Source organism: Polyodon spathula, chromosome 2 (assembly GCF_017654505.1).
Source record: "Polyodon spathula isolate WHYD16114869_AA chromosome 2, ASM1765450v1, whole genome shotgun sequence".
Lineage (NCBI taxonomy): Eukaryota > Metazoa > Chordata > Actinopteri > Acipenseriformes > Polyodontidae > Polyodon > Polyodon spathula.
The window spans coordinates 64,075,252-64,651,967 of NC_054535.1; the positions used below are offsets into that span (position 1 = coordinate 64,075,252).

Below are 576,716 nucleotides of genomic sequence, written 5' to 3' on the forward strand. Positions count from 1 at the left end.
GCACTTTGAAAAAGTACGAGGTGCCAACTACAGGCCAAAAGGCAGCATGCAGAATTCGTACGCGTTGCCTTGAAAGGCAAAACGCAAGCATTTTCTGTGCGCGAAAGTAAGCAACTGGTTCACATCGCTCGACCTGCAAGACGCCCAGTTGGATGGACTGAATGATACGCTGTGCTTTCAACATGTTGAACTTTTTCTGTTTGAGGAACAAGTTCAGAACCCTGAGGTCCATAATTGGTCTGAAACCACCATCCTTTCTGGGCACCAGGAAGTACCTGGAGTAAAAGTTGCTGAGGGCATCGCTTGGGCTTTCCAAGTGTACAGCATTCTTCCTTTGAAGATTGTCAATCTCCTGTTGAAGGAGTATCGCCCTTGCTGATTCGACGGTGGCGAGGAGCACACCCTTGAAGGGTGGTGGACCTATGCGGAATTGTAGAGTGTTTCCATGTCTCATAGTTGATAGCACTCAGGAGTCCTGGGTGCAGCCTTGCCATGGGTCGTTGCCGTTGGTCAGTCCGGTTGTTGGGGGGTTTGGTGGCAGCCGGGGCCCCTCAGGGGCGGTGTACCTTGGGCTTGGGAGGGGGGCGGGTCTTTCTTAGGCCCTGGCCTCGGTCTCCAGCCAGAGAACCAGTTACCCCTGGCCTGCCGTGGTCCCCTGCCGCTGTCTCTGCCTCTGTCTGCTTGTCTACTCCGGGGTGGAGGGCGGTTTTCAGACCCTTTCACCCCAGCAGGCTGCGAATGCCACCTTGGGCGCTGACAGTAAGCCTGAAGGTGCGAAAACTTGGAGGCAACCTCCATGGCCTTGTGGGACCTCTCAAGACTCACATCAATTGTCGCTCCAAAAGTCTGCCCCGGTGTAATGGGAGCGTCCAGTACCGTCACTTTCTTGGTCTCCACGACCTTGGCTTGTGTCAGTCACAAATGCCATGGGCAGCCACCATCGCCTTGGTCGCTGTGGCCGATTAAATCGGCGTAGAGGACGACGCCTCGAGCCCGCTGTAACAACTTCACGAGGTCTCGTAGTGAAAGAGCAATGGCCGCTCTCTAATCCCTTAAGGGGGGTCGAAACCAGCTCTAGTCAGAAAAAACTGATGTGAGAATAAACGAGAGCATGCTTAGTCACGCTTGAAGCGCGATTTTATCATGGAAAATTAGTTTTTAATTTGCGGATAAAACCAACAAATCAGCCAATTTCGGTTCAAGAAAGACAAAAGCAATCTGACCTGTCTCAGAGAGATGAGAGAGAAAATGGGGACGTCCCTCTTCAACAGGAGGTGGGCGGGACTTCCCCCTCACAGCAGGGCCCTGATAGGGCAGCTTTTGTATATTTGCTCAGAGATTGATGGTCAGAGAGGCTCTTCCCGTTCGGTAATGGTTGTCATTTGAATTGAAAGGGAACTGAACTTACCGTTTCTGTGAACTGGCTTCAGAAAACTGGCCTTGCTAACATAAACGAGTCGGCAAAACGTGATGAGGATTATTATTATTATTATTATTATTATTATTATTATTATTATTATTATTATTATTATTATTCTATAGAAAATATAAAATAATATACAGTATGCAAAAGTATGCAAAAACCTGATTGGTATTTACGTAATGTGCGTCCAAAAATATTTTATTGAGAAAGAATATTGTATAATATCGAAAACTACAATAATATACATATAATATACATATATCAAAAACGAACTAGTATTTGTATAATTGGATATTCTCCCTGTCTTGTTAAATGCCGTCTACTCACACCCTTCCTTCCTTCCTTCCTTCCTTCCTTCCTTCCTTCCTTCCTTCCTTCCTTCCTTCCTTCCTTCCTTCCTTCCTTCCTTCCTTCCTTCCTTCCTTCCTTCCTTCCTTCCTTCCTTCCTTCCTTCACCTTCTCTCTCTCCGTCCTGTCTTTAAAGCTCCGCGCCCAATCACAGCAGCCGTAACATCTCAATTTCTATCCAATCACTTCAGTCTCTTAGGTGAAACCACATCCTCGTTACTCCCTCAGCTTCTTGGGGCTTCTCTTCAAGGATTCAGGTAGTAAAAATGAAGGCATCGAGTCCGTTCGTCTTTCATTAGACAATGCCAAGTCCATATACCACCACGAATTTGGCGGGAATGGCAGATGTAAGGTGACTTTTAATTGGATAATTTATTTCATATACATTTTTTTTCATTCATTTGTTCTCATTTCATTTTCAGCAATCCGATTTGCCAAATTAGTACGTGTAATAGTTATTATCACAACAGCTGAAGAAGAGACCTTTGAGGTCTTGAAAGCTTGTGAATAATTATTATTTAGTTACTCCAATAAAAGGTATCATCACATCTCCTTCTATTTGTCTGTCATTTCTAGACTAATATGGTTACCATTTCATCTATCAACGACTATGGTAGACGCTAAATATTTGAAACGCTTACTACATAACGCATTTTTGACCCGGATGGCCTTCCATAGAAATACAACACAGGCACGATTCTCATACCGAGAGTCAGAGCAATGACACACGCCCCCTTGTTCGATCCAATTATTCAATATGGCGGCTATAGCAAAAAGGAAGCGAATAATCAGCTCAGAATTCACAAATACAAACAATGAAAATGAAAATGCTTTAATGAGACCACATGCTAATGAGGCTGGACGCGAAGACAGCACACATAATCCGCAGTTTGTGGAAGGCTCCATAGTTCGGATTAAAATGTGCAACTTCCTGTAAGTACCGATATAACTGCGAGTACGACAGCTTTAACTTCATCACCTACCCGAAGTTCTGAAGCAGAGGGTAGCAGGGTGCTGTACTAATATTAACCGAACGTTAAAACAAAGAATATTTTTGTGAATGTCATGTGAATATATGCATAGTCAGAAAGCACTCATTGACATACCACGAGTTTTCAATATGTTGTGTTAAGATTGCCGCCATTGTTTTGTTTTACATCCTTCCAGGCCAAGGCAATAGAACATTTGATTTAAAAAAACAAAACAAAAAACGACAATTTACGAACACTTTAAACATAAATAAATAAATATATATATATTTTTATTGCCCATGTACTGATACCATACGTAGAAGTGGTGGTAACACAATTGTCTAATAACAAAGCACAGCGTATCATTTGCTCGCTGGGAGAGTAATGTGATACGTGCATACTCTGTAAATCTAGTCATCATTGTAGTGATGCTACATGGGGATTGGGTCTACTGTTGTTCATGGGTTTTCTTTTCTCCTTCCCTGACACAGTGCTTCTGTCACATTATAAACTTAAGTTGTAGGCAGAGTATTTGTCATAAATGAGTGAATACACAATCCCTAAATGTATTAAAATTAATTGCTGTTAAGTCTAAGAAATTGCCAAATGTATTATTCTTAATAATAATAATAATAATAATAATAATAATAATAATAATAATAATAATAATACTACGACTACTACTACTAATAATAAACAGCATGGAAATGACAGAAATAAAAAATTATCCATTTAAAATGTTTTGATCATTCATTGGCCCTGTTGAGGAGGGAGGAGGGAGGGGAGTGGAAAAGTTGTAATACACCTGTATGGGAAACCATATTATTGCATAGTCATGTTTTAAACCGTTTCTCAAGTAAAGCTCACTAGTTTATTTAACTTTTGTTTTTCAGAACCTATGACTTCTGCGAGGTGTATCCAGGACCAAATTTAAACATGATCGTGGGAGCTAATGGTACAGGGAAATCTAGCATAGTTTGTGCAATCTGTTTGGGTCTAGCCGGAAAGACTTCCTTCATTGGTAGAGGAGATAAAGTGAGTAAAGTATAGTATGTTTTTTTTAATTTTTTTTATTGTCATACCAATATTCGTGAGCCAAGAGAATAATACAATGATGTGCACTTCTGCAGTACATTTTGCACAGAAGATGTGTTTGTAAACCAAAGTTGATCAATGAATGCAGACTTTTTTTAATGCTACCTCCATACTTCCTGGATCTCATTCAGAGTGTTTTTTTTTAAATGGCCTGCAAGATTGGAGCTTTCTTATTCAGCACAAACTTGCAAGTAGCTGTTGAACTGCAGGCTTAGATAACAAAAAGAAAAGCATCCATTTTCAAAATCGGTCCTTTGTCATACTGAAGCAGAGCTTAGCTTCTCCACCTTTTGTTATCATCTTCAACATGCAGCAGTTATATGAAACAGTTTGCAAATTACACCGTGTAACAAATTATTATTATTTTTTTGGTTCCTGGGTAGTAAGTGTTATTTCCTAATTGCTTATGCCGCAAAAGTATAGAAAATGGCTATTATTCCCCACAAACTTTGCTTTTGTGACCAGGACAGTGATATTTTGAAATTTACCTATTTTCAGAACATTCCAGATAGATTCAGTACTGAGTAAACTTGGAGTAACTTCTAGAACTTTCCAGTAATATAAATAGTAGTATAAATACAGGGGCCTTAAGCCCACTAGTTCAGTTTAATTCCAGCTGCCTAAGTGGATACATATCTGCATTTTTCTGATGGCATCAAGAGGCTGCAATGGTGGCATTCCTGATGGGTCTCCAAGGCGGTTTTACCAAGTTTCCCTGCTATCTTTGCCTTTGGGACAGCAGGGACACCAAGGCGCACTACCACAGGGGGGAATGGCCACAGCGGACCGAGTTCTCTGTGGGGAGGAACAACGTCAAGTGGGAGCCACTGGTGGACCCCCGGAAGGTGCTGATGCCACCACTGCATGTCAAATTGGGCCTTATGAAACAATTTGTCAGAGCTCTAGATAAGGAGTCGACAGCCTTCAAGTACTTTCAAGACTTCTTCCCTAAGCTGTCTGAGGCAAAGGTCAAAGTCGGTGTCTTTGTCGGACCACAGATAAAGAAGCTCCTGGAGTGCAATGAATTCCCCAAAAAGCTCACTAGTAAGGAGAAAGCGGCTTGGAACAGCTTTGTCGCAGTGGTTCGGGGCTTTCTGGGCAATCACAAGGCCGAAAACTATGTGGAGCTGGTTGAGACTCTGGTGGATCTACTGCACAATGGGCTGTAGGATGTCCCTCAAAGTCCATATCCTTGATGCTCATCTTGATAAATTCAAGGAGAACATGGGAGCGTACTTGGAGGAGCAAGGCGAGCACTTCCACCAGGATATACTGGACTTTGAATCTTTTGTAGTCATTTTTGTATTACTTTAGTATAAGTACATGTTAATTTGGATTCATATGTTGTTTTTTTCTGACTTTATGTGAACGAAAAGACTGTTTTCTTATTGGAAATAGGTAAATTTCAAAATATCATTGTTCTGGTCACAAAAGCAAAGTTTGTGGGGAATAATAGCCATTTTCTATACTTTTGCGGCATAAGCAATTAGGAAATAACACTTACTACCCAGGAACAAAAATTGTGTTACATAGTGCTATAAGAGACAGTACAACATTCGGAGGTTACATTAAAAATTGCAAAGCCTTAATTTATGTGTTTATTTTAGATTGGACTTTATGTGAAGCGGGGATGCAACAAAGGCAGCATTGAAATTGAGCTGTAAGTACATGTGGTGTTAGTTCTGATATTACAGCATATTCTGTTTGTGTGTGTGTGTGTATATATATATATATATATATATATATATATAGTTATATATATGTGTGTGTGTATATGTATATATATATATATATATATATATATATATATATATATATATATATATATATATATAAATGGACCTTTTTGTGGAACCAACAAATTCGATCAAGTAGTTACCGAGATATTTGGGCTTTTCTTCACGCATGCGTGGTTAGTTTTTTCATAACTGTGAAAATATGCCTGCGCACTTTGGTCAAATGTTAGAACGTTCGGTCGCCCATTGATTCTCTTGTTAACTTGAGCCAAGCTGAGGAGACATCCAGAGTGTACAACTGCGGGCCGGAAACCAGCTACGCTTACCTCTCTTTTACAAAGCAAGGGCTGCATTTTAAAACAAATTAATAACAAATTACAAACCTTTAATGAAAAATAATGCTTAAGTCAATTTTTTATCTTAGTATAAGCAGAAATATAAAGCTGAACACATATAGCAGCAACACGTGTTTATGGTAACAGACGAACCAAATTTATTTGTATAATTTAAGAGAATTGGTAATTTTATTTTTTGTAATGCTTTATAAGCCTTGTTGCTTTTGCTAGGGGGTGTGAAAAGTAAAGTTGTTTACTTACTGCATGATTTGACAGGGCGTTACTTCCTGCTTTGCTGTTGTGGTCTAGACTGGAGGCAGACACACAAGATCGAAATGTAAACAAGGTTGAACTGTTGTTGTATGGGGTGGTAGAATTTATTTCAGGTTAAATAAAACCTATTTCATTGATTAACAATGCATTAGAGTCTTTAGTAAATACCCATACTTACAAAAGCTTTGTATATAAATTTACACAAAATCTCAGACTCCCCGTCAGTTGTACATCAAATTAAAAATCCAGTGTTGTGTAAGTCCACTCATTTCAGAACCGCATTCAACAACCGCCCATCTTATTTCAACTCTAGCAATTTTTCAGTGACAGTTTTCTTAGTTCAAAACATAGGTAAGCTTATCTTGTTCTGTCCAAAATTAAATCCTGGGTACAATTTCCTCCAGTTACAATAGAATGTAATGTCTTTATTATATAGCGCCTTTCATAGTGGAACACCATCCAGGGCTCTGCGTTTAGATTTTTAACTGGCCTGGATGCAATTTTATCTGGCCCAATATATTTATATATGTTTTCATGATTGTTTTTATTTTCAGTATGTTTCTAACTGTTGGTAACCAAAGAGAGCCCACGTCTCAAAAGAAAGCGGCTAAATTAAGCCTTTCAATATATGTTACTTCAGCCATTAAACATGTATATAGCAAGTGCTAAAAGAAGTACGGTAATCTAAACATGGTAACATAGAAATTAGAAAGGTAATTTAACATTATGATACATATAAAGATATACTACATGTTAAGCACAACAACGCAGTAACTAAAGAAAAGGCAAGATACTTGGAGTTGGAAAGGAGTTTGTTGTAACTCTGGACTGTAGTTCAATGTAAAACATCTACTGTTGACTTTCTGTGAGTGGATGGAGTAACGGCAATATTTGCACTGACCATTAAAAGTACAACCAGGTATCGTTGTTTTGAATTATTTACAGGTTATTGAATAAACAAAGTAATTTGACTTGGATTAATCTGATGTCAGTACTTGATGGCTAGTTGTAATTAGTAATGTTAAACTATTGTAATGTTGGAATGCATTTTCTATTGTTTTGGCCAGGTTACAATATTTGCACTGTTAAGATTATTTTATAAATAGTATTTGTTAGAATTAAACAGATGTAGAATATTTTGGTTGCTATATGATAGGTTTTATTTTATTCTGAATACACTACAGCAAAAATTATTTGGTGCTTTGCGCAGTATTATGCTACTGCTGCTTTCATTTGAAGAGATACACGCTGTGGCGTTGCTGCTCATTGAGATCTGTCTTTTAATTCAATAAACAAAAGAAAAAACTTGTGCCTAAGGAAATAGGGTACAGAGGGAAGAAATCTTGTCTTGGACATCGTTTGAGTACTTTGTGAACCCGGCTAAACTTGACCGGCTTACACTGTTATGCTGTCTGCTTGTGCACAGGCATTTGCCTTTTACTCTTGGTAGCGTAACGGACCAGAGTTCGGGTAATCGAATACACAAAAAGGTTGCACCCTGTGTATTCAACTAGGAAACTATTTGGAATTCCCATCCATAATCCTAATAATAAACACTATTAAAACAATATTCATAATGCAAAATAATAACAATTCTACTCAGAGCGTTGTCGCTTGTGTAGCCTCTCCCAAGTCAGAGGCAATCTTGCTGAGCGATACCATCGAGTCCTGTAAAGGTTAGATCTGAACACATTGGATCCCAAATCAAAAGTTAGACAATTAGATGCGCATCTGGGTATCCATTGGGACATCTTACTGAGAGACTGGATATGATGTAAATGAAATGTTGAATTCACAACAAATAAAGCTGCTGTTTTATCTGCAAGTCTAAGAAAATGACGCCAAACAAGGCAAAATGTTACTTTTTTTTCTCTGTCATAATGAAGCCTCCACTCAATGTTCGTCTTCATTTTTTTTTTTCATAGTTACATTCTTTTATGATTTATTGATTTCAGCGCTTTCCTTTTGGCTTATTGGTTACCTAGTTGTAGAAAACCCGATTTGTAAAAGATTTGCCGCGGGAACGAGTACCAACACAGCACTTCGGTATGCTGTCTCAGATTCTAACTGTACAACAAATATGATGCGCGGCGGGAAAGTTGGGATTAGTTCGTAGTTATTTTTTTTTAAAAATGGTTTGTAAATTTTAATTTTCAGCTTTTTGACACACTGATCCATTTTCCTGGATTCATGAAACGGAAGCCATATGCACTATATATATTATACTAGTTAATTGTAACTGGCCCAGTCGGGCCTGTGGTGCTTCATAACTACAGGCCAAACTGCGTTCCCTACCGGCCCCAGGCCACCGGGCCATGGTTAATGTCGAACCCTGCCATCACAAAGCACCTTACAGAGGTAGGCTGTGAATTGTAAAGCATTATATGGAGAGCCACTTACAATAGGACATTAATTTAACATCTCATCTGCAGGATAGACCACAATTCCAACTTTGCTAAGCACAATGCTGGCATTCTGTGATTCTTGAAACATGTATTTTTTGTGACAACTGTAAGAGTTAAGTCGCACTGAGTAAGGGCTTCTGTTATGAAATAAATAATAATAATTCAACAGGAATGAACAAGTTCTGTAGTCGGTCTCCGTAAATTAAACCACCTTATTTTCATGCTGTATAAATACACCAATTCTTGCTTATGACCAAAATTATACACATCCTTATAATTAAAAAAAAAAAAAAAAACATTTTAAAGATAGAAGACTAACAGAAACGGCAAAAAACCCACATGCATAATATGCTACCTGGGGATAAGGACCTTGTCACTATACTGTAGCATTTTGCTTCCTTCCCCCAGCACTACACCTCTGCACATAGTAGTACAACTGTTGAAACTTAAATTGACAGCATGGAGGCAAATGCAGCTTATTTAAGTTATACAGTAGTATGCATGGGACTTGGGACTTCTGTGTTACGACACATTTGAAACTACCAAAACCTTACTTAGTTGGGTTTTAAAAACTAAATTCATGTTTTTTCTTAAAATAAATAAATAAAATAATTCCCTGTTTACAGCACTATTTTAAATACACCTGTCTCTGTCATCGAAGACTTCCTAAACCAAAGACTTTCAGTTTTGCCTCAAATTGGCAAGCATGAGAATGCAGCAAATGGCTTTTTCACAAATGGTTGGTCAGTCAGTCAGTCAACTATCCCCCTAGGTAGGCACCACAACTTATAAAAAAACTAAACCAAAAAAAAAAAAAAACTTTACTATCACTTTTTGGTTTTTCAAATCCATAACGATGAAGTCCTGACTCCCCAAAATCCATAAATACCAACATATTTTGCTTGATGCTTGTTGATCTCATTAACATCTATCCAAACATATCTTTGGGTGATTTTTTTGGAGTTACCCCACACAAGTTATTACAACCTAAACTTTGTACAAATAGCAAACGTTTTCCAAAGAATTTGAAAAACTGGTTCCTATGGTTCTACATCAATACTTACATTTCAGGGTAAGGGGTTAGGCTGAAGTTCGAATAAAAGTCATCAGTTACCCCTCATCTGGCAGTATTTTTCTGAAAAGCCCTGTTCATTACGAGTATAACAAGGTGCTACACATGATGGTAGCATTTAAATTGCACTCAGGGTGATTTTCTGGTCAAGGCCCCTTTCTTATTTTAGGTTGACCGTTGCAAAGTCAAAGAGGAAATTAAAAAAAAAAAAAAAAAAAAAAAAAAAATTCTGAACTCTGTGTGTCTCAAACCCCCAGATGAGTTTTTTCTAGGAAAATCTGATACGGACAGGCAACGGCACTGGTTCAGTTGGCATGGAATGACCCAATATTTGTGTGTGTGTGTGTGTCTCTTTAGCAGGCCCGATTTTAAAATAAATAAATAACTTCAGTGCATTTCTAGAACTCAGATGTACAAGACTAGCAACCCTCTTTATCGCCAGCTACCCAATTTTGTTTAAGCAAATATCCCATATAGCACTGCGCTGGTCACGTTAACGTCACAAACGCATTAGCTGCAGTTTACAGTTAAACAGCAATCATGAGCAAATAAATAAAAAAATTGAATCAAACTTTAGGTAGTCAAGTGCAGCCGATGCAAATAATGTAGTGCTACGTAGTCAGTGTTGCAGTGCTATATTTAGAAATGAGGGGTCGCTATTCCCGACCCCCTGCTCAATCCTTCCACGACACCTGCAGTCCCTGTTTCTCCATACACTCAACAGAACAGCAGTTTATCATTAATAGTTACAGTATTTGAAAGGGCTAACAAGTGTACCAATTCATTACAAATTCAGACAATCTGGTATTGAAGTATTATTGTAAAGCAACTAGACTTGCAGCTATTTATATTAAAGATTAAATAAATACTGTACACATTTTTACAGTCAGTTTCATACACTAACACACATGATTAAAACACTGTTATTATTATTAATCCTATGTGTAACACAACCCCACTCCTCCTTCTCGTATATAGAGAGGTTTTGAAATAGAAGTGCATCCGTTTGCAAAAAAAGAAGTGTATAAGGCCACAGGTACCCTTTATTTGTTTGTTCCGGTTGGGTTTTATCATTTAAATAAATGTTTACTTTATCTACATTGTTTCTTATATATTTGTCTACAAATAAAAACTGTTCCAATTATTATATCTTAATGTAAAACTTAACACAGCGTTGCTATGGTTCCCCTTCACCTTTACTTTATTCACACCTGTTGTTCCAGACCAGGCACGCTATATTCAAACTTTGTTTCATAATCCCTTTCTCAAGGGTTTCTTGCGTTTATTGTATGTTTTGCTTATTTGTATGGGTTATACACATATGTATCTCCATATATTAATAGGAGTAAATTAAATATACTAAATTATTATGATTCTACATCATTGCAGAGACTCAACATAAGTAAACAGAACATTCAAATACTGTCTGTTAATGAGAAGTCTATGTATAAGTGTATAATATATTTTAAATGTCATCATACTTGGAAATGTTTGCTTTAATAATAGAGGAAGTTGCAAGTACTAAGATGATTTGTAAAACTTATACAGAGAAACCTACAATGGAAAAATTGTTCTTTTCATTTCATATGTATACAGATATTAACTCAGCATTCCAGTAAAAAAAACAATGGAAATCAAAAACTAAAAAAAAAGTTTTAAGTGATAGTAAGAGCTGACAAATACGAATAAGACAGAAAATTGTCAGGTAAGACCGTCGCTGCAGCAGGTCAGTGGGTTGCTGAGGATTCAGAAGTTTTCTGAAACAGCTCAATATAGTAGATGTCTTTTAGAAGTTTTGAAGAGTCTCTTTCCTTTGTGATTAAAACCAGAATAACTGTAGTAATGACTGACCTACGTAACATTTGTCTTAATCGCCTAATTTTTGTAAGTATTCCAGTGAAATTGTGTACTGTTCATTATGAACAACATTACACAACTATGTGTAATTTCTAATGCAAAGATGACCATTCTGTGGCAACCTACATACATGTTGAAGGTGTGCCCATTTCTGCTAAACCAAAAAAAAAAAAAAAAAACCTTATGTAAACATTGATCTCTTCAGTTTAAAATCAGGAAAACAAACCCGATGATTGAGACTATTTTATGTCCTTTCAGTGATCTCATTACTGTGCCACACATACATCTCATTTATTTTCCAGCATATTAAACACCAGTATGGCTTTTGTCAACAAAATAAATAAAAATAGCTGAAAAGGTTGAAAACAAAAGTTACTGTTAGAAATGTTTGTATACTTGAAAGAAAAGTACAGAAGTACATTGTTTCACTTCAGATGTGTTCATATTGTAATTGTTCTGATTGTCTTATCTTTTACAATTCACATGTCAATGGTTTTAGTCACAAACAGCAGTGATCTTTCTTAACTTCTAAAGGGTGGTTCATAACCGTGGTCAGGGGGACCCCTTGTCTGCTGGTTTTTGTTCCAACTCAGCTCTGTTACTTAAATGAACACTCAACTGAATTAAGTTTAGTTAATCACATTTGTAAACTATTCTTCAGCTTATAAGAAGTTGCAGATTTCAAATTCTGTTCACTTTTATACATAACTTAAAATCTCCATCTCTTTCAAATCATTCATTATGCCAATTGTTAGTTTAATTGAGTGTACATACAGCGCCTATAGAAAGTCTACACCCCCTTTTAACTTTTTTCACATTTTGTTGTGTCAGTGCCTCAATGAGGATTTTTTTTCACTTATCTACACACCATGCTCCACACTGTTAAGGGGGGGGGGGGTTTGAGAGAATAATTATATATTAAACATACAAAACTGAAAGATCCTAATTGGATAAGTCTCCACCCCCCCCTGAGTTAATACTTCGTGGAAGCACCTTTTGCAGCAATTACAGCTGTGAGACTGTTGAGATAGGTCTCTACCAACTTTGCACACCTAGATTTGGCAATATTTGACCATTCTTTACAAAACTGTTCAAGCTCTGTCAAGTTCCTTGGAGAGACAGCAATCTTCAAGTCATGCCACAAATTTTTGATTGGATTTTGGTCAGGACTCTGAGTGGGCCACTCAAGGACATTTACCTTTTTGTTCCTTAGCCACTCCAGTGTAGCTTTGGCTGTGTGCTTTGGGTCGTTGTCACGCTGAAAGGTGAACTTCTGTCCCAGTTTCATCTTTCTTGCAGAGGGCAGCAGGTGTTCCTCAAGGACTTCTCTGTACTTTGCTCCATTCATTTTCCCTTCTATCCTGACAAGTGCCCCAGTCCCTGCCGATGGGAAACATTGTCATAACACGATGCTGCCACCGCCACGCTTCACAGTAGGGTGGTATACTTTGGGTGATGCACTGTATTGGGTTTGCGCCAAACATAATGCTTTGCATTTAGGCCAAAAAGTTCAATTTTAGTTCCGTCAGCCCACAAAACTTTTTGCCACATAGCTACAGAATTTCCTGTGTTTTTTTGCATACTTCAAACGTGATTCAAGGTGGGCTTTCTTGAGTAATGGATTCCTTCTTGCCACCCTACCATACAGGCCAGCTTTGTGGAATGCTTAGGATATTGTTGTCACATGCACACTTTGACCAGTTGGCCATAAAAGCCTGTAGCTCTTGCAAAGATGCCATTGTCCTCTTGGAAGCCTATCTCAAGGTAGTCTCCTTGCTCGGTCATCCAGTTTGGAGGACGGCCTGATCTAGGCAGGGTCTTGGTGGTGCCATACACCTTCCACTTCTTAATAATCGTCTTGACCGTGCTCAATATTCAAGGCCTTTATTTTTATACCCATCCCCTGATCTGTGCCTTTCAACAACTTTGTCCCAGAGTTCATTTGAAAGCGCATTAGTGCTTATGGTTGAGTCTTTGCTTTGAAATGCACTACCCAGCAGAAGGAGCCTACAGGAACTGCTGAATTTATCTTGAAATTATGTGAATCACTACAATTTAACACAGGTGGAGGCCATTTAACTTGGTGTGATTCTGAAGGCGACTGGTTACACGAGCTGTTTAGGATTGCTATTACAATGGGGGTGGACACTTATATCAAGCTATTTTAGTTTTTATTTTTAATTAATTTTCAACAAATTTCTGGAATTTTTTTTCACTTAGAAGTTGTGGTGTAGGATGTATAGATAAATGAAAAAAACAACAATTTTTATGCATTTTAATTCCTGACTATATGGCAAGGTGAACATTTTGAAAGGGGGTGTAGCCTTTCTATATCCAAGATATATATATATATATATATATATATATATATATATATATATATATATATATATATATATATATATATATATACACACACACATAATCACACACACACACACGAAGGTGCTCTGGCATAGAAGCAGGGACGTGAGGATTCTGTCAGCTTTATGTTTTCTACACGAAAGATTGTGAATTTGAACAGTACTTCACTGAACCCGATCCTTCTATTGACAGCAACCCACTCTTTTTTCTTTCTTTGTGAGCTTTAAATGTACAGGTTTTAATTTGCCTTTACGGGAATATTTGTCTGGATAATTAATGAATGATGATAAAGCTAAAAATGGCTCGGCTGTAGACTGTCATGTTATGAAAAAATTAGCATGTCACCCGCTGCATGATTTAAATCATATATTCGTTGATTCCTGAATAAGTTAGTATATTTTATTATCAGAAAATGAATGTGAACTCATTGGAACTGATTACAGGTAACTTTCAAATAGCACTTTAAAATCAATAAAGAAATAAATAAAAATAGAAAATGCCATGAGTTGATACAACCCATAATCCACATTTGTTAAACATGTTTTTAATGTGTCTTTTACACAGAATATGTGTGTGTGGGATATATATATGTATATATATATAATAAATTTACAGAATTTCATAAAGTATAGATTTTAATATTGTAATGACACATTTGTGTATATATATTATATAGTATATATATTATATCTATAATATATATATATATATTATATTTATTATATATATATTATATATTATTCATATATAATATATAATTTGTCATTACAAATATGAACCAGTGAACAACCAAGTATTTAAATATTTCACGTATCATTTACACATGATTTTCAGCCTAATGCTGAGACAGTTTTATCAGTTTAACACACCAACACTAAACAGAAAACAGTTCTGAGTGATGGTGAATAAGTGCTCGTGGTGTACTACAGTTTTTCATGAAAATGCAGGGGTGAAAGTGATGTCTCTGTTTATGCTGGCTTTTGCTACAGCTCCAGATTGTGCTACTGCTAAACTCACTTCACAATACCGCAACACAGACTCCTTATTGGTTAAAACACTAACCATTTACCAAGGAACAGATCACACTACGCCCCCTATTATACCCTCGCTTATGACCCCTAGGTTAACGAGTGCATCCGCTCCTCCAATCCTCGGATGCCACGCCGTCTCCCACCCGAGTCATTGAACTTGGGTGCCATAGCTCAGTCTCCTTCCTAAATGACCGATTTCCACCTACCCTAGGAATAAATTGTCATTGCATTTCATTAAGGGTACTCCGTTCCTTTTGCATAGTGCCCTCACAGATCAGGAGGGAAATCTAACAACAAGAATCATTCAGTCTCTGTCACACAAGCTCACCTGTATTTAATAAAACTTGTACTTGTGCCGAAAGTGTTGATAAAATTCTGGAGGACACAAATTAAGATAAGTTGTTTAATCCAATTATAATAGAACATAGATGAAATTGTTACTATTGAGAATTGTGTTTCTTTTATAGTTACAAGCCTGATGGGAACCTTGTGATTACTCGAGAAATTCAAGTTGAAAACAATCAGTCAACGTGGGCGATAAATGGGAAGCATGCAACTCAGAAAAATGTGGAAGAAAAGGTTGCAGCCCTTAATATTCAAGTGGGCAATCTTTGTCAATTCTTGCCACAGGTATGTTCAGATTTTAGCTTTCACTACTGCTCTTACAGATTAAACGGAATCCAAAGTATAGTCCAGGAAACAGATGCTGCTGTATTCTCAGTTTTCTTGTGGGACCCATCTTAGGAATTGCTTTTCTGAATGCATGGGCATTCAGAAGTTATGACATGCATGCATTGGATTCGTGGTTACTTATTTTTCACGATTTTCACCTTTAATATATTCTTGTGAGATTTGTTACTTATCTAGTGTTTGTTTTTTGTTTTCAGGAGAAAGTTGGAGAGTTTGCAAAAATGTCAAAAATTGAACTGCTTGAAGCAACTGAGAAGTCAATTGGGCCTCAAGAGATGTACAAGTTTCACTGTGATTTAAAAAACTTCCGTTCTAAGGAGAGGGAGCTAGAGGTACAATTAAAGTGTGCTTTGTTGTTGATTCTCTAAAGCAAAACCAAATAGTTAAATAATTGTCTTACCCTTGTAATAATATAGCGAAGGCACCAGTATATCTACTGTAGTTATTTTTTCATGCATCTACAGAATGTGGTAAAACTTCAGCACCAATAATTGAGTATATCGGTGTTGGTATAAAGTGTGAATATGTGGTACATTCCTACAGTATGTGTATGGCTGACATGTTTACCTACTGTGGATGGAGGTCATGGTTCCCTGCCTATTAGTAGGTGTCCCTTCCCTCGGCGACCTCCTCGGTCCTAGCTACCGAGGGTAAATAGTCATCATGCAGGGAAGGATCTCTCTCTTTTCGCTTCTCAAGATTGGTACGGTAAGACCTTTCTGCGTTGCATTGAGCCTCTTATTACTTAAAGTGCTGCGTTGAGTTGCTGCTAGTTCCCCTGCACTTCGTGCTGAAAGCTGGCTCCACCTCATTTCCCGGAATCAATAGCTCGTAGCCTTTTTTCTTCTACTTACTATATTCAGCACCTGCTCGCTACGCGTGTCAGGCTGCTTCTCTTCTGTCTGTCGTCTGTGTAGTTGACTGCCAGTAAGCAGTATTATTAACAGTGTGTGCGTTTTTCACCCTCTTTCTTTCTTTGGAGAGCGTTGTTAGTCCACCGGAGCTGGGCCTACCTTGTCCCCGTTGTTGAGTTAGCCCACCAGCTGCCTGCGGGCCTTGTTGTTTTGATTCTGCTGCGCGTCCCTGTGCTTGCGCGGAGGACTAGCTGCAGCGTGGGTGCTGGCAGCCGGACCAGCCGTATACTCCAAACCGAGGCTTGCCCCGTTGTTTAGTTGAGATATAATCAGGCTGTAATGGCCTATCGTCACGTGTGTGGGCCTTACAATCGAACAGACAGTGTGCTCTCCCCCATCTGTACTGCTGTATTCTTATTGTTATTGCATTTTTGTATTGTGTTTTCTAAAGTCAATCGCCCGCCACGGCTTCAGCCCTGTATCCCTGTTGTACGGTACGTGCTGCTCAGGTGTGTGACCACGCGGTCAGGGTAGGCACCGTTGCATAGCTGCCCCCGGTGTTTTCTAAATGCCATGGTGCGTGCTTGGCCCCTGCTACTTCGGTACCATTGTTGCGCATGGTGCTTATTCGGAGATGCCAACTGCTACGGTTTGGCCGTAGCAGCTAAAGCTTTGAGGCTGTGCTACGGTGATAGGGGCCAAGTTAAAAAACCTACGTTTTTTTTTTTAATTAGACTCGCGTCAGTGCAACAAGACTGGTGCTTTTGTTTTGTTTTTGTGCTTCTATGTTAATGCTGGTGTGAGTTTCCACGTTCCCATTTTTGTATTTTGTGGTGTGTTCTCATCCGATTCACGTGCTGTAATTGGCTTGTGGTTTAAAATTTAAAAAAAAAAATAAATAGCGGCAGCAACTTTTGCATTCAATGTTTTGATAAAGGAAATGGCAACACAAAGACCTCTGCTGAATGCACAAAGGTTCAAAGAAGATTACACCAAGAAGAATACATTCATAAAAAAGTAAGATATCAGAACATCATGCTTACTGTGAGTACTGCAGGTACGATTTAAGTGTCAAGCATAGGGGAATAAATTATCTTGATGAAATCGAGAGAAATGCACGGGAAGCGCAGGAAAATGGATCATTGGATGTTTTTTTTTTAAACAGATGGCAAAAATGACTTAAAGCGGAGACTCTTTTTACAAACTTCATTTTTGAGCACAATTTACCAATTGCCGTTGCAGATCACATAGGCCCACTTGTGAAAGTGGCTTTTCCTGATAGTAAAATTGCCTCCAAGTATGGCTGTGCGAGGAGAAAAACGACAGCAATCGTTGAAACTTTAGCATCTGTTTCAGCTACTGAACAGGCCTCGGTTTTGAAAAGATTTTTTTTGCCATTGCAACCGACGGCAGTAGTGACATCGAGACTCCGTTGTACCCATGTGTAATACGTTACATCAGTTAAGAAATTGGTAAAGTAGTAATGCAGCTGCTTGCTTTACCATCATGCAAGGGTATATCGGCAAGTGGAGAAAATGTCTTTAAGACTGTGGATAGAGTATTGAAGTCATTTGAAATACCATGGAAAAATTGTGTTGCATTTGGAGCAGATAATGCAGCTGTAATGCTGGGTGTACATAAAGGTTAAGCTGCCTTTGTAAAAATGGAGAACAATTCTGTCCATGTACAGGGTTGTCCCTGTCATTTAATTCACACTGCAGCCCAGTCGGCTGCAAAGAGATTACCAGCAAGAATCGACAAACTCTCAATAGACATATATATTACAAAAGGTGGCAAGCGGCACAAGCAGTTGAAACAATGCCAGGACTTGTATTGCACCCAAGCAAGGAAGATTCTGAAACTGAAACATGTGAACACCACGTTTGTGCTTAAGAATAACTATATATATATATATATATATATATATATATATATATATATATATATATATATATATATATATGTGTGTGTGTGTGTGTGTGTGTGTGTGTGTGTGTGAAAATTATTGTGCATTACATCCCGATTTCGAGAGAAGCATTCAGTTTCTGATTTTAATGTGGTGTTAAATTATTAAAATAGTTTGGTTGCAGTGCCTAGTAGCACAGTGTGATACCATAGTAAACTTCCAATTTGATTTTATAAATAACAGTGATTTCTTGCTTTTTTCGTGAATTATTGTAGGTGGTTCAGCCTGGGCAAGTGTATTGATAGATTGCTGCAGCAGTGGCCAGCGCTAGTGGAATACTGCAAAGTAAACGAAGTTATAGACCTATACTATGCTTTCATTGTACTGTATTATATAATTTTAAAAGTGTTTTTTAGTTTGATGGTCAATAATGAATAGTAATTTTTTTTCTGCACTTCATTAGCTCCCAGCAAGGTAGTTAATAAAGCCAAGTCTAGTGAGCCAGCCATGACTAAAGGGCATCCACCCAAGCCATCCTCTGCAGTGGCAGAAGCTAGTAAAAGTATGTGCAACTATTTTGTGCTGCCAGACTAGATTTATTTTCAAAATGCCCTGTTTGGTGTGTATTTATGCACATTGAAAACAAGTAATTAGTTATTAATTTAATTACAAAATTGTGTACTTTTTTTTTTTTAGACAATTGAACGTATGTATGTGAAAACGTTTTAAAATGTTAATGTGCTTTCAATTATTGGAATATAGGCCCAGTTATGACCTCAAGTGAATTGTTCACTGATACTGGCAGTGTGAAATTGAAGGCTGGTAAGGTGTCTTCTGCAACTAATAAAGGTACCATTTAATCTGTATAGTACAGTCTAGCCTATTATAATGGAAGATTTTTTTTTTTTTTTTACAGAGTACATAATCTTTTTTTAAAATAGTAGCTTCTATTTTTTTTCTTTTGTGAAATTACATTTTAGTTGTATTTTAATGTTTTTAAACGCACTCACAGTACAGTCTATTATGTATTTTTCTAGTATTACAAAGGTCAGCAATATTACAATTAATGCAAACTAACACTACATTACTAATGATTAAATGTCAAAATGAACATTACAGTAGAAAGTAATAAAATGTAAGTATTGTGTAGCAAGGGTGGAAGTATAAGATACCTAACTATAGACTTAGAAAATCTATCTATTGTTTGTTTTTCAGAAAGGCTGAAGGAGAAGAGAGTTGTTAGCAAGAAGAGAGGTTTAAACCTACAATAGCAGTTTGCAAGCCAGACACCAGGTTCTGTAGAATACAGCACAGCCTAGATAACCTCCTAGTGAAGCTGTTTCTCCAAGCATCCTTACCATGTTTTGTGGGCTTGAATGCACTTCTTCAGAGAGAAGAGACATTTATTCAGGTTCTAAAATGAGAACTGGATTCCTTGCAATTAGTCCTTCTCAGCAAATTCATTAAGCCTGTAGCAATCACTAGTGTGAGGTGTACATTCACAATTAATGTAAGGGAGGGACAGAGAAGATCTGGTGATTGGCACCAAAGCCAGACAGTACTTAAATGAATGCAAGGAGGGAGGGAACTCTCAAAAGAGATAAATATAACTCTGTCCGAGAGTATTACGCAGAGGCCAATTCTTATATTGCCAGCAAATTGCCAGTGCATGAGGAGCCGAAGTGGAGATCAGTCAGAGGGCAAATGTCAAATTTGAGTCTTATGTATTTTGTCAGAAGATTTGATTTGGTCTCATTTGGAAAATGAGTTTGTTGCGTACCAAGTAGAGAATAACAGATGATTCCTGGTACAAGATAGGGAGGATCTTGAATCCTGCAACAGGCCAACCAAAGTTTGCATTGTTGGCCTTGGTGATGCTAGCCATATTGATAGTACCCCACAGTAGTGCAGGCACAGAGTGAATATTCAGCATTGTACGTAAAGTTCACACAGACTTCTGCCCAAATTTATCCAGGAAAATGCTAGAAGCTGTTTGTGTACAGAAGCTGAAGCTCTTGTCTGTGGAAAAGAAATGCTATGAAGCTGTGTACAATAAGTCTGTACTGATGAAGTGCAAGAGTGCCACTTACACAAAGTTACATATGTGAGTAAACGATAACATTGACCTGATATCGCTGACTGAATTGTGTACTTTAAGTATACTAAAGTAAACTAAGCTGAATTCACTATCATACTTGTGGAACCAATCCTGGACATTCCTAGCCTTATGGCATGTGGCATTATCCTACTGAAATAATCCATCAACATTCAAACGTTGCTCCTCTTTTTTATCAAGGGGCCCAATGTGTGCAATGAAAACACACCTCGCACCACCACCACCATCCTGCAATGTTAACACTTGGCATGATGGATGTATGTACTCATGTGGTTTTTTTTCCATACCCTAGTCCTCCCATCAGTGTGAAACAGCAGGAACCGGGATTCATCAGACCAGGCAATGTTTTTCCAACCCTCCAGTGTTTTCGTTCCTTAGCCCACTGCAACCACAGTTTCTTGTGTTGAAAGAAGTGGAACTCTGTTAGGTCGTCGGCTGCCATACCCCATTCCTGTCAAGGTACGACGAGCTGTGCTTTCTTTTATGGGTCTTTTGGCCCCAGTGTTGTACTGTACTGTCAGTTGACTAACTGGAGCCAGTCTGTTGCTTTGTACAATTCGTGTCAGCCTCCTTTTGGCCTCTTTTCATCAATGAGCCGTTTTCGACCACTGGCCTGCTGTTGGCTGAATGTCCTTTGGGTGGTGGACCATCCTTGATACACACAGGAAACTGCTGAGCATGAAAAACCCAGCAGTGTTGCAGTTCTTGACACACTCAAACCGGTGCGCCTGGCACCTACCATACCCGGTTCAAGGCACTTATATCTTTTGTCTTGCCTATTTACCCTTTGAATGGCACACATACACAATCCATGTCTCAATTGTGTCAAGGCTTAAAAATCCTTCTTTAACCTGTTTTCCCTTCATCTACACTGATTGAAGTGGATTTAACAGGTTACATCAATAAGAGATCATAGCTTTCACCTGGATTCACCTCGTCAGTCTATTTCATGGAAAGAGCAGGTGTTCCTAATGTTTTGTACACTCCCAGTGTATATATGCAGTACTAAGAAATGTATTTATGGGTTCAGAGATGCTAATTGCATATACTTGCTTGTACATATACAGTAAACGGTCAAGAAAGAGGTCTCGCTGGGGCACAGACATAAGTATGATTAATAAAACGTGTATTTATTTTTGACAGTTTAAATAATTAGCTCTGAATTACGTTTGTGCAAGCATTATTCTTGTTGAATATTGATTGATATTGAAGGGGGCGTGGCTAGGGTATGCTAGGGTTTTCTTGATGCTTTTCTCACCAGGTGCTAGGATTTCCATTTACAAATGTTGGCATCTCTGCTTATTGACTCGCAGTACCCGATACAGGCAGTGCGTCGACGCTGCACAGTACTCTGTGTGCACGGTGCTCGGTAATGCATGGTACTCGGTGCACATTATACCGGTGCGCACAGTACCTCTTGCCCCGTGCTTAGTGCACTCTGTGTACACTGGACTTCGTGTGCATTATACCCGGTGGTGCACGGCACTCTCGGTGCACATGGCGTGCACGGTACTCTGCGCATGTGGTGCTCTTGGTACATGTTGCACGCAGTGTGTTAGTACCACAGTAGCTGGTGCAAGTCTGAACGTGCTCTATGTGTCACGTACTCCACTGTAGGTACCCCTATACGCTGTGAGCCCCAGCTATGACGGGCAGGGCTAGATTTCACACCTGCCAGCCATGCCTCTCGATGCGGGTGTCTGTGTCCACCCGCATCCGCTCCCCGTTGCCTACAGCGAAACGGGTGAAGAAGTCTCGGCTGGCGGGGGATTTTATGGACATGATCCCTGGTGGAATTTCACCCCCCCGGTAGACTCAATCATTGCAGCCTTGGTAAAGGCTCCACCGGTGGGAGGTCTGCCCAAGGACCGTATGTGCCCAAACCTGCAATGCAGGGTTATGGAGACGCACGTCATTAGGGCTTGCGTGGCGGGAGCCCAGAGTACCCGCTTTGCTAGCACATCCAGTATGCTGGTCGGATACATGGACGGTATATTGCGTGACACCCCGCTTCCAGAGCCGGTACCCACGGAATTGCGATTTATTATTGTACATGTTGCTCCAGGTCTCCGGCTGCAGGGGCAGGCCCAGGGCTGGAGCCTGGCTGGCCTAGTAGTCGCGCGCAGACAGCTGTGGCAGGCGCGGGTGCCTGGTGCCGATAAGGCTGCGTTCTTGGACGTGCCTATATTGCCAGGCCACACTTTTAGCCCAGCAGTGGAGGAGATCTTGCAGCGGTCTCTTCGAGAACGCGCGGCTTCTAGGCAGGTAGCTGTGTTGCTCCCTCTCCCTGCTCCGGATGGTGCCAGTCCCCACAGCCCCAGTGGGTGACCTACAGGCCTCATCTCAGGCAAGGGGCAGGACTCTCCTGCAACGTGGACGCCGTGGCCGTGGCCGTGGCCAGTCGACGCAGCAGCACCCTAGACGGCGGTTCCATGACACTTGCCCAAAGCAACCACCTCAGCCAGCCCTGCCTCAGCAGAGACTCTGTTCACGGCACAACAGCTGCACTACTGGCGCTTTTGCACCTCCGATGGGTCGGTGCTCGCAACCATACGATACGGTTATGTGCTTCAGTTTCGCTTGGGACCCCCTCCTTTTCGCGGCATCATGACTACATTCGCGACGGATCCGATTCAGGACTAGGTGCTCCAGACCGAAGTGGCAGCCTTGCTGGACAAGCGCGTCATTCGTCTCATAGACCCCACCTCTCACAGGGAGGGGTTTTACTGGAGATACTTGAGATCTGGTCCCGAAGAAGGACGGTGGCTTTCGCCCCATCCTGGACCTGTGGTTCCTTAACTTGTTTCTGAAAAGGAGGAGGTTCCAGTCTGTCCAGCCAGGCGACTGGTTTACCACGGTGGACTTGCAGGATGTGTATTTTCACATCCCCATTTGTCCACAGCACAGGAAATATCTCTGCTTTGCCCTTTCAAGGCAGCCTTTACGAGTTTTCTGTGCTGCTGTTCGGCCTCTCCCTAGCTCCCTGTATGTTTTCAAAGTGCGTAGACGCTATCCTCGCCCCCTTGCGGCTGCAAGGGGTTAGAGTGATGAATTACCTCGACGACTGGTTGATCTCTTCCCAGTCGCGAGAGGGAGCGGTGGCCCACATGGCGCTGGTGACAGCATCTGGTGAGGCTGGGCATCTCCATCAATGATGCCAAGAGTCAGCTGACGCCAATGCAGTGAATGTATGTGGGGCGCTGGCTGGACACTACGATGCGAGATTACCTGTCGGACAACAGAGTAGCAGGTCTCCAGCACCACCTCCCCCTGTTTCGGCAGGGATCGAGGGTGCCCCTTGTTTTGTGTCTGAAGTTACTGGGTCTGATGGCGGCAGCGATATCCTCCATTGCGCTGGGCTTACTGTGCACGTGCCTGTTGCAGGCGGGGCTCAATGCATTTCATTTACATCCCAAGTGCGACAGGCACCGTTGGCTGACCAGTGTGTATTGCGATGGCCCTGCTCTGGTGGAGTATTCCCTCTCACCTGCGCCAAGGAGTCCAAATGGGAGTGGTTTCCAACCGCAGGGTGGTGACGAGGGGCGCCTCCAACTCAGATTGGGGCATGGTATGCGAAGGTAGAGGAGTCAGCGGGCCCTAGTTGGGCCGCTGGACGTCCTTGCATATCAATATGCTGGAGCTGCAGGCAATGTTCCTTGCCCTCCAGTGCTTCCTACCCATAGTGCTGAACAAGCATGTGTTGATTCGTACAGAAAACACATCATTGGTGGCGTATGTCAACCACCAGGGTGGCCTTTCGTCCCCGGTGTTTCATCTACTCACCTTCAGCCTACTGACTTGGGGCCAACGGAATCTGCTGTCCCTTTGGGCGATGCATATTCTGGGCATGGACAATTGGGCTGCGGACCTCCTCTCGAAGGATGGTCTGTATCCGTTGGAGTGGCGGTTCCACCTGCAGTTGGCGGAGCGCATTTGGGAATGGTTAGGGAAGGCACAGGTCGATCTTTTCGGCTCGGCGGAGGCAATTCATTGCCCCCTGTGGTACTCCCTCCTCCACTTGGCATCGACGCCCTAGCCCACGTATGGCCCAGAGTGCTCCTTTACGCTTTCCAGCCTCCTGCCATTACTCCCGGCCTTTCTCAAAGGTCAGAGAAGGCGTCAGTTCTCCTAGTGTCCCCAGGTGGCTCTCGACCCTGTGGCAGCTATTGAACGGCCCGCCCTGGGAGATCCCGCTTCGCTGGGATCTCCTCATTCAGGCGAGATGCGTGCTTTGGCAACCGGAGTCGGGCAGGCTTCAGTTAGGAGTCTGGCCCCTGAAAGGGACCGCTGGTCAGCCTTAGGGCTGTCGGACGCGGTTGTGGGTACGTTGCAGAATGCTAGGGCGCATTCCAGTAGGTCGCTGTACGCCTATAAGTGGAAATATTTCCAAGATTGATGCCATACTCGCGGTCATGATCCAATCTCTTGTCCCATGTCTGTCGTCTTGCAGTTTCTGCAAGATTTGCTTGAGGTTGGTAGATCACCTTCCACGCTGAAGGTATACCTAGCGGCCATTTCTGCTTACCATGCCCTCGTTAACTCAGGGTCTCCGGGCGTGCTTTTTCTGGCCCGGTTTCTCTGAGGCGCTTAGTGGTTAGGCCCTCCTAGGAGGGCAACTCTCCCCCTGTGGTACTCCCTCCTCCACTTGGCATCGACGCCCTAGCCCACGTATGGCCCAGAGTGCTCCTTTACGCTTTCCCACCTCCTGCAATTACTCCTGGCCTTTCTCAAAGGTCAGAGAAGGCGTCCTTGAGCCTGGAGCCTTGAGGTTGTACTGGAGGCTCTCACACAGGCCCCGTTTGAGCCTATATACTCCATTGAGTTGAAGTATCTGTCTATGAAGACAGCCTTCCTGTTGGCTATCGCCTCTGCAAAGCGGGTTAATGAGCTGCTGGCGCTGTCTGTGCATAGCTCCTGCATGCGTATTTGGGATGATGGTAGCAGAGTGTCACTGTGTGCAAATCCTGCTTTCCTCCCCAAGGTGGTTACAGCCTTCCACATTAATCAGTCTGTGGAACTAGAGTCCCTTCATCCTCCACTGTTTACTTTGGAGGAGAATAAGAAGTTGAACTTCGTCTGCCCGGTTCGGGCATTGAGATGTTATGTGGATAGAACGAGAGCGCTGTGTCAGTCTGACCAGCTCTTCGTCTGTCATGGGACACGGACCCTGGACAGCCCCTTTTGAAGCAGCGACTGCTGCATTGGATTGCGGACATAGTCTCAACAGCGTATGATGGTGCTGGCTTACCCCCGCCTGGGCAGGTAGCCGCACATTCCATGAGAGGCTACGTCATGGGCCCTCTTTCAAGGTCCCTCCATGGCTGAGATTTGTGATGTGGCTAGCAGGGCTTTTTTCAGGTTCTGTTGCCTAGACCTGATAGATCCCTCAATGCCACAAGGGTCCTTGAGGTTGCACGCTCACACCGCTGACCGTTTGTCAGGCAGGGCTAAGGCGTCCCTTGTATGCTGCCATTCTTCTCTCCCTCACGACGGCTCTGGTACTCGTTTTCCCATAACGATGTTTTGGTGGCCATCTTTGAATTGAAAGGGAACATTAGTTTACCTACCGCAAACCTGGTTACTTGAAAGAGAAGATGGCCACCAACCGCAAGGTCACGTCGTCGTCATCATGGTTTCGTCGCGAACAGAGATCCTTCCCTGCGTGACGATTATATACCCTCGGTAGGTGGGACCGAGGAGGTCACCGAGGGAAGGGGTTGCCTATCAGCAGCTTTGATAGAAAGAGGTCAGTGACACCTACCAATAGGCAGGCGTATATCTCATAACAATGTTTTTGGTGGCCATCTTCTCTTTCAGGGAAACAGGTTTATGGTAGGTAAACTAACGTTTTGTATTTGAAGCTGATGGTGTTTGATATGTACAGTATGTTTCGGCTTTTGTTTTAAACTGTACCCCTTCTGTCTGGAGGTTTAAACTGAAGTAACCCTTTTCAATTTTTGCTCACTGAGCTGTACCACAGTTCGAATAAAAGGCCGAATAATCTGATTAACACCTTTTTTTTCCTGTTTTATTTAATATATAATGTATGTCAAGAGTTTGGGACTGTCAAACTGCTGGTTTAGGACAGAATACCAAACAGTAGGCTTAATTCTTCTGTCAGTTGCATTTCTTTGGATGCACAGAATTAGAAGACAGTATTCTCTCTTTGGAAACACTTGTATTCGCTTTCTATTCTGCAAAATTATAATAATCCAAAATAGTGTTAATGTTTATCATTTTACCATTTACTTAATTTGTGTGCCATTTTAAATGTTCATAACATCAAAAACATTGACTTCAAGATAAAACTATAATAACTAACAATGCTACACGTTGTATTAAAGCCAACATGACAGTGATCCAGATGGACTCTATATAACTTTGTCTCTGCACTTTCGGTAGATTCTTGTTTTCTTCCTCATTTCTTTTGCAAATAAGAAATGGATACATTTCTTACACCAAAAACAAATTCAAACAACCACTGTTGCTGTTATTAAAATACAGCCGTGCCTAATAAATAAAACAAAAACTGTCAAAGTAGAAGTATTGTGATTATTAGGTATGTTTACTGATACTTCTAAAAAATGCCTAAAGATTATGCTTCACTGATTTAGTGTTTAATTATACAATGAGTTGAAAACAGCAAAGTTCATGAGCAGCACTGAGCGCTGTCCATAGGCAGAATCACCAGACGCCTGCTTCACCTATCCTAATAATGGGTGGGGTGCGCAACAAATTTCAAACAAATATATCTCTAGGTAATATGTTAACTGGTACAGTAAGCCGCGGGTTGGAGGACCAAATCTGAGAAGCAAATTAACTTGCAGCCAGTTCATGAAAGGAAGTATTTTATGGTATCGATTAGGTACATGAACTGGTTTTAAGGTTTGAAATCAGAACTCAATAGTTTAATGTGGAAAATGTAATTTGTTTTTATTTTTATTTATTTATGTATTTATTTATTTATTTTACAGAATTTGTGCAAAGAGAAATCGAGTTTCCTGGAAAAAATGAAGCACAGAAATGAGCGCTATAAACAGGATGTGGAACGTTATTACGAGAGGAAACGACACTTGGATATGATCAACATGCTGGAGAGGAAAAAGCCTTGGGTGGTAAGTTAGACAGCACTTGTATTCTAACTGCCATAAGCTGACAGCAGGTCCACAAAGAGAACCAGGGTTGTATTTTAAGGCTTGTCAGTTTGCCTGGGACAGTCAAATATTTGGACAGACAAGGGCTTCCAATGTACTCGGTGGTCCGTATGTCGAGTGCTTCATAAATATGTTAAGTGTTTTGTATAATGAAAGCTGAGGCTTCCTGTAGGCGTGTGCCAGCATCTATGCAGTGGCACAGTAGCTAAAGATCAGAGAGAAGCGGGAGCCTGTGAACGCCACATCTGCAATGTGTACAGCAACATACGTCTTGTGGCTAACCAATCAAATTGCAGTTTCAGTCAACAGAGGGCAGTACTAATATGGGATGCAGATGCTCATTCTGCAGGCGACAGTACACCTAAACGGGAGATTTTTGTTTAGTCGTTCTCAGGTGAATTGTAATAGTTCAGCATGTTTTACATTTATTTGGCTTTCCTGAAAATTGTGACTGGAATAAAAACGTGTACTGTACAAGTTAGTAAATTCACCCATCAGCATGATGTCACATGCTATTGATTTACTAGTGTTTTGCTAAATTCACTTCTGGCAGAACCTATCAAAATACCTAAAATAAGTAAAATCTGCAACATATTCTGTGACAGTGTCAAATTACAATTTCAAGTGATGGTTTACAATGGTATTAACGGAAAACATTTCTGAATCAGTTTCTGCCATTTATTGATATGCAATGTCGGTAATCTGAGTCGGGCTCCAAAAAACGCAATCGGTGCGTCTCTAAAAGTGCCCGTCACCTTGATCTATGCGGTTTGCAGTGCTTAAGGGGCCTTTCACACCTAGTTCGTTTTGGAGAGGATAATTCGCGCCAGAATTCCGTTAACACCTAAGTTCGGTTCGTTTTGTTCAGGTGTGAAACGTCAAGTGTTAGTTTTGCATCAGAGTGCGGACCAAAGAGTACTGGGATTCGCTTGAAAGGGTTGTCTCGGCTCGACTGAGGAGGAACTAATGCGTTTTCATTAGTTTCATCAGTTGGTCAGTGTGAAAGCAATCATGTTAAAATTCACAATGCAACAGAAACAAACCGAACTGACTGGTAATGTAATACATAATCCACAGTTCACAGCATGAATGAGTGTTCAAGAAACGTAAACATATATAATTTCTAAATAAGTATAGTTTAATATAAAATATTAAACTAAATACATCTTAGAATAACGTTATTTCCAATGCTCATTTTGCTCATTTTATTCTGCCAGGGCACTGTATATATTATAATTATTAACATTATTATTTTCATGTTAAATAGCTTGGTCTCTCGCAAAATTGGTCTCTCTGCCTTGACACACATTTGTGTCATAACATACAATCCTATTGAGACGAGAAAGGTTGATTAACAGGGATTGATGGGGACGTCTTACAACTCACTGATGTCGGGATAATGCCACTGACAATGCAACAGCCAACAAAATTGAAAAAAATATAGCGTTCCTCCTCATTTGTCGCCTTTGAAAACGTCTCCTCCCTGCACATGAAGCAGCACGAAAACATCTGTGTTGCTCAACAGTATTTATTATTATTTGGATTTTGTGCTGACATTCTACCAGCAGATTTTGAATAAACAAAATGTACGTACATAGTACTAATATCGCAAGCCTGTTTTTATTTTGTGTTGCGGACAATCTGTGATCTGCCTTGCACTTGTTCGTGAGACAATCAGAAAAAATTCCCTTAATCTTACCTGGCATCTGTCTGCAACAGATAATCCTGGCACAGAGTTAGTTTTGTGTGGATGAGACTTAATATGATGAAGAATCATCCATGCAGACAACTGGCTAGTACCATCTGTAAGCCATTTGTGCCGTTTTTTGTGTTGACTTTCTCGGGCTCAAGTGCGGTTCCCAAAAAGACAATTGCAACTTCACCAGTGGTGGCAGATGAGGGACGTTGGATTTATTTGCAATCTTGTATTTTCTGGTCTGAATGAATTGTTCCACTAATCTGGTTACCGTTGATCTTGGAGTTGTCTCTGTCAGGGTGCTTGCTAGCAAAAGTTGTAGCTGTTATTGCACTGTTACATCCATTTTCGACAGATAAACACATGTCCTTCTTGTGTGAGTGCTGAGGAACTGTATGCATCCAGCCTGTTTATACCTGAACAACCCTCTGGTGGCCAAACTGTGCATCGCAGTGTCTGTCAGACATTTTTCCTTTGCTTATCATTCTTCCAGTTTTCCTGATTTGCTATACAATGTTGCTTGATGAATGGCTCTGTATATTAAGTGTATATACAGGTATTAAAAGATGCAGTTGTTTATCCGCACTATGTCATATACCACAAGGGATTACTCAACATGTCCTAGTTTTACATTTTTTTTCTTCATTTTCCTTGTTGCTTTGTGCTTTTATATATTTTAGTGGATTTAATAGGGCTCAAAGCTTTGATTTTCACTTGATAATATTCAAGGCCTCAAAGCCTTTAAATTTGATCGTTTTTTGGATTGACCTGGAAAAGCCTTGAAATGTTGTTCCACAGTGTTATTGTTGCCTTTTGCTATGAAAAGTATTCTTGTTATCTAATTACAAAGCCCCTTTCTCGCTTGTACATCTACCTGGGTCCGTACCCATGTTCTGGCTACTCGGGGTCACATTCCCGCATTATGTGAAACCATGTTCCTAGGTCGTACCGAAGTCCCAACGACCCACCTCAGGATGTGTGTTAACATGCTTTGACCCGGGCTGAGCAAGACAAAATGCATGGCAGCTGTTCGTAAGCCGACACAATAACAAACAGCCACACCTGGGTGAAGGTTTCACATCCCCAAGGATCTTTTTTGTTTTTTTTGTTTAGCAGACCTGCATGACCTGGGTAGAGCATGCCAGTGTGAAAAGGGCTGTAGTGACTTTGGTATACAATTTATTTATATATAAATTAGTCTCTAGGCACACTGTTTATGAACGTCCAAATGTTAATAACTGAGACATACCATAATAGTTCGGTGATATCATGTAGAACTCGGATTCCCTTGACAACAATTGACATCCACACAACGTGTCAGAAATATAAAACAATCGTTTAAGGAAAAAAAGGAGTGCAAAACTAATCTAATATTACAGAAAGGAAATGCTATTGGTTAGAGATATGCGTGAATAGTAATGTGCAGTTCATTGATTCCACAGTCAAATGGTTACAACAACCATAACATCATTAGCATACATGGTTAATGTACTAATATTGAGTATGTCTTATCACACAAAGTGTCTACTTTGCATTAGTATTTTCATAACCCGTTTCTCGTTGTAATCGATCATTAATTCAGAACGGAATCCAACATTCCAGTACCTAATTTAGCAAATTAGTTTTACCAAGTTAATTAAGTTTAGACGTGATGTACCAAACTAATATGTTATCAACCTCAGTTGATTATATATTCAAATTAACTCAGAAATGGGGCAATGATGAAATTCTCTGCATTTACGAGGCAACTCCTTTTGAGTTGCACATTTCAAACAAACATAATACATTTCTTACACACTCTAAAACAGGAAGTTATGTTCTATTTCTAGAACAGTTTCCACTTAACTTGATAGCATTTGCTTCATTTACTTTGACTCAAGAAAGTATTTAATATTAGACATGTTGAATACTTATCAATTTCCATATTCAGAAGTCAGTCTGTTGAATACTGCAGCTCTCCAGATCCACAGTTCCAATGTAGACCGTACTTTGCAGTACGCATTGTATTGTGTAGGCTCGCAATAAACAAATAGTTATTTTCAAATGAAGATCAGCTTGTTGATCTCCAAGGCTTGCAACATTATGTGACGGGGAACTCCCCGTCTATATGAATATGTTTGGAACTGGCAGGGAGGGGGTTATGTTTCTCCCTGCCAGGAAAACATGTGAGAATGTGGCTGGAGCTCTAATTGAATAATTAGTAATTATTGATTAATTGGGCTCCAGCCACAGGGGATAAAAGCCAGGGGAGAGGCCCTGGCTGGAGGGTGTTGTTTTGTTTGGGAGTTTGCTTTTGTGTTGGAGAGTTTTGTGTTTTAAAAAGAAAGGAGTATCTTGTTTAAAGACCTGGAACCTGACCGTTTACTTTCTAAGTTCATTTTGATTATTTCCGTTTGAACCTCTTTCTGTTGGCCCTTGTGCCTGTTTATTTGATTATTACAGGGTTTGATGGATACAAATAGTTGGAGCCGTAATATATAATGTTCGCTGAGTTATAATGTTGCAGTTCATTGATTCCCGTAATGGCTACCGTTGAGGAAAAAACTCAACGTAAACGATTACAACAACCATAACATCATTAGCATACATGGTTAATGTACTAATATTGAGTATGTCTTATCACACAAAGTGTCTACTTTGCATTAGTATTTTCATAACCCGTTTCTCGTTGTAATCGATCATTAATTCAGAACGGAATCCAACATTCCAGTACCTAATTTAGCAAATTAGTTTTACCAAGTTAATTAAGTTTAGACGTGATGTACCAAACTAATATGTTATCAACCTCAGTTGATTATATATTCAAATTAACTCAGAAATGGGGCAATGATGAAATTATCTGCATTTACGAGGCAACTCCTTTTGAGTTGCACATTTCAAACAAACATCATAATTTCTTACACTCTAAAACAGGAAGTTATGTTCTATTTCTAGAACAGTTTCCACTTAACTTGATAGCATTTGCTTCATTTACTTTGACTCGAGTCATAAAGTATTTAATATTAGACATGTTGAATACTTATCAATTTCCATATTCAGAAGTCAGTCTGTTGAATACTGCAGCTCTCCAGATCCACAGTTCCAATGTAGACCGTACTTTGCAGTACGCATTGTATTGTGTAGGCTCGCAATAAACAAATAGTTATTTTCAAATGAAGATCAGCTTGTTGATCTCCAAGGCTTGCAACATTATGTGACGGGGAACTCCCCGTCTATATGAATATGTTTGGAACTGGCAGGGAGGGGGTTATGTTTCTCCCTGCCAGGAAAACATGTGAGAATGTGGCTGGAGCTCTAATTGAATAATTAGTAATTATTGATTAATTGGGCTCCAGCCACAGGGGATAAAAGCCAGGGGAGAGGCCCTGGCTGGAGGGTGTTGTTTTGTTTGGGAGTTTGCTTTTGTGTTGGAGAGTTTTTGTGTTTTAAAAGAAAGGAGTATCTTGTTTAAAGACCTGGAACCTGACCGTTTACTTTCTAAGTTCATTTTGATTATTTCCGTTTGAACCTCTTTCTGTTGGCCCTTGTGCCTGTTTATTTGATTATTTTATTTAATAAAGAACTTTTTTTTTTTTTTACTTTACATTGTCTCTGAGACTCAACCCTCTGTCATCCTGTCACAATTATCTTTGTTGTCGGCAGTTTTCCCACTGGGAATAGTTCCGTTTTTCAGATTCAGCTCAGTTCAGCTAATGCGTTGCAATTGAAAAGTTATATAAGTGTTCTTGTAAAGCCTACAAAAGAATTGCCACATCAGTTCATTTTGTGCAGATAGGTGGAAACAAAGACCCGCGTTTCGATTAATGCTGTATCCTGTTTACTGGTCCAGTCTCTTGTAGATCAGACGGCAGAGCCCTTCCTCAGAAGATGATTTTAGCCATTATTCAGAACATTGGTTCTTCCTTGCCTTCTGTGAATTCGAGCATGTGTGCTCCCATGATTCTGGAACTTTGTTCACAGCAGCACGCTGGAAACCTCAGCTCGCAGAGAAGCTTGCAGCTCACTTCGAAAGTCCGTGGGTTTCGTGATTCTCTCTTCAACCCTATGATTGGTTAGTCTGGTTATTTTGGGCAGTGCCCGAGTCCACGAAGTGTCTTTCATTGGTTGGTCTCGTACCGATGCGGCCCCTTGTTCTCCATGGGTCTGCTATTTCACCCCCAGTCGGCTGGATTTATGATGACTGATTCTCGTCTTGGTGTCAGGACACCTAGAATTGTTTGGCTTGTGGCGCCGAATGGGTCATTCAGCGATCGTGAAGATAAGCCATTTTTAAAAGCATTCTCTTTTTTAAAAGCACGACTCTTTTTAAATGCATTCTCTGTCAGTGGGGGAGTTGGAGACCAGAAACCAAGAAGACACAGAGAATGGTTTAAGACCCCCACCCCCCCGTATATTCAATTCTGTTACTTTATTGCACAAAATAAATAATATGATGACCCCCCCCACCCCCCTTCTACTGACTCTACAGCTTGCTTTGAACAGAGACGTACATGCAAGCGTTTCTCTGTGGTCAGTCATTATTATTATTATTATTATTATTTATACAATTTCGTATTTTGAATGCATTATTTTAATAACCTGTTTTAAACTTTATTCTTTTGAAGTGGCGATCTGAAAAGTAAATGTTAAAATGATTGATGTGAAAATAAATTGCAAATTAGTATTGAAGAGCAAAGAAATAACTCAGTTCAGCACTGCTAAAGAATGACAAACAGAAGAAATATGTACAAGTTCAGTTTTACTGTTTACATAGTGCACTTTAATGAACCTTTTTGAGATACAGTTCTTACCTTTTTGGATTGTATTGATTTGGATGGGACGTTTTAATTGGCTTAGCTGGAATGCACACACTTCTAATTTGGCAAGTACAGTATTTTGTGTCCATTTATGTGCTATACACTATTATTATTTTTGTGTGTGTGTTTTTATTTGCATGGTGGGCCTGGAAAAAGCCTGGAAATTTACACTTGCATAAGTGTATGAACCCTGATTTTAAGATTGTGTGTTTGTGTTCCGTTTTTAGTATACTTTTATAAAAGAGACACTAATGTAGTGCTGCATTTCACTTACACTTTAAACTACTTTTCCACTACACTCAGGAATACGAAACTGTTAGGACGCAGTATGAAGGTACGAAGAATGAGCGCGACCAGGTGAAAAAAGATTTGAAAAAGCTGAAGGATGACCAGGCACCGATGCTACGCAAAATCCAGGCTTTTGACAGGCAAATTGAAGTCATTGAGAAGAAGATGAAGGACAAGGTAAACGCTGCATTATCAGAAATTTACATGTGTTTTCAGTCTAGGAAACTGTACTGTTACATTTAAGTTGGGCAACACATAAGAAATTAATGAATTACTTTTATATTTCTTTGTGTATAATGCTGCTTTTTCAGTGATTTAATCCTGGTGGAAATGAATGGTGTTTTTGCAACAAGCTGAAGCAGTCAGTTTGCCGTTAATGGCTGATCAAGATACCTCAAAGCTTTAAACTAGGGTGGTATTCTTTGCCATTCTGTTATGAAGACAGACCAATTATTCTAGAATATTTAGCTTGTTTGGCCGGTATAGTAGTTTCCTTTGAGTAGAACTGCATGGATTAGAACATGCAATAAATACAGTACTTCTAAAGAACCCATTTTTCTGTTTTATAGTCTTTGGAGATCAAAGAAACATCACAAAAGTGTAAGCAGAAACAAGACATGCTGGATCGTAAGGACAGAGAGGTAAGATTTGTTCAGTAGAATAATTTTTGCCGAGGGTGTGTCAGACTGATATTAACCTCTTAAACCCCCGGCCTCCCATAGGCAATTTCCGCCTGGAGGGCTATGGCCTTAAATAAATCACATTATCTTCCAAAGTATAGCCAGCACAGGCATGGTTAAGGGCTTGAATTCAAGGTAACCCCCTGGCCATTAGGACTAAGATTTGATATAAGTCTTACTCAGTACCACAGTACAACAGCGTTTCTGATCGTCATTTTTTTTTTTCTGTTTTGCTTTTGTAATAATATTACAGATGATTTTTGAAATATAATGTGTAATTGCACTACCGTGTCCTGCCCGCGGGACTTAAGTGCTTGAATTTGAAAGTGGCAAATTCAAGGCTTGAAAGTACTTAAAATGTAATAGTTTTTCAGAAGGTATTTGAATTTTCGTGTCACATATGTCGTGGGAAAAATTTGTAAACTGTTTTTGTACATATGGTGCTCCCCCTTTATAAGACGGCCCTTTTATACTGTGGAACAGGTTATAAGGTGGTACGTTTGTGGCTCCCATTTGTCCCCTAATGCCATTACACTAACACAAGTATTTTCATTGTAAGGTAGAACACAAACAACAGTCTCTTACCTATGGCTCCTGACTACAGTGTTATAAAGGGGGAGCACTGTACTTGATTTTTGTGACCTTTTAAATTTTGACCCTGATCTGGAAAAATTTGTGAATTTAATAAAATATAGGTTGTTTTTGTGAATTGGTTGTTTATAAATATACAAGATGAAGCACTTGTTTGACCAGTATCGCTGTAATGCGCTTGCAATTGTGTACTGCTACTCTGAAAAATAACGTACACCAATATGTTATTTAGAATTAACGAGTTCATACAAATGGCCCCCTAAGGAAACAATTTGCAAAGCCTATAAACTGAAAAAACAAACATTACTTCTGTAGCTACCCAAACACAAATCAAATAAAAAGAAACAGTGACTAATAGCCAAGGTACAGTATTTATTTTTAGTTATTTATACATTTGTGTACTTGATGATGATGATGATGATGATGATAATGTTTTAGTTCATTCAGTTTGTGCCCACAGGGCCAGAACAGGTACATCTCAATAGTACAGCACTACGAGAGATCTAAGTAAGACCGTACTTGATAAAAAAAACAATACAACAATTATTATACATCCAAAGTAATATCAGTAAATACTCAGACATATACATACAATACTGTGGCAAAGTGGTTTGCAGTGTGCAGGTGTAGAGGTGATACAGTACTCAGAAATGATTTGAAACAGCATAGTTCACAGTTAAACAGCTCTTTATTTGGCTGGGTTGCTTGGTTTGCAATCAGAAATAATACCTGGCTCTATACAACAATATGTATCACGCAGATAAGCCATGGGGTTCAGTTCCAAAATAATAATAATAGACACTAAACAAGACAAACACAACATGGTCACAAGTCCAGAGTGAGTGCACTTAGTGAAAGTGGTGATTTACAGGTTTATACTTGCACAATGGTGAAGTGCAGTCCGGGTTTATTTACTGGCTCTATCTAGCTCTCGGATATTAGCCTTCTATAAACGACAAACGTAATCGTTTAATAGAGAAACAAAAACTTAGTTTCTTTAGAACACAGTACTCCTTCACTGGTCCTTTCTAACCATAACAAAGGAACAGATATATTTGCTACATCCTCTGATATACCCTCAGTGACTTCCCCTTCGGTAGTGAGTGCAATCATATATCCTCCAATACATGAGTGACACATCGCCTACTAGTGTTGTGACTCGTCCCATTTTTGGATGGCCGACTTCAGACTGACCCTGGAATGAACTGCCAAACCATCCAGTCCAGGGTACACTGTTCATGTTATACAGTGCCCTCACAGGTCGGAAAGGAGATTGTTGACCAGGATTCATTCACTAATCTGTTCCTTCGTTTTGCATTTAAACCTGTAAGGACCTGTGAGAGACCCAATAATTTTAAAAAGTACGGTGAGTTTTGTTTTGTTTGTTTAATTGTTTGTTATTAGACGGCTAACGCATTTCGGAGCTGTTGGAACAGAATTTCACTTTTGTCACGAATAAACTTGTATCACCCACCACCAGCACTGCAGCACGCACCCAGGACTGGTGACCGTGTTTGTACGTTGTGGGGAAGATATTGATTTTGGACATAGCAGCGAAGCATTATGCAGATGTTTGGGCATATACGGATTATTGTATGATGACCAAATACATTCGGAACAGCAAGGTGGGATAGTTTGTTTTGTCTTTCATGTAGTACCAATGTACCCTTTTAAGGAAGGTATTGGTCTCTGTCTGCGGGGAAATTCAAGTGTATAGCTTTCTCCCCACACCTATTAACAATTGTTTAACGGAAAAGTCACATGGATATGTCTTTGTAATCATACGAGAATAAGGCTATTTATTTTTCTTTTGAGCAGTGGGGCTCATCTTTAGATTGACTGCCGTTGTACATCAGCAACTGATCCCCTGTTTGTGTTAAATATGGTTCCCTTTCAATTTGAAGATGACCACCAATGACATCACGTATAGGATATACCCGCCCATTGGGTAGGTATCGCGGCGCTCTCTATACCTCAGCTTCCGATAGGCCTCTTACTGGGATGATGCGCTTGGTCTCGCCCACCATTTTCTTTCTCAAGACGGTACGGTGAGACCTCTGTGTTGAGCTGAGTGTGTTGATAGAAAAGAGCTTCTTGAGTCGATTGTATTTCCCTTGCATTTGTGCTGAAAGCTGGCTCGTCGCTTTCCTGGAATCAACGACTTTGAAAAGACAGAGTCCTTTTACCTCTCTGTCTTTTCAACAGCCACCTCGCTTGCGTGGTAGGCCGCTCTGTTATCTGTCGTGTGAGTGACTGCCTATGCAGTCACCCGTGAGTGGTTGCCTATTTCTTTCCGAGAGTAGACAGTTCCTTCACGAGGCCAAGCCTTGCTATACCCCCGCTGTTGAGTGACTCTTCCAGCCATGCTCTCCTCCACGAGACTAGGCCTTGCCGCATCTCCGCTGTTGAATATAACTCACCGGCTGGTTTCGATGTAGCCTTGGAAGCCATTGCTCCCCGTTGTCTAGATCTGTTTCGGCACTTAAGGAGCCGAACTGCAGGCCCCCTGGATGCCAGCAGCAGAACCACGCCGATCCGTTTCTTGGACGCAGGCGAAGTTCCTGGCCTTCCCAGATTTCCTGGAGGAGGTACGCTATAAATAAATAGGCTTAATTTACCAGTTCACTTTTACGCAAATCATTTTGTTTAAAAAAAAAAAATAAAATAAAATATTGTTTGTTATCAGAAAAAAAACAACACACGCGGCTGTGTTTCCCCAATGTCCTCTGTTTTCTGTTTTCTGATTAAAGCAATTCAAAGATGCAATTTCTCCTTTCTGCTTCTAAACTGCTCTCTACTTTTCCACGTGGCTTCTCCAAAGTATTCACCCCTCTTGCAACATGGAATTAAAATGCATTTAATTAGGAGTTTCAGCCACTGATCAACACAAAAAAAGTCCATAATGTCAAAGTAAAAAACAAAATCTACAAATTGTTCTAAATTAATTACAAATACAAAACAGAAAATAATTGATTGCATAAGTTTTCACCCCCTTGAGTCAATATTTGGTAGAGGCACCTTTGGCAGCAATTACAGCCATGAGTCTATCTGGATAAGTCTACCAGCTTTGCACATCTGGACACCTCAATTTTTGACCATTGTTCTTCTCAAAATTGCTCCGTCTGTTGGATGGGGACCTTTTGGTGAACAGCAATTTTCAACTTTTTCCACATATTCTCAATTGGATTGAGGTCCGGGCTTTGACTGTTTTTAAGCCACTCCAGTGTGGCTTTGGCTGTATGTTTGATGTCATTGTTCTGCTGGAAGATGAATCTTCTCCCAAGTCCCAGGTCCCTTGCAGACTTCAGCAGGTTTTCCTCTGGGATTTCTCTGTACTTTGCTGCAACCATTTTGCACTCTATCTCCACAAGCTTTCCAGGCCCTGACTCAGAGAAGCATCCCCATAGCATGATGCTGCCACCACCATGCTTCATGGTAGGGATGGTGTTCTCAGGATGATGTGCGATGTTAGGCTTGCGCCAAACATAGTGCTTATTGTTGAGGCCAAAAAGCTCTATTTTGGCCTCATCAGACAATAGAATCTTCTTTCTCTTGGTCTCAGAGTCTCCCACATGCCTTCTGACAAACTCTAGCTGAGATTTTGATGTGAGTTTTTTTAACAATGGCTTTCTTTTTGCCACTCTCCAATAAAGGCCAGTTTTGTGAAGCCTCTTTGGTGACCTCCTTGACTAGTGCCTTTCTTGCCCGGATACTCAGTTTTTGAGGAAAGCCTGTTCTAGACAGATTCACAGTTGTGCCATTTCCCTCCATTTCTTAGTAAAGGACTTTACTGTGCTCCGGGGGATAGTCAAGGCCTTGGAAATGTTCTCGTATCCTACCCTTGATTGGTGCTTTTGAAGAACCTTATTCTGGATTTGCTTTGAATGTTCCTTCGTCTTCATGATGTAGTTTGTTAGGAAATGTACTAACCAACTGTGGGACCTCCCAGAGACCAGGTGTATTTAACCTGAAATCATGTGAAACACCTTAATTGCACACAGATTGACTCCATTCAACTAATCATGGGACTTCTAAAGACAATTGGTTGCACCAATTTATTTAGGTGTGTCATAGCAAAGGGGGTGAATACTTATGCAATCAATTTTTTTCTATTTTATATTTGTAGTTTTAATTTAGAATAATTTGTAGATTTTATTTTTCACTTTGACATTATGGACTTTTTTCAGTGGCAAAAACCCCTAATTAAATCCATTTTGATTCCATGTTGTAACACAATAAATTGTGGAAAAGTAAAATGGGGGGGGGGGGGGAAGGGGGGGAGAATACTTTTGAGAGCCACTGTGTGTGTGTGTGTGTGTGTATATATATATATATATATATATATTATATATATATATATATATATATATATATATATATATATATACACACACACACCCATATATATACAGGGGAAAAAACGTTTTTGACAAATTAAAAAATACTAAAATATTAAAAGTATATTAAATACACAACTCAAAGATCCTAACTGGATAAGTCTCAACCCCTACTGAGTTAATACTTGGTGGAAGCACCTTTGGCAGCAATTACAGCTGTGATTCTGTTGGGATAGGTTTCTACCAACTTTGCACACCTAGATTTGGCAATATTTGACCATTTTTCTTTACAAAACTGTTCAGGCTGTATCAAGTTCCTTGGGGAGTGTTGATGGACAGCAATCTTCGTCATGCTACAAATTTTTGATTGGGTTTAGGTTGGGGCTCTGACTGGGCCACTCAAGGACATTTATTTTTTAGTTTTTTAGCCACTGCAGTGTAGCTTTGGTTGTGTGCTTTGGGTCATTGTCATGCTGAAAGATGAACTTCGATCACAGTTTCAGCTTTCTTGCAGAGGGCAGCAAGTTTTTTACAAGGCCTGCTCTGTACTTTGCTCCATTCATTTTCCCTTCTATCCTGAAAAGTGGCCCAGTCCCTCCTGATGAGAAACATTGCTACAACATGATGCTGCCACCACCGTGCTTCACAGTAGGGATAGTGTTCTTTGGGTGATGCGCTGTGTTGGATTTGCGACAAACATAACATTTCGCATTCAGACCAAGAAGTTGCATTTTATTCTCTCTTTTACTCTGCGCTGGGTCCGTAGGGCTCTGTACTGCTGCCATCATATGTAAACGAGCTTTGTGGTTCGGGTTCGTTTAGCCCTTTTAAAATACAGACCCAGATACACAGTGAGAGGTTTAAAGCGCGGATGCGCTATTTTTAATAACAAAAACAAAACGAAAATGAAAAAAACACCTAGCTTGTTTTGAGCACTAACTGCACAGCAGTATACAGCACTTACGTTCTGACTGCACAGGAACAGAGCGCACCTTCTGCTCCCTTCTACTCAGCAACCCCAAGTAGACTGGCTGTTGACTATTTATACCATGCACCAGGTCCTAATTTACAATAACCCGCAGGTGCGGGTGATAATTAACAATAAAATAATAAACAAAACGTGCATACGCATGTGTTTTTGGCAGGCAGGATATTAATCCCCTCCCTGCTGTCTTACTATATATGTATAGGGATTTCCTGTTTGTGGCACCAATCCCTAAACAGTAGTTAATATAACAATGTATTGGAATCGGTGCATTCTGATTCTGTAACATATGTAAGTTGTGTTTATTATTGTTACTGATTTTGTTTTGTCTTTTGAATACAAAGTGTAATAAAAAGAAATAATTTATTCACTTTGTGCCCACAGGGCTAGCACAGGTACACCTCTTAGTAAATGTTTCTCTTTTGTACAAATTCAAAGATAGGCATTTACTAAGACACAAATAATACAAATGCTTCTAAAAAGACCAAGTTCCCATTGGGCTTATGTTTTTAGTTTATTTTTAGATTCTATTGATTTTTTTCATAGGACGGTCTCCATAAGATTTGTTAACTTTATTAAAAATGTGCATGGATGATCCGGTTAATGTACCAGTTAAACGACTAATGCACATAGATTAACCGATCAAAAATGTGAATCGAGTGACAGCCCTAATTTCAATATATACTTTGTTGTGTATGTGTTTTTTTTTTTGTGTGTGTGTGTATGTAGATGTGGTTTAAACGTTGACACCTTCATAGCATTTAAACGTTCATAAAAATGTACCAAAAGCACATCCCTAGCCTTTAGTATAGTTGAAATAGCTTGTTTGTAGACCACATAACATATCATAATTTATTTATTTTGTTTTTCATGTTGTGTTCAAGATCAGCTGTCTGACTTTTTTTTTTTGTTCGCGTTAGTAACTTGAGACAGTAAATTATTGGACTATTGCTTTTGTCATTAATTAAAACACTGAATTGTTGTACTGCTTTTAGAATTAAACTCTCCCATTGGTACCAAAACTGACTGTTAATGAATAAGAACGTTTACTAGTCCAGCGCTTATCTGTACATGAAAATGAGTAATTGATTGTTGCTTTTGTTATTCCACACTTAAATACGTTAATGCAAAAGCTTTATTTTTACAGTTGGTTATTAGTTATCAAAATTGAGAATAGTCAAACTACTTAAATTAGGTCCTTTTGAAAATTGTCAAAATCGTCCTTGAAATTTGTGTCAGGAAAACCGTGTGAACCCTGTCAGGGTGGTTCAGAGATGCAGCTCCTCTCAGAAAAGCACCATCATGTGACTAGGGCATATGTTTTCAAACTCCCTCATTACTAGTTTTATGTAAATGTTAAATGTCTTTTGGTTGCCTTATAATATTTAAAAGGGCTTAAGAGTTTTGTTTTGTTTGTTTTGCCTCAACCAGATTGAAGATATACAGCAGGCCCTAAATCTTAAGCGGGATGAAGAGACGGACCGGCAGAAGAGGATTAATAACACGCGACGCATGATCAAAGACTGGCAGAACGAACTGAGCAGCATCGGTGACCTGGACCACGTGCAGCCTCAGATAGATGACATCAACTGCCAGCTGCGGCAGATTCAAGAGGAGAAGGCCAGTGCTGATGGCGAGCGCACAGACCTGAAGAGGGAGAGGGACAACCAGGAGAGTGAGAGGAGAAGTATGGAACTTTTTAAAAAAAAAAAATTATTTATATTTATTTCTAATATAAATGATGTTGTATGATAACCATTTGCCTGGAATATACATTTTATTCAGATTTTATTATTTGCTGTCATGTATTCACATCACTGAGTTTTATTTTAGTGGGACACTTGCTCGGGATAATTTGAGCATTTATGTGAGTGGTGGGGGTGGGGGCGTGTATGAATTAGCAATTTTGCCGCCGCCCCTACAACTGCAAATATTTAATGAACATTACTGTATGCAACTTCAAATTTTCAGAAAATGTGGGCTGTCTGTATTTTTCTACTGGATTACACTTTATTAAACTAATTGAACTCTGTTCTATTATAAGGTTTTTAAGCAAAGAAGACATTTTGAACATTTTTATCATGCAGTAAATTCATAGCTGAAGTAAATTGTCTGATTTTATTGTCTGACACAGTAGACAAAGAATATTTTTTGTTTATTATAAAAGTAGCTGAGAGTGTTTGATCAAGCTATTCTGAAAATGCTCAGGTTGTGTTTGCATAGTACTTTTATTGTTTTAAAAAAACCAACAAAAACATGAATTTCCTTTGCCTCTTCCTGATCTATACTAAACGGTTAGTATTTTATAAAACAAAAAACTCAATGTCAATCCTTTTGTTGAATTAAGTAGTTTTATTTTTTTCATTTTGAGTAAATTATGGATAGAACCATCAAACTGTGGCCCGATACTGTAAAATGTTGTTCGGATCATACAGTGCATAATTCTTCACTAAAGTACGTTTAATTTGTACTTTAGTGTTGTAATTCAAAATGTTTTGTTTTATTTTTTATTTTTTATTTAATGTAAACAAAATAATATCGTGTTTTGTCCCAAATGGTGATTTTATTGTTACCGTGTTTTAGGACTAGCTAATCACTCCAAGAAATTGGAAGATATGATGAACATGAAACAGGAGAAACTTCGGGAGCGGTATCTAGACACCTATAAGGCATTCACGTGGCTGAGAGAAAACAAGGAGCGGTTCAAAGGCAAAGTCTACGAGCCCATGATGCTTGTGGTGAGTCGGATTCTGTGTAGAGATTTATTTTAATGTTTCCCTGAATTTTCAAAAGCGTTCTGCTTGCAACATAAAATTAGGTATTGGTAGCAATACAAATGCCAAATCCAACTTTTTAGAGGTGCAAACGAGTACAGTATGTCAGTAACATACACCCTCCACCATGGCTATAAATTCAAAATTGGAACTATCAGACAAAGTTGATGAACCATGACCTGAATCAACAGTGTGCACAGCCTTCAAAATCTTGCCACCATACAAGCAGGCAGTTCCCAACATGCTTCCTCGTCCTAAATAATGACCATAACAAGTTTCATTTGAAATTTTATAAGCGGTTCTATAAGTAAACCTATCACAATATTGCATATCAACAACATGTTAAAGTAGTATACAATATGAAATCTGAAAAGTTATTCCAGAGGTAGTGTGTCCTATCTATGAACGGAAGTACATGCATCTTTGTATATCCCCAGGTTGTGTTCCTCTCAATAACTGCTAAAGAATGTGTAAATCAGGTTTCATCAAAATTAGTTGAGGTTCTTAAGATGCATGTAAAAACGTAAGTGTAACAGACAGACAAATGTGCAGAGAAACACATTCACAGAGTAAGTTATTTAAAATGTAGAATGTGCTGTACAGGCAGGCCACCCCCATAAATCTTCAAAATCGAATACATAGATATGTGGAAAATTATAAAGTGTGACAGACATGGCCGCCTCCACCTTATAACAGATGTACTAAGTGCAAATATTTTTTTTTCTTTTGCAGATAAGTGTGAAAGATCCAAGAAGTGCAAAGTTTGTTGAGAACCACATTCCACTTAATGATCTCAGGGCCTTTGTATTCCAAAAACAAGAAGATATGGAAATATTCCTTAAGGAGGTGAGTGTTTGACACTTTAATACTGTTGGGGGGGAGGGGGGTTATATAAACTTGGTTTCAGTTTGACTTTCTTTTTTATAAAGCCATTTTTGTTTCCCCCATTTTTAATGCAGTCATATGCTATGTTTCCATTGCCGCTGTTCATTTACTAAAAGGAAACTTCTAAATGAAAAATGTATTTATTCACTGATCTTAAAATGCGCATCACCTATGAGTCTGTTTGGGGCAGGTAGTTATGAAGCACCACAGGCCCAACTGGGCCGGTTCCATTTTATAAATATACACACACAGTTGTAGTCAGAAGTTTACATACCCCAATGGAAATTTATAATTTCTAGAAATTTCTCAAAGAAAGAATTTCAGGAACAATCTTTTGTAGCAAAAGTTTTGCTTTTGGCGATTTATTTTTAATGCTTTGCTATATTGCATTGCCTTTTACGTTTAAGCAGTTCTGTGCATGGATAACATTCTGATTTAATTTTGTTGTTGGGTCGTTAATGGGGAATTTTACATACTGCTACAATACGTACCAGATTTAAAAATATGTGCTGTTACAGTTCATGTGTCTAGTCATCTCTTGGCAAGTGATATTTTCAGAATCATATCATTCTGAATTAATACTACTTTTGTTAAATATGGTATTGTACTAACAAAACCAACTATAGTACATCTAAATGGAAGCCTACTTTATTTTAAAACAGTCCTTTCAGCTATACATTTTTCATATTGTATCTTGTTTGTGTTCCCTGAAGAAACACAGAAGTGTTTGTCTTTTACTGCTGTGTTACACATTTCAATGAAAGAATCATCTCTAGATGAAAAACAAAACTAACAGGAGGACCGTCTTCAAATAATTGTTATTCAAACAGTGCTAAAGAAAAGAAATACGTGCTACAATACGTCTCCCTGTACAGTTCCTCAAACCCAAGCCATGTTTTTTCTTTCCGTATGAAATGTGTGTGTGCAGGGCAGGGGGTTGTTTGGGTGGTAGGGGGCCGGTTACAACGTGCTCACCTACATACACTTTAAATCAGGTGAAATAATCATATGCATCACATTCGTTTAAACATCACTGAAATCAATTTTATAGGGGTGGACATGTGAGTGCTGACTGTATATAGTACGCATGCATTTAGTCCCTTCAGATCTGTAGACTTGTATAACCTTTTTCAGTACTGGAAACATTGAAATATTAATAATAATAAACATCTCGGTTTGAATACAGTTGTGTTAAATGCGCTTCTTGTATCTATTGGCCATACTCCACCACTGTTGTTAATGTTGCACTTGTATTGATTCAGGATGATATAGGGTACCAATAATGGAGGTTTTATTTATTGTCTCATTTGGAACACAGCATAGTTTACACAAAAAAAAAAGTATATGCAAGGAGTATATCTTACTGCTCTTTCTCTTGCTTTTCCTTTTTATCCTTTTTTGTCACATATCCAGTTTTTCTAACTTTATTGTTCACCGGTCTCTCTTTGACAAACACAGTAGTCTAAAACGAAATTTGAAGGTGCAGTCGACCATGGTGCAGTTTTTTCTCAATTTTGTACTTTGCATCTACCCATTTTGGAGTGTGTATACTTTTTCTTAATTATAACGCTAGGGGGAAGGACTTGGTAATTGCATTTAAGCATCTAAGGTAGGGATTTAGTTTTGTTCAACAGCAAATCTCTAAACACCTGGTGACTTCGACAGAACCCAGACCCTGAGACAGAATAGGGGAAAAACTGGAGGTTAGGCAGGTGTGCCTGTCACTCACAGGAATGAAAGGCAGAGGGAAGGTCTGCCTGTGATTCAGACTCTGCCTGCGAAGCAGCGGGCAGACCGCTTTTAAAGCCCATAATAAGTTTCATTTAATAAGATTTTATTTAGAGCTTTGCCCAGTCCGTGGGTGAATCGCCCAGGCAATCTAATTGCCTACATTTTGGGGTTTACTCGTATTATATCTAGCCATCTATCTAGCTATCTATCTTTCGCCACCCTCTTTAATTAAAGACTCCATCATGTTGATGCCGCCCTCGAATAAACAGCGCCATCAATAAAAAAAAAAAACATTAAGGTATTTTTTTTTTCTCCACCCTACTAAAAACACACACACACAGTAAACAAATAGAAGCGCAACACTGACTATGCACGTGTAACGTCCTCAAAGAGATAGGAGCCTCAACCTAGCAAGTAAATTACAAACTAATGAACACACACATAGTAAGCACATTTTATTTTATGGTACGGTTCTGAAAGAAAATGCAAGATAAGCTATGTACAGAATGGTGGTCCTTCGGAAGTTATAGGTGGTTTTGTTGTTTGCAGTTTAATTGTAATTCCTGTACAAATAAAAACAATGCGCTTACTATCTATGATAACATTAAGTTTCAATTTCTCTTGCAGAGAAATTACCATAAAGCAAGTTAGAGTGAGGGGAAAAAAGAGAGTAGGATATATTAAGTTTTTACAAATATCAAGCGGATATTCTGAGAATTTTTGGTGCAGAAAAACATATACATCACATTATTGGACTGAACTGCGACACCAGCGTTGTCCTGCCCCTTAACCAATACACACTCCTGATTGCTGGTACAGTACTCCCTGACCTCCCAACTCCCACCTAATAGGCTCTTGGTAACTGTCAGTAAATGTACTGTATTCAAGCCCCAAAAACACACAGGAGTATAGTGCTGCAGATGGGAGCCTCTCACGCGCCGCTTCTAAAATGCCTTAAATCATGTAATAAAATATTGCAGCATTTGTAAACCAAATATAAGTAATTATGTGTGTGTGTATGTATATATATATATATATATATATATATATATATATATATATATATATATATATATATATATACACACACACACACACACACACACACACACACACACACACACAGTAATGTGCAAAAGTTTTAGGCAGGTGTGAAAAAATGCTGTAAAGTAAGAATGCTTTCAAAAAGACATGTTAATAGTATATATTTATCTATTAACTAAATGCAAAGTAGAACTTGTATAGGATGAACTGGACAGAAGAGTCAAAGCAAAGCTACCCACAAGTGCCCTACATCTCTGGGAATTGCTGCAGAAGAGCTGGGAAGACATGTTGGGTGATTTCCTGCTGAAACTTGTTAACCGAATGCCTCGTGTTTGTGAGGATGTTATTAAGGCAAAGGGTGGCTATTTTGAGGAATCCAAGATTGAGACAATTTTCATGAGCAATGCTTTGATACTTGTTTTGTATATTGTAACATGTGTTTTCATTTTCAATTATTTACAGAAATGTACATGACATAAAACACTGTCAAAAAAAAACCTAGTTTCCAGCAAGTGTACTGTGTGTATGTGTGTCTATATATATATATATATATATATATATATATATATATATATATATATATATATATATATATATATATAAATATATACACACACACACACACACACACACACACACGTGAATACCAATATATAAATTTCATCATGGCAAATAATTGTTTTTATTACCACCTTCAAAATGAAACCAGTATATATTTTTTCAAGACATTTCTTTAAAAACAGGTTACGCTATACAACGCTTTGCTGTCGCGATGTCAAATGAAGAAATTAAAGTTCTTCCTCTTGATAACGTGAGCTGGAGGGGAAGACGGTGTTCAGTTTTTGAAATTGAATTATTAGTGTTTACAGTTTTTTTTTTTACTTAAACTACCATAGCACTTATCTTACAATGTATTATACGCTAGGTACTGAGTACATATTTTACTGAAGCAGTACAACCGCTATAGGTAACCCCCCAGTGATTTGGCATAATATACCCTGCTCCAGTGCACGGCAGCGGCGATATGTAGAGTATCTACGTATAATGATTTCGTAGTGGATTTTAATACAAAACTTTCGTATAAGTAATATGCATTATACAAATCAAAAGATCAAATTCTGCATGCGAGTGACTTATAGTATTCACAACGTTGTCAAACGGTTTCTGTTAACAGAAAATAAAAAATAAAATAAAAAACAGTGCGTGAAGCCGCCTGACGAACCTTAGAAGATTTAGGACTACCTTCGAAGTCCAGGCTAGCAAATAAACCTTTGAATACATCCTTAATATTTTTTCTTCAATAATAAAAATGAGACATTTTAAATTGTGAATGTTGTTTCTGAGTAGCCTACAGCACTTTTGAAAAAAATAACACCGTGTAACAATTTTTTTTTTTGTTCCTGGGTAGTAAGTGTTATTTCCTAATTGCTTATGCCTCAAAAGTATAGAAAATGGCTATTATTCCCCACAAACTTTGCTTTTGTGATAGATATATAAATCTCGAAAAAATACTCACTTCTAAATCTTTTCTAGTCATTTTTGTATTACTTTAGTATAAATACATGTTAATTTGGATTCATATGTTGTTTTCTGACTTTATGTGAACGAAAAGACACACATTTGCCCGTTTTCCCATTGGAAATAGTGATATTTTGAAATATCACTGTCCTGGTCACAAAAGCAAAGTTTGTGGAGAATAATAGCCATTTTCTATACTTTTGAGGCATAAGCAATTAGGAAATAACACTTACTACTCAGGAACAAAAATTGTGTTACATAGTGTAATCAATCAATCAATAAATAAATAAACATGACGCATCTTTTTAAGGTGGACCTTCACTCCATATCTGCTGTCTCAGGAATTTCACTTAAGGACCATAAATGAAAATTAAGTCATGTTGCACTAGAAGACACAAAGGGTAGGCTTTTCAGACACCAGTGTTATTGTACTGAACAAGTTATTTTCAAACAAAATGTATTAATTAAATCACTCTGTTAATGTTTGACGTCGTTAATGAACGCATTTCTCGTTAAAAAGCTTAATTGTCACAGGTCATGTACATCACTTCCAGTCTCAACGACTAGATAAGGGGAACTCGGTAATCAAGACGCATGTTAACCAGATCATGAAAAATGAAAGGAAGCATAATTCGTTGTTATGAAAACAACTAGCATACAGGGAGATGGCTCTCCCACCACTGAAGAAGCCAAATGGAAATAAAAAATAATGGGAATATCTGTTGTGTATAATTTGTAAACTTCATTTAAAATTGCGCATTTTGTCATGCAGAATGTACAATTATTTAGAACACTACATATAAAATGCTGATTTACGATTATCTAGCATGTGGGTAAAAATCGGACAGCACAGATTAAAACAAAAAAATACATAATAATTAAACCCCGCTAGTCATTCCCTCATTCATTTTTTTTGGTTAAAAAGAAAAATACTGTAAAACATTTATTTTCTTATGTTAATATATAATGTTACATGTATTTTAGCATGTACAATTGTAGGCTATAAATAAGTAAGTTTGAAGTGCCATTTCTGTTTTAGTTGTTAGTTATGGATGTGTACCAAGTGTGTAACACTTCATTATATATTTATTCATTTTTAATATTATGCCAGCCTAATAATGCACTCATCCATGATTAGAAGTAGTCACTGAACACTTAGTATTATAAGAACATTCTATATGCGTACAGACGTGTGAAGGTGAAAGTGTACATTGTACATAAAGTGTGGGGGGAGTCTCACTACATTACAAACACATTAAAGCAAAATCCATGTTAATGATCTCGATCACATTCCTAGTGGATCTGTGTGTCCCGGTAATCCTGTTCTTTGTTCTTGAGTCCATTAGACACAGGTGTTAAAAGCCAATTATTATAATAATAATTAGGACAATTATTTAATAATGAAGTAGACATGCTACATACCAATTTCTTAATTAACAATGGAATTATCATTTATGACCTTTTGAAAATCCTGCCCAAAGTGTTATTGAAAACACAGGGGGGGATAGTCACTCCTGTGTGGATGATTATAGGCAATTTGAAATACAATGGCCATTGAAGGAACCTACATAGGGTAATGGTAGGCATTTGCACCACCACATAGTTATTTTGGTAGCACATTCTACAAGGCAACGCAAGAAAGGAAAAAATAAACTCCTTTTTGTGAGGAAACCTCTGAGTCTCCAGGCTCTTTGAATCGTTGCTCCTCCTTGGACACTTGTAAAGTTTTTTTTTTTTTTTTTTTTTTTTTTTTTTTTTTTTTTTTTTAATAACACCGTGTAACAATTATTAATATTATTATTATTTTTTTTTGTTCCTGGGTAGTAAGTGTTATTTCCTAATTGCTTATGCCTCAAAAGTATAGAAAATGGCTATTCCCCACAAATAATACAGTATAATCGTAAATCTCACAAAACTACTCACTTCTAAATCTTTTGTAGTCATTTTTATATTACTTTAGTATAAATACATGTTAATTTGGATTCATATGTTGTTTTTTTTCTGACTTTATGTGAACGAAGACACACATTTGCCCGTTTTCCCATTGGAAATAGTGATATTTTTAAATATCACTGTCCTGGTCACAAAAGCAAAGTTTGTGGGGAATAATAGCCGTTTTCTATACTTTTGAGGCGTAAGCAATTAGGAAATAACACTTACTACCCAGGAGCAAAAATTGTGTTACATAGTGTAATCAAACCAGAGACTTGAAAGGTCACAGCACACAGGCAGGCACCTGTACCGTGTCCAAGAAACCGAGCCAGGGGATCAGATATCAGAACAAAAAAAAGACTAGAAAACAAACTTCTGCATTTTGCAGGAAATTAAAAAGATGTTCAGTGGCAGTCTGAAGTATTTTGTTTAGCACCGTTTAGTTTTGGAGAAAGCGTGTATTTATTTTCAACAGACTACTTGGGTACTGCATTGTGTGAAAAAAAGTTTCAAGAAATAAAATGTAAGAATCAATGTTTAAAGATGCACGCCCACTTTTTTTGTTTAAAAATAAATAATTACAAGCTCTTTATGTATATGAAGATCACAACCGGGAGGTTATAGTAACATTCGACCTGTGTTCAGAATTTCAACAGCCGATTAGCAGGTAAAAAGCAAGTGTTCCAACAGTTTTATAATTACTTATAAAGACAGTCACCATTGTCGTGCGTGTGTATGTGTGTCAAATGGGAAGGCACTTCACTTTCAACAGTGAAGAAAGACTGCTTTACAGACAGTGCAGCAAATACACCACTCGAAACGGCAGACTAACCAAATGTATGTATACTAAATATTAATAATCACATTTTTATAAAAACAAATTCTGCAAGAGAGAACATTTATTAGTTTTCATGAGAGAATATTTGTATTGCAGTAAAGTATTTGTTGTAGTGTTTTTATATAGAGCTTTAAAGTTTTGTCACCGTTTCTGGCTGCGTTTGTGGGTTGTGTGAGTGAGTGTGTTGGTGCTGTACTGCTGTTGCTGGCGTTACACCTGGACACCAAACACTCAAGTATTTAATGTTTATGGCTGCATAAAAAGGGGATGTGGGGCTATTTGTTTTAGCAGGGTGCTAAGTGAAAAACAAACAAAATATAAAAACTAGTGGTGCAGCAATTAATTCGAACCCAGTTCGAAGTCTACTGTTGCTTGGTAGGACGCCCCAAACACTCCACAGTATAAAACACTAGTGTGTTATGAATGTAAGTTGATAACACTTGTCACAGATGGCTGATGTGGGTGTGGTCAGTAAATACTCAGGATGCAGTGATTGCAAGGTGTAATGTGAGCAAGACACAAAAGAAACTTCACAATGGCCAAAATAAACAAACACTAACAGCAATTATTTTATTTTAATCCTAATACATTTAGTAACCAAAGCCCCGGACAGGTAGAGAGCGCAGTTTGGCCGGTAGTTATGAAGCACCACAGGCCCGACTGGGCCGGTTACATTTAACTAGTATATATATATATATATATATATATATATATATATATATATATATATATATATATATATATATATATATATATATATATATATATATATACACACACACATATATATATATATATATATATATATATAAATATATATATATATATATATATATATATAATATATACACACACACACACACACAGTGCATATGGCTTCCGTTTCCGTGTCAAAAAGCTGAAAATTAATTTACAAACCATTTTTTAAAAACATAACTACGAACTAATTTAAAAACAGAACTACGAACTAACCCCAACTTTTCCGCCGCGCATCAGATTTGTTTGTACAGTCAGAATCTGAGACTGCGTACCGAAGTGCTGTGTTGATACTCGTTCCCGTGGCAACGTTTTTATAAATTGGAGTTTCTACAACTAAGCAACCAATAGCCAAAAGGAAAGCGCTGAAATCAATAAATCATGAAGAATGTAATTATGAAAAAAATGAAGACGAACATTTAGAGTGGAGGCTTCATTATGACAGAGAAAAAAAATAACGTTGTGCCTTGTTTGATGTCAGTTTCCCAGACTTGCATATAAAACAGCAGCTTTATTTGTTGTGAATTCAACATTTCGTTTACATCATATCCAGTCTCACGTAAGATGTCCCGATGGATATGCAGTCGAATTGTCTAACTTTCTGATTTGGGATCCGATTTGTTCAGGTCAAAAATGCCATTCAGAATCTTTCCAGGACTCGTTGGTATCAACGACTTGACTTGGGAGAGGCTACACAAGCGACAAGGATCTAAGTAGGATTGTTATTATTTTGTATTATGAATATTGTTTTAGTAGTGTTTATTAGGATTAGGGATGGGAATTTCAAATAGTTTCCTAGTTGAATACACAGGGTGCAACATTTTTGTGTATTCGATTACCCGAACTCTGGTCCCTTACGCTACCAAGAGTAAAAGGCAAATGCGTGTGCACAAGCAGACAGCATAACAGTGTAAGCTGGTAAAGTTCAGCTGGGTTCACAAAGTGTTCAAATGTCCAAGACGAGATTTCTTCCCTCTGTACCCTATTTCCTTAGGCACAAGTTTTCTTTTTTTTCTTTTACTGAATTGAAAAACAGAACTCAATGAGCAGCAACGTCACAGCGCGTATCTCTTCAACTTAAAGCAACAATAACATAATATTGTGCAAACCACCAAATAATAATTGCTGTATTGTATTCAGAATAAAATAACACCTATCATATACCAACCTAAATATTCTACATCTGTTTAATTCTAACACATATTTATAGCAATCTTAGTGTAACCTGGCCAAATAGAAAATGCATTCCAACATTACAATAGTTTAACATTACTAATTACAACTAGCCATCAAGTACTGACATCAGATTAATCCAAGTCAAGTTACTTTGTTTATTCAATAACCTGTAAATAATTCAAAACAAGGATACCTGGTGGTACTTTTAATGGTCAGTGCAAATATTGCCGTTACTCCATCCATTCAGAGAAAGTCAACAGTAGATGTTTTACATTGAACTACAGTCCAGAGTTACAACAAACTCCTTTCCAACTCCAAGTATCTTGCCTTTTCTTTAGTTACTGCGTTGTTGTGCTTAACATGTAGTATGTCTTTTATATTCATCATAATGTTAAATTACCTTTCTAATTTCTATGTTACCATGTTTGGATTACCGTACTTCTTTTAGCACTTGCTATATACATGTTTAATGGCTGAAGTAACATATATTGAAAGGCTTAGTTTAGCCGCTTTCTTTTGAGACATGGGCTCTTTTTGGTTACCATACACAGAAGCAAACTGAAAATAAAAACCATCGTGAAAAAATATATATATATAAAATACATTTAGCCTGATGGTTTTATTTCATCGATGTGCTTTGTTGTTAGTAGTCAAAATATATATTTTTCTAAAAATGCATAAAACCTGTGTAATAATACTGCTAATCTGAATTTGTGTAAACTAGACTAAATGTCATTCTGTATTTGACTAAAAGTGTTGGAGCGAATACTGTGCCAACTAAATTATAAATAAGAATGCTGTTCTGACTCAGGTCTATTGTTATTATGTGCAACATCACAATCCAACCACGTGCAGACTGTTTCAACACGATGGGTAGACCTGGTGGAAAAAGAGAGCCAGTTTATCAAATGTTATTTATATATTTATAAAGAAGTTTATAAATACCCAGATACACTTAAAAGGAACAGTGGAGGAAAGGATATTTTCGGAGACAATGCCAGCGTTTTTTCATTACAGATGGTCAACTAATGCACAAACACAAAATGCACAGAAAAAAAGACAAAGGTGAGCAACAAAGTACATGTTCCATCAGTATGTATAGGTGTATTTGTTCTAATATTAATTAAACATACATTTTTGTTAATTTTAAAATTGAATTTGTATTTTAACTCTCCGTATTTTGATGTACAATATGTTTGTACAGTTTGGTAAATTGATGTTGGTTAATTCAGTTGGCTTTAGCTGAAAAATGTTTGGAGTAAATACAATTGTACCATACCTGTAAAAAGCAACAAGTGCTTTGACCTTTACTGTACTGCAGTGTTGAGAGTAAGGGTGTTTTGAAAGTAATACATGCTTTATACTCTATGTACTGTAGAGTGTTTTGAGAGCAAGAGTGTTTTGAAAATACTTTGGTGATAAAAGTTATGATAAAGTAATTGTAACATTAATCCTTAAGCTATCTCAAGACAAGTAAACATGTATTTGGATACTATCTCAAGGCACGAGCCCCCAATTATATATAAACAATACCTGACTATAAAATGCGTTGGATAAATGAAGTGCTGTGATTGGCTGAACAAGATCACATAACCGTGCGGTAATAATTGTCTTGCAACACAGCTAAGTCATCATAGACCAACTTACTTACCTGATGATCTATTAATATTACTATGTCTAGTAACAGTTATCTGAACAGTGTTTCTGTAGGTAAAAATGTCAACATACAACTGAAACAGCATTTAAATCACTTAACAATTTTTTTTTTTCTTCTCTGTCACGAAGAATTACAGAAAAATTGGCAAATATACTGTGATATTTAGTCAGAGAACAGAACAAAGAAAACTCTGAGGCAAGCAGGAGCAGCAACACTGTTCAAAAGCCATCTGAGAAATCACCACGCAAGTCTCACTCAGCATGTAATACACTAAGCAGCAGCTGCATCTACTTATTAAACTAAATATCACCTTATAAAACTAACTAGCGGGTATGCATTTTTTTTTATTCGACACAAGATACACCTTGCCTCTACTCCCCGATTTCAGAAACATATTTAACCCTCAGCGGTCCATATATTCAGCGCTTGTCAGGCGCATCAGGTCCAATTTTCACACACACTGTTTTAAAATATTATTTTTTCAGAGTAAAGCAGGTTTAAAAGGCACTGAGTCGCAAAAGTACACTCTGTACTTGTTTGCTGTATTTTTCACATACCTCTTTATAAACACGCATACTGTTAAATCCTCTCCTGATCACTCATTTTCTCACCAAACTCCTCAATAATGCGATCCAAGTCATTATTTTATTAATTACATCTCAAAAAGCTCTGCAAATGTCAGTGATATTCTTTTGAGCGCTGGATGTAGAAGCACCTGTCTCCTTTTGTTTATGTACGTGTTATCTCTGTGGTGCATGAGGCTATGAGATAGGCCCTTTCTTTTTGGCTTCATTCAGCCATTGAAATGTTTTCTCAGCTTTTTCCGGAGAAAAAACGACTAGAGACCTGTGCTTTACGTCTTTTTGATGTTGGACAGGGTCTGACATCGGACTGGAAAGGGAAAATTGTAATGTAGGACCTGGTCCGACATAGGACTGCAAAGGGTTAAAGCTTCTAAGGTTTTAACCTTTTCTACCCTCTTTTCTTCCTTAATCATTGTGGAGTTAAACCTTTTGGCCTATATTTTCAAACTGGTTACTACATACATACCAATATCTTGTATATAAGTAATGCCCAATAATCATGTAGCTTTTTTCACCTAACTGTACAAGTGTATATAAATGAAAAAGAAAGAACCATACTTGGTTCTGTATAGTCCTATCGCTGCCTTTGACAGTCTAAAAGGTAAAAACGATATTAATGCAACTCATTTCAAAATATATAAACTTGGGTATTTCTAAAGGAACATGTTTACTTTCTTCTATAGGTACGTGACACCCAGAAATTAAGGGTAAATGCTGTCCTCGCACCTACCCAGTCATGTGCAAACAGGCCTCCATCAAGACCAATCGAGTACTTCCAGTAAGTCATGGGGATAGAATACATTTGTGGTCAAATTGTTAATAAACATTATTGAGAGAGAGAATCGGCGGGGGGGGGGGGTTATTTGGTATGAGTTATTCATGGCCCAAGTTTGAGAGTACCAGAGTCCACCCCTCGATTTAAGCATCCCTATAATGGATGACAACTTCATATCTTCAGTGTTTTTAGAAACCTTTGGGCAACCAGTGACCCAAGATGGTTGTGACTTTTTTTTTTTTTTGGTTTCTAAATGACAGCCCTAATGCTTTGAGGTGCTGGCTGCATCAGTGCATTGGGGCGTACTTGTATTCTCTAGTGAGAGATTGATCATGGGCATTTTAATTATGCTGCTTCTGTCAGTATTTTATATTTACAGCCTACATTGACAAACTGCATGTGCCTAACTGATATTCATTGTCTTTTTTTTGTTTTTTTTAACAAAGGGTTCAGTTTTCATTGGGTTATTTGCCTACCATAACCCTATGTAGGTTAAATCACCCGAAGCGCCTGCACCCTCTAGTGCTCAGCAATGTATTGCCAGGAAGACTAAATCAGCCCTGATCCAAAGTGGCGGATCATCAGGTGGCACTGGCTCTTACTTTTAATAAAGACACATTGTCTGATCTAGCGTAGTTAACTTGCATAGGCAACTAGAAGAGCAGCTACTGAACTCAAGTGAAAACCTGCTTTTAAAAAGAATGTACTTGAAGGTACAGTAACATCTTTTGTTTACTGCACAGAAATGAAGCTTCATTTGTAGAAAATGGGAACCAAAGTGTTGAGTGTTTTTTGTCCCATAATTCACCTACTCCTGTTTTCCTGTGTATTCTGAAGACGTTACGGATTTTACTCATTCTTGCGAGAGCTGATTGATGCCCCAGAAGAGGTGATGAGCTATCTCTGCCACCAATACAGATTGAACGAGGTCCCTGTTGGGACTGAGAAGACCAAGGCAATGATTGAGACAGTGAGTACTCAACCGGACCATATAAAACAATACAATCTAACCCACTTAAGAACATAACCTATTTTTTCAGAAATATTTATACACTTAAATGGAGTATACACTAAAGTGGGTTGGTGATCTGCGATCCTAATTATTATAAAATGTTACTTCACCAGTAATAAAATGCACTACTCTATAGCCCAAACTATTAATTGTTTCTTTAAGGCTTCACTTAATTGTGACCGACAATTAATTTACTTGAATAAAAACAAAACATAGAACCATCAGTTTTATAATTATTTTTTTTAAATGTACAGTGATGCAAATTCACAAAATACCCAATTTTCTTTAAAAAAATTAAATGGAAATAATTGTTAAATGCTGTATGTACGTCACAGACAATTTACCATATTCATTTTGAAAACTGTATTCGCACATTTACATGTAATTTTAGCCTACCTGAAAATATATCTGAAATCTATATCAACATACATTTAACATGATCATTTTTAGCACATCATAGTCCTTTACACCCTGGGCTTGTTCCCCTTTTTACATTAGTTCACAATGGACATGCTTGGTTAACTATATAAAAAATATCACTGCTATACAGTAAACCATATGCACTTAAAATATTACACTTAAACAGGGTAAATTAATGATGCAGCATTGGTAATGATTTTGGAATTAGGCGGGATATTCAATTAAACGATATACACTTACATGGTTAGACTGTAATAGAATTAGCAAAATAAAACTTTTGGAATTGCTAGTAAAGCTGTAATGAAACCAGCTTGTGAAGCATAGTTCTTTTTATCATTTCATGCAGAAGGGTGAACATGTTTGTTTGTTTTTTTTCCCATTATTTGAATTCATGAGACAGAGTTCTGTCATTGTGTCCCCACTTATTCAGGTTATAAGAGAGTCCCAGCTGAGACAGTTTTACACAGCAGAAGAAAAATATATTGTGAAAAAGTCCAACTACACCAACAAGACAATTTCCAGTAACTCTGCTCTGCGCCACCCTCAGTTCCTCACATTGACTGTGGATGCTGATGAAAGAACGCAGCTAGAGGAACAGCTAAAGGTGAGACCTACTCATAATGAAACATATTCAGTAATCCAAAAATGGATTCATTAATAATAATAATAATAATTAAAAAAAAAATTTTTGAACAAAGGGAATGTTTAACACATTTTTTAATTTACACAGATGATTCAACAAAAGATGCAGACATTGGATTCACAAATGAAGGCCCTGTCGGAACGTCAGAATGTGCTGGATCGTAGGGACAATGAGCTCAGAGTGCAAAAGAAAGACCTGTCTGAGCTGAAGGGAAAGAAAAGGCAACTGGAACAGAAAATTAGCACCAAACAAGACAGGTATGTGGTTGAATGCTTGCGTTTTAAACTTGTACAGCTTAGTTAAAAAATGAAAAAGTTTAATATGTATTTAATTAAACATTATAAAAGTAACTTATTTTATTGAAGTCACTTTAGAGTCCATACATCAATGGTTGGGCAACAATGTGCTCAGCACGTTATTCAATATTAGGGCTACAGAACAATGTGGAAAAAGGTACATCATGTGGCATCCCTTCCTAACAAAGTTCAGTGCTCTGTGGCTAATACCTTTTTTTGAATACATTTTTGTATTTATTTAAAAACAAAAAAAAAAAGTAGGTTTCATGGGCATACCTGTAAGGCTGGGTTGATGCCTAATTTTTCACTATCGTTATATATATATAAATTAATTACATACACACATATACATAGGTCTACAGAAGTATTCACCCCCAGGAAAGTTTTCACGCTTTCAAATTAGACTTTACATGTAGAATCTACACAAACTACTCCACATTGATAGTTTAAAAAAATGCACATAGAAAATAAATAAGATTTACAGAGAAAAAGGTTAATCTCTGTTGCATAAGTATTCAACCCCTTTGCTACTGCAGCCCTAAATCAGCTCAGGTGCAAATTATTTGTTTGAAAGGTCACAAAATTAGTGAAATGGTTTCAGCCTGTGTGTACTCAAAGTGGTTTAACTTGTACATAATTTTCCTCAGGTATATAAAGACTTTCTAGCTGCAACTCACATAGCGAGCCAAAAAAAGCATCCATAAAGACCAAGGAGCTTTTGAAACAAGTGGTAGAGGCACAGAGCAGGAGAAGGGTACAATAATATTTAAAAGGCTCTGATTATCCCTCTCAGCACAGTGAAGTAAATCATTAAAAATTGCAAGATGCCTCATACCACCGAGACGCAACGCAGATCAGGTTGCCCTCCCGAACTGAGCAGCCAGGCAAGCAGGAAACTGTTCGGGATGTCACTCTGAAGCCAACAATAACCTTGAGAGATCTGCAAAGTTCTGAGTCTGAGATGGGAGTCAGTGTTCTCATATCAACAATAAGCTGGTCTCTACACAAAGCTGGCCTGTATGAACAAGTGGCAAGAAAGAACCATTACTCAAAAAGCCTCATCTTCAAATACGTATGGTGTTTGCAAAAAAGCTTGTAGAATACGTATGGAGTTTGCAGAAAAATTATGTCTGGTGCAAACCCAACCTGCACATCACACATCTGCATAAGAACATAAGACCATAAGAACATGTAGGCCATTCGGCCCATCTTGCTCGTTTGGTTGTTAGTATTATTGATCCCAGAACTGCAGACATTCTTGTGACAAAAACATTTGGTGTGGTCATTCCATGAGACAAAAATGGAAAATTCCAAGTGTTACGTCTGGTGCAAACCCAACACTGCACAAGAATTTTTTACACGTAGTCTTCTTTGTTCAAGACTGAACAGATTCAATTCTTTTAGCCTGTCATATGACATGCCTTTTAAGCTGTCAACTCTTTCTAGAGCAGCAATATCTTTTTTATAGGAGGTGGCAGCATCATGTTATAGGGATGCTTCTGTTCAGCAGGGATTAGGAAGCTTGTCAGGATGGATGGGAGAATGGAATGTGCAAACTACAGGCTAATCCTTGAGGAAAACCTGTTTTGAGTCACCCAAGACTAGGGAGGAAATTCACATTTTAGCAGGACAATGACCCGAAGCACAAAGCCAAAGCCACACTGGAGTGGTTGAACAAGAAGAGAATTGGTGTTCTTGAGTGGCCCAGTCAAAGTCTTCATTTGAATCCAATCGAGAATTTATGGCGAGACTTGAAGATTGCAGTCTATTGACGATCCGCAACAAACTTATCAGAACTGGAGCAATTTTCCCATGAAGAATGGGCAAAAATTTCACCATCTTACTGTGCAAAGCTAGTAGAGACCTATTCAAAAAGACTCATAGCAGTAATGGCTGCCAAAGGTGCTTCTACCAAGTACTAACTTAAGGGTCTGAATACTTATGCAAGTTTTACTGACTTTTAACCTCCTGAAAAACCGTATACATTATTTGTAATTCAACAAAATGTGAAAACTTTGCAGGGGGGTGAATACTTCTGCAAACCACTAGTGTGTGTGTGTGTGTGTGTGTGTGTGGTGTGTGTGTGTAAATATTATCATATGTATATATATATATATATATATATATATAGTATATATAATCCCCCCATAAACTTATCAATATATATATATATATATATATATAATAAAAATGTAATACTGTGCAAACACAGTTTTAACCTCCTGCAAAAGTTGTTTCTACCAAGTATGTAATTGAATACTTAACACAGTCAAAACACCACCGGTAAATCATGGCGGACAAATGGCATATGTAATTATTGCTAATGTCAACAAAATGTGAAAACTTTGCAGGGGGGTGAATACTTTCGGCAAACCACTGTGTGTGACAGGTAATCCACCATAACACACACACATACCACAAGACCTAATTAATCACAGCAGTGCATTTCTAAAACGCAGATGTAAAAGACAACAGATGCCCTTTTCATCCCTATCCAATAATGTTGTTTATATTACAAAGTAGTTTTATGCAACGCAACATGTAAAAACGGTTCCACTACTCCGTGCATCCTCAAAAAAAAAAAAAAAAAAAAAGCAGCAGAGGTCTCAGTATCCCATGTAGCACTGCGCATGTCCCTGGTATCAGAGCATCTTGCCTGTTGATGCTCTCGGGCAAGAATTTGGACAAGTAAAACGCATGCTCAAAAAAGCATGATTTTAAGATTGTGGATGAGGCCTGCAGGGTTTTTATTGAGAACTATTCCAACATTCTTCCTGCTTTCGCAAAACTTGCAGCAATTGCAATTACGATACCTGTATCTTGTGTACCAGAAGAGTAAGGTTTTAGCTGTTAGAACAGAGTGCAGATCAACAAACGCTGTCGTTTAAGTGAGGATCATCTAAAACATGACAATTTCAGTGGAAGCTCCTGAGAATTAAGACTGATTTGAGAAAGAGCACAAGTCATTTTTGACTTGGGTGGTAAAAGGAACATTTTAAAGAACTTTTAAATAGCAAAGCTGTAAACAGTTACATACCTGTGCAGTATTGTGACTACGCGGTAAAGGCCTACTGCTCCAAAACGCCTGGAAAACAGAACTTGCTCCTGTGCATGTGGTTTGTTCAGACTGTCTTAAGAACATAAGAAAGTTTACAAACGAGAGGAGGCCATTCGGCCCATCTTGCTCGTGTGTTTGTTAGTAGCTTATTGATCCCAGAATCTTACCAAGCAGCTTCTTGAAGGATCCCAGGGTGTCGGCTTCAATAACATTACTGGGGAGTTGATTCCAGACCCTCACGATTCTCTGTGTAAAAAAGTTCCTCCTGTTTTCTGTTCTGAATGCCCCTTTGTCTAATCTCCATTTGTGACCCCTGGTCCTTGTCCCTTGGGTCAACATTGTCAATACCTTTTAGAATTTTGAATGCTTGAATTAGGTCGCCGCGTAGTCTTCTTTGTTCAAGACTGAACAGATTCAATTCTTTTAGCCTGTCTGCATATGACATGCCTTTTAAACCCGGAATAATTCTGGTCGCTCTTCTTTGCACTCTTTCTAGAGCAGCAATATCTTTTTTATAGCGAGGTGACCAGAACTGAACACAATATTCAAGATGAGGTCTTACTAATGCATTGTACTGTTTTAACATTACTTCCCTTGATTTAAATTCAATACTTTTCACAATGTAGCCGAGCATCTTGTTGGCCTTTTTTATAGCTTCCCCACATTGTCTAGATGAAGACATTTCTGAGTCAACAAAAACTCCTAGGTCTTTTTCATAAATACCTTCTCCAATTTCAGTATCTCCCATATGATATTTATAATGCACATTTTTATTTCTTGCGTGCAGTACCTTACATTTTTCTCTATTAAATGTCATTTGCCATGTGTCTGCCCAGTTCTGAATCTTGTCTAGATCATTTTGAATGACCTTTGCTGCTGCATCAGTGCTTGCCACTCCTCCTACTTTTGTGTCGTCTGCAAATTTAACAAGTTTGCTTACTATACCAGAATCTAAATCATTAATGTAGATTAGGAATAGCAGAGGACCTAATACTGATCCCTGTGGTACTCCACTGGTTACCACACTCCATTCTGAGGTTTTTCCTCTAATCAGTACTTTCTGTTTTCTACATGTTAACCACTCCCTAATCCATGTTCATGTGTTTCCTTGAATCCCTACTGCGTTCAGTTTGAGAATTAATCTTTTGTGTGGGACTTTGTCAAAAGCTTTCTGGAAATCTAAGTAAATCATGTCATATGCTTTGCAATTATCCATTACCGAAGTTGCATCCTCAAAAAAATCAAGCAAGTTAGACACGATCTCCCTTTCCTAAAACCATGTTGACTGTCTTCCAGCACCCTGTTACCATATAGGTACTTTTCCATTTTGGATCTTATTATAGTTTCCATAAGTTTGCATATAATAGAAGTCAGGCTTACTGGTCTGTAGTTACCTGGTTCAGTTTTGTTTCCCTTTTTGTGGATCGGTATTACGTTTGCAATTTTCCAGTCTGTCGGTACCACCCCTGTGTCAAGAGACTGTTGCATGATCTTGGTTAGCGGTTTGTAAATAACTTCTTTCATTTCATTGAGTACTATTGGGAGGATCTCATCTTGTCTTCTTGGGTATGTGTGTGACTGATGCCTCAAAATATAATCTTGTGAGGTTTTGCTTGCATTTCACAGTACTGCATAACTCCTCTATTGAAACCATGCTGTGCTACTTTCTTATTTGCGAACAATTTCACTGTCAAGAGTGGGTGATTTCTTTTCAAATGGAAACACAGCCTTCAGTCAATTAGGCTAGTGTGAGAGGAGGGCAGTGACATCTTTGAATATACCCATACCCTCTTTCATTTTCTCTCCAGTTTGAAGCAGATGGAACAGTATGCCATCAATCTACAACAAGAAGAAGAACGGACGAAAGCGAAGATAAAGGCAGTCAATGTCCAGAAAGTTAAGCTTGTATCCGAACTCATGCTGCTTATAAAAGTATGTTTCTGAAATTCTTCCTCATCTTGCATACTAAATGTAACTACCATATTTATAGTATGTTAAATTTTGTACTTATTTCTACCATATTAAACTATGTCAGTGCATGGTTCTGCTAATGATTGCTTATAGGTGTGGAAGTTTACCAAAATGGCACATATCATCTTTTGTGTAATATTCCAATTTAGTGTGATGCATTGCAGTTTGAGCATGCCTCAGATTTGTCATGGATGTAGTAAGGATGTGATTTTGCTGATGTGATTTCTTGGAGACAATGATGGATGCATGAATTGCAACATCCGTCTTTCTCACAACAGATGTTGAACGTGGTGTGCGGCCACGAACCATAGGGATCAGTGTGGCACATAGATAAATCTCTCCTCAAGACTGCAAGAAAAAAATCAGAAGAATTGCATCCAACAACTGCCATGAGAAACCAGAGCACATAATTTCTTTCCATTCTGTCTCTAAAGATACTGTGACAAAATATACTACTTAACAGTTTTTAAACATTTATTTTAAAGGACTGTGCAAAACTGAACATGGAGAAGGTGAACCTGTCTCTTGAAAGTACTGAGCTGAATGCCCAGAAGAGCAAGCTAGAGACTGAGTGCAGAGAAGGGTCTTCACAACTGAAAAACATGGAGGTAAGAGCACATAATCAAACAAACCATAACCCTAATTGGAATGATTTTTTTTTTTCTGTAACTTATGTAAAAATATATTTTATTCTGGAATCTTAATAGAAACAGTACACAGAGTTGGAGAAGAGAAAGATTTCACTGATGGAGAACTGCAAGGCATTGTTGAAGAAAGCAAAGGACATGTGTAATTTGGATCCAGGGCAGAGTGCTGTTCCAGAAGAGCTCCAGTCTGTACGTCCACAATGCTTTATGTATTGCAGGGTCTTTTAGTAACCTTTCATTTTGAATCTTTCTACTTTAGGGGGGGGTATGCATATTTGTCAAAGCCAAGAATGCCATTAACCCTTTTAGGACTTACCGTGTAAACACAATCATACTGAAGTGTCATTCTTGGCCTGTGATCGGGTAAACAGCCTAAACACACTTTGTTTTTTTGACTTACTGGGCCACCATACTTTGCAGCACAGCTTGGTAACAACTATCATTGGATAAGGGAGGAATTTAATTTCACTACATGGTCCTTTTTTTTTTTTTTTTTTTGTGTGATGTCACCAACCCAGGCATTTCATTTTTAAAGGGTGGAGACATTTTCAGCAAGCAGGCAGAAACAAAACATGGCACAAGAACTTGTTTACAGCCAAGAAAAAAAACAGGGAAACATTTAGTCCAATGCATTTGACTTATAGTTATTATTCAGACATTTATTGTGTGTTTTAATTTATATGCCTTTACAAACATATATATCAAGAAATGAGTGGATATGAGCGGATAATGTTTCATGAACTAAATGCATTGGGTACGTTTTTTTTTCCTTATTACTAATAATGATGGAATGAATAACTCAATATTTATAAGTAAAATATGTTGAAAATAATTGTAGTGCCCATTACTGCTTATAAAGACCCTGAGAAGAAACGTGTATTATGTCATTGCAATCACTCAGGTGAAACAATGTCTTGTAATTTTCCCAAACATCAATATTTTTCAACAAAACTTTCAGTTAGTATTGTAAGGTCTCTCAGGTCACCGAATAACATGTTTTTATACATGTATCTCTAAGCAGAATACATAATAATAAAACAATACAATACCAGAAATATGATATAGAAAAAAAAGCTAAATGTTTGTATGGTTTGAGAAGTACTTTATAATGTTTCCCGAGTGATCTGAATAAAAGGACACCAATTCCAAGATGCTACTATACAAAGTAGATTTTTTGTGAACTTTTATAGGAAGAAAGTCAACTACAGCCAAAAAAGCCCTGGTCCTAGGTGAGCATCCCACTGAATAACGCTTGGTCCTTAAAGGGTTAATAGATGATTTTACAGGAATTTCCCAATTATCTACTAAAATGGGGGGGGGGGATCCCCCCCCTTTAAAATTCAAACCCAGAAACAGTTTAAAGTTCAAATTCCTCAACACACACCTTGATATTTCATTAAAAAAAAAAAAAAATCTCTATCTCTGTTTATCTATCTATCGGCAGGGGTTATTATTTTTTTTTTCTCAGTTAATATAACCACCTTTTTCTACCCTGATTTTTGCTGTCCAATTTATGTACCTCCAATGAAGGTTGTAATACACATAAAGTAAATATTGACTTTTTGAAGTGCACACCAGTGTAATTTAGAAAGAAAGGTTATCACTAATGTAATTAATTAGTAAGTGGGAAATAAAACTACATGAGTGCTGAAAGTGAGTGGGCAGCCTCCAATAACACTGCCAGCCAGAAGGGGCCACTGCAGCATGGTTAGGTGAAGCAGTGCTTGTAGCTTTCACCTCCCCAACCCAGAGGAATGCCATGATCAATGTGGCTTGGAATGTCAACCAAGGTTGTAATCTTGGCATAACCAGGGTGCAGCACTGTGCTCCCCTGACTGCATGACTAGCCTGCACATCATGTGGTCGGACCTTTATCTGGTGAGCCACTTGTGGATCCCAAGACAAGGTTAATTAAACCTCAACAAGGTTTCATCCAATCCATTTCCTCCCTCTGTCTTTTATTTAAAACTGCATCTTTAGTCTCAAAGCTGCCTGTTTGCTTTGCTGATAAGGTCAGATGTCCAGTAATAGACTGCAGCTAAATCTTGCCAGACAGAGTGGCTTCTTGCGGGAAGGTCACTCCAGCAGTCAGCAGCTTCCACCATATCTTTAGCAGAGAAGAATCTTGGTGTCCCGTTTTATTTTGATTAGGCTGGGGCTACAGATTGATATGAGAGAAAATATTTTTTTAGAATTTAATTTGAATACTTTAGTTACACCTTTATGGTCCGTGTATAGTCAGCCCAATCATATAAGTAACAGAGAACACTTTTATAATCCATGCGTCAGAGAACACCTTGATAATCGTGCATCTAGAATGGAATTAAATAAATGGTCTATTATTTATTAGTGGATATTTTAATAAGTAATCAAAACTTTAAAATAAAACATCTGTTTTTAATCATACAGAAAATATTTTTTTAATCTTAATATCAATCAAAAACTGTATTCTGTTGAATATACAGGCCATTTAAGTACAGCCAAATATTATTTAGTTTATATAAAATTTAACATTTCAAACGGGGGGGGGGGTGTACCAATGTACATTAACGGTCATCGGGATATTAATGTGAGGAGTGATTTACGCACAAGACTGGAACAAATAGAAAAACAAAAAAAAACTGGCAACGGGTTTTAATTGTGTTGTTTTTTTCAGGGGTTCCGTAAGCTTCCAGATACTCTGGATGAAATAGATGCTTTACTTCATGAGGAGAGATCAAGAGCCTCTTGCTTCACTGGCTTAAATGCTTCAGTACGTGATGGGTGTCTGTGTGAAATTACCTTGAAATATTCTACACCTAGTGACCAATAGAAGCAATACAATCTTATCATTTTAGGATAGTAGTTAATTATTTTATTTTATTTTCCAGGTTGTTGATGAGTACACAAAGAGGACCCAGGAAATTGAGAACTTAACAAAAGAACTAGCAGAAAAGAAAACTGAATTGGATAATTACAGGCAGAATATTTCCCAGGTTTGTCATACGGCTTGGACAGTGGCCGTTTCCGCCCGGGATGTGCAGAGGCCAAACTTTTCTGGGGACTCTGAAGGGGGCATCACATTGGCTCTTATTGGGGATGGAAAACCGGCAGGTATTCCTTCCCCTCATCCTCAAGGGCGAACCCTACTGGCCAGACACCGAGAACATTCAGAGTGGACAGAAAGCAGGGCTGATCTCTGTTCTCCGGGATTGGTGGCCTGCCCGCCCACCTCTGCTCTGGATTGCTCGGCGTAAAACGATTCTGGCTTTAGGCTTGTGAGATCAGAGGATGCTCACACGCCCTCAGAATATCTGTGCTGTGTGGGGACTCGCTACGGTGAGGAGAAAAAAACATAATTGGACATTCCAAACTTGGGGGGAGGGGGGGGGGGAGTCTAAACTGGGGGGACTTTTTTTTTCTGCAGGCCCACTAGTTTTTATCCAAATTGAAAAATAAGGTCAATTTTAAATGTACCTTTGAGTGTACATACATCTAGAGCCCCTTTCACACTGGCACCCATACCTGGGTCCTGGCTAGCTGGATCACAATCCTGCATAGTGTGAAACCATGTAACTGGGTCGTATCCAGGTCCCAGTGACCTACCTCAGAATGTGGGTTGACATGCTTTGACCCGGGTTGAGCGAGACAAAATGCTTGACGGGCGTTCGTGAGCTGACGCAATAACAGACAGCCACGGCTGGGCGAAAGTTTCACTTCTGCGAGGAGTATTTGTGTTTGTTCTGTTTAGCCATATGTATGTTGCTTGAGACACGCCATGAGCCAGATTGCAGCAGGGATGTAGAAACATTTGGGGCGATGGTTCAATCCAGAGAAGCTTGGATGGAAGCATCAATAACAAGCTGTGTCCGGGGTATTGATACGTACATTGTGCACTTGCGTCTCTCACCCAGGTCAACTCTGCTTTATGAAAAGTAGTGTGAAATCACTACTCGACCTGCATGACACTGCACCCTGACTTAGAACTTCATTAATCTAGGCAGTGTGCCATATCTGACCCACAACTTCATATTTGTATTTGTTTGAAGTGGTCCCAATGTAGGGAAAAAGTAAATCCATCATAAGAAAAAAAATAATAATTATAATTTGATAATCACATTATATAAAAACATGAAACCATTAAAATAACTAGACCATAGAAAGCTTGGTCATTTCAGACATATCGATAATTTCATAGTGTGTAAAAAGTGTTTTTATAGTGTGACGCAGGTGTTATTTGTGTTGATTGCAGGTAAAAGAAAGGTGGTTAAATCCACTGAAACAGCTTGTAGAGCAAATCAATGAGAAGTTTGGTGATTTCTTCAGTTCCATGCAGTGTGCTGGGGAGGTGGACCTACATTCAGAAAACGAGGCAAGAAAGTGTTCTTTCCCCTAAGGGCCAAGATAAAAAATGATGCAGCTAAAATACATTAAAATGTACATTGACTTTAAAGATGGGCTTCCTTGAGTTGCAGTATTTTCTTTAGCATACACTGGTTATCACTGGAATCCTGTATTTAACATTGCTTTTCTCTGTACAATAGGGTATTGTATTACTCATTTACAGTAAACAAGATGTGCTATATAATACCTGTGGAACTTAAGATGTAGACATGAAATGGGAGGGTAGTTCTATTCCAGAACTGAATGCATAATTTAATATTTTAGACTTGACTGATTTTTATTATTTTCTTTTTAAGCGAAGTGTAAAAAAAATTATAATTATTTATTTAGGAGGAATATGACAAGTATGGAATTCGCATTCGAGTGAAGTTTCGCAGCAGCACCCAGCTCCATGAGCTCACTCCACATCATCAGAGCGGCGGCGAGCGCAGTGTTTCCACCATGCTGTACCTCATGTCGCTGCAGGAGCTCAACCGCTGCCCTTTCCGAGTAGTGGATGAAATTAATCAGGCAAGTGGAGGGGAGGCAGTCTTTTCCTGCCATGCTCAAAGTGGCAGATTGTGTGAAGATGGTACTGGTTTCATAATGTCTCCATCATTTGGCTGTTTAGAGATGCTACAGTAGGTTAAGGTGATTTAACTATTTTATTTTTTTATATAAAAAATTTAAAAACAGTTTCCTTCTTTCTCAGGGTATGGACCCAGTCAATGAACGGCGTGTTTTTGAAATGGTGGTCCGCACAGCTTGCAAGGGAACCACTTCTCAGTACTTCTTTATTACACCCAAAGTGAGTTAAATTTAAACTAAACATTATTCGTTTTGTTATTTTAAGACCGATCTGTTTTTTTTTTTTTTTAATCAGGTTTTGAAGATTCTCAATTTCATTTGAGCTACTCTAAAGAACCATGTCATCAATAAATATATGTAATGGATACTTTAGGAACATTCATGGACTGCTGTTGCTATTTTCCAAATGTGGGTGGCAAAACAACCAAGTATGGGGGCAAGTAGGTTATCTATGACTTCCTTATGAATGAAATAGACCGTGCTCCATGAGTGCTCAGAGTATTCTGATTATACTTTATAACAAATACAATGTATGGAAAAGGAAGTGTGCATGAAAGATTTCGAAATGAGATCCTGTTAAAATAAAATAAAATAAAAAAAAAAAAACACCAGAACTCAACACTTAAGGCTGAAAACAAATCTATAATCAAGGCTTAAGAATTGTATTATGGCGGGGGTCCGATTGGCTCACCTGATAAAAGCACAGCCGCATGGTGTGCAGGATGTACAGTCAGGGCAGCGCCTGGCTGTGGGAAGTTGCCCGTCCTCGCTGGGGATTCCAAAAGGAGTGTCGCATTGGCGATGAGTAAAATAATTGGTCACAGTACATTTAAAAAAATATAATAATTTTATTATGTCCCCACAGATTCTCTTTCCTTTTAATTCTCACTAATTATTTTCTGTACACATGTAGCTGCTACAGAATCTGACATATGCTGATGAGATGACTGTCCTGTGCATACACAATGGGTCCCACATGCTGCCTCCTACAAAGTGGAACTTGAAAGCTTTCTACAGAAGACGACAGCGAGTTCAGCGGATGTTAGCCCAGTGAAGAGAGCTTCAACTTGCTTTTCAGTGCACAGCTCTTCTCAGAGTGGTAGTAGTACCTGTTGAGTCAGTTAACTGCAGTATTTGGAAAATGGATGCTGATGGAATTCCAGTGAATTCTCATGTGTGTTCTGTATTTATGTAATCAGTTCCCCTATAGTTCTTTTACTTAACATAAAAAAAGATTTCGTGGACTTAATCACCCACCTGGATATACCTGGATAAAGAAGGTAAAAAAACTAATGATGGCAAAAGGACTGCAAAGATGGTGTCAACAGTAAATACAGTACAGTTTATGGTTATCAAAAGCTGTTGCTTTAGTTCATTTTCATGCAGTGTTACAAACCTTATTTGAAAGGTTACATTGTTTGTCTTCTAAAAATATAAGGAATTGAAACATTGCTATTTTTTGTTAACAAACACAGTAAAACTTGTTTGCTGATAGTTTTTATTTTTATATTGAGAAGTACAGTTTAGGGACTATTTTGTGTCCATGCCAGCAATATTGAATATTCCAAAGGCTTTTTGAAATTTAGCTTCAAAATATGTAGCTTTTAAATATTGACATGTACTGTGTTTCCTGTTTAGTACAGTAGGTTTAATGTTGTAGATGAAAACAAATCTCATATGAATTTCAAAATTAGATAGGAGCTTCCAAAATTGCTATTATCATTTGGGACAAGCATTTTCCACTTTTGTATGGTCCTAGAAACCATGTGTCATGAGAGAGATTTTTGTAACTGGGGGCCTAGAAATTGGATAATAAAAACAACTTTGCATGTGCCTACAAAACAGTGACAAAGAGCCGTTAAAAAGACAACAATCCTCAATTGTTTTATTGATTTTGTTTGTAGATGAAACTGTGACTAATCTTCGCATCCAAATTAAAATAGAACTTCTGTATATCAGTATTTTCAGCCTTAAGTGAATTGTATAAAAAATATTTATACAAGAAAATGACTAAATAACTGTTTTTGTTCTTGGTTTATGTGCTATGAATAAACAATATTTTCAGTAAATATTTCAGTGAAGATTTGTATGCAAGTTCTCTGCTCGAGGAAATTGGAGCCAACTTTGCCCAAGTTGTAATATTTTCATCATCTGAGCTCCAAAAATTTTGTAAGTTGCTAAAAAGGGCATAGTTCCATATCCTTCATTTGGTTTACATGCTTTGTGTAATGTATTGGAAATGGTATGGACGATTGCATGACGATATTTGTTATACATTGCCTTTGTAAAATAGGAGGTAATGGGACATGAGCCAGCCAATACCACCCTTTAAATAATCTAAAACTTTGAAATAATGATCAATCTGTCAAATCAGATAGTTGTCTGAGAGCGATTGGTTGAATTAACATGGACTGGCCCTTGAGTAATGTGCATGTTTGTTATTGGAGCTCAATTCCGTGCATTTTGTATGCAAGTGGTTTTTTTTGTTTGTTTGTTTTTTTGGTTTTTTTTTTTTACATTCTTTATAGTTTTAGAATAAAACATATTTAGTAAATGTTTCTGCAGCTTTTTTCTTCTTTCCATTGCAAATGGACCACATTCTGGGGATGTGTTTTTTCCATTTTTGATGGCTACATAAAGCACATGTGCTGGAGAGGAGTCCCAGGGTAGGGGTTTGCATGCCAAAGAAGTTGTGGAACTCATGCCCCACACAGTGAGGCATTTGCAAAATTAAGTAATTTTATTTGTGAGGGGTTGCCTAGACGAATTAGTAAAAAAATTGTATCATTCTAGAATGTCTGAAGTATTCATGCAAATAAAGAAATTCTGAGGCCGAAGATACACAAACAATTTTTTGGCAATTCTAGTTGACAACTGAATTGCTGTTGCTAAATGTGCCACACACACACACACACAGTTTAAAACTGATTAATTAAATTAATTACTTTAACCCTTCTGCTACGACATGATAACGATGATGTAATGGTGACATTAGGCTTCCATTTTAAGCCTTTTTAAACAACCATTGGTTGCTTAACAAATCTCCAAAGGCTTCAAGAACCGATCAAGGATGGTTTTATTTACTTTCAAAACAAAATTAAAATTAGATAGATAGAAAGCTAGACGAGTGAGTTCTTTCGGGAGATTCGGCGATCACCAGTTTACCAGAAATCGCACTAAATTGTCTAAAATGTTTATAAACCCAAATGGAAATTAACAAAAATATTAACTTGTAGTGAAATATTCATAGAAAAAAACTTCAGTGATAACTCCAATCAAAAATGCATTTCACTAAAGCCCCAAGCCAATAGAAATGCCATTTTAATTAATTTAGTATGCCCTCAGGTATTTATGTAACCATGAAAAAAAATAAAAAATACAGCTGCTGTAGTAATTGGGTATCATTTTGAAAAGATGTTGATATAGAAAAACTTTGAAAATCATGTTGCGCTTTCTGATTTTATATTTATATATATATATATATATATATATATATATATATATATATATATATATATATATATATATATAAGTGACATATATTCACTATTACCACACAACTGGTTCCAAAGGAAGTCGTAAGTCAAAGCACATATACCATAGGAAACAATGTTACAAATTGGGGCTACGTTGCCTGACTCTTCAGTCAGATCTATAGTTTCACAAAAACTGTTTTGTTACAATTGTAAACATGCAATATTATTTAAATTGTGACATTGTGACTATGCCGTAACATAACTGCAGTCACGCATGTATTACTCAGACACCTACCTGGCTTGTTTAAAAGTCAGACTTGAGGATTTCCAATGACGTGATCAATGTGTGTGTATGTGGTACTCCTAACAGGAAATACGATCACCAGAAGCCACTCATGAGTTTACAGCTTAGATTTCGTTTTGAGTCAATTGCTCTTATGTCATTTGTTAATGGCAAATACATTAAAAAAAAAAAAAAAAAAAAAAAAACGCTAGACTAAGGGTGACAACAACAGGTACTGCAGACACAGAGCATCGCTCAGGTCTCATAGTGTTATAAATGCCTTATCGATGTCGTAAAGTCAAAGCAGGGTAATAATGCAAAAGAGTCGTATGTGCCGTGTGTGGTAAGTTGAAGCATCGTAAGTCGAGGATCGTGTGTGTGTGTATGAATATATATATAAAATTTCCCTCTTTCCCTTCTCCCAAAATACTGAGTTTGGAAGTTCTTCAGTCTTACACCTCTGGTGATTTCTCAAAAATAATTGCTCATTTCTTATTACTCTTTTTTTTTTTTTTTTAAACTGGGGTCATTATATTCTTATCTTCTGCAAATCTAACAGCCAATGAACATTTTCTATCATGGGGGAAAAAAATAGATCAATTGCAAACTTTCCTCATGCATCCAATTGCCTGTAGTCATGCTTTTCTATTTGGCAAAATTGAGAGTGGAAATTTGGTAATTAGAAAATGCAATATCATTGGCTGAAAACAGACACAAACAAGGGGTGCACCGATAGATTTTCTTGGCCGATACTGACAGTCAATGGTTATGTACTCATTTCGGTCAATACCGAGAGTAACAGATAGTGCAGGTAAGCTATTGTAAACTACTAGAACAAGGCATATGGCCTATATTTAAACTTTTATCATTCTAAATGAAAATATATTGTTTACTTGTATTCATGACAAAAATGAAGTGTTGTTTTGTCAATTTTGGCACGTACTCCTATATATATATATATATCACAGCTATCTAAAACACGTGTGCATATATATATATATATATAGTGTGTGCTTTGTGCACACTCAAACTCGGGGGAGACATTCAGGAGGACGTAAAGATATTTCGGACTCCTGTAAATGGATTGTTCATGCACTGGGCTTGCAATGTATACAGATGACTTAAACAATTCGAAAAAATCACACAGACTCATTTAATTTGAAGTTTTAATGAATCAGAGTAGTATCAGTAGTCCTTAGGTTTATTAAATGCTTAAAAATGAATTGAGTAGTTAGACTACTTCGAATCCCAGCTGACAGGCAGTCGGGACGTTTTCAATGCCTTTACAGGTTTAACAGCATTAATACTTCAATACAGTAATATAAAAATGGTTTTCATATATTTAACTCTTAGGCTATAAAATGCCCATGGCTAAATTCTAGAACATTCAAAACATTATACATATATATAAATCACATATCGCTCTCAAGACTAAAATATAAATCCTATACCTTTATAGCAATGTAACAGTTCCTATCTCTAAGTTAATGATATTTTCTAGAAGGATCTGGTCAACTCTGTTTTCAAAATTAACTGAATGTCAGCTCATGGTTCACGATCTTCCACCCCCCTCCTTTCACTAAAATTTAGGTGAACTGGAGTTCACTGGGTCCTTGCTACCAAATACAATACAAGTGTATGTGTATATATGAGAGATGCTTTTAATATGTAACGCCAGATCTATTTAATTATGTTAGCCTGGGTCAAAAAAATATATATGTCCATCTTATTATGTTACCTTTTCAGTGTGTTGTCAATGGGTCAGTTTAACTTCATATACAAATGTGTGTTAACAAAGTGTAGAACAAAAACACTGTAGGGGTTTATCACAAGCCTTTGAATAAGCATACAGTGGTCAGTTCAGTTATTTCCATTTAAATTCAGGCTATAATAAACATGTTAGCTATAATAGCCTTATATTAACTTGTACCATGCTTGGACTAAAACGGACCTCTCTGTTCCTAAAAGTTGCCTGCACAAGCAGGTTTTCACACACCTTGTTAACTCGCCAAGGCTAGTGTTTTACTTAATATGAAACTCCACTGTAAGCACTTTTCCAAATTCACCGCATTGTCATTTTATGTCCAATTCAAAAGATACCTGGACTGGTATTTTTTCAGACAAGAAAATTCTTACATCCTAATTTTTCATAACTCTGCTCTCATTATTTTCTTATAAGATACCCGTCTTTCTTAAAGCACCTTCCGTTGGTTATCATTCAAGGTTGGCAAATCCCACTTTCAATAGCCAACACCGAATTTTGCTTTAGGTGCTCCTAGAAATTGTACTATTATTTTACTCCATTGATAAACAGCCTTTGCTTTTTGCCAATTTTAGGGTTGATTAATATGAAACACTATCGTAAGCATTATTTCAAAAAAATATCTAACAATGTATTAACACGTCCTACACTTGCCATCTCCCTGCCAGGTTCTAATTAATTTCTGTTATATACAGAAAATGATTATTGTATCTTCTGTTATCCGAAAGGTATTTACGTTCATTAACAGTAACAAGATCGCTCATTATAGAGAGGATCTTGGCTGTTAAAATGCTGACCATCAAAAATCCAAGCTACACTGGCCAAAGCCAATGAATCATTTTCAACACTGCTTTTACTACAGGCAGGTAAGGACGAGGTTACAAATCGGTTCACTGTATATGTCAAGTTACGGTTTATACTTTAAATGATTTTATAATAAGTAGTTCTAATTCAGATGTCAATATAGCAGTCTCTTATAAACTGCAATTATATTTTACTTTATTGATATACACAGAAAGCAAGAGGCTAATTTTTCAATTAATATTAATTAAATATTTAAACTTAGGACTGTTCATACATTTACTGAATGTTATTATATTATGTTTGTTATTTATTTAAATACTTTTGTTTTTCTCTTAGTATAATCAAACCTAGTTCGATTGCTTCTGGCAATTTTAACTGCTCCAGAGATTCTGCCATTCTGCTCTCGCTGGATCAGAATGTTTTGACTGAGTCTAATTTAAAAAATATGCTTTGGCCTGATAAGGGAGGTTTGGAGCTTTCAGCAGGTCAGTCTGACCTTTAGTGCAATGAACTTCTCCACACAGGCCTTACACAAATCTGCTAATAATATTCTACTGCTTTTAAATTCTTTAAAACACATTTCAGTTTCACAAATGTTCAATTTGTTTCCCCAAAGATCTGCCTGCTTCCAGTAGCTGTGACAGTCTTGGGTCAGTTTCTGCTCACAGGTGTGGGTAACAGTCTTTAAAATCTTGATACCTGCAAAAACTTAAAACTTGTTAGCTAGACTCCCATCTCTACATTCTCATTCCCATCGTCAGTAGGCAAAAACATTTTAACTGAATCTGGGTCCTTCAAAGAACCGCACACCCTTGCAACCAAGGCGTTCCATGCAAAAGGCCCTAGTGACTATAGCACAAATGGGACGTGCCAGAACCATCTAAGACATTTTACTTGTTGCATTTACTTCAGAAAATGAATACAAAGAATAACGTATTATATTGTGTGCTTGACAGCAATTTATACATTGTGTTTTATAACTTCTACCTATACAGTACAGTGAAAAGAAAAATGTTGCCTACTCAATGTCAACTACAACATTCGTTAAGTTCTTCTTTAAGCATGCACTGCCTAAAAATGCAACACGACTTAAATTGTTCACTTAATCAAAAAAAAAAAAGTCATAAAAATATTAAATTTCTGGTGACAAAATTCAGTTAAACTTGAATTTGTTACTTAACTAAAGCAAGCACAGTAATCAATTTCTGCTTCAAAATGCCGCCAAATACACCCACAACCATTGCAGATTAAGCAGATAAACACAAATTACAAAAATAATAATAATAATAATAATAATAATAATAATAATAATAATAATAATAATAATGATGTAATGATCTGGCAATCTCCTCTAAGAGGATATGTTTTGCTGTTTTGGATGCAGAGTGTCAGCCTTGTAAACTTGGTTGCTTTTCTGCAAAGGAGAATCCGCCCCTAGACAAACACGCATAAAAGCACATAAAAGCTCTGTGTGTTATTCTTTCATGTTGCTGCTTTTTGTTTCGGCTGCTCATCCCAGAGGAAGGGCTGCCCTGAGCCATGGAGTGCTGAACGGTTTGTATTTAATGATTTTCATTAAATTCAAAATCTGGGGGATAGGTGGCAGGGTGCCTCTGTGGAGTGTGTTAATTATTTATTATTATTCATTCATGGTTTGGCAGCCTTGTCTTTTGCGGGGGAGGTGGCCCATAGCTACTTCCTATCTGCGGCACAGGGATGCATGTAAGTGTTCATGTTTTTCCAGCCGGCCTCATGGAGGTAGCCGTCGGGTACCCACAGACGAGGCCTCTGGCCAAATTTTATCTTTTGCTTGAGCCCTGAGTGCCCGTCACAGTTCATAAATCATCATTCACTCATTGCCATTCACAGACTCTGCAAATATTAAGAGAGTGTTTGATAAAAAGCATGAGAATAATATTTTAGTCAAAGTTCAGCATTGGATTTAATGTAGCATCAAGTCTGTTTCACTACACACAACTCAGCTCTCCTATCGTTTTCTTCAGATATTTAAAAAATAAATCCAAATACTGCTCTTTTGAGACATTTGCTGCAGGTAGATATTTACAGAGCACTGGGAAATGACTCTGTGCTCTTGTGTCATTAGTATAGTAAGTACACCTGACCAAACATTAAATTCTGTGCTGGAAGAAATTCAAGCATGAATATCAGTATATATTATCCACTAAATTAAAAAACAGATTGCTGATTGTGTTTATTTTTCCTTATATAAGTGCCGTGCCGATAGGCTACCGATTATCGGTGCACACCTAACAAATTGTCAATTGAATTGCTAAAAATAGAGCAACTCGATTGCCAATTGAAAATTTGTTGACAACTTGAGTTGTTAGTGGCGTGGTTAATGTTCATCTTCTGTATCTCCAGCCTCAAAACTGCTTATAGGTTTTATAGTTTATCACATCTGTTTCAGCAGAAACATTTATGAAAATCTGTTAAGACGGTGTCATTTATTGTTTCACAATAAAGTCAGACACACACTTTTGTCTGTAGCTCCTCTTGGTTCACATGTTCTGTTCAAAAAACCTCTTAAAACGGAGATGGCACATGAACAATCAACTGAAAATCTCTCACACCTGATGCCTGCACGTTTAGATTACAGGGACATTCCTAAATGACCATGTTTAGGGCTTGGGTTTGGAAAAATTTACAATTCAAAAAGTGATTCCCAGAGATACAATAGCAATCTTTATTTTTAATTTTAGCTGACAACAAAAAGTTTACAGCGGAGTTGCTGTTGCTAAATGTGCAACACACATACACACACTGAAAAATTGACATTTTTTTACTGTTTGCAGTAATAATTTTGAAAAGATGTTGACGTAGAAAAACTTGAGTGTGGACCAGAGAGTGGTTGTACCGTAGAAACAGGCAGGAATTATGTGTGGAAGATCATGCAGGATTCGAGAATTTTTTACATATGCTCCGGTTGACATATTAAGATTTATTGACTCGAGTGAGTCGACCATTGCAATAAAAAAATGCAAATATCAGGGACTCGATTTCTGCTGCTGAGCTCTCTCTTTTTGGCAACGGTTTGTCTTTTACCTCTGCTGTTGATTTCCTGATCATATTTTCTAATTCCTTATATTTGTCTTTTGTATTGTTGTCTTTATATTATGCACATATAACATCCCATTAACTTTTTCTATAATGAAAAAAACTATCAACTGTGACATTTCCTCATGAGTCCACTTGTCTGTAGCCATACTTCTGATTTGACAAAATTGAGTGAAAGCAAGTGATTAAAAAATTCTCTATCATTGGCTGAGCACACAGGTAAGTAGTATTGTTACTACAGCTAATGTCAAAAAGTTTTGATGGATGACCTTTTGACCTTATGATTATGAATATATAATGAGGGGCATGAATTTATGAATATATGATGATGGGGCATGAATATATAATGAGAGGGGACGTGGTTCATATCCAGCAGGGGGGCGCCGTGCCTCCATAATCAGGGAAATTTCTCAAATTATATCTTCTTTCTTCTTCTTTGATCCCTAGCCAATGATAGGACGGGGTTTCCTCCGGAGCCCATACGCTGCTGTGGGTGCCGCTGGATTTCGGACTTCGCTTATGTAAACTTAGGTGTATACATATTTTACATACAGAAACCAATAGTTTAAAATAGCATATCACAAAAGCTACATATGAAATATTTATAAAAGAAACAAGACATAAAACAGACTACAATTTCTGAAAAGCTCGCACCGTTTTCAGAAACAAAACAAATTGTAACAGAGCACATTTTATTTTACATACAGAAACCAATAGTTCAAACAGGGGAAAGTTTAAAACAGCGTATCACAAAAGCTACATATGAAATATTTATAAAAGAAACAAAAACCTAACAGAGTACAATTTCTGAAAAGCTCGCACTGTTTTCAGAAACAAAACAAACTGTAACAGAGCACATTTTATTTTACATACAGAAACCGATAGTTCAAACAGAGCAATCACAAAAGCTGCATATGAAATATTTATAAAGAGAAGACAACTAATTACAATTTACAATTTACAGAGTACAATTTCTGAAAAATGCTCTCTTACCGCTTTCAAAAGCTCTCTAAATAAACGCTGGGTCTAGCATGCGATCTTTCACTGTCTTGCTCTGAATGCTACCTCTCTCTCCAAACTTCAGCAGGCAAATTAGAGTTAAATGGGGGGGGGGGGGGGGGGGGGGCGGATCCTTTATCCACGCAAGCGCACAAAGCACACTTGATGACAATGATTTATAGTTTTACTTGGTTCATATCCAGCAGGGGGGCGCCGTGCCTCCATAATCAGGGAAATTTCTCAAATTATATCTTCTTTCTTCTTCTTTGATCCCTAGCCAATGATAGGACGGGGTTTCCTCCGGAGCCCATACGCTGCTGTGGGTGCCGCTGGATTTCGGACTTCGCTCAGAACGCTTTTCCATGCTTTTCGATCCATGGCAATGGCCTTGGCATCACAGAGGGTGGATCGCCGGTTTTCAGGCCTTCTTCGATTTGTTTTGACCATGTCTTCTTGGGCGCTGCTCTTTGAACTTTCCACTCTGTTGGACGTTTTCGCCAGAGAAGCTTGTACGGTGTCCTGGTGATGCTCATTCTGCAGATGTGCCCAAACCATTGCAGTCGTCTTAGTTGGACCGCTTCCATGACCGTTGGCTGGTGGTCTCATCTTATTCGGATGGTTTCATTTCGGATGCAGTCGCGGAGGGAGATACTAAGGATCTGCCGCAGACATTGCATTTAGAAGACCTCGAGCTTGTTTAGGTCTTGCTTCAGTAGAGTTCATGTTTCTGACCCGTATAGGAGAATTGGCAGGATCAGCGTCCGGAAAAGGCGTATTTTGGTCTTAACGGAAATGTTGGCCCTTTTCCATAGGCACCACTTGAGCGAAATGAATGCGGTGGGTGCTTGGCTGATTCTGCCGTGGACATTGGTTGAGGATGCCACTTTCTTCTCCTGCACCACAGATTCCAGGTACTTGAATTCCTGAACCTGTTCGATCTGGGCTCCGTCGAGGTAGATATTGGCCGGCGACCCATCCATTGTCAAAACTCTGCCGGTGGTCCTTGAGGTGGATCATGATAGTATAGTTCTTGGAAAAATTATTTCCACTGTTGGAGGGGTTCACTGGGAGACCTCACAAAGGTTCCATCCGCTTTCTTGATGTTGTCATTGGTCGACTTGGTCTTTCCACTCAGTCTCTTGAGCGTTTGGTACAGAGTCCGGTACTTGTGCCTGGATGCAGCTTCCTCGAGATCAGCTGCTACCTTATTCCAGTAGGCTTCTCAGTCTGTCTTCATCATCTGCCAAACGTCTGGGTTCAGGTGCCGGTATTGCTCAAGATCTACGTGTTTGGCTCGCTTTCACTTGTCCACCAGGTTCAGGCATTCTTCCGAGATCCACGGCTGCATCCGGCGGCGGTTTGGTGGGCAGAGAGGAGCTGCACTTTCTAGGATCGCTTGTGATATCTGATATTCTTTGTCGTCCAGATCATCCGACCGAGCTAGCACTGCGAATTTGTTGGAGAGGGCGATTTGGAATTCTTGCTTGGTTGCTGGGTCCATAAGACGCATCCACTTCGGCTTGGCTGGTGGTGGTGCCTTACGTTTCGCCTACTGGAGTCGCAGTTGCAGCTTGGAATGGAAGAGATAGTGGTCAGATCTGCAGTCGGGTCCCCTCATTGCATGGACGTCCTTTAGCGATGATAGAAAGCGGGAGCTGATCAGAAAATAATCCAAGACAGCCATGTCCTCGCCGGACGGATGGCGCCATGTAAGCTGGTGTTTGCGTGGATGTTGGAAGTGGCTGTTTCCGATGATCAGGTTGTTGAATGCAGCAAAGGACAGTAGGCGTAGACCATTGTCTTTGTTTGTTCCCCCGCTGAACCTGCCCAACGTCCCTTTCCATCCGGCCCTGTCCGTACCAACATGGGCATTGAAGTCGCCGGCAAGGATAACCAGATCACGTTCAGGGATCGTACCCAGCACATCTTGTAGTTGGGTGTAGAAATCATCCTTCATGTCGTCAGGGCTGACGTCAGTGGGTGCATAGATGGAGACTATATGCGTCGTGACTGTGCCGTCGATGGTCAGGATTGCCAGACAGTTTGAGAATGGTTGGAAGGCTATCACGCTTCGTGTCGTCCTGCTGTCGACCATGAACCCAACACCACCTTGTCTCTTATCGCCACCAGAATAGTATAATGTCATCGTTTCATCACTGTCTGGCATGCGGATGGTCGTAGTCCCGGAGCCAGTGAATCGAAGTTCAGATAATGCAGCAATCGAAATTTTGCAATTCGTAAGTTCCCAGGCAATGATCTCTTTCTGCCCAACATGATGTCCTGTCAGTACGTTCCACGCAGCGAGTCGAATTTCCGTTTTCTGCTTGATCGCTTTGATACTTTGGTCAGTAGTCCATTTCTCACCAGCACCCTGTTTTTTTTTTCTCAAATTATATATACAGAAACCTTCAAAAAGATTAGAGGAACGTACTGCGGCGTTATATTTTTAATTCGATTAACCTAATGTATGCACATCATGATGTAATAACTTCCTTTATAAGTTATATTTTTAGATATTTTCAAAAATGAGGAAGAAATAACTTTCATGATAATTTGCACGTATGTGTAGAGTGCTGAAAGCAATGCTTACTTAATTAGAATGATGCCTCTGAAATGTCAAATCTCACGTATTCTATACATAGTTTTAAAACCCCATTATTCTACAGGGAGTGTTGATATTTTAATAAGTGTACAACATTAAACATGAAATCATCTTATAGCTTAACTAAGCAAAATATTACTTAAGTCAGCACCTTCCTGGTTCCTAGAAGGTCGAAGCGACGCAGGTAGTCACATACAAGCGTCATACCTAAATATCGTGATCTTTTTTTTTCTCAAAGTATTCACGCAGACTTTAAATTACAGATGGACCCTCCGGAGATCAGATACAAGTCGAATTCCCAACACAACAATTTGTTCCAGAGGACTTTTTAAACAACGTTACAGAGACTGTAGATAAGTCTGAACGTGAGTATAATTATTATAATAAGTTATTATTTTTATTATATTTTGTATTTGTATTTATTTTTGTTTTATTATTAACAAATATATACATGTAATAAAAAATATAATTATTAAAAGTTGTTATTTATTTATTTATTTATTTTTAAAAATGTATTATTATTTCATTTTTAAAAATATTTGCTGTTTCATTCAGTTTTAGATTTGAATTACTTTGAGGACCCTGAACAGCTGGAAAAGTATTTTAAGATACCTTTCAGTGACCTGCCTTAGGCCTTCGAAGTGTCTAAAAGTATGAACAGTATTGTTTTATAGATTAATAAAATATGTTTGATCATTTATAATTAAATATTTTAGGTTAATAAAACATTCATATTCAGCCCTTTATATAATTATTATTATTTTTAGAAAGCCCTGAAGAAACCCAAAGGAACGACGTGGCCAGTACATCCGAGAGTATCCATTTAAAGGCGCGAACCCCTGTAGAGAACAACAATAAACAATCAATATCTGAAAAAAGACCTCTCAAAAGTAAGTAACTATTTAAAATGAAGCATTTTTTCAAAAACTATGAATGTTAAATATTTCATTAAGCATATGTTAATGTATGTTGTTCTGATTGTGTATTCTGGTATATTTTCATTTTAGAACGACCCGCAAGAACTCCTGTTATAGTGGTCAGCGATTCTTCTGAGGACGAAACATCCGTTATCGGGGATTCAAAGTCTAAAAGGCCGCATAGAATTTCCAGTTTACGCGATTCCATGAGTCTGAGAGTCACCCCACCAGTCTCTGAAGTACCTCTTATACCAAAAACAACGCCGGTCTCACCTTCGAAAATTAGATATCACAATGTGGATCTCTTGAAACATGTACATGTGACTATAGATCAGATCATTTACAGACACCCTGCTATTAGGGCCCTGGTGACTGACCCTGAGGTGCAGCGAAATATACAAACCTTAATTACTCTGTTGAGAACTCTGGGTTTTTTAAAATCAGTAACTTTGTAGTTGTAGAGCAATAATGGCGCCCTTTCGGAAAAAAACTTTAAGAGGAAACATTTAGAAATTAATAATGATGATGATTCTACTAATGATGATACTGTGATGGTTATTCAAAAAAATAAAAAGGTTGATCTGAGTCAAACTGTGTCAAATTCTGTAATCACCCCAAAATGTTCAATAAATACAAAATCCCACACCTTGTAAGTCTCCAATCACAGATGTAAAACCATGCACTATTCACCCCCTAAATTTAGGAGATTTTGAGAATTTGGACTATCTAGACAAACTATTAAATTATTTAAATTATAATTCGTATAATTTACCACAAATCAAAGCTCTGATTGATGAACTTTCTATAGATAGTCCCCCTATAAATGCCTTTAGCCCCAATATAAACGACATTAACTCAAGGGCTATTAATGATGCTCAATTGACTCATATCAATTTTGACTCCTTGGATAAACTATTGGCTTCACCTATCTTGATCATTGGACCACTTTCTACAACGAGGACTATCTGTATAGACGGGATGGACTGCATTTAAATAACAAGGGAACTAGTCTACTTGGAGAAAAGATCCTCGAGCAGGTTCGGAAGCATTTAAACTAGAAAGGAAGGGGGGAGAAATGAACAAAAAAACAGAAGGGAGACCGCATCAAAACAAGAACAACAACTCAGGTAAGACAACCATTAAATGTATTTATCTAAATGCTAGAAGTATCAGAAACAAAATTCTAGAACTTGAAGCTACTGCACTAACAGGTAACTATGATGTGATAGGTGTTACAGAAACGTGGTTATCTGAGAGTGATGGGGACGAATATAATATTTGTGGGTATACACTGTATAGGAAAGACAGGCAGGACAGACGAGGAGGAGGGGTAGCGCTATACATAAGAAACAGTCTTGAAGCCCAGGTGTTAAACCTGGACAAAGAAAATAAAACCGAATCAATATGGGTCAGAATAACAGACAAAAATTCAAAAGGCATAATAATAGGAGCATGCTATAGACCGCCAGATTCAGACGGTGAGCAAAATAATCTGTTATACAATGACATTAGAAATGTGTGTAGCAAAGGAGAAGCCATACTAATGGGGGATTTCAACTTCCCCCAAATAAAATGGGAAAACCCGGTGGGTAGCGCGAAGGATGAAATAGAAATGGTGGAAATGACAAATGACTGCTTCCTAACACAATTTGTCAAGGCACCGACTAGAGGGGAGGCATGCCTTGATTTAGTCTTTTCAAATAACGAAGATAGAATAACTAAAACAGAGGTCAGAGAACCACTGGCAAACTCAGACCACAACATGGTCTCATTTGAAGTGTTTTTTAAATCCCCAAAAGTAAAGACTAAAGCTAAGGTTTACAATTTTAGAAAAGCAAACTATGAAGGTATGAAACAGAGACTAACAGAAGTAGATTGGAGTAAAATAGAGAAAACACCCACAGAAGAAGGATGGTTGTTCTTCAAAAACGTAGTACTAGAGGCGCAAAACAATTATATCCCTAAAGTAGACAAATCTAAATGTAAAACTAAATTGCCAAAATGGTTTAATAGATCAATTAAAAAAATATTCAGCGAAAAAAGGCACTTTACAGAGCATTAAAAAAGGACCAAAAAGAAAGTACACAGAAAGAGTACACAGAACTGCAAATGCAAGTCAAAAAGGAAGTTAGAAAGGCCAAGAGAGAAATAGAAATGAACATTGCTAAAGAAGCTAAAACCAATTCCAAAATGTTTTTCCAATATTACAACAGCAAGAGAACATTCAAAGAGGAGGTTAAATGTTTAAGAGATACAAATGGCAAAATCATAGAGGAAGAAAAAAAAATAGCAAATATGTTAAATGATTACTTTTCACAAGTTTTTACAAAGGAAGATACTGACAACATGCCCCACATGTCATCCAGTTCCTATCCAGTTTTAAATAACTTTAGCATAACTGAGGCAGAAGTGTTAAAGGGACTAGGAGCTCTTAAAATAAACAAATCCCCTGGGCCGGATGAGATCCTCCCAGTAGTACTCAAAGAAATGAAAGAAGTAATTTACAAACCGCTAACCAAGATCATGCAGCAGTCTCTTGACACAGGGGTGGTACCGACAGACTGGAAAATTGCAAACGTAATACCGATCCACAAAAAGGGAAACAAAACTGAACCAGGTAACTACAGACCAGTAAGCCTGACTTCTATTATATGCAAACTTATGGAAACTATAATAAGATCCAAAATGGAAAATTACCTATATGGTAACAGGGTACTGGGAGACAGTCAACATGGTTTTAGGAAAGGGAGATCGTGCCTAACTAACTTGCTTGATTTTTTTGAGGATGCAACATCGATAATGGATAATTGCAAAGCATATGACATGGTTTATTTAGATTTCCAGAAAGCTTTTGACAAAGTCCCGCACAAAAGATTAATTCTCAAACTGAACGCAGTTGGGATTCAAGGAAACACATGTACATGGATTAGGGAGTGGTTAACATGTAGAAAACAGAAAGTACTGATTAGAGGAAAAACCTCAGAATGGAGTGTGGTAACCAGCGGTGTACCACAGGGATCAGTATTAGGTCCTCTGCTATTCCTAATCTACATTAATGATTTAGATTCTGGTATAGTAAGCAAACTTGTTAAATTTGCAGACGACACAAAAATAGGAGGAGTGGCAAACACTGTTGCAGCAGCAAAGGTCATTCAAAATGATCTAGACAAGATTCAGAACTGGGCAGATACATGGCAAATGACATTTAATAGAGAAAAGTGTAAGGTACTGCACGCAGGAAATAAAAATGTACATTATAAATATCATATGGGAGATATTGAAATTGGAGAAGGAATCTATGAAAAAGACCTAGGAGTTTTTGTTGACTCAGAAATGTCTTCATCTAGACAATGTGGGGAAGCTATAAAAAAGGCTAACAAGATACTCGGATACATTGTGAAAAGTGTTGAATTTAAATCAAGGGAAGTAATGTTAAAACTGTACAATGCATTAGTAAGACCTCATCTTGAATATTGTGTTCAGTTCTGGTCACCTCGCTATAAAAAAGATATTGCTGCTCTAGAAAGAGTGCAAAGAAGAGCGACCAGAATTATTCCGGGCTTAAAAGGCATGTCATATGCAGACAGGCTAAAAGAATTGAATCTGTTCAGTCTTGAACAAAGAAGACTACGTGGCGACCTAATTCAAGCATTCAAAATTCTAAAAGGTATTGACAGTGTCGACCCAAGGGACTTTTTCAGCCTGAAAAAAGAAACAAGGACCAGGGGTCACAAATGGAGTTTAGAAAAAGGGGCATTCAGAACAGAAAATAGGAGACACTTTTTTACACAGAGAATTGTGAGGGTCTGGAATCAACTCCCCAGTAATGTTGTTGAAGCTGACACCCTGGGATCCTTCAAGAAGCTGCTTGATGAGATTTTGGGATCAATAAGCTACTAACAACCAAACGAGCAAGATGGGCCGAATGGCCTCCTCTCGTTTGTAAACTTTCTTATGTTCTTATGTTCTTATGTTCTTATTTTGCAAGAAATGACTAGAGAAAATCATGTTACTACAGAGAGTGTAGATGATATGGAAAGCCAAATAGGGGGAAGCTTAAACAGTGGGCTTGTCAGGGTGACTCCTCTAACATAAAAGTCCCGGGGGCTGATGTAATACATGATGATAAAGTGTCTGGTCCTTTTGGTTTACAGAATCCCCCTAGGGTTAACGATGGGGATAGAATTAGTGGGGAAGCTGTGCAGATTAGACAGAGACCAATGTTTAACAATATCGAATTGAAGCACCCTCTTAACTTTACACACTTGTATGATTTGGATTCCTATGCAGAAGTTTTTACAGTGCTTCATTAAACGTTGGAGAATATGTTGAGTGAGGTTTTTAGAAGGTTAAGACCGGACGATATTGTGCAACTTGAATTAAGAGCAGGATCCCTAGATATACCGGTGTATGTAAAAATGACTAGAGACAATTTAAGTCTAGACGATTTTCTCAGTCAGATTGAGGATCTCCTGCAAAGTCATAGTGAAGTTTTGGCTGACGATTCTTTGATGTTGATTGTCCAGGTTATAAGATGCCCTGAAGGAGGAGGATTAAGGAGAGGTTTGCAGACCTTAATGAAAAGTGAACTTATTAGAAAAAAAAGCCAAACATTTGATTATATGTTACAACAGAGACAATCAATTATGTTTTGCTGCATTCTGAGCTTGTTATTTTCAGAATTCAGGGGGTCCTATGATCTGTGTATGGATGAGGCTTTAAAACTTCAACAGCGTGTGGGGTTGAACATCAGATGATTTCATTTGCTGACATAGATAAATTTGAACACGCCCTGGATGTTAAAATTGCGGTGTGGTACAGATGCCCTCAAAAGGATGTGTTCCTGAATTACCAAACAGATATGCAACCAAAAAGCAAAACTGTATTTCTGTTTCTTTACGAGAACCATTTCTACGGTATTGTTAACTTGAAAGGTTTTCTGGGTGCCGCCTATCTGTGTAATTGCTGTTACCCAGCCTACAGTAACAGATCTGGACATCGTTGTGAGGGACACTGTAATGTGTGTTTTTCACCAGCATGTATCAGCGACGCCTCTGTAAAGGTAAAATGTAACGATTGAAATCGTTATTGTCGATCACAGCTCTGTTATGATGAGCATAAGATTCTCAGAGATAAAGCAGGTTGTGAAAAACAGGTCTCTATCTGTGACATTTTAAAACTGTGTACAAGGTGCTATTCTCTCTATAAATGCAATCCTGATAAATCGCAGATTCATAAATGTCCTAAGCCCTACTGCAAGATATGTAAAGCTGTGTTGTTACCTCACACTGAACACAAATGCTACATTCAAGTGCTAAAACCGTACGAGCCCACAGACAAATATGTGTTTTATGATTTTGAATGCAGGCAGGAAGATAGCATGGAATCATGGTTTTGGGAGGGCGAAGAATGTGTGAAAAAGTTTTTTGAAAGGTATCGCAGGCCTTGTTACTCCGACTATACTTTCTTGGCGCACAACGCTAAATCGTATGACAGTTATTTACTGATTAATTATTTAGTTACCAACGGTGTTAATCCTCACATCATAGCTCAGGGTAGCAAGTTAATGTGTTTTACAGACGAGGCTTTTAAGATGCGTTACATTGATTCCTTTAACTTTATGCCCACGAAGTTAAGTGCCTTGCCTGCAGCTATGGGATTTGAAGCCAGAAAAGGATATTTTCCTCATTTTTTCAATACTGCTGAAAACCAGAATTACGTAGGTCCCTATCCTGATCCGCGTTACTACGGTGTTCAACAAATTATGTCTAAAGAACGCGATGACTTTTACAAATGGTATGATTCGATTAAGACAGGTGTTTTTATTTTCAGAGAAGAAATGGCGTTCTACTGCAAAAATGATGTTGAAATCTTGAAAGAGGCCTGTATCAAATTCCGTACAGAGGTTTACGCAATAGGGCAGATATACCCCTTCCAATGTACAACCATTGCTTCACTGTGCATGGCTATGTATAGAAGTAAATTCATGCCTAAATACACAATTGCGATCATTCCTCCCGACAATTTCAGCAACCAGCAAAAAAGCTTTTCAAATGCATCGATACAATGGTTAATGTATGTATCTGAAACTGAAAATGTTTTCATTCAACATGTTTTAAACTATGGAGAGCTTAAAATTGGCCCCTGTTTCTTGGATGGTTATGTTGTGATTAATGGTAAGCATACAGTTTTTGAATTTGCAGGGTGCTTTTTTCATGGTTGTCCCCAATGTTACAATTCTGGCGACGTAAACCGCTTACACCCGGCTAGAGCTCTATAACCTAATGGTTGCAGGGTCGCTGTCTGTACCATGATACAGACTCTGTGATCTTTGTCAGTAGGCCCAATGCATGGCGTCCTGAACTCGGTGATTATCTAGTAGATTTAACTAGCGAGCTGAAGCCGGGGGAATACATTACAGATTTTGTGTCAGGTGGGCCTAAAACATACGGATACGTCACAAGCAGTGGAAAAACACGTCTCAAAGTAAAGGGCATAACCCTAAACTATGAGAATTCCAAATTAATTAACCTCGCTTCATTAAAAAACCTTGTTCAAAACTTTGTTAACTCCGATAGAAACACCCCCACAGAGCGTATCGAGGCTCCCAGATTCACCGTAATAAAAAAAGAATTGAAATTGGAAAACAAACCACTCCAGAAAACTTTTCAAATAGACTACAATAAGAGAGTCTTGCTGCCTGATTACACATGTCTTCCTTATGGCTACTGAAGATGGCTTCAATATTAGACTAACTGTACCTTTTGCCGCTATAATATCAGGACCCTTCAATTCAGGCAAAAGTTATTTTGTGAAGCAGCTTTTATAAAACTCTCTGCAGATCTTGTCCCAAAACCCATTATATGACGAATTGGCACTTAAATTTAAAAAAAATGTATTGAAGACATACCGGCTTCATTATCTGATGATAATTTACTGCCTCCCAACAAAATCAATTTAATAATTATAGATGACTTAATGGAGTTAGTGAAAATGATGAAGTACAGAAAGCTTTTACAAAATAAGTTCATCATGGGAATTTATGTGTGCTGTATTTGGTTCAAAATTTGTTTTTTTAAGGAAAAATGAGCCGTACCATAAACTTGAATGCCAATTACGTTATTCTGTTTAAAAACCCATGAGATAAACTTCAAATCAACACGCTAGCCCAACAGATGTATCCCAGTAGCTCCAAGTTTTTCTTAGAAGCTTTTGAAGATGCGACAAAAAAACCCTATGGTTACCTTTTAATAGATTTAAATGCTCAAACCCCCGAGGCATTCCGTCTAAGAACTGGTTTATTTACTCCTGATTGGCCTGTTGCTTATATCATGAGAAATACCAAGACAAAACACTTATAATCGGCCTGTTATATTGCTAAAACTTTTATTTATCTAGGCTTATCGGCAACGCAGCATGTCGGCTAGAATAAAATGTAACCTCCATCTCTTAAAGAGCATAGTTCGTAGCTCTGCTCGTCAGAGAAGAGCAATTTTACAAGACGCTTCAGACGATTTTATCAAATCTATTGTGGAAATTGCCTTAAATGCCTTAAAGGGTCACATCCCATTAACTTCAAGTCAGTTAAACACTCTCAAAAAGCAGCAGTGTGTTATAAAGAGTCTATGTAATAAGGCCCATTCAATTAAAAAGAAGAAAAAAACTGTGAATCAGAGTGGTGGTTTTATTGGCGCTTTAATAAGGATTGCTTTGCCTTTTTTGTAAGGACTCTTAACACCTCAAAGATAATTTATAAAAATGACACACTCCCAGAAAATGTTTCTGATACCTCAACACCAACTCGATAGATTTCGACAGCCAGAGCCACAACAGCCCGAACCTATTAAAAAAACTTTTGAAAGCAGACTCGACATGGAAATGAAAAGCATTCTACTTAGAACTGACATCAGTGATCATGAGAAAGTTAAGCTATACACAAGCGCCTTACAGAGATATCTAGCGCTGATTAAACAGAGTGAAAAAGAGCTTAATACCCTGACTTTGATTACACCCCCCTCTAAGGAAACGGCCCCACCTGCTGCAGAATCTGAATCTAAAGTAGTGGCCGATGTTTTGCGTAGCGTACCTTCCAGATCTAAGAAAAATGCTAATTTTATTTTAAACGCAATGTCTCAGAATGCTTAGGATACCTTGTGGAATGATCAGGGGGAATTCATTCTTAGGGGCAAGCACATTAAAGGGTCGTATATGGTTGATTTAATCAGGGCTGCCACAGGAAATACCAATATCCCTGAACATAGGCTACCTGCTGGATGGGTTGAATTCATCAAAGGTTTGGCTGTGATAAATATCCCTTATTCTACAGTACCAAATTCGCAAACACGACAACTCATAGATGCCTATACAAAAAAAAACGACCTTTAGATACCCCCATGAATAAGAAGCAAAAAAAAAGACAACAGTTGTGGGAATCTTATTAAGATGTTACTGGTTTTTTTTGGTTTTTCATACATATCTTTACATGTTGTTGTATATTCATGCATATGATGTATAAACAGTGTTTGATATTTATGTCCGTATAAGGCTTTACAAACAATAAAAATATGTATTCAACATATACATTGTCAAACATTTTTTTTAAATCACAGTGAGTCTTGACACCCTGTACGCATGAAAATATATTTATACAATTTTGTTTTTTGGGGTTTAGACATACAATGTATAAATTGAGACACCATCAGATCATTGTTGTTTAAATCAGAGCTGTAGAGAGCCATGACCTCAGGGTAAGTAAGTCCTTTAACCCTATGATGTATGAAAAAAAACACAAGTGATGGCCGCAGGTAGTAGTCATAAGACCCTGTAGAGGCTGATTATTGTACACCGTTTGTTTAACGTTAGTGTCTAAAAAGTTTGCAATAGTCTTAGGAAAATAAATAAAACCTGGAGGGTTACTGTAAGAATCAAAAAACTCTGCCTGACCCTCGTCTTTTAGATAAATCCCCAGCCAGTTTTCTCCAGGATAATTTTGGGGGTCTGTGTTGACAATGAGTATAGCCAGACGTTTTTTTATTTTTCCTTTGGGTAGTTGATCACTAGCTAGGACTCCATAAAAACAGTTTTCAGTCAGAGGGTTGTTGGATAGCAGAGCTGTAAGTTGGGTGGTATTCATTTTTAAAAAAAGGATCAATGTTGTATCAAAATTTTCAGTAATCAAGAGAACGGCTCTTTGACGGGAAATCTCAATCACGTTCTCAAAAACAGCATAAACAATCATATTCACAGTCTCTGGCAGAGCATGGGTAAAACGCATTTCAAGACGCATATTACCATTTTTTACTAAGGAAAAATGATCTCTGCATTCTTGGTCAGGGGTCAGATCAAAAGCATAAAGCGCGTAGCCTCTAATAAAGTCTAATCGATCAATTATCAACGGTTTGTCTTTGAGATGTCTACCCGTGGCTTGTATTAGACTGTAATATTCACGGACAGAGTTTTGAGGGGACTTGTTCGCCATCGACGTACATAGCTATAAAGTTACCGGCAAAGTGTTTAAAGTTAAATGGGTTTTTACCATAGGATCCGCTAAAGGCGTCATTATCTGTTAAACCAATAACCACAAATTTTGGTAACTGCCCCAGAAACAAATTCTCCTGATTACATACCCTACTTCCTCTAGGAACACTAAAAACTTTCATAGCCACTCTATCAATAGGATATTTTGCATTAGAGGTCATCAATGCTTGGGCATGACCAATTCTAACTTCAGGGGCTACATTTACTTTTTTAATATAGAGAGAGGCTTCTAAAATTTTAAGTTTGAATGCTTCTGCGGCATCAGACATTAAACAAAAAGTCTCACTGGCCCTAACCATTTTAATTTTCAGGTCAATACCATTGAGCATGAGTTTCTCTTGAAAAAATATATCTGAATGCAGGGGTCCTAAAAGTTAAACTGTGGCTCAATCTGGTAAAAGCATGCCATTTAACTAAACCTTCATTAGCCCCTGCAGGATCAGTCTCATCCATGTGTCCCGGGCTATCATTGTAAAACAATCCAGCTGTGAATTGAGATCCTAGGATGTCCTTACTAAAGTTTAGCAGTGCTTCTATAATGCTACGGTAAGGATAAGTATTACTGCTTTGACTAATTAGGCGGTTTCCTAAAGTTACATCCACTTGTGAAAACAAGGTAGCCACAGGGTAATTGATAATACCGGCCTTGCTGTCAGCAGCTAAATCGGAGCCATCAGCCTTAGTAATTTTGCATGAAAGTCTTAAAAGAGTATTATTCGAATCAAGATAATTGTCCCCATTTCCCACTATGTAAAATTCGAGCTGAGCCGTGTTAGACAAGGCAGACAGGGGGGGAATTTCCACATAAAGGTTTTTTCAATACTCGTTTGGGTATAGGGGATAGTAAACAGATCCAATTCTGATTTCACACATTCTTGAGACATATGATGTACCATCTTTAAAAGCTGTTTCTGTTTTTCTTTGTTCTGGGAGTCTTTGGTTTCTTGTTCCTTCTCTGGTTACTGCTACTAAATGACCTGAATGTAGAGTGTTTAGCCTTTTTGTGATGATGATGACGAGATCCCGGGGGTTTACTATGTTTTCTCTTGTGGCCTCTGGACATCACTATTAATCCCTTCCCCGACTGGCTCTGGTCGCGGTTAGGAGAAGTTATGGCTTGTTAGGACATTTGACACTACGTCACTAGCAATATTTTTTGTGGCTGATTTAAAATGAGGTTTAACTATTTCAAAACCCCTTCTAAGTAACTGTAAAGCTTTTCTGAAAAGACTTCGAAAAATACCCCTTATACCCACTCCGTACATTACAGGAGCTCCAGAAAATCCTGGTAAACCATTACCGGCTTGATTTTTGTAATAATTAATATAAGGATTGACATATCCCTGAGGTCTCATTTTTCTTTTCAATTAGGCGTAAAAAAGGTCGGAAATGCAACTTCATTACAACCTTCCCAAAACGGAATGGCACCAACTTGTTTTGATCCATCTTAATTTGTATAGTTATCGGATCGAAGTTGGTCTTGCTGAGTGGTACGTAATGAGGTCTGTCATAAGTTACGGTGATTATATCATTGTTTTTGCCTTTAATAGGGACACACCTTAGAAGAGGCACGTAACTATCTCCACCGGCTTGATGTGTAATGATGTCTGTATAGACGTACATGGTATAAAAATCTGCTCAGATATCGGCAGGGTAGTTGGTCCTCAAATAAGCACTATACAGTTTAGCCTCAATATGGCCCAATAGTCTTGTAGTTTCACCCTTTATAGTCTCACGAAATCCCAGCATTTGTCCGAGTTGTTCTTTGGCAAAAATCATAAAAGGAGTAGTACTTTTTATATAAATTTGTCTTTCTATAGGTTTATAGACTAATTTCAAATCATTTTTATATTGTTCATCGGGTGCCACGTCACCTTTCTGATCTAGTCCTTTTCCGGCAGGACATAGTTCATGGTAGTTATTACATCTTGAAGGGTCTCGTAATATTCTTTTGGTATAGTATAATCACGTCTTATCGCCTTTTCTATATCATAAGTAATAAAAGTGCTGTCATTAAGGTTTATATTATCCCATGTATGGGGATATTGAATCTCTGCTAAGCATACTTCCCATTTTCCCGGTAGATTCATTGTTTTAACCAGTTTAGAAGTAAAATTGGAAATTGAATTTTTAGGGAAAACATCCTGTGAAGCGTTACTAGGCTCACATAAAAAGAGTCTTGAGACATCTTGAATAACGTTTTAAGTGTAATTAAATACACCCCAGACTTGTTAACTCTTTAGATCCACTACCTGATGCTCTGCGACCCAACTGTTAAATTTTTCAGGCCAGCCGGCCCATTTTATGAGATAAGACTTTTTACCATTTTCCTTTTTCTCAGCAACTATCTTCTCTATCCTAAACAACTTATCAGTCTTGACATTTATTTTCTGCAATTCTGGTTCCCTTCTAGACTCTACATCATAATCACATAGTTTATACACCGGTGGAAATCTCGGTATACATTCTGTTATAGTAAAAATCTCTGCTGTAAACGTTTGCCTTTTATAAAGGGAGCTCTTAACTTTTAAAATTCTAACGTTGTCACGACTGTAAACTTAAACTTTACATGTTAGGGCTTTTCTTCTTAGAATATAAAGTTTTAAACACTTTAAATGAATTGTCTTCATTAACTTCCGAAGGTTTCATTTGAATACTGCGGTGAAAGGAGTTGTTATAAGCCTGAACCATTTCTTGTAATTTACCCGTATACTTGTGAGTGTTAAAAGCGGTGAAATATTTCCACATTTTTGTTTTCAGAGTCCTGTTGTATCTCTCAACAATAGAAGCTTTTAGTTCATTCCTTGTGGTAAAGTGTAAAATATCATGTTTTTTTAGCATGTGTTGAAATGTTTTGTTCAGAAACTCTGTCCCTTTATCAGTTTGTAGTTTTATAGGTTTCCTACCTGTGCTGAGAATCCTCTTGAAAGCATCTGTCACCGTCTTAGCTGACTTATTTTTCTCTCTTTTTGCTTCTGCACCTCATTGACTACCAGCTTCCTCCGTTGAGCTGGGGTTGCCTTGTGCCATGTAGGAGGAGCTGAACTGACTGAAATCTAACATAAAATTTAACATGAAACACTACTACTGTTATAGACTTCCAGTAGCCTTCTGCGATATAATTTTGTAATTTCTTTGACTACATGTTTAATAAAATATCTAAATTATGTTCATATAGTTTTTTTTTTTTTTTTAATTATCTCAATCTTAAAATTAAAGCTGCATAAACCCTTCTTTTAAATCCGATATGTGGAATTCAGTGTCAGATAAATATTTAAATGTATCTCTGTACAAAAAAGAAAGATGTATTTTTATTACATCAAGCATATTTAAGTAAAAATAAATGTCGTGTATTTTTGTGCACAATTCAAACTGGTGTATCATACTGCACTTGCATTATCATGGATCTGACTGCCCAAACGTGACGAACATAAGAAATTTACAGAATAAAGTCTTAAGATGTACTAGTCATTTCAGAGAAAAAAATGCAGCTGTCTCTGCCAAAAAATGTAAGCAGTAAATTCTTAGGATGAGCGAGCGTACTAAGTTAGTCTTATCCTTCACAGTACTAAATTAACGTACTTGAACAGGATCATCATGAATCTGATTTGGTATGCTGCAATCAGGATCTTGTTTAGTCTGATTTAGCAGCTAATCTACCTGTGGTGATTATCGTCTGGTACGCTGCAATCGGGATTGGAAGGTGTACTAACTTTAGTCCAAGCAAGTGGACTAAACCTGTTTAATCCATTAGTTAGACACATCAAGTGTAAACAAAGCGCCCCTCTGTGTAGCATGGCGCTGCAGTTGCCTCAAGCTGTGGCGTATCCTCCCCAGGCACACCTCCCAGCAAATCCGGATTTCCTGATCAGTTCAGCGCTGGGCGAGCCTAACTGCTCAACTGCTCAACGTCTCCTGTTCCACATCCCAGCTGCACACATCTGTGTAAGAACCAGTGACAGGGCTATCCCTGTCACAAGCTCATACTCATTTCTTCCTCTACCTGCAGGATTGCACTATTTCCCCCTTAAATCTCATATTGACTTGGTGCTGGAATAGCCCTAATTGCAAGGGCATGATTTCAAAGAACACGACACAATTATAATCATACGGTGCCCCTCATTGGCTATACTGAAGGCCCATTGGGAGCAGTACCTGGGCTTTGAACTTACTGATAAGATCTGTGAATCCATCCTTACTCGAGTGCACTCCTCATCGGTCTGTGCCTGTCGTGGTTTAATGCAATTTAAAATGTTATATTGCCTGCACGTTTTAAGGTTAAATTAGCCAAAATATATGTGGACCTGGACCCAGCCTATGGCAGATGTAAAGAAGCTCCTTTTACCCTTATTCATATGTTCTGGTTTTGTCCTAGGTTGGCCCCTTTCTGGATCTCTGTCTTGAGACTCTTTCCCAGATTGTACACATGCTCCTTGACCCCTCTTCACTTATTGGGCTTTTCAATTCAGTACCTAGTGCTATATCTGTCTAAATTACAGTCCGACTGTGGCCTTCGCAGGCCTATTGGTCAGACAGATTATTTTACTTGGCTGGATGCAGGCTGCCCCACCCTCATAAGTTCATTGGGTTAGGGAGTTTACTGAGGAGTTTGTAAAGCCTGGCAAACCTTCCTAGCACATGTCAATCACCTAATCTTCCATCACTTCATAAACCTCATAAGCTACAATAACCTCATTACTGAATTACTAAGCATGTTTCTTTCTAGATAATCTAAAGTTTGATTTCAGTGGTTCATGTGATGTGATGTATTGTTTGATTGGTATTGAAAAAAAAAGTCTATAAAGACAGTGTGTGACACAAGGAATGATGCACAGAAGTTATGATTTGCATTCTGTTGTTTGTTTAGCACACCCTTACCCTTGTACACATCTCTACCTTGGCAGCCAATGCAGCAGTATCATTTTGTGAACCAATTAACACATATATATTCTGTATTTTAATTAAATAAAGTGTATTACAGTATTGTGTAAGTTATATTTTAGAATAAGACTGATTTTAAAGTGAATAAAACATTTTTACAAAAGAAAAATATTATCTTTATTCTTGAATTTCTCAACCAAATGTAACAGAAAACCATAGCTCAGCAGAAATCAACAAATATGTACAGATGCATGCTTGGCAATTCTCCAGATACAGATAATATACCACAGGTTAAGAAAAATTGACAGTGGGTACCACAGCTCAGTCAATTTGGTACAACATGGTACTCTAATTTTTTAACAAAGGATTTATATATATATATATATATATATATATATATATATATATATATATATATATATATATATATATATATATATATATTTATTTATTTCAAGCACAGTAAAGAATTTAAAAATATCTTCATTCTCTGAGTGAAATACATTTACTTCAACATCATTACTAATAACATTATGTACAGAATCTCATGCAGTGTGACACACTTAAACTAGAATGAGTAGGTTTGGTAAATTGAACACAGATTAGTTTAAAAAAAGCTATGCAAGAAAATGCTGTAATGCTAATTGTCTGACATCATTAATTGAAGCGGTGCTGAATTTACATTCAACAGAGGTATCTACTACAGTACACATGTAAGGCAATGACAGGTTAAAGAGAAAGTAATTAGCAGGGGACAGCATGGCAAAATTGGGCCGCATCTACAAGCCACTGTAACCACACATTATAATAGCAGTTTTTAGAGTGTACCTGGGCACAACTGTGTGTGAGACTGGCCAACATTTATAGAAATATGATTGTAGAGGTATGAGTTTGGACAATTCTACAAGGTACCAGCATGATGTACAGCCAGTTATGGAATCTTATGCTGTAACTTATACTACATACATACAGAACATAAGTACAAGAAGTTTTGTGGTTATCACATTCACAGTTTGTGTTACAGATGCATTCAGGGCCAGCTTCAATGGGGGAGCAAGGGATGCAACTGAATTATGAGTTGTAATGAATGCATTTGTGTGGACTAAGTTTTTCATACAACTTTTGTACTTGATAACATTCAGATAAAAATCTAATCCAAAACATTAACTAAATCGATTTATTAATTAAATTGATTAATCTTGTTACACAAGTGATTTATTAAATGTTTGGATAAATTGTTACTTGATTGATTACTGTCTTGTTCATAGTCATCGTAAAATAACGTTAGAATATGTTTTGTTGAAAAATAATTAAAACTCTTTAATTAAAACTACACTATTATTGTAAAAGCATGTGTGCTTGACTCAGTGCTAGCATACAAGTGCTCACCAACCATATTAAACTTGATCATCATTGATTATATATATTTCACAAAAGTATGGTTTTTATATTTATAAAATACTGTACACTGTTTGAAGTTTAAGCATCTAACCACCCACGCGTTACCAATGTGTGCTATGAAAATTAAACCATACTTGGTGCTTCTGTAGTAATGTTGCTCACCTTTTATGCTTCTTACATATTTTCACACGTCTATTTCAACAGCAAATACAACTAACACACCAGTTTCTTTAGACACTGTTTACAGTGATTTAAAAATGTTTCTATACTAGAATATTTTTTTAACAAAAGAACCAGAAACAAACCACTGTTGAAGGATATAGAGGGAGATCCTAATGGTAATGAGAACAAAGTTAGGCTACAACAACTGGTTGACAGTTAATTGATTGGAGTAGTCACTAGTTGACTTTGACATCATTTGTTGATTTTTTTTAAAACCCTTCTTTTAAAACTGTGTGACCGGCACATCTTACTTCAAACATTTGATGTGTTACAACTTAGAAATTAGCTACAAATAAACAAAGAGCCAGTATCCTGTTCTCTTGTAATACTAAATTTTGTATATTCCCAGATTAGCATTACAAGAGCCAATCAAATTGCATAAAAGCACAAAGTGGGCGGGGCTCATTTGCATACAAACTCCAGATTTAGCTGGCCAGTTAACTATTTAGCTAAATGTTAAATCTTGTAACTAGATTTATAAACTATATCTGAATGTACACATTTAAAGTAAATATTTATTAAAAGTTATAAAATTGGATTTAATTTAAATATAATATATATCTCTATATAATCATAAGTAATATATATGATATCATATTATATATCATATATATATATATATATATATATAGACACACACACACACACACACACACACAGTGGCTCTCAAAAGTATTCACCCCCTCTAGGACTTTTCCACATTTTATTGTGTTACAGCATGGAATCAAAATGGATTTAATTAGGAGTTTTTGCCACTGATAAACACAAAAGTAGTCCATAATGTCAAAGTGAAAAATAAAATCTACAAATTGTTCTAAATGAATTGCAAATACAAAACAGAAAATAAATGATTGCATAAGTATTCAACCCCTTGAGTCAATATTTGGTAGAGGCACCTTTGGCAGCAATTAATCTATTTGCATAAGTCTCTACCAGCTTTGCACATCTGGACACTGCAATTTTTGCCCATTCTTCTTTGCAAAATTGCTCAAGCTCTATCAAGTTGGGGACCTTTGGTGAACAGCAATTTTCAACTCTCTCCACATATTCTCAATTGGATTGAGGTCCAGGCTTTGACTGGGCCATGCCAGGACATTGACCTTTTTGTTTTTAAGCCACTCCAGTGTGGCTTTGGCTGTATGTTTGGGGTCACTGTCCTGCTGGAAGATGAATCTTCTCCTAAGTCCCAGGTTTCTTGCAGACTTCAGCATGTTTCCCTTGAGGATTTCTCTGTACATTGCTGCATCCATTTTGCCCTCTATCTTCACAAGCTTTCCAGGCCCTGTCGCAGAGAAGCATCCCCATAGCCTCGTGCTGCCACCACCATGCTTCACGGTAGGGATGGTCTTCTTAGGATGATGCATTGTGTTATGCTTGCGCCAAACATAGCGCTTAGCGCTGAGGCCAAAAAGCTCTATTTTGGTCTCATCGGACCATAGAAGCTTCTTCCACTTGGTCTCAGAGTCTCCCACATAACTTCTGGCAAACTCTAACCTAGATTTGATGCGAGTTTTTGAGGCCAGTTTTGTGAAGCACCCAGGCTATTGTTGCTGTATGCACAATGTCTCCCAGCTCAGCCGTGGAAGACTGTAACTCCTTTAGAGTTGGCATAGACCTCTTGGTGGCCTCCCTGACTAGTGCCCTTCTCGCCCGGATACTCAGCTTTTGAGGACGGCCTGTTCTAGACAGATTCACAGTTACACCATATAGGGATGAAACGATAGTAAATTTCCACGATACGAATAGTTGAGAGCCCACTCTTTCACAATACACCAATTATCACAATAGCAACGGTTATTTTTAAAATTACTTTGTTAACTGAATAAAAAGAAAAAAATAACAAGTTATGTCTTTTTTTCCACTGTGGGATATGGTCTGCAACAAGGAAGCTACAAACTTTAAAAAAGAGCAAGATTCTAGCAAGAATGAAAAAAATTACTGGCACACAAGTGGAAGAAAAATAATCTTAATGAAATGGTCCTTATATTACCATCTAATAGTTACAAAACATGATACCTTTATTTAAGTCTGTCAAAATGGAACTGCAAGCTTTTTTCCTTCTGCTTTATTTACACATTTTATTTATGTATTTAAATGTACTTAGAAACAATACATAATTACAAAAATATGAGGCATCTGTATTTCAGTAAATTTAAAGTACTTTTCACACATACTGCTAAATATTCTCAATTCTTTTTGAAATAGTCTGCAAAATAAATTATTTTGTACTATACAACCTGTAAGTATGGAATAATACAGTATGGGTATAATGTTCTTTATGCATATTCCTTTTTTGTCGTTAGTTAATTTTATCATTTAAGAAAATACATTTCAATACTGTTATTAACTTTGCCCGAGGTAGCTGGAAGGACTGCACCAAACGTAAAATTTCTGAGGTCATCATTTTTTAATTGTAAAAATAACAAAAACATAGTTTTGTTTTAACAGAAGAAAAACATGTGCCGAATAGTTCAAACTTCTATGCGCAGCAGAAATACAAGGGACTTTTTAAAATAGTTTTTAATAACTGAAAACAATACCCATGTGTCCACATCAGAGGTCCCTTTGTATTAATAACATAAAACAATACTATATTTAACCAAAGTAATTTTCAAAGCAAATTAAGCATTAAACCTATTGTAAAGGTAATTTAGAGCAACGTAGAAGTCTGTGTGGTTTAGTCAGCTAGTCTTCTGTCTTGTCGGTAGGTAGGGCCATTTTCAGTATTTACAGAACACTCAAAAAAATTCAGAACTAGTGGGAACTATACGCAACAAAAGTTTTAAATGTTCAGCAGTCCAATTCAGTTAATCCCATTTTCTAAAGCTATTCCTGGCATCACTAAATCCATAAAATGACTTGGCAACTTGTACAAGGTCCAAAGCGTCAGCAATGTCTTTATGTACATGAAGAAACATTACATGACTCATGTGCTTTTGTGTCATAGTAGATCTCAGGTAGGTTTCTTTGCATTGCTGAAAAACTTTGGTCTGCAGTTGCATTGGAACTAGGGATTGTCAAATGGAGGCGAATGAGTTTAGAAAACTTCTGCCAGGAGTTGCCGTTCCCACGTATCAGCTCCAAGTACAGTGGCTTGCGAAAGTATTGACCTCCCTTGGCATTTTTCCTATTTTGTTGCCTTACCACCTGGAATTAAAATTGATTTTTATTTGGATTTCATGTAATGGACATACACAAAATAGTCCAAATTGGTGAAGTGAAATGAAAAAAATAACTTGTTTAAAAAAATTCAAAAAAATAAATAACGGAAAAGTTGTGCATGCATATGTATTCACCCCCTTTGCTATTAAGCCTCTAAATAAGATCTGGTGCAACTAATTACCTTCAGAAGTCACATAATTAGTTAAATAAAGTCCACCTGTGTGCAATCTAAGTGTCACATGATCTGCAACATGATCTCAGTATATATACACCTGTTCTGAAAGGCCCCAGAGTCTGCAACACCACTAAGCAAGGGGCACCACCAAGCAAGCGGCACCATGAAGACCAAGGAGCTCTCCAAACAAGTCAGGGACAAAGTTGTGGAGAAGCACAGATCAGGGTTGGGTTATAAAAAAAATATCCGAAACTTTGAACATCCCACGGAGCACCATTAAAGCCATTATTAAAAAAGGGAAAGAATATGGCACCACAACAAACCTGGCAAGAGAGGGCCGCCCACCAAAACTCACGGACCAGGCAAGGAGGGCATTAATCAAAGAGGCAACAAAGAGACCAAAGATAACCCTGAAGGAGCTGCAAAGCTCCACAACGGAGATTGTAGTATCTGTCCATAGGACCACTTTAAGCTGTACACTCCACAGAGCTGGGCTTTACAGAAGAGTGGCCAGAAAAAAGCCATTGCTTAAAGAAAAAAAATAAGCAAACACGTTTGGTGTTCGCCAAAAGGCATGTAGGAGACTCCCGAACCACATGGAAGAAGGTACTCTGGTCAGATGAGACTAAAATTGAGATTTTTGGCCATCAAGGAAAACGCTATGTCTGGCGCAAACCCAACACCTCTCATCACCCCGAGAACACCATCCCCACAGTGAAGCATGGTGGTGGCAGCCTCATGCTGTGGGGATGTTTTTCATCGACAGGGACTGGGAAACTGGTCAGAGTTGAAGGAATGATGGATGGCGCTAAATACAGGGAAATTCTTGAGGGAAACCTGTTTTAGTCTTCCAGAGATTTGAGACTGGGATGGAGGTTCACCTTCCAGCAGGACAATGACCCTAAGCATACTGCTAAAGCAACACTCGAGTGGTTTAAGGGGAAACATTTAAATGTCTTGGAATGGCCTAGTCAAAGCCCAGACCTCAATCCAATTGAGAATCTGCGGTATGACTTAAAGATTGCTGTACACCAGCGGAACCCATCCAATTTGAAGGAGCTGGAGCAGTTTTGCCTTAAGAATGTGCAAAAATCCCAGTGGCTAGATGTGCCAAGCTTATAAATACATACCCCAAGAGACTTGCAGCTGTAATTGCTGCAAAAGGTGGCTCTACAAAGTATTGACTTTGGGGGGGTGGGGTGAATACTTATGCACGCTCAAGTTTTCTGTTTTTTTGTCTTATTTCTTGTTTGTTTCACAATAAAAAATATTTTGCGTCTTCAAAGTGGTAGGCATGTTGTGTAAATCAAATGATACAAACCCCCAAAAAATCCATTTTAATTCCAGGTTGTAAGGCAACAAAATAGGAAAAATGCCAAGGGGGGGGGGTCAATACTTTCACAAGCCACTGTATATCCACGATAGTGGACTGTTTGGTCACTTTGTTTATGCTTGATGTTGTCTTCTGATTGAATGTTTTCAGCAAATCTTTAAACATGCTCAGGTGAACGTGGAGATGATCAAAAAGTTCGTAAAGTTCTGTTTCTTGACTTTAGCAAATCTACACAGCGTGCTGAAGGTTTCTTTCTGTTTACACAAAGAACAAGCCACGATCTATCTTTGTACCGGTCAAAATTGAAAAATCTCAACCGTGATTTCTCCCCAGATCCATATACGCAAGCAGTTTGTTGTTTTAAAATGGGTAATTTATTTGCTTCAGGTGATATGCTGCAGCAAGGTAGCTCACAATCTACAGCCAACGAGTTACCTACTCTGTTTTGGTGGTAGACAAAGCTGAAGGCTCCACTAAGGTATTCTGTTCAACTGGAGCAGAATCACTCTGTTAGCTCGGTTTGCGTATTTTGAAAAAAAAAATGCAGGGAAGCAACACACACACACACACACACACACACACACACACACATATATATATATATATATATATATATATATATATATATATATATATATATATATATATATATATACCTCCATTTTTCCAGTTTTTATTGAAATTTACGCAGTTTAATGTCTCAATGTACTCTGAAATTAAAGCAAGAACAAATAAACAATTGGAGATTAAAAAAGAAATCATGGAATCGTTTTGTTTAACAAAATTTAATACTAATTTTTGACTCAAAGTAGCCACCTTTTGCAGTTACAACAGTCGAACACACTTGTGGCATTCTTTCTACAATGGAAATCAAATATTGTTCGGAAAGTCCTTCCCAACACTGTTGCAGAAGTTACCACAAATATGTTGCACTTGTATGTTGTTTTGCTTTCACCCGTCTGTCCAGTTCATCCCAAACCAGCTTGATGGGGTTTAAGTGGGGTTTTCTTATGTTCTTAAGTCTGGAGACTGCTGGCCATTCCATGATTTGAAGACTACCATCTTGTTCTTTTCTTCTAAGTAGTTCTGACATAGCCTGGAGGTATGTTTTGGGTCATTATCTTGCTGTAGGATGAACCCCTGACCAACTAGACGTATACCAGAGGGTATTGCATGGCGCTGCAAAATACTGTGGTAGCCGTTTTGGTTCAGGGTGCCACTCATTCTGTGCAAGTCGTCGATTCTGGATCCAGCAAAAGAGCCCCAGACCATCATGCTTCCTCCTCCATGTTTGACAGTTGGTGTCACGCACCGAGGAACCATCCTTTCGCCTACTCGACAACGTACAAAAACCCTGCACGATGAACCGAACATTTCAAATTTTGATTCATAGTTCCATAAGACCTTCTTCCAGTCTTCAGTAGTTCGCTGGTGGTGCTTCATGGCCCAGGTAAGCCTCTTTTTCTTATTTTGCCATCTTAGCAATGGCTTTCTTACTACCACTCGACCTGTCAAACCTGCAGTTCGAAGTCTTCTCTACACAGTTGAAACTAGACTTGCTTACTTCGACCAGTGTTAAACTGTGCTTGAAGCTGTTGTCCTGTGAGCCGCCTATCATGCAAGCTGTTGACTCTCAGAAACTTGTCTGATTCTGTTGTGGCTTTGGGTGTGCCACACCTCTTCTTGTCAGTTTCCTCCAGTTTCCAAGTGCCTTTTGAGGTGTAGGAAACTGTACTCAGTGACACCTTGGCTTTCTTTGCAATTTCTCTAAAGGAAAGACCTACACTTTTAAGGGTTATAATGGTCCGTCTGTCTTCCTTTGTTAATTGCCTTTTTCTTGCCATTATGATAGCAATATACTACTTCCTGCAGTACAATACTGTCCATATAATGCTTAAGAGGGTGTAGTAACACAATCTATTCCAACAGTGCTTTTATACAGACAGAGGGTTTGTAAGTAATCAACAAAGTTTGGACACCTGTAGGAATTGTTAGCATAAACTTTCAAGGCTTAATTTACTTCCATTGCTGCAGAACAGCTGTAAGTTGTTAACCCATTACTTGTTCCCTGAAAAAGGCCTTTTTGTATAACTCTGAAATGTCCATTATTTTTCAGTTTTTGGTAACATAGACTTTTTTTTTTAACCTCTGGCAGTTTACCGTTTACCTTTGTACCATTTCAGGTTATTCACTGGACTTGAAATGCTTAAATTTCAATAAAAACTGGAAAAATGGGGGTGTTCTAAAACTTTTGACCAATAGTGTGTGTGTGTATATATATATATATATATATATATATATATATATATATATATATATATATATATATATATATATATATATATTCCTATGGGTAATTTGGTATCAAATTTAAATAAAACATAACTCTGGATACAGAAGGTGATTACGGGCCATTTAGAAAGTGACCTTGCTTGTTGACTGCTGGTGTTTTTTAATTCCACCGGTGGCAAGTACAGAAGTGCATGTTTGAACATGTTCCTGCTTTCGTTGTGCTTTTGCCACATTCGTACATCCTATGGTACTGTATTTCCCTGCTATATATATATATATAAAATTAAGAGACCACTGCAAAATTATCAGTTTCTCTGGTTTTACTATTTATAGGTATGTGTTTGGGTAAAATGAACATTTTTGTTTTATTCTATAAACTACTGACAACATTTCTCCCAAATTCCAAATAAAAATATTGTCATTTAGAGCATTTATTTGCAGAAAATGACAACTGGTCAAAATAACAAAAAAGTGTTGTCAGACCTCGAATAATGCAAAGAAAATAAGTTCATATTCATTTTTAAACAACACAATACTAATGTTTTAACTTAGGAAGAGTTCAGAAATCAATATTTGGTGGAATAACCCTGATTTGCAATCACAGCTTTCATGCGTCTTGGCATGCTCTCCACCAGTCTTTCACATTGATGTTGGGTGACTTTATGCCACTCCTGGCGCAAAAATTCAAGCAGCTCGGCTTTGTTTGATGGCTTGTGACCATCCATCTTCCTCTTGATCACATTCCAGAGGTTTTCAATGGGGTTCAGGTCTGGAGATTGGGCTGGCCATGACAGGGTCTTGATCTGGTGGTCCTCCAACCACACCTTGACTGACCTGGCTGTGTGGCATGGAGCATTGTCCTGCTGGAAAAAACAATCCTCAGAGTTGGGGAACATTGTCAGAGCAGAAGGGAGCAAGTTTTCTTCCAGGACAACCTTGTACTTGGTTTGATTCATGCGTCCTTTACAAAGACAAATCTGCTTGATTACAGCCTTGCTGAAGCACCCCCAAGATCATCACCAATCCACCACCACATTTCACAGTGGGTGCGAGACACTGTGGCTTGTAGGCCTCTCCAGGTCTCCGTCTAACCATTAGACGACCAGGTGTTGGGGAAAGCTGAAAATTGGACTCATCAGAGAAGATGACTTTACTCCAATCCTCTACGGTCCAATCCTTATGGTCTTTTGCAAACCTCAGCCTGGCTCTTCTTTGCTTCTCATTGATGAAAGGCTTTTTCCTAGCTTTGCACAACTTCAGCCCTGCCCCTAGGAGCCTGTTTCGAACCGTCCTCGCTGTGCACTTCACCCCAGCTGCCATTTGCCATTCTTTTTGTAGGTCACTTGATGTCATCCTGCGGTAGCTGAGTGACATTCGAATGAGTTGGCGGTCATCCCGGTCAGTGGAGAGTCGTTTTCGCACTCTGCCGGTCTGTAGCTTTGTTGTCCCCAATGTGTGCTGCTTGACCTTGTTCTTGTTCTTTGGGCATGGTCAGTAGTTATTTTTTGATTCCAATTACTTTTGAGGTACTACTAGCACTGTTTTGCCATCCAGCTGGTCCTATTGCAAGAGGATAGTGATGACCACAGGAGTGGTTTTTATACTTTTCCTCGTTAAATAAGATTTGGTTCAGGTGATCCCCTAATCAGTACCTCATTCAGCAGAATGAGGTGTGCCTGTGTTGGAATTCAACAGACACTGGATGTAGAGATGCTGATTTAAGAAAAATTTGCAGTGGTCGCTTAATTTTTTCTAGAGCTGTATATATATATGTGTGTGTGTATATATATATATATATATATATATATATATATATATATATATATATATATATATATATATGTTTTTGTAGTGAAAGTACACAGTAGGACTGTCAGTTAAGCGTCAAAATAGCAATCGATTAACTGGGCATACAAAATATAATCGTTGTAGTAAATATCGATGATTGTACCATACTTTGTACGTTATCATTTTAATATTATTGCAGTTCAATAAAAGTGTGTACACAGCAACTGAATGCGTGGGGCAATTACCCCTGGGAAACGTCGAGAAAAAAACAAAACAAAAAAAACAAAAAACATTCGCAACAAGCCTAGCAGGTTTAGCATACTACAAGAGTTTTACTAAAATATGTATTCCAAACAGATTACAGTACTTTGGAATATAAACTATATAAACTAGACACGAGTTTACGAAAAATGTGTTCGTTTTATTTTAAATTTAGCGACAGCTGCATCATCACGCATAGCATTTGCTTAATAGTGTACCTCCTAACCTTCACTATCTGTGAAACACAACGCGGAAATCCAGGCGTAAAACAAAACAATAATAATAATAATAATAATAATAATAATAATAATAATAATAATAATAATAATAATAACACTGTGTAACAAATTTTTTTTTTTTTTTTTTTGTTCCTGGGTAGTAAGTGTTTTTTCCTAATTGCTTATGCCTCAAAAGTATAGAAAATGGCTATTATTCCCCACAAACTTTGCTTTTGTGACCAGGACAGTGATATTTCAAAATATCACTATTTCCAATGGGAAAACGGGCAAATGTGTGTCTTTTGGTTCACATAAAGTCAGAAAAAAACAACATATGAATCCAAATTAACATGCATTTATACTAAAGTAATAAAAAAAGGACTACTAAAGATTTAGAAGTGAGTAGTTTTTCGAGATTTACGATTATACTGTATTTATATTTTGAAATATCACTGTCCTGGTCACAAAAGCAAAGTTTGTGGGGAATAATAGCCATTTTCTATACTTTTGAGGCATAAGCAATTAGGAAATAACACTTACTACCCAGGAACAAAAATTGTGTTACATAGTGTAATAATAATAATAATAAATGGATTTACTTAACACACACTGAATACCCACGAATAGCTGATCCTTACTTCAAAATTATGTTTAACATCACCGATCATTTATTTATTTATTGTTAACGTTATTAAATATTCTAAACATTCATTATATAACAGTTCATTGTCAAACTCCTATCCAGCGGAAGCTATATATAGTAAGTTTTTTTTCAATGTGCACAATTCATTTACAGGCTGTTTGCCAGGAATACAACCTTAGTGAGTATGTAATTATATCTACGATTAATGAATAATTATAAAATGTTAACAATACAATTATCACGAATATTCGCAATCACGACATATTGTAACATTGAAAAGTCGTTTCGTCCCTAGTGCCATATGCTGCCCATTTCTTAATAATGGACTTTACTGTGCTCCGGGGGATATTCAAGGCCTTGGAAATGTTCTTATATCCTACCCGATGATTGGTGCTTTTGAAGAACCTTATTCCGGATTTGCTTTGAATGTTCCTTTGTCTTCATGATGTAGTTTTTGTTAGGAAATGTACTAACCAACTGTGGGACCTCCCAGAGACAGGTGTATTTAACCTGAAATCATGTGAAACACCTTAATTGCACACGGGTGGACTCCATTCAACTAATTATGTGACTTCTAAAGACAATTGGTTGCACCAGAGCTTATTTAGGTGTGTCATAGCAAAGGGCGTGAATACTTATGCAGTCAGTTATTTTCTGTTTTATGTGTGTGTGGGTGTGTGTGTGTGTATATATATATATATATATATATATATATATATATATATATATATCTATATATATATATATATATATATATAATTAATTGCATTATTTTATTATTATGATTCGAGGTTATACAGCTGCTACAAATCAAGGATTACTGTATATCCTCATAGCTCTATCTGTCATGTTAATGAGTTGACGTGAGACACCAAGTCAAGTTAACTGTATTTTATTTAGATAACTCAAGGCAATATTACCGCTACTGCAGTTTTAACATGTGTTCCCCTTACGTTCTTCATAACCTCCGACCTTTAGCTAGCTCACTTCCACTACTAGTTACGTACTGTTAAAGGCACAGTAAACAATTATAACAATTACATGACATCTTCCCTTTTTTAAAAAAAACCTAAAATCTAAACGAATCACTGGTCGAACTACACGGCCAGATTGAGTAACTATAAGTCCATCTCGGGATGTAGGAGTCATGGTAACCTTGTTAGGGGTAACAGTCCCAGGTGGAACAGGCTCTGGTGTACCTGGCTGTAGACTCTCGACAGGGTTGTCATAATCTGGAACTGGGAGGTGAGGCGAACATTCCGCTGACAACCGCTGTAGGTGACGACGGTTACGTCAGAACTGGGCTCCTTATAATGTTTTGATCATGTAAGATCGTGGTGTGAAGCTGCATCCAATAACAACAGCTGGTGTCGTCCAGGTCTTCTGTCCATCCAACTTCATGCGAACAGCATCCCCAGACTTCAGTGGAGATAGGTGTCTTGCTGCATGGCAACGATTGAAGAAGAATGCTTGGTTTTGTTTGGCTTTAGCATCTCTATGTCAGACTTCCTTCAAATTTGTCCATCTGGGGTGAAGGTTTGTCACTAGGGTTGGCAGCGTTGTCTTAATTTTCCGTCCCATCAGAAGCTCTCCAGGGCTGACCCCTGTCACAGTGGATGGTGTAGACCTGTAGCTCATCAACACAAGCAGTGGATCTTTTTGTTGCAGGATCCTCTTCGCTGTTTGCACTGCTTTGTCAGCTTGACCGTTACTCTGTGGATAATGTGAGCTGGACGTAATGTGTTTGAACTCAAACTGTGTTTCAAACTCTCTAAATTCAGATTGTGGACCGTTGTCTGTCAGAACTTCTTCTGGGATGCCAAAAGGTGCAAAGATGGCCTTTAATTTTACCACAACTTGCCCACTGGTGGTGGGTGGTTGGTAAGTGCAGTATTTCAAGGAATCTTGAGAAGTAGTCAGTGACTATTAAGTAGAATTGTCTGTTGTTTTCACAGAGGTCGAATGCAATCCTCTTCCAGGGTCTCTCTGGCGGCTCTATGGAAATGAGTGACTCTTCTGAATTCTCTTTGTTTCACAACAGAATTCACATGCTTGCACTTTGTTCCTTGTTTCTATTGTCATGTTCCGCCACCAAACTGACGTGTGGGCTCTCTCTACATTTAGTCAAGCCTTGATGTCCATCATGTATTCTTTCTAGAATTTCTTTTCTCAGGTCTGATGGAATGACAATGCGGTTTCCTTTTGTGATGAGGCCATTGATCTCAAGACAGCTGATTTCTCACAGGAAAGTAAGCTCTTGCATCAATTGGAATTTTCTCTATGTATTCAGGCCATCTCTTCTTTATGAACTGTAGAACTGTCTGTAACTGGCCAGCTGCTGCTATAGCTGCTCGTGTGCACTCAAGCTTCTGTGGTGAAGCAGGCAAGCTGCTTACTACTGCTGCAACGGGGGCTTCAACATCTTCATGGGTGTCGACATGTTCCGAGTCACTCACTGGGTTTCTGGATAAGGCGTCTGCAACAACCAGTGTCGTTCCAGGTGCATACTCTGCTGTATGCTTGAAACGCGTTAAGCGCATGATCAGTCTTTCACATCTGAACGAACGTTGTCCAGATCTGTACTATTTATAAATGGCACATGAGGCTTGTGATCAGTCACTAACTTAGCCATAGAGGTATTTATCAAACCTCTCATATGCCCACACACTTGCAAGGCATTCTTTCTCAATTTGAGCGTACCTGGTCTCAGCTTCTATAAATTGTCTGGAACAATACGCTACTGGTTTCCAGTCCTCTCTATGCTGCTAACGTACACAGCTGTGGGCTTTGTCACATCATAGAATGTTAGCACTGGCGAGGTGATTAACTGCTGTTTTAGATGTTGGAAGGCCTGTTCTTGTGCATGATCCCAGGTCCATACTGTATCCGATTACAAGAGTTCATAGAGCGGCTGACCAACAGTTGCTAGGTTGGGAATATACATGTCCAAGTAGTTAATCATGCAGAGAACTCGTTTCAGCTCCTGAACGCTTTCTGGTGGAGGCAACTCTGCTATTGCCTTGACCTTCTCTGTGTCCCCTTTCTCATCAATCAGGTGTCCCAGAAAACGAAGCTGTCATTTACTCAGCACACACTTCTCCCGATTCAGTTTCAGTCCTGCCGACTCAATGACTTGTAAGGCTCTGTCCAGTCTTTTGTCATGTTCTTCTATAGAGCTTCCATAAATGAGAATGTCATCCATGTACAGTATACAGCAACTCCCTGTAAGCCATGTAGTGTCTCAGTCATTTTCCTCTGAAAGAGATCTGGAGCACTTGTAATGCCAAAGGGCAAGCGGCGGAAGCAGTATCTCCCAAAGGGGGTTATAAATGTAGTCAGTCTATGTGGCAAATTGCCCCGCCCCTGTGTGTATTTTGTGTTGTATGTTGCGTGTTGTGTGTTAATGTTGGTGTATAGTCACTGGTACACGGGATATAAATAGGACTGTGGAACATGAGTTTGTTTAAAATGTATATTTGTATTTAGTCACGAGGATTGCACAGCAATTCACATGCAGGTAAAACGTAATAAAATGCAAGCACAGGGAATTTCACGTGCAGTTGTACCGCGACTCCAATTGAATGATTGATTAGCAATCGAGTCTCGGTACAGCTGCATAAAAGCAGCATGTTTTCACTCACTCGGGGGGGGGGGGGGGGGGGGGGGGGGGGGGGGGGGTGGGGGGGGGGGGGTGGGGGATGGGGGGGGGTAATTGGGTCGGGGGGGGGGGGGGGGGGGGGGGGGGGGGGGGGGGGGGGGGGGGGGGGGGGGGGGGGTAATAGTAATAGTTTTTGTCCTACGCCTCAACCCTGGAAATAATAATAGTAATAGTTAAAGAGGTAATTGTAATAGATAATAATAGAATCTCACCATGTCTTGTCTGTATAGTCTGTTTTGTTTGTCTTTGTTTTGGCTACGAGTGCTGTGTCCTGTGTCTTGTTTGTCTTACAACCTTTTATTTTTTGTCTGTCTGTTTATTATTAAATGCTGAGCGAGACCAATCATTCAGCTTCACCAAACTCCACCTCTGTTGTTTATTTCCTGATCTGACATCACCCACTGCAGCCGTCTTTGTGACAATCTACTATTATCACAGTGCAGGGGAACTTGCCAAAATCTGCTAGCGGCATCCAATGAAGAGAAGACTGCCGCTCCTGACGGCTTGGAAATTATCTCTACTAAGGTAGGTAATATAAACCTCTCCCTCTGGACTGCTTTGTTTAGCTTTTTGAGATCCACACAAATGCAGACCTTTCCATTCTTTTTCATAATTGGCACCATGGGGGCACACCACTCTGCTGGTTCACTTATTTTCTCAATTATGCCATTTTCTTCCAAGGGTATAGGCACTCTGCGGGCTGTGTAGACTGCGTAGGGTTGTGCACCTTCTTTCAAGGAGATTTTAACCGGTTCAGTTGAAAGCATGTCGTTCTCCCCAAACACCCCACAAACTTTTTCTACACGTCTCACCAATCCCATTTCAGCTGCTATGGAACGACTTAATAGATTATTTACACTGTCCACAAATTACAAACACTTGGAAGGAGTAGGGTTTGTTTTTATATATAGTGCTTGCTTGAAACTACCCTAAACAATTAAATTGACATCCTGTGCTAGTCAGCACAATCTTTATTTGTTGCAATTTTTGACTTGCTGAGAGTTTGGTGAAGGTCTCTTCACTCATCACCGTAGCGCCTGCTCCTATATCAATTTACTGGGGTGTTTCCGATTTGTATTTCCACAGCCCACTAGTCTTCACCATTCGTAGCACTGTGGACTGAACCCAGGAAATATAGACTGCCCTCTGCTTCTTCTATAATTTCTCTCACTACTTTGCTATGGCAAACAAGCTCCCAGTGTCCCATTTTCTGGCGTTTTCTACACACTGTTTTACTTGCTGGGCAGACTTCCTGGTTTTTCTTCCATTTTTTGCCACATCTACTGCATTTTTTTCAGTATACTCTGGTTTAAGAGTTTTAGCGTGCTGCCATTTACCTCTTCCTCTTGTGAAGGTTTTACATGCTATTTCTTGTACTAAGCCTGCAGTGCCCTCTTGCTGACTAACTTGCAAGGTAACCTCTTCTGACTGCCGCACCATCTGTACAGTCTGTTCTAATGTCAATTCACTCATTAACTGCAGCTTTCTGGAAAGTTCTTTGTCTAATATCCCCACAACGATTCTGTCCCGTATATGTTAATTTTTACTGTCGCCGAACTCGCAATGTTGTGTAAACTCGTACAGGGCTCTATTAAATAATCTACTAGTTTTTGCAGCCCTAGGAGACAGTTTGCATATGCAGTAGACAAAGGAGGTACAAAGGGCACAATACATAAATCAGACAAGGCTCCTTACAAAGGGTAGACATATTTTTCCCACAAAGTCGAATTTGTTTTATTCAAAATCATAAGCAACCCAGAGATACATTTACAGTGGTTCTGTATTGCATGTCCACACAGAGGATTCAGCTGGGCTTGGGATAAGGGAGAGGAGGTGATTGCTTGGTGTTTAATTTAGGTTTGTGGGGAAGAGTGTTTTGCCTAAACTAATACCGGGTCCAAAGTTTTGGGGAAACAGTTAATGTGGGCAGGAATAAGTAACAGAACCACTCTTCCCCAACAATAAGTTTGGAAGACCATGCAGAAAAAACACAAATTGTACTCCATTTTTCTCTTGAAAAAAAAAATACCAGCCAGTTATATACATCTATCTGCTATTTAAAAATGAACATGAATTTTAGATAGATTAAAACACTTTTGCTAGAAAATCGTATGGAATGTTGGAACTTTGCTGTTGCAAGATGTGTTCTACTCAGTGCTTAAAACTGCTAAAAACTGCGAGACCAAGATTTTTATTTTTTGCACTTTTTAGAAATACAAGTACTGTAACTTAGTTGTGTGCAACTATAATGTGGAATGTTACGCTAACTCACAAAGAAATAACAAATACATGTATTTTCATTAATGACAATGTGATACTGAAATTGCTTACTAATCCCATGTTAAATCTTTACTTAATATTGTTTTGAAAATTAGTGCTAAACTGTTTCGAAAGTTTTGCACCAAAGAACCTACTGGTGTGAAATTACTAACCTTGCCCTAATCAAGTCCCCCTCCCCACCACTCTTCAACGAGTAATAAGGGGTAAAAGTGCACTGTTGAGACATGTTTGCAACCAGTTATTGCAGGTAAACTTCACACACGACACAAACCTCCTCTCCCGTGTCATGTAAGTAGTCCAGACCCAATGTCTACTGGCGCCAGAATTTAATGTTGCTGGTGCTATAGGAACCCTGACCGTAGTGCTATAGTGCCAAATTTGCACTCCTGATATATTAAGTCATGCTTTAAATTTTGTTTTGCCAAATAAAAAAAAATAAAAAAAAACATCCCCCTGGCCAAGTTAGGCCAGCTTTCCTTGATGACAAACGTACCCCGTCATGGGGACCAGGCAGTCTTTAATTCATTTTTTAAAACATACTTTTTGTAGTTCAAAGGTTTCTTGTGAAAGAATAAAAAATATTTATAAGCATCCTCAGAAAGCACTCTCAATGCCCAAACCCCAAACCCCATTTGCACTCTTTTAAGCATTCTTTGCTTTTGACAAATATTAAAATGCTTAGAAAAAAAATACTGCTTTTCGGTCCTAAATTTGGTCTGTCACTGCTGCAACATAATAATCTTAAGCATTTTATTGTAAGCGCTGTATTAGATATTTGGTCACTTTTATTGTTCCAAAAAAGATTTCTATCGTCAATGCAATGTTTATTGAAATTGAAAAAAGAGTGTGTAGGCTTGTTTTCACTGTTACTTTTTGCTGTAGATTTAATCATATTGTCAGTATGCTCACTATTGAATGTGTGGGGCAGCTAGTTCCCCTTTTCCCCATGTTTTATTGAATCTATTTAAATATGTATTTTTTAAAAACAGTTGTGGTCATTAAATACATGTTTGATTGCGCTACATTCACATTTTGACCATGGGGGCAAGAGTGTTTTTGTTTTTTAGCAGCCTGATCAAAATTATAAACTCTGAAAGTGTATTACCCAGTAGGACATGCAGATATATAGAATTGTATGGAATTATATTGTTCCAAATTCCAACTGAGTACTGGCTTGAATTAGATTTTATGTGGGATGAGTGAGTATAGTGGGTTTATTAATAGAGGATTATAAAGAAACTCTGCAGCTTGTGGCAGGAATGAAATATCACAAATAGAACCCTGCTGCTGCCATTATGTATCTTGAAATAAATGATCAGTGCTGTCATTATTTATGTGTCTAGAGGTTCAGAGATGTTTAATATTCAGCAGATATGGGACTCTGTAAAACTGTAGGTTAGTGACTCCTGAATGTAACAGGGTTTGTAAATTAATATGTGTATGTTCAGTGTAGTTTTAAAGTAAAGATGGGCAAATGGTTAAAATCAAACACTTCTGTACCAGATAAGTTACTTTAATTTGTACATATATACCAGTAAAACAATTCAAACATGTTTCATGCTTACAGTTAAAAGCACTATAGAGGGGCTAAAATACAACAACAGGAGGTCTGGTCTCAAAAGTGCTTTGTTTGGTTTAAAAATAATAAAATATTTATTATATGCTCTTATTTTAATTAACAGTGATTTCATAATATTTTAAATAACTAATTGGCCGTCTTGCTTAGATTAATTTTGTATAATTTTCTGTTGCAGTCATAACAAGCTGGTGACTTTTTTGAAACACAGAATTATTCATGTGGCCTTGATAGCGCTCTTAGAATCATGTCTATATTCAGATTACATCAGGTGCATCAAGTAATACCAATAGAAAATTGCTCTAAAGTCCTTAGAGAGTTATAGAAGAGGCTGCCTGTTAAAATTTGATATACCTGATGCACTTGAACTAGAGATTCCGAGAGCTCTTCTAAGACTACAGGGGTGCTTTAAACTGTAAGTTTTAAATTATTCCAGGATGTGATGATTGAAATAGAAAATAATACAAAGTGCATTAAACAACAAGAACAATACATTAGTTATATCTGTAATTATCAACATGTGGTATCTGCAAGCTAGGGATTCCCCACCTACAGGGAGCCACAATAAAACCAATTCAGGATAACATTAAGATATTGATCATTACTTTGGTGTCAGGTGATGTCAGAAAGGGCAAGGAATATTTTTCTTTTTGGAAATGCTGCCTTTGTGAAAGGAAAAACAATAGTAAGATGAATCATACTACTATGAAGGGATTTCTCGATTCCAAACAGGCCCAAAGTGAACGTATTATAATTTTGGCCCTTTGAGTAGTTTTATACCCTTTGAGATAATACATTTGAAAAAAAAAAAAAAAATACATACATACATTGGGAATTTGCCCATCCATACTTTAATAGTACCACTAATCCACATCAAGCTAATACACGGAAAGGGTGGATATTAACTTATTTTATCCCATAGTGCAGAACTGGAGAGCTTAGTAGCATGTAAGGAAGCACGCTACAATTTTTTATGTAAAATTCTGCCTACTGTCAAAACTATGGAAAGCTGACATCTTTGTCATCTTTTTCATTGACAAGCTTTCTGTCTTCCCTTCTGGCTTTGCTGACTTGCTCCTCAGTAAGGGATTTCGGGAGTTTCTTTGCTGGTCCAGATTATCGCTTATAGAAACGCTTTTCTTTGTGTGTGTGTTCATCTGGTGTGGATCTTCTATTGAGCAGCTATTTACTCGCTCCAGCCTGGACAGGGTCCCGATTACAGAAGTTCCCTGGCAGCCCAATAGAATCCTTTTCTTGGAGTCACTTTCAGTGTCCTCAGTGTCTGAACCTGGATGAGTTAACTCTGCTTCCCTCTCTGGGTGAGAAATACCCATATCTTCAGGTTTCTCACAGAAAGACCCACCAGGGGAGGAAGAGCGCTCTGCACAGCTCTGAGAAGTAGAGACACATCGAGTGTCTATACAGTCAGTAATACTGGTGTACTCTGCTGCTTTGATCTGAACGCTAATGCCACTGTAATACCCTCTGGTAGGAGTGAACATTAAACTGTGGGATTTCACCATTGACATGTCTTCAAGGTATAGTGGAGATGCAGAAAGATACCGGCTACTTTTCGACCGCTCTAGGTGTTGGGGCGGATCTAAGTCCCACTGCTGCTGACTGTCTGTGACATCGGAAGTGCCAGACAGGCACACTGAAAGGTCCAACACAGCACTATCTTCAAAGATCCCAGTCCCTTCAGAGCATTTGTCAGCTGCTGTGCTGTAACTTTGACTACCCAAAACCGCAGCCATGATTTCTGAGTGAAAAGATGGGTCCCTATTAACTGAGACCTTCAATGCACCATCCTTGGTTTCTTGTGTGGGGTGGGACTCCTCCGAAGATGAGACATAAATGTCTATACAAGAAGGCCTTTTGGAGTCATGGGTGACAGACAGCGTTTTTATAGGCAGTGGTATCTGCCTTGGCTCTTTCTGAGCAGCTACCGACTGTGAGCTGTTAGCTCTGTGTAAGCTTAAGGCTTTCTCTTTAAAACACCCTATTTTCTCCACTGGGCTCATGTCTATAGTGCCCACAGCATAGAACGAGTGGCTTCTTATGCGAGGCATGATAGTGGGTGAGGTGGGAGACATGGATTCCTCTCCGGCTTGTTCAATGGCTTCCTGGATTTTGTAAGAATTCCCTTCTTGGCTGTTGAAGCTGCTCTGTCTGATAATGTAGGCTGTGTCAGTGCAATCTGAGGAAGTTCTAGACCTTGTCTGGTTGATTTCACCTCTTTCAACACCAGCCACTTTTTCCAGGGCTGTTGCCATGCGCCCAATTATCTCCTCCATCTGAGCGAGCCGTGTGTCCACCATCTGAAGGGAGGCCTTCATGAAGTGTTCACGTTCATTGACCTCTTCCAAACGCATGGCCATGTTCTCAACTCTAAACAAAATACAAAAATAATAAAACCCACACAAGGACAAAATATTCAGCATTGCTTCCTTTCTGAGCTGGGGGAAAAAAAACAAAAAACTGCAGGACACATTGCTAAAAATAGGAAACCAAACATCAAAAAATAAAAATGTAAAAATGTAAAGTGAATTACAAAAACAAAATGTAAACCTTTGCTGTCCATAGTCTTTCTCCAGTACTAATGGTTGGCTAATTCATAAAATAAGACTTTGTAGGTTACTTTGCTCTTGTCTCCCCACTGTCTTCTTGCAGTTTGGAACATGGCTACAAAAAGTCTAACCATAGGGGTCCTGTGGCTCACCTGGTAAAAGCACAGCCACATGGCGTGCTGGGTGAATCACACAGCGCAGGTTTGCGTCCTGGCTGTGCGAAGTTGCCGGTCTTCCCTGGGGATTCCAAGGGAGTGTCGCATTGGCTATAGTATATTGGCTATGCCATATTATATTAAAGACCATTTTTTTATATACAGTAAACAACAATACATCAAAACATTAATAAACTTGCCACTGAATTACTGTATTTGTATGTTATTATACTGAAAATACTGTTCTGCAAACAAACCTCTCAGATGTGACTCTGATTCTTTCATCATTTGAAGAGTTAAACTGGTCATCCTTTTCTCTGAAGTACTCCTCAATACACAGCTCTTCAAAGTCATGCACCTTCTTGAGTTCGTCCTCTGTGATGAACAGTTCTGTTTAAAACAAAAGAAATCCAAAAGTCCTAAGAGGTCCATGGGTTTATTTATGTAAACAGTGGTGGATCTTAATACTGCCATCCTAAAATGTATTAAACTCAAAAAAATATGTTTTACTTGATGGTAAGAGCAGTTTTTTGTGTTTAATGTCCATTATTTTTCCCCTTGAAGGCTGATTTTAAAAAATGATATTTATATGCAATGGAAAGTACATCCCTCCATTTAGATTGTAGTCTTCTCTGTATATCTAGGAAGTTTTTGGTTTGGTATGTATATATTTTATTTGTGGTGTAACTCTTAGTTTTTTTTATAAGAAAACTGATCTACAATTACAGCAAACATTCCCAAGTAGGACCACATTTTAGATACATTATACACATATACAGTGGCTTGCAGAAGTGTTCACCCCCTACAAATAATATCACATTTTGTTCAATTACAAATATTGTATGCACAGTTTTCAAGCATTTTTTTTTTTTAATTCAAAGCTGTAGTGGTTAAACTGAACACTGTTATATGAGGAAGGTTAAATGTCAGTAAAACTTGCAAAGATTTGTACAAAATTAAATTTACTGGTTGCATAAGTATTCAGCCCCTTAAGTCAGTACTTGGTAAAAGCACATTTTTGGACAGGTTTCTACTAGCTTCAGTTCTGATAAGTTTGTTGGGGATCGTCGATGGACTGCAATCTTCAAGTCTTGCCATAAATTTTCGATTGGATTCAAGTCAGGACTTTGACTGGGCCACTCAAGAATATTAATTCTCTTCTTGTTTAACCACTCCAGTGTAGCTTTGGCTTTGTGCTTTGGGTTATTGTCCTTCTGAAATGTAAATTTTCTCCCCAGTTTCAATCTTGGCTAACTCAAACAAGTTTTCATCAAGGATTCGCCTGTACTTTGCACCATCCATTCTCCCCTCTGTCCTGACAAGCTTCCCAGTCCCTGCTGAAGAGAAGCATCCCGATAACATGATGCTGCCACCACCATGCTTGACAGTTAGGATGGTGTTGACTGAGTGATGTGCAGTGTTGGGCTTGCGCCAGACATAACGCTTGGAATTTAGACCGAAAATTTTAATTTTTGTCTTGTCTGACCACAAAACCTTTTCCCACATGTCTACAGTATCATCTACATGCTTTTTCGCAAACTCCATATGTGCTTTAAGATGAGGCTTTTTGAGCAATAGCTTCTTTCTTGCCCCCCCCCCCCGTCCTTACAGGCCAGCTTTGTGTAGGAACCGGCTTATTGTTGATGTGTGAACATTGACTCCCATCTCAGACACAGAACTTTGCAGATCTCTTTCTTGTGTGACCTTCTTCAGCGTTACATCCCAAACAAGTTTCCTGCTTGCCTGACTACTCAGTTTGGTAGGGCGACCTGACTGGAGTAGTGTCTAGGTGGTATGATGCATCTTCCATTTCTTAATGATGAACGTCACTGTGAAATTTTCTTGTACCCTTCTCCTGCTCTGTGCCTCTCTACTTCTTTATCCCTGACTTGTTTCGAAAGCTCCTTGGTCTTCATGGTTGCTTTTTTGGATCACTATGTGAGTTTTTCTCTGTAAATTTGATATTTATATTCTATATGCATTTTTTAATTTTATCAATATGGAGTAGTTTGTGTAGATTCTACATGTAAAGTCTAATTTGAAAGCATTGTAGAGTATGCTCAGGTGCCAACAAAATGTGAAAACTTTGCAGGGGGGTGAATACTTCTGCAAACCACTCTACATAGACATCTAACACATAAAACAAGCTATTATTAGGCTATTACATTTTTTTGTGTGTAAAGTGTTATTGTAATGCACATATTTCTTATTAATAATCACTGGATGTTTTCTGTTTTTTTTCTTTTCAACTCCATGTGGACAGAACATATTAGACTAGCTATTTGATTTATTAATACAGTGCACTCCAATAATAAGAATCACTGCCGTCCTGGATGATTCTTAAAAGCGGCCCGATATGATTACTGTGGTGCAGAGTCAAACTGAAGGGCCGTTCACATTTGAAGTGGCACGCATGACACCTCCTTACGCATCTTTCTGCAGTCAGCGCAGACCACTGTTCACACAGAAAGTGACAGGGTAAAGTCAGTGGGCAGTCTGTTACATCACTGCTGCATGTACAAGCAACAAACAGTAAATGCCAGCGGGAAGGGAAAACTCTTTTTATACAGAAGACACAAAGCTTAGTAAAAAAAAAAATTTCAAGTAATATCTATATATATATATATATATATATATATATATATATATATATATATATATATATATAGTAACAAATACACTCAGCTGTAGTATATGTTTACTCTGTTCCCACTCCTCTTCTAGATCCACAGTAACCACAAGGCTGTCAGTTTGATTTACCAGGGTGGTGCCTGGATTTTTATTAGACAATCCAAAGCTTTAGGGGATACTTAACATAGGGTTCAAACACAGTTCAGGTTCTCATACAATCCAGGTTAATCCGCCAGAAGGGTGGTCAAAACAGTCCAAGTCATACACAGAAACTTTGTCTTCTTTATTTTCCCTTTTAGGGTAAATTAAACTCTTATCAGCACTTTCTCTCTCAAACACCTTGTACTCCTCTCACGTCCATGCTGTGACCCAGCCCTTTTATAGGTGGATGATTATGTGTAACTTGGTGCAGGTGTGGCTACCACACCCTGAGCATCTTGCATTGTGGGATTTGTTTATTATATAATAAAAACAAATTTTAACCCCCCACACACGCAAATATTATTAGCTGATACAGGAGCGCTGGATTGATGAAGGGAGATTTCAAACTTCCGTAATGTTGTATTATACAACTCTGGAAAATCAGAAATCAGAACGACAAGCTTTTCCTCCATTGTACTTTTATTTATTTTTTCCTCGCAATGGAGCCTCTTATTTCCCGATTGGTTGCTGGTAGTTTACTTCACGGCACGGCGTGTAGCTTTGTGATGGGGGTATAGAGGCGTAAGGAAGCAGAAGTAACAACATATGTCACTATAAATTGACAATGTCATTTTTAGACAGGCAGCCTCTTTGAAGTCCTTCTTTTTTTGTGGGCTATGTGAGAAGGCATTTTAAAATGACTACAAAAGATTTAGAAGTGAGTAGTTTTTCGAGATTTACAATTATACTGTAAATACAGTATAATCGTAAATCTCAAAAAACTACTCACTTCTAAATCTTTTGTAGTTATTTTTGTATTACTTTAGTATAAATACATGTTAATTTGGATTCATATGTTGTTTTTTTTCTGACTTTATATGAACGAAAAGACACACATTTGCCCGTTTTCCCATTGGAAATAGTGATATTTTGAAATATCACTGTCCTGGTCACAAAAGCAAAGTTTGTGGCGAATAATAGCCATTTTCTATACTTTTGAGGCATAAGCAATTAGGAAATAACACTTACTACTCAGGAACAAAAAAATAAAAAAAAATAAAAAAAATAAAAAATAAAAAAAATTGTAACACGGTGTAATCTATCTAGTTAAGGGTGCCAATACTTTTGTCTGCAACTTGTCTGCAACTACTTTTATGACAGCACTTAAACCAGCCATATAACAGCATATGGTAAATACGTTTTTTACTACAGCTTATGATATTTATTTTTTTTTTATGTACAATGTTTATTTGTACCGTAATTAAACAATATTTAATGTATTTTATACTTACTGCAAAAACTCTTATGTAATCAAGAGTAACCAAATAAAATACAACCATTTATGATACAAAAACATTGTTAAATATAAAAAATAAATATAATAATAATACGAATAAATGCCAATAAAAACGCAAACGTAACTTTCACTAAGTAAAATGCTGTGACGTTTTACCCTATCCTCTCTTCGCATCACGAAACCCAATCGTCACGTGACTCGCGGGGGCGGGACACCTAGACTATTGTACCTGGAACTTGAGGGAACATTTATTTTGGAATGCATGCGCGCCTCACTTTCGACGTTGAGGCAACTACCCCAGTGCTGAGTGCCGTTTTCCCAGCCAAATTTGGCCTGTTTTGAATATTAGCTAAAATAAATCAATAAATAAACAGCGGTAAGTTGTGAGTACCATATTACCTACCATGTTTTTTTTTTTTTTTTTTAAATGAATGTGTAGCATTTATAGTTTTGCAATATATGGTAAATCTTAAATGAAAGGGCAGTCGTTCACTCCAATCCCAAAGACTATAACCGATGTACAAACAGCTTTACACCCGTGTTTATGGCCACAATCGTAGCATGCACTTCTGCTGTCAGCTGTTGTCGTCACATTTTTTACAGAAAGTGTTATCCTTCTTAAATTAGTACTGTAATTTGTAATAGAAGTACTAATGCTCTCTCCAGTGCATCAAGGACGACTGAATCAGACAATTGCGCGAGATTTGACTACAAACATTTAAAATACGCGCTATTCAGAGACTCAAATAGTCCTGAACATTTTGAATATCTTAATGAGGTAGAGTAAACAAACTACTGTACAGCGCGTCCCTATTGCTTGTATGCGGTAAGTGTCGCTGTAGTATTCAATATTTTAAGTATACTTTTCAGTTGTAGATTAGTTTATTTCGTTAAGCACACAATCATCTATATGCTGAAATGACTGAGACGAAAAATAAAATAAAAATGTATATTAAATTCCAACAATTAATAAGAAGATTTTTTGCCGGTACAAATCAGCTACCGAGATCAGCTAATGAGATACTAACTTTGAAAAAAAAAAAACTAAATACAATGATACGTATATGATTTACATATTACATAAATACTGATGAATCTGAGATAATAAGTTTTAATATAATCATGTGTGAATGAAGTAGTAATAAAGCTGAAACATAATATTATGATTACTGAAGTTGAATATTTTCCTGAAATCGTTGTACTTATGACAAGATTGTGTTTTCATAAAGTTTATATTTTATACTTACCCAGCCGTACATGTGCAATAAGCACTCAGTATTGTGCCTCCCAGGTCATTTGCTGTTTCCTTGCAAATTGCAGCCCACTTCACATAGGCATTCATTCAACCTCATACTTGGCTTTACTGTGGTACTGAATACACACAGTGGATGCCTCATGTCAGGATGGAATAAGGTTTCTCCAACTCAACCAGCTGTGAAATACCTTTTGAGTTTAAGTACATAAACAGTAAAACGTCTTGTGAGCATGTACATATGCTCATCCAGTAAAACCGTTCTATTTTTAAGTAAATTTACTACAACAACATTTGCCAGTGTAATAAAAAAGTGACCCTACTCTTTACACAAATTAATTCTCACAGCCTCAGTGCTTCAGTTTTGGAACAATACCTGTATGCTTTTCCTTGCTTGTATTTATTAAGAAGCTGGCAGACCAGTTCAGCTGGTGTGCTTATTTTAAGGAAATCCACCATATCTGTCAGGTAGAGGCTAGGCCATAGCTTCATGCCTTCTTCCTCCCTAACCCAACCAGACTTTAGAGAGAAAAGATCTGGTAACACGACACCTCCAACCACAAGTTTCCTCTTATAATTCTGTAATGCCTGATGCAGCTCATGTTCCTCAGTTGTGCTTACAGGAATGTTTTCTTCATACACAATGTAGGCCCTACAAATGTACTCAAAACTATTATTTGAATTCGTATTTTTGGCTTAATTCAGTAATTATATTATCAACATGTTAAAATAAACATAATAAATCAACTTTAACATATATTCCCATCATATACTTATATTTACCTAGCTGCAAAGTCATTAAATGCCCCTTCTGTGGATTTCTTTCTCAGAGACAGAAATGCCTTTAGTGCAGCAGTTGACCACATGCTGAATGGTTCTAAGGTCATTCCCGAAAGATTGACAGGCAGCTTCAGAATCCAGAGGGACATTTGGACCCAGTCCTGTTGTATTATCCTCGCTGACTGACTTTCTGTTTGCCTTAGGCATAATACTGTCTACCCTATGGAAATATATACACAAACTTTACTAATTTATCACCTATATTCATTTTAATTGAAAGATATTTAGCTGTATACTGCATTACAACATATACTTGTACTTCTCATTTATCTATTAAGTGTAATACACTTAATGCATGCCTGTCCTGCCCTCTTCAATACTCATTTACAGTATGCAACCGACAAGAGTACTAGTACAGACCTAAATCACACATTCAAAAACACTGCCTTAAATAGAGGATCTATATGCAAGAGACAAGACAGGAAAAGACTAACAGTTTATTTGCATAATTACACATCTAATTAATGAACAGAATATTCAGTTCCTTTAAATACATTGAAAATGTATATTGCTATATTAGAAACTGTACAAGGGCTTCTATTTTGTATAATGTGAGGATTAATTATGTGACATTAAGAAAGTTCTTCTGATGTAAAGAACTAACAAGCAACTCATGATATTCATCTACTACTGTTATACCATTCACGTAGAAAAATATGCAAGGTTTAACTGTCATATAGCCTTGAAATGTAGCCTGTGTACATAATGAATTGCAATGCATAAAAACTGTTATTTCACAGTTTTTGGCCTTAATTAAGTAGATCTATGTTACACTTATTCATAAAGTTAGAAATATATGTGGTATGAGACTAACGTTAATGTAGAAAAGTAAGGCTTATTTTAGATCTAACACATTGACTCAGTGTTTTGTTTACTCTACATTGTACCATTTTTTTGTCATATCTGGCTAACTGGGCATGCGCACATCGGAACCGTGTTCAGGTCTATTCTGACCGTACCACCATCAAAACTGGTATGTAGGGAGGGAATTGGACACTGATTTATTTGTTCCTAGTGCTTCTTCAATGGAAAGACAGAAAATAGATCGCTTCATTGATGCCCTGCCACCGAAATTAGAGTGGTCTTGCTCTATATAAGCATTTTCATAAATAAAAAAAAAAAAAGGTAAATGTTCTTAGTTAATTCTTAAGTAAAGATTCTGCCTATAGAAAAAAAAGTACTGGAACAATGTTCCAGACCGTTCCGGCTAGAGTACAGCTCTAGTTATGGTAACGATGGTGCTGTCCTTTCTTGTAACAGTAAAGTAAACAGTTCTGTATTTTGACATTTCTGTTTTGGGGGGAGGGGGCTAGCGGTAGTTTGTGTAAGTTTCAAACTTAAATCTTATTTAGGGATATCCATTCAGTAATAAAAATACCATTAAAAGGCTCAAAGCTGTACATTGTGCGTGTTCCTTGTTAGTTGCTGCCAGTCTGTTTTTCATTCAACAGTTTTCTTGACAGTTTTTGTAGATTCGGTATTCGGTTCGGTATTTGGCCGAATCTTTTAAGATGGATATAAACTTGGATTCAGTGCATCGCTAAAATGCATATAAACTAAATATATACAAACATATCTTGTCTGTAAATATTTAAAAGAGGTGCAATTTCATTTGTTACTACATCAACTTCTGGAGTCCTGTGGCAAAGTGGCTTAGTGGAAACAGGTGCAGAAGTGATGCAGTGTGTCCAATCTGCGGCTGCCACGTCGTTTCGCTTCCGGGTCAATGTGTTATTGCAACTGAGTCTCGCCCCCTTTTTGCTGACTGATTTCCCTTGAACCCTGGGAAAGAACTGTCAGGCCAGCCCGTCTAGGGAATTCTGTTCTTGCTGCTTAGTGCCTTTGCAGGTTTGGAGGAAGATTTACCACCAAGAATCATTGTATTTCTGTCACAAGTTCCCATTAGCGATAGCGCTGTCAATCATGGTACTGCATCCGGGGTCTAGTTTCACAGACTTAGTTAAGGTGAAAAGCATAAAAATAATAGTATGTCATAAAAGATTAAATGGATAAAGTCACACAGTAACATGCTGTTGTATGTTTCCTAAAGCAGAAAGTTTGGTCTCTGCATTGGAAAGGAAACTAAATAGAATCATAAATATGTACCTTTACTGTACACTGGCATAATGCAGCATATCAGTTTGCATGGAATATGTGAAGTACTGTGATCAAATTTGAATGGAGCCTACGAGTTCTAACTTATACCCAATCCGATTATGCACCAAACTCTTCCTGTGTCATCAGTGTTTTTATTATTAGCCCCTTTTCCATGCATACATTGATTCATAAGCATTAATACTATAATTAGACTTAGAGTAAAGTTACTGTTGATTGTTTTAATAAACATTCTATTCAGGTTAGTCAAGCATTTGATAACTTTTCAACAGAGATACCACTAGACACTACTAGAATTATCACTAAACCTGCTTCTGACTCAAAACAGCAACGCAAAAAAAAAAAAAGCAAAAATCTTACTGCTAAATTCTACTTTCGCACTATAAAAGTATCAGAAGTAAACAAATTACTACTGAACCTTGATCAAAAAAGTCAGCTGGCCTGGGCAGACTGGAGCCATACTTTTTGAGCTGGGGTTATCACTCAACCTTTAACTGATCTGCTTAATCATTACCTCATTTCTAATTTAATTCCTTCAGATTGGAAGTCAGCACAAGTTGTCCCTGTTTATACACTACTGGTCAAAAGTTTTAGAACACCACCATTTATCCACTTTTTATTGGTACAAAGATAAGCGGTAAACTGCCAGAGGTTAAAAAAAAGTTTAGGTTACCAAAAACTGAAAAATAATGTACATTTCAGAGTTATACAAAAAGGCCTTTTTCAGGGAACAAGTAATGGGTTAACAACTTACAGCTGTTCTGCACCAATGGAAATAAATTAAGCCTTGAAAGTTGATGCTAACAATTCCAACAGGTGTCCCAACTTTTGTTGATTACTTACAAACCCTCTGTCTGTATAAAAGCAGTTTTGGAACAGACTGTGTTACTACACCCTCTTAAGCATTATTTGGACAGTATTGTACTGCAGGAAGTAGTATAATGCTCTCATAATGGTGAGAAAAAGGCAATTAACAAAGGAAGACAGACAAACCATTATAACCCTTAAAAGTGTAGGTCTTTCCTTTAGAGAAATTGCAAAGAAAGCCAAGGTGTCAGTGAGTACAGTTTCCTACACCATCAAAAGGCACTTTCAAAAGGCACCATCAAAAGAAACTGGAGGAAACTCTGACAGGGAGAGGTCTGGCAGACCCAAAGCCACAACAGAATCAGAAGATAATTTTCTGGCAGTCAACAGCTTGCGTGATATGCGGCTCACAGGACAACAGCTTCAAGCACAGTTTAACACTGGTCGAAGTAAGCAAGTCTCAGTTTCAACAGTGAAGAGAAGACTTAGAGCTGCAGGTTTGACAGGTCGAGTGGCAGTAAGAAAGCCATTGCTAAGATGGCAAAATAAGAAAAAGAGGCTTACCTGGGCCATGAAGCACCGCCAGTGGACTACTGAAGACTTGGAAGAAGGTCTTATGGACCGATGAATCAAAATTTGAAATCTTCGGTTCATCATGCAGGGTTTTTGTACGCTGTCGAGTAGGCGAAAGGATGGTTCCTCGGTGTGTGACACCAACTGTCAAACATAGAGGAGGAAGCGTGATGGTCTGGGGCTCTTTTGCTGGATCCAGAGTCGACGACTTGCACAGAGTGAGCACCCTGAACCAAAACAGCTACCACAGCATTTTTCAGCGCCATGCAATACCCTCTGGTATATGCCTAGTTAGTCAGGGGTTCATCCTACAGCAACATAATGACCCAAAACATACTGCCAGGCTATGACAGAACTACTTAGAAGAAAGTGGTAGGCTTCAAATCATGGAATGGCCAGGGCTCCAGACTTAAACCCCATCGAGCTGGTTTGGGATGAACTGGACAGAAGGGTGAAAGCAAAACAATCTACAAGTGCAACATATTTGTGGGAACTTCTGCAACAGTGTTGGGAAGAACTTTAGAAATTTCGATTAAATTTTGTTAAAAAAACTCATGGAATCATTTTGATCTCCAATGTCAGAACTACCTTAGAAGAAAAGAACAAGATGGTAGGTTTCAAATCATGGAATGGCCAGTACAGTCTCCAGACTTAAACCCCATCGAGCTGGTTTGGGATTAACTGGACTGATTTGGTTATAGAAAACCAAAAAATGCCTTGCATGTTGTTTGCAAATTTCACGAGGCGTGAGCTGGGGAGTAGAGATAGGGCAGAAGAAGCAGAAGGGAGCGGTAAGTAGGACAGAGTGCCGGCTAGAAAGGACCGGACCTAGGATAGAAGAGCAGGCGAGGCCCACTCTAGTAGCAGACCAGCAAAGCTGGACATGGAAGCTAGGATAGAAGGTGGTCACTGACTGAGGGCGGCGATGCCGACACATATATGAGGGTTATGACTCAGAGAGCCGCCCCTCAGAGGAAGACGGTCCCGGAAGACCGGGACACGAAAGGAGATAGAGAGGGAGATATACCCAGCGTCTGAGACTTCTGTAACGGGGCGCTCGTTAGACCCCCAATTAGCCGAGACTTCACGCTACCTGGGACCTGAGATAAGAACAAGACATAGAGGTTAGTATGGGACTCGAGCATGAGTAGCCACGTCCCGAACTGAGACAGAGTATAGAACAGCCTTGAGTGAGGCAAGATAAGCGCAGGAGCTGTGAAAGAACATAGTGTGGCCAGGGGTCTGCTCTGACTCACATGGTGAGAACCCCCCTGAAGGTCAAGGGAGGCTGAAGGTCAGGGAAGTGAGATCACTTACCCCCCAAAAGGATGGACCTCCGACTCCTCACCAAATCTCCCACACCGTGAGACAAACAAAAGAGAGCACATGCCAGTGCATAACATAAACAAAAGACTAGAAGGACAAACAGGAGGATGGTTGGTAAATTTAGTAGGATATGACTGTGTATACCTGCTGCTCAGTGGAGAGGAAAAAACCCCTTCAAGCTAATTAGGGGAAAACCTCTAGTGGCTCCGACAGACAGGTAGCCCCCAATTCGGGCATACTAGCAATTTGGAATGGGCTGCAACTATGTCGGAGGGAGATGAATGAACATAAGAATCCGCTGCAGAAGCGGACCAGCGCCCCATGGTCTTGATCAGGCTCTGATTAATGCTGGCCCTTGCTGCAGAGGTGGCTGCACCGATACGGAATGAATGGGGTGAATAAAGCTGAGGAGGGAGGCCTGTCGGGGGCGAGGGTGGAGAGGAGGGAGGTCTGCTCGGAGGTGAGGGTGGAGAGGAGGGAGCCAAGCAAGGAGGTAGGAGGGAGGCCTGCTCTGGAGGAGAGGGTGGAGAGGAGGGAGGCCTGCTCAGAAGCGCGGGTGGAGTCAAGGAGGGAGGCCTACTCATGAGGCGAGGGTGGAGAGGAAGGAGGCCTGCTCGGAGGCAACGGTGGAGGAATGGAGGGAGGTCTGCTTGAGGCGAGACGAGTGACGATAGGAGTGAGAGGAATCAATGAACAGATGGTCTGAGGAGGGGAGTGGGGGGGGTTCCTGCTGTGGAGATACCTTGAAAAGGGAGATAGGGAACTTGATACTTGACATGTGAATGGACCGACCGCGCTGAATTGGTCCGTCTTGAGGTATGCAGCCAAGTGATGGAGTAAGCATGGAAGGTGGCCGAGAGGCAGCTGATCTCCATGGGTAAATCATTGTAGGGGGAGAAGCGGCTTTTCAGAAGAGTGGAAATTAGCAAATGGAGAATATATGTTGATATAGAAAGACAGGAAGGTGAGGCAGGGGGAAAGCTTTTAAGAATCCCACAGAGGGTCAGGCGGAATGCTAATATGGAGAGACTGGAGGGAGTTGGAAAGAATCCCTAGCACGGACCATAAGAGCCAGGTTTTGATTGAAGGGCTATGATTATTCGAATCTGGGCACAGAGGATTGAAGACACTGAGCAGGCTGTAGAATAGGAGCTCTTGAACAAGGTGGAGGGCTGCAGACATGTAATGCTGAGCAGATTGAAGGAGGTTACTGAGAGTAGGTTTCAGTCAAATAGCATCTGGAGAAGCTGAGGATTCTAGATGGGGGTTGTGGAAGCAAATGGGACCAACTGACAGAACTTGGATACCGAAAGTAGAGGCAGAAGGAGAGCTGGAACTGAGGGCTGAGGTGGTAGCTGGACTGAACGAACATGGATTGGCTACTGGGGAAGCACGGCGCCTTTGCACCCCATATTCTAGAAATGAGGGCAGAGATGAGATGATCCTTTCTATGTGTTAGTTAATACAGGATCGATCAGTGGTTTACTACTATCATGTCTGCTTGAAATGGAAAAGGTAAACTCACATTCAGAGATTTGGGTTTCGCAATGCCAGTTATTCTCTTAATAGTGGAAATCCTTAGCTCATAATCAAGACATATTTCCAGTCTCGTACCACATCTCAAACCAAGTATTAATGCTGTAACATTTGGGAGGATGAGCAAAGATATGAATAGGATTGTTGAAGAAGTGCCTTGTATTTTGATTAGTGTTAACCTTGATTGTGGGAATGCTGCCACAATCTGCGTATTGGAGGAAGGCTGGAGCATTGTAGGCTCTGGAAACTTGCAGTTGCAGATTTAAACAGTAAACTAAAACAACTTTTGCATGCTGCAGTAGTGAGCAGATCTGAAGAGGGAACGGAGATCTGCTTTAGTGAGGAGCGATTAACAGTAGAGGGCGGGACCTGCTGAACAGAGCAGAGGTCTGAGGAAGAAAATGATGGAGTGCTGTCAGTAGTGTGCAGAGGCCCAGCTGTGAGAGCAGAGATCTGCAATAGTGGGATGGGCTCTGTGCTCTGCCACAGTCAGTTGCTACAAAAGGTTAAGGAGGAGGAGGGGTCTCCTGCAAATCCCTCGGAATGACAACAAACTGCAGGAATGTATAGAAAAGCTGGAGCGTGTGAGCTTCACAGTGATAGCAAACCAGCTTAGAGACTGTATAAAATGTGTGGTGTTATACTGCCATCTAGCAGTTATGATTAGAATTAACCATTGGCTTGAGTGAAGCCGAGTAGAATATATTTGGTTATTGTGATTAAAATCCTTGTCGGTGTAGAACAACAATTGCGTATTCTTTTAGGTTTTAATATCTTCGTTACATGTTTTAGGACATTTAGTCATGTATATAAATACGTTAACACAGTATTTAGATGTCACAATTCGGTGAGTTGAACGAGCCCTCACAGGTTGTAAAAGTGCAGCAGCAGCAAGCCAGAAGATTGGAGTACTGAGGCACGGAGCTCGCAGTGCAGATGAAGCTGCCTGGTCACCATGGTTACTTACCACTCCCCGCAGTCACGCAATGAGGGCACTGCCGTGATAGCCATGGTCTGAGAGGCGCCAGTGGAAAAGTTGCAGAACAGCAGTGTTGTTGGAGCTTGTTGTGACCAGTCAAATGCACAAGTCGCCACATGCCGAAACGGAGCACAAAACTGGATGGACAGGTGCCTAAACATTCAACGTAGCTAATAGAAATCCAGGGCAGGATCTTCTGAAGGAACGATAAATTGTGCTGGCTGTGGGAGCGGAAGAGGGGTGCTTGATTGCAAGCGAAGAGTAAAGGAATGTTCAACTGACAGGGCTTTGTGGTGGATTAAATAGAGGAGCTATGGCAAGGCAAACGCTGATGACGGGAATGTCAATGTCTTGTTGAAGGAGCTTCAGAGGTTTTAGTGGAGGGCCAGTCTGTCTAATAAAGACGCGGTCGAGTTGAGAAATGAAGCTACGGTTTGGATGGTGCTGTTACTGGGGTGGAGGCTGGAAAGAGCAGGATAGACTAACGCTGGTGCTTCTTCAGCCGAATAGAGAAGCTGAATGATGAGAAGCAGCACCGGAGCAGATACGGAAATATTTGATAATATCTTGGGAGCGCTGCGCAGAGAAATGACCTCCAGTGAAAGGCAACGAAGTGTAGATTACTGGTGAAACACGAAAAGACGGCGTCTGAGCGTTTGCTACAAAAACGAAACGCTAGACAGCAAAGGTGCAAGTGATCAGGGCTTAAATAGAAAATAGGTACTAATTAACAGGAAATTAGAAGACCCCTGCTGCACGCCTTCTGAACTATGCAAGCTAACATGTAAAACAAAAAAATCTGTTTTTCCATGTGTGGCAGAGCAGGGCTCTGCCCTTGGAAATACTGGCAGGGATGGAGTTAAATTCTCCTCCCTGCCCAGGTTGATTGCCCCAGGTGGGAGCAATCAACTAATGTAATTAATCAATTATCATTTAGCCACCTGGCATAAAAGGAGGCCTCAGCCTTCCAGTAGAGAGGAGGGAGCTGACGAAGCAGGTTGGTGGTTTTTTGGTTGTTTGTGGTTTTGAAATTTTGAATCCAGTGAAGGCATTGTCCAGCCTGGAAACCTTATTTTTGTAAGTTTTGTTTTCTTTGTTTAGGTATTTGTGTTTAAACATCTTTGTTTTGCCCTTGTGCACGTTTATTTTGCGTTAATTTATAATAAGTATATATTTTTTGAACTGCACTGGGCTTCTGTCCACTCGCCAGCCTGCCACATCATGTTATTTTATAGCAAATGGATCCCTGTTGATCACTTGCATATTAACTTCACATGTAATTATTCATTATTACTTTCAATTAGCCTTAAACTAAAATGAACTATTTTCAATAACATGTAAATGATGTAAAATTCATAAGGTATGTTGTGGCTGAATTCCAAACCAAATTGTGAGATTTGTCTTTTTCCCTTTAACAATAAATCATTTTTTCAAGAACAATAACATCTAACCCAGCAAGTTTCAGATGGAAAACATCTTTCCATTTTTGTAGAATCAGTTTTTTTGCTAATATTGCTGTTAACAGAACTATTTCCTGAGAATGCCTGACATGTAAGATTTGATTCCATGCTATAATGTATATAATTTAATCCCATAATGTATGTAATTTAATCCCAGAGCACATGTAGCAGGTTTCCAGGGGATCTTCCACATTTCAAACAATTAGAATTTAGTTAATTTGTACCTAAAAAGTCTTTCTGGTCTATAATAGACCCTATGCAATATTTTAAACTGAATCGATCTTGGTTTTGCATTTGGTGTAGCCAACTTTATGTTATCATTGATATTCACAAATTCTTCATCTGAAATGTTTGTTTCCAATTCTTTTTTTCCAAGTTGGTCTAATGTTATTTATTGTTTTCCTATTTCTCGTATGAACGCATACATTTTCAAAATGAAATGAGAATTTGAAGCACTGTGTAAGAACACTGCTAATTTGTTTGTATTGGGACATTTCAATGATGGGCCTAGTATTTTGCATACTGCATTTTTAATATGCAGATATGTTCTAGAATCATTTACAGAAATATTATTTGTGACTGAGAGTCCTCAATGAAGAGAAGGAACCATCACTAAATAAGTCTCCTACTGTATTAATTCGAGCAATTTTCCAATTGTGATTATTTATACATTTTTTATTGTGTACAATGTTTGGGTTATTCCAAATTTCTGAGATTTGTATATGATTTTCCAGCTATTAGTTATAAGTGCTATCCTTTTAACTTTTTTTATTAAATTATAAAACAAAAGATTTAAACAAAACACACAACTGAAAATAAAGGGCACATTGGCCAAGCAAAAAGACAGACAAGTACCGCGCTGGCACTTCCAGCATGTCGTAGCAATTGTTTATTTTAGTTTTTAATTCTCTCCTAACTCCACCCATTCTCCACTAACAAACACACAACCACAAGTGAGTGCTTTGTGCATCTATATATACATTTGTCCTGGGATTCAATTACCAATTAATTATTCATTGAGTTTCAGCATATGCACTGGCATGAGTTGTGCCATCCTCGTGTCTAAATGCAAAATTTAACAAAATGTACCTCGTACCTAATCACACCCATTTCAGTAAATTCTGTCAGATCTCTCTCTCTCATTCATGACAAGACTTACTGTATAGCAGCATGTAATAATAATAAATAAAAAAAAAGAACAATAATTCATAAACAAACATGTACTTAAAAACAGAGTGTTTTAGATGTGGTAGTTTAACTGTCACCAGACTTGCCAACCCTCCTGTATTCACTGGGAGTCGCCTGTATTTTGGACCCTTCTCCCGGACATCTTAACGAAATAGCCTGTGAATTCAGCTTTGTATTAATAGATTAGATTTACATTAGCTGTAACTACTGAAAATAAGTAAAGTTGTAATCTCTATTGTACCAAACAGCATCTACTTTGTGTGCGTGAAACATTCAATCTTTTATGCAGCTGTGTTGAGACTCGATTGCTAATCAATCATTCAATTGAATCTTAGCACAGTCTGCATGTGAACCAATTGGGCATGCCCCGTGCCCCCATACAAATACCCACTTTAATCTGCACGTAAAGTGATTGTGCAATCCCCGTGCCTAAATACAAATATACATTTGAAATCACCTATGCTACTTAACCCACACTTCATGCACCACTACACACATACATATAAACATAAAAACACAAACTATGCACGGGCGGGGCACCCTGCCACATATCAACGGAAATGCTGGCCTTGGCAACGCTGGCAACGGCTGTGCTATCAGCGAAAATGCTAATAGCACCACAGCTGGCTCCTCCAACCAGGGCACTCCTGACCATGGCAATGCTGTCAGCGTAAAAATGTAAATATATTCTTAACCTCGAACAAAAAAACAAAACAAGTCTGATCTTCAAATGAACTTGGATCTGGATTTGTAGTCCTGAGAGCTATGCATTACACATGTGCATAGTGTGGAGTAGTGGTTAGGTCTCTGGACTTTTAACTAAGGGTCCAGGATTCAATACTGAGACACTGCTGCTGTACACTTGAGTAATGTACTGCTCCAGTAAGAATCCAACAGTATAAATGGGTACCAGGATTTCTATGTAAAATAAGTAATTGTAACTCGCTTTGGGAAAAAGTGTCAGCCAAATAAATACTTTTTAAAATTATAAATAGGCGAGAGCAACATAGGGTTGACAAAAATCCCACCCGAACCAACCTTTATTTCACATACTTTAAGATAAATACACACCTTTATTCATAAAACCGCCCGAACACTCGGTTCCGATGTTCCATTTGGGATGAAAATGATGCATGTAATAAAACTAAGTGAGTATAACAATACTATTAAAAAAATGTACCCAAACAACCTTTCAATACCTTTATTGATCAAACAGTGTTTGAAAATGCAGTTCATTAATGCACCTCACTACTTAGCCGTTCTTAGCTGATACTTCTTAAGCTGCTGTGTCAAACTGAAAAAAAGGGAAAAAGGGGTCTCAGTGTAAACAACCTCAGTGTTCTTCTGATTACCCAAAATAATGTGTTCACTCACTCAGTCCATAATCCCTCTCGTCTTGATCCTCATGTTTCCTCCAGCGACAGCACAAATGCTGGCATAGCATTGTCATGTGACTGAAGATGATCAGCGGGGGTGGCAAAACAGGCCTTTCATGGAACGTCATGATGAGCTGGTACCTCTGAAACTTCCACACCTGATTGGATATGGATTTGACTTCAAAAAAGGTATTGCTGCAAAAAACAACACCACCCGCATCAGCGAGACATGGAGACATGAGAAAGTCTCAAGAGCACCAACTTTTACAAACATTATTAATGTAGTGTGTACTAGTTGTAGACTCTTAAAGAGATTTAATACTTAACAACAACAACATTAATTATTTAGGGATGTTGAGGGATTAAAGAACTATCTTTAATTAACATACTAACAACTGTCAGAACCAATTATTCTAAACTTCATCCCTTACTAACATCATTTGATTTTGTCAAATAAAAACAATGAACCTGTAACAAGATCCAAAAGGGGTGGGGGTTAACCTTTAAAATACCTTTTCTATTATATTGTTAGTTGAACAACAGTCTCACAACTACCTTATAATTTTTTTTTTTAAGTTTCTCATCTGGGCTTTAACTCAAATCTACATACAGTATATTAAATGAATGTATTTACATGATTCAATATTCTGTAAAACAGTAGGATTATTAAATGTAGTTTATAATGTACAATGTATTGTTTTACTGTATAGAACATACCTATTGTTCATTTTAAAAGACTACATCCAATGTAATTCATTTTGACTTACTTGAACACAGCTATTAGAAGGTTAACCAAAAGGATATTTGCCACTAAGAGGTAACACGCCATGATGGCTGGAACGATCCATGCTCCTGTTTTACAGGGAGGCAGCTCTACTATATTACCATCTTCATTAGTTATGTTCTGTCCACATGGAGCTACATAAAAGAAAAACAGAAAGCATCCAGTGATTGTTAACAATGTAAATGTGTGTGTGACAGGGTGGCTGGTGGATGACGTCACATACCCGGAAGGAACACACAGACAGGAAGTACTGGAGTTGAAACTGAGACGCAATGATTGTGCTCAGTGTTTTAGTGAATCAAATAAATAAAAGATTTAAACAAAAACAGCACACAGCATTTGAAGCCCAAATAAATAGACAAACAAAACGGACTAACACTAAACAAACAACAGACGAACAGACAAACAAACACGGTGAGTCAAAACAAACAAACAAGTGTCGTGCTGGTCCTTCCAGCACGAAATAGCAATTATATGCTTGAATTAATTTACTTTACATTTTTACTTTCTCCTCTCCACACCCATTCTCCACTCACCGAACACACAACCCCGAGTGAGTGCTTCGTGCCTTTATATATACAGCTGTGCCGAGATTCATCGGTGCCACGGCTGGCTGCGGCAAGGCTGACAGTGGCAATGCTGTCAGTGAGGTGAGGTCCTCTTCCCGTAGACCCACTTGCCATGGAAAGCTCAGTGGGGGCCCATGCTCCGGCACCAGAAATGCTGCTATGGGTAATGCTGTCAGCAGAAGTGCTTACAGTGTCAAGGCTGGCTCCTCCCATTGCGCCTCTGGCAGCAGAAATACTGCCAATGGCAAGGCTGTCAGCAGACGTGCTGGCAGCTCTAAGTTTAGGTCCTCCAGCTGAGATCCTGGCAGCGGCAATGCCACCAGTGGCAGTGCTGTCAGCAGAAAGGCTGACAGCTCCAAGGCTGGCCCCTCCAACCCCAGAAAATCCCCGGAGGTCAGCAGCAAACTGCCTCCTGGGCAGGCATCTCCCGGCGGTGACATGCAGGCATCCCCAGGGGTTGTCATGCAGGCATCCCTGGTCAGTGACGTGCAGGCATCCCTGAGCGGTGATGTGCAGGCATCACCAAGTGATGATGTGCAGGCCTCCCCAGGCGATGCAGGTTTGGCATAGGGGCATCCTGACCAGTCGTGTCCCCCTTCCTCACATCGCATGTACCAACTTGGTGGAACCCCTCCAGCAGTGCTCCTCCTTCCTACACCAGGTGCACTAGGGGAACAGGTTCTTTGACTCCTCTGGCCGCTGTTGCTGCTGGGGCGGTGGGAGCGGCAGTCTGGTAGTGGAGACCGAGGCGACCCACACACCTCTTTACACAAAAAAACTTTTAAACAAACAATCCTCTTGAAAAAAATGAAAATAAAACTTCACCCGCAATATCGCCAGTCTGTTGCTTGGAGGCGCTGTTGTCCCAGTTCTGACACCATATGTTTCAAGGATGGCTGGTGGATAACATGACATACCCGGAAGGAACATAAGAACATAAGAACAAAAGAAAGTTTACAAACGAGAGGAGGCCATTCGGCCCATCTTGCTTGTTTGGTTGTTAGTAGCTTATTGATCCCAAAATCTCATCAAGCAGCTTCTTGAAGGATTCCAGGGTGTCAGCTTCAACAACATTACTGGGAAGTTGATTCCAGACCCTCACAATTCTCTGTGTAAAAAAGTGCCTCCTATTTTCTGTTCTGAATGCCCCTTTGTCTAAACTCCATTTGTGACCCCTGGTCCTTGTTTCTTTTTTCAGGCTGAAAAAGTCCCTTGGATCGACACTGTCAATACCTTTTAGAATTTTGAATGCTTGAATTAGGTCGCCACGTAGTCTTCTTTGTTCAAGACTGAACAGATTCAATTCTTTTAGCCTGTCTGCATATGACATGCCTTTTAAGCCCGGAATAATTCTGGTCGCTCTTCTTTGCACTCTTTCTAGAGCAGCAATATCTTTTTTATAGCGAGGTGACCAGAACTGCACACAATATTCAAGATGAGGTCTTACTAATGAATTGTACAGTTTTAACATTACTTCCCTTGATTTAAATTCAACACTTTTCACAATGTATCCGAGCATCTCGTTAGCCTTTTTTATAGCTTCCCCACATTGTCTAGATGAAGACATTTCTGAGTCAACAAAAACTCCTAGGTCTTTTTCATAGATTCCTTCTCCAATTTCAGTATCTCCCATATGATATTTATAATGTACATTTTTATTTCCTGCGTGCAGTACCTTACACTTTTCTCTAGAAAAGACACACAGACAGGAGGTACTGGGGTTGAAACTGAGACGCAATGGCTGTGCCCAGTGTTTTAATGAATGAAACAAACAAAAGATTTAAACAAAAACAGGATACGGCACTTGAGGTCAAAATAAATATACAAACAAAATGGACTAACACTAAACAAACAGCGGACGAACAGACAAACAAACACTGTGAGTCAAAACAAACAAACAAGTATTTGTAATTTGCAATTTGCAATTTGCAATTGTAATATTTATTTGTTTTTTTAAAAATTAATTCTCTCCACACCCGTTCTCTACTCACCAAACAAACAACCCCAAGTGTGTGCTTCATGCCTCTATATATACAGCTGTGCTAAGACTGAATTACTGTCTGTCTGTTCAGAGTTCTATTACAGCTTTCTCTACAATCTACGCAGAAAACACGCTTTTCAATTGTACCAGTGCATTTGCCACAGATTGCCTTTTCAAAACGGGCACAGACATCAAAAGTTGTTTTTATTGCATTTGCAACCTGGCATTGTCTTTTATTCCATGTGTCACTGGGCGCAGCGCTGGCTGAAGGTTGAGGGGCATTTGCCAGCTGGTTTTCATGTCTCTTATCAAAATGTTTCTGCTGTAGCTCCAGGGCTAGCTGCAAAATGAAGTCCCTCCAAGTGATTGTGTTGCCGGTTGACTCCTTGTACAAAACCAAAGCGTTGATGGCTGCCAGGTCCAAAACATTATTAAAAACAACCACAGGCCACCTGCGAGAACCACCTTCGTCAGAATACTGCCGCGCCATTTGATGAAGTACATTCACACTACACTCCATTGTGTTGTAAAATGCAACAGTCTCTGGCTTTCGTTTAGCATCAGTCTCAATGGTCACTGATCTGTGCAGAGAGCTTATTATAATAATAATAATAATAATAATAATAATAATAATAATAATATATGATGTGTAGAATGTTTCAAGCACGCAACAGGATTATAAATCCGTTCTTTCACAATGACTTTGATTTTATTGCAAAGCTCAGACTCAATTGTAGGCTATACTGTATTGATTTCAATATGCCGCATAAACTGCGGGTCTGGTGTTTGAAGAAGCAAGTGCTTATAACTTATTTATTTTCACGATTCCGCAGCTGAAACACTGTGTGGGTATTTAATTCAAATATTTAGTAACACTTAAGAACAGACATGCACAGGATATTCACATACACGGAGATATTTAAAATTTATTTGCAAAAGCCTTTCAAAAAGCAGCTATGGCGGTGCTATTGTTAATCATTCACTTGAATCTCAGCACGTTATCTAATTTGTGCAATCCCATGCTCATATACTATTACATACTTTATCTGCATGTGAAGTGATTGTGCAATCCCTGTGCCTAAATACACAGAACCATTTATATCCCGTGCTCCAATACCTACCTAACAACATTAACACACCACACGCAACCCATAACACAAAATACACACAGGGGCAGGGCATACTGCCACAGTGCATTAGAATAACACTTTAATGATACAAGTATATAGCTAAGAAGTACACATAATGTTTCGTTTAACTCCCTGTCACAAAGAAGGTTGGAGTGGGGGACGTCAGACCAGAAACAGGAACCAGGAAATAAATGACAGAGAGAGGTGGAGTTTGGTGGAGCTGAGTGAATGGTTTCGCTCAGAATTTAATAAATGAACAGACAGCCAGAAAATAAACGGCTGTAGCAAACACAAAAATACAGGAGACGGCACATTCGCCAAAACAAAAGACAAACAAAACGGACTAACGCTACACAAAACACGGTGAGCAGATATTTTAACTTTACGTTATTATTTTACTATTTAATACCTCCATCTCCAATCCCCTTCTCCACTCACCGAACACCCAGCCCAGAGTGGGTGAAAAAAGGCAGCTTTTATGCAGCTGTACCGTGACTCGATTGCTAATCAATCATTCACTTGGAGTCGCGGTACAACTGCACATGAATTAATAAAGTGCAATTCCCCATGCTCACATAGTATTACATTTTACTTGCGCAATCCTCGTGCCTAAATACAAATATACATTTTAAAAACTCGTGTTACACAGACCCATTAATATCCCGTGTACCAATGACTATACACCAACATTAACACACAACATATAATACACACAGGGGCGGGCACTTTGCCACATATACCCCTCCTTGTGCAATGTACACATGGCCTCAATGGCCACCTCCCCCCTTAAAATCCCAAAAGTCTCGCTCAAATTCCTGGGCCAAGAACAGGGACTTTAAAAGGGATGATTGGTGGCAATGTTGTCAGTAGCCAGGCTGCTACTGGCCATGCTGTCAGCAGACGTGCTGACAGTGGGGCGAATCTCTCCTCCCGCTGTACCACTGGCAGTGGAAATGCTGCCAATGGTGCGGCTGTCAGCAGATGTGCTGACAGCTCCCAGACTGACTCTTTCAGCTGGGGCAAGTCCAGCAGCGGAAAAGCTGCTGGGGTTGGTGGTTTCCAGACCTCCCCCAAGATCTCCAGCAGTGAAACTGCTGCGGGGGAAGGTGGTCTCCTGACCTCTCCCCCCTTTATAGCCGGCAGCTCCCTCTGGGGGAACTCCATCCCCCAGAACTTCTGCAGCGAAATTGTGCGTGGAAGGGTGGTCTCCTGACCTCTCCCCCCTTTTTCATAGCCGGCAGCTCCCACTGGTGGGGCTCTGGCCACACTGACCCCTGCGGCCAAGTAGAGCTGACTGCAACCCCTGGAGAAGCAGTTCCCTTTGACCCCAGGCGATGTGGAACGACTGGCAACTCTAGGCGATGTGGAGCAACAGGCAACCCCAGGCGATGCGGAGCAACAGGCAACCCCAGGCAATACGGAGCAACAGGCAACCCCAGGCGATGCAGAGTGGCTGGCAACCCCAGGTGATGTGAAGTGGCTGGCAACCCTAGGCGAATTGAGGCAGGCATCCTTGGGCGAAGCGAGACAGGCATCCTTGGGCGAAGCGAGACAGGCATCCTTGGGCGAAGTGAAGCAGGGAGTCAGGACAAGATGGGGTGCGGGCGTTGGCCCTCTTCTCGGCCACTGCGGCTGGGCGGTTCTGCCCCTTGCTTCCCTCAACAGCCTATGCAAGGGCTGCTGAGGACCGCCAGCATATAGTCCTAGTCCTTCTGGTGCAGGGAGAGGCAGCTCCTGCTCCTCTCCCCCTGATGGTGATGGAGGCAGAGGTAGCTCCAGTTCCTTTCCTCATGATGGTGGGGGAAGTGATACCAGCAGGCATTCATCCTCTGCTTGTGGGGGAAGTGATACCAGCAGGCATTCATCCTCTGCTGGTGGACAGGAACCCAGCAGGCATTCACCCTCTGCTGGTGGACAGGGACCCAGCAGGCATTCACCCTCTGCTGGTGGACAGGGACCCAGCAGGCATTCACCCTCTGCTGGTGGAGGTGGCGGAGGCAGAGGCAGCTCCTGCTGCTCTGCTCCTGCCGGTGGAGGTGGTGGAGGCAGAGCCAGCTCCTGTTGCTCTGCTCCTGCCGATGGAGGTGGCGGAGGCGTGTAGTCTCCTGGCGGCTGAGGTGGGAGCAGCGTGTAGTCCATCCTTATTACAGGGGACTGGTGCGGCTCTCCCTCATTTGCAGGGGACTAGTGTGGCTCTACCTCACTTGCACAGGAAGGTGATGGAGGCAGAGGAAGCACTTGCTCCTCTCCTCCAGGTGGTGATGGTAGGGGAATTGATACCAGCGCTGGTAACCCCCCTGATGACACCACGTGTCACAAAGAAGGCTGGAGTGGGGGACGTCAGACCAGAAACAGGAACCAGGAAATAAATGACAGAGAGGTGGAGTTTGGTGGAGCTGAGCAAATGGTTTCACTCAGCATTTAATAAATGAACAGACAGCCAGAAAATAAATGGTTGTAACAAACATAAAAACACAGAACACGGCACATTCGCCAAAAGAAAAGAGACAAACAAAACGGACTAACACTACACAAAACACGGTGAGCAGATATTTTAACTATATGTTATTATTTTATTATTTATTACTTCCGTCTCCAATCCCGTTCTCCACTCAACGAACACACAACCCCAAGTATGTGAAAACAGGCAGCTTTTATGCAGCTGTACCGAGATTCGACTGCTAATCAGACATTCAATTGGAGTCGTGGTACAACTGCACGTGAATTAATGAAGTGCAATTCCCAGTGCTCACATATTATTACATTTTACTTGCACGTGAAGTGCTGTGCAATCCTCGTGCCTAAATACAAATATACATTTTAAACACTTGTGTTACACAGACCCGTTTATATCCCGTGTACCAATGACTATACACCAACATTAACACACAACATATAATACACACAGGGGCGGGCACTTTGCCACACCCCCTTAACCATTTAAGGACCGGGATCGTGTTAACACGATCATACTGAAGTGGGTTTCTAGGACCGTGATCGTGTAAACACGATAAAAAAAGCATATACTATTTCATGAACTAAATGTATCAGGTATTTTTTTTTCCTTATTACTAATAATAATGAAATGGATAACTATTATTTTATTTATAAATAATTATTTTGATAAAATAAGTCAAGAGTAGTGTCTATTACTGCTTATAATGACCCTGAGAATAAACGTGAATTATGTCATTGCAATCACTCAGTGAAACAATGTCAAACAATTTGCCCAAGCATCAATATTTTTTCATCAAAAATATCATCAACTATTGTAAGATCTATCAGGTCATAGAATAATAATATTTTTTTTATATATGTATCTCTAAGCAGAATACATAATAAAAATTACTTAACTTAAAAAAAAAAATTTTCCATACCGCCTACTGACAGTGTCTCATCAGTGTGCAGGCGCTGTCCTGATGGACAAAGCCTGCTCATCTGCACTTAAACATAGTGCTGGGCAGTATTACCAGAAGGGAAGTTATCACCACGGATGCATCCAGCCTCAGCTGGGGTGCCGTGTGAAACGAAAGGGGACCGCAAGTATTATGAAAACCCCTGTGGCAGGGTCTCCATATAAATATTTTGGAGCTGCAGGCAGTGTTTCTAGCCTTACAGAATAAATTAAAAGAATGAAAAATGAAATGAAGCAAAACATTTATATGGTTTTTGAAGTACTTTAGAATGCTTTCCAGAGTGTTCTGAAGAAAAAAAAAAAGAACACCATTTGCAAGATGCTACTGTAATAAATAGATTTTTAGTGAATTGTTATAGGATGAGAGTCAACTACATCCAAAAAACGCCTTGTTCTGGGGGAGCATCTCACTGAAAAATGCTTGTCCTGAAAGGGTTAATTACATGTTACATGTTAACATGTAATTAACATGTAACATGTTACATGTTAACAGAGAACATTCCAATCAGCATAATATGACCTATGAGGCCTGATTTACTGTATAATCTGTACATTGATTCATGCCATCAAATGAAGAAAAAAAAAAAAAAAAAAACCTTATTACAGCACGTTTGAATTTAGCATTGCAATTGGCCTGATAATTCTTTGATTCCATTTTGCTCAGACATCATGATGATGATGATGATGTTTTCTGTGAGATTTGAGAAAGACAAGTTGTATAGTATTGTGCTTTCCCTATGGTGCATTGCTTATGAATCACCCTGTATATTACTTTTCAAAAATGTTTACTGTGAGACATGGTGATGAATACAATACATGGCTTACGGTCTATCTGGTCTGCAAACACTTCTCCATAGATCATCCAGTAGGGCATGTAGAATATATTCCTTGCCAGCATCCAGGAGGGCTCCTCGTTGGGATTGAGAATCGCTTGCCGTGCAACTCCAAAACTCATCAAGACCACCAGCATAATGATGACAAAATACATCATATCGATCATCTGTCAAAATGGAAATTGAAATTGGTGACAGATTTACAAAGCTTCACAATAAATGCAACTTGAAGCTCTTAATTAAACTGTACATACGATTTACATGCAATATTTGCAATTATTACAGTCTGATAGCAAAGCAGTGGGTTTCGTATATAAAAAAGGCTTTTTGTGGACATATGCTCCCTCTAGTGGTGGAAAGTCCAGTTTCTAATGATGAACAGCTTGTGGAGGGTTTGATTTTAAGTTTTTTCTGTTCTTTTTTATTCCTATTAGAGCCTGTTTATTTACCCAACCCCCACCCCAATGACTTTTTTTTTTTAAATAAGGGTTTAAAAACAGAAAATGTTGTTTAGAAAAGTGATATTAATCTGATAGATCAATTCAATAATATTGCTTTAATATTTATTATAAAAAAAACAAAAAAACAAATGAGATGCTCTTTATCCAATCAACAAGATTCCAGTTGTGTAAAAAAGATTATCAAAAGCTGAATCTTCTGATACATTATGTTGTGTGTCTAAAATATTTATGTGTATCTGTGTTAACAGGTTAAAGTTGTTTAAATTTCTAGTTTTAACTCCCTTTAGAATCCTAAGAATAACTACTGGTGACGGCTGTGTATAGGATGTCTCGTAAAGCTTCACTTACTTGAGTTTAAACTACATAACGACTGTGGAAGGAGTGAAACTGGTACTGCAACTACTGTTTTTTTTGTGCGTGTGACTAGAAAAATTTTAGACTGTGATCCGCTTACCATCTTTCCTATCATCATGACATAGGGGCCCAAATACTTATTGACTCCAAAAATGTCCAGCAGCCGAATGTACCAGTAAATGATGTTGACACAGTAGATGACTCTGCCATAGCTCATGAAAGGGGGTTCTTGTAGTCGCAGCACCATCCCCACAGAGAATAAAAGAATAGCCATGAGGTCAGTGATGTTCCAGTACTCCTGCAGCCACACCTTCACTTTCTGCAACAGCTTCTCAGGCTCAGACATGAGGATCTGTGGAACACACATTGAAATTACACCAAGGGAGGAAAGGGTCAGGAAAGTAGTTCCCTATCAAGTACAAAATGTAACCATTATCTAATGGGTATTTATCCCTAAAGACACTGTAACCTCAACTGAAATAACAAAGACTGCTCGTCAGAGCCTGTGACGCAGTCATGTCCACCCCAAGGTCATATATACCCTGTACACACAGATCTCATCATCACTCCTTTCCTTTCATCTGACTAGGGTGACCAGATAGCAAGAGAGAAAAACCAGGACACTCAGTTCTTGCGGGAAGGATAGAAACCTTGTTTCAATGAACTACTGCACAATGCAAGTAATTCAAACTATCTTCTGTAAATAAGCTTTTTTTATATTTCTTCGCCTTCCTGTGTGCATTGCACTTAGGCAAAAACAAAAACGTAGAATTATACTTAAACAATGTTTTAATCAGCCTATCAGTGCATCTGCACTGGTTTTTCTGTAACCTACTGTACTGAACATAGCAGGTGGGACAAAGTCAGTGCTGCATTGTTTTGGTTTAGGATGCTAAAATCTAGTTTTCAGTATGAGACGTAAAATACCAAAAATGAACAACAAAGCAAAACAAGCAAGTTATATTTCGGCTGAGGATTGTGTCAAGACATTTCCCAAAGAAACTATACATGCAGATATAGGTACTTATTTTGCACATCTTGTAATGTCACTTAAAGAAAGTATGATAGATCGCTGTTTAGCTTCAGAATCACACATTAAAGAGTATTACAGAGGCTGCTGAACAGAATGTAAAACAAACAAAAGCTTTCAGAAAACAAACTGGAAAGTCAGCGCAGACAAAAAAATATTCCTGTGTCAGTTGTACCCAAGTTAAATCAGCACTACAGGTACAATTTATTGCACAGCTACCTCGGTTCAAATAACCCACTATTTACTTTTTAAACGTGGTTAGAATGTTAGACCCGAATAGGCACGTTTTCTTTGTTTTGACTCTGTACTGATAAAATAAATTCCTGGATGGGACAAATAACATAACAACAAACGTGCTGCATATATGGACTTTATTAAACAATGCCAGGTATTGGGTAGCTGAGTTTTGGGACTGTTTTTAATTGCTTTCCACATCTGTATAACTTGTCAAAGCTTTGCCTTACACTTCCAACCAATTCAATGGATGCAGACGTGCATTCTCAATGTATGGGCAAATCCACATCAGACAGAGAATGTCGCCAGCTACAGTTGGGAGATGTTGCATGTTTGTCTTTTAACATTTTACGCACTCTTTTTTAGTTAGGAAGCAAATACCATAATGTTTAGGCTTCTATAGTGATATGAAATATTATCTACGTGTATTTAATGTTTAATCAGGTCAGCGAAGTCAGTCAGTGAAATCCTAATCCTAACTGGATGACTTGGCCATGCACATAAAATCCTTTTTACCGATGACATAACTGTAGAACTCCTTGAAATTCATTTTTACTTTTGAGCTTCGAATTACTCACACAAGCTTCAACAGTCACAATAATAATAATAATAATAATAATAATAATAATAATAATAATAATAATAATAATGTTGTATCCCGCCTCTGTGTGATGCTGCTGTCTTTTTTTTTACAGAATTTACACAATGGCTTTGTAACACAGTTTTTTTCCACCACTGAGTTCGATACTTGTCTTTTTTGCTTTTTAGTGACAGGTTTGTCAACATCAGCCCCCATGACACTTCGCCAGTAAAACCAGATGAACCAAGTAAAACACATGACGCATACCGAATCATATGATTGCAAGTTAACGTGATTAGATAGCCGCATAGATACAATGCAAACAACTCACTCAGACAACACACACTAAACCAGTAGAGCATGCTGTTGCACCGCAAGACAGTACAGCAGCCAAATAAAGTACATTTCCTAATGAAAAAAGAAAATTCACAAGTTCCCTTTACAAGAGACAGCGTTCTAGTTTTGGTTACTGCCATTCGTCCTCTCTCTAGCTCCCCATGCTGTTTCAAAGTGCATGGAGGCTGTTCTGGCCCCTTTGACTACTCTATTATTTGGATGACTGGGTCATTCTGACCAGTCTACAGCTCAGGCATACACTCACAAGTAACTGTTCATTGGCCACCTTCTATGGTTGGGGCTTACAGTGAATCATGCAAAGAGCCAGCTCACACCTTCTCAGACAGCCCTCTCTTTAGGAGTGCGCTTGGACTCTGGGTCTATACTGTCTACTCTGTCGGAGGACAGAGTGCAGAGAATAGCTGCTTGTCTGAAGCTTTTTCAGCTCAACAAAAAGCTCACAATTCTGACGTTTCAGAGGCTTCTGGGCTTGACAGCAACACCTTCCTTTTGGTCTTCTGCACATGCGTTCTCTCCAAGCCTGGTTCAACAGCAGGGTTTTTCAGCCTGCACTCAGCCCAGGCTGTGACAGAATGTCAAAGCATTATTAAGAGTCAGAGACAGTAACTGTGGGTTTAAACGCTGGGGCATGCATTAAACAAAAGTAAATCAAAACACTGCTCACAGAGCAAAACAAAAACATCAAACAAAACAAGTCACAGACACAGATATCCAGAAAAGAAAATCCCTCACCCAAGTCATAATATCACAGTGAGTTGTATTTTAAATACAGGAGAGTTTGTCTCTCTTCATGTGGCAGCAAAAACCTCTCCTAATGGAGTTTCTAGCTCCTTATTTATATCATGTGGCTGTTCCCAGTTAGCACCAATTATCTAACACCCACATTCTCATATGTATTTGGCAAGGATATGAATAAACTCCAACCCTGCCAACCACCACCACCACCAACACAAACCAAACACTATTTATAAGCAGGGCCCTGCCCTGCCATACCGCCTACTGACAGTGTCTCATCAGTGTGCAGGCGCTGTCCTGATGGACAAAGCCTGCTCATCTGCACTTAAACATAGTGCTGGGCAGTATTACCAGAAGGGAAGTTATCACCACGGATGCATCCAGCCTCAGCTGGGGTGCCGTGTGAAACGAAAGGGGACCGCAAGTATTATGAAAACCCCTGTGGCAGGGTCTCCATATAAATATTTTGGAGCTGCAGGCAGTGTTTCTAGCCTTACAGATGTTTTACAAGAGGTATAGGGGAGACACGTACTTGTCTGAATGGACAACACTACTGTGGTGGCTTATATAAACCACCAGATTGGTGTCACGGAGTGACCCTAAAACCTCTTTTGAGTAAAAGGTGTATGCGGCAGAGATGTCGCATGAATTCACTGTCCTGTTCGTGGAACCATTCCTGGACAATCCTAGCCTTGTGGCATGGGGCATTGTCCTGCTGAAAAAATCCATTAGCAGATGGATACACTGCTGCCATGAAGGGATGCACCTTACTGGCAATGATGTTCAGATATCCTGTGGCATTCAAACTTGCTCCACTTTTATCAATGGGCCCAATGTGTGCGATGAAAACACACCCCACACCATTACACCACCACCAGCCTGCAATGTTGACACGCAGCATGATGGATGCATGTACTCATCTAGTTTTCTCCATACCCTAGTCCTCCCATCAGCGTGAAACAGCAGGAACCGGGATTCATCCTACCAGGCAATGTTTTTGCAATCCTCCAGTGTCCAGTGTTGTCGTTCCTTAGCCCACTGCAACCGCAATTTCTTGTGTTTTGCTGAAAGAAGTGGAACTCTGTTAGGTCATCAGCTGCCATACTCCATTCGTGTCAAGGTACGACGAGTTGTGCATTTTTTTTTTTTTTAACATGTTACATCAATAAAGGATCATAGCTTTCACCTGGATTCACCTTGTCAGTCTATTTCATGGAAAGAGTAGGTGTTCCTAATGTTTTGTACACACAGTGCCTATAGTAAGTATTCACCCCCCTTGGACGTTTTCACAGTTTGTTGTGTTACAACCTGAAATCTTGATGCATTTAAATGGGATTTTTTTCCCTTGATTTACACAACCTACTCAACACTTTGAAGAGGTAAGATAATTTTTATTGTTAAAACAGTTAATGAAAAACAAAAAAAAACCTGAAATGTCCTGGTTACATAAGTATTCAGTCCCCTGAGTCAATACTTTGTAGAACCACCTTTGGCAGCAATTACAGCTGTTGTCTTTTGGGGTAAGTCTTTACCAGGTTTGCACATCTGGATCATGCAATATTCACCCATTTGTCTTGGCAAAATTGTTCAATCTCTGTCAAGTTGGATGGGGGTCGTTGGTGGACAGCAATCTTCAAGCCTTGCCACAGATTCTCAATCAGATTCAAGTCCGGGCTTTGACTGGGCCACTCTAGGATATAGTCATTGTCCTGCTGAAAGGTCAATCTCCATCCCAGTCTTAGGTCTTTTGTAGACTGAAGCAGGTTTTCCTCAAGGATTTGCCTGTATTTAGCTCCATCCATTTTGCCCTCTACCCTGACAAGCTTTCCAATCCCTGCCGATGAAAAGCATCCCCATAGCATGATCCTGCCACCACTATGCTTCACAATAGGGATGGTGTTACCTGAGAGATGTGCTGTGTTGGGTTTGCGCCAGACATAACGCTTTGCATTTAGGTCAAATAGTTCAGTTTTTGTTTCATCGGACCACAGAATCTTTTGCCACGTCTTTTCAGATGCCACATGCCTCTCTCACATGCCTTTTTGCAAATTACAAGCAGGATTTTACATGGGTTTTTTTTCAGAAATGATTTCTTTCTTGCCACTCTTCCATACAGGTCAGATCTGGGGAGTACCTCAGCTATTGTTGACACATGGACAGTTTCTCCCATCTCAGCCATGGAATGCTGTAGGTCTTTCAGAGTTGTCATTGGCCTCTTGATGGCTTCTCTGACCAATGTTACCCGGCTGCTCAGTTTGGGAGGACGGCCTGCTCTAAGCAGATTCTGAGTGGTGCTGTATACCTTCCACTTCTAAATGATCGACTTAACTGTGCTCCAAGGGATATTCAGTGCATTTGAAATCTTTTTATACCCCCCTCCCCTGATCTGTGTCTTTCCACAACTTTATCACGGAGTTGTTTTGAAAGCTCATTGGTCTTTATGGTAGTATCTTTGCTTTGACTGCACTACCCAACTGTGGGACCTTACAGAGAGGTGCATTTAATCTGAAATAATGTGAACCACTTTTATTGCACACAGATGGACTCCATTTAACTTATTGTATGAATTCTGAAGGCAACTGGTTGCACCTGAGCTTATTTAGGAGTGTCATAGCAAAGGAGGTGAATGCTTATCTAATGAAGACTTTTCAGGTTTTTATTTTTAATTGATTTGTTTTTTCAACCCCCCCCCCCCCCCCCCCCCCCCCCCCCCCCCCCACATTGAAAGTGTTGAGTAGGTTGTGTAAATCAAAGGGAAAAAAATCCCATTTAAATGCAACAGGATTTCAGGTTGCAGCACAACAAAAATTTCCAACTGTACATACAATGGCTCTCAAAAGTATTCACCCCCTTGGACTTTTCCACATTTTATTGTGTTACAGCATTGAATCAAAATGGATTTAATTAGGAGTTTTTGCCACTGATCAACACAAAAAAATCCATAATGTCAAAGTGAAAAATAAAAGTTCTAAATTAATCTCAAATACAAAACAGAAAATAGAATCTTCTTCACACTTGAGTCAATATTTGGTAGAGGCTCCTTTGGCAGCAATTACAACCTTCTATTTGCAAAGTCTCTACCAGCTTTGCACATCTGACACTTTTTTGATGTTCTTCTTTTTTCAAGCTCAATTGGATGGGGACTTTCTTTTCAACTCTTTCCACATATTCTCAATTGGATTGAGGTCCGGGCTTTGACTGAAGCACCCAGGCTATTAACCTTTTTGTATTTAAGCACAGTGTCTCCCAGCTTGGGGTCATTGTCCTGCTGGAAGATGAACTCCTTTAGAGTTGCCATAGGCCTCTTGCAGACTTCAGCAGGTTTTCCTCCAGGATTTCTCTGTACTTTGCTGATCCATTTTGCCCTGTTCTAGACAGATTCACAGTTGATGCCATATTCTCTCCATTTCTTAATAATGCTTCACTTTACTGTGCTCCAGGGGATATTCAATGCCTTGGAAATGTTCTTATATCCTACCCCTGATTGGTGCTTTTGAAGAACCTTATTCCGGATTTGCTTTGAATGTTCCTTCTGGCAAACTCTTCATGATGTGATGTTTTTGTTAGGAAATGTACTAACCAACTGTGGGACCTCCCAGAGACAGGTGTTGTTTAACCTGAAATCATGTGAAACACCTTAATTGCACACAGGTGGACTCCATTCAAGTAATTATGGGATTTCTAAAGACAATTGGTTGCACCAGAGCTTATTTAGGTGTGTCATAGCAAAGGGGGTGAATACTTATGCAATCAATTATTTTCTGTTTTATATTTGTAATTAATTTAGAACAATTTGTAGATTTTATTTTTCACTTTGACATTATGGACATTTTTTGTGTTGATCAGTGGCAAAAACTTCTAATTAAATCCATTTTGATTTCGTGTTGTAACACAACAAAATGTGGAAAAGTCCAAGGGGCTGAATACTTTTGAGAGCCACTGTATATAAACAACTCTTTTAATACACATATATAAACTTGTACTGTACTTAATAGCAAGAATCCTGTAATCTTCAGTTCACCTGATTTTTTAGAGAAAGGAGGGGTTGAAAATGAGAACCATAAGATCATGTTCCAATATTTTGGGAAGGAGTTATATCCAATTAATTTTCAATGTTTTTACAACTGCAACTAGTTTTCAAAAGGAGTTGACCGGATCCTTTTAGAATATATCATTAACTCAAAAATTGATGATCATATTTAATTGAGACTCCTGATGTATTCAATGGTGGGAAAATCCTATATAAGCACAGAGCAAGACCACATTCACCACCACTGAACTTGATCTTTTAAGCTGAATTGATCCATGCTCTGAGGGTCTCTGATAAACTGATTGCAGTTTGGTCGAAGTCAGAAGTCTCTGCCTTTTGAAGACAATTCTTATTTTTCATATATCCTACACTACACTTCCATATACTGTAAGGTAAGCATATATTTGAATTTATATTTTGTTTATATTGGATGCATTACTATAAGGTATATAAATTATGTTTTAGTTTTGAGAGTGGTATATTGAATATTTTAGAACATAGCTGTGGGTGATCTGGCTTTTTGCTTGGATAGCCTAAAGGCTAAGCATATAATAACCATATTTGTATTACTGTACTGAAGTAGTAAAGCTTTTAAATCTGTAAAGGCACTGGATCGCCCATTTACGGTGGTCTGCGCAACCAACCAATCCATTTTTTAATGCATTTAATAAACATCTCAATAAGCTCTGCAAATGTCTGTGATATTCTTTGAGCGCTGTATGCAGAAGCATAAGTCTATGTTATCTCTGTGGTGCAGGGGCTATATGTATTGTTCAGATACACACCCTTTTTTTGGCTTCTCTTGGCTCCTATCAGTCTCACTTGGCCATTGAAAGGTTTTCTCTGCTTTTTCCGGAGAAAAAAACAACTAGAGACCTGTGCTTTTTTATGATGTCACATAGGAAAGGGAAAATTGTAATGTCAAGACAAAGTACAGCTGGGTCCAATGACTGCCAGGTTCAACCATGCTGTGAAAGCTTGCGTAACATACTCGGAAGGGGCACTCACCAACCCACCTGGCCAGCGTGGCAAGTTATGGCCAACCCGCCCATGACGAAAGCACAGGCAGAAACATGGCCCTCATTCCCCAGAAGATGGATTGCCGCCAACCAAGGCAGCAGTCAGTTAGGCATGAAGACAGAGGGTGCTAAGAATCACCGGGTTACGTTTTTAGCTCCCACTAAACACTGACCCTGGCCACGTAAAACTGCAGATCTTTTTCAGGTGAAGCAAGACTTCAAGAGTTGGAAGAAGAACTTGTAAGAATCAAATGGGACATCATAGGACTAAGCGAAGTACAGCAAAAAGATGAAGGACTATTAGAACTCAAGAGGGGACATCTTGTCTTCTACCGAGGCACTACAGATAGACGAACAGGAGGCGTTGGATTCATTGTCCACAAAAGAATCGAGAATAACTTAGTAGAGATTGACAACACATCAGAGAGGTCCGCAAGACTGATAGTGAAAATTTCAAGGAAGTATGAACTTCAGGTCATCAAAGTATATATACCTACAATTAGCTATTCGGATGAATAAGTCAAATATTTTTTATGAAGAAGTACACAAAAATGGGAAAAGCAACTATAAGTTCATCATCGGTGACTTCAACACCAAAATAGGAAACCAGCAAGGATGAGAATTCAGTCTGCAAATTTGGACATGGCGACAGGAATGAGAGGGGCAATTGACTAGAACAATAACTTATTCATCATGAACACCTTCTTCCAGAAGAAACCCATCAGGAAATGAACATGAAGAGGGCCCAACGGAGTGAAGAATGAAATTGACTACATGCTTACCAACAAGAAGCACACCATGCAAGATGTCTCAGTACTAAACAATTTTAACACAGGAAGTGACCAAAGGCTTGTAAGATGCAAAATACACCTAAACACAGCACTGGAGAGAGCAAAACTTGTGACGACGAAATCTAACACAATCAATGTAGAAATGCTCCAGAAACAAAGCCTGGTGTTTCAACTGGAACTGAAGAATAGATTCAGCTCTTGAAGATCTGCAAAAAGATGAATCAATCAAGTTAAACAAAATCTATGGAGGAAGTGACACAAGTAATTGCAGAAACAGCAAAAAAACATCGTTGGAACACAGAGTACAAAATGCAACCAGAAGATCACGCAAGGGACAAAAGACCTCAAAGGGAAATGAAACAAACAGCAACTCTGAAGTCAAAGATTGAATACATTGAGCTCTGTAAGACAGTAAGAAAGCACGCTACTAAGGATATACAGTCGTTCAACTGTAGGTTAGTAGAGAAAACTATTGAAAAAAACTGAAGCTGAAGAAAGCAAAACAAAGACTAATCATCAGGAAAAAAAACTGATTTTAGAAATCAAACAAGAGGACAAGACCGTCATCAAGAACTTTTACAGAAAATTATGATGAAGATGAAAAGAGCAACGTAGCAGATGGCAAAGATGAGACAGAAAAAACGCAACCCGAGGAAGAAGTTCCAGACATTCTACTGGAAAAAGTGAAACATACAATCAAATATATGAAGACAGGATATGGCACCTGGAGAAGATGGCATAACAACTGACATTGTGAAAGAAAGAGGTGAAGAACTGACAAAATACTGTACTGTATTTCTACAGATTGTACTAAGCAAAAGAAAGTGCCAAACAACTGGAACAACCAGTGATACTTTTCATGAGAGAGGAGATAAAGACCTCAGAACTACAGATTTAATAGCTTACTTCCTATAATCTACAAAAAATTTACCAAGATGCTCACCAACATACTTCAAGATAAATTTGACTCGGCACAATCAAATGAGCAAGCAGGATTCAGGAGTAGATTTCGCACAATGGACCATCTTCAAGTTGTACGGCAAGTGATTCAAACCAGCAACGAGTACAAACTACCAGTTTGCTTGGGATTCATCGGCTATGAGAAACCCTTTGACTCTGTGTGAAAGGGTGGCTTTGCAGGGGTGACGTCAGACCAGAAACACAGACTCAACTCCAGGAAGTAGCAGGGCAAAACTGAAACACTACAGCATTCAGCACTTGTATTATATAGTAAAACAAGAACACAAAACAAAAGGGAACGTTGACAAAACAAACAAATGGTACCAAACAAGTATCATGCTGGTTTTGAGCCAGCACGTATAGCAATTGTTTACTTTGAATTCACTTTGACCTCCTAACTCCGCACTTGTTCTCCAATCTCAAACAACCTTTCGCAAACAAGGAAAGCTGCAGGCTTTTGTATTCTGGCTGAGGGGTTAACTAGCTATTAATTAGTTAACAGTGTCTCACACAAATATCCATAGGGGTGGGGCTCCCCACCACACTCTATTTACACAAGATCTGTAATTAGGAAAAAACAAGGAATTGAGAAAATGTACATAGACTAGATCAGCACCATATACAAGAATGCAACATCCACAGTAAGACTCCATAAAAACAGTGACAAAATCAAGATTGAAAAAGGAGTTTGTCAAGGAGATACAATTTCCCCAAAGCTCTTCACGGCCACCCTAGAAGACATTTTCAAAACACTGGATTGGGAAAATAAGGGGCTGAAGATCAATGGAGCCTACTTGAATCACCTATGATTTGCTGACGACATCCTCATATTTACAATGTGCCCAGAAGAATTACAAACAAGAATACAAGAACTACACAAGGCTAGCATCAAAGCTGGTTTGAAAATGAACCTGAAGAAGACTCAAGTCATGTTCAATAAATATACCACTCCACAGGCAATTGAAGTCAATGGGATCAAGCTTGAAGAAGTCAATAACTACCTTATACTTAGGACAGTTAGTTTCAGCAATGGAAACCAAATGTGCAAAATCAACAGAAGAGCAAAAAATGGGCTGGAGTGCCTTTGGAAGATTAAGCATGGTTCTGAAAGGGAAACTACCCTTATGCCTCAAGAAGAAAGTCTTTGACCAATGTGTGCTGCCAGTGCTAACTTACTGGATGCGAAACCTGGACCCTCAATGCAAGAATTACTCAAAATTTACAAATGACCCAATGGATGTTTGGAAAGATGCATGCTGGGAATAACAAGAAGAGACAGGAAAAGGAAGGAATGGATAAGAGCGCAAACAAAAGTATGCAATGTTATTATAAGAGCAAAAAAACTGAAATGGCAGTGGGCCAGAACATGTAGAAAATACCTGTGTTGTTGTTCTCTGTTTTGATGTGGTCGCTAGCTCTCTGAATTTGTTTTGTTGGATTTTGGTCCCCCTCTTCCTTTGCTAGTTGTACCGATGCTTCCGAACCTGCTCGAGGATCTTTTCTCTGAGTAGATCCTGGTTTCCTTTTTACGTTCTAAGTGCAGTCCATGACCGAGCCTATATATAGGCAGTCCACTGTTGTAGTAATGTGGTCCCATGATCAAGATATGTGAAGCCTTCCCGTGTGCACCACGTGGAGTCAGCCATGCGTTTTGACTTCCCTTATTTCCAGCTGTCCATATTGTCCTTTGTCAATGGGCTGCGGGCAGTTGTACCAGAAAATACTCACAGTTGTTGTTTCTGCTCTTTTAATTTCCTTCCTAGCTCTCTGAATTTATTGGTTGCAGGGGTTTCTGGTCTGTCTCTTCCAATGTTTCTTTGTACCGTTGTGGACGACTACTACCGGGTCGTCTTTTGTTTGTTCTAGGAGCCTGTCCACGTTTTCATTGATGTGCTTGACCGAGGCTCCCGGAGGTGATGCACACTGGTGGAATTGTAGTAATGGGTGTCCAAACTGCGAACTGAACTTGCTGTTTTTCTCAATATGGAGTCCAGCAACAATCATAGAAGAACAGACCATCGCTGGACCAAGGAGATACTAGACTGGATCCCAAGAGATATAAAGAGACCAAGAAGACGACCTCCAGGAAGATGGCAAAATGAAATTAGGAAACACGCTGAAGGAGAGGCCTTCATCCAGCAATGAACTGAAAAAGGCTGAAGATGATGATGATGATATATATATATATTATAATATATATATGCTATATATATATATATATATATATATATATATATCAGGATATATATTTAACTTTATAGCAATACACTGAAAAAGGTTTGACTTTGATGATGTATATAATTAAGACAGGATGGTGCCTGTATTTGCACACACAAAATAAATCAAACAAAACAAAATCTAGTTCCACTTTGGAACCCTTAACTACATTTTCCCCAAGTTTTCTAAACTGATAAACTGGACAGCTAAGCCGTTTACCACTTATCCAAACACATACGTGTACAACACCATACCTTTCCAGGTCTGATCATGCAGGTCTCTTCTCTGGCCTCTCCTGAGGCCTTAACCTTAACACAGACAGAGACACAAATGTAGACCATGTCTTACACACCTGTTTAAATATCTGCCAGCTAAATCCCAGGCGCATTCCCCTCATTAACTCTTTGCAGTCCATTTACTCAGTGCTTGTCATGTGAGTCAGGTCCAGTCAGGTCAACACACGCTGTTTATTTTACACATGCAGCTTAATTTTTTTTTCAGAGTAAAACAGGTTTAAAAGGCATTGAATCACAAAAGGACATTCAGTACTGTATCTACACCCCATCCCTTTTTCGCTGTATTTTTCACATACCTCTTTATACTGATAAACTGATAAATCATCTCCTGATCACTCGTTTTGTCACCAAACTCCTCAATAATGCGATCCAAGTCATTATTTTATTACTATAACATCTGTCCGTGTTCCAATATTCCAATATTCCAGTATACCAATATTCGGCTCCTATTAGTCTAACTCGGCCATTGAAAGGTTTTCTCTGTGCTTTACTCTGTCCGACATCGGACTGGAAAGGGGAAATTATAATATCGGACCTGGTCCGACATAGAAGCTCAATTCCTATCTTAGCTAATACTAACCCAGAGGCATTCAGGAGGATGTACTCCTGCAGCAAATCTCTGGACCACCTCTTTTGTCCCCCTAAATTGCCTACCCCTGCCACACATATATATATATATATATATATATATATATATATATATATATATATATATATCTGTATACACACACACACACACACACACACACACACACACACACACACACACACTCTGCCTGATTGATCTTAGACCATGTTGCATTTTTTCGTTTCTCTACAAGTTCCTCAAGAGCCTCCACTAGTGGTTATTCTATTATTGAACTAAAGATTGAATTGTATAAATGAAGCCGGGTTGAGTGAAATAGCTTGCATCACTTGATTTTCAAGGTGTGGTATCCAAAGCATAATCAACAAGTACAGGCTATTTGTCAAGATCCAAACCGTACAATTCCGGCCCCACAAGACATCTGAATCTGGTTCAGAACCAAGCTAGGTCAGGGGCGGGGTTAAGGATTTTCATCTTTATGTTTTGTTAGTCAACACACTCCAAAAAGACAAACAACAAATAATATGCCAGGCAGTGAGAGAAAAGTACAGCCTTGGGACACCGAGAAAGTGCAGGCTCTATTTTTTCTGTGGGCAGATAGAAGTGTATGTACGTTTATGCCCGCAGCTTCGAACAATGCAGTTAAGAAACTGAAGCAGGAATGCAAAAAGCTGAGAGACCACAATAACAATAAAAGTGGTGCAGATCCAAAGAAGAAAAATATTATGATGTTTTGGACTCTGTTCTTGGACACAGACCTGCAACAGTTGGATCCGGTGTTATAAATTCTGCAACTATTTTGCTGGAAGCAATGTCGCATTCTCCACAAGAACCAGGTGAGTTAATCATGCTTACGTCACACGTGTAATGTTTAAAAACTCAAAAAACTTTATTTAGTCGATATAATCATAAAATCTGTGGACTATAAAGAAATTCCTAAATATATTTACAAAATACAGCGATACAAGATACAGCTGCACCTTTACTCTATTAAGTTTTGAACACCATTTGTTTACGCATCTTTTGGCAAACTGAATCAAACAATAACACTGCAATCAGTAGTAGCCTGTGGCAGGCTGGCATGTGTGGTGACATCGCAGACCTGGTAGAAGACAGACACAGGCAGCACCGGGGTTTGAAACACGCTGATGCACGTATTTTTTAAATAAAAGGTTTAAACACAAAACCACACAAAACAAATGGGGCGTTGGCCAAATAAAATAAACAAACAAAACACGGACCCAAAACAAGTAGCAGACTGGTGTAGACCTAGCACGCATAGCAATTGTTATTTTAGTATAATTATTTTTCTTCATCAGTAATTGCAGTGAGTCCAAACAATGTTTTATTTGGGGGAGGTGTGTGGCAGAGCAAAGCTCTGCCCTTTAAATTGGCAGGGATGGGGTTAACTTCCCCTACCTGCCTGGGTTTATTATGTTCAGGTGGCTGGGGTTGATTAGTTGATTAGGTTGATTAACGATCAATCAGCGCCCAGCCACCTGATATAAAAGGAGGCCTCTGCTTCTCATTTGGGGAGAGGGAGCTGAGGAAGCAGGTTGTTTTTTTTTTGGGTGTTTGGAAAGTTTGAATCCAGTGAAGGCATTGCCCAGCCTGGAAATTGTTATTTTTTGTAAGTTTTGTTTTTTGTCTTTCTTTGTATTTAAATTGCTTTGTTTTGGCCCTTGTGCCCTTTCATTTTTGTGTTTATTTATAATAAAATAGTTATTTTTTTGAACTGCAGTCTGTCTCTGGGCCTCTTTCCACTCGCCAGCCTGTCACAGAGGGTTTGTAGTCCAGGTCGTTTGTGACCGTAAACAATAATCCCAGAGCCAGAGAGGGAGGAGGCCATCCCGAGAGCCAGAGGAGCAGCCGCCGCTCCCAAGGAGGAGCTGCCGTCGCCCCCCAGAGCCAGAGAGGGGTGAGGAGGCCGTCGCCCCAAGGCGGTCCTGCACAGCAGCAATATGTTTTGCACTGTTTAACCCTTAACGGTCCATTTATTCAGCACTTGTCAGGAGGAGAGTGTCAGGAACAACTCCAATTTATTTTCACACGCGCTGTTTATTTTACACATGCTGTTTAAAAGAGCCAGAGAGGGAGGAGGATCCGCCGTTTTTTTTTTCCCCACAGTAAAACAGGTTTAAAAGGCCATGCATATCAACAGGACACTCAGTATCTCATCTCCAGCCAAGCCCCACCCCTTGTTCACTGTATTTATCACATACCTCTTCATAATAGTGCATACTCAAATCCTCTCCTGATCCCAGAGCCAGACTTGTTTTATCGCTCCCAGAGCAGAGGGAACTCCTCAATAATGCGATCCAAGTCATTATTTTATTACTCCTGAAGGGACACAGAGCCAGAGAGGGACGAGGAGCTGCCGTGTCTCCCAGAGCCAGTTGGAGTGAGGTGCTGGATAAGAGCCAGACGGGGATACTGCTAAATCCGTCGCCAGAAACACCAGAGAGAGGCTCGCCCCCAGAGCCAGAGAGGGGTGAGGAGCCGCAAGCAGATAGAAAGAAAAAGGAGAGGTACACGGCTCTAACCGAGAGGGTCGGTATTGCAATGCTACCCGGTGCATCACCAGGACCCGTGATGATGGCTGCAAAGGCTCGGGGACAAAAGATGTCCGTAAAACATGATCCAGAGACTACCTGGTCGCATTTAAGTGATTGGCTACCACTGCGTCATGGCCAAATGAGTTCTTGGCTAGCCAGTTAGGGTTCTGCCCGATTGAAGAGGCCCAGGCAGCCTATTAGGCCATGACGGATGCCGAAGTCGCCCAGTACGATTTAGTCAAGCAAGCCATTCTCCGCCGCATGAACATCACTGGGGAAGCACACAGGGTACAATTCAGGGAGTACCAGAAATCGCTGGAGACATGCTCCAGGGTAGTTGCGCAGCGATTGTGTGATCACATGGTGCACTGAGCCCCACCTGGAAGACAGGGATACAGATGGGCAAGACTATCATCACTGAGCAATTTTGCCATGTGGTCGGCGCCAAAACCCAGGCATGGATATGGCGCCACAATCCCGACACCCAAAACTGCTGTGAAACAGGCCTTGGATTTCGAGGAGTCCTTGATCTCTGCCAAGACCGACACACTCACTGCTCCCTTACCACAGAGCAGCTGAGCACGGCGTCCTCTCCCAGCTCCACCATTACCTGGGCCCAGATTGAGACCTTCTAGACCATCAACCCCAATGGGCAACATTACCTCCCCCTCATGGAGGCCAAGGTTGTCCCCCAGGTGGGGTAGATTTTCTGTCCCTGTTCCATTGCCTTATCAGCAACAGGACAGATACTTAACTTCAGCTTCCACTGCCCCTCCTATTTGCTTCAGGTGCCAACAGGAAGGACACGTTGCCAGGTCATGTTATTTGGCATCAGAAGCGGGTAATTGATGGGGAAATGGTCAGGAAGGACCTTGTATTGTTGATGTGGTTATAGGGAAAGTGAATACCATACATTAGTGGACACAGGGAGTGAGCGGACTTTAATTTGAATGGCTCTTGGCCAGTGTGTCATGGCAGCCACAAGATGATGTGGCTATCTCCTGTATCCATGGAGACACTGTGACATATCCCAGACTAAAAGTATATTTATCGGTTGGTCCAATCAAGCGCCACCTAGTAGTAGGGGTGGCGGAAAAGCCACTACACCCAGTAATTCTGGGCCAGGACTGGCCAAACTAGAAGGAACTGGTGAAATGAATGGTATCCCCGGTCACAAGCATAAACGTGGCAGAAAAAGAGAAAGGGGAACTGATTTTTATAACTTTATAACTGATATGTTTTCCCCACTTTTCATCCTAGAAAAACAAAAAGAGACAGATCGAAAAATTGGATTAATGAGACAAGGCTGAGGTCTGGTGGGAGAATGCTCTGATGGTAGCAAACGCCAGTCAAAGAGAGTTGGTACGCAGTGTGACCGAGCTGGCAAGGTTACTGGGCCATCCATGGCAGAGGCTACTCCAGCCCCTCTCAATATACCAGGCATGTGGGACCGAAGTGTGGACCTAGTGTGGGACCAAAAAAATGATTCCACACTGCTGCACACTTGGGGGCAGATCCGGTCTATTGAAGATAAGGATGTTGAAAGCGCTAGGTGGCTAGTATATCCACGTTTCATTATTAAAGGGCAATTGTTATATAGGACATCCCTTTTTTGGGATACCTCCATGTCTATAAAACTAGGGAATGCATATTGGCTCGATTTTATTGGGTAGGATAATGATGTGTCGAAATATGTAGCCACATGCCCAGACTGCCAGCTAGTAGCACCAGGTTGAGTTCGCCCCACCATCTTTAGTCCCACTGTCAATTATTTCTACCCCTTTGAATGCATTGCGATGGACATTGTAGGCCCTTTGCTACCTTCTGATTTCCATTGAGGTCTACAAGTGCATCTGCGATAGCCAAAGAACTAGTGCAGATTATAACCAGAGAGATATTGACTGATCATGGAATGAACTTCTTGACTGAAAGGTTACAGCAACTATACAAAATACCCCAAATACGTCCCATTCAAACCTCTGTTTATAATCCACAGACAGACGGTTTGGTGGAACATTTCAATCAGACCTTAAAGCAGATGCTGAGACGTTTTGTTGAAGCCCTGGCAGGCAACTGGGCCTTATTTATAGCCCCAGGTGAAGTAAAGGATAATTTAGGCTGCTGTCTAGAGGCCCCTAGCACCAGAGACACTCCAATGGGGGAACAGTTACTTCCATATCAACAAAGAGAGCTGCTTAAGCTGATTGAGTTCAATTATGTTTTTTCTGACTTGCCCTGTAGAACTAACCTTGTTGAATATACTATTATCACTCCTCCACGTGCCACAGTACGAGAGACCTTACCAGATCCCAGTAAGTCGGCGAGGTGGCATTAGCAAAGAGATATGGGCGATGCTCGAACTTGGGGTGATTGAACCTTCCAGGAGCGAGTGGTGCAGTCTGATTGTGATTATCGCCAAAAAAGACACCAAATGCTTCTGTGCGAATTCCATAAGGTAAATGCTACTGCCAAATTCGATGCCTACCTGAGAATGGTTAGGTTTCTCTCCACTTTGGAATTGATGAAGGGATACTAGCCGATCCCCTTAACCTTCAGCTCTAGAAAGAAAACTGCGTTTTCAACTTCTGATGGTCTGTTTCATTTTATAACCATGACATTTGGGCTACATGGTGCGCCCGCTGCCTTCCAGAGACTGATGGACCAGGTCTTACACCCACATTGTGAGAATGCAGCAGTGTGTACTGACAATGCCATTATTTACAGCTCCACCTGGCGAGAGCATCTGGCTAGGATTACTGCCGTCCTTCAGTCTCTAAGGGTAGACTACTGACAATCAACTTGAGAAAATGTGTGTTTTCCAAAACAGAAACTCAATATTTGGGATTTATTATGGGAAATGGACAGGTAAAATCCATTGTTATCAAAGTCCAGGCTTTGATAGGCACAGCAATCCCCAAAACAAAGTCTCAGGTGAGGTCTCTATTGCGATTGGTCAGTTATTACCAAAGATTCATCCCCGAGTATGCCACAGTGGTCGACCTCACTAAAAAGAGTGCTCCAAATTTGATTATGGTCAGGAGAATGTCAGCGGGCATTTTGACACTATTAAGCAGAGACTTTGCCAGACCCCCACCCTCATCACACCAGATTTTAATAAGAGATTCATCCTCCAAACCGGCACTTTGGATGTTGGTCTGGGGGCGGTTTTGTCCCAAAAGGTACATGGAGTAGAACACCCCACCATGTACCTCAGTAAAAAGATGCTCCCCGGGAACGCAACTACTTCGTAGTCAAAAAGAAGTGTTTGGCCATTAAATGGGATACTCACTCTTTATGATACTACCTGTTAGGACATTCCTCCACTCAAGTGGTTAAGCACAATGAAGGACAGCAATGCCTGGATAACTCAGTGGTATCTGATACTGCAGCCCTTCATGTATCATGATTCACCATGCAGGAAAAGACCACCAAAATGTGGATTATTTTTCCCGGGAGGGGGGAGTAATGGGAAAAGTAGATTTAGCCGAGTGTTCCTTCAACTCCACTCTGAGTGATGGGATATGTAATAGAGAAAGAATGAATCTTGGTTTTAAATCTCAATCCCGACCTGCGAGGGCACTGTGTAAAGGGAACAGAGTGCCCCAGACTGGATGGTCTGAGAATTCATTCCAAGGGAATGGTGGAAGTCAGCATTCTAGAAAGGGGGCAGAGCTACGGTACACCAAGTCATCGCCCCAGAAGTGAAGTGAGGTGGCCACCACAGATTGGAGGAGAAATGTTTGCACTAGTTAACCAAGGGGACGTGGCTAGGTGATCTGTTCCTTTAATAGGGTTAAGAGCGAACCGCTAAAGGAAAACCAAATTGTATCATGAGTGTTTAGTGTTTGTTTTGTCATGTTTGATTATATACTTGTTAGTTTAATAGACGGCTAACATGTAGCAGGAGCTGTCGCTTAAAGCCAGCACCAACCCAGAGAACAATTTACAACTGTACTCGAATAAAGTGTATTTCGCCACTTGCACATTAGCACTCACTCTGGACTTGTGATTGTGTGTGTGTGTTATACTGTGTTTATTATTTCAGGACTGTAACCCTTTGTTTTGGAACAATGCAATATACATTGTTGTGCATTGCCTGGGATTATTCTTTGTGGTCACCAGACCGGAATTTTAAAAATAAACGTTCTGTTAGGATTGTGAAGTTTGTTGTCTGTCTTCTATTTTGTAATCACATCATCTCTACACCTGCATACTGCAAATTACTTTGCCATACACAGACTCAGTTTAAAAACAGCAAACCTTGATAAATTGTTAACCTTAATTTTTTCTACATTACTGCATCTACCGAGTATCTTGCGCATCAGATCCACATTATTGCTGTCTCCGAGAAGCATTCTTCCACATTACTGCTATCTCCGAGAAGCATTCTACATTACTGCTCTCGCCGAGAAACATCTTGTCTCTCAGCTCTTCTCATAATCATCCTGTTGTTGTGTTTCAGTTTTTGGCTCGGGTGTGTTCGCACTACTGTTCAATGTAAAAGCTGCACTGTGGAACGTGATGTTAAATTCAGCAGACACAGGCACACAGAGGAGTGGTGAAGATTTGTTTTGAAAATGGATCACAAGGTCGTACTGTCCGAAACGATAAGGTCTACCAAAAGATTTCACAGGAATTGAGAAATATGGGACTAAACCGCAGAGCCGGTGCGTCATTTGTAAAGAAAGTGGTGCCGGGGCGTAAGCAATGCCAATAACACCGCCCTAAGAACCACACATTCAAAATCATAACACGTTTATTTGAAAGATTATTGTATGTACTTGTGTTAGATGTTTACTTTACCGTATTCTACATCATCTACAAAGTAGTAGCATGTGCAGAAAAATTTAATGCAACAGCAGGACAAATAAATTTAAAAAAGCTTTTATACATGTTTTGCATTTAAATGATTAACCCCAATACAAACATTGGTTTCCACAGTCTGCACTAGCTATGCTTATGCAACAGAAGCTGCTGGTCGATTACAAAAATGATTACTTAAACTTAGGCCAGGTACTTGTTATCTGCGTATGTTTTTATTCTCTAATGAAATTATATTAATTGAAAAAGGCAAGAGAGAACCAGATCGTTATTATTGTTTTGGTTTAATACAATGTAGCAGGCTAATGATCCTATTGAAGAAGGCTACAATATATTTCTTTATTAAGTTGTTCTTTATGACAGTTGAAAATTTCAATATTTTGTTGTGTACTACTCAAATCAAGGTGAAATCGTAAAGTAATTTAAAGTAGGCTACAAACGTGGCAGCGGTCTGTCTCTCTTTAGCGCGCACACAATAACTTGAGACTTCATACAAATGTGTTGAGAATTTAAAAAGAAAGCATTTTATGAGATTTTTAAATGTTAGTTTGCGTAGTTCAGGAGGCGTGCAGCAGGGGGCTTCCAATTTCCTGTCAATTAGTACCTATTTTCTATTTAACCCCTGATCACTTGCACCTTTGCTGTCTAGCGTTTCGTTTTTGCAGCAAACGCTCAGACGCCGTCTTTTCGTGCTTCACCACTAATCTACACTTCGCTGCCTTTCACTGGAGGTCATTTCTCTGCGCATCGCTCCCAAGATATTTTCAAATATTTTCCTGCCTGCTCCGGTGCTGCTTGTCATCATTCAGCTTCTCCATTCGGCTGCAGGAGCTCCAGCATTAGTCTTTCCTGCTTTTCAGCCTCCAGTCCAGCAACAGCACCGTCCAAACCGCAGCTTCATTTCTCAACTCGTCCGCGTCTTTATTATACAAACTGGCCCTCCACTAAAACCTCTAATGCTCCTTCAACAAGACATCGACATTCCCGTGGTCAGCGTTTGTCTAGCCATAGCTCCTCTATTTAATCCACCATAAAGATCTGTCAGCTGAACATTTCTTTACTCTTCGCTTGCAATCAAGCGACCCTCCTCCGCTCCCAGAGCCAGCACAAACTACCGTTCTTTCATGGGATCCTGCCCTGGATTTCTATTGGCTACGTTCAACGTTTTAGGGACCTGTCCATTCAGTTTCGTGCTCCGTTTCAGCGTGTGGCGGCTTGTGCTTTCGACTGGTCACAATAACATCCAACAACACTGCTGTTTTTTGCAACTTTTCCATTTTCTCAGTCTGTGGCTACCACGGCACGCCCTCATTGCCTCACTTGCTGCTGCACTTTTACAAACTGCGAGGTCTCGTTCAACTCGCCGAATTGTGACATCTAAATACTGTGTTAACGTATTTATATACATGACTAACTGTCCTAAAACATGTAATGAAGATAATAAAATCTAAAAGGATAAGCAATTGTTGTTCTACACCGACAAGGATTTTAATCACAATAACCAAATAATCTACCCGGCTTCACTCAAGCCAATGGTTAATTCTAATCATAACCGCTAGGTGGCAGTATAACACCACAAATTTTATACAGTCTCTAAGCTGGTTTGCTATCACTGCGAAGCTCACCACTCCAGCTTTTCTATACATTCCTGCAGTTTGTTGTCATTCTGACGGATTTGCAGGAGACCCCCTCCACCTCAACCTTTTGTAGCAACTGACATTCTCCAATTTCAACAGTTCCACTCTTCAAGGACCTGGTCATGAAGCAACCTTACTCAGCTGTTTTTTGAGATGCTCATTATCTACTATCATAGTAACATCCTGCTTTCCTGCATCACGCACCCATTCCTGTGACTTATTCCTGTTCCCAGATTTTCCTCATCTAGTGCTGCTCCTCCAATCCAATCAGCTTCATCAAAGTCATAATTTCATCAATGCGAGCCGCTAGTCAGTCATGGAACCATATCCTACTATTTATCAACGTTCCAGTCAGTGTCCTCCTACCCCAATAGACGACAAACTGCTCTCGACCAATCAATATGTTTTGCAGACGCCTCGGAGCAACATATTCTTCATCCTCTCAGGTTCTGCAGTGGTCTCAGATCGCCGCAATCTTCATCTTTGCCCAAAAACAGCACCATCTCTGGCTCCATCTAAATCGGCCTTAACACTGAAAGACCAATATCTACTGCATTCAGCAGATCCCTACTCTCTGCAGCAGACCACCGCACTCTACTGATGGTAGTCCTCCATTCTCTATTGCAGATCTCTGCTCTCACAACTGGGCTTCTGCATACTACTAACAGCACTCCATTGTTTTCTTCCTCAGACCTCCCTACTCTGTTCAGCAGATCCTACCCTCTACTGTTAATTGCTCCTCACTACAGCAGATCTCCACTCCCTCTTCAGATCAGTTCACTACTGCAGCTGCAAAAGTCACTCTAGTTTACTGTTTAAGTCTACAGCTGCACTTCTCCAGAGCCTACAATGCTCTAGCCTTCCTCCAATATGTAGATCGTGGCAGCATTCCCACAACCAAGGCTAATGCTAATCTCCATCTAATCAAAATACGGGGCACTCCTTCAGCAATCCTATTCATCTCCACTCATCCTCCCAAATGTTACAGCATTAATACTTGGTTTGAGACATGGTACGAGACTGGAAATCTGTCTTGATTATGAGTTAAGGATTTCCACTATAAAGAGAATAGCTGGAGTTATTCTCTGAATGTGAGTTTACCTTTTCCATTTCAAGCAGACATGATAGTAGCAAACCGCTGATTGATTCTGTATTAACTAACACATAGGAAGGCAGCATCTCATCTGTCCTCATTTCTAGATATGGGGGGCAAAGGAGCCGTGCTTCCCCAGTAGCCGACTCATGTTTGTTCAGTCCAGCTGCCACCTCAGCCCTCAGTGCCAGCTCTTCTGCCTCTACTTTCGGTATCCAAGTTCAGTTGGTCCCATTTGATTCCACAACCCCCATCCAGAATCCTCAGCTTCTCCAGATGCTAACTGACTGAAACCTACTCTCAGTAACCCCCTTCAATCTGCTCAGCATTACATGTCTGCAGCCCTCCACCTTGTTCAAGAGCTCCTGTTCTACAGCCTGCTCAGTGTCTTCAATCCTCTGCGCCCAGATTTGAATAATCATAGCCCTTCAATCAAAACCTGGCTCTCATGGTCCGTGCTAGGGATTCTCTCCAACTCCCTCCAGTCTCTCCATATTCAGTATTCCGCCTGACCCTCTGTGGGATTCTTAAGAGCTTTCCCCCTGCCTCACCTTCCTCTGTCTATATCAACATATATTCTCCATTTGCTAATTCCCACTCTGCTGAAAAGCCGCTTCTCCCCCTACAATGATTTACCCATGGAGATCAGCTGCCTCTCGGCCACCTTCCATGCTTACTCCATCACTTGGCTGCATGCCTCAAGACGGATCAATTCAGCGTGGTCAGTTCACTCACATGTCAAGTATCAAGTTCCCTATCTCTCTTTTCAAGGTATCTCCACAGCAGGAACCCCACCCCACTCCCCTCCTCAGACCATCTGTTCATTGATTCCTCTCACTCCTATCATCACTCGCCTCGTCTCGAGCAGACCTCCTTCCATTCCTCCACCCTTGCCTCCGAGCAGGCCTCCTTCCTCTCCACCCTCGCCTTGTGAGTAGGCCTCCCTCCTCAACTCCACCCTCTCCTCCAGAGCAGACCTCCCTCCTCTCCACCCTCGCCTCCTCGCAGGCCTCCCTCCTCCACCCTCTCCTCCAGAGCAGGCCTCCCCCCCCTCGACTCTCCCCCTCCCCCCCAGCCTGATCACGAATGTGGGGGAACTGGTCCTCCTCTGCAGTGGATTCCTACATTCATTCGTTCTTCCCTGATATAGTTGCTGCTCCTTCGAAAAATGCTAGAATCATCTCTACTCTTTGGTAAGGCTGCTTCTACCCCTATGAGGATCTACTCATGGAGACCATCTGCCTCACAGCCTTCTTTGGCTTTCTCAGAAGCTTCGAATTCACAGTTCCCTCAGCTCCCTGCTTCCCCTCGGTGGATATTCGTTTATGTGACCTCTCTTCTATTTCCAACTCCTATTTTTTTTATTCGGCTGCGCACTTCAAAGACAGACTAACTCCGGCGCGATCAATTCATTCAGCTTTCAAGGACCAATTCTGCTAATTTCATATTATTAAAGTTAGGTTAACTAACTTTAAAACGTTATAGATTTGAACAATATCAGTAAACACTTCAGAATAGATTTAAAGTAGGCCTATTAAAAACAAAATCTAAAATGTAACATATTTCTTTACAGTATTTTTATACATGCAATGTTAATATAAGGTTTTTTTAAAACAACAACATATGAGTCGTTGCAGGACTGTGACGAAGTACTGCGTCCATAAAATCATAACATTTACTTTTTTGTGGTCTGGCCCGCTTTTTTACAATCTTTAGTTTTTTTGTAATCCTGTGTTTTTTTTTTTTTTTCAGAACACTGTTTCATGCTGTGGTTTACTCCCGTATTTCTCAATTCCTGTGAAATATTTTGGTAGACTTTGCTTTGGACAATACGAGTTAACCCTGCCCCCCCCAGCCTTGCTCAGTACCAAGCCAGTACCAGATATCTTGCGAGGCCAGAGTTTCACGGTTCCAGCTCACTCGACAAAATGACAAGTGTGAAACTAGCTGTACCTTGAGGGCCGGCTCGGGTGTGCAAGTCTGAAAAGGCTAGAAACGGTAACTGAATGTGGGACGTGCAGAGCTGTATGCGGGAATGCACTGTTTTAGAAAATACTTACCGCTGTAAACAACCAACACACACCAAGTTAACAAGCAGCAACAAACACATGTTGTTTAAAATCAACATTATTTTGCATCCAGATTAAAGAACAACACACAGATGTGTTGATTTAGTTGAACGTGAATATTGGGCCATTGAGCTGTGTAGCGGGTCTGGCTGCACTTCCATTCAGGCTACCAGCAGAGGGCACTTTTGTACCCTGGAAGAGAGAACAAGGAGATCAGTACTGAATGAAAGACTGTAAGCTTGGAAAATGTGGAACCAAAGCATACCAGCATACTTACCGTATTCTACAGGAACATGTCTTCTACCCTGTAGGATAATATACTTACCAACCAACTGAGTTTCTGGTTTAAACCTGCAAAGGATTACAACTACAGTTACTGGACCTGTTCCGAAGGGATTACAACTAACCTACAACACTGGTACTCACCTGGAGGATACTGTGACCAGTATAACCTCTTCTGGGCCCCCTGCAGCCCAAATACTGAACTATTCTTTGCGGCAGTAAATTTATCACAGGTCTGTGTTGTGCATTCAAACTGCCTGTTTTTATGTGTGTGGAGAATAGCTCCCGCAGGGCTAGACAGGGAAAAGATGAAAAGTTTAGACAGAGCCCAGTGGGGCAGGTTTTCTTTTTATTCTTTTAATTTTGTTTCATTAAAAGTTAATTCTTGTTACGTTCAATAAAACTTACTTGTTAATTGTACTGCTGTCGTCCTGTGTGTTCTATCAATCTTCCAGATTGGTTACCACACCAAACAACTGAACACAAACGGTTCACACACACACACACACACACACAGTACTCACCCTTTATAACTTTATAGTGGGGAACCATAGTTACAAGACCGTGCTGTTTGTGTTCCGCCTATAATGAGTATAAAAGGGCTACTGTAATGGCAGTGTGGATTAAAATGGGAGCCACGACCCTACCGTGTTATAACCGATTCCAGACTACAACGAATCGTGTTATAACGAGTGAGCACTGTGTGAATACATATTCATTGAATACATACTGAGTACAGCAGTGTTATTGTGTGATATGCATGTAGAGGAAGTGGTATTGCAGCGGGGTGAGGAGGAGGAGGGGAGGGGATTGCAGAGCTTTGCATCTCCACTTAATGAAAAACTGTGAGATTTGCATCACAAAAGAAAATAAGTGAGCCACAGATACTTAAATGCAATGGTAGTCCCGACAGAAAATACTGTATTGTAATGTCATTTTAATTCAAAGGCCATTACATGTAACCCCACACGACAGTTAAACTAGGCACCTCATGAGACGATTGCTTTAAGTATACTGTAGTAAAATAGGATTCAGCAGCTTTGAGTAAACATAATCGTGATCGTATAACAAGCTGTTTACCCATGAGGACTTGTTTTGATGTATTGTCGTCAGTGATTGAGCACCATTGACACCTGTATACTGTATTTAAACTGCTGATGCTGATTGCTAATTGTAATGTATCAGAGTGGCTGAGGACAGTGTAAATTATCAGGCTGGAGCCTTGTTTTACAGTTTTAAACCTGTGTTGGTTTTAGTTTCTTACACTGCAGTGGCGAAACAAACAAAATAAACCTAGCTCTCAGTTGGAGCACTAAGTAAACAACACTTTGTGTGGAACAAACACTAGATCTCTTACTCGTGTTTTGGTTTCTTTTTCTTTTTTCCTCTATACTCCATCATAAAGCTGTTGGCTAAGCCCTTTTTAATCGAGGCACCATAACTTTAACAAGCAGACAGTTAACCAATTGACCATTATCCTTAATTCATTAATGAACAGCAGCTGTGGATTTTCGTGGGCGTGCATACATGCAGGAACTCGTGACATCTAGGGGTCAACCCATTACACTGCAGGGAAAAAGCTCTTATTCTCATACTGACATACTGATTCTGCACCACAGTAATCATATCTGTCCGCTTTTAAGAAACGACCGCTTACAAGAATCAAATCATCTGGGACGGACGTGATTCTTATAAATGGAGTATACTGTGTGTGTGTGTGTGTATATATATATATATATATATACACACACACACACACACACACACAATGAAGGTATGAAACAGAGACCTACAGAAGTAGATTGGAGTAAAATAGAGGAAATATCCACAGAAAAAGGATGGCTGTTCTTCAAAAATGTAGTATTAGAGGCACAAAAACAATTACATTCCTGAAGTAGACAAATCTAAATGTAAAACTAAATTGCCAAAATGGTTTAATAGATCAATTAAAAAAAAATAATTCCAAAAAAAAAGGCACTTTGCAGAGCGTTTAAAAAGGGAACAAAAAAGAAGTACACAGAAAGAGTATACAGAACTGCAAACGTAAGTCAAAAAGGAAATTAGAAAGGCCAATAGAGAAATAGAAATAAACATTGCTAAGGGGGCTAAAACCAATTCCAAAATGTTTCTCCAATATTACAACAGCAAGAGAACATTCAAACAGGAGGTTAAATGTCTAAGAGACCCAAATGACAAAATCATAAAAAGAAAAAAGAAATAGCAAATATATTAAATGATTACTTTTCACAAGTTTTTACAAAGAGAGGATACGGACAACATGCCCCACATGCCAACCTGTGCTTATCCAGTTTTAAATAACTTTAGCATAACCGAGGCAGAAGTGTTAAAGGGACTAGGAGCTCTTAAAATAAACAAATCCCCTGGGCCGGATGAAATTCTCCCAATAGTACTCAAAGAAATGAAAGAAGTTATTTACAAACCGCTAACCAAGATCATGCAACAGTTTGACACGGGTTGTACCGACAGACTGGAAAATTGCAAACGTAATACCAATCCACAAAAACGGAAACAAAACTGAACCAGGTAACTACAGACCAGTAAGCCTGACTTTTCTTATATGCAAACTTATGGAAACTATAATAAGAATCAAAATGGAAAATTACCTATATGGTAACAGTATCCTGGGAGATAGCCTGTGTGGTTTTAGGAAAGGGAGATCGTGTCCAACTAACCTGCTTGATTTTTTTGAGGATGCAACATCAACAATGGATAATTGCAAAGCATATGATATGGTTTATTTAGATTTCCAGAAAGCTTTTGACCAAGTCCCTCATAAAAGATTAATTCTCAAACTGAACGCAGTTTTGATTCAAGGAAACACATGTACATGGACTAGGGAGTGGTTAACATGTAGAAAACAGAAAGTACTGATTAGAGGAGAAACCTCAGAATGGAGTGAGGTACCCAATGGAGTACCACAGGGATCAGCATTAGGTCCTCTGCTATTCCTAATCTACATTAATGAGTTAGATTCTGGTATAGTAAGCAAACTTATTAATTTGCAGATGACAGAAATAGAAGTGGCAAACACTGTTGCAGCAGCAAAAGTCATTGAAAATGATCTAGACAAGATTCAGAACCGGGCAGACACATGGCAAATGACATTTAATAGAGAAAAGTGTAAGGTACTGCACGCAGGAAATAAAAATGTGCATTATAAATATCATATGGGAGATATTAAAATTGGAGTAATCTATGAAAAAGACCTAGGAGTTTTTGTTGACTCAGAAATGTCTTCATCTAGACAATGTGGGGAAGCTATAAAAAAAGACCAACAAGATGCTCGAATATATTGTGAAAAGTTTTGAATTTAAATCAAGGAAGTAATGTTAAAACTGTACAATGCATTAGTAAGACCTTGTAACGCTTGGCGATCTTGGCCTCCAGGTAAACCAACTATTTTACCATTTTTATTTATCGCCAACTTGCTACTAGTACATACTGGAAAATTCCACTACACCCTATATATCCAGGGAAAAATAAATGTAATTATATTAACTAAAGGAAAGAGAACCAAAACAGAGGAAACAAAAGATAATAGAAAACACAGGAACTAACTACAAGCATGTATTTGCTTTAATATTGGGGAAAAATAGCTCAGGGGTTTAAACAGCAATAAAAGATAGCATTACTCAAATTAACAAGAGCCCATTCCATAATTTCTTAGTATTTAAACAGACATTTCACACCATTAGTAAGCGCGCCAGTTATTGCACATTCAGGCATCATTAACATGTTGTTGAAGCTGACACCCTGGGATCATTCAAGAAGTTGCTTTATGAGATTCTGGGATCAATAAGCTACTAACAACCAAACGAGCAAGATGGGCTCCTCTCGTTTGTAAACTTTCTTATACTCTTATGTTCTTCTTATATATATATATATATATATATATATATATATATATATATATAGACACACACACACACACTGTATTTGGACACACACGCACACGCATGTTTGTATTCCTATACCTGTGGGGACTTCTCATTGACTCTCACTATATTTTTATTTACTATTTCTAACTCCAGTTAGACAAAACTGCACACAGGATGAAAGTCGAAAACAAACTAAATATTTTGGCACTTTTTTAGTTGTTTTTTTTTCAAAGGTATATTTAGTTCTTAAAAAGGTGTTTTACAAAGTGGGGACGTCCCGACAACGTCATTTTTTCAGGAGTTATCATCTTTGTGGGGACATTTTCTCAAACTGTGTCCCCACATTGATAGTAATACCTGCCCACAACACCAAACACATAATTACATGCAGAATATCCTGGCTCTGGGCAGTGCTAATTCACTTTTCCTTTTCTACCTCTCTCATCTTCTCTATTCCCAGTGTAAAGATGTAGGCGATAACAATCCACTCCTGAGAAGAAGGCCAAACGTCCATTTTCACAAGAACAATGTAGTTGTACAGCATCAGGTAGCCAACATATGCCATCTAAACAAGATGAAAAAATAAGTCATCCTTTATCTGAAGTAATATCAATGTTCATCCAAAGAATACAAGAATAAATGCAAATTATTATTATTATTTTTTTACCAAGCTTTACCAAACGTATCATTTAACAACTAATGGTGCAGGATAGCTAAGCAGCGCACATTAGTCTATGCAGGTATCATGTTAGCAATGCGATATATCAGTGCCTTCGGACTGGTGCCTCTGTTGGAACTTTAGAACCTGGAGATACTCACAGTATGAAAACAAAACTTGACAATGGGAGCATTGTAAAACTCATAGATTTTTCTTCCGAAGGGTATTAGCCTTTGCCTGCTCTGGACGTCCTCTACAACTTTTTTTCGGGAAGATTCCTTATTTACTTTTCCCAGCATTGCCTGAAAAAGTGGAAAAAGGAGAAGGGGCTCAGTCTTCAAATATAAATTTGTAACATTAGAAAATTGCACTACAGTACTTTCTATTTTGTTGAAAGATATATTTCTGTCATGCTATTGCAGGTGACTAAATGCATGGTAAAAAAAAAAATCACCAGCTCCAAATTAATGTAATTATCTGACTTTTATGTACAATTTTCCCCTGGTTTAAGAAAACCATAGTGTGCTGTGAGGTTGAAGCAATTTGCCAGATATATATATATATATATATATATATAATATATATATATATATATATATATATATATATATATATAATAACAATAATAAATTAATAATAATAACAAAAAACACAAACATTTATGCACATATTAGATATTTTATATATTACAAAGGAATTATTTGGTTTAAATTTAAATCAAAGCTTGTTGGAAGATTATCTTGGGTTGATTTGTTGTGTACACAACAGGTGCATTGTAAAACTCAAGTAATCTTCAGACCGGGGGAAAATATTTAGTCCATGTAGAAAAGACACTATATACTTACTAGTTATATGTAACAAGCAGGGATTTGAAATGGAATTGGAACGATAAATGAAAACTGAACAAACAAAACTAAATAAATTTATTATGTTCTGGAACGAACATGATATTCAGTATTTTGTTTATTGTTTAATAATGTTTTTTTCCTGTTCCCTTTCAGTCTGTCTCTTTGCATTGTTTGCAAATGTACAATAATTTGCAAAAAACGCTCTTCCCATGGTCTTACACCTCAGTGGTTAACGACATTCAGATTGCTTTTTTTGAAGCAACCAGCGAATCAAATATTACTATATTTGCCTTCAGTTCAGACTTCCACCTTGTGGTATGCTACATGCTGGATCCATGTTCAATGATCAGTTTTGCCTTCACTCAAAATAATCAGGTACTCTTATTAACGTATTATTAACTTATGTACACAGAAAACAATCTGTAAAAGTATGTGTGGCACGTGAAGTGGTTTTTTAATAATCACAGGTTTGCTAGTTATCTCAGGGGCCATATTAGAGAACAATTTCCTAACTTGCTTTCCTATCCTACCTTTCATGGCGTGGATAGGGTTTCTCCTAACCTGTTATTACAGAAGCATTTCCTAAGTCACTAGTGCCTACAATTTCCAAAGCGTCTCCCCATATCCTAAAATTAGTTAGGAAATCCTATTTTAGCGTCGGGGGGGGGGGGGGGGGGGGGGGTCATTATATCATTCTGTGCATGAAAGTAACAGAATTGGAATATACAGAGGGGATCTTAAACCATTCTGTGCCTTCTTGATCTGATCACAAACTCCCCAACTGACAAAGAATGCTTTTAGAAAGAGTCGTAAACTAACTGCTGGACAAGTGTTTTATCTCTACCTGTCACTGAATGAGTCATTTCGATGCCAGTAGTGTTTTGCTGAGGGCAACTTCCAGACCATTCTAATTACCTTGACGCTAAGACAAGAACCAGTCCTTGTCATAAATCCAGCCGAAAGGTGGCGAAATAGTGGACCAATGGAGAACAAGGGGCCGCATCGGTAAGAGAACAGCTAATGAAAGCACTTCACGTGGACTTAGGCACTCCTCAAAATAACCCAACTAACCAATCACAGGGTTGAAGAGAGAATCACAAAACCCGCTGACTTTCGAACTGTGAGTGAGCTTCTGCTGCGTGGTGTTGCTTCCAGTCCTGCTGCTGCTGCTCAGACATGCGTGCTGACCAAGTGTGCTGTCCGCAAAGGAGGTGTGCATGAGGAGTGTCCACCCACTAGAGGTAGCTGGGAGTTCGGAGGAACGAAATGGATGCTACACTGCTTTGAAGAAAGTTGCAGAGTCATGGGAGCACACATGGCAAGAAGGCAAGGAAGAACCAATGTTCTGAATAATGGCTAAAATCATCTTTTGAGGAAGGGCCCTGCCCTCTTTCCTACAAGAGACCGGATCAGTAAAAGTTACGTGGACCTCTGCTGAATATATATATTATAATAATCATTATAGGGAAGGGCTGGCCCTCTTTGACCGTACAACACTTCTTATATATCTATATTATGATATAATACCGGAAATTTGAGTTAAGTCAACACGGTATTCTTTCTGTCCCGAATTGCAAATGGGCCCTTCTCTGATACCTATACTACTAACGTTGATTAGACAAATCTACAAGATAAATGTAGTTACAACAAATGGATAAAATTTATGTTTTGTATAATATATATATATATATATATATATATATATATATATATATATATATATATATATATATATATATATATATATATATATTTTTTTTTTTTAAATAGCCATACTTTACTTATTTAATTTCAATCATGAACACAATTTTATTAGGAATGCCAACACACAACACAGGCTAAAGTCATGCTGAAAATAATAACAATACTGTGACATGTTCTTGTCTCTGGTGTGAAAAAGTGTGTACATTAATATAATTTTGTACATTAAATAGTCCAAACTTGTATTTTTCGAGTTACATTACATATATGAGTCGCTGGTTATAGTTCAATGGAGTGTCTCACTATGTAATACAATAACACAACAGAATCAACACAGAATACTTAATATCTTATTACTCAAGTTTCAAATATCAACTAGAAGTTACAAGCAACTTGATGGCTTCCAAGGCATTGTTGTTCCTATCTGTAACCATGACTCTACCTGCACTGTCTAAGGAGTTATAAGCCAGTTTTTCATTTGACCTTTAGGAGAGGTCAGAGTTCACAGGCAAGGAAATTTTTTGATAGAGCATATATGGGTTCCTATATGTGTTCCATAGTAACCATGACAGTATCTGCACTCTAAGGAGTTATAAAGTAGTTTTGCATTTGACCTTAATGAGTGGTCAAAGGTAAAGATCAAGGTATTTATTTTAATAGAGCGTACATTAATTTGTAGTTTTTGTAAGCCATTTGTGAATGCTGAGGATGTCAGCCGCCATGTTTTTTACCGTTGCAACTTCCATTAAACAAGCGTAAAAGCCAACCATACTTAGATCATGTACAGCAATTTTTGTTTCAATCAAATAATCGCTTTCCGAGAAGATGTTTGTCTTTTGACGATTTTATGTTTTTACTGTATTTTTATTACGTTATCCAACATGGCTGCCATACCACAAAACTACTCAGCTTCTTATGAACAACATTTAATTTTGGACTATCCCCAAACAAGTTTCAAAACCCTGCAATAAGTGTTTTTCAATAGGTAGATGTTTTAACAATCTCCTCGAAATCCAATATGGCTGCTGAACCATGTGACCTATGACATCTGTTTTTGTTTCTGGTACATTGTCTCAAAGGCATCTACCCTTCAGCTAGGAAGCCTAATAATAAAAATCCTAACAAAATGCAACTAGAGTATAAATAGGTGATGTTGCTGGTAAGTTTCCCAAAGATTTGGAGAAGGCGTTACTCGTGGCAACGTGATGTCAAATTGAGAGCAGCCACGCGCACCAAGCTCTGGGAAGGCGTTTCTCTAGTGCTGCATGGGACATCAAACAGAGAGCATAGCTTGCTCTGGGATACGAGAAAGCGCCGACTGTTTTCCCACAGCGCATATGTTTATTTTGTTAAAAAGTGGGACAGCCATGGCCCTCTCACCCCACCGGTTCTGGCTCCCCTGTTTCACATAGAAAGCTGTTTCAGTTAACGGTGGCTTTAAAGACGATGTTTGACATTTCATCAAAGGGAGCTGTAATATTAACTTATAAACGCACCCATAATAAAAGAGAATAGATAAAGGGGGGAAATGCAGACTACATACATATCTTATAATTACATATTACATGGTTAAAGCTGTTTGTTGTGTTACTTAGTAATATTAGTAGCACAACATGCGATTGTGTAGAAATAACTTTTTTCAGGAATAATATTGCAAAAAACGTATGTAATTGTTCATATGTAATTGATTACTTGGAGAGGATTTTTTCTGCATATCTTCTGTTTAAAACAGAATAGCTATGCAATAAGAAATATGTAGGTTATGGTAAATATATAATGCTTTGAAGAGATATGTTTTACAAAGATGTTTTTTGGTATTATTTATATTCAAATATACAGCAGAGATGTAGAGCCCTTTTTTTTTTTTTAATTTTTTTTTTTCAACAAAGTTGAAAGGTGGAACAGAATGGAGAAAAAACAAAAGCAAACTGGCTATTTGATGGAGCATGATTCATAGCTGCCCTACAATATGTGCTAATTGCAGGACAAGAAGGTGTTGTAATTCACAGCTTAGCTGTTGAATGCCTACTTGGCCACTCGGCAATCGACGTTACGTTGAAGGGAAAGTAAGGTGGAGTAATCAAATAATTATTTATTCAAGTGTCATTAGCCCTCTGGCATAAAGGAGGCCTCAGCTCCCAGCAGAGCGAAAGGGAGCTAGGAAAAGCAGGTTCGGGGGTTTTTGAACTGCAGTCTGTATCTGGGACTCTATCCACTCACCAGCCAGGAATTTTTTTTTTTTTTTTTTTTTTTTTATTAGCCCTGTAAATCTGTGTTATCCAGTCCAATGCGAATTTTTTTTTTTTTTTTCAACAAAGTTGAAAGGTGGAACAGAATGGAGAAAAAAAAGCAAATGGCATATTTGATGGAGCCATGATCTCAATTAGCTGCCCTCACAATATGTGCTAATATGCAGGAAAAGAAGTGTGTGTGTATATTTCACAGCTTAGCCTGTGAATGCCTACTTGTGCCACTCTGCAATCTACTTTATGTTGAAGGGAAATGTCAGGTGGGAGTAATCAACTAATATAATTATTCAATTATCATTTAGCCATCTGGCATAAAAGGAGGCCTCAGCCTCCCAGCAGAGGAGAAGGGAGCTGAGGAAGCAGGTTGGTGGGTTTTTTGGTTGTTTGGAAAGTTTGAATCCAGTGAAGGCATTGCCCAGCCTGGAAATTGTTATTTTTGTAAGTTTTGCTTTTTGTCTTTCTTTCTGTGTTTAAATCGCTTTGTTTTGGCCCTTCTGCCCTTTCATTTTTGTGTTTATAATAAAATAGTTATTTTTTTGAACTGCAGTATGTCTCTGGGCCTCTATCCACTCGCCAGCTTGCCACAGGTGTATATTACCTACAAAGGTTTTTGAAGTTAATTACCTAATTTTTAAATCAATGATGTAAAACTTGTTTTTCTCATAACACCCTTAATCTGACTTGAATTTTCATTAGCCCTGTAAATCTGTGTTGTCCAGTCCAATGCGAATATTTTGATACCAGATTGGATATACATAACCAAATCTATACACTGTTTTCAGTATCGATAAGGATCCAAAATCCATTAGATTTAAAAGCTAGGAAGGAAAACTGAACTCATTGGGCCTGATATTAAAAAAAAACCTTCAGAATGAGAAAAAGGTGGAGTACCACAGGGATCAGCCTCTGCTATTTCTAATCTACATTTGGGACCAAAAAGAAAACTTGCACAAAGGTCATTCAAAAGATAGACAAGATTCAGAAGCAAATGACAAAAAAGAAAGTGAAAGGTACTGCAGCAGGAAAGATAAAAAAAAATGGGGGTAATGCGCGTTGCAAATGGCCTGAAGTTGTGCCAAGTTGCCATATTCGAAACGTCCTTTTGCGCATCACAATCCATTTTGCACTGTGCAGAAATAAAACGCATGCATCGCGCAATATGGGGGGAGTGGCTGACAATATTCATGATCCTGGTATATTCGAAAGTATGCACCAAGCACAAAACCAGGTTTGTGAGTCGCAGAATAGGGATTGTAAAAGGACTACCTTAACTCCTCGCGCACACTACCATTTCAGCACTGACTACAAACAGGCAACAATGGGAAACATGGGTAGCATGCAGCGTGTCCATCAACATGTGGATGTGAATGATGCAAGGCACACCCAGCAACAGCAACCCCGACATAGGCGAAAATATGCTGAAAGGGTGTACCGGCCTCAGTACACATATGAGGAGCTCAGTAATGAGCAAATCGTGTCCGGGTTTCTTCTCGACTCATCTATGCCACATGCTGCATGATGACCTGACCAAAACAAATCTGCGCAGTCATGCCTTGTCTGCGCAATTGGTAGTGTCTGTCTGTATGTGTATCCTGGCTACCGGCAGCTTCCAGAAGGTAGCAGGTGATACAGTGGGGATCACCCAGTCAGCCGTGACCCGCCACCTCGACCGGTTCATAACTGCGTTGCTGCGACTTGCTGAGGAACATATTTAATTCTCCACTACCACAGCAAACAGTGAGGAGACAATGCTGGGTTTTTATGAGGTTACACAACTGACGTGCATGGTAGGTGCAATTGACTGCACCCATATTGCTACCTGGGCACCTGTTCCAGTTGTCCTGTTCTATCAGGATTCCAGTTGTATTCGGAATAGTGGAAAATTTGAATAGCTATTCCATGCCATTAAACAGGGTATTCCCAATGAATCAGTCCGTATTCTGGATATCAGTATTCCTAAAACGTGATACCAAATACCCACTTAGTATTAGGAAACTATCGGAATACTAACCCTTGTAGACATCTGTCACAAAGACGGCTGGAGTGGGTGGCATCAGACCAGAGCCAGGAAATAAGCAACAGAGAGGTGGAGTTTGGTGGAGCTGAGCGAATACTTTCGCTCAGCATTTAATAAATAAACAGAACAGAAAATAAAAAGGTTGTAACAAACAAAAATACAGGACACGGCACTCGTCGACAAAACAAAGACAAACAAAACGGACTGTACAAACAACACTCGGTGAGTTTCTATTTAACGATTATTATTATTATACGATACACTTATTACCTCCGTCTCCAATCCCGTTCTCCACTCACCAAACACACAACCCCAAGTATGTGAAAACATGCTGCTTTTATGCAGCTGTACCGAGACTCGACTGCTAATCAATCATTCAATTGGAGTCGTGGTACAACTGCACGTGAATTAATAAAATGCAATTCCCTGTGCTCACATACATTTTACTTGCACGTGAAGTGCTGTGCAATCCTTGTGCCTAAATAGAAATATACATTTTAAACACTCGTTTTACACAGACCCGTGTACCAATGACTATACACCAACAGTTAACACACTACACGCAACATATAACAAAAAATACACACAGGGGCGGGCACTTTGTCACAACATCTTATTCAGAAAACCAGTTTTTTCTCTAGACACACAAGTCGTCGTTTTATAATCTATAGTATATAAAATGACGACTTGTGTGCCCAACAAAGCCTTTGCAAAAACTGTGCACAAATATATTAGTACTTGTATGGCTAAACCTCTTTTACGAGTGAGACTTAGCCAAGCAGGTAGCAGCAAGTCAACAAGACAACAAGAACAAGTACACAATAAAATACAATTAAGACACAGAGAAATCACATTTAAACACTCAAAATACAGAAAAGTAGCCAAATATTTAAAACAATTACAACTCTCAGTCACAAAATCATGCAGTTTACTCTTAAATTGCAATAAAGATATCTGGGTCTGCAGCTTTAGTTTGGACAGGAACTCATTCCAGGACCATGGGGCATAATAAGCAAAGAATCCTTTACCAGCCTCAGTACGCACATTTGGGATTTTAAAATGCAAAAAAGAATGAGATCTGAGGCTATGGTTACTATGGGAAGCTATAAGGTATTCATTTAAACAAGTATATTCATATAATTTACATTGAATAGCCTTATATACCAGAATATACCAGTGCTTCAACCTGCATAAAGCCAAAAAAGTCCAGCCTACCAAATCGTATAATATACAATGATGAGTATTAAATCTTGTATTTGTATTGTACCTCAATGCTGCATGATATAGCGAGTCCAGTTTACCTAAAGTTGATGGTGATGCAAACCTAAATACTGCATCACCATAGTCAATTTGCGGCAAAAACATCCAAGCAATAAGCCTCGTTTTTGTTTCCATAACATATATAACATGTTCATATCATAGTGATGTTTATAGCGTATTGCCATGCCCAACAGACGAGTGTGGAAACATGCACTCACCTCTATCCAGCACACTACACTGCCTTCCTTCTGATCCTTTAATACGGTCCTATTAGCATATGGTAATGCATCAGTAAATATAAACATGAGATGCAAATGTATTCTAGGTCTACATTCAATATGCACATATCACAATCAAATTTGAATTGGACGAAAGCCCTCATTTGTTTGAATATACCAATATCTGCGTAATAATTGCAATGCGCTAGTTCCAATAACTGCGCACTGCTAGTGCCAATAACTGCGCACCTCTGGCTCAAATAGTGTTGGAGTAACAGTCCACTCTGGAGTTGGGTACAATAGTACAAACGTACAATAATACAGAACCCCAATTCCCCCCCCCCCCCCCCCTTCGGATGGGCAGATCAGTATGTGTTTTATCACTGTATTGATATGATGGACAGTGGTAATGTGTTTACATATACAGTTATATGTGTTCTTCACTGCTCCACAGGCATATCAGCATATAACTTGTGCCATCAAAGTATAGAAATGAAGATTGAGAGAAGGATGAAGAGGGGAGGGGGGTCCTGCCTGTTATCGTTGCTGTGTGTTGCTACACATCTGTAAATTAATTGTATAAATACATCATACACCCATCTTGTGGCCCATTGCTTTATTTGACTATTCCATAGGTTGGTGCGTATTACTGGTGTAGGGGTGAGCAGCTGCACTTCGGAGAGCCAATCACCATCAGGGCACTCTTGCTATGAAAGGCATGCTTACATTTTCCTAAATCCAGACCGTTGATACGATCAACCAATCAAAGACCTGTATTTTCTCTGCAGCCGTCCATTCATAAGTTAGCTGAGGCAGGACAAACAGGTCTGTTAACTGTAATTTTGGTCGTTATGCAGCTGTCCAGTCTTGAATGTCGATGTTGCTAATTGTACAGAGACTGTTCATTTGTTGAGAAATCATAGTAGGCTACAATTAACATTTTAGGGGCGTATTTAGAATTAATTATTATTCTTACAAAAAAAAAAAAAAAAAAAAAAAATCCATTTTGGCGACACTCAAATCCTTACAAACTGGGCTTAATCATGATGTTCAAATGGATGAGTAGAATGAATAACATAACGCATTTCTGTGTATTGTGTATATAAAAATGCTTGATTGATGTTTACTTTATGGGTGAATAAACTAGTTACATTTACAAATCAGAGTGTGTGCTACCACAGTAGACTTTGTCAAGGCACGACTTATGTAAAAAAAAATCATTTTAGAAAAAAAACACAGTATCCAGAGCCTTTTTTAAAATTTTACTTCAAAAACATACAGCTATGTCTGATCAGCTGGCCTTAAAAGAAACCTATGTAGTATTTTCTTGTGATACAATACTGTCCGCATTCATAAAACAGTGGCATTATCAGTTCATTCATTTGAAAACTTGAGCGCCTAGCTGTGGAGCCAATTGTGTATTTGAATGGTCCTGTATGTATGTGTGCACGATATATTGTGTGGTCTCATCTGTTGTCATATCGGTACATAGTGTGGTGACACCAATGATAGCAGCTTGTCGGGGTAATGCCATTACTAATGGTGACTGTCAATCATTCTGCATGCTCACTTGGCTGTTGTGTGCAGTTGCTATATTGGTAGTTAATGCGCAGTCGGTTTTGCGAGGCACAAACAGATTTGCAAATTGCTCAAAAAACTGTTATATTCCAATGTCTCACAACTGCTTTGTGTCATTTTGGAATATCTCTCATTTTGTGCCAAAGCACTATTTTTTTTTGCGAGGCACAAATTTAGCAAGGGGATTGCTCGATTATAGTTTTCCCTCAAAATGCCATTTCCTCACTCTTTTTGAAAATATATGTATTCATTCAATTGGAGTGTATTTCATAGCTCGTTTTATTCCAGTGCAGTTCTAAATCTCCTGGAGTTAAGAATTTTACTGCTTGAAACAGGGAAACTATCTACAAGTTATGTGTCTGATAGTTTGACCAGCATTTCAAAGCTGGTTGATAGCTTGATTGCCGCAGTATATAATTGCACATCCAAATAAATTACAAGACAAATGCATAGTGATTTCTGATACAGTATTTCAACACATACAATACATGTATTTATTTCTCTTTTGCTGTATTATTTGTACGAAGAAAACCTAATATAAATATCCACGGTGATTACAAATTTAAAATGACAACTCTGGTAAGAGTTTGCCATGTCTTTGTAAATTGGGAATTAAACTTAACACCTATTATTAAATAACAGATAATATGTCGTTGTGGCAGGGCAGGGTCCTGTTTGTAAATATTGTGGGGTGGTGATTTGGTGGAGGATGGCAGGGATGGGGTTAATTTCCTATCCCTGCCAAAATACATGTGAGAATGTGGCTGGAGCTAATTGAATAATTGATAATTAGGCTCCAGCCACATGCTATAAAAAGGGGGAAATTACTTTGTTTGGTGGAGGTGTTTTGGGGTGTTTGTTTGTTTGTTTGTTTGTTTGTTTGTTTGTTTGTTTGTTTGTTTGTTTGTTTGTTTGTTTGTTTGTTTGTTTGTTTGTTTGTTTGTTTGTTCGTTCAGTGAAGGCTCTGCCCAGCCTGAACTGTTTTGTTTAAACTTCTGTTTTGGCCCTTGTGCCAGTTATTTTGTAAGTGTAATTTGTGTGAGATTTGTGTTTTGTTTGACCTTTTTTGTGGATTAAAACAGCGCAGCAACGCTTTCACTACAGTTTTATTGTCTCCAAGTCTCTGTCCTCCCGGCTATCCTACAACAGTCGTATTAGAAACTTATTACATTTTAAACACAAATATAATTACATGTAAAAATAAATTGCTCGACAAATGATAAATTATTTCTGCTTATGTCATAACCAATATACAAAATAATGCATGTATTGTATTTATTTCACTTTCGCTAATATTTGCAAATATATTGCAAGCACATGTACGAAGAAAACCTATAGAAAACCTATAATATAGCCAGCGATTAGATGTAATCTTTGTAAACTACGTAGCCTAAAGTTAACCTATATTAATAATAATAATAATAATAATAATAATAATAATAATAATAATAATAATAATAATAATAATAATAATAATAATAATAATAATAATAATTAAAATATGTTATTAATATTACAACAGCTTTTAATAAAGATCCTAAAAACATTTTTAAGATTAAGACAATTTAGTAGACACATTGGAAAGATTTGAATTAAAGTTCACAGACATAAAAACTTGACGGCTTAACCTTGCCTTTAAGTTCCAAGATTCGCGCATGCTAGAAAGGCTCAAAAAGGACCATGTTAACTTATTTCCCAGCTAACTTATTTCCTGTGACACCGGTATGAACAGATATTTTATTTAGTTTAAACAGGAACGGAATGAAATCAGCCGTTCGGAACTGGAGCCGAAAATTCCGGTTCGGTTCAAATCCCTGGTAACGAGCAAAATGACTGAAAAATAAGAAAGGCATCTAGTGCTGCAATAACATTTTCTAGGAGTGCGTAATGTAGTTCACATTGTCTGTTGTCCTGTTGTCCAATCCCTTTAAATGTGGAAATGTGAACTGAAGTAAAATACAGTGGATTAAAAATACAGTATATTTGGAAAAAAAAATTAACAAACAAATAAACATTGCAAGGCAAAAAATATATTTTGGGGGGAATTTTTACCAAGCTTAAAACAACTTGTTTGGTTTATTTAAATAAACATTTCACCTGTAATTGCTTGAGTATCTAAACCTGTTACTGTTTATTAGGCATGTGTAGAAAACATTAGGTTATTATCATAATCCTGGTGCCCTGAAATAGAAATGTAACCATTACCAAAAGGTTATTAACCTCTTCAAGACTCAACATCTGAATAAATATATCAAAGCTGGAGTATAAAAGGACTGCACGCCAGAACTCAGCATAATTTTTGCTGCAAGGATGTAGTGATCTCGAAGGTTAATGGGTTACATTTCTATTTCTGTGAACCAGGGTTATGATAGCGCATTCCCTTTCAAGTATGAAATGTACCCATTACCGAATGGGTCAGTTTACCCAAGCTGATGCAAGGGCAAGATTGCTGCATGACCGGAATGATACAAGGCTAAGCTGAGGCTGCCTTGTGCATTACCATTCGACACCCCAGTAACAAGTAGCTAGGGAGAAACGCACCTCAATTTCTGTGTTGTAAGAGTTGACTCGGAAGCCGCACTTAACACTCTAGTTACAGGCAGGGTTTTGAGGATCCACGACATTTAGTCTGTAGAACCTTGAACAGGTGTGGGGAATAGCCCAAACCGCTGCATTACAAATGTCCTTGACAGATACACCCTGGAATAAAGCCCACAACGTTGACAATGGTTCCCTGACGATTCAATTTAAGACGCTTCTCAAGTGAAAATAAATAAAACAAAATAAAACTTTCAGTTTGCATGAAACATATTCAGATTAGCAAACCAAAACCCTCTTCCCACTTCCACCAGTCTACGTTTCTTTGCACTGTGTTCATGTGAACAGCCAACCGAGTACTTCATGTGACTTTCGGGGGCTGGGACCGCCCTTCTGTAGCTCCACTGTGCAGGTTTGGCTGTACCTGTAATCCACAACACACAGCTCTCCGCATCGAGTCTTAGGTGCAGCAACATTATAGATGTGTCGCTGCTCCAAGCAAAAGTATGCGTTTCCCTCGACTACACCCCTGGTCTGAGGCCAGCAGGAAGTACCTGGAGTAGAACCCTTCCTCCAACTGGAGGGGGTGTATCATACAAATAGCGTAATGTCCCGAAAGGGAGGGGGCCGTACTTGAACTGCAGAGAGTAGGCAGTGTGAATGGTAGTAAGCACCTAGACGTTTGTGGTGCATTGGCGCAAATACTCCATTTTGGCAGCCATCTTGCTGCCTGGGGGGAGAGCACAAAGTCAGCCAAAGTCGCAGGGAAGAAGCGACTCAAGCAGTCGGCTTCACGCCGGGCACAAGGCAGCAGCGGGATGTAGCAAACAACAGACGGTAGTGCACATATACGTGTAATTAGTCAAACTTATACAGCAATTATTTGTAATATCCCATAGAATTTGTGTAAAACACAATAAATGTGAACATTTTTAACATAAAAAGAAACATGTACTTATCTGAATAGGCTCTCCTGTCAGGTCAGTTCTTGAAAAGAAAAATGGCGCTGAGTTCTGTGCGTGCAGCCCTTTTATACCCTCGGGGGGAGGGCATGACTGCAGCACAGAGGCTCTGCGAGCGGCTTTGATATATTTATTCAGGTTTCGGTTCTTAAAGAGGTTAAAACCCATTCGGAAATGGTTACATTTCTTACGTGAAAGGGAACAGTAAAATCTGTGTTTGCTTTTTAAGTTTTTTCTGTTTAAACCCTAAACGTATCTAGACAGATACCCGTGTTCAGCCATCCTATTGCTTAGAAGCCGAGGGGTAAAGGGGGCTGAGGTGGGTGCTCTCACCACGGAGTTGTATTTCGTCCCACAGTATGATCTTACTGTGAACTCCATGTCTTCTTCTTCCTTCTCCTTCACTGGCTTCTCTGTCTCTTCTGTCTCCTTCTCCTGAAGGCAGGCTTCTTGATCTTGGGGCACGTATGACATCTCATCCTTGTTCTTGAACTCCAGGTTCAGGATCGAGGGTGGCAACAACAGTCCAAGGATGACCTGTGCAGATGACAAAGTGAAAAATAAATAAATATATAACGCAGGAAATACAGTAGTAGATACATTAAATGTGTTAGATATTTTTAATATTAATCTCATAATTTCATGTATATAGGCTAACATGTTTATAAAATCCATCGTTTTTCAAATCATACTCAAAATGTCTATTGGAGGCTAAGAGTCTATAATAAAAGTTTGGAGAAGACTTGTGAAAATTCAATGCAGTTATTGTATTCACCATGTGGAGTGTGAAAATCAGTGCATAAATCCACACTGAAACAAAGAATGTTTCACTCGTAAAAACAATAAGACTTGTTGGGCATAATCAAAGTGTTCCTGGAAGCTAGTCTGTGCTATTGAAATGGTGAAAAACCAGTCTAGGCACAGAAAATCCAGTCGACACATTTAAGAAAAAAAGAAGTGCAATTGTATGATATTCAAGGTTAGAATACAAATAAAAAAGGCAATGTGGGCAGTATCAGAACAGAACAGCATTTGCAGCAGACAGTGACTAATTATTGCATGGGGTTGCGTAATAATGCTAAGAGACAGATCTGAACTAATCAGGAAACAGTTTAGTATACATTTAAGATTAGCGCCCATAATAACCGATTGTCTGCGATTAACGAAAGAAGTCAATAATTGTGTAGTATCTTATTATAATGGCCCTCAATTAGTCAGAATGGTTCTTTGGGTGTGTTGCTTTGTGGGTATTTATATGTTCCAGTATGTTTCTGTAGCAACAGCCAGGGCAGATTCTGAATTTGATGAGAATTACAACAGTGTGGAGCCAGAACTGGAAAAGGGGATTTATACTCAATACCTTCATGATTAGAAGCTATGCTTGGGATACTCAGGACAAGTTTATAACAGTAACAGCTAAGTTTTGTATTACGGGCTATTGTTATTATCACTAACCTGGAACTATTGTACTTTTACGTCAGATACGGTAGTCAAAGATTAGTGCTGAGGGCTGTAAAACCAGCCATATGTTAGGTAAAATATTGAATAAGGACCCCTGAGCTTACCTTCAGTCCAGAGTTTTTCCTCATGCGCAGTCTCCCCATCCACATATCTGTGAGCAGCATCTGGCTGCAGGTGTGGGCAATGAAGTCCCTGTGCTTGGCTGCCACAGCCAGCTGGAGACAGGTGGCATTGCTCCAGTTCTTCAGCTCATAAGTCAACAGTTTCATGGCCAACTGCTCATCCTGTTTGTAGGACTGGTCCAACAGCTCCACTGCCAACTGACCAAACTCCCTGCAGGACACACATGCCAGTTACTTACTGTGTCTGTTGTATTTATTTCAAGCACATTATTATTTATTTGCTATTATTATTTATTGTATTCTATTTGCCCCATTTTGACTCCAGCATATAAGAAACTCAGACAATAAAAGTGCTTATTGTAGGAAGCTGTTGGCTTGACTATGAATTGCTAAAACAAAATTAAAACTAGAGCATACTTCCCAAGCACATGCTTCACAAGCACAGCAATCATCACAACATTCATGATATTTACTAGAGGTGTGCTGATACTCGTATTTTCAGAGTAATTACCTTTAAGAAGTAATTGTTGGCAGGTATTCATTTCAGTAATCAAATCACTAATGTGTATATTTGGAAAAAAAAAAAAAAAAAAAGCTGACCTTCCACCACCTTTACGATTGTGTACCAATCAGTGGCTATTAACTTTCACATGGAAGCCAATTGTGTTCTCATATCGGGCACTGACATTGGCAAAACTAGCAAATGCAACTGATTTGTCATGTAAATACGACCTTCCTTAAACCTAACTCAGGAGTTATGCTGTAGAAACTGGAATATCTATGTAATCAAAGAGAACACCTTGCCCAGGACTACAATTCCACAATTAACTGCAGAGATGATGCATTTCTAAGGAAACTGAAATACAAATTATTTCATATAAAAAATAAATGAGTTATAGTTAGATTGATCATGACAGGTTCGATATAAAATAACACTGCCAGATTGGCATTGATTGATACTCAACAACTGTGCAAACAAAGGAAACCAGTGGGGCCACATTATTTTGTGTTGAGTAATTACCATGTTTTATTCCATTTAATTAATACCTAACAACTTCAGATTTCTTAAAGTTAATTACTTCGAAAATACAAATATCAGTACACCCCTAATATATACTAAATTGATTCATCATATTGGTTTTTTAATGTGACGATGAAAGCAAAAACTGAGCAATTGAGCAGGTTCACCACATAGCAAAAGAGCAAAAAAGTATAATTTAAGAAATTGGGAATTGGAATTGAAATGAATGGACAGAGATGCCAATAAAATCTCTGTTAGGAAAAGTCAATGTGGAAGAAATAATTTAAAAGAAATACAAAAAAAAATAATTAGGTGGGAAATCATGGTGATTAGAAGCAGAAAAAAAAACAACAAAAACATTCAGCCTGGTGAAATGTGTGCACCGTGTAAAAAACAAAACAAGTAGGATTAGACATTGTTACTTAAGTAGAATAATCAGAAGAAACAATCAAATTAATACTCCAGGTTTTTCTGTCTTTCAAAATAAAGGCAGTAATGTGATGGACACTTAATTGAACTACTCTTGAATTGCACCTGTCTGTCTCAGATGTGTACATGCACACCAACCTGGAATTGTAGTTCAGCTCCTGTGATATGTCATCTACCATATCATTCTCTGATGCCTCGTGCGCCATGGCTTTGCACAGCTTGCATGCCACCAGGGCCTTGGCCATGGCCTCCTCACCATGCTGCCAGAAGAACAGGGCCATCTTTTGCCGCTTCATCAACACGGCCCACACCGTGAGCTCATGGAAGGGAAAGGGGAAGTGGTTGATTTCAGGGTCATCCAAGTTAATGTCCACCTCCTCTTCCCCCTTCTTGGTAGTCTTCTGTCTACCTCTTCTCATAGGCATATCATCCTTAGACAGACAACACACAGAATTACATTTTTACCTGCTTCTGGAACTTCAAAGGCTAAACTTTAATATCTGTAATACCCATACACATTATCAAGCCCACTATGGTCATTGGAAATGTATTGGCATTAGAGAGACCCATTCATTCATGCTGAGGAATATCTACCTTTTTCAAATGACACAAACATATTAAATAAGAAAGATTCAGTTCTCCCGCATTATACTGCCCCCCTTTATAACACCACCCTTGCATACCGCCAGCTATTTTCTTTGAACAAATATCTTCAATATAAAAACAATGCTATTTGTACCTGTTATATCACCACCCCGCTGTCCGCCACCCATCAACTTCCCAAGCCAAGCAAACGTAAATATAAGCATTGTAATTTCCCTAATTGTAGTGCCAGCAAAATAATCATAGTCAATTAAAACAAGTTAGGCAGTTAACCTTTGACTCGCTTTCCTAGTTCGTTGTTAACTGAACATTCATACCCATGTCATCCATGCTCCCGCTCCCAAAGCAAAACAAAAAGAGTCGACCCTATATTTAACGCCAGTGCAAAAGAAAAAAATATGCATGTGTGCATCTGAAAATAAGAAAGCAAGACAGCAAGACATCGCAAATGTTTTCTCACCTAAGTGAGGCATGTACTGTTAATTGAAAGACAATTGGAGACATTGTAATGAATAAAATCAAATGGCTTACCTTGATGAAACAGGTCGATTTAAAGAGTGACATCTAATACTATAATTCATCCATTATATATTATATCAGTACATTGAGGGCCATGTATCAAGCATTTGAGACAACCACAGGGTTGAGGGTCCACAAATAACACTGATTTCAAATTCATCTTATTTTGCCTCAAAGAAAAAGTCAGAAAAAGTGTAGGATAGGAAAGAGCATTATGGCAGCACTCATAACACATTTTTTTAGATGGAGTGTGCAGGCTCCTAACCTTCCTGAACAACCCAGGAACAGAGGGAGAGTACTGAGGTTAACATTATAGCTCCACATTGGCTATTTCAAATGTACAATTATTTGGTCAACGTGGGTTGTTTCTGCCTCTCCAAATGACCTACTTATTGTTCAATTGAGGTAGCCCATTTTGTGGGGGAGGCGAAGATTTTCAAAACACCGACACTGAGCATTTTGCATTTAAATGTGGCAGTTTATGTGTGCTTCGTTAATTTTGGGCCATGTGACAGGGTAGCCGAGGAGTGACGTTCCCAGACCAGACAGCTGAAGGAGACAACACAGACAGGTACTCGGGTGAAAAGTGCTCTGCAGCACTGTTTTTGTAAAATAAAATAAAATAAAATAAAATAAATATTTGAACAAAAAAGAACAGCTCACAGAGCAAAATAAAACATTTACCAAAAACAAATCATGAACACTGACACCAAACAAAATAACAACAACTACCACACTGGCGATTTCCAGAACCCGTAGGACCTGTTTACTTCTGTTTTCATTTTTGTTTTCTTTAACTCATTCTCTCTCTCTTGTTCCTCCTTCCTGAACACCCACACAGAACAACAAAAGAGGCAGGCTCCGAATTAACACGCAATTAATCAATTTCGGAGATGGTCACAGTCTACACGAGTTTTGTGGGATGGGGCTTCAACCCCATCGATGCTGCCACACAATAACAAACAAAACATTGTATTTTTAAATAACACAACATACTGTACATTCATATTCATACAATAACACCCCCCCCCCCGTTTAACTACACTTAAACAATACATTTTAAATCATACAATACCGTAAATCACTCGTTTAAATAATCAAAACAATACAGTATCTACAGTACATTGAAATCGGCAGGGCTTTGACGGTACACAAGGGGACGTAGCGAGGTGATCTGTTCCTTTGTATGGTTAACGCTGAACTGGAAGGAGAATCTATTATTATCATGTTTTGTTTGTTTTGCCTTGTCTAAAATCTACATGTTTGTTCTTATTAGACAGCTAACACGATCCGGAGCTGTCTCTACAGGCCAGCACTAAACCCGTACAACATTGCACTTGTTCACAATTAATTGTATTTTCACCACAAGCACTACGGGACTCACTTTGGACTTGTGACTGTGTTTGTGTTTATTGCGTGTGTTTAAATACTGTGCTTATTATTTCGGGACTGAACCCATGGATTTAAACGGAGCAATACACATTGTTTTTTATTGCCTGTTCTCTTTATTGTTTACTGTTGTTGTCAGACTTTGGATTATAAATAAAGCATCATTTCACCAGTACTTTGTTATTTATCCTTGTCTTGAGCAGTGCGCAATTGTAGGGGTGATGCAGTGATGAAATTATGGTTTATTTATAATCCAAAGTCTGACGACAACAGTAAACAATAAAGAGAACAGGCAATAAAAAACAATGTGTATTGCTCCGTTTAAATCCATGGGTTCAGTCCCGAAATAATAAGCACAGTATTTAAACACACGCAATAAACACAAACACAGTCACAAGTCCAAAGTGAGTCCCGTAGTGCTTGTGGTGAAAATACAATTAATTGTGAACAAGTGCAATGTTGCCACAGGGAGCCTTTTGCCACAGGGACCCTATCTTACTTATTTTGTATTGCTGCTGGTCCAATGAGTTTTAATTCCCAACCAATTAGTAATTATACCAGGAAACCTGATGTTTTGAACACTAGGGCCTACTAGAGTTAACTTTGGGTTTTTCTTCACTATTTGCTCAATACTAAGTCAGTTCATTAAGTACTGCAATCTAAAGAAAGTAAACCAAAATGGACCCCCACAAACATGTCTTATCAACCATATATATTGTTGTATTCCAAGGTAATAGTCTTAATACCATGCTACTTGTGTATCAGTAACAAAAAAGAGACTGAAATGTACTACAGAAAAGCAGTAAACAGTAGTCCTATGATACACTTCCCATACCTCCATTCCTAGTAGTTTTAGTGCTTTTGGCTGTAGGAAACAAAGAGGAAAAGATGAGATTAACAGTCTGTATTTGTTTGCCTATATTTAACTGTGCACAACACAATAGTCACCACACAAACATGTTTAACTTGTCTTTTAAAATTCTGCATCAAGAGGTTTAGTATAACAACTGTATGGAAAACTTTCATTGCCCCACACCACTGCATCGCTTCAAGAAAATAAAGTTTAATGGTAGCCCTTGGAGGCCTCACTGATTCAAAAGCAAACACTTTGAGGTATGAACTAATTTCTATTAAATGCATATGCAGTAAAGATCTATTAAGGGCATATGCCATATTTACTCAATGGCTATGTCAACATTAAACATGAATGAACAGAAATTCATTTCTCATTGAGTTTCTCAAGTAACCAGTGCAAAGGAATGGAAGGAGCCATTGGCATGTTACAAAAGATCGAGATAGTATGTGGTGGAAGTGAGGCTGAGTTGGTCTATGATGTTATCTATGCCTTTTTGTTTCAATATAAGTCAGGGGCAGATTTAGTCTTAAAAAAATTGTAACAGGTATTGGTAAACTGTACATAAACATTTTAGAACTCTAAGCAGAACTGTTAATTTACTACCCTTACCCTCTTGGGCCCAAAGAGATTGTGATAGAGAGTTCTAAACCTCTTTCTCGTGTAGTTGCAGCGATATGCTCCACCCATCAAGTACTCAATCACAAGGCCAATGTCTATCAGACTGATGCGGTAATCTGGAGGAAGGTTCCCCTAAACAAAGATAAACAATTCAGACAACCCTGACTTCCATAAATATCTGCTATGTTTAACTAATTAGAGAACATCACAAAACTTTGTTAAAAAATAAATATGCTTGTAGAGATTCACCTTGAAATAGATCCAACCGAACCCTGGATATTCTTGCTTGGAAAGAACACACAGGGTAAGTAAGAAACGGTGCCTCTTAATGACACGTACTAAAATCAACTTGAATACAGTGGAACCCTCACATGACTAATTAGAAAGTTGACATTTTGTCATTTGATTATAGAGACCAACAGGCCAGCTAGTAAGAGCCTGATTTTAATTGTGTATAATCAAATGACAAAATGTCAACTAATCAGTCAAATGATCTTGCATAGTAAAATAATTCTCATAGCTTTAAAAAAGAAGATACAGCAGCTGAATTTTCAGTAATAATAGAGGTATGTTTTCAAATTACTAGGACCAGAATTAATTTCATTCAAATGTCTGTGTTTTTTGTAAAAAAAGAAAATTGATGTCAAAGCAAGATGCAAACAGTAGAGTACTTCCTCCATGCCTGACCCGCCTATTAGGAAACTCCATACGATTGGTTGTTGACTATTTCCTTGTATGTCTCTATCATTAGAGTGTTGTTTGGTGAAATAGCCAAGCGATATAAGGTCTTCTATGTGCAAACAATGCCTGGTGGAGCATAGAAAATGGGTGGTGTGCCTTAGACTATAGTAGTGACTAAGTTGTCAGGATTGTAGGTTGTCCAGTTTAAAGAATGTTCAGTTCTTCTCAGGAGCATGTAATTATATTGACCACTGTTTCGCAAGATAAATGAGTCACTAATACAATATTAGCATATGTAAATGAAGCAAAATATGGTAGATAAATAACAATTCTGCAGTTTCAGTTCTCAGCCTGCTGACATCTTCACAAAATATACATTACACTGTTTAATTGCCTTAAATATGCACATGAAGGAAACAGCACTCAAATAAAACTACTTTGTAATGTATTTCTCTACAGCATGAAGCTTTACAAGGAATGTATTGTAGTTAAATCATCAAGAAGAATTATTGCAACACGTTTCACAGTCACAATAAAATCCGCAATGGCATGTGTTATTATCTTACTTGCAATGGCCCCTGACTGTGTATCAAAAGTTCAAAGCAGCTGAAGCAAAAATGCAAAGGACAGCAATGGAAAAGCTGCTGTAATACTATTTTGATGGATGATATATGGAATAATGGAAGTGTCAATGATACAAACTGTGCAAAGCATTCAAGTAATGATCCTCCTCTAAATTTGAACACATCTACTGTACTTGGTATTGTAATTGGCCTGGGTAGCCCCTAGAGAAACATGCAGCTAATTTAAAGTGATTGACTGTATCATTCCCTGTATTTTGAGCACTGTTTTCCTCTGACTGTTTTTTTTCTTATATTTTAACATTATAAAGATTAGCTCTTATTTGTGCCCACCTACACTTTATCATATTGTGTGTCGGTAAGTGACTGGCTGCTACTGCTAAGATGATATAATGATGCAAGAGGTACTACGACTACATTTATTTGTAACAAGCCTACGGCAAAATGTATTTGTTACTGCTAGTTTCTTTAAAACATAACACAATCTGATCCCACAATCCTCCAGTGACCTCTTGTCCAGGTTTTGAAAATACCATAGCACTGAAACGCCCTTTAAACAGGCAGTGGAAACAAGGCATATGTTTCCCTAACAGACACATCTATATTGACAATCACTTGTCTGAGACTATACTCTTTAGAGGAGGCTCACTAAGAAAGGTACAGAGACAGCCAGCACTATCACTAACCCTACACCAAAGTACCAAAGGGTTAACAGTTTGACCTACCGTTAGAAAGAGATAAAGCCTACCTTTTTAACATCTCTGACTAGATGGTATAAAGTGTTTGATGGGCCGTGTCTCTAAAAAAAAACAAAACAAAACAAAGAAAATAAAGAAAAATTCAGGTAACACTATTAATTTGCAATCTTAGAGGGTCATGTATCAAGCGTTTCCATTGGCATTAAGGCCATAGCGGCAAGTTGATGCCAGCCTTAAAATTGGCCCGTATGAATCATGACACTTTTGGCAAGTTAAGGCCGTGTTAGCACCGGCAAAAATGCGCCCCGCCACTCATTTAAGGTGTGTCATGCCTTAATTATATGAATGGACAAATTGTAGGTGGGGCTCATTTGTAAATGAAGTTTGTTATTAAAAATGAGATTCATGAAACAGCAGAACAGCAGCGCCAGCCCTAAAGGGGTCCACCTATAAGACTGATTTCAAATTGGTCTTATTTGGCCACAAGGAAGAAGTCGGAAAGCAGTTGATAGGAAAGAGCATTATGGCAGCACTCATAATGTATTTCTTACGACAAAGAATGCAGGCTCCTAACCTATCTGAATAACCCAGGAACAGAGGGAGAGTATTTATGTTCCACATTATCACATTCCACATTTTGATCTCCCCAAGGTTGAAATTGTAGCTTGACACCAGCTATTTCATTAAGTACAATTGTTTATATTCATTGCATAATAAACTTGGTTCATTAAGCTATCCTTTTCATTATGTATATTTAATATAAAGTCAAGACACTTATGGCAGGATTTTCAAAAGTTCATAAATGATAACTCCAGTGTTAATCAAGAAATTGGTACTAGCATTGATTTTAAAGTGGTTGTTATAATCGTCCTAATGTGATTTCCAAAAAGATGTTGATTTACGAAATAATGTTACTATCTTAACGAGCACTGCTCCTTGTGATTATTTCTTTTTGTTTGCGTGGGAATTTAAAAGCAAATCCGTGTTACAGAGAAAGAATGTACAGGGCCAGGTTTCATTTCTTACAGACTACCTCGATAATTCAGTATTTGTAGTTATGAAAACATGTTAGCCTTTTCTATACTTGTGGTTATGAATCCTGCTATAGATTTTATTTGAATTATACAACTGAAATCTTGGCATAGAAAATGGCATATTAGACATTATAATAAAGCTTTGTTAGGTAATAGCGGATTTGCTTTTAACATCTGTATTTTATCCACACAAGAACAAAGAACAAGCGTCAAGGACACACAGCGATGCACTAGGAATGTGATCGAGATCACTGACATGGATTTTGTCCGACTCCCACACTTTATGTACAATGTACACTTTCACCTTCATATGTTTGTATGCATATAAAATGTTCTTATAATACTGTAATTGTTCGGTGGCTAATCATGTTGAGTTTATTTATCGGCGGCGACAGAGAAAATGCATGATTAGAGGAAGTCACCAAACAATTAATTATAAACAAATTGTATATTGGGTTAGCGAGTTCTATCGTAATTTTAAAAGCTTAATAAATATATAATGAAGTATAAATATAAACACCAATGGCACTTAGACTACAATTGTACACACTAAAATACATACAAAAGTAATTATAAGAAAATAAATTCCAACCAATATACTTAGATGGCTTACTGTATTTTTTTTCTTTTTAAACAAAAAAAGATTGCAAAATGCATATTTATGAGGGTAAGTTTCATTTTCATTTTTCTTTTTTGAGTCCGTGCCATCCGATTTTTGCCCACACGCCAAACAATCATAAATCAGCATTTTGTATGTGAAGTGTGAAGTCTGTGACTCAATTTCAAACAATTAATGGATTGATTTAATTTACACATATCATTCGGAACTCACTTGCTACTAAAGCTCTCGTTACTATACCATGAGTCTGATACAGTAAAACTGGTTTGGAAAATCCTGCCCTTAGTCAACATGGGTCATTTCTGCCTTTCCAGATGAGCTACCCAGGCTTTAGTGGGTTAAAACTTTTGAGCACCCATTTTAAGCAGTGGTGCAGTGCATTGAAGCATTGAAATGTGGCAGCTTACTCTGTGGCTTATTCATTTTGTTCCAGCTAATGCACTCGGGATGGGGGAAGATTTGTGCTGCAGTGGAGTGCTACTTTACACTCAGCCAGTTTAACGCTGCCCATGTCGATCTTGATACACGTCCCACTTTGTGTTTTTATTATTATCAGTAGGTTATTGTCAGGAGGACTTGAGGACCAGTTATTCTATTTAAATCCTGGGTATATTACGGTATATACAATTATACACAATATTCTGTTTGAGAATGTGTTTTTAAAGGGCTACGAATGATAATTATGTACATGATTTTATTTGAGTCAGGGTCTATGGTTGGATAACTTTGAAGTAAGCCAATCCATTACAGGGGAACGTTATGAGAAATACAGTTTTATGCTTGTGGTTAGATCTAGATCCAACCCAGGGCCACCAGAGCTGGGTTTGTAACTGGTTTGATGATGCAGAGCAGATTAAGTGAATAACATGACTTTTAGTTCAACATTGTACCGTGTTATAGAGCTCCTCCAGTCTGGAGAGGGTGAGGAAACGATGCATGCTGACCCCGTTCTCTATCAGCAGCTTGACAAAGTCCACTCTGTCCAGCACCAGAGCGTCCAGCATGGATTGCTCCAGGGAACCCACCTGTAAACAATACATTGCATTAGGTTTCTTGTACTTCTGTAATAATGCTGAATATAATGCTTAATGACTGTGGCTACTACAGTACCAGTGTAATGTCAGAAATGTATGGCATCTAGCTATGTTGGGTGCATGTGCCACATTCTGACTGACATGTTTCTGCTGTCAGAATATTATCTATATATACACAATGGGTTTCAGCAGTGTCGTGTGTTACTGTTTGTGAACACATCCATTCATGAAGAACTGGTACCAGAACTCGAACCGTAGGCTCATCGAGTACTGCGTTCATGTGACAATAGCAGCCAATCACTGACACACCCTGTCAGAATGCCTTGACTTCTGAAGATATGGTATGCTTTAGTTGGTTTCAGAAAAACAAAATCACAATCTCCCTGTAGATTGCAGTTTCTTCTAAATTGCATTTTATATTTAGACACAATTTGGTGTACCAAAAATATTGGTGTTCTATACCTTACCGGCCATTGCTGTCCATAAATAAAGATCTGACTACGTGCAATGTCAACTCTGTTCCATGCCAAGGCTAAGCTCAGCTGATCTGGTGCTGAAGCATTGGCTCCTGTTTAAAAAAAAAATTAAAATTGCAGTGAGTGTCATTGATGTCATACTTTAGTGGCTATGGAATAGGATATTCTTATTTTAGCAATTTAAATACAACCATTGTTTAAACTCCTGAGTACATATATAGGAATATACTCATCTGTACTGTTAGATTTGTGATACACTATATTACATTATATTAATAATCTAAACTGTGGCGATATTTATATTTAATTTGAGTACATTTAATTGACTCCATTGTATCAAAACATTTGTCTACAGTATTAAGAGGCTAGGGAGACTAAGCCTACATGTCATTTTGTAAAAGTAAAACAAGTATTTTACTATTAAAATAAACCCAGTGCAATAACCCTGCTGACCTGTAATAAACTTATTTCTGGGTGGACCTGTTTCATGCTTTCCAAGCTCCACTGTTTTGCTATTGGCTAACATGACAGAATTTTTTGTAGCCTTAGCCTTCTGTATTCTGTGTGTACTCCACCTTCAATCACCACCTGTCTGTCAAATTGTCCTTTATTTGTATTGGCTACACGATACCAAGTTTGCGGCTAGCCTCCACCACTCATAATTAGATTTAATCTTGACATGCTTGTTGCCAGGCACAGGTCACTTGTGTCTTCTCTCTTTAGAAATCCATATACAGTACGTAGTTGTATATTCTTTCAGTGAATGATGACTGTCGTCAAAACATTGTAGATTCTTTTAATTCATAAGCCTTTTTTCTTGCTTTCAATTCAGGGAAAAAAAAGAATAAAAACGAGATTGTCCAAAGCCTAAATTAGACCTTCTTCAACAGGGAGGACCAAAACAAAACTGCCTTTTTAATTGCTCAAGTAATGAAGACAAACAGGGATAGATGCACATTACTAGTGACTATCTTGTCTTTTCAACAAACCAAGCAAAGAAATATCTTCCACGTGATCTTCATGATCAATAGTTTTAGACAATTCTCTTATGAGGGATGACATACTTATTGAGTGCAATGAAGCTAAAATGAAACATGTTCTCCAGGCCTGCACCAGATTGAGCAACTCCCACTGGGTTAGTTAAAGAGTCCAAAGGATTTGCCTTAGGAACTTTACCTTTCAGAAGAGCTGTCAGGATGGCTAAGTCAATGTCTTGATGTCCTTCTGATCCCATTCTAAATACAGTGATCTGTCGTTTTTAAAAGAGAAAAGGCTGCTATTAATTATTTCATGACCTAATAGTAGTCTAGTACCGGTTCTTTTAGCACCTTTGCTTGATATGTTTTCCTCTATAATTCTGTATTTAACAACATGATTTCACAAAAAGCTGAGCTGGTGAACCCCATTATGTCGGTGCTAATAAGCTGATAAAGATTTGTATTAATTTACTACATATGAACTACAGATAAGTGAATATAGCTAAAGAAATAATGAGATAAAAAGTAAATATTGTGCACTTCCACCGACAATAAAGGCCCCACAATATACATTTTTAAAGACACTTGCCTTTTTATTTTTAAACATTATATCTGGTGGTACCATATTATTTTATAAAAAGCTCTCATTTTGCATGCTTTATTTTCAGGTAGTCTGTTATACTTGCATTTCCTAGGATAGTGAAATTGTCCCCACCCCTTCAACGCTTATTTCCTCTCACCTACCTGTCAGCTGTCTCCCCTAATGACTCACAGGCTTTGCAGCCAATGACATTCTTTGAATCCGAATACACTGATGAGGTGAAATTACATGGGAAGAGTTTTTTTTTTAATTTTTTATAGTGAACTTACCAATACAATTATTATCCCCTAAATATAACTCTAACATAAATCTTAACCTTAATATTACTACCTACAGTGTAAGGCAGACATGTAGTCATGTAGTCACCTATAGGTTTGCATTCATAGGTTTTAACTCCATACAGATGTATGTTAGAGGTCAGCACGGATACCCGAAAACCCAGGGTTTCAGATTATTAATTTGAAAATTTAAAGAAAATGTAGAAAATATGACAATGCAGTTGTAAGCGCGGGTCTGTGGCCGGCGTAATAAAGACAGCATTAAAACAAGCTTGTTTTCCAGAAAACAATAATACGGAGAGCAGGAAGTACACCTCAATAATAATAACTATGGCAACTTGTCTCAGGAACTAAATAGGAAACAAAACATCATAACAACATCCTGTTGGTTTATGTCAGTGATAACTCTGTGATCCATTAGTAATAATAACCGTGCGGCTTCCAATATGGAATGCTATATCTACAGTTATTGAGCAGATATAGTTTTTTTTACCAAAAAGATAAAACTAATAGCCTTTATTTAAAAATAAATAAGCACATAAATACAATAAAAATAAAAGAATGTGGAGCACATTAAGTAAGTGTGCTTCCTCCTTTGAATGAAATGGTTCCTTAGCAGAGTTTATACCGTTTTCTCCTGCTTGGTAAAGAAATTCCACACGCTTTGCTTGGATGCCATTGTTATATGTTCACAGCCAGAATTTAGTGATCAGGAACGGCACTTCACTGTTAACCAAACATCCTCACGTCTCTTTTTTTGCGACTGCCGTCAAAATCCAGCTGGCTCAATTTAAGGTAGCTCTTGTGACAGTCCATAATGTAATAGTGGTGCTGTACTGCATTAGTTTTAAAACTGAACATAACAGCCATGTTAGCAACAACAACAGCGGAATATGGACAGTATATGTCGCAAAGGATTTAACATTAATAACTTTAAACTGAGATGTTTTTTTGCATTATTATTATTTTGATGTTTCCAGTACTGAAAAAGGTTACACAAGTCTACAGATCTGAGAACTAAATGTATCTGTACTATATATTATTTCAATATGAATCATGCTCTTAAAATATTAATATATGTGATTTTTTAAATATATATTGTGAGACAAGGAGCAGAGAAAGTGCAGTCTTGGGGAAACACACGACTACATCTCCCAGAAGGACACAGACTGAAAAGTCTTCATGGCATTAGCTATCATGTAGTTAATTGTATTAGTGATAATTGTTAATTGTCTGCCAGCTGGGAATAATTGTAAATTTAAGTCAGCTGTAATGTATAAAAAGACAGCAGCCAGTCTGCTCTGGGCTGCTGTAGTGTGACGAGCCCAATGGTGTGTAGTTAAAGGAAAGACAAGGTACTGTGTAAATCCTTTTTGTAAAGTGTGGTTTCATTTTAAATCGTGAAGCAGAGTAGCTGCCCGATTTGGTAGGTTAAGGTTCCTGTGGAAGAGTTTAGTTTAATACTCCGAACAGAGTTAGGTTTTTTTGTTTTGTTTTGTTTAATTTGTCTATGAGAATAAAAATGGCGCAACTGGGGCTGCCAATTACTTTTACAAAAACCTCCCCATGTCTTCCTGAAAAACCACCCAAAACCTGCACAATCAGGAGCTGAAGTTGTGATGTCTGTCACCTGTTTCTACAATCAATTATGTTGTTCCCCATTGGAAACAAATAGCAACTACATTATTTGCAAATGTAGTTTTTTTTGTAATTTAGTTTTTTGTGCTTAATTACTAAACATTCATCTGAAATACTAATCAGTCATTCATTATCTTTAAGCAGGTAAAACCCTTGAGAACAAATTCTCATTTGCAATAACGACTGGGCAAGAAGGCTCACAAATGAATTTATTATTATATTCAGGGTTTTCTTTTTTATTTTGGTGTCCCCACCCACCCCGACTTCTCATTTAAGAATTAATTCCTTGTTTAGCCATTTGTATTTCTCGTTTACTTTGCTTTTAAATGAGAAATTAAAGACTTGGACGATTTAAAAGCACATTTAGTTCTTTTACAGCAAAATAAATTAATTGTACTATTACTATTGTTATTACAGTATACCTTTTATATCACAGTCTGGTCTCACTAGTTATGAAAGTGCTTTTTAATCTGATCAAATCAATCTGTATTGTATTGCTAAGGTGACCAGACTGCTTCGTGTTCACTGGGACAGTTAGAGACATTTCACACCCCAATGTGTTTCAAAATACAGGTTACTTACCTCAATTGTGATGGTCTGTAAAACCTGAACTCTCTCAGTCTGTTCGAGTGAACATGGAGCCACCTGGTCACCCTATTATAGGGGGCTGTGTGGTACAGTGGTTAAAGAAATGGGCTTGTAACCAGGATTTCCCCGGTTCAAATTCCAGCTCAGCCACTGACTCAATATGTGACCCTGAGCAAGGCACTTAACCTCCTTGTGCTCCATCTTTCAGGTGAGACATTGTGGTAAGTGACTCTGCAGCTGATGCACAGTTCACACATCCTAGTCTCATATCTTGTAAAGCACTTTGCGATGCTGGTCCACTGTGAAAGGTGCTATACAAAAATAAAGATTATTTTTAAAATACAGTTACATTTTTTTAAATGCAGTGTAACAGGGGCGATCTGTGCTGGCTATCTGGCGCATGCACCATTCTGCAGGGGGAGGTCAGGAACCTTGTAAGATCCGTCTGTCAAACATAGCAATGACACAGAGAGGATGGGTGAGGGTGTGTTATTTTTCCCTCTCTCTGAGTGGTCGAGGGGCAGGCCTGGGGGGGGGTCATTCGACCTATAAAAACCATGCTCTGTTATTCATTTGGGTGGCCATGGCAGGGGAAACTCAGTGACGCTGGGTTTGGAAGCTGGTGTAATTAAAATAGAGAGAAAAATAATTGTGATGTACCCGAGGGGGGCATGCGTAGTTAGCTGGGGCAACCTTGGCCACCCCAGTGTATAGTGAGGGAATACCAGAACATAGGTTGGAGACCTGATTTGACTGGTTTAATGGCAGTGGGGGATGCTGTATAAGCAGCACCTTTTGTTTGTAGTTTTATAACAGTTTTATTTTCCCTTTTTCTTTTGTTTGTTTTCATTATTATTTCTGAGCACCAGCACATGCTGCATAAATCAAGCGCAACCCCTTTACCATCATTGGTATTGGGGATAAGAGAACCAGCGCCATCTGGCGGATATAAAAGGAAAAAAAAATAAAATAAAACTGCGCACCAGATAGGTGCTTCAATTAACCTTCTGTCTCCCATTTCAGTGAATACCCACACCCTTCCACATGCACTTGCACATTTAATGTAATAAGTAACATGTGGCTAGTTATGGTTGCTGTTAAAATGTAGATATTTATATTTCACCCACGATTTCGCCATCTTTCTCTTGGCAGATCTGAGGTGTCTCCGTTATTAATACCTCAAAATATCTCCTTGTGTTGGTCTATTTTGCCATGAAAAAACAACAACAATCCTATTGGTAGATACTTGACAGGACAGGGGGAGGAGATTGTAATCACACATCATAAAGAATAAAGGATGAATAAGGTATATCAATTATTTATTCACACTTTTGATATTAAATGAATCTGTGATTTTTTTGTGGATGTGGACAGTTTCCAGATGTTTGTTACAAACCCAGTTTATTGTGAAAAATATAGTCACCATTTTGTTTTAGTTTAAGCTAGATTACTAGGGGAAGGCATAAATCAGGAGGAAGAGAAGTAAACTGGTAGGGATAGACATGAACCACTACAGCGACATGTCACTGTGTGTGAGAGTCAATATGGCTAAAGAAACATCAAAACCAAAAGTCAAGTTCTGCTCTAGACAGATGCTTAAAGATCCAAGGCAAACTCTCCCCTTTCACATTACATCGATTAGCTGGGAGACCTGTAAACATGCTGCTGAAACTCGTTGCAATGATATTTTATCCAGATTGGAAGGTTCTTGGCAAGAAGGACCTCGGGGCTCCTATCACAGGTCATGCTATCAGATCTATACCCATTTGGTTCACCTCATACAAATTCAGACCAAACATGAGAAAAAAAGAAAAATAACCACTGACAGAAGGGATAATACTGACTGTCCACCTACCAAGAGAAAATCTCGAATGACTAGAGCCAGTTTGCCTCACACAAAAATAGAATTGTGCATTATATGCCAGGAAAACAAGCAGAATAAAATAAATTGCTTTATCAGAGCCACTGACACAGTGTCTAACATTTAAAGCTGGTGCAAGATGTTTGTAAGCTGCACAATTAAGGAATGATGCACGTGTAATTGTTCAACTGGAAAACCAAGATTGTGTATCAATAGCAGTTATGTACCACCACAGCTGCTCCAGTAATTACACCAACAAGAAATCCCTACATGCAGTCAAAGCACAACAAGAAAAGAATATCAACGAGACCTGTAGTGTAGACGAGGGTTTGATATCGTCATCTGGCTGAGATTCAAAAGAGACTTATAGATGGAACACAATGTCTCTCTATGTGATATGTTCAACAGCATTACATAGAATTGTTGCTGGATGAAGGAATCAAAGCTCCTGAGTATTGAACTGAGAAGCTTAAGAATAAAATATGTCATCACTTCCAAAGACTGGTTGATTTCTGGCACCCCAAATTTCCAAGTCAAACAGAAAATAAGTACTCAGATATGATGCCAAAGGGAATGCTGCTTGAGTCTACAGTTCAGAGTTTATCAGAAACTGAAATGATGAGGGCGCAGCTTGATTATCATCAGAGCCATACCAATGATGACATTAACCACTTGATTGCTATTGGACGTACCTGGTACATCCTTAAACGCTCACTCAGTGCTGCCGGATGTACCATGTAAGTCCTTATTAAAAACATGTTTAAAAAAAATGTAATAAAATGCTGGATTGCCGTTATTTCACTTGGGGTTTATGTGTCACCCCTCATTGTGCAGTTATCGCATATTAACCCACTCCCTGGAGAGTCTTAATGCTATTATAAATCAAATTTAAAATTACAATGTTTATTTATTTTTTAAATTAAAACAGATTAAAATATATATATAATATATATATATATATATATATATATATTATATATATATAAATTATATATTCAATAACAGTAAATATCACTACGCACAAAAAATAGTTCCATTGTAATGTAAACAAAGTTTGTTTAAACATGTTTATTTTTATATATTAACATTTCTGTATATCAATTACATTAACCTATTATATTGTACTATAACCTCAGTTCCCACAGGCAGGCACTTCACCCAGCGTGTGGCAATCCACACACAGGCGGAGGGCAGGCGCCATCCCAGGACCTCTCACACTAAAGCATAGCGCCGATACCACTGTACAAAAGAGCCGGTTCCCTTGCAAGGAACGTATATCGGGCGTATGTCTTTGTGTGTGATTATGTCACCTACCAGCCCTGCTGCTGCTTTCCCCCGTGCATGCTACAATGCTAATTCATTAATGACCATATATAACTTTGTATTGGGTGATAGTGTGTTGCTTTGTCATTTCGACTTCATCTAATTTTTTAGTTACTGCTACGAATACATTGTTAACTGTGTTAAATGCAGCATCATGCTGTACTGCTCTCCATCTTTATCTTTTTCATCAGATTTTTTTTTCTGTTCTACATTTAGAAAAACAAAATCCGATGTTGATTAGTATTTATTGATTTATTTAATTTTCTCCTTGCCACACCTCCCTGATAAATGTCAGGATATCTTTTTTTTTCTCCCTACGATTTGATTGTAGTTATTGATTATATATATATATATATATATATTTTTTCCTGGTCCATTTCAAAACTTTTTTATACTTACTTGATTTCCTTTCAATTCGAAGACGACTACCAACAATACCTTTGGGAAAGTATACCAAAGACGTCGCGAGGGAGCGTGAGCGGAGACAGCTGACGAAGGACGACTCAACACCACAAAATCTTAGTTAGCAGTGCGAGTGTGCAACCTGAAGGACCCTTGTGCCTAATGAAGGCATAGAGGGATCTACCACAAGTCGGTAGAACCTGGTGAAAGTATATAGAGTAGTCTGCAGTACATATATCAGACAATGAGGCTCCTCTAAAGAGGGCCCATGATGTAGCCACTCCTCTGGTAGCGTGCGCGGCCACCTATCCAGGTGGGGGTAGGCCGGCATTATACAGTCAAAACTGTGTCCACAATACAGTGAGATAGCGGCTGTTTTGAGGGCTTGACCCAGTGTCCTTACAACATAACAAATGAAGAGCTGGTCAGACTGCCACAGAGCTCTGGTCATATCAACATAACATTTCAATGCCCGAACTGGGCAGAGGGAGTTTTAGTTTTAGTCTTCGAACCTCCTCTGAAGAAAAGGGAGGGAGATGGATAGCCTGTACCTCCACTGATTGATAGTAGAAAGCCGTAATTACCTTAGTTGATGATAGCATTGCACTAACTTGTTTGCTTTTATTAGTGTTTTGTAGTTAGCGCCATTTATTCTGATGTTCATGCTGCTTTGATAATAGGATATTTGTTGTATATATTTACATTTATGTACAGAAATTGATATGCACACAATAATATACATGTTTCCACCTTACAGAATTTAATTTAAAGATGGCAAGACAATTCGATGAGTCAGATTCTGGTGAATCAAAATTTTCTGATGGATTCATTTATATAATATATCATTTTTTTGCGAGTTTGTATGTAGGAACTATGGACCACAAAACAAAAGCAGGAAACACAAATACAAAAAGCACACAACACAACGGAAGTCATTTCACAACAGAACTACATCACGATGGAGGCTGCTCCTCCACATACTCCAGCACAGTCTCTACCTGTTTCTGGAGAAGTTGAAGCTGTTTAGAAAGTGCAAGTTGAGTCTTTAGTAACTTAGTTGGCCATGGTGTGCTTCTGTCACCCCCCACACCCCCTCACTTTTTGACAAAAGCAACATGTGCACAGCGGGGGAAAAGGCTCTTGTATAGCACACAGAGTTTAGTTGCCATCATAGACACCTGAACAACCGATGCTTCAGGTGCTACAGCATCTAGAGACCCCAAAATAATGTTTCTTCAGGTCTCAAAATGTGTCAGATCATGACTGCAATAGGACTGTGGGAGAGGGAAATGTCACCTAGTTCAGTGGCAGATAGACAAGATGTGCAGAGCCTTTACTTTTGCTGTGAGAGAAGGTTTTTTTTTAGCAAAATATGAAAAACCCGAACCTAATTTGAATACATTTGAACTTATTTTGTCTCTTACAGACACACCGATAGTTGTTTTGTTGTTTTGATGTGTTTGTTAATATATTTTTATAGACGGGAGGGCGAAGATATTGCATGGTGTGAAAGGTAGTGTTGCAGCGAAAATACCATTTTATTGCCGGACAAATTGCATCGAGTCTGGTGTGTGGAGACCTTTAGACCTCATCAAGCGATTTACATTAATTTGCACCACTTTTTCTCAAGGAATAAATATATTCATAAGAACCTGAACTTTAAAATGAAATAAATAAAAAACAAATATTAACTTGTGTCTGTGTCTGTGATTGATTCCCCACACTCCCTTCTAAGATCATTCTGTGAACTTTGAAGCTGAAAATTCTGCTGCAGTATATGGGCAGATAGCAATCCTTAAGCAGGCATCAGTACAGCATTGTCTCAGTCGATAACTGGTAAAGTTGTGATCCCATTCATGTGATTGAAGCCCATTCACTACAAGTGTCTGGCGTTAACAGGAGAATGGCAAGCCTGGCTAACTCCTTGCATTGCTTGTTGTTTTTAAAGAATTGCACCAAAATGTTGCAACGTCATTACTGCACCACTCAGGTTTAAACAACATCTTCACTGCATCATCGTCGCAAAACACTGTGTATTGTAATTACAGTTCAGGAACACAGATATGTTTGAAAAACCTTTGCCCAATTTTGGGCAGGTCAGTTATAGTAGGTTTGGGATTTAGGGAATCCAGAAAAAGTATTTGTTTAACCAGTTATTTCTCTGGGAATCTGTTTTGAAATTAGCTGTGTAATCTTTCTGCATACCTGACAAATGTGGCCTTTATTTCCAAGATTTTAGATTCACTAAAATGAGACAGTGTACCTTTAATTGTATCCTCTACAAAATCAGGGATTTCCTTTTCTGCATGTTGTGCCATTAAAACCTGCCGATGTGTCATACAGTATTGAATAAACAGTTCCCCAAACTGATCCTTAAACTTTGCAAAAATGTTGCCTTCTCCCTGCTGATTGCAGCCAATTATTACAGCTGCACCATCTGAAGTAAACCCAACTCAGTTTTCCACTGGATAGTGCTCACGGTCAAAAAAATAAATGATTGCTTTCAATATATTTTCTGCAGAGTATCTGAGTTATAATGGAGGGTGGTTTACAATTTTGGAGAAACCTGATTGCAGCTCTTGTAGTTGTTGCCCTGCTCAGGTGCTTAACAGTACCTGTCAGCAGTGCAGATGCAGAACGATCCATCTAATCTCAATATCTATGTTTCCATTAACAAGATTAACACATTTCCTGAACTTGACAAAAAAAGGAATGCCCATAGAAAACACTGGTCAAAATGGAATGACAGCATATATCTTTAAAAGCAATAAGCATATCTTAAAACCCCTTATCCCCATAAATCTAACAAATATAATAAAAGTGGATTGGCAGGCAATTACAGCTTTTTCCATGGAATGACACCCCTGGAATACTGAAAATACACTAAAACCAGTGAAAAATAGTGAATGACAGCTTGTAACTTTAAATCCCATGTACCAACCTTAAAACCTTTTAGCACCATAATAGTAGGAAGTGTAACACACAAAATAAAAGTGAATGACAACAGGTCTTTATGGAATGACAGCCCTGGAATACCGAAAACCTATTGATGCAGGACAAAAGCCCTGCTTGTGTAAATTGTGTGTGTGGGAATCTAAGGTTAACAGGGATGGGGTTAATTCTTACCTTGCTAACAGGTAAGGCTATTCCCCAATAAGGTAATGAGTGCTAATTTGGGAGCAAAAATCCTTTGTTTGGAGTAACAAGTTAGGTGAGTGTTTTTCACTTGTAACTGTAGTGAAGGGAAATGTCCCTCCTACCTAGTATTGTATTGTGTTGTATTGTATTGTATTGTATTGTTTGACCTTTTATTTTGACCCTTGTGCCTGTTTTGTTTATTCCTGTGTTTTGTGTTAATAAATGTGTGTAACAGCGCTAAACTGCAGCTTTCTTGTCTCCGAGTCTCTCTTCCTGCTGGTAACAGTTTAGGCTGTGACACTACACTGTCACACCTATTAAAATTAAAGAAAATTAGGGAATGACAGCTTGTAACCATAAAACCCCAAAATGATCTTAAATCCCCTTAGCCCAATCGTAATAGAGACTGAATCAAATGGGAATGACAGTCCTGGAATACCGAAAATCTATTAAAATCAAAGAAAAATTAGGAATGACATCTTGTAATCTTAAAACAACAAAATTTAAATCCCCTTACTCCATTAGGAATAGGGACACTGATATACAAATTCAAACTCGAATGAAATGGAATGTTAAATTGAATTCTTTGTTTAATCATTGTATTGACATAATCCTGGTGAAAGGATGTCTTTGAAAGTCAACAAACTAAATTGTATTGCTTGGCTGAAAACATTATGCATTATTTGTCAGCCTCTCTGTTCTACAAGCATTCCTGGCAAACAGCTATATGCTGTTTTTATGATCAATAAGTGCAGATAAGTAATGCATGAGATTTTTCTCTTCAAGAGTGACATACAGGTCTATTGCCTGCAGGTTTTTGTGAAGCTCAGCATATGAATGTCAAACTCTCCTTTTCTTAATTTTGCACATGCAGTGTTTGTGTTCAACAATCCTTACTGCTATCTATTAGCGAACAGACTGGCATTCAAAATTATATGCACTCCACGGTCATGTGAATTATTTTGCTGCATTGCATCTGAACACAAGAAAATCTTCCAGTCTGCTTTGTCAAAAAATGCAGTGGATATCTGATACCAGGCAGCAACTATGGACATTAACACTTCACTATGTTTTTGCACCCTAGTCTGGTGTTTTTTTAGAATAGTGAATGACTAGTTCATGTGTAGAAAAATTACAACACCAAGGAACCAGTGATGCCCAGGGCCCCACATATCAGTATTGAATGGGATTAACATTTTGTTAAGCGCTACATTGTGTTCAAGAAAGGCATAAGAAAACATTAGTGCAACCAGTTACAACACAATTAAATATAGGTTGGACATGCTAAAATCTGGTTGGTTTACTTCTTGTTGCAAATGAAAGCAGAACTTGTCTCTTAAATCACTATTGAATTCAACCACTGTCGTGGGTCTAGTGTTGAAATGTAATCATTTTGAATAAGCTTCTTATACTTTATTTTAAGTTCAGGCTTGTCCCATGGAGAGCATTTTGTATTGTCACTGCTGTTTGTGTTGTATTTTAACTGTGGTGTAGAATGTTTGGGAAGCAAATGCCCTTCATCAATGAAACCAGGGTCAAGAGCTGGTAGCACTGAAACTGTTACTGTAATACAGTGGATCACATTCTACTTGCTTACTTTCCCTAGCAACAAAGAGAATGTAGTGCATCTTCCATACTGCACTTAGATTCATGTTTCCTCTGCCTAGACTTCCTAGAAAAATTAATAAGGCCATCTTGCAGGTCTGTTGTAGGTTCTATACTGTCTTCATCATCAGAGTCTCTGTTCCCTTTACACCTTCCAGATGTTACAACAATGGAGTCTGGTGCTGGTTCAACTGTATAGTTATAGTCACCTTTCCTTGGTTTTCTTTATCCCTGACTTGTTTGTTCTTGCACATTTTCTTTTACACAGTATTGAGAATATATGAACCTAATTTGTTTGGTAGTAGTTACCAGCTGATAAAACACTGGAAGTGCCATCTGGAGAGGTGTTTTGACCAGGTATTGAAACTTGTTATTTAGTTTATATTTTCCTATCCCACAGAATGCACCTCTGAATGCCTGGAAATAATAGGTCTGCATGTAGAACAGTACAATAGAGTCAACAGGCATGGTTTTCCAATCAGTTTGCTGCTAATGACTTTGTCACTCGGAGTAACTTGTCATGCTCTGTGTTTGATGACTACTGATAGATAGATGGATGCAACTGAACTTTTGTTCCCTCCTCCTTCCTCCCAGAATTGAGTCAACTAATAGGCACAACCTTTTTTTCTTTTTTAAACAAGGCAGTCAAACAAATTGAAATTCTCATAAAGGATACTGTAAACAGTATCATAAGGATACTGCTTATCCTTTGAACAATATGTTGTCTCAATGTTGTATTAAGTTTACTGCATTGTGTGATTTAAAAAAAAAAAACAATATGATTGTACTTTCCGCTTAAAAATATTAACAACTAATATATAACAATACATAAAACATTAAAAAAATAAATCAGCACATCTTACTCTATCACTTGGTTCATAGATCATTTCCATCTATTTTTTTCTATTTGCTCGCTAGACTAGTGAGTAAACTCTAGTGAACAACTTGCCTCACTCAGCATTCTGATTAGATATCATGTAGCTGACTGTATGTGTCTTTAGACCATGTCTAACAATGGACCAATAAGCATCGATGTATTTTCAAGAAGTAACTGAACTTGGGCAAATGTTGCTTCTTGTGATGTGTCAGCTTGCTAATGCCATACAAGTGATGGCACGTAGGCATCAGCATGCCCTCATGGCTTGTCAGCAGTTTGAAATGAACATGTTTCATACTTTGGTGACTCTGCACCGTCATACTCCCAATGCCTTCAACATATTCGCTTCAAGAAATTCTGAAACACAATTTTACAGACAAAATGTGGCCAGCACATTTTATAATGACCAAGAATTTCAGAAGGAGATATAAAATGAAACCACTGCACAACAGTGTTCATTCCACGGAATTGGGTTTTCAGCTGAATAACAACAGTGGCGTAGAACAGAGGATTAGATAATCTTTGGTCTTCCCAAAATTCGTCAGAATGTTTTTCTTGTATACGTCTGTGACAAAGTGTCTGCCCCTGTGTGTATTTTCTGTTATATGTTGAGTGTAGTGTGTTTAAATGTTGGTGTATAGTCATTGGTACACTGGATATAAACAGGTCTGTGTAACACAAGTGTTTAAAATGTATATTTGTATTTAGGCACAAGGATTGCACAGCACTTCACGTGCAAGTAAAAAGTAATAATATGTGAGAAAGAGGAATTGCACTTTATTAATTCACGTGCAGATGTACCGCGACTCCAATTGAATGATTGATTAGCAGTCGAGTCTCGGTACAGCTGCATAAAAGCAACATGCTTTCACCCACTCAGGGCTGTGTGTCGGTGAGTGGAGAACAGGATTGGAGACGGAGGTAATAGTAATTATAATAATAATAATAGTTAAAAAATATCTGCTCACCGTGTTTGTTTAGTTAGTTTGTTTTGTTCATCTCTTTGTTTTGGCGAATGTGCCGTGTCATGTGTGTTTTTGTTTGTTACAACCGTTTATTTTCTGTCTGTGCACTATTAAATGCTGAGCGAGACCATTCGCTCAGCTCCATCAAACTCCATCTCTCTCTGGTGCTTATTTCCTGGCTCTGGTCTGACGCCACCCACTCCGACGGTCTTTGTGACAACGTCATAAGCATTTTTCGGTAAAACTGGTTTCAATGCCTCAACTAGCTACAAGTGAAGATTTTGTTTTGCCAGTCTCTTATTCCAACTGCCCATGCTTTTTGGTGAGAAGCGTGTTTTCGATCTCCAAACAGCCAACATGGTTCACAATACTCACTATCCAGTTTTATAATAACACAACCACTTTCTAGGAACTTTATCTCCATTCTTAGTTACTTTGTAATTATATTCTCCCAGAAAGTGCTTTTTATATCTTGCGGGAAAGATTCTTTAGGCTTGCAAGAACCATTTTTAATAATTAACTTTTTTACATTGGTATCATGGTCGATGTCCCCTGGAAAGTTTGCTCTATCAGTAAGGAACGGGTCACGTGGATGACAATGACTGGTTTTAGCTTCAGGTTTATCTTATTCATTTTCAATCAAAGTTTCATTATTTGCTGTATTTGCCTCATCATTAGTCGCTAGTGGCGATGAAGTAACAATCTCGTCAAAGGATACACTGGTATTTTGACTGGAGTAGGATAAAGACGAATGGTCTAGGTGTAATTCAGGCTGTGATGATGATGATACAGGATCACGGATAGCAGGCCTAAATAGAGATGTTATTTTTAGCAACTTGCTTTTAAGCATCTCTTCTCTGCATTTATTCTGGCACTTTTGAGCACCACTCAAATACTTTCTTGTACCACTAGAATGATTCATTCCTCATAATTAGGACACTCACAACCTAAACTGAAAAACATATGCGGTGATGTGAACAAAATGGCTGCTGCTCTTCTCCCAGTCAGTCCTGCACAAGCCTGGAGGTGCCAAAGTGCACGGAGCATTGACCCGCCCCTGAATTCTGATTGGCCAGAGCAGGACTGGGCCGGTGGTACCTGACAAAGATCTTCTATACATACAAGATAGTTAACTCTGCCTTTTCATCCGTCCTTGTCGGACTGGTGCATCATGGGAATCCAAAGAGTTCTGGTAGCAACTTCTCCCCTATCTATACAGTGGCTCTCAAAAATATTCACCTCCCTCTGACTTTTTCACATTTTATTGTCTTACAACATGGAATCAAAATGGATTTAATTCAGAGTTTTTGCCACTGATCAACACAAAAAAGTCCATGATTGGCAAAACGGCAAACAGGACTATTGCCTAATCTGCATGAGTGTTGCAACATTGAAGTGTCTGGGGTTATATAAGTGGTGTGCAAGCCAGCTTGTATGTGTGCTGTTTAACCTTTTCTTAATAAAATAATCTACTGTTTTCGATGGACTACCTGCTTCTACACTCCTGGTTGTTTTCTGATTTCAGTTTAAAGTCTGATTTATACGCAAATGTGATGACTGGATTTCAATTTTGGTTGAACAACTCACTGATTTCTGCTCATGAATAATCAAACAGTACTTTTCTTTAAATTTTTAAACAAAGTTTTTCTAAAAGAAGTGAACCAACATTTGCATTTTTACTGGTCTGCCTCAGTATCTTGACTTTGCAGAATTTAATATGTTGAAGGGAGTGATAAAGTAAAAGCAAAATATTTATACTTGTCATAATAACACACCAATGTTGTTCTGGTATCTGAATACATTCTGTAAATATGCCCTTTTATATCCCTCTTCAGAACATAAAGTCATACTGAAATAGGGATACTGTAAACCATCTACATTTTTTAAGTATTACATTTCTTGTTTGTCTTCTTATATGTCTTTAACTTGTTTAATATCATATCTATCACAAAATATCATATTGAACAGGCAATAAATTAAATATTATGCAAGTGTGGATGACATATTCTCCCTTTAATCTACTCATAATTCAAATTGATTCTTATACTTTAGGATCTTGTTTTAATAAACAGACATATTTCTAAATGTGAATAATTATATTGGTACTCCATCTCATGAGTGGCAAGGCAGAGTTACATACTATATTCTAAACTCCTGTAAAGATGGTGTTACATTACTTAGATCCACAATTGATTCAATTGTTTAGTAATAGTGATGTGTACACATTGGCATCAGGTGCTAAATAATTCTCCTTGCCAAAGTTTTTTTTTTAAATTTAAAAATAAACATGAGGTGACAAATTAAATGCATCATATTCAATTAGTTCCATAAAGAAACAAAAAGGATCCAGAAGCCTGGTCTGGTTGTATTGTGCTTTACATTCTATAACTGAAGTCCCTTTCACAAAACTAATGGAGCCATTTTGTCTGCTTCATGTCTTTTTAATGTCTCTTGACCACAGTGACTCTGTAAGACAAGTGTTTAAGGTTTTAATATACAGAGCTGACAGACAGTGTTCAGGGGTATTACCATACATGCTGTGGCTAATCTAACAGAAATATAGTACTGTCACAGAACAAGCCATGGGGAATGCAAAATTGCAATAAAACAAAATGAACACAAGGGGAGCTGATGAAACCAATATCAAATGGTTAATTAAGTGATACAATGTATACACAGTGTTATGAGATGCTTATATTTATTTAGCCATGTGATTTGCACGTATGGGATGTACGTAGGGCTTCTGATTTCCGTTTTTAACCAATAAAAATGATAAAACCCCCAACAAAACCACATGAAATGGGTGTGTAGCCATTAAACATCAGAGAAACACTGGAAATGGGACTCAATTTACATTGACTTCACCCCTTTCCTATTAAAAAAACAAACTACTACAAAAACCAAAAACAAACATGTCCCTCCTTCCTGACTTGTATCTATCATTGATTCATTCTGAATACTTTAAACCCGCCCCAACTACTGAGTGACAGCACATTCCTACATTTCTACTGGAGACTCCGCTTGCAAGATTTAAAATAAGATTACAAGGTTTGTTCGCGGGATTTATATCTACATAGGAAGAATTTAAAACAGAATTGCAAATTGTGGTGAAATGTAAAACAATGCCTAGACACACAAAAACCCCAGAAGAATGCACTTGTAACCATAAGGATTTCGTTGCGGAAGACAGCAAAAGAATAACTTAAGTGGGCAAGTGCTATCGAGTTACTATGCTAATTTTGACAGAAAAAAACATCCAAGCATTTTGGAAAGTAACCAAAATAATAATTTCACACAGCATACAAAAAGTGAAAGCCCTGAAAAAAATACTAGGTATACCCCGATTGAAGACCTACTAGAAAATAACAAATATACCACTTCCTGTTAACATTTTTCATGCTAAATTGTATAACGTCTACAAACTGTTTTAGTTTATGAAGGCCTTAATGTTATCATTCAGCATCCAGATCCTGGATACAAATTTTGGCAAAACATACTGTTTCTGCAATCTCAATGCAGTATTCAGAAAGTATTTACAATTAAGATTGCTGAACCATGCAAGCATATTGTGCCTAATCAGTTTGTACAACTGTAAAGTGCAATTGAGCTGTGTGAAGCAGACCAAGCATTACTTATTCAAACATCGATTGGATAAGGTTCACTTAACACCACTTTTTTTTTCTGCTCATTAAGCTTAATAAGCCATTTCATGGGGTGTGAGCTGGGGGGTAGGGATAGGGCAGAAGAAGCAAAAGGGAGCGATAAGTAGGACAGAGTGCCGGCTAGAAAGGACCGGACCTAGGATAGAAGAGCAGGCAAGGCCCACTCTAGTAGCAGACCAGCGAAGCTGGACATGGAAGCTAGGATAGAAGGTGGTCACTGACTGAGGGCGGCAATGCCGACACAACCCAGGGGCAAAGGTCCCAGTAATCGAAACCGGATAGAAGGATGGTCACTGACTGAAGGCGGCGATGCAGACACGAGGCCAGGGGCGAAGGACCAAGCAACTGTAGACAGGATACAAAAAGTGAGGGAAGATAAGCGCAGGAGCTGCGAAAGAACAGAGTGTGGCCAGGGGTCCGCTCTGACTCACATGGTGAGAACCCCCCTGAAGGTCAAGGAAGGCTGAAGCCTGCCCTGAGGTCGGGGAAGTGAGATCACTTGCCCCCCAAAAAAATCTCCCACACCGTGAGATAAACAAAAAACAGCACATGTCAACGCATAACAAACAAAAGACTAGAAGGACAAACGGAACAAACAGGTGGATGGTTAGTAATTTAGTGGGATAGGACTATGTGTATACCTGCTGCTCAGTGGAGAGGAAAAAACCCCTTGAGGCTGATTAGGGCAAATCCTCTAGTGGCCCCGGCCGACAGGTAGCCCCCAATCCGGGCATGCTAGCATTTTTAGAAGGAGCAGCAACTATATCAGGGAAGGATGAATGAATGTAGGAATCCATTACAGAGGAAGACCAGCTCCCCCACATTCATGGTCAGGCTGGGGAGAAGGAGAGAGTTGAGGAGGGAGGCCTGCTCTGGAGGAGAGGGTGGAGAGGAGGGAGGTCTGCGAGAAGGCGAGGAGGGAGGCCTGCTCTGGAGGAGAGGGTGGAGAGGAGGGAGGTCCGCTCGGAAGTGAGAGTGGATAGGAAAAGGTCTGCTCGGAGCCGAGGGTGGAGTCAAGGAGGGAGGCCTGCTTGGAGGCGAGGGTGGAGAGAAGTGATGTCTGCTCGGAGGCGAGGCTGGAGGAGATGAAGGAGGCCTGCTCTGGAGGAGAGAGAGGGGTCAAGGAGGGAGGCTTGCTCGGAGGTGAGGGTGCAGTCGAGGAGGGAGGCCTACTCATGAGGCGAGGGTGGAGAGGAAGGAGGCCTGCTCAGAGGCAAGGGTGGAGGAATTGAGGGATGTCTGCTCGAAGGCGAGGCGAGTGATGATAGGAGTGAGAGGAATCAATGAACAGATGGTCTGAGGAGGGGGTGCGGGGGGGTTCCTGCTGGGGAGATACCTTGAAAAGGGGGATAGGAGACTTGATACTTGACGGGTGAGTGGACCAACCGCGCAGAATTGATCCGTCTTGAGGTATGCAGCCAAATGATGGAGTAAGCATGGAAGGTGGCTGAGAGACATCTGATCTCCATGGGTAAATCATTGTAGGGGGAGAAGTGGCTTTTCAGAAGAGTGGAAATTAGCAAATGGAGAATGTATGTTGATATAGACAGACTGGAAGGTGAGGCAGGTGGAAAGCTCTTAAGAATCCCATAGAGGGTCAGGCAGAATGCTGGAATGGACAGACTGGAGGAAGATGAAGAGAATCCCTAGCATGGATGATGAGAGCCAACTTTTGATTGAAGGGCTATGATTATTCGAATCTGGGCGCGGAGGGTTGAAGACACTTACCAGGCTGTAGAATAGGAGCTCTTGAACAAGGTAGAGGGCTGCAGACATGTAATGCTGAGCAAACTGAAGGAGGTTATTGAGAGTAGGAGTCAGTCAAATAGCATCTGGAGAAGCTGAAGATTCTGGATGGGGGTTGTGGAAGCAAATGGGAGCAACTGACTGAACTTGGATACCAAAAGTAGAGGCAGAAGAGAGCTGGAACTGAAGGCTGAAGTGGTAGGACTGAACAAACATATGAATCGGTTACTGGGGAAGAACGGCGCCTTTGCGCCCCATATTCTAGAAAAGAGGGCAGAGATGAGATGATCCTTCCTATGTGTTAGTTAATACAGGATCGATCAGCGGTTTGCTACTATCATGTCTGCTTGAAATGGAAAAGGTAAACTCACATTCAGAGATTTCGGTTTCGCAACGACAGTTATTCTCTTAATAGTGGAAATCCTTAGCGCATAATCAAGACAGATTTCCAGTCTCGTACCACATCTCAAACCAAGTATTGATGCTGTAACATTTGGGAGGGTGAGCGGAGATATGAATAGGATTGCTGAGGAAGAGCCCCCTATTTCTTTAGATGGGGATTAGCGTTAGCCTTGATTGTGAGAATGCTGCCACGATCTGCGTATTGGAGGAATGCTGGAGCATTGTAGGCTCTGGAGAAGCGCAGTTGCAGATTTAAACAGTAAACTAGAGCAACTTTTGCAGCTGCAGTAGTGAGCTGATCTGAAGAGGGAGTGGAGATCTGCTGTAGTGAGGAGTGATTAACAGTAGAGGGTGGGATCTGCTGAACAGAGCAGAGGTCTGAGGAAGAAAACAATTTAGTGCTGTCAGTAGTGTGCAGAAGCCCAGCTGTGAGAGCAGAGATCTGCTGAAGCAGAGATCTGCAATAGAGAATGGAGGACTACCATCGGTACAGTGTGGTGGTCTGCTCCAGAGAGTAGAGATCTGCTGAATGCAGTAGATATTGGTCTTTCAGTGTTAAGGCAGATTTAGATGGAGCCAGAGATGGGGCTGCTTTTGGGCAGAGATGAAGATTGCAGAGGTCTGAGACTGCTGTAGAACCAGAGAGGATGAAGAATGTGTTGCTCTGAGGCGTCTGCAAAACCTATTGATTGGTCGGGAGCAGTTTATTGTCTATTGGGGATAGGAAGACATTGACTGGAACATCGATAAATTGTAGGACATGGTTCCATGACTGACTAGCGGCTCGCGTTGATGAAATGATGACTTTGATGAAGCTGGTTGGATTGGAGGTGCAGCGCCAGATGAGGAAACACGAATCTGGGAACAGGAATAAGTCACAGGAATGGATGTGTGATGCAGGGAAGCAGGACGTTACTATGATGGTAGATACTGAGCATCTCAAAAACAGCTAAGTAAGGTTGCTTCATGATAAGGTCCTGTGACATAGATCGAATGACGCTTGGTGTTAGATCTCCTTCCCGACCGATGTGGGCACTAGAAAGAAGGAACAGAGTAACCTTAAACAAATGGCAAGACAATTTATTCTGAAGGGTAGGTGGAAGTCGGCCATTTAGGAAAGGGGCAGAGCTACGGCACCCAAGATCACTGACCCGGACGGTAAACAACGTGGGATCTGAGGATTGGAGGAGCTGATGCACTCGTTAACCTAGGGGTCATGGGCGAGGGTATAAATAGGGGGGTATGGCTTTTTGATCTGTTCCTTTGCATATGGTTAAGCCAAATAACCAAGAAGGAGCCCGTCTTGTGTATATTAAAAACCGTGAGTGTTCTGCTTGTCTGTGTATTAACACTGTTTGTCTTGTGTGTCGTTTTCCACCAAGAATACTGAGCACGATCCGGAGCTGAAGCCGCAGGCCAGCGTAAAACCCGGATATCACCACTCAACTTTTCCACTACTCTTTTTGCACCACGAGCACTAAAATCACGCACTGTCGGAATTGTGTCTGTGTTTTGTGTTTTGTGTGGGTGAAAGAACTGGACTTTGAGTTACGGGTCAAACTCGTGGGATTATAATCAGAAGTGATACACGCCGCTGTACCACTTCCAACATTATTATTATTTACAGGTTTGCTATAAGGCTCTGGACATTGAATTCATTTAATAAACACCCTTGCACCTGTACATCATCATCTGTGGCATTTATCCACTCTGCACTGCACTCACCTGCACGTATTCACCACTTTGCCACAGGTCCTTAAAGAGGGGAAGAGTTGAAATTGGAGAACGTCAGTTGCTACAAAAGGTTGAGGAGGAGGGGGACTCCTGCGAATCCCTTGGAGTGACAACAAACTGCAGGAATGTATAGAAAAGCTGGATTGGAGGGTGCGAGCTTCACAGTGATAGCAAACCAGCTTAGAGACTGTATAAAAAATTTGTGGTGTTATACTGCCATCTAGCGGTTATGATTAGAATTAACCATTGGCTTGAGTGAAGCTGGGTAGAATATATTTGGTTATTATGATTAAAATCCTTGTTGGTGTAGAACAACAATTGTGTATTCTTTTAGATTTGAATATCTTCGTTACATGTTTTAGGACAGTTAGTCATGTATATAAATACGTTAACACAGTATTTAGATGTCACAATTCGACGAGTTGAACGAGCCCTCGCAGATTGTGAAAGTGCAGCAGCAGCTAGCCAGAAGATTGCAGTACTGAGGCACGGAGCTCATAATACCAGATGAAGCTGCCTGGTCACCATGGTGACTAACATCTCCCCGCAGTCACGCAATGAGGGCGTTGCCATGGTAGCCAAGGACTGAGAGGCGCCGGTGGAAAAGTTGCAGAACAGCAATGTTGTTGGAGCATGTTGTGACCAGTAAAAAGCACAAGCCGCCACATGTTGAAATGGAGTATGAAATTGACTGGATAGGTCTTTAAAACATTGAACATAGCTAATAGAAATCCAGTGCAGGATCTTATGAAGGAATGGTAATTTTTGCTGGCTCTGGGAGCGGAGGAGGGGCGCTTGATTGCAAGGAATGTTCAACTGACAGGGCTTTGTGGTGGATTAAATAGAGGAGCTATGGCAAGGCAAAAGCTGATGACGGGAATGTCGATGTCTTGTTGAAGGAGCTTTAGAGGTTTTATTGGAGGGCGAGACTGTCTAATAAAGACGCGGATGAGTTGAGAAATTAAGCTGTGGTTTGGATGGTGCTGTTGCTGGCCTGGAGGCTGGAAAGATCAGTAAAGACTAACGCTGGAGCTCCTGCAGCCGAATGGAGAAGCTGAATGATGAGAAGCAGCACTGGAGCAGGTAGGAAAATATTTGATAATATCTTGGGAGCGCTGCGCAGAGAAATGACCTCCAGTGAAAGGCAACGAAGTGTAGATTACCGGTGAAACACGAAAAGACGGCATCTGAGCGTTTGCTACAAAAACAAAATGCTAGGCAGCGAAGGTGCAAGTGATCAGAGTTTAAATAGAAAATAGGTACTAATTAACAGGAAATTGGAAGCCCCCTGCTGCACGCCTCCTGAACTACGCAAGCTAACATTTAAATAACAATAAAGTGAGGAAAATACAGAAATGGTGAATTTATTTATGAAATATAGGTGAAAACAATACTGCATATTACCTTTCAGTCCAGGGCGGTGAGTGTCGTATGTAGTAGCCACTAGAGGCCACAAAATAATTTAACAGTTAACTGTTAATCTACCAAATTCTACCAAGTTTCTCATCCTTGACCTTCATTATATTAAAGAAAAAATAAAAATTAATTTTAGAAAAAAGAAAATAAATATACATTTTAAAGTTATCTACAATAATATAGTAAAACAAAATACAGCTGCAACTTCAGTCCATGCCACAACATATGCCTTACACCTAACCCCTACATCTAACCTGAACCCTACCCCTAAACCTAACCTCTACCCCTAAACCTAGCCCTAACCCTAACTGTCACTATCAAATGTTACTCTTATTTCAACACTAAATCTGTTACTCCTTTTTCAACACTGTTTCTTTTGCACCACCAGCAGCCTCTAGTGGCTTCTACATCCGCCGCTCATCGCCTCGAAATAAAAGGTAATACGCAGTAACGTAAACCTATATTTCATAAATAAATGAATAATTTCTGTATTTTCCTCACTTTATTTGTCTTAAAATGATCTAATAAAGCTTAACGGGCAAATGTTTGGCAGATTTTTCTATTTTTTAGCATGTGAGTTATGCATGTTTAGCATGTTAAACAACTGCAACTTTCCGTTTTACAGAGAATGGCCTTGTGTACTTTTACAGCAATGAAAAACTCATCTCTAGATTGTCTTTCTATATATTTACATTATTACTTTATTTATCTGTACAGACTTTTTATTTACTTGAAAGATAGACCCACATTGTCATTATTTTTGGTTTCAGGTGATCTGCCATGAGCAATAATATAGCATGTATAAATTATTAGATTGGGTTCTTTCCATGAAATCCAAGAAAATACAGTAACAAGGCTTGCAGTACTACAACCTTTCTTAAACATGACTTGTTCTCTGCAAAGATACACCAAGTACATGTACAATCAGAATGAACCAAATTAACCAAATCATATTTGTATTAGATAGATTTTTGTAATTGTTTTAACTGGGATTTATTACACTGTTCATTTAGGTACTGTGGTTAATGGCCATGTTAGATAGCGATAATGTTAAAGTCTAACCAGGATTATGGCAAAGAGAACTTTAGCAGACTTTTTGAAAAATCCAACATTGGTGTTGCTCACATTCCCTAGTAGCCCTGAAGGTCTCCTGACCCTTTGCTCTAATGGTTTTAGTCTAAGACTTGAATAAAAACTATTGTCAAAGAGATTTACAGTGAAATACTTCAGAAAGTATTTGGTGGAAGTGGTGTAAATACTTGTGTTATCTGCATGTAAGGAACATACAATCATTATGATATGCATTTTGTTTTGGCCAGAAATTCTTGTATCATCTCCTGTCATAGTCACAGCCCATGGATTACAGTTCAGTAGCTTTATATCTTAGAGAATATAACAAACTGGACCATGTACAATAAAAGCAGATAGAGTAGGGAGCTGAAAATATGGTTAGGATACAACAATTGTAGAAACCTGATTTCGGAATCTCTAGATGTGTGCTGTTAAAGTTATGAGAGTATATTGGTTAATTCCAATTTGCATTAATCTCCAGACGAAAAAACGGACGTCCCTCCTGGTATGTTTAATTAACTAGCAGGTGGATTTTAAATAGAGTGCAATCCAGTCCTACTTGCGCTCTGATTCTGCACCAACTTTACGCTCGTCTTGCGCGGACCTGCTAACGCAGGAGAGCGCAGCTGTAACCTGCGGCAGGTGTATGCATGCATTATGAGGCTAATTTGTAATGACCCCCCCCCCCCCCCCCCCTCTATTTAAATGAGGTGTGTGCTCAGGTGCATAGTAGAGGGAACAGATGGAGAACCAGCGCACAAAGAAACATGAACAGAGATGGAACTAAAAATATTGCACCTTATCAACAAATTTGCATTGGATGGCATGGGTGTACAGGACTCTCTTTCTATCCAGATGAATGCTGCAAAACGTAAGTAGCTTAGTAGCCTAATATTAAGAAAAAAAAATATCTCAACTGACCCTCAAATTGAATTATTCAAACATACTTGTTCTCATTCTCATCTGTATTAAATCGGTCATGCTGAGCTGATATGTGTACTGTTGTATGTGCTCACTTGTAGCAATAATTGGATTTGTGTACTTGCACTTAACTGTATTGTAATACTTTATAAACATTGTAAGTTGACCTTAATGAGGGCGTCTGCTAGGATAACAGCTCAATAATGCAGACTAATGGAGATCAATTGACCGATGTAATCTTAGTTACAACATATTTACTTTTGGGAGCATTCCGTAGTACAATTAGGTATCCAACAGAGACTGTTAATGTGCAGCACTGAAAACAGCACTTATGTACAATAATCCACCATCACATTGTAATAACACAACGTTGTCTTTTAAGATGCGTCTGAAGATCCAACTTGAGTCGGCTGCAGAACATTCCACGCAAGAAACTATACTCAGTAATTCACGTGTTTACCCTGGAAATTAGATGTTAATGCTACAAAGAGAGAAGAACAATTTATTAAAGCACTACATTGATACAGCAATTCCTGGAAGCTATTAGAACTCAAATTAATATTGCTACTGAGCTGTATCAGAAGAAAAAATTCAATTCCATGTATAGTCAAAGTGATCACATTAAGACTTGTAGTCAAAGGAACACAATCATTGGTGTAGTGCTATATTTAGAAGCGAGGGGTCGCTATTATGTACCCCCACGAGTGTGCCCAGGTTTTGTAAGTGCCAAGCTCTTCCAGGAATTCACGAACAAAATTAAATATTAAAATTGAGTTAAAGGGAATAATAATGAGAATTATGTAAATCCATTAGGAGTGTATATATATATATATATATATATAATATTATATATATATATATATATATATATATATATATATTCAGATAGGTGGGAGCATAACTCTGCAGTATCCTGGGGACAGACTTGCAGAACTGATTACTCCTACTGACCAACTGCAAAACTGCACCTGCATGATCATGCCTCTGAGGGACAATGGGACAGCACAGACAGTTTGATGGAATATCTCTGTGACATTAGTTAAAATATTAGTTTAAGTAATTCAAGAACAATAATTTGGAGTGCATTAATAATTAAGTCTCTGTACATGATGACAAAACCACAGAGACAGGATGATTTAGTTTAAAGTTTAAATGTTTAAGTGGATTAATCTACTACATACTGGATGATTTAAAATGTTTTTCAAAATTATTTTAGAAAATATAAACATGGTCTTGACATATGTGATGTATATTTTTACTAACCTTATTGTTATGTTCAATCAGCACTGCAAGCAACATACCAATGTTAGACAGTGGGTAGAAAAGCAAATGAACAACCTGATAAGAGATTATAAGGAAAGGATCGCTGAACAAGTATATGAGGGTAAATAGAAAGTAAAAGGTAAGTTAAATGTAAGATGTGTAAGATGTATAGCTGGATAGTTTGGGGCGGGTAACTTGGCTGCAAACAGCTGGGATATCTATCAGATGTCTAATGGATAGTCTTGGATAGCAGGAAGCACAGGCACAGGAATAGAGAAGCTTGGTAATGGACTGATGTATGCAAATCATGGTATTAGGTTACAGGGAAAAGCCATATATGAATTAATGGAAGGGACAGAAGGGGCCCTAAAATTGATTGCAGACCGTTTGCAAAGGACCTTCTGAGTAATATGCAGGAGTAGATAATGGATATTAGGCTTGGTACAATACCCCATCATGCTTGGGATAAACTTATGGCCCAATTGTCCATTTTTCACCCTAAACAAACTGATCTATTGGGGGCAAGCCTGGTGACGAGAAAATGGGAAAGAGCCTTGGGACATATTGGCTTCTATACCATATACAAAGCCTGGTAACCAATGTAGAAATAGCATGAAAGTTAGACCAATTGGGGTATTACATAATGACACTGTTATTGTATGGGTACAGCCACATGGAAGGTACGCTGTGGTGGCTGGAGTGGTACGGTGCATAAAGCATGCTGTTACGAAACCATACTCATGTGGTTTGTCAATGTTCTGCAATTACCCCTATTAATCGTAATATTATTACTGAATTGGAAATCTACCCCTTAGAAAGATGAGAAAAAGCAATACAAGTAGGGAAATTGCAGTAATGCATAATGAGTAATTATACTGAAATGAAGTATGGTGAACTTACATGTCAAACTCCACCTGCGTTCTGTTTTGCCCCAATAAATAGAGCCCAGATATGTGATGTGTGTATACCTGAACTTGAAGCAGAGGAATTTGCTCAGCTTGATGGGATGATATGTATTTGGAATAGTACTCTGTTGTGTTCTCACAGATACATAAGCTGGTTAAGCTGGCCTTGCAACAAGCAGAACAGAAATTGCTTAAAGCAAAGGGTGAAGTTGATCTTGCAAACCTGAGAATCACAGTGCTAAAGCAGTATGGCTAGTCAGTGAAGCGATGGGAGATAACTTCTGGGATTGGATATTCCTCATTATCCTTGGGGCTCTAGGGCTACTTATACTGTGGAACTTGGGGCAGTGTATTTGGTGGAAGTATCAACATAAACAATTGACAAGAATAATTGATAGACAAGAAATGGTGAGATTGCTTCAGCCTCACTGGTAAACTATGAGATATAGTTCAAATTGCACTTGTTTTCTTTTTGTCCAAAAGTACGAAATGGGGGAATTGTGAGATCACATTCTGCATAATGTATTAATTATGTATTTGATTGCAAGTTTCTTTGCTTCTATGTTAAAGTTTTACTTTCATATTTTGATATAGCTTAAAGCACATGTAACTAGCTAAGCAAGACATTTGCAGTCTCTCATATCTTTGGGGAGACAGCCAAAGTTAGCAGGTCTCTAATCAAGATATGTGGAGGAGTGGAGACACAGTGTGAAAACTGAACACCATAAACAAAGGACTAGTTTAAAACAGTTTCTAACAGATTAAGTTAAAGCAGTCTGTAAAATGCTTAAATTTAACGCACTATAGAATGTTATAGATCTGATCGGGCGTGTCCCCCCCCCCCCCCCCCCCCCCCCCCCCCCCCCCCCCCTACCAGGAGGTGTGTTGAAGGTGTGTGATAGCAGGGTGGATCCATACTGATTGAAAGAGAGTATAAGAAATGGGGTGGAAATGCTAATATATTCATAGAATTTAATGTAATGTTTTTGTTTGAATCGTCAGTCAATTCTTTGATTTGACTCTTTGGACGTCTGTGTTATGATACAAACGTATACATTAGTTCATGCTGTGACCTGCACGTCTTTGCTTACTTGTATTTAATGTTTATACAATTGTATTAATATTATTATATATATATATATATATATATATATATATACACACACACACACACACACACACACACACACACACACACACACACACACAGTATGTATGTTCCAACCTACATTTTCAGTGAATTGACAGCTGCACCACAATGTGGATTCCAGCCAAACCTCCAATACAAATGTAGATGAAGCACATGCAGTCACAGGTCTTATTTTCAAAAAAATGAGAAACCACTGTTGACTGATACTATGAAGGACACGTACCAGTGAGCTGTATGTATATGCATGTATAGTCGCCGCTGTAAAGATAAGGTACTGTAAATGGTTTACAGCTGTGGATAATTATGTCTCAGTATTTAAAGCATCAATCATCTGTATAGAAATGAAAGACAATAGTAACTTAAATGTTGTGACCTTTAGCAATTCATTGTGGAAAAGCATATAGAAAGGTGCATGCACTTTATATAATACTATTTTCAAGAATATCTGTTGCATTCTGGTTCCACTATACAAATAAACACATTGATTCTGTATCAAGTAAAAGGAGCAAATGAGTAACATTCCAACAAGTAACTCCAATGAATTGTTGGGGTTTAACACTGTAAATGTAAGATGTGATCCAAACATGGGAAGTAAGCCTCAACTTTGGCACAAATAAAACACGCATACAAATGAGAGATACATTTATTAAAAGTACAAACAAAAATACATACAAAATAAAAACAGCAACTTGTAAATTAAAAGAAAACAATAAACACCACATTATGTCATCACTAATATTGCTTACTTACTAAATGAATGAATGAATGAATGAATGAATGAATGAATGAAGTAAGAATGTTAAAATGGCAAAAGAGGCCAAGACACGCATTTGAGTGTAACATGTTATACATGATGTTTATAACTCATACTGTGCACATTTTTCTAACAAGAAAATTAAATTTAAGATAAACAAAAGAAACATAGTATAAAATAAAACAAAATAGAATCTTTGTGTTTAATGAACAGATTCTGAACTTCAAAGTTTTATCAGAACCCTTGTCAGTCTTGATTTTGGGGCTTTGTGACACTTACCAGCTCTTTCTTCTTCATGCACTCCATCAGTATTATGAAGAGGTGCTGGGCCTGGGTACGGCTGTAGTTAAAGGTCTTCTGGATTGTGACCAGTAGCTGGTCCCTCAGAGACTCGTTGATGACCCTGGTGTATCAGACAAGGATATTTAGCTGTAAATACACTTCTGATAAAAAAAGTAATGAGATTTGTGAAGAAAATCGATGATAGAAATACAAAATGTATTACATTGCTGTGACCAGGATTCTCACAAATTGGCTACAGTAAAGGGAGAACAGTGTTGTGTGATGCATATTTAAAAAAAAGTGCAAATGCTTTTCACAAAACAATTATCATTAAATGCTTGTACATTTCACTTGTCTGTGACATTGTGACAAAATGTAGCAGCACAACATGGCTTGAGCTCCATTGGTTTAATAGTGGGTAATGAGATTTGAAGGTGTTTTGGTAGTGGATAACAAAGGATATTTATCACAAAAACATGAACAAACAGCTGGGTACTCTCTAACGGCTGGTTTCACATAATCGGATTAGCACTGATCTAATACTAGCTACTGTTATTTTAGGTAAGGTAATCTAATATTAGTTATATTCAGAGTCTATAAAATTAACCTTAAATGTTTTATGTACTCAGTTTCACATATTTTTTGCTCAGATTAAGCATGGGTTTCTGTGACAGGATGCATTAGCAAGGAGACTCAGAGACCAGAAACACTGCAGTTTAAGCGCTTATGAGCATTTATTTACATACATCATACAAAACGCACAAAAACACTGCACCGTTCCTTCACCATCACTACTTACACTATCACCCTATTTATACACCTGTGGCTTAAGTGATAAAATGATTAATTATTTAATTGACGGCTCCCGCCACATTCCCATGTGTTTTTGCAGGGAAGAATTTAACTCCCTCCCTGCCAACCAATATCCATTATACAATATAAAAAGTACAGTCAATCTGTAGTATATCTTTTATAAGGGTTAAATAAATACTGTATATGTCCAGGTAAGAAAGAATGTCTTTGGGACATGAAACTGAATGAATTGGACACATTATCTAATATAAGAAACATAACTTTACACAAGCAAACTGCATTTTTGTGAAAACAATGCACATGTATTAACCATGGTGGGAGTAACTATGGACACACTTACTCTGAATAGCCAATAAGCCATCACAATGGGTCATTGTAAATTAAATGCCATTTTACAACATTTGTGAGGAAGTTTCAAGATCATTCAGATGACACACATGGTTTCTTAACAAACAAGATTGCAACGTACCCTCCATCTTCAGAGTATTTGTGCCCGAATGCAAGGATGTCGGAAGCACGCCCGCTGCCATCACAGACAACCACAGGCACAGGAGGAGTGTCTCTCAGATACTCCAGCACAATGGAGATGACATTAGGACCTCCTTCCACAATAAGAGCAACCACCGGAACCCCTTGTCCAATTCCTGGGAAAAGAGCACAATTGAGGAGCCATATAAACAACATCCACTCAGTTTCCAGGAGCTGACATTTACCTATTGCCCACAAGGACTTAACTAATGAAGATGACCGGTTAAATGTACTGCCTGTTCACTTAGAAGAACTCGAGTTCAATCAATCAATTAAAAAAAAAGATTAAAAGATCATTGCTCATGTCTGATGACTAAGCAATTACAAACGAAATGAGCTCAGCAAACTAGCTGTAAGTACATTGTTTATATAAAGTAATCCATGACAATCATGTAGAGAAGCTGAGAGGGGGAGTTAAGTCACAGCTTCAGGAAAAGTAGAGCATGCTTTTCTGAGTAAATAATTTAACATCTTGAAATCACCTAGAGTGATGCCACCATAGCATGTGCATTGATGTATTAAAAATGTTCTTGAGTCACAGCAGTGAGTGCATTATGTTCTGTCCATTCTTAGCAATTGTTAATTGCGTTGCAGGTCACACCAGTTCTCACTACTGTATATTGGCTGGTGATATCAAATGACTTCTCTAGGGTTAATTATGACTGTGAACATATTTGATTGGTCTGTCAGGAACCTTAGACATCTTGCATTGGTTATGTATTTTTTTTTTACAAGTTTAGATGTTAGTTAATTTGAATTCATAGTGAGGAGTTATTTAGGTTCATTTGAAGTACCTTCCAATAATAAACATTTATTTCATTTATCAGAGATCTGGTTTGTTCTGGATTATTTCTTAACGGGTTCACTCATCCCTTCCATGTATTCTGTTCCTTTTTTTTCACATCTTTAAATATCTTTGTTGACATACATTTCAAAGTCCTTTCTACTTAGTAAATTGGAAATAAGGGAATCTAAAGTAACACTGATAAGATAAAATGCAATTAAATAAAATACTTGATAATTTATTTAAATTATCATAATTGTCTTAGTTATCTTACTTATTGTATGTTTGCCTGCATCATAAAGCCTGAAGTACGTCATAACACATTATTTCAGAAATGAGCAGAAGTTATGTTATAGTACTGTAGTTGCTAGTTTTTACCTTTAAAATTAAACCAATAAAAGCATTAGCCAAAATGTTTGTCTACACTTATGATTGACTGTCTATTGGGAGGCTACAATAGATGTGGAAAGAAAAAACAAGAGGGTACGTGGAGGATGATATGTAAAGAAAAAATGTCCGGCAGACCCTCTGTGACCCACCTTTTGGTCACCAGATGGTTGTTCAGGTAGAAAGAGGCTGGATGCCTATAGTTCCTCAGCACTCACACCAGAAGGACATGTATTCAGAATGTCAAGGCTTATACTTGCAGAGTGCATTTACCTAATTTTGCTGTATGGCAAAAATGTACACAACAGTGCTGCAACAACTATTGATTTAGCATCCTAATAGAGACATAATTCCAGGATTAACTGTAATCAGATTAGTGCAATGATTCCTTTAGGCTGGAAGCATAGAAGATTGAGAGAGAAGCAGCTGCTCCTCATCTGCCTCCACCAGTGAAGTCACAGCTATCATTCTAGAAACCGCAGTTGTGAGCCAGAGACAGTCAACAAGAAAAATAGCACAGGCAGCTGGTACCAGCCAGTTGTGTGCATGGAGGACTCTCTATGTAATTTGATGTTTCAGTTAATGCAGCGTCCTACATGTCTGTCCTGCTAAACATCCTTTCATGTTACCTTAATGACCTTCAACTTGCTGACATCTAGCACATAACATATTGGTTAGAAAATGAATTGCCAGGACAATAGATAGGAAGACACGGCCTTCACCGTCTTGGGACACTTTTGGTCATGGATTTTCTGCTGCAAAACTTACAACATAAATCAGCTTAAGCAATCAGTTTCCAATGGGAGTCTTCTGACTGATACTATGGCATTGCAGAGTGTCAAGATGCACTGGTATCAATGAACTGAAAAATGCTTGAAGTCATTTTGAACAGTAATTATAATTTAAATGTCTTACCAGGATTTTGGTTTTTGGCACTGTTTTCAGTTTTACTTAAATGCTGAGATTACTGAAGAACCCCCTGGTGGTCAAACAGTGTGTCACAGAGTGTCTGTTATATAAACGTTTCCTTTGCATCTCATTCTCCACTTACACTCCAGTTTTTGCGATGCTCTGACAAAGTTGAGTAAATTATGAATCCCCCTTTACATAACATTATTATAACATTCTATAGCTCCATCCAGTGTTATTTCAAATCATCAATTAATAGTATAATTAGTAACGTCAATAGATTGCATATTACCACTTATATGGATTTAAAAAAAAAAATTACAGTGTTAATATTATTTCTTTTAGTATTTCAAATATTTTTTAATACAGTGCCCCTCTGCTGATAAAGTAACTGCAAAGACATTAGAACATGCATGGTAGTAGACCAATCTATAACTATAGTATAACCTAAAATGTAACACTAAAAGGAATGACATATGTAAAACTAAATGGGACAGGATCACCTAAATAAAACAAATCAAGATGAGGAAGAGATTACTAATTCTAAAGATCTTTAAGCTTTCTTTGGGCATTGTGGGTGTTGTACAGTATTCATTTCTAACTTTTGCCATCTGCTGTCAGCCACATCAATAACATTCAGTAATTGTAATACATAACCAGCTCATTAACTCAATAAGAGATTTTGCCGTAAATCATGTGTGGCAAGCTGGCTTGCGCGGTGACATCAGACTCGGAAAAAACACACAGCACTGTGAGTGAAATGAATACGCTGCTTGCACATTTTAATAAATACAAGATTTAAACACAAAACAAAACACAGAACAAACAAAACAGCATGTCGGCCTAAATAAATAGACAAACGAGCATGGGTTGAACCAAAATAAAGTATGTGCGGGTCCTCCCGCACGAGTAGCAATTGTTATATTGATTTGTTTGTTTCTCCTCTCTCACATTCTCCAACACCATATGTGTGAAACACTCACTCTTTTATGCAGCTGTACCGATGCTAATCAATCATTCAACTGAATCTCAGCACAGCACTAATTGTGCACTCCCTGTGCCTAAATACAAATATACATTTTACATCACCTGTGCTACATAACCCACACTCCATGCACCACTTCAATAATACTGTAAACTATCTGTTTGGTGTGGTAACCAAGTTGATAGTTGGAGAGAACACACAGGACAATAATAATATAATAAACTTGTAAGTTTATTTATTATTTACTATGACTAAAAAAAACAAAATAAATCAAAAGAAAATCTGCCCTCTGGGCTCTAACTGAACTGTTTTCTTTTTCCCTATCTAGCCCTGCTGAAGCTATTGTTAATGCAGTTAAAAACTGCCAGTTCGTGTAAGGATTATTTACTCTGTCTGTTTCTCCAGGTTCCTTAATGACTGACTGTTGACCACTCTGTCCCAGGAGCGATACTTTTTAACAGCCAGCCTGACGTGTTCACAAACTACCAAACAGTTTGCAATACGTTCGCTTCTGTGGGTTTCTTAGAAACCAAATAATAACAACACTTTCGCTTCTATGTGTTTGCTCAAACCTAAATAATAAAACAGTCCTTAAACACTTTTGTTTCGATGTGTTTGTTCAAGACCAAATAATAATACAGTCCTTAATACAGTAACTTCCAGGTATCTGATAGAGTTCAAAAACAACTCGCTCCCTACATGTAAAACCCTGGCTGCACAGTTATACCAGTATTCAGAGTCCCAGGTACTACTTTTTAAATACACTGCGTTTTGTCACCTGCTCAAGATCTTCATCAGTAATTTAAAACACTGGCCCGTATTTTAGTTTTGACCACCACCGGATATATTAAGTCACACCTTTCCCAGTTTCATGCATTACTTAGCTCAGCTGCTTTTTAAATGTTGTCAGGGCGGATGGTGCAGCTATTAATTCCACTTGGCTGTACTGATACACTCACAAGAGTCACTTTTAGGTTATTTCTGATCCAGTTCACTAGAGCAAGCAGGTTTCAATCAGCGGTGATAACTTCCTTTTTACTTCACAGAAACAGTAAGTAGTTTAAATGTTGTTTACCTCTTGGATGCTGCTAACCACTCTGCAGTACTCCCAGCATTTTCTGTTGCTCTTAGTAGTCCTTTGCTTCACATCGGTTTGTATTGCTCATCGCAATCCTTTTCACATCATACAATGTTCTTTTCCAGAAATTCCACTTTATCTCCTTTTGACCAAACAATAAAAAGGCACTACTCGCCTGATAACAGAACTCCACACCAGGTACCTTTCAGCTTGCGATACCTTCTTCTCTTTCACTGTTAGAACATCTTACAGCAACCCAGTTGTGTCCTTGCTCCATGCTCCTACACCCACACTTTCACTACAATTCCTACATTTTAAAATCCATTTCGCTTGTTACCAGGTCACCTGATCTCTTACTGCGCTTGGGCTTTTGGGAACTGAAATTTTGTTGTTTTGGTTTTCTTGTATATGAGGTCGAAATACCAGTTTCCCCACATCCCTGGTACTCCCTCCTCTTATTGTAGCCTGATCATTCTTCACAATACACATAACAGAAAACAGAAAACATATACAGGGGCGGATCACCCCGACACATCATGTCATTATTGTTACTCAGGTTATTCTTCCCCAACTATCATAATTTAATTCATAATGCAAGTTCCTACAAATAAGAAATAAATAAATAAATAAACAAACAAATACCTTCTTGTTTATCCTGAGGCTTAAGCTGCAAATTTATCCTGTAAACTTTATATCACGGTTGGGCAAAAATATGTGACCATTCTATTTATTTATTTATTTATTTATTTATTTAATTTAATTAAATTAATTAATTAAAATAAATAACAAGAAAGTCCATGATCTACTACGATGGGTGCAATAAGCCTACTGTTGTAAACTTACCGATTGGCTTTTATTGTATTATTTATTATTATTATTATTATTTAATAATAATAATAATAATAATAAAAAAAAAAAAAAAAACTTACAAAAAGTTATTTAGATTCCTAAAGAATGCTCTTCAGTATTTTGGTATATGATTCCTGGATTAAAATGTTGCTGTTCTTGAGTACATGTTTATGTGAATCACCTATATCTTATTAAAATAATGTGCATAGTAGTTTCGTAGCCTTGTGTTAAGAGTCATACTCGAAAATACTACTTATAAAACTGCTTAGAAAATTCCAGAAATCCAAAAATCAAATTGTCTAGCAACATTTCACTGCTGTTTCTTGTATTTTGACCTACAGACATTATATAAGAGTAAAAACAAACAACATGCTGTACATTTTTTATTGCATTACACAGACTTAGGGAGGTGTTGTAAATAAAGATTGATTGTTTGAATGCGAGTTTGGCAGGGATGGGGTTAAATCCAAGAACCATGTGTGGAATGTGGTCATTCCACAATTATATAAAAGGGAACTAAATCCTTTGTTTGGAGAAAGGAGAGTTCAGTGAAGACAAAGCCTGAACAGGTGGAGTTTAGAGAGGACAACCTTTAGTGATGGCTGTAGGTCATATTAGTTGCCAATTCGGAGACACTCAGACTGGTTTTCCAACAATTAACCAACATAATTTACTCAGAACCTAAACAACATGGTGAAAGCAATAAACCTTAACACCTCAAAGGAAGACCTTTAGGATAATTTGATAATGACCCAAACTTCCTGGCCTCTCAAAGGTCCAAGGAGCTGATATAACTATGGTAAAAGGGAAAATATATTTAAGAAATTAAAATATTTCAAACAAAATACATAATAAAGAAGTCAAACAAATCAGTAATAACCCGAGTGGTGCATCCAGTAAAGGCGCTCCACGTGGAGTGCAGGATGCGCCCTATAGCCTAGAGATCGCAGGTTCGAATTCAGGCTATGTCACTACCCAACTTGATTGGGAGTTCCCAGGGGCCGGCGCCCGGGTGGGGAGGGTTCAGGTCGGCAGGGTAATCCTCGGTTCACTGCACACCAGTGACTTCTGTGGCCGACAGGGCACCTGCGGGATCTGCTGTACAAACGACTCAGATCTGTGTTGTCCTCCGGAACTACGGGTCTGGTGGCTTCGCTGTAGACCTGCAGCTCGAAAAAAAGACGGCTTGGTAGGGCACATTTTGGAGGACATGTGTGTCTGCCTCCATTTCCCGAGTCAACGTGGGAGTCGCAGCGGTGAACCAGGATAAAAATAATAAATGGGCATTCCAAATTGGGGAGAAAACTGGGGTAAAAATGATTAGTAATGACTAAATTTATAAAAAAAAAAAAAAAAAAAATCTAAAATGAACTAAATTAAAGCTCTGATCTGCCTGCTTTGAACACCAACGGGCTTAATGCCAAAAGAAAGGTACATTTTATACGAACATATAAATTAGACCTGATAAAATTATGGCCACATGTGTAGTTGTAAACCTGCTCCTTATCTACAAAAATGGCTTCCAAACTATTAGTGCTGCACCATGTTCTTTAAATAGCACCTTGGAGGAACCCAGTCTTGCTGCCTTAAGAAGTCCTTTCTGCTTTACCTAAGAATATGCTAACTATACAACAGAAACTTCATGCAATGTAAGGCTAATGCTTATTAGGGTTACCCAAGAAGAGAGGTGAACCATGATATAGAGTAAATATCTATGTGTGTATGTGATTAGATAACAGACATCTTACTATATAAATGTTAGTTTAAATGATGTTTTAGGAATAATTAAGGTACTTCTCTTGTTACTCTAATTGCATCCAGAACAATTTCACTTGCCCTTAGGAACCTATGAATGAGATCATATTGTAATTTTTGTAACTTGTGGTATTCATTGAAAAAGTCATTTTAGAGAGTGTCTTATGTATAGGTCAGAGGTGGCCAAACCGCAGCTCGTGAGACACATACGGCTCTTCAGCAGTTCAAGTGCGGCTCTCGGTGAAATGCTGGGTGACACACACCCTCCACAAGTAATAAATGAAAGTATGAGGCTTTAAGCCAGAATGGGAGAAAGAGTTTGCTTTCACTGAAAATAGTGGTAAACCTCTGTGTCTCAGGTGCAATAAATCGTTTACACACTGTAATCTGTACAAGGCGAGCAGCCTCAAATGTCATTATGAAACAAATCACAACACATTTTCATCTGAATATCCTCCTGGATTAGACTTAAGGAAAAACAAGCTGGCCTCTTTAAAAGCACATCTCAGCAGTCAGCAGATGCACCTTTCGGTATTCAGTAAAGAAGCTGATGTAATGACTCAAGCGAGTTTTGTATGCCATGGAATATTGCTCGTGCCAAATGTCCTGAATTAATCATTTTTTTAAATTGGAGTGTTGGCACTAGACTAGAGAAGGCATGTTTAAATGTTATATTGCAGGTCTAAAATTAATATTATATGTACATATCTTACGTCAAGTCATGAGCAGGTACTGTAATCCCTTTCAAAATAAATACAGTGCATTTACCATCCACAAAGCTCTCAACAGTATTTCAATAGTTCAGGACAAACACCAATCACAAAATGTTTTAGTACAAATATTTATTGTGGAGAATGTGGAGTATGCACTTTTACAGATAAGTAAGTTGTATATACACATTAATTTGGCATCAAACCTAACTTGGTTTGAGGGCTCACTTTCTGTTCAAGTGGACGAGGCAGAGCCCACCAAAAAGAACAAGCCGGTCTTAATTCCACAATTCGTATTGAAAATAGCCCACTTGAAAGTTTAGCCAACCTTTAACAAATGATCATCAGCATGCAGGAGAGGAAAACAAAACCCATTTTTTGTGAAATAAACCTCTGGGAATCCATGGCTGATTCAATTGCCCTTCCTCTGGGCAGGCTACTAATGCTTAAGAGTACATTTTTGTAAAAGCATTTTAAGGATCTGTAATAATGAAAACTTGGTGAGCACTGGAGGACCAACAACCTAACCGTTTGATAAGGGAGTCTGGAACTCCATGCCAAGAAGCTGCTACGATTCTGAAGGAATGACAAGAGAACTGCTCAGCTGCTATTTGGGTCTGGAAAGAATCTGGCGAAGGTGAAAGAACCACCAATGCCGGGTGACGATTGTTCCATTTTCGTTAATAAACAGCAAGTCTGAGGGTGATGCGCCATTTGCAGTGAGCGGGCAGGGATGCTGAGAAGAGTTGTTTCTTGAGCCTGCAGAATTAGGGAATGCAGCGGGTGGCTCACATGAAAAGGGAGGAATCTGAGTTGGTAGGAGGTTGTCTTCAGGAGCTAATGCTCTGAATCTCTGCAATTGGAAATGAGAAAGAGAATCAGCGATTACATTCAGGTGGCCGTGAATGTGTTGACCTCTGAGAAAGAACTGATGAGTAAAAGATAACCAGGTAATCCTTCTGAATATTCTCATTGTAAGGTGGGAGGATGAATAACCTTTGTTAATAATTTGGACTGTAGCTGAATTATTTGAGTGGAAAATAATGGATTTTTGGGCCCAGGAAGACCCCCAAAAGGAGTGCGGCTGCAGCAACTGGATACATTTTGTACATTGACGAGGAGTGATCAGATATAGGAATGATGCTGAATTCTTCGGGCCATTGAGCAGAAAACCATTTTCGCTTGTAGTATTCTCCAAAGCCAACAGAGGGAGCTGCATCTGTGAACAGTTGAATGACTTCAGGCAGCAGGAGACAGTCATCGTAAAAGAGAAGAAGGTAGGAGATGAAAGCTCTTCCTTGAGGAATTATCCTCATTGCGTAGTTTAAATGGCCTAGGACGGACAGAATATTATGTTTGGTAAGGTGCTTGAGGGCAGGCTCAATGGACATGATTTAAAGTGTATTTGATATATCGGCTTTAGCCAGCCATGCATTTTTCCCAGCCATTTTGATTAAGAATATGGTGTGGTCGATTTTTGCATTTTGCAGGGAGAAATCTTTGTGAGGGATTAAACTACTGATGCTGGGTGTGGTGGAGTTATGGTCAGTGGAAATGAAGAACGTTAGTCAGAATAGGACAGGTTCCTTCGTTGAAGTGATGAGGAGGATTGTGAGGGAGGGACATGAGGGTACAGGGTGGAAGACTGTGACGGAGAGTGAATGAATCCGAATCAAAAATCTCCCTCTCGACCAGTGAGGGCACTGTACAACAGGAGCTGCGGGCTTCCTACTGAATGGTTGGGCAGTTCATCCTGGGGACAGTCGGGAGCCGGCCATTCAGGAAGAGGGCGGCGTTACGGTATCTGGAGTCATCGCCCTAGTACGGTGAGCGAAGTTTCAGTCATGAATTGGAGGAGACGTGATTGAACTAGCTATCGGAGGGGGCAGGGCTTAGGGTACTTTAGGGGGACGTGACGCCGTAATCGGCTCCTTTGTTGTGGTTAATGGGAGGAGACAAGGACGGAATCTTGAATGAAGTGTGGGTTCATTGAGGAGTATTGTGTTTGTTTTGCCAGACGGCTGATACGAAGCTGGAGCTGCAGCAAGAAGCCTGGACCTGAACACGCACGAGCACCAGCACTCAGAGCACCGCACCTGCACCAGAGCACCCAGTTTGGAGACGTGTTTTTGTGTTTATTATTTCGGGACTGCAACCCCTTTGTTTTGTAGCTGGTAATACCCATTGCTGGGTAGAACCAGCTTTATTATTTTGGGTCCAGTTTTCACTGGCAATACCCATTGCTGGGTAGAGCCAGCTTTATTATTTGAAACCCGGTTTAAAAAGGGCATTAAAAGAAACCTGACCGGTAGACTTTGTGTTTGTCCTTTGTTGGAGCACCTCAACTCACCTATACACTGGAGCACTACAAACCACTTTGCCACAATTGGTGTCAGAAACGGGAGCCATGGACATGGCTGCGCTAACCACGCTGCTACAGGCACTGGAGCACAGACGGAAGACGGAGGATAGACAGAGGGAGGAGAGATACAGGGCGCTGATCGAGAGGGTCGGTCTTGGAAACGCACCCCGAACTCCAGCAGTACCCGTGATGGCGCCTCTCAATACAAGGGCGCAAAAGATGACTGCGGAGGATGACCCGGAGGCGTACTTGGTTGCCTTCGAGCGGTTGGCCACCACTGCGTCATGGCCGAAGGAGTACTGGGCCAGCCAACTGGGTCCCTGTCTGATCGGGGAGGCTCAGGCAGCATATCAGGCCATGACCAACAAGGAGGCTAGCCAGTACGACCTGGTCAAACAGGCCGTCCTCCGACGCCTCAATATCACGGGGGAGACACATCGGCTGCGGTTCCGGGAGTATCGGAGGCCACGGGAGACCCGCCCCAGGGTGGTCGCGCAAAAACTTTGTGACCACATGGTGCACTGGCTCAACCCGGCAGAAAAAACGGGTCAGCAAATGGAGGAAGCCATCGTCCTGGAGCAGTTCTGCCATGTGGTCGGCGGCGAGACCCAGGGATGGATACGGCGCCACAATCCGACCACCTTGGAGGCCGTCGTCAGACTTGCGGAGGATTATCAGGACTCCCTGGTCTCCGTAAAGACCGAACTACTGACCCCTCTCGTCACGCCCATCACCCGCGGATCAGTGCCCTCGTCTCTCCAGTTGGGAACCAGACCTCCCAGATCACCAGCCTCAATGGGCCGGCCTACCTCCCTACCATGGAGACAGCGGTTGGGCCCCAGCTGGGGTAGATTTACAGCCCCCGACCCGCTGCAGTATCAGCAGCGGGACAGACAGCTAACCCCAATGCCTTCTGCCCCGATCGTCTGTTTCAGGTGCCATGAGCCTGGACACATCGCCTGCTTGTGCCCCGCGGCAATGGAGTGCAACGTGGCGACCTGTTATCTGGCATCTGAGGCAGGTAAGGTACGGGGAAAGGGTCAGGAGGGGCCTTGTATTATTGATGTAGTGGTTGGTAATGTGAGTACCCATGCTTTAGTGGACTCAGGGTGTGCACAGACCTTAATTCCAACGTCTCTCTTAGGCGGTATGTCGTGGCAGCCACAAGGCAAGGTGGCGATCTCCTGTATCCATGGAGACATGGCGACATATCCCACCCTAAAAGCGTACGTGTCGATAGGTTCGACACAACGCCACCTCATAGTGGGGGTGGTGGAAAGGCTGCCACATCCCGTAATCCTGGGTCGGGACTGGCCACAGTATCGACAATTGCTCCAAAAGGAAGTCCCGACCACACACGTAACCGTGGCAGACAGAGCAGGGGAAACGATTGGTGATATTTTTCCCCTGCAAGCTGACCTGTTTAATTCTCTTTTTCGTCCTAGGAAAACAAAGAAAGAGAGACAGATCGAAAAATGGGAAGGTGCATCTCTGAAACGAGGCTGGGGACAGGTGGGAGAGAGCGCAGATGGTATCAAACGCCATTCAAAGGGAGTCGTTACGCAGTGTGACCGAGGGGGCGAGGTTACTGGGCCATCCAGGGCAGATGCTACTCCAGCCCCTCTCAATATACCGGACATGTGGGGCTCAAGCGCGGACCTAGTGTGGGACCAGAAAAACGACCCCACACTGGTGCACGCTTGGGAACAGGTCCGGTCTATTGAAGGTAAGGACGTTGAAGGTGCTGGGGCGCTGGTATATCCGCACTTCATTATTAAGGGGCAATTACTGTATAGGGTAAACCCTGCCACGGGCACAGGACAGCCTGTAACGCAATTGATGGTTCCCCCGTCGTGTCGGCCTGAGGTCATGAGGCTGGCGCATGACATCCCCTTTGCAGGACACTTGGGAGCCGACAAGACGAGGGAACGCATATTGGCTCGATTTTATTGGGTAGGACTTCATAATGAAGTGTCGAAATATGTAGCCACATGCCCAGACTGCCAGTGAATAGCGCCTGGTCGAGTGCGCCCCGTTCCTTTGGTCCCACTGCCAATTATTTCCACTCCCTTTGAGCGCATTGCAATGGACATAGTTGGCCCTTTGCTACCTTCTGACTCTGGGTATATGCATATATTAGTAGTGGTGGATTATGCAACGCGATACCCAGAGGCAGTTCCATTGAGGTCCACTAGTGCAGCTGCAATAGCCAAAGAACTAGTGCAGATTATGTCGAGAGTAGGGATCCCCAAAGAAATACTGACTGACCATGGGACTAACTTTCTGTCTCAAACGCTACAGCAGGTGTATAAAATATTAAAAATACGTCCCATCAGGACATCTGTTTATCATCCACAGATCGGACGGTTTGGTGGAACGTTTTAATCAGACATTAAAGCAGATGCTGAGACGATTTGTGAATCAAGAGCAAAAACATTGGGCATCGCTTCTCCCCTACCTCCTTTTTGCAGTGAGAGAGGTGCCGCAGAGTTCAACAGGGTTCTCCCCCTTTGAGCTCCTGTACGGCCGACAACCTCGCGGTATCCTCGATCTGTTGAGAGAGGGGTGGGAGGAGCACAAAGGCTCGTCCAAAAACGTAGTGCAGCATGTGCTCCTACTCCGTGATCGCCTGGATTTGGTCGGTCGTTTGGCCCAGGACAACCTCAAATCGGCTCAGCACCGACAACAGCAGCATTACAACAAAAATGCACGGATTCGGACCTTTCGACCAGGAGACAAGGTAATGCTGCTTCTTCCCACGTCGGAATCGAAACTGTATGCTAAATGGCAGGGGCCATATGAGGTGATTCGGGCTATAGGGAAAGTAAATTATGAAATTAGACAGCCCGATCGCCGTAATGAACGTGAAATTTATCATGTCAATTTATTAAAGCCCTGGCAGGCAAGGGATGCCTTATTTATAGCCCCAGGTGAGGTAGAGGATGATTTTGGACCCTCTACAGAGGCTCCTAGCATACAAAACATTCCGATGGGGGAACAGTTACTCCCAGATCAGCAGAGAGATCTGCGTAGGTTAATTGAGGAGTTCAGGGATGTTTTTTCTGATGTGCCCGGCAGAACTAATCTTAGTTGAATATGACATTATCTCTCCCCCAGGTGTCACAGTTCGGGAGAGACCTTACCGGATCCCAGAAAGTCGACGAAGTGGCGTTCGCAAAGAGGTGCGGGCGATGCTCGAGCTTGGGGTGATTGAGCCTTCCAGGAGCGAGTGGTGCAGTCCGATTGTGATAGTCGCCAAAAAGGACGGCACCAACCGCTTCTGCGTTGATTTCCGCAAGGTGAACGCTATTGCCAAGTTCGATGCATATCCTATGCCTCGGGTCGACGAGCTTCTAGACAGACTGGGAACAGTGAGGTTCATCTCGACTTTGGACCTGACGAAGGGATACTGGCAGATCCCATTAACCCGCAGATCATGTGAGAAAACTGCATTTTCTACCCCTGATGGTTTGTTTCATTTCACAACCATGCCGTTTGGGCTACATGGTGCGCCTGCTGCCTTTCAGAGACTGATGGACCAGGTTTTACGCCCACATCATGAATATGCAGCAGCGTATATTGATGATGTGGTGATTTACAGCTCCACCTGGCGGGAGCATTTGGCTAGGGTCGCAGCCGTCTTGCAGTCTCTGAGGGTAGCCCGGCTGACAGCTAACTTGGGTAAATGTGCCTTTGCCAAAGAAGAAACACAATATTTGGGATTTATTATGGGACATGGGCAGGTGAAACCTGTCGCCACCAAAGTCCAGGCTTTGATGGACGCGGCAATCCCGAAAACCAAGTCCCAGGTGAGGTCTCTCTTGGGGTTGGCCGGTTATTACCGTCGATTCATCCCCGAGTACGCCACAGTGGTAAACCCTCTAGTGAACCTCACTAAAAAGAGCGCACCAAATTTAATTAAATGGACAGGGGAATGTCAGGGGGCCTTTGATACCATTAAGCAACGACTCTGCCGAGCCCCCGCCCTGGTCACACCAGATTTTGATAAGGAATTCCTCCTCCACACCGACGCTTCTGATGTTGGTCTGGGGGCGGTCTTGTCCCAGCAGGTCGACGGAGTAGAACACCCCATCCTCTACATAAGCAAGAAAATGCTCCATCGGGAGCGCAACTACTCATAGAAAAGGAATGTCTGGCCATTAAATGGGCCACTCAGACCTTACGCTATTACCTCTTGTGTCATTTATTCAATCTCGTCACTGACCACGCCCCACTCAGATGGTTAAGCACGATGAAGGATAGCAATGCCCGGATAACTCGGTGGTATCTGGCACTGCAACCCTTCATGTATTTCATGACACACCATGCAGGGAAAGATCATCAAAATGCGGATTACTTTTCCCGGGAGGGGGGTGTAATGGGTAAGGTAGATTCAGCCGAGTGTTCCTTCGGCTCCACTCTGAGTGGTGGGATATGTGACGGAGAGCGAATGAATCCGAATCAAAAATCTCCCTCTCGACCAGTGAGGGCACTGTACAACAGGAGCTGCGGGCTTCCTACTGAATGGTTGGGCAGTTCATCCTGGGGACAGTCGGGAGCCGGCCATTCAGGAAGAGGGCGGCGTTACGGTATCTGGAGTCATCGCCCTAGTACGGTGAGCGAAGTTTCAGTCATGAATTGGAGGAGACGTGATTGAACTAGCTATCGGAGGGGGCGGGGCTTAGGGTACTTTAGGGGGACGTGACGCCGTAATCGGCTCCTTTGTTGTGGTTAATGGGAGGAGACAAGGACGGAATCTTGAATGAAGTGTGGGTTCATTGAGGAGTATTGTGTTTGTTTTGCCAGACGGCTGATACGAAGCTGGAGCTGCAGCAAGAAGCCCAGACCTGAACACGCACGAGCACCAGCACTCAGAGCACCGCACCTGCACCAGAGCACCCAGTTTGGAGACGTGTTTTTGTGTTTATTATTTCGGTACTGCAACCCCTTTGTTTTGTAGCTGGTAATACCCATTACTGGGTAGAACCAGCTTTATTATTTTGGGTCCAGTTTTCACTGGCAATACCCATTGCTGGGTATTTATTATTTGAAACCCGGTTTAAAAAGGGCATTAAAAGAAACCTGACCGGTAGACTTTGTGTTTGTCCTTTGTTGGAGCACCTCAACTTACCTATACACCGGAGCACTACAAACCACTTTGCCACAAAGACCTATGAAAAAATTAGAGAATATGTCTTAGTCCAGTGCACCCCAATAGATCCTCTGATTCCATTGTTGGAGATGGGCAGCGTCTTTGGCAGAGAAGGCTTTGTGGTATTCAAAGAAATGGGAACTTCTGAATCTAACTAAGAAGTCTAAAATGATTGCCATACAATAACTTGGAAATGGTAAGTGTTTTGAATAAGCGGGGGTCAGAGTTTTTAAGTGTAACTTAGAGGACTGCACACTGGACCATCCTGTTACTGACTGAATCTAGTGTGTTAGTGAGTAAAGAATCAAGGTTAATATCTGCACCTGCTAAAACTGCTGATGAGCCAAAAGAAAAGCATTACACGGAGAAAGGACCACTATAGGGGCCTGCTGGTTGCTTATAGTGGCCAGAGAGGTCACTGCAGTGAGGGGAGGTAACCTGAAAAGTTATAGTTGGAGGAGAAGGAACAACTATGGGGGCCTGCTGGATGCCTGCAGTGAGGAGGGCGTGTAAACAGAAGGGTTACAGTTGTTTGTTAGGCAACAGTGGCGGGTGTTGAAACCCCAGGATGGATCGCGGGAGCAGCCACTCCTAACTGCTGATGAGCCGAAAGTAAAGCATTACACGGTGAAAGGACCACTATGGGGCTTGCTCGGAGGTAACCTGAAAGGTTATAGTTGGAGCCATAATGCTCAGTAATTGCTGAATGTGCCTTTGATTGACAGGCGCTGTGATCACGCCTTCTGTGTTTTCTGGATGTAGATGCTCTTTGTGGAGATACAGTGGGTGCGGGTCGAGGTGTTTCAAGTCTGCTTATAGTAAGCAGAATTGGGCTTGTTTCTTGAGTCGCGGGATGGAATTTGTAGAAACATCCATACTGACATGGGTTGGGCTTGTTTTGTTGTTTGTTGGTTCTAAAAAGGTGTACTATAGAAAAAAGAACCTACAACTCTTTCTTTAGTGAGTATATTAGATAGTTTATTGTTTAATTGAATATAGCAGCAGTCCTTAGTTTAGGCATAAACTCAGAGGGACTGTCCATAAAAATATACTACTTGTGACTCAACTTAATAGTATTAATTAAATTTGACGTCAACCCAAGAAGCTTGGCGGGTCACAGAATCTCTTGCGAAAATCTGTCCTCCTGATCATTATGCAGTTTTAACTGCCTTTTGCCCCTGCATTCCTCAGCAGATGGCTCTCTGTGTTGGTCAATTTCAGATCAGGACTGTAGTTTTAACTTCATCCCATATATTCACATTCAAATCATATTTGATGTAAATATTACTCCAATGTCACAAGACTTGGCAACAGAGAAATAAAGTAAACGAATTCTCCTTACATGCTGTAGATTTGAAAGGGATATTGGTGCTACCAAGATAATGCTGAAGCCTGGGGATCATCCAGTCTCTGATGTGAGGCGTTTCAGAGGAACGAGTGGCCAGGAGGGAGCTACGGCAGACAGGAGAAGCAGACATCCGGGCAGAGAAGTTTACTACCAACCAAAGTTGTCGTGGAGTTGGCCCAGGAAGGGCTGGTTGAAAAGGTTGAGTAGACCCTGGCTCCAGGGAAACTGCAAACAGATCATCATCTGACGAAACGGAATAATCCAGAATATTGACCATGATGAGTGCATTTATGATGAAATCGAAATGCAACTGAGAGGTAAGTGAAGAGGGTATTTATAGGACTAACAATCTTAATTAGCTAATGTGTAAATTGAATTATTCAATTTGGTAACGCAGAGATTGGTGTCTGACCCTCCTCCCGAACTTTAATTACACCCTGTAACAAATTAATTTTTTTTATTTTTGTTCCTGGGTAGTAAGTGTTATTTCTTAATTGCTTATGCCTCAAAAGTATAGAAAATGGCTATTATTCCACACAAACTTTGCTTTTGTGACCAGGACAGTGATATTTTGAAATGTACCTATTTCCCAGAACATTCCAGATAGATTCAGTGCTGAGTAAACATGGAGTAACTTCTAGAACTTTCTAGAACTTTCCAGTAATATAAATAATAGTATAAATACAGGGGCCTTAAGCCCACCAGTTCAGTTTAGTTCCAGCTACCTAAGTGGATACATATCTGCATTTTTCTGAGATGGCATCAAGAGGATGCAAGCATCCGGCAGACGCATTTTGCTACGTCTGCGGCCAATTTATCAAGACAAGACCGAAAAAGTACTCCGTGGAAGCATCTGCTAAGATGTGTGAGGCCTACAAGGCATATTTCGGCATGCCTGTTGGGGATCAAGACAAATCCTGGGCACCTCATTTCACCTGCGAGCACTGCAAAAAAACTCTGGAAGGCAAGATGGACAATTGTTGATCGGAATTTTATGTTATAAAATTTGTTAAAATTTTTCAAATTGTAAAAGTTTTTAATTTTAAAGTGTTTTACAATTTTCAATGTTATTGAAAAAATATATCATATATGAAAAATGTTGCGAGAATCTCTTACACATTAGTCATGGGTGAAATAAACGTATTTTTGTAGGATGGTACAGAGGGGAAAAGAGAGCCATGGAGTTCGCTATCCCAAGAATTTGGCGGGAACCCACTGACCACTCAAGCAACTGCTACTTCTGCATGGTGGACCCTTCCAAACATCAGACTTGCAAGAATGCACCTGCTATCACGTATCCGGGCCTTCCTTCATCCATCGCCCCGGTGCCACACTGCCATGAGCTCCCCGTACTCACTCCTCTGGAGAGAGAGCAGCCGTCTTTAGAAGAGAGCAGCAAGTCAGAGAGAGAGGAAGACGTTGTAGATCCAGATGACAATTTCAGAGGTGGAGCTGAGGAGAAAAACCCATACTACCCCAACCAAAAAGACCTCAACGACTTGATTAGAGATTTTAGTCTCACCAAGTCCAATGTCGAGCTTTTGACGTCTAGGCTCAAGCAATGGAACTTGTTGGATGAAAGTGTGCTGTGGAGCTGGTTGAGACTCTGGTGAAGAACTATGGCACAATGGGCTGTAGGATGTCCCTCAAAGTCCATATCCTTGATGCTCATCTTCATAAATTCAAGGAGAACATGGGAGCGTACTCGGAGGAGCAAGGCGAGCGCTTCCACCGGGATATACTGGACTTTGAACGCCACTACCAAGGACAGTATAACGAGAACATGATGGGAGACTACATTTGGGGGCTGATTCGTGAAAGTGATTTACAGTATAATCGTAAATCTCAAAAAACTACTCACTTCTAAATCTTTTGTAATCATTTTTGTATTACTTTAGTATAAATGCATGTTAATTTGGATTCATATGTTGTTTTTTTCTGACTTTATGTGAACGAAAAGACACAAATTTGCCCGTTTTCTCATTGAAAATAGGTAAATTTAAAAATATCACTGTCCTGGTCACAAAAGCAAAGTTTGTGGGGAATAATAGCCATTTTCTATACTTTTGAGGCATAAGCAATTAGGAAATAACACTTACTACGCAGGAACAAAAATTGTGTTACATAGTGTTATAAATTTAACACACACAGCAGTCATACATTTTTTTTCTTCTCAAAACAGCATTCATTTTCAAAGGTTTGTCAAAAAGAATCATTACAGAAATGAATGGCGCAAAGTACAGAGATGTCCTTGAGAAAAACCTGCTGCCCACTGCAAGAAAGCTGAAACTGGGACAGAAGTTCACCTTTCAGCATGACAATGACCCAAAGCACACAGCCAAAGCTACACTGGAGTGGCTAAGGAACAAAAAGGTAAATGTCCTTGACTGGCCCAGTCAGAGCCCTGACCTAAATCCAATCGAAAATTTGTGGCATGACTTGAAGATTGCTGTCCATCAGTGCTCCCCAAGGAACTTGAACAGCTTGAATAGTTTTGTAAAGAAGAATGGTCAAATATTGCCAAATCTAGGTGTGCAAAGTTGGTAGAGACCTATCCCAACAGATTCACAGCTGTAATTGCTGCCAAAGGTGCTTCCACCAAGTATTAACTCAGTGAGGTAGAACCTTATCCAATTATGGTCTTTCAGTTTTGTAGTTTTAATCTATAACTTTTTTCCCCTTAACAGTGTGGAGTATGGTGTGTAGATAAGTGGAAAAAAATCCTCATGCAAATGCATGAAACTCTGAGGCACTGACAAAATGTGAAAAAAGTTCAGGGGGGTGTAGACTTTCTATAGGTACTGTATACATGTTCACCTTACCTAACCCCCTACAAGACACTGCCCAGCGTACCTATTGTTTCTGACTTGAGTGTTTCGTTTAACTTTTTATTTTGGTCAATGTACCATGCTTATTTGTTCCTGTGTTTGCGTTTATTTTGTTTTGTTAATAAAAATAAAATAAAAATATATTCAGCAACATCATAAAATGCTGGTTTAATTTAAACCAGGTTAACTACAAGTGGTGAGACAAGACAAGAATTAAAACAAGACAGAAATGGCGACAAGGAGAGCATAGAAAACATTTGGCACAAATTGCTTGGCTGTTTTTATTTTTATTTATTTATTTGTACAATTAATTATTTTTAGTATTGGTCATTGTTTGATCTAAATTCAGACAGCATATTGTCAGTGGTGCATTAATATTAATGAAATAAGTCTAGAAAACCCCAACAGCATTCTCAGGGCAATTTATACCAGTGCAAAAAGTTCAACTGGTAATCTATCTCCAGTTTTTTAACACTGAGACCCCAGTTGTCTGATGCAGAGCTTTAAAAAAATATATGTCAAAATGCCCTCCTTACGCAACAGCCTTTTACACACACCCACTCAGAGCTCCTCAGCAAACCTGAAGACCAGCCTAAACTAAGCAATCTCACAACAGCATACAAACCACTGCTTGAGAAGTACAGGGGTGCACCTACATTCAGAAGCCAGGCTGCATTGAGGGAAATAATGACTGTAATCGGACATCGATCTGAAAGCAGCTTGCTAAACTACTGGACTCCAACACTGCGAAACTGAAAACAGTGAAGTTCAATTGTATCCTCCTTGTATTCACCTCAGCCTCTACTTATGAAATGCTGCTTTCAATGCAGAAATGCACAATAAATGGAACTGTGCAGTTTATTTTTAAAATAAATTAAAACTTAGAGTACATAAGGACCTTTTTATTTTATTGTTACATGTTCCCATGTGTTGCTACAACTTTTTACGTGTATTGTTTTAATTATTTGTTTATTTTATTACATTTGACCACTTTTTTAAACTTTTAAATTGCATTACCTGCCTCAAGATGGCTTTTCATGTACCCGCATGGACCTCTCAGAACTAAATTTCCCATCAAACTCCTGCTCACTTATAAATCCATCTCAGTTACATAGGTGAGCAATAGGCTGATGGGAAATATAGTACTGAGAGGTCCATGCTGGTACATTAGAAGCCAGGATTTTATCAATGAAAAGAAGAATTACAGGAATGTTATAGGAACAGGTGGGGACATGTAACGCTAAGTTTTTTCAGAAACCCGCTACTTACTCTTTTAGTGAACCTGAGTTATATGTTGAATTATCTGAAACCTCTTCCATTTTTTGTCTGCATCATTATGAGATGCTACAGGTAACCTCTTTGTTATTAATTTCATAAATAAATAAACATAAAGTTTGATTATAGGAAATTAAAATAGTTTATGGAATATTATATTTGCATAATGTTTAATATATCTTTGTATTTCCAAGGATATATGTGACTTTTGAAATTAAACTATAGAAGTATATTAATTGCCTGCTCTTTAAACCTAAACTGTGCTTTTGAAAGATGTGAATCCATCATGCAGTTATATCTATCTGTGACATCTTGGGCCTCATGAGGAAAACGAATCAGAGTGACAGACGTGAGAATGCATCAATGTCACACAGGAGGTGAGCAAGAAATCAAGCATGAATGAGCACATGAAGCATTTGATGATGGGGTTATGGTCAAAGAAGATGCCAGTGATGACAGTTGAACGTCCTTTTGCCTTCCCAGCCCCCTTTATATATTATCAGGCATAGGATGACAAAGGGAAGCCCACTGGTCACATGAGCTGAAGGACACAGTCAGGCAAGAAGCCATGACCTACTCAAATTCCTCCTGGTTTCCTTCTATCTCAATTGTTTCTGTTCCATCAGTCTTTTTGGCTGCCCCCTCATACAGTACCTGTGGATACCTCCAAATATTTTTAGCTGTATGTTTGGAACCAACCTATTGTACTGTGCATGTTACAGCACCATGTTCTGACAAGGTTTAAATTCACAGGGAACTTAAAACATAATAAACCATTAAACATAGTACATAATAACTGTCATGGTATTTTTGTTTCTTGTTTCAAGGTAAAAAACATTGGCTATTCTATTTATGAAGTACAGATGAACCTGCTTTATATCATGATTGCCTGAGGGCAGGACCAGCGCAAAGATTTTTGCTGCCCTAGACAAATTAAATTTTGCCACCCTCGCTTTTCACTTTTAAAAAAAATTATATATAAAAATTATTGCATACAGAATTAGAGCTGCCACCTGGCCGCATATTTCTGGATCACTTTGGGATGGAATAGGGTTTTTAAAATTAGTATTTGAGTTATCAGTATTTAAAAGTTGCTATTTATGTCCTGTTAATTAATAATATATTGTCCAAATTTTCACTGACTCTCCCAATTAAATAATAACACTGATCAGTTGTTCACTGCCTGGTGTCAGGAATAGTGAACAGCTGGTCAGTATTAATGATTTGAGCGGGAGAAGGCGATGTACTGTTAGAAACTATAAAGAAACTTTAAAAAGATAATATATATATATATATATATATATATATATATATATAAATCCCATTTTAGGCTTTCTCGCAGCTTAGTGCAGGTACGGTATGTCATATTGTAATTACGCTACCCCATGTGTTATACAATATATCGTTAATGTTTACAATGATAATACGTTAATGTTTCTGGGTATTCTTGATTTAGGTATTTCATATAACAGTTATAAAATTAATTATATACTGGGTACATATGGCCCATGATGTGGCAATTGATAATTCCTGTAGTAAATCAGTAATTTAGGAGGGGACTGGGATTACTGTTTTGGCTGTGATTAGTGTATTGCTGTGCATTGCTGTACCGTGTGTGTGTAATGTGCTACTTGTCTTCAATGTGTTCTCAGTCAGGTCTGCTCTTTGCCACACGGTGGTTGGTGCGGAGGTGTGCAGAGTGATTTAAACCAGTCTGTTGGTGTATTGTGTGCTGAGTGAGTGGCAGTGAGTGCGTCGAGTGAGAGGTTGAGCTAAAATCCATTGCTTACTAAAAAAGAAACCAACAGCACTTGTAAGCGCCACCCTGTCCATTTTATTAAGAGCAGTAAACGGCACTTGTTGGCGCTTAAGATATCCCTTTTCAGTGGCTCCTTCCCACCGCGACCCACTACACACCGTCAAAGTATGTTATCAGGAAAGCATTTCGACACTATATGGTAATAATAGGCTTATTTACAATCAAAAAATAAATTTGTGCAAAAGTCCGAAATTATGTTACAGAAGTCGTTAGTCTGTGGCCTACTCTGAAATGAAAAATCCACTGCTCAGTATTCACCTCGGCCAATACTTTTTTTTTTTTTTAAATACTTGCTGGGAACATTTCTTTCCCACATCTCTCCATACCCCCTACTGAACAGATTATTGGTTTGCTAATGTCCATACCGATGACAAAACAACGCAAGCCATAATATTCAATATCGACACATTGTAGTTACTTATTCTACTTCTATAAGCCACTATATATTATATAATATTCAATATCGACACATTGTAGTTACTTATTCTACTTCTATAAGCCACTACATATTATATAATATTCAATATTGACACTTTGCAGTTACTTATTCTACTTCTGTAAGCCACTATACTCTTTTACTATTCGATTTCTTTCATTATTTCAGCTCATCATCAAACTTCTCGGCAATCAGGCAGATGACAGGCTGATAAGAACAGCAGGGAGGCCAGCAGAGAATCTGGAAACAACTGTTCCCTTTCAATTTGAAAACAACCATCAACGTATGGGACATTGCCGTCAGGCAGTAGAGATTGGCTGAGCTTTATAGCAAAGCTGCAGATAGGCCTCTGCGCGAGCTACCGTGTAAGCCCGCCCCCCTGGGAGCTTACTATACGCAGCGCGCAGAGACTCTCTTCCTCTTTTGTCTTCAGCATCGGTAGCAGTAGGTACTAGAGCTCGTACTGATTTTACTCACTAAGCTTAGGCTTGAGAAGCTGGTTTTTGCCCCTTCTCCGAGTTTATTTCAGTTACGCTATTATTATTGGTTTTGGGTTATATAATTGTGTTATATATTTTTATATATTACGTTATATATCCTTCACGCTTTGCTTGGTCTTCATCTTCTTTTATTATTATAAATATTATTATTATATATTGTGTGTTTTTGGGTTGTATATATATTATTTCTTTATATATATATATATATATATATATATATATATATATATATATATATATATATATATATATATATATATATATATATATTTCTTGGGACGTGCGTCGTTGGCTTTGGCCACGCATGTATTGCAGCCTCAGTCTTGCCTGGCTAGACCACGTGTGTGTGGAGTCTGCTTTGCAGCCCTCTAGAATCTTCCACTGCTGTGTGTTTCCCACTGCGTGGTTGCTGTACGGTTTGCCCTACAGTATCTCTCACAGTACACCAAGCACTTGCTGCAGCGTCCCATAAATAATAATAAAAAAAAAAATCCCTTTTCACCAAAAAGAAGATGACCACCAAGCACATACTCCCATTAGCACCTAGGTAAGTATTAACACCAAATAAGACACTGTACCAGCACCAACGTCTCCCCTCTGCGGGTCAGCTGACGCTTAGGCATCTTGTGCTAGCATCTCGACGCTCGGTACTCGCTCTGCGAAGTGTCAGTGCTTCGGTGCTCGGTGTAGCGCTTCCGCGCTCGGTGCAGCTCTTCCGACTCGGTGCTCGACGTCGACACTATACGCTCAACGCTCTGCGCTTCGACGCCACGTGCTCAACGCTCGGCACCTCGACGCTACGCGCTTGGCGCTTTGACGCTCGACGCTCGGCGCCATGTGCTCGACGCTCGACGCTTCAACGCCACGTGCTCGGCGCTTCGACGCCATGTGCTTGACGCTTGGTGCCTCGACGCCACGTGCTCGACGCTTGCCGCTTTGACGCCACATGCTCGACACTCGGTGCCTCGACACTACAAGATCGGCGCTTCGACACTCGACGCTACGTCGATTCACACTCAACGCTCAGTGCTTCGACACCACACGCTCGACGCATCGCCTCTCTGCCACTCGCCGCTCGACGCTTCGTCATAGACGCTCGGCACTTCGACACTCGATGCCTCGGTTGATGTTTGCCATGCCGCACTCGACTAAGATGTCAGGCTTTCACCACTGCACATCCTGCCAGGCAAAGCTGCCTGCCGGTGACCCTCAAGAGGAATGCATGGCATGCATTGGGCCGGAACACGCCGCACCCGCGTTGGCGGATAGGGCTTTTTGCCACCTTTGTGCTGGATTTCAATATGCACCCTTCGGCAAAGGGCTAAGAAGTCAGTGGGTGGGCAATTCCCTTCATCGGTATCTTCCCACACTATTTCAGCCCCACCGTCATCTATTGCGACGGCGTCAGGGCGACTGCAGCTCTCCACGAGCCAGGCCTCCGAGATTACAGCTGGTCAGAGGTCCCCCACCAAACGCACAGGAGCTCGTAGCCCCTCCCCTCCTAGGGCTCGCCCTCGTCGGGAGTCTAGCTGGCCCTCCAGATCGCCTCGACGTACAGGACGTTCTCGCTCCCCTCGTCGAGACAGAAGACACAGAGACAAGTCTGAGGTGGAGGAATTAACCTCCAAGATGTCCCAATTCATGGAGGTCATGATGGGACAGCAGTCCCTTCTTATGTCTCTGGCTACTGCAGTGCCCACTGGGCCCGTCTCTAACCAACCAGTGGCCCCCCCACAATCTCCATTGGCCGTTTCCCTTCCAATGCAACCGCAGAAAGACTGGGATATCGATGCCGTCTCCAGAGATGCCTCTGACATCCTGGAATGGGACAGTGTAGAGGCTGAGGTAGCCTCCCACCACTCGGACCACGATGCTGAGTCCGAGGTGATGGACACTGACGACCCTATGTGGTCTGTGGAGGAGAGGGCAACCCGCCACTTGGGTATCGATTGGCCCAAGACACAGCCTCTCCGGCGATCTCTGTTTGATTCGCCTTCAGCCCACTCCCATCAGTCCAGGATGCTTCCAGCATTCCCGGACTTTGTCAAGGAGGGCCTCTGCTCCTGCGACATCTCACAAGGCTTCGGCCTTTACTATGCAAGGGGCCAGTGAGGCTTGTCTAGTGTCCTTTCCACCGGTGGATGCTGCGTTCGCCGTGTTGGTTAAAACGCTGACACTGTCTGGGCTTACAAAGGACCCAGTGTGTCCTAATAAGCAATGCAGGACTACAGAGATACACCTCAAAAAAAGGTACTCTGAGGCCACGGAGGCAGTCAGATTGTCTAATGTGGCCAGTCTACTGGCAGTTTACCAGGCGGCACCTACCTGAGTGCCCTTCTGCGGCCCTCAGGAGCGAGCTAGGCACAGTCAGCCAGCTGCTGGTGAAGCTAGCCCAGCTCAACGCGCGGGCTCAGGGCAGGAGCACTGCCTCTATAGTTGTGGCCAGAAGACAGCTTTGGCTCTCGCAGGCAAGAGTGCAGGAGCCTGACAAGGCCCCCTTGCTGGACGCTCCAATCACTCCCAGACACACGTTTGGTCCGGCAGTAGAGGAGATGCTACAACGCCCTGTCAAAGCACGAGAGGCATAGCAGCAAATGGCCAAGATGTGGCCAAGGAAACGGTTCCAGCCGAAGCGGCCCCAGGGACAGCCCTGGCGCAAGGCACCGCCACAACAGCAGGCGCGACCACGGGGTGGTAGGACCCCCCCGCAGGTCTATCAGTGCAGCTTGGGGTTACACAACCGTGGCACGTAATATGGCACCCTAGCGGAGGTGGCAGGTCACGTCCTCGTGGCTCCGGCCAGGCCCCTCGTGAGCGTGAGCAGCCAAAGCAGCCCTGAGACACCCAGGCAGCTATTAGACCACCCCTACACTGTTCCACAGCTCCAGTTCTGGCAACAATGCGCCAACGACATTTGGGTGCACAAGACCATTTCCACCGGGTACACCCTTCAGTTCCGGTTAAAGCCTCCCCACTTCAGGGGGGTGGTTGTAACTGCAGTGAAGGACTCGGTTCAGTCCTCAACTCTGAAAGCGGAGATACAGGCACTGCTCAGGAAGCGTGCCATTCAACAAGTAGACCCTGCTCTGATCGACCAGGGGTTTTATTCCAAATACTTCCTAGTGCCCAAAAAGGACGGCGGGTTCCGCCCTATTTTAGATCTGCGAGTACTGAACAGATACCTACGGCGGTTATCGTTCAGGATGGTTACGCACAGGCACATCATCCAGTCAGTCCGACACGGCGACTGGTTTACCACTGTGGACCTGACAGATGCATACTTTCACGTTCCCATCTGCCCGGGTCACAGGAAGTATCTGCGTTTCACATTCCAGAGCAGGGTGTAAGAGTTTTGTATCCTCCCATTCGGTCTGTCACTAGCTCCTCGAAACTTTTCCAAATGTATGGATGCCATTTTAGCTCCTTTGTGGGCTCAAGGTGTCTGACTGCTGAACTATCTGGACGACTGGCTCGTCTGCGCGCAGTTGAAGGAGCAGCTGGCACTGCACACAGTGATGGTTACGAACCATCTTCAGCGGCTGGGTCTGAAGGTCAACTCAGAGAAGAACCACCTCGTGCCGAGCCAACAGACCTAGTTCATGGGGTTGCATCTGGACTCAGTGTCCGTGGAAACAACCCTGTCGACACAAAGAATTGCCTCACTGGAACGGTGCCTCTCCATGTTCAGGTTGAGAGAAACAATCAGCATGGAGCTGTGTCAGCGCATGCTGGGGCTGATGGCTGCCGCCTCACAAGCCCTTCCCTTGAGCTTATTACACCAGAGACCTCTACAGGCCTGGTGCAATGCCTTCGCGTTACATCCGCGGAAAGACAAACACTGCAGGTTGACGGTATCCCGAACCTGCTGGGAAGCACTATGCTGGTGGAAAGTTCCGTCAAATATCCGCCAGGGCGTTTGCTTGGGTCCCATCTTCCGGAGGGAAGTGGTTATGACCGACGCTTCCAAACAAGGTTGGGGAGCAGTCTGGAACAGCTCAGGGACCCGTGGAGTGTGGTCAGGACCCTGGAGGTCAACCCACATCAACGCTCTGGAACTCAAAGCAGTGGACCTCGCCCTCCGGCACTTCTTGCCAGTGCTTCTAGACAAGCACGTGTTGGTGCGGTCGGACAACACCACTCTGAGAATGGTTCGGCATAGCGCAAGTAGATCTCTTCGCTTCGCGAGAGACCATGCACTGCCCCCTATGGTTCTCGGTGAGGGATCCCGACAGCCCCCTAAGAGTCAACGCACTGGCTCACAAATGGCCGCCAGTCCTCCAATATGTGTTTCCACTGATTCCGATGCTCCCCACCCTCTTAGAGAAGGTCGGGGTAGAGCAAGCGACAGTAATTCTGATCGCTCCTCGGTGGCCTCGGAGAATATGGTTCCAGAGCGTGGTGCAGTTACTGCATGGTCAACCGCGGGAGCTTCCCCTGCGAGCAGACCTATTGTCCCAGGCCGAAGGACGGCTTTGGCACCCGAACCCCAAGCTCATGCAGCAATGGGCTTGGCCCCTGAACGGGAGCGCCTGTCAGCCTTAGGGCTTTCGACAGCGGTGATCTCGACCATTCAGAGCGCTAGAGAGCCCTCTACCAGGTCGCAGTACACGTACAAGTGGCAGTTGTTCCAAGATTGGTGTCTGGCAGGGGGCCATGACCCAATATCTTGTCCTATGGCAGTAATATTACAGTTTCTACAGAAACTGTTAGATGAAGGGAAATCTCCCTCTACACTTAAAGTGTATTTAGCCGCCATATCAGCCTGTCATGTACGCATTGACGGATTATCACCAGGTTGCCATTTTTTGGCATCTCAGTTCCTTAAAGGCGCAAGATGCTTGCGACCTCCAAGAATGACCAACTTACCATCATGGAGCCTTGATGTGGTGCTAGAAGCCCTTACCAAGGCACCATTCAAGCTTCTCCACACAGTGCATATGAAGCTCATGTCTATGAAAACTGCGTTTTTGCTGTCCGTAGTGTCTGCAAAACGCGTCAGCGAGTTACATGCACTGTCAGTGCATCCTTCAGGTATCCGCTTCGCAGGAGACGGGTCTAAGGTCTCCATGCACCCAAATCCAGCCTTTTTGCCAAAGGTTATATCTCTGTTCCACATGAACCAGCCGTTCGAGTTGATGGCGTTCCATCCTCCTCCCTTTTCCTCTCCAGAGGAACAACGGTTACACATGCTCTGCCCTGTACGGGCATTGAGGTGTTATACTGACCGTACAAAGACCGTGAGGCAAACAAAACAACTGTTCATATGCCATAGTTCTAAGACGTGGGTCAGCTGTTGTTAAGACAACGCCTTTCCCACTGGATAGTGGATGCTATTAAATTAGCCTATGAGTCTGCAGGCCTTCCACCGCCAGGGCAGTTGAAGGCGCATTCCACTAGGGGTATGGCAATGTCCTGGGCCCTCTTTAGAGGGATGCCAGTGTCTGATATTTGTGCGGCAGCCAGTTGGGCTACACTGCATACCTTTATGAGGTTTTACAGGTTAAATGTTCTGGATTCCTCTGCTCCATTATTTGGAGCATCTGTACTACACTCTATGGCACCTCAGGTTGCCAATGTAGTGTTTAATACCCCACCTTAGGACAGGTGTTATTGCGAGCATAGACGCTGAGGTGCAGCTCCTCATATGCCTAGATGTATTGCCTACGCAATTGCATTATGACGTAAGTCTGTCCTACTGCCGATAATCCTCCCTCGCGACGGCTTGGGTACACTGTTCCCATACGTTGATGGTTATTTTCGAACTGAAAGGGAACAATAGGTTGCGGATGCAACCCCGGTTCCCTGAAAGAGAAAATAACCATCAACCCACGAGGTCGCTCCGGAAGCCTTCTCGGCCCGAAGAGCAAAAGAGGAAGAGAGTCTCTGCGCGCTGCGTATAGTAAGCTCCCAGGGGGGGCGGGCTTACACGGCAGCTCGCTCAGAGGCCTATCGGCAGCTTTGCTATAAAGCTCAGCCAATCTCTACTGCCTGACAGCAATGTCCCATACATTGATGGCTATTTTCTCTTTCAGGGAACCGGGGTTGCATCTGCAACCTATCGTTGTCTCTTCCATATGGACATTAGCGAGTCAAGAATCTTTTAGAGGGGTAGAAGATAGATTTGGGTTGGGGAAAGCTCACGTTCATAGGGATTTTATTCATTTTTGTATACAAAAATTAGTGCTTTAAGCAAAGAATATATTGTTTTTCCCACTGGGAAAAATGCTTTGAAAGTCTGCAAACAGTTTCAAGAACTTCGTGGGACAATAAGTTCTCAAATGTAACTGGATGCGTTGATGGGACACATATTCCAATTAGAGGGCCCATAACAGATGGTGCTAGCTATTATAACTGCAAGGGGTTTCATTCCATTTTGTTGCAAGACATTTGTGATGCTAACATGGTATTTACTGATGTGCTTGCTGGCTGGTCAGGGTCATTGAACGATGAAAGAATGTGGAAACATAGTCCAGTGTATTGCAAATTAACAAATGACACAGATACAATACTGAGGCCAAATACGCATCTTCTTGGCGATTCAGCATATCCCCTTGACACCTTTTTGATGACCTCATACAGATAACGGTCATCTCACTAACTCGCAGAAAAGCTTCAACCGGTGTTTGAGTTCCAGTTGCATAGTAATCGAACAAGCATTTGGAATTCTCAAAGGTTGCTTTAGGAGGCTTAAATATTTATAGATGCATACTAACTTAATGGCAAAAGTCATTTTAGAATGCTGCGTACTGCACAATATTTGCTTGCTTGATGGCGATGAACCTCCAGAAATAAATTTTTCAAAATGATCCCGATGATGACATAAACAACGCTTTTAACGACCAGTACAGTGAAGCAGCGCTAAATGAGATGCAATAGCAGACATTATAATACGTTAACGTAGAAAGGTGTCTGATTACTTAGATTTTTTAATGGTTTAGATTATTAAAAGTTATATATTTCAAGTTCCTTATACATTTGTATACATAAGTGGAAATCTCAAATTAATTAAGGGTTCAATTAAGTAATTGAATGTTGGAACAAAAACAAAAGACAGGGTCCCCAAAACCAGGATTGAGCACCCCTGTGGTTTTTAACTCCATTCCACTGGACCCATTTTGTCTTCTGGCTTTTTTTCCAACTAAGCTCTCAATTATTTAATTGAACCCCTAATTAAACTCATACAAAATGCACAATGGAGTAATTATGCTTTATTCCTTACACAGTATATATTTTTTAAAATAATAGCAATATTTACAAAATTATGCTATACATTCTAATCAATATATATTAGCTGTTCTGTCTACCCGCTCATTCTTTAATAACTAAAGTCAAATTATTGATCATCACTTTTTGTTCCTCCCACTTCTTTTTTGGTTTTCCTCTCTTAAACGATCAGATTATTTTCTTTCTTCAACAAACTTTTTGAACCCTTCTGGTGGTTCGTTACTATTGTTTTGTTTTCTTTTTTTTGTTAGTGGAGTGGGGCTAGTTAGTGTACTAGAGAGTGGTGTGGAAGGAGTGTGGGTCTGTGGGTGTGCTGCAAGAAGAATACATGAAATTAACTTGGTTGTCAGTTGGTTCACTAGAGCTGCAAGTAATGGTGAACCAACTGGCATCATCATTTGATAAAGGTGGAGAAAGCTCTTTTGGGGGATCGTTACTAGCCTTACATCCAAAAAAAATCTGACTTAATAGAACTGTCCCCATTATTATTTATTTTGTCTTTATTTTTCTGTAGGTGCTCATGAGTAAGTGCTCCACTTTGCGTCACATACATTCCTAGTTACTGTGTAGCCCCCCCCCCCCATGTTCTTCATTACTGCAGCAACTCTTTCCCTTAACTTCTGCTTCCTGCAAGAAGGATGGGGAAATGCTTCATCCAGTTATATTCTGCTTTGAATAAGAAATTATTTCCTTTGTCCATATGAACCATTTGTGAAAAAAAAATAGTTACAGCTATTGTATCTTGAATGAAATGCATCATTAAATCCGGGGCCTTGTTTTAGTGTATCAAATTCAAGTCTCAGATAGAATCTGTTAAAATCAATAAAGAGTGGTGGTATAAAAAGAAAGATTATAAAAGTGGACTCAGAAATTGATACAGAGTATCGATACATGACTTGAGATTTACAGGATGTGGAAAAGGATGCTTTAAAAAAAGACAGGAAAGATGAAGCACCAGTGATTAAATACGAATAGTAATTTAAATATATAATACTATATATATATATATATATATATATATATATATATATATATATATATATATATATATATATATATATATATATATATATATCATTATAATAGTTCATTATATATCATCTAATATATAGTACAAGTAATGGCACTACTTTTTAAATAAACTATATAAAGTGCCTGTAGAAAGTCTACACCCCCTTGAATTTTACTTTTTTCACATTTTGCTGTGTCTGTGCCTCAGAGTTTCATACATTTAATTAAGGATTTTTTTCCCATTTATCTACACACCATACTCCACACTGTTAAGTGGAAAAAAAAAATAGATTAAAAATACAAAACTGAAAGATCATAATTGGTCTCCACTCCCCTGAGTTAATACTTGGTGGAAGCACCTTTGGCAGCAATTACAGCTGTGAATCTGTTGGGATAGGTCTCTACAACATTGCACACCTAGATCTGGCAATATTTGACCATTCTTTACAAAACTGTTCAAGCTTTGTCAAGTTCCTTGGGGAGTGCTGAGGGACAGCAATCTTCAAGTCATGCCACAAATTTTCGATTGGATTTAGGTTGGGGCTCTGACTGGGCCACTCAAGGACTTTTAACTTTTTGTTCCTTAGCCACTCCAGTGTAGCTTTGGCTGTGCGCTTTGGGTCATTATTATGATGAAAGGTGAACTACCGTCCCCGTTTCAGCTTTCTTGCAGAGGGCTGCAGGTTTTTCCTCAAGGACTTCTCTGTACTTTGCTCCATTCATTTTCCCTTCTAACCTGACAAGTGTCCCAGTCCCTGCCAATGAGAAACATCCCCATATCATGATGCAACCACCACCATCACCATACTTCATAGTAAGCATGGTGTTGGGTGATACGCAATGTTGGGTTTGTGGCAAACAACGCTTTGCATTTAGGCCAAAATTCCAAAAAGTTCCACAAAACTTTTTGCCACATGGATACAGAATCTCCTGAATGTTTTTTTCATACTTCAAACAGAATTCAAGGTGGGCTTTCTTGAGTAATGACTTCCTTCTTGCCACCCTACCATACAGGCCACATCTATGGCGTGCTTGGGATATTGTTGTCACATGCACACTTTGACCAGTCTTGACCATAAAAGCCTGTAGCTCTTGCAAAGTTGCCAATGGCCTCTTGGTAGCCTCTCTGATCAGTCTCCTTCTTGCTCGGTCATCCAGTTTGGAGGGATGGCCTGATCTAGGCAGGTTCTTGGTGGTACCATACACCTTCCACTGCTTAATAATCAGCATGAAGTGCTCCAAGGAATATTCAAGGCCTTTAATATTTTTTATACCCATCTCCTCATCTGTGCCTTTCAACAACTTTGTCCTGGAGTTCTTTTAAAAGTGCTTTGCTTTGAAATGCAGTACCCAACAGAGGGAACCTAAAGAACTGCTGAATTTATTCTGAAATCATGTGAATCACTCCAATGTAACACAGGTGTAGGCCACTTAACTTGGTGTGTGATTTTGAAGGCGATTGGTTACACCTAAGCTAATTTAGGATTATTACAAGGGGGATGGATGCTTACCAACCAAGCTATTTCAGTTTTTATTTTTAATTAATTTTCTACAAATTTCTAGAATATTTTTTCACTTGGAAGTTGTGGGGTAGGATGTGTAGATGAATGAAAAAAATTATATTTGAATGCATTTTAATTCCAGGCTATAAGGCAATAAAAGGTGAACATTTTTAAAGGAGGTGTAGACTTTCTATAGGCACTGTATCTATGTAATGATATTGTATTCATTTTTTTCCAGTAATGACCCCAACTCTGTATCATTGGCTAACTTTTTTTTTAAGTAGCATCTGATGGACATTCTAAAACGTTAATACATAGTTTGAATGCAAAAGAATACGATTACTTTGATAAACTGATTGGACTATGAACTAAGCCGCCTGTAAATTTTATATTTAAAAATATTAACTTGATCATTATGTACTGTATGTTGAATTGCATTGTTGGGCAGACTTTAGTAAAGTGTTACTGATTGGTTTGATAAGCACATAAACCACGTTAAGCCTTTTACACTATTAGAATGTCCCTCACTTTTTAAATAACTTAATGGTACGAATTACAATCCCATTCACTGGTGTTTCTTGCACATAAAAGTTGAAAGTAAACACAAATTAAATGAAATTGAAAAATGGTTAGTGCTTATATAAATTCTAACTAAGTGCAATTAGAGCGGTTGTGTGTGACATTTAAGCATTTTCATAACACATCAGTAAAGATTCTTTAATTATTTAAAGTTAATTCTTAAATCAAGGATCTGCCTATAGAAAATAGTACCAGAGGATTTGCTGTGCACGATCATATGTTCACTAACCTACACATTAGATACCAGACGCTGCGAGACTGAACAGGATTTTGAAGTTGCCTTTAACTGAAGGAAATCAACATGTGAATTGACCTCTAAACCTTTTAAAGGGGATTTTAAATACTCTACCCTGATTGTTCAAACTAGGTCACATGGGGTATATTACAGCATATCACCACGGGTTGGCACGTTTTCAGAAACGAGCAAATCACTGGCAGACATCCATACACTAGAATTTAAAAACAAAAACGACAGACATATTGGAATTTATCGCAATAAACCTGACCGACGAGATTTATGTAAATGTTGAACTTTTGGGAAACTGAAGTGTACATGAGATATTGAATGAATCTGAATTGGACACCAATGATTAATTAAAGTAGTGAAAAAAGCAAATAGTATTCAAATAAATTCAAAACTTGCCATTTTGATCGCTCTGTTCCTTTTCCCTGAACTACAACATTTCCCTATCCCATTTTGAAAATAAATAGTTTCTTAAAAATATCGTTTTAAACTTTTAAATCCAACTTTAAAGAAACTTTGGGGTTAAAAGATGTTTTGTTGCCATTGCTCCCGCTGTCCATTCTTCGGTCTGCCTGCCTGCTGCCACTGGACCCACCCCAGAGTTACCAGGTCTGCGGTTTTCCTGCAGAATTGGGCTACTTCAGAAAAACATCTGCGGGAAATATTAAGGAGTCGTGGGTTTATAATGTAATTAGATTGGTGGTATAACTTTAAAAGATTGAACTGTTTTCATGTTTACGATATTGTTTGGGATACAGTACCAGCATTAGTATTTCAATAAAGGGATCGCGCTGTAATTCGGTTGATCACGCTGTTAATTCGGTTGCTGGTCTGGTATGAGTGTTGGTTTGTCCCTTCAGAGCTTCTGAACGAATCTGTTGATAGTGACATGTGGGTGAGCTGTCCTGGGGCTTGTATTTTGTTTTTTGTCAAATTTATACCAGGTATCTTCTTATGAAAGCTTTTTTTTTTTTTTTTTTTTTTATGCATAGGCCTATGTGTTACTAATAAGCTTCCTTTCAGTTAAAGTAAACTACTGGGTTATTTTGGTCTATTTTTGAAGTGACTTTGGGCTATAAACTGCAGAAATCTGTCAACCCTGCACAGCTGTGTGATCTGATGCTGAACATTTATACATTCATCTCGACAATTCCTGCCATACCTTTTAAATGTGTCCAGGTACAAGGCTACCATGTCTTCTGTTGTGTCCTGCATTGTTTTAAATAGTTTCTTAACACTGGTCCAGTAGTTCACCACATTACCAAGCTGTAAATTGCAAAGTCAGTTTGATAAGTAACCGGGTATTCCATGCAAATAACGTCTTTTTTGTCACTGTGAACTGTACTAGCACAAATCTGGTATGGATACCTCAGTATTGAATTTAGTAACGCAGCTAAAGGTTTAGCGGTCAATTCACATGTTGATTTCCTTCAGTTAAAGGCAACTTCAAAATCCTGTTCAGTCTCGCAGTGTCTGGTATCTAACGTGTAGGTTAGTGATCATATGATCGTGCACAGCAAATCCTCCGGCACTTTTTTCTACAGGCAGATCCTTGATTTAAGAATTAACTTTAAATAATTAAAGAATCTTTACCGATGTGTTATAAAAATGTTAAATGTCATACAATCGCTCTAATTGCAGTGCCTGGGCACTGATGAAGCAATCTCTTTTCCTTGTTGTGTCAAGGCAAAAATGAACGATTCAGAAATCTTTTTTTTTTTTTTCTGCGCCTTCAAGCAGTTGCCAGTTTAACGCATTTCTCACCAAATGTGACTTGGCAAGATTTGTTTGTCAAAAACAACTAGCTACAAATCTAGCTATTTCCAGGACAGTCATCCATGAATTTTGGAGATATAAAATTGGTAAAACCATTTTGAGTATCCTGTATTAGCAATATCCTTTATAAGAATTGTTGTCAGGGTAATTAAATGAAATCCAATAATGACCTGTAGCAATTGAATACGCAAGGAACGTCAATGCATCCTTTGCTTAGCAACGGGCTCAACAACCACGAGCCTAGGGGAGAGTCGCGTGACACCGTACTGGCTTGATTACACCATGTAACAAATTTTTTATTTTTTTTTGGTTCCTGGGTAGTAAGTGTTATTTCCTAATTGCTTATGCCTCAAAAGTATAGAAAATGGCTATTATTCCCCACAAACTTTGCTTTTGTGACCAGGACAGTGATATTTTGAAATTTACCTATTTTCCAGAACATTCAAGATAGGTTCAGTGCTGAGTAAACTTGGAGTAACTTCTAGAACTTTCTAGAACTTTCCAGTAATATAAATAGTAGTAAAAATATAGGGGCCTTAAGCCCACCAGTTCAGTTTAGTTCCAGCTGCCTAACTGGATACATATCTGCATTTTTCTGAGATGGCATCAAGAGGCTGCAATGGTGGCATTCCTGATGGGTCTCCAAGGCGGTTTTACCAAGTTTCCCTGCTATCTTTGCAGCAGGGACACCAAGGCACACTACCACAGGCGGGACTGGCCACAGCGGACAGAGTTCTCTGTGGGGAGGCACTGGTGGACCCCCGGAAGGTGCTGATGCCGCCACTGCACATCAAATTGGGCCTTATGAAACAATTTGTCAGAGCTCTAGATAAGGAGTCAGCAGCCTTCAAGTACCTTCAATACTTCTTCCCTAAGCTGTCTGAGGCAAAGGTCAAAGCTGGTGTCTTCGTCGGACCACAGATAAAGAAGATCCTGGAGTGCAATGAATTCCCCTAGAAGCTCACTAGTAAGGAGAAAGCGGCTTGAAACAGCTTTGTCGCAGTGGTTCGGGGCTTCCTGGGCAATCACAAGGCCGAAAACTATGTGGAGCTGGTTGAGATTCTGGTGAAGAACTATGGCACAATGGGCTGTAGGATGTCCCTCAAAGTCCATATCCTTGATGCTCATCTTGATAAATTCAAGGAGAACGTGGGAGCTTACTCGGAGGAGCAAGGTGAGCGCTTCCACTAGGAAATACTGGACTTTGAACACTGCTACAAGGTCAATATAACGAGAACATGATGGGAGACTACATTTGGGGGCTGATTCGTGAAAGTGATTTACAGTATAATCGTAAATCCCGAAAAACTACTCACTTCTAAATCTTTTGTAGTCATTTTTGTATTACTTTAGTATAAATACATGTTAATTTGGATTCATATGTTGTTTTTTTCTGACTTTATGTGAACGAAATACTGCTTTTTAAATTTTTTTTTTTTTTTGTGTTCATTTGTATAAGAAGTTGATGACGTTGTTATTTTGTTCCTGTTAACCCCACGCAGCATTTGACAGGCTGCACAAAATATCAGTTTATCAGCTGAGATGATTATTGGTTGTTAGTTGTGTTGGAAAGTAATTATATCCTATGGTTCCTTAGTAAAGCCTGGCGACGCAGCATTTAACAGGTTGCAAAAAACGAATAAGCAGGTTTGTGAGACGATGTTAGAGAGGTAATTTCTCAAATAACCTAAGGTGCATGGAGAGTGTTTTTTTTTTCAAAAATAGTGATTATAAACAGGGTGTGATATTAAGCAGGTTATATAAAACGGGTTCATTTCTATTATGCATTTTTTTTTTAACAAGGCCCTCAAGGGGTCCTGCAGACATGGAAAGCAAAACCTAGCCAACTTTACACTGAGCATTTCTGGAAAGTTCTGCTTGTACAGCCTAATAGCATCAATTAAACATGTCATCGCCTAAGCCAATTGCTGCATCTTGTCAGTTGACCAATTAGTAATAGACAGCTGTCCTCTATCACAACGTGAACAACGTGTTTCCATTCACAATTCCACTCAAAAAGCACATTTTACACATCTACTGTTTACATTAAAACGTTCACATTGATTTTCAGTTGTGAAATGAAAATCGAGTCTGAAAAAGCTCAGTCATACATTTTTTTGAAAGAGATGCAGTCCTTTATAACTGGTGACAAAATAAATGTGTTTGTATCAAGACTGACAATTCTACTGGGTCAGTATTAGTATTCTACAAATCAGAATGGGGAAATGTAATATACTGTTGACTATTCATTCTACAAAAGCTAAATGTACAAAGTTACATTTTAGGAGGTAACGCTAATTATCTAACTTTTTGTTTAAAACATTATAACAGTGTAAAGGATATGCAATAGCCTGATCTTACGAAAACCTTTCACATGTGCAAAAACTGCCAATAAAACAAAATCAGTCATGTGATATTGACAGAAAAAGTAAAACAATACCCAAATGAACCCCACCCTACCTTTTTCATACATAAACTCCAACTTGACAGCTCTTAAAAGTTACACTTCATCACTAAAATGTACATAATAGGGGGCCAAGTTGTGTCTAACTTTAAACAGGTTGAACCATTTTGATAATGTTTCACACTATATTTATATAAAACTTGTTCATGCAGCGGACACTGCAACAGAAAATACAGCACCTTCAGCGCAAAGAAAATAAAGTTTTTTTTTTATGTGGCACGATTAAAGTTTACATTGTGAGCTGTATTTTTGTGTGGATATTTTGTAAGTCTCCTGTACAGTACTTACTGGTGTTAATCTTCTGTAGTGAGATGTGCTTCTCCAACTGTCTGCGTAGCTTCACTTCAGCCCCATATTTCCCTGTCGTTCCATTGTCGGCCAGTATGAAGTGGGAGTGCATGCTGTTTAACACGGTCAGCTTGCTCAAGGGGTTGGACATGGTCTGGTAGGGTCTGACCACCTAGAAAAAGGGATTTGTTTTTAGTATTATTAAGTGTATTGTCATCGATTACCACAATCCCACTGCAGTTATGGTGAGATCATGGTGTAGTAATTTTAAATTCCATGTTCTGGTGGTCACCAAAGCCCATTCTTTAGATTTCCACCAGAATATGGGATAGGATGCTGTTGTCAACAGGCATATGTCATAGCGTTACTTTACAGGAACTCTAGATATATATATATAATATATATATATATATAATATTATCATATATATATATATATATATATATATATAGTACTGTGCAAAAGTTTTAGACAGGTGTGAAAAAATGCTGTAAAGTAAGAAGGCTTTCAAAAATAGACATGTTAATAGTTTATATTTATCAATTAACAAAATGCAAAGTGAGTGAACAGAAGAAAAATCTACATCAAATCAATATTTGGTGTGACCACCCTTTGCCTTCAAAACAGCATCAATTCTTGTAGGTACACTTGCACAAAGTCAGGGATTTTATAGACATATAGTCAGGTGTATGATTAAACAATTATTATTATTACTGTATTGATGCATTTAAATGGGATAAATGAAATCATTTAAATGTAATAAAGGTATTCGAAGAAACCAGCCATGTAAATGTTACCACTTGAAGTAATGTCTACACACACACACACACACACACACATATATATGTGTGTGTGTGTGTGTAGACATTACTTCAAGTGGTAACATTTACATGGCTGTTGTTTTGGAGTACCTTTATTACAACAAAGCATTGCTGCCCACACATTTTGATAAATAACTAGCAAACAGTGTTTTCTTTTAGCATTAAGTATATTGCTTTTGTTAAATCCCATTAAAATGCATCAAGATTTCAGGTTGTAACACAACAAACTGTGAAAATGTCCAAGGGAGGGTGAATACTTCCTATAGGCACTGTATATATAAGGAGTACAAACCATGTTTGGACTACCCTGCACGTCAACGGTACTATACCACCCAGGAGGTGGTGTGTGTGTGTGTGTGTGTGTGTGTGTGTATATATATATATATATATATATACATACACACACACACACACATATATATATATATATATATATATATATATATATATATATATATATATATATATATATATATATATATATATATATATACAGTATATCATGGGAATCACACAGCCCGAAGTGCTTTTTACTGATTATAACACGGCTACCTGTCCTTCGGGGGAATTTAAATAATTAAAACACATTTTAAATTAAGACAAAACTAGAAACTTATATTGTGTATACATACACAGTGTAATATAGTCCCACTTTTAATTGAATTTATTTTTCAGGTATTAAATACATTGCATGTCTCTTATTATTGTGAATTTATGCATCGAAAGTGGCATCTTGAAACTAGAGGACTGAACACAAGCTGATGATGTTGATGGTCTGGGCAGAGTTTCAAATAACGCTGAGGAAGGCAGGAGAGCAGCTGCGATGGATGCTGAAACGGGATCTTGAGATGAGTTTATGACCTTGTTATATTCAAGGCACAAAAATTAAAGTCGGTTTTCATTCTTTTGGATTTCAAAATATGTTTTTGTTAGTTGTCGAACACCCTCGTTCGTGTTCATGTCGTGACACATTAAGTTTAAGTGCTTCAGTTTGCAGCGGACACTTCAAATTCTGATTGACAGGAGTACATTATTGCTGGTTGTAAACTAACTGTCAGCAGATATATTAACACTTCTACTGTTAAAACATCTATTTGGTCCAGCTCTCAGCGTTATAAAACTGTAGACTGAGTACTGGCCATCTGCTGAACTTCTTGCGCTGGCATAAAATCCCCTTTAATGTTGTTGAGATTTTTTGGACTTATTTTCTAAAAATGAATGTCCATATCTTTCTTTAAGCTAGTTAAGTACTTCTTTAAGTACATTAACAGCCCATGCTGTCATTTTTTGGTGTTTTTTCAATCTTAGTTTTATTCTATTTCATTTAGCAGTTCCTCACCTGCTGTTATATGTCTACTCTTGACAGTTGCTGGTGCACTTTATTTATTTATTTATTATTTTCAGGTGGACTGCCATCTTCACTCAGTATGTTTTAGTTAGTTATCTGTTTTCATCCCCAAATATATTAAAGAAAATAGGTGGAATGTCACTCATTTTTGGCAGTGGTTTTGTAACTAATAACAAATAAAATGGCCGTTTGTCATGGAATTTAGAATGGAGTGGTGCACAGTGATTTATTCCGTGTGAAGCGGCTCATTAGTATGCAAGTCATTATTAATATTATTAATTATTGTTGTTGTTAATGTACGTATGTATTTTCTTATAACAGACGTCCTTATCTAGGGCAACTTACAGTCCTTACAAAAAAAACATTACAAAAATCAGATCACTCCAGACACGGAGCAATAGTGGTTTGACACACTGGATCACGGCTAATACTGAGGAAAAAAAAAAAGGTAACGTACTCATATTTGTGTGACACCTGTCAAAACTAGAGACAGAAGTATAATCTGCTTGAATTCTGTAGAATTTGTGATGGCCTTGTAAATATTTAGCTTATTAGCTATGCTAATGCCTGTGATAATGATAAACATTAGATACAAATGTATGCATGTGTGCAAATTTCATATGCTTAAGCATAAAAAATTTTAATTGCTCCGAAGGCCAAATCTGAATGAAAATTGTTTTGAGATAAGCGTGACAGTAAGTTTCCATTACATGCATTTAGCTAAGTGCCCTATCCTCAGCAACACTGAGAAAGGCCGCAGTGCCCAAGGGTTCACCGTAAAATATTCTCCAAAGACTCTGCATTCCATACTACTGACTATGCCATAGAGGTGTGGTAGGAGCAGGGGGCGTGGTGAGTGGGGGGCAGTTGGAAGGATCTTTCAGTAGAGGTATGAGTAAGGGATACAGGTGCAGGTTGCATCCTCAGGCAACGTTCTTGGCCGGTTACATGCTGAGATTCCCATCTTCTGGCCTTCTGAATAGAGTAGTGTCAGTGAGATTTTGGCATGATTCTTTTGTGATTTTTGACCAATTCAATGCAAAATTTTTCCTGTTCATTCAAATTCTGAGGACTTCTCTCGTGCACAGCCTTCTTCAACTCATACCAAAGATTCTCAATCGGATTTAGAATGGGACTTTGACTAAGCCATTCCAGAACCTTGATTTTATTCTTCTTTAACCATTCTGAAGTAGATTTTGATATGTGCTTTGGATTGCCGTCATGTTGGAACATCCAGTTACACTTTAAACCAAGTTTTGTAGCAGTGGGTTTCAGATGACTGGCCAATATCTTTGGGTTGCTATGGAATCCATTTTACCATGTACTGGAACTAAATTTCCTGTGCCATTAGATGAAAAAACAGCCTTATAGATGGTTATTACCACATCCATGAACATCCATATGATGTTCTTTTCTTTGTACGCTTGTAAACCTTTGACCAGAACTAACATCCATCATTTAATGTAATTTTGGAAACATTGGTGGCATTTTCCTAAAAGAGTGGTTTTTTCCTTGGCCTGCGACCATTGAGACCTTCACCATGCAATACCTGACCTATGGTTGAACTGGAAACTCCAGTCCCACTTCCAGCAAATTCACTTTGAATATCTTTGGCAGTCAATCTTGGAAGGTTATTAACCTTCCTCACAATTCTTCTACTTGTTTGAACTTGGTGCTAAAACCTTCTTTCTTCCAGACTGAGGGAGCGTTGTGATAGTACTTCTTGAGATTATAAATTTCCCTTGGGGTATGTAAACTTTTGATTACAACTGTATATAAGAAAGTGGTTGAAAAAAAAGAGAGAAACTATTAAAAAATCCACCTTCAAATCTTCTAAGTTCACCATGCTCTTGTACAGGGTGTATTAAAAATCCTGGCCCAGTGGGCAGGACTTTTGAAAATGCAAATGCATTAACCCCGACTGTGGCTAATATATATAAATCCAATAAAAATTATAAAGCCTGTGGGCTGGTTGCACAAATTTATTGGACTTGGACTTAAAATTTAAGCCCAAAATAAATACGTGGGATATACGTTCACCACCAACACAGTTTGTGTGATACCGTGCTCTTCTTTAAGTCTTGTCTTTAGGGCTACATATTTTTTGATTATTATTGACAAAAAAATTGTAATTAAACACTAGGTCCAAATTTATAAAGGGGAAAAAGAATCCGCAAAAAGCCACTTAATGTGCGTGTTCAGTACGGCCACACTCAGCGTCAAAATAACAACCTATTTTATAAGACCAAAAATTAGGTGAAGCAGGCGATTCCGCAATCAATAAATTTAAATACCCTTCACCGCAATTAGCGGTGGAGAATTACACAACTCTCACAATAAATAACGGATTTGGGTCAATCCTGCGTGTGCAGGCTACACATTCAAAAAGAAAAATGTACCACTTCAAAGTTTGTAGTCTAGGTTGCTTAAACGTTATGACACATTAACCAGTTACTGTGCTTCGCATATTAGTTCAACATCTTATTTCGTATAGAATAATTCCAGGCGTATAGACTTTTCAAACTTCAGAAACAATGCGTTTTATTTACTTACATCCATGGCAGTCAAACGGGTGGAAAATCCTTCCATTGTACAGCAATATATCCAACAAAAATAACTCCATACAGCTTCATACGAACAGTCTTCAGTTTAACTATGACTTATATCTTCTTAAATTCTTATGCAGTTACAACTCTCCTATTTATGTATGCCTGTATTTCTGACCATGTATGATTTTAAAGCATATCTGTATGGTCTATAATATAGCTACATTATTCAGATGTGCCTACAACCAGCTGTACTGTATTTGCTCTAGCTACAAACTAACTGCGTCATGTGTCCCTCTGTACTTTTTTTTCACATTTTCTTTCAAACTCAAATTTAACAATACTGCCTGAACCAGTATTGCTAAATACCAGAATGCCGTATTACAAAACTTAAATTCTGTAGGCATTATTAAAATAAGGGTGGAGGATGAACCCTCATTGTATTACATGTATATGAAACTTTTTCTTTAGTGCGTCTCGGAATATCGTTCCATCTTTTCTTAATCTCCTCCACCGTTTTTATAGTAATGCCTAAACTCTGGAAGTAAAGACTCTCGTTATAACCTTGCTTTTCCACTGTGGTGAGTCCTTTTAGGTGCTTCTAATAACCTTTTTTTTTTTTTTTTTTTTTTTTTTTTTTTTTATGGATTCTATATTCTCTATTTGTAGACTTTCTGTTTTGTCATGTAATCTATGAAACATGTATTGAAAATTGGAGTTGCAATATGGTATTATAAACCGCAATTTACAAACTGACTTGATCAGAAGGGTTAAAAAATGTGCTCTTTGCAAAATGTTATTAAATGTTTCTTTGTCCTTGAAAACGATGTCTCCTTGCTGCAGACACGTCTCCCACATCACCTTGCCTTTTATACAGCCTACTGTCTGACTGCGACAAATTAACGCCTGCTTTTCAGAGTTCTTAAAATAATCAAGCAAATGCGAGGCCCGCAATTACCGACAGCTTTAATAAATTAGATGGAATATTTAATAGACCTCATTTGAAAAATCCCCCTCCAATTTTAGCGATTTCATTCAGAAACACCCCAGAATTACATATGTATCAAGGGCTAAAGTGCCAGAGACATTGCCTCCGCAAATCACGTGTTAATTGCGTGTTTATGCCATTGCGTGTTTTATAAATCCCATCCAAGAATTCAGAACACTCAGCGTCTGCTTTATGGTCGTAAAACATGCACAATCCTTTTATAAATCTGGGCCTAAATACCATGCTAGCTTCTTGTTACCCAGTACCTATAAGTTTGCTTTCAACTGTAATACAACTGAATGTATTGTTTATTATGTGCTTTCAAAATAGTTAATAGTTTAAAAACATTATGCATTGGATGAGGCAACATGCAGTTTTTTTCAATCACTACTTACTGCCTTGGATATGCACAGATGGCAGTAGTTTAAAAATATATTTAATTCCTTTGAAAATCTTATACATTATCAATGTTTTTAACATGGGCATTTTGCCCCATCCAAGTCATGAAACTTTGTTCTTGTAACTTGTAAGGTATGAATAGTTGACAAATGGTGTTATTTGACATTGCCACGGTCTAATAACTAACTGTTAAGCTTTATTTATACCAGTGGTTATAGGTTTTCAATCTGGATGTCTTCAGGAAAAAAATGAAAGAATCCATCTTGGTTAATGACTATGCGGGAAGTGGAAGTGCTGTCGGTGCGGTGGAACACAACTGTACTCTTGATAACATATTCTGTATGGTTGACCTGCACTGCCTGTAACATTGTCATGAATCAGCTGTGTGAGGGCTGGCATTAGTATTTCAACCAGTTAGCACTAAGCAGTTGTGTTTACTTTATGATAGTCTCGTATCAGCTGGTTTCGCTGTGATAATTGAGCTCAGCATTGTCTGATAACAAAACATGAAAAACATTCTCTAGCATCCAGCACTACATTTAAAACAAAGCAGAGCAAGGAATAGAGACATAGCTGAAAGGACTGTGTTTTTTAAAATAAGTAGGCTTCCATTTAGATGTACTGTAGTTGGTTTTGTTGGTACAAAACTATATTTTCAACATAAGTAGTATTTTAATTCCGAACTATATGATTCTGAAAATATCACTTGCCAAAAGAGACACCACGTGGACTGTAATATAGTACATACTTTTAAATCAGGTATGTATTGTAGCAGCATGTAAAATTCTCCATTAACGTCCCAACAGCAAAATGAAATAAAAATGTTGCCATTGCACAGAACTGCCTAAAATGTAAAATGTAATGCAATTGAACAAAAGATTTAAAAAAAAAAAAAAAAAGGTTTCCAGAATTAAAACAGTATCCAAAGTCACTATTCAAAATTGCAATATATAGTGCTCAATAACATCCTGATGTCACAGTTCACTTGCAAATGAAAATGTACAAAAACAACTAAAGATCACAGATTAAAAAAAAACAAACAAACAAACAAACAAACAAAAAAGAAGCACAGTATCTAAAATAGTTTAATGATTAACTGTTTTACATTACTGTTTTACAATTAGCTTGTCTCATTCGGAACTGGAGGAAGCGCAATCTATAGTAAGGCATGACACACCTATTTAACTTTTATATTTTACTGTACTGCATTACAATAACTTAGTTTATGCGGGTTGTTATATACTGTAAATTATTTTACATGGTTTTACAATTCACATTGTGCATTGCCAGAGAATAGTGTTGCTTGCATTGAGAGTATAACGTATTTCATGTTGGTTTATTTTTCTGAACTTGTTTAGTATTTTAAGCTAATTTTAATAAAATATAAGTGAAAAATAAAGTTACGAATCTGATCAAAAGGAGTCATATATACATGTACGCATACATATAGACCTAATGTCCTTCTATCCCATTGTATTCACTCACTCCTGTTATGTGCATACTCTGGTTATGTGCATGACCTCATACTGATGCAACCCCATGCAATTATGCAGAGTCGATTGTATTCTACAGAATAACGATGCTGCAAACACTAACATCATCATACAAACTTAACTTTCAGTGTTTTCTGACTTCCTAAAATTCAAACAAATCCAACTAGGTGATGTAAATAAACACGACATTCACAAACTCAAAGACGGACTCCTCAGAGAATTCTATGCCATAATGAGAATATCAGGTGGACAGTTCTGTGCCAAAAAAACCTTTAATAACCATGTGCTATGGACTTTAAAAACATTACTTTCTTGACTGATTCATGAAACAGATATAGACTGCAGACCTCGGCTCACAGTGGGAAACTAAAGGCCCTTCAGGAAGAACTATAGTTACCTCTAGGGCAATGGTCCCTGACCTTTACTGTCCCATGGGCAATAATACTGAAAAAGTAACATTCTGCAGACAGCGTCTTCCTTACTCAACCTGTCCTCATGAAGAAGCATCTGTGCCAAATACAGGACATACGTCTCAGAAACTAAAATATATGCAGTAAAACAACACTAGCTTGCTGTTAAAATGCACAACTCTACTTGCTTGGCAACTACAAGACTGCATTTGTGACTGTTCCTACAGTGGTTTGCAGAAACATTCACCCCAATGCAAAATTTTCACATTTTGTTGGCACCTGAGCATACTCCACATTGATAAGGTTAAAAAATGCATATAGAATATAAATAAGTAAGATGTACAGAGAAAAATACATTAATCTCAGGTGCTTAAGTATTCAACCCCTTTGCTACTGCAGCCCTAAATCTGCTCAGGTGTAAATTATGTGTTTGAAAGGTCACAAAATTAGTGAAATGGTTTCAGCCTGTGTGTACTCAAAGTGGTTTAACTTGTAAATAATTTCCCACAGGTATATAAAGACTTTCAAGCTGCAACTCACACAGTGACCCAACAAAGCAACCATGAAGACCAAGGAGCTTTCAAAACAAGTCAAGGATAAAGTGGTAGAGAGGCACAGAGCAGGAGAAGGGTACAAGAGAATTTAAAAGGCACTGATTATCCCTATCAGTACAGTGAAGTCCATCATTAAGAAGTGGAAGATGCACCATACCACCCAGATCAGGTCGCCCTCCCAAACTAAGCAGCCAGGCAAGCAGGAAACTGGTTCAGGATGTTACTCTGAAGATGACCTTGAGAGATCTGTAAAGTTCTGTGTCTGAGATGAGTCAGTATTCACACATCTCCAGCACTTTTCACTCAACTCCTGTCCAGTGGCTACCGGTGCTGACCAACATCACACCTCGACACATTAGGCGCAAGGAAGCAGTGGTCAAAATCGTCAACAAGATCCAGTATAACCCGGCACTACCATTGCATGACTTTATCCTCCATCCACCAAAGGTGCGTCTGGAATCTAGACGCCCAGTCTGTCTGTTACTTCCTGACCCTGATTGGTCATCAACAACCCAGTGGCAAGAGGAGTGGTTCCAGAGCGACACTCGCAACCAATTCCTCATTGCCGACCCAACAGACCGTCCGCCCGACTTTGACCTGTCACGACAAGACTGGACTTTACTCAATCGCTACCGTACTGGTCACGGTCGGTGTGCAGCGTGTCTTTATGACTGGGGCCTCGTAGACAGCCCACTCTGCTCATGTGGGCAGAAACAGACAATGCTTCACGTTGTGGAGGACTGCCCACTGACAAGTTTCCCGGGTGGACTCCGTGCTCTACACACAGCTGTCACACGTCAAAAATAAGCCGGTTCCTACACAAAGCTGGCCTGTATGGATGGGTGGTAAAAAAGAAGCCATTACTCAAAAAGCCTCATCTTAAAGCACATATGGAGTTTGTGAAAAAGCATTTAGATTATACTGCAGATATGTGGAAAAAGGTTTTGTAATCAGACGAGACAAAAATTGAACTTTTCGGTTTAAATTTCAAGCGTTACATCTGGCGCAAGCCCAAGACTACTCATCACCCAGTCAGCGGCATCATGTTATGGGGATGCTTCTCTTCAGCAGGGACTTGGAAGCTTGTCAGGATAGTGGGGAGAATTGATGGTGCAGGCAAAATCCTGTTTGAGTCAGCCAAACTCTGAAACTCGGAAGGAAATTCACATTTCAGCAAGACAATGACACGAAGCACAAAGCCAAAGCCACACTGGAGTGGTTGAACAAGAAGATAATTAATTTTCTTGAGTAGCCCAGTCAAAGTCCTGACTTGAATCCAATCAAATTTATGGCGATACTTTGAAGATTGCAGTCATTTGATGATCCCCAACAAACTTATCAGAACTGGTGCAATTTTCCTGTGAAGAATGGGCAAAAATGTCACCATCCTGCTGTGCAAAGCTAGTAGAGACCTTCCTCGGGGTTGTGTGTTCGTAAATGGAGAACGGGTGTGGACAGGAGGTAAAAACAAACAACAATTACTACTACGTGCTGGAGAACCAGCACGGTACTTGTTTGTGTCTGTTCGTCCACTTGTTTGTCTGTCTGTTTATTGTCTGTTCATTTTGGCTACTGTGCCGTTTTATTTTACAATGTGTTTTTGTTCAGATCTTTTATTTTTCTATATTTAATAAACCACGCAGCAGCGCATTCATTTCACTCACCATATCCCCTTGCAGTGCTGAGTGTGTTCATTTCTGGTCTGACGTCACCACACATGCCATCCTGTTACAGGGCTGAATACTTATGCAACCAGTAAATTTCACTTTGTACATTTTCTTTGCAAGTTTTGCTGACACTTAACCTGCTCCTCATAAAGTAGTGTTCAGTTTAACCACTACCACTTTGAGTAAAAAAAAAGTTTTTGAAAAACTGTGCACACATTATTTGTAATTCAACAAAATGTGACATTATTGGTAGGGGGTGAATACTTTTGCAAATCACTGTATATCAAAAGTATTTAACATTCTGACACATATATCTGTTTTTTTATATATACATATGTATAATGTGACTTTGCTACTTGTGTACCCTGAATCTGCCAGTACAGCAACTGAAAGATATGTTGGATTGTTCAATCGTATTTAGACATCACAAAATACATATTAAATGTTGGCACAAGTACTCGAAAACCAGGCAACCTTCAGGTTTTAATCACCCAATGAATTAATTTGACAATTTACAGAACATGTAGAACATATGACAACAATGCAGATATTGTACAGATATTGTTTCCTAATGAAAATATAAAATACTAAGCTTTTCGTTTTTACCAGAAATAAAGGATTGTGGCCACTGTATTACTTAACAAAATATGTAAACCGTGAGCATAAAAATGTAATTTACCGGTATTGTTTATTTTAGCTACGATTAATATATTGTATTGTATATATATAGAAAAAAAAAAAAAAAAAAAAAAAAAAACTGTCAGTTGGTAATGCTAAGTAATATTTCCTGATATGTATTTATAAAAAAAAAAAAAAAAAAAACTAGTGCATTTAAATAAATAATCCTTAAGACAATAAGACGCTACTTTAGTAAAACAGATGTATTGTACATTAAAGCTATGTTGAATACTTTGTGTAGTGCGACACCTGACATTGCAAATCCTCTGCTAGCTTCCCAAAGTCTGGTGTGTACAGTGTTATGGCCAGCTTCAGCTTCATGCAGTCATTCAGATGAGTATCAGCGTGATATATCCTGTGACTTGAGGTATTTCATTGCAGAAAACGCAATCTCACACGATCCGAAAAAAGCCGAAAACAGCACTCATGCATGACAAATTTCTTTCAAAAAGGGGGAATTTCTGTTTCTCCACAAGTGTCCAAAATCCCTCGTCAGATGATCGAGACCAGTTCTAAATCATTCTGAAGAGTGATTATTTCCATCTCTAGGATGGCATTGTCACGTTTCGCCACATATGCTATCCTGGATGTGGTTTCACTGGTATCGGTGTCAGTGAAAGGGTTTTGAAGATAAATGGCTATGGGTTCCACGTGTCTGAACTCAGTTGTCTCTCAAAGTCTTCTTCAATTTTTTCAACATGTTCAGCATGTATTTCCCTGTCAAAGGACACATTTTCTTCCTGCTTCTTCTCTTGGCCTGGAAAGTGAGTAAAAACTCCCTTCTTGATTTGAGCACTTCACACTCTCAGCTGTTTTGGAATGCATTTTCTGATCCAATCAACTGTGCCAAAGTTTTATCCTTCCCTTGAAGCTCAAGGTTCATGTGTTTGTTTAGAAGCCACATTGGCAAGAAACACCAAATCAGTGAGCCATTGTTGATCACTGAGCTCCTGGTAGTGTTGCTCTCTTTCTTCCAAAAATTGTTTTACTTCTGGAAGGTGTTCCTAGAAAAACTCCAAAACCATTGCACTTCTGAATGCAAGATAAGATCACCATAATGCACATTAAGTTCAGACAGGAGTGTCTTGAACAGCCTATGTTGCAGTGCCCTGGCTCGGATTAAGTTAACAATCTTCACAATCACGCTAATGATGTGCTCAAAATTGAGCACTTTTGCACACAAAGCCTACAGATGTATGATGCAGTGATAGTTAAGAAAATTGGGGAAGTCAGGGTTTTTTTTTCCCATAGCAATGAACCCAATCTTCTTTCCTAACATTGCAGGTGTACCGTCAGTTGTTACTGACACAGTTTTTTGCAGCTGGGAACTGATCTCCTATAAAGAATGCTTAAAAGCTCGATAAGCATCTTCACTACGTGTTTTGGCAGTCAATGGTACAACTGCCAGCATGTATTCTTTACAGTATAATCCTCAAAAACTGCCCTGAGAAAAATGCACAACTGAGCCGTGTCACATACACCTGTTAACTAGTCTACTTGTAGGCTGAAAAATTTGCAGCACATCAAATCATAGCCTGCAGGTGACATTTTTTGACATTGCTTCCATTCTCCATGTTACCAATTTTGCAGAGAGGTGGACATCTTTAATGGCAGACATAATTTCAGAAGGTTTTTTTTTTTTTTTTAAGTCTTGAAACAACGTTTCAGAAGCTGCAAGCATAGCTTCCTTAACAACCTCACCATCTTCAAATGGTTTCTTGTTCTTTGCAAGTACATGCACAGCTTTGAATGATGCAATTGTAGCTGCTTCAGACTTACTAGCATGTTTCTAAAAAGATTGTTGCGCAATCAAGGCTGCCTTCAATTCACTCACTTTTACTTTCCTCAAGTAACTCTTTGGAGATACTCACTTGCAAACTTCTTGTGGTTTGTGGTAAAATGTTGTTCAGCGTTGCATCTCTTTGCCACATTGACATATCCGTGACAAATTAAGCACACACACTTTTCATTGGAGCTTGTAAAGAAAAACTCTTTTCACAATTCTTCTTTAAAGTTGTATGTGTTCTTGATTTCTTTTGCGGAGGCCCTGTCTCACGTTCAGACCTTATTAAAATGTTTCTCTCTACATGAAAACATACAGTACTATGACCTTTAAACTTCAATCCACTAAAGCTGGATTGCATAACTTGCCTGTCACTCAAACTGCTGGTACTTTGTAATGGGCGGGGAGGAAGGTAGCTCACAAGGGATTATGGGGCATGATTTATTATTTTTTTATTATAATTTTTTTTTTTGAGGTTGGAAAAATATATAAATATGTAATATTTGCAGGGGTTGCGGGCAACAGTGGAGGTTCTGGCTCGCAACATGTTGCCCATGAGCCACGAGTCGAGGACCTCTGCTCTGCGTGACAATGCAGCTGCGGGCATTATAGTCTCCTGTTGGTAACCCTCTAGGGCAATAGTTTACTATACACCCCCTTTCCAGTCCATATGTACTAATATATATACACACACACACACACACACACTACCGGTCAAAAGTTTTAGAACACCTCCATTTTTCCAGATTTTATTGAAATTTACACAGTTTAATGTCTCAATGTACTCTGAAATTAAGGCATAGAACAAATAAACAATTGGAGATAAAAAATAAATCATGGAATCATTTTGTTTAACATAATTTAATCTAAATTTTTGCCTCATCAAAGTAACCACCTTTTGCAGATATAACTCTGAAATGTACATTATTTTTCATTTTTTGGTAATCTAAACTTTTTTTTAACCTCTGGCAGTTTACCGCTTACCTTTGTACCATTTCAGGTTATTCACTGGACTTGACCTGCTTAAATTTCAATAAAAACTGGAAAAATGGGGGTGTTCTAAAACTTTTGACCGGTAGTGTGTGTGTCTATATATATATATATATATATATATATATATATATATATATATATATATATATATATATATATAGACACACACACACTACCGGTCAAAAGTTTTAGAATATATATATATATATATATAAACATAGGGCTAGATTTTCCATTCCCATGTAAGGCATTCATTATGGAAGGGGCAATTTGCCTGCTACTTGCCCATTGGGATAAATATAGACCATGGAATTATATTAAAAAAAAAAACAATGGCCTTTGGTGAAAATGCCATTGACTTAAAACATGATAAGAAAAACTTAAATAAATATTTAGCAAGAAAAGACCAACATCTTTTCCAATGAGATCCTCCTGGTTTTCCACTATACCCCAAGGAGCGATGCCGATGGAGCAGATCTTCCCTCTTGATTTTGATGCATGGTCTTTCAATGCATCCCCAACATGGTGAATCACTCCTGTAATAAAAGCAAATAAACTAGTTAGTTCACACAGCTCTGTTAGACAGAATCAGAATGTAGGCATGCTCTTCACGTGTAGATTGGATCAAAGAAATTATTTCTGATGGGTCAATAATATAATGTTACGATCACTTATTTATTTGATCTAGATATTACACTAACTTACCACATACTGTTGCATAAATACACAGTTAAATAAATAGCATTTATATTTTTATTTTATGATAAGAAAATTTGTAAACCAGCCTCCTCTATCTGCGGCCAAAAGGGATAGTAAGGCAGAGGGCTTAGAGGCAGTAGACTTTTATTATTGTATTCTGACTGACACTTTATTATTATTATTATTATTATTATTATTATTATTATTATTATTATTATTATTATTATTATTATTATTATTATTATTTTTGTAAGTAGTAGAAGTAGTCGTGGTAGTAGTAGTATTTTGGCAGGCGCCGTTATCCAAGTAGATTTACTGGTGTTACAGGGGGGTACAGGGTTACAATGTAAGCTCAATATTTAAACAGTGTAGTTTACAGTAAGTGCAAATAATACTACTCAAATACAATATGAAATAGGATGAAACAAGTTAGGATTACAACAATTTATATCTACAATAACATATTAGAAGTGCAATAGTCCAAAGCTTAGGATCCTGTAACGTACTGCGTAAGTGCAGTCTAAACAGGTTTGACATCAGTTTGGCTGTTAAAGGCATTTTTTCCACTATCCAACAGCGAAAAAGAAAACAGTAGCCCATCATAGTTTATTATAATATACGTAACTGTTACACACTGCCAGCATTTTGTAACTGCCCTGGCGATGGCGGCATCCGGGACATTGTGTTTGTCTTGTTATGTCTTGTTTAATGTTCTGTGTATTGTACGGGTACGGGGCACATCTTTAGTGTAGGTGTGTGCGTGTGCGACTGGAGTGTGTGTGCGTGTAGTGGACAGGTTCCCCGGAGGAAGGGGCGGGGGATAGCCATGAGCGAGAGAGCGCATGTGGACTTGAATGGAGAAGGAACTGTGAAGGAAAGAAGGAAAAGTTGAAAGGAGCACCTAACTGCCAAACAGTGAGCAGACTTCCCGGTTTAACCAGGACAGTCCCAGTTTTTTATCAGCGGTCCTGGTGTCCTGACAATTTGCTCAAAATCTCATTTTTCAGCTCCTTCATGTAGCGCAACACACTCTAAATACTTTTTTTTGTTAAAATAACGTAAATAGCTTTTAGTTTATGGCACCTGCAGTGAAAATTAAATTAAAAAAAAAAAAAAAAAAAAAAAAAAAAAAACAAGGCACTAGGGTAATCAAGAACATTATTTTTATAAAGTTATTAACACAGGCATGCATGTGTATTCCTTAGTAAATAACCATTAAAATAACCTTTGTTTAAATTGTTTAATTAGTCTTGTCAATTATTTAACAATTTGTCCTAGTTTTGAACTTTGAAAATCTGGTTACCCTAACTATATACCATACAGACGAAAAGAAAATGAAAGAGGTTACCTGCGCTGGGGAACTAAAATAGTATAAATATGACCTCCAACAAACACTAACAGTGAAAAAGAAAACACAAACAACTAGATTTGTTCCCAGAGAAAAGAAGTGGTAACATAATATGAAACTTATATCTCACTTTACAGATGCTCCCGGTGTCACAATGCAATAGGCATACGGCCGTGCAGTGTTTTCTAGGAATATTAATTTATCTGGTACACAATGAAAGGTGTTTTCAATCAAGTCATCACTTGATGGATTTGTATTTAACTTTCTGTCAAGATGTTTTTAAGTGTTCTTATCATTACCGTTCTTACCATTCTTACCATTCTTACCATACAACGGCTTGTGTGCCCAACAAAGCCTTTGCAAAAACTGTGCACAAATGTGGCGACACCAATGATAGCAGCTTCTCGGGGTAATGTCATTACTAATGGTGACTGTCCATCATTCTGCATTCTCACTTGGCTGTTGTGTGAAGTTACTATATTGGTAGTGAATGTGCAGACGGTTTTGCGAGGCACAAGCAAGATTTGCGAATTGTTAAAAAAACTGCTATATTCCAATGTCTCGTAACTGCCATTTTGGAATATCTCTCATTTTGTGCCAAAACACTATTTTTTTGCGAGGCACAAATTTAGCGAGGGGATTGAGACTGGTTTGGTTTCTTTTTGTTACTTCTGCTTCCTTACACCTCTATACCCCCATCACAAAGCTATCGGCTAAGCCATTTTTATTGAGGTGTCATTAACTTTGACAACCAGTTGACCAATGGACTATTAGCCATAATTCGTTAAGGAAAGCAGCTGTGGATTTTTCGTGGGTGTGCATACATGTGGGAACTCGTGACATCTAGTGGTCAACCCATTACACTGCAGACAATAAACAAGCTCTTATCATTCTCATACTAACTTTGATTCTGCACCACAGTAATCATGTAAGTCTGCTTTTAAGAATCATCTGTTTATAGAATCAAAACACACGAGACCGACGTGATTCTTATAAGCGAACTGCACTGTCTATTAAATACAGCACAGCAAGCAAATTTCAATACATTTTAGATATTTTCATTAGCACAATCTGAGAGCTTAATTTAGTAAATCTGTTTTTTTTTACTGCAGTCAAGTAAGCTGCAGTGCATTTTATTTTTAATTCCCTAAATGCATACTGTTTTTCATTATGGTAACGTCTTAAGTGCATATGCTTCAGTCATAGTCACTCAAGCATGTCATGGTCGAGGATGAATGATCAAATGATTAAAAAGAAACGAAAAACATTTTGTCATTGTCCATCATTTATATACTTTTTTTTTTTCTGACCGCTAAGGGTTAATCACCTAATTAGAGAGACAGTTGATTGGACGCTGGATATGGAGTGATTTCAGCTGTTGAGTTGCAAGCTTGAATAAAAGCGATAAAAGAAAATCAGAGATAAAAAAAACACACACACACATATGCCATGTCTGTCAAGAGAGCAGCACCTTCATGCAATTGGAATGTTGGAGGCTGGACTAGGGCAGCGTACTGTGGCTCGCCACCTTGGGTGCTCAAAGCCAGCAATTTCAAACATGGAGAGACGGTATAACCAGACACACTCTCTGTCAATGACAGGCCACGATCTGGGAGACCAAGACTCATAACACCTGCCCAAGATCGACAGATCATTTTGCAGCATCTTCATGATGTCAATTGTTAACCAGCACAATAAAAAGTCACTGCACCTGCTCTAAAACAGAGTTTGTCATTTTATGATCACATGTAGTGAATTTTATCCAAATATAAATTTATTTTTATGCTCAAATATAAGAGATATGTTTCTTTTGATGCTCAATATATACAGTAAGTAATTATTTGGCTTTTAACAAACCCTTCTCATTACTACTTTAAACCATGTTATAAGTTTTTTAAGCACTGTTACAAGGTTTTCAAAATTAGCTAGCAACCAGTGTAAATTAACAAAATGTCATGAAAATAATTTTAATGAAGTGCTGTAATGCAGCAAAAACCTCTATACTTAAACAAAAAAGGAAGTGAAATGGTTACCGAACCAAGCTGAAAAAAAGTTTTCTTTGTGAACTCCAATAAACCAACGTTATCTTTCACTAGACAAGTCGTAGAGTGCCTAAATAAAGTTCTGTGTCAACATGAACATATTTATTTATTTTGTCTGTTGCATCTTCTTAGCAGTCGCAGCTGTTCCAGGTAAAATAGATTGTCTACCGTCTGGAGTTTAACTATAATTTAATTGTGTAGCAGATTCCCTAGTTGGATGATGAGCTGACAATATCTCAGCAAAAGATACACTGTTTGAGCAGAACAGACATGAGGAATAAAAATAAATTCAACGACGTCTTGGATTTTAATAATTTTTCAAGGTCTGTGTCAGAGAGGGATGGATAATGTGCAGACAAGTTTTTTTTGTGTGTTTTTCTGTAGCGTTTATAAACTGCTAAAAATACATTATTTGAAGTGACAAAGTTTTTTTTTCTGGTAACTGGTCACTCAGTTTTATAGCTTTACTGTATATTTGTAACTGTAAACAAGATGGATTACTTTACTTTAAATTCTATGAGGCAACACAGTGATTTCAAATACATAACAAGGCTCCAACTGTCCATCCAATATACGGACAGCTGGAACCTTGCTCGACCAATCACATTGCTTGTTTCTCGTTCCATTGCCAGCCCTGATTATAAATATATTATGAGGCAGAGCCCTCAGTATGGTTTGTTTCACCGATTGAAACACATTGACCCAGACACAGAAACTGTATTTAAGTTTCAACGCGGATGCACACTTTTATTAAACACGAAAACGAAATAAACACAAACAACAAAACAAAACCTAACTCCCACAAAGTACTAGCTAAACTTTAAGTTTTCTAACTAAAGCGTTAGAAAGCATCAGTAGATGTCGCTGTGACTAGGCTTGTGCTGTAGTGAGATAAGCAGGGGATATAGGGGAAAAGCGGAAAAGATATACACCGTACAGAGTAAGAGCTGGTACCGCGAGTGTTAGCCAGGCTGTGCAAAAGCCGTCACTGGTTTTCTTCTCTAACAAGTACACAGCACACTCTCTTACCAGTTCCCTGGTGATACCCCTAATGCAGCATCCAGCTCCTTTTTTATAGGATGTGGCTGCTTCCACTTAGCACCAATTATTACAATTAGGAACAGTCACATTCTCCCATGTTTTTGGCAGACAGGAATTAACCCCGCCCCTGCCAACCACCACTAAAACATCCCCACTATTTACAGGGCTATATATATATATATATATTGGAGCAATCTAGGTTAACACAGGCAGGCGCCTCATAAAGGGCGAGGCAATCCACACACAAGTGGAGGTTGGGCGTGAACCCGGGACCTCTCACACTAAAGCATAGCGCCGATACCGCTGTACAAAAGAGTCGGCTCCTTTGCAAGGAGCGTATATCTGGCTTATGTCTTTGTGATTACACCCCCTACCAGCCCTGCTGCTGCCTTCCCCCGTGCATGCTACAATCTCCCCAGCCAGCCTCAAGTCTGCCCTGGAGTTGCTCACCAGGCTACAGTCTGACGAATGCATGCCGGGGTTCCCACACCCCACTGCTAACACCAGTTGTAATGAGCCCAGGCCGTTGTGGGGATCACTGCTCCCCAGTCGTACCATAAATGGGGGGGGGGGGGGGGGGGGTATAAAAATAATCTTTATTTTATATAGCGCCTTTCAGAAATATCGGAAAGAGCTTAATAAAAGTGAAAACAGAAAAAAACTAATAAATAAAACATACAAAATATATTAAAACAGTTGGAATTAAACATGCAATGACAGTAAAAGTCAGCAGAATGCCAATTTAAATAAATGGTTTTTGATGAGAGGTTTAAAAATAGGCAAAACCCAGACACACGGATCTCAGAAAGAAGTGTGTTCCACTTAGGAGCATAGGAGGAAAAATATATATATATATATATATATATATATATATATATATATATATATATATATATATATATATATATATATATATATACTAAAACAAAAACATTGTCAATGTAAAAAAAAAAAACAAGTTAGAAAAATGCAACAGCCGTTTAAAGCAGTGATATCAAACACAAAAGCCAAGTTAGGAGAAGCAATTGGGGCAACCTTGTCAAGCATCAAGCAAATAGGCACAATTGGAAAGGTGCTGGGGTCCAACATTCACACAATTGTTGCTTCTACTTTACATTGAAATGCTCATCCCCTTATCAGCTGGGTTTAACCAGAATAAAGATGCTAAGACACATGTGTCGAGGAAAGTGTTCAACACAGACTGAAGTGTTCTTGATTATCCTTACAAGCACTACTACAGAGAGAAAGACAGACAGGGAATAGGAGAGGCGTCATCACAGGCGCAGACAAGTATGCTTTGGGAAGACACATGGACAACAAGCAGGTAAGGCACAGGTAGATGAGAGCACACCTAGACGGACATTTAGCCCATACATACAAGAATACGTGAAAGAGCATGAAGCAATATATATATCTATACAACAATGAAGATGATGAACAAGACCAATAATGGCAACGAGTGCAAGGGATAATGAGAATGCAGGGTAAGTGTATGGGAAGAGACAATTGATGGGGCAGGCATTGCAGATCCAGGGCTGGGGTGTTGGCGCCTTTTTTTTGTTTGTACATTGTTAATGTTTTTTGTTGCAGATGTGACTTTTGAGCTGATAAGGGAATGGTCACAACCCCCTTGAAGTTGTGCAATGAGCATTTCAATGTAAAATGGAGCGATGAAAAAAAAAAGAAGCCTAATTAGAAGCAACAATTGTGTGAGTGTTAGGCCCCAGCACCTTTCCAATTGTGCCTATTTGCTTGATGCTTGACAAGGTTGCCCCAGTTGCTTCTCCTAACTTTGGCTTTTGTGTTTGATATCACTGCTTTAAACAGCTGTTGCATTTTTCTAACTTGTTTTTTTACATTGACATGTTTATTTTTGTTATAGATATCACTTCTTTTTTACTTCATCAAATAATGAATAAAGCAAGGGAAAGGTATTTGAGAATGTGTATGGTAAATAGACAGAGAGACAAGACAAGAGAGTAATAAGAGAAATGAGAAAAGATTTAAAAATAAAATAATGGTAGAAGGGACAGTATTGAAAGTGTAAACATTGTATTCTCTTAGTTGCAGATGTACATCCATGAGTGGTGAAAAAAAAATAAGTCTATTTTGGTAGGTACTCATATATTTATATTTACGTAGGTACAAAACTACAATGTTATAAAAAGGTACATATGCATGTCAGTGCTAAAGGGTAGTATAATAACATATTGTAATGCAGAAAAAAAAACATTATTCTTGTTATACAGGTGTGTGGCAGAGCAAAGCTCTGCCCTTTTTAAATTGGCAGTGATGGGGTTAAATTTCCCTACCTGCCTGGGATTATTATGTTCAGGTGACTGGGGTTGATTAGCTGATGAAATGATTAACTTAATTAACAATCAATCAGCACCCAGCCACTTGACATAAAAGGAGGCCTCTGCTTCTCATTTGGGAAGAGGGAGTTGAGGAAGCAGGTTTGTGTTTGTGTTTGTGTTTGTGTTTGTGTGTTTTGAATCCAGTGAAGGCATTGCCCAGCCTGGAAACCTTATTTTTTTTTGTAAGTTTTGTTTTTGCTTTATTTGTGTCTAAAGATCTTTGTTTTGCCCTTGTGCACTTTATTTATTTATTTATTTATTTATTTTATTATATAAAATTAGGATTTTTTGAACTGCAGTCTGTCTCTGGGCCTCTTTCCACTTGCCAGCCTGCCGCAAGGTGTTATGAACTTAGGCCAATGTAAGGCATTTGCAAAGCATTCGATCTCTTCATCGATCCATGTCCTTTGCCTTTCTTGGCCATGGTTTGACTTCAATGAGTGTATCATTGGCATGCACCCATTTTCCAGTAGCACCAACAGCAAGAAAAGACACACACACACACACACACACACACACACACAGAACACACTGTCCAGTGGCCACGCCCCCCTGCTTGCACCACAGTTCTGACTGAGGTCTCAGCTGTCAATCTCGCACACAGGAACACCTAGAGTGTGAGCGTAGTGGAGCGTGCCAATTGCATATGGAGCGGGGGAGCGGAGCAGTGTAGTTCATTCAGTGGACGTTTCCAGCCCGCTCCTTTACAGCACTGAGAAGAACTGAGCCCAGTTTTATTTTTCTTAAATATATGTTCCGCCATGGATTTTGGACAAATGAGCTATAAAATAAAAAGGTGACAAATGCAGATGCAGTCACTTTACAGTATTTTCCATCATGCCTGTGCATGGGAACCATTCATTTTCCAGTTTCAAATCACGATTAGGCATTTTTATGTTTTGCAGACTTGAGAATTGCATTTTTTTTAAAAGCTTTTATTTCTTTTATATTCAGTGTTGATGTGGCAGTAATTATGATTATATATATATATATATATATATATATATATATATATATATATATATATATATGACTGATTGCTGTATCTACTATAGATACTAATGAGAGCAAAACAAATACAAAAGAAAAACAAGGGAACTGCAGATCTTTTCAAGAAAGCTGGGAGACTTTGTATAAATGGATTTTATTTTTTCTTAAACTCTGCAATAATAGTTCTGCTTGTGAAGCACTACACTATAATTTGACAGAACAGGTGATTTATTTGCACTGAGCATAATCATATTTTCCCATTGGTGCTTGAGAAATCACTGCCTGTGCACCTATTATCAGTGAATAAAGCCTGGTTTTCAAACAATCTGATTATCGCTCACCAATACTGTATTGGTATAAGAAAAGTGGCTAGATCAGGCCGTCCCACCAAACTGGATGACTGAGCAAGAAGGATACTGATCGTAGAGGCTACCCAGAGGCTAATGGCATCTTTGCAAGAGCTATAGGCTTTTATGGCCAAGACTGGTCAAAGCATGCATATTTGACAACAATATACCAAATACTCCACAAATCTGGTCTGTATGGTAGGGTGGCAAGAAGGAAGCCATTAGTCAAGAAAGCCCACCTTGAATCCTGTTTGAAGTATGCAAAAAAAACACTCAGGAGATTCTGTAGCCATGTGGCAAAAAGTTTTGTTGTCTGACGAAACTAAAATGGAACTTTTTGGCCTAAATGCAAAGCATTATGTTTGGTGTAAAGCCAACACAGCACATCACCCAAAGAACACCATCCCTAATGTGAAGCACGGTGGTCGCAGCATCATGTTGTGGGGATGTTTCTCATCAGCAGGAACTGGGGCACTTGTCAGGTTAGAAGGGAAAATGAATGCAGCAAAGTACAGAGAAGTCCTTGAGGAAAAACCTTCTGCCCTCTGCAAGAAAGCTGAAACTGGGACGGAAGTTTTCTTTTCAGCACGACAACGACCCAAAGCACACAGCCAAAGCTACATTAGAGTGGCTAAGGAACAAAAAGATAAATGTGGCCTTGAGTGGCCCAGTCAGAGCCCCGACCTAAATCCAATCGAAAATTTGTGGCATGACTTGAAGATTGCTGTTCATCAAAGATCGCCAAGGAACTTGACAGAGCTTGAACAGTTTTGTAAAGAAGAATGGTCAAATGTTGCCAAATCTAGGTGTGCAAAGTTGGTAGAGACCTATCCCAAAACAGAGTCACAGCTGTAATTGCTGCCAAAGGTGCTTCCGCCAAGTGTTAATGGAGACTTATCCAATTATGATCTTTCAGTTTTGTATTTTTATTATATGATTTTTTTCTCAATAAAAACTTTTTTCCACTTAACAGTGTGGAGTATGGTGTGTAGATAAGTGGAAATATATTATAGATTATAAAATGACGACTCAAGTGTCTAAAAAAAAAAAAGGTTTTCTGAATAAGGTGTCTAGAAGGGCTAGTATTCTGATAGTATCTAAGTGGGTATTTGGTATCACGTTTTCAGAATACTGGTATCCAGAATATGGACTGATTCTTTCGGAACACTCTGTTTACATGGCATGAAATAGCTATTCAAATTTCCCACTATTCCGAATACAACTGGAATCCTGATTGAACAGGACAACTGGAACAGTTACCCAGATAACAATATGGGTGCAGTAAATTTCACCTACCATGCGCAGTGAGTAAACTCTGTACCCCTTATATAAGAAGTGTGTAAACAACATATTGCCCAAATTCAAAGTGGGTAAACGCTGTTTACCCACATATACCCTTGACTACACCACTGAGTAAAATTTAAAAGAAAAGTTTAAAGTACCTTGTATTGCCAAGCAGCCTTCCATCCCGGTACTAACTCGGCACGCATATTATTATTATTATTATTATTATTATTATTATTATTATTATTATTATTATTATTATGTTTACTCAAAATCGTATGTGTGAATAGGTCCGGCAATAAATGTTAATACTGTATGTTAATAGGTAAATATAGTCCGTTTTTTTACTAATGAAACATGTACTTTTTATATAGGTATATAAATATCAATTGTTGTGGATAAACACATCAGCCAAATCAATTCATATGTATTTTATTAACTTGTTTTTTATTTCTACATGTATTTATTTATAAATGTATTTATTCTTCTATGCATTTGTTTAAAACATTTATTTCCACCAAATAAATTATTCATTTACTTATTTTTAATTAAACGAGGAACTACATTCTACCAAACACTAAAACTGATATTTTCAAACAGGAAATAGAGCTAGGCCCTGTGTTCTTCAAGGGTGTCATGTTGCAAGTTCAAACAACATTATTTTTTTTCATTATTTTTTTGTGCTACATGCTATAGAAGAACAATTTTACCTTAGTTTGACGACTTATATCTCATTGTGTATAAGAGGTATTTACGTTTTTTTTTTTCTTCAGACTTTTGGTACTGGTACAGGTTATGTATGGGATGTAGTTCATTATGACAGTTAATGTTGCATTATTGTTAAAACAAGGGAACTTCGGATAGATACCGTAAAGGAGAAGGGAACGGCACTTTATGTGAGAGGAGTCGGCATGGAGAGGTATGAGAGTTTTGCAGGCGCTTTGGTCTCTGTGTATTGAGTGTTAATAAACAGCACAACGTTAACGTATTATCTGAGTTGGTTTGTCAAACACAACAGTACATATGTTAATTCTAAGTGATTTAGTTCTGCCACTGCAACATGGTGAAAACAGCAAAACTCTTGGACCTGTATAGAGACTTCAGGTAGTTTCAAACAAGTTGTTCTAACTTGTACGAGGAACTACCGTTCCTCTCAATACACACACAATGCACGGCTGATAACTACAGTGTCAATGTTTTGTTTTGCACAAAAAAATGTTTTTTTAACCAACTATAGGAAATCAGTCTGACTATAATTCTGAATCAATTTCTGCAAAATTGTACAACATTTAACATGTCGTAAATTTTTACATCACTTTGAAAAGGCAGGGTGCGAGCTGACATATTTATGAACAAACCGGGTTTACACTGCACGATTTTTGCTGATCGCCGACGAGCTGAGGAGTCGGCGACTAATTTCTTAAAATCTGGGATAAATTGAGGTTGTCGGGGACAAAATGGTCGATAAGTGTGAGAGGGTCTACGATGCCCCATTAATAGCTTCTGCGATCTCCCGACGATCTTACGACATCCCGACAAATTTCTAACATGTCAGAAAACTTTAGTCCTCGACAAAGCAATTTGTGAATTCGTGTGTGAGGGGCTACGGGCTGATTTCTTGACGAATGCTGCCAGCAGCCAATAGGACAAGCTAGCAACAATAGCGATGAAGAGAAAGGTTGTGCCCCTCTGACATAATTGACATTTCACTAATCATCATGATCGTCATTGAAGGTACCTGGTAAGTAAATAATTGTTATAACTTGTTAACGCCAAAGCAGGTACTGTGTGTGGTAGTGTGTGCCCTCCTGGCAATCAATTTCTACAGTCACACGTATTCGCTATCCCTTTCAAACCCCTACTGTATGCTTGTATTGCTAATTTATTCAAAATACGAGGAGAGGGGTGCGCGTCTGTGTGTGATAGAAATAAAGAATACAGATTACGCTGTTGTACATTTAAACCTATAACAAACTTATAGTAGCCAACTATTAAAGTTGTATTCTAGTCTGTTCAAAACCGCAACACTCGCTCGTAGTACAAAATATTTATTAGTTTAAAAGTCTTCAGATTATTCATTAGAATTTGGTATTCTGATGAAGATCGCTTGACAGCCAAAATCCCACACCAATCTTTTAATCTAATAAATATTTTGTACTACGAGCAAGTGTTGCGCTTTTTGAACAGATTAGATTTTATTATTTTGGTTGCACCTCGACTTGATTTGCATGATCAGTCCGTATTGGCCACGTCTGTTAAACCAATTGCGCGTCCAAATGGATCTTCTCTGTGTTTTCTTTTTTTCTATGCACAGACAACAGCGATCGCCTCCTCGCTTGAGTCCACGATTCTCCCGAATGATGTCTACGATTCTGCAATGAAAATAGGCGCAGTCCGTGACAAGATATCTCGTGTAGTGTGTGTAGCTTGCAATCCCCAGTTGAGAAATCGTAGTTCAATCGGTAAGTGTGCGTGGCGCTGCGTCTCCCGATTGCAAAAATCGTGCAGGGTAAGCCCAGCTTTAGTGTAACACGCTGCATGATCGAATCTTTTAAATGTAGCGATACCGTGCTAGAATTAGCTTTCATTGTCAAAACAGTATGGTTGTGTGTGTAACCTTATAGTTTATAAGGTCACACAATGGAGGGTTCAACAATATAATAATTTTTATTTTTTTAAATCGCTATCTTTATAGGTGTGTATGATTTGTTAGTTACCGATATCTCAGTCAACAACTGAAAACATAAGGGGAAAATTTTGTACAATTTAATTTGCACAGATGAAACATAACTGTTAACCATACTGATGATGACATATGAAATGCTTAGATCACAGATATGATTACATTCTTGTAGAACTTAACGATAAAACAAAATACATTTAGACAAGGAATTGCATTAGTTCCATTACTTAGTTGAGCACAAGGTGGTCTCTATAAATACTTTCTGATTTAATTATTTTTATATATGGTATAAATATTAGTTGAATAAACTGCTACAAAAGACCATTTTTTCTACCTACTTTCCAGGCAGGTAGCAAATCCTCACAACTGCCTTAAAAACTAAACTTCTAGCTCTGATATTATATATATTTTTGTTGCGACTTTCTGTTATGTGGAATGTAATAAACGAGAAGCAAAACTGTGAGTTTGAAACATCATTTCCACATTTGTTTTGTTTGGAGTGTTTAAAGTTTAAATTTCATTTTCGTTTGCTTGTTCGGCTGTAAAAATGCACAAGTTAACCTTGTGCTATTAGTTTATGAAAGTATGTCTATGGCCACTGTTTACTGTGAAGAAACAGCAATGGGAAGGAATGAAAAAATAAATACAACAAAATGTAGTGTACACTTTATATACTATTTATTTTGAGTATAAACAAAACTTGAACTGTTATTTGATTTCCTTTGTTTACTAGTTAATTCACTGGTGTAAAGTACTACACAACTTATTCTTTACTCCTGGGATATTTTTCTATTTTAACATCATATCTATGGGAATTTATTTATTTTAATGTATTAGATATTGAAGGTCTTGTGCAATATAAATATATATTATATATAATATAAATTTTATCATTGCTTTGTAAAACATAATACATGTTGCATTTGCACATCTGCTTTGTAAAAAGATTATACATGAGCATTGTCATGCATTATGAGCATCAACAATTTACTCAAAGCCTCCACTAGTGTTTTCTACTATTATAACAATTTTGACTTGCATAAAGAAGGAAAAACATTGAGTGAAATAGCTCAAAATCATTTGATTTTCAAGGTGTGGTATTTGAAGCATAATCAACAAGTACAGAGAAACATCGTTGTAATTGACAAAACCAGGACTGCCCAAAAAGCTAACTAACAAGGATGAGCAATACTTGAAGATAATATCCTTAAGGAATAGAAAGAAGACAAGCGTTGAATTAACAGAACTGGCAGAAGGCACAGGTGTCATCCATCAATTTACAGAGCATTAAAAAAGGACTCGCAAAAGAGTACACAGAACTGCAAACGCAAGTCAAGGAACATTGCTAAGGGAGCTAAAAACCAATTCCAAAATGTGCAAGAGAACATTTTCAAATACTATTAGCAAATAACACAAGTTTTTACAAAGGAAGATACTGACAACATGCCCCACATGATCTTCCTATCCAGTTTTAAATAACTTTAGCATAACTGAGGCAGAAGTGTTAAAGGGACTGAAGCTCTTAAAATAAACAAATCCCCTGGGCTGGATGAGATTTTCAAGGTAGTACTCAAAGAAATGAAAGAAGTAATTTACAAACCGCTAACCAAGATCATGCAAGACACAGGGGTGGTACTGACAGACTGGAAAATTGCAAGCAATACCGATCCAAAAAAGGGAAACAAAACTGAACCAAACTACAGACCAGTAAGCCTGACTTTCTATTATATGTTATGGAAACTATAATAAGATCATCTCAACATGTAATTGACAAGGATGCAACCAGGACTGGAAGATTTCCAGAAAGCCAAAAAGCTGTTGGGATTCAAGGAAACACAACAAGGGATGAGCAATACTTTAAAATCAAGCAACCAGTGGAGTACCTTTAAGGAATAAGCAAACTTGTTAAAGCAGACACACAAAAGTAGGAGGAGTGGCAAACACTGTTGCAGCAGCAAAGATTCAGAACTGGGCAGACACATGGCAAATGACATTTAATAGAGAAAAGTGTAAGGTACTGCACACATAAAAATGTGCATTATAAATATCATTTGGGAGATACTGAAATTGGAGAAGGAATTTATGAAAAAGACCTAGGAGTTTTTGTTGACTCAAATGTCTTCATCTAGACAATGTGGGGAAGCTATAAAAAAGGCTAACAAGCTCGGATACATTGTGAAAAGTGTTGTGTCGTTGTCAATCCATCAACATGTCCAAATCACCTTTGATTCCAAAAGTTCCATAGTCCAATCACAAAAAAAGGGTTCTTGTGCATATTTTAACCTTTTAGTCTTGTTCCCCTGTATTCTTACTGCAATAAGCTACTAACAACCAAACGAGCAAGATGGGCCAAATTTAACAATCCACAGCACATTTGACTGTCATTTTTAACCTTTTAGTCTTGTTCTTACCACATAGATTTTAAGAGTGACCTTCATACTGTTGATCTGATGGACAATGACACCTGTGCCTTCTGCCATTTCTGTTGTCAATTCAAAGATTCAATATCTCATGTACACTTCGGTTTCGTCAACATTTGTCAACATTTACATAAATCTTGTCAGTCATTGTTATTGTGATAAATTGCAATATGTCTGCCGTTTTTGTTTTCAGAATTCTAGTGGCCTATGGATATCTACCAGTGATTTGACCCCTTTTGAAAAGAAATGCTGACCTATGATGATGTGCTGTAATATCAACATGTGACCTGTTTTGACCAATCTTGGCTAGAGTATTTAAAAAACCTATTTTGTGTCGGCTGGACTTTCATGTTGTCCTGTTTGTCTGGTCTGTCTTGTCCTGTGTATGTGTTGCATGCAGTGTAAGGGTGCCACCACATCACTAAGGGTAGGCAGAGGAGAAAGAGGGAATCTGGTTGGTTGGTCTGGGTGGAGTGGACAGGAGCAGTGAGGGGGTACAGTGCTCCAGTTATTTTTTTTCAGTCAGCAGTAATACTCCCAGAATTTTGTCAGAAGAGTAATTTTAAATTTCCCACAAACTGCAGCAGTAGTTTTGTGATAACAAAATAAGTCAGGGTTTACCCTGGCTTTTATATTTTTGTAGTCTTTTATAGATTAATCCTTTGAATAAACTTGAATCACTACTGGTACAGAATCCTCAAGGGGCTTAGACTCTGAACCTTAAATCACTGTAAACAAATATATTCCACACTGTTGTGTAACATACTAGTCATACATCATAACACAATGTATTTAGTATGTTTATTTTGCAACTTTTGTAGTGGTTTTGCAATATAAGACATTGCACTAAAACCGAAAATATCAGTATAATTTGTTTAGCCGTATTGTGATTTTCATGGGAAAAAAATTAATAAAAAAAAATAATCACTTACGTTTTCAGGTTTCCCTTTAGAACTGTTAGAAGGGAGGAACTACCATTACTTTCTTATCATACATGGTTGTGTACTGGCAAAATCTGCATTTCTTTAGTCTCTTCAAAAGATAATTATATACCTGTATACCATTTACTCTGAACAGTACACCTGCAATATGGCACAATATACTGTTATTTGTTTCAACTTTCCAAAAACACTGTGATAGTCAATCATACCTTGCACTATTTACCAATGCAACAAGAAAACTGTGTTGTTTTGTATGACATGTTTAACCCTCTATGGTACAGTGTATGTTTAAAAATACACATTAAAACTCTTGTTTTTAAAGGCTTAAATAATATGTAAGATACAAGAGGACAATGCATGTAGTAAAAAACACATGTAAGGTTGGACCAAACAAGCAGATGGCGGTGTGAACCTTGGCACAACTTGAAACAATGAAACAGCTTGACTTTCTGTTGTGGTGTGGTGCCCACAGAAAACTGAAAGGTAAGCTTTTAAAAAAAAAAAAAATAAAAATAATAATAATCCTACAGCTATGATGTTGTGGATTTTTTGTTTAATATTTGGGTGCTCAAGATATTGATTGTATGTATTATATTTTGTATAGCTACTAAATTTGAGTAGATATGTGTAAATATACCAATGTATTTATAAACATACACTGTACACATGTCTTGTAAGTACAATATCTAATATAAATGAGTAATCCATGTGTTCTTTGTAGGTAGCACATAGGAATGCTGATATAAAACCCTCTATTTTATGGATGTAAACAACAAACTGCCTGTATTCCTCCAGATAGTAGTGATCAGGAAAGTGAGGAAAATAGCTCTGATGAGGAAATGTAGGTGCATAGAGATAGTGAATAGTCAGTTTCTTCTAACAATTTATTATTATTAGCATTATTATTATTGGAGCTAATACTTTATTATTTGTAGTAGTTATTACTACAATAATAATAATAATAATAATAATAATAATAATAATATTAGAGATGCATTACTACTATGACTACTAATAATAATACAAATAATAATGCAAATAAGAATGAAGACATCAGCTCTTCCTCACAGGCACATGACCCAGCAGACATAGTATGTACTCAATTGAAATGATGATGAACAACCTTTCACACCCACAGGTCTTGCAGCAAGACAAAAAAAAATAAAAAATCAGCTGTAGATGTTGATTTGAAACGTGTGAAATGGCAAGTGAACAGGTTTGTGCCCTTGCTGAGCACTTTGAGGAAGCACATCCTGACACACATGTCGTAAAAAAATACATAAATACATATAAAAATATATATGGCCAGATTCATGTTTCTGAGACCTAAATCAATAAACATTAATGTTGTAAAACATTTTCTGTAGTATTTTTTATGGTGTGTACCATAGAGGGTTATTTATTTATTTATTTATTTATTTCTATCTCAGGATGTGTAATTCAGGTTCTTCAACATTACAATTGGCATACTTAAAATACAAGTTGAAATTTTATTTGTGACTTTTTTTTTTAGAAAGTGTGAACTGCCTGAGTCATCTTATTTCGGCTTCTGAGCGACACCTGTGTTTACCGCTTCAGACTGAGAGAGAGAATGAATTGTAACCATTAAGTGTGTGTGCACCACATCACCAATAGAAACTTCTTGCAGTTGAAAAGCGCATATTTCTGTAGGTCTGGTGTGTGAATTGGGCAGGTCTGTGCAGAACTTTGGAAATCTGCTTTACAAGAACGCACTAATTTCTGTACTGCTGTTAAAGTAGCAGTGGTCGTATTTGTTTTTCCACGGCTGTAGGCTGTAAAACAAATTCTCAATATTTTTGGGAGGTCGTGAATGGCTGTTTTTTTTTTAGTCAGGAATTAAGACGGTACGCTCCTTATCTGGCGCACTATAGCGTCTTTTATTGTTTTTGTGGCATGGTCTTGGCCCAAACAGGGGCCATGTTAATTCAACCAATAAATTGGTTATCCATTGCACCTGGCAACACAGTCTGCTGCTTTATCCTCCATGGACACTTTTCATTACAACATACATACATTTTGTTTACTTGAAATTTTGAGGAGGCACTACAGACTTGCCTCCTCTGAGGAGGTCCCAATGTTACATACAGTATTTAAAGGGCCTATATTGAAATTATTGACCCTTTCATGCATTTAGTATTGAAAATAGCTGAAAGTTTTGAACACATTACTATATTTTTCATGGTATTTTATTGCTTTATATGAGGTCATCATGGATTGTGTCCCCATTTAAAAGCTAGAAGAGATTTTTTTTTTTTTTTTTTTTTTTTTTTTTTTTTAAATCCGTCCCATGTTAGGTTGCCATGCATCAAGGGTTAGTTAAAGTTTTGTTTTAGTTTTTATGAATATTTTTTTGTTTGATTTTTGAACTGTTTTGAAAGTGTTGCTTTTTTTCAATAAACCATTATTTATTTTAAAATACAGCACCAGTGCTATGCATGTTACAGAATCTGATTTGTTTTCTTGCCTTGCAATTACAGTTCACTGTTAGTTTAAAGTTTTGTTAAAAGTTTTTATTGAGAAAAAATTATATATTATAAACACAAAACTGAAAGATCATAATTGGATAAGTCTCCACCCCCCTGAGTTAATACTTGGTTGAAGCACCTTTGGTAGCAATTACAGCTGTGAGTCTGATGGGATAGGTCTCTACCAACTTTGCACACCTAGATCTGGCAATACTTGACCATTCTTCTTTACAAAACTGTTCAAGCTCTGTCATGCTCCTTGGGGAGCATTGATGGACAACAATCTTTGAGTCATGCCACAAATTTTCAATTGGGTTTAGGTCGGGGCTCTGACTATGCCACTCAAGGACATTTACCTTTTTGTTCCTTAGCCACTCCAGTGTAGCTTTGGCTGTGTGCTTTGGGTTGTTGTCATGCTGAAAGGTGAACTTCCGACCCAGTTTCAGCTTTCTTGCAGAGGGCAGCAAGTTTTCCTCAAGGACTTCGCTGTACTTTGCTCCACTCATTTTCCTTTCTATCCTAACAAGTGCCCCAGTCCGTGGTGATGAGAAACATCCCTATAACATGATGCTGCCACCACCATGCTTTACAGTAGGGATAGTGTTCTTTGGGTGATGCACTGTATCGGGTTTGCGCCAAACATAACACTTTGCATTTAGGCCAAAAAGTTCCATTTTAGTTTCACCAGACCACAAAACTTTTTGCCACATGGCTACAGAATCTCCTGAGTGTTTTTTTTTTTTTTTTTTTGCATTCTTCAAACAGGATTCAAGGTGGGCTTTCTTGAGTAATGGCTTGCTTTTTGCCAGCTTACCATACAGGCCAGATTTGTGGAATGTTTGGGATATTGTTGTCACATACACACTTTGACCAGTCTTGACCATAAAAGCCTGTAGCTCTTACAAAGCTGCCATTGGTAGCCTCTCTGATCAGTCTCCTTCTTGCTCGGTTATCCAGTTTGGAGGGACGGCCTGATCTAAGCAGGGTCTTGGTGGTGCCATACACCTTCCACTTCTCAGTAACTGTTTTGACCATGCTCCAAGGGATATTCAAGTCCTTTGTTTTTTTTATACCCATCCTCTGATCGGTGCCTTTCAACAACTTTGTCCCAGAGTTCTTTTGAAAGCACCTTGGTGCTCATAGTTGAGTCTTTACTTTAAAATGCACTATCCAGGAGGTGGAACCTACAGGAACTGCTGAATTTATCCTGAAATCATGTGAATCACTACAATTTAATACAGATGGAGGCCACTTAACTTGATGTGTCATTTTGAAGGCGATTGGTTACACCTGAGCTAATTTAGGATTGCTATTACAAGGGGGTTGGACACTTATCCAACCAAGGTATTTCAGTTTTCATTTTTAGTTAATTTTCTACAAATTTTTTGAATATTTTTTTCACTTGGAAATTGTAGGATAGGATGTGCAGACAAATTAAAACAAAAAAAAAAAAAAGAAAACTATTTTAATGCATTTTAATTCCAGGCTATAAGGCAACAAAAGGTGAACATTTTGAAAGCGGGTGTAGACTTTCTATAGGCACTGTACATGCAGTCTCAGTTCAGCATGGCTATGCTATTTGGCATTGACTCCTTTTTAATTCCTTATAAGGCAAATATTTTTGCTGCTCCCTTCCAATTTGTTAGGTCCCTAACATTACCTCGCCATTATGGCCTTAGCATTTAATTGTTTTATAAGCATATGCGACAATGTCTTGCATTCTGATCTTGTCAAATATCATAACTGAGCAGGGTCACAGTGGGTTAAAATAACTCAGTACACCAGGTGGTGTAATTTCCTGACACTGATATGAAGGGAGTTTAAATACAATGATGCCATTAAGTTTCATCACATTGAATAATACATTAGGATCTCTACAGATCAATGTAATAAATAAATAGTGAAACTATAAACAAGCAAGCAATTGCAAGCATGCAGACGTTTCAGGGATGAACAATGCTGGCACAGCCAAGGTAGTGGAGACAACTAACAAGCACTCAAAAGAGCATGTGTCAGGTTCTATTTTCTAAGATGAAAAGACCAGAACTGCATGGCTGGGCCCAACCAGTTTACAATTTGATATCTTCATGTCATGGCCGTAACCAGCTATGTGTACACCGAGGTCGTGTCCTCAGTTGTTTTTTTGCTTCATCAATGCTGATGCTCTTTTAAAAATTTTGGGAAAGTACAAAAGACTCCTTAATTTCCTTTGTTTTTCCATGTGTAACAGGGCGACCAGCCCTGTTCAGTTATTTTTAGAACGGGGTCTCCCACTCCACCCCTGTGTTATTTTGTGTTTGTTTATTTATTATTTATATATTTAAACGACGGCATAGCTGCGTTGCTTTATTGTTGTATGTTTGTATATGATGGCGAAGTGCCATGTGTGTTATTGTTTTTGTGTGTGTTTTGCAGTGTGGATGGGAAGCCCCAGCCACATAAAAACCTTGTGCAGAAAGTGGCCATCTCCTGAATTAATTAAGGGATTAATTTGTTGCTAATTGGGATATGGTCACCTACATAAATAGCTGCAGCTCTCTCCCCTCAAGGTGGGTGTACAGAGGAGAGTGAGCGAGTGGAGATATTTAAAACATCCAGGAAGAGTGAAGGTGATTTGTCCAGCCTGACCTTGATCCTATTTGTATTTTTGTGTTCGGGATTATTTTTTTTAAGTATTTTATTTCACTCTGTGAGCAAGAGTGTTTTTTGTTTAAATACTTTATTTATTTCTGTTATTTGAAATTAAACGGCATGCTGCACCTCTTTTTGAACTGCAGTTGCCCTGCCTGTTTTGTTATTCTTCTGCCTTCTGGCCTGACGTCACTGCAGCGCCATTTCCTGTCACACGATGTAACATAGATTTGAAGTTGAATAGTAAAAACCAAGCAGTCATATAAATACTGCAGCAACAGCTTGAAACCTAAGTTTGACCTAAGTAGAATGTCAGCTCAGGTTATGGCCCTGCTCAATGGATTACAGAGAACTCCCTCTAGTTGCATGCCTGCTTGCTTACATACCTGTGTTCACTCCTCCAGTGAAGATCCATGCCCCTGTTGTCATAGCTGCTTTAATCAAGCCTTTTCCAAAGACCTGCTTGAGTTTTGGCTGGAGTTCAAAGTTCTGCAGGCCCCCATGGACTGAGATCAGAAGTTTGGGAAGATCTAGCTGCCACTCTTTTGTCATCAGGTGCAATAGGAGGTCAGGCTTCGCATCATAGGAAACACGGACGTACTACAGGGGGAAATAAAATCCTACATTCATATTTATCCATATTACTAAGACTAAGCTGATGCAGTGTTTTCATTTCACCAGAACCAAAGCACAGGACATGATGGTTGCTGGAAAATTTTAGATTAATACAACAAAAACTATTTATGTAACACTTTCAAAGTCAGACTCAATGTAGTGTAGAACACTTAGACAAAAAAGCTAACTTATTTAGGCATGTGCACAGAACGTTTACTACGATTCTGTTTGGTTTGGGGTTTATGTCCCTTTGACTGTAGGACAAGAAGTGCTAAATTTACCATAGCTTTATTTGAGTGCCCCCCTCCTTGGAATTCAATGGTTCCAAAAGCATCCGTAGGGCTGAGCTGTGTGTGCTTGCTAATTGACCACTTCTCTGATTGTTTGTCACTGTTCTCATTCTGACTGGTTGAGATGCTTGGAGGAAGTCCAACATGTTGACCTGTCAGACGTCCGCAGCAGCACCTACACAAATAGAAACAGCTGTTAACACCTCTTTACTCTTTACCTGACACCTATGTAGGGGCGTAGCATACATTGAGGTGGCCGCCTCGGTAAAAATTGGCTCTGTACATTTTTTAAAGAAAAAAGTACAAAAACATATACTTTTTTTTTTTTTTTTATGTAAATGTGCCCACTTTCATTTTTAAGTGGCATAGTTGACATTTTTTTATTTATTTCACATCACTTTAACTGCACACTGATGCTCTGTCCAAGTATTGTCCTTCCTGGTGTACGTTTATAGCATTACAGTACAGTACTGGATAATGCGCCATAAGTATTTAGCCCAGAGGCTGACTCACTACAACACTGGGACCGCTGCGACCTTTCCCCTACTTGGCACTGTGCCAGCCCACCCAGGAACTGTAGCTGGCAGTGCGCCAGCCTGCTGTTTGGGACTTTGGGTTGATTTCAGTTGGTCCGCTTTGTGTAAATATCTGTAAGCTCTGCAGTGCTCGCTGGTTAGTTGGTTGCTATCTGGTGTATTACTGTGCTGTTGTTGTTGTCCATGGTACTGAACACGCTGCGCTTTTAAATACAGTATGTTTCAGAACAGAGTTTAGTCATAGCACCTCCTTTCACCTCAGGTTTATTCGGTTGCATTCAGTTTGATACTGATTCATACATTATTTACTGTCATCTTCATAAGAAATTGCAACATCATCAGCTATAGCATCAGTGTCACCAGTCTCAGCATTGACTTCAGTAGCAGTGAACCATACACATGTCTCTCAACGAAGGCATAACCCCATTTACTTATTCATATTTATAAGTTCTATTCTCCTCGTCCTTTTAATATCATACTTCTGACAGTGTGAATTGGGTAATTTTAGGTTGATGCAGTTTTGCTGGGAGACAATTTGTTTTAAAAAAAAATATGGGTCATGAAATTTCAAACAACGTCAAAGGTAAGTCACTGACTGAGTTAACGGCTTATATTGCTTTGCAGTTTGCATTAATAGTCTCCATGCTTTCTAAGAGGATAACTTTCATCTTCGTAACATATACAGGATATGCAAGGTTTTATTTATTTATTTACAAAAATTAGATTTTTGCGTCAGTAAAAATCTATACATAGCTATGCCCCTGCTATGATATACTGTACTGCCATATTTTCAACAGCAAACATATTGCTATAATGTGATTCAGACTTACATTTTGCAGCTCATACAATTGAATTATATATTGTGATAGATACATATTGATTTCTACCAATGCACAGCTAAGCCCAAAAGTTTTGCATCACTTAGAATTTTAGGATTAAGACATCATTTTTAAAAAACAAACTATATAAACATTATTTAGATGCTTAACTTAACATCATGTAATCTACCAGAAGCCATAATAGTAGTACAGTATTTCATGTTAGATTTCAAAATGTCAATTTTTTTTTTTTGTCCGTTTTTCATTATGTATATATAAAACATTATTCAGTAGGTTTCATACAACTTTATAAAGCAAAATTAGTTAATTCTATAGGATGAAATCTTTGGCCATAGCTGTAAATAGATATTTTTTAGTTTTCAATAATTACCAATAGATGTTTTAATTCACTCCATGAGCTAGCATTGAAGTAATTTGAACCATTCATTTTCACAGCATACCTATTGTAGTTATCTTATAATCTTATATAGCCCTTATAAAAGTTTGCCATGGTAAATATGCATGGTTATTTTACAGTTCACTATACTTAAGTATACTTCAGTATATTGAACTGGATTTCTCTGACATATAAAATCATATGGGTCTTAATATTTTATAAACATCCAATAACACCAGAAAGCCAGCAGAACAGCAACAGCATTGTTTAGATAGCAGGAAATGGCCATAGCTGGACAGATGGATTTCCCCCGGTTCAGTTTGTATTACCTCATGTGTAATTTTTCAAAAAGTGACTTTTTCATGCTAAATAACGCATACCGTTCTCTCCAGTTTGCTATTTTTCATGTGTTAATAGTTTTAATAAACATTTTAACAAATAAAAAATGTACTACACTAAATTATGCTAAACTAACTGCCAATGTTGGGATTTTAAATGGGGGAGAAAAATATAGGGAACATTAAAGTATTGCATCATTAAGTTTTGGCCAATTTAAGAACCCCTCCACTTCCCCTCATCAACCATCATTAAGTACATCACACTATTGGTCAAATCCTTCTATGTTTAAGGAAAGCACTTTTTTTTTTCATTCCAGATATATGCTGATCTTTTTCAAAAAACAAATTCACTGAAGTGTTCATTTATATTGCTCTTTGCGCCTGTTTGGCAGAGAAAATAGACTTTAAAAGGGTCTGGCCTTCATTACCATGCAAATGCATACATGAATAGCTGATTTTGTAAACCGCTTTGCTTCCACTTGCTACTGTGCTAAACCATACAGCGATCAATTGATAATAATGAACTTTTAAGTGAAAAACATATTACCAAATAATAAAGAGAGAAGAGCATGTATTCAATGTAGGCATGTTACTGCTTGACATTGTGATACACTAATTGATAAAACTAGTGTGATATTTCCAGTGTATTTCTTGAACATTTTAAACTCTGTACAAATCTTCACCTGTCTTTCCAGAGTATAGAGTGGAGTACAAAATGGCTGCGGCAGAATTGGTCAGTCTTGATCCAAATGAGAAAATTAGTGATCATCAACACGGTCTGATTAACCATGCATGCAGTGTAGATCATCATTACTCATATTTTTTAAACTGTTTTAGAACTATTTACTTACCTATGGTGGTCTTTTGAGCTCACTATGATGTGAACACATTCTCTCTTGCTAAATGCTCTCTCAATCCAGGATTTCTGTGCCTGTCAAATAAACAAAATGCACAGTCATTTTAGATTGGTTTCATTTTTGGACTACTGGGTAGAAGTATACATTTCAGCGTCATGTTTTTGTTTATGTTAACAATCATAATTCATAATGCTTGGTCGACACTGATCTGATGTGACTTAATATGAAAGTAATAAAGTGAATTTCTCTTTTTGGCCTTGTTTGTGGGCAGCCTACTGAGGCGCTGGACAACCAATGGATTAATTATGAGTTATTCAAGAGCAGAAACAGTGGTTTCTGATCATCCTTTCTGTTAAGCACCTATTTTGTAAAATTACTTTAGAAGAAGCCAGCTGCATAGTCACAGATCTTCTGTGGCATGTTTTTTGCAGTATGGATGCTCATATAAAAAAAATCATCAACTATCGTTTTATAAATGTTTACTTTAGATACTTTTCTACACCTTGCTGTTGTTATAAGGAGGTTGCATGCATGCAACTAGAACTGCCGAAAATATATAGAAATATACTGTAAATTGATCTCTAAAGCAGCTACCAGATTACTCATAAATAAAGAACTGTGTTCAAAATAAATAAGTAAGTAGGAAGACATTTCTAAAATGTTTTTTAGTTTTCACTGTATTACTTGGCATTTTTCCTCTTTGAATGGAAACCATTTCAATCACAGAGGAAGTGCAAACACTCATACTGGCACTATATATAAGAAAATTGCACAGTTTTATAAAAAGTACAAATCAAATGATACCTTCCTTATTTTAATAGTGAACTGTTCATGCATTTTTCCTACAGACCAAAATAATTGACTTGGATTACTGTGGTTCTTGAGTCTCCACTATCCATGCACTAACATTTAAAAAGATTTAAAAAACAAAACAACAAAAAAAAAACACTAAAATAAACTGAATGGAGAATCTTAATTTGTTTTACTACTATACAATGTTATAACATTTCTAAAGATTTGTGAAGCAAGATTACCAAACAGAAATTGTAGTAAAAGCACAAACGTTAACTTGGCTTAAGTCATACATAAATACAAATTGAAAAGTATATCTGTATTTGAGACAAGAACCTTTAAAAATGTTAAAGAAAAAAATAAGCTTTACCTTCACCCACTAGTTCAGAGTTAGAGAAAGCACACTTCCATTTGTTTCACCAATGTTTCAGAACTGGCTGCTCTTCTGTTAACACTCATGACTGGGTCCTTAACAACTTGTGTATTCAGTCCTTAAACAATGAGCTCAAAAAGTAAGCAAAGATCCTGGGCCTATTAGGTACCTGGAATGTGCTCTAGGACTAGCCTCATTAGAAGCGATTTAGACATTCAGGGCAGGCCAAAAAAATTGGACCTCAATCTGACACCTCAACACCAACAAATCCTCTGAACTAGGATTGAACAGGCACAGGCCCTGGCAAGCTAACATGTTCTTTTGCATTTTTTTGTCATTGAAAGCACGTGTGTGAAAGTGCAATAACATGATCTTATAATTCCCCATGAGAAAACAAATTCCTACAGAAATAACACATGATAAAGCCAGAAGGAATCTGCACACAAGGGAAATATTAATAAATCACAGTTGGATGAAGCTCTTACAGCAATATGAGGGGATGTCATCAGGTAGCTTCTAGGCCTTTAGAGCTACATTGTCTTAACTAAAGGGTTTTCGAACAGATTCTAAAAATTATTTTTGGTTATTTGTAACTTTTTTTTTATGAAAGAAGATAAACACCAATTACAGTTATTTAAATGAATAAGAAATAATGTAATACCGATTGCAATCCCCTAATTTAATGTCTGAATTGTGTATTTCTGATTTAGTAACTTCACTGGGTGCTAGAGTGATCATCCGTTCCACTTGCACCAGCACTGTCCTGAAAATGTAAATCAGTGCCTCTGTCTTCCGATTCCTTGAGTTTAATGTACCGTAATGAAAATATGTAAGGGAGTTTGGAAATTTGTTTACCATACTTCTCATTCTGAAAATATTGTGCAAATAATGAAATTTAGAGTAAAGAACTTTGAGAATCTATTCTGAAATGTTTTAGATAGTAATGTTTGAGGGCTATGAGAGTATTCATTATTTTCTGAAAGATACCATAATGCCTTTCACAGGGTTATTACAAATTGCGTACCAGCACACCTTCTCTGCAAATTGCATTCTATTACAGATATAGTTTAAGAGTATTTGATGTTGATGCGTAACCTTTATCTATGAGGGATCTATGTTTTGCATTCATTATATTGCTAACACACTTATAACAAGACAAAATCACTTCTAAAAAGGCTAGCTTATTTTAATGTACTTTTTTTGGTAACATCCTGTGATAGAGAGAAAGAATCGATGTTGGAAATCTCCCTCCCAACAAGAAAGGACGCCATGTAAGGACAGCGGTATGCTGCCTCCTAGATGGACGACCTTGATGGTAGGATGGAAACTGGAAGGTAACCATATTAGGATGGGCGCGTAGTTGCAAGTACCCGGAATGACTCCATTGCAAGCAGCTGTGGGACGGCCCTATGTTGGAGAAACCATGGCGACGGGTTGTTTGCAGGGAGGAGTGTATGGGTACAAAGGGGAAGCAGCTACGTCGGTACGTTGCCTTGTGCAGAGAACGTAATTACTGGCCGGAGGATTGCGTTTGTTGTGGTACGTGTTTATTTTGTTACGTGTTTGTTTCTTGTCTGGAGAGGAGGAATACGGAGCCAGCTGCTGCAGCCACGGATCCAGACCGCATCACCAGAGCACTACCCTCACCACATGACACCAGCACCACCTGGCGGATTAAGAGCACACTTTTGTGCTCGGGATTATTGTGGAGTGTTGTGTTTATTATTTGGGACTGCAAACCAGCCGTGTTCCCCCCGATACCATTGCTGGTAGAGGGGTGGTTCTTTTTGTTCTTTTATTAAAAACACAGACATTTTTTGGGGAAAAGAACTGTTTGGACACTGCTTTATTCACCACACCACTCACACAGTTCACACTCCGTACTCTGCAGTTGCCATAGAGCACGCTAAGCTGTTATGTGAAGATTTTTTTTTTTGTTTTAGTTTTTTTTTTTTTTTTAATAATTTATTTAAAGAAACATTTGTCTTTAGAGATGGGTTTGACCATATCATCCCTTGTCTCTAGTTGGGTTTTGTCTGTCACTTAAACAGCAGAGGGTTCTGAAAAGGTCAAGTTATATTTGGCGTAGCTTGGGTTTTGAATTCTGGACCTGGCATTTCCTGGCAATGGGTTAAATGGCAAGTAAAATGGGTTTCAGGCAAATATTATAAACACCTATCATATACAAATTAAGCCATCATCATACAAGGATGCCTCCTTATTTCTAGCACCAGCCAGCAGGGGCTTCAGAGCCGGGGGGCCAAAAGCAACATGTGCACAGTGGGGGAAAAGGTGCTTGTATAGCACACAGAGTTTAATTGCCATCATAGACAACGGAACAACCTGTGCTACAGGTGCTACAACATCTACAGACCCCAAAATAATGTTTCTTCAGGTTTCAAAATATGTCAGATCAAGACTGCAATAGGACTGTGGGTGAGGGAAATGTCACCTAGTTCAGTGGCAGATAGACAAGACAGACAGTCTTTCAGTGTGCAGAGCCTTTACTTTTGCTGTGAAATAAGGTTGTTTTTCAGCACGAGAAATAGATTACTTTTAAAACAGGAAATATACAGAGAACTTGGATAATTAAAGAATGGAAAAATGAACACTTCAGAAGGCAATAATATTGTGGATGAGGCAGCATAAAATCTTAATTACACCACCACCAAAAAATAAAATAAAACAAGGCAACATATTAAATCATCTGCAGAGCAAGTCTCCTCAGCGAAGCAAAAACATTGACAACTTTAAATGCAGTGGCTTTGATAAGCTTACACAAATACAGAACATGTTTATAGTAAAGAATGAGCCCAGAGAAGCCGACTTTGGGAGTGATAGTGAATTTTTCTACATTCGTTATCTTGTAACACAAAAGAAGACTGTTGAAACATATTGAAAGTTTTGTTACCATTTCATGTAATTTGTGTCCAAAGCAGTAAACAACTGTAGAACCTAAATAGCTAGCTTTAGGTAGGCTATTAAAGCTGAACTAATACTCTGTAAGCAGCTGTTTATATTCTTTATCAATACATTATGTATCAATGCAAATATTGTACATGGTCATTTTCTTTTTTGTTTATTTTTTATGGAATAAATATGTCAATTCATGTAATGTACATTCCAGGGTAATTGAGGAAAAATATGTGTTAGTGCTTCTGTCCAATTTTATAAAGCATACACCATATGCAATGTACAGTCAACAACAAGCTATTTCAGGCATGTCCTTTAATGTTTTAAATAATGTTCATATTTTGAAATTACAGTATGTTTATATTTGTTTTATTAGTGTTTGACTTTTATCAAATGAAACAAAACTCTACTGAGAATGTGTGGCTAATTTAAATATGCCACTTAGCAAATATAAATTAATTTACTGTGTTGTATATCCAACTGCTGGAAAGAAGCTGGGGTAGATTCTATACTTATATGGTACATGGTATTACCTGTTTTCCTCAGAGAATTAAGGTCTTGAGCTAATCTACAAAATGCACTCCATGCAATGCTAAAGCTGAAGGTTCTTGTCAAGTTGATAAAGGTAGATGATCAATGCTTTCAGTTTAGTAGTTCCCATTTCTGCCTCTTACAATCCCCTGTGGGACTAGCTTTCAGCAAAAGGAATTGCATCTGTTACTGAACTGTATTCTCCTGTGCCTTTGCTCTATTTGAGACCTGTCTTCTTATGACCAGCATGTGAAGAGAGAAAAATTAAGGCTTTTTATTATCTGGTAGTCTTATGACACCCAATTACTAGGGAAACCCTGTGACTTGAGATTTGAACACAGACAGAACAAATTTCATCATAGCTCAAGGGACTTTTTTTGTTACATTTTCATCTAGTGCAATTTTAAACTTGTTGTTACTTTACGATTTATTTTCAGTATTTAATTATTTTGGTTTGTTTTTGGTGTCTAACGATTCAGTTATCCATTGCTCGGTTGTAGAAGTGCATGGCACTGTATTGTTGGTGAACATTTTAAGTCAATAAACAAACATATTTTCCTTTTACAGTGTACTGAGATTATAAATTGTAATGCTGAAATGGTTTGATACAATATTGTAGGTATGTGATGGATGGATATAATGAATATAGACACTTAATATACAGAGAGGTCCTCTTTATAAGTCAACAAGCTTCAGTAGTCAATTTTTACCTCCATGCATACTCTTATCAGTTCAGATCACATGATGACAACACAAATTATTATACTGAAATAAAATACTCTAACTCTGTTTCAATATACATATGGTTAGTTATATCTAAATATATTATAGTATCTTTATTATCATATATAATAATAATATATATATATATATATATATATATATATATATATATATATAGCGCATTGCGATTCTGGGACATTTCCCTGGAATTATTATGCAGTTCCTCTGAACATGAAAAATGACTTAAAATTACTGCATGCATGATTGAGGACATTATATAAAACTTAATTCCTGCTGCACAGAACTAGCTCTATAGATTGCAATAATAATTCATTTTTGCAGGTTGAGATATTACTTATTGTGGATTGCATCTTAGTACCATGCTGATAACTTCTGAAGAAAAGTTATTAGTGAAACAGTCATGCAATTCTGAAGTCTTGTGGAATGTGATTACACAGTACATTCCATCAGAACACCACAGCAGGCCCTTGTAACATGACTTGCTGATTATTGCGTCTCATTGTTTAAATAGAAATTCTTGAAGGATTTCATTTGATGCAGATTTAAAGCTTTTCTAAAGCTTGAGATAATTGGAGCCTCCAAAATGTGTTAAATACTGTTTATCTAAATAGATTAGCCCATTTAAATTGTTTATTCAATAGCAAAAAAATGGTTGTGCATAACAACCCCTTAACATCTGACTACCAAGGTCTAAGTGGGGAAGTTGGGGCAAGGGGTGGATGTTAAAATGTTTTCATTAATGATACACATAACACTATGTAACACAATTTTTGTTCCTGGGTAGTAAATGTTATTTCCTAATTGCTTATATTTACAGTATAATCGTAAATCTCGAAAAACTACTCACTTCTAAATCTTTTGTAGTCATTTTTGTATTACTTTAGTATAAATACATGTTAATTTGGATTCATATGTTGTTTTTTTCTGACTTTATGGGGAACAATAGCCATTTTCTATACTTTTGAGGCATAAGCAATTAGGAAATAACACTAACTACCCAGGAACAAAAAAACAATAATAATTGTTACACAGTAATAAGTGTAGACAGTAAACACAAGCCTTATTTTAAGTGTCCTACTTACACCAAGTACATTATAAAAATATTCAATTGTGTACAGTATTTGAGTAGAGCTAATTTGGTTTGCCATTAACTCTAATTATGATCCAAAGGGGTGCCATGAGAATACATAGGAGCTTTCTTAAGGTACCATGTTTTATTTTTTTTCTGATGCTCAAATTTAAAATATTCAAGACTGAGTGGACCATCAAGCCTGGATAGAGCCATATATACTGGGTGAGTACGGAAGTCATGAGTATTACTATTCCCTACTGGGGATGAAATTCCATGTGAAGGGGATATGGATATAGTGGAGGTTTTTGTACAATTGCAGACTAAAGGATTGTCACCCTACGCTTATTATACCATAATTCAAGATAACAGATTAAGGAAAAGCATGTAGTAAACTTTAACCATTTTTTTTTTGTGATGATATCTTCAATATTTAAAGAAATTTACATTCCCATCATGTTGGGGGGAAAAAAATCTGTATGCTTTGGGCATTATCAGATAAGCATCACAGCATAATAGTTGGCGTTACATAAAATATGCAATCAATTCTTGTTAAAATTAATTTGTACATGGTCCCAGCCAAATTTAGCAGTTGCTTTTTGTAAATGACTTCTTACAACACAGAAATTCATGTTGGTGCAAATTATTTTGGCGCAATGGTCAATGTCATTTACATAGAAATGAGTGATCAGTGCAAAAAACTTGCACTATCCCTGTAGACAAAAGTGGAGGGGTTGATCAAGAAAAGGAAAGATGTTAAAATGCACAGAACTTTCTTAATGTTAATACAATTACGAATAGTGTGGCCAGAACAAATCATTGTTTAATACACAAAGCAAAACCTGTAAATTAAACCAATTTTACTACTAGCACGTTTCTGATTTGTAATCAAGATACACCACGTCTGAAAGATGCCCCACTTGTACCCGCACTGGGAATGTGTGGATGCTGCTCTGGCATTCTGCAATGTGTCAGTGACCCTATTGGACAAACCCAGGCAGCTCAAATACAGCTGTTTAGGGGCCAGACCCAGAGCTGCAGGCTAAATGGGTTAGGATGTTGTAAGGTCCGCTGCGCCTGACTGAGCAGGGGACCTGCATCAGGGCATCAGGGCTGAAAACCTTGGTTAATAAAGGGCTACTGAGCACCATGGCCCAGTCCTGCCTGATTTTCTCCAGACACAGCGGGAGCATGGCGAGCGGTGGGAAAGTATATAACAGTTGCCTCTGTCACTGGTGTGCCAAGGCATCTATCATCAGCCGGGTCCACACCGTCTTCATGGAGAACCAAAGGGGACAGTGGGTCGATTCCTGGGAGGCAAAGAGATCTATCTTTGCTCTCCTGAATCTCTCCCAAATGACCTTGGGGTGAAGCCTTCATTCTGGCACTGGGAACTCCCCTTGAGAGGAGGGCCACCACTTGGTTTATCACCCTGGGCACACAATGGAGACTGGTAGACCTGAGGCCACCCTGGAGGTTTATATAGGCCACCACTGTTGTGTTGCCCATATGGACAAGCACATGTCTCCCTCGATTGTGAACTTTCTTATGTTCTTATGAACCTCCTCCAAAAATTCTTCAAGGCCAGATAAACTGCCTGCAGCTCCAATATATTGATGTGGAAACCTTGCGAAGGGGGGTTCCACACCTCCTGTGCCCCCCTACCATTCTACACAGCACCCCAGCCCAGGCTGGATACGTCTCTGGTGACGACCTCCCTTCTGGTGACACTACCCAGTGCTGCACCGAGGCGTAGATGGGCAGGCTGTTTCCACCAAGAGAGTGCCTTTAGAGAGTGATGAGACACTGTTTATAGGTTGTGGTTCAATATGGGCTGAAAAACCGTGCTGTTGAATCAGGTTCTCAGAGGACGCATGCGCAGGAGATCCAAAGGTAGGGTCTGAGAAGCTGGTTCCATCAAGCCCAGAAGTTTCTGGAAAGTTACTACCATGAGCGCTCTGTTGAGCTGTAATAGCTATAAACTGTTCCTCTTAATACAGTATGTTCATGATATTACTAAATCGAGTGGTCATGAGCTTAACAACAAACTACTGCTGTTTGAAAACCGTCTGTCCAACAAACTCCAAACTTGGTAGTTATCGTCCCAGTAACAATGTGATACAAATAAAAAAAAATGGTGATGTTTTATGAAACAAGAAGGCTGACACTTATACGTTTACATTTGAAATTTAAACCTGCGTCAGTTGACAAACGATTTACTTGACTAACTCCAAACTTCACAAGCATCTTCCCTGATACTGTATCAATACAACTGCCTTTTAAAAAATTGTGTTGACCAGAAACAAAAATGGCCGTTTGATGCATTTTTTTAGAAACCTTTCGAAATCTTCTTCTTGGGAACTGGTGAAGTGATTGATACGACACTTGGCATATATCATCAGAATCCAAACCCGCAACAAGTTTGCAAAGCAGAAGTTTCTGCGATAAATTGTAATGTCAAAATGACTGCCACACATCTTATCGAAATGCGCACTTACAGCAAACTGCTACTATTTGAACATCGTTTGACCAACAAATTCCAAACATGGTAGTTGTCCCAGTAACAATGGAATACAAATATGTCAAAATGGTTATGTTTTATGAAACAAGTAGGTGTATGTTTACGTCTGAAATTTAAAACTGCCTCAGTTGACAAATGATTTACTTGACTAACTCAAAACTTCACAAGAATCAACCCTGACACTGTAGCAATACAATTGACTTAATAAACTTGTGTTAAACAAGTTGGCTTCCTGACGCATTTTTGAAAATTTTAAAATCTTCTTCTGTGGAACAGTTGAAGTTGCTGATTTTAAACTTGGCACATTGAGAACTAAACATGCTTAGACGGGTACTGATACAGGGGCTTGGGAGCCGTAAAACTGCTTGGCAGTTCTAGTTATAAGACCTTGTCTCACAAATGCGATTTTTGAAAATGTTAGTTTTACCAACACAGGCAGTGAACCATTTTTAAACAGAAGCAGTTTTAAATATAAGAAGAAAATGTAGGAGTGGCAGCCATATTGTTTCATGAAACATAACGATTTTAATATATTTGTATTCCGCTGTCACCGGAACAAAGACTACCAAGTTTGGAGTCTGTTGGTCAGACGGTTTTCAAATAAAAGCAGTCTGCTGTTAAGGGCGTGTTTCGGTGAAATTTGCGGCAGCCATTTTATTATTGAATTGTATCACAGCAGCTTTGGCTTTGCAGGCAGGTTTGGATGGTGATAATATCTGCCAAGTTTTAGATCAATCACTTCAATGGTGCCAAAGAAGTTTCAAGAAGAAATGCATCACACAGCCAATTCGGTTTAACACCAGTTTCTTAAAAGTCAGTTGTATTGCTACAGTGTCAAGGATGATGCTTGTGAAGTTTTGAGTTAGTCAAGTAAATCGTTTGTCAACTGAGGCAGTTTTGAATTTATATATATAGTGAATATATATATAGTGACAGAGTGGTTTGTGAGATGCATGGCAAAGCATGTAACAATCCTGTTTCCACAATAAATAACTGTCTGTATACTGGGTACAGTGTGTAGTAGGGTAAATGGCTGCTGACTAAAAGACTACGTTTACCAGGAGGCCATTGTCAAAGTTAATTGTGTAACAGGACACAGCTGTGTCTTGTTAGGCAGGGTTCTGCGTGTATAAAGCCAGCCCCGAATCCAGTTCAGGGGAGAGACTACCATGGCGAGAGATGGTTTCTGAAAGATTTCTGTAAGTACTCTAGAAGAAGTTACTGTGTGGCAGAGTTGTGCTGTTGGTAAAGATTACCAGTTATTTTCTGTACAGGGAAATAGCCTAGCTGTCCTGTCCTAGATAGGACTTTAACCCATTCGACTCCTCAAGACCATCACCTTCAATTCAAACACAAAATGTTTTGTTTTCAATCACTCGTCAACTCCCATAGTACAGAAACGTTCATTAATAATCAACAAAATGAGAATACGTAAAAAAAAAAAAAAAAGTAAAGTTGGTACATTCGTATCTGAGAGAAACTGGAGAGGAAAGGGAAATTAAAACAAGGTAAAGGCAATCATCCAAATAAAGCTGAAGCACTAATGGATGACAAAATAGAACGCCTGCACAGCACTGAAACACTAAGTTTTAAAAAACCCTACTGTACTGCTGAACCTTGTCTTCTTTAATATTAGCATCACAAGGGTGTCCATATATAAAAAAAATAATAAATGAGCCTCCAGTGAGTTACAGGAAAACAATTCTATCTCAGGTTTCTGTGACAGTTTATAAATTCAGTTTAACCACTACAGCTTTGTTAATGTGACATTATTGGTAGGGGGTGAATACTTCTGCAAACCACTATATATATATAACAGGTGATTCCAGCTGGATAATTAATATCATGATTATTGTTGGTAATGTATGTATGTATTTTCTTATAACAGATGCCACTATCTGGGGTGACTTACAGTTCTTACAAGAAAAAACACATTACAAAAACCAGATGGGTCCAGACAGGCAGCAATAGCGGTTTGATAAGTAGGATCATGGCTAATACCGAGAAAGAAAAAAAAAATGATGGTACTCTAACAGAAAACAAGAAAGTCAAAAAATGTAAATATACTCATGTGTGTGACACCTGTCAATTATGGAGACAGAAGTAGAGAAATCATAAACTCACTTCTCAGCAAACAGCATAGGTACATCTGCTTGAATTCCGTAGAATCTGTGATGGCCCTTTAAATATTTAGCTTATTAGCCATGCTAATGTCTGTGATAGTGATGAACATCAGATACAAATGTGCGCAAATTTAACATGCTTAAGCACAAAAATATCTGAATTGCTCCGAAGGCGAAATTTGAATGAAAATGGCTAAGTTTTGCAACAAGCATGGCAGGCTTGTAGCACAGAATGTTTCCATTACATGCATTTAGCTAAGTGCCCTATCCTCAGCAACTTGGCAAAGGGCGCAGTGCCCAAAGGCTCAATCCGTAAAATATCCCTGTAATTGCATTCTCCAAAGGCTCCCTTTGCTTTTCATGCCACTCACCTGGTAATTTCACACTCAGGTATAAGGACACAGCTGTGACTTTTTAAATGTTTTTATTATATTGTTGTTTATTTTTATTATAAGTATTGTTATTTATTTGTCATTGATGTCAGAAGCATGATCTGCATTCCATGCTGTTGACTATGCCATACAGGTGTGGTCGTAGTTGGGGGTGTGGTGAGTGGGGGGCAGTTAGAAGACGTTTTCAGCAGGAGTATGAGTAAGGGTTCAAGTGGGAGTATGAGTACACATGTGCAGACTGCATCCACAGGCAGCGTTTTTGGCCGGCTCCATGTTGAGATTCCCGTCTTCAGTGTTTCCAAATAGAGTAATGTTTTCAGCATTGTAGGTTTGTTTTACAGTCCACACTTTTGTAAATATACTTATGTATACTGTAAGGAACACAGGTCAGTGCTACTCAGAACAACAGCTGACAGGTGTGTTTCTGTAAGAGTGCAGTTTGATGCTACAGAGATATTTTGTTTCTGTATAGTCTCTACAATATATTTTTATTTACGTTATATGTTTAATAGCCTACACCATCCTGTGCTCCATTGTTTAATTTCTCCATTTAGTAGCTTATTTATATATTTGTGGGGGTGGGCATGCAACTTCGAGGGGGGGGGGGGGGGCGATAGTACCGATGTGTGTTGAGCTTTGATTTTGCATTCTATATGCAGGTTACCTGTGAGTGTAGACTCGTCTGAGGAATATTGGTATGTACTGTACACCTATGATAACTGGCAGGGTATTGTTAACAGTCCATTATCGTGTAGTATTCCAGTTCTGCACATTCACACATAGCTCTTGTGCATTTCTGCTATATTGGTATTGAATGAGCAGGTGGATTTGCGAGGCACAAACACGTTTGCGAATTAAGCAAAAAAACCTGCTATTTTCCAACTTTGTGCAACTGCTTTGTGCCGTGTTGGAAAATATTAAATTTTTTGTGCAAAAGCACACATTTTTTGCGAGGCACACATTTTGCGATGGGATTGCGCATCACTTATCTGGGCCCCAATGCTATTAAACCTAGCTCTCTCCTCAAATGCCCGAGAAGGAAACTGCCCTTCCCATCACTGTGGAATATAACCTGTGCAAAAGAAATCAAGATTCAGAAACAGAAATCTTTAACTGTATTTCGGTTCTCTGTAGGTATATAAAAAATCACACCACTCTAATATGGGTCCATGACAATGCCTCCCTGACGATTTGTCCCCACGACAATCCCCCCGCCCCAGCAATTGGCCCCTATTACTAGATGTACATATTTTAAGAGTCATAATATAAGAAACATGTGAGTGTACTTTTAAGATGTTGACCGTGTAACCATATAGAAATTGTTGATTGTTCACTTCAATAAGCTAGTGTTGTTGATGAAACAGTAATGGTTCACCTGGAGCAGAGGAGAGGGGGGGGGCTTTATGAATGTTACACTTCACTTATTGATAATAGACTGCGAGTTCAACTCATGTCGTGTTTTTTTTTTCTTTTCTTGTTTTTTGAAGTTAACCAATGTTATCAATTATTAGATAATCAAAATAAGAATGGCAGAGACTGAAAATCACAGCATTCACTGTAACAGTCATTCTGAAACATTCTGAATTGCGTATTTGTCATTTTAAAAGTTTTCTGTTTTTATAACCTGGATAGTAACAAACCAATAAAACATACAGTCGTAAACATCTTTATTGGTCTTTCACACCAGGAGCTAGTTGCAGTAGTTCCTGTTCTCCTATATTTATCAATAATAATGCTTATTCTGTAAACCAAGTCTTTCTGCTATTTTTCTGGTAGTTTTTCGTTTAGTTGTATCATTGTCATTTTGAGATTGTTGCTGTACTCTCTAGTTTTAACCATTTGTGTTGCTTCTTATAACCAGCACTTTTTTCACATCAGCATTTTTCAGCACTTGATGATTATATATTTATTGAAAAGCTCCCGAGAGAAATGTCCTTTTTCAAATTAATTTAATAATAAAACTATCGCTAAACATATCTAAACCTATACATTACATTCACTGAGATGTCAGCACAACAAAAGAAACAGTCAACTCAAGTTAAAAGCAGCTTTCTGGCAAAGAAAAGACAAAAAGCTGAATTTCCTCTGCTGAAACTAAATGGAGCCGGTGAGTCAGAATGTTTCGCTTCAAAGTGCACCAAATCTGAATCGTTTCAAAGCGCACCAAATCTTAATCCAACATGCAAGATTCCAAAACTGAATTTTTATTCCAAATCAACCCGACATGAAAGGTTGTTGTTGTTTTTTTCTTTAATCACTTTTGATTTGCAGCATGGTTGCTTAACAAGTCAAAAAACAATGCTTTTTGACAACCTATATTGATGACAGAAATATGCCTGTTTTACTCCTTTTTTCAAATAATCAATATAGTTTCCAGCTTTGTTGCAACATAAAATAATTTTTGTTTGGGAGGCATAGTTACACAGTGCATGCTTTTTATTGAGACAAAAAAGAGTTGCCTTCACTGCAGAGGCGGCATCCGGTGTGTACAGGCCGCAATATTGATGTGTTTATATTATCTCTTTTTAAATTTGTTTTATTTGGGGTTCATTGGTCAGGTTCGTTATAACTGAAGGATCGTTATAATGAAGGGCATTATAGTGAGGGTGTACTGTACTCCCAAAGCTTAACAAAGATTCATTATAATGTGCAAATTATCGTCCAATTTCTTAAATGGTGACTGCTAAATTTTAACCAAAATATTGGCCACTAGATTACAGAAAGTTATTCATAAAATTATCCACCCAGATCAGACTGGTTTTCTTAAAGGTAGACACTCATCAGACAACATCAGAACCCTTATCAATGTAATGCTACTGACAAAACAAGATCCATTCATCTCTTCTGTATCTACTGGTTTTAAAGTTTCTCAATCCTTCTCAGTTACTAGAGAAGTTAGACAAGTGTGTCCTTTATCTTCTCTTCTTTTTAGTGTAGCTCTAGAACCTCATGTAACAGCCATTTGAGAGGAAGAACAAATTCAAGGGATTCAAAGAAAATCACTTCATCAAAATTAATTTATATGTGGATGTTACAATGGTGGATCTTAATTTTAACCATATCCATCCCCTATCTAATAAATATAATTGGCAAATTCAGTTTATAAAATAAACTCATGAATCAGAAGCAATTTGCTTTAAATCAGAATTAAAACATTAGATGTACAAAAAATGGTCTTGGATATCTAGGTATTACAGTCCACAATGAGTTTAAACATATGAGTCATAGTAACCTCCAACCATGAATACAGAAACTTAAAATGAATCTAGAACTCCCTTTTATCTTTATGGGGTAGTAGCGCTACAACTGAAATGGAAATAGTGTCATCTTTAGCATGCATATTTGCAAAGATAACACTTAGAATTCCCTCAATGTTTTAAATGTGCAAATAAAATGCTTAACCCTACAGAATTCCTTTGGTGTTTCAAAACACCAAGAATTAAAATAAATACATTACACTATGTAACACAATTTTTGTTCCTGGGTAGTAAGTGTTATTTCCTAATTGCTTATGCCTCAAAAGTATAGAAAATGGCTATTGTTCCCCACAAACTTTGCTTTTGTGACCAGGACAGTGATATTTCAAAATATCACTATTTCCAATGGGAAAACGGGCAAATGTGTGTCTTTTCGTTCACATAAAGTCAGAAAAAAACAACACATGAATCCAAATTAACATGTATTTATACTAAAGTAATACAAAAATGACTACAAAAGATTTAGAAGCGAGTAGTTTTTCGAGATTTATGATTATACTATTATTACAGTATAATCGTAAATCTCGAAAAACTACTCGCTTCTAAATCTTTTGTAGTCATTTTTGTATTACTTTAGTATAAATACATGTTAATGGATCAGAAAACCAGCCTGAAAAATGCTCAATGGGTGACATGTCTGGTGAGTATGCAGGCCATGGAAGAACAGGGACATTTTCAGCTTCCAGGAATTGTGTACAGATCGTTGCGACATGGGGCCATGCATTATCATGCTGAGACATGAGGTGATGGTGGCAGATGAATGGTATGACAGTGGGCCTCAGGATCTCGTCACGGTATCTCTGTGCTTTCAAATTCCCATCGATAAAATGCAATTGTGTTCGTTGTCCGTAATTTATGCCTGCCCATACCATAACCCCACCGCCAACATGGGGCACTCTGTTCACAATGTTGACATCAGCAAGCATCAGATGTCCGAATGGCTGGTCTTAGAAGATCCCGCAGGTGAAGCCAGATGTGGAGGTCCTGGGCTGGCGTGGTTACATGTGGTCTGTGATTGTGAGGCCGGTTGGACGTACTGTCAAATTCTCTAAAAAGATGTTGGAAGCAACTTATGGTAGAGAAATGAACATTAAATCCTCTAGCAACAGCTCTGGTGGACATTCCTGCAGTCAGCATGCCAATTGCACGCTCCCTCAAAACTTGAGACACCTGTGGCATTGTGTCGTGTGACAATACTGCACATTTTAGAGTGGCCTTTTATTGTCCCCAGCACAAGGTGGACCTGTGTAATGATCATGCTGTTTAATCAGCTTCTTGATATGCCACACCTGTCAGGTGGATGGATTATCTTGGCAAAGGAGAAATGCTCATTAAACAAATTTGTGTACAAAATTTGATAGAAATAAGCTATTTGTGCATTTGGAAAATTTCTGGGATCTTTTATTTCAGCTCTTGAAACATGGGACCAACACTTTACATGTTGCGATAATATTTTTGTTCAGTTTATTATTATTTTGAACTGCAGCCTGTCTGTGAGCCACCTTGTGGAAAAACTAGCAGTCCATGTTCTAACAATGTTTGACTCTACATATACCTGAGAATCAGCATTCTCCACCATGAATGTGGTGAAGAACAGACACCTTACTCGGATCACAGATGAGCATCTGCACCAGTCTATTCAAATGACAGTCACACCCTTTGTGCCTAATTTCAAATGGTTGGTCAAAGACAAAAGGTGCCACTTTTCCCATTAACTGTTAAAGGATGTAACGCTGATGTAAATAGTTCTGCAAAGTTGTGAATGGACACCTGGATGACAGCTTCTAAAATGTTCCTTCAGTATTCAGACCGGACTTTCACTTGCCATTGAACACTGGTAAGTGGACCTTTACTAAGTAAAGTAACCCTGATCTAGACAGTAAAAAGATTGGACCAAGGAGGGAGTGTGGTCCAGTGGTTAAAATCCAAGGCTTATAACCAGAAGGTCATTGGTTCCAATCTCTCCTCTGCCACTGATGGTCACCAGTTCAAATCCCACCTAATACCATACAATGCACAGTTTACAGCCTAATTCTGTAAAGTACTTTGTGACGGTGGATCACTATACAAGGTGCTATTATTATTATTATTATTATTATTATTAAGGACAGAACACAACTGAAGACCCCAGAGATGTACCCTACTTAGCTCAATCCAAACAGTTGTCATGCTGATGTGTTGGGGAGATCGCATTGGGTTGATCCCTGGAGCTAGCATCACAGCCATTGTGTGTGCTGATGCGCTGGGGAGGCAAAATGAACTGATCCCTGGAGCCAGCATTACATTTCAGGAATCAACACCAGACAGAAGGATATCTACATCGTCAGATGGAAAACAATACAAATGGATGGAGATGCAGATGGATCACATTAGTTTACTACAAAGCTACGTCTTAGTTGGTACTTATGTTGGCGAGAGCCGAGTTCAACATGAAGTTCAACATCTACTCTCATGTAATGGAAATCAGTCAAAACATTGGTAGCAAGTTACATTTTGAGCACCAAGACTCTGAGAGAAGAAGAGGGAATTAAAATGGAGACACTTGTTGCAGCCACAATAGCCATCGCTATTTTTTGTATTAATTAATTGCCAACGGAGGATTGGCTCTACATTCTGTAGGAGAGCCCATCGTCGCCATGCAACCGTACTGGGATTGATGAGGCCGGAGAAGTAAGTTGTAGGCCTATAGCTGATAAATAGTTTGTTTGTTTTTTTAACGTAGTAACCATCCAACTGTTTCATATAGATCTTCACTGCAAACATTGTAATAATCATAACAATGAGTATGGTTACATGGTAATTGAATGCTATGTACAGCACTGTCTCTTATACCATTCTAAAGTTAATTTTGTTACCCCCTAGAGATCTACATAATAAACTGAAAACAGTGAAACCAGGTGGAATTACTCGCGTATAGAATTACAAATGTAATTCCAATTATTATTTTCTTAAGGGAGATTCAGCCAAGAAGGCAGCAATACTGTACCAACATACAAGTTATTTTCTGCATTAACAGCAATTTAATTTTGTACACAACGTAATACTAACCAATGCAACATATGTAAATGTACTTAAGTGAATATAAATATTTTAAAATGTATATTTTAAATTAAAACCCCTTATCCAATTCACTTTTCAGAGCTGCAGAGTTATGCAAGGCTTAACAATGAAGTACCAGTTCTGCTGCTCTTTTTTTGATGAGGAACAAGAAAAAAAAGCTGATTTTTTAAACTGACAATAGCAAGCTAGGCCAACGCAATAACGCAGAAAAAGTCATCTTGAACATTCATTTTATTACAAGTAGCATTATACTATTGTTAAGTTAAATGTTTCGATAGGATCGTCAGCCAAATAAATTAATAATACCTTAAGTATTAATAACTGCTAATTACATTTGTACACAAAAGCCATCTTGTCCATTTCTGGTTCCATTTTCACGCGGTGTCTTTAAAACACAAAGCTTAATGGGATTGATGCAAAGCTTACTCTTACAGTGCTTGTACACTTCAGGAACAACCACTTGAAGGGCCCTTTGGAGGGAACAGTTTTATGTTCACTACAGATGGGAACACCCCTTAAAATGGCCACCATCCTCTTCTGTCCTTCGAAGTGCACTTCTTAGGGCGCATTCTTGTGGATTGGAACACAGCCAGTGTGTGTATAAGGTGCCCTTAGCCAGAACTACGATTGCCTGAAGTTAAGCCTCTCATCATGTGACAGAGTTTACAGCTTAGGTTTTCGTTTTGAGTCTATTTCTCCGGCATTGTAGCAGCTAGATTGAAAAGGGTGGTATCATTGGAAATCATAGAAGCTCAGCTTCCCCCTCACAGCCATGTTCATTTCATATTGAAGTTCAATGGTACAGTGTGTGTTTTGTTTCTATGATTACAATACATAACAGCAGTGAGCAAACATGATCATTTTAGAAAAATTAATTTTTTTATGTTTTCTCATCTCTAACACAGAATTGCCTGATCCTGTTGCAACTTATATAATATGAAAGGGCATTTTGTAGTCTTTAATTTGATACTGTATGTTACATGCATGCAGTACAAACTATACTGTAGTACAGTAGTTAAATCCACCCACTTCATGAGCAGCCAATGTATCTTCACTAAAGGAGATAACTACACCATAGACAACTCTACCATGCATTTCTACTCCATTTGAAAGTGCTGTCAGTTTTCATTGGATTTCTCTCAAAACTCTGTCAATGCCATATTTATTTTTATCTTGTGATTTTAACATAGACAATAATCTTATTGCCTCTAATTTAGATCTGTACACTGCAGGAATGTTTCCCAGAGTGTAATAAAACATTCCAAGTTTATGTTTACCAGCTTTATTCCCAATTGGATTGTCAACCTCAACTTTATCAAAATATAACAATATTTGTAAACATGTTTGTTCCACAAAAAGGGCATGAGATTTGAATACATGCCCATCACATATATTACTAACCACAGAGTGATCAGCATACAGAGGAGGGGACAAAACAATGTCACAGATGGGTTTATTACATACAAGTTGTTTTAAACTGTCCAACAATGAGATGTGAATGAATGTGTCTTCCACAATGGTCATCTGTCTTTTGTATTTTTCTTCTTATGTCCAATTCTATGCCCTAGAACTACTACTTTGGGTTCCTTCAAAAGACAAAGTGTTTGTGTGTATTTATTGCATCACTGACAGAACCACAAACAAACAAACAAAATCGACTGCCATTATATAAATGTCACTGCATTTTATTCTTTCAGCACGAAACAACTTTACAAAAAGATAACCTTAAATAAAAAAAAAAAAAAACAGTTTGTGTCTTTAATCAAAAGATAAATATAAATCAACATTCAGTATATTTATATGGGTATAAAAAATATTAAAACAAAGGTTAAGACTGAAAGGAGGCCATTAATTCCAATAATGTTTGTCCAGAAACCTGCTTTGTTTTGTATTTCAACTGACAACCTATATGCTGTTTTGCTCAGTAAACGTTGTCATTGTTAATATGTGAAAATTGGATTGCTTTTAAATGGATAACATTTCTAAAATAAATAAATAATAATTTTAAAAAATGCTTTGATTTTTTAGTTTATTAGATGTGTACTCAACTTAAATTATCAAGCTTTTAAAAGCCTGCATGCATAACATATTTTATTAAGATTTATAGGTTACTTACAACATAACAGAAGTGGTTTCTAGCATATCTGTTTAGTTTAAACAGTGTATCAATGCTATCAAATACGTCTTCCTTCATTGTGTCATTATCAGTGAAACTGGGATCTATGCCATGCTCTTGGAGTTGATTTCGTACACCATCCAACACTCTTATATGACAATTTCCCATCAGCACTTCTGTTGCATGGACAACGGAATCCACAATTCTCTAAATACCATAAGTGACAATAAGTCAGAATGTTACATTGTAAGGTTTTACTTTATTGAACCTGCTGCGATCGAGTCACTGAACTCAACTCAAACATCCCCTTTTTCTCCTGTGTGAACATTTAAACTTCAGAAAGTAAACTTACCTGGTAAATACTAAATATTTTTAAATTATGCAACATCTGACAATGACAAACTTTTATTTATTTTTACTTAGCCCACATTCTGCAGTAAACAACGCACTCCTCTTTAAATATGTAAATGAGCCATTTGAGCATAAAGCGCTCATTCAATCACTCACTCACTCATTCACTCAGCAGCCGGCTGCAAGAATGTAAATTGTAAATACATTTGCCCTCATGTATTCCGGTTTAAATGACTACATGAGGGCTTATCAGAGAATTGTATATAAGTAACAGCCAAAACAGAAAAATAACACAATACAGTCTTACCTGTGACCGTAAATTCTGTTCCTTTAATGAGAGCACATACAGAGCTGCAGACTCCCTTCTTCGTTCATTTCTTGTTACGGGATCATCGACTACGGCTGACCCATTAGTAGTATTGGTATTTCCGTACTCATAGGCTGTTTTCGCACTTTCAGTATTTTCTATTTCTATTGTTGTACCTTGACGATCAGTAGTACACGGTTGTGGTCCGCCTGTTCGATCAGTAGGACATGGTGGTGGTTCGCCTGTTCGGTATAACTGGGCATGACATTTAGCTACATGCCTGTAAAAGCTATCATACTTCTTGTAAGCATTTGGGCATTGGTTTATATTACATCTTATATCAAAATTAGGTTAACCTGAGTGTATATTATTGATAAGATCCAATAATATTTTCAGTTTCAAAGCAATGAAAATATGACATATCCAACATAGCCAAGTCGCACGTCGATAATTTGCCTTCAGAAATGTCATGAGGGATGCTCGAGACAGGTTGAGCACATGTGCATAACTTCAAGGCGCGCCTATAGCACGAGAAGAAAATGTGTTTTCTGACAGAAGGAAAGGTTGTGAAAGAAGATGGTTGACCCACGATCAGCAGTTAAGAGAATGTCGACTGAATGTTTTAAAAATTGGGATACACAAACTGCTGTCAACGTTTCTCTCCCTAAAAATGAAGACACTGTGGTGATAGCAGAATTTACTGGTGGTAAGTAGAATTAACTTAAAATACATGTTTAGATATGCTTTTGAAAAAAAATACTGCACACATTAACGAAAGTACCTAGAGGTTAGCCTTGGACTAAATCAGGTTTAAATCATATATTATTTAAGCGTCAAGAAACAAGGTCCCTAACTGGCAAGATAGGCGGGGTGGTTGTGACCATTCTGCCAGTAAATGATTGACACCGAGGTCGTTGACACGATTATAAACTTGGTAGTTTCGGTAATTTGTGAAAACAGCAATAGTTTTATTCATAAAAGGATTGTGAATTAACTAAATTTATGAACAAAATAATATATGTAGTTGCTTTGTCATTACACATTATACAGCCCTCCACACACACATTTCAGAACCGCTCCAGTTCAAACTTAAAATTCCATAACCGCCATCAGTAAAAGTGCAGTGACAAAAGGTCTTATGCTGTCTGAGACTTAGGCTGGGACCGAATCAAAACTTTGGCAACCTGCTAATCGCACTTAACAAAACTGTATTTAACAGCGTTTTCTTTTTATGAGTAGAAGAAATAAGATACTTACAAAAAAAGAAAAAAAAAAGAAAAGAAAACGCTATTAACAGTTTTGTTAAGTGCGATTAGCGGGTTGTGGAAGTTTTGATTTGGTCCCAGCCTTGGTTTAAGTCCAGTAAACTGGTAGGTAAGACCCTGTATAAAGACTGTTCGACAAAGCAAAACGTTGAATGTCTTAAGAACGTCTTAACCCTTTGTTGCAGTAAGTGTCTTAAATAAACAAACAAATAAATAAATAAATAATCAGAATAAGAAAATAAATAGTAACAATATCGTAGCGCCAGGCGGCAACTGTGACAGACACAGCGGGCATCATAGAACTGCAGTGATCTGAAAACGAACGGTAAAAATAATAATACTATAGTTCTTAAGTATAAAATAATAGCAATACAAAAATAAATGCAGTGCCAGTTTAAATAACTACATGATTTTCAATATCTTTGAGATACGTTTGTACATTTACTTACGTACGTATTTATAATAGCCTATTTATATTAACGAATACATATTTTTCTGTATGCGGTATAGGTCATTATAACAACACTGGTTGTTTTAAAAAAGGGGCATCCTACGCTTAATGTGGCTTAATGTGCTAAAATTCAGTCCAAACACAAACTTAGCAGATAATAAGCTTATCACTTCCCAATACTACCCCAGTGTGTGTGTTTGTGTGTGTGTGTATATAATGCCCGTTGAGCCCAACTAATAATGACCTTAATGTGAATTTCGCTTAATGTGGCTTAATGTGCTCGTTTGTTGTCAATGTGCGAGAATATAAACTGACGGCATAGATCATTAGTTCATAAAGCTAAAATAATGTAAACTGGCAGCTTTGTACGGTTCATGGACATCCTCAATTCTCAAGCAGCCTTTCGTCGATGGTTATGCGTCACGACATTTCTTTATTAGTTTTGTGATTAGCCATCAGTTGGCATTTGTTTTGTGTACCAGGGATACGTGATAAATGAGGATGTCCTAATATGGACACCTTTGATTTGAACTTACTCTGGCAGTGTAATACTATGTTACAAATACTTGAGAGATATGATATATTGTTACCGTTTAAGGCTGATGTGTCTCTCTCCCTCTCTTTCCTTTCATGTCTCTGTCTTCCAGGACTGTATTCCTCCCGAGGGGTGGCTCCCCGAGTCATAACCCTCGTATGTGTTTTCGGTTGCTGGGTCCTTTGCTGGGTCCATCACCACCCTCAGTCAGTGACCACCTTCTATCCTAGCTTCCATGTCTAGCTTCGCTGTTCTGCTACTAGAATGCCTCGCCCACTCTTCTATTCTAGGTCCGGTCCTTTCTAGCCGGCACTCTGTCCTACTTACTGCTCCCTTCTGCTGCTTTTGCCCTATTCTTACACCCCCAGCTCACGCCCTGTGAAACTTCACTTAAATTGTTTGCTTACTTACAGTTTTAAACACATTTCAGTAATATAGCAACTCTGAGTTAAGAATGCTCAGTCAAGTTATTTTGACTATATATGCTGAGTAACATTTTGAAAACATTGCTATAGCAGGCTGGATCTATAGGTTGCGGATGCAACCCCGGTTCCCTGAAAGAGAAAATAACCATCAACATATGGGATATTGCCGTCAGGCAGTAGGACTGGCTGAGCTTTATAGCAAAGCTGCTGATAGACCTCCGCGCGAGCTGACGTGTAAGCCCGCCCCCCTGGGAGCTTACTATATGCAGCGTGCGGAGACTCTCTTCCTCTTTTGCTCTTCAGGCCGTGAAGGCTTCCAGAGCGACCTCGCGGCTTGATGGTTATTTTCTCTTTCAGGGAACCGGGGTTGCATCCGCAACCTATCGTTCCCTTTCAATTCGAAAATAACCATCAAGGTATGGGAACAGTGTACCCAAGCCGTCGCGAGGGAGGATTCTCAGCAGTAGGACAGACTTACGTCATAACGCAACTGCGTAGGCAATACATCTAGGCATATCTGAAGTTGCTCCTCAGCGTCTATGCTCGCAATGACACCTGTCCTAAGGTGGGGTATTAAACACTTACATTAGCATCCTGAGGTTCCACAGAATGTAGTACAGAAGCTCCAAATAATGGAGCAGAGGAATCCAGCACGTTTAATCTGTAAAACCTCATAAAGGTATGCGGTGTAGCCCAACTGGCTACCGTGCAAATATCAGACACTGGCACCCCTTTAAAGAGGACTCAGGACGTTGCCATACCCCTAGTGGAATGCGCCTTCAACTGCCCTTGCGCTGGAAGGCCTGCAGACTCATAGGCTAATTTAATAGCATCCACTATCCAGTGAGAAAGCCGTTGTCAAAACAACGCCTGACCCAAGGTCTTAGAACCATGGCATATGAACAGTTGCTCTGTTCCCCGCGGCCATGGTAGGTGCTGTGGTGGTGTTCTACGCCACTGATGCTCCTGTTGGCACAGGCTGGAAGGACTTATGCAGCCACATCTTCACCATCTGCTGGGATGCCTCCTGGGCTTTAGCAGAGCGTTGCAGCATCTCTTCTACCGCTGGGCCAAATGTGTGCCCCGGTGTGATGGGAGCGTCTAGTAACGGGGCCAGAGAGCGAGAGCCAGAGCTGCCTTCTTGCGACTACTAGAGATGCAATACTCCTGTCCTGGGCCCGGGCATTTAGCTGGGCTATTTTAACAAGGAATTGAGCGATCAATGCCAATTCCGCCCTTAGAGACGCCAAAAGGTGCTCAGGGAGGTCTTTCACCAGCGACGCCTGGTAGACTGACAGGAGGCTGGCCACACCGGACAGTCTGACTGCCTCTGTAGCCGCTGCATAGCCCTTTTAAATGAACCTCCGTGATCCTGCACTGTCGATTAGGACATGCAGGGTCCTTAGTTAGGCCCGAGATCGTCGGTGTCTTGACCAGGGCCGTAAAGGTGACATCGACTGGTGGAAAAGACACCAGTCCCGCCTCACTCACTCCCTGCGTGGAAAACGTGGAAGCTTTCCGCCAAGTTGCTGGTGAAGAGGCTGGGGCCCCCCAGGTGGATTGCACCTCCTTGATAAAGTCCTGGAAGGCTGGGAGCATCCTGGGCTGTGGACACCGTGGACAGACGGAGACTCAAACAACGACCTCCGAGGTAATTCCACAGCTGGGGTCATTGGTGTCCAAGACCTCCAACTCAGTGTCCTGCTCTGAGTTGTGAGAGATTAGTTTGGCCTCCAAACTATCCTCCTCAACGGGAGGCTCACTTTCTGATGCATCCCTGGAGATCGCATCTGCGTCCCAAACCCCCTGGGGTTGTTGGGCGACTGGGGCGGGCAGAGCCGGTTGGACGGCTGTCGGCCCGGCCGGAGCATCAGTGGTCTGTGGTGCCCTGTTAGTCAACGACATGAGGAGTGATTGCTGACCCATCATTACATCCATAAACTGGGACATCTTGGACGTGAGCTCAGCACTCCCTGCAAGGGGAGGGGCCTCTGTGTCGGATAGGCAGGCTACGGGAGCAATCCCAAGCACGTCTATGCTCTGGGGATCTCTGACCAGCTATAAGCTGGGAGGGGCTCCTCGATAGCTGTAATTTTACAGGCGGTGTAGACGACGAAGGAGCAGACACCGTGCAGAACGACCCAGAGGAAGGGGAGTGGCTCCCCACTGCTTTCTTCGCCCTCTGGCGAAGAGTGCGCTGTTGAAAATTAGTGAGTCGTGTGTCGAACGTGGAAGCGTCGAGGCGCATGCGCTGAGCGTCGAGGCGTCGATGCGTCGAGCACTGAAGCGTCGAGCACCGAAGCGTCGAGCGTCGAGGTGCGTGCGCCAAGCCCCAAGTGCCGAGGCACTAAGCACAAGCGCCGAAGCGCTGACACTGGAAACGCCAAAGTGCGTGTACTGAGCGTAAAGACGCTATGCACTAGACGCCAAAGCGTCAGCTGACCCACAGAGCGGAGACGCTAAGTGCTAGTACAGTGTCTTGGTCTTAAAAGACAATGGAGTTGTGCTATACTTGCCTGTTAAGGGGCAATGAAGTTGTCATTGGCGTAATCTTCCTTATGTATTTGTATGGGAGAAATTATTATTATTATTATTATTATTTTTTTTTTTTTGAGGAACTGCAGCCGCACTGAGTGCAGATATTAGTAGCGTAGCTACCGAAGACAGCGACCACGCGGTGAGATGAACACAATCCGCGGGTGGTAGTTTTAAGAGTGGCTGCAAATAGCAGGCTAAACTCCGGGTCTGGCGAGAAGCGAGACCGAGGCTACAAATTGCGTGGCCTTAAAGGCGCGCAACGTGTCCTCTAAACTCTATTCAATGCCTGTTAGGGAAGAATAGACAAGCAAAAAACATATAAAAAGCATATAAACACATATAATATATATATATATATATATATATATATATATATATATATATATATATATAATAATAATATGAAAGAATAAGGAAGACGAAGGGCCAACGCGGAAAGAACGCGATGCCGAGGCAAAGCGTGAAAAGGAGAATATAATTATAAAATTATATATATATATATATATATATATATATATATATATATATATATATATATATATATATAATGCTCAAAGGAACAGACACTGAAATAAACTCAAACTCAGATAAGGGGCGGTAGCCAGCTTCTCAAGCTCAAGGCTGTCGAGTACAATCAGTGAAAATTAAATCTCACAGAGAGAACTTACGTGCTCAGAGTCCTACAAAGGCTGAAGACAAAAGAGGAAGAGAGTCTCCGCGCGCTGCGGTGAGTAAGCTCCCGGGGGGGGTGGGCTTACACATCCGCTCACGCGGAGGCCTATTGGCAGCTTTGCTATAAAGCTCAGCCAATCCTACTGCCTGATGGCAATATCCCATACCTTGATGGTTATTTTCAAATTGAAAGGAAACTGCAAGTTATTAATTTAATTTTCATTTTAACAGTACACTGTCTTGGACAAAATGCAAAGAAAGGTCTACAACCTGAAGTATGAAAACAAAAAAGCAAAACCAACTCAACCAAGCCAGAAAAGAAAAAATAATGGAGAACATTCTTCAGAAAAGGTAGGATTGCCATGCAGTGTATCACTAGTTAAAGAAATAGAAATATTTATATACTTGAAGATTTACAAAACATTCTAATAGCAAAAAAAAAAAAAAGATAAAACATACCACCTTGACAGTTTTTTAAAGCTTTTGATGATAAATGTTATAAAAGTTTACTTCTAGATTAAAAATTGAACTAGCATTTATTCTACATTAAAAACATCTATCATGTGTGCAGTTTTTTTTCACATAAATGATTTAATTACATTTTTCACTTTAAAGAACACAGCATACTTCACTTAAAGATGATTCTGTGGAAATACAACCACGAAGTACAGAAATAAATGACCCTGGAGATTACAGTAAATAGGAAAGTTGTGGAGTTTTCTGGGGCTGTCATTAATTAAAGGGTAGCATAGGAAAAATACACAAGCTGTAGTCATGTAAGTCGTCTTAATTAAAAATGTCTTTACTTAGCCAGTTTAAAATACTTTTCATCAATTAGAATCAAGTACTTTAACTACATTATAAAATGATTATACTTGAAACCCATGAGTCAATATTAACTGAAGCAGAACCTGTGAAGACAAGTTCAAACTTGACAACATGACTTAAGCTAGTAAACAAACAAGTGTTATCCAAAATATATTAATAAGTGTACATAGGATATATGTCCCTGCAAACTCTGTATGCTTAATTTAAATAAAATAGTTTGTACAGTTATGTATTGATGAACTATGCATATACTGGTATTCCATGTTAATACCAGTGGTTATATTGTGTTTGCATCAACATTTTTTTTTGTCTTATTAGAAACACAAATAACTTCAGAAAAAAGCTTAAAGTTGAGCTGTTAAGGAAGAGCCCTTGTTATGAGGTGGTGAAGCAACTTCTTGACCTTGACTTTCCTGCTTGGAAACAGTTTATAAAGACTGTCAAATGAGATGTTAGGCTCATCATGGAAAAGTACATCTGCTTTCATCAGCCCAATCATGTAAGTAAAACATAAAAAAATTTAAATGGTCAATGACTCATAGTGTATTTAGGCAAGAATGCCCAATGTAGAGATCCTTTACTGCTAATGGCCAAGGTGTACTTAGGGCAGCAAGCTAAACGCTGAGGGTACTCACACTGGTTTATTGAAGTTATTTAAATACTGAGAGTTCAATGTGTGAGATGACATTCATACACAGCATACGATGTATAGGAAATTTCACAAATGCTGCTACATGATTGGTTGTTTTCTTACAAGTGATTTATGAGTTAACCCTCCTGAGATGTAACCTCTATTTTTTCAGTTACTTGTAAATGTATAACAGCTGATTAACTTAATACAGTTAATTGTATTAACAGCAATATGCATTTTTTCAGTTGCAGGATGAGATGAGCAGATATTTGCAAAAATCACTGGAAGCGTTAAGAGCAAAATGGGAATTTCAGGTCAACATTCTCTTGAACTATGGGGAAGAGAAAAAACTTCTGAACAATAGCACTGCATAGTCACTCTGTGAGTGCAGTAAGCCCTTTACTTAAATAATTAAAATATGTTAAACAAAATTTTAAAAAAGATACTAACAACTACACAAGCAAGATGGGCTGAATGGCCTCCTCTAATTTGTAAACTTTCTTATGTTCTTATAATTTAATAATATATATCATATTTAGGGGTTATAGTTTGGGCATGGGAAATTATTTAATTTGACAATGTGTTCATTCAGGTTTGTTTGCATTAAAATATAATTGTGTTGTAAGAGAGAACTTTCAAGCAATCACATGAGGTAAAAGACATATTTACATTAAATGTGAATTGTAATGAATTGTGTTCAAGGGCAGTCTGGCTTTTGTTAAGAAACTGGACTGTTTTTTAGTGCTGGGTGTGGCTTGATTACTAAAAACTGTATCTCAGTATTCCTGAATAGATAAATCATACACTCTTCAATTACAAATTAATTTATGAGCAAGTCATCTAACAAATGTGGTAGTACACCAAAATGTATTCATTTTTTGAGAGTGACTAATTTTACAATGGGGCATTAACCCCACATGTATTTGTTCCTCATTGTACCCCCAATGATGGGTTCCTGCAATGCTACACAAGATGACATCTCTTATACAATAAGTGACACCCAAAATGAAATATTTTTAATCAACAACCAGGCATTCGTTTTTTAAATAAAGTAAAAGACAACTATACAAAGGCTGTAATAATGCTGGAATGCATAAAGTAACAGTTTTATTCTTTACTGTAGAGAAGAAAACTAGCAAGGCTCTACAGATCCTGCCAGATCTATTTTTACAGGGAAATCTGCACCAACTGGCTTGAAAAAAGAGTGAGATGCTGCTGCAGTTTGTGGATGTATGTTTATAAAGGTTCCTTTTGTTACAAGTGGAACAAAGGCTGTGAAGTCATAACGCTGAACTATTGTTCATGTACAAATGCAACCACTTCTAAAAAGTCAAATACAGAGGTGGTTTTTAAAGTTCTGAGCGTAATATAGACTAACGCACCAGTGACCACCCATTATGGTCTCGGGCAAAAGACAAAGCTTATGTAGAATATTGTGACTTTGCTGTTTGATTATACTCAACATGGACTATAAGTAATTGCAACAGCAATGGTCTCTGGCATTTCCTTCTATATTAGGTTCAAAACTTTTTAAACCACCCCCCCCCCCCCTCATACAAAGGGTTATTTTAAATAATACATGGTTATGTTCTCTTATTCGAAAGGAGAACTACAATACATGCACAAAATGTTATTTTTATTTTTAAAAAATAGTTTTGTATGCCTGCATATTAATATGGTGATTTTTTTTTTTTTTTTTTTTTTTTTTTTAGGAACTGGCAAAAAAGGAAGAGACCATCCAATGACACAAAAAAAGGAAGCCTGGCTGTTGGATGTTCCATCACAAAGAAACATTTTTTTTTTTTAATCAAAGGGCAGCCACTTTGTGAATTCAATTCAATGGTAGAGGCATTTTTTACTTTGCTTAGTGCCAGCTACACATTTGATGTTTGCTAGCATGAGTGTGTAGGGCCAGCAATGATGTGGTTAAAGTCAACATTCCTTGGAGATGAGAAAATAAATATCAAGGACATAACATCATGCAAGAAGGCAATACAAAGTTATTTAGATTTCAAAGAAAAGCTAACAAGTCCATCTTTTAGTTTTTGGTAAAGGGGTTATTGATCTATGGTAGGTTTAAAGAGTGACAAAGGATGTTAAATCAGTGTTACTAGCACTTATTAGCATGCAGATTTTTAAGTATTTATTTATTTTAGTATTTTTACAAACTAGGTTCTAGCTAACTAGCTAATTTGGATGTGATTATAATTTTGGAATATTTGTACAGATTTTGTATATTGCTTGTTTGCATTTAAAAGTTATTTAAAATGTCATATGTGTTTTATATATATATATATATATATATATATATATATATATATATATATATATATATATATATATATATATATATACACACACACACACACATACATTGTTTATGTTCTGTTTAATGAACTAGTAATTTTGTTTTATATTGTATTGTGGCAATGTTGCCCCGCCCCTGTGTGTTCTGTGTTATATGTTATGTGTTGTGTGTTAATGTTGGTGTATAGTCATTGGTACACAGGACATAAATGGGTCTGTGCAACACAAGTGTTTAAAATGTATATTTATATTTAGGCACGACGATTGCACAGCACTTTACGTGCAGGTAAAATATAAAATGTGAGCACAGGGATTTGCACGTTTATTAATTCACGTGCAGCTGTACCAAGACGCCAATTGAACGCCTGGTTAGAAATCGAGTCTTGGTACGGCTACATAAAAGCAGCATGTTTTCATTCACTCTGGGCTGTGTGTTCGGTGAGTGGAGAACGGGATTGGAGACGAAGGTAATACTCATAGTAATAGTTCAAATAATATCAGCTCACCGTGTTTGTCTGTGTAGTTCGTTTTTGTTTGTCTCTTTGTTTTGGCTGCCAATGCAGTGTCCTATGTTTTGTTTGTCTTTACAACCTTTTATTTTCTGTCTTTTTCATTTTAAATGCTGAGCGCAAACAATCGCTCAGCTTCACCGCACTCCACCTCTCTGTTATCTGTTGGTTCCTGGTTCTGGGCTGACGTCACCCACTACAGCCGTCTTTGTGACATGTATACACATATATTTTATTTATTTGCTAAAAAAGCTAAATAAATTAAATGTATGTGTTTTGATTGTTTTAATAAATGGAAAACTTCAATTAAAGATACTTTATTAGGAAACCAGTCTATTGTTTCAGGAAAAAAAAAAAAAAAAGTTTCGGAAAATAAATGTTCTTCAGTTAAGAATCCAATCTCTTATTTCAAGAAGCCAGCATAGCTGAGCATCCCCAAATCATGACACTACCACCCCCATGCTTGACCGTTGGTGTGAGGTTCTTACTGTGAAATGCAGTGTTTGATTTTCTCCAGACATAACGGGGCCCATGTTGGCCAAAAAGTTCCACTTTTGACTCATCCATCCATAGAACATTGTTCCAGAACTTGCTTTTTGGCAAACTTGAGACAAGCATTCATGTTCTTAGTGAGCAGTGGTTTCCGCCTTGCTACTCTGCCAGGAATCCCAGTGTCTTTCTGATGGTGGAGTCATGAACACTGACCTTGATGTTGTTCTAGGGTTCTTTGTGACTTCCTGGACTATTTTGCGCCTTGCTCGAGGTGAGATTTTGGCAGGACGGCCATGCCTAAGAAGATTCACTACTGTCCCAAACTTTCTCCATTTGGACAATATGGCTGACTGTGGTTTGGTGGAGACCCAGCCTTAGAAATGGCTTTGTAACCCTTTCCAGACTGATAGGAATCAATAACTTTTTTTTCCGGAGGTCTTCAGGAATTTCTTTTGATTGTGGAATGATGTGTCTCTAGAACCTGTGAGCTGACAACTTCACTCTGATGGTAAGGGCCAAAGTTAGTCAGATTTACATTGGGCAGTGCTGGCCTAAATCAGGCCTGATTGTTAACCAAACTATTCAAACAGCTGCACCTAATTATCCCTTTAATTGTGTTAAGTTAACTGGGGGGGCAATAACATTTTCACACCTGAAGATTGCATATTTGATTACCTTGCACACCAAACAAATGAAAGAAGCACCAAACTTTGGTGTCATTTTTTTTCTCTGACTCCCTGTAGCAGGGAGATCTGTGCTGACTCTGCTGGCGTGTTCACAGTACTGCAGGAAGAGGGCGGCAGTCGTCCAACAACCGCCTGTGAGTCATGGCAGTGACACGGGGAGGTGGGAACGTGGGTGTGTGGACTTTCCCCCTCTCTGAATGGCTGAGAGGTGAGTCTTGGGAGATTGTTGATCCTATAAAATAACGCTCTGCTGTTTCCTCAGGTCTGCCCTTTTAAACGCGCCGAGAGTGCAGAAGCACTGGTCCACGACCGAAAACCAGTCGGAGAGAACGGAACAGAGGTTCAGAGCAAGACAGTGAGGGCGGGGAACCCTTGAGCAAACCCCTTAAAAGTATAGCTAAGCAGGCTAGTTATCAGGCAGCATAGGACGGTGATCCGGGTTGCACGGGAAGCGGCGACTGGGATATTGCTGCAGAGTGCAGCACCTTTTCTTTATAGTTTTGTTACTGTTTTATTTTCCCTGTTTCTTTGTGCCTTCTGTTTTGAATTATTGTTTCGAAGCACCTGCAAGGGCGTCGGTATTGTGTACCCTCGCTTGGTATGCCTGTGGTTCTGTTTACCATTGTTGGTAAATCAGACCCCGGACCCACAGTACAATCTGCAGGCTAAAAAGAAATAAAGCACCCTGCAAAATAAAACTGGGCACCTGTGTGGTGTTTTCAAGTACACCTGTGTGTCTCCTGGTCAGTGAATTACCCACAACCCTTCCACACTCCCTCTATATACTACTACAACCCACAAAAAGATCTGACCAAATTCAATGTGAAAAATGTGCAAAAATGCAGAAAATCAGACAGTGAGCAAACTTTTTTTTGTACAGTACTATATATATATATATATATATATATATATATATATATATATATATATATATTTTTTTTTCCATTTTGGAATCCCCCCCCCCCCCCCATTGGCTGCAGCATAGGGAGGAAATCCCCCCAGCACACAAAAATGAAATTCAAGCCCTGGCATTAGTATATGTAGGTGCATATGATTACATGATGCACCTATATACTAACTTTAAGACACGGTTGCTACTTTAGCATTAATTTGGTGTTCTGGACCCTGCACTTAATCATCACCGCTTAGAGCTCTGCACAGCCTAAGGCCGGTCCTGGTTATTATTAATTCAATATATGGTTGGGTGTGTTAAAAAATACAGTTTTGTTATTGTTGTTTTGCAGCATGGATGGGGTTTGTTGGTTGGTTGTTCAGAGGCAAAACGTGAGTAAAGAGAACTGAAATAGAGAAATAACAATTTATGAGCTCACTAGGTGGTTGGCCGACAGAGTCTGCTGTAGTAGGATAAGGAAAAAGTCCCTTCTAGTTTTCCCTCCCTAATCCACAGGAGCGCCAGAGCCAATACGCTTCGCTGACTGTTCGACTCACCCTGCACACCACACGGCTGTGCTTTTATCAGGTGAGTCACTCGGGGAACCAAACCCTAGAGTACTTTTTTGTAGCCTCTACATTGTATATTAATTATACCATTCTTATTTATGCCTGTGAGAGGGGAGGGATCTGGACTGGCTGTCAGGCGCATGCATGAGCTTTTAGGGGGTTCAGACACCTCGTGTATTCCCACACTGTCAGACAATATCTTATTGACTGCTTTTGTATCCTTTCTGGCTCATGTAGGAAGTACAGTGGAGCATGACTTCACAGCGGAATCCTGATACTTTGAATCAAAAACTGGAAACTCTGAAGCAGCGATTCGGGGAGTCAAAACGGCAACTCCAGCGTGAGACAGACGCAGTGGTGCAAGCAAGCCATGCACCGGTTGTTTACTTTTCACTATCTTAGATAGATAGTTTAGCGGGAATGAGCCTTCCCACAGTGTATGAGAGGATATAGCGCCTGTTTCTCTGGGCTTCCACTGCTAGAGGGAGCAATGAGTTGTGGTTAAAAAGACACACTTTATTTTGTAGTTTTTCCTTAAAGTGCTTTGTTTTCCTTTTTCCTTTTGCTTATTCTTTTTGGTTTACACACCTGCTTGTGTGATTTATGAAGACGGGGCACAATACCATTGCTGGCAGAATGGTTGTTACAATACAAACTCCATCAAAACTATCAAACACTTAATCCTAACGTATAACTTAAGAGGATCACTGGTAGAAATATTTGTTTACCTAAACTTATTTAAAAAACAGTAAATGTTTTTTATATTTGCTGTTCTTTGCCTAGGTAGAGATTTGACTGAAATGCATTTTATGCACACATGTAACACAGTGTACATCCTGGACTGGAAAGTCAGTGTTTCTAAGGCCTGGGAAGCTTCTGTAATCGGTAGCCATCTTGGCTCAAAGGCACCCATCGAGCTGCCAGTCAGCCAGGCTATAGAGCACAGGGAAAGGAAAAAGGGCATTCTGATGTATTGTTGGGTGAGAGGCACACGATGAAGAGAAACACTGTCTGTGAAGGTCTGCGGTGCTGTGCTTTCTAAAACTAACTAACTGTGTTAAGAACTGTATTTTGGACTGGGTTTACGATTTTGGGATTTTTGTTTGAAGTGAAGGATAAAAGGCATGTCATTTCCCAAGACTAGAGATGGGAAAAGTGATGCCTTGTGAATCACTGAGCCCGTTGAACCATTGTTGCTTCACCAAAAACGTATTTTACTTTGTGCCTTTTCTGTAGCGATAGCAAAAGTGAAGCCTCAAGAATCACTAAGCCCTTTGTACCATTGGTTCACCAAAAAGTTCACTCTTCCGAATTACATGCAGCGCTTCACGTTATTTAATGCCATCTAATGGTAGATATGCACAACTGAATTTCTCACAACTGAACTGCATTTGTCAAGCACTTCCATCTTTCACTTCTGCAACTCTCCGACATCAACCCACCCTGACCCTAACCCAACTCCAACCCTAAACTTAAGCAACCCCAACCCTAAAACTTAACTCTAACCCAATACCTAACCCTAAACCTAACCCTTAAGCATCATCTGATGCCCTGAAGACAGTTTCTAGTGGAAACTCCTTTGTGATCTCAACGGCGTCATGGGAAATTGGTAGACCGTAAAAAAGTAGATATTGTCTATACTGCGTATGCACAAATTTCAGATATTAAGGGAGGGTTAGTTGGAAATTGAATGAAGATACAGGACTGAAGCGCCACGTTAGTTATTTTTCAGATACAAAAACAAAAATCAGATACAATTTACCATCCACTAACCGGGTAGGCAATGCTTCCTAGCAGGGGTACATGTCAGGTTAATACGGATTGCGAGGAGACATTTTCAGGCTTTATAATTTTGTATTTAAAAAGAAAAAAAACACTTAAAAAAACTGTTCTTTTCGGCTTGCCTAAAATAGCGCACTGTGAATACTGTGGTAGAAATTGGACAGTGTTGGTATAATCATTACATTTCGTTACTGCCAATGTCTGAAACGTCAAAGCATTCCTAAAAGGAACACTCACAGGTCATGTGTAATGGTGCAACTGAACCAAATTAACCTGTGCTTCGTGACACTGTTTGCCTCATTTAGTTCATGTAGGATCGAACCAGCTGAAGCTTCATTCAAGCACCGAGGGAGCTAGATTTTATTTTACTGTCGCTGGCATAAATAAGAGTGTTAGAAGACACTAAAATGAACAACAACTGTCTGTGACTTTCATTGAATTAATGCTGGTAAGTGGCTGGCCATCATGACAATTTTGCCACTTTACCACACACACATTCCATAATTGTGTAATGATATGTATGTGTTATCCTTTACTACTCTATTTTGTATCATTTATACATACATACATACATACATACATACATACATACATACACACATACTTACAGGGAATTCTTAGTTTTTACTTTCAATAAGGTATAGTATTGTATTTAATAATATTGAATTAATAGCCCCAGAGTGATTCTTTATAATACTGTACAGTGTGCTCTGCAGATAAGGACTACACTATAGAAAACCCTTAATTGTGTCACAGATTAAGAACATAACACACTTAATTGTACTCAAATTTTGAATTCAAATGGTTTCCACTGTCAACTACAGTAGTTGTTGTTCATCAAGCCCGCGTAAGAGGGGTGTTCTCTATAGCTTTCTATAACGTGTCCTGAAACGTTCTGATTATGTGTTGCTAACTCTTCTCCCTTTCCCTGTGTGTATTAGAATAGCCTGGCTTTGAAAACTCTGATGCAGTACTGGCAGCTTAACAACGTTTCAGGTGGCTGACAACCTCATACGCGCATGCACAAGTTCTTATAACCATCACGGGCAAGACGATAGATTTGATGTTCTTTTTAACTGAATCATATGTATAGCATGCATGAATGTTTTTTGTTTTATGTTTTGTTTTTAACTCTCTGTTTCAAAAATTCCACCACCTACAACAGATTATTTTTCAGTATGGGCTCACGAGTCATTTAAAGAGTTTGTAGCTAATAAAATAGCTCCACAAATCTAACCTGTAATGTGCTTTCATTCATCATGCAGATCTCATCACGTGGATCACATATGTGCATATTTTAAATAATTCAGATAAACAGTGTAAGAATTCCCCAGGGTTAGTCTAGGAGCTACCTTTGCCTGCGATGGTACAGACATCTTTTTTATTAGAAAACAACATATATTTATTTTAACATATGCTTCCTACAAAGACCCTCAAAAGATGAAAAGAGGGTTAATAATCTAGTTCTTGCTAATAAGAGATATACTAATAGATTAGGGTAAAGGTTTGGTTAGCACCTAATTAAAGAATATTTGTGTGTTTTTTTTTTTTTTAAATAAAATTGATGTTCATACAACTTTTCATTTTGTTAGAAAAACAGTCTTAAATGAGTTAAAGCTTTTACTGAATGCATTGTGTGATAATATTGTCGTTCACTGTAATAGTGTAATTTCTAACACCTATAAACTAGACTTCCAAGCTACCTTGTTTGCATATGTTTCTATATGTGAACAGGAACTCCACAGAGGAAGAAGAAATCCCATTCATTCAATGTAGAAAATGCTTCAATTAACACTAGGACTATTTACATAAAGGTGAAATTGAGTTTCGTAACTGGAGCAATTTGCCACAATAGATACGTATTTCATCAGGAATCGTTGACAGTTTTGTAAGAAATGTTCAAGAACAGATATATGTAAATGGAATAATAGCTAGGAAAACAGCTATTAGGAAGGGTAAGTAATGCAAAAATAACATAAGTGTGGCAGGGCGAAATCCCTTAATGTAATACAGTGTGTGGGAATGTAAGGTTGGCAGGCAGGGATGGGGTTAAACCTCTCCCTGCCAGCAATCACAGGTGTGGCCATTCCCTAGTTAGGTAATTGGTGCTAACTGGGGAGTGGCCACATGTATTAAACAAACCAGAATTAATTTGTTTGTTGGAGGAGTTTGGGTGCTGGTTCTGAAGCTAATGTCAAGCCTACAAAATGTGGAATTCTTTTGTTTAAACTTTTTTTTTTTTTTTTTTTTGGCCTTCACGTCATGTTTTGTTTGTTCCTGCATTTGGTGTTATTTAATTTAATATAGTGCTCAACAGCACTTTAAAACTGCAGTTTTCTGCCTCTGGGTCGATTTACCGCTGGTAGCCAGCCTGGGCTGTGATGCTACCCTGTCACAATCATATCAATTAATGTTGGGGAATGGGACACTCCATAAGCACCCATATAATTAAGTTATCCCAAAAATGTTTGACTACCTAAGGCTACTTGTATATTAATCACTGTTCTTACTTCAAATAAATATTTAAAAAATGTACCCCCACAGTTTAGACTGTGTGAGATTTCTTTCCCATGTCCAGCTGTTCACTAAACTGTATATTCCATTAACCCTTCTTCACAGTACAATGTCATATATCCAACCCCCTGTGGACTGGGGTATAGGCGGATATGTGAAAAAGTAGGATTTACAAAAATCTATAGAAAAAGCATTTGCACATCCATAAAAAAAAAAAAAAAAAAACAACATGTAAGCTGCTTTAAACATGGGGACATTGTTTGCTTTAAAAGTAAGCAAATGTAAACAGATTAATTAGGCTACAAATAGTGGTTAGCTATGTGGTTTGCTACAAGCCATCCCCACGCAAATACAAAACAAACGGTAAATGTACAGTAACCTGTACATATATTATTTGTATCCGGATATCTCATAGGGAGCGCAAAGTCGACGGGGCTGACGGACCACCCTGACTGTGCTAGTGTATATACTATCCTTAATTTAAGAGTGCAGAAAATATAAACTGTGTTCACAGTACTGTATGCTGCATAAACTTAGAACTGTATAAGACCAATAACCGCAAACAAACGGATACACACACACGACGTTTCTCACATTTTTATATGGCACAAATGCAGCTCCACAATCGGGAATATATATATATATATATATATATATATATATATATATATATATATATATATATATATATATATATATATATACACACACACACACACACACACACACACACACACACACACAGTGAGTGAACAGAATAAAAATCTAAATCAAATCCATGTTTAGTGTGACCACCCTTTGTCTTCAAAACAGCATCAATTCTTCTAGGTACACTTGCACAAAGTCAGGGATTTTGTAGGCATATAGTCAGGTGTATGATTAAACAATTATACAAAACAGGTATTAATGATCATCAATTCAATATGTAGGTTGAAACACAATCATTAACTGAAACAGAAACAGCTGTGTAGGAGGAATAAAACTGCATGAGGAACAGCCAAACTCAGCTAACAAGGTGAGGTTGCTGAAGACAGTTTACTGTCAAAAGTCATACACCATGGCAAGACTGAGCACAGCAACAAGACACAAGGTAGTTATACTGCATCACCAAGGTCTCTCCCAGGCAGAAATTTCAAGGCAGACAGGGGTTTCCAGATGTGCTGTCCAAGCTCTTTTTAAGAAGCACAAAGAAACAGGCAACGTTGAGGACCGTAGACGCAGTGGTCGGCCAAGGAAACTTACTGCAGCAGATGAAAGACACATCATGCTTATTTCCCTTCGCAATCGGAAGATGTCCAGCAATGCCATCAGCTCAGAATTGGCAAAAAACAGTACGACCCTGGTACACCCATCTACTGTCCGGAGAAGTCTGCTCAGAAGTGGCCTTCATGGAAGACTTGAGGCCAAAAAGCCATACCTCCGACGTGGAAACAAGGCCAAGCGACTCAACTATGCACGAAAACACAAGAACTGGGGTGCAGAAAAATGGCAGCAGGTGCTCTGGACTGATTAGTCAAAATGTGAAATATTTGGCTGTAGCAGAAGGCAGTTTGTTCGCCAAAGGGCTGGACAGCAGTACACGAATGAATGTCTGCAGGCAACAGTGAACCATGGTGGAGGTTCCTTGCAAGTTTGGGGCTGCATTTCTGCAAATAGAGTTGGGGATTTGGTCAGAATTAATGGTCTCCTCAATGCTGAGAAGTACAGCCAGATATTTATCCATCATGCAATACCATGAGGGAGGCATCTGATTGGCCCCAAATTTATTCTGCAGCATGACAACGACGCCAAATATACAGCGAAAGTCATTAAGAACTATCTTCAGCGTAAAGAAGAACAAGGAGTCCTGGAAGTGATGGTATGGCCCCCACAGAGCCCTGATCTCAACATCATCGAGTCTGTCTGGGATTAAATGAAGAGAGAGAAGCAACTGAGACTGCCTAAATCCACAGAAGAATTGTGGTTAGTTCTCCAAGATGTTTGGGCAAACCGACCTGGCTAGTTCCTTCAAAAATGGTGTGCAAGTGTACTGAGAAGAATTGATGCTGTTTTGAAGGCAAAGGGTGGTCACACCAAATATTGATTTGATGTAGATTTTTCTTCTGTTCACTCACTTTGCATTTTGTTAATTGAAAATATAAACATGTCTATTTTTGAAAGCATTCTTACTTTACCACATTTTTTCACACCTGCCTAAAACTTTTGCACAATACTATATATATATATATATATATATATATGAAGTTTAGATGCAAAACGTGATGTACGCTATTTGCACCAGACCTGAGCTAAAAGTAGGATCATTCATCTCACAGTGCCTACTTTCTGATGTACAGTTTTTGTCCTCAAAACACTATATACTCCACATTAAATACAACTCAAATGATCGTTTCTTTCCATAACTCACTATACTCCAGGCTTGTAATTTAGCAAAATCCGACATATCCACTGAGTCAATCGGTGTAAGTATCAACGTTGTGTGACCCTGTTATGGCAGAGCCCAGGAGGAGTATAGTAGCGTATTTAATCTTGTAAATTGTGATTTTATGATTAAACGATTAATAATTTTTTAAAAAATGCAGGAAGTCAATTTTCTAACAGGGTGTAGCAATGGTGAATAAGCATTCACAAATAATGGTTAGAAAACAGTCACTCAGTCGGAACTGTGAAACCTCCCTTCATCTCCCTTGCAATGCCAACCCCACTTAATGGTGTTTTATGTCTGTGTTCTCCCTCTGTGAGGGATGTGAAGTTTATTGTTTGAATTCACTGAAATGCGTTGCATCTTTAGAAATAAGTGTAAAGTCATTTAACAAAAATGTGGAGATTTATATTTGGTTATGACCCTGACTGAAGATGTCGTTAGCAAATGGGGCCAGTTGTACTAACGAGGTCAAACAATAGGTCACTGTGACAAAGTGCCCGCCCCTGTGTATATTATCTGTTATGTTGCGTGTGGTGTGTTTTAAATGTTGGCGTATAGACATTGGTACACGGGATATAAACGGGTCTGTGTTTCACGTGTGTTTAGAAATGTACATTTGTATTTAGGCACGAGGATTGCACAGCACTTCACGTGCAAGTAAAAAGTAATAATATGTGAGCACGGGGAATTGCACTTTATTAATTCACGTGCAGTTGTACCGAGACTCCAATTGAATGACTGATTAGCAATGGAGTGTTTTCACCAACTTGGGGTTGGGTTTTCGGTGACTGGAGAACGGGATTGGAGACGGAGGAAATAAGAAGTATAATAATAATAATAATAACGTAAATTATCTGCTCACTGTATGTATAGTATTAGTCCGTTTTTGTTTGTCTTTTTATTTTGGCATAGAGTGCCGTGTCCTGTTGTTTTCTTTTTGTTTAAACCCTTTTCTTTTCAATAAACCGGCGCAAGCAAGCGTCATCATCATTTCACATTCATCTGTTCTGTCTTTGTGTATTTCATTCCTTCCTGGTTCTGACACCGCCCACTTCGGCCGTCTCTGTGACAGTCACGTTTACATTTTAAAACTAATAAACAAACAATTAACATAATGAACACTATTGTAGTGTGTTGCTTAAAAGCTAATAACACAATATTCATAATAAAGTTGAGTTCTTATTTATAAACAGTAGCATGTTTAAAGCTTGGGACTTCCTGTCTGTAGTTTGGTGTCAAATTTCTCCTGAAGTATCTTGCATGGTTTCAATCACAATAAGTGAACTTATTCAGTCAACAGGAAGAATGATTGTATTGCAAACCAGACAGTACCGTTACAAAGCGAGAGCAAAATTACTGTGGACAACAGGAATGACCAGTTACCTTCCATTATCATACACCAAGGACAGGGAGTTACTTCAGGACACTATGTGTCTTTTCTTGCTGTGGGTGCTACTGGAAAATGGGTGAATGCAAATGATGCACTCATTCAAGTCAAACCATGGCCAAGAAATGCAAAGGACATGGACATGGCCTTTTATCAAGAGATTGAATGCTTTACAAATGCCTTACATTGGCCTAACTTCATAGCACCTCTATAATAAGGAGAATAATGTTTTTTTTCAGCATTAAAATGTGTTAGTATACTACCCTTTAGCACTGACATGCATACGTACCTTTTTAACCATTCATAACACTCTTGTTTTGTACCTACGTAAATAACAATACCTATCAAAACAGAGCGATCAAAAAAAGGGCGCCAAGTTAGAAGCAAGAATTGTGTGACTTAGGCCACAGCACCTTTCCAATTGTGCTTGATGCTTGACAAGACTGACCTAATTGCTTCTCCTAACTTGAACTTTTGTGTTTGATATCACCCTTTTAAACGGCTGTTAGGTTTTTTCTGCTCACTCACACAGTCGGGCTCTTCTCTCAGCAGCAGCCTGGAATAGGCTGGCTGCCTCTTTTAAATACACTGCACCTGGCTCTAATTTACAATTACCACCAGGTGCAGGGGATTACTAAACACTAAAACAATTACACAATTAAACCCCATAACACCCAAATGTGCATTCTCACAAGGTTTTTAGCAGGGACCCCCTCCCTGCTATCTCACAATATATATATATATATATATATATATATATATATATATATATATATATATATATATATATATATATATATATATACACACATTAATGCAATTACCTGTCACGTGTAATTTCGGATTTTTCTTATACAAAGCCCATCTCTTCAGTGTTATAATTTATTTGCCGTCACAGCCCACTTTTTTTTTTTTTCTCGCATGCCAAATCAGTCTGTTTTTATTGTGCAGTAACACAGCTGTTCCTCCAGTTTCACATGATGAAAATTCAGCAGAAACAAAGTGAATGAGACAAGCTACGGTAATGTAAAACAGTTCATGATAAAACAGTTTTAGATACTGTGCTGTATTTGTTTTTTTTTTAATCTGTGATATTTAGTTGCTTTTGTGCATCTTCGTTTGCAAGTGAACACATTAGGGCCTTATCGAGCAATATATTCTGTAATTTTGAATACTGACTTTGGATACTGTTTTAATTCTAGAAACTGGTGTGAGTTTTTTTTTTTTAATCTTTTGCTAAATTGCATTGCCTTTTACATTTTATGCAGTTCTGTGCATGGGTAACATTTTGATTGAATTTTTCAGCTGATTAATGGGGAATTTTACATAATGCTACAATACCTACCAGATTTTAAAGTATGCACTGTATTACAGAAATGTGTGTGTGTGTGTGTGTGTGTGCGCGTGCGCATGTGCAGGGCAGGGGTTTCAACGTGCTCATCTACATACTGTCAAATCAGATTAAATAATCAGATATGCGTCACACTCGTTCAAGCATCACTGAGATCAAACTTTTATAGGGTTGCATATGTGAGTGCTGATTATATATCATGTAGTTATTTAGTAAAGCCCGGCCATACAGCATTTGACAGGCTACACGAATAAACGTGTTTGAGAGATGATATTAAGAGAGATAATTTTTCAAAGAACCTATGGTGCATGGTGAGTGATTTTTCAAAAATCTTGAAGCAGGAAGTGAGTGTTAGGATGCACTTGCACACAGAGGAAGAAAAAAATACTCAAAATTAAAAAAATCATAATCCAGTCACTGACAACACTAACCCGACCTGAGCCAGAACCATAATATACAAATTACAACGAACCCGACCGGAACCAACACTTATTGTTTGGTCCTGTCGGGCTCAGGTCAAGTAGCAAGGCTCCAGTCCGGTGTACAGAGGTCAACGTGGAACAAGGTGCACTGTCACATTCATGTGGATAAGTGGCTTGCAGTTTACTTCAGTTATCCAGACGTGTTGTTGTTACTGAACAAGCTGTTCTATACTGAAAACTATAAAGATAGATCGGGTCAAGGAGTTTGGCAATAGCCATCCAGATGACAATGTGCCGCATGGGTAGGGAGGGCTTAGGTCGGCAGGGGAATCCATGGTTCGCTGCACACCAGTGACCCCTGCGGTCAATAGGGCGCCTGTGGTTCTGCAGTGGAGACGACTATAGGTCTGATGGCCTTGCGGTGGATCCGCATTGCAACACTCAACTTGCCTAATAATGCAGATATTATTTTTTTTATCTGATAATTGTATTCTTGTTATTGCGGAAAACAAATGCAAACATTATATATATATATATATATATATATATATATATATATATATATATATATATATATATATATATATATATATATATACACACACACACACACATACATATATACACACACACACACACACACACACACTGAGTGTACAAAACATTAGGAACACCTGCTCTTTGCATGAAATAGACTGATGAGGTGAATCCAGGTGAAAGCTATGGTCCCTTATTGATGTAACCTGTTAAATCCACTTCAGTCAGTGTAGATGAAGGGGAGACAGGTTAAGAAGGATTTTTAAGCCTTGACACAATTGAGACATGGATTGTGTATGTGTACCATTCAGAGGGTAAATGGGCAAAACAAAAGATTTAACTGCCTTTGAACGGGATATGGTAGTAGGTGCCAGGTGCGCAGGTTTGACTGTGTGAAGAACTGCAACGCTGCATGGTTTTTCACGCTCAAAATTCTTCCGTGTGTATCAAGGATGGTCCACCACCCAAAGGACATCCAGCCAACGGCAGGCCAGTGGTCGAAAACGGCTCATTGATGAAAGAGGCCAAAGGAGGCTGACACGAATTGTGCAGAGCAACAGACGGGCTGCAGTTAGTCAACTGACAGTCCAGTACAACATTGGTGCCAAAAGACCCATAAAAGAATACACAACTCGTCGTACCTTGACACGAATGGGGTATGGAAGCCGACGACCTAACAAAATTCCACTTCTTTCAGCAAAACACAAGACACTGAGGTTGCAGTGGGCTAAGGAACACTGGAGGATTAGAAAAACATTGCCTGGTCTGATGAATCCCGGTTCCTGCTGTTTCACGCTGATGGGAGGACTAGGGTATGGAGAAAACCACATGAGTACATGCATCCATCATGCCGTGTGTCAACATTGCAGGCTGGTGGTGGTGGTGGTGTAATGGTGTGGGGTGTGTTTTCATGGCACACATTGGACCCCTTGATAAAAGTGGAGCAACGTTTGAATGCCACTGATGCTGAATGTCATTGCCAATCAGGTGCATCCCTTCATGGTAGCAGTGTATCTATCTGCTAATGGATTTTTTTCAGCAGGATAATGCCCCATGCCACAAGGCTAGGATTGTCCAGGAATGCTTCAATAAACATGACTCTGAATTCAGCTTACTGCAGTGGCCTACCCAGTCACCAGATCTCAGTCCAATTGAGCATCTGTGGGATGAGATGGAACAAACTATTCCACTACCAGCCAACTTGACAAAACTGTGGGAAGCATTGGAGTCAACATGGGCCAGCATCCCTGTGGAACGCTTTCGACACCTTGTAGAATCCATGTCCCGACGAATTGAGGCTGTTCTGAGGGCAAAAGTTGTGCAACTCAATATTAGGAAGGTGTTTTGTGTGTGTGTGTGTGTGTGTGTGTGTGTGTGTGTGTGTGTGTGTGTGTGTATATATAGTAACGGATGTAGCAGGACAGGAAGAACAGGACAGAATGTTTGTTTAATGGCTGGGACAGGGTTAAAAAGCCTCCCTGCCAAGCTAATGATTTAATTTAATTGTTTTAATAATTGTTAATTGTCACCTGCACCTGGCCGTTATTGATAATTAGAGCCAGGTGTAGTGTTTAAAAGAAGAGCAGCTAGTCTGCTCTAGGCTGCTACTGTGTGAAGAAGGCAACAGAAGGTCGTAAAAGGTATTGTAGGAAAAAACCTATGTTTGTTTTTTGTGTGTAAAGTGTGTTGTGTTGCATTACATGTCAGGTAAACAGCTTGGCTGTCCTGCAAGTCAGACAGGGACCTACATGTGTGTTGTCAGTGCTTGTGAGAGCTAGGTTTTTGTTTGTTTATTATTTATTGTAATAAAAGTGTGTGTAAGTGCTGAAAATCTAAGTTTTCATCTCTGGGTCAAGTTTTTAAAGGGGCACGAACCCAAACTACGACCAGCCTGTTCACATATATATATATATATATATATATATATATATATATATATATATATATATATATATATATATATATATATATATATAATTGTGACCTCAGGTTTGTAATAAAAAAAAAGTGTGTTCTAGAAAGTTCTAGAAATGCGTTCGAGTTCATCTGTGCCCTTGCCCTATAATAACCCCGTATCTTATATAACTTGTTTTTGTCACGTTTATATAACTTGTTTTTGTTAGAATGTTCTAGGGAAAGGGATGGTTTATTCAGAGGGCCGAGCCTCGAGGGAGTGATCTGGCCAATTACTCTCTTGCATGCAAAAGCCTAACTTGGTAAGTTATAAAGGACGGGGTTCTCCCCTGCTCTGATGAGAGTCAGCCGTGAGGATTAGCGCGCAGTCCTGCTCGGTAATTTCTTGGAGACAGCTGCTTTCTCTTACCAGGGTCGAAGGGCTCTCCCGATCCGCTTGGAAGGGTAAGAATTAGTTCAGTTGCGTCTCATGGATTGTATTGATCTGTGATTAATATAATCTTTGTATGTAACCTTGTTGGGTTGTGTCCCGTTAGGGATATCGTTATTCGCAGTATAGCATCTGTGTATGTAACTGCGTGTGTGTGTGTGTGTGAAATAATAAAGGACCTTTTAAAATTACTCTGTGAAGTAATTGTCTTATTTACTTCCACATCAACTTCCTTTTAAATTTAAAGTAATTGAATTTCACACAACATTATTGGCGTTGTCGGCAGGATCATAAAAGGAAGTTTGGACGTAAATAATCACAATGTTTGAACGCAAGAATAAGGAGCTTGAGCCTGAGGTGCTGCCTGAATGGGATGAAACCATTTATAGTGATGGGGCACAAGAATTAAGAAAGGGCGGAGGGCTGCCAGAATCTTCGTTTAAACTATTGAAACAAGCAAAACCTGAACAATTAACGACATGTCTAAAGAAAGTACCAGTTGGTAATAAAGATCCAATACGAGCATTGCAACGTAGATTATGGATTGTGTATACGGCTTACCGCATTAAGGATGAGGAGTTGGAACAAGTAAAAAAAAGGCAAGAACGGCAAATAGTAGAATTGTCTGATGCAATGGGACGTGCATCCCTTGCACAGGCACAGTGTGATGTTTTGCGAGGAAAATTACAGCAAACGACAGGAATGGCAGAGAGGGCTGCGGTGTATATTGCTAAAGTTAATGCTAAAAAAAAGAAAACGCCGAGTAAGAAAAAGATCCGTGCGTTCCTGGCTAGTGCAAATGTAGCAGGGTGGGATCCGGAACGATGGGATGGTGACATTTGGAGCTCGGACACGGATGACCGGGACTATATTTGGGACCCGGATAATCCTGACCCAGATCCAAATGATGAACCAGACCTTGAATCCAAACCACCCCCTTTGCAAGCTAAACCTATTGTTAGACGCAGACAAGTTGCTGGTCCACAAGGCAACATAATAACTGCTCAATTGTCTACTGAGGATTACACACAACAAGAGCGTCTTGATATCAGAGAACGATATCGTCAAAAGCAAGGTGAACCAATTGATAAATGGTTGTTACGGTTATACGATACAGGAGCAGGAAATGTACGTGTAGATGTCGGTGATTACTCTGAGTTTTTGGACTTGAGCACAGATCTCATTATTAGACAGTGGTGCAGAGGTTTTCATAACCGAATGGATGGAAATAATGGTGATACTAATCTCCTTACTTTAATGGCAGAAGGAGCAAATGAAAAATATCCTACATTGCAAAGTTGGCCTGAAATGAGGGGTTCATGGGGAACTTTGAGTGAATGCATACAGCGCTTACGGGAGTTAACTATGAGAGAAGCTGTGTATACCGGACACGCGCATGAAGTAGATGAGTTCCCTTTGACTGCTGGTGTACGCGCTGCTGTAATACGAGACGCGCCGCCACCATATAAGGGAGCCATACTGGCTTTATTAATATCAGAAGTGGGCACAGAGGTAGGGAGAGTGGTAGTTAAAATTAGAGAACTGGGTGACTTAGGAGACTGGAGCACACAGGAAGAAAAGAAAGAGAATACACAGTGGACATTCCGTGGTAACTACCAAGGGAACCAGGGGAACGGGGGAGGTGGTAAAAGAATCCCTCGAAAAGATTTGTGGTCTAAATTAATACAAGCAGGGGTGCCAAAGGAAAATATTGATGGAAAACCGACAGACGATTTGTTTAAAATGTGTAAACAACAAGGGTTACTTAAACAAGTCAGACCTTTTACTGCTGAATGTTTTTGTCAAAACCACAATGTGCATAAAAAGAGAAAGGAAGAGGTATCCTCCACCTCAGAGGAAGAGGAGTCGGCATCCGATGAGGATGATGAAGATGAGGAAAGTAAGCGTATGGTGAGGAGGAAAAAGACAGGGAGGAAAGAAAAAAAGAAAAAAAAAAGGGAAAAATAAAAAGGGACGTCTCTACCCACTTGCTGAATTAGCTCAAATGAAACGCGAAGGTCACTACTAGGATGCCGGCCAAGCCCCCAACAAACAAATTTGAGCTTTATGGTCGTATGATGATATTAGACCACATGTACCATTAGAAATACATTGGAAAAGTAAAAATGTACAAAAAGTGGGGGCATTGATTGATACGGGGGCGGAGGCCACTTTAATACACGGTAATCCAGCAAGATTTAAAGGACCTAGAGTGACAGTTACGGGGCTGGGGGGGCGCCCCATCATAGCAACACAAACAATATTTCGACAAAAATAGGGCAGTTACCTGCCAAGGAATACTCAGTGTTGGTTACTCCAGTAAAAGAATGGATTATAGGTATGGATATATTAAGAGGTATGACTTTACATTTAGCTGATGGTAAATTTCAATTTGGAGATAGTGTACAAGCACGACCTGTACTAGTGGGAAAGTAAAAATGGAACCATTTCCCATACCAATAGCCACTAAACGAGTTGCGATGAAGCAATACAGAATTCCTGGTGGACATACAGAAATTACTGAAACAATTAAAGACTATGTGGCAGCGGGGGTATTGAAAACCTATACTACAGCATGGAATAACCCGATTTGGCCAGTAAAGAAATCTGACGGTATATGGAGAATGACAGTAGATTATTGTGAGTTGAATAAACATACACCCCCGTTAACTGCTGCAGTACCCGATACTATTAGTATTATTGAACGGGTGCAGCAGCATGCTGGCACATGGTATGGAGTAATTGATTTAGCAAATGCTTTCTTTACTATACCAATACCAGAAAATCGACAAGAGCAATTTGCGTTTACGTGGGAAGGAAGACGGTATACTTTTACTAGATTGCCACAGGGATATTTACATAGTCCTACGATATGTCATCGAATAGTGGCTGAACATTTGGATGAAATAACCTTACCACCTGGGTTGTTGATATCACATTACATCGATGACATAATGATACAGGGGATGACAGAAGGGCAGGTACAAGAGGCTTTAAACTTGGTAATTGCTGTAATGAGGGAAAAGGGGTGGGAAATAAATCCCGCCAAGATACAGGGACCTGCAACAGTAGTGAAGTTTTTAGGAATACAGTGGAACAAGGGAGAGAGAGAAATCCTACCTAAAGCACGAGCTAAAATCTTAGAATGTGCCGTACCACAGACTAAAACTGACGTGCAGAGGTTTATAGGATTATTTGGATATTGGCGACATCACATACCACATTTAGAACAAATCCTACAGCCTCTATATAAGGTAACGGGTAAAAAGAACACCTTTGAATGGGGACCAGAACAGGACACAGCGTTCCGGTTAGCAGAAGAGGCTATACAGCAGGCGGTATCTTTAGCTAAGATATTATTGAGGCTAGTAGAATTTCAGGTGTCTGCTGATAATCAGTATGCCAACTGGTCACTATGGCAAAAACAACAGGGTAAAAGACGTCCTTTGGGGTTTTGGTCACAGAAACTACCAGAAGCCGGAGCAAGATATACTCCGTTTGAACGACAACTTTTAGCTTGTTATTGGGCTTGTATGGATACTGAGCAATTAACAGTGGGACGAGAAGTAATGTTAAGACCTAAAATACCTATTTTAACATGGGTAAATAGCAACCCCTCTACGCACAGAATAGGAGGGGCTCAGGAAAGCAGTATTATTAAATGGAAATGGTATGTGGCAGATCGAGCCAAGCCAGGACCAAAGGGGGTATCAGTATTGCATGAACAGATAGCAGAGATACCCGAAACAGGAGAGCTTACTATAGAGGTTAAACCCTTAGTAGAATCACCGGTAAAATGGGGATGTCCTTATGATGCATTGAGTAAAGAACAAAAGAAACATGCATGGTTTACCGATGGTTCAGCAAAGTTTATCGCTGGACAAAGAAAATGGAAAGCAGCGGCGTTCAATCCAGAAACAGAATAGATCTTAGAAAAGGTAGGGACAGGACATAGCAGTCAATGGGCAGAAATACAGGCAGTAGTGTTGGCTTTAGATCAGGAAGGAATTACTGAGTGCAGAATTTATACTGATTCCTGGTCTGTAGCAAATGGGCTGTGTGTATGGATGCCAACTTGGCAACAACAGGGATGGAAAATAAAAACTAAAGAAGTGTGGGGAAAAGAACTGTGGGAAAAAAATATGGGAGAAGGTCCAAACTATGCAGGTGACAATTACACATGTAGACGCACATACCCATTCAATTTCTGCAGAAGCTCTTCACAATGCAACGGTAGATTCTATTGTACATAATATGCCAATTGAAGTACAGAAACCGACAGAGTGCCCTGATGTAGCTGAATGGGCACACATAAAATCGGGATATTGGGGAGTGCAAGCTACACGTGAATGGGCACGACAGCGAGGAATTTATTTGTCAATAGATGAAGTAAAATCGGCTGTGTTACAATGTGATACTTGTCAGCATTTCCGAAAACAGGGATTACCACAGATCATGCAAGGTCAAATTGCACGAGGGAAAGAACCGAACCAAATCTGGCAGATAGATTTTATTGGGCCCCTGCCAGAATCTAAAGGATGTAAATATGTTTGTACTGCAGTAGACATGTTTACTGGAATTGTGGTGTGCCTTCCGTGTAGACGAGCTAATCAATTTAGTACACTCGCATGTTTGAAGTTAGTAGAGACTTATTATGGGACGCCATTGCAAATACAGTCAGATAATGGTACGCACTTTACAGGAGGAAAAGTACGTGCGTGGGCAACAGACAAACATATTGAATGGATATATCATATCCCATATTATCCTCAGGCAGCGGGATTAATTGAATGTATGAATGGGTTATTGAAAATGCAATTAAGAAAATTAAGAAGTGACAATACGCTGAGAGGATGGAAGGATCGATTGGTTTTAGCAGTTCAAATATTAAATAATCGACCAGTGGCAGCAGGACAAACTCCATTGCAACGCTTAGTGCACCCCGTGATAAAGATGACACAGTGTGAACAGGGCCCCATTAAAATGTGGAAGATAGACCCAGAAGCGTCAATTCCTATTCGAGGCACCCCAGGATCAGCAGGGCTTGATTTAAAAAGCTTGCAGACTTATACGTTAATACCACATGAAGTAGTGAAAATAAACACAGGGTTAGGATTGGAATGTCCGGAGGGAACTTACGGACATGTTCTTCCTCGATCAGGGTTAGCATTAAAAGGAGTGATTGTGATGGCAGGGATTATTGACAGAAATTATCAAGGACCTCTACAGGTGGTATTGCAAAACACGTCAGAGGTCCCAATTGTCCTAAACAAAGGAGACAAGATAGCACAATTACTGATAAAACCATGTAATATGAATGATGTCACAGAAGTAAATAAACCCTTAACTAACACAGCTAGAGGAATAGGAGGGTTTGGGTCCACGGACATTAATGGAGCTAAAGTGTGGGTACAACAGGCGGAAGGACCGCCACAATCGGCAGATGTGATTGCAGTAGGAAAAGATAATACAGTAGCAATAATGAAACCTGGTGAAGAGGGCTGGGAACATGTTCCAGCTACTAAATGTTATATAAGAGAAAACTAATGAGTTGTGAGTGTGTGTGTTTGTTTGCAGATTCACCATGAAGCACTGGGTATGGTGAACGAAGGCGATATTGGCAGTGGTGGGGATGCTGCAGCCCTGGTCTCCAGGACATCAATTAACAAAGCTGGATCGGGTCACGCTGACAGGGACAGGGGTTGTGTGAATGGAGACATGAGCCGCTGAGAGAAATTTTGCACGAAGTTGGCCCTCATAAATTATGTGTAAGTACGGTGCATGCCCATCCACAACTTACTTATGTGCCTTATTCTGGGTGTTTATCAGACATATATCTTTGGCATTGGGGAAATGATACTTATTTGTTAACCAATCATTCCCAGCAAGAGCTTCTCACCAGGATCCAGTGGGAAGTTCTCCATTCAGGAATTCACATTTCCCTGCAAAAACATCAAGTATTGCTGAATCGATCGTCTGAATTTGTTGACTTAGCAAAACAACATCAACACAATGCTACTGTATTAAAAATTAGAACGATAATGGCACAAAATACCATCTTAGGGTTAGGGAAAGTTATTGAACTTAATGCACAAGATGCGTGGTGGTCCATATTTGAGGGATGGTCACCAAAGGCTAAAGGAACATTAAATATATTAATCCACCCCATCTTAATATTATTGGGACTTGTATTTCTTTTATGTGTATGGCAAATATGTTTATGTATCTATCTTCGCAGAATTACACAGCGAACAATGTATTTGGCAGTGCACAGATGAATCTCGACCGAAGGACCGAATGTAATAAAAAAAAAGCGTGTTCTAGAAAGTTCTAGAAATGCGTTCAAGTTCATCTGTGCCCTTGCCCTATAATAACCCTGTATCTTATATAACTTGTTTTTGTCATGTTTATATAACTTGTTTTTGTTAGAATGTTCTAGGGAAAGGGATGGTTTATTCAGAGGGCCGAGCCTCGAGGGAGTGATCTGGCCAATTACTCTCTCGCATGCAAAAGCCTAACTTGGTAAGTTATAAAGGACGGGGTTCTCCCCTGCTCTGATGAGAGTCAGCCGTGAGGATTAGCGCGCAGTCCTGCTCGGTAATTTCTTGGAGACAGCTGCTTTCTCTTACCAGGGTCGAAGGGCTCTCCTGATCCTCTTGGAAGGATAAGAATTAGTTCAGTTGCGTCTCATGGATTGTATTGATCTGTGATTAATATAATCTTTGTATGTAACCTTGTTGGGTTGTGTCCCGTTAGGGATATCGTTATTCACAGTATAGCATCTGTGTATGTAACTGTGTGTGTGTGTGTGTGTGTGTGTGTGTGTGTGTGTGTGTGTGTGTGTGTGTGATAATAAAGGACCTTTTAAAATTACTCTGTGAAGTAATTGTCTTATTTACTTCCACATCAACTTCCTTTTAAATTTAAAGTAATTAAATTTCACACAACAAGTGTACATTCCAGAGCAAAATTGGTCAGCTGTGAGACCGTGGCTGTAAAGAATGCATACTCCATCTGGGTAAAGGTTGTGGTGATGGTTTCAAAGAAAACTAAAATAATAAAATATGAAGACAACATAAACCAACTGGGTAGTAAACAAAGTGTGAAATAATGTATTGTGTTTAAAAGTAAAATTATAGTTAATAAATGAATGTAAATTGGTTCTCACAGATTGATGTGTTAGCTTAAATCACAGGCTTGGGTTTATGTTATGTTTTGTTGAAAAAAGGTATCCAAAGGCTTTAAGACCCTGGGAAGCATACTGATGTTAGGAGTGATCATCAATTTATCATAATTGTTTAATTGTCTAGCAGTTAAAGGTGGTAAAGTTGAGATGGTAGGGGGAAGGGAAATGTGAGGAGAACTTGCTGTGAGCCTGAGTGGACACAGCGAAATACAAAGAAACAAAAGAGAGAAAGAAAAGAAATAAGTTTTGCCATATGTAATTCGGGGTAAACAGGAGTAGCCTGTCCCCCTTTAGAGAGGGACACCTTTAGTGTTTAGTTAGACACAAAACGAGTTTAGGCCTTTCTTTTGTTTTGTTTGCAGCATCAGTGCAGTTGTTTTGTTTTCAAATAAAGCCACTCCCCGGAGTGTTTCATTGTAAGTACAGCTTTTGCTTGGATTTATTCAAATATTCTACATCACACAACGTCATTAACCTGGTAGACGGCAGCAAATTCGTCACATATGGTACCAGAAGTGGGGCCTTCATAAAGACCCAGAGACATGGAAGAGATTCTTTAGAGAATTCTGCAGGCTACAGCAGCAAGCCACAGTTGTGCTGCAGGAACATAACTGAATTTGTGCAGGACAAGCCACACAGGATCGCCTCAAATGGCGCGCCATGGTTCAGCAGCTTGGTGCCACTCAGTCGACCAGGGAGCCATCAGCTATGGATTAGCACTCGATACGAGCCAGTCACTTTCTTCAGAAAATGACTTCAACGGATGATGTGGAATCCTACCTACTGGCGTTTGACAGGACGGCTCAGCGAGAGACCTGGCCGGTTGAACAGTGGGCAGGCATTGTTTCCCCCTTTCTCAGCGGAGAAGCACAAAAACCCTATTTTGACCTTGAGCCAAAGGACGCAGAGGATAACAAAGTTTTAAAAGGAGAGATTCTGGCAAGAGTGGGTGTAACCCCCGCTGTAAGAGCGCAAAAATTTCACGGCTGGGGGTATGAAGAGGGGAAAGCTCCCCAGTCACAGCTGTTTGACCTGATTCACCTGGCAAGGAGGTGGTTAAAGCCTGAGGTGAACAATTTAGCACGAATTGTTGAACTGTTGGTCCTGGATCATTTTTTATGGAAACTACCACCCCATTTGAAAAGGTGGGTAGCCCAAGGTGATCCACAATCTGCCGACAAACTAATTACTTTGGTCGAACGTTATAGGACCGCACTGGATATTGTTCGCCCCGTCTCACCCACATCATCCCGAAGGACTTGGCGGCCACTGAACTCGAAGCCCCATCATGAACAAAGTTCCGGTAAGACTGATTTTGGGTCAGGGGACGCTGAAGAGCGGTCTGGAACCGTGAAGGGACTTTGGGCTGGGGAAAAAAAAAGAATAGATGATGTAAAAAGATTTAGTACTAACGAGGTTCAATGTTATGAATGTCATGGTTGGGGACATATAGCCCACTCCTGTCCTCATAGGGAAAAAATAGAGCAAATGGAGTGTCACATGGTCAGTACGGTAAATAATTTGTTTACAGTTACTGATAGTATTGGGGAATACCTCATCCCTATAGAAATAGAGGGTAAAAACACTCTTTGTTGGATTCAGGTTGTGGCCAAAGTGTAGTCTCAGCTGGGCTGGTTAAACACTGTAAGATGTTAGATAACTCTGAAGTAAGGATTGTGTGCATACACAGAGATGTTAAGTCATATCCAACTGCTCTAGTAGGGGTTAAATCTGGGTCACAAGAGGTGAAACTTAAAATGGGGGTGGTGGCCAGATTACCTTACCCTGTGGTTATGGGACGCGACTATTGTGAATTTGACAAACTAATTCAAGAGAGGGAGGTGTTAGTTTTTAATGAGGAGCAACCTGCGCCCTCTTCTGCAGAGTCTGACACAATGTCTGAGTTGTTTCCCTTTGACCAGGATGTATGTGTGGACCCAGGGAAAACTTGTAAATCATGTAGTCAAAAACGGAGAGTTCAAGCCAAACCACAAAGACTCACCGGGGGAAAGTGGACTGGGAAAAGTACTGACCGATCTCAGAGACCAGACAGAGGTACTGAGAGTGTAGAAGTTCCCCAAGATCTAGAACTGTGTAAGACTAGAGAGTGTGAAGATTTACAGCTTTCTCCTTTAGATTTTAAACAGGAGCAGGCTGCAGATTCTAATTTACAGTATGCTTACAGCCGGGTTGTGACTACCGATCAGAGTTATTGGGAAAATAGGGGTGATGTCAGTGTACCACATTTTATTAAAGATGATTTACTTGTAGATAAGTCTGTTGGGGGAGATTGGGTCGAACAGTTGTTGGTCCCCACGAAGTGTAAAGAGTTGATGTTGCGCTTGTCTCATAGCCACTTATTGGGGGGACATCTAGGGATAACCAAAACTAGGGAAAAGATATTAAAAAGGTTTTACTGGCCAGGGGTGTATAAAGAGACGGAACAATTTTGCCAAGCCTTCCCAGCTTGCCAGTTGGGATCGGGTCAAAAGCCCAAACCGGCTCCCCTAATTCCTTTGCCTGTGGTCAATGTTCCTTTTGAAAGAATAGCCATGGATATAGTTGGTCCCCTGGAAAAATCTAAAGCGGTTTACCAATATATTTTAGTAATTCTAAACTATGCCACTAGATATCCCGAAGCCATTCCTTTACGAAGCACCAGTAGTAAAATCATAGCCAAGGCACTCTTAGGACTGTTTGCAAGGGTGGGTATACCAAAATAGATACTTACTGATCATGGGACACAGTTCATGTCTACTATAATGAAAGAGCTCTGCCGTCTGTGTCGTATAAAAAAAATAAATACTTCTGTTTATCATCCACAATCAGACGGGCTTGTTGAATGTTTTAATAAAACTCTTAAAAGTATGTTAAAGGTAATACAGCAGGACGGGAAAGATTGGGATGTCTTTCTTCCTTATTTGACATTTGCTATAAGGGAGGTTCCACAGGCTTCGACTGACTTTTCTCCTTTTGAACTTTTATATGGGAGGCAGTTGAGGGGTATTCTGGATATAGTGCGTGAAATTTGGGATGAAAAGCCAGCTTTAGGCAATAATGTGGTTGATTATGTACTGAAAATGAAAGATATAATGGAGAAGGTTAGTGGTATTGTTAATGATAATTTAATGAAAGCACAGGAGAATAAAAAAAAAAATTACAATATAGGAGCCCGATCCAGGGAGTTTAAGGTGGGGGACAAAGTCCTTGTCTTGTTACCCTCAAACCTGCACAACCTTGGAAAGAAAGAGAAACATTGGTAGGGACAGTACAACAGACTGTTGAAACTGGTTTGGGTGCATTTTCCCCCCAGAGTAATACCACTTCTTTAAACCTTGTAGGGGGACTGACCTCCTCTCAGAAGGAGAAGATTAAAGCACTACTTGAAAGAAATGCTGATGTGTTTTCTGAGTTACCAAGTAGAACAAATCTAGTAGAACACCACGTTGTAACTCCCCCAGGCATAAAAATTAAAAAGAAACCATATCTGATCCCACAGACTAAACGAATAGAGTTTGAAAATGAAATAAAGGCTATGTTAGAGTTAGGGGTTATTGAGTATTTTTTTTTTTTCTACGCCTGCTCAAAAAATAAAGAAAGTGATGTGCAACTCTGTCTATGTACATGTAACACCCCCGAAGAGACTGCGGCCTCAATCCAGCATGTAATACAAACTAATGTACACACACCTTAGTAAGCACATGGTATTTTATGGTACAGTCCTGACAGACAACCCGAGATGAACTGCTCACAGCACAGCAGTCCTTCACATCCTTTTTATTTTTTCCCAGCAAAGTTCAGTGCCAACACAGCAGGGGATGAAACAAGGGCTGTCTGTTTACCTCCTCCTCAGCTTGGCTGATGAAAACTTAAATCGGAGGAACGTAGAGCTTTGCTGGTCACTCTAACCTCTATCTGAAAGCTGGCTGAAGATATCGTCTGTTTTTTTTTATTCAATTGGAATTTTACTCAGTCAAAATATATATAATTAAAAACAAAAAAAACAAAAAACTTGCTTACTATCTTTGAGAAGATTTAGTTTTGGTTTCTCTTATAGAGAAATTAAACAAGTAGTACTCCCCTGACCTCCCAACTCCCACCTAATAGGCTCTTGTTAACTGCCAAATGTACTGTATTGAAGCCCCGCAAAACACACAGGAGTATAGTGCTGCAGATCGGAAACTCTCACGGCGCCTCTTCTAAAATGCCTTAAGTCATTCAAAAATATAATTTCTGATAAACACCGCCCTCGAATATACACCATCTTCAATTAAGTGCGGCATGACATTTTTTAACAATTTAAAATAAACGTGGCGGTGCTGATTGGAAGCAAACTCGCTATACTGCGAATTCGGATATATCGCGGTCTTGAAGTTGGGTCCCAATTTTTACTGTCTAATTGCGTATATTTTAGCTGCAATATACATAGACACGTATAATTACTGTTTGTTTTATTTCGTACTGCACAAACAACAATATACAAAACTTTTAAAAACAAAGCATTAGTATGGTACTGTTATCATATACACACGTATTGCACGGTATGCCCTGTATACAAAAGGTGCTTCTACCAAGTACTGACTTAAGGGGATGAATACTTATGCAACCAGTGCATTTAATTTTATACATTTTCTTTACAAGTTTTGCTGACACTTAACCTCCTCCTTATATAACAGTGTTCCGTTTTAATCACTTCAGCTTTGAGTAAAAAAGTTTGTTTGAAAAATTATTTGTAATTCAACAAAATGTGACATTATTGGTAGGGGGTGAATACTTCTGTGTGTGTGTGTGTGTGTGTGTGTGTGTGTGTGTGTGTGTGTGTGTGTGTGTATATATATATATATATATATATATATATATATATATATATATATATATGTATATATATAGTGACAGACTAGGGTGTTTTGTCACTGTTCTTTCGGGTCTTGAATACAGTCTGACGGGAACCAAGTACTCTGGACAACAGTATTTTGTTGTAAACAGGGCGGGGCCTATATGTTTATTTCAGGATGGTGCTCTCTTATCCAGAGTCACACAAATCAAATTTCAACAACATAAACAAAATAAACCAAACAAAACCTAGCTCTTTATTACCGAGCACTAACTAAACCTTTTAGTTATCTTTTAACTACACCTTTCTACAAGTCAGACAGCTAAGCTGTTTACTGACTGAACAAAACACAACTTAAACTAGGCAATAATTGTTTCCCCTAGGTAGAACACCAACCTTTAATCTATTTCAGGCACGTATCACTCTTTCCGTCTGTCATATCCTTTACACAGCTCACACTTGAAAAAACCCATGTTCTTTTACGGCTGCCTAATTGGAGACAGGTGAAAACCCTTGTCTAAAAATGGTCGCCCCTGTGGAACTCTTGGAATTGTAGTCTTTTCTGACATTGGCAGTCAAAGACTGCAATTTACTAATGTGACCCAAATTCAGTGGAGATGATACAGGCTCATTATCACTCTTGAACCAATATACACAACCTCCACTGCTTTGCCATATATTTTATAGATCACTTTGTCATATATAGTTTTGAAAATGTACTACTAACAACTTAAAATGATGGCACACAACCTATGAAATCATTTTTAAACCTCAAGATACATAATCACTTTATGTGCTGTCATTTTGTACTATCTCAATAAAAATCTAAGGTTGTTGTTTAAATTAAAAAAATTTTAATAAGAAATATTTGACTAAAACTAATTACTGTCCAATAATAAGGTAAGATATGACACCCTGCAAATATTTATTTATTTATTTAAACACTGCAATGACACTTAAATAAGGCTGATATTCTTTAAAAGCCGCTGGTGCCACCACCAGTCTAAAGGTTAAAATACGTTTTGCAAGTTATGACCCTGTGGATATGGTTCGTTCTCAGTATTATCAGTTTTGAAAGGAAAATGTAGCTTGTCAAAACTGTTCTCACAGAGGAATCTTTGAGAAGCCCTTGCAGCAAACAATGTGTTTGCTAATGAATTATTTCAATTTGTCTTTGTTCCAGTGGAGTTCTTAGATTTAGTTGCAGCTTGCAATAACCTCAGCTTTCTCAACGGATTTCTGTCTTACTGGACCATGTCCTATAGATGATATTTCAACACACCATGGAGACAGACCTGAAAAAGAGAATATCCCTGTAAAATGAGATCACGTGCAACCCCAAATTATGGCTTGTTTTGACCTTTTGCTGTGCAGTGTCCAATGTATTTTACATCTATAGTAAATGCAAAAAAGCACAATTCACACTCTGCTTAATATCAATTTATAATAAGTTACCCTACACTCGACACATTACATATTAATTTCTGAATACAAGCCTGTGTTTAATGTCCAGAGTGGATTTATGGAATCAGTTCCCTTTCAATCTACTGCATTCCTGCATCTTAAATTAGAGCACAACAGTGGAATACAGTGGGATTCTCAGTATGTAATACAGGGAGACTATGTGAATGTAACATTAGATAGAAGTTGGCACTAGTACCTAAAAACCGGGTACCCGTTGGGTTTTAAATTACCCGACACGACCCAGGTCCAATTCTACTACCTGGGTATCGATTTATTAATTTGAGAAACTATGTCATTGATTTATTTTTCTCAGTAATTAACATATATATAAAAAAAAAAAAAGACAAAAAGACACATTTTATATTGTAGCATTATTGCAACATTCTTAGTTTTCCGATTGGGTATACAGTGCATGGTGTGCATGCCCTGTCTGCACACCACTGGAGTACAGTATAGCGATGTGTATATTAAAAATGGCCAACAAAAGATGTGACTACCCGGGTACACAAATTGCAATGTGACTGACGGCCGAGAACAGACAACGTCACTGCCTGAAAACACAAACAACACGACTTACTGCTGAGAAAAGAGAAACAAAAACATTACTGCCCGATCTTCAATCATCCATGACATACAGGCAGCCAGTTCCAAAGAAGCGTCATTAGCTTCATGAGGAACTCAAAGAGAAGCTTTTACAATTTCAGCATATCTAACAAACTGTACCAGCTTTGACAGATCGGAAATGCTGATCAGACCCCATGTTTTTCGACATGTCAAGCAATACCACAGTTCACAAATTGGAAGAAAAACAGGTGTGAGTAATGGGAAGCAGCACATAACTGTAATGCTCTGAGTGATAACAGATGGCCACAAACAATCTCCACCTACATAACTAAGGTTGTATCTTTGTAAATGCATATTTAATGTCAAATTGAGGGTGGGAAATTTGGGCTGCATCTTAAATTTGAAGGAATACAGTAAATTCCTGTAGTCTTTGTTAATTAGTCCATATACTCAAGGCAACAAAACAATAGAAAACCACTATGCAGAGATTTAGCTAGCCCTGAAGCTGTGAAATCAAACTCAAGCTATTTTTTCCTTTGATTCTAAAGTGGATTGCTGATTGACCCATGTTGTTTGAATACTGATGATATTTGACTTAATCTTTTTATGTGGGAAGTGAACTTTTAAAATAGTCCCAGGATTAATATCAATATAGATTGGATTTTTATTTGAAATTTGAAGTTGTGTAGTTTGTAGAGAGGTACTTTATTAAAACTGGTGCTATAGATATATTTCAGCAACCAGCCAGCAGATATCTGCTCAAAAAATTACAATTTTGTGATTGAGTGAGGCACACATTGCCCTATTGTTTTTTTAAAGGCTTTCCACCCCATGAGCCCCACTTGATACTGTATAGTGCAAAATAACAGAACACCTGTTTGAGTGTATTGCATATCCTGCAGCCATGTGTTATTGTATTACATATCCATCTGTTACTGCTGGCATGCATTCTGTAATCTTTAAAAGCTGAATCGCCAGGCTGAAAGACTACAGAGCTGATAACAAGGTAATAGTTACTTTCCACAAAAAATAAACACGCTTGTCTCGTTACATTTTCTCTGTTTTATTCACCTACGTTGGTGGTCATTTATTTTTTTTTAAAGCCAAAGTACATTTCAGTTCAGTTGAAACTGCAAATGTGAACTGCACTTCATTACATTTACAGTCAGCATGACACACCCTCAAACTGGAAACACTAACAGCTCAGCTTACAGCAGTCCCTAAAAACATGGACACCCTGAACATAACAGCTCTTATTGTATGCATGCACACAATCAGGATTAACTGGCTTTAGTACAGAGCTTAACAACGTCACAACAGAGATCCCAAAATCTACATAAACAGATTCTTCTCCAGTAACCTAAGCTCCTTTTGATGTGATACAGCAAAGACTATGTAGATTTATAAACAAATCATTTAAAATAGTGTGACTGATGTACGCTTTGAAGAACTCAAATTGCATGCATACGAAAAATACTACAGTATAATTGAAGCATAGTACGCACCTTCAAAATAAGTGCGTATCTATTACATTAAGTAATTTATCTAACACAATGTTTTATATACATTGTCAGTTTGTTTCCAACTAATGCTTGCTATGCTCTTTTAGAAAGCCTTTATGTAACTTTTTGTAGTTTTTTTTCACACCTTGCACAGTCGCATGTATTGTAATGATTATGATTACAATCGACTATTTTCTATATCCAGTAAATTATTGAGATGTTTGTTTATTATACTACAACAATTTTAAAAACCTGTTTGACACATTTAATAAATGACTTACCAGACATACAGTTAAATAGTAAACAATAGTGTCCAACTGTTTCGCAGGACAAGATTAAAGAAAGTAGTATAACGCGCTACTTCTTTTATTAACTAATAAGTAAAGACATTATATTAGTTTTTTCAGTAATGTGCCCAATATCTGATATTTAAAAGTTATTTTAGTGATATCACAACCACTTGTGGCAGCAGAAATAGGATTGAAAGAAAATATTTTAAATCCAATATGACATGAGAGCAGGTGTTAAAATTGATGCTGATATTGGACTCAGCTCTCGCCAAGATAAACAATTAATACATAGCTTCTTTTACTGTAAACTAATGTGATCAATCTGCATTTCCTTCTATCTGATGATGTAGATATCCTTCTACCTGATGTTCATGGCTGAAGTGTAATGCTGGCTCCAGGGATCAACCACTGTGTGGCCTCCCTAGCGCATCAGCATGACGACCGTCTGGACTGAACTGATTGTTGACTGTTAAATATGTTAAATTATTATTGGGGAAAAAAAAACATGCTTCTCTGTCAATGCCAATAAAATGAAAGCAATAAAATATGTAACAGTCTCAATACACTGAATTCAAGAAAAGCTTTTTCCTGAACAAAATGCTTTGAGCCAAGAAAGTTTGGGAACACCTGATCTAACACAAAACTATAGTAACATGTTAAGTTGAATCAAATCTGACAGTTTGATACTGTTTATAAACCCTTGCAAAAGTTTGCTATAGTATCTTTGCACTGTATTTTTACAGTTTCACCATGCTTGTCCTATGATTATACTGTGAATTTACCATAGTTTATCCTTGTTTGCCATGTTTTTAATATACTTTACGATGCTTTGCTGGTCTTTACAATGCGTACCTATGCTTTACAATTATTTTATATGCTTTATTACATTTTTATATGCTTTTACTATGGGAAACTTTTATGAGGGACAGCAAGTTGTACTCTTTTTATTTATTAAGTTAGGTCAATGTATCTGAAAAAATCTTTCTGTACAATTATGCTGCTTTGCTATTAATAAGTTAAAGAATCTCACTTTAATTTAACAGCATCTCCACTCCAGTAAATAGCGCTGTCTCTTGTAGGAAGAATTGAGGTTATTATGTCCATTTTAAGAATTACATTAATTAATGTGTAATGTTTATTTATTTATTTATTTATTTAATTCACACTTTAATTATTTTTTTTATTTATCATTTCAAGATTGTCAATATTAAAAACTGAGCAGTAACTTACACAAAACTGCAGTATCTTATGAACTTTACTAAGAAAATTAGAACAAATATGATACAAAAGAAAATTCACAAAGTAGCACAAATCAGTACGTTAAGTTTCAGCAATCAATAATATTCGGCTAATATCTGAGCTTCAGTGTGAATATCGATTAACAACAGAATGCATTCATCAGTTGTCTATAACTTGCTTTTTTCATCTAGGAAATAATAATCTTATAAGAGTGTCATAAAGACGGCTGTAGTGGATGACGTCAGACCAGAAACAGGAACCAACACACAGGGATGTGGAGTTTGGTGAAGCTGAGCGCTTGGTTGCGCTCAGCATTTAATAACACTATGTAACACAATTTTTGTTCCTGGGTAGTAAGTGTTTTTTCCTAATTGCTTATATTTACAGTATAATCATAAATCTTGAAAAACTACTCACTTCTAAATCTTTTGTAGTCATTTTTGTATTACTTTAATATAAATACATGTTAATTTAGAGTCATATGTTGTTTTATTCTGACTTTATGTGAACGAAAAGACACACATTTGCCCGTTTTCCCATTGGAAATAGTGATATTTTGAAATATCACTGTTCTGGTCACAAAAGCAAAGTTTGTGGGGAATAATAGCCATGTTCTATACTTTTGAGGCATAAGCAATTAGGAAATAACACTTACTACCCAGGAACAAAAAAAATAAATAAAAAGTTACACGGTGTAATTGAACAAACAGAAAATAAAGGTTGAACTAAAACAGCACACTGCACTGCCAAAATAAAAAGACAAACAAAACTAATTAAAACTAAACGAAACCGACACTAACAAACAGCGGACGAACAGACAAACATGGTGAGTTAAATTAATTATTTACTTTCACTTCTCTTTTTGTTTTCTCCTTCTCCCCACCCATTCTCCACTCACCGAACACTTAATCCGAGTGAGTGAAAACATATTGCTATTATGCAGCTGTACCGAGACTCGATTGCTAATCAATTATTCAATTGAAGTCTCGGTACAACGGCATGTGAATTAATCTACTGCAATTTCTGGTGCACACATATTATTACATTTTACCTGCTCGTGAAGTGCTGTGCAATCCCCGTGCCTAAATACAAATATACATTTTAAACTCTCGTGCGCATAACCCATAACCCATCCCGTGTACCAACTACAATATACTGACATTAACACAATACACGCAACATACAACACAGAAATGCCGCGTGTGTTTTTCTGATAACAAACAAGCTGAAACTCGGAGCAGCTGATTCAAATTCAGCGCCGTTCTGAGACACGGGCGAGGGGAGGAGCCAACAGCACAGCAGAACAACGCAGTTAAACGAGGCAGTCTTCCCAGCGACAGGGAGTGGGAGAAGTACAGGCGTGGAAAAGTACAGAGCAGTTTAGAAGCAGTTTGAAAGCAGGTTGACAACTGCAGAAAAAACTAAACTAGAAACTAAACTAAAAAAAAACCTCAACATGGTCTTCAAGCCAGTAATCTGTGACACCTGCTTGATGTGGGAAATCCGAGAAAACCCAGCGGAGCTAAACCAAGTGTGCGTAAAGTGCTGCTCGATCCATGATTTGCATAAACTAGTAAGTATGCTAGAAATGGAGCTGGAAGAAGTGAGACAGCAACAGGATCTTGAGGAACTGGCACACCCACAATTCATGGAAGTCTGCATCACCCCTAACAGACTGAAAGCCATCAGGGAGATAGAAGGTTAGAACAGCTGGGTTCAGGTAGGCAGAAGCAAGGAAAAAAGAAACTTCATCAAACACAACCACCAGAAATCAAAACAACCAACAGATTTGAGTCACTTCAGAATTTTGATGAGCAGAACCAACAACAAGAGAATGAAAGGAACAACATCCAGGACCCCATTAACAGTGGTGACCAGACAGCAAAAAGAAGGGAGGTCATGATTGTTGGGGACTCCATATTGAGAAACACAGCAAGTTCAATTCGCGGTTTGGACCCCCTTACTACAACAGTGTGCTGCCTTCCGGGAGCCTCGGTCAAGCACATCACTGAGAACGTGGACAGGCTCCTAGAACGAACAGGAGACGACCCGGTAGTAGTCGTCCACATCGGTACAAACAACATTGGAAGAGACAGACCAAAATCCCTGCAAAACAAATTCAGAGAGCTAGGAAGGAAATTAAAAGAGAAAACCAAAACTGTGGTATTTTCTGGTATACTACCCGCACCTTGCAAAGGACCATATGGACAGCTGGAAATAATTAATCAAAACGCATGGCTGAAGACGTGGTGCACACGGGAAGGCTTCACCTATCTTGATCATTGGACCACATTCTACAACGAGGACTATCTGTATAGACGGGATGGACTGCATTTAAATAACAAGGGAACCAGTCTACTCGGAGAAAAGATCCTCGAGCAGGTTCAGAAGCATTTAAACTAGAAAGGAAGGGGGGAGAAATCAACAAAAAAACAGAAGGGAGACCGCATCAAAACAAGAACAACAACTCAGGTAAGACAACCATTAAATGTATTTATCTAAATGCTAGAAGTATCAGAAACAAAATTCTAGAACTTGAAGCTACTGCACTAACAGGTAACTATGATGTGATAGGTGTTACAGAAACTTGGTTGTCTGAGAGTGATGGGGACGAATATAATATTTGTGGGTATACACTGTATAGGAAAGACAGGCAGGACAGAAGAGGTGGAGGGGTAGCGCTATACATAAGAAACAGTCTTGAAGCCCAGGTGTTAAACCTGGACAAAGAAAATAAAGCCGAATCAATATGGGTCAGAATAACGGACAAAAATTCAAAGGGCATAATAATAGGAGCATGCTATAGACCGCCAGATTCAGATGGTGAGCAAAATAATCTGTTATACAATGACATTAGAAATGCGTGTAGCAAAGGAGAAGCCATACTAATGGGGGATTTCAACTTCCCCCAAATAAAATGGGAAAACCCGGTGGGTAGCACGAAGGATGAAATAGAAATGGTGGAAATGACAAATGACTGCTTCCTAACACAATTTGTCAAGGCACCGACTAGAGGGGAGGCATGCCTTGATTTAGTCTTTTCAAATAACGAAGATAGAATAACTAAAACAGAGGTCAGAGAACCACTGGCAAACTCAGACCACAACATGGTCTCATTTGAAGTGTTTTTTAAATCCCCAAAAGTAATGACTAAAGCGAAGGTTTACAATTTTAGAAAAGCAAACTATGAAGGTATGAAACAGAGACTAACAGAAGTAGATTGGAGTAAAATAGAGAAAACACCCACAGAAGAAGGATGGTTGTTCTTCAAAAATGTAGTACTAGAGGCGCAAAACAATTACATCCCTAAAGTAGACAAATCTAAATGTAAAACTAAATTGCCAAAATGGTTTAATAGATCAATTAAAAAAAAATATTCAGCGAAAAAAGGCACTTTACAGAGCATTAAAAAAGGACCAAAAAGAAAGTACGCAGAAAGAGTACACAGAACTGCAAATGCAAGTCAAAAAGGAAGTTAGAAAGGCCAAGAGAGAAATAGAAATGAACATTGCTAAGGGAGCTAAAACCAATTCCAAAATGTTTTTCCAATATTACAACAGCAAGCGAACATTCAAAGAGGAGATTAAATGTTTAAGAGATACAAATGGCAAAATCGTAGATGAAGAAAAAAAAAATAGCAAATATATTAAATGATTACTTTTCACAAGTTTTTACAAAGGAAGATACTGACAACATGCCCCACATGTCATCCAGTTCCTATCCAGTTTTAAATAACTTTAGCATAACTGAGGCAGAAGTGTTAAAGGGACTAGGAGCTCTTAAAATAAACAAATCCCCTGGGCCGGATGAGATCCTCCCAGTAGTACTCAAAGAAATGAAAGAAGTAATTTACAAACCGCTAACCAAGATCATGCAGCAGTCTCTTGACACAGGGGTGGTACCGACAGACTGGAAAATTGCAAACGTAATACCGATCCACAAAAAGGGAAACAAAACTGAACCAGGTAACTACAGACCAGTAAGCCTGACTTATATTATATGCAAACTTATGGAAACTATAATAAGATCCAAAATGGAAAATTACCTATATGGTAACAGGGTCCTGGGAGACAGTCAACATGGTTTTAGGAAAGGGAGATTGTGTCTAACTAACTTGCTTGATTTTTTTGAGGATGCAACATCGATAATGGATAATTGCAAAGCATATGACATGATTTATTTAGATTTCCAGAAAGCTTTTGACAAAGTCCCGCACAAAAGATTAATTCTCAAACTGAACGCAGTTGGGATTCAAGGAAACACATGTACATGGATTAGGGAGTGGTTAACATGTAGAAAACAAAAAGTACTGATTAGAGGAAAAACCTCAGAATGGAGTGTGGTAACCAGCGGTGTACCACAGGGATCAATATTAGGTCCTCTGCTATTCCTAATCTACATTAATGATTTAGATTCTGGTATAGTAAGCAAACTTGTTAAATTTGCAGACGACACAAAAGTAGGAGGAGTGGCAAACACTGTTGCAGCAGCAAAGGTCATTCAAAATGATCTAGACAAGATTCAGAACTGGGCAGACACATGGCAAATGACATTTAATAGAGAAAAGTGTAAGGTACTGCACGCAGGAAATAAAAATGTACATTATAAATATCATATGGGAGATACTGAAATTGGAGAAGGAATCTATGAAAAAGACCTAGGAGTTTTTGTTGGCTCAGAAATGTCTTCATCTAGACAATGTGGAGAAGCTATAAAAAAGGCTAACAAGATGCTCGGATACATTGTGAAAAGTGTTGAATTTAAATCAAGGGAAGTAATGTTAAAACTGTACAATGCACTAGTAAGACTTCATCTTGAATATTGTGTGCAGTTCTGGTCACCTCGCTATAAAAAAGATATTGCTGCTCTAGAAAGAGTGCAAAGAAGAGCGACCAGAATTATTCCGGGCTTAAAAGGCATGTCATATGCAGACAGGCTAAAAGAATTGAATCTGTTCAGTCTTGAACAAAGAAGACTACGTGGCAACCTAATTCAAGCATTCAAAATTCTAAAAGGTATGGACAGTGTCGACCCAAGGGACTTTTTCAGCCTGAAAAAAGAAACAAGGACCAGGGGTCACAAATGGAGTTTAGACAAAGGGGCATTCAGAACAGAAAATAGGAGGCACTTTTTTACACAGAGAATTGTGAGGATCTGGAATCAACTCCCCAGTAATGTTATTGAAGCTGACACCCTGGGATCCTTAAAGAAGCTGCTTGATGAGATTTTGGGATCAATAAGCTACTAACAACCAAACGAGCAAGATGGGCCGAATGGCCTCCTCTCGTTTGTAAACTTTCTTATGTTATTATGTTCTAAATACACACAGGGGCGGGGCAACATTGCCACAGTCAGTAACGTGAATATGCGAGCAGGATAACTGTTTCAAGTAAACATTAGAATACAAATATCCGTGAATTCTAATCAATAAGTGTGACAAATTGGTTAATAGTGTGCAAGTGCAGGTGATCAAAGAACAGACAGACAACTGTAATCCCTGTGAAAAAGGTTCGTTTAAGCCCAGTGCCTGATGGCGAAACAAACGGTAAATAATAATGCTGGTAAGTAATACAGCGGCGTGTATTACTTACACTTGTAATCCCTGGGCTGGTCCCAAAATAGTCCCGTTATTGTATCAACACATTAAACACAAAACACATGCACAAGTCTTTTTAGTGCATGAATTAGTGATTGTGAGCATCAGTGTGAAAGGGGCTTTTTATAGGTCTACACTTACCAGTCACCATGTTGGATTTTTAGTTTCAGTCAAGGAAGTGAGGCAAGCCTCTCTTATGAAAGGAGACACCTTAAGGGTTTGAGTTGCAAATTATTTTCTGTGGCATGTTCTTTTTCTTTTGAATGTAATAGTGGGAGATTTAAATAAAGTGAAATTATGAAAATAGACAATTCATGCTATTCATAAAAGGTTGAAAACTACTGGTCTAGCCGGTCAAGTCGAGTGGCTCTGCTGCAACAAGGTTGCATGGAAAACTGAGACGTTCAATTTTAGCAAAAAGGGATTCGAAAAGGATTTGGGTAATATCGAGAACCGGGTAACCCAGATACCCTATGTCATCCCTAATATATATATATATATATATAATTGATAAACCTCAGGGTATGGTAGTAAATTGGAGATAAGTGAGAGCAGAGATTTTTTAAGGACTTTGCCCTTTCACAAAATGAAGGTCCCAATAGGACTACAGGTCACAAAATGGTCACCCATTAAAAATTACATTTTTTCCTGATCAGGTAACCAAGGCGTAGGTCAGCACACCTGCATGTGATCAAGGGTAATGACCAGCCCTATAAAAAAAGCAAGCTGATAGCACCATGGTGAGGGGTTTGAAGGTTTGGTACTTCTTTTGCTTTTTTTTTGGATTACGTTGCTGTGTATGACTGTTTTACAAAGGAAGAATTGTGCATATGCTAGGAAATAAGAACTAAAGTGAGGGTAAAATAAGCTTCCTTATCTTCCTGTTGGTAGGATATGTCAATTTTTGTGGTAGAAGTGCTTATATTGTATGCTTCTTTTATAATTCATGCAGTAATGTGATTGGGAACAATCTTTCATTACCAACCTTTTGTGCTTACACTGAGTGAAATGTTCTGCATCACTGGGGCAGTTTCCATGGAAAAAGAAAACAAAGTCTCACCTTTTTCTTATGCTATTTCTCATAGTAATATCAGGTAATGTGGGTTTCCATTTAGTTTTCTTTTGGCCAGAGAAATTCTCTTTCCAAATGCAAATAACCTGATTATTATTACAATACGGGACGGTATATTTAAATGTTTCAGTTCCAACTTGAACTTGAGCGACTTCTGATATCGTACAGCTTTCTATAACTGTGTTTCCACAAAGTTTTTTGTTTTTAGTTTTTTCATATTTTTTAAATTTTAAAACAAATCTTGCTCAGTGAATCAGATTTAATAGATTTTACTTCAACTCTATAGGTAGTAGTTCAAGCCTGGTGTTGTCGGTAGCCTGCAGCAATAATACAGCTGTGATAATTTAATAAATATTTTGGTACAAAGGTGACTTTTCTTTTTTCTCCATGGTAGGTACCCATGATAGATGCTACTTAAGGCTAGTGTACAATGAATGGAGAATTATTGCTAAGGGACAGAAAAGTTTAGGCTTAAAGCAATCAGCTCTCCGATGATCAATCACAAAGATAAGAAAAAACATGTATTTCTGTGCTTTGCAAAAGGCTTCATTATTTATTTATTGCAAAGGGTCATTTCTTTTTTTGTAGTAGTAGCTTCAGTGTTTTTTATAACTTTGCCTATAAAACAACTTTACTATAAAGTGCTTTTTATAAGTCAAAAGGCAATAATCTGAAACGTTAACTAAGTGATGTTACAAAAAAAAAAAACACACATTGAATGAAGAGGTCTCTAAACCTTTTGTACTGTCTGCTTATTTTTTCCCTATTTGGTCAAAGAAGTTTGCTAGGGCTACTTCCAGCAGATCTCAGATAATAAACAATTTCTTGGTACAGCCTTTAGTTATTGTAGAAATTGTATTTTCACTGCTTAAGTCTCGTTAGCATGAGGTACGGCTTCCGGGCATGTTTCCACATAAAAAACAATTATATGGCTTTTTAGTGCAAGGTGATTTACCTGACCTTTTAAAGTGATACAATGTTTGAGACACACACTTCATATATGGTGAGGAATGTGTGTGCTGTGTCACATAAATCATGAAGGTGGAGAGAGAGTGTCGACTTTAAGCTGCATGGAAACCCGGGCATTAATAACTACCTTTAAGCTAAATTTCTCTGCTTTTCTAGTGCAATCTTTCATGAATCTTTATGGAGCTGAAACATTTTATGATGACTTACTGTTGTTTAATTAGCCTTCCTAAGCCACAAAAAGCTTAGACCAGTAATTTGGAATCTGCCTTGACCTGTAGGAGGACATTTAACAATGATTTATAAATTGCTTTGGTAACAGTGCTTTGCAAATTGGACAACAAATAGTTGACCCACTTCTTAAAACTGCGGTTGAAACTGAAGTTTTGTGTTTTTGAAATTAACCATACATTTTTTAAAACACCACACAATCTATAATGAAAATGCTTCAACTACCAAATATCTGTTGATAAGAAAACTGATCCATGGGTGCTGTGGAGCTCTAGCACGTGAATCCTTGCCTTCAGAGCATGTAAAGCATCTTCAATTTCTGGTCAAAACCCTAAATGTTATAGTCCAGCGAGTGGTGCTAATTTCAATGTGTTTGCACAAGGGTAGTGTGAAGAAAGAACATACAAGTATCTTTCCAGAAGACTACCAATTAAAATACAAAAAAGACAAGTGAGATCCTAAAAAGTATAAAAGTATTTTAATTTTTAAAAAAAGTACTGTATTTTACCATTGGATGTGAAAATACTGTAAGTGCAGTGGTGTAACTAATGGGGGGCAGGCAAATTCCACCCCCCTATCCCCCGCACAAACATCTGCCCTGGTTTGCCCCCCCCCCGTCTGCCCCTCACACTAACTCAACAACACCCCAAAAGAGCCACAGATTTTTGTTTAGTTTCTGAGCAGTGTACTGTGTACTATTCGTCACTGACATTTTGTAATCAATCAGATTTTGAGTGTAGTTGACGATCCAAGCTCTATTTAAAAAAAAAATAAATAAATAAGTTGTCATGGCAGAGCTGCCTACAGTCACGCATTGCGCATGAGACTCGCACATTTGGCAATATTCTCACACTCACGCATTTGTAAAAAAAATAAATAAATAAATCTCACGCAATTTTTGAAATTCTGGGAAGTTTTTGGACGGTTTCTAATCAATGTATAGTTTAGACCAGTGGTCTCAAACTCAATTTACATATAGGCTAATGTCAACCCTGAAATCCTAATGTAAGGCCAATGACATCACGGAGGACTGTATTGGTTTAAAAAAAAAAAAAAAAAAAAACTTCTTTCATGAAGTATTACACTGAAATGTCATAGAACTTTTTTACAATTTGGGTTTGCCAAAGATTGTTTAGTGCTTGCCAGACACCTGGCAATGCTTCAGTTCTGTGAGTCTGATGTTTGGCCTCAGTGACCGAGCAGTTGAAAACTTCAGGATTGAAGCAAGGTGTGTATCAGATCATTTTGTTCTGTATTTTGACTTGTTTATATTCATAGTGGAAAAAAAGTTTCTTACAAATGTATGTGCTGCTGAACAGAACCTGGTTTTTCTGAAGCTTTTGCAAAGCTGTGGGAAAGATGGTGGTAGCTGCTTGAAGAACTGTGTGACATCTCCTCGAGCTTCCTTGAATTTATTCTTCAGAGGTGTGTTGCATTGAAGATCAATGAGCATTGCATTGAAGATCAATGAGATCAACTGAGACATTTCTTTGCTCATTTATTTGCTCATTGCCTCTTGAACCCCCAAAATTGCTCTGCCCCTCTGCCTCGCCCTCCCCAGATTTACATAGTCTAGTTACACCACTCTGTAAGTGATAAGTGTAAACATATGTCTTAAACATCAATTCTCCATGTAGATTTCTTTACACATTTATAATTATTAGAGGTCTTTGTAAGACTCAGCTAATGAATTCACCTAACTGAAAATTATTACTTACCTTGCTCTGCAATTCAAATAGTGACAGAAACACATTAGCATCCATTATAAATCCAGTTTCAACATGGTAAATAATAATAAAATTTAAAAAAGCTTAAACGCATAGATTGTGTTGATTTATTGCATGTGCCAGATTGGGTATAGGGATGTGTAAAGAAAAGCGACTGCTATCCCACCCACAAAACATATTTGCCAAACCAGTCTTTAATCTCTGTTAATGCCCTGTGTGTGTGTGCAAGGGTATTAGTGTAACAAAGAAAATACTGAACATGCTCTTTGTATAATTTGTACAATTGGTTTTTACAGTAGCGTATCAGCTTGCAAATCTTCCACCATTTTAATTGGATGCATTAAATATTTAATTACATGGGGATTACAACCATCATGCCTATTCCAACAGCAACAAAATACAATTATTCCATAATAGACAGTGCAAAGATAAACCATTCCCACAGGAGAAACTAAATTCATGTGGAATGTATATGTGCCTGCTATTCAACACATAATATAGTATATAGTGGAGGCCCGGCATTGTATTCTCGTTTAAAGAGCTAAAAGGAATTACTTTTAGGAGGACTAATTTCTGTGAATTTGAATCAGCTTTAAGGGACATGCTTCATACAATGTCCTGGAAATTGCTTCAGAAAATAAACTCTTAACAAATACACAGTGCCTTTCACAAACATCCTTATATACAGATGCAGGGACACATCTGTAAGATATTAACTGCTGTTAAGCCTATGTTTTGTAAATAAAATACAACAGCAAATTCTGTAAAACAGAAAATTCAATATTGAGTGGGTTTAGTTCTGATTATTACAGTCCAAGTACAGACTGTGTGTGGCCACATGATACCAGCAATGGTTGCAGCTGGCAAATCAAGGCTGACTGGAGCCTGACTATAGCAGGATAAGTAGCAAGACACGCTGTAGGAAATAATACAGTAGCTGAAGTGCAGCAGTATGTCAGAATTGGAAAAAGAACAGGAAGCAAGAGAAATAGCTTGTGAGAGGCTGTTTATGTCCAGGAAAACAAGTTTAAGACTGTCTTATCATTCTCATAACAACTTCACAGAGAATTCTTCCAAACAAAAACTAGCATTTGGAAAAAAAAAAAAAAAACCTTGTGGAAGTCAGTTGGCTCATCAGTTGGCTCATGTAACGGCTTACTGTTCATGTAATAACATGAGCTTTACAAAGCTACAAGCACTACTAGATCACAATATCTATTGCTGTGACTGTATTTTGTGGTTAATTAAATTCTTTGTACTGTATCACTTTTCTCACAAGAAAAAATCATGACTTAGAAAGCAAGGCACGCTGTGAGGTATCCAGCCTCTGCTCAAAAAATATATGGAAAACTACTTGCATACTGTATATAGTTTGCTTGCCAAGATGCAGGATTTCTAAAGGCACTATTTGCATACATTTTCATTACTGATCAAGCCTAATGCCTTTGTAACATTTAATCCATAATCAGAAATCAATAGAAAGAGTAGGGTATGTATGCTATAAACCATTATATGTATTTATTAAAATAAATGAAAGGTTTACTTTTATTCTAATATAATAAAGCACTAGCTTCTAGCAAGATAGCAAGTTTAATTGTTTAATTTAGTGTGTCTGCATTGAGCAAGCCTATTGTAACACAGTTTTGATAGTCATACTTGTGTTAGGCAATTTCATAACTTAGGTGGTTAGCTGTCTTTAGATCTCTGCCTCAGCAAAAATGCTGCATAATTTTCTGTGGACAATATGATGAAAAGGCAAGTTCTTTTGACCCAAGAATTTTTTTAATGCATTTAACACAAATTACAAAATGTGCTCTTCAGAATAATAATTTCATTAAATAAATAATAGTTTGATTGTTTCCACCTCTTTTTATTTTAGGAAGCTGAACATGTTTCTGAATCAAATGCTGTGTTTCTCTTACTGGTGATAAAAACAAAGAATAATGGATATCTGCAACAGATGAATCATAAGACCTGCAAGATTCAACTAAACGCAAGAGATAATACCTGTATCTTTACATTTATGCAAAGACAGAAGAACACCTGGAAGCCATTATTAAAGTGTCAAGTGTCAATACTGTATTTAACCCTTACCCTAAAGAAATCTTAAGAGACATATGTAGGTCACAACGTTACCAACAGTGAAATAATAAATACAGCATTTACACATAATATTGCACTGGATTGCCATTGTGTATTGATACCATCTGCATGTCCAAATATTACTACTACAGTACATTTTTAACAAAGACAACCTCAGAAAAAGGTCAATCAATATCTCATATATTGAGGAATCTGGGGCCTTTCAATATCATTCCTAGCATACACATAACATAAAGAATGTCACTGGATATTGATTGTTTTCTTATTTGTTTTTTCTTTTGATAGAAAGATACGCTTTCTTACCCTGAATTCTGGTGTCAAGAAGCACACTGCTGCTTTCGTTATTCATAGTAAATGTGATATAGTGAATGTTAATTTGTGTTAAAGTTTACAAACTGTCTCTAAGGCTGTGAAGAGAGACACATGTGTCATTTTTTGTCCCCTCTGGGCTGCTCATTAGATGGACCCCGACATCCTGCTGACACATGCCCATGTTAACAGCAAATCAAGCCAAATAAACTCCAAACATAGATAAGCTGAGATGGCCAGTGTCCTGGCTATATTCATATTGTGTACTTAATCAGTAATTTTAATGGCAGAGGTATTGCACTGTAGGTTAATTTCCTTGTGGATTTGGGCCTCTGAGCCTTTAGAAAGTCACTATCTATTTAATTGTGTTTAAAATAAAATTACATCCATTGTCCTAATAAAGCTCAACACTGATAACCCAAAATTAATATCTCAACAAACAGTCACTACCTATGTTGTTTTTTTTTCCATCATTATTATTTTTGTATTATTATTTCTATATACTCAAACGTAAACTGACTTGTATATAGTACCTGTTTAAAATCCCAGAAACTGCTCTTGAGCTGATGAGTTATGAATTAGAAATATTAAAAAGGTTTCTTACTGGGTACCCAGCATATACTGTATCTAACTTATACTGTCTGAAATGTGCGTGAAGAGGTTATGGGGAAATCCAACTGAGAAAAACACATAGTGCTGTTCTCTCTCCATGATTCCCCTGGAGTAATTGGAAAACTGGTCATTTCAACCGATCTGTCACCATAAGGATGATTTGTATTTTATATTTGACTAGGGCTAGCACAGTGGTAACTAGAGCTGTGGTTGTGTGGTGGATATTTATAACAAATATTGAGAATCTAGGATAATTAAGTTAAACACAGATGTTAGTATCTAAATTTACCATTTAATGTAAATAAATTCAATTAAAATACCAAGATTAACTTAATTCAATATATCCTTTCTATGTTCAACTTGTAACAACCTTCCCTGCACTTTCTGCAAGTTCAAATTGTTAACAAGCAAGAATTTTGAATAACTTGAATATTTTTGTTGCGAACCCAACCATTAATACACACAACCTAACAAGCACAGACACACTTATAAAAACACATTTCATTTAAGTTCTAGCAGCATTCAATAGAATCAATGTCCACAATTGCACAAAGTAAATAATGTCTCAGTTCCATGAACAGTTCAGCAAGATAACTGTAGTAAGATTTTTGGTCACAGACCGATCTTACCCAGTCCCACTTCTGGACGGTGAATTGTTCTGAACAATAGATCCACAAACAGAGAGGTAGAAAGATGCTTTATTACAAAAAAGTATGTATGAAACCAAAATGTATTCAATGGCTGAGTTATTTGCAGGAAAAGTACATACTGGAAAACTTTAAATCTAGATACAAACCTGGCAAACAATTTGTCTATATATTGTGACAAAGTGTGGGGCACTGTGGTCAAGGGAATATATATAGGACCGCATATAAAAAGGAAAATGTAGTCCTGCTGATTAAGTTTGACAAGCCAAACTACATTTCCCAGAATGCCTGAACTTACACGGACCAGTCTGCACTTACGCAGGGTTGAGTAATTGTTTTCACCCATGTTAAAAAGTCAGAATTTAAGCAAGGCCAAAACTGCTCAGTTCTCATTTGGTACTAGGCTAAAGCTGAGGTGCTGAAAGGACCTCCACAAATCTTTTAACCATTGCAATATCAAATCAGTATAAAGATTTGGTTGTTTTGAAGTGGTCGGTTATTACACCATGGAACTTCACAGTTTAGTTAGAACTCCAGGATGTTGTTTTTGTTTTGTTTTGCTAATTTTTTATTAACATTCGTGAATAAAGAATAGATTTTCTTTTGCCCTAGAGGACAGGGCTAAAAAGTCTAGAATGAGACTAACAATCTGTGAACCAGTGTCAGAGTTGTCACAATATATATTTATTAAATGCCCTTCTCAAACATGGAGAGGCCAGGAATCCCTCGCCTCCTCATGGGAACAGGGTGCAACTCTTTTTTTTTTCAGGTTTCTTCTTGTCAGAACTGACTGGCTTACCGCTGCCTAGTGTCAGAGGTCAATAGTGCAGTGTATTAATACAAATACACAGTAACAAACAGACATGAAAAAGAAACATAATTTTCTCTGGCTATAGACTTATCAGTGCATTTACCCTTTCCATATTAATAATTTGTATTCTCATTGGCTAGTGTTATATGGCTGTGTTGTGACGGAGTGAAAACAAAAGAGAAACGCACTCCATCACATCGTACATCGTTGTATAACAGAAAGACATTATCCTAAAGACAGTCTTTTTAATACTGGTTGTTTGTGATTAACATTGTAAATGTAAAATAATAACACATTGCTATTAAAAGATACAGTAACTATTTTTGTGTTTGGTAATGAATAGGTGCACATATGATTTACAAGGATACAATGTGTTACTAACAAGATGCTAAAGTGTATTTTAAAGCTCAGACTTTCTTTTAGTTATGTGAGGGAAATTTATGTATTCAAAAATAATTCTATATTTTTCTTGTATGTGCTGAATTCTTCCTGCATTCTTTCTCTCATCTCTCCTCACCCAGCTTAAAATGCAAGCTTCAAAAGAAAATAAGAAAGCAGTCTGCAGATCTGCTAGCCAGGGCCAGGAAGAAATGAACAAGATTGTGTTGATTAGATAAGAATACCAGGCCAAGTGGCTGAAGAAAGTGTGCCTGTTTTTCTAAATGGTTAGACTCTGATAAAATGGCTGTCTCTAGTCCAGGTGTTAAAATATCTGTTGAAATTTATGATTAACTAGTGGGTAGAGAATGTCTTTGAATTAGCTTTATCATTCAGCAAATCTTTAAAATGTTTAGATGAGTATACATAGTTTTCCTAAAACTTTCTAAATACAAGATTGACACTAGCATTTTATTCATACATTTCTTAAACTAACAATGCCAAACACTATACACATTGTGATGACTGTTGTATGTCAAATTGTATTTTGATAACTGTCGGTTTGATATTAAGGATTGAAAATATTTGTTTTGTACCTTATAATGACAGTTGGCACATACATGGTTAAATATGTGAAGAATAAATTACAATTTAAAATGAACAAATAGTACTTTATAACCAAATATCATTTGTGTTACTCAGGCTCTGAGTAGCCATATATAATAAGGTATGGAGTTATTCATCTTTTTGTGGGCAACATGAATATACAGGTTTTATAGACACAGGAAGGAGCACAGTCGAGTTATTAATAAAATAGACTTTTCTTAAATTACCTTTTAAGAAGATATTTGATGGACAGCCTTATCCAAGGCGTGGACAAGAATTCTTTGAAGATCAAGGAAGCAACTTTTACTAAGGACAACTGCCAAGAGGTTACATTTTGGGTCAATCCCAAATGATTGGCTGATGTCTCAGAACACCCATGTCATGCCAATTTTAAAAGACTGGAAATCAAATGATTTTTCCATCCATTCAAGTTCTATTCTGGACCTATTCTTTGAGGAATCATCTATATATCTGGAAGCTACAGAAGATGCCTTGTTGGAGAAAACCTTCTTCAACTTAAAAACTTTGATCTGCCTTGGAACTAAACTTTGAATTGAACTGCAACCAAAAAACAATATCTTTGAAGAGAATTAACTGCAATTGACTTTCTACATGGGATATTAAAAGAAAAACTTCACACGCACTTGAAAATCTAACAATTTGCAACGAAACAGCAGGACTCTTAAATCAGGTTTTGCACATTAATGGACTCTTTTTATAACTGGGCTTGCAAAACTTTGAAACATTCCTGCTCTTAAAACCTTTCTTCAAGCTCCACAAGGGTAAATATGTATTTCTTAACCTATCAAGAGTTGCCTATAGCTATTAGATTTAGAATATCTATTATGTGTTGAATTTGCTGATCCATGTGTGCTATATAACAAACTATTTAAAAATCATTATTTCTTAAATTGTCTGTGGTTTTTGTTTGAAACAAGGTGCACTTTTACAGAGAGTAAGCATTCATGATTTTCTCAATTAAAATTAAGCCAGAACTGTGAATTACTATTGGAGTAATGTATTGCTGTAGTTTATAGCATAATTGGTGAACTATAGTGACTAAGTTCTGTAATAGTAATTTGTGAGGAAACCACGTTGTGATATTACCTTGTATGTAAACACGTAAATATACACGACAGTTAAAGAAGAGAAGCGAAAGCGCTTACACTTCTAAAATATTAACTTTTCATGGTTTGAATAAATGCGAACATACTGAACATACAATACAATGGTAGTATTGGGAAGGTTTAACAAACATGAGACATGAACTGTAGCAGTTAACGATATTCAGCGATAATATCGTTAGACCTTGTTTCAGATGTAATAATTTCCTTCCTTGCGCTGATATGGTAATGAGTTTGATAGATATAGTTGTATCTTCAATGTGTTCCAAAACAATATAAGAGCTGCTGTTGAGTCTGAATTTATGAGATATAGCAGGTGAATTATTATTACACTTCTCTCTAGCTTATAGTAACTTTCTGCACTGCCTTGTGTCTTCAAATCCATCACTGTGTTGCGGAATTCAAAGGTAAGATTAAGCTTTCAGGTATGATAAGGAAAATGGAGGTGGTATGGTAACATATCTACACAGGTTGGAACACTTGGTAGCCAATTAAATATCTCCCTCTATTCTTGCCATTTTATAACTGCCTATATCATATACTTAGTGTTCCGCATTTCCGGTTTATTCTGAATTTTACCGAAAAATTACATGTTTTTTTTTTTAAACTAGAAGTCGGTTTTTACTGATTTAGACCAATTCTTTCTGTTGTTCAATATTTTCCCAGTACTATTTTCTAGGAAATACACAATTTTTTGATTAAAATGCTGTTTTGTACATTATAAGCAGCCCTACACTGTATCCTTGGATACAGCAGATGTTATACGTCAAATGATCAGATAAATTTCAACTGTGGTTCTCTGTCACTTCACAAACACACTCACCTGATTATGTTGGCCAGTCAAAGTCTGATTATTGTGGCAATTGCTGGGCATAGTAACTACTCGCTTGATCACAAACTAAATTGAAATACTTACACAAATGTATAATATTTTTAGTGGATGAGGAATGGGGAGAACGTAAATCAGTTTATGAATATTCAAAAGAAAACTAATGTTTCGAAATGTACAAAAAGCAAAAATAGCAGAAGCGCATCAGATGAGGCAGTGGATGCATAACGCAAATACTTTTGCATTGAGGTACATGTTCATGCTGACAATAAAAGAGCAAGCAATCCATTCATGCAGCTTTTACATGCGCTTTAATAAAAAGAGAGTGCAGAATGACTGTGTTAATGAGTTTGTCAGAGCGCTGTGCTTTGCTGGACAGCCACTGTTTATTGCAGATATATGTATCGGTGACTTTGTGTGACAGTACTGTCTTTCCAACAGCTAAAACACTGCCTAATGCCGACAATCTTAATCATAAATATTTGACAGAAAATGGTGATACTTTAGTTGATAAACTTACATGGACGGTTCTGTCAATTTTCTTTTCTTTTCATGATTTCAAGGCGAATAAACCTGGCTTGTTTTTTGCTGATGTCTTGTTCATACTTTCTGTAAATACTGTTTCCGTCAGCACAGTGACTGCCTAAATGTTGCCAAAGTACCAGTTAACTTGGGGAAAACATTTTGACTTTCACAGATTGTGCTTTATCGGACATGCCAGGGACATCAAACCTAATCAGAAACCAGAACTGCTACGCATCATATTCCACATGTAAAGTGTGTATACTGAGATTTTTCCCCCCGATTTTTAATGATGTTTCAATTAACTATTTTTCTACCAATTTTATCCCTATTTTAATATATGAAAAATAAACTTTGTTTTTAAAGATAAAAACTGAAAACATGGAACACTACATATACTGTATGCTGCAGCTGTACATCGAGTTGTCACCTTTTTAGAGGGTACAACCCTGACAGGTGGTGCACAGTTAAGGTTCATAGTCAATTAATGTGAACTTTAATTAGTAAATAGGCAACATCAAGTGAACTATATTTGATGGCAATGCAGTGGCACTTTAATGGTTCTGTAACAGGTAGCACAAGGGAAGAAAAAAATTACATATGTAGACCTAACCACGCTGTCCCAATGGCAATCCAATGCAGTAACATGGTACCATATAGTACCAGTGCGACTGTTTCTGGACCAGTGTGCAATGTTTGTCTAAATTCTATAATGATGTCACCTACTAATGATTAAACAAACCATTCAGTTACACTAACATTGTCATGATATTCCAGTGGTATTTATTATCTACAGCATTCCAGTCTGGAAAACGTATTTTGGTGACTTCCTAAGGCACAGGGAGATTCTGCCAATAATGTTGGTTTCACATAGCCTGACACCATTCCTTAACCTCAGAACTCACAGACTTTACATTATCTGAAGTTAATTGTCAGCTAAAATTTGGCTCGTGCTGTCAATGAGGAAATTGGTAACACTGGTAAGGTCTAATATGTACAGTAATTGCAATACAACATCTTAAAAGCATGCCACTTTTACTAATGGAAGGGCTTCAAAAATTTCCTTAAGTGAAACATTGCATCTTTTAGAGTGTGTATATGTTACCAAAGCAGAGATAGAGTAGAATAATATTTTATGCAGTTTAATTGGGTATTCTGACATGCAGCATCTCATAGGAGGCAAGACAGAGTTGCCAACTGCACTAAGTGAGGCAACTCCATTTGCCAAGGGCCTGAAAAATAGTTTTCAAAAAGCAAGTAGCCTTGAAACCTGTGTTTTCCATTTGTTTCCTAGTAAATATTATGAGACCATTTTTGACCACTAATAGGTTCTTTTAAAAAACACAGTGAACCTGTATTGGCTTTACATTACCAATGTGTTGTGAAATTGTACACATTCTATCCTTTCATTTAATGAAATTCCCTTCAGCTAAAACGTAGTAGCAAACCCCAAGTTTAGAAATTTTGTGTTGCTGAAATATATATGCTTTCCATTCAAATGATGGTTACCTTTTTTCATGATAGTGGTATTCACTTAGATTGATACATTTTCAGTAAATGGTACTTTATCATCATTAGACCCTTTTGGAAACTCCACTGGCTACAGTTGTAAAAACAAAACACTCCAAAAGAGTGCATTTCTTTTTCTTTTTTTTTTTGTTGGTAATGAATACATTATCAAGTAGCAATGCACCATGCAGCAGCACATTGTACACTGAAGACCCTTTATGAATTCTACACAGCAGTGGTAGCTGGTGGGCAAGATTTTTGGGTGTTCACAGGTGATGCAGGTGAGGGTATAGGGTCCAAGGGGCCAGCCTCAGTGGTAGAAGCACTGTCCAGAGGATCTGTTTCTTGCTGGAAGGGATACAAAAAGTTTGCTCTGCAATGTCTTACCGTGGCAAACTTTTCAATTACTTTATTATTAAAGTCAGGAATGTCAGCCATCATGTCTTTTGCAATTGATAACATGGCTAAAGCATTTAATCGTTCAGTTTTCATTCTCAGTTTTATCTACTTCAGTGTTGAGAAACACCTTTCTGCCCCTGCTGTAGTCATCAGAGTGGTAATAACTGTATTCAGTAGTTTTGTAATCTCTGGAAATGTTCTGTCTAAGTTGTTATATATCATCAGTTCAGTCATACTTAATGCATTTTCAGCATTTTTTAAATCTTCCGTTTTCATGCACTGTTTGTAAGTTAATGCATAAGGAAGTCTTACAAAGCACTGAACATGCTTGAACTGTTTCCTCTAGTTCACCATCCAGGGAAGCTACCTGATATTCATCAAAACGGTCACCAGCTCAGGAAACACATAGTGTTAGAAGATGTTGATGATTCCTCGTGACCTCATAAGGCCAATTCAAAAGCTCCACAGAACTCAATGATGCGTATTTCGGCTTTTAGACATCACTTCGGTAAGCAGTGTTAAGCTGGACAGCAATATTCACTCTCCCTAACATACCCAGACACATTTCACATGTCTTTTGAACCCTTGAGTTCTCGTGTTTTTTTGATTTAGAGGAGAGATGTTGCAGGTCTGTGACTCTGGCTTTGTCAGTTAGAGAACACAGTGATCAGGCGATCACATCGCATGTGCCAACAAAACAAAGGCTATAAATATGAGCTGCACGACTTTGGCTTTCTCAATCTTGCATGGTGTTTTTACTTTGCGGAAAGACAGAACACGTTTCAGCTGTTTAAATGTTAAAATGAAATTCATAAGTCTAATTATGTTTGTCTAACTTTAAACTAATTATGAATACTCTTATTTGTTCAACTTTGTTCTTTACACAGTTTTAATCTGCCTTTATTTTGCACCAAATTTATGGATTTTTTTATAAGACATTGTTAAAAAATTGCTATCGTTTTTGGCATATACAGGTGATGTAATCACGCTGCTTTCTCACTACACTGCACCTTTTCTGGTTTTCTTTGATATAGAGAGCTTGTATACCAATATTCCACATAAATGGTATTGAGGCATTACACTTGTATTTTTCCAACAGCCCTAATGATTTACCTGCCAACTTTTTATTATAACTTACTAATTATATATTAACTTCTAACTATTTTCTTTTTAAAACTAAATATTACTTACAAATTAAAGGTACAACCATGGGTACAGCATTTGTGTCTAATTATGCTAATCTTCATATTGGCTATTGGGAAAAAATATATATTGACAATCTTGCCTCCACCACCTTTTACAATATGTCACTTTTTGAAAATGTTGTATCGATGACATATGAGTTTTATGGGCTGGTTCTTAAGCAGATTTTATATTGTTTAAGGAATATATCAACAATACTAATTCCAATTTCAAATTTACTGTGGAGTATAGCAAGACCAAAATAATTTTTTTGGACTTGCTTATCTCCATTGATAAAGAAGGACATTTCAACATATAAATTTTTCGTAAAATAACTGACAGAAATACAATTTTAAATGGAGACAGTTTTCATGTCAAACACACGATAACAATATACCATACGGGCAGTTTCTGCGATTAAAAAGAACATATAGTGACAAATCTCATTATAATAATAAAGCAAAAGAAATGGGGATATGGTTTAATTCCAGAGGCTATAATAAACAGTTAATTGATGCAGCCTTTAAAAAGACAGCAACAAAAATTTTTTGTTGGAAAAAATAACTCAAATGAAGACTAACACTGAAGACAACAGAATGACTTGTAATGGAATGCAATCCTGCTTCTAATGATGTTAATGTTTATAAACATTGGAAGGTATTACAATGTGACCCACAACTTCGGTCACTAACAACTATGTATCCCAGATTTTGTTTTAAACTAGGAAGAAACATTAAGACAGTTTGATATCTTCTATGTATAATTAATGATACAATTGAGCCATCAATAAGTCAATTGATTTTATACAGCAATATCTTTACATTTTAACTTCGGCCTTGCAGTACAGCAGTGCTCACATTATATTATATGGTTTTGCCCAATGTGGTTTGTGTATACTCAATTAGGAAGTAGACTGTGAGGATAATATTACAGCAAAGTGATTTATCAAAACTTTCAAGAAAATCTTGATCTCTCTATTTTCTTTAAGGCTTTGTGTAACAGAAGTGACTTCAGACTGTGAGGACTGCATGAGATGGATTAATTGCTGGGGATTTCATCGACCTAACTCTATAAACTGTAGTGTACAGAGAAAAACATTCTTTGTTTAAAAAAATAATAATAATTGGCTGGAACATATATAACTCTGTATACCAATGATTTTTCAAGAGAAAAAAAAAAAGGTTCTGCTAGTAAAACATGTATGTCAGTAAAATACAGCCACGTGATTAAATTCGAAATTAGGGGTCTCTGTTTCAGTAAAAAGTTGACCAGGCATATATGAGCAGTATAGAATAAAAAATGTTATGACAATTTGAAAAGGGTGATTGTCCAGCTTTATGCAAAAATGTTAGTGCAATATACAGATGTATGGATGAATGGACACATTCCCCACATCCCCAGAATTGGATATTCTCATTAAATTGTACTAAATAAGGTTAATGCCAAGTTTCATAAATAAGTTTATCCAGATATACAGTGCCATGAAAAAGTATTTGCCCCCTGTCTGAGTTTCTGCATTTTTGCACATTTTTCACATTGAATTTGGTCAGATCTTTTTGTGGGTAGTATATAAAGGGAGTCTAGTAGTATATAAAGGGAGTCTGAGAGAAAAAAATGACACAAACTTTTGCTGCTTCTTTCATTTGTTTGGTGTGCAGGGTAATCAAACATGCAATCTTCAGGTGTGAAAAAGTTATTGCCCCCCCATAGTTAACTCAACCCAATTAAAGGGATAATTAGGGTCAGCTGTTTGAATACTTTGATTAACAATCAGGCCTGATTTGGGCCAGCCCTGCCCAGTATAAATCTGACTAACTTTGGCTGTTACCATCAGAGTGAAGTTGTCAGCACACAGGTTCTAGAGGCACATCATGCCATGATCAAAAGAAATTCTTGAAGACCTCCAGAAAAAAAAGTTGTTGATGCCTATCAGTCTGGAAAGGATTGCAAATCCATTTCTAAGGCTCTGGGGCTCCACCAAACCACAGTCAGAGCCATATTGTCCAAATGAAGAAAGTTTGGGACAGTAGTGAATCTTCCTAGGAGTGGCTGTCCTGCCAAAATCTTTCCAAGAGCAAGGCGTAAAATCATCCAGGAAATCACAAAGAATCCTAAAACAACATCTAGGGATCTGTAGGCCTCTCTTGCCTTGGCTAAGGTCAATGTTCACGACTCCACCATCAGAAAGACACTGGGCAAAAATGGGATTCATGGCAGAGTAGCAAGGCGGAAACCACTGCTCACTAAGAAGAACATGAATGCTCGTCTCAAGTTTGCTAAAAAGCACCTGGATGATCCTCAAGAGTTCTGGAACAATGTTCTATGGTCAGATGAATCAGAAGTGGAACGTTTTGGCCAACATGGGTCCCGTTATGTCTGGTGAAAACCAAACACTGCATTCCACAGTAGGAACCTTATACCAACGGTCAAGCATGGTGGTGGCATAGTCATGATTTGGGGATGCTTTGCTGCATCAGGACCTGGATGACTTGTCATCATTAAAGGAACCATGAATTCTGCTCTGTATCAGAGAATTCTACAGGAGAATGTCAGGCCTAGTCAAAGTCCAGATCTAAACACTATTGAGATGTTGTGGCAGGACCTGAAACAAGCAGTTTATGCTCGAAAACCCACAAGTGTCATTGAGTTGAAGCAGTTCTGCATGAGGGAGTTGGCCAAAATTCCTCCACGGCGCTGTGAGAGACTGATCAATAACTATGTGAAGCATTTGGTTGCAGTTATTGCGCTAAAGGTGGCATAACCAGTTATTGAGTCTAAGGGGACAATTACTTTTTCACATGGGGGCATTGGTTGTTGCATAACTAATGAACAGACAGCACCCTTCCTCCCCCACACCATATCTCTGGAATATGCTGATATTCTCAAAAACTTACCATATGATAAATATTGTTAATACTAAGTTTCATGACAATTGGATACGAAGATGCTCTCCAGACATAAACAATTGCAAAGTGTGAAATTCAGATGCGGAAATGTATGGACAGACAGACACCCCCCTTTATTCCCAGAATCACAATAACTGATGATAAATAATGTTAATATCAAGTTTCATGTCAAAAGGAGTTTTCCAGATATATTGTGTGTGATGTGTGAGATACATAAGTAGACACATAATTGTCTCCACTATCTCCCATCTGCAGAGTGTTCACCCCCACAGTGGATAATACACCTATTGAAATATAACTTCACAACTGTTACTACGAATACTACTCAACATTTTATACTGGGGAGGCTGGCAAAAGGACCATCAAAATATTATTCTCCATATAGAGTAGTAATTGTGTTCCATGTTCTATAGAGAATGAGTCCCCACAGCAAGAGTTTAATGTAATGAATAAAGATAAATAATTTTAAAGTGTCAAATGGTCTAACCTATTGGGACTTACCAAGGTCTGTGTTTAATTAGGCCTTGTATATCCACTCAACAGAATACAAATTCATTAGCCTTTAATTTCTGTCAATAGCTTGTTTAGTGTCTTCAGATCACTTAAGGTTTCCCTGCAGCCTGTGACTAGATATTCAGAGAACCAGGACTGCAAGAAAGTGGAATGAAAGCAAGACACATAATGACTGCTCTGTGGTTTGTCAACAGTGGACAGAAACCAATTGTGCAGGATTTGTGTGTTTCAAAGATGACACTTTTTGGCCTGATTAGTTCTTTTCACTCATCTAGCAACCAAACCTGGTCAAACAGAAAATATGTTGACATTATAGCGAAAACATTTATTAAATCAACTTGTCAGCGTAAACTGTTCAGCAAAAGAGAAGCACTTGTGGCAAATTTGGATTGGGCATTTTAATTGCGATGCCATGGGACTGACAGCTGGTTCTGATTTTCTCTCAGACATATAACACTGTATTGAGTACTTTTTCTGATGTTGTAGTTTTCAAACTGGGTTAGTTGACAATTAATCTGGTTAATCACAAGTCTGGGAAGGCTAAATTGGTATCCCAAAATGCAACATGACAAAACACACTTTCCTTGTACTTCCTTGTACTTTGTTTTACTACCGTGCTGCACATTATAAATGTCAGTTATCATTTGCTACACAAAAATATTTGATAGTGAGAGAAATACATTTTCTATTTTTTTTTTTTCCATCACAATTTACAGCTGTTTAAGCCATGCAAATGCAGTGTATGATATAAAACCTTGGATTTAACCCCCTGGTTAAGGAAGGTAGAACAATGCAAGGGAAATCAGTCTGAAATCAATAACTAATAGAGCTAACACAATAAATATTCAGTAAACTACTTTAATATCTGCTTTTAACAGTGATAAGTTCTGCAAAATCCTGGTCTGTATGCACTTAGTTTAGTTAACGTGGTTTTAAAGCAGGGTACAACAATCAATTTTGACCTCATAGGCAGGGCTTCCATGCAGTTTGGAAACTCCAAATCCTCTCTGCATTGTGAGAATGTGACATAGCACACACATATCATGCACATTCCTCACGCTATAGGTATGAGGGTCAGTATATCACCTTCTACATTAAAAAGCTGTGCAAATAGACCAAAAACTAAGGTTTTTTGGCATGGAAACATACCAGAAAGCCGTACCTTATGTTCACAAGACTTCAGCAGTAACATTGCTCAACTTTATACTATGACTAAAGGCTGTACCAAGTCTGCTGGAAGTAACCTTGGCAAACTTCTTTGTCCAAATAGGAAAAAATAGCATACAGTATTAGAGAGGTATTAGAGAGGGTTGAGAGTCGTTCAGTATTTGTGTTTTAGGTGACATAACTTATTCATATTTCAGCTTATTGCCATTTGACTCGTACATTATCGTACTTTCTAGTTTAGTTGTTTTACAAGGAAGGTTATTCAAAATCCGAAGCTGCTACAGATTTTAAAAATACAGCCCTTTGCAATAAATAAATAAATAAATAAACAAAGCCCCTTACAAAACATCCTTTACACTTTTGTTATCTTTGTGTTTGCATAGCTAATAGCGGGGTTCCTTAAAACAAAACGTTAAACATCACCAAATGTTGCTACAACTGTTTAAATAACGTGTCTGTCATTTTTCTTTTCATTGTTAACATCCTGACAATTTTTTACACTTCTTAAGTCTGTTTCAAAGCTCTTTTCAGAATGTCTTTTGTAGTGCACTGGGGTTTAAGATCTGTTCTCAAAATCCCTGCAGGGATTGCAATTAATCTGGCTTTTCTGTTCCGTTCCACATCATGGATCGCTATTGCTGTGTTACCTGTTTCACAACGTGGGCAATAATCCTTACACTATCACAATGTGTTTTTGTTTCAGATATCATTTCTTTTTTCACTTATCACACACACATTATGGGAATAGCAAAATTTTTCAACCTATATTGAGGCAATGTATTGCCGTTTGGATAGGGTAAATGTAAATAGTAGCCTAGTCTGTTGAAAGGGTTAAGACATGAATCTGTGTAGCGTAGCAGTTATTTAGTTGGAGTGAAATGGAATTAGTGAGGGTTCAAATCCTGTGCATATATATATATAATTGTGAGATGAGGAGCAGAGAACATGTAGTCCTGAGGGAACACAGGACTACACCTCCCAGAAGGACAGAGGCTGAAAAGTGCTAATTCAATTATTTAATTACATTAATTGTTTTATTAATAATTATCTCCTGCACCTGGCTATCATTGTAAATTAGAGCCAGGTGCAGGGTATTCAAAGATAGCAGCCAGTCTGTTCTGTGCTGCTAGTGTGGGTAGGAGCCTGACTGTGCAGCTGTAATTGTAGAAGAAAGTTAGTGTGAAACATTTTGAGTTGTGCTGTGAGAAATTGTTTTGTTTTGTTTGGCAACTGGTAAACAAGCCTACCTGTCTGATGATTAGAGAAGGTTCCACTCTGTGTTAGTTAGTGCTCAAAAAAAGAGCTAGGTTTTGTTTTGGTTTTGTTTTTGTTATTGTTTACTAAAAATAGCGCACAAGCACTTTGAAAAATCAAGTTTTGTGTGTGGCTGAGTCATTAAAGTACTGAAAAAGAATATGAATGACTAAAATACTTTATATATATATATATATATATATATATATATATATATATATATATATATATATATATATATATATATATATATATGAGCAGGGAGAGGTTTAAATTCCTCCCTGCCTAAAAACATGTGTGTATGCACACTTTGTTTAATTGTTTTATTAGTTCATTATCACCTGCACCTGGCTATTACTGTAAATTAGAGCCAGGTGCAGGGTTTAAAAGGAGTGCAGCCAGTCTGTTCAGGGCTGCTGGTATGCATAGAAGCCCACTTGATAGTGTGCTCAAGCGTATGGAAAAAAATATACTGTGTGTAGCCTTTTTGTAAACTAGTTATTTGTAAAAACAGTGTTTTTAGTTTGATTTTGTGTTAACAGGTAAACGGCTTAGCTGTCCTGTTTGTTAGTTCGGTTCCAGTATGTTTAAATATTGCTTGAGTGGAGCTAGGTGTTTTGTTTTGGTTCTTAAACATAGTGCATTAGCACTTAAAAATCAATTTTTTCAATTTAAAGGGGCTATGAATGAGTTAGTGGTGTGTGTCTCTCTCTCTCTGTGTATGTGTGTGTGTGTGTGTGTGTGTAAAATACACAATGAAAATGCAACAGTAAGTTTTACATAAATAGGTCATTGGACACATATAATGTTATTTACATTTTAAATAGTGAGCAGATAGGTTTGTTCCCTGGGATAATAAAGTACTGAGCTAAAGTCATGTGATTTCATAAAAATGGCAGGTGCTCTATGTTTGTTATTTGAGTTGTTAAAATTGCCAAAATGAGTTAACTTAAGAATCTGTATAAATAGCCTTCAAGAAGACATCATTTTAATTAATGCAAGAACAGTGAAAGATACGCCAATGCCCCTCGTGAGTAAAGATTGCCTGGTTGCTATTAGCATGATTGAAGGTGGCCTGTCTGTGAGGTGTCTGTGAAGGTGGCCTGCCTGGAGAATGAGATGTTCTGCTTCAACAATCATCCGACTACTCCAGAGAAACCAGGAAACCGGATCTCTGAGGGACAGACCAGGCCCTGGAAGGCAGAGGGTCACCACTCTGGCCCAGGACCGTCACATTCGGCTGATCCATCTGCGTAATTCCATAAAAAGACAACCATGACCAGCCAACCGTGACAAGAGTGGCGGAACATCCCAAGCAGTCTATCTAGAGGCTGATCAGGTCAATGAGTTAATGCTGCCAGGATTGTGTTAATGATCAGGGAGGTCATATCCGCTATTAACTTTGTAATGTTTTCATTTTAACAGTTTGTCACGTTTCATACTGAAAACTTATCATGATCCGTTGATCTGTATTTTTGGTCACACTCTTTTTTTGTCATTTTGTTTGATATCTATGTAAAAATATTTGATTAAATCCATTAGATCTGAGTGATGTGTTTCTTTTGTGCATCAGTGTGTGTGCGCGAACCCGACGAAGGCACGTTGTCGAAATGCGTTGTTTGCTGCTTCATTTTTGTGTGCTTGTTTTTAGTGAAATAAACTTAAGAACCTTTTAAAATATAAAATCAGTGGTCCTGTACACGAATGGGGTATGGCAGCCAACGACCTAACAGAGTTCCACTTCTTTCAGCAAAACACAAGAAATTGCGGTTGCAGTGGACTAAGGAATGAAAACACTGGAAGACTGGAAAAACATTGCCTGGTCTGATGAACCCCGCTTCCTGCTGTTTCACACTGATGGGAGGACTAGGGTGTGGAGAAAACCACAAGAGTACATGCATCCATCATGCCGCGTGCCAACATTGCAGGCTGGTGGTGGTGGTGTGGGGTGTGCTTTCATGGCACACATTGGGCCCCTTGATAAAAGTGGAGCAAGTTTGAATGCAACAGGATATCTGAACTTCATTGCCAATCAGGTGCATCCCTTCATGGCAGCAGTGTATCCATCTGCTAATGGAATTTTTCAGCAGTATAATGCCCCATGCCACAAGGCTAGGATTGTCCAGGAATGGTTCCACGAACATGACAGTAAATTGAGCTTACTACTGTGGCCTGCCCAGTCACCAGACCTCAATCCAATTGAGCATCTGGGGGATGAGATGGAACAAGCTATTCGGAGTAGAGATCCACTACCAGACAACTTGACACAACTGTGGGAAGCATTGGAGTCAACATGGGCTAGCATCCCTGTGGAGCACTTTCAACACCTTGTAGAGTCCATGCTAACAAACTGAGGCTGTTCTGAGGGCAAAAGGGGGTGCAACTCAATATTAGGAAGGTGTCCTTAATGTTTTGTACACTCAGTGTATATTTGTAGAAAATATAGATGCCAGCACTACAGAGATGTTTCAGTCCATTTAATCAGACACGAGGTGCTTTGTCACAGGAACAGTTAAATAGGAAACACTTCTTAGATATTGCCACCGCCATAGAGAAAAGACAGCAACTCCTGCTAAATATGTCTATATCCCAAACATGTCTCAATTATTCATACTTCATTCATTAAAACAAGATAAACAGGTACGCTGATGTGTTTCGATATGTTGTCTTCATCAGAGGAGTATTGAAAGTAGGACTCATTAGATATATTAAATGCACCCGGTACCCATCGTCATTTAACATCATTATGTGATTACTAGAAATCGTAATCTAGCAATGAATGCATTCAGTTCACATTCCAGATACTTAACAATCTGCTAGATATTGTAGCGACAGCATATCTGGTCCGCAGACGGAAGAAATGGAGATGGCACAGGATGCAGTTTAAAGCAGTGAAAACTGCTATTTTTATTGAAGCGTAGGAACAGCAAGCAAATGGATGCTCTCTTGTTAAATGATTTAGCTCAGATAGACAGCTCCAAGACACACTCCCACACAGCTACATGAAAACCACAGCACAACCCGGAGCTGCACACACATAATTAATAAATAGTGATCCCCCGACTCCTATTGGCTCACACACACAGGGGTACATTTACATATACACAGTCCAATGGCTCAGACCCTCGGTCCCGCACAAACAGCTGGTTGGTGGAACCGAACACAAATCACAGTGCAGCCAACACAGACTCCATCTACATAAAGCTGCCTATTAGAATCCGAAGAGTATTAGAGACCAGTGATTATTTGAAGTTTTACAGTATACTCAATATTTTACTTATTCGTTATATATAGTTAGTTGACAGCTACCACCAGCAGCATTCCTAAAGCAGCACTGAAAGTATTGTCACAACAGGTGTATAAATCCCCCCGCCCCCTATTTGAGACAACAATTTCAGGAAAAAGCCTATAGGTCACACCAGTGTATAAGTTGCTCTCCCCTTTTTATGACCCCCTAAAATACCTAGAAAATAGACTTAAACAAAAGTTTTTACAGTATGTGTATTTCAGTAAGTTTATCTACAAAACACAAAACTATGTGGTCATCTGCAGTTACAAGCTTAGTTACAATCAAGTTGATTGGGTAAAAGCTGTAGGAGGAGATACCATTACAAAACGAAGCCAGAACAATAAGAAACCGACAGATCATAAGCATTGCTCTGTTTTATGTTGTTGTGCTTGCTTAATGGCAGATTATAGACACTTTCTTTGACAAATCCATAAATGTTTTATATTTTTTATATCAATCTGCAATCAATCTGTAAGTATGAGCATCAGTGTTTTAATGTAATCAGGGCTTCTGTTTTTCAGGTTTTATTAATTGTATTTTTTGGTGCTTATTTTTAGCTATATTCAAGTTTTGTGTAAATAGTTTCTGGGCTTTCGTTTTTGATATACTTTATGAAATTAATGTTTTCAATTACTTTCCGAAATGCTTCAGTGTTTTTTTTTTTCTGTCAAAATATGCATAGCAGTAAGTCGTCAATACTTGCAAACTTAAGTTGCTCCTTCTTGTCTTTGCTGTCTTCCACAAAGAAATCCCTATGTTCACGGGCACGTACTTCTGGGGGGTTTGTCTGTAGGCATTGTTTTTTAAATTTCACCAAAATTTGGAATTCTGTTTTAAATCCTCTGTATCTTAACTGTAATAGTTTTAGATCCCACGAACAAGCCTCCAATCCTGATTGTAATCTCGTTTTAAATCTTGCAAGCAGAGTCTCCAATAGAAATGTAAGAATGTGCTGTCACTCAGTAGTTGGGGCGGGTTTAAGTATTCAGAACGAATCAATGATTGATACAAGCCAGGAGGGCAGAACTGGGAAATGTATTTATTATTTTTTTTGTAGTAAATTTTATTTTTGAAGGGGTAAAGTCAACGTGAATTGATTAACCATTTGCAGTTTTTCGGTATTTATTGGCTATCCACCAATTTTCATTTTTTTTATATCAGGTTTTATAGGTTAAAACTGAAAATCAGAAGCCCTAAATATAATTTAAACCATGTTAAAAACTGGATAAACACACACGTGTACATTATTATACGTGACTATATATTATTTCTTTTGGCGACACGGTATTTGTCACGTTGAGATGAATTGATAACTTTCCAGGTCCTGACGTAGGATGCCAAAAACACGCCACAGTATAAACACTCTAGAGTATTTTGAATGTAGAGGGGAGTTCACATCGGACATTCAAGTAACAAGGAGCGAAACATTATATATATTTTTATAAAACCTAATTTTAACCCCCCTGCAATCACTTAAAATATCAGGCAATGATGTTGTTTAAAACTAAATAAAAACATGTTGATTTCTTTCTTTGTGAGTTCTGTGTGGTTTGCTGGGTATAGGCAAAGAGAGTGTGAGTTAAAGGCATCATTATACATTGATATTATTGCATTAGCGTATGCATTATTAAAAAATGCAACTACTGCCATCCCCTCATATCAAAATTTTGGGTGGAAAACTGAAAAAGTGGCAACAATCAGTTTTACTGTGCATCTGACAACACAATACTTTGAATAACAGCAAACAAAAAAAGATAATTGCGATCGCCCTGCTTTACCGGAGAAAGAAAAAAAAAATGTAAGAGTGGGTCCATGACATCGCCAAGAAAAGCAAAAGGTACAGCGAATATCTTCGGCTGATACAGGAGCTCCGGTTTGATAAAGACAGGTTTCAAACTTAAACTTAATGTTGGATTATACAACTCTAGAAAATCAAAAATTCGAACCACAAGCTTTTCCTCAGTTTTATTTTTATTTAGTTTTTTATTTCTTCCTTGCAAAGGAGCCTCCTACTTCCCCCTATTGGCTGCTGGTAATTCACGTCACGGCGCGCAGTAGCAAAAGTTGAAAATACTTTCTCTCTTGCGTGCTGCTCCATGGAGCCACTTGAGTGCCGTTTCATGTCACGGCCTTCACTGAAAACAATTGCCACTGCCGCGCCGTGTCCGGTGTGAAAGCCCCTTAAGTTGATAAAGAGTGTAATGAGTGTACGTTCAAAACCCTCTGCTGCTCTTTGAATTCACATTCAACACACTCTGCTGTTCTTTGAATTCACATTCAACACACTCTGCTGCTCTTTGAATTCACGTTCAACACACTCTGCTGCTCTTTGAATTCACATTCAAAACACTCTCTTTCAAGACCAAAACACTATAGCTACATACGCCATGAACACTTCCCCCTAACACAATCATCAGTACAGTATAATACTAATACGTACATATATCATATAACTGCTTAAATAAATAGACCGCTACATTTAATACATTTAGCCTATTAGTTCTATTTTGTCAATGTGAAGGGAACAGTGGAGGAAAGGCTAATATCACCTTGTAACAATTTTTAAATTTTTTTTGGTTCCTGGGTAGTAAGTGTTATTTCCTAATTGCTTATGCCTCAAAAGTATAGAACCTGGCTATTATTCCCCACAAACTTTGCTTTTGTGACCAGGACAGTGATATTTTGAAATTTACCTATTTTCCAGAACATTCCAGATAGATTCAGTGCTGATTAAACTTGGAGTAACTTCTAGAACTTTCTAGAACTTTCCATTAATATAAATAGTAGTATAAATACAGGGGCCTTAAGCCCACCAGTTCAGTTTAGTTCCGGCTGCCTAAGGGGATACATATCTGCATTTTTCTGAGATGGCATCAAGAGGCTGCAATGTTGGCATTCCTGATGGGTCTCCAAGGCGGTTTTACCAAGTTTCCCTGCTATCTTTACCTGTGGGACAGCAGGGACACCAAGGCGCACTACCACAGGCGGGACTGGCCACAACGGACCGAGTTCTCTGTGGGGAGGAACAACGTCAAGTGTGAGCCACTGATGGACCCCCGGAAGGTGCTGATGCCACCACTGCACATCAAATTGGGCCTTATGAAACAATTTGTCAGAGCTCTAGATAAGGAGTCGGCAGCCTTCAAGTACCTTCAAGACTTCTTCCCTAAGCTGTCTGAGGCAAAGACCAAAGCCGGTGTCTTCGTCGGACCACAGATAAAGAAGATCCTGGAGTGCAATGAATTCCCCAAGAAGCTCACTAGTAAGGAGAAAGCAGCTTGGAACAGCTTTGTCGCAGTGGTTCGGGGCTTCCTGGGCAATCACAAGGCCGAAAACTATGTGGAGCTGGTTGAGACTCTGGTGAAGAACTATGGCACAATGGGCTGTAGGATGTCCTTCAAAGTCTATATCCTTGATGCGCATCTTGATAAATTCAAGAACATGGGAGCGTACTCGGAGGAGCAAGGCAAGTGCTTCCACCAGGATATACTGGACTTTGAACGCCGCTACCAAGGACAGTATAACGAGAACATGATGGGAGACTACATTTGGGGGCTGATTCGTGAAGTGACTTACAGTATAATCGTAAATCTGGAAAAACTACTCACTTCTAAATCTTTTGTAGTCATTTTTGTATTACTTTAGTATAAATACATGTTAATTTGGATTCATATATTGTTTTTTTCTGACTTTATGTGAACGAAAAGACACAAATTCGCCCGTTTTCTCATTGGAAATAGGTACATTTCAAAATATCACTGTCCTGGTCACAAAAGCAAAGTTTGTGGGGAATAATAGCCATTTTCTGTACTTTTGAGGCATAAGCAATTAGGAAATAACACTTACTACCCAGGAACAAAAATTGTGTTACATAGTGTATTGGGAGACAATGCCAGCATTGTTTCATTACAGATGGCAAACTAATGTACAAACACAAAGTACACAGAAAAAAAACAAAACAAAGGTGAGCCACAAATTAGACTTGTTCCATCAGTAAGTACAGGAGTTACACTTTAGTATGTTAATAACAAGTACTCTAGTATTTGTTATAATATTAATTAAACCTTTTTTTTTTTGTTCATTAAAAAAAGTTTTAATAACAAGATAAGATATTCAAAACATGTTGTACAGCAAAAACATTTGTAATCCCTCAAGAATGATTGTTGTTTTTGGAGCAAAATAACTGTTACATTAGCCATAATTCCAATTTACTGTGTGTGTGTGTGTGTGTGTGTGTGTGTGTGTGTGTGTGTGTGTGTGTGTGTGTGTGTGTTAGTGTAATCATTTAATGATTGTAAAATGCATAGTAGGTAATTGTTATAATTAGTGTATACTATCATCAATAATGTGTCTGTAATTCTGTTTATACAATACCTTATCATATTTCTAAAAAATATTCATTACAATATAGTCCTCACCTAGATAAAATGACCTGGAACGACACTCACACACTGCTGTGTGTGTTTGTGCAATGTAAATAAACTATGCAAGTACATTGTAGATACCTGGTATACATTATTTATAGTAATTAGGCTGCTAACTGTTCTTTCATGGTTCTATCAATATAAAAGTTCACCAGGTTCATAATCCTTCATATAAACAGCCCCCACATTATAGTCCCCACTTAGATAGTACTGAGCGACACAAGTCCCCACTTGCATAGTACAAAATGATCCTCACACACTGAAATACGAATTTCTTTCTGCAGTTAGATATTTTTGTATATAGTGTGTCATGAAGACAGCTGTAGTGGGTGACGTCAGACCAGAAACAGGAACCAGGAAATAAACAACAGAGAGGTGGAGTTGGGTGGAGCTGAGCGATTGGTTTAATGAACAGAACAGTAAATAAAAAGGTTGTAGCAAACAAAAACACAGAACACGGCACTTTCGCCAATTAAAGAGACAAACACGGTGAGCTGATATTTTAACTATTATTATTATTCTAACCTCCGTCTCCAATCCTGTTCTCCACTCACTCATTTTATGAGCAAGTTGCACATATAGAATTTATACAAAAATACTTTTTTTAAGTTTTGCTGCTTTTGTGCAGCTGTACCGAGACTCGATTGCTAATCAATCATTCAATTGGAGTCGCAGTACACCTGCATGTGAATTAATAAAGTGCAATTCCCCGTGCTCACATATTATTACATTTTACCTGCACGTGAAGTGCTGTGCAATCCTCGTGCCTAAATACAAATATACATTTTAAACACTTGTGTTACACAGACGCGTTTATATCCCGTGTACCAATGACCATACACCAACATTTAACACACAACATACAACACAAAATACACATGGGCGGGCACTTTGCCACAACTGACATATAAATAAAATAATGTTTTTAAAATTGTCATGTAAATTTGCTAATGTAGATATTAAATATGATATAATATTTATATATTGATATTTAATATGATACAAATTAGTAGAGTTAATTAAAATTAAATAGAAATAGTCTTATGGTTATAATTAGTTTAACTAAAAATTACAAATTAGCTTTTTAAAACATTCTCATAATCATTTGCAAAAATTCTGTAATTTAGAGTAAAGAATTAGAACTTAAAAACTACTAAATGCTGAATTGTGAGAAAGAGGAAGATGAGTCTACAAAATGTCTGTATAATGGTTGTGAACAGCAGGACTCAGAGTGACTGTGGCACAGACACAGATTAAAACATAATTTTCTATATATATATTTGTTTTAAAGAAAATGTTGGGAAGTCATGGTGCCCATTGGCTGGTGGAGAATCATAGTCCCCACTTGGTAGCATAGACGTGTGTGTGTGTGTGTGTGTGTGTGTGTGTGTGTTAGGGTGACCACCAGTCCTGAAATGTAAAGATCCTATTGAATCCCGTTGTCAGCAGCTTAAATTCCTCCTTTTTCCTGTTGTTTTGTTCTTTACTGATTTAACTGTACATATTTTTATATTTTACAGCATAATGTATATCGAACATGAAATATCTTAACAAATGAATGCATAGCGGTTTGATTTCACTTACTCCTGCACACTCACCAGCTGTATAGTTTGCTGATCGTGCCTCACGTTCTGGCAATATTGAGCTACAACAGTATTGAAAGTCTTAAATAGACTGCATAGAATCTATATCAATAACTTACCCTTTTCCAAGGTCCAACATAAACATTAATGTGATTTCTACAATAAGTGGTTGTACTATAATGTAATACAAATTAAAGCTAGTTAGCCGTGTATTGCAGTGTTTTGTGCCAGACTGCAAGCACCAGCCAAAAAGGGAAGCTTCTCCAGATTTCCTATAGTAGCTCATGCCAATCTCCTTTAGAAGTGGGAATTTTGGGCTAATCTGTTTAAAATGAATAAGAAATATCCAAAACCATTTTGTGTATATAAATGTAATTTGCAGACCAAAGTAATTTTCTGTTTCAGCATTAACCAAGTCATTTCCATGTCTTTCTATTTCATATACCTATTAGTTGATATTTATTTACTGTACTTTTACTCTCAAGCTATGTGTTTTAAGTAGATGACAGTACATTATTATTGATTTATTTTAATCAAACAACAGATAACATAACTGAATAAAAATTGAATAACTTACTGTAGAAATCACATTCATGTTTACAGAAATTGCAACAGAAACAAACTTCTGAAAACTGTAAAATAAACAGTGTTCGAAATCACTGTTCTCTCATGTGCATTTGTATTTATTAATTATTATTTATTTACTTATTAATGCACTTGCACATTCTCGGACTCCATAGTTAATGAGAAATGGTGAAATGGGAAAGTATGTATACTCAGAATCTTGGAAGACTAAAAAGAAATGTAAGGACTGGTGGTTCCATGAGTATTTTTAGAAACTTAAAAGTTGTTGTTTTTTGTAAAATGCAAAACAAAAATGGAATACACAAAACAGTAAAAAACAAAACACAGCTTATGGCTTACCTGTTCTCTATTCAAATGTACTACCAATTAATACTGGTTCTTATGATATATCTAATCTACAAATTGCTTCATATTTCTCTTCTGTCTTACTTGGAATTATGGTATCTATATAATGTGACATTGTGTATTTTTGTGCCTGAAATATCAGTTCTCTGTTTCATTGGTTCAGACTTTCTTTCAATAGATTATTGCAAAACTGAACAGTTTGCTTAAATATGTGGACTTTACTTTGAAATCTACTGTGCGCTAAGACAAGTTTATGGTTTAAATATTCTAATGTAATATATTATTTTGTAATTACTTTTCATAGACACATAAGTAACTTTTACTTGATCTTTAAATCTGGATGCCTAAATCATTTTGAGGCCCTATGAAGGCAGATATTTAGGCCAAGGATATGCAGGATTTAGAACCCTGCAAAACCCTGAAATTTGTTTTCGGTGGGGGGCAGACCCCCACACCCCCCTGCCTTCTACTTGGGATTTCTAGTCCTCTGACTTTAAATGAAAATGAAAAGATTACATATCAAAATTTCGATATTGGTGCCCATCATTAATAAATATATATGCAGTCAAAAAAGTTTTAGTGAATAATACATGTATGGTATACAGTGCTGTCTTATGGAATGTTATTTATTTATTTATTTATTTATTTATTTAAAATGATATCCATGTGTTATTCGGTAGTTTTCCATGGAAACCACGCCATAATGTTTACACAGCAAGACAATGTCTGATTTTTTAAACCCTTCAAAGCCAGCCAATTACTTCCTTAGCATTTTATAATTTGGAAAAACAAGAACCAGAAAAAAAGTAAATGTAGTGTCTTCAAAGATTATCCAACACAATCATGCTTTTTGCTCACTTTTAATAACCAAAACAAACAAAAAAACACACAAACACAATAAAAGTTTAAACAAAAACACTGACCACAAAATTCTTCAAAATAAACAAAACAAAACACCCAAGCAAATGGCTATTACAGTACTTTTTTTCTCTCACTCTCTCCACTTGCACAAACATTCTTTGTCTCCTTTTATACTAATGGGGTATTTATGTGACCAGGGGTTGATTGGCAATTAACCATTCAATCAATCACTACCTGGACACATTCCACACTTCTCATGCACACACAATAAAACAATTAACAGCCATGCTGCTGTACAAATTGTGACTGTCTTGGTGTAGGCTACCCCTTCACCAAGATGGCCACTGGCCACTAAACTCACACACGTGCACCCCCATGTGCAGAGCCTATGCTCTGTCACACCTGGGATAAAGAAATAAGATACAGCATTTGAAACACTGATGAGCTGTTACACCACTATCTGGATGGTGTGGGAATGAAAGGTAGAACACAACCATAGCCAAATCTAAAGCATTAAGGTGAACTCAACATAATTTCAAACACTACTATGCTGCTTTATAACAGGCTGTGACAGGGCCAGGGGCATCGCTGGGCACCTGGCCCACGGGGCCCGTGCCCTGGGTGTATTTTACAGTGCCCGAGTCTGTTTTAAGAGCCCTTGAAAATCAGAATTCAAAATTTCTTTCCTCATTTTAATATAATGTAACGTTTTCAGTTCCCACAGGCAAACGTTTCTGACAGGTAGAGATGGGAAGTGAATCCAAGCCTCCCAATCCCAAGGGCTCACCTCCCACCTCCACCTGTGAGAAACCCCTGCCTGTGGGTACCAAGAATGTTAAATTAATATCAGTCATTTTATATCCACAGAGGGAGTTTTTCAAGGTGAATCACGAATAAATAGTTACAATAAATTCAAGCTTTATTTTCTATTACGTGCCTCTATTACAAATTTGAAGAGAAGGCAGGGCCAGAATCGGATCTGCAACAAATTCTTTAAATTCTAGAAACCTCCTGACGTGGGTTGTTCATGTTTGAGTCACCCAAACTGCCACAGCATCCAATTCGATATATACATACAGCTAACCACAAGTTTCTCAGTCTGTGACGTGTAGTTTATATTTCAAATACAATGAGAAAAAATAACATTCCAATTCCTTTTATGTTGCTATGGTAATAAAAACCCAGTCCTACCTCTTTTTTTCCATAATAGACTCATCTGTGGTTTAGGTCGAGTCAGGGTGTAGTGTTAAGAAATATTCAATTTAAAAATACAGAAATTTAAAAAAAGAGAGATTATCAGACAGATTAGGCAGGTGAAAAGCAGTTATATGTTGAACATTTTAAAGATGAAGTTGCAAGTTGATAATTAACATGAGCTATAAAAAGTTATTTTTTAACTGTAATATCATTGCCTTCTCTTACAAACTGAGGTAATCACAGATTTTGAGTTTGTATGAATAAACAGAACATGTTGCAATTATGCTATAATTATTCTGATTAGTAGCTTGGTTGTTTTTATTTTGTTTATTTATTTATTTTCCGGGGAGGAGGGGTGGCAAGCCCCAGACCCCAAATCTTTTCGATAGCTGGTTAAGGTACAGGATTTAATCCCATTGGGTGCTGTCACTGACAACTGGACATAGTGCCCTGCATCCCATATCATCACCACTGTGTATAATGTCCCTTCTACCAGGTAATAAATAAAGATATATACAAATGTGTTGGACTTCAACCCCAAAATCACAATGGAATTAATTGGCTTAGCGCCGCCCAGGGTGGGGAGGGCTTATGTTGGCCAGGGTTCCTCGGCTCATTGCGCACCAGCAACCCCTGTAGACTGGCCAGGTGCATGCGGGCGTGTCTGTAAGTGGCCCAGAGCTAAGCGGGGCTCTGATGCTGTAGCTCTGAAGGTAGCTGCATGGCGATGCTGCAGAGTGAAATGAAGTGGACGCCTGACTGCACACGTTTCGGAGGATTTGTGTGCTCATCTTTGTCTCTCTCGAGTCAGTACAGGGGTTGCAGTGGTGAGCCAGGCTTAAAAAAAGAATTGGGCATATCAAATTGGGAGCAAAATGGGGTAAGAAAAAACTATTGGTGATTCCAAATTAAAAAATAAATAAAATGGTTATATTCATGGTTGCATCATTTGTTTAATTATGTGCCTTTGTTTTTTCAGGAAGGCTGCAAATTAATTTGAGTTTACTTTAGTATGACACAGTCCAACTACTTTGCCTTACTATGATCATTAAAATGCCTATAGAAAATGTCACTGGGTAGATTCATTGAGTGACGTTTAAGCTGGGAACAATAATAGATTGAAACAGTTCCTTTTGTGCTGCACCTGCATTATGTGTTTCTTTCCTATCTGAGGCAACATATTCAATCTAAAAACATAAGGGTTAAGGTCTCCACACACCAGACGCTATGCTTTTTTATGACATGTTCGCAGCGACATGACCACACACCAGAAGCGATAGAGGCGATGAGACAGGTTTGAAAACTGCCAGATCTATAAACATGTAAAAGTGGCAGAAAAGCAAGAAAAGGAAATAATTGGTGATATTTTTCCTTTTCAAACTGAAATGTTTTCCCCCCTCTTTCATCCTAGAAAAACGAATAAAGAGAGAAGGATTAAAAAGTGGGAAGGAGCATTAATAAGACAAGGCTTGGGTCTAGTGGGAGAATGCAAGAATGGTAACAAACACCAATCAAAAGAAGTCGGTATGCAGTGTGACAGAGAGGGCGACGTTACTGGGCCATCTAGGGCAAATGCTACTCCAGCCCTTCTCAATACACTGGACATGTGGCACTCAAGTGGGGACAACAGCACATCCAACAACGTAGTGCAGCATGTGCTCCTACTAAGCAGCAGCATTAAAATAACAATGCACAAATTCAAACCTTTTCATCAGGAGACAAGGTAATGCTGCTTCTTCAGAATCAAAATTATGTACTAAATCGAAGGGGACATATAAAGTGATTCGGGCTATGGAAAGGTGAATTATGAAATTAGACAGCCTGATCGCCGTAATGAACGTGAAATTTATCATGTAAATTTATTAAAGCCCTGGCAGGCAAGGAAGGCCTTATTTACAGCCCCTAGCAAAGTAAAGGATGATTTAGGCCCCTGACTAGAGACCCATAGCACTAAAGTCATTTCGATGGGGGATCAATTGGTTCCAGATCAGCAATGGGAGCTGCGTTAGCTTATTGAGGAGTTCAACAATGTTTTTTCTGGTAGAATTGACTTTGTTGAATATGACATTGTCTCTTCTTCTGGTGTCACAGTATGAGAGAGACCTTACCGAATCCCAGAAAGTTGACAAAGTGGCGTTAGCAAAGAGGTATGGGTGATGCTCGAACCAGCACATGTAAAAATAAATTGGACCTGACATGCCTGACAAGTGTGCAGTTTTTCTTTTTATAGCCTAGGGTGAAGTGAATGATAAAATTAACTTAAAAGTAATTATGTTATTGTAATGGCAAAGTAATGACTTCTGTAATGAAAGAACCCAGCTGACATCTTGGAAGGCTCACATGGAAATACTTCCCGGTATTCCGGTAAGTGCACTGCAGTCCATGCATTCATTGGAGGATTAATACTTTATGAATGCACACATGTAAGTCCAAGTAGACATCATTTTATTATTAATTCACTCCAATGAACGTGCAAAGGATGTACATCATGTATACTGGTGCTGAAAAGCTCTGAACAGAATAGCTCAGAAAGTACAGGTAATGACATGAAGTCAAATTAAAATCTATGCATTGGATAAATAGAATCTATATAACCTAGGTTAAAAAAGGAAAACAAAAATTAAATCGCTATGTAGACTAGATATTTAAATAATGTGAATGTCCCTCGATTCATTCATCAATCATTTCAGTTTTAAAAAGCTATTTTTGATTAAAATAAATTAAACACAACTCTGGATTCAAAGATTTGAAAAACACTTATTCAAATTATTAGGCAGGTATTTGGCAGTATTTCTAAAAAATAAACATCTGTTTCTCTTCTGCATTGCCTGAAACAGTCTCTGACATACGTACAAGCACATACTGTATAGACTTTTCTGTGACAGGTAATGACTAAATCACTCATGGACATATTAAGTACCCATAAGAAGGCTTTTATATACTTTTTTTTTTTTAAAGTTATGTGAATCGGTATGATTAACACCCTATTAGCAATAGCCTTGTGTACAACAGGCAGCAGTATCAGATACTGTACACTGCACAAAATAAGCTATTAAGCCATCATTAAACATGATTTATTTTAGATTCTGCTGAGCACAACTGACTAGTCAGGAATATCCTAACAACATGTGTTCTGCATATGGAAATACATACTGATAAAAGAACTAAAGAGCAACAAAAAAGTTACTGTAAATTCTTCTTGCCATGATAAAAATGGCATGGAAAAAAACACTTCTTTATTATTTATCTGTGTACAAAATGAATTTATAGAATCTCTAGTACTGCAGTAAAAGACCACAAATACAACTGCAAATATAATTGCAAACAGCATACAACATAGTCAAGATATGAATTATTCAGGTCGCAACCATACAAGCGTTTCGTGATACAGTCTGATTGACATAGTGCCCAGAAGCATCACATTAATGTCAGCAGAAAACTTGCCCATACCTTGAGAAGTCGGACTGATGGGAGAAAAGCTGCATGGCACAGCTTCCGAATGGTCCAGTTCAGAGGCCGTGGAGCATCTGGCTGATTCATTACCCTCTTTTGTAAATCTCACTTTATGAACCTGGCTTGCCAAAAGTGTTAGGCTGATCTCTTTTTGTCCACTCAATTCTCCATGACCATAGTAGCTAACAACAGCTCCCTCTTTTCAGTGCTAGAAAATTAGCACTTCCCACTACTTCAACGGTGGCATCTGATCAACCTCAAGAAAGCTTCCTCTTCTCTTTTGGAGCAGCAATGCTCATGCATACCAAACAAGCAGCCAGACTAGAAGCAATCAGGCTGCTGCTGCTGCACAGGGGAGGGTTGCACTATGTTCAAGACAGAAAGAGATGGCCTCTCTCTCTCTCTCTCTCTCTCTCTCTCTCTCTCTCCAGAATATGCCTGCAACTAGAAGAAAGAGTATCTCCTCACCTAAGGGAGCATGTAGAGACTCTGAGGTGGCTGTGCTCTGCTTGCTCTCTTGACTGAAAGCATTCTTTCTACTGTATTTGAAAAAGCTATTTTAAGGAGGCAGAGAATATGAAAGAAAAGCAATGGATCATTTCATTGTTCAAAGCTTAATGCATGAGTTGTGTTTAGCAAATGGTGGTCTTTTCTAAGGGGATGTAAATATGTATGGCAAGTAATGATGTAGTAGCCCCAAAAGAGCTAAGGAGAAATTATTTTTTTTATAAGCCAATGTGATTATCAAAGACCACCTTCTGTCCAGGTGACCCCTGTTGGCATTTGCATACTCCAGCGTAGTAATGGAGGTGTCTTCAAACACGCCTCACTGGTACAATTTAAATGAATTTTACTTTCCAAAATTAAAGCCAGTTACCTGGACATGTTTGTCTTATGGCATGAATGATATTAATTTCTGACGTGGTTCAAAGCATTTCTGAATATCTGATTTTTATCTTCACAATGTAATTTAACATTTGTGGTCCTTTTTTGAAATAGGTAACTTGAGTTGGGAAATGTTTTATATAAATCATGAAAAAAAAAAAGTTGACATATTATTATTTGTTTATTTAGCAGACACCTTTATCCAAGGCAGCTTACAGTGACCAGGGAGTGTGAACTATATGTCAGCTGTAAAGTCACTTAAAACAATGTCTCACCCAAAAGATGGAGCACAAGGAGGTTAAGTGACTTGCTCAGGGTCACACAGTGAGCCAGTAAGTGAGCCGGGATTTCCTATTACATGAGAAAGTTCTGACAGGTAATGAAGAAATATTTGTATTTGCCTATTTAACATTTCAATACTAGGATAAAAGGCTAGTATTCAAAATTAGACACTTCGGGCCATACTTTAAAACATTTCCTCCATTCTGTAAATAATTCCTATTATGAAAGGAGAATAAATCATGGTAATTTTACTCGGTGAAAAACAAAACACCTTGACAGTGCTTAAGAGAACGTGAAATATATAACTTAGTTGATTTGGTTCTGTTTTTTTAAAATTAAGAGGCATTTTGCCTCTTTAAAAAAAAAAACAAACAAAAAAAAAAACCAGGAATTTATTAAAGCAGGAGAAAGCCCTTTGAAAATATGGCCCTTCAAATCTAAATATATTTTGTGAGCTTTATTTGTACTGGTAAATTATGTCAAATAGCGACATAAATCTTTAGTCCTAAGGAAATTCTAGAACAGATCAGGATTCCTTTAAGATCTTATATAGTATAAATATATATCTATATATATATATTATATATATATATATATATATATATATATATACACACACACAGTGCCTTGCAAAAGTATTCAGACCCCTGACCAATTCTCTCATATTACCGAATTACAAATGGTACACTGAAATTTTGTTCTGTTTGATATTTTATTTTTAAACACTGAAACTCTGAATCAGTTATTGTAAGGTGACATTGGTTTTATGTTGGGAAATATTTTCCCCCCCGAGGATACAATTACCTTACCATTGGCCTCCACCTGTGAACCATTAAAGTTGCTGTAACATTTTCTGGATAAAAACCCCACTGTTGAAGGATCATTGGTAAGCCTGTGAATCTGAAGGAAAATGAAGACCAAAGAGCATTCTACAGAAGTTAGAGATAAAGTAATACAAATGCATAGATTAGGGAAAGGGTACAAAATAATATTCAAGAGTTTGGATATCCCAGTGAGCACAGTTGGATCAATAATCAGGAAGTGGAAGCTGCATCACACTACCCAGGCACTGCCAAGAAAAGGCTGTCCCTCAAAACTCAGCGCTCAAACAAGAAGGAGACTTGTGAGAGAAGCCACAGAGAGGCCAACAATCACTTTGAAGGAGCTACAGAGTTCAATGGCTGGGAGTGGAGTAATGGTGCACCAGTCAAACATATCAATAGCTCTGCATAACACTGGCCTTTATGGGAGGGTGGCAAGAAAGAAGCCGTTACTCAAAAAGTACCATCTGAAAGCATGTCTGGAGTTTGCCAGATACATGAGAGTGACCCAGCTGTGATGTGGGAAAAGGTTTTGTGGTCAGATGAGACCAAGATAGAGCTTTTTGGCCAAAACTCAAAGCGTTATGTGTGGCGCAAACCTAACACTGCCCATGCCTCAAGACACACCATCCCTACAGTGAAGTATGGTGGTGGCAGCATCATACTGTGGGGATGCTTCTCATCAGCATGGACTGGGCATCTTGTTACAAATGAAGGAAGAATGGATGGAGCAAAATACAGGAAAATACTGCAAGAGAATCTTCTTCAGTCCGCTAAAAAACTGAAGCTTGGGAGGAAATTTGCCTTTCAGCAGGACAATGATCCCAAGAACAAGGCCAAAGCAACACTGGAGTGGCTCAAGAACAAAAAGGTGAATGTCCTACAGTGGCCCAGTCAAAGTCCTGATCTCAATCCCATTTAGAATCTGTGGCACTATTTGAAAATTGCGGTCCACAAACGTCGTCCAACCAACCTGAACAACCTGGAGCAAATCTGCCAAGAAGAATGGGCCAAAATCACTCTGACACTGTATGCAAAGCTGGTACATGCTTACCCCAAAAGACTGAAAGCTGCTAAAAAGCTGTTTTTCTTAAAAATATTCCCCAACATAAAACCAATGTCACCTTACAATAATTGATTTTGAGTTTAAGTGTTTTAAAATAAAATATCGAACAGAACGAAATTTCAATGTACCATTTGTAATTCAGTAATATGAGAGAAGTATGAGGTCAGGGGTCTGAATACTTTTGCAAACACACTATATATATATATATATATATATATATATATATATATATATATATATATATATATATATATATATCCTATAGACAACCTGTGTTTATTTTTTATTCTCCTACACACTTTATTGCATAAAGGTGTCTATATTGATCACATGAGTACAATTATTACTATCTAGTTTGTGAAAGATATTGTGAAAATGTAATATTTCACACATTTGCCAGTGATTTAATCAGAGGAAGATATAGGGCATAGTATTGATTAAACTATGATTAAACGTGAACATTTTTATAATGCAAAATGTAAATGTGTAATGTTTAATGTTTAAACCTAAATTAAACAACAGCATTCAGAGAATTGCTTTCCTTAGATCAAGCTATGCATCTGCTTAGTAGCGCAGCATGAACTGTGTGATTTACCTGGTCACTCTGTCATTGGATTTGAATGATGCAAGCCATATTCCAAAATAAGATATAGGAAAAATTATATTGTCTCAGAAACATTGTAAATCAAATCTCTGGGTTCGGAAAATCCGCCACCACAGGAAGTCATGGGGGTTAAGCCTGCACCAGAAGGCCGGGAGGCTCGTGGCCTAAAATGATCTACAGGAAGGCATCCAAGAGAGCCGATATACCCCACTGACAGGGCCAGCGTTCTGAGAATTTAAACCTAGCATTCTGAAAATCAAAAAAACAATCAGAGCAAAATAAGATTAGCGATCTTTCATTTAATTGGCTTGAATGTACAAGCCACAAAAATCTATAAAATTCTAACCACTGTAGGAAATAATGTCATCTGATTAGCTATTCCGGTTGTGTGTGTGTGTGTGTGTGTGTGTGTGTGTGTGTATATTGTGATGATGTGTATGTACCAAACGTCAATTAGGAGGCTTTTGGACCCTGGGGATAGCCACACACATTGTATGATGGCAAATGTAACAATTGCTTAATTGTATAGTTAATGTAACAGTTGCTTAATTGTATAGTTAATGGGCAAATGCTGATCAGATGCGAGTGATCAAGTTGGGGTTAAAAAGGTTTTCAGTTGGTGTGTTCAGGGGAGAGAGAGAAAAGAAACTGACCAGTGGAAAGGTGTGTCGGACAAAGAAAGAGTTTTCTGTTAACGAAACAAAGGTACGGGTTCTGACAAAAGTGCTTGAATGTGATTTGGATTAGGTGATTTATGGAATTAATTTAAACAGGGGAACAGGCTTACCCTGCCCTGCGTTAGATAGAACTACTATTAACCAGTTTAGTTAGCGCCTAAAGAAGGGCTAGGTTTTGTTTTGTGTTTTTGTTTGTTTGAAACATCAGTTTGCTAATAAACGTACGCCACAACGTTTAAAGAGCACTTCCATTGTATCATGTAATAATTAAAGAGACAGACACCTGTTTGAAAGAACAACACGGACTCCAGCTGAAAAGGTCAGAATACATCACATTTGGTACCAGAAGTGGTGCTCTGTTTTTTTTTTTGGAGTGAGAACCCCTCAACATGGAAGAGTTACTTAAAACTTAAAACGGCAGCGCAGCAGCATGCCACAGTGGCTTTACAGGAGCATACCAAAGTCCTGGCAGAACAAGCAGCGCAGGATCGTCAAGAATGGAGACACCTATGGAGCCAGATGAATTCTGGAGACCGGGTGGGAGCAGCTTCTGAGGGACCACGTCCTATACGAGCTAGTCATGTTTTACAGAAAATGAACCCAGCAGATGACGTGGAAGCTTACCTTTGGCTTTCGAAAGGACCGCCGAGCGAGAGGCTTGGCCACCTGAACAGTGGGCAGGCATTGTTGCGCCGTTTTTGAGTGGAGAGGCTCAAAAAGCTTATTTTGATTTGAAGCTAACAGAAGCAGCTAATTATAATCTTCTGAAAGCTGAGATTTTAGCAGGAGCGGGGGTCACCGCAGCGGTGAGGGCTCAACGCTTTCACTCTTGGAAATATGAAGATGGAAAAGCACCAAGGTCACAGCTATTTGACATAATCCACTTAGCCCGTAGGTGGCTTCAACCCGAGAAGAATAGCTCAGGGTGGGTTGTGGAAATACTGGTCCTGGACCATTATCTAAGAAGCCTTCCAGTGGGTTTACGAAAATGGGTGGCATAGGGCAGTCCAAACACTGCAGATGAACTAATTGCTCTGGTCGAGCGCCAACTCACTGCCCTGGAAATTGCCCAGCCCACATCTCGTTTTGCCAAAAGCAACTGGCGCCCCTCAAGCCCGAAACAACTCACCGCCGAGAATCCCGGTAAGAATGTGTGGGAAAAAGGGGGCACTGAAGAGCGGTCTAGAACTGTGAAGGGACCTTGGGCAGGGGAGAATAAATTGTTTGAAATGCAGAGTTTTCCATATAACAGTGTGCAATGTTTTAAATGTAATGGTTGCGGGCACATTGCCAGAAATTGTCCCGAAAGGGAGAAGGTAGAGTCAATGGACTGTCATGTTTTTACTACGGTAAATAACTTATTTTCATGCAGTTCACCAAAAACAGAGTATGTGGTTGCTGTTAAAATAGGGGATAAAAGCACAGTAGCTTTATTAGATTCAGGCTGTGGGCAGAGCTTGATATCCGCTGACCTGGTGGGGGAACACTTTTCTATAGACCAGGCAGAGGTACGAATAATGTGCATTCACGGTGATATTAAAACCTACCCAGCCACCACCGTAAATATAAAAATAGGTTCCCAGGAAGTAAAGTTAAAAGTGGGGGTGTTACCTAGGCTTCCTTATCCAGTGATTGTAGGTCGTGATTGTACCGAATTTGCTCGCTTAGTACAGTTACGAGAGGTTTTTGTTGCCAGTAAGGAGTCGGGGCCATCTAGTGGCCAGGACCAAGAATTGTCTGAGTTGTTTCCGTTTGACGAAGAGGTACTGGCTGAACTGGGAAAAACTAGGAAGACACGAAGTCAAAAGTGTAGGACCCAAGCTAAGCCGCAAAGGCTCCCTGGGGGGAAGTATACAAGCAAAAGTACAGATCCCCAAAAGCGTGCAGGGCAGCCTAACAGGGAATCTGAGTCACGGGGAAGTTTAGAAGATAACCTCCCCGAAATGTGGGAGGAGCTAGCAGTGTCTCCTTTTGACTTCAAACGAGAACAAGTAGAAGATAAAAACTTACAATATGCCTTTAATCAAGCTGTGGTACCGGACGAATGTTATTGGGAAAATAGGGACACTGTAACTGTACCACATTTCATTGTTAAAAATGATCTCTTGTATCGGGTCACTAGAACTGAATGTGGGGAGTGGTTAGAACAGTCACTGGTGCCAAGTAAGTTTAAAAGTTTAATACTACAGCTGGCACACAGCCATCTGTTAGGAGGGCATTTAGGCACACAGAAAACCAGAGACCGGGTAATGATGCGGTTTCATTGGCCGGGAGTCTATAAAGATGTAGAGCGGTTTTGTATAGCTTGCCCAGAATGTCAACTGGTCGCTGGCAGGAAACCTACTCGAGCCCCGCTAGTCCCGTTACCTGTCATAGATGTGCCATTTGAGAGAGTGGGAATGGACTTAATTGGGCCCCTGGAAAAGTCTAAAACAGGGTTCCAGTACATTCTGGTCATTGTGGATTATGCCACTAGATACCCCGAGGCTATACCGTTAAGGAATACTAATTCAATGAACATAGCACAAGCGCTGATACAGGTCTTTTCTAGGGTCGGTTTCCCTAAAGAGATCCTTACCGACCAAGGGACCCCCTTTATGTCCACAGTTATGAAAGAAATGTGTAAGTTGTGCAAAGTAAAAAAAATTACTACCTCTGTTCACCACCCACAAACGGATGGTTTGGTGGAACGGTTTAATAAAACGTTAAAACAAATGATAAAAAAGGTAATGCACATAGATGGCAAAGACTGGGATAGTTTTCTTCCTTATCTTATGTTCGCTATCAGAGAGGTTCCTCAAGCGTCGACTGGGTTTTCCCCGTTTGAGTTGTTGTATGGGAGACAGCCGAGGGGAATCTTAGATGTTGTCAAAGAAGTGTGGGAGGGGACACCACCTAGAGGGGACAATCTGGTTGAGTATGTATTAAAAATGAGAGATAGAATGGAAAAGGTCAGCAGGCTGGTGAATGAAAATCTGGTCAGAGCACAAGAACTACAAAAGACGTCGTATAACGCCGGTGCTCGTTTAAGAGAGTTTAAAGTTGGAGACAAAGTGTTAGTTTTGCTGCCTTCACATGCACACAAGTTTTTGGCTAAATGGCAGGGACCTTTCCAAATAGTGGAGAAGTTAAGTAATGTAAACTATAAGGTGTGCCAGACAGGGAAAAGGAAACCATACCAGATTTACCATGTCAATCTGCTGAAACCGTGGGTAGACAGGGAACCTTTAGTAGGCACAGTACAGTACAAAGATTTAGAACTGGGTCCTGAGTTGCCGGGCACGACAAGTGTAACTGAAATAAAAATTGGTAAACACTTGACTGCGGAACAGAGTACTAAAATTAAAGAACTAATTAATAGATATGACGACGTGTTCTCAGACTTGCCAGGGAGAACTAATCTTATATCCCATAGTATTATTACCCCTGTGGGAGCCCGAGTCAGAATGAAACCATTTCGAATTCCAGAGTCAAAACAGGGTGATCTGGCTAAAGAAATAAAAACGATGTTGGAATTACAAGTAATTGAGGAATCAAATAGTGACTGGTGCAGCCCTGTGTTGATGGTGCCAAAACCTGATGGAACGATAAGGTTTTGTATGGATTTCAGAAAAGTGAATGAAATATCAAAATTTGATGCATACCCAATGCCGAGGGTGGATGAATTGCTAGAAAGGTTGGGAAAAGCCAAGTATATTACCACACTCGACTTGACCAAAGGCTATTGGCATCGAAAGAAAAAACAGCATTTATAACTCCACAGGGTTTGTTCCAATTTACAGTGTTGCCTTTTGGTCTGCATGGCGCACCAGCCACATTTCAAAGGCTTATGAACAGGATACTCAGGCCACATAGTCACTATGCAGCAGCTTATCTTGACGATGTGGTCATTTTTAGCCTTGATTGGGAGTCTCATGTATAAAAAGTGGAAGCGGTATTGAGATCGTTAAGGGAAGCAGGCTTAACAGCTAATAAGAAGTGTGCATTCGCTCTGCAGGAGACAAAATATCTGGGGTTTTCACTCGGACGTGGCTTAATTAGACCACAGCAAAGCAAAATTGAAGCTGTTTTGTCTTGTGCCCGTCCAGTGAACAAAAAACAAGTCCGAGCCTTTCTCGGACTTATTGGCTATTATCGCCGGTTCATTGAAAACTTTGCCTCAAGAGCTGTGCCCTTAACGGAACTCACTAAAGCCTCTGCGTCTAACATGGTAAAATGGTCAGCAGAGGCTGAAAGGGCATTTTTAGACTTGAAATCAGCACTGTGCTCTGAGCCTGTTTTGATAAGTCCTGACTTTGATAAACCGTTTACACTACAAACAGATGCTTTGGAAGTGGGTCTAGGGGCAGTGTTATCACAGTCTTGTGAGGGGGAGGAACATCCTGTTTTATTTTTGAGCAGAAAGCTCCTACCAAGGGAAAAAACATATGCCACAATACAAAAGGAGTGCTTAGCTGTCAAGTGGGCAGTGGACTCGTTGAGGTATTATCTCTGGGGAAGGAGATTTACTCTGGTTACAGACCACGCCCCATTACAATGGATGTATCGTCAGAAAGACAAGAATGCGAGAATAACCAGGTGGTTTTTAACATTACAGCCTTACTGTTTTGACTTAATACATAGAAAAGGTAAAGAACACGTAAATGCTGATTTCCTGTCTAGGTTTCCGCAGCCAGCAAAAATCTTATATGCCCGACCCCACGGGATCGTGCAGAGGGGGAGGGTATGTGATGATGTGTATGTACCAAACGTCAATTTGGAGGCTTTTGGACCCTGGGGATAGCCACACACATTGTATGATGGCAAATGTAACAATTGCTTAATTGTATAGTTAATGTAACAGTTGCTTAATTGTATAGTTAATGGGCAAATGCTGATCAGATGCGAGTGATCAAGTTGGGGTTAAAAAGGTTTTCAGTTGGTGTGTTCAGGGGAGAGAGAGAAAAGAAACTGACCAGTGGAAAGGTGTGTCGGACAAAGAAAGAGTTTTCTGTTAACGAAACAAAGGTACGGGTTCTGACAAAAGTGCTTGAATGTGATTTGGATTAGGTGATTTATGGAATTAATTTAAACAGGGGAACAGGCTTACCCTGCCCTGCGTTAGATAGAACTACTATTAACCAGTTTAGTTAGCGCCTAAAGAAGGGCTAGGTTTTGTTTTGTGTTTTTGTTTGTTTGAAACATCAGTTTGCTAATAAACGTACGCCACAACGTTTAAAGAGCACTTCCATTGTATCGTGTAATAATTAAAGAGACAGACACCTGTTTGAAAGAACAACACGGACTCCGGCTGAAAAGGTCAGAATACATCACAATATATATATATATATATATATATATATATATATATATATATATATATATATATACACACATACATACACATACACACACACACACACACACATACAGTGCCATAAAAAGTATTTGTCCCCTGTCTGTTTTTCTGCATTTTTTAATATTTTTGACACTGAATGTTATCAGAACCAAAATCTAATATTAGATAAAAAGGACCCTAAGTGATCAAATAACACTGAATTTTGATACTTATTTAATTTAGACTCAGTAACTGCTTAAACCACCTTTTACCAGCAATAACTGCAAACAAACCCTTCCTATAGTTATTGATCAGTCTCTCACAGTGCCGTGGAGGAATTTTGGCCTACTCCTTCATGCAGAACTGCTTCAACTCCGTGTCTGTGGAAGGGGTGTGGGTAATTCACTGACCAGGAGACAGACAGGTGTAATTGAAAACACCACACAGGTGCCCAGTTTTATTTCACGGGCGCGTTGGGTTTCTTTAGCCCGCAGAGGGCGCTGTTGGTCCGTGGTCTGCTTACCAACTATGGTAAACAGAACCACGGACGCACTCGCAGGTGCTTCAAAACAATACTGCAAAAATCGAAGGCACAAAGAAACAGGGAAAATAAAACAGTAACAAAACTACAAAGAAAAGGTGCTGCACTTTGCAGCAATATCCCGGTCGTCGCTGCCCGTGCGACCCGGATCACCATCCTACGCTGCCGGCTACCTAGCCTGCTCGGCTATACTTATTCAGGGATCTGCCCAAGGGTTCCCCTCCCTCACTGTCTCGCTCTGAACCTGTCATGGACCAGCGTTTCCGCGCACTCTGCACGTTTAAAAGGGCAGACCTGCGGAAGCAACACAGCGTTAATTTATAGGGCTAACAATCTCCCAAGACGCTCCTCTCAGCCATTCAGAGAGGGGGAAAGTCCACACACCTACTTTCCTACCTCCCTGTGTCACTGCCATGACTCACAGGCGGTTGTTGGACGACTGCTGCCCTCTTCCTGCAGCCCTGTGAACGCGCCAGCAGGGTCAGCACAAATCTCTCCCTGTTAGGTGACATTTGTGGATTTTTGCTCGTTTCAAGTCCTGCCACAAAATCTCAATGGGTTTTAGGTCGCGACTTTGACTAGGCCATTCCAAACTTGAAATTTCTTGTTTTTCAACCATTCTGATGTAGACTTGCTTGTGAGGTTCAGATCATTGTTTTGTTGCATTACCCAGCTGTGCTTCAGTGTTAGCTCACGGACAGATGGCCTACCATTCTCCTGTAGAATTCTCTGATACAGAGCAGAATTCATGGTTCCTTCAATGATGGCAAGTCGTCCAGGTCCTGATGCAGCAAACCATTCCACCATGCTTGACCGCTGGTATGAGGTTCCTACTGTGGAATGAAGTGTTTGGTTTCCGCCAGACATAACGGGGCCCATGTTGGCCAAAAAGTTCCATTTCTGATTCATCTGTCCATAGAACATTGTTCCAGAACTCATGAGGATCATCCAGGTGCTTTTTGTCAATTTTGAGACGAGCATTCATGTTCTTAGTGAGCAGTGGTTTCCGCCTTGCTAGTCTGCCATGAATCCCATTTTTGCTCAGTGTGTTCTGATGGTGGAGTCATGAACACTGACCTTAGCTGAGGCGAGAGAGGCCTGCAGATGCCTGGTTGTTGTTCTAGGGTTCTTTGTGACTTCTAGGATGATTTTACTCCTTGCTTTTGGAGAGATTTTGGCAGGACAGCCACTCCTGGGAAGATTCACTACTGTTCCAAACAATCTCCATTTGGACAATATGGCTCTGACTGTGGTTTGATGGAGCCCCAGAGCCTTAGAAATGGCTTTGTAACCCTTTCCAGACTGATAGGTATCAACAACTTTTTTCCGGAGGTCTTCAAGAATTTCTTTTGATCTTGGAATGTTGTGCCTCTAGAGCCTGTGTGCTGACAACTTCGCTCTGATGGCAAGGGCCAAAGTTAATCAGATTTACATTGGGCAGGGCTGGCTCAAATCAGGCCTGATTGTTAACCAAAGTATTCAAACAGCTGACCCTAATTATCCCTTTAATTGGCTTGAGTTAAGTAGGGGGTCAATAACTTTTTCATACATATAACAGACGTGCTCAAATTTGTTGGTACCCTTACAGCTCAATGAAATAATGCTTCATTCCTCCTGAAAAGTGAAGAAGTTAAAAGCTATTTTATCATCTATACTTGCATGCCTTTGGTATGTCATAGAATAAAGCAAAGAAGCTGTGAAAATAGATGAATTATTGTTTATTCTACAAAGATATTCTAAAATGGCCTGGACACATTTGTTGGTACCCCTTACAAAAGATAATAAATAATTGAGTTATAGTAATATTTCAAACTAATTAGTTTATTTAATTAGTATCACACATGTCTCCAATCTTGTAATCAGTCATTCAGCCTATTTAAATGGAGAAAAGTAGTCACTGTGCTGTTTGGTATCATTGTGTGCACCACACTGAATATGGACCAGAGAAAGCAAAGGAGAGAGTTGTCTGAGCAGATCAGAAAGAAAATAATAGACAAGCATGGTAAAGGTAAAGGCTACAAGACCATCTCCAAGCAGCTTGATGTTCCTGTGACAACAGTTGCTAATATTATTAAGAAGTTTAAGGTCCATGCAACTGTAGGCAACCTCCCTGGGCGCGGCCACAAGAGGAAAATCAACCCCAGATTGAACAGAAGGATAGTGCGAATGGTAGAAAAAGTACCAAGGATAACTGCCAAAGAGATACAAGCTGAACTCCAAGGTGAAGGTACGTCAGTTTCTGATCGCACCATCCGTCGCTTTTTGAGCGAAAGTGGGCTCCATGGAAGAAGACCCAGGAGGACTCCACTTTTGAAAGAAAAACATAAAAAAGGCAGATATAATTTGCTAAAATGCATATTGACAAGCCACAATCTTTCTGGGAGAATGTCCTTTGGACAGATTAGTCAAAACTGGAGCTTTTTGGCAAGTCACATCAGCTTTATGTTCACAGATGAAAAAATGAAGCTTTCAAAGAAAAGAACACCATACCAACAGTGAAACATGGAGGAGGCTCGGTTATGTTTTGGGGCTGCTTTGATGTGCGTAGCACAGGGTGCCTTGAATCTGTGCCGGGCACAATGAAATCTCAAGACTATCAAGGCATTCTGGAGTGAAACGTACTGCCCAGTGTCAGAAAGCTTTGTCTCAGTCGCAGGTCATGGGTCCTTCAACAGGTTAATGACCCAAAACACACAGCTAAAAGCACCCAAGAATGGATAAGAACAAAAAATTGGAGTATTCTGAAGTGGCCTTCTATGAGACCTAATCTGAATCCTATCAAACATCTACGGAAAGAGCTGAAACGTTCAGTCTGGAGAAGGCACCAATCAAACCTGAGATAGCTGGAGCAGTTTGCTCAGGAAGAGTGGGCCAAACTACCTATTAACAGGTGCAGAAGTCTCATTGAGAGCTACAGAAAACGTTTGATTGCAGTGATTGCCTCTAAAGGTTGTGCAACAAAATATTAAGTTAGCGGTCGTATCATTTTTGTCCATGCCATTTTCATTTGTTTTATTATTTACAATATTATGTTGAATAAAAAAACCAAAGCAAAGTCTGATTTCTATTATATATTGAATAAACAATGGTGGATGCCAATTACTTTTGTCAGTTTCAAGTTATTTCAGAGAAAATTGTGCATTCTTTGTTTTTTGTGGAGGGGTACCAACAAATTTGAGCACATCTGTGTGTGTGTGTGTGTGTGTATATATATATATATATATATATATATATATATATATATATATATATATATATATATATATATATATAATATGAAAAAGGCTATTTTTGTATCCTGAGCCATTTGAAAAAAGTAATAATACCAAAGTAGTAACATCGAAAAGTGATAATTCCTCTAGAGGAAACTATACTTGAACTTTGACCCATTCAACTCCTTGAGACAATCACTTTCAATTCAGAAACACCATGTCTAGTTTTCAATCACTCAACAACATCCACAGTACAAAAATATTTATTAAAGATCAACGAAATGAGAATACTTTAAAAATAAAATATGTAAATCTGGTACATATCTCAGAGAAACTGAAGAAGAACAGAAAATAAAAACAACGTAAAGGCAATCATCAAAATAAAGCTGAAGCACTAACGGATAACAACATAGAACATCTGTACAGCACTGAAACACTATGTTTAAAAAAAACTACCGCTGAACCTCGTTTTCTTCAATATTAGCATCACAAGGGTATCCATGTATTATAAAAAGTAATAGATGGGACTCTTCAGTGAGTTACAGTTTATAAGCTACTCGACCTTCAGTCTCGGAATTTATGACATCGCAGAAACCCTAGATTTTTTTTTCCTGCAACTCACTGAAGCCCATATATTATATGTTGTGAGGATCAAACTTGGGCAGCTGTGGGGGTGTTGGTGTAAATAATGCACACTCCATCTGGGTAAAGGCTTGTATGAATCTTTGAGGAGATGTTTAAAATAAAACAAACAAAAGTATTAAATTGTGAAAAGACCACATAAACCAACTGGATGGTAAACAAAGCTTGGACATAATGTAAAATGAGAGAGTTAACAAATAAATGTAAAGTAGTTATCATGGGCGTGTTTCATTCGAAGTGTTGTTTTCCTTGGAATTATTCTTATATACTACACACCACAAAGTCATTATCTTGAAAGACAGCAGAAAATGTCTTACAATTTGTAAAAATAACAGCACTATAACAACAATTGTTATGGGGAGTACACTTAGGCCCAAGCTTCACTTTTATCATTTTTTTGTTTAAAAATATAAAAGTAGTCCTAACAAATGCTGAATATCCATTCCCTTTGATATTTACGACAGACAACAAAGTACTGGTGAAATGGTGGTTTTAATTTGTAATCCAGTAGTCTGATGACAATAGTAAATAATAAACGGAGGACTGGCAGTGCACAATGATGTGTACTCCTCTGCAAGATAAATATGGTATTTAGTCCTGAAATAATAAGGAGAGTATTTAAACACACACAATACACAAACATGAGTCCAAGTCCAGGGTGAGTGCTATTAGTGCTAGTGGGGCAAATACAATGCATCCGTGACCAAAAGTGCAGTGTTGTCCGGGTTTATGTTAGCCTTCTAATAAAAAGCAAGCAGTACAGTTAGATTTAACAAACAAACCAAAGACTCACGGTTACTTTTTACTCATCCTTTAGCTGTATGACCTTAACCAAAACAAAGGAACAGATCACCTAGCTATGTCCCCTATTTGTACCTTCAGTCACATCCCCTTGGATAGCGAGTGCAGCCATTTTTCCTCCAATCCGCAGTTGCCACATCGCTTTCCCTCTGAGCGATGACTTAATGTACCGCAGCTGTGCCCCCTTTCTAGATGGCTGACTTCCACTTAAACTTGATTAAACATGTCACAGGTGTATATGTTAAACACTGGCACAGGTTTATATATAATACATATGATTAGTTTTTATTCACCTATTCACACAAATTGTTTAGCTTTTGTGTGAATAGGTGAATAGTTTAAATTGTGTTTAGAAAATAAACATCGACATGTTTATTATCTGTTGTCATTGTGGCAAAGTGGTAATTAGTCAAGCAGGTGTATAGCAGGTGCGGTGCTGGTGCAGTAATCACAGGAAATGGTTTGTTTTTAATGGTTTTATAATCCAATGGTCTGATGGCCAGTCAATAAACAATAATGAGCTTGCAATACAAACAAATGGCCTATAGTGACAGCTCCAGAACGTGATAGCCGTCTATAAACACACATGTAACAATTATAGACAAGACAAATGAAGCAAATACTCACGATTATTTATTTTGCACACTGCACCTGTCCTTCCAGGTTAGGTTTCGTAACCAAAGCAAAGGAACAGATTATGAGTCTCCGCCCCCCTTATATGCTAGTACGCATGACCCCTTGGTAAACAATTGCAGCAGCTTTTACAATCAGCAGCTGCTACATTGTTTCCTGTCTGGGTCAATAAGTTCAGGCAACTGAGTCTTGCCTTCTTCCAGGCTGACTGACTTCCTGACCCTGGAAATGAACTATCAGGCCAGCCTGTCCAATGGACCATACCTTCACTGCCTTGAACCCTCACAGGTTGGGAGAGGGATTTACAACCAAGATTCATTAAATTTCAGTCATACATTGATGGCATTGGTAAAACAGTATATGTCAAAGTGAAAAACAAAATCTACAAATTGTTCTAAATTAATTACAAATATAAAAGAGAAAATACTTGATTGCATAAGTATTCACCCACTTTTCTATGACACAACTAAATAAGCTCTGGTGCAACCAATTGTCTTTAGAAGTCACATAATTAGTTGAATGGAGTCCTCCTGTGTGCAATTAAGGTGTTTCACATGATTTCAGATTAAATACATCTGTCTCTGGGAGGTCCCACAGTTGGTTAGTACATTTCCTAACAAAAACTACATCATGAAGACGAAGGAACATTGAAAGCAAATCCGGAATAAGGTTCTTCAAAAGTACCAATCAGGGGTAGGATATAAGAAATTTCTAAGGCATTGAATATCCCCCAGAGCACAGTAAAGTCCATTATTAAGAAATGGAGAGAATATGGCACAACTGTGAATCTGTCTAGAACAGTCCGTCCTAAAAAACTGAGTATCCTGGTGAGAAGGGCACTAGTCAGGGAGGCCACCAAGGGGCCTATGGCAACTCTAAAGGAGATACAGTTTTCCGCGGCTGAGCTGGGAGACAGTATGCATAGGACAGCAATAGCCCGGGTGCTTTATAAAACTGGCCTTTATGGGAGAGTGGAAAAAAGAAAGCCATTGTTGAAAAAAAAAAATCAGATCTCGGCTAGAGTTTGCCAGAAGGCATGTGGGAAACTCTGAGACGAAGTGGAAAAAGATTCTATGGTCTGATGAGACCAAAATAGAGCTTTTTGGCCTCAACGCTAAGCGCTATGTTTGGCATAAGCCTAACACCACAAATCATCCTGAGAACACCATCCCTACTGTGAAGCATGGTGGTGGCAGCATCATGCTATGGGGATGCTTCTCTGCATCAGGTCCTGGAACGCTTGTGAAGATAGAGGGCAAAATGTATGCAGCAAAATACAGAGAAATCCTAGAGGAAAACCTGCTGAAGTCTGCAAGAGACCTGGGACTTGGGAGAAGATTCATCTTCCAGCAGGACAATGATGCCTTAAAAACAAAAAGGTCAGTGTCCTGGAGTGGCCCAGTCAAAGCCCGGACCTCAATCCAATTAAGAATATGTGGAAATAGTTGAAAATTGCTGTTCACCAAAGTAATTTTGCAAAGAAGAATGTGTCCAGATGTGCAAAGTGGGTAGAGACTTATTCAAATAGACTAATGGCTGTAATTGCTGCCAAAGGTGCCTCTACCAAATATTGACTCAAGGGGGTGAATACTTATGCAATCAATTATTTTCTGTTTTGTATTTGTAATTCATTTAGAACAATTTGTAGATTTTATTTTTCACTTTGACATTATGGACTTTTTTTGTGTTGATCAGTGGCAAAAACTCATAGTTAAATCCATTTTGATTTCATGTTGTAACACAATAAAATGTGGAAAAGTCCAAGGGGGTTGAATATTTTGGAGAGCCACTGTATGTCCAAAGACAACGTGTGTCCACCCCCACTCAAAATCACTGGAGCGAGGAGGAAACCCGTATAGTTAGTAACTTGGATGTGTTGAGCCAGCTTGATCGCCCGAAACAGCGGAACTAGCATGTGCATCAACAAGTGACTGATGCCCTCTTAGAAAGAGGAATAGAGCACACAGTCCCACAAGCTGGGGACAAATGTAAAAAATTGAAACAGACCTACCTGCAGAATGAGCAAGGAGGTTAGGAGCAGAGGAACAGAGCAATGTTTTTTGCTTCAGTTGCATCTGGCATAGCTATGGACATGTTGCATTGCCTCTGAACAAGGAAGTTGACAAACTTGTAAAGACAGTGATCAACTGTGGTTTTATGCACCTCAAAAATATTGCCAACTACCCTGTACTCAGCTGAAGATGCCAGCCTATACAGAGCAATCGCCACTCTTTTTTTTTTTTTCCACTGCCACAGTAGGCAATACGTAATTCCTTTTTGGCTGCATATCTTACTTTACCAGTTCCACTGTAGTGCTGAATGTTGCCCTGTTGATGCGAAAGGACTCTATCCACTGCAGATCTTTGAAAGAGTGATGCAGCACAACCTCTTCCCACCAGCAAAATGGACGAGTATGTGTCCAAAGCATCCTTTCCCTCAGTAGATAACAAGGCATATTGATTTAGTGGTAGAGGATGTTTGGAGGTTCAAGCTCCCAAACAAAAGGAAAACATCAGCTGTTCCCAATCCAGACAGCTTTGGGAGCATACGTAGAAGATGTGTGGCACAGAGCTATGGCATCCTACGTCTTCACCAGTTCTCAGCCATGGTGATCTGCAATACCTGTGTTGGTAAATTTCACGGTATCCCTCTCAGTTAATTTTTAATAAATAAGTCCTGAGATAAATTAGTTGAAAAAACAATTTGAGCAAAAGCAGTAAAACACATTATTAACCAACCAGGCATGAGATATTTTGCTTTATTACAGCAGCTTAGATTCACACGTGTACCAGTTCTCTGTGGATGGAAACCACATTTTGCACTAGTAATCTTCAAAAGCAGCATGAGTACTTTACGCATAGCTAATATACATATCAACCCCCACCTTTCCCATTCATTTGGATGACGTTGGGTGAAAAGCCTGGTTTACTGAGTAACGAGCATGGAAACACGTATTGAAACTCCAGCATTGATATTTCATCAAGAACATCAACCAAAAAAACATTTTAACATTTAGCCCAGCTACTGAGTCAACTCTTTAAAAATGTACAGCGGAACATTGGAACTCGAGTCGCTATTGAAACACTCTTTAAAAATATAACAAACTTCGGCTGGAAATGAGATGTTTAAAATGGCCTGTGTTGGCTGCAAAAAAATAAAAAAAAAAAAAAAAAAAAAAAAAAAAACAAGCAAAGTAGATTTTTTTAAAAACAACCTTGTATGACAAATTCAGCAACATTTTCAAGTTTTGAAAACCTTTAAAACGTATGTTGACACATTAGTTAAAATGTATAATATCCATAGACTATTTTGCTGCCTCTAATCCCAAAATATTAAACACAGGAAAAACATTAACTGCAAGCCTGAAATGACAAAACCGAAGCTTTTGTGTTCTTCTTTATACACACTGTATATTTCTAGTAGTATGTAGAAATGTCTTTCTACAGTGTGAGGAATTCACTAAATATGAAGCTGGTATTTGTTTGACTCCGTTGTCGTAGTAACAATGCATGTCATTGAGCTAGACTGTGTACAGTTACTGTAGTGCTGCTTCTACTTGATAAAAGTATGAAATGAACAGTAGAGGTGAAGATTAATGTAAAATACTTGAAGGAAAATAAAATGCATATTTTTGACGGTAGGCAGTCTAATACACATAGCTGGATTATACATTAGACCCAGGCTGTTTTCTATTTCTTTGTAAAGCACCCTGGAATACTTGCATGAAGATCGCTATACTGTATAAGTGAAATGTGTATTGTTGTTGTTGTTGTTGTTGTTGTTGTTGTTATATCCAAAAAAACGACCCCGCATAAAGAAACCTGTTGTCCTGTTTCTGGATTAATATTGCTGGCCCTTCTTTATAGTTTTATATTTATTTTCACAGAAGTATGCAGAAAAATTCCAGCTGTTAAATTGTTTGAACCAACCAAAATGATAGTAGTCATTAGACAGAACATAGGCATTACTCTCTGTTCATTTTGTTGTGCTTTCTTGCTGACGTATTATAGACACTTTCTTTGACAAATGCATAAATGTTTTATATCAATCTGTAATCAGTTTATAGGTATTCAAATTCAGTGTTTTAATTTAATTTAAACCATGTTAAAATCTAAATATAAACATACACATGTAAATTATTATACATGACTATATTATATCAATTGGTAACACAGTATTTGTCAGGTTGAGATGAATTGATAAATTTGTATAGATTGTAAGCATTAATATATCAAAAAAAGTTTTTATTCACTGATATGTAATGTAAATGTATATAAATGTATATAAATGTATATAATGTATATAAAATATATTTTAAAAAAGTACCTGAAATAGGAGTCGAATTTCCCTAATGAGAAGAATATTCTGTATAAAACAGGCGATGCTACGTTCTGCAGTTTGATTCTTTTGCTACATAATTGCCTCAGACCAGCTGTGACAGAAAGAGACACTTAATGCAAAGCAGGAGGGTTTTTTTGTTTTTTTCTGCATATACTTTCCTGCCTCTACATGGGAAGTTGGGAAACCTGGTGTATTTCTAAAAAAAATAAGTTTAATAAAAAGTTAAAGTCAAGAAATAATAAAAATATTTAAATACAACTTTCTGTAGTATATTTGTATTTAAGCTGTACAATGGTTTAATGCAAGGTTGGTTTGATTATCTGCAATGACGGTGTTATAGTGCCTGAAGCACAGTAAGGGAAGGTCCAAAATAGGTTGTTTTGCATCTAAATGGACAATTATTCAACTTGGAAACAAACAGAAATGGAATCTAGACATATTAAGGAGCAAGAGCAAGTCTGACAGGGGGTGCAGGATCCACGACCTGTCTCTAGAACCTAATAAAGGTCTGGGGAGTCGCCCACACTGCTGCAATGGAAATGTCATTGACAGATGAACCCTGGAATAAAGCACATAAAGTTGTCATGCACCTGAAGGAATGGGCAGTGAGCTTTCTAGAGGGGGTAAGTTGGCCAGCTCATTGAATAGCATGTGCCTAGACAGGGCTTGACCATGGGAATTAATCTCAGAGCACAACACATTGTCCGGACTGCGCCCAGTTTTTTGTCCTGTCAACATAACATGGGCCCGCTCTGGGCAGAGCGTATGGAGCTGTCATAATGGAATTCCACAGACTGGTTGCCATGGAATGCTGGGATAGTGTTCGGCAAAAGGCAGGATTGGTACGGAGCATAACACTTGTCCTGGCCTAGTAAAGATGAAATAGGTTCTCACTAAGGAGATACCCTGCATTACACTTATCCGCATTGATGCCGTTTGCCCCCTTGGGGCACCATGTAATACTTGATTCCGGGAACCCTACCTGGGCAGGGCTGCCAGACCAGTATATCTGAAACAATTCCAAGGTGTAGAATAACAGTAAATAGCAGTTATAAAAAATACACATGCTGTTTATTAGGTATATGAAAGCATTTGTTGTATACTGCATCTGGTTATTTTGAGTAACTGAAAAACAACTGATTTTAAACTTCAAACAAAGTAAGCTAATAACGTGCCCTTAGAGACCAATTTTCTCATTAACATATTATTGATCTGATTCCTAAACCTGTATTGTGCCGTTAATTGACCCTTACCAGCATCATAATTGGCACGTGCCTCAGACTAGGCAGAGAATGAGATGCATCTTTACAGTATAATTCCCTAGCATAATATCTGCATTTAGGAACATGTATTTAAGCCAATAGTAACAATAATAAAAATGTATGTTTAATTAGCCAATAATTACGTAATTTAAGTATTTTGTTATTTGCAACGTGTTACTTTCATTATCATCATGTCTGAACAGAATAGGCTGCTTACTGGTTTGAAAACATAAATCACGTTTGCAGCCCATTCGTTGCTCTAAGGCAGCAGTTCTCAAACCTCATACTGGGGACATGGACTGTATCCTGGGGTGGGGGTATAAAAAAAAAATAATTAAATTAATTGCAGCACGCATCTTAACCTAGGCTATACCGTATAACGGGGGAAATACTTTATTTGGGCTTTATTGGCTATTTTGATTGGATTGCCACTTGCTAATACTTCCACCAATCAGAGGGTTGCATTGAGTACTCATAGCGATCCCGCCCTCTGTCAGACTGGTATATATAACAGATTAAAGAAGTGCTGGACAGGATAAATACAAATAATGTGTCAGACATCAAAATGGATATGAGAGTGGTAGTGATGAAGCCAATTTGCTTTAACACATTAAAAGCAGACCGGACATTTCCATCAATGGATTTAAAAAATGTGGAACTGATGATGTGATCAGAAACCCAGAGGCAGTATAAACTGCCTGATACTGTAGTAGGACTGTTCTTTTTTAAGCATTTTTGTGTTCTTTTTGTGTGCTTTTCATAGCATTCCATCAACTGGCAGAGGCAGCTCAAGTCATTTTAAAGTAAATTATATTTTATCACAACCCCCAACACATACGTGTGTTTACTATTTACAGCTATGCCCAAATGTTTTGCATCACCCTATAGAATGAACTAATTTAGCTTCATAAAGTCGAATGAAGCCTTATGAATAATGTTACATTAACAAGATACTTAACGAAAAACAATGAACAATGTGACATTTTGAAATCTAATATGAAATATTGTACTACTAATATAGTTTCCGGTAGACTTTTGCAATATCATTTTTTAGTTTCTTTGATTACATGATGTTAAATAAAAGATTATGTTTATGATTATGTAAATTATGTTAATATAGATTTTATTTAATTGATGCAAATATTTTGGCCATAGCTGTATATTGAAAAATACATGTGTCAGACAGGTTAGTTCAAGAAGTTGTAACTACAAATAAATTGCAAGAAATAGGTAGCGTTTTCTAATCCAATTTTGCTATGAAATCAAGTAGTATTGTGTAACGGGCAGGATTTTTCAATCTAGCTGTATTTATTTCTTTTATTTCTTTTAAAAGAAGCTTCTTGCATGGTAAGGTGTATTGTATGAGAAAGAGATTTGAAATGTTATTGTATGTATTGTATTTAAATGAATTGTGCAGTATTTGCAAACTGAGAGAATATAATAACAAATAAAAGCATAGGCGATGCTTCTGCCATTTAACAATTACTCCTATTTCAATGTAACTGCGGTGCTGCCCTTCTGTGCCATTTGCCATTGAAATGAAAGTTTTAAACATAATATTACGAGGAAAGTAAGCAGAGCTTGCTGATGCTGTTGTGCCTTTAATACTGTGCTGCAAAGGAAATGGGTCCTCTTTCACAACTAAAAGTAAAATATCATGAGCTGCGACAACACATTACATTTTTGGTGACTGCAGTTATTTTTCAGTAAGGCATGTGCATATAAGCTATACCAAATTTTTATTATTATTATTATTATTATTATTATTATTATTATTATTATTATTATTATTATTTTATCAATATATGTATATAACACCTTAAGTAAAAGTATTATACGACTGGGATGGAAATGTTAAACACGTTACATGTGTGAATAGCTAGACCGGTTTCCGCAACCGGTTCTGTACTGTGTTAGGAAATTCACATTTTTCATAATTGCTTCGCGAACCTCCGGTTTTTACAATTTTGCATCATTGATCATTGCTTATATGATCTGGCCAAAGCGCCGGGCCATTAGATAACATGTTGATATCTGCTGTGTTGTTAATAAAATGTAAAAAAATAAAAATAAATAACTGTCACCACGGTCGACTGGAGGCCCCCTCGCTTACTCAGGACCCATGGGTTGCATGTCTCTAACACCGCCACTGCTCATCCGCTTTGCAGAAGGTGACAGTCAAGCAAACAGTCATTTGAGCCATAACATCTCAGTTCAGCTGAATCGTGTGAGTACTTAATGTCAGTACGGCTTGCATCGAGTGCACTGAGTGTCACCACGTTTTGAACCTCCAGCAAGTGAACAATGTCCTTCATAAGTGGCCAAAGCCGCCAAATCACTATCAAAATGTTTTCCCATGCCAGGAACCTGAGCTCCTGGGGAGACTGCATTGACTTGGTACCAAGTGTCAGTACAGAGTGCATCGAGTCGGTACCGCGTGTCAGTACAGAGTGCATCGAGTCGGTACGGAGTGTCAGTACAGTGCATCTAGTCGGTACCAAGTGTCAGTACAGAGTGCATCGAGTCGGTACCGAGTGTCAGTACAGAGTGCATCGAGTCGGTACGGAGTGTCAGTACAGTGCATCTAGTCGGTACCAAGTGTCAGTACAGAGTGCATCGAGTCGGTACCGAGTGTCAGTACGGAGTGCATCGAGTCGGTACGGAGTGTCAGTACAGTGCATCGAGTCGGTACCGAGTGTCAGTACAGAGTGCATCGAGTCGGTACCGAGTGTCAGTACGGAGTGCATCGAGTCGGTACCGAGTGTCAGTACGGAGTGCATCGAGTCGGTACCGAGTGTCAGTACGGAGTGCATCGAGTCGGTACCGAGTGTCAGTACGGAGTGCATCGAGTCGGTACCGAGTGTCAGTACGGAGTGCATCGAGTCGGTACCGAGTGTCAGTACGGAGTGCATCGAGTCGGTACCGAGTGTCAGTACGGAGTGCATCGAGTCGGTACCGAGTGTCAGTACGGAGTGCATCGACTCGGTACCGAGTGTCAGTACGGAGTGCATCGACTCGGTACCGAGTGTCAGTACGGAGTGCATCGACTCGGTACCGAGTGTCAGTACGGAGTGCATCGACTCGGTACCGAGTGTCAGTACGGAGTGCATCGAGTGTCAGTACGAGTGCATCGAGTCGGTACCGAGTGTCAGTATTGAGTGCATCGACTCGGTACCGAGTGTCAGTATTGAGTGCATCGACTCGGTACCGAGTGTCAGTATTGAGTGCATCGAATCAGTACAGAGTGTCGTTTCGAGTTCTGTGTCAGTATCGAGTGTTGGTACCGAGCGCAATCAGAGTCAATCCTCCACTGTGGTCTCTACACTGTTTGTTGTGAACACAGTCCTATTACCATGGCTGGGTTCCATACATGTGTCTCTTGCAAGGCTAAACTGCCTGCAAGTGACGGAGACGATAAATGCACTGTCTGTCTGGGTCCTGAGCATGCACATAAAGCCTTGACTGATTTTTGCAATTTGAGTGATTTGAGTGCTACCTTAACCCATCGGTTGGGCCTGAAGGTAAACCATACAAAGAGCTAGCTAGTTACCTATCTGTGGGGTGTGCCTGGATTCAGGACGCATGTTGGTAACTCTGTCGGACTCTGTTTCAGCTTGACAGGGCACTACCAATAGTGATTTTCCAGAGGCTTCTGGGCTTGATGGCAGCAGCATCAAACACCCTCCCACAGCCTATTGATGTTGTCCGACACTGTCTACAGGCACTCTCTTGGTGGAGACAGCCGGCCCATCTATGCCTAGGTGTAGCTCTGGGCAGCATCACCAGGAGAGAGGTCATCACCATAGATGCATCCAACTTGGGTTGGAGTGTAGGAGGTGCCGAGGTGTGCAGGTTGGATGGCAGCCCCCGTGGGAGGGTCGCCACATCAATATTTTGGAACTGCAGGCAGTGTACCTGTCATTGTAGGAATTTTTGGAGCTTGTTCGTACAGATAACACCAGTGACTCTCCACAAAAGGAGAAGGGGGACCTCTAGAGATAGATGCACTGGCACACCTGTGGCCACCATGTCTACTCTATGCGTTTCCCCCGATTGCCTGCACTAGCTCTGCTTGGAAAAGGTCAGACAGGACTTGGCCAAAGTGTCTTAATAGCCCCATACTGGCCCAGAAGGGTTTGGTTCTCTCCTTTAATACAGCTCCTGAGCAGCCAGCCGTGGGAGCTGCCGATGCACCATGACCTGCTCAGTCAGGCGCAGGATACCTTGCAACTGTGACAGAAATATAATGAGTTCTGGTTGGAAATCTCCCTCCCAACCTATGAGGGCATGAAGTAGTGAAAGGGAATTCTTTGGTCGGGCTGTCTGGACAGCACATTTCCAGAGTTGGAAAGTCAGTCAGCCTGGAAGAAGGCGAAACTTTGTTGCTGGAACTTATTGACCTGGAAGGTAAATGGGGTAGCAACTGCAAACCATAAAGGCAGCTGCATTTGTTTACCAAGGGGTCATGTATGATAGCATAAAGGGGCTGGAGAATCGTTAATCTTTTCCTTCAGGTTTGGTTCATTGACCTTGTAGGACTGTAACAGCCACAGTAGTTACTGCCTGTGAATTGTCATTTGTGAAAAGAGTATTCATGAGTGTTTGTTTGTTTTTATGTGCTGTTAGTAATTGTCTTGTTTGTTAAATCACCAGACAGCTAAACATGTTTCTGGAGCTGTCATTTTTGGGCCAGCACAAGCAGAACAGCACTTCACAACAGTCACTAAAATTACCTGTTATCACCCACCACGAGTACTGATACACACACCCTGGACTGGTGACCGTGCTTTAGTATTGTGGGGTGGATAAGGATTATATTTTGGGACTGTAACCCCGTTTTGTATTTGGCTTGGTGCAGTACACATTGTTGTGCATTGCCGTGGCATTTTCTTTTGGTCACCAGACCCGGATTAAAAATAATAAAGCTTTCCAAACCGGATTACAATTGTCTGTGATTACTCCTGCACTGCCTCATCTCTACACCTGTGCAGCAGCCAGTCACTTTGCCACACATGGTGACAGACACCGGATGGATGGCAATGCACTGGCGGAGCTGCTGGAGGTGCTGGGAAGCAGATGGGACGTAGAGGAGAGAAGGAGGGAGGAGCGATACACCGCGCTCATTGAACGGGTAGGGCTGGTAATTTCCACAGCGCCAGTTCCTACCGCAGCTCTAGTAATGTCGGCACCGAAGGCTTGGGCGATGAAGATGTCGGCGGAGATGACCAAGAGGCGTATTTGGTAGCATTCGAGAGGATGGCTACCATTGTGGCTTGGCCGGAGAAGTTCTAGACAAGTCATCTGGGACCCTGCCTGATTGGGGAAGCTCAGGCAGCCTACCAGGCGATGAGCAACCGCAACGCCACCAACTATGACCTGGTCAAACCGGCCATCCTCCCCCGCATCAACATAATGGCAGAAACCCATCTGGCATGGTTTAGGGAGTACCGAAGATCCCCGGAGATACGCCCCAGGGTGGTTGCAGAGTGGTTGTGTGACCACATGTTGCACTGGCTGACCCCAAAGAATAAAATCATGATACAAATGGGGGAAGCAATAGTGGTGGAGCAGTTCTGCCTTGTGGTCGGTGCTGATACCCAGGCATGGGTATGGCCCAACAACCCCAACATCCTGGAGGAGGCCGTGAAACTGGCTGAAGACTTGGAGGACTGCCTTGTTTCTGCCCAGATCAAGATACTGTTGGCTCCTGCCCTTCGGAACAGCTGACTCCTACCTCTCTCTCCTCCAACACCACCACCACCATCAGTCCTGGGACCCAGACCTCCGAGATCACCGACTCTAATGGGCCCCCTTGCCTACCCTGCATGGAGACCAAGTTTGGCCCCCAGCTGAGGTAGTTGTACTGCCCCTGCCCCGTTGCCATACCCGCAACGTGACAAATACCTAACCACTGTTCCCTCTGTCCCCCCAACGTGTTTAGGTGCAACCAACCTTGACATCAGGCCAGGTCATGCCCAGCTGCCATGGAGTGTGATGTGACCACATGTAATTGGGCACCTGAGATAGGTAAGCGTGGGGGAAAATGGTTGGGAGGGACCTTGTATGATTGGCGTGGTTTTAGGCAATGTGAAAACCCACGCATTAGTGGACACAGGATGTGAGCACACCTTAATTAGGACAGCTCTCTTGGGCAGTGTGTCATGGTGGCCATGAGGTCAGGTGGTCATCTCCTGTATCCATGGAGACACGGCAGCATACCCCACACTAAAATTATATTTATCGATAGGACCGATAAAACGTCACCTGGTAGTAAGGGTGGTGGAAAGGTTGCCACACAAGAAAGATGGTGCCAACCGCTTCTGCGTAGATTTCAGGAAGGTAAACACTATTGCCAAGTCCGATGTGTACCCTATGCCTCAGGTCGACGAACTTCTAGATAGATAGCAAGGTTTCTATCCACTCTGGACCTGACAAAGGGATTCTGGCAGATCCCCTTAACTCGTAGCTCTAGAGAGAAAACCGCATTTTCAACACCAGAAGGGCTGTTTCACTTTAAAACCATGCCGTTTGGGCTACATGGTGCGCCCGCTGCCTTTCAGAGACTGATGGGCCAGGTTTTATGCCCACACCATGAGTATGCAGCAGCGTGTATTGATGACATGATTATTTACAGCTCCACCTGGCAAGAGCATTTGGCTAGTATTGCAGCCATCCTTCAGTCTTTAAGAGCAGCCCGGCTGACAGCTAACTTGATGAAATGTGCGTTTGCCAAAATTGAAACTCAGTATTTGGGATTTTTAATGGAAGGGTGACCTGAAAACCATTTCACCAAAATCCAGGCTTTGGTTGACTCAACCATCCCCAAAACCAAGAGGTTAACCATGATGAAGGACAGCAATGCCCAAATAACTTGGTGGTATCTGGCATTGCAGCCCTTCATGTACCACATAAGAACATAAGAAAGTTTACAAACGAGAGGAGGCCATTCGGCCCATCTTGCTCGTTTAGTTGTTAGTATTTATTGATCCCAAAATCTCATCAAGCATCTTCTTGGAAGATCCCAGGGTGTCAGCTTCAACAACATTACTGGGGAGTTGATTCCGTACACCGTGTGGGAAAGGACCATCCAAATGTGGATTATTTTTCCTGGGACGGGGGAGTAATGGGAAAGATAGATTCATCTGAGTGTTCCTTCGGCTCCACTCTGAGCAGTGGGATATATGATGGAAATATAATGAGTTCTGGTTGGAAATCTCCCTCCCGACCTGTGAGTGCACGAAGTAAAGGGAAAGTCTTTGTACGGGCTGGCCGGACAGTTCATTTCCAGGGTTGGAAAGTCGGTCAGCCTGGAAGAAGGTGAGACTCCGTTGCAGGAATGTATTAACCTGGAAGGTAAATGAGGTAGCAGCTGCAAGCCTTAAAAGCAGCTGCAATCGTTTACCAAGGGGTCATGCATGATAGCATAAATGGGCCAGAGAATCGTGAATCTTTTCCTTCGCTTGGGTTTTGTTCATTGACCTGGAAGGATTGTGAGAGCCGCAGTAGTTACTGCCTGTGAATTGTCATTTGTGAAAAAAGTATTTGTGATTGTTTGTTTTTACGTACTGTTAGTAATTGTCTTGTTTGTTAAATCACCAGACAGCTAAGGACGTTTTCGGAGCTGTCGCATTTGGGCCGGCACAAGCCGGAACAGCACTTCACAGCAGTCACTAAAATTACCTGTCATCATCCACCACGAGCACTAGTAACCCCCCCCCCTTCAGACACACACACGCACACACACACACACTTAGGTATTTTCCTATATCACTAAAATTAGCACTCTTCCCCCTACACACTACGATTAAACGGCAGTGTTAGCTCTCGTGCAAGACATAGAGCTTGCTCGTCACTAAGTGCTATACGAAGGCTGGCTGAAGATACACTTGTGGTGAAGTTTGTTCTTTATTGTTCTTCCAAACAGAAAACGCAACAAATAAACTTTGCTGTCTAGAGTGGACTCTTTAGCTTTCTTGTCTCTCATTCAAAGAAACACACATCTACAAGTGAGTCACAATTGCTTTGGGTAATAACCCTGTCAGTTATATTTACAGAAAACAATACACTTTCTAACAAAGGAAATATCTTTGGGATATCACACGTGTAGCTTGTACCTGCAATACATACGCCATTAGCTTCTCTCTCCTTCCTCCATTTTACCCCGCATACTCCAGCCTGATTTGCTGGCAAACTACATTTGACCTCTGTACCCCTCTCCTAATAGGTTCTCTAAAGTGGCAGTTTAACTTTACTGTAAATATTGTGTAGTAGAGCCACTGTTAAACCCCGCAGGGCTACATTTAATTTACTCTATGTCTGAAATATATAAATAAAAAATTTGTTAAAATTTTTGTAATTTATTTTACCTTTATTTTCACGTGTGATTAAAAAGATATAGCGGTCGTCCTAGTTAGGCTAAATGTATACATTTAATGGCATTTTTTAACCATTTAAACCTCACCCATGTCGACCTGGACACTTGCTGGTGAAACATCATTGTATTTCGGAAGAAATCTTTGATATACTACTTTCTAGTCAGATAACACCCTCTAGTGTGCAAAATATGTAAGACGGGTTAACAAAACACAATGTTGTATTGACTGCAATTACAATGTCAAGCATAGCACGTCTCACATTTCATTATTTGTATAGCTGGTCATAGCTACCATTGTGTTTTGAACAAAAGTACAGTGTGTTGCTTGTTTTAGTATCCAGGCTGACATAGTTTGTTTTTTATGTGAGAACATCAGCCTGCTTTTAAATGATCAAGGAAGTAATAATGATTACTTCAAAGATGCTTCGAAATGCATCTCTATTTCAAGCTTTGGAAAATGATAAACATACTGAATAAGAATGGTATAGGTATGGAAAAGGAGTTCCCTTTCAATTTGAATGACAACCATTACCGAATGGGAAGAGCATCTCTAACCAGCAATCTCTGAGCAAATATACAAAAGCTGTGCCGCCCACCTCCTGCTGAAGAGGGATGTCCCCACAGTAGCACATCTCCATTTTCTCTCTCATCTCTCTGAGACAGGTCATACATTGCTTTTGCTTTTACGAACTGAATTTGGCTAATTTGTTGGATTTACCGTGCAGGCACGGCTCCTCTTCCCCAAGGGACATATGGTCGCCGCTCAGGCACTGCTGCCCTGCTCCACGCAGGCACAGACGTTTACTGTCACAGTCACCTCGAAATCACCCAAGTTCAGCCCAGCGGCATTTCGTGGAGCTGACAGAGACTGTAAGGGCTCAGCAGACCATGCTGCAGACCCTATTGAAATCTCAGGGCAGGCTGCCTCCTACCTCCGGGCAGCTCCACCCCCCACTGTCTCGTTCCCCATCCCCTCTGCCTAGACCCCTAAAGCCCAGACATTCCTGGCAGGCAGAACAAGAGGGAAAGGGGAACCGCTTCCACCAGCAGAAAGGGCACCCACTGCATGCCATCCCCCTTGGATCCCCTCACAGAATGGAAGTGATCACTACAGACGCCACCAGCCTGGGTTAGGGAGTGGTCTGGAATGGGAGAGGAATAAGAGGTCAACGGAAGGGACATTGGCAGCAAGCGCACATAAATGCTCAAGAGCTGCAAGCAGTTTAGCTGGTGTTATCTCATTTTCATCAGCAGTTAGTGCACAAACATGAGCTAGTCCGGACGGACAATATCACAGTTGTAGCCTACATAAACCACCAAGGCGGTCTGCGCTCTCCAGGCCTTCACCATTCAGCACACAGACTCCTGTCCTGGATGCACAGAAACTTGCATTCCATCAAGGCAGTTCACCTCCCCGGTGTGGACAACAAGGCAGCAGACATCCTGTCCAGAAGAGCTCCAGACAGCTCAGAGTGGAGGCTGTATCCTCAAGTGCTGAAGTAGATTTGGGAGAGGTTTCGACCACCAAGAGTCGACCTCTTTGCCACAGCCGAGTCCACTCATTGCCCCTGTGGTTCTCCATGGAGAGGGAGGGGGACCCCCTGGGAGTAGACGCACTAGTTCACCCCTGGCCACAGGGGCTATTGAATGCGTTTCCTCCGCTACTATTATTACCCCTGACACTAGAGAGGATCAGGGTGGAGAGAGCACAGGTTTTGCTGGTTGCACCCAAGTGACTGAGATGCCCCTGGTTTGCTCTCCTCTCCGACATGTTGTCGGATCACCCGTGGCAGCTCTTGCTGCGCAAGGACCTCCTGAGCCAAGCGGAGGGGCTATTATGGCACCCGAACCCAGCCCAACTCCAACTTTGGGCCTGGCCATTGAACGGAGCCGTCTATTTAGACGAGGTTTGCCAGATGCAGTAGTAGAGACACTACAGTATGCTAGGGCCCCGAGCACTAGATCCCTTATATAAATGAAAATTCATATAAAAATGAAATTTGAGCCCATGGCGTAAGCAGAACTGTGCCCTGTTTCATTGAAAGTGGCATTTTTCATAGCCATTACGTCTGCCAGACGAGTAAGTGAGCTTCATGCACTGTCCATCGATGACACATGTATGGTTTTCACTGTAACTGAGTCGCGGGTAACATTAAGAACAAATCCATCCTTTTTGTCAAAGGTGGTATCCTCATTTCATATTAAACAATCAGTGGTTTTGTAAACTTTCAGACCTCCCCCGCATGAGTCAGAGGTGGACCGTAGACAACACACGCTATGCGTTCGGGCTCTGCACAGTTCGGGCTCTGTGCTGTTATTTGGATAGGACGGCATCCTGGAGACAGTCCAATCAGCTGTTTGTCTGCTACGGGTCCCGCTCTAGAGGTCAGGCCCTATCGAAGCAACATCTAGCGCACTGGGTGACAGATGCGATACGCTTGACGTATGAACAGACGGACTCCCCATTACCAAGGGATATTATGGCCCATTCTACAAGGGGCCAGGCAACTTTGTGGGCTTTCCTTCATGGCGTCTCCTTAGATGAGTTATGCAATGCTGCTACATGGACAGGTAGTCAAACATTTGTGCATTTTTACCGCCTTGATGTGACAAACCGAACGAGACCCTCTCTGGGCTCTAGAGTTTTGTAAGCGGCATGCCCTTAGGCGTCATGTGGGCTCTGTTGCTATCACCGTGGGGCTGTACTGTCGGTAATCTGGAGCCAAGACAGCTTTGTTACAGCTTTTCCATTCGGTAATGGTATTCATTCGAATTGAAAGGGAACGTTAGGTTATTACCATAACCCTGGTTCCCTGAAAAGAGAATGACAACAATTACCCTTTGAGGTCATGTCCCCAGCTGACCTCTGATTTCGAAAGAAAATGGCAATGTGCTACGTGAGGACGTCCCTCTTCAACTGGAGGTGAGCGGGACTTCCCCCTCACAGCAGGTCCCTGATAGGGCAGCTTTTGTATATTTGCTCAGAGATTGAAGGTCAGAGAGGCTCTTCCCGATCGGTAATGGTTGTCATTCTCTTTTCAGGGAACCAGGGCTGTGGTAATAACTTTCTTATATAGTAGTACAGGACCACACCCTTTACAAACAGAAGTGATGTGTTTTCCCTCAAGCCCGTTAAAGTCTTTAGAACATTAATGTTACCAGCTTCCCTTTCTCTAAACACATTGCTAACACTTTTGTATTTACGCAGTACAAGCCTTCACACTAGTTTCTTAATTTTTAATAAATCTCCCTTCCCTGTGCCCTTTTATCAAAATCGTTTAGGTGGACATGTTAATGAGACCACTCCCTGGATTTTGTTTAACATCTGACTGTTAAACAGGCCTAAAAACTCAGGTTAAAACATAATACAAAAATCACCTCACAGGGCAAAGTTTGATTGTGCCTGTTTGCACCCACCTATCGCCCCATAATCAGGCGTTATTAACCTTTACATTAGCATTTGTGCCTTGTCCTGTGATCAAAATTGGACCCCTTGGAATACATTTGTTAGATTTTCTTTTTTTTTTTTTTTTTTTAAGGTAAGGACTGAAAGCCCATAATGGTCTTCATATGTCTCTTCAGAGCTCCAGTTCTTAACGAAACAGTCCTCAGTTATTAATTGTATTAATATATGTTATTATTCAAGCGCTATACTTTACTGTATAAGCCTTTATAAAAGTTTACCTTATTGCATTTGCAGTCATTTTGCAGTTGTCTTATAATTTTTTAAGCTTATGCTATATACCACCTTATAGTTAACAACCAGTTAACAATGGTTTGCAAAGGTTTTTTTTTTTTCAACATGTTTTACCAGGTTTTGTTTTCTAAAAGGGAGCATAGTGGATCATCATCACAAAGCGCTTTATAGAGGTAGGCTGTGAACTGTGCATTATATGCAGAGTCACTTACAATAGGACATTGATTTAATATCTCATCCGCAGGATGGAGCACAAGGAGGTTAAGTGACTTGTCCAGGGTCACACAATGGTAGGAGTGAGATTTGAACTGGTGACCTTCTGGTTACAAACCCCGGACAACACAGGACACTGGGGAAACACTGCAGATCAAAGTCAAACAGCCCAGTGTATTTTTCTGATAACAAACAAGCTGAAACTCGGAGCAGCTGATTCAAATTCAACATGGTCTTCAAGCCAGTGATCTGTCAGTGAACTGCATGATGTGGGAAATCCAAGAAAACCCAGCAGAGCTAAACCAAGTGTGTGTAAAGTGCCGCGCGATCAAGGACTTGCATAAACTAGTAAGTATGCTAGAAATGAAGCTGGAAGAAATGAGGATCAGGATCAGGATCTTGAGGAGCTGGCACACCCACAATTCATGGAAGTCTGTACCATAACCACATCAAAACAAGGACAACAACTCAGGTAAGACAACCATTAAATGTATTTATCTTAACGCTAGAAGTATCAGAAACAAAATTTTAGAACTTGAAGCTACTGCACTAACAAGTAACTGCGATGTAATAGGTGTTACAGAAACTTGGTTGTCTGAGAGTGATGGGGACGAATATAATATTTGTGGGTATACACTGTATAGGAAAGACAGGCAGAACAGAAGAGGAGGGGTAGCGCTATACATAAGAAACAGTCTTGAAGCCCAGTTGTTAAACCTGGACAAAGAAAATAAAGCCAAATCAATATGGGTCAGAATAACGGACAAAAATTAAAAAGGCATAATAATGGGAGCATGCTATAGACCACCAGATTCAGATGGTGAGCAAAATAATCTGTTATCCAATGACATTAGAAATGCGTGTAGCAAAGGAGAAGCCATAATAATGAGGGATTTCAACTTCCCCATATAAAATGGGAAAACCCGGTGGGGAGCATGACAGATGAAATTGAAATGGTGGAAATGACAAATGACTGCATTCTAACACAATTTGTCAAGGCATTGACTAGAGGGGAGGCATGCCTTGATTTAGTCTTTTCAAATAACTAAGACAGAATAACTAAAACAGAACCATTAGCAAACTCAGACCACAACATGGTCTCATTTGAAGTGCTTTTTAAAACCCCAAAAGTGATGACTAAAGCTAAGCTTTACAATTTTAGAAAAGTAAACTATGAAGGTATGAAACAGAGACTAACAGAAGTAGATTGGAGTAAAATAGAGAAAACATCCACAGAAAAAGGATGGCTGTTCTTCAAAAATGTAGTACTAGAGGCACAAAACAATTACATCCCTAAAGTAGACAAATCTAAATGTAAAACTAAATTTGTCAAAATGGTTTAATAGATCAAGTAAAAAAAATATTCAGCGAAAAAAGGCACTTTACAGAGCATTAAAAAGGGACCAAAAAGAAAGTACACAGAAAGAGTACACGGAACTGCAAATGCAAGTCAAAAAAGTAGTTAGAAAGGCCAAGAGAAAAATAGAAATGAACATTACTAAGTGGGCTAAAACCAATTCCAAAATGTTTTTCCAATATTACAACAGCAAGAGAACATTCAAAGAGGAGGTTAAATGTCTAAGAGATACAAATGGCAAAATCATAGATGAAGACAAAAAAATAGCAAATATATTAAATTATTACTTTTCACAAGTTTTTACAAAGGAGGATATGGACAACATGCCCCACATGTCATCCAGTTCCTATCCAGTTTTAAATAACATTAGCATAACCGAGGCAGAAGTGTTAAATGGACTAGGAGCTCTTAAAATAAACAAATCCCCTGGGCGGGATGAGATCCTCCCAGTAGTACTCAAAGAAATGAAAGAAGTTATTTACAAACCGCTAACCAAGATCATGCAACAATTAATAGGAAAATTACCTATATGGTACAGTGTCCTGGGAGACAGTCAACATGGTTTTAGGATAGGGAAATAGTGTCTAACTAACCTGCTTGATTTTTTTGAGGATGCAACATCAATCATGGATAATTGCAAAGCATATGACATGGTTTATTTAGATTTCCAGAAAGCTTTTGACAAAGTCCCGCATAAGAGATTAATTCTCAAACTGAACGCAGTAGGGATTCAAGGAAACACATGTACATGGACTAGGGAGTGGTTAACATGTAGAAAACAGAAAGTACTGATTAGAGGAGAAACCTCAGAATGGAGTGAGGTAACCAGCGGTGTACCACAGGGATCAGTATTAGGTCCTATGCTATTCCTAATCGACATTAATGATTTAGATTCTGGTATAGTAAGCAAACTTGTTAAATTCGCAGACGACACAAAAATAGGAGGAGTGGAAAACATTGTTGCAGCAGCAAAGGTCATTCAAAATTGAGATTTTGGGATCAATAAGCTACTAACAACCAAACGAGCAAGATGGGCCGAATGGCCTCCTCTCGTTTGTAAACTTTCTTATGTTCTTATGTTCTTATGTTCTTATGTTCTTAAAATGATCTAGACATGATTCAGAACTGGGCAGGCATACGGCAAATGACATTTAATAGGAAAAGTGTAAGGAACTGCACGCAGGAAATAAAAATGTGCATTATAACTATCATATGGGAGATGCTGAAATTTGAGAAGGAATCTATGAAAAAGACCTAGGAGTTTTCGTTGACTGAGAAATGTCTTCATCTAGACAATGTGGGAAAGCTATAAAAAAAGGCCAACAAGATGCTCGGATACATTGTGAAAAGTGTTGAATTTAAATCAAGGGAAGTAATGTTAAAACTGTACAATGAATTAGTAAGACCTCATCTTGAATATTGTGTTCAGTTCTGTTCTCGCTATAAAAAATATATTGCTGCTCTAGAAAAAGTGCAAAAAAGAGTGACCAGAATTATTCCAGGTTTAAAAGGCATGTCATATGCAGACAGGCTAAAAGAATTGAATCTGTTCAGTCTTGAACAAAGAAGACTACGCGGCGACCTAATTCAAGCATTCAAAATTCTAAAAGGTATTGACAATGTCGACCCAAGGGACTATTTCGACCTGAACAAAGAAACAAGAACCAAGGGTGACAAATGGAAATTAGACAAAGGGGCATTCATAACAGAAAATAGGAGGCACTTTTTTACACAGAGAATCATGAGGGTCTGGAATCAACTCCCCAATAATGTTGTTGAAGCTGACACCCTGGGATCCTTCAAGAAGCTGCTTTATGAGATTCTGGGATCAATAAGCTATTAACAACCAAACGAGCAAGATTGGCCGAATGGCCTCATCTCGTTTGTAAACTTTCTTATGTTCTTATGTTCTTACTTTAACCACTGGACCACACTGCCTCCTTATAGATGACTTGTCTTAAATAAAATGATAGCAGACTCTAATTACAGTTATTCTAATTTCCCATGCCTGGACTTGATCCCGTGTCTACATAGAAAAATTATGTTTTATAAGTAGCCAGTAAAAAGTGTTTACATGTGTATTATTGGTACAAATATCATAATCATAACAGATACTCCTAAGATCTTAGAAAATGGCACATCTCTAATGACCTTACTAGAAGCTCCTAGTTATACTGGCCAACCAGTAGAGGTCCAAGTGGTTAGTTGTCACCAATACGAGAAAATCTTAGATGGTGGAATGGTACTGTACAGAAAATGGCTTGCCCTGCTTTTTCAAAATCACTGTCTGACCTTGACAGGAACTTGAGATCTACAGCAGTTTAACACTGCTTTTTAATGGCTTTATCTCCCACAGAGCAGTGATAAACCCCACATTTATATAAAAAAGTTTCACCTTTAATATTAACCTATTCCCACTGAAGGTATAGGAAATTAATCTCTGTGAGGGCGAGATTCGGGTACCAAATTTATTTTCCTTAAATATATGTATGATATCCTGAAGGTGTTTGAGTGGCAGATTAGCAAAAATAACAATTTTATAAGCACTTCTACCTAGAAACACCAGATGCATCATTTTGACGTGCATTACAATATAGTACAAGTTTTGTTTTGTTTTTTGTATAGCCTACAATAGTATTATTTTAAGTATAGAAATCCCACCCCCACTGTCTTCCTATCCCACATGGAAACATGCATTTCAGTGAAACGTGGGGGGTGGTGTGTTCAGGCTGTAGTTCAGTGAAACTTCATCTGTGTTTTATGTGACAGCTCCTGGATGTAGACAAACTTGGGATTTTATATATACAGTGCCTTGCAAAAGTATTCAGACCCCCCTGACCAATTCTCTCATATTACCAAATTACAATGGTACATTCAAATTTTGTTCTGTTTGATATTTTATTTTTAAACACTGAAACTCAGAATCAATTATTGTAAGGTGACATTGGTTTTATGTTGGGAAATATTTTTAAGAAAAATAAAAAACTGAAATATCTTGCTTGCATAAATATTCAACCTCAACTGTGGAAGCTCCTAGTTTGCACCGATGAAAGAAATTGCCCTAACGAGGACACAATTACCTTACCATTGGCCTCCACCTGTGAACCATTAAAGTTCCTGTCACATTTTCTGGATAAAAACCCCACTGTTGAAGGATCATTGGTAAGGCTGTGAATATGAAGGAAAATGAAGACCAAAGAGCATTCTACAGAAGTTAGAGATAAAGTAATACAAATGCATAGATTAGGGAAAGGGTACAAAATAATATCCAAGTGTTTGGATATGCCAGTGAGCAAAGTTGGATCAACATTCAAGAAGTGGAAGCTGCATCACACCACCAGGGCACTGCCAAGAAAAGGCCTTCCCTCAAAACTCAGCGCTCAAACAAGAAGGAGACTTGTGAAAGAAGCCACAGAGAGGCCAACAATCACTTTGAAGGAACTAAAGAGTTCAATGGCTGGGAGTGGAGTAATGGTGCAGCAGTCAACCATATCAAGAGCTCTGCATAACACTGGCCTTTATGGGAGGGTGGCAAGAAAGAAGCCATTACTCAAAAAGTACCATCTGAAAGCACGTTTGGAGTTTTCTAGAAAGCATGAGAGTGACCCAGCTGTGATGTGGGAAAAGGTTTTGTGGTCAGATGAGACCAAGATAGAGCTTTTTGGCCAAAACTCTATATATATAAGTGCTATGTGTGGCTCAAACCTAACACTGCCCATGCCTCAAGACACACCATCCCTATAGTGAAGTATGGTGGTGGCAGCATCATGCTGTGGGGATGCTTCTCATCAGCAGGGACTGGGCATCTTGTTACAATTAAAAGAAGAATGGATGGACCAAAATATAGGAAAATACTGCAAGAGAATCTGCTTCAGTCTGCTAAAAAACTGGCTTGGGAGGAAATTCACCTTTTCAGCAGGAGAACGATCCCAAACACAAGGCCAAAGCAACATTGGAGTGGCTCCAGAACAAAAAGGTGAATGTCCTACAGTGGCCCAGTCAAAGTCTTCATCTCAATCCCATTAAGAATCTGTGGCACTATTTGAAAATTGAGGTCCACAAGCGTCGTCCAACCAACCTGAACAACCTGGAGCAAATCTGCCAAGAAAATGGGCCAAAATCACTCCGACACTGTGTGCAAAGCTGGTACATACTTACCCCAAAACACTTAAAGCTGTTATTGCAGCGAAAAGTGGCTCTACCAAATATTAATGTGTGGGGTTGAATACTTATGCAGGCAAGATATTTCAGTTTTTTATTTTTCTTAAAAATATTTCCCAACATAAAACCAATGTCACCTTACAATAACTGATTCTGAGTTTCAGTGTTTAAAAATAAAATATCAAACAGAACGAAATTTCAATGTACCATTTGTAATTCAGTAATATGAGAGAATTGCTCAGGGGTCTGAATACTTTTGCAAGGCACTGTATGTATATACATATATATTACACACAGCTCTGGAAAAAATTGAGACCACTGCAAAATTATCAGTTTCTCTGGTTTTACTATTTATAGGTATGTGTTTGGGTAAAATGAACATTTTTGTTTTATTCTATAAACTACTGACAACATTTCTCCCAAATTCCAAATAAAAATATTGTCATTTAGAGCATTTATTTGCAGAAAATGACAACTGGTCAGAATAACAAAAAAGATGCAGTGTTGTCAGACCTCGAATAATGCAAAGAAAATAAGTTCAGATTCATTTTTAAACAACACAATACTAATGTTTTAACTTAGGAAGAGTTCAGAAATCAACATTTGGTGGAATAACCCTGATTTTCACTTGATGTTGGGTGACTTTATGTCACTCCTGGCGCAAAAATTCAAGCAGCTCGGCTATGTTTGATGGCTTGTGACCATCCATCTTCCTCTTGATCGCATTCCAGAGGTTTTCAATGGGGTTCAGGTCTGGAGATTGGGCTGGCCATGACAGGGTCTTGATGTGGTGGTCCTCCATCCACACCTTGATTGACCTGGCTGTGTGGCACGGAGTATTGTCCTGCTGGAAAAACCAATCCTCAGAGTTGGGGAACATTGTCAGAGCAGAAGAAAACAAGTTTTCTTCCAGGACAACCTTGTACTTGGCTTGATTCATGCGTCCTTCACAAAGACAAATCTGCCCGATTCCAGCCTTGCTGAAGCACCCCCAAATGATCACTGATCCTCCACCACATTTCACAGTGGGTGCGAGACACTGTGGCTTGTAGGCCTCTCCAGGTCTCCGTCTAACCATTAGATGACCAGGTGATGGGCAAAGCTGAAAATTGCACTCACCAAAGAAGATGACCTTACTCAAATCCTCTATGGTCTAATCCTTATGGTCTTTTGCAAACCTCAGCCTGGCTCTTCTTTGCTTCTCATTGATGAAGAGCTTTTTTCTAGCTTTGCACAACTTCAGCCCTGCCCCTAGGAGCCTGTTTCAAACCGTCCTCGCCGTGCACTTTACCCCAGCTGCCATTTACCATTCTTTTTGTAGGTCACTTGATGTCATCCTACGGTTGCTGAGTGACATTCGAATGAGTTGGCGGTCATCCCGGTCAGTGGAGAGTAGTTTTCGCCCTCTGCCGGTCTGTAGCTTTGTTGTCCCCAACGTATGCTGCTTGACCTTGTTCTTATGAACCGCCATCTTTGAAATTTTAAGGATAGAAGCAACCCGACGCTCACTGTATCCCTCTGCCAGTAAAGCCAGAATTGAACCCTTCTTTTCCTCACTCAAAAATTTTTCCTTTTCAACTCTTTGGGCATGGTCAATAGTTATTTTTTGATTCCAATTACTTTTGAGGTACTACTAGCACTATTTTGCCATCCAGCTGGTCCTATTGCAAGAGAATAGTGATGACCACAGGAGTGGTTTTTATACTTTTCCTCGTTAAATAAGATTTGGTTCAGGTGATCCCCTAATCAGTATCTCATTCAGCAGAATGAGGTGTGCCTGTGTTGGAATTCAACAGACACTGGAATGGAATGGCTGCCATACGTGTAGAGATGCTGATTTAAGAAAAATTTGCAGTGGTCTCTTAATTTCTTCCAGAGCTGTATATATAATGTCACAGAATCGTTTTCGCCAAATCTTGAGATGCATGATTTGAGAGAAATTTGAAGCATTTGCTCTGGCAACGAGAGCAACTAGGGTTTGCCCAGAACAATGGAGGTGCTGTTGTTTCCCACAGAAACACTGTGCTGAGGGTCACGCAATTGAAAAGGTAACAATGTTGTTGTTGTTGTTGTTGTCATTATTATTATTATTCCCCTCCATAGTTTTCATGCTCCCGCCGATCATCGTAATCAGTAAATATAGTTTCTTACTATAAATTCTAGATCGGTTCATGTTTGCTCGTGTATTAGTCGACCCCCCCCCCCCCCCCCCCCCTCAACTTCAGGATTGTGTTTTAGGTTTACATTTCTTGACTTATACTCATAAATAGCAAATATCACAGTTTCAGTAAAGAACAATGTTGTGGCACATACTGTAATGCTTACTAAATGAAAAACCCTCTCTCTGCTCAGAAACAAAAGCTTGGGTGACTTGTTGACTGTTGTATTGAATCACAGTGAAGATAATTGCTAGAAATAAAAAGTTTGACAAGCGAGAAACAGAAAATGGTTCAGATTCTGGCGAAAGGATTGAAAATGGATTTCAAAACCACTTGTCTCCACAAAGCAGTATGTCAATCTAGCCACCTAAAAAAAGCTTATATTGTAGTTCTATGAAATCCTGTATTCTGTTCATTTTAACACTAGATGGTGCTGCTCTTGTATGTTCCTGTGCTGAAAATTATTGTATTGCTTGACATCCAAACAGAGCTATGCAAAGCAGCCATAATACGCAAACTGGACTTCCATTACACACTGTGTACTAAACCTGTTACAGCAATAACCGTGTGAAGTTAAAACAGCATATTGTAGAGCAGCTATTTATATAGCACAGTTGTTTGTTTGTTTGCTACTTTTTAAAAGCAGCTAAAAGGACAGCAGTTCCATAATTAAAATGTAATCCACCGGAAGGTTGCTTCATGTTTTTTCTTAGAAATTGCACTCTAAAATAGAATCGTCTGTCAAAAAACTCTATTTTAATTGTTGCATATTTTATTACAGCCTTATTTGCAGTGGTTAATTGCTCATTGAATTACGTAAAAACAGTTCCAAAGAAGGTGAATACAATGGGTACTTAATTGGAGTTAAGCTTTGATTACACGTGGGTCTGTATTATATAGTGGGATGGTGTTTACAGTCTATGACTTATTCTTTCTTTTTACTTTCCGTGGGAGGACAGTACAGCAGCACTAATAACTGATTGCCTGTCTTCTTGTCAAGATAATTATTCTGTTCGACATGACCTTAACTATTACCTTTTCTTTTACCAATATAGATCTCCAAACTGTATTAGAGCCAAGGGTGCTTTCAAAAGTCAGTGGTGGTAATACTGTTCCATGCATGCTTTTACTCCAGTTGTTACTGATCTCAAAACATCACTGTTTTCAGGAGGATGTTGAACATCATTTTATGTAGTGTATATTAAATGCATACTGTTGCATGATATATTTTGCCTATGAATTCATACTGTATCATTGTATGGAGGGGAATCCAGGGTATGAGACACAGCCATTGTGACATTTCACCATATCACAACACTGCAGTATCATAATTCGATTATAAAAGACCATTTGCCATCATTACTTACAAACATGTCAATTATTAGCAGTGCAATTGACAGTAATTGATGCATCAACAACATTTGATTTTTCAAAATCAAGAGTAAAGTAAGATTTTTATCAAAAGAGCTAATAACTAAAAACACTGCCGGTGCATAATAAACAGCAAGATGAGAACAAATAATCCAATACTTAACAACTGAAATAAAAATGTGTGCACCCACACCATATGTTCCTTTAAGACTTTATTTTTATTATTATTATTATTATTATTATTATTATTATTATTATTATTAATAATAATAATAATAATAATAATAATAATAATAATAATAATGATGATGATGATGATGATGATGATAATAATAATATCTAATAATATAAAAAACATTATTTTATCTTTAAAAAAAATTACAGTTTTATTATTTTAAAACAGTAATTTATCTTTTATCTCAAAAGCATTTGCCATCTACAGGAAATCTAATACACTGCCAAACATCACTTTTCCATCCTTCGTTTCCTTTACCCCAACAATTACCATATTCAACCATTTTTTAAATAAAATAATTGTGTAACTTACATTTTTAAATGAGGAAAATGTAAATAAAAAAGTTTTAACTTGTTCAACGTGAATCCAGCGGCTGAAAGGTTTGTATCCTAGCAACGCCCTGACGTTACCTACCTACCATACGAGCACTAATTGACAATGGGAGACTTCAAACTGCGCATTCATTTGATGCATCAATTCACCAATATGTTATCAAAGCTCTGGAAATTTAGGATGGATGATCATTAATCAATGCATTGATTAATTGCTGCATCTCTACTAATTAGGCATTTACACAGGTAATGATTTTCATTGGTGTGTCCTTCCTCTGTTTAAAAAAAAAAATACCTGCTTACTTGTGTGTGTGAGGAGCTATGTTTATTATTTTACAAATTGTGATAACTATTGATCCTATGTGTATTTTGAATAGAATTACATTTTATTAAATTAATTATTAAGAACAGTTGCTAAAAATATGATTGCTGCAATGTTATTGAAAGAGGGGGCAGCACAGATGTTTGTGCAGAGGGAGGAGTTTTTTGCTCGGGTCATTTCCAATGTGGACGAAGGAGTGTGTGAATTAGTTTGGTTCAGTAAAGCATATGGGATTGTGTGACAGTTTGGCTTCAGTGGTGATGTCAGACCAGAAGAAAACACACAGCACTGCTAGTGATATGGCAAATGCGCTTACTTGCGCCGGTTTATTGTAAAATAAAAAGGGTGAACAAAACACAGGACACGACACTGGTAGCCAAAACAAAGAGATGAAACAAAACGGACTAACACTAAACAAACAGTGGACAAACAGACAAACAAACACGATGAGTCAAGACGGTTCTATTTACATTATTTTACCTTACTTTCTTTACTCCTTCTCCACACCCGTTCTCCACTCACCGAACACACAACCCCGAGTGAGTGAAAACATGCTAATCAATCAGTCAGTTGGAGTCTCGGTACAACTGCACTTGAATTTACTTAGTGCAATTCCCCGTGCTCACATATTATTACATTTTACCTGCACGTGAAGTGCTTTGCAATCCTTGTGCCTAAATACAAATATACATTTTAAACACTGCATAACCTATATTATATCCCACATACCAACTGCAATACACCAACATTAAGACACCACACGCAACATATAACACAGAAATTGGGGCGGGGAACATTGCCACAGACTATAACGGACAGTACAGTCAAATCAGGTTATTTCTGGATGTAATATATACTGTTTAAACTTGTTTGAGAGTTTCAAGTTCATGTTTTTTTTTTCTCTTTCCCCTCATCTCTTGCAGAAAGTAGATTAGATGCAACTTTAATGCTAAGTCATAAAAAATTCCTTTGTATTATCACAAACTGAAATGTTTGCACAGGCAATTCTGGCAGACTTTAACAAAACACAGACACTAGGGGGAGTTTCTTCTCCCCTGTGATGGATGCAGATAAATGGGTTACTCCTAGTCATGTGACTGCCATCTCCACAAAATTGGTTGCTGTAGAACAAGATAAAGATCCTGTGCTGATGAGACTTAAAGCTTGGAAATGTAAGAGCAGAACGAATCTTCCAGATGAGTGTGATACAGATTAAACCTTTTAGACAAGTGTGGAATTCATTGCAGTTAAAGGCAAGTATTTTAAACCTGGAGAGAAAACACTCTTAGACTGATGAGGTTCTGTGATGAGCCCTTGTACCAGCTAATGTAATGTAAAAAAGGGTCTATCACTGTGCAAAAACTTCAAGGGACCTTTCAAAATTGTCAAAAAGATTTCTGACATTTTGTATGAACTTCAGCAGTGTAAGGGAGGGCATAGTTCACTACAATCGCTTAAAACCCCATGTTGCGGTATCTAGAGTACCTGAGGATGTCTCTCATGAAACAGAACAGGAGGTTCAAAACAGTAATGAATCCACTGAGTCACAAGATACTAGGGGAAATTAAATTTCTGAGTTAAGTTACCCCCAGACAAGCTCTCCCAAGCTCTTTTCCGTTTGTGGGAAAGAGTCTTGAAACTAATGCAAGCTGCCTGCCAGGTAATAAAATTAACACTCAACCTGCTATATATGACTCAGAAAATGCCCCTAGTGAAAGTGATGTGAAGAGTGACGGTCAGAAAACATTCATAATGCTAAAGAAAGTGTCCCTGAAGTGGAAGTACAACCTGAAATTGCCCCATCTTTAACACTGAAACTGCTCTAGGTGATTCAGTTGAACCACTTAACCTTTTGCGGTCCTATGTCAGACCAGGTCCAACATTACAATTTTCCCTTTCCGGTCATCAGAAGCACATTAAGCACAAGTCTCTAGTCTTTTTTTCTCCAGAAAAAGCAGAGAAAACATTTCAATGGCCGAGTGAGACTGATAGGAGCCGAGAGAAGCCGAAAAAAAAGGGCTGGATCTGAGCAATACACATAGCCCCTTCACCATAGAGATACCATGGGCACAAACAAAGAAGATAGCTGCTTCCGCATCCAGCACTCAAAGAATATCGTGGACATTTGCAGAGCTTTTTGAGCTGTTATAGTAATAAAATAATGAATTGAATCGCATTATTGAGAAGTTTGGTGATAAAATGAGTGTTCAGGAGATGATTTATTAGTATGCACGACCATGAAGAGTTATATGAGAAATACAGCGAACAAGGGGTGGGTCTTGGCTGGAAATGTAGTACTGAGTGTCCTGTTGATATGCAGTGCCTTTTAAACCTGTTTTGCTGTGGAAAAAAAAATACTTTTAAACAGCGCGTGTACAATACAGTGCATGTGGAAATAGATTGGACCTGAAGACCCTGAAAGGCGCTAAATAGATGGCCAGTCTGGAAAAAAGATTATATCCTGAATGATAAGGGATAAGTGAATGCATGGTCACGGTCCTTTAAAAATTACCCTAGGGGGCACAAGAAACACAAAGTGTGTTGTGTATGGAAAAGGTAACAATTGTACATAAAACTGCTTATATTGTCCAAGTAACAAAATGTTCTCTTTTCCTTTAACTATAGAAAATTAAGGGTTTTCATATACATTAAAGTATACTTGATTTTAAGCTGTAAAATGCTTGCTTTCTGGAAATATTAGATATTGTGTTATATATTGTAGATTATGTGTTATATTTAAGCCAAAGAAACACATGCTTTAAAGCTAGAAAGTGGAGACCTGAAAGAAAAATTCATGAAGAGTTGTTTGATGCATTTTTATGTTGTTAAGCCCGTGTAAGGAGCGGGGGAGGCAGAGCTAGAGACAACAAAGTGAGGTCTAGTAGACCTAAACTTTGTGAAGAAAAAGATTGCTTGGGAAGCTGGATCATATAAAACAGGGGGCTGTTGTGTTTATAATTGGCTTCAGCTTTATATTAGTAACTTGGACTGGAGTTGCTAGGATTATTTGATGTGCCTCTCGCTATTGATGCCCTGGCTAAGGAGAACTGTTAGTCTGTGAATTGAGGATATTCACATAACTTAACTGAAAGTGTGCTGTTCTGTTTCCAGAGACTGGATTACAAATTGTGTTGAGAAAACCATCATGTATGGAAATTAAACTTGTATTTTCCTTTTTGTGTGGACTGGCATCAATTAACAAAGAACATGTACATGCTATTGCAGCACAAAACAACAACATTTGTTGCAGTATGTAAGAAAGGTATTTTTGTTTGTTGAAAATGGGCAACTCAGAGGAGTTGCCTTATAAATGCAGAGAATTTGATCATTTCCCCATTTCTGAGTTAATTTGAATATATAATCAATTGAGGTTGATAACATATTATTAGTTTAGTAGATCACACCTAAACTAAATTAACACAGTAAAACTAATTTGGTAGATCAAGTACTGAAATGTTGGATTCCTATCCGAATGGAAAGTTGAATTAATTCTCATGCATTTTGATATAATATGATCAATTACAGCAAGAAATGAATATTGAAAATACAAATGCAAAGTAGAATTGCAATGAGAACTCTGAAAAACTACATAACTTTTCAATTGCAATGCATTCTTTGGACTGTGAGTTTACATCTCATCAATAGAACTGTTTCCATACGGAAACCTTCCGACAAGTCGAAGATAATGTTGGAAGACTATTGGAAATCAACAAGCTACTTCCTATCAAGTTAGTGGATAAATTGTTCTAGGAAAAGAATATAACTTCCTCTTTTAGAGTGTGTAAGAAATGTATTTTGTTTGTTGAAATGTGTAACTCAAAGGAGTTACCTTATACATGCAGAGAATTTGATCACTGCCCCATTTCTGAGTTAATTTGAATATAGAATATTGAATATTGAAAATACTAGTACAAAGTAGGCACGTTGTGTGATCATCCATAATTAATATTAGAATACCAACCATTCTAATAATCTTGTGGTCATTGTATTCATTTGACTAAGAAATCAATTAACTCTATACTATTCATGCATATCTCTAACCAATTGCCTTTCCTTTCTGTAATTATAGATTAGCTGTACACCCTTTTTATTCTTCAATTAAATATTGTTTTCTGTTTCTTAAATATGGTATATATCATTTCTTACACTTTGACATCTGAGTGGGCACCTAGAGACTAATTTATATTTAAATAAATGGTATACCTAATTCACTACAGGACCAAGAATTTCTTTCGGCTTGCCAGTGGCTTCTGCTGGATGTCTTATTTTTTGTTACATTTTATGGACATTATTTTACATGTTTCTGGCCCAGCTTTTGTGAGAATATGAACAGTAGTAATGTCAGAGATTATTAAATGATTTGTACATGTATATGTATTTGATAGTCACGCCTCTTCACTCAGCTTCGACATCCTCTTAAATCATTGATGCTCATTGATTGATCAATCACTCAGTCAGCCCATTGAAAAAGTTCACTATGGCTGGAGCCTTATCATAAAATATTGGCAATTGAATGTTAATCCATTAAAGGGTAAACAGAAACAAAAAGGTGATGGGAAGTCTGGCGTATGTAATGTGTGTTCATGTGAATCTCTCTCTCTCTCTCTCTCTCTCTCTCTCTCTCTCTCTCTCTCTCTCTATATATATATATATATATATATATATATATATATATATATATATATATATATATATATATAAGTAAATCTACTTGTGGCAGAGCAGAGCTCTACTCTTTAGAAATTGGCAGTTAAATGGGGTTAAATTCCCCTACCTGCCTGGGTTTATTGTGTTCAGGTGGCTGGGGTTGATTAGTTAATTAGAGTAATTAACGATCAATCAGCACCCAGCCAACTGACATAAAAGGAGGCCTCAGCGTCCCATTAGGGAGAGGAGGGAGCTGAGGAAGCAAGTTTGTGTTTGTGTTTGTGTTTGTGTTTGTGTTTGTGTTTGTGTTTGTGTTTGTGTTTGTGTTTGTGTTTGTGTTTGTGTTTTTGTGTGTTTGTTGTGAATTTTCTCATCCAGTGAAGGCATCGCCCAGCCTGGAAACCTTTATTTTTGTAAGTTTTGCCTTTTGTATCTTTCTATTTGTGTTTAAATCCCTTTGTTTTGTCCCTTGTGTCCTTTTATTTTGTGTTTATTTATAATTAAAGCATTATTTTTTTGAACTGCAGTCTGTCTCTGGGCTTCTATCCACTTGCCAGCCTGTCACACTACTATTTATGTTTTAAATAAGTAATACATTATTATGGTATGTGTAGTTTAATTTATTAGATTTCTCTTGCATAAATTTCCATGAAAAAGATCACAGGATATTTTAACCTAGTTGCTAAGCATTCAGAAACAGCTTCCTACACCAGTGTCATAGCTAGAAATTCATTATTCAATGATGTGAGAGAAGAAAAAAAAAAAAAAAAAAAAAACCTGCAACACTGTAAACCCCCGTCTCAGCCAATGAAAGCTCTGACTCGCTTAAACACATTTAAAAAAAAAAAAAAATTAAAAAATCAGTCAAACACTGAATGACAGACAGCGACTCTTAAACAAGAATTAGATCCAAAACAGAAATGTTACCAACAGTTTTAAACATGTCCAAGTATATTAACCAGAGTATACTGTAACTTTTTTGCTTAACCTCATGAGCTAATAATTGTTTTTGCACTTACAGTACATCGCAACATATATATGATATGCCCATTCCATATGTTCAACTTTACAGCTCCTGCATATTTTATCTTTTTCATTGCGTTATACAACATCCCTGTCACACACATGCAAGAACACCCACACATACAGTCATGTGCAAATGTATTAAAACACCTCTAGATTTTCATTTATACCCTTTATATATCTACCTGAGCATTTAAATTTTCGGTCAGTAATCCATAGTATATAGACACAATAGGCACTAGTCTGTGCTCTAATTAGGCATCTTAAACAACTTCTAATAAGTCTCATTCATTTTACCATGTGTAGCCTTGTGTTTTTTTTTCTCTTACTATTTTAAATGAATTGCCCGTGCGGCCTATTAAAGTCATCAGTTAAATTAGACCATAACTAATTTGCATTTTTTTTTTTTTTTTTTTTTTTTTTTTAGCCTTAGTACCACTAAGGCATTTTTATTTTTATTTTTTTAAAGTTCCAGTCTATTCCCATGGGCTATTTATTTAATAAAATAAAAATAAAATTTGTTCTTTTTTATGGAACAGCAGTAAAAAAAGTGCTTTGGCAAACTGTTCCATGCATCAATAAAGATTTCCATAATAATGGTATTTATAATTCAGTTTCTGAATTCGCTGAAGGTTTGTTAATGGGGTCATTAGTGTTTAAGAATAAATCTGTGTAATTATTTCCTCTTGCTTTAGAAATATGTTGCTTTTAAACCACCTTTTAAATTTGCATTATTGATGCAACAGAAAAAATAAATAAATAAAAAAATAATCTTAATCTACAATCTTAATCAGGAGGCTGTGTGGTCCAGTGGTTAAAGAAAAGGCTTGTAACCAGGAGGCCAGGAGTTCCCTGGTTAAAATCCCGTCATCCTCACTGACTCACTGTGTGACCTTGAGCAAGTCCTTGTGTTCTGTCTTTTGGGTGAGATGCTGTAAGTGACTCTCAGCTGATGCAAAGAGCCCTCTCAGACCATCAATCACTGAGCAAATATAAAGAAGGTGCCCTATCAGGGCCCTGCAGTGAGGGGGAAGTCCCTCCCACCTCCTGTCGAAGAGGGATGTCTTCACCATAACATATCGCCATTTTCTCTCTCACTTCACTGAGACAGGTCACAGATTGCTTCGCGCTTTCTTATCTGAATTTAGCTGATTTGTTGGTTTCGACCTTCAAATTTATTAACACACAGTAAAATTACACTTTAGAGCATTATTAAGAGTGCTCTTGTTGATTCGCCCGTCAGTTTACTGACTAGATCTGGTTTCGACCACTCTTGCGAGAGCGGCCATTACTCTTTTTCACTACATAAGACCATGTGTAGGTGATATACCGTGTTGGGAGCTGTTGTGGTGCTGTAAGGAGACTCTGCAGGCTTGTGTGCCGTTCTCTATGCTGATTTAATCAGCCACAGCGACCAGAAAAAAAAAAAAAAAACAGTCCTCAGCACCGTTCCTGGCACTAATCGATTCGGCACTGGTGAACCTCTTTGGAGCCTCTACAGACCAGCACCGACTCCACTATCCATCGGCACTGATCTCGGCACCGACCTCTCGCACCAACCACGCTCTTCTCGACACCGATCCCAGCATCGACTGATTCGGCACTGGTGAATAGCTTCGGGGCTGTCTACAGCCCAGCACCGAAAGCGCTACACATCAGCAAAGACCACTCAGCACCGACAGCGCTCTCCTCGATGCCGATCTGGGCACCAACTGATTTGGCACAGGTGAATCACTTAAAAGCCATAAACAGCCCGGCACCAACCGCGCTACTATCGGCACCGAGCGCAGCAGTTTCGCCTATGACAACATGTCGATACAGTCGACTGGGTCCTCTGCTAGGGTCCACCAGTGTGACTCAGGCAGGATAAGCACCGGTCCTGCACCAGATGCTTAGGGCCAGAACATGCAGCCAAAGCACTGGACTGCTCTCTGTGTAGGAAGTTCTCTAGAAGAACTAAGCGCCGGAGAGCAGCCCTATCTCCAGCAGAGTCTCTCTGTCCGAGCCATGGGAGAATGAGATCCTTGGTCCAAGGGCCTCTGCAGAGGTCCTCTAGGACCCCCCCCCCCCCCCCCCCCCCCCCCCCCCCCCCCCTACAGTGACCAGGGAGCTCTTGCGTTCATCTGGGTCACCCTCCCCTTCCCCACCACTGGTACAGAGGCACAGACACCTCTCAGGGGAGGCAAGATTGTCACCGCTCGAGGGGACACTCACCAGGGGACAGGCAGTTGCCGCACATGCACCGCTCCCCTTCCCGTCACAGGTGCAGACGATCCCTGTGGGAGTTACTTCGGAGACACCCAAGCTCAGCCAAGCGGCGCTTTGCAGAGTTAGTGGAGATTGTAAGGGCTCAGCAGACTATGCTAGAGACCCTACTAAAATTACAGGGCAGACAGCCCCCTACAACCTGGCAGCCCCAGCCCCAGCCCCCACAGTCTCATTCCCCATCCCCACTACCTTTACCTTCTAGCCCAGATGAGCTGTCCTTCACGGCGTCCAGATCAGAGGTCTCGGACCCAGCCACTTCCATCGGGCAGGCCATGGCCGGGGGCTCCTTACCGCTCTTGCCACATGTGTCGCAGAGGGGAAAATTCTGGCCACTAATGCAGCGTGAAGCTGCAGCCACGGACATTCCCTGGCTGGCAGAACAGGAGGGAAAGGGGAACTGCTTCTTCCAGCAGAAAGGGCACCCACAGCATGCCCTCCCTTTATGCCAGGAATTGGTGTGCTCCTCCTGGAGCAACCCAGCATCTGCACCCTCAGCCTCCAGAACAGCAGAGTCTCTGCTGTACACTGCAGGAGCCTAATAAGCAGGCCTAGGCACATTCCCCACTATCGGGGATACAGTTGCGGTATTGGTGCAAGGTTCCACCTTCACCAAGGGGGAAAAGGACTGAACCTGTCCATCCAAGGCTTGCTGGACAACGGATGCTTAAGAAGGCATACTCATCGGCAGTGCTGTCAGTCCGAGCAGCGAATGACATGGCTATACTAGTGCTCTAACAGAACCAGTTAGCAGAGAGGCTGCAGGGGAGTTCCAGGTGGTAGCAAAGTCGATGACTCACCTAATGGGGGAGTTAGGTCAGGCATCAGGGAGGTTGCTGGTGGTAATGGTGGCCATTTGCCGGTATTTGTGGCTGACGCAAGCCAAAGTCGTGGAGACCGAGAAGGTGGCATTCCTGGATGCCCCAATTACACCGGGGCAGACATTTGGGGTGAACATTGATGTGAGGCTTGAGGTGTCCCACAAGGCCACGGAGATTTTTGCGCCTTCCGCTTACAGTCAAGGTGTCATTTACAGCCTGCTGGGGTAAAAGGGTCTGAACACCGCCCTTCACCCCAGAGTAGACAAGCAGGCGGAGGCAGAGCCAGTGACAAGGGACCACCACAGGCCAGGGGTAACCAGTTCTACGGCTGGAGACCAAGGCAGGGACCTAAGAAAGACCCGCCCCCTCCCAAGCCCAAGGGAGACCGCCCCTGAAGGGCCCCGGCTGCCACCAAACCCCCCCATAACCGGACTAAACTAACGGCAATGACCCATAGCAAGGGTGCTCTGAGGACTCCTGGGTGCTATCGACAATAAGAAATGGATATGCTTTACAATTTTGCATAGGTCCACCACCCTTCAAGTGTGTGCTCCTCACCACCATCGAACCAGCGAAAGTGATACTTCTTCAACAGGAGATCGCCAATCTTCAACAGAAGAATGCTGTACGCTTGGTAAGTCCAAGCGAGGTCCTCAGCGGCTCTTGCGCCAGGTACTTCCTGGTGCCCAAGAGGGACGGCAGTTTCAGACCAATTCTGGACCTCAGGGTCCTCAGCTTTTTCCTCAAATAGAGGAAGTTCAATATGTTGACAGCACAGCGCATCCTCCAGTCCGTCCTCTTTGCCACAGCCGAGTCCACTCATTGCACCCTATGGTTTTCCATGGAGGGAGACGGGGGCCCCCTAGGAGTAGACACACTAGCTCACCTCTGGCCACAGGGGCTATTGTATGCGTTCCCTCCGCTACCATTATTACCCCTGACAATAGAGAGGATCAGGATGGAGAGAGCACAGGTTTCGCTGGTTGCACCAAGATGGCCGAGACGCCCCTGGTTTGGTCTCCTCTCCGACACGTTGTCGGATCAGCCGTGGCAGCTCCTGTTGCACAAGGACCTCCTGAGCGTCCTCCCATGAAAAATATGGTCCCCAAGTGGGATCTAGAACTGGTACTGCAGGTCCTTATGGGTCCCCAATTCGAGCCCATGGCATCAGCAGAACTGGAAAGTTTTGGAAACTTTCAGATCTCCTCTGCACGAGTCAGAGGGGGACCATAGACAGCACACTCTATGCCCAGTTCAGGCTCTGCTTTGTCACCTGGATAGGACAGCGTCTTGGAGACAGTCCAAGCAGCTGTTTGTCTGCTATGGGTCCCGCTGTAGAGGTCAAGCCCTGTCAAAGCAACGTCTAGCGCACTGGGTGACAGATGCAATACGCTTGGCATATGAACAGACGGACTCCCTGTTACCGTGGGAGATTAAGGCCCATTCTACTAGGGGCCAGGCAACTTTGTGGGCTCTTGTAACAAAGTGCCCGCCCCTGTGTATATTATCTGTTATGTGTTGCGTGTGGTGTGTTTAAATGTTGGTGTATAGACATTGGTACACGGGATATAAACGGGTCTGTGTAACACGAGTGTTTAAAAATGTATATGTGTATTTAGGCACGAGGATTGCACAGCACTTCACGTGCAAGTAAAATGTAGTAATATGTGAGCACGGGGAATTGCACTTTATTAATTCACGTGCTGGGATTCAAGTGAATAATTAATTGGTAATTGAATCCCAGCACAACAGTATATATAGATGCACGTTGGCACTGGTGGTTGGGTGTTCGGTGAGCGGAGTGGATTGGAGACGGAGGAAATCCTTGTCTATTTATTTTGGCGTAGAGTGCCGTGTCCTGTGTTTTTCGTGTTTGTGTAAACCTTTTATTTTGTATGGCGCCAACAGGCGTCTTCTTAGATATTTCATTACCTTTCCTGGTTCTGACGCCGCCCACTACGGCCGTCCCTGTGACAGCTCTCCTTAATGGCTCCTTAGATGAACTATGCAATGCTGCTACATGGACAGGTAGTCAGACATTTGTGAGATTTTACACCCTTGATATAGCAAACCGAGTGAGACCTCTGGGCTCTAGGGTGTTGCAGACGGCATGCCCTTAGGCGTCATGTAGGCTCTGTGGCTATTGCCGTGAGGCTGTACTGTCGGTAATCTGGAGCCATGACAGCTTTGGTACAGCTTCCCATTCGCTAATGGTTGTCATTCAATTCAAAGGAAACGCTAGGTTATTACCATAACCCTGGTTCCCTGAAAGAGAATGACAACCATTACCCTTCAAGGTCATGTCCCCAGCTGACCTCTGATTTCGAAAGAAAATGGCAATATGTTACGATGAGGACATCACTCTTCAACAGGAGGTGGGAGGATCTTCCCCCTCACAGCCAGGCCATGATAGGGCAGCTTTTTTATTTATGCTCAGTGATTGACGGTCAGAGAGGGCTCTTTCCCATTCTCTTTCAGGGAACCAGGGTTATGGTAATAACCTAATGTTCACACACTGGTCTTTGTAAGTCACCTTGGATAAAGACATCTGACAAATAAACTATTAATAATAATAATCAAGCAATAAACATTCACAATAAAACCACAACAGTAATTTAGTACAAACATAATTAACTCAATTATTCAGAGACCTGTGTGTATTTATTATGCACTATTATCCACTCGTGGGATTCTGTTGTTCCAACACAGTTAGATTCACTGCAACTACTGTCCTTTACAGGCAAACAGGAAAGTATTCATACCAAGCATTCCTGGTCATTGAGTTTCTATGAGTTAGAGAGTGCACATCCGAGGAAGGTTCCTCCAAGATCCCATGGTTCTGTGTAAATTCAAACTCTCAACATACTTCTTCCCTTCCCTCTTCTGCCAGGAAAGTGGATTGTAAGCTCAATATTGTTCACTTAGGACAAACTTTTTAACACATTCAAAACAAACATTCATTTTAATGTTTTTAATGTTTAACACATTACAGTTCACTGTCAGTAAAATTATTCCCAAACAGTCGAAGCCAATGATGGAAAAATAAATACTAATTGTAACCTATCAAAAAAAAATAAATACTGGTAACCCAGCTGTATTTTCTATTGCTCTTATTACTAAGGCTGATGTAATCTCATCCACAAGGTTTTCAGCAGGGCTAGACATCATTATTTTTTGTAGCACAGGATGTGCAAAAAGTGAATGCTATGTGATACAAGCCTTAATTTTGCAAGCACCACTTCTCATGCATACTAACACTGCTGCTAAATACTTAACTAAGGATTTATTAGCTTGCTGCAATGACAGTTTTATTTAATGTATTGTAATACTGTATTGTGCCTGAATGTTAGTCTTATACTGGGGTTAAAATCTAATACTCTGCTATGATGTTATTTAAAAGCATTGCAGGAGTCATTACATTTTCAGTGAGTCTTAAAATAAGCCTGATGTTAATTACTTTCAAATGATATTATTTGTATAGCCTAGTTATTTCTCGGATGAAGTTAATTGATACTGAAATAATTTTACACTTGTGAAATCCATTAGAGGCCCCCAGTTTAACAACAATTTAGTTGTGTACCAAAATGCACTCTTTAAACTATAGGGGGGGAAATAACTAGAATAATATTTTTTTTTTTGTTTTTGTTTTTGTTTTTTACAACAGTACTACAGGCAAACAACCAATTTCTGATTCAATTAGTTCAACTTTAACACCACAAGAAAGCCAAAATAAACAAAATTACATATTCTGAATTGCTTTAACACTAGAATGACCGTTTATATGCACACCTAGAACATTAGGTTACTTACCGCAACCCTGGTTTCCTGAAAAAGAAGACTACCATCAACCAATACTTTTGGGACACGTAAACCAAAACTGTCGTGAGAGAGCGTGAGCAGAGAGCATACAAGGGATGCCTTGCTACTGCCAACTAGTGTTGGTGGTGTGCGCATACAACCTCAAGGACCCTTGTGCCTAATGAAGGCGTAGAGAGATCTACCACATTAAGTCTGTAGAACCTGGTGAATGTATGTGGAGTAGCCCAGCTAGCCACAGTACAATGTCAGTCAGTGAGGCACCTCAAAAGCCAATGACATAGCCACACCCATAGTTGGGCAGTATTGAAAATACATGTAATTAAAATACGTATTTTCATTACATTTGTATTTTGTAATTTGTAATGCAAATGCCAATTTAGAAGTATTTTGTATCGAAAATACATTTAATGAGTATTTTGTAATTTCAAAATACTCCAAAATACATCATCAGTAATTCTTTACATATTAAACTGCAGCTGTATAAAATGTAATTATAGTGATTGCGTATTCAATAAAAAAAAAAAAAAAGCACACGCATGCGGCAGTTTGTCTTGGGAGTAACTTGAAATCAACAATGATGCGCTGGCTACCACACTGGTTTTCTGGAGACGCCAGAAGATTTCATCAACTAATGCTTCAGGCTGCTGAAGAGCTGGGTCTTGTATCAGAATCTTCTAGTGGGAGACCCTTTGAAGAGGAAGAAGATGACTTCTTTGTTTTTGTGGATAGCAAAAATGTTTCCCAGTTAAGTACTCTCTCAACAACAAGCAACAAAGCTGAGCTGGAGATCCTTCATTTTTTTGAAGACCCAAGGAAGGATGTGGCATCATTAGAGCAATACCCTTTCCTCGAGAAGCTGTTTATATACTTTAATACCATTCTTCCTTCTTCTGCTCCTGTTGAGCATCTGTTCTCTTTTGCTGGCTTGATTTTCATCCCCCAAAGAAATCAACTGTCAGATTACCTCTTCAGAAACTTTTTTTGCTGAAGGAGAACTGATAGAGAACCATACAGTGACACACATCAATCTAGTACATCAATATATACTGAAAACTACACTAATGTTAGACATTAAATAAATACCGTATGTTAAATTGTGCTTGCTATAGAATTACCCCCTCTCCCTGCAAAAAAGTTCTAAAACTTTCTGGTGTTGACAATTGTTAATTATTTTAAAACTGAATAGTGACAGCAAAAAAAAAAAAAAAAAAAAAAAGGTGCTTGTTACAGTAATTGTCTCTGAAGAGTCCTTTATCAAAATGCTAAAAACCCCACATATTTCCTAAAGAGCAACTTTGAAGGGTTACACTTATAACAACCATCCAAAAGCATTCCAAAATGTTCAGGTTCAGGCTTTATTATATGTTAGCCAGCAGAGTTCAGGGGGCGTGGAGCTGGGGGCTTCCAATTTCCTGTCAATTAGTACCTATTTTCTATTTAAGCCCTGATCACTTGCACCTTCTCTGTGTAGTGTTTAGTTTTTGTAGTAAATGCTCAGACGCCGTCATTTTGTGCTTCATTGCTAATCTAAACTTCATTGCCTTTCACTCCAGGTCACCCCTTTGCACAGCGCTCCCAAGATATTATCAATTATTTTCCTACCTACTCCGGTGATCAGCCCCATCCCTGGCTCCATCTAAGGCTCTATCTAAATCTGCCTTAACATTCAAAGACCAATATCCACCGCATTCAGCAGATCCCTACTCTCTGCAGATGGGCCTCTGCACACTACTGACAGCACTCCATCGTTTACTTCCTAAGACCTCTGCTTTGTTCAGAGCAGATCCCTCCCTCTACTGTTAATCGCTCTCCGCTACCTCTTCAGATCTGCTCACTACTGCAGCATGCAAAAGTTGCTTTAGTTTACTGTTTAAATCTGCAACTGTACTTCTTCAGAGCCCCCAATTCTCTAGCTTTCCTCCAATACGCAGATTGTGGCAGCATTCCCACAATCAAGGCTAACGCTAATCCCCATCTAATCAAAATACGGGGCACTTCCTCAGCAATTCTTCATATGTCCACTCATCCTCTCAAATGTTACAGCATTAATACATGGTGAGAGACATGGTATGAGACTGGAATCTGTCTTGATTATGAGTTTAGGAGTTCCACTATTAGGAAAATAACTGGAGTTGCGAAACCCAAATCTCTGAATGTGAGTTCACCTTTTCCATGTCAAGCAGACATGATAGTAGCAAACAGCTGATCGATCCCATATTAACTAACACATACAATGGCGGCACTCTCTCTGCACTTGTTTCTAGAATATGGGGTGCAAAGGGATTCTCTCCATCTCCCTCTATTCTCTCCATTCCAGCAGTTCGTCTGACCCTTCATGCCTCACCTTCCCGCCTGTCTATATCAACGGACATTTTCCATTTGCTCATTTCCACTCTTCGGAAAGGCTAGTTCTTCCCCTACAAGGACCTACAGTGGCTCTCAAAAGTATTCACCCCCCCTTGGACTTTTCCACATTTTATTGTGTTACAACATGGAATCAAAATGGATTTAATTCCGAGTTTTTGCCACTGATCAACACAAAAAAAGTCCATAATGTCAACGTGAAAAATAAAATCTACGAATTGTTCTAAATTAATTACAAATATAAAAGAGAAAATACTTGATTGCATAAGTATTCACCCCCTTTGCTATGACTCACCTAAATAAGCTCTGGTGTAACCAACTGTCTTTAGAAGTCACATAATTAGTTGAATGGAGTCCACCTGTGTGCAATTAAGGTATTTCATATGATTTCAGGTTAAATACACCTGTCTCTGGGAGGTCCCACTGTTGGTTAGAACATTTTCTAACAAAAACTACATCATGAAAACGAGGGAACATTCAAAGCAAATCCGGAATAAGGTTCTTCAAAAGCACCAATCAGGGGTAGGCTATAACAACATTTCCAAGGCATTGAATATCCCCCGGAGCACAGTAAAGTCCATTATTAAGAAATGGAGAGAATATGGCATTATTATGAATCTGTTTAGAAGAGGCCTTCCTCAAAAACTGAGTAACCAGGCGAGAAGGGCTATCACAACTCTAAAGGAATTATAGTCTTCCACGGCTGAGCTGGGAGACACTGTGCATACGGCAACAATAGCCCAGGTGCTTCACAAAGAGTGGCAAAACTAAAGCTATTGTTGAAAAAAACTCACTTCAGGTCTTGGCTAGAGTTTTCCAGAAGTCATGTGGGAGACCAAGTGGAAGAAGATTCTATGGAAAACCTGCTGAAGCCTGCAAGAGACCTGGGACTTGGGAGAACATTCATCTTCCAGCAGGATAATGACCCCAAACATACAGCCAAAGCCACACTGGAGTGGCATAAAAACAAAAAAAAAGGTCAATGTCCTGGAGTGGCCCAGTCAAAGCCTGCACCTCAATCCAAATGAGAATATGTAGAAATAGTTGAAAATTGCTGTTCACCAAAGGTCCCCATCTAACTTGACGGAACTTGAGCAATTTTGCAAAGAAGAATGGACAAAGATTGCAGTGTCCAGATGTGCAAAGCTGGTAGAGACTTATCATAATAGACTCATGGCTGTAATTGTTGCCAAAGGTGCCTCTACCAAATATTGACTCAAGGGGGTGAATACTTATGCAATCAATTATTTTCTGTTTTGTATTTGTAATTCATTTAGAACAATTTGTAGATTTTATTTTACACTTTGACATTATGGACTTTTTTGTGTTGATCAGTGGCAAAAACTCATAGTTAAATCCATTTTGATTTCATGTTGTAACACAATAAAATGTGGAAAAGTCCAAGGGAGGGTGAATATTTTTGAGAGCCACTGTAGCTATGGAGTTCATCTGCCTCTCGGCCGCTTAGATGCTTACTTCATCACTGTTGTGTTGGAATCCCATGTCCGGCTTCCTCCCATCGTTGTGGGAAGGCCGGCTGTTAGCTGCCTGGGAATCCTGAATTCAGTGCCTCAGGCCATCAGGCTTGATGTCTCTATGGCCCCCGAGGGCATTGTTTAAACACTGGAGGGTGTAAACCTGTGTATTGAATCACTCAGGTACCAATGGTGCAGACGCACCGAGGACACTGAGTGAGGTAGAATACAGTACTGGTGCATCAAAGAATCATGCTGCCAAGTGCTGGTGTTATTGACATGCTGGGGCGCTGAAGCACCGAGACACGGAGTGCCTAAGCATCGAGGGAGCCAAAACCCTGAGGCACTGAGGCTCTTAGGCACCGAGAGGTGCCAAGCCGTGTAGTTAACACAACCCAGGGTAGCGCATTGCATACACTGGGGTGGATACACAGGCTCAAGTGGCTGTGGTAGGCAATCAGGAGGGCAGTACAAGGAAGTGCACAGTGCTGCACCAAGGTACAGTGAAGTGATAACCTGGTTCTGGACCATGTGCAGTCACACAACGGAGTGGAGCACACACGAAAGGACCTGTGGCTTGTCAAACAGAAACAAAGTGTACTGTTTAGTTTTTTTTTGTTGTTTTTTTTTAACTGCAAAGGCAGTAATAGTAATAAGTAAAGGCTCACACACAGCAGATCAGCTATGGGGGTAAAAAGAGTCACCACGCCAGGTGGGTGAGCTGTAAAAATGTATTATTATTGTTATTAACAAGCACGACAAGTAGGAGGGTTGCAAAAAGCTGGTGGATTGAAAACAGCGAGGTGCAGCAGAGCTGGGTTCCAGTGGAGGAATCACATATTTATTTATTTTTCACTGCAAGGCAGTAAAGAAAAAAACACATACACGCACATCTCAAGCTATGATGGTAAATAGAACTGTCACCACGGCAACTCCAAAACTACCAGGCGTACCCCTAGTTTTAAAAAGTTATTTGTTTAAATGAAAGATAATACTTTGGATTTATATAGCGCCTTTCATCCCACAGGATACCAAAGCTCTTTACATGTGGCAGCCATCCTGTGCCAGCACACTGACTTAGCCAATTAAACTACAGGTGGAAATTTAAATTGACCATATTGTCAGTGCCTGAATTGGAATTTAGCCATTATATTTGCATAGTCCAGCTGTTTAAACGTTATCTGTAGCCTACAGTTTAAACTATAAGGAACAGATAAGGAATATTTTACCAATACAATATTATTTATGTTAAGTTCACTAGTTTCACGACAACCCAGACCCCCCACCCTCCACCCCCCCCAGATTGATTGTATTTATGATTATGCAATTGTAAAGAATACGTGGTACGTGACGGTTGGCTGGAAATAATTTGGCATCAAACCTGCTTGGTTTGAGGGACCAATACCTGTCCATTTGGACAAGGCAGGAGACCCCCCATAGTGATTCTAATTAGGATATGTTCCTGGTGGACATGGGGAGGTGGAGGGATATGAATGAATCAAAACTCAAGAGAAGGTGAGTTACATGGGTATTTATATATTTTGATAGGTTACAATTAGATGATGTATTATGAAGGGGCCGTACTTCCTCCCGAACTTGAGTTTTATTAAACTTCATTTGTTGAAGGGCACTGGTCTCTTAAAACCCATATGTGAAAAAGCTATATAGGCCTTTATTGTATTTTTTTTTTTTTTTGCATGTTATAGATGAATAAAATATATTGAACTCTGCCATTCTATTAATTTTGAGGTCTGATAACCCTCTACGCAAGACTGTATATTGATGGACATTACATAAAAAAATGAGATGTCCTTTTGTTGGAATACCAAGTTCCTTCACAAAAAATGTGTTTTAATATTAAGCTATAATAAAGGATTTGTCTCCTTTAATGAATTTGAATGTATTTTTTTGTGCATTGTAGTTTCTTCATTATAATAAAGAAATACGCTTTAAAAAAAAAAAAAAAAAAAAAACATTTAAAAGTGATTTCTGTTTCTTGATAAAAATAATGTTTTCTGGGGAGGATAAAAAAAAATACATAAACTTTGATTCATGTACTAAGGGTTACTTCTAAATGAGCTCACAATCCAGTTCCGGTGTACATGTTTATTGTAAACTGAGCATGACCTAGAAACTCAGCTGTCATCTGTAAGAGCAGAACATCCCAAATACTGGGCTGAATTCAGAAAATACTCCACAATGCTTTCAAATTAAACTTTACATGTTGAATCTACACAAACTACTCTACATTGATAAACAAAAAAAAATGCATATAGAATATAAATAAGTAAGATTTACAGAGTAAAAACAGATTAATCTCAGTAGCATACTGTAAGTATTCAACTCCTTTGCTACTGCAGCCCTAAGTCAGTGCAGGTGCAAATGATTTGTTTGAAAGGTCACACAATTAGTGAAATGGTTTCAGACTGTGTGTTCTCAAAGTGGTTTAACTTGTAGATAATTTCCGTCGGGTATATAAAGACTTTCAAGCTGCAACTCACATAGTGATCCAACAACGCAACCATGAAGACCAGGAGCTTTTGAAACAAGTCAGAGATAAAGTGGTAGGGAGTCACAGAACAGGAGAAGGGTACAAGAAAATGTCAAAGGCGCTGATTATCCCTCTCAGCAAAGTGAAGTCCATCATTAAGAAGTGAAAGATCATACCACCCAGGCACTACCCAGATCAGGTCGCCAGGTCACTTTAAAGCCAACAGTGACCTTGAGAGATCTGCAAAGTTCTGTGTCTTAGATGGGAGTCAGTGTTCACACATCAAGAATAAGCCAGTCCCTACACAAAGCTGGCCTGTATGGAATTAAAGAATTAAAAGCATGTAGATGATACTGCAGGCATGTGGAGAAAGGTTTTGTGGTCAGGCGAGACAAAAATGTAACTTTGCAAAGATGGTAGAGACCTATCCCAACAGATTCACAGCTGTAATTGCTGCCAAAGGTGCTTCCACCAAGTATTAACTCAGGGGGTGGAGACTTATCCAATTATGATCTTTTAGTTTTGTATTTTAATATATAATTTTTTTCTCAATAAAACCTTTTTCCCCTTAACAGTGTGGAGTATGGTGAGTAGATAAGTGGAAAAAAATCCTCATTTAAATGTATGAAACTCTGAGACACTGACACAACAAAATGTGAAAAAAGTTCAAAGGGGTGTAGACTTTCTATAGGCACTAATATATATATATATATATATATATATATATATATATATATATATATATATATATATATATATATATATATATATATATATATACATACACAGATCACCTCAGTCAGGTGCATACATGGTCTAGACATATATTTAGACATAAACGCGTTTCAATACCTGTCCATTTCCATACAAATGTTACTCTTAAATAATTGCCTAGACTAAAGTCTGTGTCCTCTGAAAATCCCATTCAGTTTGGGCATTTAAATCCAAATAATTGTAGCTTTATGGAGTGTTTTAAACGATGCATGCTCAAACATGCATGCTAGAAACATTAGCTTATAATAGTCGATGTTGAAAATCGAGATTCTAATAAGCCTGTCTAAGAAAAAGTGTAATTCTCGACGTCTCACAAAAATGCTGTTGCTTTGAAAAATGTTCTCCTTAGTGTATTTAAAATGCTTAAACAATTTTGTGGGACCAGTGAGGAGAAGTGAATAGTCAGATTGTTTTCCAAATGATTTTATGTGGGTTCACCTGGCATTAACATTTTTTAAAATCCAGTATTGAATATAGCCTTGCAGCCAAATAATATTTCTCAAGAGCAGGCAAGGATATTCCTCCTAGTTTAGAGAGTCTCATTTTCTTTATTCTGGGCTGGGAACCTTCCATTGAAAATCTACCCAAAAGTGAGATTGGCAGTATTTTCCAGTTTAGCATGTCTTACTATTAATATTAATAACTTTAGCATAACCGAGGCAGAAGTGTTAAAGGGACTAGAAGCTCTTAAAATAAACAAATCCCCTGGGCCAGATGAGATCCTCCCAATAGTACTCAAAGAAATGAAAGAAGTTATTTACAAACCGCTAACCAAGATCATGCAACAGTCTCTTGACACAGGGGTGGTACCGACAGACTGGAAAATTGCAAACATAATACCGATCCACAAAAAGGTAAACAAAACTGAACCAGGTAACTACAGACCAGTAAGCCCGACTTCTATTATATGCAAACTTATGGAAACTATAATAAGATCCAAAATGGAAAAGTACCTATATGGTAACAGGGTGCTGGAAGACAGTCAACATGGCTTTAGGAAAGGGAGATCGTGTCTAACTTGCTTGATTTTTTTGAGGATGCAACATCAACATTGGATAATTGCAAAGCATATGACATGTTTTACTTAGATTTCCAGAAAGCTTTTGACAAAGTCCTACACAAAAGATTAATTCTCAAACTGAACGCAGTAGGGATTCAAGGAAACACATGTACATGGATTAGGGAGTGGTTAACATGTAGAAAACAGAAAGTACTGATTAGAGGAAAAACCTCAGAATGGAGTGTGGTAACCAGTGGTGTACCACAGGGATCAGTATTAGGTCCTCTGCTATTCCTAATCTACATTAATGATTTAGATTCTGGTATAGTAAGCAAACTTGTTAAATTTGCAGACGACACAAAAGTAGGAGGAGTGGCAAACACTGTTGCAGTAGCAAAGGTCATTCAAAATGATCTAGACAAGACTCAGAACTGGGCAGACACATGGCAAATGACATTTAATAGAGAAAAGTGTAAGGTACTGCATGCAGGAAATAAAAATGTACTTTATAAATATCATATGGGAGATACTGAAATTGGAGAAGGAATCTATGAAAAAGACCTTTTTGTTTACTCAGAAATGTCTTCATCTAGACAATGTGGGGTAGCTATAAAAAAGGCCAACAAGATGCTTGGATACATTGTGAAAAGTGTTGAATTTAAATCAAGGGAAGTAATGTTAAAACAGTACAATGCATTAGTAAGACCTCATCTTGAATATTGTGTTCAGTTCTGGTCACCTCGCTATAAAAAAGCGACCAGAATTATTCTGGGTTTAAAAGGCATGTCATATGCAGACAGGCTAAAAGAACTGAATTTGTTTAGTCTTGAACAAAGAAGACTACGCGGCAACCTAATTCAAGCATTCAAAATTCTAAAAGGTATTGACAATGTCGACCGACGGGACTTTTTCGACCTGAAAAAAGAAACAAGGTCCAGGTGTCACAAATGGAGATTAGACAAAGGGGCATTCAGAACAGAAAATAGGAGGCACTGTTTTACACAGAGAATTGTGAGGATCTTGAATCAACTCCCCAGTAATGTTGTTGAAGCTGACACCCTGGGATCCTTCAAGAAGCTGCTTAATGAGATTCTGGGATCAATAAGCTATTAACAACCAAATGAGCAAGATGGGCCAAATGGCCTCCTCTCATTTGTAAACTTTCTTATGTGCTTATGTTCTTATTAATTCTAATTATTATACTGATTATTGGTAACCTAAAACTCCATTCCAATCTTCACATAATATAACGATTTACATGCAAATAAACATTTTCCCATCCAACTAACAGTATGCTTTTTCTGGATCCAGTCTCACCAAATAATATCTATGGATCAATTCCTTCATCCTTTCAGGTGTAAAATTGACTGCACTGGCACTGTAAATGTCTAAAATTCCCCAGGGCTTTGCCCCACTGTGGGCCCAATGGGCTGTAAAGCCCTGCTGTAAAACCCATGGAAAACATGCACTACTGCTCCACATTGCGTGACCCTACACAGTCCACTCACTATTTTCTGTAGGAGTCTAACCCTGACAAGATGACCTCATTAGGATTCTTAATGAACATTCTCCATTGTGTGTAAGTTTACCCTACATTTTTGACATTTCATCCCCTGCCCTTTGCCCTTTTTTTTTCAAAATGGTGTGGTCAAGTTTGATTGTCTATCAAAGTTACACACAAAAGAAAATGATGCAATCTTGAGATTCTCCTGCATATGCAGTCTGACAACTGCCTTGAAACCTAAAGACCAAAAGTCGATGCCCCCCAGAGAAGATTCAAACCAGCAAGTTCTTTATGGCATGCCAAACCCTGCACTCCTTACAGTGCTGCTTTTACTAGGTGAGTCACTAATGTCCCCGTGTTCTAATTTGACATGTTTACCAAATAGATTACTTAGATGACAAAATAAACCCTTTCTGAAATTACAGTAACAAATTAGCCTTTAATTTTGTAGTTGACTTTGCTAAAAACAAAATAGGTTCTAAATCATCTTCTTTTAACTTTAACTAGAATCATCTTCCATTGAATTGTATATTAACCTCTAACCTTGTTCTTTATTACATTTAAATTACTGGAATATTACAAAAGTCTTTCTAAATGTAAAAGTATTGATCAGCTGATCTGTAGTGTTTCAACTGTCAGTCTCCTGGTATAATATGAGGGTAGATTAGCATGTTAAAAAATCTGAGAAATGCATATTTGTGTGGGGGACAATGAAGGTGTTTCTTGAGAATGCTGATACCATAGCATAGTACTAATCAAAGACTTGCCTTGAACCTTGTTTGCTAATCCAAAGCAATGTGAATGAAACAAGAAATGCTGTTGTGAGTTCCATGTACCCCTATCTGATTCAGGGTCATAATTAGACTCTAACTGATAATTATGACAAATAACATGGGAAAAAAAAATACTCCAAAGCGGTTGACTTTCTTGTTTACTTTAATCAGCCTATCTATCAATGCTTTTCTGTGACCTATACCATACAGTAGGAGGTGGTACAAAGTCAGAATTGAATTGTTATTTTGATTTAGGTTGCTATAATCTAGTTTTTTGATAAAATACCAAAAATGGACGACAGAGCAAAAAAAGGAAAGTATATTTCGGCTGAGGTTGGTGTCAAGGCATTTCCCAAAGAAACTTTACATGCAGATCGAGGTAAATTGTTTTGCACATTTTGTAATAAGATCGAAAATAATGGAGAGAACAAGATTGATCGCTATTTACAGTAGCTTCAAAATTACACAAACGAAAGGCTACTACAGAGGTTGGTAAACAGAACATAAAACAAATAACAGCTTTCAGGAAACAAACTTGAACGTCAGTGCAGAAAAACAGTATTCCTGTTGGTTGTAGCCAGGTTAAATCAGTATTGTGGGTATAATCCAGCACAACCACCTAACTTCAGCAGCTGCTTACTTTTTTAAGGCAGTTAGAATTTTAGACCCGAATAGGCACGTTTTCTTTCTTTTGGTACAATGTATGGGCAAGTCTTCACACAACAGAGCAGAGACAGAGAATGTCGGCAGCAACGGCATGCTTGCCTTTAACAGATGACAGCACTCCATTTTAAAAAGGAAGCAAGTATCATTATTTTTAGGCTTCTATAGTGTTCTGAAATATGATCTATTTAGGTTTAATTAATGTTTAAACAGGTCAATGAAATCCAAAGTTTATTCCATAACCTACACAAGAAAAATATATTAATTTTCAGTGCTTTAAGTAGATTTGTAGCTATAATATACCTATGAAAACAAGAAAAATAATGGTCTTTTCTAATTTTTAGATTAAATACTGTAAATGTAAAACTGCTGTTAAAAACAAACTAAATAACATTTTATTAGTTAACAACGATGCAAATGCACCAAATAAAAACAGGTTATGCTTTTGAAAAATAAAACTAAGGTTCTATATTGTCAGAGTGGGTCATAATATTATTCTGTTTTTGAAATTAACTGACTTGTAATATACAGAGGGGGATCCTAGGTCATTGTCTGTGTCTACTTGGTTTATTGTCACAAACTACCCCACTGACAAAAAATGCTTTTAGAAAAAGTCATAAACTAAATACTGAATGAGTGGTTTATCTTCATCAGCGTTAAATAAATCCTGTGGCGCCGGCGGTGTCTTTCAAAAGATAAAACCAGATGGTTTTGAATGCTTTGACATTACTGAGAGAGAACAGGACACCTCATAAATACAGCCAACAGGGGAAAAACAGCAGACCAATTGAGAACACTCGGCCATCTTGGAAAGAGAACAGCCAATGGGAAAACACTCCACGTGGACTCAGGCACCACCCCAAATAAACAAACTATTCAATCACCGGGGTGAAGAGAGGAGTAGAAAAGGACAACCACGACATTCAAACAGAGATCCTGGCATGAAAACCAAGCTCTTGACACACAAACAAATAATGTTTTCGGAAAATCTGATACGAGATAACTACTCTAGTGTTTACCTTGGTGTGGGATTCCACAGCATAAGACATTCAGAATCCTAAAAGTACTTGTAATCAAATCTTCAACTTAGCCCTGATTGATCACCAGAGAAAGAGTTGGATGAACATTTGAAGTCGACAGAGGTTGAAATATATTCAGTCTTGTATTAGCTAGCAGTGCTGGAATCTGCAGAGGAATACCTAGATATACTCGGATGAAGAGTGCACATTTTGTGGAGGAATTGTTTTAGTGAAATATTTAAATAGTTAATGACTCTTGTTTTTGCAAAAACATGTATGGGGTGCCATGTGTAAAAAAAAGCATTACTATTTTAAATGTCTTTTTTCCAGATTTAGCTTAAATCTTATTATTCATTATTCTTATTAATTGTATTTTTTCCCCAGATTTATAAATGTTGTAAAAATAAAAAAAATATATGTTTTTAATGTGTACACTCAAATATAATTTATAAATCTAGTTACAAGGTTTAACTATTAGCTAAATATTTAACTAAATCTTAAATCCTTAACAAGATTTAACATTTAGCTAAATATAACTAAATTTTAAATCTCTTAACAAGATTTAACAATTAGCTAAATATTGAACAAAGTCTTAAATCACTTAACAAGACTTAACATTTAGCTAAATATTTAACTGGACAGTTAAATCTGGAGTTTGTATGCAAATGAGCTCCGCCTACTGACAGCCAATCAAATTGTGTTAAAGCACAAAGTGGGCAGTGCTCATTTGCATACAAACTCCAGATTTAGCTGGCCAGTTAAATATTTAGCTAAATGTTAAATCTTGTTAAGAGATTTAAGATTCAGTTAAATGTTAAATTTTGTTAAGAGATTTAAGATTTAGTTATATATTTTGCTAAATGTTGTATCTTGTTAAGGATTTAAGATTTAGTTAAATATTTAGCTAAATGTTAAATCTTGTAACTACATTTATACATTATTTCTGAATGAACACATTTAAAATATATATATATATTTATTTTCACAACATTTATAAATCTGGGGAAAAAATACAAGATTTAAGTTAAATCTGAGAAAAAATACAAGATTTAAGCTAAATCTGGAAAAAAAGACATGTTAAAATATTTTTTTTTTTTTTACACGACACCCCATATATAAGAGACTGACTTAAAGATGCTTTAATTATCAAATATTAACGGAAATGAATATTTGTGTGAAATGAACCTTTGTCTTAAATAGCTGTCAGGAGTGCAGTTGTAACCTTTAAGGGAATCTCCCATAGATTGCTTTGGATTATTAATCAACTATCGGGAGTGGGAGTGTTGTCATTTAAACTTTCTTTTCTTTACTTTTTAGTTTAGTTAATTCTTCCTTTCAGTATTACTTTAGTTTAGTTGTTGCATTTTTAAATGCTTCCTTTATTTAGTTTTAGTTTTAATAAAACTGTTCCTTGATATTCACTAGAAGTGGTCTAGTCTGATTATTTCAATAGTGGTGGGTCCTACATGATTTTGAATTCAAATAAGGTATTATATGATTACAACTTACACTAATACAAATACAAATACACCTTTCACACTACAGAAAGTTTACAAACAAGAGGAGGCCGTTCGGCTCATCTTGATCGTTTCGTTCTTAGTAGCTGTGACAGAAATACAATGAGTTCTGGTTGTAAATCTCCCTTCCGACCTGTGAGGGCACTAAATAGTGAAAGGAGAAGTCTCTGGACGGGCTTGCTCATTTCAGGGGCTGGGAAGTCAGTCAGCCTGGAGGAAGCGAGACTCTGTTGCAGGAATGTATTGATCTGGAAGGTAAACGAGGTAGCAGTTGCAAGCAATAGACACAGCTGCAATTGTTTACCAAGGGATCATGCGGGGTAGCATAAAAGGGGCCAGAGAAATGCTAATCTTTTCTTTTGCTTGGGGTGTGTGCAAAAACCTGGATGGCTAAACACGTTCTGGAGCTGTCACTTTTGGGCCAGCACAAGCCGGAACTGCACTTCACGAACTGTCACCAAATAACCTATTGCCGGAGCATTTTCTTTTTGGTCATCAGACCTGGGTTATAACTAAAAAACCCTTTTCCTACCGGATTACAATTGTTTGTGATTTCTTCTGCACTGCATCACCTCTACACCTGTTCACAATCACCAGCCACTTTGCCATACATGGTGTCAGAACATGGGATGGATTGCAATGCACTTGCGGAGCTGCTGGAGGCGCAGGACAACAGGACATAGAGAGAAAAAGGGAGGAGTGCTTTACCGCGCTCATTGAGTGGGTAGGGCTGGCAATTTCCACAGCGCCAGCCCCTCCCGCAACACCCTTTATGTTGGCACCGAAGGCTCGGGCGATGAAGATGTCGGTGGAGGACGACTTGGATGCGTACTTGGTGGGGGAGGCAATAGTGGTGGAGCAGTTCTGCCATGTGGTCGGTGCCGATACCCAGGCTTGGATACAGCACCACAACCCCGACACCCTGGAGGAGGCTGTGCAGCTGGCGGAGAACTTTGAAGACTCCCTAGCTTCTGCCCGGATCAGTACACTGTCGGCTCCTGCCCTTCGGAGAAGCCGACCCGTACCTCTCTCTCCTCCAACACCACCACCACCACCATCCATCCGGGACCCAGACCTCCAAGACAGCCGACCCCAATGGACCCCCTTGCCTACCCCCCATGGAGACCAAGGTTGGCCCCCAGCTGGTGTAGAGGTGCTGCCCATGCCCTGTTGCCATACCAGCAGTGGGACAGATTCTTAACCCCTGTTCCCTCTGTCCCCCCGATTTGTTTTAGGTGCAACCAACTGGGACATATGGCCAGGTCATGCCCTGTTGCCATGGGGTGTGACATGGCCATGTGTAATTGGGCTCTTAAAATAGGTAAGCGTGGGGAAAATGGTTGAGAGGGGACTTGTATGATTGATGTGGTTTTAGGTAATGTGAAAACCCACGCATTAGTGGACACGGGTTGTGAGTAAACCTTAATTCGGACAACTGTCCTGGGAGGTGCGTCGTGGCGGCCACAAGGTCAGGTTGCCATCTCCTGTATCCAAGGAGACATGGCGGCATACCCCACCTTAAAAGTATACTTATTGGTAGGACCAATAAAATGTCACCTCGTAGTAGGGGTGGCGGAAAGGTTGCCACACCCAGTTATTCTGGGCCGAGACTGGCCAAAATTCAATTAATGCAAATAATGTCAGTCTCAGCCATGCATGTAAACATGGTAGAAAAAAAGAAAAGGGAACAAATTGGTGGTGTGTTTCCTTTTCAAACTGAAATATTTCCCCTATTTTCTGTCCTAGAAAAACGAATAAGGAGAGACGGACCGCGAAATGGGAGGGAGCATCTTTGAGACAAGACTGGGGTCTGGTGGGAAAGTGCTTGAATGGTAACAAACGCCAGTCAAAGGCGAGTCGGAATGCAGTGTGACCAAGAGGGCGAGGTTACTGGGCCAACCAGGGCAAATGCTACTCTGGCTCCTCTCAATAAACTTGACATGTGGAACTCATGCCCCGACATAGTGTGGGGACAACATAATGACCTGTCACTAGTGCATGCTTGGGTGCAGGTCAGGTCTGTTGAAGGTAAGGATGTTGATGGCGCTGGGGCACTAGTATATCCACATTTCAGTGTCAAGGGGCAATTACTGTATAGAGTAAATCTAGACATGGGCACAGGACAGCCTGTAACACAATTATTGGTTCCCTCATCTTGTCGGACCGAGGTCATGGGGCTGGCGCATGATATCCCTTTTGCAGGGTACCTTGAAGCTAAGAAGTCAAGGGAGCGGGTATTGGCTCGATTTTATTGGTTAGGACTTCATAGTGATGTGTCAAGATATGTAGCCACATGCCCAGGCTGCCAGCGAGTAGTGACGGGTCGAGTGCGCCCTGCCCCTTTGGTTCCACTGCTGATTATTTCCACCCCCTTTGAACATAGTGGACCCTTTGCTACCTTCTGACTCACATATATTGGTAGTGGTAGATTATGCAATGCGATACCAAGAGGCAGTCCAATTGAGATCCACTAGTGTCACAGCAATAGCCAATGAGTTAGTACAGATTACGGCCAGAGTAGGGATTCCCAAAGAGATGTTGACTGATCATGGAACCAATTTTTTGTCTAACATCCAAAAAATTCAGAAAGATGTAGCAAATTCTTCAGATATTCGTCAAGGCGACCAGAAGGAAGCTGTCAATTACATTCACAAAGGCCTTGCTGGTTGGATCTTTAATCTCTACTGTTTAAATTGTTAATGATCTATTGTACTCTCTAGATGTGTTAATGACTTGCAATATTACTGGACATGTCTCTGCCTTGCTGACCTTGTCATGAACAAGCAAAGAAAACTGGTCAGGCCTTGCCACACTTTAGCTCCAGCAAATTACAACAATGGTATTGTTATAACCAGCTTAGCACACAAACCATCAAACTCAACCCATGTTTTTAAATTATGTAAAACATATTGATGTAATTTGAAGTGGACACAATATTGTACCAGCCAGAAAGACTAATTATAGCGGCAAGCTTCAAGACCATTTTACAATAAACATATACATTCAATTCAAAATTACAAATGATGCCTGTTAGATAATGATTCTACTACACTAAATGATGCCGACTAACACATGATAAATAACATAAGCCTCACTTCAAGCTTATGTCTTGTAAAACTTGGCTTAAATGGTAGACATAGGACTGAAGTTCCACATCTCCAGGTATTAAACCCCTCAGAGCAAGAACCTAATAACAATAACAGACTGTCAAAATGACAAACATATGTCTCTGTTTTTGTATTGACAGCTTCAGTGTTCTAGTTTGCCGCTGAATTTTATTCCACTTCCACACTATATAGTGTATTTGCTATTTATAATGAGACGTCATGCAACCAAATTGATGTACACATGGCCTGACATGCAGACTGTTCCAACCCAATGTACTGTCATTTAAAAACAAATGCATAATAACATTCTGGAGACAGCCTTGTGACACATTTCTATTCCTTCTGGAGAAGAGCTATTCCTGTGTTCGCAGGTTATCTAGCCCTGCAACAGGAGTCCCAGTTTATCAAGTCTCGCTCAGATAGCTTTAACTGAAATTAGTCTCATGCTGCTTTCTCATCTGCCTGTCATCTACAACCTTCCATTCCATCTGGTACCAGTGCACTGCTATTATAAATATGTCTCTGGGAAAACACTGTGGGCTTTGGAGGTCTTTGGGAGAAGAAAAAAGGTTATGTCACTCAGTTTACTTAACTCTGAAATAATTCAAGGTAAACATCTGAGTAACTTGATCTATTCTGTTATCAAAGCTTTTATGAAAGAATGTCAGGATTTTCCTGAACACGTTTTTTTTTTTTCTTTACGTGAATTTATGGCATTTTACTAAACATTTAAATTAAATGTGAATGACAGTTTAAACGGTAAATAAATTAAAAAAAAAATCTAGTTAGCGAAACGAATACAGCTCATAACCTCTTCAGAAGTACTGGAGTAAATGAAATGACAATGTTTGTTTTAAAAAACAAATACAATAACAATTTGAATTACAAAGAATACTGCTGCCGTACATTTTAAACATTCTTTGAACTTCTTGTTTATAACAAAATGAAAGACAAGTGAAAGATGATTCTGGGTGCACTGAACATTAGCTTAGTGAAGCAGATGTTTCACACTGTCTAATTCCTCTAATCTGTTACACAAACAAAACATAAGGGGTACCATTGTGAGTGCCTATACCAATGGGAGCTGATCTATTTTCTCATATTTTAACCAGTTTGTTACATTCAGAGCTGACACCAAATCTACTTGATAACTTTTAATTACAGTTTCACTTAAATTAGTGTGTTATTTTTTTAATTATTTTTTTTATTTTTTTAAAGTGCCTGGCTGTACCAGGTTTGAATCTGAATATTTATAGGAAATTGGAAAGCCTGAAGTATGTTATAATATATTTTCTTTAAAAATGAAATGAGGAAATAAAAGGAGGATAAGTCAATGAATATGCATCTATTATTGTCAATTATGTCAATTTGTCTTTTTAATCTAACATTTTTACAAAGAAAAAACTTTCCAGTTTGACGTGCGTGATCACACTTTCATTCATACAAGCCATTTGTTTATTATTAACTAATGCAGCAACAAATTACACATTTACTAAACCTTGCATCTCACAAAATAGCTCTGTATGCAAGTAGAGCTTTCCCTGAAAAGCTATCATTGTATTACTCAAGCTAACAGCCTCTTATTTACGGGCAGCGAATTGCAAATTAATCTTACACTATTGAAGTAGCATAAGCTCTGATATATATATATATATATATATATATATATATATATATATATATATATATATATATATATATATATATATATATATATACTACAGACCTATTATATATATAGTGTTGTGTCAGGAAATTAATTTCAGTGACTGTCTGGTTTGAAAGTCCCAGGTGAAATGACCATATTAAACACTTAGTTCTCGAATATGGTTCTAATAGTAAAATAATATGTAGCCAGCTGGATGATAGTACCTTTGTGGCGTCCTATTATTGAAATTGGAAATAAGTGCTGAGAACACCTGTTATCTTAGCCTCCAGGCAACCCAAATATTTGGCAACACTTTGTTGGATATTTAGGTTTGAATTGTCTTAGGGTATTCCTTAGCCATTGACCCTAAAGAAGTGGACACAACAACCACATTCAACACCTTGGAAAGATTACTGTGATAAATTAGCATGCTTTACAGTGGACATCTGTGCCATATTTTTCTATGATGTTCTCTATTTTCCACACTCTGCCATTATTTTTCCTTGCTTTGACTAATTTACTACCACTCTGCCCTAAATAAAGGTATTTAGGTTACCAGAAATTATGTTTAGTGGAGATATTTCTGGTTCATCGTTATTTAGCATGTGTTTTCCAATTTATAATAAAGCTAAATCATATACAACCTGATCCTTTCAACACCCATCTATTACACTATGTAACCAGGACAGTGATATTTCAAAATATCACTATTTCCAATGGGAAAATGGGCAAATGTGTGTTTTTTCGTTCACATAAAGTTAGAGAAAAACAACATATGAATCCAAATTAACATGTATTTAACTAAAGTAATACAAAATTGATTACAAAAGATTAAGAAGTGAGTAGTAAATACAGTATAATCGTAAATCTCGAAAAACTACTCACTTCTAAATCGTTTGTAGTCATTTTTGTATTACTTTAGTATAAATACATGTTAATTTGGATTCATATGTTGTTTTTTTCTGACTTTATGTGAACGAAAAGACACACATTTGCCCGTTTTCCCATTGGAAATAATGATATTTTGAAATATCACTGTCCTGGTCACAAAAGCAAAGTTTGTGGGGAACAATAGCCATTTTCTATACTTTTGAGGCATAAGCAATTAGGAAATAACACTTACTACCCAGGAACAAAAAAAATTAAAAAATTGTTACACGGTGTTATTTTAGAGCAAAGCATTATTCAACGCAATTCCCGTGTAATTAGAGCTACAGTAATTATTTTTTTATATTGCAGATTTCCGATGCAAATGTTGTAATCTCATAATCCTTATCCCTTTAGTCCGATTGAACTATGAGGTATTGTTGGTTCCAAGCTTTATGCTCAGTTTGTAAGGGTCTATAGCACAATACTTCCTGACAGAGTTTAATGAAAAAAGAAGATATCCAAGACAAGTACCAAATATACAGAGACCTGTTTTAATATCTGGAAAGATATTTACTGTAAGCATCTAATCTGCAGGTGTCAGAATTAGCAAATATGTCTAGTCAAAGGCTGATTTTTTTTTTTTTTTTTAAATCTATTTGATCTGTTTTGGGTATTTTTCTAGAGGCATTTTGACCAGGATGCCTTGCAGTGGTGACGTCAGACCAGAAACAGACTCAGGAAGCAGCAGGTGAAACTGAGGCACAGGGACGCTCAGTGTTTCATTAAATAATAATAATAGAAAACTAAAGACTTAAACAAACAAACCACATGCAAAACAATGGTCCCGTTGGCCGAACGAATAAACAAATAATAAACAAAACCGCAGTGAATGAAACTAACAAGTATTGTGCTGGGTTTTAGCCAGCACATACAGCAATTGTGTTTCGTTTAGTTTCCCCTCGCACAGACTTACGTCTCTCCTCACTCTTACACTCCACCTCGAGTGCAGACAGCACTTCTGGCCGAGGAGTTAACTAGCTATTAATTAAATTATCTTATTACCTCTCGGCCAGAGTCTGCATGAGATTAAATAAGGATGCATGACTGTCAGCTAGTTAAATAATCAGTAGTTGATCAGTCACGCATCCTCATGAGGTTTTCAAAACTAAAAAGAAAAACCTGTCAGACGGCGTCTCACTTGTCCGGCCAAATAAATAATAATAATAATAATAATAATAATAATAATAATAATAATATCGGACGGCTTTCGCCGTTGCATTAACATATAGATCAAAACTAATAAACAAAGGGCCACAGGCATACATCAACAGTACATATTTCTCTATGTCAGAGTACTATGTTAACTACTGCTAATATGGTGTTATTTTCTTGGTAGTTCCTTAATAATCAAATGCTTCAAATTTGCCTGTTAGAATTCGATAACTGCTTAATAAAACTGATGCATTATACACCCACACGCATGGCTTACAGTATGTACAGTAGTCCACTTTCAGACATTGACAACCACTGTAACAGTAAAACACCCCCTGGTTCCAGGAGATAATTTTTCCATGTATGGTAACTTTAGTTAAAAGTAGGGTCACTCATGTATAGGTTAATATTGCAGAACACACCTCTCAGAACAGAACAGCTATCCTGACTGAATTCCTGTTAAAACTGCAAAATTACAGTGCAAATGTACTGTGGTAAACATTTACATTGGCAGTATCACAATTTAGCTAAGTACAATAAAGTCAGTCTTTTCTTTCCATTAATTTCCTGCATTCTCATTGAATTATAACAACCACCCCTCAGGCAACAGTGAGTTGGAAGTGGGGAGGAGAGTGAAGTTTATATTGTTGCTTTGATTGAAACTGCTGGCGATGTAGGTGCTACTAGGTTGATACTGTAGGTTTAAAGGGCAGGCTGTAAAAGAAGCTACACTGTTTGATGATGACTGTAGTAAATCAAAGGTTCAGTTAACTGACTGGGCCAAGATAAGCAACAAATTGCCGGAGTCTTGTTTTATGCCAGTTGAAACTTTGTTTCAGCTATTATGACACAATCAGTTACATACTGTTTTCAATGCAGTTACTATACAAGTGCAATTACAGTGTACTTAATCCCACTTATAAAATTAAACATCCAACTTGTACCAATACATTTAAATGCCTTAAATTGAAAAACAGTGTGCAACATCAAATTCTAAACATTTTTAACATCAATGTGGAACAACAAAACACAACACAGCAGAAAGACATTGCAGTAGAAAGGCATATGTTACCCTTATAGACAAAACCTACTACATAACTGAATGCATGTTCTCATAATCCAGTGACAATGCTGCCAAACAAGGCGAGGCGAAAAAAGTGACGTCCTAATTATAGCTGTGACATTTAATTCTGCCACAGTACGTTAATAAAATCTTAAAAACATTTAAGAAGAAATTGAATTTAACAAAAATAAGAACTGAAGCTAATTAAAGGTAGGCATTTGAATTTAAACACTTCTTCCATTTAGACCATGTAAACTGAGTCAAAAAACTCGATTTGGCATTAACATATTTGTAGAAGTGTGAAATTTCCTCAGCCATCTGTAATGCTAAATATCTGTTTGATTTTGAAAAGCACAGTGTGTTATGACCCATTAATTATTGTAAGTGATAGAACCTAATGGGAACACAAATCAACTCTCTGATCCCAACAATTAATCCACATTTTGGTATTTCAGCAAAATTGAGTCATGTTATTGTATTACCTACTGCTCGAGTTGTTCACATCTATTCTACCTAAAAGACTATAGCATATTCCTAAGCTGCGTATTTTAGTTTGACAGACATTCTACTAAAAAAAGAGCATTTACATCAGTTTCAGATCACTGCCATCCATATGTACTTTACTTTTGTGATGCTGTCAAAACTGCCATCAATTTGAAGTAAATAATAAAGCTCTATGGGCCTCATTCACAAAAGGGCACTAAATCTGGAGTTGGCGCACACGTAAAGTATTGAGCCTAACATGCGCAATAAATCTAAATTTAGTGCCCCATTTACTAACACAAAATGCATTAAAATATGTGGATAGTATTTGGCTAATTTATATACTATACCGTGCACGCTACATGTATTGTGAGTGATAATTTAATGTGCATAGACTAATTTGCATAATGTGCGAGACTTAACTATGACCCCCAGCATTCCAGGTGTATATTTTGATCAGTAGCTTATTTTGAAGGTGGAGGTGGCTTACATTGACTGAAAATGAGCAATCAACAGACACAGCACTCAGCAGGGGACAGGCAGAGGCAATGTAAAGTGAAATGTAAAGTGAAACAGCCCTCCTGCAACCCCAGCTTGCCACAAGGGAACAGCCCTTTCTCAGGCTACTTTACAACCCTGCCCGGGGCTTCCAACTGCTGCACAGCTGTGGCGGGAGGATTCCACCATGCCACACCTTACCTCCAGGAATGACCCCACGTCCACAGCAGTCTCTCTTCCGCCGCCGGTCCCGACCAAAGACCCAGCTCTCACCGAAATGTGCATGTCCCCATTAAGCAGTGCTCATGCTGGAGAAAATTAATGTGACGGGGATCATAGAGTCGTCCGACAGCCCCTGGACCTCGCTGGTGGTCATGGTGCAGAAGAAGGATGGCAAGTGGCGTTTCTGCTTTGATTAGCAGAGAGTGAATGATGTGACGGCTCTTCTTTAACTGTATTATATTGTTTTAATTGGTCTTCTGTAGGAGTCCTAGACCGGATAATAGTCTCTGCTTCACCAGGGTTTTTACTTGTTTCTCCTGCGATTGTTTGTCTAACCCAGAGGCCTGTAGGAATCTCTGAAATCTTTTAATCCACAGAGGCCATTCTTCTGGGCGCATGAAATTGAATTCTGAAGGAAGAGATATTTGAAACAAGGCTGAGTCTTCTGCAGCCATGTCTGCTATTTAGCCATGTCTAAACTCTTTGTTTGGAGCTTGTTGTTTTTCTACACAATTCTATCTGCACCTTAGGCTATGTTTAGTTGCAGTTTCACTTTGTACTACTATTGAAGTTATTGAGCCGTCTTTCCTTTTCTTTTTCTACTTTTCTGTGTGTGTGTGTGTGTGTGTGTGTGTGTGTGTGTGTGTGTGTGTGTGTGTGTGTGTGTGTGTTGCGAGTGATCCAGAAAATATTCTTACACAATATTAAGGTTTTAGTATATCGAAAGCAATTTGAATCACTTCTGATACCATGTTGCGTTAGAGACTGAGTCAGACTCATTGCTAGTCAAACTCAATTTATTTACTTTTATACTTATATAACTCAACAGTGCCATCTAGTGGCGTTATATCAGATTAATCTGATATATTAACTAACAGTGCAGTTTCCAGGCCAGAAAAACAGGTTTAAATAGCGTGCCTGTCAATAGTTAAAGCCTGGTGTCCAAACAAGCTAATTATCGCTCACTTTAATGTGCACAATACAATTATCACCTTATTGTAAATATGGTGTGAATGAAGCTCATTATTCACAGCGGAGTGCTTCATTTAAATACATTATCATGTATTACCATACAAATCATATTATTCATTCAAATTACCATAACATGGCACAATAACATTAGTGTGCACCATAAAATGCCTACTATCTCATGCGATAATTAATAAAATTGCAATAGTAAATGTGGAAATCTTTAACATGCCAGTAATTGCAATTATCCTGCACCATAAAGTTTTGTGCCCTTTCGTAAATGAGGCCCTAAGGGCCATATTCACAAAGGTTATTTTTTTGTGTGTGTGTGTTTTTTTTTTTTTTTTTTTTTTTTTTACTATTCCAGGAAAAACATCTCTTTTTCAAACAATTGCATTTGAAAAATCTCCTGTAAGCTTAAGTGACCACTAGTAGTGTGCAGTTAAAATTTCAATGGTAGAGATTTACCATTTACTAGGGGGCAGACATTACAGTTGCACACACTGGTCACTTCTAAAACCGCCTAACTTCACAAATCCAGCTAATGTTCTAAGCATCAGTATAGAATACAAAACACACATGTTAGGATAATCAGCAAGCAATAAGGACAACATTTTCTATGAAGTGCCCTGATATATATTTTCAATCTAATAAGGCCTAAAGAATAAATGCATACGCTGTGGTAAACCTCTTGTCCTTAATTAAACATTATGAATGACTCAGTACTCCGGTGGCATTTATTATTGATAGAGGGGGGCGTCAATCCTTTTGCACTGTACTGGATTATTGTTTTTTTAGTATGTAAAAAGAAAAAAAAATACATTAGCTTTTGCTGCCATTCATAATTGAAAAAGTGATTATCCTAAGGGAAATGTGAAATTACAGTTTAACTTCATAATTCATTAAAGATACAGGTAAAAGGATGATGGAAACTGGAACACAGCATAAATGAGGAGCAGCTGATGCAGAGAGGATAGCAATATGCTATTGCTTGTAACAAGATGGAATACCTGGCGAGGGGAGTTTAAACTGCTGCAGAAAATGTCATCCATGAAGCTAGGGATTTTTCACAAAGCAGTCCATTGATACCAAGACCTATTAAGCCTTGAATTATTAAACAAAGGAAATGTTATCTTAATCCATCATTCATTTTGCACTCATACCATATTTGTATGGAGAAAAAAAAAACATGAATGTTGACCCACGTCTGCATCAGACAGTTATGAAAAAAAGTTTTAGCAGACACCCAATGACTTTTTAAACATTCTTGCAACATACTGTTGTTGCCTATGTACAATTGACATTTATTCTGAAACACACACTTCGCAACATGGTCAAGAGGAACTGTCATCCTGTCAAACACGCGCAGCATGGACTTAGAAACATTCCAGGCAGTTGCTCAAATGCCTAAAAGCACTTTTGGAAACTTTTAGACAAACAGTCACTGATGCAAACGACATAATATAGTTTTAGAAGGTATACTCTACGGTAAGGTTCGAAATTAGTTCCTGATATCGTTGAATAGATATTAAAGCTCGACCTTCAGGAACAGGGTCAGCCATATGAAGGGAATATTGCCCAATCCATATGCTGGCATTGACAGCAGGTAGGAGAGGGACAAAGGTCACAAAATATATCACAAAGCTTCATAATAAAGAAATATTGATCTGCTCATGACTTTCTGTAATGGGCTTGTAACCAGGAGGTCCCCAGTTCAAATCCCAGCTCAGCCACTCATTCATTGACTCATTGTGTGACCCTGAGGAAGTCACTTAACCTCCTTGTGCTCCGCCTTTTGGGAGAGACGTTGTTCTTAGTGGCTCTGCAGCTGATGCATAGTTCACACACCCTAGTCTCATATCTTGTAAAGTGCTTTGTGATGGTGGTCCACTGAAAGGTGCTATATAAAAATAAAGATTATTAGTATTTATTATAAACTGATATGCCTGCTCAGCTATAGAGAAGATGTGTGGCAAACATTCAGAAAACAATGTGTTAGCTTAATTTCTTAACTAAACAGGTACAAAGCAAACATAAATAAATAATACAATATCAAAAAAATAATAACAGACAACACTCTGAAAAGAGATCCAGACTCATAACATGAATTTAATAATCTTAACCAGTATGGAAATATTCATATTGTATTAAAAGTATTTCTTGTAACAAAAGTATTTCACAGGAGTGTCAAATGATTGCTTTACTGTGTTTCATCTCCATAGTAACTGACTAACTAAAACAGTTCTTCTGGCACATTACAAACCCCCCCCCCAAAAACAGCTCAGCTCCCTTAGCCTGATATGTTGCCATAGTAACCCTGTCAACTGCCTTAAAAAAATACATTTCAGCAACATTTACTAACATGAAATTGTTATATTTTCTTATAGTGTCTTTCTTATGTATTACTGAGACACGCAACAGGAGATATGTTGCTTGGCAACTAATTGAGCAGGTAGGCTCGCCCCATAGATATCTATGGCTCGCCTGATGCTGAGTTGATCGGGAGGTACGGATTGGATGGGGGCCGTGCCCGCGGAGCCTGTGCACAGCGCAAAAAGTGTCTGCGCCACAGGTTGAAGCGACTACAATGCCATAGACGAGTCTGAAGTTGGCTTCTTATTCGCCATTTCTTATTCAGTCTTTGATCTGCTCTTATTCAGACTTTGAGCCAAACTGAATGATTGGTTGCATGTAAGATATTTATAGAGGGGCAGATCCTAAACAATATTAATTAATTTTTTGCTCACCCCAACAATGATTTCAGGGTCAAAACAGCTGGCAAACATGGCACACATGCCAATGTATGCATTATAGTTGAATAAGTAGCAGTTTATTTAAGGGGTTAAATCACATTGGGTTGCTAATTTCTCTGTGGATATTTATAAAGGGGCAGCTATTAAACAATATTCATTTGTTTTTTTGCTCAGACCAACACTGATTTCATGGTCAAAAAAGCTGACACACATGGCACACAGTTTTTGATCTCCTGCAATACTGTATTTGCAATTGATTACTGTTATTCTGCATTATCTGGGAGTCACAAAAAAGATAATTTAGGGGATGTTGCGTGACATCATTGACCAGCCCCGCAATATTTATCTAGGCACTTAAAAGATAAATGTACTCAATACAAGAGTAGAAAACCCTTTTATTTCTGATAAAGACATCTGATACAACGTGGCACAGTGTGATACAACAAAAGTTCATAATAATTTTCATTGCCACTTGAAGTTGAATTTTCCATTAACATACTGTTTTGTGGAGTGACGTAAAACATTAATGTCACAGTAAATTTCAACAACAAGAAGAAAAAAGCTGACGGCATAGATAGGTAGATACATAATGCAGATAGATTGATTAAACCTGGATATCGAACTAAACCAAACTAAACAAAATTGGATAAAATACAATGAAGGGAACATATTTCAAATTGAAGAACAAATATGAAGACTCCAACCCAAAAGAACAGAATGTGCTATAAATGTTTTTTTTTTTTTTTTAAACGTATTTATACGTTTCTAATTTCTTATATTGATATTATTTAAGAGAGAGAGAGAATGAATTCCCAAAGGTCAAGACATTTCAATCTGTGAAAAGCTGTTGGAACGGTTTTGATGAAGAGTTCCAGAGGCAGTTTTAGGTGTGAAGAAATAAGAGGTATTAGGCTGAACAAAGCTAATTTCATGTTTTATAGTGAAAGCTATGATATTTTTAACACTGGCCTCAGGATAATAAAACAAACATGTTCCAACATCATTTAAAATTGGCATGTGTGCCATGTTTGCCAGCTGTTTTGACCCTGATGAAATCAGTGTTGGGCTGAGCAAAAAATAAATTAGTATTGTTTAGGATCTGCCCCTCTATAAATATCCACAGAGAAATTAGCAGCCCAACATTATTTAACCCCTTAAATACAAAGCCAATCATTTAGTTTGGAGCAGATAATAGTCTGAAAAAGAAACAGCGAATAAGAAACAAGCAAATAAGAAACATATGAATAAGACGGCATCTTCAGCCTTGTACTGCATAGCTACACAGGCGGGCGCTGAGCGAAAGCTTGCATTTGTTGACATTGAGGAGGAAAGTGTCTGCCCCATAGAGAGAACTACTACACGAAACCCTTCCACTCCAAGACAGTGCTCGTGAAGACGTTACCCAGCCGAGGCCATCTGAAAAGGCTGGAGTCGCTGTGAGGATGCCGGGACTCTGGGAGTCCATAAGTGGGTCAGTTTAGGCGTTATTGTTCCCAAATACAATATAGAGAGGGTTTGCGTAGTGTAGTAGGTTCCTGGAGTGGGACAATCCTTTTAGTGGGACTAGTGCTTGCCATTTTTGTGCAAACTTATTTTTAGCTTTGTTTTGTTTTCTGTTCTTTACTAAATCTGACACTAGGATTACCATTGTTGGTACTGTATTGTCAGGGCCTGTGTTGTTATTAAATCTGTGTGCCAAAAAGGAGTGTTAACACTAACTACCCTGTGTCTGATTCAGTATTATTCAGTGACGACCCACATATGAAATGTCGCCCTGTTCTACTACTCTCTTCTGGTATTATAGATGTTCAATCATTTTAGCAGTTTACTCAAAGTAAGTCTCTGACTGTTTAACAATAAATAAATCTAAACATTCGGAGGAGGGGTATTTATTATTTTTCTGTACCGCTAAAATAAACTGTTGTTTAATATGGGGACAACGGCGGCAAATTATAGTGTCATATAAAATGTCTCAATCAATATGTACAATAATCCATGGGGAATGCAAATAATGGGCGAGCTGAATCAACCAATACAGTGCACAGGAAGTAACACAATTAATTTTAATTTTGAAAAAAGTGACAATTGCTCAATTATCATCTACAAGAAAAAGTTGCCCGAAAAAGTTGCCCAAAATGTGCTCGGTGTTTACATGGATGATGGGTATATTTGAGCCATTTAAAAAAATAGAATAGTTCTGCAGTAGAGATATCAAAATGGCATATTGGTCTAGAAGATTATACTTGATCTTTCACCCATATTTGACTGTGCACCTGACCACTTTCATACAAAATGTCTTGTTTTAAATCACTTGACAGCACACACAATTCGTGGTTTTTATGTACCTTTAACAAATCTGTTTCTGTGAAGATTTACAATCATCCTTCACCAATGGCAGCACTAACCAAGCAAATGAGACAAATCGACTGTGACAGAGAACAAAAAATAAATTGTTGCAGTGCAATATCTACCCAGTTTAATTCACCGTTCCTTAATGATCAAAAATTAAATTATATTTAAGATTATATAATAGTGACTGAATTTACCTTATTATTATTCATTAAATTAACTTGCAATTTGAACCTTAATACCCATTTATTGTCTTTTTTTTTATCACAGATAATATCCATGTAGGCCATAATATTTTTATATATTATATATATATAATATATATATATATATATATATATATATATATATATATATATATATATATATATATATATAATAAAATAAAAATTAAAGTTATTTCGACTAATTATCCTTCAAACAGGAAGGCAATCATCTGTGTATGTGTTTATATATTGATATGGCATCACAAAGAGGCTTTAGCCGTTCATTTCTAAACATGACTATTTCCCCTCCTACACAGATGCTCACCATCTATAACTGCAGTAATTTACACAATTTGGGTCCTATTTTATTTCAAATAAAACACAGCTGTACTGTATACATGTACTGCTTTCTTCACAGACCATGATTAGCACGACTAATGATAACTTAAATAAGGTAGTCCAAGATTAGTACTAATTTCACTATTCTGTGAAATCAGCCAATAGAACCAAACCTATTTAGATCTTTTAGATCAAGAACATAGAGCTTACAAAATAATTCTAATAAGTTATCTAATATGTATTACCATATTTTTCATAGTATTTGTAAACACACTTCCTGAGACCTTCAAATTATAGCAATATATTATGTAAAATGTTTCTTGCATTTTGTTCTTAGTACCATGTACTTAACTGGACCCTATAGTACTGGTGTTCCATATACAGAGTATGCCATTCTTTACTCTCCATTTATTATTTAGTCAGATATTAAAACGTAAAAATATAAGTATTCCCAGTTATTCTGTGTGGAATCATGATGTTTTAGAAAGTTCCTTTACTGTAATATTTTGTGACTGTCCCAAGATCTTTGGTTTCTTCACTGTAGTATAATGTGAGAATTTATGATATTCTCTTTATAATATTGTTTCTTCCTGCTGATTGAGTTTGTTAAATTTGCTTTGATGACTCAATAACTAAATGCTTTAATCCATTAAACTCTTTTGTTTTTCTTAATTTACAATAACTATAAATAAATAAAACCAAGTATTTCGGCTTAAAGTACAAAATACTAATTAATATTTTAACCACAAATAAATCAACCTCTACCATTTTAACCCTAAAATCTTAGATCTCACTTTACCCTAATCATCACTAGTAAGCATCAGCAGCATTGTCACTAGTCCCCTTTTTTACTATTGAATGTTTTTTTTTTTTTTTTTTACTTTAAGGATGCAGAAATTTTCAAGCACAAAGCTGTAGATTTATAAAAGGGAAACGTGCTTTTAACCCTGTTTGTTGTAGGTCACATAACTGCAGATTTACCCGAGAAACTGAGCTGCAGCAAAAGGAAGTACTTTCATATTAGGAATTGACACGGGTTTTACTTCTAAACCAGTCTTTCAAATATCTGCATATTCTGAATGATCAGATACCTACCAAAAAATATTTTCATAAGAAAATGTTGCAAATGCTAATTAATTAATTCTAAGAGGTAAAAATTTGATTGTATAACTTTGTTAAGCACTCCTTTAAATTCATACCAATGGCATTTGAATACAGTTGTAGTTTTTAGGGTCCTCATTCAAAAAATGGGGACACTTTTGAATTGATTGTGTCCGTTCATCTGTCTGTCTGTTCGTCTGTGTATTTTCCTCTCTCTGTCCGTTCCTCTCTCTGTCAGTTCCTCTCTCTGTCCGTTCAACTGTCTGTCCATTCATCTGTCTGTCTTTTCCTCTCTCTGTCCGTTCCTCTGTCTGTCCGTTCCTCTCTCTGCCCGTTCCTCTCTCTGTCAGTTCCTCTCTGTCTGTTCGTCTGTCTGTCAGTTCCTCTCTTTGTCTGTTCTTCTCTCTGTCCATTTGTCTGTCTTTCTGTTCCTCTCTCTGTCCGTTTGTCTGTCTGTCTGTTCATCACTGTCCGTTCATCTGTCTGTCTCTCTGTTCCTCTCTGTCCTTTCATCTGGCTATCCGTTCATCTGTGTCTTTTCCTCTCTCTGTCCGTTCCTCTCTGTCAGTTCCTCTCTCTGTCTGTTTGTCTGTCTGTCCGTTCATCTGTCTGTATTTTCCTAGTTGTCCATTCCTCTTTGTCAGTTCCTCTCTCTGTCTGTTTCTCTCTCTGTCCGTTCGTCTGTCTCTCTGTCCGTTCATCTGTCTGTCTTTTCCTCTCTCTGTCTGTTCCTCTTTGTCAGTTCCTCTCTCTGTCCGTTCGTCTACCTGTCTTTTCCTCTCTGTCGGTTCCTCTCTGTTCCTCACTCTGTCCGTTCCTCTCTGTCAGTTCCTCTCTCTGTCTGTTCCTCTCTCTGTCCGTTCATCTGTCTGTCTGTTCCTCTCTCTGTCCGTTCGACTGTCTGTCTGTTCCGCTCTCTGTACATTCGTCTGTCTATCTGTTTCTCACACTGTCCGTTCATCTGGCTGTCTTTTCCTCTCTTTGTCGGTTCATCTGTCTCTCACACTCTGCACGGTTAACAAGATAACTTCCTTGATTTTTGCACAAAACATACACTCTATTGCTACATTTATGCTTACATTGAAACTGCTGTTGTTACACCTAACTTCAACTCTCCTCAAACTCACCAAATCATATGAACAATGTTACAAATGATATATTTGAAAAATGTAGATTAACTATTCCTTTCAGGTACTGTGAGATTAAGAAGACACCCTGACATGTGCCAACAAATACATAAATAAAATTACCATCATGGTAACAGGATTACGTAACTGTCCTGAAAAAATTGACCACAGACTTGAAAATAAAATTAAAACATATATATATATATATATATATATATATATATATTATATATATATATATATATATATATATATATACAGTGCCTTGCAAAAGTATTCAGACCCCTGACCAATTCTCTCATATTACTGAATTACAAATGGTACATTGAAATTTCGTTCTGTTCGATATTTTATTTTAAAACACTTAAACTCAAAATCAATTATTGTAAGGTGACATTGGTTTTATGTTGGGAAATATTTTTAAGAAAAATAAAAAACTGAAATATCTTGCTTGCATAAGTATTCAACCCCCACACATTAATATTTGGTAGAGCCACCTTTCGCTGCAATAACAGCTTTAAGTCTTTTGGGGTAAGTATGTACCAGCTTTGCACACAGTGTCGGAGTGATTTTGGCCCATTCTTCTTGGCAGATTTGCTCCAGGTTGTTCAGGTTGGTTGGACGACGCTTGTGGACCGCAATTTTCAAATAGTGCCACAGATTCTCAATGGGATTGAGATCAGGACTTTGACTGGGCCACTGTAGGACATTCACCTTTTTGTTCTTGAGCCACTCCAATGTTGCTTTGGCCTTGTGCTTGGGATCATTGTCCTGCTGAAAGGTGAATTTCCTCCCAAGCTTCAGTTTTTTAGTGGACTGAAGCAGATTCTCTTGCAGTATTTTCCTGTATTTTGCTCCATCCATTCTTCCTTCAATTGTAACAAGATGCCCAGTCCCTGCTGATGAGAAGCATCCCCACAGCATGATGCTGCCACCACCATACTTCACTGTAGGGATGGTGTGTATCAAACAGAAGAAAATTTCAATGTACCATTTATAACTCAGTAATAAGAGAGAATTGGTTAGGGGTCTGAATACTTTTGCAAGACACTGTATGTGTATGTGTGTGTGTATATATATATATATATATATATATATATATATATATATATATATATATATATATATATATATATATATATATATATATATATTGGCGGATTTTACAGAGTTGCAGTGAAGCAGAACATAACCCGGCAGACACAGGGTGCAAAGTAGAACTACACCATGGACGGGATGCGGGTTTTACAGTCAGTGAACCAGTCAGAACCCGGCGGGTGATATTGGTTGAGTACTGAATGGACATGGAGGATGACCAGTCATCGCAGGGCACCTAAAAACAAACACCAGAGAGAATGGTTGTGGAGAATGACCAATCAACCTGAACAGCCTGTCTTTGGACCGTGTGGGGAAACCGGAGTATCCAGAGAAAACCTATGCAGACACGAGGAGAATATACAAACTCCATCAAGACAGACCCCTAGGCCAGAATCAAACTCAGGACCCCCCACCGTGCCCTATTGGGTTATTTGCAACTTTAAAATTTCCAACCTGATATTTAAAACTGCTTAATGATATATAAATAGGATAGTTTTAAGTTTTAAGTTTGAAGGTTGTGCCATGACCAAGGGACAGAATAACAGAAACCCTTTTTTCCAAAACACAGGACATATTTTTGGAATTGAAGAATGTAATATTGACTGGGATCTAAGTTGGTAAATATTAGTACTGGTCGTTACCAGAGCACTAAGATAAGATGAACGTTTTCCCAGAATAACTTTATATACATAAATATACCAGTGCTTCAGTCTGCGTGAAGAAGGTGCACTCCATTTGTCTGTACAGCTCACAATGATGAGTTAATGATCTAGAATTGGTTATAAATCTAAGAGCTCCATAATAAAGAGAGCCTAGTATTATCAGACCAGATGCAGCTGCATGCATGTAAAGAATATCTCTGTAATCAATCACTGAAAGAAGAGTGACATACAAATGCTTTCTTTGCCTCAAATGATTGGTATCTTTTTTTTATACTTTTACAGACTCTATATTACAATAGAATGGTAACTGTATGAACCATTATTGTTAGACTACAGTAGTCTAACCTTTTCAGGCAGCGAGTGATGTTTTAGACGAGGATAACTGGCAGTTAATTTTAGCAACAGTCAGTGGATAAACCCACCCGCAATTCTCTGTGATTGGTGGCAAATATGAATGTCCACTGTTCAGTAATTCTACAGATGTGTACACCGTTGTACAGCTGCTTTTTAATGCTACTGATCGTTCAACCTTCCCTTTAGTCACACCAAGGGTGCATTCGTAAACTCAATCTGAAAGAAAAAAGTTATGGTTTTCTCAATGATTGAAAACACTTTTGGTAATGTTTTACAAGATCTTCAATCTGACAGTGAGGACAAAAATGTAAGCTGGTTGTTCATGGAAAATGTAATACTCATAATACTATCTAACTAAGATCATGCGACAGTCTCTTCACACAGGGGTTGTACCAACAGACTGGAGAACTGCAAACGTAATACTGATCCACAAAAAGGGAGACAAAACCGAACCAGGTAACTACAGACCAATAAGCCTGACTTCTATTATATGGAAACTATAATAAGATCCAAAAAGGAAAATTACCTACAGTATATGGTAACATTATCCTGGGAAAAAGACAGCAAGGTTTTAGGAAAGGGAGATCATGTCTAACTAACCTGCTTGATTTTTTTGAGGATGCAACATCGACAATGGATAATTGCAAAGCATATGACATGGTTTATTTAGATAGAAAGCTTTTGACAAAGTCCTGCATAAAATATTAATTCTCAAACTGAACGCAGTAGGGAATTCATGCTCATGGACTAGGGAGTGGTTAACATGTAGAAAACAGAAAGTACTGATTTGAGGAGAAACCTCAAAATGGAGTGAGGTAACCAGGGGAGTACCACACATTAGGTCCTCTGCTATTCCTAATCTACATTAATGATTTAGATTTTGATTTTGATTAGAGGAGAACCCAACCTCAACAATGGATCAATGTGAAGCATATATTTCCATATACGGTTTATTGGAACTTCCAGCCCCCTAACTACCCACACAACAGTCAGTTATAAAAGTTACAGTTAATTCTCACAACTGTAACATTAGTATTGAATGAAACCATCATGCCGAGTGAGTGGGACTGGATTTACCTGATCCCTCACCATCGGTAATGAATTGGCGGAGGAAACCTCCCCTGATGACCAAATCGACGTACCTCATCAAAATGGAGTGAGGTAACCAGGGGAGTACCACAGGGATCAGTACACATGCCAAATTACATTTAGTATAGAAAGTGTAAGGTACTGCACACAGGCAATAAAAATGCCCATTATAACTACCATATGGGAGACACTGAAGAAGAAATCAATGAAAAAAGATCTAGGAGTTTATGTTGACTCTGAAATGTCTTCATCTAGACAATGTGGGGACGCTATAAAAAAGGCCAGCAAGATGCTTGGATATATAGTGAAAAGTATTGAATTTAAATCAAGGGAAGAAATGTTAAAACTTTACAATGCATTAATAAGACCTCATATAGAATATTGGGTTCAGTTCTGGTCACCTCACTACAAAAAGGATATTGCTGCTCTAGAAAGAGTGCAAAGAAGAGCAACCAGAATTATTCCGGATTTAAAAGACATGTCATATGCAGACAGGCTAAAAGAATGGAATCCCTTCAGTCTTGAACAATGACTGCTACGAGGTGATCTGATTCAAGCATTCAAAATTCTAAAAGGTATTGACAATGTAGACCCAAGGAACTTTTTCGACCTGAAAAAAGAAACAAGAACCAGGAGTCACAAATGGGGATTAGATAAAGGGGCATTGAGAACAGAAAATAAGAGGCACTTTTTTATACAGAGAATTGTAGGAGTCTGGAACCAGCTCCCCAGTAATGTTGTTGAACCAGGACACATTAGGATCCTTCAAGAAGCTGCTTGATGAGATTCTGGGATCAATAAGCTAGTAACAACCAAACGAGCAAGATGGGCCAAATGGCCTCCTCTTGATTGTAAACTTTCATATGTTCTTATTAACTATGATCATTATGCAGTTGTGCTGTTTAATGGCTTTTTCTTAGACCAATATAACCCATTTTTTTATTTACATTTTTTACATGAGTTTTCAACTCTTAAGTCTAATACTACTGTAATTAGTACAACTGCTCTTCAGTTTTATTTATCTCAGCCATTCTGAAAGGGAATGCTTTCAGAATCCAGCTCTGAAGCTGTAGTGTGCTCCGAGCACTCCGAAATTCATCTCCTCTGAGTGTTGGAAGGACACCACAGAGCACTCCAGGAGTTTACTAACAGTCATAGTATGCACTGGCACTCTGAGATGGAGTTTACGAAGCACCCCAAGTGTCATTGTACTGTAATAAGTTAGATATGGTAGGAACACAGCAGCCTGCATGGGGACACTAGGACCAGTCACCTTAGGTATCTGTCATTTCTACTCTCTATTCAATATGTATTGTGATAAGAATATATAAATGTTTATACAGCATATACAGAAATGCATATATTTTCTGTAGTATTTGAGCACTTGGGTAAGAGCTTTAAGTTCTTAAAATTAAAAAAAAGGATACTTTTGGAGTAAGTCTGTTTATATCACCTGCTTTAAAAAGAAATCAAGTGTGGGCTAGGACTGGACAACTGAGCACAAGGTTAAGACGACAAGGAAAACTCTTCATCTTTATGGAATTTGTCAGTGAGATTTTGTGAGACGTAATGAAACATATACAGATTTTTGTTGAATCTAAATGTAAAAATGTGCATTCTAGGTTTCAGACCAGACGTTAGACTTACTATCACACTGTGAGCCTATTGCTCACTTAATGCCACACAAGTGTTATTTTATTTTATTATTTTCATCTCTGAAATGTTGGAGGGTATGGTGGATGTATGATGATGATGATAATAATAATAATAATAATAATAATAATAATAATAATAATAATAATAATAATAAAATAATTCTCCATATAAACAATAATATTTCAGATTAATCAAAATTATGTTAAATCTGAAGAACACAGTACATGTTTATGTAATATTCATTAAAAAAAAAAAAAAAAAGACTGTTTGCATTTTACACATTCTATGTCAATTATTAAACCAGATATTTCAATTAATGGGAAATAATTAGCCATAGGCAGCATTTCCAGACATCCTATACTAATTGCTTTTTGAGATGTAAAATACACAGTTTGTATAGAGGGATATTAGCGTTAGCGTTCATTGATTGAACTTGGCTCAAATCTGTACTCAAGGACTGTCCTGCACCTCTTCAGTAAAAAAAAAGAAAAAAAGAACTTACCCTTAGTCACATACATGTGACTAGGTGAAAGTGCTTGGCTCCACTCAGCTTCCAAATGTGTGCTCACCGTCCTAGTATCTGTGCTAAATTTAACCTATTTTCTAGTTTATTTTAGTTCCTATAATCTACCCTCATCGCTCACATCCATGTGCCCTGGGATCAGTCTGTTTGCTATTCTATGAACTACAAGAAAATGAAAAAATTGCAGTGTCTGCTTGTATTGATATTTATGTAAATTTAATTTGTTTTTGGAGAGACACAATGATCCACAATATCCTATAAATTACAGATTATTACATATTTAAATAGTTCATAAGGAGTATAAATCAGAGAATGTCATGTTATTTACAAGCTACATATACATGTGCATTGGTTCTTAAACAGCTCTTCTGTGTTGCTGCAAGTACAGTGAAAACCAACACATTGCAAACTTGTATTTACACAATTCAAGCACTTTATTGTACTGAATTTAATTGTGTTTTGTTTTTAATGTAAAAAAGTCCATTCCTGGCCTAGACTATGCAGCAAACTGGCTAGAACAGGGTGGGGGGCACATATTATTTGTAAACTTAAAATTTTTAATAGGAGCAGTTTACTAATGCAGTCCATTCCCTTTTCTGTTTTGCACGCAATTTATTATTTATCCAAATTTATTCTAAGAACATGTGCACAGCTGAGAGAAAAATAACACAAAAATATACATTAATCTTTTTGACTATTCTTAAAATGATTTACAATATTTCACAGCAATGCAGTTGATCATCTGTTAGAAATTCATTCAATTTCAAAAGTCTATGAGACTCTTATGATGCTCTGATGGTGAGTTTAACATAACATAACACTTAACCTCATGGTGTGCTTCCTGGTAGTACACAAATTATAGATTATTCTGAAATAATTAAAGATCAGAGTACAGCCCAGACAGTCATATTTACAGTAGACAGATATTGACTAAAATGAAACCAATAGAAAAGTCTATAGATTTGTTTGACATAAACTCAATTTGATGACAAAATCTAACACTGTTGTATGGCAACAGTTTTAGCTGGGCATGTGAACATTCTAATAATAAAACCTTTTTTTTTTTTTAATTGTACGAATATGTCTAAATCTGAATTTTACATTTGTTTTTTTTTTTTTTTTTTTTTTTTTTAAATTCGTTTTTGGTTTACCTATGATAGTCTGGAAAACCGTCCTTAATAATGGAGAAACCCAACGAAGGGCGATTTTGTGTTTAAGAACCTGACACTGCATTGTACCCTTGTTCAGTACATAATGAATCAATTTTGTAGTGTGTAAAAAAAGAAAGGGATTGTGCAGGTGCATCACCGTCTAAAACCAGTTTGGAAATACATTTTTATTCATCTTAGGAGGATGCACTTACATAAACCGACATGTGAATTGGTAAAATACTTGTAAACATCATTTTGGGCAGGGTATTTCCCTAAGGTTCTAGATACTACCCAGTTTTCTTTTAATAGAGAAGAAAAACAGCAGTAAAATCCCCATGAGCATTTAGCCTGTGTCTTCTTCCCTCAAGGTAATATATACATATTGGCAATATATACCTATTTCAAATTAATCACTTGAATAAAACAGTCCTGAATTACTGTATGCCAAACAAACATTCTTGGGGTGGTCTTTGTCATTATTTTAACAATTAATATGAATTTATATGATTCCTATTTACATCTCCAGTTAAACAAATAGCACACAGACACACTGGTTGACTATTCATGGTGTTTATACCTGATGAGCTATGGTTGCTATGAAACCAAACTAAGAACTGTCTCTCATGAAATCCCTTTAAGCAGGGAGAAGTTGGCCCTCCCCCATAGAACTCCACCAGTAACAAGAATGCATATTTGAAGAAAATATATCTTTGTCAGAATAAGAGCATTTTCAAAAAGGTCTTCATGGAAAAATATAAACATTTCTTTCTGTTATTTAATGTATAGGGTTGGATCTACATACAGCCTCCATATTTCCTCAAATTCAGATACATTCAATAAGCTGATCGAAAGAAAACCCTTAGCAAACATGATTGTAACTAGACAAAGGGACTCTTTAGATATGTACTCGTGGCCACTATAGCCCCTGGTTGGGGAAAGTTATACACTGCTTGATTTTCTGTAGATGACTTAATTCTTTTAAACTACTAATGTAACTATAAATTGAGGCACTGGATGGATTTTAGATTTTGTGTTTGCCTTAAAGAGAGAAGCATGTAGCAAATGTGTAAATTATTAGGTTGATTAGACTATATGCATAGTAGAAACTGTTTAATTCTACTTGATTTACAAAAAAAGACCTAAACTCAATGCTAGTCTTCTTTTTAATGGTATTTATGCTGGAAAGGGACATGTTTCTCATGGGTTCAAATGGACTTTCACAGGAATGATGGAAAGAAGCACGTGAAACACTTTAATTATACGTCATGAATATCCAACTGTATTTTATTGTTAAAACAAAGAACTAGTGGGTTAAACTTTTATGACTAGGGCCCAATATGTGGGATCTTGGCAATGTGGGCAGTGGAATTAGACTACTGTTAATTAAACCAATTTGCTCATGTTTTTTGCCAAAAATTATATAATAAATATACTCTATGTGTGTTAGGTGACTTTCAGGGCATTTGAGTCTGATTCCAATATCTGTATTTAACATCCTGGAAACAGCACCCATAGGATCCTGGAGAGACTGCTTGTGTATGCATCCACAGTGTTATATAGCCCCAAAGGACATAACCTTTCATTTGTATTTAAGAATTAATTTCAAGTTTGACTTGTTAAAAATAAACTGCACATTTCAATTTATTGTGAAGTTTTGCATTGAAAGTGGCATCTGAAAAGTAGAGGGCAGAGCACAAGCTGATAATTTGGATGATCTGGGCAGAGTTTAAAAAAACTGAGGAAGGAAATACAGCAGCTGCGATTGAGGTGAGTGTGAGGATAAAATTGAACTCCACTAGTTTCTGTATTGTAGCGTTGGAGTCCAGTAGCTTAGCAAACATTTTCAGATTCATGTTCTGTTACAGACATGATTTCCCTTTGCCAGATCAAACCAAATCTTGCATACTGCATGCAGGAAATAAAAATGTGCATTATAAATATCATATGGGAGATACTGAAATTGAAGAAGGAATCTATGAAAAAGACCTAGGAGTTTTTGTTGACTCAGAAATGTCTTCATCTAGACAATGTGGGGAAGCTAAAAAAAAAGGCCAACAAGATGCTCGGATACATTGTGAAAAGTGTTGAATTTAAATCAAGGGAAGAAATGTTAAAACTGTACAATGCATTAGTAAGACCTCATCTTGAATATTGTGTTCCGTTCTGGTCACCTCACTGCAAAAGGAATATTGCTGCTCTAGAAAGAGTGCAAAGAAGAGCGACCAGAATTATTCCGGTTTTAAAAGGCATGTCATATGCAGACAGGCTAAAAGAATTGAATCTATTCAGTCTTGAAAAATGATTGCTACGCGGCGACCTAATTCAAGCATTCAAAATTAAAAAAATTATTGACAATGTCAGCCCAAGGGACTTTTTCAACCAGAAAAAAGAAACAAGGACCAGGAGTCACAAATGGAGATTAAAGAAAGGAGCATTCAGAACAGAAAATAGGAGGCACTTTTTTACACAGAGAATCGTGAGGGTCTGGAACCAACTCCCCAGTAATGTTGTTGAAGCTGACACCCTGGGATCCTTCAAGCTGCTTGATGAAATTCTGGGATCAAAAAGCTACTAACAACCAAATGAGCAAGATGGGCTGAAAAGCCTCCTCTCGTTTATAAACTTTCTTATGTTCTTATATCAATTTTACCACAGTGTCCAGTGAAGTGCTTCAGATTCCTGCAGGCACCTCAAATCCAGGTCGGTAAAGCTGTTGAGCTTTACTGGATTTATTTCACTGAAGTTAATGTCCATATTTTTTCTTCAAGTCTTAATGGACTGTTTTTTTCTACTGCATTTAGCCGTGCTTCAATGGGTATTTTAAATACTCTATATTGTCAAAACAGATCAGATGGGAGTGTTGCTATTACAACATTTCACCATGGGTCAGTCCTTTTCAAAAAGGGGCAAATCACTGGTAGATATCCATACGCCACTTGAATTTTGAAAAAAACAAACAAACAAAAAAAACAAAAATTGGCAGCCATTTTAATGCAATAAAAATAACTAACCAGATTTTTGTAAATGCTGACCTTTTGGGAAACCGAAGTGTAAGTGAGATTCTGAATGCGTCTGAATCGGACATCATTGACTCTAATTCAAGTAATGAAAAAAAGCAAAAGTAAATATTCAAATCAATTCAAAACTCCCTATTTTGATTGCTCTGTCCCTTCTCCCTGAACTCTGCCACTACAGCATTTTCATATCCTGTTCTGAAAATGATTAGTTTTAAAAAAATATCTTAAAACTTTCAGCTTAAAAAATATATTTTTTGTGGTTAAATGGATGTTTTGTTGCCGCTCTCCCTGGTCTGCTGTATGTCCTTTGGTTGGTTGCATCTTCTGCCTCGTCTGCACAGCTGTGTGATCTGTGATGCAGAGTATTTATGAAAAGCATCTCGACAATTCCTGCCGTACCATTCTCTCCACATAAATGTGTCCCTGCACGATAGTATTATCTCTTCTGCTATGCCCTGTATTGGTTTTAATTGTTTAATGCAGGCCCAGTAGTTCCCATGTTGTCCAGCCATAAACCACAAAGTCAGTTTGATAAGTGACCAGGTATTCCATAATACAAATAACGTCTTTCTCGCCACTGTGAAATGCTAATCTGGTATGGATACCTGAGGTATGATCAACTAGATGAACTTTCTCAATGAACTGTGTTAGCTTTGAACAAGGCTGGTTGAACGGTTTACTGAATATTACACAAACATTTCAAATGTGTAACACATCATAAAATCTGAAAGCAAAATGGCTGGATTATTTCAGCTGAGGATAGTCCAGTTGTCAAGTGTGTGCAATAAAAAGCCCAAACCCTGGACAAGCCTGTCTTCAGAGTGCCTTCCTTAATTTTTTTAAGCGAAAACTTCACGGTTTGTACTGCTTTCTCCACCAAACCATTTGTGGTCGGGTGGGAAAGTGCTCAGGTTATGTGGCGCACCCCATTAGCTGACAGAAAGCCTTCAAACTCTGTACTTGTGAAGATGGCAGCGTTGTCAGAGACAACAGTGTGTGGCGAACCAGGAATGCAGAACAACTGTCACAAGTGCTCTATGGTAGCAGCTGAAGTGGCTTACTTTACTGGTAACACATTTTGACAGAAATACAATGAACCTTGGTTGTAAATCTCCCTCCCAACCTATGAGGGTACTAAGTGAGGACAGAGTTTTTTGGTCGGGAAGTCGGTCTGTCTGGAAAAAGGCGAGACTACGTTGCAAGGATGTATTAACCTGGAAGGGAAATAATGTAGCAGCCGCAGATTGTAAAGGCAGCTGCATTCATTTACCAAGTGGTCATGTGTGACAGCATATAATGGGGGGCAGAGAACTGTAATCTTTTCCTTTGCATTGGTTTGTAGTGAGTTAAATCCAGAAGGACGGTAAAAATGTATTGTTATTGAAAATTGTGAGTGTTGTGTTTTTGTTTGTTTGTAACTGTCTCGTCTTGTCTTGCACGTCACGTTACGTTACCAGACAGTTAACACAGTTCCGTGTTAAGCCAGCACGAAACCTGACAACACTGCACCTTTGTCACAAATAAAAAACTGTATTTGCACCACTAGCACTAATTCACATACTAACTGACTTGTGTATGTGTTTTGTGTGGGTGTACAACAAACAGGATTATTGTTTGCGGGACAACACAGGGATTATAAATTCAGTAATACACACTACTGTAATACTCATCTCCATTATTATTTACTGTTTGTTTTGCCATCAGGCACTGGACTTAAAAATAAATAAAACAAACCTTTTCACCTGGAATACAATTGTCTGTTCTTTAATCACCTGTACTTGCACACAATCAACCACATTGCCACACACATTCAACCACTTGGAATGGGCGTCTACCACAACGGGAAAGTATTCCCATAAATAGGCCTGCATAGTAATGCGAATTCAAGTCTATGACCAGCAGGGCCATTCCCATGGGCAAATGGGAGCCTCTGCTGGAGCACTTCATAACTGCTGACATAATTCACAAGATTTCACTAGTTCTTCCACTGCGGCATCCAATCCTGGCCACCACAAGTATCCTCATGCTGTGGCTTTCATCCTTGAGATATCTGGATGTGTCTCATGGAGCTCCTCTAACAGTGTTTGGCAGCCCTGTGGTGGCACAGCAGGAGGCCAGCAGGATGCCATCTTCCACACACAGCTTGTTACGCTTATTAAAAATAAGGCTGTAATTCCGCCAATGGGCTCACACGGGGCCAGCCCCCTCTTACAAACTGACACACCTTGACTAGCAGAGGATCTCGAACTGACCAGTGCTTAAGCTGTTGACTGGTGATCGGAGGTGACTGGAGCTGTTTTAGTAAACATACAAGCTCTGGGGACACTAGTGGATCTGGTGGTGTATATGGCAAGGGCAACCGACTAAGACCATCAGCATTGGCAATTGTGGAGATTGGCTTATACACCAGGGTGTACTGGTATTGCATCAGCACGAGGGACCATCTTTGTAGACGACCCGATGCATTAGGTTGGGTGTTTTTCAACTCCACAAGAAGCCCAAGCAATAGCTTATTCTCTGTTTGGATGGTAAAGCTGCAACCATATATTTATTGATGAAACTTTTTGATTGCAAATATTATTGTGAGGCCTTTCTTCTCTAATTGAGAATAACACTTCTCCTCAGGAGCTAATGAGAGTGATGCAAAGCAGATCGGCTTATCAGTGTTGTCGTCCTTTGAATGAAACAATACTGCCACTACTCCAACAGGAGATGTGTCAATAATAATCACCAACGGTTTTGACGGATCATAATGTACCAGCAAAGCAGTAGATGAGAGCAAGTCCTTGGACTTCTAAAATGCTGACTTCTGTGGCGCATGCCAGGACCACTTTGTCCCATTTTTAAGAAGCTTGTGCAGAGCCAACACAAAGGCCAGGTCCAGTAGAAAACAACCATAATAATTCAGCAGACCCAGGTAAGCGTGTAGCTCTCTCACATCTCGTGGCTCCAGGGCTTCCTTGATCACCTGTACTTTTTTATCGCGTAGTTGCAGCCCTTTTACAGACACCTTGTGCCCCAGGTATTCCACTTCAGGCCCCTGGAAAGCACACTTTGACTTCTTCAGTCTCAGCCTGCGTCTTCTAGTCAAGATAATCCAGCTTCCAGGTTCCTTAAGTGTTCCTCCTCAGTTTTGCCAGTCATAAGGATATCATCCAGGTAGACTACAGTGTGATCAATTCCAGAAAGAAGTCCCTCCATGGCCCTCTGGAAAATTGCACAAGCAGAAGAGATTCTGAATGGCAACCAGGTATACTGCAACAAACCCTTGTGTGTATTGATAGTGACTACACTATGGGACTCCTTAGACAACACCAGCTGTTGGTAGGCATGTGACAAGTCAAGTTGGAGAAACAGGTTCCATCTGAGAGTTTTGCAAACAGCTTGTCAATCGGTGGGAGGGGGTACTGCTCTAGTCTTGATGTTGTTAGCTTGCAATCGCCGCAAATTCTAATTGAACCATCACTTTTCAGGACTGGCACAATGGATGCAGCCCACTCTGAGTAAGTTATGGGCCTAATAATTCCTGCTGTTTGCAGCCGCTCTAGTTGAAACTCCACTTTCTTCTGTAGTGTCACAGGCACAGGTCTTACTTTACAGAATCGGGGAGGTACTGAAGGATCTAGCTGAATATAGAATTCAGATCCCTTGAGCTCACCCAGTTCATCACAAAACACTGCGCTGTGTTACTCCAGTATATTAGCTGTTTTCTGAGACTTTAAGAATATTGCTGAACAACTTCTGCCAGTCTAGCTTTAGCACTTTCATCCAGGCTCTTCCCAGCAGTTATGGACCATGATCAGGCACAACTAAAAGCTGCAACCAGTAACTCTGGCTACTGTACAATACTTGGACCTGTAAGGCGCCCAAAACTAAAATGCACTCAACTATGTAAGCTCTAAGGTGATGGTGCTAGTTTTAACTTGGGGTTCCTGCCCATCAATTCCTTAAAAGTCTTGTGCCCATTGACTGTAGACAAGGCACCAGTGTCCACTTCAAATTGAACCTGGCAATTATTCAGCTGGACTGTAACCATCAGAGGGCTGGGGGACACAGTGAACAGAGTGTGTGCTGCCTCATCCTCTCCCTCTTATACAGGGACTTGGGGTTCAGTAATTTGATGTCCTCTTAACCCAATCTTGTGCTTGTGCAAAAATGACACTCATCCCCTTTTAACACAGCTCTGATGCATGATCTTCACCTCACCGGTAGCAGTGTATTGACTGTAGTCAGGGCTTGGGCTTTCCCCATTTCTCTAACCTCCTCCAATGGAGAGAACAATGACATTTTGTTGACCTCCTTTGAGCCTTGCAGGTCCTGAGCTCCTTTGTCTGCAGCCTCCGTAGCGACCGCAGTCTCCAATGCCTTCTGCCATGTCAGAAATGGCAGCACAAAGAGATGTTTCTGGATTGTCTCATTTCCTATTCCCCAGACCAGCTGATCTCGGAGAGGCTTCTCAAGCATCCCACCAAACACCAGCCAGAATCTCATGGGACAGAAAAAAAGGCAATCACGTCATTTTGAAATGCCTTGCTTGAACAATGTCTTGTTGAACAACTTTCTGAAAATGTTGTGTAGTGATTTTTATATAGACTGTATATATTATAAATACATATATTTTTGCAAATGCTGTAAAATAAAAGAACAAAACAGGGGCCAGAATCTGTTTGGCTGCATTTTGATTTAATGGTTTTTAAGTTAAATTTCTAGTTAAGTAATTGAGAACTCAACTGGAATGAAAACCAGCAGCCACAGGGCCAGGATTAAGAAACCCTGGTCGAGAGAACTGCTTCACTGATTGTGATGAAATTTCGTCACAATATTCTCTATTAAGAGTATCAGAACATGGGTGTGTAAGGCCTGTCCATCTTTACGTACTCTTATGAATACCACAAATACACGTGTTTAAACTGTATCTAGAGAATGGCTTACATTACAAAAATTAAGAGTTAAACATAAAATGAAATGCCCACAGGCAACAAATAATAAACATGTCTTAATGTTTATTTTCTAAACACAAATTAAACTATATAGTGATGATAATTTAAACACGCTGAAGTACTGAAAAGCTAAACACTTTGTGTTAATAGATGAAGAAAAATTAATCATGAGTATTATTATTAACCAGCGTTCATGTTTAACCTGTGACGTGTTTAACATGTATACACCTGTGACGTGTTTAACGTGTATACACCTGTGACGTGTTTAACGTGTATACACCTGTGATGTGTTTAACGTGTATACACCTGTGACGTGTTTAACGTGTTTAACGTGTATACACCTGTGACGTGTTTAATCAAGTTTAGAAATATAGCTACTTTTACTTTTTGTGCTCTATAATAGAACATACACGCTTTCTAGCTATAAATATAATCTCAAAAAGGAAGGACATTCTTTGCAAAAAACTTCATTAAAGCTTCAGTTTGGGTTGATATTAAAATGATAATGTAGGGAAATACGATGTTCTGGTTTTAACCCTAGCTCTGCATTCCCTCCCACTCCCTTACAAGCAGTGAAAGGGGCAAGGCAACACAAGCAACCACAGACAGCCATCAGTTAAGATGAACACTATACAACTCTCTGCAGATAAAGTTCAGACGGCAGCGCCAACAACACACATCAAGCAAGAGATTTACAGTGTCATACTGCATGAGCAACAGAATACAGTTTAATGGAAGGGATGGCCTCACCGACACAGTTGGGCTGTATAGATTGTGCTCTGATACCAGTATGTTCTGTATTCTCCAGTGTTTTAGGACTATGTTGGCAGATAGCACACACATACATAATGTAAATATCCTGCTTGTAAAGGTGTGGGAGGGAATGCAGAGTTAGGGTTAAAAACCCTAACATTGTATTTATCTACTTTATCATTTTAATATCGTAAAATGAAAAATAACATGCAAAAAACTAATTTCACACTTTGACAAAAGCATTTCGGTATTTAGCCACCTATTGTACTTTGGGATGTTTAAACGTAATTCCGTATATGGCTGTTGCATGGTTATAAACCATATATAATGCTTTATTAACATAGTTATTAAGCATATATTATATATTTATTAAACATTAATTAGCAGCACCTTAATATACACTGTTACCATGTATTCTATAATTAGCATCTGTTGTTATATACAACATTAGTTGATTGCCAAAATACTTTTATTTAATAAGTATTAAATACATTTTTGCCTGTTATTTTTAATTTAATGCATGTTATATAATACTTTGTTATTTTATTATAAAGCTGGCTCTACTTTAATGTATATCTTTCAATAGAACAATTAGAAATTATAGAAATCACTTTGTGGTTTTTCTCACTTTTAACTACCCAAATACTTTTGTCTGATCAGTCACACTGAGAGCTGTTAAGGATGTTATTTTAAGATTACAGTTTGATATTAAAGCATAAAAAACTGATGCACTGAATTTGTTTTCAAAACTGAGTTCAATATCAAACAATAGTTCAGTTTACTAACACATATGAAAAAGGTTCCCCTATACCCTAAGGAACATGCACATCTTAAGTTACTAACCCTTGGATAAATACATTTAATTAAAAAATAAGATTCAATCTCTCAATTTCAAAGTGCCTGGTATTTTTATTTGTTTTTATAACCTAGAAAACCTTCAATATTTGTATTGAGTTTTTATTTAAAGATTAATATTTAGTTAGTATTAGCACTAATGAACACTGGTTTTGGATTATTTGCATCACCTTAGACCCTGTAACAAGTGAAATATCTATGGGGAGGGCATTTGACATAGCAAAAAACGAATGGTGTCAGGAATCATGGGTATTGTAGTTGTTAGAGCTGTTAATGTTGTAGCGTGCACAGGGAAAGGCAGCAGCAGAGCTGGGTGACGTAATCACAGACAAAGCCATAAGCCCAATATATGCTCCTTGCAAAGGAGCCAGATCTTTTATACAGTGGTATCAGCACTGTGCTTTAGTGCGAAAGGTCCCGCCCTCCGTCTGTGTGTGATTGCCTCGCCCTGTGTGATGCGCTTGCTTGCATTAACCGAGGTTCGCTACAATATGTTGGCAGTAGAAATGGTTGCTAGTAATTAGGCCTACAGTATATTTTACATGCAAAAGGAATGAGAGTTTGGTGGGAAGGTGAGTGGAAGTGAACCGTCTGTATAAAAATCATATTTGGTATAAAAGTAGTTTGTTTACTACAAACCCTGTCAGCAACTTAATCTGTTTAATCACAGATGTCTTATAACATTTATGCAGAATAAGCTTTCTGAAAGAAGAAAATTAAAACATATCGCCGTCTGTAGGTTTTTTTTGCATTGGTGGTTTTCTTAATAAGCACACACTGTAACACAGTTAGACTATAGTTAGTCCCCACAGAAATCTACACAACCATTTTTGGTTGCAGTCTCCCTATTTCGACCTTGCCACAGTGGCCAGAGCAATTTACACGTACAAAAGCTTTGAACTAAGTTCAGTCCCTTTAAGCTTTCTGCAGACCTGATAGAAAATCTGAATTTTTTTGAGGTTGTAGTTCACAAAGTACATGATTGGTTAGTATTGTGTCAAAAAGACAAACTACATTGGATTAACATATCAGACATGGTTTCTGAGTTACAGGGATAGGAATAGGTGATGTGCTTTCGTGTTTGAATGGCCTGTCTCAGCAGTAGATGTTTTTGTTCTGCCTCTGCAACTCGTGTGCTACTGTGCCTTTGTAACCTGCAAATAAATATTAGTCCAAATAATATAACATTTATAGTGTTGCACTTAAAAAGAGATAAATGAATCTACTTATCAAAAGAACTTTAATGATCATATTTTGGTATGTTGTAAACAAAATATTACCATTTTTAAACAACTCCTTTGCATTTTAGTGCACTACAGACTGCATTGAAGCAGCTGCTCAGTGGGTGCCACCCACTTTTGACAGGTGGTTAACACTAAGTGTTTTTTGAAGACACTTATTGTACAACCAAGTTAGCGATTTGCCATTTTAACAAAACGCATAATGCAGCTCACGTAAAAAAAAAAAATATATATATATATATATATATATATATATATATATATATATATATATATATAATTTGAATGGTTATTATTTTAATATAGTCATTTTTGAAACTCAAAGTTAGTTCTGCGTGCACAGTAAGTCCAGGTTCTGGTGGAGATGGCGATCCCAAAAACCAAGTCTCAGATGAGATCGCTACCAGGGTTAGCGGCCTATTACTACCACTTTATCCTATACTCCATTCTAGTTAACTACCTGGTGGATCTCACCAAGGAAACTGCACCTAAAATACTTAAGCAGATAGGGGAATGTCAGCGGGCATAATTAACAGGAAACTATGCCAACCCCTGGCTTTATTTTCACCAGATTTCAGTAAAAAGTTCATTCTTCAAACTGATGCCTCCCATTTTGGTCTGGAGGCGGTCCTGATCACAGGGAGGGGTTTGGCAGTACTAAGGGGATGCAGCTAGGTAAGTACTGTCCCTTACATTGGAGTGACTAATGCACTAAAGCTTTGTGTTTTGTTTTTGTTGTGCTTTGCAGAGGATGAGTAGACAGGAGCTGCAGCCATGGAGCAGCACACACCCCTGAGCACTACCCTCATGGCAGAACACAACCAAGCGACACAATCTCCCGTTTTGGAGAGCATAGTTTCGTGCACTGTGGGTATTATAATATGTATTGTGTATTTTGTGTTTGAGACTGTACACCCGCTGATACCATCATTGGATGGAGGGGCGGCTTTCTTATCTACATTTGGAAAAATAAACACAGATTTTTTTAAAACAAATACTGTCTGGACATTGCTTTGGTCACCCACACCACCTGCATCCTCTCACAGGCATCGATGGTGATTCATTGCTAACCGATTAAAAACTGATACAGCACTGTTTTGTAACCTGATAACTCATCATCATCAAACTTAAATTCAAATGGCTTATTTAATCTTTTCAAAACTGACTTGTCATCATGAGATTAATATAGAGCTGATGCTGCATTTTTTATGTGTGTAGAAGTCCTAATTATAATACAACAATGATGTCTACAATTAGTGCAATTACATGCCATGCCTGCGTACATCAAGGTTATACAAGACTGTTGTTCTCTCTACTGGACCTGGCAGCTATCGATTCCATCATTTTGTACAAGGGAGGAGAGATTTCATCCTGAAGCTAGCCTCAGCGCTTCAGCAGAAACATTTTGATCACAAAATTGCAAAGCTGCAGGCTGCAGCAGCTTAACCTGGATTCTGTGTGGCAAGAGACACATGCAAGAGAAATCATATGTTACTTTCATTTTAGATTAAAAACTACTTTTGTTTTTACAGTTTTGTATGTGCATATACCTGTTTACACACTAGTTTCTTTTGAAATGTTTATTTTATTGCAGTTTTTCATTTTTTAAGTAGTGTTTTATATGTGGTAAGTTAGAAAATAAACCCTTTTATGTTTAGATGTGCTTGAATAAAACTTCTGAGTTGTATCCGATGTATCACTTAAATGAAATTTTGACACTGTGTAAACATTTTGCTAACATATATATACATATATATATAATATATATATATATATATATATATATATATATATATATATATATATATATATAGAGAGAGAGAGAGAGAGAGAGAGAGAGAGAGAGAGAGAGAGAGAGTTAACAAAATGTATACATAGTGAAATAAACATTTTATATACATAACAGAAGTTTTAAAGTTTTTCTATGTAAAGTACGTACAACATTACGCACACATTATATAAAAGACATACAAAAATGTTCTTTTTTGTATAATGAAATGAAATACTCTATATACTTTAGATCGGTGATTGTTTGCTGCAGTATCTCCTACTCTTCTCAGTGTCTTCACAGATAGATTTTTCCACAGAATGAAGTTGGGTAATAAAGTCAATAATAATTTTCTATCTCTCCTTCCTGACTTCAAAACACATCGCATTACTAACTCTGCCTTGGGGCATTATGACAGAGAGAGAAGGGAGCTGAGCTGCAAATCTCAGTATAAAGGGGACACAGCCGGAGCGCTCTGTTTTTGTTTATTTGTGAAGCTAGTCTAGTGCACTGACAGTGTAAAGATTATTGCCCACATTGTGAAACAGATAACACAGCAATAACGATCCATGATGTGGTACAAGACAGAAAAGCCAGAGCACTTGTTAAGTTTGTTTGTTTTTTAAATTGCTCTTCCTGCAGTGATTTAGCAGACAGATCTCAAACCCATTTTGAAAAGAGCTTAGAAACTGAGTTTGAAGTGTAAAAGGTTGTCAGGATGTTAACAATGAAAAGAAAAATTACAGGTATGTTACTTAAACAGTTGTAGCAACATGCAGGGAACTTTGTGAAAACCAAACAGAACCACCTTCAAGAAATAATTACTTCACCCTTTTTCAACAAGTTCTTAATAAGCTGCTCTGACCTACTGGTGTCAAAGGAGCAGATGTCAGGGCCATCAGTAGTTGATACTGTAGGCACAAAGATGTCGATGTACATATTTTTTGTACACAGTGACTTATAGGATGGGTTTTAGTGGCATTACAATTACTTTTCTCATACTAAATACACTGAAACCCCACCCCAGTCAACCCTGCATACAAATAGTAAACTCACGTGTACCATTGAAACAAGCATCTCAGATTTAAAATGTATATGGACTTTATCACCTACAGTGAGTAGATAATCAAGAAAATAACTTACTGACTATGAGTAATTCTATTCCAATGAAGCAAGCTAAAAGAAGCAGACACAACTTTTTTGCTTCAGAAATTCCAAGGAGCATACCGGTGAGAGAAGTCCAAACAATCACATATAACAATTTAATTAGAGCATATATTCGTCAGTACATAATGTAGCTTGTCCTATAGTAGTCATATAAAAGAGGGCTAATCAATATTTGCTTTTATTAGCACTAGCAACATGATCACTGGTATCCTTTTTCTCGTATTCTATAACTGAAACAAAAACACATTCAAATGTAAAAAAAAAAAAAAAAAAACCAAGTTATTGAAAGTACCCAGCCATTTAAAGTGGGGATATCAAAAACACAAGGCAATTTTCAAGAAACCATTGGGGCAACCTTGGCCAGCACCAAGTTAATAGGCACAACTGTAAAAGTGGTGGGGGCCAAGGTTACCACAACTGTTTCTACTAACTTGGTTTGTTTTTTCAGGCACTATAAAAGTGGATTGAACTTGCATCAAAAACACAAGCCAGGTTTCAGATATCACTTCTTTTTTCAAAATTGTCCAACCTATATTGAGGCAATGTATTGTCGTTTGGCTGGGTAAATGTAAATAGTATGCAAGTCTGTTGAAAAGGTTAAGAGATGAATCTGTGTAGCTGTGGCAAAGTGATGAATACATGCAGGTAAGTGCAGTGCAGAGCAAATTAATCACACAGACAATGATTCACAGGTGCAAGGGTATTTATTAATGATTTTAATGTCCAGAGCCTTATGGCAAAACCTGTAAACAATAATAATCATGGAAGTGGTACAGCAGCGTGTATCACTTCTGTTTGTAATCCCACAGGTTTTACCCAGAAACCAAAAGTCCAGTCTTTTCTCACCCACACAAAACACAAACACAAACACAGTTCCTACAGTGCGTGAATGAAGTGCTTGTGGTGCAAATGCGGGTTTAATGCTGGCCTGCGGCTGTAGCTCCGGATTGTGCTAGTACTCTTGAAGACAAACAACACAAACAAACGCTCAGAACATTCACGGTTTTTACTCACAAATTACTGGCTCCTTCTAGATCGTTGCTAACCATAAACAGAGGAACAGATCACTTAAGCTAAGCCCCCTATTTATACCCTCGCCCATGACCCCTTAACGAGCGCATTCGCTCCTCCAATCCTCTGATGCCACGCCCTCTACAGTCTGGGTCAGTGAGCTTGGGTGCTGTAGCTCCGCCCCCTTCCCCAAGCATCATTTGATCTCTGTCACAGTAGCATATCAGTTATGTAGTTGGAGTGAAAGTATGACTAGTTAAGGTTTGAATACTGCCTATATGCATATATATATATATATATATATATATATATATATATATATATATATATATAAACCCTGTGTTGGAGTCGAGCTTAAGACGTGCTTCCAATGCAGCTTGCAATGCAGATACCCTAGCTTTCACACCACAAAGTTTGCCCTTCTATCTGACAATATTTGCAAGTAGTATAGCAGTGAAGTTACAGTTTTTATCAAGTAACGAGACAAACAAGATTTTGTAAATTGTGCATTATCCCGATTATATTGAAAGCTTTCATCTGATTTTGCAAACTATCATATTAAGCTTGATCCATTCATTTAGTATATTGTAACTGCTGTATTTTACTCTGCAGGTGCAGAGTGTTGTTCACGTGCACAGCACGCACAAAATTGTTACAGTATATCTCAACACGTGTAAGGCCGCGTGTTAGCTTGGGTATAAAAGCAAAGGTGGGTGTGTACTTTGAGGTTCTATTCTGGGTTCTGTGTGTAACTGTGACTTAATAAGCGACATTGGATTTTGTACAGTTCTACTTGTCTCAGCTCACTTATTTCTTTGCCCAAAACACATAACAAATTGACGGCGAGGATGGGATATTGCTAAAAAGGATTCAGCACAGTTAAAAATAAGAAAAGAGCAAAACGATGGCTGCTATTGGAAGAGCCGAGGATTTCTTCTGTGCTAACGAAATCCCAGATGAGGGTAAAAAGAACGTAGTATTTCTAATGGTGGTGGGCTGAAAGACACATGGCGTGCTCACCGATCTTCCAGACAAAACTGGTGAAAAGGGTCTTGATGCACTAAAGACTGTGCTGAAGGGTTTTTATATGCCAAAGAAGAACTTTATCACGGAGCAATACCGTTTCTGCCGCAGTTAAAGAAACTATCAGTCAATTGCCATTTTGGGACTTTTCAGGAGGAAGCTCTACAAGACTGGCTGGTTTGTGGACTCCGAATTGCTGAACTAAGAGACAGGTTGCTGAATGCTGCTTCTACGAAGGACCTAATGCTGGCTGCTGCTACGGAGATGGCCTCGGTGTACGAAACCAAAATGAAAAGCGCAAAGCAGTTTTCTCAAAGGCCAACTGTGTCTACAAACGCAATTAAGGGAAGGATAGCACCGATGGTGAAGAGGAGCCCATGTTTTCGTTATTCAGAAACAAGCCATGCTCCAGATTCCTGCTACTTTAAGGATTTACAGTGTTGGAGTTGCGGAAAAACGGGACCGCGCAGCGGGCTTGCCATTCAGCTGCACCGAAGAAGAAAACAGAGACTGCTGGAGAACATCACAAGACATAAGCCACTGTCGGGGCTCGCTACCTCACAGATCAATCAATGGACACCCCAGAGTCTCCAGTGTTAACCGCGGATTCTGAGGGCAGTATCCGTGAGTCTAACCGTGAGTCTGACTCTGATGTTGAATAGTACACTGTAAATTCTAGCATTGATTTTGAAAAACTGTACTATATAAATGTAAATGTTAATGATGTAGTCATGAGAATGGAAATAGATACAGGATCTGCTGATTTTTCGGAAAAAGTGTACAAACAAAAGTTTCCTAAGGTTAAGCTCCAGCCAACAGATTGTGTGTTAAAGACATATACAAATGAAACGCTTGATGTGTTGGGTAAACTAAATGGAAGTGTAACGTACCGAGAAGAAATCTTTGATTTGGCTCTTGTAGTTATTAAGGGAAATGGCCCTGCATTGTTGGGCAGAGATTGGCTCAGCAAGCTGAAACTAGACCGGACAAAGATACTTCGAGTTACTGATGCAGTAGGAGCTCTGTGTAAGAAGTACCAGTCTGTTTTCAGCCTCTACATTGGTTGTGTGACTGGAGTTAAGGCTAGTCTGAGGGTGGCTAAAGACGCCACACCAAAAAACGCCTCAAAAAGACCGGTACCTTATGCTTTGAAACCAGCTGTAGAAAGTCAGTTAAAAGAGCTGGAAAAACAGCGTATAATTTCTATAACTAAATTCTTAAAGTTAGATGTCTCCCAAGCTTACCAGCAGGTAAAATGAATGAAAATTCAAGGAAATATTTAACAATAAACACACCACTGGGGTTGTTTAAGTATAACCGACTAGCGTATGGAGTAGCTAGCGCCCCCACTGTGGAAAAATGTAAACTGGAAATGGTCTGAGGGTTGTGATTGGACATTTTGTGACACTAAAACCAAACTAACTTCTTCTAAAGTGTTAATGCATTATGACCCTGTGGCAAAGTGCCCCGCCCCTGGGCTATTTATTTGTGCTGTATGTTAGGTGTAGTCTGTTAATGTTGGTGTATAGTCATTGGTACAGGGAATATAAATGGTGTAATACAAGTCTTTAAAATGTATATTTGTATTTAGGCACGAGGATTGCACAGCACTTCACGTGCAAGTAAAATGTAATAATATGTGAGCACGGGGAATTGCACTTTTGTTAATTCACATGCAGTTGTACCGAGACTCCAATTGAATGATTAGCAATCGAGTCTCAGTACAGCTGCATAAAAGCAGCATGTTTTCAACTCACTCGGGGTTGTGTGTTCAGTGAGTGGAGAACGGGATTGGAGACGGAGGTAATAATAATAATAATAATAATAGTAGTTAAATATCAGCTCACCATTTTCTGTCTGTTTCATTATTAAACGCTGAGCAAAACCAATCGCTCAGCTTCACCAAACTCCACTGCTCTGTTGTTTATTTCCTGGTTCCTGTTTCTGGTTTGACATCACCCACTGCAGCTGTCTTTGTGACAGACCCGAAGCTGCCAATAGTGCTGGCGTGTGATGCATCTCCTGTAGGAATTGGAGCAGTTATTTCACACATGTGTGGGGATGGCTCAAAGCACCCCATAGCTTTTTCCAAAAAAAAAGAGAGAAATTACTCACAAATTGAGAAAGAGGCATTGGGTATAATTTTTAGAATTATCCAATTCAAAGAATATTTGTGGGGAAGAAAGTTTACCCTCGTGACGGACCATAAGCCCTTAGTTACGATTCTGGGTCCTAAAACAGGAGTACCATCACTGGCGGCTGCCCATATGCAAAGGTGGACATTGATGCTATCTGCTTATATGACATCAGGTACAAATGTTCTGAAGACAATGCTAATGCTGGGACGCATTATCCAGATTGCCATTAGATGTAGAAATCCCTCCACAGCCAAATACAATATATCGAGTCTTGTTTGCAGTTGAGATGCCAATTACAGCTAAAGTGATAGTAGCAGAGATGGATAAAGATGATGTGTTGAGTAAAGTGAGGTACTATACACTCACAGACTTGCCAAATACTGTGGATGAGGATGGTCTTACTCCTTAAGTAATCAGAAAACAGCTAACTGTAGAGAATGAATGTGTTTTGTGGGGTTTTCAAGTGGTAATTCCGGACAGCACCAAAACATTGTACAAATGAAAATGTTAGCTCTCAGTTTGTTCTGGTGGCCAAGCTTAGATGGTGCAATAGAAAACGAATGTAAGGAATGTGAAATGTGCATGGCTAGCAGGAATTTATCTGCTGTAGAGCCTAGCCACTCATGGAAGTGGGCTAGTAAACCATGGCAAAGGATACATATTGATTACGCAGAGAAAGACAAACATACTTTTCTGGTGGTTATCGATGTGTATTCTAGATGGCCTGAAGTAGTGCTTGTACCAAATGTCACTTCAGCAAAAACAATTGAGGTATAAAGGAGTTATGTGTGCCTACGGGTTGCTGGAGGAGATCGTCTCTGACAATGGGCCTCAGTTTACTTCTGAGGAGTTTCAACAATTCCTCAGGCTAAATGGTATTAGATATATGCGATCGGCTCCGTACCATCCAGCTTCCAACGGTGCTGTGGAATGATTGGTGCAGACATTTAAAAGAGCTTTTGAGAAAAGTAACAAACCCGGCTTGTTGGTACAGCATCGAGTTGCAAATTTTCTGTTAGCTTACAGATCAACTCCAGAGCTGTTTTTAAAGAGACAGCTTTGCATGTGTTTCTCATTGCTGAGACCGGACACATCACACCACATGCAGCTTCAACAGCAAAAACGAATGCAGTGGCGTAATGCAAATTCTAGATCTACACTCAGGTCTCTGCTTCCTGAACAACATGTACTGGTAAAAGATAACAGGGAATGAGGAAACAAATGGCAAAACAGGATAATTAAAAATGTACTAGGTCCAGTAACGTACATGGTTTTGGTAGTAAACTTGTAATGAGACACATTAATCAAATGTTGGCTGTGAAAAATGAAAGAAATACTGCGTGGTGTGATGATGATGTTTCTGTATCCACTGAGTCAATTGGATGTAACACTGAAAATGTTGGAAATGCTGAAAGTGTAGGTAACTTTGAAATGCCAATGTCTGTAACTGTTTCAGATGGGGAAAATGTAAATACTGAGTCATGTACAGCACATTCTCTTGTAACTCGTCCCAAACATAACTGTAAGCCTCCAAATAGATTTAATTTGTAATTGAAAAAAAAAGGGAAAAGAATGTAGGGGGGTTTTCTGCTAAGGGGGGAGGAGATGTTGTGTTTTACTCTACAGGTGCAGAACGTTGTTCACGTGCACAGCACGCACGGAATTGTTACAGTGTATCTCAACACGTGTAAGGCCGCATGTTAGCTAGAGTACATCTCAACATGGCAAGGCCGTGTGTTAGCTAGGGTATAAAAGCAAAGGAGGGTGTGCGCTTCGGGATTATATTCTGAGGCCGATGTTTTGTGTGTAACTGTGAGTTAATAAACAACATCCCATTGTTTCCCGCCGCTATCCAGCTCATCAACCAGTCACATCCTCACTTATTCACTCACTCCCCTTTCCCATGCTAAGTAACGACTTAACCTGTTCCCCTTACATAAAAGACAGACAAGCCAAACTGAACAATCCTGCTACAAAGCAATTGCCTGGGTCATTAGAATATATATTTTTATTTGAAAATAAAAAGATATGAAAGCATGACGATATTTATGTACAAAAATCTTCACTAACATACAATTGAACAGTAAGAATATTTGTTTTAATATCATACGTTATTACTTGGCAGTATTTTATTTATTTATTTATTTTAATTTAGTAGTCACCAATTGATTTTACCCTGTTTTTCTCCCAATTAGAAATATCCAATTGTATTTTTTCACCGCTACCACCCCTGTGCTAACTCGGGAGTGGTGAAAATGAACACTTGCTGTCCTCTGAAAGCTATGCTGTCAGCTTTTTTCACTCTGCAGGCCTGCCATGTACCTAGCCAGTTTACAGGGGTTGCTGGTGTGTGGTGAGCCGAGGACACCCTGACCAATCTAAGACACCCCTGGTTGGTGGTCAGCCAATTGTGCTCTGCCCCCTGGGAACTGCCATCCACGGTCAGCAGTGGAATAACCTGGAATTGAACCAGAGACCTCCAGGCTATAGGATGCATCCTGCACTCCATATGGAGCACCTTTACCGGATGCACCACTCAGGAGCTGCAAATGGTTTTATGTGATAGTGAACAAAAATAAATAAATAAATAAATCAAGATAGATAGATAAATAAATAAATAAACATGTATTTATTTTATGTATTCATTTATTTCAATATTTATTAATGTTTTACTTTTACCAAATATATATGCTATCCTTCAGCATGGTTAATTCTCAGAAGTTAACGTTCCTTTTTGTCCAGTGTGGACCACACATTCAATCAACCAGTATCGAGAGAAAACCATACTTTCTTGCACCAATAGGGACCACAATGAGCGTTACACTGACAGGAAACCAACATTTTTCAAAGATCAAAATCAGAATCTCAGAATGATGAGATGATGACCAAAAAAAATAAATCTCCAAAAATAAAACGTGTCCCCGAGAATTCTTAGCTGACTGACTTTATCATTCAAAATACTACTTGTGTTCTCACCTAATCATGTAGCACTGACAATATAACACAACACATTTGCAAACTGAAGTTTATAGTTTCAAATCCCATGCATGCTAGACTTTTTATATATTTAGAGTATATTATATAAAAATACATATTTTTGCAGGCAAATGTTGCATTTTAAAACAAAAATAAATAAATTAAAACAAAAATAAATAATTTAATATAAATGATATGATATAGATGTCACAATAAGTGTGATCCCTACTATATTTCATGTGGACAAAACAACTTAATTGTCATTAAACTCTGATGTCTTAAATAACACTGTGTAACAAATTATTATTATTTTTTTTGTAAAATCTCGAAAAACTACTCACTTATAAATCTTTTGTAGTCATTTTTGTATTACTTTAGTATAAATACATGTTAATTTGGATTCATATGTTGTTTTTTTCTGACTTTATGTGAACGAAATGACACACATTTGCTCGTTTTCCCATTGGAAATAGTGATAGTGAAATAGTGAGTCCTGGTCACAAAAGCAAAGTTTGTGGGGAATAATAGTCATTTTCTATACTTCTGAGGCATAAGGAATTAGGAAATAACACTTACTACTCAGGAACAAAAATTGTGTTACATAGTGTAATATACATATGTGTGGGTAAAACTCCCTGGGTCTTCAAAAAAGTTTTTTTTTTTGTTTGTTTTGTTTTGTTTTTTGCATGCTATGTGTGCGACTAGTCCATTTTAAAATGTCAATAAATCGTTTTACAGACGTCAAAATAAATGTGTTCCCTAGTATATTTCCATATTGACAAAACAAGTTAATTGTCATTAAACTCCTGTCTTGCAATATACATATGCATGGATAATTACCATTCCTTTCAATATTTTAGTTCCACAATGCTTGGTTTTAACAATTTAATGTGGGCTATGCAAATATTTTAATGACAAAACTGTAGAATCAATAATGGCCCTTCTTTCAGATACCATTTTATTTACTGTGCTATTTGTCAATTCTGTCTAATTACAGCAGCTAGACAATGTGACCTTAACACAGGAAGTTAGTTGATACCAGGTAGCAACAGTGTCATTATTTCCATATGTAGAGTTGCACTTAAAAAATGGTACATCTCGAATCAAAGTAAAAAATCCAACAAATAAACACAAATGTTATCACAATGAAAACATAGCCTCTGGTGTTGATCAAAAATAAGAACATGTTGTAACCCTTCATTATGACTTAATAGTAAAGGAATAATATTAAGTAACAAATAATTTATGATCTAATTGATATATGCATATTCAAAGTTATGCATGACAGTGTGGAACATTTTATCTAAAAGTGCAGTTATTACTTTTAAGCAAGTTGAATGATAAATGATGTAACATTCTTAGAGGGGCTGCTTTGGTCTTTGAGTTCAGTTAGATATTGCAGATCTCTAGGCAACAGCAAGTATCAGCATGGCCCTCATCCAAGTCTGTGCTTAACACCATTGCCTGATTTCTCTAATAGGCAACATTTATCTCTGGTCATGCAGGACTATTTCTTGTGAGGGATATGGTCAATGCTGTTCTCTGATAGTGCTCTCTATTCTCAGTGGTGTACAGTGGTGCAAGATGGTGCTTGATATTAAGTGACTTATACTATATTTCTAACTACACTAAATCTTATTCAATCATCCACTCATAATTAGCAGTACACAATGAATAGCAGACTCTCAAACACGTTGAGCTAATTAAGCTGAAGCTTTCACTGCTACTTAAAAAAAAAGCTGGTACTTTTCATTCATTTATATATATGTGTGTGTGTGTGTGTGTGTGTGTGTGTGTGTGTGTGTGTGTGTGTGTGTATCTTTCAAGGTTATATGAAGAGAACAAAATATAATTTTGAAGGAAATTAAATGTAGAAAAAAAATGTATTTCAAAAAACCAAAAAAAATATATAATGTTCACTTCTTTATACATTTTATCTGTCAATGAAACTTTTTGCAATGGCACAGACCTGCACCTGTCTTCCTGTTTGCCAGCAGATATATAGCATTAGAAACCCTTTGCTTACCGGTGTCTGTTGAGAGTTGAGTCCAGATCGCTTTGTTGTGCTTAACCTTTTCCAGGACTCTGCAAAGCGGCCACGGCTGCCCCCCCTTCCACCTGCCTCGTCCCTTGTGGAACATCCTCTCTCCACCTCCCCTCTGCTTCTCCACTTCTTCTTGCCCATTGGTAATTAGGAGTTTTTGTTACAGAAGGAAACCCTGATTTGTCAATGCTTTACTTTCGCATCAGCAATAAAAGAGCAATCTTTCTGTCTCATTCACTCTACAATTTCTAAATTGTTGGCTTGATAGCAGCCCCACCTTTTGTGAAACATAGGGCTGCTCTGTTCCCAGGTTTGCTTCAGAAGCAGCCAAACAGATACTCTTTAGTGAGAGTCACTTTCATTATGAACACACCTTCTCTCTCTCTCTCTCTCTCTCTCTCTCTCTCTCTCTCTCTCTCTCTCTCTCTCTCTCTCTCTCTCCCTCCCCCTCCCCCTCCTCCCAACAGCCTGATTCTCCTTAACCTCAGCCTGGGCTCTGTTTTTCATAGTGCATTAAAGCCTTTGTATTTACCAAGATAAAAGGGATGAGCTAACGAGACCAGCTGGCTCATGCTGGTGCTCCTTTCTTCAGTGCCACACTCTCTTGCTCACCTTAATGAGGAAATAGCACGACCAAGATCTCTCTTCCTTGGTTTATAGGATCCAGTACAGGTACTTTTCTTTACAAAGTGCTTTGTTTTACAGACTGCTTAGAACATTCTGTGATTTTGAACAAAGGTTTGAACAAAGTTAACATAAGCAACGTTCAAGGTGTTTTAAATTGGATATACAGTATATGAATAACATACTGTGTATTTTAGTCTGTTTTTTATGTGGGCAGACACTCAAAAGCTAGCAGGCAATTCTCTGTGGATATCAAATCCTGTGGTTTTAATCAATGTCCAGGGAACGTTACCAACCAACTGCAATCCTCAGACATGCAAGTGTATGCTGGAGAGGACTAAAATAATTTAACAAAAATAAATAGAAACAGCACCATTCTATGAAATTCCAACCTTTGAGCCAAAAACCTTTCAAGTCAAGGGAAAATAAAAAATAAAATTAAGGCTTTGTCATCTTTGTTGTGTTGTACTGTGCCACAAATAAAGTGTGGAAATTCACAATGAAGTGACCACTAATTACATCTGTGAATTGTTTTCACAAAGTTCTTTTCAATTTATGATAAGCCACCACTCAGATCAATCAATAAGCCCTCAATGGGTTTTTTCTCCATTCAGAAAAAAAAATATGCCGGTAGCAATGTCAATTTCCCCCAAGTATGTTTTTTTGAAAGTAGGGTTACTTTTTTCCAGTAAAGCTTTATGTGGTAAAAAAAATGTAGGACTTCACTCTTCTTTTTTTTTGCAAACGTTCCTGTTGAAAGCTTTTTGAGCCGAGCCTAGAGATCTTAGTAGGTTATAATAACATGGATCCTATTGCTGTCATTTAAATATGCAGTCTATAATCTGTTCCTTCTGAACTATTCTTCCCCATAATATGAAAGACTGAGACACCTTTAATGGCATAGAGTTGAACAGGTAACAGCCATCTATATTAATAACAGACATATATGCCTTAAAATAATAATTTAACACTAGATAACAGGACTAGCGTATCTTTTGTACTCTATCTGAACAAATTTAGTGAAAGCCTACTTTGGAGATTTGCAATTTAGTTTTTTAACTCAATGCCTAAAAGTTGGAATAATGGCAGGATGTACCATTTCTCCACTGGCTTTTACCATGGCAATGGAAGTAATTATTAGGGCATCAAAATGGGTAGTGGGAGGCAATACCAACAGTGTCCGAGAAGCCAGTGAAAAGTCTAGGGAGATGGTACGATGGGGATCTAAAGGACACAGTTTGTTTGAGAGAAGTTGGACAATAAGCAGTGGAAGGGTTGAAGAGCATAGACAGCAGCGCTTTACTAGGCAAACTGAAACTCTGGTGCTTTCAGTTTGGTCTACTGCCAAGACTGATGTGGCCACTGACTGTGTACTAAGTTTCCTTGACAGCAGTTGGGACAAATGGTTGGGAGTTCCACGCTGCCTAAGCAGAATGGGACTTTATGGTAAAGGATTACTGCAGCTACCAATCTCTGCTCTAACCAAGAAGTTTAAGTGCGCCAAAGTCCAACTGGAAATGGCATTAGTAGATTCACGTGACAAATACGTAAGAGAGGCAGCACCTGTGTTGAAAGCTGGAAGAAAATGGGTGGCAAAGAAAGCTGTTAAAGATGCTAAGGCTGCCCTTCGAATCGGAGATATTATGGGGTAAGTTCAGCATGGAAAAGGAGGTCTTGGTCTCAGTTCAGCTCCTCCTACATGGCACAAGGCAACCCCAGCTCAACGGAGGAAGCTGGTAGACAATGAGTTGCAAAAGCAGGAGGAGATGATCAGGTGTGCAAAGACCGTTTCCCAGGCCAAGCAGGGAGAATGGATGAGATGGGAGAGTGTGGAACAATGCAAGATCAGCTGGCAAGACTTATGGACAATGGAACAGAGCAGGATCCTCATCAGATTAACATATAATGTTCTCCCATCACCACAGAATCTAAACCTCTGGGTGGGTGAGGATCCCTCATGTCCTTTGTGTTCATCACCTGTAACATTAAGGCACATTTTGACAGGATGCAAGGTGGGTCATAGCCAAGGATGGTTTACTTGGCACCATGACCAGGTGCTGCGATGTTTGGCCTTAGTATTGAAAGACAAGCATAGCCTGACCAATAAGTTGCCACCAGTTCCATCAAAGCATTACACACAAAAGACTATTCCTCCATCCAGGAGAGGAAATACCAAGAAAATGTGTTAAAACCAAGCCTTGCCCAGGACAACTGGAAGCTGCTAGAGACTGGAAGATGCTGGCGGATTTTGGTCAACGGCTTATTTTTCCACCTAAGATTGCCACCACTAACCTTTGAGCAGACCTTGTCTTGTGGTCTGGATCAGCATGCCTTGTTCATCTGGTAGAGTTAACAGTGCCATGGGAGGATGTTGTGGATGAGGCGTATGAGAGGAAGAAACTTCGGTATGCTCAACTAGCTACTGAAGTGGAACGGCAGGAATTGAGAATCCGAGTTTACCCAGTGGGTTGTCAAGGATTTATGGCAGATGTATGGGTAAGTAATCTGGGCTGAGCTGAGTGGGGGTGATGCTGGGACACCAGAATCACTGTTGAGCCCACTTGAGGTGTCATGGGCTTGTCGACGAAACACCAAATGGAAGGTGCCCACTTGAAGACCCCAGAGATGCAATCTACTTAGCTCAATCCAGATGGTTGTCATGCTGATGTGCTGGGGCGACTGCACTGGGTTGATCCCCGGAGCCAGCATCGCAGTCGTTGTGTGTGCTGATGCGCTATGGAGGCAAAATAAGCTGATCCCTGGAGCCAGCATTACACTTCAGCAATCAACACCAGACAGAAGGATAACTACATCATGAGATGGAAAGCAACGCAAATGGATGGAGATGCAGATGAATCACATTAGTTTACTGTAAAGCTACGTCTTAGTTGGTGCTTATCAATACATAAATAACAGTGAGTCACTTTATATTACCGATATTTTGTATTGGTTTAAAAAAAAATACCGGTATATCCTGGCGCTGCAACACAGTACCACTGCAATGTATTCAGTACTGAGTGGGCTCCACAAATGGCGTCTGTAATTGAGTATCAAACTGCATCACGGGATTGACTGTCCTATCCTTCTTTATATAGTACTAGCCCAATCCTGGAAGTCCTGTGGAGGAGTAAACATATACATATATACTGTGTGTGTGTGTGTGTGTGTGTGTGTGTGTGTGTGTGTGTATATATATATATATATATATATATATATATATATATATATATATATATGCAGTCGCTGTAATGGGGGATGCTGTAATATCTGTCACAGTCATATTGTAGCGCTGCTATGGGCAGTCGCTGTAATGCTCACCGCTGTAATGTTCTTCGCGGTGATGTCATTATGGTTTTGGACTTGTTGTTATGTCATGTAACCATGTGCATATGTCAGTCAGCTGCATGTAGTAGTGACGTTTCAACACACCAGTCGAGAAAGCTTTTTTTGTGCAATGTGTTTATATGATGGAGCGCACGCTTGCAGATATTGGCAGTGTGTCATTGTAGCTTTTAAATGCATTTGATTTAAACAAAGCAAGCTTTATAAACGCAATACTCACCAGCCGTTTGTTTAAAATAGCCAAAGCAATATTCAAACCGAGCTGCTTATCGGCTGTTGGCAATATCAAGAAAGAACGGAAAGTACCGTGACAGAGACATTAAGGCAGAACCAGGGAGGCAGGGACTTCTAGACTTAAGAAAGAAGTCATCAGTTGCAGGTTACTGTACATTTACTGTTTGATTTGTATTTTTTTTTTTAAAGCTTTGTGTGGAAATGGCTTATAGCAAACCACACAGCACCACTGTGTATTTGTAGTCTAATTTATCTTGTTTGCATTTGCTTACTCTTATGCGACATTGTACTGTATTTGATTTTATTAACCAAAAGTGGGCAGACAGCTCTATCCAGGCTCACTTGCTGTCACAGTGGAAGGGCAATTGTACTTTAAGCCGTGGCTTGAATCTCAGTGGGGAGGGGATTTGCTGTTTTATTTTGTCCTGGGCTGGCTGTAGAGATTTTATCAATTCATGAAATAAGTGCCTAAGCCTGGGGGGACATGGACACCCCAACAGCCACCATCTTTGGCCTGGAGAGGAGGAGGATGCGGCAGAGACAGATTTACTATCTGAGGCTAACCTGCGGGAGGGAGGTGAACTGCCCAGCAGAGCTGTCAGCCCCCGTGTATACTCAAAGTGGTTTAACTTGCAGATAATTTCCCTCGGGTATATAAAGATTTTAAAGCTGCAACTCACCTAGTGATTCAACAAAACGACCGTGAAGACCGAGGAGCTTTCGAAACAAGCCAGGGATAAAGTGGTAGAGAGGCAGAGAGCAGGAGAAGGGTACAAGAAAATTTCAAATGAGTGGATTATCACTCTCAGCACAGTTAAGTGCATCATTAAGAAGTGGAAGATGCATCATAAACTGTTGATGCGTGGAGGCACGCTTTTGCTAATTGTAATCATATAGGTACACTTTTAATAATCAACTGCTTATAAGAATCAAATCATCCGGGACGGATGTGATTCTTATAAATGAAGTGCACTATATTGTATTTATTTTTGTTAAACTTTTAATCCACCTGTAATATCTATCTACGTATCTGTGTTTCTAGTTTTTACTGTATTTATTTTAGGGCTTAAAACTTCGTGTTCATCATTACAAATATATTCCACAGAGAGCTTTTGCAGGGATAATGGTTCATATGTAAATTCCATGTACAAACATATTTGGAAGATTGAGATTTATTAATACCAATTGTGCATTCGAAGGCTCAATGTGGGAATGATAAATCAGGATCAAGTACTTAATATATGCACATTTGATAAATATGGCCCAGAACCTGCTGAGTTAGAAAAATTACAAGCATAAAAGCATTTTGCAAATACAATTTCTGAACTCTCTTCTCTGATTAAAATAGAGGATTCAAGGGAAACACTATTTTCTATTTTAAATAGAGAATAGTGCTGCTTCCTGAATGCACTTGGAATTTAAAAGAAAAACTGACAAAGACAAACTAAGACACTACCCAGGTTAGGTCGCCCTCCCAAACTGAGCAGCCGGGCAAGCAGGAAACTGGTTCAGGATGTCACTCAGAAGCCAGCAATGACCTTGAGAGATCTGCAATGTTCTGTGTCTGAGATGGGAGTCAGTGTTCACACATCAACAATAAGCCGGTCCCTACACAAAACTGGCCTGTATGGACGGGTGGAAAGAAGGAAGCCATTACTCAATAAGCCTCATCGAAAAAGAACGTAGGTGATACACGTGGAAAAAGGTTTTGTAGTCAGATGAGACAAAAATATAATTTTCGGTCTAAATTCCAAGCGTTACGTCTGGCGCAAGCCCAACACTGCACATCACCCAGTCAACACCATCCCAACTGTCAAGCTTGGTGGAACCAGCATCATGTTATGGGGATGCTTCTATTTAGCAGGGACTGGGAAGCTTAGACTGGATCTTAGAGAAATGTTTTTTAATATATAACACCTAGTCTGTTTAAATTATTCCAACCTGGGCTTAAAATATATTTCCCTCTTAACATCAAAAAAAAATTTCATTTATAGATGTGTGTTAACAAAATAATATATGATAAGGATTATTTAGAGTGTTCATGACAAACTTCTAAGTCTCCAATTGCAGATCTGTTTATTTCCTGGCTATAGAAAACCATTAAACGTAGTAGTTTTATGTTGTTTTTTTTTCAATTCTTAAATTAAGTTTGACCTCTCTCCTCTCTCCCCTGTGCAAGCAGGTTTCAGACACACCATTTACTTGCTAAGGTTATTTTTTAATTAATTTGAAACTACTGTAAGCGCTATTCTAAATTCACAGCATGAAGTCATATGTTGTCCAGATTCAAGAGACAGCTTGAACTGGTATCTCTACAGAAAGAAAAAATCTTACATCCTATTTTTTATAACAAAGCTATGATTATTTTCTTATAATATAATGAGGTACATTCTCCTGTACAACCTCTTTTCTCCTGTACGTCATCAGTGGGCAAATACATTGTAACTGAATCTTGCTCAATTGAAGAACCACACACCCTCACAACAGAGGCCTTTTATGCAAAAGGATTTAATTTCTTATAGCACGAAAGGGACATGCCAAGACCGCCTGTGACAGCGTGAATCTAAGAACCTTTATTCTGGTTAAAACTTTTGAATGGAAAACGTGTGTATAGACAATAAATATGGGCCTGATGTTTTACTTGGTAGAATTTGATAAGTTGGTTGATTTACTTAAACCTTTAGTTGAACCTTAAACCTTAAATCTTAGTTGAAATCAGAAAGCAAAACTGGCATTTTCACGTCTGTAATGAACAATTTATATTTAATGAGTGTAATCTGCAAATAAAAAAATATATACAATTAAGCTATTTTTGAGCTCAAGCTATCAATAGAAAAAAAAAAACAAATTCTAGCGACTCTGTACTGTAACAGAAATCAGCTTTCTTAAAACAAATACAAATACAAATAATAATAGCAAAGTCACAATATCCTGGTCCAAAATGTTGTGTCTTATGAAAAACTCTAATTGGTCTAGGATTTAAAGCATAGTAACACTGACCCACACATAATTTCTTTAAAGGAAAGCATCACATTTTCTGGAATAGTTGTTACTTTCTTATCTGCAATTTTGAATTAAACAAAATGGTACTGTACTTTCATTACACTTTTGATGACAAAATCAATTTGTTGGAATCTGGGAAACTAGATTTATTTTAGCACTTCATCTCGTTTCCAGTAAGCTCTTGGGAATAGTCTACTAGTCTTTATATAGTAGCCTACATCAGTACCAGCAATTATGCCGCTCTACTGTATAACACCTGAATTAGCATTCTGACATTTCAATTGTGATTTTAGTAATTTGCAGCCATCATACAAAATAATATGACATTTTTGATATTTTGGGGATTATATATATATATATATATATATATATATATATATATATATATATATATATATATATATATACTTTTTTTTATAAATATTTATAAAAATATAATGTCATATTTAGGTTTTAATCCGATATACGGATAAATTAGGCTATATGCTGCTTTAAATGTTGGAAAACATACTAAAAAACACGGAAGCATAAAAAGCAGGTATGAATTCAAACCTTGTCATATTTAAACATTATTATAATATTTCCTCAGTATAATATGAGACTGTATATCCATATTAGAAATATATGTAAATGATTTCAAGATTTTTAGTTTTTGTTCAATTGGAGTATCCAATTTTGGGAACACATTTGACATACAGATAATGTTCTTATGTCATTAAAACATCTCAACAACACAGCAGCACAGAGGCATTATCCGCATGTCTAACTGTGTCTTAGAAAGGACTTAAATGTAGTGCTCACTTAAAAGTTTGCCCAGTCCTTGAATAGACAACATCTTCAGACTAGGACTCTTCTCCCATTTTATCTAAACACGTGCCATTCCCTAATTTAGCATGTTAGATTTGCACTCAAAGTAGAGCAACTTGTTGCTTCGAAACAGGTTGGGAATTTGTATTTCTTTGTATCGAGATGCACTAGTAAGACCTCATCTTGAATATTGTGTGCAGTTCTGGTCACCTCGCTATAAAAAAGATATTGCTGCTCTAGAAAGAGTGCAAAGAAGAGCGACCAGAATTATTCCGGGCTTAAAAGGCATGTCATATGCAGACAGGCTAAAAGAATTGAATCTGTTCAGTCTTGAACAAAGAAGACTACGTGGCGACCTAATTCAAGCATTCAAAATTCTAAAAGGTATTGACAGTGTCGACCCAAGGGACTTTTTCAGCCTGAAAAAAGAAACAAGGACCAGGGGTCACAAATGGAGTTTAGAAAAAGGGGCATTCAGAACAGAAAATAGGAGACACTTTTTTACACAGAGAATTGTGAGGGTCTGGAATCAACTCCCCAGTAATGTTGTTGAAGCTGACACCCTGGGATCCTTCAAGAAGCTGCTTGATGAGATTTTGGGATCAATAAGCTACTAACAACCAAACGAGCAAGATGGGCCGAATGGCCTCCTCTCGTTTGTAAACTTTCTTATGTTCTTATGTTCTAAATCTTTTCGGAGAGGGATATTGTAATTTTGGTAAATTGCTGGTAGCAATACAAATCACTTTGAATGGTGTTTATTGCATTCTTGTACAGTCTCCAGCAGTATGTGTTCAATTATTTGTATTCTAATTTCAGTTTTAAATGCCAGCCATCCTAAAATAAAAGGGCTGTGAGAAAGGCACTGAGAAAGAAAAGCCTCATACTACCAGGAGAGGAATTGAGTCTTTATAGATCTCCCAGCGGAGAGAAGCGTACTCATTCATTCGTATCTATTGTATGACACATTCTCCATATATAGATAAACATCTTAAGATATATATTTGGGACAGAATTGTTTAATGAAAATTGAATAAGTGGTGTGAATGACATGTTCTGTATTTGTAGAGTGTTAGTCCACTGGTTAGCCCAGGGCTACGTTACATAGGCAGAGCGCTCTGCCGTGGTGCTACGTAACATAAGTTAGCTCTTATTGAACAGTGTGTTACAAAGAGAGAACTTTCAAAATGTCACTAATAACACAAGCACTGCTATTTGTTACCTGATGAAACCAGGCACCAGGGAGAAAATAAATCAGAATAACTGAAATAAACTGTTTAGAACTGTTGGCAGATGCAGAATCATGTTAAGTCACAACATTTGTAGTTTACTACATCTGCCTGTAGAGTAAAGTGAATCCTCAGCGCTGAATATGTTTAAAATAATCCGTATTAACCAATCCTGATTTAAAAAGTTGCGGATTCACCCTTTTCTAGAACTAGATTTGCTGAATGTTCACAAAGTGTGACTATATCAGAAATAAGACAGGAGGATGGGTGGGTGAGGGTGATGTAACTATGGAATTGTGGTGACTGAAGTGTTGCTCTGGTGATTACTTAATGTACTGTATAGTAATTGAAAGGAACAGGAAAAAAAAAAAAAAAAAACATTCATGATAAAAACAAAAAAATAGCAAAACTGCCGAAGACAATATTTATCCACTAGATGTTTTAAAAACAAGTCAAATTTGGCCCCAGCAAATCTGACAGCCATGACAACTGAAACGGGTATTTTGCCCATATGACCGACAGAGGCACTGCTCATAAGACCGAGGGGTGTATTTTTATGAGGGATGCATTTTCTGATGTTAGACTGAAATAACAGTCTTGAACATATCCGGCCAAAAAGTAATTATACTCCTCCAGTGATTTTTTGGCTTTGAGATTTTCCTTAATAAAGAGACTTGGTGTGTCCAAAAGGTAACTTTTGAAGTCTTGCTACATAATGTTTGGCAAAAGTGTGACATTGTTGTCCCAGCGCTTCTTCACACCACTTTCTTCTTATGGATCGGGTAGAACTTCTCTGTTTGTAAAAATCAGATTTTTTAAATACTGTTGCCTGTCATTTGCTTTCAGTGTATCAATGTATTTAGCTGACATACATTTTATTCGTATTGCTGTTGCCGTTCTCAATGCACGCCTATGTTAACACATGTAAACACAAACCTTTTCTGCCAGTAGGTATGCGTGCGCAGGTTTATCCAGCTGTTGTGACATAGGGCAGCAACTGATCTATGCTGGTGAGAGGTTGAAAAATGTATCGGATAAAATTTGAAAATGAAATAGGGAAGATAATATACACATTTGGCCCACCCAAGTTCACTCTCCTTAGTGGTTACATTTTTTTTTAATTGCTAAGGAGAGCTGGGTGGACCAAAGGGACATTAGGTGGTGGAGGGCCCACCAGAGCCTCCCCTAACATAGGCACTTATCCACCCTAAAAAAAGAAGACTTTACTGTCAAGGAAATTTGTGGTTAAATTCATTTTAATATAAGCATTTCCCAGATATTTAATTCAGGCTGTTGTTTGTGTGGCATGCTGTGTGATTGGGTTGTTAACACCAATTCCAGAACATTCTTAACCAAATGTGCTTCAAAGCTTGTTGATTAGACCAAAGCACAGGTCATAAACTCTGTTAACTCTGTGCAGAATGCAAAATGATATTTGATTGTCTGGTCTCCTAAGGTGTCATAAAACTTACCAAGCCAAGCTTCATTGACTATGTAGTTGTACCATTATTGTGTTAAAGGTTAGTTAAAATGCTTTAAGAATCATTTTTAATTACATAACTTGTGGACACAAGTTTAGCAGTTATTTTAAGTAAGTTTTCCAATAAATCTGAAGTGTTTATTGTGTTTTAAATTAATATTATAAACTAATAACTACTTTTGAATATTGTCCTTTGATTTTATTATGATATGCTTTATATGGTTGTAATTGTAATTTTGTATAGAGAATGAAACTGAAATGTACATGCTTCTTTAATGAATGTAACACAAGTTGTATTGAATAGGCGGTTTAAATGATAAATGTAAAATTGTTTGATAATGAAATAGGTGGATACATTCCATTTCTAACACACAACTGTCTATCAAATACTGTGAACCAATGAAAGGACAGACACGGACTTGTTTACAGTGCATGGGAACGCCTATATATCATGTTATTTAAACTCAAAGCAAGGATTTTCGTAGCTCGCTGGATTCACTCTTTCTCTCTTCAATCTCATCGCTCTCATCAAACTCCGAAGTTCTTCAAAGAAGACGCAATGATGTAATCTTCAAAGCTGTCTTGGAGAAGATGGGTTCCCTCCGAAATGAAGAAAGCTTTTTCCTACAGCCTTCTTGGAGATGCTGTGCTGTGCTGCTGCACAACTAACTTCCACAGAGAGGACGACCGTGTTAAGAAGACTTTGTTTTAAACATCGCACCAACAAAATAAGTATCAAACTTATATTGTGTGTTTACAAGTAACTGAACTGAAGCCATGCTATTGATATTGTCACAATACATAAAGTGTGTCTATTCAACTAGATGCTGGAACATGCACTAGTGCATTTATACATAATGTGTGATTGAACCGAACAATGCCTGATGAACTATTAAGACAGCTTCACTAATGCAGAACTCTATGACCAGAGAGCACATCAAATATTCAATTATGAACATTAAACAATGCATTACTTTTCCTTGAATATTTTATTTTGTTTCTTCTTTATACATATGTTTTTAACTATGATGCTGAACCTTTATTCTTGTTCCTTTGAGAATATGAATAAATGTAATAAGAATTTTGATTGTTAGGTTTCTTTTTGTCTTAGAACAAATACACATTTATAATTGATTTGAAATACTTAACCATACATAATATTAATTATTAATTTATTTTAATCATGAATCTAGGGATAATTATGCTAGAATCGAATCACAAGTTCTTATTGAAGTATTGTGTTTATTATGGTTAATAATTACATTCTGAGCTATAATGGGTATTTTCTTTAATCGTAATTGGTGAGGACACAGTTGTGACATAAATCCTAGATATACAACGTAAATATGCATGACACTACTTAGCTCAGGGCTATAGCCAGCCAAGCAAAATCACAGAGGCAAATCACGGGCATTGGCCCTAACGGGCCCCCACCATCCCACCCCGTATAGCGTCGCTGTAGTCTTCAATGACAGTTAAAGATTGTGAAGAGCACAGAGGCTATAGATAGCAACAAGAGTTTTAATGTATTGTAGCGTTTTGAGCAAGATGTAAAAAACAAAGGGACACATGTTCCTTTTCATTGCTTTCATTTAGCAAGCTCTTCTCAAGACACAAGGGCAGGATTTTCAAAAAACAGTGTTACTGTTTCAAACTCGTGGTATAGTAATGAGTGCTTTAGTAACAAGTGATTTCCAAACAAAATGCGTTGTTTAAATCAATCTGTTAATGTTTAGAAATTGAGTCGATGAGGTTGTTAATAAACGCATTTCTCATTAAAAAGCTTAATTGTTGCAGGTCACTTCTTGTCTCTATGACTAGATAAGGGAAACTCAATAATAAAAATGCATGTTATCGAGAGCCACAAAAATTAATGTAAGCATAAACGCTGTTATGGAAACTACTAGCGTACAGGGAGGCAGCTCTCCCACCAGCAAGCAGCAGTCATATTGAAATTTAAAAAACAAACAAAAAAAATGGGGATATCTATATAGTGTATAATTTGGAAACTTCATTTAAAATTGTGCATTTTGTCATGCAGAATGTACATTTATTTATATAACTTTACATATACAATGTTGATTTACGATTATCTGGTGCGTGGGTTAAATCAGATGGCACGGATTAAAAAATAAATAAATGAAACCCCATTAGTAATTTACCCTCATTCGGGGGGTTAAAAAGAAAAACAAATACAGTAAGGCATCTATGTATATTGTTTGGAATTTATTTTCTTATAATCTACTTTTGTATGTATTTTAGTGTGTACGATTGTAGGCTATAAATACATGTTTCAAGTGCCATTGGTATTTGTAGTTGTTAGCTATTATACATGTATACCATGTATGTAAGATGTTTCATTATATGTTTGTTAAGCTTTTAAAATTACAATTGAACTCCCTAACCCAACTGATCACTGAATTCCTCTAATGATGTATTGTCTCTGGTACACTTTGCTCGTCTCCACAATAAATAAACCCAGCATGATTAGAAGTAGCCACCGAACACTTACAGTGTTATAAGAACATTTTATATGCACACAAACGTGTGAAGGTGAAAGTGTACATTGTACATAAACTGTGGGGGGAGTCTAACAGCATTACAAAAATATGTTTATGCAAAACCCCAGTCAATGATCTTGATCACATTCCTAGTGGATCTGTGTGTATTCTTGATGCCTGTTTTTCGTTCTTGTGTGGATTAGACACAGCTGTTAATCCTCAATCCTAATACCGTATAACTGCTTATATGTACTGAAACAGAGTTAGTTTAAAGGCACTTTTACATTACTGTAATAAATAACATATTGCTAGTTAGGTTTTGCCTATAAATCAACACAATGCAAGTGTCACATATTAAACAGTGCACACTGCAGTCTCACATAGACAGTGTCGTCAAAAATGTCCAAAACAAAACCTACCCAACCATCTACCGTTTGGGCCAAAATGATCAACTGGTCGTATCTTCTGATACTAACAGTTTAAAAATGGTTTAAAGAAATCTCTTTTGAAATGTTTTTTTTTTTTTTTTCAGGTGAGATACATTAAAGTCGGGATACAACTGGCATGTGTTAGTACATTAGTAGATAAACAGCCAGCTGCTCTTGTCAAATATAATGAATGTGTGTGGTCGATCTCCAACAATAGGCAAATTCTCACCCTTAAAAAGTGCTTCTCGTTCCCAGGAAGGATTGTTTTTTTTAATATATTTTGTTTCAGTTCATCACTCAAAAATAACTTTGTTTTTGTTTTTCCGGGGGAAAATAGACAATCTTATTGGTGGATACTTGACAGGGCAGGAGGAGAGGCTGGGGGCTGTGTGTGTGTATGTGTGTGTGTGTGTTTGTGTATTTGCTCTTACTCTGATTCGTTGTGTTATGTTAATCATGTTGTGTCAATCATGGCAGAGATTTCATGTTAAAAAAAAAGAAACCTGTAGGGTTGCTAAAACTGCCCAAAATACACAACCCCTCTGGCATAATTTTCTCCTGTAAAACATAGTGAAAAACCGCCCTGCTAACACTGCAGCTGACACCGGATGGGCCAATTGAAGAACACTGCGGTTGTGTTTTTTTTTTTTTTTTTTCATGTTGCTCGCCTCTCTCAAGTCGTGTATGTGTAAATCCAGCTTTACACTGAGTCTGACTTGAGCAGAATCATTAGACATCTAGTGTTATGGACTATTCATGATGTGTGTTTACCCAAACTGTATCAACTGTTCATTTGGAATCCCATTGAAAGTCAAAGGCAGAGACATTCCACTGGTCATATAATTCATTGAATTATCACGACAAATGATAATGAGTCATGTGAGAGGCAGACCATTTAAACAAAGGCATCTGTTATAAACGTTTACCCTGGTAGATATGTAGTTGTTTACCATGCTTTTCTCTCTTGGGTTTTACAATCCTTTACCATACTGTACTTTTCTGTGGTTTACCATACTTATATGTGCTTGTGACGGAGAAAGAATGAACCTGAGTTACAAATCTCCCTCCCGACCTGTGACAGGAAACAATGTGGTGATCATTCATTGGAGGAAAACGATTGCACTCACTAGCCAAGGGGATGTGAACTGTTCCTTTGCTGTGGTTACCGATGAACCGCTGAAGGACCGTATATGTACTGTGAGTGTTTTGTGTTGGTTTTGTTTGCCGTGTTAATTGTACTTTTAGACAGCTAATACTTTCGGGAGCTGTCGCTTAAGGCCATCACCCAACCCGGACTTCACTGCACTCGTACTCACTTATTTATTTTGTTTTTTTAATTTTGGCCCGATCTTTTCACTCTAGTATTTCTCATTGAGCATCTATCACACTGGAAGAGCGGGACAATCCAATAATTGAATCGTTGCCTGGGGTGGTGTAGGGGGGTTGACTGCAGTTGAACATGTTTGCAAGTAGCAACCTTGGGCTGTGTACATTCGGTCCAATCACGTACAAATGCGATTTTTGCTTGTTTGACCATCAGATTTGTGTAGGGTAATAAGAATGTTACATACATGTCATTCTTTATGTATTTATTTTCTGTTAAAAAACCACGTGCCCTGCATCCCACAGTGACCCACTAAAATATAAAGTGGTTTGTTTTTATATATAATAGTTGTAATTTGGTCACCTGAAAGAACTGGGGTTCATTTGTATCTCATACAGTGCCGTTCTATATACATTGCTCACACAGATTGCAGGTGATAACTGATTGAAAGACCTATTTAAATTTACGATCTTGTAATATAGAAACAAGCCCCCAGTTGTTATCTGTGCAAAAAAAAAAAATCTTTACCCTCAAATGAGTTATGTTTGACTGACTAGTATTCCTGGAAATAGGGACAGGTCTAGCAGTACACAAACTTGGTTCCCGTTCCAGGAAGTCTGTTACTTCACGAGCAGTTGCAGAATTTACAGTCCTTTTAATGTTTATTTATTTATTTATTTATTTTAATTTAAAATGAGTTTAATGTTCACTTATGTTAATTTATGTTCATTTGAATGGTTTCTTCAGCATCAGTTCTTGATTCTATGCTGACTCTAACCAGCAAACCAGTTAGTAGATAATATAATTCATCAGAGGTAATGTCCTGCCCTTCCAGTGTGATTGACACACAATGAGAAATACTAGAGTGAAAAGATTGTGCCAAAATTAAAACAAAAAAAAAAAATGAATGTATTTCAATATTGTTATTTAATTTTGGCACAAATTATTCTCCATACAATAGGACATTGATTATCTCACCCGCAGGATGGAGCACAATGAGGTTAAGTGACACACACAAAGCCCTGGACTTTAACCACTGGACCACACTGCCTCCTTCCTACATAACACTTTTGCATCAACAAAATTATAATGGACAACTTTTTTTCCAACTTAAGAAACTTAACTTTTCTACTAACTTGTCGTTTTGCAGCACTGTGTTTAATATATTTTCACCTTTTAAAAATGCAGTCTCGCAGGCCATCAGTTCCCCTGCATCCTGACAAAACATGCAAAATATGAATTTTTAAGCCAGGGAAAATCTTTTAGCCACTGTTCGTTCAACTTGTCTGTTAATTTGCTGCTTTGAACATGCTATAACTAACATGGCCATTCTCGAAGTTCCCTGTTCGCTTTTATCTTCTGACATCGCTACATTGCTCATTTCCTCTAAAGATGCCAACATGTCTGAATTTTGTTCATCACGGTTTTCTTTTGAAACCTCTCCAATCACATGAAAATAATTTGTTATTTTCCTCATCTTGGTTTGACACGTTTTCAAACTGTCTGCAAACGAGTAGCCATCTCACTGATAAACCAGTGAAATTGGTGGGGTATGGGATTTGTAGTTTTTAATGTGTGATTAACAGTGGGCAGTGGGCAGCAATAAACTACATTCTCAGAGTATATAACAATTGAGCTATTTGAGTTTAGATCTAACTGTGTTTTTTTTTTTTTTTAATACTTTCAGCTGAAAAAAAATCACGTTTATTTTTTATAGTCAACCTTTAGCAATTTCTATCACACGTGCACCCGAATTAAAATGTATGTTCGCACAAGCATTTTTTTTTTTTGTCTCATTTGCAGTAACTGTTGTGCTACTGGATGACACAGAAGACTCTCCCCCGCAGCTGTAACAAAAACTGTTGTATGTTTATATGTTAGTGCTTGTTTTGATTTGGTCTAAGATCCACCAGAAATCTTTTGCGATCCACATATTGGCCACCACTGGTTTAGATAATCAGTCAAAAACATTAATAAACCATTGACCTGGACACCTGGCATCACTGATGTAAGCAGTCTGTATCCCATGGGTTTTTCTATAGTTTAACAAATTAAAATAAATCTATAAACCTGGAGACCAGCATTCATGCCTCACTCACTACCGCTACTGTATATTATGTTAAGGATTTTGACATACTTACTCAAGTTTCTTTTGCCATGGTGATAACATTTTACAGTTATGTTGTTGACATAATGAGCTTAAATATATTTACCCCACAGCCCCTCTTGTTACTTACTTTTATATTAAATTAAATTATATTATATTATTTCTGAGGTTTGCGGTATTCAAGATGTGTTATTTGTGCCTTTCTCTTGTAAGGCAAACTCACCTTAGGCCAAAGTTGACCAGTTGGAAAAAGAGTCAACTATCTTTGATCAAATGGCATCAATGCCTTGTTCATCTGGATTGTGAACACCAACAACAACTCTTCAAACAGAAATCAATCAATCAGTGTAGTATGACAGACAACAGTGAAGGCCAGTGGGATCTGACGCAGAGTATGGAAGGACTGTAAACGCCTATACCAAAAGTAGCAGAGTAAATTTATAGCTGCTATAATTTAAGAAGCCACATAATTGACTGTGTGAGCACTGCTCTAAAAAGTAAGTGTTAATGTTAACATGTTTTTAATTATTATTTAAAACAAATATTTGTTACACAACTGGTTGTTAGTTCAGTTGCATTATATTTATTCATAGCATTTGTACCCGGTACAGTGCATACAATATCTCAATAGGGTTTATACCACATGTTAGTGATTACTTGTGAGAAGCTCAGAAATAAAAATAAAAATCTTTAAACACAATAGGAAAACAGTGTTACTTACCAGAGTTTTACTTTTTACTTTGCTGGACTTTGCTATCTTGTGTTATCAGTTAGTAGCAGCTAGCAAGTCGTTGGCTATCTTCACTTCTTGATCACCGTGAACTGCACTTGGCCATCAACTCATTTAAATACCGGTGTCTAACTGCTTCTGGTCGGTGCAGTGAGCCGGGTTTCTATTTCTGGTGAGGCAGCCCTTTGTTTACCTGTACTATTTCAGTGGCTGGAAGCACTCTGTCTCTTCCTCCTACATGTGGGACTTAATCTCTGTCAAGGTGGGTTCCTGGATAAGGAAGTAAAACAAAACATTTGATGGCTAACAATCGCTAAATTGTTATGTTTTAATATAAATAAATGACAAATATTAATGTCAGTCAGTCAATGTACAGGGGATCGGGGGGTGGGGGTGTGGGGGGGTGGTACCCCCCACCTTGTGACGCCGGAACACTGCCCAGACACACAGACATGCACTGCATCTTGGGACTGTCTGGAAAAGATGAAATATGACATTATAAAGCTCCCAAATGTCCCCTCTGCTCTCACAGCCTGTTTGCTATCCTATGAGAGCTGTCAAGAAAGTGGTTGTCAAGAAAGTGAGAATTGAAATTACCGGAACCATTTTCACAGCAGCAGATTGATTGGGCATGTGTATATATCCATTCTTTTTAATTCATACTGTGAAAGATAATTTTAGTATCACTGTTTAAAATTGAGTACATTTACCAAGAAATAATGATACTTCAAGCAGCAGTGTCTCACAATTTGGTTCTGTTTTACAGTAAAATATAATTGGTGTCTGATTCATGTCATATGTGGAATAATTATTCTGTATAGAAAACAATTGGAGTTCAGTGTCTTGTAAACATGGTGCCAATTATTTTGAACAGTGCCATGCACCTCAATGTAGCAGCACTATGGGATGGCTTGCATGGAAATATAGAATGTAAGGCGTTCTAGTAATGACCATACTAGTTCCCTTATTCTTTTGTTGAAGATCTTAATTTTTTTAGTTTCTTTGTTTTTTAATTCATCTTTAATTAATCTTGGAATGTGTAGACATTTCAAAGACACCATAGATAAGTAGCTGCTGCTGCTGCTTCCTGGTAATGTCCTAATCAGCACATGTTTTGAAGTTTGACTCTTGCAACAATCAGACAATGGGGACATTTCTATGGAAAAAGAAAAATAAGTCACCTTTTTCTCACTCTATACCCACCCTTTAGTTGTACAATGTTTTAGATGCGCTGTGACAGGATAAGATCTGTGGTGGCTTTGGGGCCATGCATGATCCTGCAGGGGGAGGTTGGAAACCCTGTTTTGACCCGGCTGTAAATCATGACGTTGACACAAAAAGGTTGAGCGAGGGTGTGTTGCTCGCAACTCTTTCATTGGTTGAGGAGCAGGTCTTGGGGAAATGGTCAACCTCATAAAAATTATGCTCTCCTATTCTTTGGGTGCCCCCTAGTAAGATACAACCAAGCAGAAGCTGCGGCCGAAGAATTGGCATAACAGAGAGAGTGAAAGTCTATGGACGGAGAATAAAAAAAGAAACTGCCTGATAACAGCAGGCAGCAGTGGAGATCCAGAAACGGCAACAGAAACTGCTGAAGAGGCCAGCCTTATTATTAGTTACCACGTACCCATGCTGGGACGTTATTTAATGTGGGGATCTGGGCACCCCAAGAAAGTACTGAGGAATAGGAAAACATTATTAGATCTTGTGGCTCGCAGGTAGCGAGACTCTGCTTAAAAGCAACACTTATATTTGCAGTTTTACTTATAATGTTTTGTTTTCTATTTTGATTTCCCCTTTTCATCATGGATTATTATTTCATCACGTACAGTACCTCAAGGGGATACCATTGTTGGTAGTAGATAAATCTTATGTGCCTGGGCAGCATCTCAAAGACAATCTCTGACTCCCAAGTTATAAGTGAATCACCCATACACCCTTTCACATGCACGTTTCCTATAGAGCGATGGATGTTAATGGTATGTGCTGGTACATCACATAAGTGATTATTGAGGAGAGTGTATTGACTTTCCAAGCTGCATGGAAACCTCGATAATGTGATCTAAAGATACCAAAAGGCTGAAGTGTATCAGTAGTGTATTTAAAACATCCTGAATAATGTAACCCCCCCCCCCCCCCCCCCCCCCCCCCCCTCCTCACCCCCCCCCCCCCCCCCAAAAAAAAAAAAAAAAAAAAAAAAAAAAAAAACATGAAAAGAAACAAAAAAAATGCCAAAAGAGTCTGACCACAATAGAAGGGTAGTAATGTTATTAAATCAAGTTTAAAGGAAGAAAATTGATTTTAAAGCACTGGGCAGCATTGCTTTAAGGAATAGCTTGTTTACCCCAAAACATTTTAAATCTGTGTTATCCAGTATCCAGAATGGTATTTGCAAGTGAGGGGTGCACCTGGTTCATTGTCACAGTCTGTATGGGTAGTCTGTCTGCCATGTAGATCACTCTGAAGGCAGCTTGTTTAGACTTGTCCCTGTATGAATTCAAAATAAATTCGAATGGCGGTTTTCGTAGGTATGTTGAGAAAAACATAAAAAAATAAAATAAAATAGAAAGCCTATAGTAGTTAGTTCTCATCATGTTAAATTTTATATCCATCATTGTCCAGTCATTTACAATTAAAAAAAAAAATTAAAAAAAATAAAGCTATTGTATTTTTTATTTAAATGATTAGTCATAGTTGTAAATGGCAGGTATTGTATCTGTGGCAGTGTCTGTTAAAATGCCTTTGAATTCCATTATTCCCAAAAAAGGTATATGACACTTAATCCTTTTCTTTACTGTGTATCAAATCCCTGAATACAAAAGGGGTTGGGATATTATCTACAGTATGATTGACTGGAAGAAAAATAAAATCAGTTTAAAGCAAGTAAAAAATAGTAGTGTTGTCAGACACTTCTTGAAACTGCATTTGTTTAGATGGAAGGACCATGAATGGTTTTCTTCACAAATTGAATACAGAGAATGGGTCTTTGGCCAGGAGTCCAAATCATTTTGAAAATTGGTACTGAACTGAAACTATTATCATCTATGGTTGCTAAGGAATCAAGAAAACAGTACTGTTGTTGGTGCTATATGAGGTACCCTGGAGCATCAGATTTGCACCCCTTTACCCCTGAGGAATAGAATGTGCTTTAAACAACCATTAGAAGTCATGGGGGAAAATACCAAGGATTAATTGAGGTAAAGGGTAGCTGTTTAGCTTTGTTTGGATTATTAAAGTAGACCTCCTCCTCCTCCTTATTATTATTATTATTATTATTATTATTATTATTATTATTATTATTATTATTATTATTATTATTATTGTAGTTGTTTGGTTCTAGTTTTGTCACGGTGTTTTTTATCCTTTAAACAAATTGAAGTAAATTAAAGACTGGTTTCAATATAAGACCCCTGGTATTCTCTTCTGAGGATGTTAAAAAACCATTGTCAGTCAATAGTTAAGAATATGAACACTACATTTCTCACAAGGAACAATCCAGGGAGGTGCATATTAGCAAGCTTGACTATTGTTGTTTAGTACATTGATTAAGAAATCAAATAATGATATCCATATCTATTAGATTTGGGTTATAATATACAGAAGTTAATGAAAGTGGTAGTCGTGACATTACAGAACAATGACATGTATATATTAACACACTGTGAATATGCTCCATGGGAGGCTGATGTGCCATGGAAACGCACCTTGGGTAGCTGTCAAATATATTTAATTATTCAAACTGAATCATTTCCACTATTTAAATTCAATATCCACTACAACAAGGATATTAACTGACATAAAAATGATAACAGACTGAAGGACATACAAAGATGTTTATATTCAAATTAAATTAAGCTATTGCCGTTTTCAATATGATTTAGCAGCGTATGTATCTCACAATTACATACAGTAGATATAGACAAAATAATTTGGTGTCAATATCCTTAGAATGTCAAATAACCAAAACTATGATAACTACATTATGTGCATTCATTTAATGCAAAATAAAAAAAAAAAAAACATCTGGTGTCTATCATAGTTTGTTTGTTTAGTTTTTTTGGAACTTTTTTTGGAAAAGCTGCTATAATGATCGTGGCCCATAATTATAATTAAATCATAGAGCACAGTAAGTGAGAATTAAACACAATGTTTTGCTTCTGCTATGGGGGGCCGTCCGCCCGCCCACCCCCCCAATTCCCCACCATTCAAACACTTGTAAACATTGTAAGAAACACTTGTAAACACTTGTAAACTCCTGGGTTACTGGTGTTGGTAGGGAATCGGGACTGTACATCATTGGTTAGCCATGGTTCTGAATTCTTCCTGTCCATATTTTGTTGTGGTATGTTTTTTCTTGTTTGTTTGTTTGTTTATTTGTATAACTATATTTGATTTATTTGCAACAATGTATTTGATATATTCCAATCTGGATTAAAGTAAGATTAGTGCAGAATGAAATAGTAAACAAAACAAACCACGGCAATGTTAAATAACCAAGGTGAAATGGTTTTGAATGGTAAAATGTACTGTACTCTGTATTTTTACTATTACAAATTGAATGCACAGCAGTCTCAGTTTATCAAGTAGGGGTGGAGGAAGTGGTTTGAAGAAAAACCTGCACAGTAATACTCCACTCCCAAACCACACCCAATCTGCATATTTTTAATATTGAACAAGTGATCAACTGGTGGAGTTAGGACAGGGACATGTGATCAACTCTGGTGGAGTTAGTACTGGGACGTGTGAATACTCTGGTGGAGTTAGCACTGGGACGTGTGATCAACTGGTGGAGTTACGACAGGGATGTGTGATCAACTGGTGGAGTTAGCACTGGGACGTGTGAATACTCTGGTGGTTAGTACTGGGACGTGTGAATACTCTGGTGGTTAGCAATGGGACGTGTGAATACTCTGGCGGAGTTAGCACTGGGACGTGTGAATACTCTGGCGGAGTTAGCACTGGGACGTGTGAATACTCTGGCGGAGTTAGCACTGGGACGTGTGAATACTCTGGCGGAGTTAGCACTGGGACGTGTGAATACTCTGGCGGAGTTAGCACTGGGACGTGTGAATACTCTGGCGGAGTTAGCACTGGGACGTGTGAATACTCTGGCGGAGTTAGCACTGGGGCGTGTGAATACTCTGGTGGAGTTAGCACTGGGGCGTGTGAATACTCTGGCGGAGTTAGCACTGGGGCGTGTGAATACTCTGGTGGAGTTAGCACTGGGGCGTGTGAATACTCTGGTGGAGTTAACACTGGGACGTGTGAATACTCTGGCGGAGTTAGCACTGGGACGTGTGAATACTCTGGTGGAGTTAGCACTGGGACGTGTGAATACTCCGGCGGAGTTAGCACTGGGGCGTGTGAATACTCTGGTGGAGTTAGCACTGGGGCGTGTGAATACTCTGGTGGAGTTAACACTGGGACGTGTGAATACTCTGGCGGAGTTAGCACTGGGACGTGTGAATACTCTGGCGGAGTTAGCACTGGGGCGTGTGAATACTCTGGTGGTTAGTACTGGGACATGTGAGGGAAGTTAAGAGTGGGACTCTTCAGTGAATTTAGTTTGATTGACTTGCCCCCAAGATCAAATCAATCTGAATTTTATGTATGTAAATCTCTTTTGCAATTCTACTAAAATAATAACACCAATATCCTTTAAAAGTTGCATGACAGATGATTATTATTTATTCAATAGTTCTAAAGGCAAATGATGATTACATTAAACTACCTTGACACAGCTGTTTTTATCGTGTTGCTCCTTAGTTCTGCAAATTCTATGAATTTGTAATACACATTTTTTTTTTCTTAAATGTCATGGAAACAATTGGTAATGGCTGGTTCATGGCATAATCAGTTCTCAGCTATATATTCACTGACAACTTCTTATTCATGCATTAAAATGTTCTTGAACAGTAAGTTGAGGGAATCAGTTATTGCCATCTGAAAATCACCAGTATGCAGACCATGCTAACAATGTAATTTCCATAAAATGTACAGTTGTTTTGTTTGTAGTTGTTCCTGTTGTAAAATGAATAACACTGTATTAATTTGTCTCAGTCCAATCAACAAAAGGTAGGATGTCTTAATGAAAGGCAAAGATAAACTAGTTGCTTTTAATAGTAAATTAATAAGGGGGCCATAAATATCAAGTAAGAGGAAAAGAGCCAACAAATTAGCTGCTCGGGTTGAGCATGTGAAGAAACTGATATCTGTAGAACAAACTGCCCAAACTGTGTGGACTGCCCATCTGCTGTGTGTTAATATGAACATGTGACTGCAGTACTGTACTGCTAATTTAGCCATTGTATAATCACATAACAGCACGGTTGCATTTATGTAGGGGTTATGTTTTATACAAGAAAGGGGTTGAAAAAAATAAAAATAGAGAAACTCTATAAAAAAATCCACCTTCAAATCTTCAAGAAGTTCACCATGCTGTGGGTGTATTAAAAGTCCTGGCCCAAGACAAAAGAAACATTAAATCACTGTAGGCAGAACTTTTGAAAATGTAAATGTATTAACCCCCATGTGTTTCTTCATCAGGCATCCCCACTGGGGCTAATATTTATAAAACCAAAAAAAATGTAAATCCCAAGGGCCGGTTGCACAAGATGTCCTAAATGCTTTTAAGACCACTTATTGGACGTAGACTTAAAATTTTAAGACCAAACTCAATAAGACTGTGGCAAAGTGGTTAATAGTGTGCAAGTGCAGATGATCAAAGAACAGACAGACATTATCGGGTGTTCTACTCCATCTACCTTTTGGGACAAGACTGCACCCAAACCTACATCCGACGCATCAGTGTGGAGGATGAATCTCTGTGAAATCAGGTGGGATAAGAGTTTTTGATTATTTTTGTTTAACCCTTTTCGCTCTGTGAGCAGTGTTTTTTTGTTTAAATATTTTATATATTTTTGTCTAATAAAAATGGCACACCACACGTATTTTTCCCTGCAGTACCTTGCCTTGTTTTGCTTCCTGCATTCTGGCCTGACGTCACCACTCGCCAGCCTGTCACAGGCCTAGCAAAGTTTATGCTTAATAGTATAAAATGCTCCCTGACACTCAACTGACCATTTAAGTAAATTTGGTGCACTCTTTTTGGTGAGTTCAACTAAAGGGTTAACCACTGTGGCATACTCGGGGATAAAGCGGCATTAATAACTAGCTAATCCCAGTAGTGAACTCTTGGTTTCAACCAAAGCCTGGATTTTGGTGACCACGGGTCTCACCCTTCCATTTCCCATTAAAAATCCCAAATAGTCTCTGTTTTGGCAAATGCACATTTTCTCAAATTGGCTGTTAGCCGGGCTCAGAGACTGAAGGACGGCTATAATCCTAGCCAAATGCTCTCGCCAGTTGGAGCTGTATCAATATACGTTGCTGCATATTCATAATGTTGGCGAAAAACCTGGCCCATCAGTCTCTGAAAGGCAACGGGCGCACTATGTAGCCCAAACGGCATGGTTTTGAAATTAAACAGCCCTTCTGGTGTTGAAAATGTGGTTTTCTCTCTAGAACTGTGGGTTAAGGGGATCTGCCAGTATCCCTTTGTCAGGTCCAGAGTCAAGATAAAGTTCGCCTTTCCCAATCGGTCTAAAAGTTTGTCGACCCGAAGCATAGGGTACGCATTGAACTTGGCAATAGCGTTTACCTTCTGGAAGTCTACACAGAAGCAATTGGTGCCATCTTTCTTGGTCACTATGACAATTGGACTGCACCACTCGCTCCTGGAAGGTTCAATCACCCCAAGCTCGAGCATGTCCCACACCTCTTTGCGAACTCCACTTCGTCGACTTTCCAGGATCCGGTAAGGTCTCTCTCATACTGTGATCCCTGGAGGAGAGATAATGTCATATTCAACTAAGTTAGTTCTGCTGGGCAAGTCAGAAAAAAACATTGCTGAACTCCTCAATAAGCTTATGCAGCTCTCTTTGCTGATCTGGAACCAATTGTTCTCCCATCAAAATTATTTTAGTGTTATGGGTCTCTGGACAGGTGCCTAAATCATCCTCTATATTGTCTGGGGCAATAAATAAGGCCTCCCTTGCCAGCCATAGCTTTAATAAATTTACACGATAAATTTCACAATCATTACGGCGATCGGGCTGTCTAATTTCATAATTCACCTCTCTGCAGCACCTGCAGCACCTCTCTCACAGCAAAAAGGAGGTAGGGATGAAGCAATGCCCAATGTTTCTACTCTTGCGTTACAAACTGTCTCGTCATCGATTTCAAGGTCTGATTAAAGTGTTCCACTAAACTGCCTGTCTGTGGATGATAAACAGACATCCTGATGTGAGTATTTTGAATATTTTATACACCTACTGTAGAGTGTTAGACAGAAAGTTGGTTCCATGATCAGTCAAGATCTCCTTGGGGATATCTACCCTAGCCAGAATCTTCACCAATTCTGTTGCTATCACAGCGGCACTAGTGGACCTCAAAGGAACTGCCTCCAGGTATCGCATTGCTTAATCTACCACTACTAATATATGCGTATACCTGGAGTTAGAAGGTAGCAAAGGGCCCACTATGTCCATTGCAATGCATTCAAAAGGAGTGGAAATAATCGGCAGTGGAAGCAAAAGGGGCGAGGCGCACTCGACCCCGTGCTACTCGCTGGCAGTCTGGGCATGTGGCTACGTATCTTGACACATCAGTATAAAGAGCTCTCTAATAGAATCGAGCCAATATCCGCTCCCTCGTCTTCCCAGCACCGAGGTGCCCCACAAAAGGGATATTATGACATCGGTCCGACAAGACGGGGGAACCAATAATTGTGTTACAGGCTGTCCTGTGCCCTCGGCTTGTTTTACCCTATAAAGTAATTGCCCCTTGATACTGAAGTGTGGATATACTAACACCCAGAGCCACGAACATCCTTACCTTCAATAGGCTGGACCTGCCTCCATGCGTGCACTAGTGACGGGTCATTATGTTGGCCCCATCCATGTCCGTGCTTCAGTACCACATGTCAGGTATATTGAGAGGAGCTAAAGTAACATCTACCCTGGATGGCCCAGTAACCTCTCCCTCTCGGTCACACTGCGTTCCGACTCCTTTTGACTGGCGTTTGTTACCACCCGAGTATTCTCCCACCAGATCCCAGCCTTCTCTTACTGATGCTCCCTCCCATTTTGCTGTCGAAGGTTCATTGTATTTCTATCACAAAGACCTGTTGCACAAAACATCTTCATTTGAACTTGGTCTTAAATATAACAATGTTTTAAGCCTCCCCCTCACCAGGCTTAAATAGGAAAAAAAAGTATCTGTTGCTATAGAAGCCAACAAGGCAACACCACTGATAGCTTTTGCTGATTTTTTTTTTTTTTATTTATTAAAGGGCATTTTGTAGGGAAAGAGAATTTAAGGACAGACACATTCCCTATGAGTATTTAAATAACATTGCAGTTTTTGAAAGATTGCTTTTCCACTCATAGGAGCCTAACCCGTGCCCCCCCAACACACACTTTTTTCATTCATTATTTATATAATTATACCTTGTGTATTGCATTGGTTTGCTTTAAAATCTTTGAAATAAATATACAAATGGAAAAGTATTCAGAGGATGGGCCATATTTATAAACAATCACAATAAATTTTCCTTACAAGCACAAACACATTGGTTTGATCCAAGGTCTGCACCATGGCTAACGTTAACAAGCAGTAAGAAAAAACATCATTAAGTGAATGTGAACTTGGCAGGCGGTCAGGAGAGATGACTGCACGAAATATTAATACTTTATATATTTTTTATTTCTTACTCACAAAATATATCTGAAGGAAGAGAGAGTATAAGACCATTATTAAAAGAAAATAAGTTAAGGAAGAGAGAGCATCATACCATTATTAAAAATTAAATAATGTTGGGTTTTAGAATAACAAAATTAGGGTAATGTTGCCACGGGGCCATGAAAAAGTTACTCCCACCAGCATCTTTTATTTTTAACTTAGATTTAGCAGTAGTACATATATCAAAAAGTGGCATTTTACAATCACACAAGCCTGATTTTAATTAAGTGAAAATGTTGGCTACAATAGTTTTTTTTTTCATTAAAAACTTATAACTTAGGTGTTCTTTGCTGATATTAATGGTCAGCTTTCATAGTGAAATGTGTGTACTTACTAATAACTTAAACTCACATTTGTTTAATAATAAACATTTAGGTATGTTATGTCCCTGAATGAGTAAACAATGTAGAAATAAGTGCTGACTGATAAAAAGGGTGACTCAATATTTACCAATGTAGCTCATGATCACTAGTGTAGCTGCACTGTGGCCGACTGGGCCTGTATTTATTTACTTTTGCCAGGGGCCGGTGAGATCTTTTGGGGAGTGGGGTCATGATAGCAGTGATCCCATTGGCTGGATATCCCAGTCTCAGCCAGGGAAGCCGTAAACTGTAAAATACAGTTCCTTAAGAATAGTTCCACACGTTTGCCTATTAAGTGACTGCTAATCTGATTGGCTGGATGTGTGTGGGATATACATTCACCGCCGACTCCACACAGTTTAAAAACAAAAATAATAGTAAGTACAGTATGAATGAGGTTAAATGTGCATGTTTAGAATTTTTTATGTGATCCAGTGCCAAAAGATCGTCTCATTCGAGAGCATTATAACATGGACCCATTCAAACAGTTGACCAGAAAAGCAACACTGGAGAGTGTGGATTCCAGAGTTCCTATAACTTATTTTAAAATCACTCAGAACTACTGTACATCACAAGGAAAGACTAACTGGTCCCGTTATCAGTGTTGCTTTGCCAGCAGTGCCGTTTACTGTGTGCTTGATACCGTGCTATTTTTTTTTCATGTCTTGTCTTTAGGGCTACATATTTTTAGATTAGTATTGATAAAAAAATATATATTTGTAATCAAAGTCACAGGGGTAATGTGCTCACATTTTTTGTTCTAGTTATAACCCTGGCTGCACCATTTTGTACATGATAGAACATAATTTGGAATTCCGGGCAACAGGGAATTACAGTAATCAATCCTAAAAGATATAAAGACATGTACCAATCTCTCAGCATCTTGCTGTGAAAGAAAATGCTTCACCTTGGCAATATTACTGGTGAAAAAAGACGCTTTGGTTATTTTTAGAATATGTGGCTTGAAAGAGAGGCCAGGGTCAAAAATGACACCCAGATTCCTCAGATTATCCCAAGAGCATAACTGGACTGTAGACACAGACATCGTCGTCATTTTTCCTTTCATCTGAACCTGATGGGAGAGACTACAAACATATAAGTATCAAGTTACTTATCTGCTTTTTCGCTTGTATAAGTTACACTAGTTAAGGCAATTAATTGTTGACATCTGGGCTGGGGCTAATATATGAAAACAAAAAGATATAAACCCATATTCCTCAATCCTCACACATACTGTGCATACACACATTATACTATATATAGGATCAGCTCCTGTCAAAGACATCCTTTTTTCAAACCCCCCTACTAACTTTGACCCAAAATAATTTCAGACATTTTTATTACAATGGTATTGCTCTTCATTCATGTCAAAATACAATGTATGGCTCCAAGGGCATTCATATGAGTTAATTTGTATATCAGAGCTGCCCTTTTTTCAGCGTGTCTGATAATGGAAAAAAATAAACTGTAGGCTTTGTAATATAGATGTATATCGATTTGGTTCTCAAAAGAGCTTGGTATGAACATTTGTTATTCTAAAAAAAAAAAGGTTTACATCCAGTTTACATTTTTCACATTCACATTTCCAAATCCTTCTTTCTGTAAATCTACAATAGACAGCTATTTACCATGTACTGTTTCATCCTGATTATGAAACGCATAATAATAAACCTCTTATAATTTATAGATTTCATTATGAGATCTTGCATTTATGAATGTATTGACCATATCTTAGTTAAGACATTTGTATGATTGCAACAAACTCTGTAGGTAACTGTTAGGAACCACCAGCATAGCAGCAGAGAAGAGAAAGGAATCTTTACATTAACTTGTTTCCCTTCTTTCATGTCCATATTCATGTATTCATGTAATCAACAAAGGAGTGTCTGTATTGTAACATGTCAGAGCTGAGATATTTGTTTAGGGCATAATTCTGTGTCTTGGACTCGTCCTTCCAATGCATGACAGAGCCATCCTGATGGTCCCCAGTAACCACTTTGATGTAGATCCTAAGACCAAAATATAAGACGTGCAGGTTATTGAGTCTACATAATGCACTATGGGCCTCATTTACGAAAGGGCACTAAATGTATCTGTAACGTGCACTGTGGCAGGCTGGTGAGTGGATAGAGGCCCAGAGTCTGCAGTTCAAAAAAATAACTATTTTATTATAAACACAAAAATGAAAGGGCACAAGGGCCAAAACAAAACAATTTAAACACAAAAAGAAAGACAAAAAGAAAAATGTACAAAATAAAGGTTTCCAGGCTGGGCAATTCCTTCACTGGATTTAGAAAATTGAAAAATCACAACCAACAAAACCACCAACCTGCTTCCTCAGCTCCCTCCTCCCAAATGAGAAGCAGAGGCCTCCTTTTATGTCAGGTGGCTGGGTGCTGATTGATCGTTAATTAAGTTAATCATTTAATCAACTAATCAACCCCAGCCACCTGAACATAATAAACCCAGGCAGGTAGGGGAAATTAACCCCATCCCTGCCAATTTAAAAAGGGCAGAGCTTTGCTCTGCCACACACCTCCCCCCATGTACAACGTACACCGGCCGCAATCGGCCAACTCCCCCCTTCCCCCCACCCTCCCCACCCCCTTCCCCCCAAGAGTCCAATTATGTCCCTTGGGTGTATATATATATATATATATATATATATATATATATATATATATATATATATATATATATATATATATATATATATATATATATATATTGGAATCAGTTGTTTAAATAATTAGGTAGATCTTCAGGGTGAGTTTGGGAGGCCCCACCCTATATAAAGATCAGAGACTTTGTGAGTTTGGTCTTCACCATACAGGTGTGTGGAAACACGTCATATCATGATCAAAAGAAATCTCTGAGGACCTCAGAAAAACAGTTATTGATGCTCATCAGTCTAGGAAGGGTTACAAAACCATGTCTAAGGATTTGGGGATCTACCAATCCACTGTCAGACAGACAGACTACAAATGGAGAAAGTTCAGTCCCACAGTCACTCTATCCAGGAGCAGTCGTCCTACCAAAATCTCTCCAAGAACAACCAGAAAATCATCAAGGAAGTCACAGCAAACCCCAGAGTAACATTCAAGGATCTGCAGGCCACTCTCGCCTTTGCTAATGTGAGCATTCATAACTCAACTATCAGAAAAAGATGAAAGGATAGTCAGGAGAAAGCTATGCTCTCTAAAAAGAACATTGCTGCCCGTCTGAAGTTCCCCAAAGAGCACATAGATGAGACAAGACTTCTGGAACAATATTCTCTGGACAGACAAGTCAAAGGTAGAACTTTTTGGCCTCAATGAGAAACGTTATATTTGGTGAAAACCAAACACTGCATTCGAACAGAAGAACCTCATCCCAACCATCAAGCATGGTGGTGGGGGTGTGATGGTTTGGGGCTGCTTTGCTCCCTCAGGAGCTAGATGGCTTGCCATTGTTGACACAACCATGAATTCTGCATTGTATCAGAAGATTCTAGAGGAGAAAATTCTGCATTTTAGAATGGCTTAGTCAAAGTCATGACCTAAACCGCATTGAAATCTTGTGGCAGGACCTGAAGTGAGCTGCCCATGCAAGGAAGTTGTCGTCGAGTTGAAGGAGGAATGGGCCACACTTCTTCAAAACCGATGTGAGAGACTGACCAACAGTTACAGGAAACGCTTAGTTCAGATAATTTTTCACATGTGGATATTTAATGTTAAATCATTTGTGGATAAATAAATGTTGAAAAAGTATCATGTTTTGCGTCATTTGTTTAATCAGGTTATCTTTATTATTAGGACTTATATCTAATAAAATCTAAGGGGTTCACAAACTTTTCTCAGCACTGTATATAATCTCTCTCTCTCTCTCTCTCTCTCTCTCTCTCTCTCTCTCTCTAAATTTGACAGACTACAAGAATTTTAAATATTTATTCAGCCGATAATCATGATTATTGTGATAATTTACAGACGATAATCGATAGCTAAAAATGTCATTATCGTCCAACTCTACTCACACTGTGTATTACTTCTTAATAAACACCTTTTTTGTTAATCATACACCATGCACCACACACTTAACTCACCACTGAATTCCTTTCTGAATAACCTTCCTACCAGACCCCATCTCTCGGTAATAAGGCTCCCACCTACTACATTACACAACCTCCCTCCCCTTTTACTACGTGAGAACAGGATGGCTTTGCAGGGGTGACGTCAGACCAGAAACAGACTCAAAACAAGAGAAGGGCGGGGAAAAACTGAAGCTCAATGGCACTTAATGTTTTATTAAATAATAAACAAAGTGTGAACAAAACACTCACACAAAATAAAGGGCGCGTTGGCCAAACAAATAAACAAATAATAAACAAAACCACAGTGAACGAAACAAACAAGTGTCGTGCTGGGTTTTAGCCAGCACATATAGTAATTGTTTTTAGTTTAGTTTTAAATCCTCTTGCACATACTTACATCTCTCCTCACTTCCCCTGACACAGCCAGCTATAGGCTTTTATACAGGTGACCATCTCCCGATTAGCAACAATTAATCAATGAATTAACTAGTGAGATGGTCACCTTCTGCACAAGGTTTTTATGAATGGGAATTTGAACCCCATTCATGTGATTAAATTATGAGACAGCTTTAGTCCATCTGCACACAACACAATACATATTATTACTAACAATAATAATAATAATAATAATAATAATAATAATAATAATAATAATAATAATAATAAATTATAAAAAAAGCACATAATATACATAGGGAAGGGGCTCCCCGTCACACATACTCCCCCTTGTGCGCAGCACACATGGCTTCAAAGGCCACCTTCCCCCGTAAAAACCCAGCAGTTTTAGTCCTTGGATGGAGCGAGGCAGAACCAGCAGGTATTCACCCTCTGCTGCTGGAGGTGGGCGCTGCAAGCAGTCCTCCCATGGTGGTGGATGCGGAACCAGCAGGAATTCATCCTCTGCTGGTGGAGGTGGGAGCTGCAAGCAGTCCTCCCATGGTAGTGGAGGCAGAACCAGCAGGAATTCATCACATACTGTACTTATGTCTCTCCTCACTCTTACCCTGACGCAGCCAGCTGTAGGCTTTTATACAGGTGACCATCTCCCGATTAGCAACAATTAATCAATGAATTAACTCGGGAGATGGTTACCTTCTGCACAAGGTTTTTATGAATGGGGATTTTAACCACATTCATGTGACTATATTATGAGACCGGCTTTTTGCCAGTCTCACAAAGCAAATAATAATATTGCACAATACATTTTATTACTACTATGACTACTATTATTATTACTACTACTACTACTACTACTACTAATAATAATAATAATAATAATAATAATAATAATAATAATAATAATAATAATAATAATAATAAATAAAAAAATAGCACACAATATACATAGGGGAGGGGCTCCCTTTCACACTATGTTGTTGTTATTATTTTATTCATTTATTTATTTTATTTATTTATTTTTTTAAGCTTACTATTAACTAACTAGCTAACAAAGCAGGGGTGGACTACTCTGTCCTTGTACAAGTTCAACAGCCAGAATAATGCCCAGATCTTAACTTGTTTCTAACTAACTACTATAAGCATGGCCTGTCTGGTGGTTTTCTTGCTCTCACAGGATAGCGTCTAGGAAAACTCATCTGCCCTGCAGTGGTTCTCACTGGATCAATCTTCAAAGATTTCTAGCAGTAACATCAACAGAAACATCTGGTTCAGATCCATTAGGAGGGTCCAGTCCATCTCCAGCTAGGGCCAGTGATGATGCTTCCCTCTTCTCTAGGGTGTTGGGCACCTCCTGGAAAGCGATGCACTGTGCCAGTTTCTCCAGTAAATGTGTTGCCCTGGACAACAGCAAATGGTCAATGTGCACACCCTGTCTCTGAGGCGGACCATATACACTAGTGGCCAACATCGGCTGATGACAGTTCCGTGTACCCATTTTTCCTTCCCTTCCTGGAAACAACATACACTCACACAGTCTCCAGTGTTAAACTGGCAAAGTGTCTTCTTGCCTATATCATGCTAGGCTTTTTGTTTAATCTATTTTGCTTCTACATGCTTGTGTCTATTTGGTCGTAAGAGGTTGAACTTAGTATTTAGCTGGCGCTTAAGAAACAATTCAGCTGGCGAGCAGCCAGTTATAGTATGTGCTGTGCTTCTGCACTGGAATAAGAAGTTTGCCAAGCAGTGGTTCAGTGTAATATGAGTATTTCTGTGCGTAGCACTGAGCACTTGTTTTCTTAATGCTTTCTTCAGAGTCTGTACACATCTGTCTGCTGGCGCAGAGAGTGTACTATCTACTATCTACTGTGTACTGTCTCACTTGGCTCAGGGTGATAGACTGGTGTCAAGGTGTGTTTGATGCCATTCCCCAGCATAAACTGTCAAAACTCTGCTGAATCCATAAGCTGCAAAGTGATGGTCTGATTGGTCTTGTGTGTTTTGATGCTTGACATCAGAGTCACTTCCCCAGAATTGCTGTCCACCACGACGAATAAATACTGCTTGTCCCTTTCTTTAAAATCAATGTGAATTCTCTGCCAAATTCTTGTGCCCCAAAACTCTTCTGAGTTCTCCTCTAACTTGAGCTGCTGGTATGCATTTGACAAATCAAGTTTACTGAAGTAAACTTTCCCCATCTAACTTCGAAAATAAATCTTCTGCATTTGGTAGTGAGTATGTTTCTTTGGATATGCATTGGTTGACAGTAGCCTTGTAATCCCCACATGTGCGAATAGTCTTGTCTTGCTTGGGCACCATTACAATTGGTGCAGCCCAGTTGCTTTGTTTGATCTTTGAAATTACGTTATGAGCTTCCAGTGTGTCTAGTTCCTTCTCAACAGTGTGTACGGTACTTGCAGTGTGTACGGTACTGGTCTGGATTTATGGAACAATGGCTCTGCTCCAGGATGTACTTTTATCTGAGCTTTGAAAGTTTTAATAGGTGTCATCTCTTGCACAAACACTGCCTTGTAGTGCTCTAAAATCTCTTGGACTGTGCTGTTCAAGGTATTCACCACTCTAGACACTTGGAAAATGTTTGACCAGTTACATTTTTGTTTTATTCCTCAGCCAATTTCGCCCCAGCAGTGCAGGTCTATCCCCCTTTGTAACTATCAAAGGCATTAAAGCAGACTGTTTATTATATTTCACCTTGACTTTTACCCATCCCAGTATTGGCATTTTCTCTCCAGAGTAGGTCTTAAGCTGCAAGTTACTACTTTTAGTGGTCTGTTCAGCATAATCTTCTGGTACAAGGCTTCTGGGACAGTACTTACTGTTGCTTCTGGGTCTAACTGCATATTTACTGAGGTGTCTTCTAAGCACAATGAAATGGAGATTCCCTTTTCCCTTTCACTGGCAGTATACACTGAAAACAATTCCAAAACGTCAGCACCCTACTGTCACTTCCTTCCTGCTTCTCTCTCACAATGTGTGTCGTTCTCCCCTCTCTTCTATTTCGACAGCTACGAGCTAGATGCCCAATTGTGACAGAAATATAATGAGTTCTGGTGATAAATCTCCCTCCCGACCTGTGAGGGCGCTAAAGAACGGGAGGAGAAGTATCTGGAAGGGCTGGCCTGACAGTTCGTTTCCGGGACTGGGAAGTTGGTCAGCCTGGAAAGAAACGAGACTCTGTTGTAAGACTGTATTGACCTGAAAGGTAAACGAGGGGCAGCTGCAAGTAATAAGGCAGCTGCAAATGTTTACCTAGATGTCATGTGGGATTATATAGGGTCCAGGGTAACGTTGATCTTTTTCTTCGTTTGGGTAAAACGCTGGAGATAGAGAAGGACTGAGAGAGGACCTCTCATTGAAATAGGAAAGAGTATTGTGTGTTGTTTTTTGTTTGTCCAAATAACTGTTTGTGTTTTCACCACTAAACAGTTAAACGCACAAATCTGGAGCTGTCGCAGAGGGTCAGCATGAACTAGATCACCACTGCACCAACCGTCATGAATTACCCATGTCTTCATCACTGGATTACAATTGTCTGCCTTTCACTCCTTCACCGCATCACTGCAACACTTGTTCCCCACTCACCAGCCACTTTGCCACACCAATTTATTTACATTTGTGGCAGTTGCTTGAGATATGTTTTTCTACACATCTGTAGCAGTTACTCTCCTGTCTGTTGCTTGCTATCTTCTCCCCCTCTAAAGTTTTTCTCCCGCTGGAAAACGGTGTGTATTTGCAGTTGTAAGCATTCTTTCCCTTGCTAATTTGCATCTCTGACCTCACTTTATTTATTTTACATGGCTGTGTTATCGATTTCCCTGATAATTTCTGACATTTTTAGCAGCCATTTCCATTGCTAATGCAATCTTGGTAGCAGGTGCAAAAGGTTCTGGTAAAAATGGTCCGACCTCGCATATATTTGCCAAATGTTTCTACACAACAATGTAGTCAGCAATTGTCTCAGTTTCATTTTGATCTGTCCTATGAAAACGATCTGCTATAATCACAGGTTTGTACTTGTAATTCATCAGCAGTGCTTGTACTAGTTCTGTAAAGTTTTATTCTTAGGTTTTTCTGCTGCAATTTACATTTTTAAGCAGCCCATATGCTTCAGATCCTATTAGACAAAAATACACTAACATGTTTTTCATCTTCTATCTCATTAGCAGCCAGCCAGAGTTCAAACCGCTCCATATAGTACTGTCACAAAGACGGCCAGAGTGGGTGGAGTTAGATTAGAGCCAGGAAATAAAGCAACAGAGACAGAGGTGGAGTTTGGTGGAGCTGAGCAAATGCTTTTGCTCAGCATTTAATAAATAAACAGAACATAAAATAAACGGTTGTAACAAACACAAACAGGACACGGCACATTCGCCAAAATAAATAGACAAACAAAACGGACTAAACAAAACACGGTGAGCAGATATTTTATGATTATTATTATTATTATTATTCTCTTTACCTCCGTCTCCAATCCTGTTCTCCACTCACCGAACACCCAACCCCGAGTGGGTGAAAACATGTTGCTTTTATGCAGCTGTACCAAGACTCGATAGCTAATCAATCATTCAATTGGAGTCTCGGTACAACTGCACGTGAATTAATAAAGTGCAATTCCCCTTGCTCATATACTTTTTACTTGCACATCAAGTGTAAATATAAATATACATTTTTAAACACAGACCCGTTTATATGCCGTGAACCAATGCCAATACACCAACATTAAACACACAACATGCAACATATAACAGATAATATACACAGGGGCGGGCACTTTTTCACAAGGACTCAAAATTGTCTTTCTCCTCTCGGAACTCAGCTATTTTCCCGATCAGAGCCATGGTCACTGCATGTTGCTGTTTAGTCTTTTTTTTTTTTTTTTTTCACTCAGACATTCGCAAGATCCTCATTGCCAAAAATATAGATTGGGGTTTTCAGCAAAAGATTTAGGCTAACACTGTGTATTGCTTCTTAATGAACACCTTTACTGTTAATGACACACCATGCACCACGCACTCAACTCTCCACTGAATTCCTTTCTGATTAACCTTCCTACCAGACCCCATCTCCCTGTAATAAGGTTTCCACCTACTACATTACACAACAGAGGTGGCTTACATTGACTGTAAATGAGTGATCAACAGACGCAGCTCTCCGCAGGGGACAGGCAGAGGCAACACAAACTGAAAACTTCATGCAGAGGAGTTAGAAATTCTAGTGATGGAGGTTGTTTTATATTGTAATGCTGTTTGGTCCAGTTTTTTTTAACCAATATTATGAACTCTAAAATATAATCTAAGAAATTATAACATTCATTCACATTTATTCAGGCTTAATATACCCTGTTATTTACAGGTAATTTTCATTGGTCTATATGAAAGCTTGAGAGTAATGCCTCCAATAGGTTTAAATAGTGCACCCATCAGTGGTTAAAGCCTGGTTTCCAAACAAACTAATTATCACTCACTTTAAGGAGCACACTACGATTATCACCCTTTAGTAAATACAGTGTAAATAAAGCTTATCTCATTATTCAAAGCGAGTGCCTCATTTAAATACATTATCATGTATTACCATACACATCACATATTCATTCTGATTACCATAGTGTGGCACAATAAAATCAGTGTGTGCCATAATATGTCCACTGTGTCGCGTGATAATTAATAAAATTGCAACAGTAAATACGGAAGTCATGAACGTGCACAGAAATTGCATAATGGGGCCCTGTGCATCAAAAGCATGCTAAAGTAATGAAAATGTTTCCCCAGCACCTTTGCAGTGCTCTATGATTGCATGGTGTACTACTCCTGCTTATATATTTGATTGTTTTGTTCCAAATAGATTTTCTGAAATTGTCACTGTCTGGCTTCAATTCTTATTTTGCCTAAAAGAAGGTACTATTCAGCATTACTCAAGTTTACCTCAAGCTTGGAAATCAAGTGCATTTTTTATAAGAGCTAGCTGCCATGTTTGCTATACAAATTCCTTGGGTGGTATTGTAATAGCTTGCTGTAATGCATGTTTAAATATTAACCCCCTACATATGGACCTTTTTCCAATTTGTGCTGTAATGAGAGTAATGTAATGTAATGTTACGAAGTATAAATGAACAAATGTATTTTTTAATGAAGAAGAAACCTTAATCTATACATTTTATTTTCAAGTTGTATTTAATTTTAATGTGGCAAATAGAATTGATAGTTAGTCCTACCAATACACATTCAACAGCAGAATCATACAGAAATTATACCATGAAAGCAGATGCAACTACACAACCTCTTTTAGTAAGACATTTTATACTGTCTGTGTTTGTGCAGGAAAAGGGACTAGCTGCCCTGGTGTAAAACAGCAGCAGAATGATGGCAATGACTAGTTTACAGCAATTAAATATTATTTCAATATAATGGATAATTCTCAGAAAGGATTTAAATTAGATTTCAGAGCTTTCATCAAATGTATTACTGCTTTAAGAGATGCTGATCACTTTCAGGACCAGTCACACGTGTATCGATACATTTGTGATACACAGAGAATTGCCTGATCTCTAAAAACTTTTGTTTATCATACCCTTCACTTAAAAGCTGTACTGCTATTAAAACGATTAGCCTGTTATACCACTTCTGTCCAGTAGGTGGCAGTGCAGTAGACCACTGGGGTATATTCAGTAGTAAAGAATCCAGCTAAAGAATAGAAAGCATACTGTAACTGTCTCAGTTTCTTTATTTTACAGGTTAGTTTTTGTTTAAATAAACGTAATCATAGATATAATAGTAAAAATGGAATAATGGTAAATTGCTCTTGACATTACAGCATAGGTGCACAACATACGGCCCGCGAGCCAAATCCAGCCCTCTAAGACGTTTCATGTGGCCCGCCAACACACTTTTTTTTTTTTTTTTTTTTTAACACAATTACTCATTTGAGGCAGTAGCTATAGTAACCAGCAAATCCAATCGTAATTGGTTCTGTTGATACTGAGCATCGACGGTACAACGAGGCTTGGATGGAAAAATATTGCTTTATTGAAGACAGAGGATTGAATATATGTTTAATTTGTAATGGGAAAGTTGCAGTGCCAAAGGAATTCAACTTGAGGTGGCATTACGACACTAAACATTCCAATTTTAATGAATACACAGGAGAACTACGCACACAAAAAAAATGTAGATCTTAAACGACAGTTATCTGCCCAGCAAAACATCTTCCAGAAGGTGCAGAAAGAATAAAAAACTATAACAGAGGAAAGCTACAAAATTTCTTCATTAATTGTCAAGACATCCATCCCTTTCACCAATGGAGATTTTGTCAAAGAATGCTTATTAATAGCATGCGAAAAAATATGTCCTACAGAAACTCCGAACTTTAAAAAAATCTGTTTGAATCGTATGCCTGAGCTGCGCCATGTGTCAGATCTGGGAAACGACATTTTGTTTCAGCTAAAAGATGTAGAAAAAAGTTTGTGTACTTCTCCCTGGCAGCAGATGAAACTACTGACCACTCAGACAAAGCTCAGATGGCAATTTTTGTGCGCGGTGTGATGAATGAGTTTGAGGTTTACGAAGAACTAGTGTGACTGGCATCACATCATGGGCGAACAACTGGCATTGACCTGTTTAACATTCTCTGTGATAAAATTGAGTCTTTAGGTTTTGAATGGCAAAATCTGGTTGGCATTTCGACAGATGGTGCACCGTCAATGACAGGGGAGCGTAATGGAATGACCACAAATCTCAAGCAGCACCTGGGCGATAGAGAGGAGCAGCTCATCCAGTATCACTGCATTAAACATCAGCAAAATCTGTGTGGGAAAGATCTGGGTTTCGAACATGTGATGAATGTGTTGTCTCCATGGTCAACTTTATAAAATCTTGTGGACTCAACCACCGTCAATTTTAAACGTATTTTGAAGAAATTGATGTTGAGTACAGTTTTATCATACAGTCAGGTGGCTCAGCAGGGGTAAAGTCTTGGAAAGATCTGTGACGCTGTTGCCGGAGATTAAATCTTTTTTGATAGAGAAAGAAAGACCTGTGGCCTGTGACATTCATTTGCAAGCATGCCTTTTCTCTGCTGAGTCTCAACAAATCAAAAGAGAGACAGGTCACATTAATCCAGAGAAAGCATCCACTCGTAAATTATCAGTGTTTTTCATACGGTCATAAATTCTGACTAACAGCCCAGGATTTTGCTTTTTCCAATTAAAAAAAACATTCGATCAAAATAATAATTGTAGATTGCTTGTGCACAATAAACAATTAGTTAGTGAGTCTTAACAGAAATCTTAACAGAAACTACGCTGTTAAACAAACTTTGGCATTTGGGTTTAATAATAAACAAAAAATATTAGTGTCTGGTTATGTATGGTTGAAAAAAAAAAAACAAAACACGTTTTATTAGTGGCCCTCAAAAGTCATTCGGATTGTCAATGTGGCCCTCCCAGCAAAAAAGTTGTGCACCACTGCATTACAGTGTATATTGTTATTATTTTTGGTTTGGTTATTCATAAGAAAGTATATTTTGATTATTATACTTTACCATGTGAATCACAAAGAATAAGGTTCAAATGTAAAAAGTGAAAGAAATATCAAACTGATATTATGGGTAAAATACCTTAATCTTATGCATATATTTCTTAGAATCTTACATACAGATACTACAGATTAATTTTATGTGATATTACGTTTATTTTGTTTGTATTAAAATGGGGATGTGAATTGTTACGAAACAAGACAAGATGGCAGTAGCACAATGTTTTCTGAACAGTCAAAGAAATATAATTAGTAATTAAAATGTAATGGTTATGTTCCGTAAAAGAAATGGAAACTGATGGAATGACGAAATGTATTTTTATAAATGTGCTATCTTGTTTTCATTAGTAAAGAATCTGGCTAAGGAAGAGAAAGCATAACTCTCAATTTCTTTATTTTACAGTAATCTGTAACTAGTCAGGCCACCCCCAGACCAATAACCTATTCAACTTGTTTATAACCAGGCATGGGTTTGACAGGTTGAGACAGGCATAGCAACTGTGTCCTGGAGTGTTGTTCCATTACATGCTTATTAGGTACAATGAAATGATTAAGTGGTTTTGGACCTTTTGGACTTGGACTGGAAATGCAGCCAAGAGCACGATTAAATTTCTAAAATGACACAAACAAAGGCGGTATGAAAAAATCCATCGTCTGTTACATACAGGACACAGCAAATCTGAAAGACTTTGATAGAGGCAAATAGTAGGTGTTTTCTTGCAGTCGCTTCTGTAATAAAGACAGCATAAATTAATGAGAAACTGTTTCATGAGGGGACAAAATTATGATTCTACAAGCCATTTGGAGAAAAGACCTCTGCCCACAGAGGCGGCTATCACAAAGAATGGATATGAAATTTAGCACAAAGAGAACAACATACAATTAATAAAACATCATTAATATGTCATAAAAAGGCAAGAAAAAGGTAAACTAAAAACACAAATTTAAAAAATTGCCAGTTAAAGCTATTTACCCCTTAAAGAAACATTGGATCCCATGAGCACTGAATTCCATGCACAGTGACAGGCTACAGGGATAGTATTAGGACAACTTACAACTTTATAACAGACGATTCCCTTTCAAGTGGAATGACAACCATTACCGAATGGGAAGAGCCTCTCTGACCCATCAATCACTGAACACATATAAAAAAGCTACCCTATCAGGGCCCTGCTGTGAGGGGGAAGTCCCTCCCCCTCCTGCTGAAGAGGGACGTCCTCACAGCAGCATATCGCCATTTTCTCTTTCACCTCACTGAGACAACACTTGGATCGCTTTGAGCTCTCCTTGTCCTGGAAATTGGCTCCTTTGCACAGCGAAAACACTGAGAATCGAGTATCAAGCCTGCAAAACGGATTCACTACAGTAAGCTGCTAAATTTTACGAGTATATTGAGATTGTTAGTTGCCTTACTCTCACTCAGGTAGATTCTACTGAATAGAGATGGTTTCCATAGAGATTGCCGCTAGGCTTTTCTTCTTTTAATCTCGTTGTAGTTCTTACTGTGTTTGATCGTGTGAGCTATTGTGGCAGCTGCTATCGAGTGACCCCACTGTCACGCGGCTCAGTCCCTGACACTGTTTGACTCGGCTCCAGCTACCATCCAGCTCGGGCCTACCGCGCCCTTCTCAGCCTTGGCGCCGACGCTGACACTGATTGACACTCTCAGCGCTTACCGCACTCCTCCACGGCACCAACCCCGACCCCGACACCGTTTGACTCGATCAATCGGCATCGGTGCCGAGCTGTTGTAGTCGGCGCCGATGGCGATTGACTCAGCGCTGACTACAATAACTTGGCACCGACCACGATCTTCCTCGGCGCCGACGACAACAGCTCGGCACCAACACTGACGCCAATTCGTACGTCCCCATTTTGGCGACTACTACGGTCACTGATGCTGACAGATAAACACCTTACCTGCCCTTCCAAGCCATGCAGGACAACTGACACAATGCTGAAAAAAGCATATGCTTCAGCGGAATTGTAGGTGACAGCGGCGAACGCCATGTCCATCTTGGTGCTCTACCAGTCACAGTCAGGGCATCACGGCAAGACTGCAGGAGCGGGCAAAGGAGACAGATGCGGGGGAGCTTCAGGCGGTGACGGGAGTGATGACCAACCTGATGGGGGAGCTAGGTCATCGGGGAGGTCTGGCAGCACTGGTGCCCGACATCTTAGGCTGAAACAGTCCAAAGTGCTGGAGACAGAGAAGGCTGCTTTACTGGATGCCCCAATAATACCGGGGCAGACATTCGGAGTAACTGGATGTGAGCCTTGAGAGGTCCGACAAGGCCACGGAGGTTGCTTCAAAGTTCTTGAGCCTTCCTGCCTATCGCCAACACCCTAGGTGGCCTTCCCAGTCTGCTGGGGCAGCTAGGTCTGAACCCTGCCCTCCACCTCAGGCCAAACAAGCAGACAGAGGAAAAGCTTGAACTACCTGGACGATTGGCTGGTTTGCACGTATTCCAAAGCACGTGCCGAGGTGCACACCAGACAGATCATAGATCACGTGACAAAGTTAGGGCTCTCCATACATCAACAGAAGTACCGTCTCAGTCCACCTAGTTCCTGGGGATCAAATTGAACTCTGTGAGCATGCTTGCCTCACTGTTGGAAGAGGATTCGGTTGTTGGAAGTCACGCTCTCCCAATTCAGTGAGGATGCTCTTCTACAGGTCAGAACGGATAGGACAGCATCCTAGAGACAGTCCAACCAGCTGTTTGTCTGCCATGGGTCCCACTCTAGAGGTCAATCCCTTTTGAAGCAAAATCTAGCACACTGGGAGTCGGATGCCATACGCTCGGCGTATAAACTCCCACATACCGGGAGACATTACGACCCATTCCACCAGGGGTCAAGCGACTTTGTGGGCTATCTTTCATGGAGCCTCCTTGGATGAGCTTTGCAATGCTGCTACATGGACAAGTAGTCAGACATTTGCGCATTTTTACCACCTTGATGTTGCAAACTGAGCAAGGCCCTCCCTGGGTTCTAGGGTATTCCAGGAGGCATGCCCTTAGGCATCATGATGGCTCTTAGGCTACTGCCGTGGGTCTGTACTATCGGTAATTTGGAGCCACAACAGCTTTGGTACACTTCCCATCCGGTAATGATTGTGATTCCACTTGAATGGGAACGTTAGGTTATTACCATAACCCTGGTTCCCTGAAAAGAATGACAACCATTACCTTCGTGTCCCCAGCTGACCCTCGATTTCAAAAATGGTGATATGCTACTGTGAGGACGTCCCTCTTCAGCAGTAGCGGGGAGGGACTTCCTGCTCACAGCAGGGCCCTGATAGGGCAGCTTTTTAAAATGTGCTCAGTGATTGAAGTGTCAGAGAGGCTCTTCCT

The 576,716-nt window shown here is 38.8% G+C and overlaps 2 protein-coding genes across 2 annotated transcripts; one reads left to right on the forward strand and one right to left on the reverse strand.

Moving 5' to 3' along the window:
* Positions 1 to 2,406: 2,406 nt before the first annotated feature.
* smc5 (structural maintenance of chromosomes 5) lies at positions 2,407 to 70,895 on the forward strand. Its single transcript, XM_041226640.1, has 24 exons — positions 2,407 to 2,704; positions 3,636 to 3,777; positions 5,445 to 5,497; positions 15,378 to 15,540; positions 15,798 to 15,932; positions 27,451 to 27,591; positions 34,426 to 34,587; positions 34,980 to 35,051; positions 42,435 to 42,690; positions 43,587 to 43,741; positions 44,510 to 44,623; positions 56,582 to 56,676; positions 57,511 to 57,643; positions 58,536 to 58,709; positions 58,836 to 59,005; positions 63,911 to 64,034; positions 64,559 to 64,681; positions 64,781 to 64,909; positions 67,377 to 67,472; positions 67,591 to 67,695; positions 68,952 to 69,071; positions 69,434 to 69,613; positions 69,795 to 69,890; positions 70,584 to 70,895. Exons 1-24 carry the CDS (start codon positions 2,529 to 2,531, stop codon positions 70,722 to 70,724), a joined length of 3,255 nt encoding a protein of 1,084 aa, XP_041082574.1. The 5' UTR covers positions 2,407 to 2,528; the 3' UTR covers positions 70,725 to 70,895.
* A 44,605-nt stretch (positions 70,896 to 115,500) lies between these two features.
* On the reverse strand, positions 115,501 to 415,827 carry LOC121299106 (transient receptor potential cation channel subfamily M member 3-like). Its single transcript, XM_041226653.1, has 25 exons — positions 415,499 to 415,827; positions 310,106 to 310,185; positions 307,157 to 307,340; positions 306,647 to 306,860; positions 285,403 to 285,527; positions 271,312 to 271,483; positions 232,988 to 233,162; positions 231,703 to 231,826; positions 203,323 to 203,395; positions 202,138 to 202,238; positions 201,527 to 201,661; positions 199,034 to 199,084; positions 197,015 to 197,155; positions 196,385 to 196,414; positions 193,177 to 193,469; positions 191,571 to 191,799; positions 190,339 to 190,542; positions 176,796 to 176,936; positions 176,413 to 176,541; positions 146,886 to 147,137; positions 145,963 to 146,137; positions 138,026 to 138,176; positions 137,257 to 137,453; positions 119,995 to 120,127; positions 115,501 to 119,403 (listed from the first exon to the last, which is right to left on the reverse strand). The coding sequence occupies exons 1-25, from the start codon at positions 415,586 to 415,588 to the stop codon at positions 117,987 to 117,989; spliced, it is 5,016 nt and encodes a 1,671-aa protein (XP_041082587.1). The 5' UTR covers positions 415,589 to 415,827; the 3' UTR covers positions 115,501 to 117,986.
* Between the last annotated feature and the right edge of the window lie 160,889 nt (positions 415,828 to 576,716).

Excerpts from the sequence above, each read along its gene's own strand:
- smc5 (XM_041226640.1), top strand. The coding sequence starts at position 2,529 with ATGGCGGCTATAGCAAAAAGGAAGCGAATAATCAGCTCAGAATTCACA. Across the intron at positions 67,473-67,590 it reads TCACTGGCTTAAATGCTTCA|GTTGTTGATGAGTACACAAA; the intron begins GTACGTGATGGG and ends TTTATTTTCCAG. Across the intron at positions 67,696-68,951 it reads ACAGGCAGAATATTTCCCAG|GTAAAAGAAAGGTGGTTAAA; the intron begins GTTTGTCATACG and ends TGTTGATTGCAG.
- LOC121299106 (XM_041226653.1), bottom strand. The coding sequence starts at position 415,588 with ATGAATCAGCCAGATGCTCCACGGCCTCTGAACTGGACCATTCGGAAG. Across the intron at positions 307,341-310,105 it reads AGCTCAAAAGACCACCATAG|GTGCTGCTGCGGACGTCTGA; the intron begins GTAAGTAAATAG and ends CTATTTGTGTAG. Across the intron at positions 191,800-193,176 it reads GAGCTGAACTACAATTCCAG|GGAGTTTGGTCAGTTGGCAG; the intron begins GTTGGTGTGCAT and ends TGTGTCCTGCAG.